Here is a 576,716-nt window from a genome sequence, read left to right on the forward strand (position 1 = left end):
CTATGAAATTTCACACACTTTGCACCATATGAAGCCCAATTGCTTGTAAGTCACTAAAAGGCACCTTCCCAACCAGTTATGATGGTAGGACACCAGGAAACAGAGACTCCACCTCTCCCTTGGGTAATTTCTTCCAGTGGCTAGTCTCCCTCACTGTCAGAAATGTGTGCCTACGTCTCATTTGAATTTCTCGGGCTTCAGCTGGCAGCTGTTGGTTCTTGTTGTGCCTTTTTTGGCTAGATCGAATTAGCCCTGCCCCGTAAAATCCGATCTCCCCATCCTGCTGGACCCCCCAGCCAGAAGAACCCAGTAGGGGCCTCCTAGCTGTTTCTCTGCCCGGCTGGGGACAGGACTTCCTCTCCGTGGGGATATCAGACACACCTGCAGAGGAAATGCAGAAGTGAGCGCGCTGCATCAGCCTGGCGTTGGGCTCAGGGCTTTGGCCTTGGCAGCTTCTGCTCCACTCACATCTCTGGGTGCCCTGACTCAGAGCTTCTGGCCCCCTGTGGCTGCAGCCAGTGCTGGGGCACCGGGCTCAGGACTTCCATGCCCCTCCCCACTCCTGCCGGCGCTCTGGGTGCCTGGGCTCGGAGCTTCTGCCCGGCATCTGCAGCGGCGGCTCAGGGCTTCCCTTGCAGGTCCTTCTGGGGCTCAGGGGTCCATTTCTCTGGATGCCCCGAAAATGGTAGGAGCCGAGGTGCTCCCAAGTAGTCGGTAGGAGCTGAGGTGCTCCCAACAGCAGGGACCCACCTGCACATCTGGGAACCTCCTCTAGCTTCAGAAAGGTTGCTGGCTGCTGCCCTTGGAGCCAGGTCTGAAGGCAGTACGGAAGTGAGGGTGGCAATGCTGTGACCCCCCCCCACAACAACCTCTGAACTCCCCCATTCTCCCAGGTTGGTGGGGACCCCCATGGTTACAATACCAGGAAATGTCAGGTGGAAACATCGAAATGGTGACGTTGGTCAATTTCAAGGCCAGAGGATTTGTAAACTAGTCAAAGTGAGCCCTGAATTTGGTAGGGACCTGGCTATTATGGAGGCCCGAGCAGGTTTGCACTCCCAATTCTACTGAAAGGCCGTGGAGAATTCCTGCTGCCTGAGAAACTTCCCAGAATAAGCTACCAGGACTGGGGGGAAACGAAGGAAACCAACCAAAGCCTGAGCTAGGATGGAGAGCATTGATCCAAGCCGTGTTTGAACCCCTCCACCCCCACCTGCCTGCCTGCGGTGAAACGGACAGAGGGGCACTGATTTCTAGTCGTGAACTTGCTACGGACCGTGGACTTCAGCACAAGCCGTACAGCCCATACTCTGAACTCTTGGATAAACAGCAAAGCTGGCTTTTCCGAAACCTTTCCCTCCAGTGCCCTGCATCCTCTTGGGATTGTGCCCAGCAGAGGCTGGTGGAGGGGAGGGGAAGAGAGAGGAGGCCATGCAAATGTTGTGGCATCTGCACCCCGCCCCAGACACACACTACAATGCAGGGCGTAATATCCAGGACAGTAAATTATTTGGCCATAACCTACCAAATCCTCAGTGTTGAAAGTCCAATTTCTCTAGAAAACAATGGGAGGGAGGGGTTAGAGAGCTGCAGTAACCACCTGGACTTCCAGTCTCTGGCCAGGCACAGCCCCCCTCTGCAGAGTTTTCACTGCTATCGTCTCCAAACTGGTCCTCCTGATCTAATGTGAGGTCACATCCTGGCCTTTAGGGACATTGGCAGGATCTTCCCTGTTCCCAGCTGCAGCATCACCCTCGTTATCCTGCCTGATAAGGATCCCGCCAGGGCTCAGCTAAATGGCATGTGGCATGACAGGCTCTTTGCTGAGGGCCCTTGACAACGCCCAATCAAGATCTGAATTGGATGGGTACGTGCAGGTCCTGACTTTTTACTGGATTCCTGGACCCTCTCATGCTGCTGCTGCAAATGTTCCTTCTCGCTCAGCGCTGAGCAGCAGAATGCTCATTGCCCTTTGGCTGAGCGACACACAGACCTCTAGTTTCTGCTGTTCTGAAAGAAACCGTGTTCACAGCTCTAATCCTGGAAGATATTGACTAAAATCTTCCCCTGCTCCTCTAAGTGTATTTGTGATTGGATGTGCTTTTTGCTAGGGGGGATTTTCAGACACATGAACTGCATGAAACAGAGGGAAAGACGAAGAGAAACATCAACATGTCTAAGAACTTGAACAATATTTGAAGACCATATATTGGTGTCTAACTACCTCCTGCTGCCAAGAAATGCAACTGGTATTTTAACGACACACTCACTCCGCTTGTGCCTGACCTGAGATTCAGAGCTCTGAGGAATTCTGTCCCCTGGTGTTGACAGAACAAATAAACCCCACCTCCCATTACACAATCCATTTGAGTTTAAGAGAGAGAGATCTCTATATTGCAACAAGTATTAACATTACGGGGCAAAGACTAAGATGAGTGGTCAATTTTTCTTGCAGTTCTAATACCCGAGGAAAACTCCGAAATCCATTCTGTCGACCAAGAGAAAAGATTGTTTTTCTGCACTCAAAGTGCTGATGTTTTTGACCCCAAAATATTGTCTTCATTTTCTCTCACAAAATAACTTGCAGTGAAATGGGACCAACTGCCTAAACTATCCTGAACGCTGCATGTCAGAGTTTGGGAATATCAGGACAGATCATCACCTGGCATCAGTTGTCATGGATCCATCAGCATCAGCAGAGCTATGGTGATTTATACCAACTGAGTGTCTGGTCCATTGTGCTGTAACGAGTTAAAAGATTTCATACGCTGTGCATATGAAGATGAAAATAGTCTGTTTAAAATTACCCCTTGGTTTCAAAGAATCTTGTTTAATGGAGGGTTTTTTATTTTTTTTTCCTCTAAAAATGTGCTTCATTTATTTGAATATCAAACATTTTCATTTAAAATTTCCCAGAGTCGGTTTTGTGCTGGTGAAATATTCCCAGTCAACAGCCCTGGAGAGAGAAGCTTGTGAAAAAAGACAGTACAGTATGGAATGGGCTTCCCCAGTGCACCATTCTCTGCTCCCATGGAAGGTCTCATGGGTTCGGGGTGGATACACACCGACAGTGGAATGAAATCTCTCTTGCATAGTTTGGTTTTCTTCTTAGTTTGAAGCAGGAGAAGGAACAGGAACATCTGGACCCACCTAGCTTCCAAGGGAACCATCTTTCTTGATGCTGTTTGACCTGCAATTCATTGTGGCCCATTAAGTGGAGATCAGTGGATTCTCTAGGAAGCTGCTTTATGACACTGCTAAAGTAATATCTTCTGAGAAGGACAGGCTGGTCCTCCCACTGCCTCCACTCACTCATGATAAATTATAGAGATTTGTAGCCGTAGGTTGTACAGGATGATAAGATACTGCATGTGAGCATGGGAGAGAGGGAGATGTTATACTTAGTATTCATTAGGGTCCTTTCCTTTGGAGGTGGAAGCTTTTCCAAAACTCACTTGCTGCCTCTGCTTCCCCACTGCAGAACTCCAGTTGTAGGCTGTGCAAGAAACCAGAGCAGGCATGAGGGTCTCACCCATAGTTTTAATTCAGCTCCTGCTGCTTAACTTTGCTCTTCATTCATATCTCCTCAGTTAATATACAGTGAACCAGTGTGAACGTAATCTTATTGATTTCAACAAGAATGCTGGTTATTGAACTTATCAGAGTTTATTCCTAGTTTGTGGTTTTAACTGACTTCTTATAAATAGCATAGCTCCTGGTTTAGTTATGGAAAGGTGCTAGAGTGCTTATATGAGGCTTAAATCTACCACTCCAAGCACCCCCCGCCATTGATCAGGTGGCTGTGGTGACACCTGGCCTTTTCGTTTCATAAGAAGAAAGTTATATTTGCAATTGCTGACTTTGCATTGTTTGTGGTTGGCATTTCTAAAATGCTGACTTGGAAAAAAAAACATGTGCAATTGTCAATTGCTTTGAAGCAAGCAGCCTTTGCAAAATTCCAAAATGCTCACCTCCTTCTTTTTAAAGTAATTCTTTTTCTCTGCCATTTTCTTTTAGTTCAGTTTCTCTAAATAGCTGCAGTATTAGTGTCATTCACTTAGAGATTAGATGTTTTCACTTTACTAGCAATTTTGGCTCTTTCTAACTGAAAATGATTCTTGAATTAATTTCTTTTCTATTCCACATTACATCACAATTAGGAGGGAACACGGCATTTGAAAGTGTTCTGGATATTGCTTTGTTACAACAAGGTAAGAGTTGATGATGTTTTAGGAGCAGTTCTGAAACCTGGAAATGATAACGGATATAATAATATATTAATATTCCATTTGGTGGAAAAAATCCTTTATTTTTCAATTGTCTGTTTAATATAATGTTTTTTTCTCTTGATGTTTTCTGATGGGTTCCTATTATGGTGAAACGTGATTAGTCCCAACAGGACAATTGAAACGTGTGTGCATGTGTATGTGCGTGCGCGCGCATGCGTTTTAATTTTTCACATTGATAAGGTAAAGAATTGTAGAAATCTAGCACCAAAATAGCCACCTGACTAGGAAATGGGGCTTCCAGATGAGTGTGACTTTATGCTTCCATTTCCATATGGAAATTTTGATTCCTATCTTTGGCGTTTCTTTGTCTCATGGAGAAATGCAAGAACTTTGTTACTGGTGACCTTGTTCATAACGACAGATGGGCAAATCTGAAAAAAAAACTAGGAGCTGTAATAAAAAGCGGCCAAAGAAGACCAGTTTGTTCAGAAGATGCATATCTCAGGGAAATGACTGAATATTCATGCAACTATATTGTTCACCATGTTTTTATTTTTTATTTGCAAGACTTCAACCCCAAATGATCTCAAAGTATTAAAGTGCTCGAATGAAAAGTCCCCCAGCTATTCCAGTTTATAGCAGCTCAGGATCGGGCTCCATAACTTTACCTTTAAAGAGATTTCAGGTAGGAGCCCACGTAGAGAGGTGGTTGGGTGGGCCTGGCTGTATTTTGCATTGGCTGAGTTGGCCAGTGGACTGGTCACGCCATTTTGTTATGGATGTTGTTTCATTAATGATCTGGAGGATGGCACGGACTGTACTCTCAGCAAGTTTGCAGATGACACTAAACTGGGAGGAGTGGTAGATATGCTGGAGGGGAGGGATAGGATACAGAGGGACCTAGTGAAATTAGAGGATTGGGCCAAAAGAAACCTGATGAGGTTCAACAAGGACTAGTGCAGAGTCCTGCACTTAGGACGGAAGAATCCCATACACTGTTACAGACTAGGGACCGAATGGCTAGGAAGCAGTTCTGCAGAAAAGGACCTAGGGGTTACAGTGGACGAGAAGCTGGATACGAGTCAGCAGTGTGCCCTTGTTGCCAAGAAGCCTAATGGCATTTTGGGCTGTATAAGTAGGGGCATTGCCAGCAGATGGAGGGATGTGATCATTCCCCTCTATTCGACATTGGTGAGGCCTCATCTGGAGAACTGTGTCCAATTTTGGGCCCCACACTACAAGCAGGATGTGGAAAAATTGGAAAGAGTCCAGTGGAGGGCAACAAAAATGATTAGGGGGCTGGAGCACATGACTTATGGGGAGAGGCTGAGGGAACTGGGATTGTTTAGTCTGCAGAACAGAAGAATATGGGAGGATTTGAAAGCTGCTTTCAACTACCTGAAGGGGGGTTCCAAAGAGGATGGAGCTAGGCCATTCTCAGTGGTAGCAGATGAGAGAACAAGGAGTAATGGTCGCAAGTTGCAGTGGGGGAGGTTTAGATTAGATATTAGGAAACACTATTTCACTAGGAGGGTGGTGAAGCACTGGACTGGGTTCCCTAGGGAGGTGGTGGAATCTCCCTCCTTAGAGGTTTTTAAGGTCAGGCTTGACAAAGCCCTGGCTGGGATGATTTAGTTGGGAATTGGCCCTGCTTTGAGCAGGGGGTTGGACTAGATACCTCCTGAGGTCCCTTCCAACCCTGATATTCTATGATTCTAGGATTCTACTAATCAATTAAAGGCAGGTAAAGCTGTCACAAACATCTTGGGAATTTAGACCCTGCTTTCAATTTCCTGATTTCAGGGCATTCAAAATCTCATACTGAATAGTTCAGTAAAAGAGGACGTGTTTTTTCCTCTCTTAGTTCATGTACATTTATAATTCGGTGTGAACTTTACTAATCTCTTTGCCTTGAAGATCTCCTGCTTTAGGGAGTGCAGAAGGTTCAAATACACTGAGTGTTACCTTGCCTTGCTACTCACTCTGCTAGCTGGAAAGATGATAAAAACTGATATTAACAAACAACCTGACCCAAACCACAGTGAAAGAAATGGAAAAACTCCCCTTGGCGTCAATCTGTTTTGGATCAGACCCTCCTACAGTGAGTGGGAACACTACATTCCTAGGAAATGGATGAAAATTGACCTCCTCGTACAAAAACAAACAAATCTCTTTTGCATTGAACTTTTCCATGGAAATGTCAGCATTTTTACAACAAATAAAATAAAATAAAATCACAATAATCAATACAAATATTGTTACTCGGGAGTTCTAGCACTGTAGGGTGGAAGGGACCTCATGGAGTTTAGTCAGGCTCCCCATGCTGGGGCAAGACCAAGTAACACCAAGTAAACATCCCGTGGCACAATTGAAAAGTTTACTCCTAAAAGGCAAACAATTTTAGAATACATACAAATAAATTTAGCTGCTCCGCATTCTTCTTAGTTTTATCTGCCATCTTACTCTCATGTACAAATTCCTAATAGCATGGTATTGTTAAGAAATAATATTGATACTGCCATAATGTAATGCTCCCTCCTGCAAACGCACAATGAGTTGAGCAACTGACCTTGTGAGAAACATCTATCTGTAGAATCTGAATAAGGGGAGATTCAACCTCAGCTCTGAGCTGGCTCAAATTTCACAACTAGGAAAATGCAAGATAAGGTTGCCTTATCATGATACTACCTTTGCTCTCTCCCTGAAGCATAAGGCATTCTCTGCTTCATGTAACTTCAGATCAGTTGACTTTGCTCCCAGGATTAAGGCAACTTTCATTCTAAAAGAAAATGCTCTTCAGTTTGAGGAACCTGCTCAATGCTGCAACTTTAAGAAAGAGCAGCAAGCAACTGGTGCGACATTTTCGGTAAGTGTATCATTTAGATTTGTCCTTCAGTTAGCAACATTGAATCATAAACCTGGAAACTAAAGTAATGAGTTCTGTAGAGAGATCAGTATCTCAGCTAAAGGCTTCCTTCAGTGTTCTTAGAGCTGTTTTGCCCTTTGTTTTCAGGCAGCAGACTGCAATTGCACATGAGACTGGAGGGTTTTTATCCTTTCACTTTTCAGTCCTTGTGGAATCACATTACATTCTTTGCAAATGGTTAGGAGCACACACTGAAATATTTGTTTTTTCTTAAATTCAATTAATCTCTGGAGGTACCATCATCACGTATCATAAACACCCAATCACATACGCACAGATCCTATTAAACCATAAAAGACATTTTCATTTGTCTTCTTTCTCCTTTGGACCAGCTTGAAAATATTTTCTGAGCTCTCTGATTTATTCATCCCCCCATATGAAGGATGCCCTGTAGTAGTCCAGCTTTGCGTATGCATTGCTGGTGACTAGCAAAATCTCGCTTTGGTTAGCAAACTTGATATGGAAGTCATTATGGGGAAATAACTACAGTGGCTCCCCTTTCTCAAATGTGGCCACCTAACTTAATTGGACTCTTTATGCTATTTTTAAAGACTCACTTTTTGAGCCATAACTACCCTCTAAATCAGATTATAAGGGAGACTATGTTAACACAACCATTACAAACGTAAGATATCACCATAAGCTCGGATCAATGCCAGCTAACCCAATGATGGTTTAGAGCTCAAGGAAGTCAACCAGTTATTATAATGATTGAAGGAAATTGCCATTCCCATTTGAAGAGAGAAAAACCATTTGGCTTATGATTTTTCACATTACACTTTAATTTTGCTTCCCTGTATACCAACTGCCACTAGTATTTATTTGGTCAGTAATGCCTCATTTGAAAAGACATTGGCAGCGCTGAAAGGAACACTACACATTGCTGAAGACCATAGCTAATAAATCTCGGAAAGCAGTATGGGTCATGCAGAATTTGAATGAAATTTAGTTAGGGCTGGAAACAATAAAACATTAGAGACAACTCAGTGAGGGAGAGTGGAGTGACTGAGCAGCAAGGGGTTGCAGAGCCATAGAAGTAGAACTAATGCATGGGCCCCAAAGTCTGGTGACATTTAACATTAGGCTTAAGATGATCTGCTAAAAACCTGGGAGTTAAATATTAGAATATTTCCATTTGCTCCCCAGAGCCATTTGGAAAAAAGCAAACAAACAAACAAAACCCATGCCATCTCTTTATGTTCCAGTCAGCTCAGTGACCTGCTCACCCTGCCCTAATCTAAAAAAGAGAAACAATTAAGAATCAAAGTTTCCTTACAGTATATATCCATAAAAGTTAAAAGCAGAATCACACTAAAGCTGTTATTTATCTGCCTTGCTATTTTATTTTTCATGAGATTGAGCCTTCATTGGATAGCTCTCACTAAGTCAAATCTGCTCTTCAGCATCCAGGTATATGTCAGTGTGTATCTTGTAAAATCAGCTAGAGCACTTGAACATACATGCAAGTCAAGGATTTTGCTGGTTATATCATAACCTGTATTGGTTGCAAAGATAGCACTGAGTGCTTTGTGTGAGTTTTAGTTGTTTTCTCAGTTGTTCAATTTGAAATTTTATTTTATTGCTTTATTGTTATAGTATTTTATTTTTAAGTTTTGCTAGACAAAGTTATAAATAGATCTTGTTAGCCCACAAAACCTATCCCTTCAGAAATATCTCACTAAGACCAACAGAACATATAGATTTAAAAATTAGGATCTACTAGTCTGTTGGTTTAACAAATACTGTGAACTTCAAAGAGCCAGATTTCCAAAGGGATTTAAGCATCTAGATATATGGCTAGGCATCTAGTGGGATTTACAAAATCTCCTAACCATGAGAGTTAGGTGCTTTTGTATATTGCACTAGATGACTAACTATTAGAGCTAGCAGGAAAATGGAATTTCTCTCCGAGTGGGAAATTTCCATGTTTTGGAGAGAAAAAAATTGTTCCAAGTCAGGGCAATGTCAAAAAAAATAAAAAATATTCTGGAGAGGAAAATTCTAAAAAATTCCTTTCTGGGAGAACCAGAAATGGGAGCTTTCAGCTTGTTCCTGGCTGCATGACTCCCAGGGCAGCTGCCTCTTTGTGTTGCCTGACTCCTCAGAGAGCTGTCTGCTTGCAGAGTTAGGATGCTCCAGGTGGCAGCTGCCCATCAGGCTGGGGAGCCTGGGCTAGCAGGAAACTAGGCAGGCTGGTTTCTATGGAAAGTTTCAATGGACTTAGTACCTTCCCGCAGAATGTTTCCACAAAGCAGCATTTTCTGGAGGAAAAGTTCTGTCAGAAAATTTTCAACCAGCTCTAGTACACATGTCTTTAGGAGCCTATCTTTGTAAACCTGGCTCAGAGCTACTAAAATACAACTAATAGATGTTTGTTACTAAGAAAATGTAAAATAATTATGGGTGAGGTTTCCAAAAGTGCTCCAGGTTGGCCTTTCTCTGCTTCCATGGAAGTCAGTTAGTGTTTTACCATTGACTTTGCACAGTTATACCAATGCTTGTGAAAATTCCATCCTATACAACCCATCAGTGTCAGATTTAAAAAATAATATGGGCTACTCTAGGGTGACCATACGTCCTGTTTAGGCTGGGACAGTTCCATTTTTAAGCCCTGTCAGTTGGCAAGAGCAAATGGGACAAATGCCCCCTTTTGCCAAAAAAGTGGGGTGCGACTGAACATGTGAGGGGACAAGCGGTGATGCCAGCCCTATATACGGGGGAGGCAGGGCTCAAGCTAGCAGCCACACCAGCCCCAGCCTTGCACAGCGGGGGCAGACAGGGCTCGCAAACAGAGATGCCAGCCTTGTGTGGGTATGGGTGCTCGGGCCAGCCCCGTGTGGAGGGAGTACGGGGACTTGGGCGAATGGCTCAGGACAGACCCATGGGGGTTGGAGGGCACTCAGGCTAGCCCCACATGGAGTCCCATTTTCTCTTTGGTAAATACTGTCATAAGGCTACTTGTGTGTTCCATGTCCTGCCTATGCCAGGGGGATTGTAGAAAAAGAGTCCCACTATTTTGACATGATGGTAAAGACAGCAGAAGCCACCACAGCTTCACTGGGCACTGGTGCTCCCATTCTAGTAGCTAGTAGCACTCCTGGGAATTTTTTTTCTGCAATTCCTGGCCTCAAAGACTTGTCAGCTGGAAGCAGTTGCAACTGAGCATTGGCTTGAAGCTGAACTCAGGAATGAACTGGAGTTGGAGGTATTTGCAAATAAAACCCCACCAACTCCATTCATTTATTACTTTATTCTTCTTGGTGTTTTGACTCTGATCTAATTAAAGTCACTGCAGTTAATGAGAAAGCCATACTTGGCTTAGGACCTTCTAAACTTTAGTACTAGTGAAGTGCAAGTTGTGTTACAATAAAGAGAGTTGCAGATATAATCAGTCTCTGTTTAGCAGAGAAAGGGTTAAATTACATATCAATCTCCATTATTCGGTTTAAGGTTAAAGGAATATTGGCTTTACTCGGCTATTTGATCAAGTCATGTGCCATTTAAGATAACATGAACTTTGCAGTGTCACTTCAGTGGGAGACTATAAACATTCCATTTCATCAATGAGCCCTCAATCCTACCCCCTCATCAAATATTGAGCAATGAGCTGCTGGATTCTCTTACTGGCAATATCAGTTTCTGGAAATGAATTTGAAAATGTGTGCATGTGGTTCACAAATCAAACATTATTTATATCCATAGGAGCAGTCCTGGGCCAGCACCCCAGAGTTGGGATTGGGAAAAAGAGCACAAGGAGCCATTTTGTCCCGACTCTTTGCACCCCTGTTCAAAACAAGCTACAATGCAGCCTTAAGTGTTTAACCAGACCCTGAGTGGTTTTCTACATTTGGGTTTATTTGATTATATAACCCAGATTCAAATATTAGAAGTTACAAGAAACAAAATCAGTTTCATGGATGATAATAAGAGAGATGGTTACAATGATGATTAATATAGCGAACAGTGCAGTGTTGTGGATGTGTGAGATAGGGTGACCAGATGTCATGATTTTATAGGGACAGTCCCAATTTTGGGGGCTTTTTCTTATATAGGCACCTATTACCCTCCACCCTCATCCCAATTTTTTATACTTGCTATCTGGTCACTCTAGTGTGAGTTGAAAAGTCACAAACTAATTATCACAGGCCATGAAGGTTATCTTGCTGCATCAAATGATGGTAGTGAAAGAAGGTTAGCTGGTTGTACATTAGCTTTAGCATGCGTAACAAATTAATACCCAATGACAAAGAGCCTGTTTTTGGTGTAGGTCTGGGCAACCAACGCAAACTAATGTTAATCTGAAAGGTCGTGACCTCCTAACTCTGCAAAATTACACAGCAGAAGAAATAAAGTATTTGCTATGGACAGCATCAGATTTGAAACAAAGAATAAAGGACAAGGGAGAGGTATGTAAAATTTCAATTAAAATCCACTTTGCTTGTTCAGTCACTCAGCTCACCAAATCAAGATTCTCATACAAGATAATGTGAATCAGCAACTAAACTGGCTTGTCCTAAACAACCACTTCAGCCCTTAATTAGTGTAAATTGTATATGTCAAATGAAGGGCCAGCCAGTAAAAGGCAAAATGTTGTTCTTTGGATGCAGTAGGGGATTTATGCTGTTCAGAAGTGTGTACCCCTTATCTAATTCCCAGTTATTGGATATTCCCAATGATTTCACTTGGGCTACATGCAGAAGTAAAGGTTTACAGGAATAGGAGCATTATTCTGTATGTAGTGCAGGAGCAAGATAAGAATCGGAGATCTCTTTCATTTGTTTAAAACAATAAAACAAAAACAAAAATGAAGATGCCTTTTGCCCCTAGAACTTTCTGTTTCTCTCAAACTCTTCCCAATGCTAGTGACGGCTTTGGAGGGGCAGGGGATTAGAAATGATACAGTGAGTGCTTTTATTATTAATTTCCTGTGGCCATTAAACTGTGAAGCAAATGTTAGATAATGGATAATGAGTGAACAATTTTCCAAATCCCTTTCCGTTCTTATTTTTCAGTATTTGCCTTTGTTGCAAGGAAAATCTTTAGCCATGATTTTTGAGAAAAGAAGTACCCGAACAAGATTATCCACAGAAACAGGTAAATCTAGACAAAACCATGTTATAATAAATATTTTCTCTGCAGAGTACATTTGTCCATATCATGAAACCATTACTTAATCATGTAGTTAGCAGTTTCTACTGCAGAGACATGGGAGGTTGGAGAGCAGCAAGGATGAAAGTCAAGTCTGAGGAGAATGGCAGTTTACTCCACAGTGTGAGCAGTGTCTTGTTCCGTTATGCCTCATTAATACTACAGGCACATCTCTTTGACCACTAAAATCCCCCAGGGTCAACTCTAAACAAGTTAGAACTGAAATAAAACAACATGAAAACCTTCTGCTTTCTGATGTGAGTTTCATGCCATATTAGCTGGCTGTACACTTTCCCTTCACTCATTTTAGCAAGTAACACCAATTGAATTCTGCACAGGCTGTCATAACTAACATCTTTCTAATTTATTATGCATGACTGTCGTCAATATCAAGGCTTGTCTACATGGAAACTTAGTGTGCGGTAAGCCAGGATGTGAACGCAAGCCTGCCATGTGTTAAGTCGCCATGTAGACCCTGCTTCTGTACCCTACAGGTTCTGTAGTGTGCTTTGACATACTGTTGTTTGACACAGCGGTATGCCAGAGCACAATATGGAATTTTTAGTGAGTGGCAGCAAGGTCCCTACAACTAGTTAGTGTGCAGAAAGCTAGTGCACTTTACATTCACACACTGGCTTGCTGCACACTCAGGATCCATTTAGACAAGCCCTCAGAGTATGTATTTAGACCGAGAATCATAACAACATCTTGATTTAAATTAGAGAACAAATTAAAAACCCATGACTACCTCTAGAGAAACAAGCTTGGGATGGGATGGAGAAATGGGGATATTGGCCTAATAATACCAGGCACAGTAGACGTGGATGCCAAAAGAATAAACATCTACATAATTCTATTCATATATGTAGAAGATGCTTACATGTTTGCAGGATTGGGACCATAATATTTTTGCACAGACCCAACCATTCTAACTTTGGATCCAAGAAATCATTTAGGATTGGTGTCCTCTTTATGAAAACATTTATACCCACCATGTGGGGAAATCTTTTCTCTTCCCACATTTACACTGAAGTAAACTGTGCTGGGCCCAACCTCCTTCAAGTAGAATTGTCCCGTGTAAGGGACAAGTAACTTTGTAAGGCCCCTCTCACTGAGTTTCATCCAGATTTCTCTGTAAGAAGCAAGGGAGAACACAGGAAGAAGGGGAGGGAGGAACAGACTGTTCTGCTCTCAAGTCTGAAGATTCCCCCAATATACATATGACTCTTAAGTAATTTGTGGTGCCACAGGTGTCCACATGGAGGTCCTGTGTCTTCCTGCTGGCTCCATGCCCCTCTCTACTCCTCCTTCCAGATCACAATCAGCATAGCTTCAGAGGGGTTTCAACCCCTGACCAATGTACCGACAACTCCCTTTAAGGTCAGCCATCCCCCTTATACATCAGACCTCCTAGAGCCACCTATTGTTGGTCTCCTGCACTCGTGCACCAGGTATATGTCATACTGTTCCCTGCACTCCCTCCTCCATCTAGCACAGATACAGGCATCGTGTTGTCCTTTGCTTCTAAGATCTGGCTTCTACAGCAGATTCAAGTATTCCCCCTCCCTCCACCTCCACAGTAATTCTGTACATCCCAGCTGCTATTTAAGGTGAAATGGTAGCTTCCTCTGAAATCATAACAAAATGCCTCACACTCCTGTGTTGTGAAATAAATTCACTTCCTAACAATTTTCTAAAGCGTAAGTGAGGCCTACAATGGTTATTTGCAAGACTTCAGAGGCACACATTATCTCTAATGGCATTTCTCAGGCACAAATCACCCTGAGGTCTTGAAAAAGGTCACGTGTGTCCCAAGGCTTTGATAATCTGTCCTCATGGATTTGCATAAGCAAACATTACAACACTCCATGAAGTTGGTAGACAATTGAGCTGGAAATGACTGTATTTCACTATTGCATAGTGCAATATCTAAGAGAAAACTGGTGTGTGTTAACATTGTGGAATTGTTAAAAAAATAAAATAAAATAAAAATTCTTCCATTCTCATATTTTTAAAGAACTTGATTCTTGAAAAATAAATACATGTTAATTTGCAGTGCTATATGAGAGCATATTTTACATTTGTAGTTCTTCCAACGTGTATTATTTTTAACTCAATATTCTGATAGGATTTGAAATGTAATGGAGAAATGGTGTTCTTTTGAACAAATACAATCTTGACGTTAATTTGATATGGAAGATTTCTAGTACATGTATTTTTTTAGCATGTTATTAAGATTAAAACTATTAGTGTAAGTTAAGAATAGTCAGTAACTTTCAGCCTTTGTAAAATAAACCTATTTTTTCAGAGCCTACCAAATGTATTACTATCACTTCCTATTACTGTGGGAAATGTCATCTGTTTGCCGTCACAGTCCCATGCTCATTCTATGTAAACATACACATCGTCCGTGTATGTTGAAAAAAGGGCATTCCACATGGTCATATATTGTCTGTAAAATAAAGTTTCCCCTCTGTCATGGTATAAAGGTGAATGCCATTCTATGTTTCCATTATATCTGGCATAAATCATGCCACCTCTCAATCATGCCTTGCCTCCCCAATTGTAACTGCACTTAAATATCAATGAGGTATTGATAGTAAATAAGGCCATTCTACAGACACTGAAATATGGACAATATGCTGCAAATTTGAAATAGGGGAGAGATACACAAATAATACTCAAAGTTGAGGGTAACTTCAGATATATTCTTTCATGTCATGAGACCCAGGGCCTGATTCCTCTATAGTGGAATTCCACTGTTGACTACAAAGGAGTTACTCCCAGTTCACACCACTGTGAAAGAAAAGTGAGGTCCATAATGGTATAAACACATACCATGTACATATATTTATACAAGTTACATCATTTTATATCATCCTAATGGCTGAGTGAAACATATCAGGGAATACATGACCTGGCATTTAGAGTGCCCAGTAGTGGATACTGTCTAAACTGGCTATACTACCAAGGTAGATTACTCTGGTACCTTATTATCCTCTTCCAAAGCTATCCTTAAAAAACGGTCATTAGGTTTCAGACTGCAGCCCTTAGGAATGTTCCCCTAATTGCTGTTAAGTAGAGCTTTTAATTTTAAATCTTTAAAATGCATTTTCTACACTACATGCCAAATTCTGTCAGGCAGTGGCAGCCAACTCACAGTCAGAAGTGGAAGAGCAAAGAGGAAATTGGTCACTCAGAGAGACTATTCCTCAGGCCCTCCATGAGAGGAGTAAGCTGTTGGGGTCTGTGGGTGAGGATCTCAGCCCATGACTCAACAATGATAGGCATGCACAACTCTTTGCACCAATTATTCATAATCTTAGTAGAAATGGATTGCATAGGTGGACTCTATATGAGGCAACAAAAACAATCACTGTTTTTGCAGTATATTTGCACCAGGCTGGGGAGTATTCATACCTCTTCCACCACATGTACTGGAATGTGGTCCATGGATGTCCAGCCTTGACTTCTCATTTTGTATCAAGCCCCCAGATAACTTCTTATAGGAGACTGTAACCAGGTGGTCATTTTACTGAGTGCCCCCTCATAGGTAGGGGTCACTTTGCAGGCACCTTACTCTGTAAGCCCCTTCTCACAGGCCCCTTAAGAACACCACATAATCTCTCTTTTGGTTAACAGCACCTCCCCACAGGGCTGGTTTAATAACAGAAATGGATCAAGCAGTCTTCAAAATCCCCCAGATAAAGTCCATAGCCATAACATAAAAGTCAATACAGTATTTATCCTTGTTCTTCTGCCACACACAGAACTCTTCCTCTGTCCCAGTCTACTCCACCCAAAGCTGCCAATCCCCATCTTCATTCTTCTGTCAGCACTAGCCTGTACTTTCCTACAAGCATCTTTCTTATTTCATGAACTTTCTCCCCTTCACACTATCCACCTGTTGTCCTTTATAGGAAACTACCTGATTCCACAAAGAGCTGCATCTTTAGTAATCAGGGTTGGGTAGCCCCAGGCCTTCCAGCCCTTAAAGGGGCAAACCACTATGCTAGATGTTGAGTGGTTTTAAGAAGAAGGATTTGTGGGACCTACAGGGACACATTCTGCTCTGACTTATGCTCCATGAAATCTCACCTAAGTGTATATTTTACAAAAGGCACACATGTTGCTCTATGGACATATGCTTTGCCTCCTACACACGTCTTTGCTTCCTTTTTAAAACTGGCCACAGTGAGAAGCATGTGCATGGCTTCATTACCTGTCTCTACTTTCCAGCATGAACTCGGAGCCTCATGATAGTTGTTTTGTTTCACCCCAAGATCAATCATTTGTAAAGAACAATAGTTGTTGTGTTATCCTTTTAATATTTAATATGCTTGCAAAAGCACATGCGAAAAGCTGTAGTAATGGCAATGCCTGCACTGCTATCTGCTGGTGAGAACAAAGCTGATCTACTTTAAACTTCCTTGAGGTTTAACAAAGCAACAGTTTCCCAGCACCTTTTGGATCACAGCTTCCGAGACAAGAGGGTTTAAACTCTTCTACACTTTATGTGGCCCTCTCTTCACCCCAAATGAAAAATAATGTCAGCTTACACTGCTCTACAGCCAAAATGCTTCTGAAATAAATGTAGTCAAACTTTACTAATTCTGGGTCACTGAGAACGAAAATGATGCTTAAAATTGTTGATTGGCTCTAGTTTTTCTGTTTAGCCAAAGTGAGCAGAGATGCCTCGTACTTGTGTGAACAGTGCAGATAACTTCTGCTATGTTTGTGGTGAAGTGACTTTTGCATCTCAAAAGCGCAGTATAACCACTATGGTTAAGAAAGCCTATCACCTTTATTTTGGCTGCAAAATTGGAGATCAGGACAAGAGGTGGGCCCCACACATATGCTGCAACACTTGTGCAAAAAATCTTCGTCAGTGGTTGAACAGGAAAAGGACATCTATGCCTTTTGCAGTGCCAATGATTTGGAGAGAGCCAACAGATCATACCAGCAATTGTTACTTCTGCATGGTGCCTCCAGTTGGGAAAGGTGTGTCAAAGAAGAAAAAGTGGACTGTGCATTATCCAAACATTCCATCAGCTATACGCCCAGTACCCCACGGAGAAGGACTGCCGGTTCCTGATGCACCAGAATCATTCTCACTTGAGTCAGACGAGGAAGAGGATTAAACTTCTGGTCCTGAACCATCAATGTCACAGTACCCACATTTTCTCTCATTCTCCTCCTCTGAACCACACCTCATAACACAAGGTGAACTGAATGACCTTGTCAGGGATTTGGAACTACCCAAGAGTAAGGCAGAGCTGTTGGGCTCCAGACTACAGCAGTGGACTCTCCTGGCAGGTGATGTTAGGGTTTCCATGTTCCGTGACCGTCAAAAGGATCTTGTCCTATTCTTCTTCATGGAAGGTGATCTTGTAGCCTGCAACAACATCGATGGTGTGATGGCAGCCCTCAACATCGTTCACGATCCAGATGAGTGGAGACTGTTCATTGATTCATCAAAGAGGAGTCTTAAAGCTGTTTTACTGCATAATGGCAATGTTTTGCCATCAATTCCAGTTGGTCATACAGTCCATATGAAGGAAATCTATGACAACATGAAACAACTTTAGAGGTGCATAAACTATGACCAACATCAGTGGCAGCTTTGTGGCGATTTGAAGGTTGTTGCTCTCTTGCTTGGTCTGCAGACTGGATACACAAAGTACTGCTGTTTTCTCTGCGAATGGGATAGTCGTGCAAGAGATTCCCACTACATCAAGAAAGATTGGCCACTCCGACAGTCATTGGAGCCTGGGAGGAAAAGTGTTCAGCATCCACCACTTGTTGAATCAAGGAAGATTTTGTTACCACCCTTACACATCAAGCTGGGTCTGATGAAGAACTTTGTCAAGGCCATTGACAAAACACAAGCAGCTTTCAAGTACCTCCGTGGAAAATTTCCAAGGTTAAGTGAAGCTAAGATAAAGGAAGGTGTCTTTGTTGGTCCTCAGATTCGTGAACTTCTTCGAGATGATGCATTTGACCATGCACTGTGTGGCAAGGAAAAGACGGCATGGAAAGCCTTCCAGTTAGTGGCAATAAATTTTCTCGGAAACAACAAGGCAGACAACTACAGGTTGTTGGTGGAAAACCTCCTCAAGGCATACAAAAGCCTTGGTTGCAACATGTCACTAAAGATAAATTTTTTGCACTCTCATCTAGATTTTTTTCCACCGAACTGCGGAGCAGTGAGCGACGAGCACGGCGAGCGATTTCACCAGGACATTGCAACAATGGAGAAACGCTATCAGGGCAAATGGAGCCCATCAATGCTTGCAGACTATTGCTGGACAGTGACAAGAGATGCTCCATTTAATGAATACAAGAGACAAGCCAAGAAGCGCCGAGTAGACACTGAATAGGACTAAACTATGTACATAATAGTTTTTTGCCTTTTGTTTCATATTAAATGTTAGTTATATAACCCTTTTGCTGATTTTTAAAGTGTTACATAAACAGGACAGGTGAACTATTATCATGTAAAGCAACCATAAACACATGAAAAGACCTAGGTTTACAATTTATGATTAAAACTCTACTATCTACACAATATACATAGACATAAACTGTAAAAACTTAAATAACTTAGAAACAGTAGCCAATCAGTTGTTTTAATTGTCATATTTGAATTCAGCACATCAAAATACATAATAAACATCACATTTGATCTCTGAAGCAGACGACTTCTCAAAAATTGTAGACCAGTGTTATTTCCAGAAAATGCAGCTTAAACTACTTCTTAGCATATGTGAAATGTGCCTCAAGTGGCATGTGACCAGAATTCATCACCAAATTTGGTCCACTGGTTGGATCCTTAGCTTCCTCTGCCCGGGCCAGGTACTGACCGGGATTGTGACATGAACGCTGATCCATGCTCCCCTCTAAACTACTGAAGAAGTGTTTTCCACTCCAGAGGATAGCAAATTACTGTGACAATGCTGATCTGCCTGTGGGATGCTATGATGATACTAGGGTTTGTTTGGTTACTTCCTATAATCAAAACGGGAGATGAGAAGACCTGCTAGATCACCCAGTCCATTCTCCTGCCAGGGAAGAACTGTTCTCTAGTGAATTAAATTTACCCCAGTGCAGCGGGAGCCTTACAGGGCCAGTTAAGCACAATTTAAACCCTTAGGCCCAGACCTTCAGCTGCACCAGAGCTAGAATCACTGCATCTGAGCAGTTGGGGCATAAATATGGCTTTAAACCAGCCTTGTGCTCCCTCAAGCATATCATTTAGAACATTGTCAGAGTGGTGCTAAATTATGCCCAGGGTGATGATTTTCCCTTACGTTGGGTTTGTGACATTGCACTCTATATGATTTTATGAAAATATGCTAACTTAACTGGAATATGCTTCATGCAAAAGGTCTCTTGTAAGGTATCATTACAAAGCTTGTAATCTACTGAGTGTGATCATCCTATTTGTATAAATGTACCACTCTTGTATCTGAAACTAGAAATATAAAATATAACTCCAAGGGACTATTGTAAATATGCAAAGTGTGGGCCATTAATGGTGGTTTGGAATCTTGATGACTCCCATTAACCAGGACAATTGACTGCAGATGGCTGTGTTTTACCTGTAAGTCTTCCTGTATATGTGTGTGTTGGCAAGTGGGTAATGAAGTTTTACAGTGACATGTGATCATGTCACCTGAACTGGAATCCATCTTTAAGCTGGTGTCTTTCCATTGAGAAGGACGGGTGGGAACCCAGAGAGGGACAAAGGATTCCCGCCTTATGCAAAAGGTATAAAAATTGGTGGAACAGCACAAAGAGAGGCAGCCATCATGAGGAATCCCCTAGCTACCACCTGAGCTGGAACAAGGGCTGTACCAGGGGAAAGGACTGTGCCCAGACTTGGAAGGCATCCAGTCTGTGAAAGAAACTTATTGAAACATCTCTCAGAGTGAGATTTTATCTGTGCTCAATTGTCTTACTGTATTAGGCTTAGATTTGCGTGTTTTATTTTATTTTGCTTGGTAATTCACTTTGTTCTGTCTGTTACTACTTGGAACCACTTAAATCCTACTTTCTGTATTTAATAAAATCACTTTTTACTTATTAATTAATCCAGAGTATGTAATAATACCTGGAAGGGGGTGGGGGCAAACAGCTGTGCATAACTCTCTATCAGTGTTATAGAGGGCGAACAATTTAGGAGTTTACCCTGTATAAGCTTTATACAGGGTAAAATGGATTTATTTGGGTTTAGACCCCACTGGGAGTTGGGCATCTGAGTTTTAAAGGCAAGAACACTTCTGTTAGCTGCTTTCAGTCAAGTCTGCAGCTTTGGGGCAAGTAATTCAGACCCTGGGTCTGTGTTGGAGCAGACAGGTATGTCTGGCTCAACAAGACAGGGTGCTGGGGTCGCGAGCGGGCAGAGAAAGCAGGGGCAGAAATAGTCTTGGCACATCAGTTGGCAGCTCCCAAGGGAGTTTCTGTGATCCAACCCGTCACAGGGATAATTCTCAACCAGTTCTTCAAGACAGCTGGAGCAGTAAAAACCAGGCAGAACAGAGGCCAGGATCTGGCCCATAAGGTAAAATTCACATCAGTGCAGAGACCTAGTACTTAAGTCCCACTTAAAATGGTGCATAGGTTTTATGCCTGCATAGGAGTGAACTTCATCCTAATCTCCCTTAAATTAGATTTATACAGATGTGTACCTTCACTAATATCAGTGGCTATAAACACTTCCTTAAACTAGATTTACACAGATGTGTACCTTCACTAAGATCAGTGGCTATAAACTAGTGTGAGAAAAGAATAACCCAGCCCTTAATGTGGGGATTCAGTGATGGTTATTACCATGCATGAATTTGCATGGATTTTGCCTTGAACATAGGTCTGAAGTGATGTCTAAAGGCCTTTAGGAGGGCTGTCTGTACTTGAATGGATTTCACCCTAGAGTGCATTTACCAGTGTTTTGTGAAGTCTGGCATTAAATGTCCCAAACAAGGGGGTGCCTCCCTTACTGCTGTTGCTGTTGCAAATACCTGTTCTCTGGGATTTATTTTTAAATCTCAAGTTGTAACCATTCAGATTGTGTTTTGTTTTTAATCTTTGCAGGGTTTGCTCTCCTTGGGGGACATCCTTGTTTCCTTACAACCCAGGATATACATTTGGGCGTTAACGAGAGTCTCACAGATACAGCACGGTTGGTAAAATATCATAGGATTGTTTTACATATGTGAAAGTGCTAGATCTGGCTGAAATTGGTGAGAAAATGTTGTGGAATAAACACACCAGGTTGGCGATAACTTTTTGCATGATTTTAGACTCCCCAAGTATTTATTTTCCATGAAATTTCAAAGGCACCCAAAATTCTCCACATTTTCGCAGTTTGCAAAATTCACTTGTCACCTTTTTGCATTTTTTCCATCCAGTGGAGGTGAATTGAGCCCTTGGATCTCCCCCCCCCCCACCCCAATTCTATAGGAAGTTGACCAGAGCTTTAAAACCCACAGAAGTGTGAGGCTATTTCTTGCAGATGCTGTCACTTTGCCTCACTCCCCATTAAGCCTTTATTAACGACTCATCCAATCTGGAGTCTTGTGCTGCTTTCTAAGCCCCTCTGTAGTTTAAGATTAATATGTCAGGGCTCAGATGCTCCAAGGTTAGTACCTTTCAAAAGGTCCTTTCTGCTCCGTCGAAAGACACAGAACCTCAGGCTTGTCAAGCTCAATTCAAGAAACACAACCAGCGAGCTGTGGTTTTTTCTCTCCTGCTGACTATGTTCTTTGTGGTCATTAGCTGGAGTGATGGTTTCTCAATACTGCATTGCTTTCCCCTCTGCAATGAAATCCAAGGAAAACATAAGAAAAAGACCAAACTTTTGGACATTTTAGAGTGTCCTTTTCCACCTTCATCTGTTGAAGGAGAGTGGATATGGGGCAGTGATGAAAGAAAGTCAGGCTTGCAGTCTCTTCAGGCTGGATACTTAGCTCACTCTCCTCCTATGTCCCACTAAACACACAATATTGAAGACACCAGAATATACATTAATTGTAATTAATGTTAACATGCTTTAGTTAAAGCACCACCCAATGGCTTGCTTTGAGAGCTATAGGTGTAGGTTTCTAACACCCATTGAATGATGGGAGCTGCAGAGAGAGGCAGCCTAAGCTGTCAGTGAGGCACAGTACAGTCTCAGGTTCCATCTCTGGGTTGTTCCTTTGTCCTACTTCATCTTCCTTCTATTTGAATTCCAATGCTACAATGGGATTCAACCTCATTCCCCCAAAGTGACTTTCTTTCTACACCTAAGAATGTTGCCTCAAATGAAGCTGCTAGAGCAGCTATTGTTATATGCAGGTAGGCCATTCAAACTCACCAGACCACATTCATCCCTACTGTAACTCCAGTGACATTAGGAACAGGGAAGTATTACAATAGAAGGGGGGACAGCTTCCCCTGCTCTATTAAAGGCAGATGAAGAGCTCCTCCCCCAGCTCAAGAGAGCACTGTTCTCCCAGCCCCTTCCTACCTGCTGTTTTCTCACTGTCTAGCAGTAAAGTGAGAAACACAGTTTAAGAGGGTTTGAAAAGCAAGGAGTAGGAGATAGTTGAGAGGCTTGGGAGAGGGAAAGGCGATCAGAGGGACACAAAAATTACAGTGGTAGCTGGGAGATATTTGCCAAAGCTCATAGGCGCCGACTTATATGGGGCTCTGGGGCTTTAGCCCCATGAATAAATCCCAAGCAGGGGCTCTGCCCCACCAATGTTTTTTCTCCCCTCCTTAGAGCGCCCCCCCGCCGCTGCCGCCGCCGCCGCCAGGGCTGCCCAGAGCCCTTTAAATCCCAGCCGCAGCCGGGAATCAGAGGGCCTGCTGCAGCGGGAAGCCCAGAGCCCGGCTGCGGCTGGGATTTAAAAGGCTCTGGGCTCCCCGCGTTTGCAGGCAGGCAGAGCCCTCGGAGCATACTGTCTCCAGGGCAAGAAGCTTACACCTTCCTGGGTCTGACCTCGGAGCCCTTCCACGTCATGCACTTTCCAAAGTGAGTCTGCCCAGGCTGGTCCTGGGGCAACCAGAGGTCGCTGCACCCCAACTCTGCAGTCAGATGTGACTCTCAGCCAGACAGTAAAACAGAAGGTTTATTAGATGACGGGAACACAGTTTAAACAGAGCTTGTTGGTACAGAAAACAGAACCCCTCTGTCAGGTCCATCTTGGGGGGTGGGGAGCCCAGAACCAAGTTCTGGGTCTCTCCCAATTTCCCCAGCCAGCTCCAAACTGACACTCCCTCCTCTGGCCTCTGTGTCTCTTCTGGACAAGGAGGCCACCTGATCTCTTTGTCCCCAACACCTTCAGTTGGCATCTTGCAGGGGAAACTGAGGCACCCACACAGTATTCAGAGAAAATATTAAGAACATTCCCACTTCATCACAACAGATGCAACAAAATATAATACTGTATATTGAAGTAGGCAAGTGCTGCTTCTGACTTTCCACTTTTAATTGACCCTTGTAATCTTGTGGCACTGACGCGTTGTAGCTTCATTTTATATCGGCTTACAGGGCGGGAGCGGGGGGGCACCACCATTTTGGGCCCCACCAAAAATTATACAAACCTGCCGCCTATGCCAAAGCTGGAACGTGAAGACCAATTTGATCGAGGCAAAGGTGAGGGGATTTAAAGAGGGACTGGATGTGGTCAGAGCAAAGGTATTTGCAGCTGCACTGCGGATGGAGTGAGGTGAGAGTCCATGATGGCAGAGAAGAAAGGTTGCAGTAATTCAAGTGAGAATTGTTTACAGTGGGGCTAAAGTTTTTTGCTCCAGGAATGGATGGATTTTGGAGAAGGGCAGGATGTGGTGGCAGCATGAAGGTAGGGGGTCAAAGGAAAGAGAGAAGTGGAAGATGGCCTCCAGCCTGCAAACCAAACTGACAGGGAGGGTAGGGAAGTTGGCAAAGGTGATAGAGAGAGGAAGAGAGGATGGTTTGGCAGGGAAGATGAGGAGTATAGACTTTGCTGTTAGCAACTGGTTCCAGGGATGGGGCGGGGGAAAGGGTGAGAGTACCCCCCACCACTTAAGAGAGCCATCCCCAGGCAATACCGCACCAGAAAAGCACAGACCCTGTATTTAATTTGGAGGCGGTTGGTCATTTACTGACCTCACAGGCAGGCTGCTCTACATTAGGGTGACCAGATGTCCCGATTTTATAGGGACAGTCCTGATTTTGGGGTCTTTTTCTTACATAGGGTCCTTTAACCCCCCCAGCCCCATCTCAATTTTTCACATTTGCTGTCTGGTCACCCTACTCTACATAACAAAGATGTTCTGATAGATACAGTGGGCCTGCTCCTGCTCTGAATGAAGTCAATAGCAAAATCCTTTTTGACTTCCCCAGGAGCAGGACTGAGCCATTCACACAAAGAACAAATGAAATATTGCGAGTCACCTCCCTAGTAATGCTTGTGCATGTTTTATTAGCATATAGGTATAGAAGCCTGGTTCAAGGAGCATGAAAATAAACAGACAATAAAAAACAAGGAATACTGGAGTTTTAACGAGTCTGGAGAGTATTTCAAATAATTACAGCTTCATACCTAGGGCTCCAAAGGCTTAGAAATAGTGGAGGCTGAGGCTTAATGTAAAGGGAGATAGAGGGCTATAAAAGGCCCACAGGTTTTATTATAGTTGAAATACAGCCCCGGTGCAGGTCAGTGTTTGTCAGTGTTTCCACTGAGAACACATTTTAGTGACTTGTAATTTGGCCATAACAAAGCTCCTCTGTGCTGTGTAATAGCTCTTAAAGACATATACTTACACAATAACAGAGTTCTAGCCTATGAAGGGTCTTTAACATTTTCACTGCTGCTTAGTGTGTCCGGTATATCAGGCAAACTGAAACACTGGCAGCATGTACCTGGTATGCCATATTCTTCTACTGGGACATCAGTGCATGCCAGCACACATCATGGCAGCACAGATGCTGAGCTGCGGCAGTGGCACTGAAGCAGTCAGTCGTTAAACTTGATAGTCCACAGAGATTATCAGGGGTCAATTCCTACATTTGTAAGGGATAGGCTTGCACCCTTGACCTACCCACCACTTATACAAGAACAAATATACCCCAAAGCCATATTAACAACCCCACTAGTGACTTGGTAGCATTGAATTAGAAGATTAAACCATTTATTCAATAAACATTTTAAAATAATAGGGATATACATTTTGGATAGAAACCCTTCCCTATCTCCTTGGTTCTTTGGGAGCTGTTACATGAGTCTAAACTATTGCCACACTCAGTGCAGATTAGCTTCAAAATCACAAGATTTTTAAAAAATAACCGTAGAGGTTTTTTTCTTTGCCTTTTGGTTTTTGACCCTTCAAGGTGCACTTGGGTCACATTTTCAAGCTTTCCTCCACACCTATCAGGGCTAGAAACTTGAAGTTTAAAATGAAAGTTGAGGTTCACACATAATCACGTATCTGGGGGCTTTAAGAAAAACACCAGACATCTCAAAACTCACAACAATCATAAGAGTTACATTGAGTTAGTATCAACATAGGAATCCTGGTAACTTCCCCAGATACAGGGTAACCACTGATAGTCAGCCCCAGAGTCACAGGCCTTGTCCTCCAATTGTCTTCAGAAACTCAGACACCCTAATTGGCCCCAGCTTCTCTCAAGATGATTCCGATTCAGTCCAAGTCTCTCTTTCTGGGCAAACCCAGCTGTCTGCTATTTCTTTCTTTCAAATTAGCTTCAGCCTGATTCAGCTATGGGTGACCCTGGTCTTCTCTCAGGCCGGCTCCAGCTTCCTGGTGACTTCACTCTGGTCTAGATTCTAACAGGACCTTCAGTTCTCAGTTGGGCTTTCTAGCAGCATAATAAAGGTGTGTTTGACACCATAATGTTGGTAAGAGACTGACCTTTATTTCCTGGCTCCAGTTCTGTGACATGAGTCAGGGTTACAAAAGGTGATACCTTAATCATAAGGCACATGGTCAGTATTCATTGATTCCAGTACTCACTGCAGTAGCTATCTTTTCAACAGGTTAGGCAAGAAATCTAGCATCAGGCCATGTTATGGCTGAGTTCCCTGTAGCTACCTTACATTGAAAGGGATCCATCTTCTTGAAGCTCTTTATCAGTCATATGATGATTAGTTTGGATAAAACCACATTTCCCCTAAACACACATCCAAGGTAGATTAAACAAAAGTAACGCCTTTATAACTTGTAGCTAGAAAAAAATAATGGCACAGACAGCAACCTTACAGATTATCCTGTTCAGTTCTTCCTCTTTACCTGTATAGGTGGCATCAATGATTTCCCTTAATGGGAATCTTATCTGAATAAGGAATGTTTGACTTCAGTTGGAACAACAATATAATTGACTTCAGTGAGAGACCAGCCGGTGTAAGGACTCTGACACTGGGACCTATCTTTCCAGAGGAGATGTAAGAATCCATCATGGCAAGTCAGCAATCCACCAATTGTAAGAGCATTCCTGTGACACTTTAGGGTTCACCCGAGGCCTGCCTTGCAACTGTGGGTACCTTACATGCTATGCTGCTGTGGTTCCCAGATCTGATGCCAACAGGTAACACCCTGGCTCCCACTGCTCAGTTACTTTTTGCGGAGTGACTCCAACACCCTCCCAGTCTTGAATTTCTCCGAAAACATCTGCCCTGCAGTGTCCAGCCCTCTCACTGAACCCTTACAGAAGTTGTTAAAGTTTGTTGCTCCTTTAAAGTGACAATACACTGTAGCCTCTTAATTTAACTTGGGTTAACACACCCTGCACTGAATTGGTTTATAGTAAAAGTAAAACAAGTTTATTTAAGAAAAGGACATAGGTTTAAGTGATACCAAGTATAAGGAATAAAGACAGGTTACATGCAAACAAAAATAAAAATATGCTTCTATGACTAAAACCTTATTTAACTAATTAGACTCTCTTGTTCAAAGAAGTGTTTCTCACTAAGTCTCTTTTCCAGCATAGCTGACCAGAACCCTTTACAGAGCTCAGTTCCTTTGTTTCTTCACGTGAACGATGCCAGAATGGCCTTTTCTCTCTCTTTATATCCTCCCAAAGTTCATTGGGGCTGCTTCAGGAGCCAGGGAGCTTTGTTGGGAGCTCAGCTTGCTGTGTCCACCAGGGAGCTGACACCATGTTCATTTTTGCAGTCTCCTGCCCCAGTTGTGATAGTTAAGAGGCTATCTCCCCAGCTCACTAGGTTGATGGCTTTGTTTCCCTCTTCTGTAAATGTAGCTTCATTGTCTCTGACAGACGACCAGGCCGGGCAGACAAGCAAATACACATTCCTTTTTTTAGGGCAGACTGGGCATATGCCCTGCTTGCCAAACACATTTTAAGAATCTAATTCTAGTGCATATTGATAACTGTTTGTACACATCCTGCACATACACCACACAATGATTTTCAGGACCAGTGTGAAACCAATTTGTGTATGATACCTTACATGACACTTTTTAGGTACAGATTATGACAACTATGGGAGATGCAGTGAGTATGCCAGGCCTGACAAGAGTTGCTGACAGAGTAATGAACCACCAGTGGCCTCTGTGTCACAGTTCCATACCCTTCTGTTCACAGTTTTGCCTATTTGGTTTTAAGATGCTACTAGAGAACATTAAAACATACAAAATAATTCAAAAGAATAATACTTGAGGCCTGATTACTTCCACAAAAGCACAGAATTGCAAAGCTAAGCCTCCAATTTCATGCTAGATTTGCCTAAAAATATCCATATAATATAGAAAATGCAGTGCTCTCATAGCAGACACATCCCTGAAACCCTACTTCCAAGGCACAAAACCATGAGCTATAGCTAGAGTGCCAGTAATGAATGCCAAATGTCTTTATCCTTGTCGTTTAATTTAGAACCTTGATGCCACTTTAATAGTGTTACTGTGTGTGTGTCACAAAATATAATTATTTATATATGTTACACATTAGGATGGTACTGTTGTTCTTTATACCTTTTGAGTTATCGAATCCCTATAATTTTATATTATCAAACAATCGCCTCTGTTACCTGCACATTTATTAATGTTGCATCATTAGTTCTGCTTTAGTGACAATCAAAAATGAAATAGAAAATCATTGAATGGGGTTGTGTGTGGAGCAAGAATTTCCTTTAATTTCTTACAGCTTGTTAAATGTCTGCATTTTAGTGGATTATGCAGACATCGTATATTATTCAGGCAACTGGAAAAAATTTATTCATTACCACCACTTATTAATATTTATACATTGCACATTGAAGAATAAAGCAGCAATATATTTATGATGTTTGACTTTGATATCTTTTGCTTTACCGTAGGGTGTTGTCTAGCTTGACAAATGCAGTCTTGGCCCGGGTTTATAAACAATCTGATCTGGACCTGTTGGCAAAAGAAGCCTCAATCCCAATAGTCAATGGATTGTCTGATTCATACCATCCTATCCAGATTTTAGCTGATTACCTTACACTCCAGGTAATAATACCCTTCTCTTTATAATAACACAGCTCTTAGAAAACTAATCAGTCTTGCTAAATATTGGGAAAATTCCTATTCCAAGCAGTTTATCCTTAGATATTTTGAGATGGAACTGATAAGTAATTTGGAATATGTGTTGATTATAGAGGCCTCCATCAGACAATACACTTTAAGCAGTTGAATAGTCCCATCAGTTTATGTAGGAATGAAGTTAAGATTATAATTAAATTACTTGCTGAATTGAGCCCATGGTGCAAAAAAAAATGTGCAGGGTGCTTTACAGATTAAGATAATAGTGAGGTCCTGTCTCCATTGAAGTCAATGAGAGATTTGCCATGGAGCCAGTGTTTCATTCTGAAGTCCTTGGCCTAACCTGTTTATAGTTGAAACTGAGACCTTGTCTATATTAGAAAGGTAAGTCCTTAATGAGGATATATTAAACCTTGCTTATATTGAGAAGGAATGAATTAGGATCATATTTTGTTGTTCTGATTTTAATATGGTATTTTATGTGATAACTAAATAACATTGTACACATACAGGGCCAGATCCTCAGCCGATTCAAATCAATGTAGTTTTACTGAAGTTAATAGAGCTATGCCAATTTACAACCAGGTAAAGAACTGGCTTATAAAATTCATTAGTACATTGTAGGGCTGGATGAAAATTTTTGGCAAATGCTTCCTTACTTTCTGAATTAATAGAAACTACTTTGTATGGATGTGATTGAGAGACAACTAAGGGGGGATATGATAGAAATCTATAAAATCATGACTGGTGTGGAGAAAGTAAATAAGGAAATGTTATTTACTCCTTCTCATAACACAAGAACTAGGGGTCACTAAATGAAATTAATAGGCAGCAAGTTTAAAACAAACAAAAGGAAGTATTTCTTCACACAATGCACAGTTCACCTGTGGAACACCTTGCCAAAGGATGTTGTGAATGCCAAGACTATAACAGGGTTCAAAAAAGAACTAGATAAGTTCATGGAGAATAGGCCCATCAGTGGTTTTAGCCAGGATGGGCACAGATGGTGTCCCTAACCTCTGTTTGCCAGAAGGGGGGAATGGGCGACGGGATGGATCACTTGATGCTTACCTGTTCTGTTCATTCCCTCTGGGGCACCTGGCATTAGCCACTGTCGGCAGACAAGATACTGGACTATATGGACCTTTGGTCTGACCCAGTATGGCCCTTCTTATGTTCTTATCCATTTCCTAGATCATTCAGTCATCTCTCAGTCTGTGAAGGCCTAAATGTAGGAGAGTATGTGGCAAATACCCAGAACGAGAGGGAGAGAAAATTATTCATGCAGGAAACTTTACATGCTGTCAGGCTCATTCCTTTAGTGCAGTGATACTCTGACCTCAGTAGTTCAGGAGCCAAATTAGCAATCAACATTACCCAAAAAAGCCCCAGTGGTGTGAATTCATTGTTTCATTTACTATGGTACTATGTATTCATATTTAAACAGTATGACAGAGGAAATATTTCATTTTTATATCGATATATATTATTCTCACAGCAAATAGACTGACCAAGTATTACTATTTTATCAACTACAATTGGTTAATAACATAGTAAAAGCATCCTGCCTGGTTAATAATTAAGTCACACTGTTTTAAAGAGCCGCAGGAGACACGTTATGTGCTGCTTACGACTCAGGAGCCTCAGTCTGAGTATCACTGCTTTAGCATAAATGATTCCTTCTACATTTGATGACCCTGTTTTTGTTAGAAGTAATCTTCAGCTATAAAAGTGAGGGGACACCAAGTCTTTATGGAACAGAGGTAACCTTGGGACTGAAATGAGTCATCCTCAGAATGAGGAACACTTCAGAGAGATGCATTCAGCCAGCCTTTGTGTGCAGCTTAATTTATGTAAGGCAGTGAGTCATAGCTAGAACTTTGGAAATGATAAAAAGTCATTTGTTTCATTTAAATGCTGAGTGTAATTGTAAAACAGTTTCATCTGGGCTCTTATTTTTTGTCTCATAAACACTCTACCTATTAGCACTTATTTTCCCACCAGAGATTAGCAAGTTTTCAATAGTCATATATGACTCATATGTTTTATATAACGGTATTAATATTCCCTACTTACCAGCTGCGCTGCCACTCACTACTGCACTGTCACCTGTAATCTGGGATGCCTTTCTGATGGAGCTTAGAAAGCACGCAGTATTAACTTCCATGTTTCTTTCTGACTTCACGTCTGTGGTTTGGAGAGAAAAACATGACACATAGGTAGCTGGTTCCTGACTCCCATCGCTCTGCACAGCCCTGCCCTGTGTTTTTCTGGCAGAGGTTAGAGCAGAGGTGGGAAAACTATGGCCCGTGGGCCACATCCTGCCTGTGGGACCGTCCTGTCCAGCCCTTGAGCTCCTGGCCCCTCCCCCACAGCTACGCTGCCATGTGGGCAGCGCTCTGGGCAGTGGGGCTGTGAGCTCCTGCCGAGCAGCACAGCAGCATGTCTAGCTCTGGCCTGGCAGCACGGCTGCCGGACATGCTGCTCTGAGCAGCATGGTAAGGTGGCTGGGGCTGGGGTGGGGGGTGGGGTTGGATAAGGGATGAGTCCCGGTGGGCCGTCAGGGAACAGGGAGCAGGGGGCGGTTGGATGGGGCAGAGGTTCTGCGGGGGGGAGGGGGAGGGCGGTCAGGGGATGGGGAATGGTGGTGGTTGGATAGGCGTGGGGTCCTGGAAGGCTGGGCGGGGTGTGTGGATAGGGGTCAGGTGACTGGGAGCAGAGGGGTTGGATAGGAGCTGGGGCCTCAGGGGGTGGTTAGGGGCAGGGGTCCCAGTAGGGGGCAGTTAAGGGACAAGGAGCAGGGGGAGTTGGATGGGTTGGAGGTTCTGAGGGGGGCAGTGAGGGGGTGGGAAGTGGGAGGCACAGCCTTCCCTACCTGGCCCTCCATACAGTTTTGCAACCCCAGTGTGGCCCTCGGGGCAAAAAGTTTGCCCACCCCTGGGTTAGAGGTAGATAGATGAGATGAGATTTTGTGTTTTGCCTCTAAGAGGTGTAGTACACAGTTTGCAGCCTAGGGGGAGTGTGAGCTAAGCCATTTTAGTACTCTCCTGATTCTGGACTGTTCTGCATCCATCCACATTATTTAGACAAGACTGGAGGCCTGTTTATGTTACTTCACCCTTACTGGGCTGCCCAAAATGTAGACCCACCTTGATACACCCCTGCCAACTCCCAACCTCTCCACCACTTCCTCCATGCTAAGGTTTGCAAGGGGTTCTTCAGAAGGCAGACTCACCACTGTCTCCCACACTACCTGTGACAGGTGAATCTTCCCCCAGCCAGACCGGGGACTTTTGGCCTCCTCCCCTCATATTGCTCTGGCCCTTTTACCCAGAGTAAAAGAGGTGGAGCATGTATAAAAATCTCACTCACAGACTATTGGTGGTGGCTACCCACATAGCCTCTTTTCCTCTCTGTCTGGCACTTCTGCTGTGGGATTTCCTTGGTTTTGTTCTCTCATGCACCAGACAGTAGCGGGGAACATATTGGCATATTGTGTACTGTGTTGTAGTTGCAAAAAACAGTATTTTAATAACTCCATGAATTTCACCAGTTCCAGGAATAGCAGTAGGATATCACACCTAGTATGCTCCTAGTTATTTTTAAAATCAGCTAAAATGGCATTTTTGTGATATCTGAATTGATAGGCTGCGTACATCTGAAATTTGTTGGACAGATGTACACGCAAAATGCAATAGCAACAGAGAAACATTAAAGTAAGTGTGTATCGAAACAAGTCTAACTTCAGGAAGGTTTTTTCTTTAATAATATCTATTACCTCAGCTTTATAAATATTTTTCTGCAATTTCTCCTTTGTCAGTATGCCATCAGAATTCCTCCAACAGAGGACTGACTTTTCTTTTTTCCGTGTGTGCCAGTGGATCTCCATTTTCCCCGAATCTCTGCATGCTTTAACATCATTTTACTCTTCTCTGTTATAATTCCAATTAATTTGTTCTTCTTTTTTACACTTTTGCTATATTCATTTACGCATGCATACTACAGAAAATGCTTCTTGTTTACTTTCAGAGCTTTCTCTATTCCTGTCCTGTGTACAGAGCACTGCATTTCTGACAGGCTGAGTTGTTCTCCAGTCACGAAGACTGTGTTCAGATGCCTCCGATTCAGTGTCTAACCTGGAGGTCTCACACATTGACTCCGTGAGACAGCTGCCCCTTTTCCAGTGCTCAGCTTTAACTCTGTCACCTAGAATAGGCATTGTGCAATGAAGTGTTTTTTTTCTTGCCACAACTATGACCTTCTTTTCCAACCAGTTGATGAGCTGAGTATCCTCCTAGGTATAGTTATGACCCACCAGATGTTCTGCAAGTGTTTTGAGACCCAGTTTTGGGTGTTCTTGAGACCTGGCCTTTTAGGACTATCGGCTTGTATGCCTTCAGTGTACACACAGGTTTTCCATTCTCTTTCATGCTTAAGGCCTATGATTGCCACTTCCATAGTTCAGCCAATGCTTAACACTCTTTTAAATATAAGCTCTGGTTTATTAAGGGGTGTTCTGTGAAGCTTGACCGATGAACAATTTTGCACAATTTAGATCTTGATCTCTCTGTCCATGTCAGCTGACATGTGTGTGGGTCAGTTTGTCAATGCCTCACTTGGTTCTTATCTCTCTTGTCTGAAGTCAAATGTTTCCTATACCTCAATCCTTTTTGGAGAGAGGTGGTCAGGCACAAAGCTCACTCTTTCCCAAGGCAATCCTCACCTTTGCTAGCTGGTTAGTTGACCAGATACATAAATGTCATTGACCTCTTTGTCCACAGAGTAGCAGAAGTGAAACTTGGAATTTCAATATCAAGTACAGCTGACAGATTTCGGAGTCTGCCTGTCTATTTCTGCCATTGCTGAGTGACTGCTCCATCCTCATAGATAGTGAATGCTGGGCACATCAGGAAATACAAATACCATGCTGCTTTTTAATTTTTGTTTGTTGCTCACTCTATTATCTTCCTAGTTTTGACTTTGTTTTCTTTCAGAACCTTACATAACATGGTCCTTCTCCCCCTTTAAGTTTTCCATACCTTTGTTGTTGTAGACTTTATGAGAAGCTCCTCTTTAAGTATTTTCAATAGCATGAGTTGTTGCATTGTAGCGCAAATCAAAGACAGCTGCCATATGGTCCCAGTTAGCTTCTTTTGCCATAAACTATGTGGCCCACAGAACCCAAACTAAGAGATTCTTGTCACTCACTTCATAAGAACATAAGAAGGGCCGTACTGGGTCAGACCAAAGGTCCATATATCCCAGTATCCTGTCTTCTGACAGTGGCCAGTGCCAGGTGCCCCAGAGGGCATGAACAAAACAGGTAATCATCAAGTGATCCACCCCCGTCTCCCATTCCCAGCTTCTGGCAAACAGAGGCTAGAGGGACACCATCCCTGACCATCCTGGCTAATTGCCACTGATGGATCTATCAAATGATGAGTGCTTATATTATGGTAGCACCTAGAGATCCCAACAAAACCAGGTCCCTATTGTTCTAGGTGTGGTACATACACATAGTAAAAGACAGTCCCTGCCCTGGAGACTTTACAATTTAAATAGACAAGATGGGAAACAGAGGTGAAGTGACTGGCCCAGGGTGTCACAGCAAGTCAGTGGCAGAGCCAGGAATAAAAGACAGGTCTCCTCACTCCCACTCTGAAGCACTATTCATCGAACCACGCTGCCTCCTGTGAAAATATGTTTTCTGGCTACCCCCCTGGATTTACTTTTTAAATTATGCCAAGATATTGACTCATTATTCAAATGCATGCTATAATTGAATCCTGTATGGTTAATATTGTCAATAATTTACAGTATCAACTCAAGCTGGTGTCACATTTTGTGGTTGGCTAGAAATAAGATCAGATGATGAGTTAGACCTGAAACTTCCTAATTAACTAAACTAGCCTCTTCCACTTTCAGATGGAGAGGCTTGCAGCCTGGCCTTCTTTAAAATAAGCAAGCTAACAAAATAACAAGTGATGTGTATTCAGTTTGCATTTTTTCTGAAATTTTCTGATAAACTGCAGCCCAGGGTAGGGACTGAATGAAACCTGGAAACTAAGTATCGACATGAAAAGAAATAGATTGCATGGGTAACTTTAATCATTTAGGTGGGTCTTTCAGTAAAGAGCAGAAGCCAAGTTTTGTTGCATTTCAGAGCACTCCCAGACTGCCAAAGGGAGGCAATCATGTGGGGGAAAAGGGCTCCAGACTTTAAGAACATTCAGTTTTTGTGGTTTTACTAAAAACCAAAATACTTGGTTGTCATGCCTAAAATGTAAAGAGAAACTGTAGCGCAATCTTAGCCAACTGGATAAAATACCTAAGGCAGCGTACTAGGGTTGGGGGCAGAATGACAGGAGAAAAGTCACCTGAGGTTCAGGTATGAACATGTCACTCTCTCTGGCTTCGCTGTCATGGTTCTGGTTTAACCTAGATTGTTACCATTACAGCAAAAGTCTCTGGCTGTATTCCTTCTGTGCAGTTTTACAAGCAAGCAGTGAACTCTAAAATAGAAAAAGGAGAAGTACAAACCATATAGGGTTTGCTTCCTAAGCTTCCTCAGAGCTCCTTTCCTCTGGGTTTGGGTCAGCACAACCCCCTTGTATCTCGCAACCATCTTTTAAGGCTGCATTTCTCAGTGTTTTAGCATGGGCCGCATTTTAATATAAAGATGGCTGTGTGGACCATCTCCGCTCCTATTTGCCATCCCATAGCATCTCTTTGGCAAACTGGCTACATGGGAACATCACATAGGAAAGTATTTAATATATGTTTGCTTCTTTGAATGCAGTTTAGCATCTGGAAATAACAAGTTGCTGGCACCATAGGAATGGCCAGCTTTCCATGGCCCACCATCAAGTGCCCCACACACTACAAATTGTAACTTCTGTTTTAAAGTAATGAGCCCAAACAGGCTCAGTTGCAACTAATTAGCTCCCAATTGGTACTTCCATCCTGCTGCTGCTGTACCCTAGATGAGAATTAACCCCTGAAATTACAGGCTTGGCATGGCCTCCTCCAAGGACCCCACTAGAATGGGATACAATGGGGCTTTTGGGGATGCTGGAAAATCTGTCCAGCTGTTACTCTCCAATACTCTGTATCCACCAAGTCCTATCCTGTTCTTTTGTAAACATCTAATAGTATGCCAGAAACATCCTTTCAGCCAGTGCTCTGCATAGGAGTTATTTGCATTATGATTCCAGCTGGTGAAATGGTTGTAGCTGTGCTGGGAGGAGATGCAATTGCCTGCCAGCTACAAGGACAAACAAAATTGACAATGCTGGGCTTACTACTGAGGATTTGTGAAGCCCCCCAAAGGACAATATGGGGCCAGGGGTGAAGTCAGGCACCTGAAATTGGCTCTCAGGTACTTTTCTATGAATTACATTAAATATCCCAAATGTTGCTATTTTTTGACCCAAAAAACTGTGGTCACTGGCAGAAATTATGATATTTTTGCCCTGGAACAAGTCCACAAAAATTTGCTTTGGAGAGAAAGGGGAGTTGCTTCCCTATTCTTGTTCAGGCCCCTGTGGTCTCTGCTGAGATTGTCCACATGGATGCTAATTAGCTCAATGGATGCTTATCCACTGTGCCAAGCCCCAAGTCTTTTAATGACTGAAACAATTGTTCAGTGGCAAGGGCTTTTGGCTGCTATAATACAACAGCAAGCTGGGCCTGAACTGGTGACCTAGGGATGAAGGGCTCTAGATCATGTTTCAAGTCCTCTCAGCTATACTGGGGGCCTAGGGAAAAGAGTGAACGTATTTGGTTTTATCTTTGTTTAAAAAGCACATTGCCCAGTAGTTACTATGGTACATCTAGATATGCTTATTTTAAACAAGCCCCTTTTTGAAAAGGACTTTCAATTGGTCTGATCAGCAGAGAAGTGGAGCTCATTTCCAATTGCTCCTTCTTGGGTCTTGCCTATACTGAGTAGTTGCCCCCATTTTCCGCCATTAATGGCCAGCTACTGGTATAGCTGCCCTGGTACAAACCCCAAGTGTAAACAGGCAAAGCCACTATTTGTACTGGTGTCAAGTATATGAGGGGTAGCCAAGTTAGTGTGTATCCATAAAAACAATGAGGAGTCCGATGCCACCTTAAAGACTAACAGATTTATTTGGGCATAAGCTTTTGTGGGTAAAAAACCCACTTCTTCAGATGCATGGAGTGAAAATTACATGCATCTGAAGAGGTGGGTTTTTTACCCACGAAAGCTTATGCTCAAATAAATCTGTTAGTCTTTAAGGTGCCACTAGACTCTGTATTTGTGGCATTTACCCCAGTTTGAAACCTTTACCACTGCTAAATGTGGCTTTCCTTAACTATACAAATGTTTACTGTTGCAGCTATGACCGTATGCAGTGACCGTAACTGGGGCAAATCCTCAGTGCAGACCAGGCCTAACAGTGAATGCCCATAGCTGGTTTTAAAATATTGATGTTTGCACGTGTATCAAAAGTTTTAGCAAAGCTAAAAATAGAAATAGGAATTTCACCCCACTTGAATCCCAATAGACTTGGAGTGGGATTTTCAAAGCATCTAAGTGTCATAGGAGCACAATTCTTCTTGGCTTTCAATACAACTTCTCTTTGTAAATCACCTAAGAGCTTTTGAAAATCCTGCCCTTTACCTTTTGATAGAGAGATATATTTCTGCTTGAAAATTCTACAATCAAAGTTTAAGTCAAGGTGAATCAATAACACTCTGCTATAGTGTAAGAAGGGGTTCTCAAACTTCACTGCACCGTGACCTGCTTCTGATTACAAAAATTACTACACAACCCGGGGGGCAAAGCCGAAGCCCATGGGCTTCAGCCCTGGGCGGGAGGCCTGTAGTCTGAGCCCCATTGCCTAGTGCTGAAGCCAAAGCCTGAGCCCCGCTGCTCAGGGCTGAAGCTCTTTGCTTTGGCCCCAGGCAGTGGGGCTCAGGCTTTGGCTTTGGGCTCCTGGGCCCCAGGAAGTCTAATGCCAGCCCCAGTGACCCCATTAAAATGGGGTCATGACCCACTTTGGGGGCCTAACCCAGAGTTTGAGAACTGCTGGTGTAAGACAAGAGGGGGAGGTACATTCATTCAGTTGTCTTTTCTTGGATTTTAGAAGAGCTGTAGGATGCTTTTTTTTCTGCTTAGCTTTGTAAAGTCTTATTGATTGTTTCTGTGACTGCTACAGGTTTGATCAAAGCAATGCTCCACACATGACAGCTACTCATAACTGACGGTGGCAAAGTTACACTGACTCAGCCTAGTGTTGTCACCACTCCTGGCACCTACTGCCACTTGTTTACCGAATCTCCAAAATCCTCACTGTGGTACTGTTATTTGCTTGTCAGGAACACTATGGCTATCTGAAGGGGCTCACCATAAGCTGGATTGGTGATGGAAACAATGTCCTGAATTCCATCCTGATGAGTGCTGCTAAATTTGGGATGCATCTGCGTGTTTCTACTCCAAAGGTAAGAGAGTCCTGCACTTGGAGGAAGGGAAGTAAAACTACCTAAGGCTCAAGTTCTATTCTCAGTCACTTGCATACCTCCCAGAAGCTGTGAATCTGGCTAGCCTGTACCCAGGCCACGCAAGTGTGAAGAGGTTCCTCCCCCCTCCTTGTGCCACCACAATGTAGCCCACAGTGAAAACATGATGAATTATTATTTATTTCTAGACGGGCTAAAGTGCAGTTTCATGCAAAGACAGAGATAAGCTCTCTACCCCATGTTGCTTACAGTCTAACAAAGAACCCCATTTATGTGCTTCACTATTGGGTCTCAGTATTTTGATTTAAGGAGATCCCCAGGAAGATGTTGTGTAACACCAATGGACCCCACTCATCGGTGGGGGGATTGAACCTGGGACTTCTGGAGCTTAGTGCATGAGCCTCTACAGCCAGGGCCGGCTTTAGGAAGTGTGGGGCCCCATTCGAACATTTTTGGCAGGGCCCCGGCAGGGATGACTGAAAAAAAAAAAACATGTAAAAAAAAGCCTTTCATTTCTTAGCAACTGGTTCCCTATAAAAAGTTCTGCCACAGTATGTATTTTTTGTACCAGTAGGGTTACCATACGTCCGTATTTTCCTCCCGGATGGCGATTTAAGAACCAAAAAGCCTGACATGTCCGGGAAAATACAGATGTATGTTAACCTTACCTAAAGTTCTTTTTTTAAAAGATGGGCCTGAACTAGAAATGAGCTCCGCCACTCCCTGAGGGTGTGCTACGGTGCACATGTGTGGGTCCCAGCTGCTCCCTGCCCACCTCATTGAAGCAGGTGCGCAGGGTTACTTCCCTGGGAACTGCAGGGCACCAGTGGACATGGGGCTGGCTGGAGGTGGGCGGGGGAAGGGGCTGGAGGTAGAGTCTGGCTGCAGACTGGGCAAGGGGTGTGGGGCAGGCTGGAGACAGAGGGTGTGGGTTGGGCTGGCTGGCTTCAGGCAGGGCCACAGGGTGGGTGCGGCATGGTTTGGCAGGGCTGGAGACAAAGGAGTGCGGGACTGGCTGGCTTCAGGCAGGGGGGTGCGGCAGGGGTTGGCTGCGGGCAGCTGGTGCAGGTACAGCCCATCCTGTATGGTGAGTGCCCCTTCTTCCTCCCTCCCCCACCAGGGTAGCAGCAGCAGCCCAGGGCTCAGGGGCTATTTAAAGGGCCCGGGGCTCCCCTGCTTCCACTGCCCCAGCCCTGTAAATAGCTGAGGGAGCCCTGGGGAAGCGGTGTGGCTTTGGTGGCTATTTAAAGGGCCGGGACGGTAGAAGCGACGGGAGCCCCGGACTTTTTAAATAGCCCCCAGAGCCCCACAGCCCCACTCCAGGGCTCCAGCAGTGGCTTTTGCCGGTACACCGTACTGGGGCTTGGGTGTGGGGCCCAATTCAGGGGAATTGGTTGAATTGGCCTAAAGTCGGCCCTAAGCGAAAAGCCAACTGGCTCTTAACTAAGGCTGTAGACCAGACTCATTTAATTCTCTCTAAGTGGTTTTGGTGCCAGTAGATGGGACAGAACACCACACCCAGAAAGTGTGTGGATTACAATAGCACATAGGCTAAACCAGTGTTTCACAACCTTTTCAAGTTGGCAACCACGTATTCAAAGTAAACAAACAAACACCAAACCACTTTATATTTACCATAAAGTATATCCATGAGAACAATGCTAAACCAATATAATTTATTTGTGTGTGTCCTGAAAGGCTGACAGAGAGTGCTTTCCTTGAAGGGTAAGGGTGTGTGGGGAGTGGAGGAGCGAGATTTTCTTTGCTTTAGATTATAATAAAATTTTCAACATCTTATGATGCCCCTGATTTCCTTTCTGATTAATCAGTTCAGAAACACTGGCTTAGGCACAGCAGATTCAGAGGAAGAGGGTGTCAAGCTGGAATATAAATCTCCTGAACCTTGCTATTTGGTATCATAGTTGCCTTAATCTCAATGGATATGCATGTTTTGTTTGATAGACTTTTTACATAGATTTGCTTTATAGATATAAATAATTAAAATGTAAAATGACTCACTGGGGCAGGGACTGCCCTTCTACAATGTGTTTGTGCAGCACTCTACTTAATAAGGTCCTGATCCTGACTGGGGCCTTTAAGCACCTACTTAAATATAAATAATAGAATTGTGCAGGGGATGGACATTGGGCTTCCCAAAAGAATTCAAAATTTCATTTTGTTCCAAATTGGAATGAAACTTGAAAGTTTCAAAATTCTCTGGAAAGGAAAATTACAAAGAACTCCTTACTTTGCATTGACTGAAATGTTTCATTTAGACAAAATTGTTCTGTTTTAATTTTGACTTAAAAAATCTGGTAACATATAGAATAATACAGAATAAAAAAATCAAGAAAAAGTTATTTCAAAATGAAAAATTGAAATAAATCTGTTTCAAAAGTGTCAGAATGGTATGTTTTAACATTGTTGGAACACCTTGTTAATGAGGCCTGGACTGGCATGAGTAACTAACTTCCTGGAGGGAGGCCTCAACTTTTCTTGGAGGATAGGATTAGGGAGCTAAAGAGATCATTAGGCTGAAAACAGAACATTTCTGCTAAATAAGATAAGTAAATAGGTCAGTAGACTAAAAAGACAGAATGTCTGAGCCAGCGAAGCAGGGAGTGCAGGGCTGGTGCGGGCGGGGAGGGAGAACCATTTACTAGGAACAAGAATAACAATATATGGACAGAATATGCAACGTGATCAAACCAATCCCAAAACGTGTAATGCAAGTAAATGCAATGTAACGTGTAACTGTATATAAAGGAAGTGGTTTGCTGGGTAATTTTGAGTGTGTGGTATGCTCTATGCACCCTCTGCATTTGAGTCTGAGCAGCTCAGCTTTGCATTGCTGTATGCCTGGTAAAAATATCTGAGTGACAAAGTCTGGAGTAGAACAGAGTTCTTGGGAGGCCAGGTGGAAAGAGTTCTCCAAGTGAATTTCAACACACCTTTCTCCAGTTTTTCTCCAAAATTAAATTTCAGTAAAAATCGACGCAGTTTTGTGGAGCATTTTGATTTTGACAGAATAGCATTCTCCCATAGGAAATGGTTCCATCAAAGTTTTTCCAACCAGCTCAATAAAATAATAATGTAAATGTGCATTGTAATGTTATCATCTTTTCGACAGGGCTTTGAACCGGACCCCAACATAGTTAAGGTAGCTGAAGAGTACTCCAAAGAGGTATGAGCCAATATGTTAAATATGGTTTACTTTATGTTTTGAATGAAGTTGTCTGACCTCCCTTGCCTTACTCACATTAGTATAGCACCAAATTGTTTTTCACGACTGATCCCTTGGAAGCTGCAAGTGGAGCCAATGTCCTAGTTACAGACACATGGATAAGCATGGGACAAGAAGAGGAGAAGGCAAAGCGAATGAAGGCTTTCCGAGGTTACCAGATCACAATGCAGGTAAAGGTCAATTTCCAGCTCTTGTGAGTGCTTTGTGAGTGATGGGGTTTCAGAGGGCTTTGGAGCTGGTCTTGCGATGATGCAAGAAGTTCCTCCCCCTTGTAAAGTTCAGCCCTGCCAGAAGCTGGCTGAGTCTCTCCCCTTCACTTGCTGTTCTCACGGGGGAGGGAAGGGAAGAGCAAAGTGCCCAGTAGCTCAGGGAAGCTCCGCTGCCTCCTCCCATAAGAAACAGACAGGATGTGCCTCTACTCCTCTCCCCTGCAATACCTGGCCTGGGAAGGGGCACCGGCGGTGGTGGGGGGGAAATGAAGTGCCCCAGGAGCTGCCCCCTCCTGCCTGGTAAGGGAAGAAGCCTCTTCCCCACCCCTACCCCCGCAGGTCTGTGAAAAAGGAATGAAGAACACCAGGAGAAGCAGAGCTGAGGCTGGGGGGTGGAGTGGACTGGACTGCGGGGGGTGGAGGCTGATGGGGTAGGGGCTGGGTGAGGGCAAAACTGAGGGGGGAAGGGGACAGGATTAATTGCTGGGTAGAGGGTGGGAAGATTAGGGGTGAGAGTTCCTGCACCAGAAGCCAGAATCACCTTACTCGATACATCTGGGAGAGTGGACAACACTAGCGGCCACACACAAACACACTGGGGATGGGCAGGGGGTTGTTCAAAAATCAAAAGAAAAGACCAAAAAACCACAATATAATATATTGTTAAAAAATATCTCCTGAGTTTTTGGGGGCAGCAGGAGAGGTGTCAGACTCATGATTTTTTATCTCCTGAGGTTGGCAGTACTGAGTTTATTTGTTCTGGTCCATTTCTGTAGATTCCATTTTTAAAGATCAACACCGTCAAAGCATTCATTTGATAGCTCTTATGAGGAAGGGTCACAGGTATTGGTGTACACTCCACACCAACACAAAGCCCCCTAACCAACACATTGCTGTCTGAGTTACCTGAGGCTTCCCCTGCCAAACTTTCTCCTTCTGTCTGGCCTTTCTGGATGGGCCCTTACTGGACACACAAATCTGGGGCACAGACAGAGGGAAGGTTTTGCTTTCTCCTTCTCGAGGACTCTGTATTTAACTTTTTGTTTCTCCCAGCCCAGCCCACCTTGTTATAGCCACTGCAAGAGAAGATCTTTTGAATGGTTCTCAGGCTAAATCACAATAATGCGCATATTGCCATTCACAGAGAGCATGGCCAGGGCACCATTTTGGGCAGATTTGCGTGTATCTGTAAATGGGCAAAGCTTTAAATAAATATCTTTAAAAACCCATTTAGCTGAAATATTTATCAGAGCAACAACTGCTAGAGAAAATGGAAACAAAATATTAATGATTGGAATATAAATAATGACATTTTAGTCTCTGTTAGCATCAGTGATCTCACTGACCATATTTTAACTCTAGGTCCCCAGAATGCTAGTAGAAGACATGGCTCAACTTGCTTAAAATGCTATAATCCAGGGGTAGGCAACCTATGGCACGGGTGCCAAAGGCGGCACGCAAGCTGATTTTCAGCGGCACTCACACTGCCCGGGTCCCGGCCACCGGTCTGGGGGCTCTGCATTTTAATTTAATTTTAAATGAAGCTTCTTAAACATTTTAAAAACTTTATTTACTTTACATACAACAATAGTTTAGTTATATATTATAGACTTATAGAAAGAGACCTAAAAATGTTAAAATGTATTAGTGGCACGCGAAACCTTAAATTAGGGTGAATAAATGAACACTCGGCACACCACTGCTGAAAGGTCGCCGACCCCTGTTATAATCCTTTGTTCATCTATTATGACGTATTATGAGTTACTCGTATTATGAGTTACGTATTATGAGTTACTCATATCAAAAGAATTGACCAAGGCCTTTTTATACATCTCTTAATATGCAGTTATTGCCATTGTCCATATATTTTGCTGGCATGTGGCGTTACTGTCCAGAGTGTACTTATTGATTGACCTGCTGCTTCACCACAATTCAGACTCTCCTTTCAGAGACAAAAGTCTAGGGGTGAAATCCTGGCCCCACTGAAATCAGTGGTAAAATTCCCATTGACTTGAATGGGCCCAGGATTTCACCCTGGATTCTTATTTCATTTGCACTGGTATCAATCTGGACTAACTCTGCTGATGTCAGTGGAATTACTTGGGGTTCACACCAAGTGTAAATGAGATCAGAATCTGGACCAAACCAGTTTCTCACCACTTAAAGATCTTGCTAATGTACCATCACATCACTCAACTTTTTCATGCTTTTTTATCTCTAGACTGGAAAACAAGCGGCCTCTGACTGGACCTTTTTACACTGTTTACCAAGAAAGCCAGAAGAAGTTGATGATGAAGTATTTTATTCTCCACGATCACTGGTTTTCCAGGAGGCTGAAAACAGAAAATGGACAATTATGGTATGAAAAGCAAATAAGAACAGTTTGGGCATGGGTGGCCGGTGACCCAGGTGTTGGGGGACGCTAGTCCCCAGCCCTTCCCCTTGTGCCCACGGCCCCACCTCTCCTCTCCCCTTCTGCCCTCCTCCCCTGCAGGAGCCCAGAGCACCCCCACCGTGGACCCCGGCCCCAACTCCCGGCAGTCAGGGGGCGAGGCCCCAACCCAGGTGCCTGGGGTGGCAGTGCCCCCAGCCCCAGTGTGCCGAGCAGAGCAGCCACAGCCACAGCCACTCTGAGTCCCTACAGGAGGCAACCCGGCCAGCCAGGGCGCTGGGAATCGCAGAGGAGGCCCGGCCTGGGGGTGGAGAGTGGGCGGGGCCATGCTAGGCTGTTTGGGGAGGCACAGCCTATCCCTGCCTACGCTACCTGCCGCCCATGAGTTTGGGGTTAGGCAGTACTTGACTATTGTTCTACCCTTCAATCCAGATTTGGATTTAGCACGACTCCCCAGTAAAGCACATGCCTTAGTATAAATGTTTCAAAACCTCACCCTTAAGTGCATCAAATGTCCACTCTTTCCTGTTTGTATCTTAATCTGCTCCTGCTTGACCCAGATTGTTTTAATCGAGTGAGATCTGCTCTTTTAACTGCAGTTTATTATATGGAAATCATCGAGTTACACTAGCAATTAGCTTGAGCCTTGTCTACGCGTAAAACTTAGGTTGACACACCTTTGGCACTCGGGTGTAAAAAATCCACACCCCTGAGTGCTGCAGCTACGCTGATCTAAACTCCCAGTGCAGATGCTGGTAGGTCAATGGAAGCATTCTTCCATTGACCTAGCTGCCATCGCTTGAGGAGGTGTAGTTACTACTGCAATGGAAGAACCTTTCTGTCACTGTAGTGTGTGCCTACACTGTAGGGTTATGGCACCGGCACCGTAGCTATGTTGCTATAACCTCAGTAGTGTTGACAATCCCTTAGATCAGCGGTAGGCAACCTATGGCACGGATGCCGAAGGCAGCACGCGAGCTGATTTTCAGTGGCACTCACACTGCCCGGGTCCTGGCCACCAGTCCGGGGGGCTCTGCATTTTAATTTAATTTTAAATGAAGCTTCTTAAACATTTTTAAAGCCTTATTTACTTTACATACAACAATAGTTTAGTTATATATTATAGACATAGAAAGAGACCTTCTAAAAATGTTAAAATGTATGACTGGCACGCGAAACCTTAAATTCGAGTGAATAAATTAAGACTCGGCACAGCACTTATGAAAGGCTGCCGACCCCTGCCTTAGATACACCTCTTTCAAACACTCCAAGTACCAATCCCAAGAATGGTGCTATAGAGGCTACAGTTTTTTAAAATGTTTAAAGTATGTGCTCTTTACTTACATATTGGGCTCTGGCCTGGATAACACTAAGTGTACCATGTGAGCTACAAGAATATATCCAGCATTAAACACAAATTGTAACTCCATATTCAATATTCCTACCAGTGTCATATTTTTCACAACTACTATTTACTGTAGGTTTTAGAACAGTCATGCTGACAAACATCGACCTCCCCGAAGTGAGAAAACAGAAATGGAGTCACCAGCACTCTCAGAGGAACTTGCATTTGTTCTAAGCACACCTTTCCAATCAAATATTACTGTAAAACTGGCAATATAAACTAGAGTAATACCTGGACACAAATAGATAAAGAACAGAAGTGCAGGGTCTGTGTATACAAACACGTAGAGAAAAACAAATCCAATTAGATACAATCTTACTTCTCTGATTGTCACTTTCCAATACTGTCATTCTACAGTTGATATACCTAAAAATTGTCAGAAAGAAAGTTGCATGACACACAATACAGCCAGGGTTTTCTATTTTATGGGGCAACAACTGCGGTTAAACTGGGTCAAATCTTGAGGTCCTTACTCAAGTAAAACTCCTATTGATGTCAATGGAAATTTTGTTCATGTCTTCATTGGGGGTCAAATTTTGCTCTCATATACACAAGTTTATATCAGGAGTAACTGCAGACAGAATTCAGTTTAAAAGAATTCAGGATTTGGTCCAGTATTGATATTGGTTCTAGCATTGTTTTTCTGAACTCCTCCACTACTGTGCATTCATGTATGCTGTGCACGGAGGAAACCTATTGAATACAAACAGAACACTCTAATTTTTAGACTCTTTGATGTTTCGCCATTGGAAATTCTAGAAAATAAATCTAAGCATACAGTTTCTGCTGGGAAAAATTGTTTTCAGCACAAAGCCTTGGAATTAAAAAATATTTTTCTGTTTATTTTGTTTGCAGTGTCTGTTTCCAATATGACTGTTTTTTTTTCCCTCCCCCTCTAGGCTGTCATGGTTTCCCTGCTGACAGATTACTCACCACAGCTGCAAAAACCTACATTTTGATGCTTGGGTTCCTGCCAAGAGAATATATTCCTCACCAGCAGAATATTCTGGTCTGCAAATATATAGCTGTCTTTCATACAGGATCAAAGCAATGAATGAATCCTTAATAAAACTGCATAGATTGGCTCCGCTGAACTGTATAATATTGCTTTGCACTCATGAAAACCTTGGAGACGATGTGAATTAAACAGCGCAGCATTGCAATAGTAGTGCTTTTCCTAGATGCTTTAAGTTCTGTAGCTTTTGTATCGATTCATGTCTCTTAAGTTTTCTAAAGCTGTAGTTTAGCGAATGGATCCAGCAGTGACATAAGCAGTGGTTTATGTATGTTGTGGTAGAACTAGTGTTGTAAACTTCCACATCTATTGTATAACCACTGTGCAGCTGCCCCTAAATCTACTGGATTTTCTTGCTGATCTCGGGGCACATGCACAGAGAACTAGCACCTTCCTACTGTATTCTGGGACCTCAACGTTCCCTTGTTAGTACAATTTCCCTAGCTGCACCCTGGCCACCTTGTAACCCGACCTCAATCTGGGTTTGAGACTGTAGAGGAAACAGGAAAATTCCTGAGGGCTAGCTGGAGAATAGTGATGTGGTTCACACAGAGGGATTGCCACAGGGTTGGGTATGGGAGAAGAAAGATGGCTAAGAAGTATTGGCTCACTATTCTTCCCCGCCCCGCTCCGTCGTCCACCTGGACAGAATTCTGGCCAATAAAGCAAGTCTTCCATTTTTTTCATACTCTCTGTGGCAAAAAGCAGAGGTGAGGGGATCCTAAGTGAATGTTGCTTTACGGTAGGAGTTTGCTAGGTTTCATCTAGCAGTGACGTGTGGCGTGCATACAGTTAATTCCTTTTGGTAGTAAACAGAAGTTTGTGACACCTGTAGGTTGGTTGTGAATTTTTGAAATGTCAATGAAAACTTTGCATAAAATGTTTTCAAACCTTTTCCCAAATTTCTCTCTCTCTTTTTTTTTTAAACCAGCTCCTAGACGAGTTGGAATTTTTCAAAAATGTGAAAGTCCCCAAACAGCCTAGTGTGGCCCTGCCCATGCTCCACCAGGCCCCCTCCTTCCTGCTGATACCTTCTGTGGCCGAGAGCCTGAGGCAGGAAGGCGGGGCACCATGGTGCTCAAGACCACACCATGCCGTGCCACCCATCCTCCCGGCGCTGGGACCACACTGGGGCTGGGGGGCTCCAGCAGCACCGCCCGCCTGCCCAGTGAGGGAAGTATCCTGTGACCTTGGATGTTGGTAACTCCCTCTTACTTCCTTTGGTTTGGCCTTCTCCACCAGGGGAAGGCTTTGGACTGAGCTGACCCTGGAGGAGAGGGAGGAGGACAGCCTCAAGCAGCCTTGGTTGCCAAACTACTGGTAGCCCAAAGGACCCTGGGTTGGAGCCTGGTGGAGTGGGAAGGCCTGGGCTCCCCTCCCCTCAACCCCCTTGGCAGTCAGGGGTTGTGGCAAAGACCACTAGGCCATGCTCCCCAACCAGATCCCAAGTGAGGACCATTACACCTGCGTTGTGCTGCCTTCACTGCTCTTGTTACTTGTGCTAGCTGGATTCAAGCTGATGCAGGTAGGCTAGGTGGCATATAGCTTTTTCTGTGTAGACATAGCCACAAAAAGACAGGCCTGTAGCCCCAGTTGCTGATGCTCTAGGGGTGAACACCCAACAAAGTGAGCATCACAAGGACATATAAGCCTCCCCTAGGCACATCAAACATCCACTGTGTGCGCTGGACTGGGGCTACATTGCTGGTCAAGTGGTGCATCTCTTAACCCCCATTTTGGGCTTGCAGCTTGAGGAGAGCTTTTTGGAAATGAATTTGGCTAAATTAAACTGAAGTAAAATAAAAGTAAATTGAGTAAAATGAAGAGGATTCAGCTGGCCTACTAAGCAAACCCACTGTGGCAGCATGTTCCTATGCTTTTCCTATGCTCCAGCTGTTATGGTTGTGAAGAAAACCTACAAGACATGACTGAAATGGAACTGATGCAGCAATATCATCCTGAATTTGCACAGAGACTGAACCAATAGCTCTGAAGCGTGAACCACCCCAATCATTTCAATAGGTGCTAACCCATATGCCAGCAATGATCCTTTAAATGTCAGTATGGTTAACTACAAACCTGAGAGAAAGTATCCTATTATGAAGAGCTACACAATGTGCTGTGAGTTGACTGCTCATGTTGGGTAGCTGGATGTGGGGAGATGGTGATTAGTTGCATTTTCCATAAGTAGGGTTCAGCTTTGAAAAATTTCAGGGAGATGCCTCAAAGTGCAAAAGGAAAGGCTTCTTCCTACTGCTCTTTCCCATCATTCAATTAATCAGAGGATTAATGTATTAAAATAAAACTTGTTTAATTATTTGGCCAGGGCTATTCAACCAGCTGCCTAATGTACACAGAACCCAGACTTTCTGGTTCTTGCCCAAAGTTACAGATAGACACTTCATGATCCACAGTAAGCATTTCATTCAGTAGACTGCTTGCTGCAGTGCCTAATGGCATGCAGGTATTTGCATGGCTGTTTGGTTCTCAGTGAATCTCACATTGCAAGGTTTATGTAAATGAATGTTTTTGCAGGCTCCTGTAAATACTTGTGATCTTTCATGTGTATGTGTGAGAAATATTTCCTCCAGGCCTTGGGAGAAAGAGACCTGAAGTGACTTCGTGCTGAACCCAGCTCCCTCCCATTAGCATTCAGACTGCTGCTTGGCTCTGCCAAACTGCTTGGCTAACTCATTGTGGTTTTTATTACTTTTTATGTATTAGCAGGCCATTCAAGTGTGGACTCTACAGCTGTGACAAAGCAGGCACTCACAACACAATAATCTAGATAGAGGTACAAAATGACCGCTCTATATCTGACCTCTCAGTCCTCATCCTCGAAGGAAACCTCCATGACACCTTCAAAAAACAAACCTATGAGCTTAAATTCATGATACTGCAAGACACTAAGGCTATGTCTACACTACAGCTTATGTTGGTATAACTTATGTTGCGACATGAGTTACACCGCCATAAGTGTGGCTGTGGACAGCCTTATGGCAGCAGGAGAGCTTCTCCCACTGACATAGCTTCTCTCGCTCACGGGGGCTGGAGTAGTTAAACCAATAGGAGAGCTCTCTCCCGTCAGCTTAGATTGGCTACATTAGAGCGCTTACAGTGGCTCACTGGTGCTGCTGTAAGCTCTCTAGTGTAGCTGTGCCTTAAAAGTCATGGATTTAATAAAGATACTGGTTTTATGGATCATTACAGCAATCTGTAACCCACTAAGCCTCTTCTGTCCTGCCACTGTAGAGATGTTAACTGCCCACTCTCTTGCAACATGTGTTAACTCCTTATCAGTCCCATCCTTCTATTTAGCTATCACACTTTCCCAGACCTGAAGAAGAGCTCTGTGGACGCTTGTCCCTCTCAGGATAAAGCATGTAACATAATGACTGGCGTAGACAAGGCAGATAGAGAACTTTATTCTCTCTATCTCATAACACAAGAACAAGGGATCATTCAATTAAATTAAAAGGTGTTGTCACAGGGGAGCTGGCCCTCTATAGGGGTTGGGGCTCAGTTTCACTTGTACCAGGCTTAGCCTTCCTCCTCAGGTAAAGGAAATGACAGCAGCAATCACAGGACGAGCCTGTGAGTAGAAAATAGGCTTTTGAGGGACTATAAAGACAGCCTGAGATGACCCAGGGTGAGTTTGGGAAGGGAGCTTACTAGGTAGAGGGAAGGTAACAATTGTCCAGAGCTCCTGGGCAGAAGGATCTGGTGGGGCAGGAACCTGTTGAGGGCTAAGTCTCAGCTGAGGGGCATGCAGGAACCAGGAGCCTACTGGGTTAGAAGGGAATCAGAAGGAAACTGCACAGCCAATCCCACTGCTGGCTGTATCCACTGCCTTGAAGGGTGGGAGAGACTATGTTGTGCCTTAAGAAGGTCTGTGCATGTATAACATTTTATCACCATTTACAAGTTACAGAAAGGAAGTACCACAAGATCAACCTGCCATTTTTATCAGTGATAACATAGCCCAGCGGCTGAAGCACCATGAATGAGTCTGCACTCACTTTCCAAAGAACACTATAGCCTCTCCTACACTTCTGGAAACTGGATATAGCCAGGAATGGCTTCAGCAGCAAAGTGCTTGCCTGCATTCTGCAAGCAGGTCTCTATCTACTGTGTTCCCTCTGCCTCTGGGTTCCCCTCTCCCAGCCAGCGTGCGGTGTATGGCTCAACCTTCAAACCTGCTGCTGTGGGACATGTGCAAGCAAAATGTGTGACATGTGTTGTATATGTATGTGTGGAGGCTGGTAGGGGCAGTGTGCTGGGAGAGAAGCTGAGCCCTGATTAGGGGGTGGGGCTTCTCTGACTAGGGGTCCTGTAAAGGTAGCCAGCCAGTCAGGCAGCAGCATAGACAGCTGCAGCGGCACAGGAGCCAGCAAATAGAGCTGTAAACAGGGGAGTTTGAGTGGGACTTTACAGGAGGAGTTTGGGGGAAGACTAAGAGAGGCAGGCAGAGGAACACACAGGCTACTGAAGGGAGTGTGCAGTGTTCTAGCAGTGTCTTGGTGCTTGTTGGGGGTTTGTTTTTCTGTGAGTGGTGGTGTTTTGGGTTGGTTTGTGTTTCCCAGATTTACGGGATTTGGGTGGGAAACCTATGACAGATACAGAGGCAGCAGTTGTAGTGACCCAAGCAGTGGAAGACACAATGAAGATGTCTGGATGTGGAAGCTGTGGCATGTGCATGATCCTGGGGGGTGTACCTAAATAGAGTTTTGTCTGCATGAAGTGCCGCCTGAATGAGCTGATGGAAGAAAAGATCTGAGGATTGGAGATGCAGGTGGAAACTCTGGTCAAGTTTAGAAGGGGTTCGAGCGGATGATGGAGCAAAGACCTTATGAGGCTGAAGGGAAAAGCTCAGACTTGCAGATAGAAGCAGGACCAAAGAACTCTGAGGGGAGACTGCTGGGTGAGGAAAGTGGAGGGTGGAAGCATGTCACTAAGGGAACCAGGCAGAGGAAAAGACAGGCTAGTGAAGGAGCAATAGAGCTCAGGAACAGGTTTGCGGAGTTGGAAAATGAAGGGGCACAGCAGGTGGTTGCTGAAGGTGAGAGGGCAAGGAAGAAGAGAAGAGCAGCTAGACCTATAAGGAGAGGGGATGAGTCAATGGAGATGATACCAAACATGAGCCCCAAGAGGATACGGGATGGGTTGCAGAGGATTGCAAGGGTGAATAGGAATTGAGAGGACTTGCAGCCAGAGGGAACAGGGGATAGACCAGAGTTTAGGATGGAGGCTGGCACAATTGATTAAGAGAGCTTTAAACTAGGAATTGGGGGGAGATGGTTGGGAGATGTCCAGGTAATCTCCACACCAGATTTTAACATTGAGAGGGAAGAAAACGAAGCAAGAAAGGATACTGTCGTGGGTAGGAGAAAGGACATATGGAGGAAGGGTACTGTAGATACAATTCTAATAGGTGATACTGGCAGTAGAATGTCTGGGCCTAATCGGGTAAAGAATGTGAGGGAAGCCAAACAGCAAGAATTAAGATGTTTGTACACCAATGTGAGGAGCCTAGGTAACAAAACGAAGGAACTAGAGGTACTGGTGCAGGAAGTGAAACCGGATATTATAGGGATAATAGAAACATTGTGGAATAGTAGTCATGACTGGAGTACAGGTATTGAAGGGTATGTGCTGTTTAGGAAGACAGAAATAAAGGCAAAGGTGGTGGAGTAGCATTGTATATCAATGATGAGGTAGACTGTAAAGAAATAAGAAGGGATGGAATGGATAAGACAGAGTCTGTCTGGGTAAAAATCACATTGGGGAAGAAAGCTACTAGAGCCTCCCCTGAGATAGTGCTTGGGGTGTGCTACAGACCGCCGGGATCTGATTTGGATATGGATAGAGACCTTTTAATGTTTTTAATGAAGTAAATACTAATGGGAATTGTGTGATCATGGGAGACTTTCACTTCCCAGATATAGACTGGAGGACAAGTGCTAGTAATAATAATAGGGCTCAGATTTTCCTAGATGCAATAGCTGAGGGATTCCTTCACCAAGTAGTTGCTGCACCAACAAGAGGGGATGCCATTTTAGATTTGGTTTTGGTGAGTAGTGATGACCTCATAGAAGAAATGGGTGTAGGGGACAACCTTGCTTTGAGCGATCATGAGCTAATTCAGTTTAAACTAAATGGAAGGATAAACAAAAATAGATCTGTGACTAGGGTTTTTTATTTCAAAAGGGCTAACTTTAAAGAATTAAGGAAATTAATTAGGGAAGTGGATTGGACTGAAGAACTTGGGGAACTAAAGGTGGAGGAAGCCTGGAATTACTTCAAGTCAAAGTTGCAGAAACTATCAGAAGCCTGCATCCCAAGAAAGGGGAAAAAAATCATAGGTAGGAGTTGTAGACCAAGCTGGATGAGCAAGCATCTCAGAGAGGTGATTTTAAAAAAAGCAGAAAACCTACAAGGAATGGAAGATGGGAGTGATCAGCAAGGAAAGCTACCTTATTGAGGTCAGAACATGCAGGGATAAAGTTAGAAAGGCCAAAAGCCATGTAGAGTTCCCTTGTAAAGGGAATTAAAACCAATAGTAAAAGGCTCTATAGCCATATAAATAAGAAGAAAACAAAGAAAGAAGAAGTGGGACTGCTAAACACTGAGGATGGAGTGGAGGTTAAGGATAATCTAGGCATGGCCCAATATCTAAACAAATACTTTGCCTCAGTCTTTAATGAGGAGCTTAGGGATAATGGTAGGATGACAAATAGGAATGAGGATATGGAGGTAGATATTACCACATCTGAAGTAGAAGCCAAACTCAAACAGCTTAATGGGACGAAATCAGGGGGCCCAGATAATCTTCATCCAAGAATATTAAAGGAACTGGCACATGAAATTGCAAGCCCATTAGCAAGAATTTTTAATGAATCTGTAAACTCGGGGACTGTACCGTATAACTGGAAAATTGCTAACATAGTTCCTATCTTTAAGAGAGGGAAAAAAAGTGATCCGGGCAACTACAGACCTGTCAGTTTGACATCTGTAGTATTTGAAGTCTTGGAAAAAATTTTGAAGGAGAAAGTAGTTAAGGACATTGAGGTCAATGGTAATTGGGACAAAATACAACATGGTTTTACAAAAGGTAGATCGTGCCAAACCAACCTGATCTCCTTCTTTGAGAAGGTAACAGATTTTTTTAGACAAAGGAAATGCAGTGGATCTAATTTACCTCGATTTCAGTAAGGCATTTGATACGGTTCCACATGGGGAATTATTAGCTAAATTGGAAAAGATGGGCATCAATATGAAAATTGAAAGGTGGACAAGGAACTGGTTAAAGGGAAGACTACAATGGGTTGTACTGAAAGGTGAATTGTCAGGCTGGAAGGAGGTTACTAGTGGAGTTCCTCAGGGAAACACGTGCCACCCTAACAGCACACGGACTGCCCCCGCAGTCCACAGTGGCAATTCGGCACGCTGCTTGGGGTGGCAAAAACAATAGAGCCAGCCCTGCTTCCAACTGATGCCTCCCCATCTTATAACAATAGTTCTTGTTATTAATCCCTAAATGCATGACCTTGTACTTTTCACTATTAAATTTCATCCTATTACTATTACTCCAGTTTACAAGGTCATCCTGTATGATATCCCGGTCCTTCTCTGTGTTAGCAATACCTCCCAGCTTTGTGTCATCCGCAAACTTTATTAGCGCATTCCCACTTTTTGTGCCACGGTCAGTAATAAAAAGATTAAATAAGATTGGTCCCAAAACCGACCCCTGAGGAACTCCACTAGTAATCTCCTTCCAGCCTGACAGTTCACCTTTCAGTGCGACCCATTGTAGTCTCCCCTTTAACCAGTTCCTTATCCACTTTTCAATTTTCATATTGATCCCCATCTTTTCCAATTTAACTAATAATTCCCCATGTGGAACCGTGTCAAACGCCTTACTGAAATCGAGGTAAATTAGATCCACTGCGTTTCCTCTGTCTAGAAAATCTGTTACCTTCTCAAAGAAGGAGCTCAGGTTGGTTTGGCACGATCTACCTTTTGTAAAACCATGTTGTATTTTGTCCCAATTTTTGACCTCAATGTCCTGAACTACTTTCTCCTTCAAAATTTTTTCCAAGACCTTACATACTACAGATGTCAAACTAACAGACCTATAATTACTCGGATCACTTTTTTTCCCTTTCTTAAAAATAGGAACTAGGTTAGCAATTCTCCAGTCGTACGGTACGACCCCTGAGTTTACTGATTCATTAAAAATTCTTGCTAATGGGCTTGCAATTTCATGTGCCAGTTCCTTTAATATTCTTGGATGAAGATTATCTGGGCCCTCCTATTTCGTCCCATTAAGCTGTTTGAGTTTGGCGTCTACCTCAGATGTGGTAATATCTACCTCCATAGCCTCATTCCCATTTGTCATCCTACCATTATCCCTAAGCTCCTCATTAGCCTCATTAAAGACTGAGGCAAAGTATTTGTTTAGATATTGGGCCATGCCTAGATTACCCTTAATCTCTATTCCATCCTCAGTGTTTAGCGGTCCCACTTCTTCTTTCTTTGTTTTCTTCTTATTTATATGTCTAAAGAACCTTTTACTATTGGTTTTAATTCCCTTTGCAAGGTCCAACTCTACATGGCTTTTGGCCTTTCTCACTTTATCCCTACATGTTCTGACCTCAATAAGGTAGCTTTCCTTGCTAATCCCTCCCATCCCATGCCTCCTTTGTCTTTTTACTAACTCAAACATAATATATCATATATATAATAATTTCACATGCATTTCATGGTGACATTAATTATGAGTGTGCTATTAGTTTTCAAAAGGTATATTACAAGATATCTTTTAAATAAATATGACAAGTAAGTACTGAGCTGGTCAGGCCAGCTGAGATTTACTGTTCCACGGCAGGGAGCCCACTGGCATCTAGAACAGGGGTGCCCTTAGAGTCACAAGGTGTTACAGAAGCATTTGGTCTTGAGGTCTGAGCTGAAGGAGGCAAGTGTAGCAGCATCATAATCTGCCTCCTACCAAGTTTACGAGGCCCTCACTTTCATGAACACTAAAAATTCACTCCAAAGATGATTCCACTAGACATGAAATATCACAGCTGTGTGTGTCATTCTGTGTGTTTCAGAGGCTCAGTGTGCTTCAGGAGAGCATCTGAACTCTGCTCCAGAGACAGCAGTTTAATTCTTACTGTAGCACCAGAGTGGAAAATGCAATTCACAATAGCTACAGGAAGTTGCAGTACAACAGGCTTGTCTATTTGATTAGTTGCCTCCAAGGGAAAAGAAAACCAGGGAGATTGTATTCATTCTTCCAGCACCACTGCTTATTTTGTCAGCACAATAAACTCCATTAACAGGACTGCAATCAAAGACTCAGCGAAAAGATTAAACAAACAATAGCAAATGAATGTAGTAGTGTGACTCTAGGCTTATTTGTTTTTAGTGTCAGTGTAATTGGACATTAAAGAGTGGGGTAATTTTTTGTTGTTGTTGTTGTTGCTAATTTAACAGTAGAGAGGTTGGTGGTATCTGCACTAAACTCAAAGCCCCAGCAAAGAGAAACTCTGGATTTGTTTATTTTTCAAAAGAGACAATTACAAGAGTCATTAACATAAAAAGTGACCACACACCCTCCCTCACCCACACAACTCCAGCTGCCTATCAGAGGCACAGAAAGGCAGAAAATGTTTTGCTCCCCAGACCGTTTAAGGTGCAGTTAGTTATTTCTTGTCTAGTTTGCAGTTTTTACTTCTAAATATATATAAAGTCACCTGTTTGTCAATCCCTTTCCCACAGCTCACACATATAACTCCCCACACATAACAGAACATAAGAACATCCATAGTTGGTCAGACCAATGGTCTATCTAGCTCAATAGCCGATCTTCCCACAGTGGTCGGTGCCAGGTACTTCAGAGGGAATGAACAGAACAGATAATCATCACGTAATCCTTCACCTGTAGTCCACTCCTAGCTTCTAGCAAACAAAGGCTACGGGCACTCAGACTATGGTATTGCATCCCTGCCCTTCCTGGAAAATAATCATTGATGGACCTATCCTCCAGGAAATTAACTAGTTCTTTTTAGAGCCCTGTTATACATTTGGCTTTCACAAAGTCCCCTGACAAAGAGTTCCACAGGTTGACTGTGTGTTTTGTGAAGAAATACTTCCTTTTGTTTGTTTTAAACCTGCTGCCTAGTAATATCATTGGGTGACCCCTAGTTTTTGTTTTATGTAAAGGAGTAAACATTTCCTTATTCATTTTCTTCACACCAATCAAGATTTTATAGGCCTCTATCATATCCTCCCTTAGTCGTCTCTTTTCCAAGCTGAAAAGTCTCTGTCTTTTTAATCTCTCCTCATACAGAAGCTGTTCCATACCCCTAATCATTTTTGTTTTCCTTCTCTGAACTTTTTCCAATTCCAATATATCCTTTGAGATGGGATGACCAGATCTGCATGCAGTATTCATGATGTGGGCATACCATGGATTTATATAGTGGCCTTATGATATTTTCTGTTTTACTATCTATCCATTTCCTAATGAGTTCTAACATTCTGTTAGCTTTTTTTAGTGTTGCTGCACATTGAGCAGATGTTTTCAGAGAACGATCCACAATGACTCCAAGATCCCTTCCTGCAGTGGTAACAGCTAATTTAGACCCCATCGTTTTGTATATATAGTTGGGATTATGTTTTCTAATATGCATTACTTTGCATTTATCAACATTGAATTTCATCTGCCATTTTATTGCTCAGTCACCCAGTTTAGTGATAGCCCTTTGTAACTCTTTGCTGTATGCTTTGGACTTAACTATCTTAAGTAATTTTGTATCATCTGTAAATTTTGCCACCTCACTGTTTACCCCTTTTTCTAGATCATTTATCAGTATGTCGAACAGTACTGGTCCCAGTACATACCGCTGGGGACGCCACTGTTTACCTCTCCCCTTTCTGAAAACTGACTATTGATTCTTACTCTTTGATTCCTATCTTTTAATCAGTTACTGATCTATGAGAAACCTTCACTCTTATCCCACAACACCTTACTTTGCTTAAGAACGTCTGGCGAGGGGCCTTGTCAAAGGCTTGTCCATATGCTTGTTGACCCCCTCAAAGAATTCTAGCAGATTGGTGAGACATGATTTCTCTTTACAAAAGCCATGTTGACTCTTCCCCAACAAATTGTGTTAATCTATGTATTTGATAATTCTGTTCTTTGCTATAGTTTCAACCAATTTGCCTTATACTGTAGTTAGGCTTACTGGCCTGTAATTGCTGGGATCACCTCTGGGGCCTCTTTAAAAAATTGGCATAACATTAGCTGTCCTCCAGTCATCTGGTACAGAAACTGATTTAAATGATAGGTACATCACATTTAGTATTTCTGCAATTTCATATTTGAGTTCCTTCAGGCGCTTAAGTGAATATCATCTGGTCCTGGTGACTTTTTACTGTTTAATTTATCAATTTGTTCCAAAACCTCCTCTAAAGATACCTCAATCTGGGACAGTTCCTCATATTTGTCACCTAAAAAGAATGGCTCAGGTGTGGGAATCTCCCTCACATCCTCTGCAGTGAAGACTGATGCAAAGAATTCACTTAGTTTCTCTGCAATGGCCTTATTGTCCTTGAATGCTCCTTTAGCACCTTGATCATCCAGTGGCCCCACTGGTTGCTTAGCAGGCTTCCTGCTTCTAACGTACTTAAAAAAAACTGTTGTTACTTTTTGAATCTTTGACTAGTTGCTCTTCAAATTCCTTTTTGGCCTACCTAATTATACTTTTATACTTGACTTGCCAGAGTTTATGTTCCTTTGGAAAGATACTAGTGCAGAAATTTCTGTAGTCAGGAGAGACCTTGTTCAGGAGGAAAACATACTGACAGGACAGATGGTAGAGCTTTTGTTAGTGGGGGGGGGAGTGGGTGTCACAAAATCCTTGTGCCTTTGGCTAAAGTGCATATGGAAACAGAATTTGCAAGCCAAATTAACAGTTGCTGCTGTTCCCCCTAACCCAACCCAAATATTAATGGGAAATGACTTTTTCAGTGTGGCTTAGACTATCCAGGGCTCTGTCAGCAACAAGAAGGAATCTTGTGCTAAAGCCCCAGAGGGAAAGACTGAAGTCACAGAAACTGCTGGGGAAATGGGAGAGTGTCTCTTTAATTCCTCTGCAGTAGTGGAAAATAGCCTGCTGCCAGGGATGGGTATGGTTGAGACCAGCTCTTACCTGGTGGCTACAGACAGGTTTTTCTCCAGGGGGAAGGGAAAGTTTTCCTACCTGTCCAGGTTGCAAATAAGAAAGGGACGGACCTCACTCTAGAATGCATAGGGAGATGTCTCCTAGAGGGAAGCCCAGAGGAGAGGGATGGAATCCTAGGGACTGCTGAAGTAGGTGAGGGTTCCATGGGCTCTGTAACTGGAAGTAAACCCAATTCAAAGTGGGAGGGCGGCGTAGTGCTTACTAGTAAAAGAACTGTTCTGGCTGTTAGCTGTGAGCCCACAGCTGAACAGGGGATAGATCCCACTCTAGAGAGCACAGAGGTGTGTGCCTTAGAAGGGGACCCAGAGAAGCAAGTTAGAAAGGGATGTGGAGGAGTGCGGGAATGTCTCCTCACTGATTACATGGGAGGGTTTACCAGTAGAAATTTGCTGGATTGGCATCTGGGTTCCCAGGCACCCTACCGGTGGCTCAGATTTTAAGAGGAACTGTGTAACTGGTGTCCCGGAGGGGAACAGTCATACAACAGACCTCTCAGGAACAGAAAGAGGGGAGACAGAGGGTACCCCAATCCAGTTCCCACTTTTACACAATGTTGTTCCTGATGTACTTGTGAAAAATAACTCTGTCTCTTTAAGGCAGAATGAGGATCTTTCTAATGACTTGTGTGTCAGTGAAAATGCTAATGACCCACCTGACAAAGGGGAGGAGGCAGCCATTTACCAGGTAGGTAAACTCCTCCCAACAGCTAAGCATGGGTAATGGGAGTGAGAAACACAAAAGAACCCGGGGGGGGGGGGGGGATTCTTCACATGGGCTTAGCCCTGAAGATGAAATGCAACTCCACGGGGGAGGGCTAGTAACATGCAAGGTCTACTTACACCCTTTCCTTTCCAGAACCCCAAAGACATACATGAATTAAGAACCTTTACTGAGGGGAATACTGAACAAAACACTAAAGAGGAAGGAAAACCTGTATCTGAACACATACCATGGTATGGGAAGGGGTTGAAAAATACAATAAATGCTGAACAAACAGGACTGTCTAAACAGAAGGCATGGTATGATAATCATACTTGGAAGCGCCTCCCTGTCATGAATTTACTGGTGCAGTTATGTCTCTTAATACACAGTCTATGGGCTGAGACAAAGAATTTGGTACTGATGGTAAATCCTTTAAAAATGTGTAACTTGCATGATTTTTGGAAGAAACTTTTGTACGTGCTAGGAGTGGTAACAAAGTCCTATAAGAATACTGCTTCTCACCTTGTGTTAGGACTACAGCAGGTTTTTTTTCTTTTCTCTCTCTCTTACTGCATTGTATAGAACTCCAAATTGTATGGCTACAGTTTGTATCAAAGGAATTAACACATTTGTTTCTGAAGGGGTATAACACATCATGATTTAAAACACCCTTTTCAAATTCCGGTTGGAGGAAATACAGTACTTCATTGTTAATGCATTCCGTTAAGATACAAGACAGAACACAGAGCTACCATGACCTCCTTGACCTCCCCCAGGGGAAAAAAACTACAACTGTAAGTAACTTTAAGATGAAAGGGATCCCTTGGGAGTAGCTGAACGAAGGAAATGGTATGTATGTGCTGCTCTTCTAATGGCGACATAGTGAAACCGTACTGTCTTCTACACATTCCTTTTATAATGGTGCTGACCTTGTAATTGAGAAAAATACAAACTAGACAGTAGATCACCAGGGGCTAAATTCAGCTCTGGTGTAAGAAGGTGTGACTCCACGGAATTCCAGTGACTTCATTGGGACTGTCTTCACTTAAATTAGAACTGAATTTTGCCCAGGATGTACCTTATTACAACAGGTCCAGATGGTAAAGTTACAAAGTTGCCATTTAGGGTTTTATTTTTTTACAATATTATTTCCCCTATAAGATGCTCTTCCATTGTATAAATCAGAGGAAAGATATATGCAGTGGATATTGCTCACAATCAGAGTCTGCATTCATTTCAACCTCCCATATATTTCAGTTGTCTTATTTGAGTTCTGTACTGATTTTTATTGCTGTGTACAAGTATTAAAGAGCACAAACATCTGAGGAGACTCTGAAACCGACAGGCTGTGAAAGCCTTAGTTAATAGTATGCACAAAACACTGATCTCGCCTGACACCCATGTTGTACAAAGACAAAAGCAATTTTGCTTGAAGCAATCATGTTCAGAAAGAAGCAGCACAATATTTTGGGGTCCTTACATTGACTCTGAGCATCTGGGATCATGAAGCAGGAGCAGTGTGATCCTGGTTGAATGCTTTCAATCAGCAGAAAACTATATGTACTTCAGATATAACATATTTTTAAAATATCCTAGAATCAGCCAAAAATTGCCATTATTTCTAAAATATCTTCCACTTTGATGTCATTTTAAGATAATGGAGGTTGTGAGTGCTCTGCTAGTATGAAAACCAGGCCCAAAGTCTCTCAGTTTCAGCTTTCAAAATCAATGGCCATTTTTGAAAACGTGTCTGGAAGTGATTTGCCCAAGGTCACAAAGGAAGTCAGTGGCAAAGGTTGGGGTAAAATTTAGGAATACCTAATTGACACACCGGGGTGTGGGTCATTAGTTCACACCTCTGATCATAAGATTATTACTTACACTTCTGATAAATGTGATAAATTAAGTTTTTCAGAGTGAACATTTGGAAAATTCACATAGATTCATAGATTCACAGACTTAAGGTCAGAAGGGACCATTATGGTCATCTAGTCTGACCTCCTGCACAATGCAGGCCACAGAATCTCACCCACCCACTCCTGTAACAAACCCCTAACCTATGTCTGAGTTACTGAAGTCCTCAAATTGTGGTTTAAAGACCTCAAGGTGCAGAGAATCCTCCAGCAAGTGACCCGTGCACCACGCTGCAGAGGAAGGTGAAAAACTCTCATTCATATCAGACAGTGTTTTAACCATCTAATAGTTCAACCTGTGCAATTTCTATCTCCAGACTTCTAAATATGCCTCCTCCAAGGAAGGCTCAGGGAGTTTATATATACAGTTGAGGGCAGAATCTCCAAGGCTGAATGACAGCTCTCCCTTGATACTGATCATTAGCAGAGAGCTTTCAACATATAGAAGCACTTAAGAGGTAGAAAAGAGAAAACAAGCTGAGACTCTGAGGTTTCTTCATCCAAAAGAAGGCAGGCAAGGGAAAAGATTATGCATTAAAAAAAAATAAAATTGCTTAAAGGAAACTGCTCCAATAACACCCAATGGACTAACTGGAGCTTTCATAGCCTTTTGTTGCTGTGATGTGATGTAAACATTTCAATAAGTGTTATGTGTACCACTCCTTCAGCCCCATCAGGTACCATCAAAGGTTGCAAGGTATGGATCATGGGTTTTATGGTATGGATCATAATTTTATACACTCTGAGATGGGAAGAGGTTGGTACCTCTGTAAAATAATGCCAACAGCTAGCAAGTGCCTCCATACACTCCACATTGTTCCACTGGGATTTGATGCTTTCCCTAAAACTAGTTCCAAGATTTCAAAAATTGTTTTTGTCCTGAATTGGGACAAAAAATCAAAATCTTGGAATTTTTAGAGGAAGGAAATATTCAAAAAATACTGCATTTCAATCTTATCAAAACCATAAGAATGAAATGTTTTGTCCAGGTTGAAACATTTTCTTTCAACTCTATCATCTCAACTTTTATATTATATTACATTTATAATGTAAAAAAGTTGTAATGATAACATCAACATTAAATATTTTGATAATTTTCTGTGAACATTTTGACATTCAATACATTTCTGTTACTGAATGCACCCCTGTATTCACACCCCATACATTATTGTAATAATCTTTGTACTAAATATGCCTTGTGAGGTATCATTTGAACAATAATAAATCACTAGTCAATATCTTGATCAAATGTGTGTAGCAACAGTATATGTAACGTTACGAATATAATCTGAAATCATGACTGAAGTGTGTTTACCAGACAAGTCTGGGGAGTGGGTAAAGCCATTTCTCAAAGACAAAGGATAAGCTGGTGTCTCCAGCCAGATGTCATGAAAGTTGATGGGCAATCACCTATCAAGTGGTCATTCTTTGACAAGGAAGATGGTCAGGAACAAACAGATCTGCATCTTAGCAAACAACAGTATGAAACCTCTTTCACCATGAGACTCCATCACTACAATCTCAAAATGGGAATGAACTTTATCTAGGGGTAACCCTCAGGAAAATATATTTCAAAGGACTATAACAGGAAGGGCAAAAACACTTCAAGGTATCTCTCTCTATCCATCTCTTGCACTTTCACCTAAGAAGACAAAAGAAACAGGCCCATTTGACTTTGGGAGAGATCCTGGCCTGAAAATTGGTCAGCTCTGTTGCTGGGAGCACGTGGTAGGAATTTTATCTTGAACCAAGTCTAGTTTGTTAAGCTAAATACTAAGAAGCATTTTATTTTTATTTCTCTTGTAACCATTTCTAACTTTAATGCCTTGTACTTGTACTCACTTAAAACCTATCTCTTTGTAGTTAAATAAACTTGTTTTATTTTTTAATCAAAACTAATCCAATATTGTGTTTAAACTGAATTTTGGGGGTAAGTCAATTTAAGGAAGCAAACTGTTGTATATTAATCCCTTTAAAAGGGCAATGGACTTAAAAATATCTGAACTGCCCAGGAGTGGGCTGGACAGTGCAGGACACACTTTTTAAAAAAAAATGTGGGACTAGGAATGTGTTGGGGGCACCCTGCAGGTAGTAACCAAGGCGGCTGGAAGCCAGAGTGTGGCTGGTGTGCTGCTGACAGGCTGCTGGGGTCAGAGTTACTGGACCAGAGCTGTAGCTATACACAGACTCTCAGGGTGTGACCTGCATGCTCTTTGCCTGTTTGTGAGAGACCCAAGTTGGAAGCTACAACAGAAACTCATTGTGAGGCACCCCAGGTTGCTGAGTAGGGGTGACACAGCCCCTCACTGGTCTGGATTGCACCCCAGAATGTCATAGTTCCCCAAACATTTCTGATTCATGGAATCAGCAAATTCCAATAGAAAACTATTCTGTTAGAAAACTATTGACCAGCTACAAAAGATGGACTTTGTCAGGTTTTCTGGTCCTCTTTTGAAGGTGAAAATTTCAACAGGCAGATTATGAAGGTCCGTGATGAACCAGTGGACTTTCCTTTAAGGGGAGTAGCCCGAAAGACCTCTCATCCTTTCCTGTTTCTGGGGCTTAGGCTTCAGCAATAAAGGGTAAAGCCAGTACAGGTGTGAGCACACAGGAAACATGGGAAGGGGGAGGCACACAAAATACAGTGAAGGTTGAGTGCTGTAATTTAAAACAAAACCAAACTGAATTTTACTTATCTGTATTATATGTAGGCTTGGAATAAATTATCAGTAAATGTTGCTCTCCCCATACTCTCATAACTGACGAAAAATATTTCTATTGATAGTAACTGAAATTTATAGATGGACAAAGGAAGAAAAATGCCACTTGAGAACTTCTTAGAGTCAAAATCCAGTGACTTAGACTTTTGTATTAGGCTTCTTACAAATGGACAAGCGAATGCAATTCTGGAACAGCCTACCGAGGGAAACAGTGGGGGCGAAGGACCTCCATGACTTTAAGATTAAGCTGGATAAGTTTATGGAGGGGATGGTATGATAGGATAATGGGTTTAGTCAATAGGTCAATAACATGCCTCACTGGTAATTAGTTCAAAGAGTCAATGTTGGGATATTGTTAGCCTTTTCCAGAGGGTCTGGCTGGAGAGTCTTGCCCGCATGCTCGGGGTTCAGCTGATCGCCATATTTGGGGTCGGGAAGGAATTTTCCTCCAGGGTAGACTGGCAGTGGCCCTGGAGGTTTTTCGCCTTCCTCCAAAGCATGGGGCAGGGGTCGCTTGCTGGTGGATTATCTGCTACTTGGAGTCTTTAAAGCACGATTTGGAGCATTCAACAGCAGAGCCAAGGGAGAGAACTAGTTCATGAGTGGGTGAATCGGCTTATGTGGCCTGCATCTTGCAGGAGGTCAGACTAGATGATCATAATGGTCCCTTCTGATCTTGAATTCTATGATTCTATGATTCCATGAATGAATAATTTAAAAAAGGTATTTGTTGATTTAAGGATATTTACTTTGTATATTTTGACATGTGATGTTGACAATTTGTGTGTTAATGGTTTATAAAGCTTTGACTTTTTGAATCTCAACCTCTTCTATCCTTAACTATCTGACCTTCCTCCCCCATAATTTCCTGCAACTATGAAAATTCAAATTGATAAAAATCTAAAAAAAAATGCTTAAAAATAAGCATTGATATCATCTGTCAAAAGTATAACAAAAACTGAATTCTGCTAAGCCTAATTATATGGCAATTTGTAACCACTCCCCTTTTAGGCACATTACTGTCCCTGCATTCTCAGCTAAGAGAAACAATAAAGATAAAAAAAGTGAAAAAGTAAGTTGAAATTCAGAGCACCCAGGAACATGTACATTCTGTTTTCCAGCTCTGCATTACCTCCCTCCCTCTGCCCCCTTGGTCTCTCTCAATATTTTAGTAAGGTAAAATAACATATTGGAGTGTTTTATGAAACTCTAATAACTTGTTTAGGCCTGAAAATGATCATGTCTAGTGCCTGCTAATCTAACAATTAATTATCATTATTTCAGCTGAGACTTCCCTTTCCTTTAGAAAGAAAAACCACACTACCTCTAATGCTTTCCAACAGTATCAAATGGCCTGTGAGATTTTCAGCAAGGATAGTTAGAAAATGATCTATTTATGCAGGGAACAAAGAGGAAAATAGAAAAGCCAGTCATTATGCACAGTGCATAAGCAAAGTATTCAAAACACTTTTACCAACTGCATATTTGTAAATATTCCCCTGGGCAAAAGGATTCAAATCCAGGCTTTCTTTAGGAACACCTCTTAGGATTTAAAAACAAAATCTTCACAGAACAGCTGGAGCCATTTGCTGTGACAAATCTGATGCTACTCTCCAAATTTTATGGGTAGCTAAAGCCATGCAATAGATGGCATATAATACACTTTTGTTGTCTATATTCTTGTGTTGTGAACACATATTGTAATTTGACAATGAGGAAGAAAAAAAAGATGGCTCCAGTTTGCAATGGCAAAACTATACATTCTCTCAGCACCTACTGTCATTATTGTTAGTGGAGTTTAGGAAAGCCTATTTGGTGAACATGCTTGAACTCTTTTGGTTTTTCCTGCATTAAGGTATTATTCTGGGCAGAAAACAGTCTGGCTCTTCTATTGCTTCTTGAACGCTTGCTTCCTGGACCTCATTCTCACACAGTTTCCCACAGTCTCTACACATTTATAGAGAGAACCTGATAAAAACAAATAAGAGGGGGGAAATAAGCTACTTGGGACAATAACTATGGAAATTCTGCAAAGCAAAATTGAGGTGAAATATCAGTGAGATTCTTAGGAAAGGGTGGAAGTTTCACTACTTGGGACAAAGCCCTAATGAGAATAATCTACTGAGGGGATATTATTGTGCTGTATTTAGCTGTATAATTATCTTGTTTTCTGTGTATTAAATTTCTTGGGGTCTGTTGTTGGCAGAGGTGGTTGCTGTATTTTGAAGGAGAGTGGATATAGCATTACAGTACTTTTTCAATTTGTCCTTTTTGTTGTTAGTATTCATGTTATAATAATATTTATGCTAATTTATAAAGTACTTTGAAATCCTCCCAGTTTACTGTTAGTCAAGATTCAAAAATTCATTTTTGTTGGCAGGGAAATCACATGCTAAAATTATAAGAAATAATTCTAGGTTTTTGGCTTTTTTTCATTTTTTATTTGGTCTGGAAATCCAATAATAATATCTCCCTTGTTGGCTGCAGGAGACTTTCTCTTCCAGCCTGTGATGGGGCATCTGTCCAACAAAGGAGTAAAAATGGTTAACCTCAACAGGCAGTAGTTGAGATGAGTCCTTTGAGTGGCCTAGAGAGGCTGCCTGGGGTGCAGCCAATAGGAGAGAGGCTGCAAGGAGCAGCCAGTCAAGGCCCAGCAGGCTTACATAAAAGGAGCTGTAGGTCAGAGTTGAGGTCAGTGGTTCCTGGGTGCTCAGGGAGTGGACACTGTGTTCCTGAGAGGCTGAGAGAATAGGAAGCACCTTGGACAGAGCAGTTGGTGGCAGGGACTCGGGGGAGCTCCTGGTGAGCTGCAGGGGTTGAGCAGCTGAGTGCCCTGAGGCAAGGGTGAAGAAGGTGCTGGGGCCATGGGGAAGTAGCCCAGGGGATCGTAGCAATGTTGAAAGGATCTAGAGGCTCAGCAGGAGGCTGCTATCCCACAGATTCCCTGGGCTGGAACCCGGAGTGGTGGGCAGGCCTGGGTCCCTGCCACTTGCAACAGGGAAGTGGCATTATTATTGGACTGTGACACTAATCCCTGGAAGGGGGAAATGCAGATGATGGCACAGCTGGAGAGCTGAGTCACGAAGAGGGCACTGCAGTTCCTGAAGCTGCGAGAGGGGCTTCAAGCAGATGCAGAGATGGAGGGATGGTGTGCAGACCATGGACGGGTGCATCGGCCTCGAGCTAATCCCCAGAGCTACCGCCAGTCTGGTGGTGAGTGGAAGGCATGCTTTGTTTTCATCAGATCAAACTGTTTTTATCTGTTTAAAGTATGTTTTTATGTTTAAATTGTCACCCACAATTCTAAGCATCAAACTAGTACTATTTTGAAAGCTATTTTTAAATACCAGAAACCAGTATAACATATGATAATGTTTAGACTAACAATACACAGTATCAATGAACAATTCTTTACAATTAGAGATAGTGTTTAAAAATGAGTAGAGTAACCCACAGGACACTGGCCAGTTCCTAACAGCCAGGCTCCGGCTGTTTGCAAGAGGTTTTGTGGCTCAGGTAGAGGGAACTAGCACAAGGGAAAGTTCCAGAAATTGTGAGAGGGAGCACTTGGCTAGAGCTAGTCATGACCTGCCTGTTCCTACGGCTGCTGGGAAAAAGCCAAAGATCCAGCCTGTGCTCTCCATATGATCCACCAGATACAGGAAATCGCTTAACATCCACTCCTACATAATCTCTTGTATTTGTCCTCACACCGTCTCTCTTTCTCTTTCTCACTCTCTCTCACACAATTCCTTAAATAAATATCACACATCTACTTGTTTTAAAAGCTAAAAAAATGCAAACAGTTCTAAATACCAGAGTAGCAGTATTTTTAAAACAACCACTGAAACAGGAGACCTTAGCAAGCAAAATGACAACGTGTAACTGTGCTCAGTAAAGAGCAGGGCGGGGGGTATTTTGGAGCATGTGTGGGAGGGAAGGAGAATAGTATTTTATAAGCCGGAACTTTTCTATGTTGCAATTATTGGGGAAAATATATTCTTTAAAACCCACAAGAAATCCAGGAGGGAAGGGTTCCTTCTTCTGGCCTGTGAATAAAACAGCATTTGAATGGCTTCTGGTGGTGGGCCCTGTGCAGGTGTTCTCATCTGAATGTAGCTAACACAGAAAGGGTATGTCTACACAGCAGTTGGGAGGTGTGATTCTCAGTGTGGGTAGACATACATGGGCTAGCTCTGCTTGAACTAGTGCCTAAAACTAACAGCGTGGCATGGTGACACAGGCAGCGGCTTGGGCTAGCTGTCCAAATACAATCCCATCCAACCTCCTGGGCATGTACTCGGGTGGCTAGGCCAAGCTGCCACCAGTGCCACGGCAACTACGCTGCTGTTTTTAGTGTGCTAGCTCATGTATCTATACGTGAGCTGGGAATTAAACTGTTATTTTAAACAGCTGTTGTGTAGACATACCCAAAGAGATACCAACAATGAAGAGGAAGTCAGGGTGGGAAGGGGTGGAGTAGACTGTCAGGTTTCTAAGAGGAACAAAGGGAGACTCTCTGATAATGTACATTGGAAAGGTCACATGCACCAGTAGCAAACCCTTGCTGCGTATGCCCCTGGGATGTTTTACTGAACATTTTAGAAGGAGTATGCTTTAATGGGAGGAGTGTGGAGGACACAAAACAGATCCCTACACCCCTCGGGTGGTTGTTCTGATCAGCAAAGCCACCATGAGGGTTGTTCTTTGTATCAAATGCTTTATGAATAGAACAGTATAAATAACTGATTTTTGATTCAGTGGCCAAACCAAAAAAATGCGGGGGCGGGAATTGCTTTGGGTCAACCTGAGACAAAATGTTTCTATGAACCAAACTGTCAATGTTTCATTTTGTTTTTGAGGGGTTTGAAGTGTTTTTAAATACCATTGAGGGAAAACCTGAAATGAAACATCTTTCCAAAAAAGAAAAGTTGAAATGTTTCATTCCAGAAATGAACTGTTCTGACGTTTTTGAATTTCTTTATTCGTGACTGAAACAATTCACTGAAACTGACCTGAATTTGCAAATTGGTTCAGTTGACCTGAATCTGCATTTTTCAGTGGAAAAAAAAGGTTGTGAACAAAATTTTTTGGCCAGCTCTAATTATGAACCATCTATTGCAACAGGGTCAGAAAACAGCTTGTAGCGGATCAGGAAATATGGGTAGGACTGGCTACTGTTAAAGATCACGTAGATACTGGAAGTGGAATCAACACATGAATCAAAGAGTGGGCCATTAGACCTTATTGTTGGGGGTTGACAGTAACTGGCATTCCCTACAGCAGACTTTCCCACCAGAACCTTTGCCAGAAACATATAGCGCAGCCCAGCCTTGCATGCTGTACAAAATCCATTTGAGTACTGGGCATTCTTGGCAAAATAGCTGCCTTTGCCAAAGGCAGCAAGATGCTGTCCTGAGAGACGAGGGTCAAAGCCCATCTGACAGATGGAGTTCTTGCTGTCTGCTGAGGTGCCATGGAAGAGATGCCGTTCTAGCTGTTTTTTCTCTTCTGTTGAGAGTCCTCGGGACATTATTTCCTTCTGACTGAGCAGAGAAAAGAACACAGAAACAGGGGAGTTAGGGTTACTGCTGTGAGGGAACATTTGCTAAGGGGCTGGGAGAGAATTGGAGACCTAGTCCTACTTTTGTGTTCTCATTCCTCCCTGCTTACTCAATATCTAAAATACTCAATCCTGAATTCGAAGCACCAAGGGTTCAGTTACCTATCATTTGAGAGAGTACAGGACTAATCACACTCACCCACATACCACACAACTAATCACACCCACACCTGTGTATGATCACTGTTGTGCACAAGTTCTACTCCACGCACGCTCAAAGATCACCCATCAAAAACCATGATGCACTCACCAGTGCATTAAGATTCACCCACTGACACACATGTTCACTCTAGTACAGTGGGATCTGCATTCAGTTCATTAGTGATAAGATCTATTGTTTGCCACCAAGCACAGCAGGATCTTCATTCTAGGGTACTAGCACATCTGAGATTCAGGTTCCAAGATTTTTGAGGACACCAGGATCTGCAATGCACTATTCCCAACCTAGATCCCATGGTACATTCTATAACTTCATGTGTTCCTCCAGTGCGGGGGTTAGGCCACTGGGGGCCCTAAGCAGGAATATCCCCCTCCCCCTCAACACATACTAATAATTAATGGGGGGGGGCTCCTTGAGCTTCTCAGAGCCCTAAGCAATTGCTTAGTCTACTTATGCCTAGCACCAGCTCTGTATTCCTCTTTATACCTGCTGTATTTTTGCCAAAGATACTCCTGCCTGATTCTGTAAATTCCTAATACCAGAAATGTATCCTCTGAGAGGGATTTGTGGAAGAGAGTATAAACTGTGCGGTACACTGCTTCTGATGGTGCTATTTCACATTGCACATAAATGGGTCCTTCTGGGGGGCATGAGATCCATGATGCAGGATATGGTCCAGAGTACCCATCAGTGGGATCCTCCCCAGGGATGTTGGCAGCATAAGGATTGAGATGTCCCTTACAACCATTTGGGAGTGTCCTAAGAAGAGAACAGAACAAATATTTGTGTGGTTTTAATGTGTTCTGGTTACCTTCATCTTCCCATCCTATACCCACACCTACATGTTCCACCTTGTTTTAATTTAGACTATAAGATCTTTGAGGCAGAGACAGTCTTACTGTGTTTGTAGAGTGCCTAGCACAGGGGCCCAAAACTTGATCTCGGCACTACTGTATTAATATGATAATTACTTACAAAAAAACTAATTCACAAAGTTAGTTAAGTTGCAAAATCAAGCACTTAAAAGTTAGGAAATATAGATTTACAGTTGCCATGCAAACCTAATTTTGTCTCTTGGTGCATTCAACCTGTGCACTGAGTGACACAGGTTCCTGTGGAAAAAATAGTATGTGATCATGTAAAAGCTGCCTTAATAAAAAGTTAAATAAAGAACCCGATCGTAATGCATATGTACAAAGAGGATGAATTAAGGTTGCACAGGCTTTCATAACTTTCAAATTCTTGACTTTGCAACTAGAGCTGGGCAAAAACTTGATTTTTTCAGTTTGCTGGCATTACCCTTCCACTCCCTCCCAAAAAAGTTGGTTTGGTTGAACCATATCTAAAAATTGTGAAAAATTTTGGTGAATCAAAAAGATGGTTTGGGTCAAATTAAACATCTTGTTTGGTCCAAAGTGTTTTGTTTCTGGGCATTTTTAAAGGGTGAGATTCAACACAACAATGCACTACAATACCTTATGACTTTTAGCCCAGATGTGGGAGACTGGGTTTGCCTGATGTGGGGAAGTGATTTGGAGCTGGGTCTTCCTCACTGAAGGTGAGCACCCTAATAAATGGGCTATAGATATTCCAGGATAGGTCTCTCTCAAGCTCTTCTGTTGAAGCTATTCCACTTTGTATAATTGATTAGTCATTGGAGCAGGGACTTTAACGTAAGCTTTCCATAGCCAAGGTGAGTGTCCTAGCCACTAGGAAAACCATTGTCACCCTTGTTCCTTCACACAGTGACCATTCATTGTCATGTACAGTCATTCACACTGAGTCCAGGGAGAGAGATGGCTGTGAGGGGAAGCCTAGCCTTGCCTTCTTCCCACCTCCTGCTACTCCAGTAGCTCCCAGAGGAGCTTGTGATGCTGCTGCTTTACCAGTGGCATGGGCCTGTCCTTAGAATATTTGTGGTGTTATCGTGGCATACTGCCAACATTTTCCTTAGGAAGGCAAGTGAGAGAAGGGAAATGGCAGACAGTCTGTAAATAAGCTAAACCTGAATAGAAATTTGAGGGAGAAAAGAAAGGAACTTCTATATCAAAGGCCTGCTGAAAACAATGGATATGTGAGAACTTCTCTCAAAACATCACAATAATCCTTTACAATAGAAAGTGTTAAGCCATTTAAATATATTGGTGCCCTCACCAGTTCCCTATATAATTATCTGAATGCCATTTACATTTTTTTTAGAGGGAGTATTGCAGGTGGAGTTGCTTACCGCAGATGTGGTACCATGTCGACAGGTGTGTGGTAGGCAGGACGGCGCTGAATGGATGACTTTTGTTCTGTTGTTGAGTTAGTTTGTATAAGGTTCTTCAAATCCAGAGAGTACTGTTGCCCTTCGTGACTGAAGTTGTAGCTCTGTAAGCCACTCTCAAAGGCATTAATGATTTCTTGGGAAATTGGCTATGCAGAGAGAGAAATTGGGGGTAAGAGGTGAAGAGATGGAATCAGAATACGATAAGGAAGGGACACTTGGCCTATAATAATCCAGTTCTACTCTCGTACACACTACTTCCCACATTGCAACTCCCAACTCTGCCCTGGAGGGCATCACCTTTGCCTCTTTCTCTCCTGACCTCCTCATATTCCTTCCAATTGGTTTCATCAAGCCAATACATGTGCCACTCTGTGTGGAGATGTGGGTTATGCTGTGGATCATGGGTGTTGGAGAGTCGCCGTATTTTGCCGTAAGGACCAAAGGAGTACAGTTCCATCGCATTTAAGTTGACTTTGCCTTTTGAACCATCCCTGTGGGAGAAACAGAACTTGCAAGAGATTTTCCTGCTGAAAGAAACTGGTGTTGAAGCATGAGCAAGCATCATTACTCTTGCACCATCCCCAACAGCACCTCCTGCTGAGAGATGCTGAGAACAGAGTAGCTTGGAGCTCCCCATTCAGCCAGTGCTCCTGCATTGCTTCCTACGGAAATCCAAAAAGAATATGCTCTTATAGGACTATGTACAACCAGTAAAAGATTTCAGGCTGGGGTAGTGGGACAAGCTGCTCTCACAAATCAATACAATCAGAATCTGCAGCATAGAAACTACTTCTTTTTTAATTTAAGTTTCTAGCTTTTTTGGTTGAATATTACCGAAGTTGGACTATCTGAAACCACATCCATACTAGGGTTGCCAACTCTCTAATCACACAAAACTGAACACCCTAGCCCCACCCCTTCCCCGAGGCCCCACCCCCACTCACTACATTCCCCCTCCCTTTGTGACTCACTGTTCCCCACCCTCACTCACTTTCACTGGGCTGGGTCTGGGGCAGGGCACTGGGGTATGGGAGGGTGAGGGCTCTAACTGAAGGTGCGGGCTCTGGGGTGGGGCCAGGGATGAGGGGTTTGGGGTGCAGGATGGGCCTTGGGGGTGGGGCCGAGGGACTCAGAGTGTGGGAGGGGGCTGCCGGTTGGGGCACGGGGTTGGGGTGCAGAAGGGGGTGAGGGCTCCTGCTGGGGGTGCGGGCTCTGGGGTGGGGCTGGTGATGAGAGGTTTGGGGCACAGGAGGGGGTTCCATGCTGGGGGTTGGGGCAGAGGGATTCAGAGTGCAGGAGGGAGCTGCGGGTTGAAGCAGGGGGTTGGGGTGCAGGAGGGGGTGGGGCCAGGGATGAGGGGTTTGGTGATGTGGGAGGGGTTTCCAGGTTTGGGGGGACTCAGGGCTGGGTCGGGGGTTGGGGCTTGGGCTTGAGGCACGGGCTTACTTCAAGTGGCTCCCGGTTGGCGGTAAAACGGGGTTAAGGCAGGCTCCCTGCCTGCCCATACCCTGTGCTGTGCCCTAGAAGCGGCCAACAGGTCCAGCTCCTAAGTGCGGGGGCCAGGAGGCTCAGTGCGCTGCTCTTGCCTGCAGACACCACCCTCACAGCTCCCATTGGCCGTGGTTCCTGGCCATTGGGAATGTGGAGACAGTGCTCAGGGCAGACCTGCTGGCCACTTCTGGGACACAGCGCAGGGCCTCGCTGCTTCTGGGGCACAGTGCGGAGACAGGATAGGTAGGGACTAGCCTGCCTTAGCCCCGCAGCACCATTGACTGGACTTTTAACGGCCCGGTCGGCAGTGCTGACCGGAGCCGCCAGGTTCCCTTTTCGACTGGGCGTTCCAGTCAAAAACCAGATACCTGGCAACCCTAATTCATACAAGAAATTTTACCCTTCTTTTAACCAGTTAGAGGGTGTAGTTGCCTAAAAACAGCACAAGGTTAATAATTAGTTAATAGTGTGTTAATTTGAACTGGGTACTATCCTTGCTAATTTCCTGGTCTGGCAGATGGATCTGTTCCTTCCTGTTACTAATTAGATTTATGTTAGTTTTGCTAGTTAGTTTGCTGTATGGTCCAAGTCACTGATTACCTCTTCCATGGCTATGTCAGCTGGAAACAGGCTGATTTAAAAAATGTTTGTAATTTGTTTTACTGGACATAGAATTCACACTATTCAGATTCATGAATTACAAAACTACTGCATCTATCTATATTAGGGTTGTTTGCTGCTTCCCATCACTTAATATCTAAGAGCATCTACTACTTCCCTATTGTGGAAAAGTTAAGACATAGGTCTTGATCCCTACTTTGGACCAAGGATATCTAGGTATTGGAAAGAGGAGGACATCTTGCCCATTCTGAATTTAGCAAAACTCAGTCAGAAGATATAACAGTAGATCTTTGATCATCTTGCAGAGAGTGGTAGATATCTGACAGACTGCCATGCACTGCTGGGAAAAAGTCTTTGAAGGCTCAATCCAGTTTCTGGCAACTATGTGTGAGTTACGGTGACCAGACAGCAAGTGTGAAAAATTGGGATGGGTCGGGGGTAATAGGAGCCTATATAAGAAAAAGACCCAAAAATTGGGACTGTCCCTATAAAATCGGGACATCTGGTCACCCTAGTGTGAGTGCTCCTAACCAGACTGACCACAGAATTAGTGAATCTTATGGACAGCCAGGAACCCAAAGCAGAGGAACTATTGGAGGATAGGGAACACGGAGTGAGGATGTGTATGATTCAGGTACTATTTTTACACCCTTACTATTGCATGTTTGTAAATGCAATTTGTGGTATGGATGCACTTGAGGTAGAGCAGTAACATATCGATGGCTCCTGGTGCATGCTCAGTGGTCTTGTTACTGTGCTGGCAGAACTGTCCTCATGTGAGCATGGAAACTCCACCCTCCCACCCCCAAGTGCCTAGCACAGAAAACACTTTTTCTCTCTCCATACCTGCAGTCTATATATACCCAAAGTACAAGTTAAGGATGGATGTGCCTTTTGATACTGCTGGCCCATTACTCCCATCTCTCCATAATACTGCAAACAAGTCACACTTAAAAATGTGATGTAGTTGATTGACGAGTTAGCTTACAGTTTATTTAGGTAATGGGGTCAGGGTGCCAACACTGGTGCTAACTGCTGCTGCTGCAGAGTCTGTTACTAGAGTCTCATGACTTGGCCAATATACAAATGATGTCCTGGTTTGTAACTTCTTTAAAATATTCGTCTGGGATCATGGAGAACTTTCCTGACATTCATTGTTCTTAGTCCTAAACCACAAGCAATGTATGTAATTCATTTAGCTCTGCCTCCTTTTCAGGAACCACCTCAGAGTGTTTTGTATTCTGTTATCATTGCTGCTTGACAGCCTGGAAGAATAAAAATCTCCAGAAGCTGGAAGATAGATCTCACTGAAATACCTGCTTGGTTTCCATGATGGAAAATGGACACTGCAACCTTTGAAGTAGGATTATGGGATTTGCATATGAAATCTGATAATCTTACTCAGAAAGTATGTGTGGGTTAAAAAATACCCACTGCCTTGGTGTTCCTATTGCATTTTGGGCACTGTGGTGTAGTTTCCTAGAATAGGCTCATAAAAACATAAAATCACAGTTGTGATGGCAGAAAATCAGTTGAATGGATACAACCCAAACTGTTTACATTGTAACAGATTAAATGGAGCATGCCTCTAACCCAGGGGTCGGCAACCTTTCAGAAGCAGTGTGCCAAGTCTTCATTTATTCACTCTAATTTAAGGTTTCGCGTGCCGGTAATACATTTTAACATTTTTATAAGGTCTCTTTCTATAAGTCTATATTATATAACTAAACTATTGTATGTAAAGTAAACAAGGTTTTCAAAATGTTTAAGAAGCGTCATTTAAAATTAAATTAAAATGCTTATCTTACGCTGCCAGCCTGCTCAGCTCGCTGCCAGCCTGGGGTTCTGTTCACCTAGGCCAGCAGCGGTCTGTGGCCGGGACTCCAGACCTCGATGGGGAGGTTTCAGGGGTCAGGGCAAAAGGCTGGGGTGGGGGGAGTTCAGGGATGAGGGCTGGGGTGTGTGGGGGGTGTAGGGCAAACGGCTGGGTGGGGGGGTCAAGGGTCAGGACAGAGGGCTGGGGTGGGGAGGTGATTGGCAGAAGGCTGAGTGTGTGGGGGGATCAGGGCAGAGGAATGGGGCTGTGGGGGTGCAGGGCAGAGGGCTGGGTATGTGGGGGGGGTTCAGGGCAGAGGGATGGGGCTGTGGCAATGCAGAGCAGAAGGCTGGGTGTGAGGGGGGGTTCAAGGGTCAGGGCAGAGGGCTGGGGGGTATGGGGGCTGCAGGGCAGAAAGCTGAGTGTGTGTTGGGGGGTCAGGGCAGAAGGCTGTGTGGGGGGGGTTCAAGGGTCAGGGCAGAGGGCTGGGGGATGTGGGGGGTGTAGGACAGAAGACAGTGGGAGGGGATCAGGGCAGAGGGCTGGGGTGCTCGGCCCATAGGGGTGCTCCCAGCCCCCTGCCCTGAGCCGCTCAGGGCAGGGGGGATATGCCCTGTTCCACCCCCTTCCCCAAGGCTCCGTCCCTACCTCTCTCTGTCTCCTCTACGAGCTGTGTACACGCTGCTGCTCCTCCCTCTCCCACTCGCTAGGGCCATCAGCTGATTGGCGCAGGGAAGGAGAGGGGGCGGGGGAGGAAAGCACCATGCTAGGGGAAGAAGCGGGGGAGGGGGAAGCTTGGCTGCCACAGAACCAAGCTTCTGCCTCCTGCCCCCGCAGGGGAGCGCAGTGAGCGCGGGGGCTGAGTTAGGCTGGGGGCCGGGACCGCGGCAGGCAGCTGCGTGGCGCTCAAAATCGGCTCGCGTGCCATGTTTGGCGCATGTGCCGCAGGTTGCCGACCCCTGCTCTAACCAGTAACAACATTGCAGTTGTAGCTGTTGTGTGGACATGGCCTGAGTCTACAGACAGTTGCCCTGTACCATATTGCATCTGTAGCTGCGAAAGGCTGAGATTGGAGTAGCAATGATCAATGTCATGTCATTTAGGTCATGGAGGTCACTGAAGTCACAAAATCTGTGACTTCCAGAAACCTTTGTGACATTTTCTGCCTCAGCCCCTGGGGCCATGGTGGGACTGAAGCTGGCAACCAGCAGGGCCTTGGCGGGGTTCCAGTGATAGGCGACAGCCTCCTCAGGGTCCCCCCACAGGGTTCCAGCCACAGGCGACAGCCTCCTCAGGGGACCCTCCTCAGGGTTCCAGTGACTGGCGACAGCCTCGTGTGGGGGGAGGGAGGAGGAACCCTGCAGCTCCCACCCACCACGGTGGTGGGGGAAACCGTGGAGCTGCAGCACCAAAAGTCACAGACAGGTCACAGTTTCCATGAATTTTTGTTTATTGCCCATGACCTGTCTGTGACTTTTACTAAAAATAACTATGACAAAATCTTAGCCTTAGCTATGATCTCCCTAGAATTAGTGCTCCTGCACTATTCCATAAGCACCCCCTGCTGGGATTGGGTATGACTGGAGTAGTTACAAACTTTCTACTTCTGAAGCACTACTATTCCAGTTGGGGGGCGGGGAGGGCATTCTCTAGGACAAGAGCAGCTGAGAGTTGCCTTCTGGGAGAAGTTGGGTCTGGAGGTTTTTCTGTCACTTACTTTTCCACCAGTGTAACTAGTGAGTCATTTACATTGCTGTAAAGTTTCTCCAGGTGCTGCTGAGCTGATTCAGTCACACTCTGCCACACTCCTTTCTTCTTCCGCATCACCTGCCAGTGGTAAGGGTAGCGTGTGTGGTGAAGCTGGCATCTCTCCCCTTCTTTGCAGAGGCCAAGCAGGAAGCAGTCACAGATCCTGATGCCATTTGCCTGGTGGATATGAAATTGGATCCCATTCTCATCCTCGAGCTGCTCTGGAGCTACCAAATGGCTTTTAGAATCATCTCCGTGCTGCATATTGTGGACATGGAGAGGAGTGAGTTCAGTGGAACTGGCTTCACATTGGCTGAAGTGGTAGGGGTCTAAGGGCAATTGGAGCAGAACCTTTCGGAAGAACAATTCCTGGGAGAAACAAAGGAAGAAAAGCTGAATAAGTGGCGAGCTGTTCTGCTGCAGTGTCCTGGGCTTCAAATTCCCCATCCTCTTCTTTCTCCCCCCCCCAATAACATACAAAATGCTTTCCCCTATAAAACCGCCTCTCCCAGACATCTCCTGGATTAACCACAGTTCACATCCAGCTATCTCCCAGCTGGACTTCATTCACATACCTGCACACAAACATACACTGCACAAGCCCAGTAAGACCTCACTTACCTGCTTTTCCCCTCAGCTTACACAGACTCTTCCCTAAGATAAATCATTATTTTCTGATCTTCAACCCCCAGCACTAGCATTTCTCTCCTCAAATTGATTTATTTTTATTTGTATTACCATAGCACCCAGGAGCCTAAACACGGACTAGGACTCCATTGTGTTAGGTGCTGCACAAACACAGAGCAAAAAACTTCTCTCCCAGTGGACACCCCTTTTCCTGGACTTTACCCTCATAGCACCCTCCTGGCTACTCCAAAATGATGCCCCCTCTCTGGCTTTCCCCTGATAGGACCTCCTCCCATTTCTGATTCATCCTTGCAGGCAGGCACATGCACTGCTTCCATCATTCTCCATGGGCTTCACACTAATCACCCAATAGGTTCCCATTTTACAGAGTTTCATCCTTCCAACATCCACCCTGCTCCCTCAACAGGACCTCACTCCTAGGATTCACTTCCAGGTCCATCTTGCTATTTCCATAGGATTCCTCCCTCTCCTCTGGGGATTCTTACATACACAGCACCCACAATGAATATCTACTTGATTTTATCTGACTACAATCTGTCCCTTTATATTATGTATGTAATGGGCACCCATCCCCATGATAGCTAGGGTCTTATTGAGTCAGGTTACAAGCCACCCTTTCAGACCCCTCCAAACTGCTTCTGCAATGGGACCCTTCGGGGCCGTACAGTGCAAACACAGGTCACTCACTGGGTCTCCAAACACACAGTGCTCTCTCAGGGTATGTCTACACTACAAGTGCTACAGCAACACAGCCATGGCACTGCAGCTATGCTGCCATAGCACAGTGGTGCAGACACTTGTTACAGCAATGGAAGGGATTTTTTCCATCATTGTGGTAAATCCACCCCCTCCAGAGGTGGTAGCTAGGTTGATGGAAGAATTCTTCCATCAGTCTAGCAGCCTCTACAGCAGGGCGAAGGTTGGTTTAATTATCTTTCTCAGGGTGTGGCTATTTCACACCCCTGAGCAGCAGAGCTAGGTCATCCTATGTTTTAAGAGTAGACTGGGCCTCAGTGGAAGCATCTCGCCTGAGCTTCATCCCACTTCCTCCTGGCCCTGCCCTGCAGGGATGAGACCCCTCTGCAATGGGAGCAAAAAGGGGAGTTAATCTCAGGGTAGCTCCGGTGGGCCAGTGAGTTTCACTGCTTTAGGCCAACAGAGGATGGGCCCCCCTGTAACATGTCAGGATGTTAATGCCGGGCTGTGCTGGGTGGGGGAGTGATGTGTGCATCAGCTCCGGCCATGCTCACCCCTCCTGCTTTCAGAAATATCCAGCAAGGTAGCACCCAGCCTGGCTCCTCCTTAGTCTTAGCTGCCCTAAAGGCTCTTCCCTCATTGCTGCTCAGCCCTGATCTTGTCTCCCCAGAGATCCACCCCCACCTCCCTCCCTTGTCAGTGGGCTGGGTAATGCAACCCCTGCCTCAGCAAATCACAAGAACCCACTAAGGCTCCACACCAGCTAATGGGTTATAGTCACCTCCGCTCCTAAGCTTGTGTGTTGGGGGTGGAAAGCGACACGTGAGTCAGCTCTGGCCACACTCAGTCCTCCTGCTCTCTGTGCATGGGGTGCACAAGGCAATTCTATCCATCAGTTAAACTGCCAAACATCCGTCAGTTAAACTGCCAGCCCCAGCATTCCAGGCTGCCCAGCAACACTCTGCGCCTCTCCCATCCGCTGCCCTGGAGGGGCGAGATACTGCATCCACCATGGAGGGCTGTAAGCTGTAAAGGCATGGAAGCTTCACCTTCCCCAGCACGCTCTGACACTGCCCCCATAATGGATCTTGAGCCTGCCCTGCAGGGACCCCCCCTTCTTGGGCTGAGAGGGGAAGCCAGTCTCAGTGTAGGTTGGTCTTATCTGGGGATTTTCAACCCCAATCATTTACTTTTGGGGCTAGCTGGCTTTGGGGGAGTCATGCATGGATCAGCACAGGATCATGGTCACACACACACACACACACACACACAGAGCAAGGCAAACTTCTGTGCTCCTCTCTCCCTCCCCATGCCCCACAGAAAGGGATGCTGCTGGAGCTCACAGGGACTTTATGGTGTCTTGTATCATCTCTCTGTTCCATTCTTTTATGTAGTGTGAATGTCAGTCTGTGAGAGTCTAGAAAGTTTGCAGTCCTGTCCCTACTCCACCGTAAACACACTGATCTGCAACAGGAGACTCCTCTTCCTAGGTTCACTCACAACCATTGCTCCAACAGCAATAATTAATAACGGACTCTCTTTGGGCGTAGGGATTGGCAGTGTATGTCTGCAGGGGAGCTGAGAAGTACATATAATGTCAACCACTTGTCCCCAAAGTCCTGAATCAGTGGACACTGCCCCCAAACAGTCAGATGGAAACCCATTTCTCCATAGCCTCTCCAAAATTGAGCCAATAAAAATGTCTCAAGAAAAAGGAATAGGCACCAAAGAAGTTTAATAAGTTCTTTATATTTAACCTTCAGAACATCTGATCAAAAAAACCTGGGAGCTTCTTCATTAGACACCTAACTATGGATTTAGAAGCTTAACATTAGGCACCCATCTTTTAAAATCTTGGCCAGAAGTTTTAAGGCTATATTGTGCCTTGCTCCTGTGCACATGGGAAGGAGGGTGATTGCAAGAAGCCTCCCCCTGCCTTTCACACTCTCCTCCTTATAGACAGTGAGGGAGCTCTTCAGAGCAGAGGCCATTCTTTCTGAGTGTTTGGAAAGCACCTTGCACATAGTGTGTTCTACCATACTTCTTGATCAGAATAACCCACTCGGTCACCAGGGACTGTTGAATTCTTTGTGCTTCCTGCAGTGTACAGGCTGCTTCCTCTTAGTGTTCTGATGGTGGTAGCCAGCACAAAAAAGGCAGGGAGAAAATAGGGACATGGCCCCATCACTCCTTGTCACCAGTCAGTACAGATAACTGGATAAACAGAGTAGGAGAGGTTCATCTTGTTAAGTCATGAGCATGGCCTCATTTTTCACTTGGAAGCAGGGTTCGATTTAGGGGCAGGCGACCCAGACAACCGCCTGGGATGCCAGGCTTGGAGTGCGCTGATCTCAGGGTGTTATTTTTGTTTGCGACAAAAGGGAAAATAGAATGTTTGAAGTAAAATGTTTTAGGTATTCCGTTGCGGATTCATTTTTCACTAACTTCCTAGAATGTTCTGGGCCTTTGTAGAATCTCATGGACCCTTCCAGACTTTTTGAGAACGACTTTTTCCTCAAATACTGCTGTATTCTGTGAATTACAAGAACTGGTTGTATTTTCTGTCTACACAAAAGAAAACTGAGAGCAGCCATCATGGTCTGCACAAACATAAAGGGATTCAAATACTTTGCATTTATACAGCACTTTACATTTTCCAAGCATTATGCAAACAGTAACGAATTAGTCCTCTAAACACTCCTGTGAAGTGTGTAACTAAGAATTATCCCCATTTTATAGATGAGGAAAATAAGGACACGAGAATAAGTGAAAAGATATTACCTCACCTACCCAGGGACAGCCCGTCCATATAGGTGAACTAGGTGGTTGCCTAGGGTGCCAAATTAAATGGGGTGCCAAATTTGAGTGGAAAAAAGTCAAATTTAAAAAAAGAAAAAGATGAAAAAATAGAAATAAAATAACAAAGATGTCCTTATTTCAATTCCTGTGCACATACAGAGTGAATATGAATTATAATTTCTCTACATTTCTGAGAATTTATTAATATGTCAAATCTTTTATTTACTGCAAAAATAATATTTTAGCTAAAAAAACGTTCAATTTGCAATGTAGGGTCAAGATGACCCACTCCGCAATTTTGATAAGTGTAACCTTTTCTGTTTACACAGAAAGAAAACTGAGAGCAGCCATCATGGTCTGCACAAACAGAAAGGGATTCAAATACTTGCATTTATACAGCCCTGTGCATTTTCCAAGCATTACAGGCAGGAGCTGACATTAGTCACGGCTGCCCAGACACTCCTGTGAAGTGTGTAACTAAGAATTATCCCCATTTTATAGATGAGGAAAATAAGGACACGAGCGGCAGAAGAGGGCACCGGAAGGGTGAGTCTTGGGTGCTCCTGGTCGTCTTTGGCGCCAGTGAACTCTCCCCAGCAAACCCCTCCGGTGCCCTCTTCTGCTGCTCTGTGCAAAGCCACACAGAGCGACCACATCCCCACTTAACTAGCTAGCAGCCTCCCTCCTTGTTCCCAATGCAGAGTCACAAGCCCCAGTACTCTCAGCCCCACGCAGCTCTGGGCAGCCGTGATACTGGATCCAGCTCCGGCCTGTCCTGCTCGGGCGATTCCCCCTGGCACAGGGCTGCTCCGGGCTCCTGTCCTGGGCTGTCCCCGATCGGCCTGTCCTCCTCAGGCCTCAGGCAGGTTCTCTCTGCTTCCTTCTCCAGGGCCAGCCGTGCTGCCTCTTCCTCTCTCCCTGGAGCTCCAGCGCTGCCCCCTGGAGTTTCCCTCCTTTTTCTTACTCTCCCCCTCCCCCCTGTAAAAAAGATTTAAAGGGGCCATACTCTCTAAACCCCAAAGGGATTACGTAAGCAATAACTCAGCCACAATGAAACACATCCGCCAGCGGCAAGAGCTGCAATGCTAGCGACACCTAACTCAAATATACATCAAGGTTGCATAGCCAGAAATTCATGTAGAGCGGAGATATTGCGAGTTGATACATGTCAAATGGTCATTTTAACACACGTTGCAGTAGATGGTTAACAATCGAACGAATACTGTGGAAAATTGTTTCTTGGTGCCAAAGAATAAAGAATAATGTCTTTCAGCATTATAAATCCAAAATGTGAGTATCTTTAAGTGTTATTAAACCTTAGTGTTATTATCAGGCTATATAATTATTAACTTCTCTTTGTTATAACTGGTTCACATGTAATAAATAAGGCCCATAAAAGAAAAGTAACAGTGTTAATGCTTAATAGACTACGAAAGTGAAGATGTCACACTCCAAGTGGGTAACCATGAGGAAGGGGATTACTTTCCAAACAATTGGTGTTGGATTATAATGTTGAAAAAGGTCATTTTGTTTCCGTGTTTCCAGATGAAGGAATTTTACTTGGGGAGGAGGTTAGCTCACATCTACATGGAAGCAGTTTGGAACATCAAGATGAAGGTATATTACTTTGAGATGAGGGTAGCTCACATCCACAAAAAAGGAGTTTGGAAACTCAAGATGATGGAAACTTACTTCTAGATGAAGGCCACTCACAGCATCAGACTGATAGGGAAGTGGAGAAAATTTATTATCTTCAGAGACACATGCAGAAATTGAAGTAAATGAAGTAGAAGGAAAAAGGATGAAGTTACAAACAAGTTACAGTATGGGGACCCAGCTTCATGGCCCAGATATGATGACCGTGTGTGGCAAATTCTTGTGAAACATGGACCCGAACAAGTTCATGAATTTTTCCCTTCCCTAAGGATGGAAATAAAAGAAAATTCTCTGCTCAGCATTACAAGAGGAAACTCATGGGGAGGAAATTCATCGAAACTGGTTACAATATTCAGTGCCAAAGGACTCTATGTTTTGCTTTTGCTGCAAGTGGTTTAGAAATCAAGCAATTGGTACATCACTTACTGAAAATAGTTTGAAGGACTGAAAAAAATATATCTTCAATTCTCTCTTCACTTGAAAGAAGTACAGAACATTTGGAATGTTTTCAAAATTGGAAAGAACTTGAATTACAATTGAAAAAAGGAAAAACTATTGATAAAGAAAATTTACATGTAATCAAGGAAAAAGAAGAATATTGGCAACAAATATTAAAGCATCTGATTGCTTTAGTGAAAGTTCTTAGTGGGCAGAATTTAGCATTCAGCGGCCATAGTAGAAATGAAAAATTATACACTCCAGGTAATGGAAACTTTTTAAAATTTGTTGAATACCTAGCTTTGTATAATCCAGTCGAAGGAGCATCTATGTAAAATAACTGATCATGAAACACAGGTTCATTACTTAGGAAAAAATATGCAAAATGAAGCCCTTCAAAGGGGGAAGGGATAGCTCAGTGGTTTGAGCATTAGCTTGCTAAACCCAGGGTTGTGAGTTCAATCCTTGAAGGGGCCATTTAGGGATCTGGAGCAAAAATCTGTCTGGGGATTGGTCCTGCTTTGAGCAGGGGGTTGGACTAGATGACCTCTTGAGGTTCCTTCCAACCCTGATATTCTATGAAATCCTAGCAAATGCCATTAAAAAGAAAATCATAGAAGCAGCCCCTTCCCCAAAATACTTTTTAATAATACTGGACTATACACCAGATGTGTCATGTTGAACAAATGACAATGATCATTCATTTTGTGGATATGGAAAAGTCTGCAGATGAAGATAATGTTGAAGTGCTCATAAAGGAACATTTTTGGGGGGTTTCAAACCACAGAAGGAGACAACTGGAGCATTTATGACTGAAACTATTCTACAAGAGCTTGAAACAACGTTATCTGTTGAAAACTTACGTGTCCAAGGCTATGATATAATGGGAGTAATATGAAGGGTAAAGACAATGGTGTGCAAAGGAGAATCATGGAAATCAATCCTAGGGCCTTTTTCATGCAGTTTGCATTCTCTGAATTTGTTTGTCAATGATGCTGCTAGATACTGTTTGGAGGCAAAGCAGTTTCTTTGACCTGGAGCAAGGTGTTTATGTGTTTTTTCTCAGGCTCAACATGCCGTTGAGAGATTCTGACTTGCCATGTGAATTCTCTAACTGTGAAACCACTTAGTCAGACAAGATGGGAGAGTCGCACTGATGCTTTGAAGCCTCTTTGCTATGAACTTGGAAACATTTATGATGCCCTAATTGAAATTTCTGATACTACCTTTACTGGATCATCTGGCAATACAGCACGTTAAGATGCAAAAGCTCTTGCAAATTACCTTTCCAAGTTCAAATTTGTGGCTTCACTCATTTGTGGTATAATATCCTTTTCAAGATTAACCTCACTAGTAAGCAACATCAGGAAAAAACTTGAACATACATTCTGCTATTCAAAAACTGCAGCAAACTAAAAATATTCTGGAGGAATTCAGAAGAGATGAAGGGTTCGAAAGAACACTAGTAGATTCTCTCGAGCTTGCTGAAGAAATAGACTTTCCAACAAAATTTGAACCAGAGCCAGTTCGCATTCGGCAAAAGAAACAGCAGTTTTCATATGAAGGACGAGACCCACCCATTCAGAACCCAAAACAAAGGTTCAAAGTGAATTTCTACTTCACAGTCCTTAATACTGCTATTCACACAGTTGACAAAAGATTTCAATAGATGCAGCAGCTAGAGTCAGTATTTGGCTTTCTATATGATATCCACAGCTTGCAAAAGTGAGCTTCAGGCTTGTAGTGAGCTTCAGGCTTTTTCAAAATGACTTAAGAAACATTCCACTCCTGAAGAAGTACTGAAGTTTGTTTGTGAAAATAAACTCATAGACAGTTTTCCAAACATTTTTATAGCTCTACGCATTCTTTTAACTTTGCTGTTTCCATAGCTAGTGAGGAACATAGCTTCTCAAAGTTAAAATTGATAAAAACATATCTGTGTTCAACCATGGTGCAAGAGAGACTTGTTGGACTTGCCACAATGTCAATAGAGCATGAAATAGCTGGAAAACTGGATCTAAAAGAACTAGTGACTGAATTTTCAAAACTTAAAGCAAGAAAAGTCATGTTTTAAGAGCACAGAGTGTTTTTTATTTGCAGTGTTTTGTAAATACAGGTTAAAGTTCATTGAAGAGTTTTCTTATTTCTTTCTATATTGGATGTGGTGGTAAAGGCAGTTAAAGCAGGGTAGCGCAATGGATGAGATTGGATTTGTAATAAAAATTATAATTAACATTTTTAATGCTTTTTTATTTGAAATCAGACTGAAATATCATCTAGCAGTTGTGTACAAATCTATTCTGAAAATTTCGTGTCTCTATTTTATCTGATCTCAGAAACATTGGTTGGATAGATGGACGGACGGACAAACCGAATAATTAAGCCTCTGTTTAAAAAACAAAACAAAACGCTTAAACATTAAAAGGAAAAAAGGGGCAAAATGTTTCCCAGTTTACCAAAAACCTCAGCCTAGATCTGCCCTTAGGGTTTGGGGGTAGCGGGAGCCGATTGCATGGTTCATCTAGGGTGCCAGTTGCTGGTAGCTAGTCTAGGGCTGTCCTGCACCTACCTTGTCACTCCAGTAGCATCCAGCAAGTTAATGACAGAACCAGATTAGAACATTATCCCTTGCCCAACACCAGTTATAGCTATTTACACCAGTATAAAATGCTACCAAGTCAGAATGGTAGAGCTTTATACCCAACTCACACTGATTTAAATAGCTGCATAAGGTGCAGGTCCATGGGAAATCGGGTCCCCTGTCTCCCAGTCCCAAGCTCAGTTTACTAGATCACAGCTGTCACGCTGTGAAAGGGACAGGGATCAGTTACTATCACCTGTTCTAGAGGACAGAACAAGAAGTACTTAGGTTTTCCCTGCTGCAGCTCAAATCTAAGTTAAATATTAAATATAATTTGGATATACTTTAACTACAAGAACTATTAGGCAATGATGGGACAAACTATGAAGGCCTAGAGCCCACAAATACTTATACACATGAGTAACTTTATGCATGAGGGGTAAAATTCTGGCCCCATTGAAGTCAGTGGCAAAACTTCCGTTGGTTTCAATAGGGCCAAGATAATGCCTCCAAAGTCTCACTGAGTTCAAAAGGAATGTTTACAAGAATAAGTGTTTGCTGGTCCGAGGCCCAAAGCTAGACTCCCATCTTCTAGAGATAGTTTAGATATAATAAAATGTATTCGTCACCCTACAAGATTATCTAGATGACTAGGGGTAGCTGCCAACCCAAATGCTTCTATTTCAGAACTCTTTTCATCATTATTGCTATGACAAAATTTACACTTTGTAAGAATCACTTTCTTAAAATTGAAAATGGTTTATACAGGTAGAGAGCCTGACATTAAGGTATAATTCTGAGCTCATTTCCTACAAGTGATACTGATATTTTGATTTCAGTGTTAAAAATCTGTATCATCTTTCCTGGCCAAATCCTGCTTTGACATGAACTTGCAGGAGGGTGGGGTTCAATTAATCTAGATGGGTGCTATGCATGCAAAGCAGAGGGCAGAATTGGGCTTCCTAATTTTATAGTGACATTAAATTACTACTAGCAGCATTCTGTAGGATGTTGGTGTTGATCTAAACAGTAAAACTGCATACATGGAGATTGTTTGTACGATCTAGTTCAAATCTGAACAGCTCAGACGAGATAATATATATATAGTGAATTCTTATATGAATTACTCCAGTTTGGCTAGGTAATGAAATAGCATAAACTGAAATGAGAAAAATGATACTTGATGATCCATACCTGTCACTAAAACTGTAAGAAATAGCCAATGGAGATATAATGCAAACTAATGTAGAGTGGTGTGTTTTTCTTTCTGGAGAATTTACCTTTGCTTTGTCAATTCTTTGTTAAGCTCCTTGCCAAAGCTAAGGGCTGGCTGCTCCTCTATCCCCTCTTCTGGTCTCTTCCGAGTATACGCCTCCAGGTCTTCAGTCTCTGGGGCAGAATGCTGGGATTTTCCCATTCTCAGACCAGACCCAGTAGTACACTACCTTGCATACTAACTGTGATTACTCAGCAGGTCCAACTGGACTCAGTACCTATCATTCTTCCCTGTGGGAGCTGTGAGAAATGGTAACCCCAAACAGCCTTCTTAAAACTAAGTATAGTTTAATCTTAACAGTAGGAACACAGCACAACAAGAGAAAGGGATTTTTAAAATCATGAAACAGTGTGTATGCCTCTCTGTCTTACTTAAAGGATTTAGGTAGGCATATCTAACTCCAGACCTCTTTCTCCCTGGAGTCTAGGGGTCAGACTATTTCCCAGCAGTCTCTGGCTTAGTCTCCTTTTTAACCATCTAACATCTTCAGGAGACTATCTAAGACTATGTCTAAACTTACAGCGCTACAAGGTCATAGTTGCAGCTACACTGCTATAGTGAGTGTCAACACCAAAGAACTACAGCAATGGAAGGCGTTCTCCCATTACTGTAGTTAATCCTCTTCCCCAGAAGGTGGTAGGTCAGCAGATGAATTCTTCCACCAACCCTGCTCTGTCTACAGCAGGGGTTAGATCAGCATAGTTACGTCTCTGAGGGGTATGGATTTAGCTATGCCAATGTCCATTTTCAGTGTAGATCAGCTCTCAGTCTTTAAACCCTTCTTATGCACTGATCTCTTCCCCCTCAACAGGGACTCAGACATTCCTGGAGAAACTTGTTTAGCAAGCCCAATCGGGGATCTAGCCAGTGCATCATGGCCAACGGCTCCCGTATTGTCCCTCAAGTGTTTGAAGAGTGGCATATCCGGATTTCCCTTCCCCCTCCTAGGCAACTTTTCCTGACAATGTTGCTAATGACTTAACACAATATGTGCATGAAGTGCAAAACACAATAGCCCAATCAAGATACAGTATTCATAAATTATTACATGCAGCTACAAAGCCATCACAATCCTTTTTACCAGTTATAGCCCTAGCTGCCTTTTTTGCAGTCACATCAACAGCTCGATAGCTGACTCTTATTTGTGTCTCTTTTTAGAAGTCCTGACTGCACCAGAATGCTCTAGACTTTTCCACGGGGAGCATTTTTTTTTCTTTCACTCTCAATCATTGTCTGCATATATAAATATTTGTTCACAGAAGTGCACACACACAGTCATATAAACAAAGGATCCATAAAAGCAGGCAAGCTGTTGAATTTTTTTGTCTGTTAGCATTGCTGCATAGTTGAATCAAAAGGAGATGGTGCAGACTTTCCATTTGACTTTCTGCTCCTTGAATGCTGAGCAGCTTTCAGCACTTCTGGGATGCTTATTTCCAATCTTGGACGCTGAAAGAATCAGACTCCAGTTCTAAGTTAAAGTCTCCTGGGATATTTGGCCAGAGGACAGTTTCAAAACAGGCTATGCTGTGTAAGATATTGTTTTTATTACCACTTGCTCAATTTAAATTGCTGTTTATTAATATTAAAATGTTAATACTTTTTGAACATTGGATCAGATTTTACTTATTTATTTGGAAATTAAACTTGAAATACATTTGGCAAACATTTACTAGTGTTACAGCTCTATTATCTAAGTGTGCTAGAAGCATATCCATCTCTCCTCTTCCTCATCCTGTTTTTAATGCCCACCCTCATGGCTCTGTATCTTTCCCACCACCCTGCTAGCCCAGCAGGACTAGACATGTTTCCCTTTGAAGTCTGTAAACATTCTTTGATCACCCAGACTGATAGGTAGCCAATTATGCATACATTTAAATATCTATCTGGAGTACAGCTGGGGAAATAGTGGGAAAATGTATTCACAAATATTTGTGCAAAATCTGACTGGTGATTCTGTTTGGCCAGGTTTGTATCCTTTTTTATTTGTTTTTCTGGCAAACATTGGGGTTACTACCATTTGTGCATAGAATTGCTGGGGGAGGGAAGCTTTTATTTATGAGGATACAAGTGTCAGTACCCAATGAAGCATATGCTGCAGGACTATAGGAATTAGTGCTAGAAGTGTTGGGATGCCCACCACTCTGTACACTGTGTGCTGGGGTGATCTGCCACCTTAAAGGTAGTGGTGCCTGGTGGGGCAGCCCACCCCATCATATACCATGGCCCTTTAAGATTTTGTCATGTCTTATATGCAAAGGCCAAGGATCTGTTGGAAGAGAGGAAATAGTCCAAAGAATAAGTAGTATGTGGGTGGAATCTCATTATTATCTCTTCAATCACCTGGACCAGGACCCTTGCAGAATTGGCAGTGCAAGGGTCCCCTCTCCTCCAGCCATTTGGGATGAGCTTTAGGAATGTGACCAGCATATATGCTGCCTCTCTCTCCTAGCAATAAAGGCATCAGCAGAAGAAGGCTAGACTGCTGAACCCTCAGGGCTTCGGAACTAATTGTGGAGGAAAGGCTCCGGCTGAAGGAGAAACAGACCAAGGTCCTACAGCTGGCCTAAGTGACTACTCCGGCTCCAAAAAAGAGAGCTGGGTGAGTCCTCCCTGAAGGAGGTAGACAGAAGGACTGTCTAACATACAACCCCAAGCCCTGGAAAGAGAGCTAGGGAAGACTCCTGCCTGAAGGAGGGAGATTCTGATGGTTTGAGCCACAGCCCTAGCTCCAGGAGGAGGGTTATGGGAACTTTGGCCTTAAGGAGGGAAACCATAAACGTGGTTTGAAATATGGCTTGGTAAGAGCTAGAGAGGCTCAGGAGCCACCAGGAGCAGGGGCTTTCAGCAACAGACTAGTGTGGTGAGAAACCACCTGGGAAACCAGACCCTATGCAGGAGAGGATCACAGGATGTGAACCTGAAAAATGGCCTAAAAGAGGAGCACAGTTTGAAGCAGGCCAAGGAAATAGTAAGGGGTTGGGAGAAATTGGGCCCAACAACCATATACGGGGTCTCTAACTTGAAACCAAGAGAGTGAGTGAGCATGGTTTCCCCTGCCAAACCCAACAAGAGGGTTTATTAAGGCCTTGAACAAGCAGGCCACAATCAAAGAGGCCAGGGACTATACACCTTCATGTAGTGTGACTGGCTTGCTGAGGTATTGAACTCTTTACAACCCCGAAAGGGGAAAGGACTACCAGGGGTGGCTCTAGACATTTCGCTGCCCCAAGCACGGCGGCATGCTGTGAGGGGCACTATGCCGGCTGCCAGGAGGGCGGCAGGCGGCTCCAGTGGACCTCCCGCAGGCGTGCCTGCGGCAGGTCCGCTAGTACCGCGGCTCTGGTGGACCTCCCACAGGCGTGCCTGCGGGAGATCCACCAAAGCCGCGGGACCAGCGGACCCTCTGCCGGCACGCCTGCGGGAGGTCCACCGGAGCCGCCTGCTGCCCTCCCTGCGGCCGGCATACTGCCCCCTGCGGCATGCTGCCCCAAGCACGCTCTTGGCGTGCTGGGGCCTGGAGCCACCCCTGAGGACTACCAACAACCCATTTGGAGGGCAGAGGTTGTGACAAAGGACCAACAGCAAGAGATCCGTCAGAGTAGGAAAACTGAAGCAGTCTTATTGTATCTCCAGGTTTTGCCACAAGGGGGCACACAAGACTGAAGGGAACCAGTAGCACACTGGCTTAGGGTGTTTGGTAGTGAAGGTGTTAGGAGGTAGGGGGAGACCAGGCAACTGAGACGGCCAACAATTTCAGCATAAATACAACTGACTTATCTGTGGTTATTGCAGCATGAGCAGCTGTGGGGAGGAGAAGGGACGTGTGAGCTGTGGAAAAGTCCCTTGCCTAGGAAAAAAAAAAGCACATCCAGTCCTAGAACATGGAAAAAGGCGTCCGTTCTTGGGCATAGAGTCCTCCAATTCCTGGCCCTCCTCAGTTTCTGATCAGACACCCTATGGAACCACCTCCATTCACAGCTGCATTCTATTGTAGAAGAACATTTGTTTGTTTTTGGGTGGAGAGAGAAATTGATAACTATTCAGTGTGCTGTCCAAAATCTGACAACGAAATGGGTAACTACTGACTGTATTGTGTAAAATCTATCCTCTCAAATGTAATAAGAGATCAATATCATACCAAGATCTCGGAATTAGTCCCAACTGAATTGCCCTAGTAGCATAATAATATATAATTGAAAAACTTTTAAATACCACTTTATAGCTCATTATCTGTGCCCAATTAAGTAACTGCTCCCCCCATTTCACTAATACTGTAACACTAATTTAGTGATCTAAGCAACTGGATGGAAACAATAATACTCCTTTTAGCCACTAGATTAAAATCCAACAGGTTTCATTATCTTAATACTATGGCAAGGGGTACTCTGCAAATGCTTTAAACAGATACCCTCAGCCCTACATCCTTCTAATTAATTTTACACCAGCAATTTTCTTATTGTGTTTGTTTTCAGCTGAGCCATGTGGATAATCAGTTCTTGCATGAGTTTCTGGATATGATCAATTATTTTCTGTTAAATATTATTTGTGGTTTTGTAGTGACTAGAGACAGAACCAATCAAGGATCGGTGCTCTATCATGCTGTCCGATGAATAATATCCATAGATCAGTCCTCACCTCAAGAGCTTACATTCTAAATCTAAGACAGGAGCCAACAGGAGGGATACAACAAACCAGGGTATTGGGGTGGGGAGCATGAGGTAACAGTGAGACAGTTATGATTAGTGTACATAAATATTTTTATTTCATGGTGTCTGATAATCTCAGCATGCCTGTGTCCCATGCAATACCTGGTGTATGCCCTAGGGGTGAATACTGCATTTCATATTTTAGATCACATCTTGAGTAAGAGACACATCATACACCTTTTTTCTGTCTCCCTTGAGAAGTCCTCGAGGCCATGCCTCTGCACTGAGGTAGGACCAACTAATCCTAGACCATCCCTGACAGATGTTTGTCCAGCCTGTTCTTAAAAACCTCCAATGACAGGTATTCTACAAACTCTCTGAAGAAGTGGGCTGTAGCCCATGAAAGCTTATGCTGAAATAAATTTGTTAGTCTCTAAGGTGCCACAAGTATTCCTGTTCTTTTTGCGGATACAGACTAACACGGCTGCTGCTCTGAAACCTCTCTCGGAAGCATATTCCAGAGCTTAACTATACTTATAGTTAGAAAGTTTTTTTCTAATATCTAACCTAAATCTCCCTTGCTGAAGATTAAGCCCATTACTTGTTTTCCTACCTTCAATGGACATGGAGCATAAGTCATCACTGTCCTCTTTATGGCAGCCCTTCTCAGTCATCTTTTCTCAAGACTTAACATGCCCAGTTTTTTTAACCTTTCCTCATAGGTTTTTTTAATCTTTTATCATTTTTTGTTGCTGTCCTTAAGACTCTCTCCAATTTGTCCTCATCTTTCCTGAAGTGTGGTACTCAGAATTGGACACAGTACTTCAGCTGAGGCCTCACCAATGACAAGTAGAGCAAGTCAATTACCTCCCATGTCTTTCTTACAACATTCCTGTTAATACACCCCAGAATATTAGCCTTTTTTTGCAGATGCATAACATTGTTGACTCATATTCAATTTGTGATTCACTATAACCCCCAGATCCTTCTCAGCAGTATTATCACCTAACTAGTTATTCCCTATTTTGTAGTTGTGCGTTTGATTATAATGTAGCATAAAATGTAACAAACTAACCTCTTCTTAGTAGGTGCTGACTACAATGTGACCTAGCACCCATCCTGCATTGATTTGTATGGACCATTCTGAACTTGATCCTCTAGAGGAGTCAATTTATATTCAAATTCAGTTACATGACTATTAATCAACTTGGTTCTGGCAATGATATAAGTGCCCTTTGATGCATTACTCTTGGCAGTCTCAAAATAAGAATGAGTTTTTGCATGCAAATCCCATTCACTTTCTAAATATTCTTCTCCGTAAAGAAGATCTTTGAGCAGCTTTAGACTCAGACCTAATTATGAACCCTAGAATGACTGGCAAATGAACAAAAATTGTGACCATGACACTGCTGAAATAAGCATAATAAAAACAATAATACAATCTCTTGAGACAATGAGATGATTATTTCTGTTCTGAACCGTCATGCAGTAGATCTAGATTTCATTCTTGTTGGATTGAAATCCATCACTCCGCAGATGGATCTAATAAATCTTTATTAAGGCAAAACACTCAGCAATAAGTGATGAGTTACTTACAAGTGGGAAGCACATCAGGACAACTCACCACAGTCCCCTTCAGCACTGGACAATTTGCAGCTTCCCTAATCTTTTGTTCAGTTGATTTATGTCTAACTTTTTGTTATTTTTTTATACATATGTATTAGTCTCTCATGTTCATATAAACTTTCCTCCCATGTCAGTATAGGTTTTATGTAGGTTCAAACCAATTTCTTCTAGCTTTGGGGTTATTATATCTTTGGTTTTCCTAACAAACATGATTTCGCTGCATCTTCTTGCACATGTGCGGCACTAAACATGTAAACACTACAATTTCTTACACATACACAACACTAATTATGCTGCGCTGTAAAACTGTTCAATCACAGCAGGCTTCTGTAAGGCCTAAATATGCCTTTGCTTCCAATAATTCTTGCCCCTGGTCTGTTGCTCCCTGTTTAAGCAGGGAGTGAGAGCGCTGTGGAGGCACTGCACTCAGCCGCTGAGGGAAGCAGGCATCTCATATTGCTCTGCAGTGACTCTCCTCCTAAGGGGAGCATAGGTACCGAGTTTTGTTTTTGCTGGTGGGTGCTTTTGTATAGGTGTGTGTGTTTGGGGGGTAGGGAGTGGCTAGAGGGGGCACTTAGCCAATTTTGGGGGGAGGCTATTTTCAGTATATTTATACACTTCTTTCATATTCAAGTTATTGAATGTCTATCATTGGTATCTTTACTATTTTAATAATGATTACATTATTATGAACTACATAATTACATTATCATGAATAACAGTATATTAAAATAATTGCAATCACCTACAAGCTGTCTTCACTACTGTCATAAAACATTACATGTTAAGCGTTGCCAAAGAAGTAACAGTATTTCTTTTATATTGTTTCATAAATAGGGGTTCAATAGATATCTCTGGCGTCTCATTAAATATGTCCTTTATTAGTTGCTACTTACATTCTTTAAGTCTTAAAACACAAGTACACTTTCAAAATTACACAATAAAACAAGGTTCACAATTTCACAGCTAGTCTGTCACTTCACTTCACTTTGTTCTTATATCTCACTGACTGACTGGTGATGTCCTGCCCTTGATATACCCACGAGGGCATGGCTGACAACATTCTAGAGGTTTGAGGAAAATGTAGTTCTCAGAAAGTCTGGAAGGTTCCACAAAATAACCTGCACATCCACCAATGTGTGATATATGCCATCATGTGTCAGCAATTCCCCTCTGCCATGTACATTGGCCAAATCTGACAGTCTCTCTGCAAAAGAATAAATGGACACAAATCCGACATCAGGAATCATAACATTCAAAAACCAGTAGGACAGTGTTTCTCAAACTGGGGTTGCCACTTGTGTAGAGAAAGTCCCTGGCAGGACGGGCCAGTTTGTTTACCTGCCCCATCCGCAGGTCCGGTCGATCACGGCTCCCACTGGCCATGGTTCGCCACTGCAGGCCAATGGGGGCTGCTGGAAGCGGCGGCCAGTAAGTCCCTCAGCCCGCGCTGCTTCCAGCAGCTCCCATTGGCCTGGAGCAGCGAACCGTGGCCAGTGGGAGCCGCGATCGACCGGACCTGTGGACGGGGCAGGTAAACAAACAGGCCTGGCCCGCCAGGGGCTTTCCCTACACAAGCAGTGACCCCAGTTTGAGAAACACTGCAGTAGGAGAACACTTCAATCTCTCTGGTCACTCAATAACAGACCTAAAACTGGCAATTCTTCAACAAAAAAACTTCAAAAACAGACTCCAACATGAAGCTACAGAACTGGAATTAATTTGCAAACTGGATACCATCAGATTAGGCCTGAATAAAGACTGGGAGTGGTTGGGTCATTACAAAACTTAAACTTAATATCCCCAATACTAATTTCTCCCTACTGTTACTCACACCGTCTTGTCAACTGTCTGTAATGGGTCACTCTCTTACCACTTCAAAAGTTATTTTTCCTCCCTTGATATCCTGCTGTTAATTGATTTATCTCGTTAGACTGACCTCACACTTGGTAAAGCAACTCCCATCCTTTCATGTATTTATACCTGCTACTGTATTTTTAACTTCATGCATCCGATGAAGTGGGTTCTAGCCCATGAAAGCTTATGCCCAAATAAATGTGTTAGTCTCTAAGGTGCCACAAGGACTCCTCATTGTTTTTGCTGATACAGACTCACACAGCTTCCACTCTGAAACCTGTCAACATTCTAAGAGGTTAGTGAAAACTGAATCCACATATAGAATACACCTCTACCCCGATAGAACGTGACTCAATATAACACGAATTCGGATATAACGCAGTGGGAAGCCCCGGGCCCTTTAAAGTGCCACCTGAGCCCCGCTGCTTTACCGCGTTATATCCGACTTTGCGTGGAGCCCCGGGCCCTTTAAATCGCTGCCCGAGCACAGCTGCTGAAGCCAGTTGGGCTCAGGCAGTGATTTAAAGGGCCAGAGGCTCTGGCCACTGCGAGCAGTCCCAGGCCCTTTAAATCCCCACCCGAGCCCTGCTGCCAGAGGTCCGGCGATGATTTAAAGGGACCAGGGCTCCTCACAGCGGCTGGAGCACTGGGCCCTTTAAATCCCCACAGGGACTCTGGCAGCCAGGCTCGGGTGGTGATTTAAAGGGCCAGAGACTCCAGCTGCTGCAGGGAGCCCCGGGCCCTTTCGATCACCGCCCGAGCCCCGCTGCCAGAGCTCCGGCAGTGATTTAAAGGGACCAGGGCTCCCCACAGCAGCTGGAGCACCGGGCCCTTTAAATCCCCGCTGGGACTCTGGCAGCCGGGCTTGGGTGGTGATTTAAAGGACCAGAGGTTCCCTACAGCAGCTGAAGCAGGGGCGGCTCTATGTATTTTGCCTCCCCAAGCACAGCAGTCAGGCGGCTTTTGGCAGCGTGCCTGCGGGAGGTCTGCAGGTAATGCAGATTCAGCGGCTTGCCTGCAGGAGGTCCGCCAGTCCCGCACCTTTGGCATACCCGCCGCCGAATTGCCGCCAAAACCGTGGGACCGGTGGCCCTCCCGTAGGCATGCCGCTGAAGGCAGTGAGTGGCAGGCCGCTCCCCTCGTGGCTTGCCACCCCAGGCACGCGCTCGGTGCACTGGTGCCTGGAGCCGCCCCTGGGCCTTTAAATCAGCGCCGGGGAAGCTGGTCCAGTCCGGCACAGTGTACCGGACCGAACCTGATATAATGCGGTCTCACCTGTAAGGCAGTGAGATTTTTTTGGCTCCTGAGGACCGCGTTATATCGGGGTAGAGGTATACTTGAAACATTTTACTTCAAACATTCTATTTTCCCTTTTGTCACAGCACCCCTAGCCCAGCGTCCCCCAAGCCCGGCTCCCCCAGGCACTTGCCTGGGTTGCCTGCCCCTAAATCTGACCTGGGTTACTGCTCTGTTCTACTTTCTGCATCATGCAATATCTGTTTATGATAGCTGGTGTTTATGGAATAAAATTGTTATCCCTGTCTCCATTTAGTGGAGAAAAAGGAGGCATAAATTGCCCACGCTAGCCTTCTTTCAAAGTAATGTACTAAATCTGCCAAAGGGGAGTCATCTTGCACAATAGCAACCTGTATCTCAATTCTGTCAGCTCCCATAGCATTTTAAATATTTAACCAGGGTCTTAATACCGCTCACATTCCAGGTGTTCAATCTAACATTCATTATAGCAGACTTTCAATACCTGTTGGAAAAGACTATATTAATTCAAACAAATTTGATTTTCCATTCAGTTACACTAATTATATACTGGTGTAACCACCTGGAAATCAATGTAGTTCCTGGGGTAAAGCTGGTTTGATAGAGTGGGGAATCAGACCCTGTGAACATAAGAACAGCCATACTGGGTCAGACCAAAGGTCCATGTAGCCCAGTATCCTGTCTTCCGACAGTGGCCAATGCCCCAGAGGGAATGAACAGAACCGACAATCATCAAGTGATCCATCCCCTGTTGCCCATTCCCCGCTTCTGGCAAAACAGTACCTGGAAACCAAATAAGTAAAATTGAAACAGAACAAAACAGTTCTGATGTATTAAGGTAATTTATATCCTGTTAGCCAGAGAAACAGGTGCAAGAGACAACTGGAAGAGAAAATTAATTAAAAATAGACATAAACAAACAAGAGCAGTTAAAGAAATACAGGGCCTCAGCCTATACAGGAGGGTCTAGTGGATGTCACACAAGCTAGATTACTAATCTTTTCAAAAAATATAACAAATCAGAAAGGAAATTCTCCATTTAAACCATAACCACAAAATTCAGAAATGTGGAGGGAGATGTTAAAGCACAGAGTAAAAAAAAATAAGCTGCCAACAGCGCTGTACAAGGCGTCTTTGATGTGTGCTATGTTCATAACTGACTGAATAAGGAAAACAATTATTTGTGAATAGTTAATTGATGCCAAAATTCACAACCAGTTTTATTCACAGGATATTGCTTGACCTAATTTCCCTCTAAACTGCGTGGCTGCGCAGCAGGCTATCAAGGGTCGCACAGGCAAGGGGAGATGCCTCTCCCCCAGCCCCATCCTTGGAGCTGCTGTGGATGGGGAGACACACCTCTCCCCCAGCCCCAGAGCTTCCCTGGCAGGAAGAGGTGCCTCTCCCCTCAGGGGCGGCTCTAGTAATCCGGCCACCCCAAGCAGGGCGGCATGCCGCAGGGGGCGCGCTGCCGGGCGCCGGTCCCGCAGCTCCGGGGGACGGTTTTGTTCAATATCTTCATTAACGATCTGGAGGATGGTGTGGACTGCACCCTTAGCAAGTTTGCAGATGACACTAAACTGGGAGGAGTGGCTGATACGCTGGAGGGTAGGGATAGGATACAGCGGGACCTAGACAAATTAGAGGAATGGGCCAAAAGAAATATGATGAGGTTCAACAAGGACAAGTGCAGAGTCCTGCACTTAGGATGGAAGAATCCCATGCACTGCTACAGACTAGGGACCGAATGGCTGGGCAGCAGTTCTGCAGAAAAGGACCTAGGGGTTACGGTGGACGAAAAGCTGAATATGAGTCAACAGTGTGCCCTTGTTGCCAGGAAGGCTAATGGCATTTTGGGTTATATAAGTAGGGACATTTCCAGCAGATCGAGGGACGTGCTCATTCCCCTCTATTCAGCACTGGTGAGGCCTCATTTGGAGTACTGTGTCCAGTTTTGGGCCCCACACTACAAGAAGGATGTGGATAAATTGGAGAGAGTCCAGCGGAGGGCAACAAAAATGATTAGGGGGCTGGAGCACATGACTTATGAGGAGAGGCTGAGGGAACTGAGATTGTTTAGCCTGCAGAAGAGAAGAATGAGGGGGGATTTGATAGCTGCTTTCAACTACCTGAAAGGGGGTTCCAAAGAGGATGGATCTAGACTGTTCTCAGTGGTACCTGATGACAGAACAAGAAGTAATGGTCTCAAGTTGCAGTGGGGGAGGTTTAGGTTGGATATTAGGAAAAACTTTCTCACTCAGAGAGCACTGGAATGGGTTACCTAGGGAGGTGGTGGAATCTCCTTCCTTAGAGGTTTTTAAGGTCAGGCTTGTCAAAGCCCTGGCTGGGATAATTTAGTTGGGTTTGGTCCTGCTTTGAGCAGGGGGTTGGACTAGATGACCTCCTGAGGGCCCTTCCAACCCTGAGATTCTATGATTCTATGATTCTAGTACAAAGTGCAAAGTCATGCACTTAGTGTCTAATAATCAGAATTTCTGCTACTAGCTGGGGGCTCATCAGTTGGAAGCAACAGAGGAGGAGAGAGACCTAGGTGTATTGGTTGACAGGATGACTACGAGCCACCAATATGATGCAGCTTTGAAAAAGGCAAATGAGAACCTAGGATGTGTTAGGTGAGATATTGCCAGCAGAGATTGAGAACTATCAATGTCATTTTACAAGGCACTGGTAAGAACTCATTTGGAATACTGTGTACGTTCCGGTCACCCATGTTCAAGAACGATTAATTTAAACTGGAACACTTGCAGAGAAGAGCTACTAGGATGATGGCAGGAACGAGGGCTTGTCTTGTGAGAGGAAAGTGTAAGAACGTGGCTTGTTTAATCTAGCAACAAGAAGGCTGAGAGGGGATATGATTGCTCTCTATTAATACATTCAGGGGCTAAACACCAGGGCGGGTGAAGAGCTATTTAAGCTAAAGGACAATGTCAGCACAAGAACAAATGGATATAAACAAAATCAGAATGGAAATTAGAAGACGGTTTCTAACCATCAGAGGGGTGAGGTTCTGGAACAGCCTCCCAATAGGAGTTGTGGGGCAAACAACTTAATTAGTTGTAAGAGAAAGCCGGACACATTTATGAGTGGAATTGTATGACACGGTTTCTTCTGATAGTAGGGGGCAGAGCTCAACAGTCTGGGGCTTACTTCCAGTTTATGTCTTATGATCTTATCATGCTTTGGGGTTTCAGCTGGATTCTGGCAGGGTTTAGAAAGAGATTCTCTCCCTCCACCCCCACTGTATTTTGGGAGGGTTTTTTATCTCCTTTGTCTGAAGCATCAGGGATGGCTATGGCTAAAGATATGACATTGGACAGAGAGAACCCAGGTTCTGAGGTGGCACCAAGCATTCTTTCTCTCAGGTGCTTAACTTGCTCACATGCTCAGCGTCTAACTGATCACCATATGTGGGGCTGGGAAGAAATTTTCCTCTATATCAGATTGGCAGTGACCTTGGGGTTTTTTGCCTTCCTCTGTAGTGTGTACATGTGGGTCTCTTGCCAGGATTATGTGGGTATATCACACATAATCATTTCCCAGCCATTGTGGGGGCCTCAAGCACTGGTGTGCCTCGGTCACGCCTGTGGCACACAATAGTTTAGTCTGCTGTGGGTTACACTACTTTGGTCTCATTTCAGTTGTTGGGTTTAGTGTGCAGACGTTGGGTGGTGTTGATGGACTGTGATATACAGGAGGTCAGACTAGATGATCTAGTGGTCCCTTCTGGCCTTAAACTCTATGACTCTATCATTCTATGACCCAATTTGATAGAAAAGCCAGTGAGAGGGAATAAATATAGAAACCTACAATTTCATTCTGTGTTACTTTTCTGACTACACCTATGCTCTAGCATGATTGTGTAAGGACTGAGAGCCAAACTCTGGCTTGGAAAATCTCCCAGAGGTCTCTGGCTGGTTCTCTCCTTTACTTCATGGAAGAGAGAAAGTATTGTGTCTGTGGCATCATCCCTTCCCTACCTGGCTTGTTGTGGATGCCCCTCCTGCAGTGTATAAGAATTGGGTAGTGTCTCTTTAAATAGTGACTCCTTTAGTCATGGCCCTCACTGTTTCTGAAGCACCTGAACTTTGCCAAAGCAACAGTAGATCTATGTAGCTAGACTTTGCATGTTCTGTAGGTGTAGTTAACATGATTATTTGGACTCCACTATGTCCAGGTTGTTCCTTCTACAGTATCATATATGTATAGAGCAAAAGCTAGGCTCTTTGTGATAAAGGGTTCAGCATATGTCTGAGGACTGGGATGAGGCCGGAGCTGGAACCAGAGAGTTTCTTGTGTAGAGAAAAACATATCACACTAACAACAACTAAAATAAGCAAATTATTCCTCTCAAAGAGAGGATGATGAAAGACAGAGAGATACCGTTATTTCATTTCCTAAGCTTTATACCAGTGATGAATGGGATATAAGAACCTAGATAAGGCCCCTCTGGAGCTGTAATAGAACTAGGAGCTGTTACCTCTTCCAGAGTTCTCTCCATGTTTGCTGCTGAGCAGCCACGGGCGAAACCTTCCCAAAATGGCCCCAGGCCCGTTCAGAAGCGAAAAATGGTGAGAAGTAAATGGTTGGTAGGATTATGATGCCCAGGCTTAGGAAGGGTGGAGTCTCCAAAATCCATGACCTGGGTAGCTTTCCCAGAAGAGATGGAAAGACAGTGCAAGGGGAGACGCACAAAGTTTTCTAGACCCTTTCCATAGATTTTCCTATAGGAGGAAGTGTTCCAATTCTTTGCCCTAAATAGGAACACACAATTCTTATTGACTTTATGAAATTTGTGCACAATTACATCAGGGTCAAACTTGACCCCAAGCGTTAAGTACCATAAAAAAGTGAAGAAACAAAATATATACTAGCAACATGATACACCAGTCTGAGTGAACTGGCAAATGCAGAGTGTTAATTATCTCGTTACTGATGAAGATGAAGATTATAAAATTGTATGGCCCTGTTGTCTTGACACGTATGATTAAAAGCTATACAATTTGTTGCACATAATTGTTGCTCCTAGAATAATATATATATCTTTTGCATTTCTTTCTGTGTTATTTCCTCCTGTGACAGATGACTTCTGAGCATCCAGTGTGACGTGTACTGTGTCTGGTGATTTTAATTCTTATCATTATGATAGTTATGCTTCATCACAGATGTATTTCTATTGGGCTACCTGCAAAGGGGATGCTTTCCATTAGCATGGTAATGAAACACTTTGTAAAAGTGTCACAGGCAATCAGAAAGGCTAATGAGACTTTATGCCAGTCTTTTAAGAAAACACTATGGACGTATCCCTTAAATCAAAGGAAATGGGGGGGGGAACATATTATTAAATGCACATAATTATCGATGTAACTGATAGGCTGAATGCTGTGTGGGTGCTTTGAAAGGAAATAATTCAAAGAGATCTTCTCACCCTTGTGCCTCCTGTGTAGCAGCTGGCTGCAGCTATGGCTGTTGTACTTACTTGAGCACAAAAGCTGCTTAGAGCTAGTGTCCATGAGGGCACTAAGATCTGCAAAAAAAGCAGAGAAGGCTGAGGAAAAGACAGGGCCCTGTCTCCAACTCTCTTCTGAACAGGAATGCAGTTGTGGGGAGGAGGGGGAGGAGCACGTACTCGACCGTCCTAAGGGATGGCATAGCAGTAGGCCAGGTGACCGTTTTTTGACCTGAACACCCAGTTGGAAAGGGACCCTGGCTGATCCGCTCCACACTGACTAGGCCGTTAAAAGTCTGGTTGGTGGCATAGGCAGGCTCCCTACCTGGCTTGCATGGCTCCAAGAAGCTGCCTCATGTCCGGTTCTGCAGCTCCCATTGGCCGGGAACTGCGGCCAATGGGAGCTGTGGGGGTAAGGCCTCCGGGGAGGGGCAGCACGCAGAGCCCCCTGGCCCCTCTGCTTAGGATCCGGACATCAGGCAGCTTCCTGCCACCTGAGGTCAGCACCACCTGGAGTCCACACCCCAAACCCCGTCCCGCACCCCAACCTCCTGTCCCAGCCCTGAGCCCCCTCCCACACCCAAACTCCCTCCTGGAGCCCACACCCCCTCCAGCACCCTAACCCCCTGTCACAGCCTGGAGCCCCTTTCCGCACCTTGAACCCCTCATTTCTGGCCCCACCCAGGAGCCTGCACCCCCAGCCAGAGCCCTCAGGCCATCCCGGACCACAATCCGCTGCCCCAGCCAAATGAAAATGGGTTAGTGAGTGATGGTGGGGGAGACTGAGCAAGGGGGGATGGAGTGAGCGGGAAGGAGCGGGGCTTGGGGAAGGAGCGGGGCAGGAGTGGGGCAAGGGTGTTTGTTTTTCTGCTCTTAGAAAGTTGGCAACCCTACATAGCGGCTATACTCACCAGGAGCTGTAGGAGGAATTGCAATGCGTTCCAGAGCCCTTCTCGGTGAGGCGTGCAGAGTTGCACCACCTCTTACTCAGATGCAATGTCGTGCTAACCAAGAAAAAGAAACAGAAATGCACTGCAACGGAGTTTAAGAAAGGAAAATGAATTGGAAGCTCTAGAAACAAAAGCTAACGTAACAGAAAGAAATGAACTGTGTCATAGTCTATTGATCCAAGAACAATGTCATCCCACAATAGTGCTGTGACCTGTGTAAATCTCACAGGCCAAAGGCAGTCCTAGTGTAACTTCACTGAAATCAACGAATTTGTACCAAGTCTAAATTTGCTTCCTCATCTCCATGCTACAGGACACAGGATAATGGGTCAAATTCAACCCTTGCTGTATATGGGTGCAACCCCTTTGATTTTGCTAGGGCTGTTTGGCTATTTTAAATAATTCTTTGAGATTTGCTGTGTAACCTTGGACTTCCTTAGGAACCTATGAAACCTGACACTTCCTTGTAACACAGACTTTGGGGTTTGGAGCTGAGAAAGTGATCTGCAACAAGGCAGCTGTGAGTCACATAAAGGACTGGCTGTTCTGCGAGGGCTCTTCTTTGATAAATAATAAATTACAGCTCACACGTGTGTGTGTTACTAAGATTTGGGGCTGGTTAGGCTTGTCCACGGACAAATTACTACAGCAAAACTGTTATCAACTTTTATTTCATGATTTGCTCTTTGTTTTCTGTGTCTTGCCAATAAAAATAACTTTTATTGGAGAGGCTGAAATAGGTCTTAGATACTGTTAGCTGGGGACAATCACTGGCAGGCAACATGGAGAGAAAGTGAACTCTGATCTCAGGGGAGACTGAGTCAGGAGTGGATTATAAACTTGAGTACCCTGTCAAGGACAATAGAGATTGCAATCTTTTACCATAAACAGTGCCACAGAGAAGCTGGAGAGGGCTAGCGTGGGCATGAGGAGAGGCAAGTGACCGGTAAGGTGCTAGGCTTTATTATGCCAGCTATAATTGGTGTTTACATCCACCCCTTTTGTCTAGCAAACTTTTATTTAATCCCACAAAAGATAGTGGTAGCCTCAAGCACAGAAGAAAGAGAAGGAATCATCCCTCCTTTAAACTACTCATCAGAGTTTTTAACTCGGGATGAAAGTTCCCTCTGGACTGAAACTAGTGATACAAAATCTTTTTTGTAAAAGTGACAGTTTTCTACACAATATGAAAAGTGAGCTCATGGGCATTGGAATTCTCAGCAGAACTCCCTGAAAATAGACATATTTTAAAGATGCACTTTTAAGATAATATAACTAAAAATGTATTCATTTTGTAAAAATGCTCTTTTAGTGACAATAGGTATATAAATAAGAGCAATTACTTTGCCTTACCCTGCCGGGGGGGGGGGGGGAGGAAGGGAGAATAGATTATAACATTCAAAATTTATTTTGCTTGAACAAAATGCCTACTGTGACTTCATTCAGCGAATGTTTTGCATTCCTAACCCTGCCAAAATAAGATCAAATAACTGCAGATATTTAGCATGAATCCTCAATGCATGCATGCCGTGGCTCCAGATTAGGACTCATACTCTTAGTTCTCTTTAAGCCTGAAAAGGTTTGCTGTATTGGCACACCTTCCATATTTTAATACATGAAATAGGCAGATTTATAGCTGCAGACTTTGTTACAGTTCCGGGGTTAACTGCTTCTCTGCCCCCTCTGTGATCTGCTCTTGGGCACCCTGTTAGGTGTCAGGCCTCCAGTCGTCACCTCTGTATGGGCAGGGATGTTCTCCCTCCAGACGGGGGACATAGGCTTGCTGTTTCCCTGAAAGTAACTGTGACTATGCCAGCAGGTCTGACCCAGCTTGCTGTTCTGTTTTCTCCCAGGGACTATGACAGTGACCAGCCAGCTTTCACAGAGCACGGTACATTTATTTTAGACAAAAGCATGACAGAGAAAACATATCATAAAACAACAAACAGTCTACATGCATGCCAAAGCTTACCAGGTGTTACCCATCCTCCACATGGAGGTTTTAAGTATCAGAGGGGTAGCCGTGTTAGTCTGGTTCTGTAGAAGCAGCAAAGAGTCCTGTGGCACCTTATAGACTAACAGACGTTTTGCAGCATGAGCTTTCGTGGGTGAATACCCACTTCTTCGGATGCAAGCAGTGGAAATTTCCAGGGGCAGGTGTGTATATATAAGCAAGCAAGAAGCAAGCTAGAGATAACGAGATTAGATCAATCAGGGAGGATGGGGCCCTGTTCCAGCAGCTGAGGTGTGAAAACCAAGGGAGGAGAAACTGGTTCTGTAATTGGCAAGCCATTCACAGTCTTTGTTTAGTCCTAAGGTGATGGTGTTAAATTTGCAGATGAACTGGAGCTCAGCAGTTTCTCTTTGGAGTCTGGTCCTAAAGTTTTTTAATACACTAAGAAACTGCACCATCTACTCAGGACACTCCCTACACTAACACCGGAACAAATCAACATACCCTTAGAACTCCGACCAGGGTTATTCTATCTACTACCCAAGATCCACAAACCCGGAAATCCTGGACGCCCCATCATCTCTGGCATTGGAACTCTCACTGAAGGACTGTCTGGATATGTGGACTCTTTACTCAGACCCTATGTTACCAGCACTCCCAGCTATCTCTGTGACACCACTGATTTCCTGAGGAAACTACAATGCATTGGTGACCTTCCAGAAAACACCATCCTAGCCACCATGGATGTAGAGGCTCTCTACACAAACATCCCACACACTGATGGAATACAAGCTGTCAGGAACAGTATCCCTGATGATGCCACAGCACAACTGGTTGCTGAGCTCTGTGCCTTTATCCTCACACACAACTATTTCAAATTTAATGACAATATATATCTCCAGATCAGTGGCACCGCTATGGGCACCCGCATGGCCCCACAATATGCCAATATTTTTATGGCCGACCTGGAACAATGCTTCCTCAGCTCCCGTCCACTCACGCCCCTTCTCTACCTACGCTACATTGATGACATCTTCATCATCTGGACCCATGGGAAGGAGACTCTGGAAAAATTCCACCATGATTTCAACAGCTTCCACCCCTCCATCAACCTCAGCCTGGACCTATCTACACGGGAGGTCCACTTCCTAGACACCACGGTGCAAATAAGTGGTGGTCACATTAACACCACCCTGTACCGAAAACCTACCGACCGCTATGCCTACCTTCATGCCTCCAGCTTCCATCCCGGGCACACCACAAGATCCATTGTCTACAGCCAAGCACTGAGGTACAACCGTATCTGCTCTAACCCCACAGACAGAGACCAACACCTAGAAAATCTCCACCAAGCATTCTCAAGACTACAGTACCCACACGAGGAAATAAGGAAACAGATCAACAGAGCCAGATGTGTACCCAGAAACCTCCTACTGCAAGACAAACCCAAGAAAGAAACCAACAGGACTCCACTGGCCATCACATACAGTCCCCAGCTCAAACCCCTCCAACGCATCATCAGGGATCTACAACCCATCTTGGACAATGATCCCACACTTTCACAGGCCTTGGGTGGCAGGCCAGTCCTCGCCCACAGACAACCTGCCAACCTGAAGCATATTCTCACCAACAACTGCACACCGCACCATAGTAACTCTAGCTCAGGAACCAACCCATGCAACAAACCTCGATGCCAACTCTGCCCACATATCTACACCAGCAACACCATCACAGGACCTAACCAGATCAGCCACACCATCACCGGTTCATTCACCTGCACGTCCACCAATGTAATATATGCCATCATATGCCAGCAATGCCCCTCTGCTATGTACATCGGCCAAACTGGACAGTCTCTAAGGAAAAGGATAAATGGACACAAATCAGACATTAGGAATGGCAATATACAAAAACCTGTAGGAGAACACTTCAACCTCCCTGGCCACACAATAGCAGATTTTAAGGTGGCCATCTTACAGCAAAAAAACTTTAGGACCAGACTCCAAAGAGAAACTGCTGAGCTCCAGTTCATCTGCAAATTTAACACCATCAGCTTAGGACTAAACAAAGACTGTGAATGGCTTGCCAATTACAGTACCAGTTTCTCCTCCCTTGGTTTTCACACCTCAGCTGCTGGAACAGGGCCCCATCCTCCCTGATTGATCTAACCTCGTTATCTCTAGCTTGCTTCTTGCTTGCTTATATATACACACCTGCCCCTGGAAATTTCCACTGCTTGCATCCGAAGAAGTGGGTATTCACCCATGAAAGCTCATGCTGCAAAACGTCTGTTAGTCTATAAGGTGCCACAGGACTCTTTGCTGCTTCTATGGAGGTTTTAGTAAGTCACAGCCTTCCAGCAGGGTTTCGCCCTCACGGTTACAATTTCATGTCAGTTTGAGGATCAAATGAGGGTCTCTCAGTTAGTTGAGGCTGACCCTTTGTACCACAAGCTCTTCCTTTGTCCACTGCGCCTCTTGAACCTGGTCTGAACCAATCTATGCAGTTCACCCCAGGGGTTGGTACTTCTCTGGATTTGTTTACTTGGCCCAGGGTCTGCAGTAATTACCATCCCCTCCCCCCACACACTAATTTTAGTTCCTGAAGGAAGCTCAGTAACTTTCCCTTTGGAGCCAGAATACAATGGCTAGCTCACAAAGATACATATAGCATTTATAGATCCCAGAGTCTATGGATATTGCATGTGTCCATAGCATCTGGCATATCTCAATATAATAATCTTTTGAAGTTTTCATGGTTCTAAGGTCTCACCTCTGTCACAGACTTCATTTTAATCCCGTGGATTATTTAAAAAACAAAATTTGAATTCGCACATGCAACCAACAAAATAAAAAAAATGCTTCAGTGTTATCCCTATGTCAGAAAGTAGCAAAAGCAAGTAGTCTAGTGTTCTTCAGAACATATTCTCAGCAGGGCTCTCCTAACTGTGGGCCAGATCGCCCACTTGCATGAAGAAACCCACAGGATGGGGATAAAATGTTATGTTTGCTTGCAGAATTTTCTGGACATCATCTCTGCTACTGAGTGGGAGGGAGCTGAGGTTTCCCATGCCTATGGATCCTGGGGACCCAAGGAAAGGCATGCTAGATCTGTGAAGGTAGGGGGCATGGATACCCTTCAGTGCAGCTTTGCTCTCCCTACTCCCTGCTGTAGTTGGATGAGTCCCCCTCTGACTGCTTAAGAACATTGAAGAAGAAGACTATGTAGGAGTTAATGACTCTTCCATCCCTCACAAATTTTTGTTTAGAAATTCAGGGGCTCATGTTTCTGTGAAGGGCAGCTGGAACCCTCAAAATTCTGCAATGGGAAATCCTATACGGAATCCCAGGGGGCAGGAGAAGGTGGCACTCTCTCTGTACCAGCAGCCACTTGACATAGTGTAGTTACTGAGCCCTGCCATGTGACTGGGGTTTGGGCCAAACTTTTCAAAAGTGGCCACTGAGTTGAGGTGTCTCAATTCTGGGTGCCTAGGTTGAGGCACTTAAAGAATCTCAAGTTGGGTCCCCCAAAACCGAGACACCACAAATCAATGGCTACTTTTTTAAATTTTGGCCATAACCTTTTGTATACCTGGCCACCACAGGAAACATCTCTATATGGGTTTTATTAACTGGCTGCCTTTTTTTTTCTAGCTTTGGTTGATATTATCTTTACTTTGCATTTGATTAGAAAAAAGAAGGTGTGTGTGTGTGGCTGTGTGTGTGTGTGAGAGAGAGATAATAATAGTCATTGGATTCAGGTAGGGTGACCAGACAGCAAGTGTGAAAAATTGGGACGGGGGTGAGGGGTAATAGGCACCTATGTAAGACAAAGCCCCAAATATCGGGACTGTCCCTATAAAATCGGGACATCTGGTCACCCTAGATTCAGTAGCTACTTACCCCTGCCATGTGACAGGAATATAAATCTTCTTCTTCGAGTGATTGCTCATATCCATTCCAGTTAGGTGTGTGCGCGCCGCGTGCACGTTCGTCAGAAGACTTTTACCATAGCAACCCCAGTGGATCGGCTGAGCGCCCCCTGGAGTGGCGCCATAATGGCACCGCATATATACCTCAGCCGACCCACCCGACCCTCAGTTCCTTCTTACCGCCCGTGTCGGTCATTGGAACAGTGGAGTGCAGCTTGTCTGACCTCCGCTTCCCTAGCTTCCTCATAGTTTTTCTCTGTACATAGTTAATATCTTAGCTTAGGTTTTCTTGTTTTTGATAGTTTAAATCAGTTTAGTGTTAGATAGTTAGCGGGTTCGGGGGTTAGCCCCACCCGCACCCGGGACCGGAGCGTATGCCCGGCTCCCCGGGTTTCAAGCCGTGCTCGGCCTGCCGCAGGCCTATGCCTACAGGAGATCCTCATAGCTCCTGTTTGAAGTGCTTAGGAGAGTCGCACTTATCTACTAAGTGCCCAATTTGCAAGGCTTTCAAGCCTCGCACAAAGAGGGAAAGAGACATTAGGCTTAAACAGCTCCTAATGGAGGCAGCCTTAACCCCTCCGGCCGCGGCACCGCCCGCTGTCCCTCTGGACTCTCGCAGCGCCGCCACGGCGCCGGGCCACTCTGCTGTGCCACCGAAAGCGCCATCGGCACCAAAACCGGCCCAAAGATGCTCTCTCTCGCCGAAGGCGAAGAAGGGAAAGGCTGCTGCCTCTACGGCACCGCCGGCTCCGAAGCACCAGAGTGCACCCCGTCCAGTCCGCCCGGCACCGAAACCTGCCACGGCACCGGTTGCTCCGCCGCAGACGCTTCTGCTGGCACCGGCGACTCTGGCCCCTCAAAGGCCGTCGAGCCCGGCAAACTGTGGCCTCCCCAGGTCCGGCCGCGGTAGAGATTCCACTGCCGTCAACTCCGGAGACCTTCGTGGCGGCACGGGACCTTATCGCCTTGACAGACCCAGCTGTACCACCGCCCCCGGCGCCGCCAGTGCGGGCGCCCCACTCTATGGGCAAGCCGTCAATGTTTAAGCCGCCTGCCGGCACCGACTCTGACTGGCACCGTTCCCGTTCCCGCCACCGCTCACGCTCTCGACGCCGATCTCAATCTGGGCGCCGATCGCAACGCCGATCGCAGTCCCGGCACCACTCCACTACGCGGCACCGGTCAGACTCGCGGCACCGGTCATTCTCCCGCTCTCCTACTCGTCATTCCCGGCACCGCTCAAGCTCTCGGTACCGATATGGCCGCCGCTACTCGCGGAGTCGCTCCCGGCACCGGTCATGGAGATCCCGGTCGACCTCCCGGCACCGTACCGGTCGCAGGTCCCATTCTCGCTCCTGCTCTCGATATCGGGATGCCTCCCAGCACCGGTCACCACAGAGGCGGGAAATGCGCTCCGTGGGCACTTCGGCGCAAGGGTTATCTGCTCCACCCTGGCCCTCTCGACACGCCTCGGCCTCTTCACACGCCGATAGCTACTACGTCGACGACCATGACCCTCAGGTCCCTTCGGGAGCTTTACATCACTCCCATTACGCGGACCAGGACCCTCATCGGTGGGGTTATTGGACCCCTTGGGCCTACCACCAAGACCAGGGTGCTCCTCTACCCACCACGCGTACCGTGCCACACGAGTCACGCATCCCGGAGGCTACTGTAAGCCGCCCCCCGGTTGACACTGAGACACCATTGGGCGCAGAGGAAGGTATTCAGCCTGTTCAGGAACCTCTGGAGCAGGAAGCATTGCAGGTTCCAGACACTGACCGGGACACCATCATGCTCGGAATTTCTTCTTCCTCCTCTTCCCCCGATGAGGCAGTGGCGGGGTCGTCATCGACAGGTCCCCCGCCAATTGACTTACGGGCGCACCAAGAGCTCCTTCGCAGGGTGGCACTGCGCATGGATCTCCAGGCTGAGGAGGTATCGGAAGTGAACGATCCGATAGTGACCATTTTGTCCACGGACGCTCCAACCCGCATAGCTCTCCCCTTCATAAAGACTATCCAGGCTAATGCTGATACCATATGGCAGACTCCGTCCTCTATTGCGCCCACAGCCCGAGGGGTGGAACGCAAGTACATGGTCCCTTCCAAGGGATATGAGCATTTGTATGTGCACCCTGTCCCCTCATCGTTGGTGGTGCAGTCTGTCAACGACAAAGAGCGACACGGCCAGCAAGGCCCGGCTCCTAAGTCGAAGGAAGCCAGGCGAATGGACTTGCTTGGTCGCAAGGTCTACTCTGCCAGTGCCCTGCAGATCCGAGTGGCTAACCAGCAGGCCTTGCTGAGCCGGTACGGGCATGACACTTGGGCTGAGGTAGAGAAATACAAAGAGCTCCTGCCTCAGGATTCCCGACAGGAGTTTGCAGCCTTCGTAGAGGAAGGTAAAAAGGTAGCACGCACCTCGTTACAGGCCTCCTTAGACACAGCTGACTCGGCGGCACATACTGTAGCCTTGGGCGTTACCATGCGCCGGATCTCTTGGCTCCAGAGTTCGACGCTCCCTCCTGAGGTTCAATATACCATTCAGGACCTTCCTTTTGATTCAAAGGCTCTCTTCTCGGAAAAGACGGACTCCAGACTTCAAAATCTAAAGGACAACAGGGTTATCATCTGTACTTTGGGGATGCATACCCCGGCTACCCAGAGGCGTCCGTTCCACCCCCAGTTTAACCGCCCTTACTATATGCCTCGCTACAGGCAGGACTCTGGTCGGCAACGGGGTCGCGGGGGACGTAGGAGACAGCCTGGCAACCAACCGTCCCAAGGGCGAACCCCCTCAAAACCACCGGGGCCTAAACCATCTTTTTGAAGATGCGCCAGGGGACGGCATACCAGCTCTTCCTTTTTCCAACCGCCTTTCCTATTTCCTCCCAGCGTGGGCCCGGCTGACCACCGATGCCTGGGTCCTACGCACTGTGGAACGTGGTTACCAACTCCAATTCGTTTCACCCCCACCTTCCCACCCTACTTCCCGGTCCCTCTTCAGGGACCCCTCTCACGAGCATCTCCTCTTACAAGAGGTGCACTCGCTCCTAGCCATCGGAGCAGTCGAGAAGGTTCCGGACGCGGAACGGGGCAAGGGGTTTTATTCCCGTTATTTTTTGATCTCCAAGTCCAAAGGAGGTCTTCGACCCATCCTCGACCTGCGAAACCTCAACGCATACATGCTGAAGGTGAAGTTCCACGTGGTATCCCTCGGGACCATTATCCCTTCTTTGGATCCGGGAGACTGGTATGCCGCCCTCGATACGAAGGACGCTTATTTTCATATCGCTATCTTCCCACCGCACAGACGCTTCCTCCGCTTCACAATCTCTCACCTACACTTCCAGTTTGCGGTACTCCCCTTCGGCCTCTCCACGGCCCCAAGGGTGTTCACGAAGTGCATGGCCGTTGTCGCCGCCCACCTCCGTCGGCACGGCATTTCCGTTTTTCCCTACCTGGACGACTGGCTCATCAGGGGGGACTCGCAGGCCACGGTCCAGCAACATGTTGCAGAGATCAAGGACTTATTCACGTGCCTAGGCCTAGTTCTCAATATAGAGAAGTCCACCTTAGTTCCAACTCAGAGGTTGGATTTTATTGGCGCGACCCTGGACTCATCCCTAGCCAGAGCCTACCTACCGCAGTTCCGGTTCCAGGCCCTTACGCAGCTAATCCGCGCCCTTCAGGCCTCTCGGATGTCCTCGGCCCGTGCTTGTCTCCGCCTCCTCGGTCATATGGCGGCTTGCATGCACGTCACTCCGTTTGCCAGGCTCCGCCTCTGCCCGCTTCAGCTGTGGCTCCACTCCAGATACCGCCCACACAGGGACCCTCTGGATACCCTACTCACCATTCCAGCGGGTGTCCTTCAATCCCTGGATTGGTGGCTGACCCCTTCCCACGTATGTGCGGGGGTCCCATTCCAGGCTCCTCATCCTACCCTGTCCCTGACAACGGACGCCTCGTCCCTTGGATGGGGAGCCCATCTCGGCGCTCTTCGTACTCAAGGCCTTTGGTCACTGCAGGAATTGAGCATGCACATCAACGTCAGGGAGCTCCGGGCAGTGCGCCTGGCATGCCAGGCATTCCAAACTCGCCTCCACGGCCATTGTGTCTCGGTCTTTACGGACAACACAACAGCAATGTACTATATCAACAAGCAAGGCGGGACCCGTTCTTCCCCCCTCTGCGACGAGGCGATGCTACTGTGGGAATTCTGCATAGCCCACTTGATACATCTAGTGGCGTCGTTCCTCCTCGGCGTCAAGAACACCATCGCCGATCGCCTGAGCAGGTCCTTTCTCTGCCACGAGTGGTCGTTGAGAGCAGACATTGCTCATGCTATTTTCCAACAGTGGGGATTTCCCCATGTAGACCTGTTTGCATCCCGATTGAACCGCAAATGCCAGGAGTTTTGCTCCTTTCAAGGCCTGGCACCGGGCTCTCTGTCGGACGCGTTTCTCCTTCCATGGACACGTCACCTGTTCTATGCCTTTCCTCCGTTTCCCCTCATACACAAGGTCCTGCTGAAGCTCCGACGGGACAAGGCACGTCTCATCTTAATTGCGCCAGCGTGGCCAAGGCAACACTGGTTCACCACGCTGCTCCGTCTGTCAGTAGCCAGCCCAATTCCTCTGCCACTTCACCCAGATCTTATAACACAAGATCACGGCACTCTCCGTCACCCAGACCTGCCGGCCCTCCACCTCACGGCGTGGCTCCTGAGTGGCTAGACCAGTCGGAATTGCGCTGCTCTGCTCCCGTGCAGCACGTTTTATTGAGCAGCAGAAAGCCTTCCACTCGCTCTACCTACGTGGCCAAGTGAAAGCGCTTCGCTTGCTGGGCTCAAGCGCACGACGCTATTCCTTCGGAGCTCCCGCTTCCAATGGTCCTTGACTATCTCTGGTCGCTGAAACAGCAAGGCCTTGCACTGTCCTCTATCAAGGTTCACTTAGCGGCTATCTCCACTTTCCACCCCAGTGAGGGAGGGTATACGCTGTTCTCTCACCCGCTGACTACTCGTTTCTGGAAGGGCCTTGATCATCTCTACCCCCAGGTGCGCCACCCGATTCCCACCTGGGACCTTAATCTCGTCCTCAGCAGGCTCATGTCCCCACCATTTGAGCCGCTGGCCACCTGCTCCTTGCTGTACCTGTCTTGGAAAACATTTTTTCTAGTGGCTATCACATCAGCCAGACGGGTCTCTGAGCTCAAGGCGCTCATGGTGGACCCATCGTACACCGTTTTTCATAAGCACAAGGTGCAGCTATGACCACATCCGGCATTTCTCCCGAAGGTAGCGTCCGCGTTCCTCAATAACCAGGACATCTTCCTTCCAGTTTTCTTTCCAAAGCCCCCCGAGAGCAACGACTTCATTCCCTCGATGTTCGCAGGGCGTTGGCTTTCTATGTGGATCGGACAAGACCGTTCCGCAAATCCCCGCAACTGTTTGTGGCGATTGCTGACCGGATGCGAGGTCTTCCTGTCTCGTCGCAGCGAATCTCCTCATGGCTCACAGAGTGCATACGCACCTGCTATAACTTGGCTAATGTCCCCTTGGGCCATCTCACCGCCCACTCTACCAGGGCCCAGGCGTCCTCCGCTGCCTTTCTGGCGCAAGTACCAATACAAGAGATATGCCGAGCGGTGACCTGGTCGTCCGTCCATACTTTTGCCTCGCACTACGCCCTGGTCCAACAGTCGAGAGATGACGCAGCCTTTGGCTCTGTGGTCCTGCATACCACCACATCTCACTCCGACCCCACCGCCTAGGTAAGGCTTGGGAATCACCTAACTGGAATGGATATGAGCAATCACTCGAAGAAGAAAAAACGGTTACTTACCTTTGTAACTGTTGTTCTTCGAGATGTGTTGCTCATATCCATTCCACACCCACCCTCCTTCCCCACTGTCGGAGTAGTCGGCAAGAAGGAACTGAGGGTCGGGTGGGTCGGCTGAGGTATATATGCGGTGCCGTTATGGCGCCACTCCAGGGGGCGCTCAGCCGACCCACTGGGGTTGCTAGGGTAAAAGTCTTCCGACGAACGTGCACGCGGCGCGCACACACCTAACTGGAATGGATATGAGCAACACATCTCGAAGAACAACAGTTACAAAGGTAAGTAACCGTTTTTTTTGTAGCCCTGACCCATGTCTGGGACCAGGAAATAAAGATAAGTCTTTCACTTCCTTGTTTCCCTATTTTCTGACAACTATCCTCTTTTTCTAATTTTTGTACAGTGAATACTTATAACAATTGTTAGCATCAGTATAATTTTTTATTTGCAGAAACTGCACTTATTTACGTTTTAATGGTCCAATTCAATAAAGATTTATGCACCTGTCATATCAGTTTGCCACAAAAGTGATAAAAACATCAAAAATCAGTAATTCATGCAGAACTCCCCCTCCAACCCTAGTTTAAATGCCTCCATTGTGTTCCGGGAGCAGTAGGCTATCCATTAAAATGAGCAGTTTCTAAAGTCATAAACTTAAACCCAGTAAAACTCTTGCTGCATCCTTCATTGCAAAATCTTTGTGTTTTACAAACATACACATATGGTGGCTGTTTTCTCTTTTTAACATTGTTCCCTGAACCAGGAAGTCTGAATTAACACCTTCCCATTGCATCTATTGCTGAACTACACCTGGAAGGTCTGGAAACAGGATGCTGCTTAAAAACCTGACTGTTTTATTTCTGTTTTAAGTTAGCCCATGGGTGGCAGGTATCAAAGGCTGGGAGAAGCTAAGCCTCCCCGAACAGTCTTGTGTGGCTCTGCCCACGCTCTGCCCCCAGCTCTCCCCCCCCCCGGGCACAGACTGCGTCTCTTCCCCCCGTGGCCGGGGCCCCAGGCTGGGGCTTGCCAGCCTGCGGCCAGGGACTCTGGGTGGCTGGAGTCGCTGGTTGCACTGCCCACTCGCCCAGCACTACAGGTTGCGGGCAGGACAGCTGAATCAGGGCAAAAGTTTGGGTTTGGATTCAACAACTCTCAGACTTCATGAGCTGCTTTTTAAAGATTTAATTCCAAAATGGGGAAAAACTTATTATATCAGCTGAACTGATAGATATCTGCCATCTTGAATTACAGAATCTTGTGAGATCATCTGTTTTTGCAAAATTTCTGCAATTTTAGGGCAAATTTGGGAGATTTTACCTGCATCCTCACCAGAACTGAAAAATAGGCCCCTTCTGGTTTTAGGGCCAAGTGGATAGAAAACACTAGGGACTAGGAATTTGAATAAATTTTCCTCCCCCACCCCCACATAGCTAAAGCAAAGAAGTTTAAATTTCAGGTTCTAGTTTTGGTCTATATCCACACAGGCCCATATGTTTGGGTGTTTGGTAGAAAGGAGGGATATTTTTGCTTATAGAATCAGTGACATTCAGGGCTGGAAGGGACCCCAAGAAGTTATCAAGTCCAGCCCTCTGGGCTGCGGCAGAACCAAGTAAACATAGACCGGGGGTCAGCAACCTTTCAGAAGTGGTGTGCTGAGTCTTCATTTATTCACTCTAATTTAAGGTTTTGTGTGCCAGTAATACATTTTAATGTTTTTAGAAGGTCTCTTTCTATAAGTCTATAATATAATTAAACTATTGTTGTATGTAAAGTAAATAAGGTTTTTAAAATGTTTAAGAAGCTTCATTTAAAATTAAATTAAAATGCAGAGACCTCCCAGACCGGTGGCCGGGAACCGGGCAGTGTGAGTGCCACTGAAAATCAGGTCATGTGCTGCCTTCGGCACGCATGCCATTGGTTGCCTACCCTTGACCTAGACCATCCCTGACAACTGTCCAACTGATTCAAAAAAACCTCCAGTGATGGGGATTCCATAACCTCCCTTGGAAGCCTATTCCAGAGTTTAACTGTCCTTATAGTTAGAAAGTTTTTCCTAATATCGAACCTAAATCTCCCTTGCTTCAGATTAAGCCAATAAATTCTTGTCCTACCTTCAGTAGACATGGAGAAAAATTGATCACAGTCCTTTTTATGACAGCCTTTCACACATTTGAAGACTGTGATAAGGTCCCCCCTCAGTCTTCTTTTCTCAAGACTAACAATGTCCAGTTTTTTTAGCCTTTACTCAAAGATCAGGTTTTCTAAATCTTTTATCATTTTTGTTGCTATCCTTGGGACTCTCTCCAATTTATCCTCATCTTTCCTATAGTGTGGTGCCCAAAATTGGACACAGTTTTCCTGCTGAGGCCTCACCAGTGCTGAGGAGACTGGGAAAAATATCTCCCTTGTCTTACATACAACAACTCATGTTAACACCCCCCAAAACATTAGCCTTTTGCAACTGCATCTCTTCATTGACTCATATTCAATTTGTGATCTACTAGAACTCCCAGATCCTTTTCAGCAGCACTACTGCCTCGCCAGTTATTCCCCATTTTGTAGTTGTGCATTTGATTTTTCCTGTCTAAGTGAAGTAGACTCACAGACTTTAAGGCCAGAATGGACCATTGTGATCATTTAGTCTGACCTTCTGAACATTGCAGGCCACAAGAACCACACACAGCCACTCCTGTAATAGGCCCATAATCTCTGGCTGAGTTACTGAAGTCCTTAAATCTTGATTTAAGGTAAGGCTGTCAAGTGATTAAAAAAATTAATTGTGATTAATCACACAATAAAAAAATTAATCACGATTAATCGTGTGATTAATTGCACTATTAAACAATAGTAGAATTCTATTAATATAAATATTTTGGATGTTTTCTACATTTTCAAATATATTGATTTTAATAACAATACAGAATACAAAATGTACAGTGCTCGTTATATTTATTTTTATTACAAATATTTTCACTGTAAAAATAAAATAAATAGTATTTTTCAATTCACTTAATACAAGTACTGTAGTGCAATCTCCTTATCATGAAAAAAGCGACAAAGAGTCCTGTGGCACCTTATAGACTAACAGAAATATTGGAGCATAAGCTTTCATGGGTGAATACCCACTTCTAGTTACAAAGAATCCATCATTTACTCTACTTCAAACCAGCAAGTGACCTATGCACCACACAGCAGCGGAAGGCAAAACCTCTCTCAGGGCCTGTGCCAATCTGACCTGGGGAAAGATTCCTTCTCAGATATGGTGATCAGTTAGACCCTGATCATGTGGCCAGACCCACTAGGCAGATACCTGGGAAAGAATTCTCTGTAGTAACTCAGAGCTGTCATAAATAAACAGATCAGGGTTAAGGTCTCTTTTCCCTGGAAAGGGTTAACAAGCTCAGTAACCTGAGAAACACCTGACCAGAGAACCAATCAAGGAACAGGATAATTTCAAATCTCTGTGGAGGGAAGCCTTTGTCTGTGTTCCTTATTTGCTCAGAGCTCTCTTTGGATCTAAGAGAGGTCAGTCATGTCTCCAAGTTCTCCTGGAGTAGTTTCTACTATTTAATAGTGAGTATTAATTAAAAAGGTGGATTAGTCTTTTGAGTTGCTTTCTATATTTGCAATTGTGTGTTTGCTAAAGGAAATTCTTTATTCCTGATTGCTGATATTGCTTTTACTGAGAAAGGGGGAGGGGGAATTCTCTCCAGAGATTAATAAGTTAGACCCTGTATTGTTCCATCTTGGTTACAGAGACAGTGACTTTTCTTTTTATTCTTTAATACATTCTTTTCTATTAAGGACTTGGTTGATCTTTCTTTGGGTGGATTCTCAGGGAAAGGGGAGGGGGAGGTATCCCTCTGTAGTTAAATCCCGGTGTCTCTCCTAGGAAAAGGGAGGGGGGAGGAAGCAGGGGGGAATGGTTTATTTCTCCTGGGTGTAAGAACTCCATGGATTTGGGGCTCTTGGAATCCCCTAGGATTTTGGGGAAGGACTGTGTCTCAATCCACGTACCTGATTGAGTGGTGGCAGCTTTTACTAGATCTAAACTAGGATTTTAGTTTAGAGGGAAACCAGTGCAGGTCCCCACATTGGAACCCAACAGCTCTAAGTGGGGGTGAGACCTATGACAAGAGCCCTCCCCATCTAGCATCCCATCTCCAGCCATTGGAGATATTTGTTAATCGTAGTCGTGTATGGGCCATATGCCATTGTATGGTCCCCTCCATAAATTTATCAAGTTCAGTCTTGAAGCCAGTTAGATTTTTAGCCCCTACTGCTCCCCTTGGAAGGCTGTTCCAGAGCTTCACTCCTCTGATGGTTAGAAACCTTCATCTAATTTCAAGCCTAAACTTGTTGATGGCCAGTTTATATCCATTTGTTTTTGGACCAACATTGACCCTTAGTTTAAATAACTCCTCTCTCTCCCAGGTGTTTAGCCCTCTGATGTATTTATAGAGAGCAAGCATATCTTCCCTCAGCCTTCATGTTGTTAGGTTAAACAAGCCAAGCTTCTTACATCTCCTCTTGTAAGGTAGGTTTTCCATTCCTCAGATCATCCTAGTAGCCCTTCTCTGCACCTGTTCCAGTTTGAATTAATCTTTCTTAAACATGGGAGACCAGAATTGCACACAGTATTCCAGATGGGTCTCACCAGTGCCTTGTATAATGGTGTGACAGGGCATGGCCCTCTGCTCCTGTCTTCCTGCAATAATGGCTCTGAGTGTCTGGTTTGTAGCCATTGGTGTGTGTGTACTTTATTTAAGTTATTTCAACCATCACCCTGCTGCACTCCCATGCAGCATTTCTATTTACAGTTTCATACAATCATCATCCTCTTTTGCTAGAGAGAAGAAAGGAAAGAGATCGCACCACATAGGGCTTGAACTTTCTCCCTTCTCTGCTCCCTTTCACTTCCTCCCTGTGCTCTTTTTCTACTCTTGCAGTTAATGGGCTAATTATCTCCTTAGCTTTCCCCAGCTCAGGCTGAGCTACTAATTAGCCACTCCTTCCCTCAATCAGACCTTCTTCAGCGGAACTAATTGGATTTATGGTGACCAGAATGCTTGTTCAGTTGCTGGTTCCCAGCAGTCTGTCACAAATGGTGCTAACACTTCCCTGTCTCCACTGAAAATACCTTGTCTGGTGCATCCTAGGACTGCATTAGTCTTTTTCACAGCTGCATCACATTGACAGCTCATAGTTCTCCTGTGATCAACCAATACACCCAAGTCTTTCTCCTCCTCTGTCACTTCCCACTGATACATCACCAACTCATAGCAAAAATTCTTGTTGTTAGTCCCTAAGTGCATGACTAATATTGTCCAAATATTCCTGTATCATATTCTGGTCCTCCTCCATATTGGCAATACCTCCCAACTTTGTGTCATCCACAAATTTTATTAGCACAGTCCCACCTTTGGTACCAATGTCATTAAGCAGGGGAGGGATAGCATTGGCCTGCTAAACCCAGGGTTGTGAGTTCAATCCTTGAGGGCCATTTAGGTATGTGGGGCAAAAATTGGTCCTGCTAGTGAAGGCAGGGGGCTGGACTCAATGACCTTTCAAGGTCCCTTCCAGTTCTAGGAGATTGGTATAACTCCAATTATTACTTTTTATTATTTAATGTTAAATAAGATTGGTTCCCAGAGTGATCCCCGAGGAACCCCACTAGTAACCACACTCCAGCCTGACGGTTCACCTTTCAGCATGACCTGTTGTAATCTCCTCTTTAACCAGTTCTTTATCCACCTTTCAATTCTCATATTAATCCCTATCGTCTCCAATTTAACTAATAATTTCCCACATGGAACTGTATCAAAAGATTTACTGAAATCCAGGTAGATTAGATCTACTGCATTACTTTTGTCTAGAAAATCAATCATCTTCTCAAAGAAAGAGTTCAGGTTGGTCTGGCATGATCTACATTAGTAAAACCATTTTGCATTTTATCCCAGTTACCGCTATGTCCTTAACTACTCTTTTTCAAAATTTGTTCTAAAACCTTGCATACAATTGAGGTTAACCTCATGGGGTTGTAGTTTCCTGCATAGGCACTGACTCAATGGGTGCGCTAGGGCTGGAGTACCCATGGAAAAAAGTTAGTGGGTGCTTAGCACCCCCTGGCAGCAAAGCTCTCACCTCCCTCCACTGCTCCTTCCCTTCCCCGCCCCAGCGCCTCCCACCGGTGGCCCCACTGGTCAACTCCCCCTCCCTCCCAGTGCCTCCCACCAGCCATGGATCAGTTGTTCCACGGCATGCAGGAGGCACTGGTAGAGAGGGGGAAGAATGGGGATGGAGCATGCTCGGGGCAGGGAGTGGAAGTCGGCAGGAAGAGGCGGGGCAGGGGTGGGGCTAGGGTTGCCAACTTTCTACTCACATAAAACCAAACACCCTTGCCCCGCCCCTCCTCCAAGACCCTGACCCTGCCCTGGCCCTTCTCTGAGGCCCCACTGCCACTCACTCATAGACTCATAGACTTTAAGGTCAGAAGGGACCATTATGATCATCTAGTCTGACCCTCCTGCACAATGCAGGCCACACAATCTCATCCATCCACTCCTGTAGCAAACCCAATCCATCCCTCCCGCTGCCGCTCATGCTTCCCACTCTCACTTGCTCATTTTCCCTGGGCTAGCTCAGGCAGTTGGGGTATGGGAGGCAGGGCCGGCTTTAGGGTGATTCCCATGATTCCCAGGAATTGGGCCCCGCACCCTCCGCTGAAGTGCCGCCGGAAACAGCGGCAACCGATTGAACTGCTGCCGAATTGCCACCGCTATCTTCGGCGGCAGCTCAATCACTGTTGCTGTCTTCGGTGGCATTTCAGCGGCAGCTCTTTAGAATCAGGCCCCGCATGTCCTAAAGCCCGCCCTGATGGGAAGGCTCCAGCTGTGGGTGCGGGGTTCAAGGTGGGGCCAGAAATGTGGAGTTCAGAGTGCGGGAGGGGGCTCTGAGCTGAGGCAGTGGGTTGGGAAACGGGACGGGGTGAGGGCTCCAGATGGGAAACCGGACACCCCGCAACCCTAGGTGGGGCCTTGGGGACGAAGCCTGGGATTGAGAACCCCCAGGGAAAGTTGGAAGCGGCACCTGTGGTTTCCTGAATCACGTTTTCCCCTTTCTTAAATACAGATGCTATATTTGCAATCCTGCAGTCAGAGGGCAGGAGCCCTGAGTATATGGATGCTGCCTTAGAAATCCTTGCTATTGGCCTTGCAATTTCATGCGCCAGTTCCTTTTAAAGGCTTGGCTGAGATTCCCCAGGTACTTGGCACTTGTCTGGGTGGAATTTCATCTTGCTGACTCCCGGGCCCCCGGCAGAGACACGGTCCCTTTCTCGGGGAGACCTGGCGCAGCGTTATCGTGCTGGGGCTGGAACCGCGGGGGAGCGGCGGGGGCCGGGCCCGGCAGCAGGGGGCGCGTGTGCGGCTCCCTGCTGGGCTGGGCCGGGCCGGGCAGGCAGCGCGCCGCGCTCCCGGGGCTGCTGTGACTCCACAATGCTGGGCTCGGGCAGGAGGCGGGGCGGGCGGCGGCGCCGCGAGTGAGCAGCGAGCGGGGCAGGCGGCGCGGATAAGCCGCAGGCTGGAGCGAGCCGAGCGCTGAGCCCCCCTCCCCTTCCCCAGCAGCCGGGCCCTCAGTAGTATGGCATCGAGGAGAATGGAGACCAAACCCGTGATAACGTGTCTGAAAACCCTGCTCATCATCTACTCCTTCGTCTTCTGGGTGAGTCAGGGCGGGCGGGAGCCCCCCGCGCCAGGGGCAGGGGGTTCTCTGGGCTGCGTTGCGCGGGGATCTGCAGCCGCAGCTGCCGCTCGGGTTTGCTGCGCAAACGCCCGGGTGCCTGCTGGGGGCTCTTCTCCTGCCAGGTGCCCGGCGCCTCCCTCGGCTCCCCGTCCTAGGGGGTCATTGATTTGCGTGTGGGGGGGCACATTCGGATTTGTCCCAGATTATTTATTTTTTTTGGTCTTAAAAAAAGCCCCCACCCACGGAAGCAAATGCAGCGAGCGAGCGAGTTACTGGGGCTGCTGCGTCTGCTTGTGTCTGTCTTTCTGTGGCTTGCTGGTTCCCTCTCTCGGTGTCCCTGTGTCTCAGGGCAGCAGGCTGCGCTGGTGGGGGAGCTGCATCTCTGATTTGAAGTTTGCTCCCACTGCCCTTAGAATTGTAGCCCTATGCCTTTCTGTAGCCTCTCCCAGGCTGCTGGCCACACGTTAATGACAGCCTCATCCCTCCCCCCCCCCCCGTTTGCCAAACATACACGGGGGGGGGGGACCCAGCTGCTGCCCTGATCAAAGGGAGCTGGGTATCCCTGCTTGTTACCAAAGGGGCTTCTGAATGGCAGCCTGGGGCCAAAAGCATGACATTGACTAGCAGGGCCCTTGTTGCCGACTAACCTGGTGTTTATACATGAGATGCTTGGTGTGTGATGCACCGGTACAGGGGGAATGGGATGCTTTAACCACAGCCCTGTTGGTTCTCCATCTCCCTTCTGAAGTATGCACAGCCCATTTGTGAAGGGGAAGGTAATATGAAATATCATGGGAAGGAGCACATAGGAATGCTATAAGGTTGGGTTTTGTTTGCTATTTTAAAGTCAGTAGCACGTTACGGGTTTCCGTGAAAAAGCTGTCAGCCCCTTTTTGGCTGCTCCTCAGTGTATTTTGGAGGCTGCTCACCGATCTTCCCTCTATTGCCCATCCCTCAAACCAGATTTTTGGTAAGTGCCGTGTGCATTTAGCATGATCAACTTTATTGCTGCACTCATTCACAGGAGTTGTTATCTCTGTGTTACAGAAAGCTTATGCCATGTAGAGAATAAATCATATTCGTACACTTGAGTTTTTTAGCAGTGCATGTCAGGTGAAGCTACTGCACTTCTCCATGGTTTGGCTTCAGATAAGGTACAATCTCCCTCTGTTGAAGCAGTGCAGCTAGGCACAGGGATAAGGCATTTCAACAACCATGTTTTCATTTTTATGACCATTGCGAATCTCTTGTGCTGATATTGCATAATTTGCAGTGCTGATATCGGTGGCAAGGAACTGCAAACCTGTTGGCTGTTGCTGGCCACCATGCCTCCATTGTGGAGTGTGTATAAAGTGGGGGAGAGAAAAGCATTTCTCTGTGATTTTACTCTGTGGGTTTTCTCTGATCCTTTTCCTTCAAGTCTGTGTTTCTGGCTTAGCTTGCAGCTACTCAGAAAAAACAGCATCTTGTGTGAAAATAAACTGGTAATTTAAAAATATTTGTTGAAATTAAAAACGCAGTGGATACTTGGTCGGGCTAGATTCCTAACAAAAGCCAGTGGCATATTTTCTGACTTTATCTGTGTCATGGTATCTGTCATGTGTTTATAACCAAATTCAGAATCTCGCAACTAATTCTTTGACCCAGATACATTAATGAGTTATAATGATTGAGTAATGGGGGCCCTGGATTTTCAAACATACTCAGGGGGTTGATATTTTCATGGCAACCTGATCTTTTACTCAGCAGATCGCTGACATGAGCAGCATATCCTGGCAATGATCTGCAGATTAAAGACTTTCTTTAATGGTACATGGTGATGATACAATATAATGGACCCACTGTGTACTATTAGAGATCTTAATCTGAGCTTCATTGACACAATACGCTGAAACAAGCTTGTCACTTCATACTAGTAAAAGCTTATTGTGTATTACCATTTTAATAACTGTAATATGCAATCTCTTTGACATACAGTAACTAGATGTTACATCATTCCACTTGCTATATTCTAAATAGAAATTGCCCTTTCAAAGTGCATGTCATTTTTCTTATATTAATTTATATGCTTCATTCAAAAGACCCCCCCACCCCCAAATTTAATCTGCTAACCCACTGTTATGGTAGTGTCCATGTTAAAAACCCACCACCTTTGTTAACATTGTTTGGCAATTTTGGTGTCACCCACAACCGAAGGGCCTGGTGATTTAAATAGGCAGTAAGACTGAATTATTCTCTCATGCCTACAAGTAGTTCCTCCTGCCCCAGGGCTCAGGCAAATAGATGAAGTTTGTTGTCACAAATGAAAAAGTTGTTCTTCCCAGCAATTATCACACAGTAGGATCTAAGAGAGTACCTTTCCCCCTATACAATTACTGAATAACTGCAAAAACCATGGTGAATACATCAAATGTTGCCTTTATAATGGTAACCACTGTGTCTCTGTTATCCATGTGCTCTGGATAAACAGAAGACTTAAATCTGCAGGCCTGTGGAGCCAGCACATTTCATGAGCACTAATCCCATTTAAAAAAATCTGCAAGCCTGTGATAGTGACCAGGCAACTGGGTTAGCTTGTAAAGAAAAACAGTGATCCAGGCAAGTCGGAGTTTAATAACAACAACAACAACAACAAACCAACATTAGTGCCCAAAATAAAAACAAACAAAACCAAACCCGGATATAACTACATTGGTGCAAACCTACAGAGTAGACTCATTGCAAGGGTGTTACAGCAGCCATGCAGCTACGTGAATTACCCCCAGTAAATATCTTTTTGGCACACGTCCTGCTGTTAAGCTCCATTTTGCACCATTACCGTGTGTCTACACTGGGGGAGGAGGGGAGGTTGTACCAAATTTCTCTCATCTAAACAAGTGCTTAGATTTCCGGTTGCTAACCAATAGCATCTCTGCCCCCAGCAGGGTTTGACTAATTTGGCTCTTCCCGGCATTAGAAACTGGACAGTCTCCAACATTTACACAAGAGTATGCATTTGCCTATTTTCCCTTCTTCCTTGTTTCTTGGGAAGGGTAGAAAGAATAAAGAAAGAGAGAATACTGCAACAATAAACCAAAATCTGCTACTCTTCCAGCTTACCTGGCATCACATTCACTTACACACACGCACAGCTCACACAAGACTAGAAAACTTGAGCTGGAGCAGAACTGAATCTCAAAGGGGAAAACAAACCCCAGACAGTCTATTAAAGAGACAGAGCACCCATCACAGAGCCTGATTCTTCATTGCTCTGCCCTTCACTTGGCCTAAGAACTAGGGGAGGTAAAAACTAAGCCATATCATCAGCATTGCTGGGGTTTGGTTTGGCTCCTGGTATAAATTAGAGCAGAGTTGGCCTATTGTCAAAATAGCAAGAAGATAGTGTGTTGTGGCCATATTCCCTTCTGCTCAACAGCATAGAGCAATATAGAGCCATTGGGACAACTTTGTGCATCCAGGGAACCATCTTATGTTGGAGTATTTCCTGGGGTACTATTTTCATCCCTTTATGCCAGTGGAGCAGCATAGAGGCCCATGTAGATTAGAGAACTGGCCCCTGTGTCAATCCACTGGTCTGAAAACATCAGAAATACGAAAAACAGCTACTTTTCCAAAGTGCATATCTGAGATTTTTATTTCACTGTCACAAGCAAATAGGCCAATGTTATGAATGAATGGTTTGCAAACTTTTATTTTAATAAAAGCCTCCTCCAGATGACTGGGAGGCAGGATGCTGCACTCATGAGGAGGAAAGTCCTGCATCACTCAACTGCAGTCAGTTCATCTAGCTTTTGAGGAGCTCTCTGGTCTATTGTAGCTATGAACATGGGGGTTGCAGTATAAACAGGGGCGGCTCTAGCCATTTCGCCGCCCCAAGCACGGCGGCACACCGCGGAGGCGCTCTGCCGGTCGCCGGTCCCGCTGCTCCGGTGGACCTCCCGCAGGCATGCCTGCGGAGGGTCCACCGGAGCCGCGGGAGCAGCGGACCCTCCGCAGGCACGCCTGTGGGAGGTCCACCGGAGCCGCCTGCCGCCCTCCCAGCAACCGTCAGAGCGCCCCCTGTTGCATGCCGCCCCAAGCACGCGCTTGGCGTGCTGGGGCCTGGAGCCGCCCCTGAGTGTGAACCTTGAAGAAGGGAGCAATGGAGAAAAGGGGAAATGGCTGAGGAACCCTTCAGATGACTGACAGGGATGTTACACATTGAGGGGCAAAGGGCAGAAGCCAATTGGCTAAAACCAATATGCTTTTTTTGATATTCGTATGAAGTACAACATTCAAAAAGTTCTCTTCATAGAATTTCCTTTTTTAAAGACATCAAATATCCAAAGTGTTCCCACTGTGAGTGATTTATTTTTCTAAATTTAATTCTAGAACAAGCTTTATTGATGGGATAGGTGCCTGAAAATCAGGGTTTCTAGGAGAAACACTGAGTGAGACTGCTATCTTAACAATAGCAGAGCTGCAGGGTGTTAATGAAGAGAGTTTCTTTACTCTGATTTCATACTGTATCTAGCCCACTCATTTCCAAATCGGTTTTATTTAATAACGTTGACTTTTTTGATAGCTTCCTCCCCCATCCCCTTTTTCTGTAAATATGTGCAAGAAAGCTTCCAAAGCAGAGATTAAAAAGCTTATGTATTCTTACTTATAGTACATTTTGAATGCCTAGGGTTACTGGTTTTAGTATGTAAGGGAAGTTGTAATAAAAATTCAGCAACCACATCTTTCCTAATCAGGATTCTACAGTGCAAGCACCAGTTTCAGAAAAAGCAGCAAAAAGCCATACTGTACTATTATCCACCTTTATTTTCCTCCTTTCATGTTTCTGTACAAATAGATTGCAAAGAAATTAGATATTTTCTGGTTTAAAAGGCTTTGGATTAGAATTCAAAATGGATTTTCTGTAGAGGAGAGAATTCTCTAGGTATCCATTTATTAACTTGTGTCTTAAATTATTGTATGTTTAAATATATGTTCCTAATATGATCGCATTCCAAAAGCTTTGCGGTGCATTTGGGCATCACCCAAATAAAACAATTACTGGTTTAGGTCTTTCTGTTGTCTTTGTCTTTTCGTAGGGAGTCTTAAGAAAATGGGCATTGGTTGTGTTCAGGTTACTTTGCTGTGAAAGAAAGGGGTTTGTCTTTTGCTCAAAGTTTATTACATTTTAAAGGTGCAAAATGAGTGACCCTTGAGTTAACACTTGAAACAAGCAAACTCATTTGATTCTGAAAAGAACACTACAGAAAAGTGGAAACTCTTGCATCTTGGATCCCGGGGGGCACCCCAAGCTTGAAGGCAAGCCCTGTTTTGGAAAAAAAAAATACAACAGGCAATAAATCCTTGCAGACCAGGTGCTCATAAAAGTATGTTTAAAATATGGACCATGGAATGGAAGAGCAGCAAACTTCAATGGATGAGATATTTCAAATAGATTAACATTTAGATTTACCATTCATAGAACTAAACCAGGTTTTATTACACTTTCAAAAATTGAGATGAAGAAACGGCACTTGCAGTGGTCCGATTTTTAAACTTTGGTTACTTGAAAAATCAACCTTCTCCCCACCCCAAGCATTAAGGGATCACAGTACAACAGTGTGTCTAAGGAATGATGATTGAGCAGATAGCTGCACTTGTGTTTAGGGCATAAGTCCTTAAACTGGTCACATGGTGCTGGCTGGCTTCTCCTTACTCCCAGTTGCTAAATTGCATTAAAAGACAGCTAAAAATACATTACTTTACTCATGTTAGTTTTCCATGTGGGCAAATGCTCTAGTTGCCACAGGAATGTTACATGATCTTGAATGGGAGGGGTAGGTGCTTACCAAGCAATCCTCTGTATTAAAATGTGGGCCATGCTATGAAAAGGTTTGAGCCTCTTTGGTGTAAGGGGAAGGAGGAGACAGGCTTCTATAAGATGAAGCAGGAGCGCATCCCCTAAGCTTCTTAGCAAATTAGGTCAGTGGATGGAGAAAGGGAGTGGTTTTGTAGCTTCATCTAGTATGGAAATTAGCAGAAGCAGTGAGCAGGGTTGGAGCCAAAGTCCCCTCCTTGTTCTGCCTTCAGAAAGGTGGCTAATGCAGCTAACACACAGCCACCATAAAGTACTAGAATCTTAATTATGTGAAAGCATTTTCTAAATTATTTTCTTTAAAACTACCTGAAGGATATTTTTAAAACTGCTGCATTAGCCACCTTTCTGGAAAGGAGTCATCAACTCACCCCGCTCCCTGTCCCCTGACTGCCCCGGCCCCATCCACCACCACCCTGACAGACCCCCAGAACTCCCATGCCTACCCAACCCCCCCGTCCCCTGACCACCCCCTCAGAACCTCTGCCCCCTCCAACCGCTCCCTGCCCCTTATCCAACCCTTCCTCCCAGCCCCGGCCTGGTCCCCTTACCACGCTGCTCAGGGCAGCGTGTAAGGATGCTGTGTGGCCCGCTGGCGCTTGCAGCCCCACCCCCTTATCATGCCGCTCAAAGAGGCAGGAGCTGCAGAGCTGCCCAGAGCGCTGGCGCCGGCGGCTCGGCACGCTGCAGCTCTGCGAGGGGGGAGAAGCGGGGGAGGGGCCGGGGGAGCCTCCCCAGCTGGGAGCTCAGGCGGGCTGGAGACAGGACGGTCCTTGCCGGAGTTGTTTGCCCGCCCGCCCCTTTAACAGCCGGTTCTTGTGAACCAGTGGAAACCGGCTCCAGCTCACCACTACCTCTGCTTCAGTCCACATTTGGCGCCATCTTTCAATGGTTTGTGTACTGCGCACTCTGCCTCTTCGGTCTGCAGGAATGGATCCCGCACTGTTGACCAATATGCTGCTCTCTCCCTCTAACACGTAGTGGAGTTATTCCTTAAATTCCAAAGGCAAGAGGAGTTCGACATTGATCTTGCCACGTGTAGTAGCTATGACATGAGATTGAATGTGGCATTCTCGAAGGTGCTGACCACAGTGGAATGGTGCTTTTGGGCTCGGGAAACAAGCATTGAGTGGTGGGATCACAGCATCATGCACGTCTGGGATGACAAGCAGTGGCTGCAGAGCTTTCGGATGAGGAAAGCCACATTCATGGGACTGTGATGAGCTTGCCCCAGCCCTGCGGCGCAAGGACACGAGAATGAGAACTGCCTTGTCACTAGAGAAGTGCAAGGCAATTGCACTGTGGAAGATGGCTACTCCAGATTGCTACCGATCAGTTGCTAACCAGTTCAGAGTAGGAAAGTCGACCGGTGGACTCATCTTGATGGAAGTGTGCAGGGCCGTTAATCGTATCCTGCTCCGAAAGACCGTGACTCTGAACAACGTGCGTGACATTGCGAATGGCTTTGCACAAATGGGCTTCCCTTACTACGGAGGGAAAGCAATAGATGGCATGCATATTCCAATTCTGGCACCAGACCACCTAGCCACCAAGTATGTTAATCGGAAGGGGTATTTCTCCATGGTTCTCCAGGCGCTTATGGATCACTGTGGGCGTTTCACAGACATTAACACAGGCTGCTCTGTAAAGGTGCATGATGCACGCATCTTTCAGAACACTGGCCTGTTCAGGAAGCTGCAAGCCAGGACTTTCTTCCTGGACCAGAAGATCACCGTAAGGGAAGTTGAAATGCCCATTGTGATCCGGGGGGGACCCTACCTACCCCTTAATGCTGTGGCTTATGAAGCCATACATGGGAAACCTTGATAGCAGCAAGGAGTGGTTCGACAACAGACTGAGCAAGTGTAAAATGACTGAGTGTGCTTTTGGCCATTTAAAGGCCCATTGGTGCTGCCTATATGGGAGTCTAGATCTGGCCGATGACATTATTCCTATGCTTATAGCTGTGTGCTGTACGCCCCATAATATTTGTGAAGGGTAGAGTGAAAGCTTCACTCAGAGTTGGACCAGCCTCCAGGCACTGAGCCTCGGTGAATATGAACAGCCAGAGACCTGAGCTATTAGAGGGGTGCAGTGCGGAACCATAAGGATCAGGGATGCCTTGAGGCAGCAATTTGAAGCTGCAATTTTGAAAGCTGCTAATATTTGTTGCTATGCTCGAGAATGCAGTGCTTGTAATGCTAGGAGGTGATTGTGATTGGTGCAGACGATGCACTATGAAGGTTTAAGAAAAGTTCCTTTTGCTCACAGGGCTCTGTTTGCTTTCAATTAATGGAATAAAGATTGTTTCAAACCAAAACAATTCTTTTATTAAAAAAACAACAACTGGAGGAGAGAGACGAACAAAAAAACACATAATCACTGAGGGGAATGGGGGAAGGGAGGGTCCTAGGAGGAGGTGGGGTCCCGGGACGGTTAAAGATTTGTATATGTCCAGGGATCATACCCAACCTTCTCCTTTGGAGTACAGTGCAGTGGGTACTGTACTTCAGCAGGGCTAAACTGCAGAGGTACGGGTGTTGAGTGTAGTGGGTACTGGGAGTCCGCAGAGCTGGCCTGTGGTGGGGGAGGAGTGGAATGCAGCAGGTACAGACTGGAGCCAGGATGTTGATAAGAGTGTGTTGGCGATGTCTGAGGGGCACATGGGAAAGAGTTTTGCGGCTGCAGGGGAGGACAGGTGCGGAGCTGCTTGGTTTTCAGTGCTAGTAGCGCCTGGAGCATGTCCACTTGGCGCTCCATAAACTTGGAGTCGCTTTGTTCTGGCGCGCTGCATTCTCCTTTTGGTCCCTCTTCTTGTTGTCCTGCCACTCCTTCAGTTCTTGTTTTTCAGCTGCAGAGTGCATCATGTCATCACACAGAAAGTCCTCTTTAGTTCTTCATGGCCGCTTTCTAATTCAGCACAGCCGTTCAGCCGGTGATAACAATGAGGGAGGCTGGGCTCCCAAGGTCATATTTGTGAAGCCAAAATGTAACATTTTACAGAAGCAGTATTGTTTGCAACACACAGACCACTGATTCGGTGATTTAAAACACAACCACTGTTCACATACCTGTCACTAACTGGCTGACCCCAGGCAAGCACACATGAGCCACAAGATCCCCAGAATGTTGAGTAGCCCCAGGGGCCGGGGAAATCAGTGTCCCAGGACCGTACTGTCCACTGGGCATGTGGCTCTTGGGGAGAGCCAGCACTGTGGGTGGGGGGGGGCTTATAATCATTGCTGACCCCACATTTTCCACAGGCTGTGTTCATTCTGGAAGGTATCTCGCTGCTGAGGGTGAGCAGGGAATAAAAGGAGGGTCTTGTCCAAGACTGTGGCTTCTGCCCTGGCTCTTATGCAGCTCGCCTGTGTGCAGCAATGCGCCCTCTCCCCCCTGCTTTCCCCCCCTCCAGTGACAGCAGACTGGCACAAGAAAGTTACCCTTAATGGGGCAAGAAACAAAGCAACTCTGCCAAAGAACCTGCGTCAGTGGATTGCTCAGTATCTCCATGAGAGTTTCATGGAGATCTCTGAGGCAGATTCCCGTGAAATGAGGGAGTCAATCAAAACCTTGTTCTGCTGCTCAGAGTAGACATGTGATGGTACGTGCATCATACAGACACAAGCCTGTTTTCTGCAACCCTCTTGCCCCCAACAACTTGCTTCAGCGATTCCCAAAATCAAAGCCACTTAACAGGGGCCTCCTCTCCTGTTTGCACGTCGCCAAGTTTCTACAGCTGTGGCTGGCTAGCCTCCTCCAGTGTAGAACATAAGAACGGCCGTACCGGGTCAGACCAAAGGTCCATCTAGCCCAGTATCTGTCTACCGACAGTGGCCAATGCCAGGTGCCCCAGAGGGAGTGAACCTAACAGGCAATGATCAAGGGATCACTCTCCTGCCATCCATCTCCATCCTCATACAAACAGAGGCTAGCAGCACCATTCCTTACCGATCCTGGCTAATAGCCATTTATGGACTTAACCACCATGAATTTATCCAGTTCACTTTTAAACGCTATTATAGTCCTAGCCTTCACAGCCTCCTCAGGAGAGGAGTTCCACAAGTTGTCTGTGCGCTGCGTGAAGAAGAACTTCCTTTTATTTGTTTTAAACTTGCTGCCTATTAATTTAATTTAATGACCCCTAGTTCTTGTATTATGGGAATAAGTAAATAATTTTTCCTTATCCGCTTTCTCCACATCACTCATGATTTTATATACCTCTATCATGTCCCCCCTTAGTCTCCTCTTTTCCAAGCTGAAGAGTCCTAGCCTCTTTAATCTCTCCTCATATGGGACCCTCTCCAAACCCCTAATCATTTTAGTTGCCCTTTTCTGAACCTTTTCTAGTTCCAGTAGAGAAGAGCTCTTGGCTGCATGCATCTCTGACCTCCGAGTCATCCTCTGCCTCTGGGTCCCCCTCCCTCGCCACATCCTCGTCCAAGATTTCCTCCTCCTGGCTCAGTTCACTCTCAACTGGCACGCGAGCCACCGAAGTATCTACAGTGGCCTTTGCAGTGGAGGTGGGGTCGCCACCGAGTATCGCGTCCAGCTCTTTGTAGAACTGGCAGGTCGTGGGCGCAGCACTGGAAAGGTGGTTTGCCTCCCGTGCCTTGTGGTAGGCGTTCCGCAGCTCCTTCACTTTGACCCTGCACTGCAGTGTGTCCCGGTCATGGTCCTTTTCTGTCATGCATCCTGAAATCTGTCCTTAGGTATCATAATTCCTACAGCTGGAGCACGGCTGGGATTGGACAGCCTCCTCTCTCCAAATGCTGATGAGGTCCAGCAGCTTGTCATTGTTCCAAGCGGGAGATCACCTGGTGCGTGGAGCAGGCGTGATCACCTGGAAAGATGCGCTGAGACCACTGCATGCGTTACCGGGCAAACAGGAAGGGGACTTTCAAAATTCCCTAGGAATTTAAGGAGTAAGGCTCACGATTTGGTCACCTGACGGCAGGGTAGTAGAGTTCAAACCGATGACCAGAGAGGCGAGAGCAAGCATTTTGGGACACCTCCCGGAGGCCAGTCGCAGTGCTGTAATCTACCAGGGTGTGTACACTGGCACCGCGGTGTTGTACCCCTGGTGCAGAAAGCTGTACGCCTCTTATTGGGGTGGGTTTTTTACAGCGCTGCAACTGTGCAGTTTCTGTGCACTAAGTGGTTTGGCAGCGTGTACACCTTGGGAGTTACACCGCAGAAAGTGGCTTTACTGCGCAGAAACTTGTCAGTGTAGACAAGGCCTCAGTTGGTTATTTGAATTCTGAAGAAATTACAGCTAAAAACAAAACAAAACCCAAACAAACATCCCCACCCCCGTCAAACTCAGTTTTTGTCTTTGAACACTTTCACGGCTGGTTTAAAGTGTCCATATAGTTGCTAACATATATGAAAGATTAAAGATAATGGTGTTTTCTTGTGAGTGCAGCCTAGGGGGAATTCTACTGATTAAATAAATATTTTTAAATGTTTAGTTGTTTAAAAACATAACCCCAGAGCTTGCTTTTTAAATTCATTACTATGTGGTATTCATTCAACTTTGCTTGATACTGCTGTTATTAAATGTATGGTCTCAAAATTTTAATTATAGTTCTAGCACAGGGGTCCCCAACACGGTGCCCTCGGGCGCCATGGCGCCTGCAGGGGCATCTGTGTGTGCCAACGTAGTGGCCGGCGGACAAGCATCCTCTGAAATGCCGCCGAAAAGCAGCGTCATCAAGAGGCGCTGCTGCCGAAATGCTGCCGAGAAGCGGCAACGTCAAGAGGCACCGCTGCTTCTCGGCGGCATTTCGGTGGATGCTTGTCCGCTGGCCACGGTCCTTGGTGGCTCGTTGTCTGGTGCCCGCCACCCGGAAAAGGTTGGGGACCACCGTTCTAGCAAAAGGGAAGTATCCCAGCGTAACATCTTTGATGGAATGTGTTAATAGAAAAGATGAAGGTGTTATTTAAGAGAGCTGTGTTGTTTAACAAATACTAACATTATTTCAAACAAATATATCCGTAGTTAATTACTAAAAAACTATTGAACTAAAACATGGAGACTGACTTAAACATAACGAAGATGTTACAGACATAAGCCAGGTGCTCACTTTCTTTCTACCCTGTTGTACCTTCTTACATGAGATCCTATGGTTCTCTTCCTTGGCAGGGAAGTGGTCTCAGAAGATCGATTAACTTGCCTAATATGGGGTAGATACAGATTTGCCTTTGAATAGCTTTCACACTAGTGACATCCATTCAAATTCTGAAAATGATGATATAAGCATGATAAAATATGAATATAATAACAGAAGTAAGTCTAATTTGAAATGTTCCAAGGTACTTATTGGCTGAGTTAATAGTCTAATACGTAGTCTCTATTTGTCATTTAACTATGGTTACTAATTGATTGGGTATTTACTGCACCTGTTGCCTCAGAGATGGAATGGAAACCCATCCACTTATCCCACTCCCCACTTATTTTTTAAATGACAAATTCCCCTCTTCCTGAAGTTGGACAATGCTACATGGACCTGTTTGACAGTGATGACTTTTCTTGAGTGACGCATGGATGTTAGATGGAGCAGAGGGGTGAATGAGTGACAGCTCAGGCCCATGCTTTTACAGGGTGTTAATTTGTATTTGGGAAGAGTTTGAGACCTTTGGTTGTACAGGAGTTGGGATAGATGAGAAAGAGACTGCTGGTTTGCTGAAGGATTGAACACAGCTGCTTTCTGGAGCACAGTTGTACATTTAGCTGGTGCTTTTACAGTTAAACATTAATTCCTGTCAAAGCAATAATGAGCTCTGTTTATACTGTAAATAATACAAAAAACAAGTCTAGGAAAGAAAAGTCTGTATCTACTTTGTTCTTTTCCAAGAAGGAAACAGTCCACTCCTTGAGTCCAGATTTTTCCTGACCACTTGGAAGCCATAGGCATTGTTTGGCAAGCAAATAGGAGGCAAAACAGGGTGAAATTAAAAACAGATTGTCAGACTTAATGCTGAGTATTCTTTTTTATGTAGGGCTTAAAGGTTATCAGTAAAACTTAAAGACAGACAAACATGAACAATTTTAGATGCTAACTCCTAGTCAACCCCCGTTCCCACTCTAAAGAGCCAATTTTTTTAAATCTCTTGTGGGGGGGAAATGGAATGTGGGTAAAACGGTTTTATTCATATCCTCATACTCCAAGGTCCAGAACCCTTCAGTGGTACAAGGAGAAGGTACTGGTAATTGCAAGAGTATAGCATTGCATTGACCTTCAGTAGCAGGGGATGGAGAGAGAAGTAGCTTTAAAATGATGCATGTGCTGAGGCCTTTATTTTGTGTATGTTATTCAGCACCTAAAACTGGAAACTGGTTTCCACTTTTTTAATAAATGAAAATTCACTGGTTGCCTATAAAGTGTTTCCCAATTGTCTAACTCCTTTAATTATTTGTCTTAAGACTAGTATATAAATCTGTTGAAAAGCTATGTATTTAAAAGCATTTTTCTGAGGAAGATAGTTGCATTTTGTGACTCTTCCCTTTATCCTGTGAAATGTTACAGTACTTCATGAATAAATAATATGGAGGGAAGGGTGAAAGAACCCATCAGCTTTTGATCCCCTAGGCTAACTTCAGAAGCTTATACAAATGTACTCATAAGATATAATTACATTTTAGATGCACAGAATTCTTGGTTTTATTCCATAGTCTCTTGTGTGAAACTATATTCAAAAACAACAACAACAAAACTTCAACAGTGTGTGCCAAGAAATCTTCTCTCTGGAGAATTATAAATTCTTGCAATGCCTCTGTGGCCCTAACCCTTCACTTATGCACATGAGTAGTCCTGTTGAACTCTGTGAGACTGCTTTCATCTAAATGTTTGCAGGATTGCAGGTCATGTGACTGGATTACCTAATGCTGTTAAGTCTTTTCTTCTGCTGTAGGTAAGGATGGATGTCTGTGTGCTGCCATCATGGGTTCTGTGTCTTTTTAACTTTGAAAAATGCCCATGACTTCTAGTGTCTGGATTTTTGCATTGAAATGAATGAGTAGTGAGTAAGTAGAAGGGTTGGTTAGGCAGGTACAGTTGTACAAACCATGCCCTCAATCATGCAGGGATGTTCTTTGTTAGCGTAGAGGTTTGTCCATGCAGAACTCGTTGAAGGCTTGGGGCCCAAGATCCCAGTTCTGCATCAATTGAAGTTAATGGCAAAACTCCCATTGACTTTAGTGGGTGGCAGGCCTGACTGCTGGAACCTTAAGAGAACACCCAACCTGTAGGACCACACAGGAGGCTACAAGTGGTCAGGGGTCAGTGACAACATTGCAGGAACATTTGTATTTAATTACAGGTGCTCATTACTACACTATGTGAGCACCTCACAAGATTAAAGAAATCTCCTATACATCCTTCTACAGAGTAGATCTTTCTTCCTTTTTAACCTTGCATTTTATGGTGATGAGTTGATGGCTGATTCTTGCACCAGTTAGTGGATGCTTTCATGAGAATTTTGGGGCTATGGGAAGAAAGCACTTACATTTATCTTATAGCAAATTCAGAGGCAAAGTAGGAAGCATAGCATATTCGTGATTTACCAGATTACAGTTATTTCATAGCGGAGCTATTTTTTGAGTTCTGGGAATAGAGTAGAAGGTTTATAGAAGCTACAATAAAAAAAAATACAGATGATGCTGTTAATGTGAATTTTGCTGTAATCTCCTTTTAGTGTTCTGCAAGAGGTTTTTTCAAATGCTCTGTCTTGTAGTTTTTTGGAACAAATTTTAAATCCTAAAACCCCCTGAAATTGCTGGACTGAATTGTAATAATTGAAGAAATAATTAATCCATCTGTTTTGGTTTGTATTGAGCAGGTATTGCTCATACAGGGAAAGGGCTAAAATGTGTTCTGCTGACCTGATGAGGCTGGTGGCTTGTTACTCCACAGAGATGTAAAGGAGGTGTGGGTGTCTCTCTCTAGAAAAGAGCATCTAAATTGTTGGTTGAGCAGTCTGGAGGGAAGATCCCTAGGAGAAGCCAAGCGTGGGTGTGAGTTGAACTTTGCTGCTGTTAGTAAAGCTAAACCCCAGGGAAGGGGTGATGAGTTTTGACTCTACACAGTGTATGCGTTTGGTTCTAGATTGGGTTGAAAAAGTCACTGGCTAACAAAAACGGGATTTTAAGCTTCTATAAATGAGAGAGTGGAACACACCCATTGCTGGAGAGCGAGCATCTGAATAGTGAGGTGATGGGCTTAATCAGCAAATGAATCTTGGGAAGCTGTCCAAAGAAGCCATGATGGAGCTAATGGAAAGGATGGGGTGGGGTGGGGGTGCATGTATGCATTTTTACTGGAGCTGAGGGAGAAAGAGAGAGAGGAATGCTGTCAATATAAAAAATAGGGAAACTACCTCTGCCTAAAGCTGGAAAGTGGTTGGTTCTGTGCTGACTTCACAGTCACACAGTTCTTAACCACTGCTGTGCATATAAAAGGGGGGCCTATGTACGCCCATGTCTTGGGACTGTGTGCAAAGGAAAGTTCAGGCACCTGTTCCCGACTGGGGCTTCTGGGCGCTACCACAGTACAAATAACAGTATGGGGGTAAAAAATTGTACGCAACTCCTCCAGGAGGGTATACATACAATTGCTCACCGAGAGAGATGGGCTAGAGTATCCCTTTAGCACACTAGATATCCTTCTTATAGCAAGTACCTGTCACTCACTAGAGTTAGAGTTTCAGAAGTTTCCATTTAATGCTTCAGTTTCATGCACTGATAGTTTTCAAGAATGTTAGGGTTGGGGCAGAGTTTTCCATACTTGATCTCTGCCTGAAATAAGGTGACCAGACAGCAAATTTGAAAAATCAGGACAGGGAGTGGGGAGTAATAGGAGCCTATATAAGGAGAAGACCCAAAAATCGGGACCGTCCTTATAAAATCGGGTCATCTGGTCACCCTAGCCTGAAAACAACCTTGAAGCTTAGAGAAGCCCTTTTTGGGCTACAGGAGAGTGAAAGAGTGCTCTTCCCTGTGTAGATACATAAATAGAGAGGGCAGGAGGGAATTTTAAACAAACTTGTGGATACAGGGCTACATCAAAAACTGAAGAAGTCAGAAACCTGGTATGGATGTAGTCCTCTTGGGGACTAGAACCTTTGCTGGGTTTGTTGGAATATAGTCAAAATGAAATTGATAAGCAATTGAAAATTTCTTGAGTAGATGGAGTGCTGTTTATGATAGTTTTTTAGCAATCCTTGCCCACTTTGTAATATCCCATTGCACATTCTCCCTGTTCTATATGACCTGTCCTATATGGCCCTGTCCCAGACCTTCTCTACACTAAGTTGCATGGATGGACAACGTGCATTAGCTAACACCTTCCAAATCTTAGTCTAGAAAAGGCCTTGGGGTTGCAGTGTCAGGAAGGGAGAGTTTATGTGAAGGACATTATAAATACGTTATTGAAACACACACAGCCCAGTCTGAAAAACTACTTTAACATCGAGGATAAAAATAAATTTCAGATGCAGAGAAAAAAATTCAGCTCTTGCAATTTCAGAGGGATATTCCACACTTTCTGCATTCCATAATATTCTGTCAAGTCTGAATATTTTCTAAACAGCAAAAATCAAACAAAGCCAAAATGTCAAATATTATCAGTGAAACAAGAAGATAAACAGTCATAATGAAAAAGAATAGAAAACTTTTTCTGTTATTGTTTGGCTGGAAACAACGTGGAACTTAACCTTCTTGTTTGCAATTCACTTTAGTGGCACCTAACGTTCAGCGCCTAATTAGGGCCATTTAGAAGCTAACGTTATTAAGTGCAAGTCACTTTTTTCTTCCTATAAAAGTAAATAAGGAATTTAAATGCCAATGAAGAACCCCCAAAATTATATATTGAATGTGACAAACAATCCTACATCCCTCGGAAGTTACTTAGCCAAGGAAGTGAAGCTTCAGTTAGAATCATCTTCGTTGTAGATTTAAAATAAAAATAAAATATGTCCAGCTTCTGTAAGTCAATAGGCGAGCTCAACAGACTTTATTTTGTGTGGTGAGAAGAAAGTGGAGCAAAGGGAAAAAATGGGTATTCTGTGGCATGCAGGACAAATGTACTCTTTGTTTAAATTAAATCTGAAGATTGCAAAAAACCAAACCCACATTATGATATTTGAATTCACAACGTGTGAGGAAAAGTATGAGGAAACTAGATTAGACTGTATTTTGGTATGTCTGCCTGACAGCCAACAGGAGCAGTACAGGAAGAACAGAATGAATGTTTTCAGGTATTCAGCAGTTTCAGATGGGGAAGGATTGGTCTACCCACATATCTTCATCATCAGTCTCAGATGGTTTATCCTTCTTAAGATGTAATTTCATATTATACCCATTTTGTTCACCAATATTTTATAGACACGTAATACGGAGCAAATGTGCTTTCAGAAAGTAAATTTTATTGCTGCAGAGGCTCAAGTTTGGGTGCACAACTGATCTCATGTTGAAACGGTGATACAACAGTGAGAAAAACGGGTCAACAATGCCTAATTTCCACTGTTGACATAGCCAGTATTTTAATATTGTTAATGGCTTGAAAGTGTGCAGAAGAGTAAAGATTTAATGCTGAATTTTAAAATTCTTCTCAATTATAGTGGTTCCTGGTAAATGCCCTTTAAATTTAGAGGTATTCCATTGTATAAGTTATACTCAGTAAAAAAAAGAAAAGAAAATCACAGTGGGCTGAAGCCCTGGCATGAAAGTTGTGAGGCCTTTTTTAAGTTAAATGACTAAATTAACTAAGTAACTGTGTTAGCTATATTTTTAGACATTTCTAGAATATATTATTCTAGGAAACAACTTTGATCTTTATTTCAAGATTTGGTAGTCTCCAAGGTATACGGATGTATGCCAGTGGTCTGAATGGACTTTCTCCTGACATCTGTTGGTGAATTGAAGGAAAAGACTTCATGAGCAGACCTTATTTGCATAGACACACCTACTTTGCCAAAAATGATCAATTTTGGCTTGTTTGGGTTAAAAATGCAGTTAAGTTTTGAGTGCAGGGGTAAAGAAATGTCATTATCTTTAGTGTATGACTAAAGGACAGCAGAGCTTTACTTAATATGCCCCAATTGTTGACCAATATTTTATAGACGACTAATAGGTTTAAGTTATGGTAACCATAACTTGCTATGTGGGGACAGTAGTAGCCAGGGTAGGGGAAACAGATGATGAGGACTCTGTTTAAGGATCTTAAATGCTATTTGACCCTCCCGCGCCAATGTTTAAAGATGCAACTAAATGGACTCAATTGAAATCCCTTGCTGCCACTTAGTGACCACTGCATCTGAAGTCATTGAAAAATGTTGCTAAAGGTGAGAGCTAGTCCCAGAAAATATGCAGGTGATCTCTCCAACAATCATTCGTTGTATATTCTACTTGTGTTACTGAGCCTATTAAAACAATATAAAAAGAAGCTATATTATATGTGAAAATTTTGTTAATGGCATGTAAAGGATGCAGAGAATAAGCCTTCCAAAGTTAGAAAATAACATATCTGTAGGAATTCTTGTAACCGAACCGCAATGCACAACATGCATGTTTTACAGTGTAGATTTCATAAAGTATATTAGACTACACATGTAATAAAAACAAAAAATACCATATCAGGTACAAAACAGGCTGACATTGCTGAAACTTTCACTTTTGCACTTCAGTACTTCTGATGACTTTTAGTATAAATAAATCTGTAATTATAAATAATTGTCTGGTAAGAATTAATTGTTCTCTATGTTCAGAAGTCTAAATCATACACTTAGTGGCAACAAATTGCATTTTCATTTAGTCATCTTAGGGAATGTTTGTAGAAAGTGTAGGGAGAAGAGGGCGATGCTCTTGAAATATGAGAAGGGTGGGTGTTTTGTTGCATTAGAAGAATTTAGTATTGGTTAAAGCAGTGACACTGAAGTGTAAGCTTCTTTTTATTTTTAACATTATTAGTATTTCTTAATTTACGGAGAGTTTGTCTATACTAGTGGTTTCCAAACTTGTTCCGCCGCTTGCGCAGGGAAAGCCCCTGGCGGGCCGGGCCGGTTTGTGTACCTGTCGCGTCCACAGGTTCGGCAGATCGTGGCTCCCAGTGGCCGCGGTTTGCTGCTCCAGGCCAATGGGAGCTGCTGGAAGTGGCATGGGCCGAGGGACATACTGGCTGCCACTTCCAGCAGCTCCCATTGGCCTGAAGCAGCGAACCGCGGCCACTGGGAGCCGCGATCTGCCGAACCTGCGGATGCGGCAGGTAAACAAACTGGCCTGGCCCACCAGGGGCTTTCCCTGAGCAAGCGGTGGAACAAGTTTGAGAACCACTGGTCTACACACTGGGCTACTGTGATGTATGTGGGAGTGATTTCTATAGTGCACTAAAGTCCTGCACATTAATTGGTCTGGTGACCCTGCAGGTTTGCACTAAAGATTCCCGAGTGTGCTTTAATGTAGTGCTCCTTCAGACAGCACTACATTAATGTGCACTAGGGAACCTTTAGTGCACAGCAGCAAGACATGGACCAATTAATCTGCAGTGTTTTAGTGAGTTTTAGAAATCATGCCCCTTAATGAACATTGCCCCACCATGTACTCTGAGTCTTGTTATATCAAGATTCTCTTTCACATGCCAAATGTTTAGTTACTCGTATGCTTAACTCATGGTAAATTGAATCAGGAAGGTTGTGACTTGCATATGGACTCACAATAGTTAGTGGCAGTTAAAAAGGGGATTGAGAGCCTTGATTCCCAGTTCCCTGCTCTAGTCATCAGGCTATACTACGTATGTTGAATGTTTCAGCATGGTTGAAATAGTTTATTCTTCCCCTATGGAGGCTGAGAAGAATATTAACTTCTGTCCCCTGCCTATATATTGTTTTTGGCTGCACCTAAGTCTCCTGATTCACAGCATGGTGTCGTTCTGCAAGAAGATGTGCAATTTTCTAGAGTGGCAGTTCCGCTTCAGCTTAAATAGACCCTGAAAAAAGTAAAATCACTTTTAAGATAATGTCACACTTTTAGAAAAATATCTGATTCAGACTAAATGAAACTTCAAATCAGAAACATCAGCGTGGAAATGCTTACAGTCTATAGCTCTCTGATGAGGCACTGTGATAGCACCTGTATGACTCAACAGGGGAGTGAATAAATGCTGAATATTATGATCAGCCAAGATTTTTAATGTGAGCACGTGGTGGAGTGAACATTCTGCGATTAACTCAGTTGGGGAGGCTGGAGGTAGGACGCTACTGTGTATGTGGGTGAAAGCTTTACCAAATGACATTGAGTATCAAACAGAACTCTTTTTCTGTTTAATCATTTTGTTCTTTAAGTAGCATTGTGTACTGAAGGAGCAAAGTACTTAATCTTCATACTACTCATCATCATCATCATGTTCCTATTATGCCTCTGGTGTTTAGGGCAGTGCTGGAGCTCCTCCACTCCTGTCTATTTCTGGCAAGTCTTTCAGTGGTTCCCCAGCGGTTTCCCAGGTTTTTCAGCTTGGTTTCCATAGCTCTTCACCATGTGGTTTTTGGGCAGCCTCGTTTACGCTTGCCTTCAGGTGTCCATCCTATTGCTACTCTGGAGATGGAATCAGTTTCCATCCAAAGCACATGACCGATCCATCTCCACCGCCTCTGGACAGTGATGGTGCTCAGATTCTCTTGGCTGCACTGTGTCAATAGAGCGTGATTTGAGAGATTGTTCTGGGCCAAAAGATACGGAGGATTTTTCTGAGGCAGGTTGTTTGGACGTGTCATACTTTCTCACTCCCCAGCATTCTGCACTATAAAGTAGTGTTGAATTCATACTACTCAGCCAACATTAATTCCCAAATCAGCCTGGTGAGATAATCAAATACTATCTTCGTTTTACAGCAGAGGAAAACACGGCAGAGGGGTTAAATAAGGTGCCCAATGCCACAGAACAAGTCAGTGGCAGAGCTTGGAACAGGAGTCAAATTTGTCTTTCAAGTCCCCTGCTTTAACCATTGTTAGCTATGCCATCTATCTTGATGGAGTTTGATGGGGATCTTATTTAACTTGCTGAACTAGTTGAAATAAAGTTTATATTTCAACTGTTGTATAATGTAATCCAAGCTTTGGAGGTGGGGTGGGGTGGGGCAAGTGGGAGGTGTAACAAATGCTGTGTCTGGAAGGAGGCTTCCAGGCACAGAGTTTGGTTGCATCTACTCTGTGAAAATTGGGGTCCGTAATTCCTCTTTGTACTGAGGTCCACAGATTTGCTACAATGGTTACGTCCGCCTGCTTGCAGCTTGGGGACAGACCCAGGCTTGTCAGTCACTGGGAGCAGGGAAATGCCTGCCTCTGGAAGTTCAGACAGTTGAGAGCGCTCCCATAGCCAAGAACATTCGATGATCTGTTTGTCTTTAGGAGGCCACATCCGTGGACCTTATTACTCAAAGTCAGGAAACTTTCAAATAAGCAATGGTAAACTTTCCTGTTCTTCGTCATGCTAAGGTCCAGAGATCCCTTACAAAAGGATTTTCATAGCAGTGTGCTTCTTGGGCAGGAAGCAAATCCTCTTTAAATATGGGCAACTAAAATGAGGTATGTTTAATGTATCCTCCGTTTTCCCCTGGGCATCAAGGCGTAGAGAAGGCTTCTGCCCCACTCCCCCCTCCAAAAAAAAAAAAAGAGAGAGAGAAAATGGCATTGGCTAAAGACTGGATGGCCAGTATATAGAATCTGGTGAATTTATATACTGATGGCCATGTGGCTGCCTAGTTGACCTCATTACAAAAGCTCTCCCCTGAGTCCATCAGTGCTCCTAAGGAATATACTCTCATGCTTGTCAGAAGGGAGAATATTTCTTGAATTTACTTGGGGAATGAGTACTCTGACTGTTGTGAAGACCATTTGTCTAAATTAAAAATACAATAGGGGGTCTCATCCAAGAAAGCTACCAGCCTCAGAAACTCTTCTGACTGGAGAGAGTTGCTTGCAGGAAGTCTACTCTAATGGATAGGAAGTATAATGACCCTGCCTGTAGGGGTTCAATCTGGGTAGTGCTGTAAGGAGCAGAACGAGATTCCATGGTTGTGTTCTGTGACCTTGTGGCATTAAAAATAAATGATTGGAATAAGAGTTTAGATTAAATTAAGTGATTTTCCAGAGGAAGGATTTCATGTTGAGATTTGTACAAAACTTTCTTTTAGTGTATATATGCTGAGAATGTTAGACTCCAGAGATTTGACCTTTTTGCTTGTACGATCTTATAGATTTGCAAGAGAGCAGAACTCAAGGCTATGGTTCGCTGATTTCACCTAGTAGTTAAGCTATGAAGTTTGCAGCAGCCAGCAGGGTATGTTCTACTTGTTGACTTCTTCCTAGGATCCATGATACCAATAATTGCTTCATCCAAGCATCTATTTTGGACCTGTCTGGTCGTGGATGGAAGATTCTTTTTTGTAATAGCAGGCCACATCTGTGAGGTAGAGATCTTAAAAGGTCCAGTGCTAAGTTAATCAGGTCTCCGAGCCATAGCTTTTTCATCTGCAAAGGCATAAACCTTTATTACTGGCATTCTCTTCTCCCTATCTTTGTTTGGTCCTGGGGAGCAATGGAAAAGGTGGGAAGGCAGAGATGTTGTCCAGTTTTGTGAGAGGTGGTTCCCCACTTCATGCTTGTGGACCGTATTACATGAAGAAAGAAAACTTTCAGGTAAGCACAGATAAATGTTCCTGCTGCCCATAGATGCAGCACAATGGTATTGGGTTGTAGTGTAGCCAATATAGGAATATTTTTACCACTGTGTCAAGCCCAGTTTAAATTGCAGCCTTCGCATTGCTATCGGGAGAACTCTGGGTCCTGGTTTTCCTAATGTAGATGAGACCTTTTAGTGCCTTTTGCCAGCAGTTTTCCTCCTCTTCCCAGAAGTGATATCAGCCTTGTATCAAGGAAGGGCTGCTTGCTAGTCTCAGCCATCTATTACTACTTAGCAAGGACAGTGAGGATCATGAAAGGAGGAACCAGTGTTATCTAGGAAGTGTTTGGAGTCTTAGTGTTATCAAGCAGAATATGGATGCATGTTTCACAGCAGGAAACCTGGCTGGCACCGAAGCCCTGGAACATTATTTAGAAATATGCTTTTTAGCATTCTGCATTCTGAGTCTCAGCGTAACCTTAAAAATAAAATTATGCTGGTTTTATATGTGGTTTATGCTCAGCTGTATCACTAGTATTAAAATTATACCCCTTCTTGTTCAAAACTGCTGTATTTGCTGTTTTCCCCCTCCTTGCTTTATCCTGTAATCAAAGTACTGCTTTGAGAAACTAACTATATAGAACATTCAGTTCCATTATGTAATCTTGCTTTCATTTATGCTACACCACACGATAACCTTAAAATATTACAGCTAATGCAAAGCTGAAGAAGGAAAAATAGAAGTATTAGTCACAGAAATTTTCTGATAATTTTTTTTCTCTCTACTAACCATGGGCATATACTAAGGTACTTTATGTGCTAGAGAAGGACACAAGCTAAACAGGGTTGCTGCATCAGGTAATTGATATTCTCTAGAAATCCAATCTGTGTGGGATTCTTATTCCTGGGCCTTGCCTCTTTTAACAGAAGGCAGACAAGACTCTCCAGTCCCTTAGGGTATGTCCACATTGCAATTAAAATACTGTGGCTGGCCTGGGTCAGCTGACTTGGGCTTATGGAACTCAGACTAAGAGACTGTTTAATTGCGGTGTAGACATTTGCGCTCGGGTTAGAGCCTGAGCTCTGGGCCCTTCCCCCCTCACAGGGTCCTAGAGCCTGGGCTCCAGCCTGAGCCCGGATGTCTACACTGCAATTAAACAACCGCTTGGTCTGAGCTCTGTGCAGGGCCGGCTCTGACTTTTTTGCTGCCCCAAGCAAGAAAAAACAAACAAACAAAAATAGGGTAGCCGTGCCACCCTCAGATTGGACGGAAGCCGCCCCGTAGAATCTCCTGCCCCAAGCACGAGCTTGCTCAGCTGGTGCCTGGAGCCGGCCCTGGCTCTGTGAGGACAAGTCAACTGGCAAGGGCCAGCCATGGGCTTTTAATTGCAGTGTAGCCGGACATACCCATAAGGTTTCATGTTCCTAACTGGCAGCATTAGGCCATGCCCACATTAGGGAAAATGAATCTTTAACACGTTAGCTAATAAGTGTTCATGTCTAGTGTAGAAGAGGCAAGTTGTAGTTTTAATTTGCTAGTTGGTTGAGGAAACGGTAGGTGGAGCCCAAGAAGTTATCTCAAGCAACTAAAATGTGTTGAAACTACAACTTGCTTTGTTCATGCTATGATATCACTTTTACAAATACAAGATGTATTTGTTTCATAGTGCAGATAAGGCGTTAATGGGCAGGTGCTGATAGACTTTGACAACTGATCTCTGATTTGGCTCTGATGGATCAGACCTCCTCCTGCTGAGGGCTCTGGAGATGGGTATCTTAGGTACCCATCTGAACAGCGAGCTACTGGCTGTCTGCTCATGACACCAAAAACTTACCATGTTGGTGCCATTTCCTTCCACTAGTGAATGGAGCTGGTCAAAATTTTTCAACCAAAATTTTTACTGACAAAAAATGGGAAAAATTTCCCACAAAACTTTTTTTTCTTTTGTCATTTAGAAATTTCCCATGCAAAATCAAATTTCAGAGTAAAAACTTGAAATGAAAATTTCTTGTACAAAATTATTTGTAGGGAGGAAACTTTTTGTTATTAACTGGCCCTACTAGTGAGGGGGACATGTGACTGGCCTTACTGGGTCAGACCAGTGGTCCATTTAGCCCAGTGTCCTGTCTTCTTTGCCAAATGCTTCAGAGGGAAGGAATGGAACCTGACAATTTAAAGACTGATCCATCTCTTGTGTTCCAGTCCCAGCTTCTGTCAGTCAGAGATTTAGAGACACCCAGAACATGGGGTTGTGTCCCTGACCATCTTGGATAATAGCCATTAATGGACATATCGTCCCTGAACTTATCTAATTCTTTTTTGAATCCAATTATACTTTTGGCCTTCACCGCATTCCCTGGCAATGTGTTCCACAGGCTGACTGTGTGTTGTGCGAAGAAGTACATCCTTATGTTTGTTTTAAACCTGTATGATCTTCTGTTTGTCTTTCGGTTCTCAGAAGTCTTGGCAAAGCTCAGGGGAGACAAGATTCATTGCTCCAAATGAGTCTGCAGAGGCCCAGAGAAGTACAATTCCTGGCTGTGTTTCAGAGGGCCAAAGCTGGTCCAATCCGGCTGAGAGCCTGGCCTTGGATAATCACTCAGAATAAAAGTCCCTTGCTCCATCCCAGTCCAGGAGCGCCTCTCCCTGGAAGCTTAGCTCCTGAGAGCATAGAGCAGCATAGTTATGGTGTTACCAAGCATGTGATTAATGCTGTTGTGGGCTCTTCAAAGACAGAGGGACTTACAACTGTAAGCAAAAAACGTTTGCAGTGTTATGTGAACCGGCCGATGTGGACTCTTTTACTTGCTTTAGGAGAGCTAAAGAAAAGTCACCCAAAAACTGCTTGGCTACTTTTTCTATGTGTTTGAGTCAAGTTTAAAGCTAAACTCCACGTTGGTTCACCTGGAAGCTATATTGGCCGATCAAAAGCTACACCTCTACCCAGTATAACGCAACCCAATATAACACGAATTTGGATATAACGCAGTAAAGCGGTGCACCGGGTGGGGGTGGAGGGGCTGCACACTCCGGCGGATCAAAGCAAGTTCAATATAATGAGGTTTCACCAATAACACGGTAAGATTTTTTGGCTCTTGAGGACAGCATTATATCAGGGTAGAGGTGTAGTTGAATGTAAATCACTGCTTCTACAACCTCTTATCAAATTAACTGGGACTAGATGCTCTTGAAACCACCCTATCTGCATTAAAAAAGAAACCCTGCATCATAGGATTAATGTTGTCCTAAAGCTGATGAAAGCTCTCTTTGAGCCATCTGTGAGCTCAGCTCTCTTACATGGAAGGTCATTTTCCTTGTGGCAATAACTTCAGCTTGTAGAATGAGTGACTTTCAGGCTCCATTGACCTTCTAAAAGGTTTTACAAGGACAAAGTAGAGCTGAGAATTCTCAGTATTTCCTTTCCAGGGTGATTTCAGAATTGCAGTATAACGAGCCTGTTGTTCTGCCAACATTCTTCCCATGTTCACCTGCCCACTCTGGTGAAGCTCTTTCCCACAGGTTTGACATTAGAAGGTCCTTGGGGTTCTCCTTGGAGCAGACTAAAGCCCTTGTTCATATGACACCAATTCCCTGGGCAATGCTGTCATTAAGAGGGCCAGGTCTAAATGGTTGGTTGCATCTCTTGCTGCTGTAACTCAATGGTTTTCAACCTTTTTTCATTTGCAGAGCCCTTTGGAAATCTTAGACATAGTCTGTGGCCCCTCGGGTTGAAGACCATTGCTCTAACCTAACTGGCCTGAAGCTTGAAGGCTACTTCAAGGCTCTTTTGATCTGAGGCACTGTGGCTTCTGCTGCTTGCCTCAGGGAGTTTTCCACTTCAGACATCTGCAAGGCAGTTCTATGGTTCTTGTTCCATATATTTGCAAAGCAGTATTGCTTGGACTCAGTCTCTAGGGAGGAATTCTACTTCAGTCTCTCAATTCTAAGAACACCATTTTTGAAACAGGGAAGTCCACATTTGGTATGTCCGTTTATTTAAGATGGGCAAATGTTTGAGCTGCTTGTTTTTGTGGCTGCGTCTTACAGACTATTGAAGTGTGTTGTACTGTACTGAAATATTTACATGTTGGAAGGTATCTTATTCATGTATTAATGTTGATTGTTTAGATTATTACACTTGCTCTCGCTGTGTATTGCATATGTGATTGTTGCACTGTTTCTTCTGTGACTGCTCTCAATCATAAAATAGAATATTATGGTTGGAAGGGACCTCAGGAGGTCATCTAGTCCAACCCCCTGCTCAAAGCAGGACCAATCCCCAGACAGATTTTACCCCTGTTCCCTAAATGGCCCCCTCAAGGACTGAACTCACAATCCTGGGTTTAGCAGGCCAATGCTCAACCCACTGAGCTATCCCTCCCAGTTAGCTTGCTCTGTCCTGCACTGAAGGTACCTTTAGAGAACGGAGCTGCTTATTTAACAATATCGTGTCACAGGATCTAACTAACCTCCTCTGTTTGGAGGGGAACTTTTTTGAGGTGGTGTCTAATTCACAGTTCAATGTTATTGTCACAGTCAGTTGCACCTGTACTCCCCAACTATGCTAGGCTTCAGGCTCTCCTGGCCATCCACTCTCTTAAACGGAGACACACGTCTGACTCCCTTCTGATCAAGGTTTCTAGGTTGCACAGTCCCCTGACTATATTTTGGTATCCCAGCAAGAGACTTTGCCTAAGCAGGCCAGCTTACTTCCTCTTCAGAGACCAATATAAGGTACCACAAAGCGCTTCCCAATCAAGCTTATTTTATTCTTAATGTAAAAGCACTACAGAGGAAGTGTTTAAAGCAATAAAAGAACCCTCATGCATGCTGCTAAGCTTTCCAGCGATCACCCCAGCCCTAATGTGGGCTCTGGCAGGAGCAGTCCTTCAAAACTCCACCCAAGGAGTTTCCTTGTGGTTTCATGTTCATCACAATTTCAGCTCATAGCTAGGACAGTCTTAGGGGGCCTCAGTAGGCCAAGTCCTTCCGACCCTTCCCTAAGACATGGGGCCATGGGTGAGCCAGGGGTCTTGCCTGTTTGCTGCATCAGGAAGAAGGCTCTGAGCCTGTTAAAAACCAGGCTGTTTATCCAAAAATCCTTTCTTTGTTTGTTGGTCCCTGGAGAATCCAGTTTGAACTAGACAGCCTCTCCGGGATTGCTTCAAAGAGCTGATAACCAGAGGAATTTCATTAGCATCCCTGAAGTTACATACAGTCTCACAAAAACACACAAACAATTGCAGGTTTAATACAATGGACCCCTAAGGCATTGAACGTAATTCAGTAATGCTTATCTTAATTCCATAAAGTTTGTCCAAGATATTGTTATATCTGTCACAGTTATTGCTCTGCCTTCTTGAGACATTAATTTTTTTCATTCATTTTGTGATTGGCTATCTTTTCTTTGGGGGCCTCTGGCTTCCTCCTCATCAGCGAATGAGAAGGCGGCTCTCAGGAGTGGCACATAGCCACAAATAGAGTAGGCTAGGGGTGGGGTAGCTTGCCTTCATCTGCTGCCCTTCTTGCCATAAGATGTTATTCAGAACAACTCATCAGGATTCAGAAATGAGTGGACATTTTATTTGGATAATAACATAGTTACAGAAATGAGAATTTAAAAATAAATTACAACAGCAGCAAGAATATGGTGTTGCATCCCTGCCCATCATGGCGAATAGCCATTGATGGATCTATCCTCCATAAAGTTACTTAATTTTTTTTAACCCAGTTATAGTTTTGGCCTTCACAAAATCCCCTGGCAATGAGTTCCACAGGTTGACTGTGCACTGTGTATAGAAGTGCTTCCTTTTGTTTATTTTAAGCCATCTGCCTATTAATATCATAGGGTGACCCCTGATTCTTGCGTTATGTGAAAGAGTGAGTAACATTTTCTTTTTCACTTTCTCCACACCAGTCAAAATTTTATAGACCTCTATCATATCCCCCCTTAGTTGTCTCTTTTCCAAGCTGAAAAACCCACACACAAGTTTGGAAGGGAGCGGTTCTCACCAAGGAGTAAGTGTACCCTTGGGAGTACACAGAGGTCTTCCGGGGGGTACATCAACTCATCTAGATATTTGCCCAGTTTTACAACAGGCTACATAAAAAGCACTGTGAAGTCAGTACAAACTAAAATTTCATACAGACAATGACTTGTTTATGCTGCTCTATATACCATAAACATACAATATTTTTATTCCAATCAATTTATTTTATGATTATATGGTAAAAATGAGAACATGAGCAATTTGTCAGTACTAGTGTGCTGTGACACTTCTTTGTGTTTTTTTAATTTCTGATTTTGTAAGCAAGTAGTTTTAAGTGAGGTGAAACTTGGGGGTATGCAAGACAGTGGACTTCTGAAAGGGGTATGGTAGTTTGGAAAGGTTGAGGATTACTTTCTAAACCAGGGGTGGGCAAACTATGGCCCGGGGGCCGCATCTGGCCATCCAGACATTTTAATCCAGCCCTCGACCTCCCGCTGGGGAGTGGGGTCTGTGGCTTGCCCTGCTCCGTTGCTCCAGCCGGGGAGTGGGGTCTGGGGCTTGCCTCGCTCTGCGAGGCTCTCAGAAGCAGTGGCACGTCCTCCCTCTGGCTCCTACGCATAGGGGCTGCCAAGGGGTTCCACATGCTGCCCCTGCCCCTGCAGCTTCCATTGACCAGGAACTGCAGCCAATGGGAGCTGCAGGGGTGGCGCCTGTGGACAAGGCAGTGTGCAGAGCTGCCTGGCTGAGCCTCCGCATAGGAGCTGGAGTGGGGACATGCCGCTGCTTCTGGGAGGTGCCACCCAGAGCCTGCACCCCTGACCCCCTCCTGCCCTCTGAACCCCTTGGTCCCAGCCTGGAGCACCCTCTTCATCCCCAGCCCCACCCCAGAGCCTGTACCCCTAGCTGTAGCTCTCACCCTGCCCTGCACTCCTGCCCCAGCCCGGAGCCCCCTCCCGCATCCTTAAAACCACATGTCTGGCCTCACCGCAGAGCCCACACCCCCCCAGCTGGAGTCCTCACCCCCTACTGCACCCCAACCCCCAATTTCGTGAGCATTCATGGCCCGCCATACAATTTTCAAACCCAGATAGATGAGCCACTGCTCTGCTTTGCTCTGGTATGGCAATTCCTGTGTTTTCTTAGGTACAACATCACTGTAATAGCTCCAGGGGATCTCTCTCTCTCTCTCTCACTCGGGAGCTGAGAACCAGGAATGAAATCCTTCAGGATGCTATTTTCAGATAAGTAATTGAATTACATTCAATTACTCTCTACCACCTTTTTCCCACTCTCTACCACCTCCTGGAATGGTGTAGCTCAGGGGTCAGCAACCTCTGGCACGCGGCTCGCCAGGGTAAGCACCCTGGTGGGCCAGGCCAGTTTGTTTATCTGCCGCGTCCACAGGTTCTGCCAATCGCGGCTCCCACTGGCCGTGGTTCGCTGTCCCAGGCCAATGGGGGCTGCAGGAAGCGGCGCGGGTGAGGGATGTGCTGTCCGTGGCTTTCTGCCGCCCCCATTGGCCTGGAGCAGTGAACCGCAGCCAGTGGGAGCCGCGATCGGCCGAACCTGCGGGCGCAGCAGATAAACAAACCGGCCCAGGCCGCCAGGGTGCTTACCCTGGCGAGCCGCGTGCCAGAGGTTGCCGACTCCTGGTCTAGGTTGTGAAGTTAGAGGTGAGACTAGAGTCATATAGTTGAGGTTTGAGTGGAAGAGTGAGGTAGGGATGTGTGTGTGTGTGCGGGGGTGATCCAAGTCACCCTTGAATGTATATGAAGTTATAAATTGTTTCTGTGCCAAGTGGCAAGAGCCTGCTCTCTGCTGGCTTTCTTACTCCTCTTGAGACACCTAAGGCCTGCTGGGCATGCTTCTGCCAGCTCCTCTGGGGAGGTAGGCAGAGGAAGGAGCCATCTCCTGCTGGTGTTCCAGGCCAGGCTGCTCATGGCATTGAAAGCTACTTCCTGTTTTTCGTTTTTTGTTTCTGCAGTCCTGTGTTCAGCCCTGTTCCTGAGAAGTAGCCACTTAAGTTGTTAGGGGCCTTCTGCTCCTCTCCTTCAACTTGAAACTTTCTCCCAGGAGCCAGTGTGTTGGGTCCTCGCTTTCTCACCGCATCCCCTCTCCAGTCAGCTGCAGGATTCTGGTCTCTTTCTCCTGTTACAAGATGGCTCTTCAGCATACAACAAGGTCTCCCACTCAAAGCAGTGTACTAGCTTGCACTCTTCTGAGACACTCTGTATGATGCCTATTCTGGATTACCTCACACATCAATCAAGATGTGGGGGGGAAAGGCTGTAAACCAAACGTAGCTTCCTAAAGCTAAAATTTTCTAGCTTTTCATTAAAACATATGATTAAAAATCCATTCTGAGTTTAATTTTTTTTAACATTCACTTTCAAAGATCTGCCTGTGTATCATATCTTAAAGTGTGGCTGGCGTTAGATCAAAAGGGAGTCTCTCTATGACAATTTTCAACCATTCATAGGCTAGCCTTCCAGGTACATAGAAATTAAAGAAGTGATTCCTCTTAGAGTCATACACTTTAAGCCCAGAAGGGACCATCCTGGGGGGGTCCCAGAAGGGACTAATCTAGTATGACCTCCTGCACATTGCAGGCCACAGAACCTCACCATCTCACTCCTACAGTAGGCTCCTTTGGCTGAGATACTGAAGTCCTCAAGTCTTGATTTAAAGACTTCAAGTTACAGAGAATCCACCATTTACTCTAATTCAAATCAGCAAGTGACTTATGCCCCATGCTGAAGAGGAAGGTGAAAACTCCCTCAGGGTCTGTGCCAATCTGACTTGGGGTAAAATTCCTTCCTGAATATGGTGACCAGTTAGACCCTGAGCATGTGAGCAAAACCCACCAGCCAGGCGTATGAGAGAGGTGGGATCTGAATACTGAATAGATGATGGGCCTGTCTACCAAGAAGAAAAGCATATTGGAGAGTTGTTGAGGAATTTCACTGCTGATGGAAGTAGGGCTTTACATTCCAGTTACTTCAACACCATAAGACTGATCTTTTTCTCTTGTCAGTGGCCAGGCTCATCACCACTGGTCCATGAATTTCTCCTCAGACACCTTCTCACTAATTTTGAAGCTGGCAACGGAATCATGGGATTATTCTAGGAGAACATTGTAAACATTTGGACTTTAAAATAGTTTTACATAGTGGATACTTACCCAACTTGTAACTTCAGATATGCAGTACGTACTTGGATTTCACTGGAACTGTTAATGGACAATGGGACTTGAACACACTCCATTAAATTCTTCAGAACAGCTAGAGATTTTAACATGAATTAACATTAATTTTTAATACAGTAGAACTTTGGAGGGAGAGAACAAAATAAAAACAGCAAAATCAACTAAGCGTTGCATTCCAGTAATCAAGGCATGAAAGATTATTGATCTAGAAAAATGGGAAGAATTCCCCCTCATGTAACTTTCTTTGCTGATGCAGTAAGTTTTTTTGATAGAGAAAACCTCCAGCATTGCATGCTTCAGATGCTGTTATTGAGACGCATTTAAACTATGAAATAGCATATTACCTGTGTCATAGACATCCTTGTATTCTAGTGGTAACTGGCAGTGCTTCTGTAGCAAAGCCTCTCTTCATTTCCACTGCAGAGCTGAGAGCAGCCAGGCAACACTCACAAGAGAAGAGGAGTTGATAAGTCACTGTCTCTCTTTTTGAGCACATTTTTGGATTGATTCTGGGGGAATCTGAAGTGCTTGTGAATTTGTGCGTGTCCTTGAACACAATCAACAAGCATTGGTTATCAGAATAAAGCGGCTGTGGCTCCTGGCTCAGCACTTTTGCTATTGCATTGAAAGGAGGCATGTTGGAGAAGAATGTGTTTACCCCAATGCTCAAAGTCTCCTCTCTTGAGTCAAATTAGTTAGCATGTGTAGAGAGTTGCCTACTGTTTCCTATTTCAGCCCTGCAGGAGAGAAGGAGCTACTATTTATATACCTGGCCACATCTTTGGATGGCCCTTATGACTCTGCTGGCTAATGAGGAGTCTCTTATGCATCCGAAGAAGTGAGCTGTAGCCCATGGAAGCTTATGCTGAAATAAATTTGTTAGTCTCTAAGGTGCCACAAGTACTCCTGTTCTTTTTGCGGATACAGACTAACACAGCTGCTACTCTGAATCCATTCATACTGTTAGTGATCTCCCGTATGAACCACAATGAGTGCAACTCGGCTATAGAAGGGGCATTAAGCATGAAGTCCTATCATTTGCTCTTCCGGGGCTATCTTATTCTGTCTCAGTGCTTTGGATGCAGATTCTCCCCATGATGTTACTCCTTTTAACATCTAAGGGGAGTCACTAGCACTTGTCTAGGGGAGAATCAGACTCCTGAAGTTACTGAAGCATTGTGTGTTTATATGTTGGATTTGTCTGTTTCAGCACTGACAAGAAGTGGGAAGCTCTATATGTTTGACAGAAGAGCAGTCTGCATCTATAGAAACCAGTGGGAATTGTGTTGAGGTCTGTGCTGTGGAGATTGATAAAAGTGCTGAATAAGGCAGCCATGCTAAATCCATTCTTTGCCAGCCATAGCGTGGCCTTATAGTGCGTTTATAATGAGGCCCTGGTTATTTACTTTGCCTTTTAAGTATGACAGACTATCCCTCCTACACACCTGTGATTGGATGGCAGCTGTGTGATGTACTCAGCATGCAGAGTCAGAAAGGCTCTGCAGTCCGGAAAGTCCTGCAGATCATTTTTTTGATCTAATCTGTTTTCCGTTGCCCTTGCAATGCATTTGTCCTAATTACATCCAGCAGTTATCTGGGAAAAGAATTACACAGCGTTAAAAAGAAAATTAAAGAGTGGAGGGGAAGTAGCCATTTCATAGAACTTGCTGCTGGAACTATGCAGGAATGTAAACGGTGGTGCAGTGGATGCAGATCAAATCAGTATGACATTGGGCAAACACAGGAATAGCTGTTAGAGTAGAAATTTGGCTGTAATCCAAAGCATAAAAAGCTCTTCTGCCCTTTGGTCATCAAATGACCTTCTGTAGAGAGTATTATCTCTTTCTGGGTAGATGAGCGGTCTCTTAACATGGGAATGTCCAGCAGTCTTGTATATACATTACATAGACATGGGTTGGTGAGTGAGAAATCTGCTTGTGGTAACACTGAATGAGTGGCTACTGCTATAACCAGCAAACCTAAATGCCATTTGAAAAACAAAACACCAAGCCACAGAGAGGTATTATGTCATGCTCATGCAATATTACCCATCAATCCCTTTGGGATCTGAATTTCCTGTTTTTGATTTCAAACCTTTAACATTCCTTTGTAGATTTTGTGTGTATTACCCATATTCGCACCATCTCTGTATACAGTAACTCCTCACTTAACGTTGTAGTTATGTTCCTGAAAAATGTGACTTTAAGTGAAATGATGTCAAGTGAATTCAGTTTCCCCATAAGAATGAATGTAAATGGGGGGCTTAGGTTCCAGGGAAATTGTTTTTTTCCAGACATTACAGTACAGTACTGTAGTTGGGAGGTGCCCCTGCCTTACCCCACACAGGCACAGCCCACTGGCACTGGAGACAAGGAGGCTGAAGGTGCTATAGGCTAGGCGAAGCACGTTGCGCAGAAGCAGCGGCAGCTTCCCCTACTCTGCAAGAATCAGGGATGGTTGGGGGGGGCTCAACCCTTGGCCTGCCCAAGCCACCCCTTCCCCCAAGCCCCTACCCTTAACCTGCCTCTTCTTCCCCCCGATCACCTTTACTCCGCATGCCACGTCCTCGCTCCTCCCTCCCCTGCCTCCTGCCTGTGGCAATCAGCTGGCTTGCAGCATTCAGGGAGCAGGAGGGAAGGAGGAGCGAGGACACGGAGCGCAGGCTTCCCCTCCCTCCCCTGCCTCCTGAACATCGCAAGCCAGCTGATTGCCGCGGGCAGGAGGTAGGGGAGGGAGGGAGGGGGGAGGTGTGCCGCATCCTCGCTCCTCTCCCCCTCCTGCCCGTGGCAATTAGCTGGCTTATGACGTTCAGGGGGCAGGAGGGAAGGGGCAAGGACTCGGCATGCAGGTTCCCCCCTCCCTCCCCTGCCTCCTGTCCATGGCAATCAGCTGGTTTGCGGCTTTTGGGAGGCAGGAGAGGGAGGGGGAGCCTGTACGCCGAGTCCGCGCTCTTCCCCCTCCCTCCTGAACGCTGCAAGCCAGCTGATTGCCGCGGGCAGGAGGTGGCGGGATGAGGGGGAAGGCGCTGATCCGTGGGGTCTGCTGGTGAGCGGGAGGTGCTGTGTGGGGGGGGGCATAAGGGAGCTGATAGAGGGGCTGCCAGCTGTGGACAAAGCAGGCAGCCAAAGGGTGTTATAGTGAAGCATTTCACAACTATAAATGGAGCGTGTTTTGTAATTGAGCAGGGATGTAAGAGTGAAACAACATTAAGCGAGAGGACATTAAGTGGGGAGTTACTGTATAACGTAATAGTATAGAAACTGTGCACAAATCAGCACCCTGCATTTCTGGAGGCAGAGAATGATGTGTTCTTACATTCTGTGTCCCCCAGGTTCTAGACAAGGGGCAACAACTCCTTTGGGGCCACAACAGCTGGGGGAAGCAGAGTAGGAGCACTTGTGATTGGGGAGAGGCCCCTCTGGGCCCCATGTCCCTCTTCCTTTCTTCCCCTCCCAGATGATCATCAGGGATGGAAACCCCTATCTGGAGGGCAAGGCAAACGGCCCAGTGATCCCACTTGTGTAGCCAGGTGGACTAAGGAAAGCAAAGGACCTCCCAGAGGTAGAGGATGCTGCTGGAAGCATCAGCCCCTGGTGGGTGCGAGACACCTTTGCAGCCCCAATGCCAGTGATGGCAGACTTTTACAGTTTGAAACCTCGATGTTATTTTATTGTTTCCTGACTGCTTGTTTCCCTCAGCGTAGTCCAACCCATCACATTCCTTCTGTCTCATCCTCTCTTCTGTCTCCTCCTCTCAATCATCCCTTTTCTCCTTCCTTCCTCCCCCTCTTCCTTGCTTTGATTTATTCATCCCTTCCTTCCATTACATCTTCCCTCATCCCTGTGCCAAAATAAAGGGGTAAATAAAAGAATTGGAAATAACTAGGGTCTTATCCCCCCAATCACTTGGCTTCTATGTTATATCACTTTTCTCCATCTTTTGTTGTTGTCTTTTGGATTGTAAGCTTTTCTAGACAGGGAGCAAACTTGTTCGTGTGAGACTGTGCCTGGCACAAAGGAGACCATGATTCTAATTAGGGCCTTTGGGCACTACAATAATATCATTCCAAATGTAAATAAATGATGATATTCTGACTGCATAGGAGAAAGAAGTGTGTCAGGGAGATACAGAAAACCTCTTGGATTGGAAGTACTTATGTCACCTTCTGGATGACTTGTTACAAAGCCAATTATAGAACATCTTTGGTTGTCAGTCACTGGGAAAGCAGGTCATGTTGCCGTTTATATAACCTCTTAAAACCAAAACACACCGAGCAGTTTACTAGCTGAACTGCAGGCTTCTGTTTAATATGCTGCTTCTAAACGTGTGCATGCTGAGGGGGTGGAGGGTTTATATAATCCTAAAGCTGAAGGACCCCAAATTTCCAATTAATGCTGTGGCTCACTAGGCTCCAGATGTTTTGGTTTTCACCTTGTTCCTGTTATCACCCCTTTCCTCCCATTGTTTCCCTTTGATTTGTAAGCCAAAGTCCACTCTAATGATATTAAGTACTAGTTTTCAGAATTTCATGAATTGCCAGCAGGGACATGGATCCTTTTTGTCCGCAGTAGTAAATAATTGGATCAGTGCCAGAGTGTGCTTGTTGCAGGGTGGCTTGAAGAGGCTTTTCTGGAAACTGAGAAAGGAAGAGTATTTTGAGGATGTCCCAGAATTGTGTGAAATGCTGCTGCTTTACATACGGATCATCTGGTCTGTGTCTGAGAAGCAGAATACTGTCTTTCAGAATTCAATGCTTTCTACTGATATACTTCCCTCTGTGTGCACTGTTTAGCACTGTACTATTGTTTATTAACTGCTTTGTCCCCCAGATGATGATGCATCTGTAGATAATTCCAACCCACCAGAAACCTCTCCCCTTTCCAGTATATAATTGTCAGTTTTTAAAATGCAAGCTATCATTAAAAAAAAAGCCACTGCTGAGGTACCATTGCTTGCAATGCATTATTCAAAGTCCTTTTTAGACTGTCACATAAAGAGCTTAATTAATATTTCATCAGTCACTGTGATTCTTACCAAAGGGAACTCCTTTCCTTTCATCACTTGACACCCCTATATTTCTGTATGTAGCAAAGATGCTTAGACTCTCATAGAACAAACTCATCACTTTCCAAATAAATTGATTCTTGAAAGAAGCCCTGACCTTGAGATTGGTTCCACGCAGATATCTGGTATCTTTGGGTTCTGACTGTACACTTTAAAAAGAAAGCCAAAAAAAAAAAATGGGAGAGAGGGTTGTTCGATTCTTGTGTATTGAACTCAAACGATTGACTGATGGTGTTCCAATACAAAAGTAAATCTTTCCAGTTGGTTTTGAATAGAGCCTCTGCTGGCTCATGGTGGGAGCTTGAAAAGGGGAATCAAAATAGGTTGTTTTTATTTACTTACTGTAAAAATTAGCTGTGTTTTCATTCTGGGTGCAATGTTGAAGGGTTCCATTCCTATATCAAAAGCAAGGCCTGTGGTAAGGCTGGGGTTTTTGAGAATTAACTAAGTGATTCTCCCCCTCCTTTTCTCCCCCGCCCCCCCAGTGAAATTTAAGTTGAAAATTAAATTCCAAGCAGGGCTGGCCACATCTGTTTTGGTTTTTAAAATGGGAGGTCAAGAGAGAGACACTACAATTATTTGATATGTACTATGTAACAAAGAGAAACTAGTTTTCTTAAACCACAGGGGCCCTATTTTTTCCCATCAGATGGTAAGATAAAAATCTCCATGACTAGATTGTGCATGACATGTTCTGGGGTTGGGAGATGAGTCCAATGATAGGGCTGTGTAATAATTTTAACATGTAATTTCTCAATACATCAGGTGGCTATAGCATTTTAAGGGTAGACTGGTGTTCAAAGCTGTTGCTTGCCAGTGAAATGAGAGAGAAGGTAGCAAAAAAAGCACAGTGTCCCAATCTCCTGGAGTCACTGAGAGCTATTGGCTAGATTCTGCTCCGCGAATGGAAGCAGTGATAAAATAGATGCTGAGGAGATGGATCTCAAAGGGTGGATGGAATAATACATCAGCTGAGGAATAACCAGAGCAAGTGTTCCAGGAGGGCATAACATGCAGATTTGCAGTGGTAATGTAGTGCAGTGTAGCACTATTCAGGTAGACTATCTGATTCTTGCAGTATGCTCAGTCCATATGATAGGCTTTTTTTCTTTTTCTTTTTTTTGCATTAGAAGGACAGCGCTTAATGCATGCAAATGAAGGTTTCACTCTTTATTCTAAAATAGTAAAAAAAATATGGTGGTGCATCGTAATGATTGGCGTTTCAAGAGAATAAATATATATTTCTGAGTCTTCACTGGAAGAATATTCTGGCCACATTTAGGTAATAGTTTGTGTCTTTTAGAGCAATCATGAGATGAAATTACAGACAAGTGGTTTTTTCCTTTCGATGCTGTTGTGCTTTAAAATATTCACATTTACTTTTCTCATTTGGTTTGAATATTACTTGGTGACATCTTTAGTTTCCCAGAGTTGATGGTTTTATTAAGTCTTGGTCCATCTAATCCTACCATCCCAAATGTATTGAGGGCTTTTTTTTTCCCCTAAGAGGGAAGTAACATAAGTTGCTGTCAAAAAATAGACATTTTTTCCACTTCTTTGATTTGTTGAATATTAAAGGAAAGCTTGGCTCACAAGCTTTTCAAAGGGGAGAGAAGACCATACTGGAGGGTGGTGTGAAAAAAGAGGGAGTGCTGAAATAATGCTAAAATGTCTTGATAGAAGTATTTTCTGTCTGTAATGTGGTCTGGTGAGAGGGGACCCAGGTGGCCAGTCGGGCCTGAAGTCCATTGATGGCACAATCATACTGCAATACTGTGTTGGCAGCGTTTAATGACGAGGATACTCTGCCAGGCAGAATTTTGCATTGTACTGCAAAACTCTCTAGGGCTTTGGTAACACAGCTTGACGTGAGTCTAGCAAGCCCCCTTGTCTCAGCGCTTCTTAATAGTGGTTGAAAAATGGTGAAGCACCCCTGTCTCTCAAACCAGCTTTTCAGTAAAGTCCATTTGGTATCTACAGTATCAATGTGTCACATGTTCCTTTGCTGATTCTTAATCTTTACAATGTACAATCGTTGCTAGTGAGAAGGACAATGATGTTAAGCTCCTTGGGGCAAAGACTGTCTTTTGGTTCTGTGTTTGTACATCACCTAGTACAAGAGAGATTTTGGTCCATGACTGGGACTCCTAGGTGCTACAGTAACACAAATAACACAGAGTTCTCAGAAATGTCCTTATGGTGATATTGCTTTAAGTAACCCGTGAAAGGGTGGTCGTTCCTTGGGATAAAATATCATTTTTCTTCTCCAAGCCTATGTGGTTCTGAGCATAGGAAGGATGCAGTAGGGTAAGATGTGGAGGTTCTTGTTTCTGTGTATCTTGAAGGACCTGTGGGAATGGAGTTCCTGAAGGAGGAGGATGGGAACTTCATTCTTTCTCCTCCTCTCTCGGTGGGTTCTTCTGCTCTGGGAATCTTTTCCAGTTATGACTGTGCATCGGAAGGTGATTGGGTGAACAGGACTTAGCTGTCCTTAGTCTTCTCTAAATCCCTGCAACATTCTACTGTCTGTCCCTTATCCCAGAGCAGAGTGGAAGCCATCCCTTTTTATGTTTTTGCTTTTACCCCTGGGGCAAAAGTGTTAGTGACACGCATATTATCAATTAATGATATAAGTACTCAGTATGAAATTCCCCATTGAAAGGGGTAAACAGAGGGCTCCTGGCCCAAGGGACCTCTGTGTGGACTTGATAGAGCACCTGCACCCAGCTGCTTGTGGAGTGGATTGTGTAGCTTACACACACACACTCGTCTGCATGGAGACTAGTAGAGAAGTTGGCTCTATTTGCTATAGCAGGGGTGGCCAACCAGAGCCTGAGAAGGAACCAGAATTTACCCAACATATATTGCCAAAGAGCCACAGTAAGACATCAGAAGCCCCCCATCAACTCTCTCCCCCAACTCCCAGTTCTGCTCACCCACCAGCAGCCCTGCCAATCAGTGCCTCTCCCTCCCTCCTGCACGTCTGGATCAGCTGTTTCCTGGCGTGCAGAAGGCTCGGGGGGAAGAGTGAGGGCACAGCAGGCTCAGGGAAGGGGGCAGGAAGGAATGGAGTGGGGGCAGGGCCTGTGGCAGAGCCAGGGGTTGAGCAGTGAGCACCCTCCGGCACATTGGAAAGTTGGTGCCTGTAGCTCCAGCCCCAGAGTTGGTGCCTCTACAAGGAGCCACATATTAACCCCTAAAGAGGTTGGCCACCCCTGGGCTATAGTATGTTTGAGGTTCCTATGTGCTGAAGAGCAGATGCACAAAGGAGGATGAATGCTCAAATGCACCTCATCTTGCCCATGCCTGGTTTGGGTAACAGGAGCTCCATATGGTCAGGCCTGCTGACAGAAATTCAGGCCCCAGGGCCAGGGCTATCTCTTCTGGGGGGGGCCCGAGGCGGAAGTGACGGCTGTTACCACCCGCGCTGGCCAATCGCACCGGCCTGTGGGACCCCCCAAAGCACAGGGCCTGGAGCACTCGCACAGGCCTAGGAGCCCTGAGGCCCGCTGTGACAGAGCGATTCTGGCGGGACCCAACTGAGAGTGCCAAATCAGGACCAATTGCTTAAACAGGGCAGTCACAGCCCTAGGCTGGGGTTTTTCCACCTCTAAGGCAAACCAAACCAGCCAGACAAAAAGGACTTTGGTCTCACCCCACTGGCTAACCACAAGTCACACAAGCAATTTCCTTAGACACTCCAGTCTCCCAGTATCACCACCAGTGCACTCGTCCTGGGGATAAATGGTTATGAAAACCAACACCCCAATAAAAGAAAAAGGTTCCCTCGATCCCAAAGGACCAAGCCCCAGACCCAGGTCAATATACACATCAGATCTTACCCACAAATCACGCTGTTGCCAATCCTTTAGAATCTAAAATCTAAAGGTTTATTTACAAAGGGAAAAAGGTAGAGAAGAGAGCTAGAATTGGTTAAATGGAATCAATTACATACAGTAATGGCAAAGTTCTTAGTTCAGGCTTGCAGCAGTGATGGAGTAAACTGCAGGTTTAGATTAAGTCTCTGGAACATCCCCCGCTGGGATGGGTCCTCAGTCCCTGGTGTAGAGCTTCAGTTTGTGGCAAAGTCCCTCCAGAGGTCAGAAGCAGGATTGAAGACAAGATGGAGATGAGGCATTAGCCTTATATAGGCTTTTCCAGGTGTAAGAATCCCTTTGTCTTCACTGTGGAAATTTACAGCAAAATGGAGCCTGGAGTCACATGGGCCAGTCCCTGCATACTTTGCTGAGTCACAAGGCGTGTCTGCCTTCTCTCCATGGGTCAATTGTGTAGCTGATGGCCCTTTAATGGGCCATCAAGCCAGCTAGGCAGGGCTGACATCAGCTTGTCTGGGACACTTCCCAGAGGCAGAGCATAATACAAAATTACAGACATTACAGAGCCAATACTTATAACTTCAACTACAAAATGATACACAGACATACAGACAGCATAATCATAACCAGCAACCCAGAACCTGGTCTTAGACACCTTATATGACCCCCTTTACTTAGGATTTGGTGCCACTACGGGACCTTGGTTGCAACCCATGTTCTATATGGTCCCCATTTATATCAATAACGTCACACCCGCCCAGGTGATTTAAAAGGGCCCTGGGTTCTCGGCCGCTGCTGCTACCGTGGCAAAGGCCAGGAGACCTGGGCCCTTTTAAATTGCTTGGGCCCCCCTTTCTCATCCCCCCCCTCCCCGTCGGTTGGCCTGCGTATAGCTAAGGGCTTCCGACTACTTGCTAAATGGTTTCCAAGGTAAAAAGTGGAGGGAGGAACAGAGGAGCTGAAAGCAGAGAGACAGAGATCAGGCATGAGAAAGAAGGGAATGTTTTATTGGTAATAGTGCTTAACTCCATGTTTTAGCTGAGGTTTTGGCAAATGGAGTTGGCTATGTGCAGCTGTTGCCACATCTGTGCAAGGTAAGTAGGGCCTTGAGACCAAGGGCCACTGATTTCTCTCCCAAGGGGAAACTGACTAATTGCAAACTCCCAAAATCTGTTACTAGATGCAATCAGAAGAATTTGTTCTGCTGCCTCTTTTGTAAATCACAGCTGCTGAATAGAGACAAGCACCCTTAGAAGTGACCGAAAGGGGAACAAACTCAGCAGCTACTGAGAAGTATGTCACAGGATCCAGCTGGTAAAAAAGACCTGAGCAGTGGAGTCAATAGAGCTCACTTCTGACGGAAACCTGGAGTAAGAGAGGAAAAAGCTCTAATGCTGTGACCTCAGATATTTGGGGAATTGTTAAGTCCACTTGAGAGATTGTAAAGTGTGGTTGTTAATTGTGACTGTCTGCTTGTTCTTCAGTGCCAGCTTGTCCAAGTCACCACTTATCTGTCGAGCATTGCCAATTGGTGAGGTATCACAGCCTTCATTTTTTTTAATTGTCTAAGTCCGTACACAACTGTGTATGTTAAAACTGAGTTTAAATGTAGTTGGTAGATGAATTTTGGCATGGTTTCCCTGACCAGTGTTGCGGAGGTTGTATTTGTGGGCAAGAGCCATGTTAGAACTGTATCAATTTCTCTTTCCCAGTCTTAGTTTATTGGCATGATCTCTTGGCTCACAGAGGGCATGTTTGCCCTGGAGAATTGAACTGTTGCTATTTGAACAAGTTGGATGGTGGTGTTATAATCACCAATAATGTAGGGTCTATACTGGACCTGAGGGTTTGGATTTTGCACTGTGTCCACACTAGAGTTGTTCTATGTGGTTCCAGTCTCGCAACTCTCTGAACACGTATCCTGCAGTTCTTGACACAAGTCCCAGCAGCAGTGAGTCCTGGGAGATTTCGAAAAACAGCCAGGAAGACCGGGTGAATTGTTGGAGAAATGCCAATAGCTACCTAGTAGACTTCCCTAATTCACTTGGAGAACTGCCTGCCCCTTAGTCAGTGATGAGCTGCCAAAATTTTAACAACCGGTTCCCTATAAAAAGTTCTGATTTAAGGGGGGGGAGCGGAAGAGGGGCCGGGGTAGGCGGAGACATACTTGTGGGGCCAGAGGTCCCTGCAGGGCCTGGGGCAAATTGCCCCACTTGCCCCCCCAGCAGCCCTAGAGCTTGCGGCACCCTCCCCCCTTACCTTGCTGGCAGCTCAAAGCAACTCCGGAGCTCAGCTGAGCTGCCCAGCTGATGCCGGTGGCTGGCCACGCTGCTGCTGGGGGGAAGCAGGGGAAGGGCTGGGGGAGCCTCAGCCTCCCCAGCTGGGAATCCTGGGAGCAACAGGATGGTCCGGCTCACGGACCGGAGTTCTTTGCCCACCCCCTGGCCCTTTAACAACCGGTTCTCCACGGAGGTCTAGTTTTAGCAACCGGTTCTTGGGAACCTGTGGGAACCTGCTCCAGCTCACCACTGCCCTTAGTGCTGGTGCCATTCCCAGTGTGTTCTCTCAAAATGGAGTCTAGCCAGGGTGGATTTGATTTAAAGGAAGACTCAATTTAATCATGGTTTTCTACATAAAAGTGCATTCTTGTTGGTTGTTATAACCTTAATAGATATTCTTCACAACTCTAAGATGGATCAGACCCAAACTGGGTCTCTTTTACAGCCTGCTGCCATTATAAGTCTTCTCTTCTAGTGAGAGAATGGTATGTAGATCTCAAATCAATGTAGGCTACACTCAGAAAGACCTCAAGACTTCTGGAATATGCTGCTCAAACAGTTTCACTTTTATTTCTACTGCCTGTCCCTCCCTTCTCACATTTATCTCCAGACTTCTTCTCCTTGTCCAGATCTATTCCACCCTCAACAATCTTCTATTAATTGAACTTTTTGAAACTTTGCACTTTTACAGGAAGGTAAGAGATTGTCTCTGTGTACACAAATATGCAGAGGGACAGTCGGGTTGATGTCTGTTATTTCTGCCTGTATATATTATTTATTTATTTTAAAACATTTTTGCTGTTAACAAGCATGTTATCTCTGGAGACAAATTAACAGTTTGAGAACTGCAAAACTAAGCATCTCTGAGGGTATCTTCTAGACTGAGCACTGAGTCCCATTAGGTATAGAAAGATTAACCTAAATAATCTATACAGTAGTCCCTGGAACCCCATAAAATTGGGTCTTTAATCCATGAACTATTGAAACTCATTCACAAAACTTTTCTTAAACATTACATGTCTCATACTATAGAATTAGAATTTATAATCCCTATTCCATGATGAGATATCTTTGAGCTATAATGTATCTTAATTTTAATTATCTTTAGATAAGCTATTTCCCTCAGAGAGCATTTTATCAAAAAAATAAGTTTTGGTTTTTTTTTTTAATCATTGATTTTTATCCACCCTGAGTCTAGCTTGAAGGCTCCACTTGGACTCCTTTCTCAGCAAGAAAGGCATCTGCTGGAGCTTTTCGTATGCCATTAGGAAGGTGATGCAGTAAGGTAATGGACTGTGTTCCAGACGTACCTGTGGCATCACTGGATAAACCCTAGTAGAACTATGGTAGGAACAACTGCATCTGAATAAAACTGTTTGTAGAAAGATGCTAATGGGTGAGTCTGTTCCTGCCAGTGATCTCTGTAGGGAAAGGGAGCACTCAGCATCCTGCAGGGTCTGGGCAGTGGTTTCAAAGGTCACTGTAGACAGGATCTTGCTCCACTGCCTGCCTCTGTGTGTGGCTTTCAGACTTTCCCAGACTCTCCAAAACTGAGCCCTGCAAAGTTGCCTTTCCAACATTGGGTGAGGTGTTTGACAAGTGTTTGCACACCCAACTCTTGCTCCCTATATGGTAGAATAAGCACAATATACTTGTGTAGAATTTTCTCTAACATCCAAGTAGCTCCCTCAATATGGCCATTAACTATTAAAGTTTTCTTTACTTTAAAAAAAATAAAAGTGGGTTTTTCTGCTAGAATTTTTCTAGCCTCTATGAAAGGAGGATCTCACCAGTTTAAAAGGAAATGATCCAATTTATTGAATGTACTGGCCGTATTCATAACAGTAATTTACAACTTGAGGCAGAAACTAAGCAAACTACTCGCGGATTGGAGCAGTGCTGTTAGGCCTCTTGCTCCTCTCCTACCATGTGCGCACACCTACCCACTTCCCTCCTCTTCCAGCTTTTAGGTATGAAGTGATTTTAAAAATTGCCGCAAATGAGTCTTTTGGGCAGACTTTCTGAATTATCCACCAATATCCTAGTCTGGACACCATGAAGGACATTTTCAAGGCGCTGCCTGTGGTGTCGCCTCACAACTTCCATTAGACTCTGTGGGAATTGTGGGATAAAACCATCAGCAGAACTTTGAAAACATAACCCCTGCATGTCTCTATGCAGCACACATTAGTGGCTTTACCTTTCGCGTGCACAGTTTGTCTGCCAAGAGGCAGCTCACTGATTCTGCTGCGCTGCATGCTACCATACTCGCAGTGCAGGAGGGACAACTAATTTGGCCAGCAGAGGCCCAGCACAAAATACTCCCCGACTTTGCTGTTGAAATGCAAAGCACTCCTGAATGAGCCATATTGTACCTTCTCTCAGTAATGTCTTTCAACCCAAGATATCCAGAGAATGGTGTAAACTGGGATGTTCTGGCTGGAAGACTGGTGTTTCATAGCGGAATGAGAGGCTGTTTTTTCCTCCCCTTCTCCCAATGGAGGAATGTTGCCAATTCTTAAATGAATGGAACGTCTTTCCCTCCACTCCAGCCTGAATACTGTTCTGTACAGTTTTTAAAAAGTACAATGTCAACCTCAGCGGGGCTGGGGAGAATTTCTGTCGCTTTATTCTGTTACTAATTGTTTTCCGTTCCAAAAGGGTGTATTGCTTCATAAATATTGTTGCTGACTTACAAGGTCTGAGATACTGATGATGTAGCTGTTAGAGTTGCACCATTTGAATGGTTCTCTGTTGAGCCAGTTATATTGTAGCTCCATGTTATAAACTGTTACAAGGCATTGGACTTCTGCTAGCCAGATGCTGCTGCAGAATCTGTTTGCTGATGGCATCCAATGTCACATGCTTTTTGGCATGTTTGATGCCCCGATTTAAAAAAGATATCAGCCTTGAAAACACACACATTTAGTTGGGGAACACAGGCTATCCTTAACGTAGTGCACTATGCTGCAAAGCCTTACTCGCTGAAGGAATCCTTCCTCGTGTGATTAGTCCCCTCGACTTTAATGATACTACTTTTAAGGTTTGCTTAATCTAGCTTTTATACCTTTCTGTGATGGAGGCACCCCCGTATTCACAGCCTACATACTACTGTAATCTTTGTACAAGGCATGCCTTGTTGAGGTATCATTTGAAAACTCATGACTTGCTGATCAGTAATATGGTAAAATGCATGTAGCAACATTATATGTAAAGTTATGAACGTAAGCTGAAATCATGACTGAAGTGTGCTTCCCAGATAAGTCTGAGTAGTGGCTAAACCAGTTTCTCAAACACAAAGCGCAAGCTGAGGCCCCAGCCAGGTGTCAGCAAAGCTGATGGGGCATCACCTATCCAGTAGCCATTTGTTGGCTAGAAGGGGGAGCTGGGACAAAGAGATCTGCATCTTAGCAAAGAAACGACGAGAAGTCTCCTTCCTCTACCAGACCCCGTGTCTCTTGGTTTTGAGCTAGAAATGCTTTTCCAAGAGGGATTGAAACTATAAAAAGGAGGGGCAAACACCCCGAGACACCCCTGCCTGCCGGGCCTCTCTCATTTCTCGGAACCTGAGAAGACAAAGGAAACAGCTGTTGGACTCTGGGGGAAGGGTCCTAATCTGAAAGTTCAGGCAGTAATTAGGGTTGCCAACTTTCTGATGGCAGAAAACTGAATGCCCCTGCCCCTCCCCTTCTCCAAGGCTCCACCCATCACTCCATCTCCCCTCCCTCCGTTACTTCCTCATTTTTACCAGACTGGGGAAGGTTGTTAGGGTGCAGGCTGAGGGGGGAATTTTCGGTGCAGGAGGGGGCTCAGGGCTGGGGCAGGGAGTTAGGATGTGGGAGGGGGTGCCGGGTGCAGGCTCCAGGAGGGAGTTTGGGTGCAGGAGGGGGCTCAGGGCTGAGGCAGAGGGTAGGAGTGTGGGAGAGGCTGCAGGGTGCGCACTCCAGGCAGTGCTGACATCAAGTGGCTCCTGAGAAGGGGCCAGCATGTCCCTCTGGCTCCTAGGTGCAGGGGTGGCCAGGGGGGCTCCATGGTATGCCCTTCCTGCAAGCACCAGCTCTGCAGCTCCCATTGGCCAGGAACCTGTCAGTGTCTGGTCAGATCTACTGACCGAACACCCAAAGTCCAGTTACTGTGGGCAGGGGAGGTGGGCAGGTGCTGGGTCATCACCTGTGTCAGCCCCTACTCAGCTGGGGCCGCCTCCTACCTGCATTGGGCGGCTGCAGTTCCCAACCCCAGTTCTGCAGGCGAGTCCCTCCCGACTTGGGCGGGGAGGTGGGAGAGGGAAAAGCAGCGAGCGACAGGGAGAGGGGGCAAGAGGGAGTGGATGGGGGGCCTTGGGGGAAGAGGCGGGGCAGAGGAGCTTCTGGCACTCCTGCTGGAGTGTCTGGTTTTTAAATATTACCAAGCTGACAACCCTACTTGTAACCATTTCTGATTTTTGTGTCTCACCTAAAATTTTGTGCTTGTACTCACCTAAAATTTATTTTTTTTGTAATTAATAAACTTGTTTTATTATTTTATCTAATCCAATGTGTTTAAATTAGTGTCTGGGTAACTCCATTTAAGGTGGTAAACTGGTGTATATTATTTCCTTAAAAGAATAATAGACTTAATATATTTGGACTGTCCAGGAGAGGGCTGGGCAGTACAAGACTTACATTTCTGGGTGGAAAAGTCTGGGTCTGGGACTGTATTGAGGTCACTGTTCAGTATAACCAAGGCAGTTGAGAGCCACGGTGTAATTCAAGTGTTGCTGGCACGCTGCAGTTACACACAGACACTCGGGATATGATTTGCATGCTGGAAGGTTGGTTGTGATTGGCCCAGGTGCAAGCTACTACCAGCAAGGTATTGCAAGACACCCAAGGTTGCAGGGCAGGGGTGACATAGCCTGTCACTGGTGTGGATTGCACCCCGGTATGTGTCACCTTCCTGCACTTTACTACTTTTCCCCTGCTTCCTGAACCTTCCAGGTAAAAATGTGTGTTGTTTTGGGTGTTGTTTTGGCTTGTCGATGCTAGAGAAGAGGCTCTCCTTCTCTGCTCCTTTCAGCCCTTCAAGGAACGAGGCCAGCACTGTTTCATTGTGTGCCCTAAGAAATCTCTTCAGACATATTTTATGCCAGATATTAAAAAATGTCACAGTTCATGTTTTAATTTTCAGGCACCACCACCATTCGTTAAAAAGAGAGGACTAAGACCAGTGAGAGGCTGGTACTATGCACATCCAGTATTGGCAAATAATGGGAATTCTGGCCTTGGTCCAGGAGAAATGTGACCCAGTAAACTCCAGTTACTCACTTTATTATGCAGGAGCCATGCACAGGATAAATAGTGTCTTCTTAACTAGTGCCAAAGGAAACATTTCATATGCTATATATAATCACTTTCTCTGTCTTGGCTTGCAGCAGGAAAGAACTGCCACCCAACTTTTCACAGAGATAATTTCTAATGTAAAATCTTGGACTAAGTTAAGGTACACAGTTGACCCTTTGTGTATGTTTTTGCCCTATGCGAGTCCAATAAAAACTGTTCAGGATATATTATTGTGCAATTGGACTCTCTTTTAGTAGCTGTGCAGCTCTGGAGCAAAATATTATTTGTAAAAACCTGTGTGTGTGTGTTGTGTGTGTATTTGCAAAGCAGTGTAGAGAACTATAGTTGGATAGGGAGAAGTGAGGGGAGAGAGAGAGAGAGAGAGAGAGAGAGAGGTAAGAATAATTCTTTTCTGCCTCCCTCCTCACAATCCAAATAGATGATTATTATTTAACCTTTTATATTGTGATAGTGCCAAGAAGCCTCAGTCAGGTTTGGGTCCCATTGTGCTAGGCACTGTGCGAATATATAGAAGATGACAGCCTCTGCCCCCAGTGAGTTCTCAGTCTCAGAGTCATGTGAATTGAAAGCTGACTGAAGGACGTAGGGCTCTGTGTTTGTTTTAATGTTGAAGCTGATTAGTGCTTCTCGTTCTAGGAATTATAATTAGGCACTTAAATACATATTTCAGTACCTAAATAGAATGGTGTATTCTCCTGCATCTCCAGTTGATTTCAGTGGAAGCTTGGTGCTACTGTAATCAGGCCTCCTAGGTAGATCCTTAAATAAGTATTTAGGGGGTAGATCCTCAACTGGTATAAATAGTCATTACTCTAACAAAGTCAACGGCCCAATGATAATTTACACAAGCTGAAGATATGCTCTGAGATGCCCGATTTTAGGCACTCAAAGGCACTTAACCATCTTTCCCCAACTGTTGTTAACAATGGTCTTAATATATTTGCCCTCGGGCCATCGGCTCCAATCATAAGCCTTTGTGTAATTGTCTAAGAACTGTCTGCATTTGACAAAAGCAATGGCAGCACAGCTAACCAAAAAGGTGCCTTTTTTCTGTTGACGTTTATGTATATATATTTATTGGTAAGTTTACAACTTTATTTCAGCAGCAGCTTTTACCAAAAAAAAATAGTGTTTTAAATGTAGAACAGGAAGCCACATTTTGATAGTGTCCAAAAATATTTTTCTAAGGTTTTTTCCAGTGGCGTTTAACTTTCTCAAAGTAACTGTCCTGGGAAGACTTGTTTCCAAGGATTGCTCTAAAGCCAGAGTTAGTGGTTATTTATTTTGCTTGGAAAGTCAAGTAAAACTGTTCAGCTTTTTACTTTTAAGTAATTTCAACCCAGAAAAAGCCCGCTTTTACCAGAGATTTTTTAATGCTCTATCATTTTTATTTAAATATCAAACTTACTCAGGAATACCTTCCTCAGTAAAGTCTATATAAATGCAGAGTCTGAAGAAAATTAGACTTAAGAAAAGTTTATTGTGCATGTGCAGCCTATTATTTTCTTCATAGAAAATAACTCCTGCACACAGTTTGGTTATCTGCATATGAATCTTCTGGATTCTCCTTGTATCCTGACAAGCCATTCTTCTCCTGTAGATACTCCACGGGCAGCTTTTTTATTTTCTGCTTCAGAAATGGTATCTCAAGGGTTTCTTCTCCGGTGCCTCCAGTCTCAGATTTGTCACGCTTCACAGGCAACAGTGCACTCTTGGGCACATAGTCCTACTGCATGCAAAACAAGAATCAAATATTCACCGTTCAAATAGATACTTTGTATGAGCTGAAATGCTTTATTACACTAAAAAGCAAAACTGGTAGATATTGTGCTCACAGAATGAGATAGGTTGGAATTAATTTTTACAAACAATCAAAAATTTAAAGTTCTTGTGTCAAGTCAGAGCCAGCTTCTATTGAAGTCTACGTACAAGGAATCAGAGCTATGGGATATGAGAACCATACCCTTTATATTTCTTAAGAAGTTCTGCTGGTCTTTTGCATTAACAGCTTTTGTGCTCATATGGTAGTTTTAGATCTGCCTATTTTTTTTTCAATTTATAACATGCGTTTAAAGAGAAATTACAAATGCAAACATTTTGCAAAAACAATTACATTTCCTCACCCCAGAACTGAAACAATAAACAACAAAATTCGTCCCCGCTTAACTCGATTTCTCCAAAATGTCCTGTGTTGTAAATAGTCAAATCAGGATAATTTCCTAGTAGCAGGCCTATTAAATCAGTACTTGCAATAGATTTTATTGTTTTTAAACAGGAAAAAATGAACTCTATTAGGGTCATTGCTTTTGTCAAACTACTGAATATTTTTGAACACCTCATGACTATGGATGACTCTCTTACAGTGCGGAAGTTGAAGAGAATGGAGGCAATCTCAGACAATTCTAGAATGACGTTATAGCTGAGAGTGGTGATTAGAGCATGAAGAAATGCTTTTTTGAGCAGGAAATCAGTGATACTCTATTTTATGCACATGTGTAATATCTATATCTACTGCTCTAGGCAAGAAACTGTCAGTCTCCAAGATCTGCTGTTTTTCTGTGGGCCTCCCTCTCATTGGGTTTGTGATCAGTGTGTTCTGATATCTACAACAATGAATGCACTGTCTCTATGCTGTGAACCGACTAGATGACTACAAAGGGGACTGACCAGAGTGAGACGTTGTGCTGGTTTGAGAATGATCATCTTCATTTGTATTCTGATCAGGTGGCTGAGTTACTGTGGAAAAGCTAGAGCCAGACTGCACTCCTTACAAGATCTTTTATCCCCTTTATCAGTACTGCGGCTGGTTTGCTGCAGTGAACTCCCAGGCCTGTCTGTTTGTAATACAGCTGTTGCTGTCGCATGTACGTTTGGGTGTGAACAACTGCAGATGTGATTTAAAAACTAACAACTGTATTGGATATGAAATACAATATTAGGAATGAGAAGTCTGCATATTAAAAATTGACAGGATCCGTACGATAATTCTTACTATTGTGATGGCTCTTACTGTGCAGGCACAGGGATCCTCCTAAGTGAAGTTTATTGTGGGGATATAGGGCCTAATGTAGTTACTTAAAATAAAGAAATAGCTGTTTCAGTTATTTTGGAAAATATGGTCCTTTTGGAAGTGTTGTTTCTAGATACTGTTGTACTAAGCTGAAAGAGCAGTTCCTAAGCCAGGATCTTATCTGGAAGACTCTACATTTGGGACTTGGTGTTGTTGGTCCTTTAATGTCTTCCTGTGATAGCTTTGTCCATATTAGACTTTTTCCCTTAGCATTACCTACCAGATTGTATCTTAATCATAGACTATCAGGGTTGGAAGGGACCTCAGGACGTCATCTAGTCCAACCCCCTGCTCAAAGCAGGACCAATCCCCAGACAGATTTTTGCCCCAGATCCTTAAGTGGACCCCTCAAGGATTGAACTCACAACCCTGGGTTTAGCAGGCTAATGCTCAAACTACTGAGCTATCCCTCCCCATGAGGGAGGTGGCAACAATGGGATCACTGGTGTAGATAATGCAAAGGCAGCCAACATCATTTATACCTTCATGACCTCACTTACCCTGCACTCAGAGGACAGTGGTGAACTTCAGAGAGGGAGAGAAATTTCCAGGATATTAAGTTTGCCTTCAAATTGTTCGACTCCTGCTTCTTTTGCATTTTGTATTGATAATCAAAGGGTGCTGAAATTGTAAAATGGTATTCCCTGCATTTGCTTTAAATGCAGCAGTCCCCCATGTGTATTTTGTGATGGTTGATAGTTCCACTTTCCTGAATGCTGACACGGCATTGCATGTGCTGGAACATCACTCCTGGAACATATGGCCTTTTGAAACTGATACAGAACATCCTGGAATGATACCCAAAAGCCCTGTGTATTGAGGCAGTACTGCAGGAAGCCCAGGCAATATCTTTTGAGCAAACTACAAAATACTTAGCAATTTGCTTGGAGGAGGGGAGAGCGGGGAGGGAAAGGAAAGAAAAGAATCCAGGCCTGATTCTGTTCCCCTCCACCTTATACAGTTACTTACATCAATGGAAAGCGGTTGTAAAGTGGTACCGATCTGATTTAGTAGCATCTTACCCTCACTTTGCATTGGTTTAATTGACTACATAAGGTGCTGTGCATGGAAAGTCAGGCGCATATTTTCTTTGAAGTATGAGAGGAAGGGGAAGATGTGCAAAGTTATTCTCTGTCAGAGAAATCTTGTGAAAATACCAGCCCACTGGCACATTCCAAAGGTGGAACAAGAAATCCTCTCTGAAGTATGTTTTGTGAGCTAAGAACAAAAATCATCACCTGCCTGGGGTAGCTTATAAATATCGATAGATGGGATTGAATTCCATCAGGGACAAGGTAATTCCACGTTCAATTCACAACAATAAATGTATTTTTGTGTACATCGGTATGTGTCTATAACACTTGCCCGTTGTCCCTCATTCCTCCAGCTGACAGGTCTCCTCTCCTGTGAAACTCCGAAGGCCCTCTGTAGTAGAGCTGTACAAATAACAGAATTTTTGGTTTGCTGGTAATTCCAAAAAATCGGGGGATGGGGGAGGGAGTTGTTTTGGCTTAAACCAAAAATGAATTTGATTGAAATGTTCAGCAACTTGAAATTGGAAAAAGAATTAATTTCAGGTCAAACTAAATGTTTCATTTAAGTTCTGACCATTTTAAAACGTTTTTGATTGTTTTTTTATAAAAAGTAATTTTGGACCAGAAATTTGAAATGTTTCATTTGGAAAATGTCTAAATGAAGCATTTTGATTTAAAAAAAAATTTTTTTTTGAGGGGGAGGGGGTCCTGGTCGGCACAATTTGGCGAAACTGACATGAATTTGTGAAATGTTATCAGTGTTGCCAAATCTGCATTTTTATTTTTTTTGCTGAAAAAAAGCTTCAGCTGAAAAACTTCCCCCAACTTTACTTAGCCTTGAAGCGGCTTAAATTGCTGCTCCCCTCCCATCACAACATTACTGGTAGTGAAACTTACCAGAACCAATTTCATTTCCCCAACACTCATACCCATGCACATGCCTGTACCTGAGAGAAAAGGAGTGAGTGTGCTGGTGATAGCTCTTTGTCTTTGCTGGTGTCCTTGACATTTCCTTCTGCTCTTCTTTCCCCTTCCCCTGGCTCTCCCCGCCATTTATGCAATTGTGTAAACCCATTTTACACTAAGCTTTATCTGAGATACATAATCGAATAGATGTGTACTTGCTGTGCACTAACTCTCTGTGTAGATAACCCTTTAGACCCCCGCCCAGGGCCGGTGCAAGGATTTTTCACGCTCTGGGCGAAACTTCCATTTTGCGCCTCCCCCTCCGCGCCCCCGCCCTGAGGCACCTCCTCTCGCCCCCGTGGCAGCTCCCCCACTCCGCTCTGAGGCGCCTCCTTGTGGCAGCTCCCCACACCCCCCACCCTCTGCCCTGAGGCACCCCTCCCACCCCACCTCACCCCTGCTCCGCGCACGAGCACCCCAAGCACACCATCGCTGCTTCACTTCTCCTGCCTCCCAGGCTTGCAGCGCCTAAGCTGATTGGCGCTGCAAGCCTGGGAGGCGGGAGAAGTGAAGCAGCCATGGCCTTCTCGGGGAGGAGGCGGGGCAGGGATGAGCTGGGGCAAGGAGTTCGCCTGCGTGCTCCCCCCTACTTGCTGCAGGCGGTCCTCCCTACGCTCCCCTTCCCCAGCTCCCTCTGCCTAAATGCCAGAGGTGACCGGGGCGGCTGAAGATCCAGCTGCCGCGGTCGCTGAAGAAAATGGCGCCCCCCCAAATCCCAATGCCCTAGGCGGCCGCCTAGGTCACCTAAATGGTTGCACCAGCCCTGCCCCCGCCCCCATTGCTGCTGTTTAAACTTTGCTTCCCTTCTTTCATTTCCCTCAACTCTTTCTATCTCGTTCTAACCCTTGCTGTAACTTTTCCTTTGGCTTTTTTTCCATGAAAACCAAGTAACTGCAATAATCTCATACAACCTCAGTCTTAGCAGGTACTCTGATACTGTTAGCCCAGCCTCCATATCCAAAGTGGGTGGCGAGAGACCATCAGAGAAATCAACTAAAATGCCTCACACAAATAAGAAAAGTCAAATTTCAGTGTGTACATTCACAAGAAATGTATTTTCTATAATATCACTTTGTCACAAGTTTTACCAGTTTCTGTTAAAAGTGAACTACAAAGTGAATGTGAAAATGGAGAAAAGCGTAGATTTCTGTGCTTAATGTCTCCCTGTCTGTCAGTTAACCCAGGTTTAAAGTTGTTAAACTGCATCTACACTAAGACCTAAGTGGTGATGGTTCAGATGGAGTTAGTTAACATGACTTATGAAAAACAGAACTGAACCAAAATAAATGCATTAGATGCAACTGCACATTGGAAATTCTGCAAAATCCGTTACTAAATGCATCCCTTTACCCCATGTGTGTATTGTGGCACCTTTGCAAATGTCCTATGATAACAGCAGAAAAATACTCCAGTGACGGAGTTGGTCAATGCTGTTTTCACTCCTTAGTGGAAAGAGCTACTTTAGACGTAGTCATGTTGCATTCACAACCCCTTGATAGTGACTGACTCACCTCCTAATTCTCTCATGTCTAAAGGTATACTGTATAATGTAGAAGTCAAGAAGCTAAGATATAAAATGAAACCGCCCTTGAAATGTAATAAAAATGCCATTGTACCTAGATGTGTGTGTGGGTCTTAAACACCAGATTTTTTTTAAACCATGACTCAACATATGTAGACTGATGCAGGACTGCTGAACTGCAGTGAGTATAGAAGGAGAATCCTAAACAACAGGATGGGATTAAGGGTACAGAGATGGAGCAAGTGGGGATAAGCTACTTATAAAATGGGTTTGAAAAATCCTGTTTTAATATATTTGAAGCTCTGTGATTGTTTGTTTCAAATAGTTGGTTTATGGATGCATGGTGTAGACAGTATTTGTGGTGATTTGGGGGAATCTGTCTATACAATTTATGAATTCTGTGTGAGATTATGAGCTGTGTTTGTTTCTTTACCAAGATGTAAACTTCGTTTTTAATATTGTCTTCTCCGTTGTGCTTTTATCTCCATGTTGGACTGAAATTCTAAGGAGGGCTGCTAATAGAGGGTTACTAGCTCAAGATGGTCCTCTTTTCTAATACAAACACTTTAGACACCCTTTGGGCTCCCACCCAGGAGAACTGGTTTGTCAGGGGAAGGGATCGCCTGGCAATGAAGTCACCTGATACAGGTCCCTGGAATCACAATGGGGAGGCGGATATAGAAGTCACCTGACAGGGGACTGGAAGGTTATAAAAGGGCAGGATCTGTTCTGTTCAGGGTCTTTAATCATTGTCACCATCTCAAGATGAGGGAAGCTGCTGCAGAAGCTTGGTGAGGCTGGGTTCCCCCTGACTACCTGCACTCAGACAGTCCCCCAAGGGAAGGGTGAGCTAGAGAGAGAGCCATTGCATTCGGGGTGCCTGTTTTCTATATGATCTGTACTCTGCATTTCTAGTGCTTAAGTGAAGTGCAATGTTGTGTTTAAAATTTTATGCAAAGTGTTGCTGCATTATATGCTGTACCTAACATGGCCCCTTTAAGAGGTAAAGCAGAAGGCTCACGGCTATGGGTAGAGTTCTGGGAGAGAGGGTATTTAAGCTACAGAGGGAGTCAAAGGAGTCAGAAGTGGCCCTGGGGACTGGGCAGAGGGACCATGTTGTCTAAGCTCTCAGGAAGGGGTGCTAGACAAAGAGTCTGTGTACTCTGAGAATGGGCCGAGGGGCCCCACCAGGGACAGTGCCAGGACTCCATGCAGAGTAGGAGGCTAAAAACACCTGCAAATCCAGAGCTGGGTCCCCTCAGAACAGTCAGGTGAGTGGCTAAGACCTAAACACTATCTAAACACTAGACCATGCTTGACTGGACCTGTGACAGCATGGTCTAGTGTTTAGATAACATGGGGGACAAAGTGATTGAGCCCTGTCTACAATAGATCTTCCACCAGTGGAGCTGCCCTAGTGGGTCCTGGCAGTGAATTATGGGTCCTGTTTTCTTGCCACTGTAGCTGCATCCTCTGTGCAGCGTTTCCTGTACTACTGACCCCTACTTGATTTGAGCTGCTTCATCTTCTGTAATTTTATGCACAGAGGTTATCTGCATGTAGTCTAAAGCCTTTTTCTGCAAAATAAAAGAATACTTTTTATGTGATAATACACCTCTACCTCGATATAATGCTGTTCTCTGGAGCCAAAAAATCTTACAGCATTACAGGTGAAAGCACGTTATATCAAACTTGCTTTGATCCACCGGAGTGCACAGCTCTGCCCTCCCTGGAGAGCTGCTTTACCATGTTATATCCAAATTCGTGTTATATCGGGTTACAAGTGTAGTACTATTTTAGTTTTACAAAACATGGGATTTTTATACATTAGAAAAATACTAATTCTTCATCATACCAAATCCATTATAATAGGTATTTCAGCCTGCTTGCAGCTTGGGGACAGAACCAGATCTGTCAGTCACTGGAAGCAGGGGAATGTCCTCTCCCCATGAAGTTCCCTCCAGTTTTTTATATGCCTCTACAGTGGCCGATGGCTCAGCCAGACCTGCCTGCTTGAAGAGCTTTTCTGGGGAAAGTTCCAAATTTTATTTCACGTGTTATCTATCAGTTTGGCTCAGAATGTGTCTGTCTAACTCCCTGCTGTGTCCCTAGGCTCCATTGCATTTTGGGGGAGTTTGTCCCCTGTGTTCCATGTCCCTTCTGAAGCATTTATAGCAGAGATGGGCAAACCACGGTCCACGGGCCACATCCAGCCCACAGGACCCTCCAGCCTAGCCCCTGAGCTCCTGCCCCGGGAGGCTGGCCCCCGGCCCCTCCCCTGCTGTTCCCCCTCCCCCGCAGCCTCAGCTTGCCCCACCATTGGTGCAGTGTTCTGGGCGGCTGGGCAGCGCAGCTGCAGAGCTACGGCCTGGCCCGGTGCTCTGTGCTGCATGGTGGGCTCCAGCTGGGTGGCGTGGCTGTAGCACTGCCAGCCACCAGTGTCCCAGGCAGCGTGGTAAGGGGGCAGGGAGCAGGTGGGGTTGGATAGAGGGCAGGGGAGTTTGGGGGGGTGCCAGGGGGTAGCGGTATGTATAGGAGTCGGGGCAGTCAGAGGACGGGGAATGGGGGGGTTGAATGGGTACAGGAGTCCCGAGGGGCAGTCAGAAAAGAGAGGGGGATTGGATGGGGCAGTGGGGGTCAGTCAGGGGCAGGGGTTCCATGGGCGGTCAGGGAGAAGTGGGTGGTTGGATGGGGCAGGGGTCTGGGGCGGAAGAGGGGGGAGACGGGGGGGGGCAGGCCATTCCTGGCAGGTTGGGGGGGGATGGGGAGGGGCGGGCCATGCCTGGCGGTTTGGGGAGGCACAGCCTCCCCTAACCGGTCCTCCATACAATTTCTGAAACCTGATGCGACCCTCAGGCCAAAAAGTTTGCCCACCCCTGATTTAGAGAGCTGGGCTAAGAAAAGACAGGGGCAAGCAATTTCCATACCCCAATCTCCGTAGGAGTCCTGCAGCTGCCCTAGTCAAGCTATGTAGCTGTACATCCCTGTGAAGATACAGTAGAAGGATGAGGATTTCTTGCCACACCTAAAGGTTTGAGAGAGTCTTGGGCTGTTGTTCCAGCTGCTGCTGTGGGTTGTCAGGCCCAAATGTAGAGGCTATTGTTCCCATTTTGTTGTAGGTTGCCATGGCTGGCCTCCAACATCACTTCCTTCATTCCCCCCACAGCTGTCCATGGAGCGATGAGAGGGGCAGCAGTTCTGATGTAAGAGGACAGTCAAACAGGTTGTGAGTTCAATCCTTCAGGGGGCCATTTAGGGATCTGGGGCAAAATCAGTATTTGGTCCTGCTAGTGAAGGCAGGGGGCTGGACTTGATGACCTTTCAAGGTCCCTTCCAGTTCTAGGAGATAGGATATCTTTATTTATTTATAATAAGGAGCCTCTGGGCCCACCACTTACTACTTTCTAGTTCCCCAGGCATCCATTTTGTAGGGCCAGAGGGTTCCTCAGTGTGCATCAGTCCAAATTCAAACTGGTATCGCTACCGACAGTCAGTGAGGTGTATCTTCCCTGATAGTAAAGAAGTCAATTCAAACAGTGTGGGAGGATGCGGGGGAGGAAGAAGGAAGAGGTTTTTACTCCTCCCCTTCATACCTAGCCCAGTCCAGGCAGACATCACCTTAGCTCTCCCTCTTTTAGGGAAAATGCGGGTGGCATCTGACCCACCAAAAATAAAATAAATACCTCCCCCATCATCTGACCCCCTAAGTGCTTCCGCACACTGTCGCAAGGAGTGCTAACATGGGTGGTCACTGCTGCAAGTGTGGTCCCTCTCAACCTAAAGTCCCATGGCCTAAGGGCTTCTCCCTACAAACAAACAAACAAAAAATAGAATAAGGTAGTGGGATACTAAGCTGGTTCATGCATTTATATAGGGCTTTGGTCCTTGACATCAGTCAGGCAGATCATTTCCCAACTATCTTAATGATTCAATGTGAAACTTTATGGAAAGCTGAGAGTCTTTGGTGTCATTGGGAAAGTGGGTTTACCATCCTGACTCTTGCCTGACATTATAGAAAGGAATACAGGTCATATGGCATGTTGGGATTGGCCCTGATGTACAGTAGGAGAAAATACAACTTTGCACATGGTAGGTAGAACAAGTGCATGGTGCTGAGGCATTAGGTCAGTAGCTGTTCTCTGTGGCCTCAGAGCTATATGCAAGACTCCCAAATAGCCCTGTCTGGAGTTAGATTGCTGGCTGGTTCTAGGTTCTTTCAGTTTGGGAACAAATAGCTACCTACAGCTTTGGTCAAGATGAGATTACTGGGCGTTGTCCAGGAGGAGTACCCTATGAACTGTGCAGGCATCATAGGATGGCCTTGTCCCAATCTCAAGCAACCCATGGAATGCCAGACAGGGCTGGTTTTAGGGCTGGGCAAGCCGGGTGGTTGCCCGTGGTTCCAACTTCCAGGGGACACCGTGGTGCTGTGGCACTTTTTATTTTTCTCTCCACGCTCTGATTGGCTGGCCCCTTTTTTAAAATTATTTATTTATTTATTGGTTGCTCAGCTGCATGGTGCTGGGGGTTGGGACACTGAAAACATTTTGCACCCTGGCTGGCAAAATTGCTAAGGCTGCTCCTGTTGATAGGACAGGAATGAAATTGTCCATCTTTTACTTCAGACTGGAGAAATACTACCTGCTCCCCGTCCTATTTCTAGCCTCAGAAAATAGCGAACAGAGTATGACTCCACTTGAAACATCTGAATAAATTCCTAAAGGAGGTATATCTTCTCTTTCCCATTTTACTGAATTACAGATGATAATTTGCCCATTATGCATATGAATGGCAACTTTATTTTTATTTTCATTTTTTGCATTTTCAGCCATCACCATTTGAAATGGCTAGGCCACCCAGGATCTCTTCCAGGGCCGTGGTAATATTAAATATTGATTTTTAGGGAAAAAGAAATTCACTTTTTCTCTCTTCCTGGACAGTTTTTCTGATCAAGGCTCTGTATGGAGAAAGTTGAAACAAGCACGCATAGTGATATGGTTGTGGAGTATGGTAGGTTCATGAGAAACACAGACACATGGTGTGAGGGAAATCCACCATAAATTTGACCTGAGGATGAATACTATCAGATACAAGGTCTCATCTCAGGAGAATGTTAACAGAAGATGAAGAAGCTATAAAAAAAATGATGTCAGAGAAATAAAAATCAGGTTCTTGCTGGAGCTTTTTTGGAAATGGTGATCTCATGTACAGATGTGTTTTGATGAATGAGTCCTATCCAGTAACTCCTGTAGTCCTCTCCATATCTCACTCTGTCACATCTGTTGGCAGAGGTCCAAAGTCCCATTGTCTATTCTTTGCCTCTTCAGTTGGTGAAGGCAGAGAATCAGATTTTTTCAAAGAGATCCACCCATTATTGGGCTAAGCAGAGTAGTCAGATGCCAGCTGGGGATAATAGAGATGGCTCACAGGGGTCCCAATTCAATCCAGGGAATAGGTACCAGAAGGAAAGAGATCACAGCATCCATTGGCTAGAACACAATTATTTTTTTTTGAAGTCTTGGAGCACTGCTCCTTCCAGGCTTGTATTAGTCATGATGGTCAATGTGTCTGATGGGATTTTCATAAATAAATTAGGAAAAACATGATCAGTCCTTCCTCAGAGAGACAATCAACAACTCCTGGCCTGGGCAGAGCAGAGTTTCCTATCTCTATATGCACTGCCCACCAAGGGGAAGATCAGTATCAAGGCTTACATGACAGAAGTTGGATTACACAGCATAGACCCTTAAATAGCCTCACTCATTGTAAGACAATTTGATAGCCTGGTGATTTGACCTCTTTGCACCTGGAAATAGCAATAAAGTCCCCGGTGACCCATCTGTATGTCAGGACCTGGAATGCAAATTGATGGAGGAGATCTCTCTCAAAGCTGGGCAATCTCTTTGTATGCCTTCCCACTGGTCCTCAGAATCATACAGATGATTTAAAGGATAGCATGGCAGTGATACTATTTATGCATTTCTGGCTGAAAAGATTAAGATTCTCAGGTCTGATTAATCTAGTGTCAGAGCTTCTGATGTCTCTCCTACAGATGAGGGGTCTGCTTTTGCAAAGCCATTTCTCCAGCCAGAATCAGATAGGTTCAAAATGGATACTTGCATGAAGTGATTATTGCTCTCATGGACCCTAGAAAGAAGTCAACAAATAGTACTTATTCTGCTAACTGGGGCAAAGTCCATAGCTTCACTATCATATTAAACAAGTGAAACATGGCTTGATAACATATGGAGATGTCCAAGCTAAAGGTCAAGTCTCTAATGTTCTCAGCATGTTCAAGGAAAGGAAGTTTTGTATAAAGCCCAACATTAAATACCTCCTTAGGGCAGCAGTCCTGATTTGAGCTCCACAAGGTCATAGACCACAGCCTTGGAACATCATTCTGGTCATTGCAACACTATCCAGATTGAACTTCTGTGGCGAGTGTTGTCATTCTTCTGATCTATTAAAGTAAACCTCACTATATCAGCCCATCAGATGACTATATGAATTTGGCAGCTTTCTCAGGTGATTTCTGGTATTTTACTTTTTAATTCAGACAAGTGGTCCTTGCCACTGTCATAGTTCTCATTCCCAAAGTAAATTGAAGAAATATCCTTTCTTCTGACTAGCATCAAAATCCAGTCCTTAGGAGCACTGACAGTCTCATGGCAGAGAAGTCTTGTCTCCTGCAATGAGATCTGCTGTGTAGCCACATGTCCATACATAAATTCAGTAAAGCAACACACAAATTCACCAAGTTTTATATATAGGACATCCGGGCTTTAGCTAGTGCCATATTTGGCAGAAGCTTTCTCCTTATCTCAGTGCCCAGGGGAAGATAGAGGATGTATAATTTAGCTAATTGTGTATGTCCATGTTGAAAGGATTGCCTGGAGTAGCACACTGCTCCGAGAATCCCATTTTATTGGCTCTGTGGACCTTAACTTAATAAGGAATAGGAAAATTCATCTGTGCTTACTTGAAAATTTTCTTTCTTTAAGTAATAAGGTCCACAGTCCGGCCTATCCTGGAAACAAGTGAATCATCCAGAATAGAGATGGAAATTGACGGAGAAATTATCCCCATGCCCTGTAGTAGGAGAAATTGTTGTGCCTTTTCTTCAAAGTATAGTTAATGCAATATGTCATTTAGGAAAGTACAGTGGAATTTTCCTGGCTATGGAAGCTGCATTAATTAGAGGAAACTTCAGGAGGCAGGGCATTCCCCTGCTACCAGTGGCTCTTGGGCCTGGTTCTGCCCCTAAGCTGATTGTAACAGATCTGTGGATGTTATTACTCACAGGAAAGTTTCAGGTAAGCACAGATAAATTTTTCCTATTATACAGTTCACATTTGAGACAGGTATTAGTACAGCATTGCTCTAGTTGTGGATTGCTTCTTCCACAAACACCTGCTTCCGTTATCTTTGCTGTCAATTATGATTCAGGCACCTATTTTTAAATTGGAGATAACACCACCATATTCACAAGGGCATTTCACTGGTAAATCAGTTCGTGTGATTCTTTGAACACAGCATATAAAGGATCCTGTAAATGCTAAGTAGAAGTACTATTTATGATTGTTTATGATTGTGAGGAAGTAACTGATAAAGTCTGAACTATGCAGAAAGCTAATTAACCATATTAATTAACCCAAACCACCAAGAAATCTTATCTACAGCCAGGTCCTCAGCACAGAATATGCTCTGAGGAGACAATTGGGGATACACACCTTAACACACTTAATACTGTCTTCATCAAACAAGGACAATCTACCAGAGAAGTAAATTGCCTCATGGAACAGGTCCAAATACCTTGAGAAAACCTGCTTCAACACAGGAAAAAACCTGCTCCGACCGCACACCCTTAGTTGTCACCCACCACCCCACACTGGAACCCAGATGGGGTATTGTTAAACAATTACATCTTATACTCAATGGGGACCACATTCTGAAAGAAATCTTTCCCAAACCCTGTCTTCTAGCTTTCAAGCACCACCCTCCCCACCCTCGCCAAGCTCATCATCAGAAGCTAACTTCCCACGGACCAGGGCCCATTTATTCAGTAGCACCAGATCCTGCCAGAACAACAGATGCAAAACCTGCAGACATATCGCCACTGCTGCAATGGTCAGTGCCCCTCCCTCCCACCCCCCAAAAAATCTTTCAGGATCCATGGGTTCTACACCTGTCAATCACAACATATGGTGGACCTCATCCAGTGCACTAGATGCCTCAATAACAACATTACGCTCTCAAATGAACTCACAGAAAGATGATAAAATATAAACACCACATCACCTGTGAGTGAACACTTCTTACAAAACGGTCATTCTATACCTGACCTATCAGTCCTCAGCCTCAAAGGAAACCTGCACAACTCCTTCAAAAGATGAGCCTGGGAGTTTAAATTCATAACTTTGCTAGACACTAAAAATGATGGTCTTCATAAAGATACTGGATTTAGGTCTTATTGCAACAATCTGTAAACAATTAACCTCCCCCCTCCTTTTTTTTTTTTTTTTTTTTTTGGTCCTATACCTGCTGGGTGTTAATGGGCCACTTAACTGCTTTTGCTAAATGATCTATTCCACCTTGTATTTAGCTGTGACACTCTGGGGATGTCTACATTGCAGTAAAATACCAGCAGCTGGCCCATGTCAGCTGACTTGAGCTTGTGGGGCTTGTGCTGCGTGGCAATAAAATTGCAATGTAGATGTTCAGATTTGAGCTGGAGCCTGGGCTCTGGGACCCTCCCCAATCTTGAGATCCCAGAGCCTGTGCTCCAGCCCAAGCCCAGACATCTGCATTGCAGTTTAATAGCCTGAGCCCCATGAGCCTGAGCATGGGTCATGGGTGTGTCATCGCAGCGTAGAGTTGGGAGTTTCAGCCTTAATTCTGAATTTTGAATCTATCTTTCTTTCACATTTTTTATATACAACCATTGTAGTGCATTCACATCGGTGAAGTGCTGAGCTAAAACTAAAATATATCCTGAAACATACACCACTCCTACTCATAATAAACTAGGCAGATTTAATGTTTCAGTAAGAACATAACATGCACTACTCCCCAGTGTCAGTGTCCTTAATTGTGTTAGGGAAACAGTTCCAGAGGTATGGGCTCTAGTTTGACTATTAAAAAATGTGCGGATATCCCTTTTGTGTAAACTCAGTAAGGACCCTGGAGCATGTTGGAAGGTTATGCCTCTAGTTAAGGTAGGGACACATCCACCACCTCATATATTAGGGGAATTTTTAAATTCAGCTGAAACCTCACGTGACTGATGTAAAGATTTCCCCTGGTGACCTGAACTATTGATCTGGAGTGAGTTAGTGCTGTAGCTGCCCATTTCTGGATGAGTTGTATTTTAAGCAATTAAATGTTCTAATAAATTGCACGAATCCTGCCAATATGTAACAAAGGCACAAATTAAGGACTGCATATTCTTACAACTGCCTTGGTTGCACCTCTGCTTCGTTCTGTGAGGGAGGTTTCTGTAAAGTAACAATCCAATTGAAAAGAGACTTAAGAATCAAAGTTTACCCCAAGGTTGTACATTTTAGTAGCTGACTATATAATATGCGCCTTCAAAATCTGTAAAGGATTCTGCACCTTTCAAAAAGCAGTGGGGTCTGACCAAAATTGTGTGTGGCTTCTCAGAATTTAACTCTACAGCTGTCCATAATGGAATTTGCTTCCCTGGGCTTAACTGAAACCGAAAATTAAACTGGTGCATTATTAGCATAGTAATGACAACTGAAATTTTGCCTAAAGAGCTGGTAGCCGCACTGCATACTTCCATCTCTTAGACTTACCAGAGTCCTAATAAAATGGTGCTTCCCACTCAGCACATTAACTGACCAAAAAGCTAAATGGCAACAGAATCTGTTGACTTAATTTACAGGCAAACAGTGGTTGGTGCTACAAAGGTATTAATTGTTGTATGCAATCTTATTGCCTAATGTTGAACCTATATCTTTAAAATTTAGTTTGCTATAGTTGAGTGCTCTCAAACTTAATGCATGCAACAGAACTATAAGATTAGTTAATCTTTTTAAGTGTTTACCTTTTGAGAGGCCTGTTTCCTCCAAACTGTCTAATCTAGTCCTACTCAGTGTCTACAGTCTTGTCTACACTAGTATTTTGCAGTAATTCTCCCATGGTTGCATTATCATCTGTGCAGCTGTACTAGTAGTAGCAGTGGTAGGAGCACTTTTGTACACAGGGTACAAGAGATTTATTTTTTTAACACTATGTCCTCTCACCCTGCTTGGATCTGATCTAGATGACACTGTGCCATGTTAATACTGGCACTTCTACTGTTATTACTAGGGTGGACATATAACAGTGAGAGATTTCCCACAGAGTGCTCATGTAGAGAGCCTTTGTGTCTGGAAATCTTACTTCCAGGCAACCCTCATCCAGAGAAGTAAGTCATTCATAAACCTAAAGATGCCAATAACTGATAGAAACTAAATCTGAATATGGCCCATTGTCTTGGTTTGAAATTTTAAGTAGTTTAGATACTGAGTGCCAGCTAACCCCCTCCCCTCCCCTCCAAACTCTAAAGGGTGAGACAATGGAATTTGGAAATCTCTGATATCCAAAGGCCCTGTTAGAAATGGACCTGTGTTAAGGGGGGCACGATCTACTTGAAAGCTAGACTTTTCCAAAGTGAGTTCACAGTAGTTTTGGGTGCTTCATCTGCCTCTGTCCTTTGCCAATGTTTGTGCTTTTTAGAATAGAACTTTCCCATTATTTTAAAATAAATCTTCCTTTGCTCTTTATGCTACGGGTCTTTGATGCGGCAGAAGGGGAAAGAGGGAACCTGAGTGTGTGCACGGTGCTGTCCAATGCACAAAGTAAAAATAATCCCTGAAAAATAGATTATCTAATCTTAGGTGTCACTTGTAACAGCAGTAGATGTCTGCAGTGATGCAACAGTTAGACCCCTGTGGTGAAGACTGTAATGAGGAGTGTGGCATATGGGATGGCTGTGTTTTTACTCTTAATGACCGTGATACTTACAGTACACAAGTAGTTACAGCGACTTTGATCACATTGGCTTTAGGTGCCATTGCCATCCCTAATGCTAGGTAGAGATGTGGCTTGCATTAAATGGGAAGTCGATTGGAAAGTAGCTAAGTCCATGATATGACTGGGTACTTTATACAGAGCTGTATTTTTTTCTCTTTTTTCCTCCCATTTCCCTCCCATATGGCCTTCTGAAATTGACTTAGCACTGCCTAGATTTGGTTTGAGTTTAGTCTCTACCTCCATCTAAGCTTTCTATCATCCTGACGTAGTATTGCTCACATAACCATTAGAAATATTGGTGGAGCAATCCTGCCCCAGTATTAGTTTTGTGATATGGTCCTGATATACTTGGATTGGAAGACTGCCCTCCCATTTCTACACACCCTGTATGCAGTGTCAAATAAGACTAAAACCTTGCTAAGACTGTACCTGGGAAACATAAGAAACTCTTAATGGATAGGAACTCACTAGCTACACACCACACTTTGTAGTAAATCATTTCATAGTTCAGGCTAGTGGGCTGGAATATTTCCAATAAAAAGTGAACCGTTATCAGAACATCTCCATAAATCACTGCTAATCATGAGAAGGAAAGTCTCTGGGAAGGATAAAATGCCAATAAACATATTTTAAGAGGTGAAAATTGGTATTATTGCTTCTTTCAATGATCTTGACTCACTGTAGACCAGTACTCTGTCTGCGGGAAGTCCTTACTTCCTTCAGATTAGAGATAACAGTTTGAGTAGGTAATAATTTCACTGTACTCTCTTATGATTGTAATCAATCCTGCATTTTGGTCGAATATCAGCAATGGCAAATAGAGAGGAGTAATATATTTATAACCTGCTTTCCCCTCACCCCCAAAATAACACATGTAAAGGGTTTAGGACCTTGAAATTCAACAACTAAACTAGGTGCCAGCTGTCTTATGTAAAATCATGTACAACTGCTGCCCTTTACAGCAAGGGCTTCACAGAAGTGCCCTGCCAACTTCAACAGCTGTGGACGTGCTTTCTCTGGCAAATGCACTTCAAACAGGTTCATTTCAAGGATAGACAAGTACTGTTACAGCAAGATGTACTAACTCGGTGCTTCATGGAAAACCTGCAGTCTTGTTTGTCAATATCCACTGACAGAGAAGTTCAATTACTAAGACCTGGGACTAGAAGAAGTAGAAATCGGCTGCTGTTTTTGGATATGTGTGACGTATACCTGGAGAGAGAGAGAGAGGTTGTCAGTCTGATTTATTTCCTGCACAGCCTTCAGTAATTAAGTAGTGATTATGAAATTTTAAGCAGATGAAAGCTTGTCATTTTTAGAATCCCATTGGTGAATTTGTGGTAGAACTGTCTCTCTTCACACAGGCCCTTCAGCAGGGTCATGATAATGAAACCAGTTCTATAATTAGCTGGGTGGCAGTGTATAACTCTTTACTTCTGTCTGGGAGATGGAATACTTAAAGTAGCCACATGCAAGTAGAGGTGAGGCGTGTGAGGGTTTTTTTTTTAAATTACTTCAATATTTTCATTGTGACAGATATTGCAATTGCATGTTGTGTCTCTGTGGGGAACATATTGTATTAAGTTTATGTGTAGGCTTGGCAGAATTTTATTTTGTCTTTTATAGTTTCATTGGTTGTATCTATTTATTTTTAAGAAACTTTTCCCCCCATTTTTTGTCCATTTAAAATTTTCCTGGTTGTGGGAAATTCTGCGGGGGGTCAGACAATTATTTAATAATAGTAGACATTGAGATTCAAAAAATTAAAGCTTTATCACTATTCTTCTTCTTTTACCATTTTCAGTCCTTGCTGAGCCACCTGACAGCAGCTTCATCAGCAGACTGAAGGGCCCCAAGGCCACCATGAAATCTAGTCAGTTTAATGATTTATAACCATTAAAACAGGAGCTGTCAACATCAGATGTCAAAATAAACAAAGCAAATATCTTTAAATCAAATTCTGTTAAGTTCTAGGGCAGCATTTTTCTTTCTTTTCCCATCTGTAAATTTAGATTATTATTAATGGGAATATTTTTTTCATTGGTTTCTGTGTATACTGAAATTAACATTTACTGATATTTACAAATAAAAATCAAATTCTTCCAAGACTATTTATGTATCACTGCGCGCCAGGGATGGGTGTGTGTGTGTGTGTGTGTGTGCGCGCGCCAGGGATGGGTGTGTGTGTGTGTGTGTGTGTGTGTTCTAGTCCATTGGGGGAGGGTTACCACAGCTCCTCCGGGAACTAAAACTAGTGGGAGGTTTGAAGGTGAATCACTCACCTTGTAAACACCTACAGAGAGGTTACATCCCTGGGGAGGTTTTCACATTCTGGTTCAAACTGGGTCTCCAAAGTCTAGGAAAACAAAGAAAGGGCTTTTGGTTTATAAAAGCTGTGTTTTTAAACTGACTCAGTGCCACCTTCCAATCCAGCAAACAGACAGGACCTTTTACCCAAAGGGGGGCCCCAATCCTTGTGGAAGGGTTGGAAGGTCAAGTCTTTGGCCTACCAAGGCCCAGTAAGATGGTGGATGACCTCTGGTAAGCTTTTAGCCTGTGTATAGGAACTTTTATTGTTTTTATGTTTATTCTGTAATGGTTTAACCTTAAGAATAAACTTGCTTGCTCAGAAGGAGCTGTGTCGTAACTTGTAACTACTGACAGCACACTGTTCATAGCTCTCCCAGAGAAAGCACAGTACAGGCGCTGGCCTCAAGGCAGAGTGGCTAGCTGGGCATATTCCAGCATAAAGCAGGGAGCTGTGCAGTCATAAAACTCTGGTCAGGAGGGAGAGAGATATGGGTCTCCAGTGTTCCACCCAAGAAGGTGACAGCTGGGAGCTGGAAACCTTATGTGGTTGCCCTCCTGGGACCACAGAGTGGGGACGTAGGTGCAGTCACCCTGAAACTGTGACGTTCCTGTTACTGTTTACAAAAGCATTTGGAAAAAATGATCCAATAGTCTTTTAATTCAGAGATCCTTTTTTAAATGGATTTAGGTTGATTTTGTATTTTTAATTTTGTAATCCTATAGTGAATTGATCTTATAGCTCCCTGGGTTCTGTAAGTGTGATTAAAACATTAAGCTGTCTTATTTTGTTGTTCATATGCACTCCCGCCCATTTTACAATAATTCATGTATTTAATAATAAAACTTAGACTGATACAAAATCCTTTGGAGACTCTAGCCATATACTATATCACTGTGTCCCTTTAACCACTTCTAGGGGATGCCAGAACTCAAAGGGCTAAAATGTTATCAAATAAACCTTAATTCTGAATGTTTCTAGGGGCCACTGTTGAGGCTGGAAGGTCCATAATGAAAATGATTTTGAGGACTCTCTGCGGTATGCGATTAGATTGTGGGCTGCTCCTAGGTACCCAAGTAACAGTTGTGGCCAAGAGCACTTCTCTTCCGCCCCTCCCCCCGCCCCAATCTGCCTGATTGGAAGAATGTGACCCTCTCTGTACAACATTGACCTTGACATGCTTATCTGTGCCTTCCACTTTAAAATTAAATGGCTATAACATACTCTGCTTAGAGCTACACCTGCAGAAACTGATGCTGATGCCATATATGGTGTCCTTTTTACTACGCCTCTTTTATAGACAGATGAATACCAACACTGAGAGTCAGTACCTAAATCAGATTACTGTGTTTAAGTACCTTGGGGGGCTGGTTAGCAGCAAATGGAGAAATCAACAGAGAACAACACACAAGGTTGCTGAGCATTGGAGAAGTCTGGAACAAGATGAGTGGAGGGATTTATGATAAAATGGATGTCTTGACTATTTAGGGATAACTATACAAAACTGTGGTAAGACTGTACAGATCAGAGACATGGGTCACCAAAAGGTGCACTTGAGAAGATTTGAAGCCATTGAAATTAGGTGTTTGAGGGAAGAGAGAGGGGAGACATTAATGGACCATATGTAGAATGATGTCATTGGAGTGAGATCAAGGTCCACAGTATCAGAAGCGGCAAGAGAGGAGACTGAGATGGTATGGGCAGGTATGAAGGATGGATGAAGGGAATCCTGTTAGGAAGGCATTTGAGACTGGAGTTCATAGGTGGAGAAAAAAAGAATGGCCAAGAAAATGGTGGATAGACTGTGTATGGGAGGATGGAATGGATATAGCAAGCCTGGAAAAGACTGATCCAGTGACCTGACTCCAGCAAGCCGGGAGAATTGATAGAAGAAGTTGTTTATTAAGCATGTTTTATGCCACTATGCCTGCGGTCCAGGTTCTACACTGGCTTCCAGTAGACTTCTGGGAAGAATACACAGGGTTGAAATTACTCTGTAAGGCACCTGGTTACCTGAGAGATTGCTCTCACCTCGTTCCATACTGCTGCAGTTGAGATCTGAGGAGATGCCCTCTTTAACAGGAGTGAGTTGCTGGCTCCGCTAAGGCTCCTTGACTTTGAAACTCTCTTTGTACTTGTTCTATTAGAGGCCAGATCTGTTAACTTTCCTGGAATGTTGCAAAGCCCGATCAGCTGCAGGTGGAGATTGGGTTTATTTTATCATCTTTGTTATGTGGGCTGGTGAATATTTATCTGTCAAGGTCAAGTGAGATGTCCTCCGTATTATGGTGGTGGTTTCTGTATTTTATGGTATGGGAGCCCAGAAGCATTTATATATCAAACAAAGATTCAGATGTTTGTAGTTTGCCTGTTTTAAAAATAGGTGACTAGCTTTTCTTTGGAACTAGGAGGCAAATGTTCCTATTTGGAGTGGTGAATTACAGGTCATCGGCCACTCCCTCTCATCTCATCTCCATGTCACTCTTCCCTCCTCCCTCATTAGATCTATCTCCTGTGTAAGTGCTCTGGGGCAGGGAATGTCTCTATTCTGTGTACAGTGCCTAGCACAACCGGGCTCTGGTCCGCAACTTGGCTTTCTACATGCTATGATAATACAGATAATAAATATGGAAAGTCAGTAACACACTGTTTCCAATTTATGGAATGGAGAGGCCAAGAGCTGGCTAAATCTTCCTGTCCCCCCCAATGTTTCTACACCTTGTACATCCTTCTTCTCTTTAAGTAAGGGTAAGGCCATTCATATGAAAAAGGGAATGATAAGCTCAACAGGTCTGTGACCCCAGTGGTTAGTGCTGTTGCTTCAAGATCTTAAACTCTTCCACAAAAAGCTGTTCATTGAAACCCTTTGGGAAGCATGCAATAACAAGATTAGGTTATAAAAACTACACAGTAAAATAACGTTGCTACAGTATCTCTGAAAGAAAAATGAGTTTTTGGAAAGTACATCTGTGTATTAATACTATGGGGTTTGTTTTTGTTTCTGTTGTACTGCCCTCCAGGCAGTCACTGTCTTGTACTCAAACAAGGAACCAGATAGAGTTCAGAGAGGATTTTGCAAATGTTATTCATAGAGGGGACAACATGACTGGCACAAGACAATGGCCGTAGGAAGAAATGGGCATCAAATAATGAAACCACAATACTAGCATCTGCTACATATCTGGAAGAGTATCACAGAAGGGCCAAAGGCTAACTATGAAATTTGAGCACAAATGTTGCTCAATATTGTACTGTAGTGAAAATATACCTGGCATATTATTGTACTACTCTACTGTAAATTCGTTGCAGTATTCATAACACGTAACGGTCAGGTACATCACTTCATGGAGAATTTCATTTTGCAGGAGTTACCTGTGGTTTTGGCTGTGGTTGTTTTATTTAGGGGAATATTAAAAAAGATGTGGCTGTCTCATTTATGGACGCCTTTGATTCTGAAGTCTTTCAATATACTTGACTGTACTGTGCTGTGTACTTTATGTAACGTTCCGTACATAGTGTCTTGCTCATCCAATAGTGCTTCTGAAGCATTGGTTACCACACAGAATCCCTGTTTTACTAACTAATTGGGGAGTGAGGAGTTGTTTAAAATAAAAAAAGTTCATAAAATTGAACATCTCATAATTGCAGCAGATACTTCAATTTATGCATTGTATGGAGCATGGCATGGCTTTCTTCTAGTCCTTCAAACCATTCAAAGCAATTTCCAATGCACTGAAGGCATCAGAATATGAAGGGATGTCAACTTGTTCTTCAGCATCACTTTCGTTGTATGGGTCCTCACTGGGGAAAAATGGCTTGACTAACTGGTCAGTAACAAGATTGCTATTCATAAAATCAAGGTTCTTCTGTAAATGCTTTTGTGGTCTGTACTGCAGGCAGCACCACGAAGCATCACATCTCCTGTCGTCATTGCCAGAGAGAGGGGTTAGGATGAAAACTGTAGCTCTACTTTAACTGTAGTTGGCACCCAGGTCTGTTACTCACGTAACTGCTGATCTCTTGTATTCAACACACGTGCTCGGGGTAGAAAAGTTTGTTCCGTTCAGTTGAATTACTGATATCCATTGTTCGAACTTCTGACTCACAATTGGGCTTTCCAGGACAACAGCTATATTTCCAACCCATATTTCTCTTCCATCAGATGCTGGTACAGTGGTATGAGGAATTTTGTACTGTCTGTGCTGAAGCGTGCATGCTGACAATTGATATTTCTAGTACAACTTGTAAATTCTAATAAACAATAAAAAGTGTGTGTGCGCATTTGTATATGCACATAAAATCGCACACCATGTGGAACTTATATTTGTGATAATTAGTCACACATCACTGACCACGTAACCTGCCCTTTGCCTGCTAATATACCTCTCCTGGGCTCATTTCAACACCCTGCAGAGCTTCAAACATCAGCCATTTTTTTGTATCAACCTCCCAGATAAATGTTTCTTCTCCTTGACTTCCAAATGCCAATACCCAAGGCCTATGATGGGCAAGATTCAGTCCTCAGCCTATGACAGGTTCTCTAGATACAGTTATGTAACAACTTAGAAGTATGTTATCAGGATGCTTCCTGTATGTTAGAAATGTACTAAATGACCGTTATACTGTTGGAAAAGGGAGATTCCGAGCTTCTCAATGTGACCTGATGCACTTACCTCTAACTTTTGTCAGAACCTGAAATATCTGACTTTAAGGTCATTACATTTTCATGTGAAGAAAAGCTATTTAGGTCATTCTGAGAGAGTTTTCTAGCATCCACTGCACTCTGTACAGTAGAAATCATGGGGAAGGATAAAAATTCCCAGTAATGCTTTTTTTTTTTTTAAGATCTCTAAAACATTCCTAAAATATTTGTTTTTCAATGTATGTGGCACACATAACACATGGTGGCATGTTGTTGCATAAAAAATGTATTGGCATTTGGCTGAGATTGACCTACATAATCCAATCGTGGCCTCGCCACTTGGGAGTAATGTTGCATTTCAAACTGTGAAGAAAATACTTTTAATAGGCAGCCAGTTTAAAGCAAACTAAGGAAGTACTTCACACAACACACAGTCAATTTGTGGAAGTTGTTGCCAGGGGATGTTGTAAAGGCCAAAAGTATAACTGGGTTCAAAAAAGAATTAGATAAATTGATGGAAGATAGGCCCATCAATGGCTTTAGCCAAGATTGTCAGGGACACAACCCCCATGCTTTGAGTGTCCCTAAACCTCTGACTGCCAGAAGCTGGGACTGTATGATGGGATGGATCACTTGATACTTGCCCTGATCTGTTCATTCCCTCTGAAGCATGTGGCACTGACCACTGTCAGAAAACAGGGTATGGGGCTAGATGGACCATTGGTCTGACCCAGTATGGCCAGTCTTATATTCTTCGCTGTCATGTATTTCCTGTCTATATAATATAATCACAAACCATTCTGTAGTTCTTTGTTATCTCTTAAACTGAACAGGAGAGAAATAGTTGGGTGGGTAAACAGTCATTTGTCCCATCACTTTGTCCATCATTAGCATGGGATTTGGAGAGAGAAAGATGTTGTGTTTGCTGTCAGCAAAAATTATAATTAAGGAGTATAAGTTAATGGCATATGTAGTGATAGTGATGGATCTGCACAAGGCAGGGTTGAACTTGGACATTTCTGAGCAGTTCCTTTTAAGATGTTGTATTAACATGGGATTTTTCTTCTAAATATCCAGCTTCAGAAAGACAGGGTGGGTGAGGTCATATCTTTTATTGGACCAACTTCTGTTGATGAGAGGGAGACAAGCTTTCAAGTCACACAGAGCTTGTCTTCACAGCTAAAGGCACGGTGGAACAGATTGTTTGGTTTGTAAGCATGTCTCTTTCACCAACAGAAGTTATCACCTCATCCACCTTGTCTTTCTAATATCCTGGGACTGGCACGCCTACAGTGACACTGCATACAGCTTCAGAAAAGCATGCTGGTTTTTTCTGCATATTTTCAAATATGAATTTTAATAAAATCTGTTGCTTCTTTGAGGGTGCATGTAACAGAGCATGTCAGCTATTTGTGCTGTGATAAGTTGTGCAATATGCAGCATATAGAGTTGGTAGTTCAGGCTTCGCCTCCATAGAGATGGCGTTCATTAATATTGATATGCTATCTACCCCTAGTAATAGCATCTTTTGAGTTAAGACAACTGCAACAAAATTTTCTCAATTGCCATCTGACATCTGCTGGCAGAACAGGGTAACATGTTGCCTGTGATTAAGGATCTTACCAAGGGAATTTACAGGCACCCAATTTTGAAGCTTGAGTGACTTAGGATCAAAACCAGCTTGGCTCATAGCACAATATCTTGGAATGGCCTTGCTCCTGAAACAAAGCCACTACCCCACAGAGAGAGGGTCTAAACAGGCCACAGCTCTCCTACCACCCTTTGTTCATGAATTTAACTCTAGGAATTAAATGTTTGGCTTGGATTACACAGCTTGTGTGCATCTCACATTGAACATGCTGTCAGTGAAATTTCATTAGGACTTTCTTGGCTTGTAGGAAAATCAGTCTGATGATATGTTTCAGAATGGGTGAGGGCAAGGTTGTTTTTCTTCAGAGATTTCCTACCCCCAACCAATTAAAGTCCCAGAGGTTTGCTAGTCAGTGCTGACAAAATGGCTGTTGCAGTAAGTCTGGAAACAAGATTACACGGTCACCGTTCTCTGTAAAAGGAATTATTTGCCTTTGCTATGAAGAGCTGACTCTTTTCCATTCCAGTCCTCTGCCCTGCTGGCTTGCCCTCGCTGAATAAAATCAGACTGGGAGCAATACATATAAAATAGATATTAAAGGCACCTGTTTGTGTCACAGCTGCAGCAGCACAAGAGCACATTGCAATTCTAGCTCAGAGGCTGGAGCGTTGTGTGGCTGCTGAACATGTAAACAAAGTCCCATTGATATTCAAGGCATCCTAGTGCAGGGTCTCTAACAAATGAGGCTGTTCTTCAGTGAAGAACAACTCTGCACTGCCTGTGTAATAACAAACATAGATAGCTTCTAGGCTGTTAACGGACATGCACATCAGAGGGGAGTTTGCCTCTAAATTATTTGTTTTCTATTGTCTGCTTCCCCCTGGAATTTACAATGAGAAGATATCAACTAATGAAAATAATGAGGCATCAGTGGGACTGTTAAAGTAGTGCTTATTTTGTGTGAATGTACATTCCTATTTCAGTTGGTTTCTTTAAGCAATGCACTTGAAACTAAAAACTTATCTTTCCAAAGCTAAAGATACTAACCCAACATCCCATCTGGTGAAAATGAAGTAACTAGACCCTCTCAGGTGGTTTGCTGTGGTCAAGGGTTAAAGTAACTGATTTTTTTTTTCAGGAATATTGGTAGATTACTTCAGTATTATTTCCCTCCCTAATCTCCAACAGTAGAATAAAGATCCTGCCATATGACATCTACAACTGTGATTTTGTAGCTTGTTAGTGGCATAGTTAAACTGACTGGGTTCAAGAAAGAGAGTTTGATTTGTGTCCTTGTGGGAGTATTTCTGCCATAGCAACTGTGTTCTTGCATCTGCATCTACCACACTGCCTAACCAGTTTTTATGAATGCGTTGTTGGATGTTCTCAGCAGCTGTATTCACCAAGCTCTATGGGTATCTTTATTTTATTTTTTTCTCAGATCCCATTCCCTTTCTGCCTAGGAGTGTAGGAGTTCTTACACAGATCCCATAGTTCTCAGACACAGTTGCCATTTATGTATCACAGTGACTTTCCAGGCACGGCAGATTGCTGCATCCTCCAGCTTATGAAGTTTGCAGCTTGACAGCCTGGAAGCAGGGCAGGGCAGAAATGGTAACAGTTCCCAGAGATCCTGAAAAAGAAGCAGAGGCAAATGCAAAGGTTTCTCTCCATCTGTACTGCAGAACTGAACTGCAAATAAAGCAGACTGTGGGCCCATGCCAGGCTCAGCTGGTGGAACAACATTGTGGCTATCGGGACTGGCAGGGTCTGGCTGAGACACTTACAGAGGCCTACGCCTACATTTTGTTTTTGGTGTGTGGAGCTGGCAGCTGGCTTGCAGCAGAAAACAAGCCCTTGGAGAGCTGCTGTCTCTGTGGATGAGAGCATTGCCATGGCGCTCTGGAAAGTGGCCATGAATACAGACTGCTCCTCCTGACAGCTTTCTTGTGTGGGGAAGATCATAGCAGGGGATGCTCAGCTTCACTGCTGTGCTCAGCTCCAGTGATTGCTGCTGACCCATGGGATCAAAGTTACCTGTGTCCCTGAAATAACGGAGAACTCTGCATTCTGCTGAGGTTCCTCAAGAGTGCTGGGGCTATTGCTAGGAGACATCTCAATTCTTTACTCCCTCTAAATAGGCCAGAAAGTACTGTCACCATAAGTAGGGCCCTACAACATTCACAGCCATGAAAAACATGTCACAGACCATGAAATCTGGTCTCCTGCTGTGAAATCTGGTCTTTTGTGTACTTTTACCCTCTACAATACAGATTTCACAGGAGAGATCAGCGTTTCTCAAGCTGGGGGTCCTGACCCAAAAGGGAGTTGCAAGGGGGGGCATCACAAGGTTATTTTAGGGAGGATCGTGGTATTGCTACCTTTACTTCTGCGCTGCCATCAGAGCTGGGTGGCCAGAGAGTGGCAGCTGTTGTCTGGGTGCCCAGCTCTGAAGGCAGCGCCACCACCAGCAGCAGCACAGAAGTAAGGGTAGCAGTGTGGCAACCCCCCCGCCAACAATAACCTTGTGACCACCCCACAATTCCTTTTTGGGTCAGGACCCCTACAATTACAACACCCTGACATTTCGGATTTAAATAGCTGAAATCATGAAATTTATGACTTTTAAAATCCTATGACTGTGAAATTATTCAAAATGGACTGTGAATTTTGGTAGGGCACTAAATAGATGTGAACATGGACTCGCACCTGGCAAGGTTCATGATGTCAACATACTTTTAAAAAAACTCCTGCTCGTGCAGGGACAGATGAGGATACAGTTCTCCAACACTGCAGGAATGGCAGTAGCGTTTCTGTGCCAGTTGTTTTATCTCAGAGAACAGCCCTTCCTCTTTTTGCTGCTCCGGCTGATGACGCCATGCCCTGACTATGCGGGCAAGACTCTTCCGGTGGAGCTGTTGGGGCAGGCAGAGAAAGAAGCAGCAAGGGAGCTTGAGCTCGTTAGAATGCCGTTTGCCTTGAAAGTGCTTTGGAAAGATATATAAAAGAAATCATTTGATGGAGATGTGCACAACCATCCCATGCCATAATCAGCCTGTCCTACCACTTCTGGCACCATCGAAGGAAAAATTATTTGAATCTAGATCTATTTAAAATTTCCTCTCAAATATATTATTTTATATCTTGAGCTTACCTAGGCTGTCACTCTCTGTGTATTTAACAAATAATACCCCCTCCCCTCTGGTGTTTGCTGCCCAAACACTCCAGCAAACAGCATGCACTTTAGTGTGCTTTCTTGCATACCTGAAAGGTGGTGCATGTGGATTGCCACCTAAGAAGCCTGACATACGTGGATCTACCAGCCATTCAGGACTGCCCATGCAAGGGAGCCCACTAGGTCTGAGGACATTGCAGCCTGAGGGAAAAGAGCCTTCCCTTCTCCTTGCCTCCCCCAACCTCTGCTTATCTCCCCTGATTAGCTGTGACAGATTTAGAAAGTTTAGGTTATGTGAATTTTTAGTCAGCAGGACCAAAACACCTGGGTCAGCCAGTTTGAAGTTAGCAGACTGGCAAAATGAATGGTTTCATTGTACCCACTAACATCCTCTATTACTGTCCCTTGTGAACATCTGTGCTGATGGTGCCACAACCTCCTCTCTTGGCAGTCTTTTCCAGTGCCCATTGGTTTTACTATTTGAAGACTATTTTCTAGATTTAAGCAAAACTTTACCTTGCTTTAGTTTGACTATCCCACCACATCCTATCGTATGACAAGACTGGGAAGTAATTCCCTTTCTTCTTATAATGTTATCTTGCAAATATTGGCAGACTCTGATTTCTGTCCTCCCCTGAGCCTACTCTTTTTAGACCACTGGCTTTCGATCTTTCCAGACTACTGTACCCCTTTCAGGAGTCTGATTTGTCTTGCATGCCCCCAGGTTACACCTCACTTAAAAACTACTTGCTTACACAACCAGACATAAAAGTACACAAGTGTCACAGCACACTATTGCTGAAAAATTGCTTGCTTTCTCATTTTTACCATATAATTATAAAATAAATCAATTGGAATATAAATATTGTACTTACATTTTAGGGTATGGTATATAGAGCAGGATAAACAAGTCATTGTATGAAAGTTTAGTTTGAACTGACTTCGCTAGTGCTTTTTATGTATCTTGTTGTAAAACTAGACAAATAGCTAGCTGAGTTGATGTACCCCTTGGAAGATCTCTGCATACCTCCCGGGGGCATGAATACCCCTGGTTGAGAACTACTGTTTTGGACTACTCTGTAGATGTTCCTGACTAATTCTCTCTCCTGTCTTATCCTCATCGTTTTCTTACTGTTCAATAGGTTGTCTGTTTTTTAAACCAAATTTGAAAGAATTTGGAGTCTGTCTGTGGTGTGGAGGCAGGCAGCCTGGATTCCACATGAGGAGTCCATTATAGCTTATTGTGTAAAGAAAGATTGCCTGAACTATACATTTTCATGCATGTTTTTTCCTTGTAAAAGGAAACTCAATCTGGTTTTTGTTGTTTTTTTTTTTTAACAAAAGCTTAGATTCCGAAGCACAAAATGGAGCTCTCCGAAGGCAGAGGCAGCGTATGAACTTGCTGAGCTGCCACTGCCCTCTTCCTTTCCTGGCCCTTATGTGAGATGTGACCTGCCCCATTTAATCTCAGTGGAGCATTAACTCGAAAGCCCAATCAGGATGACTTAATCTCAACACAGATGACTATAGTTTACTGCTCATCACGGCACAGGCAATCATATTATAAAGCTCTGCACAGCCTGTGATGAGGGGCATTGTCAGTGAGAGGAGTTTGGGTCATGGCCCGAGCTTGGGAAGAATCCCATCACTGATTTCTTCCCCCCCCCTTAATTTAGCCCCTGTCCAGGCTAATAATGTCTCTTTCCATTTAGAGACCAGTCAGCTCTCTGATAACCATCAGTGGTGCACAGAACATGATTTGAGACTCACTAACAGAGCAAAATTGCCCAAAGTGAGCCAGCATTGATTGCTTTTCGCGTAGCTCTGGGGAAGTGAGTTTGTTGACTGCTGCTGCAGAGCCAGGATGTGTTTTGTGGCTTATGCAAGCTGTGCTTTTTATTGTCTCTGTAAGGGAGAAGTAGGTTGTGTCTAAATCCTTCATTCAGGACCCAATTAAATTAGAATTGCTAAAGAAGGTCAAGTTTGGGATCTTGGTCTTCACCATCCTTTTGAAGGCAGACATTTCACTGAGCACATGCTAGGAAGGCCTGAATTCTAGTCTTAGCTTTGCTGTTGACTTGCAGTGTGAACTTCGTGTCTCTGTCAGTTTCCCCATCTGGAAAACGGGGCTAATAATACTTAGTTCACAAAGCAGTTGTGAGGATTAATCAATGTTGTACAGAGCTTTCAATATGTAAATACTGCACACTGTCACATACCTGACTTAGGCTTTTGTACTGCCTCCCCTAACCATAGTATCTGAGTGCCTTCTATGTAAAACAGGTTGGCATTGTGGCCTTCTGTGGACTCATGGAGTCTCTGGCTCTTCTCCCTTTTTGGTTTATAGAAATTCTGTTTGGTATAGGGATTGTTAGAGGTCCTTGCCCCACCGCTGGAACACCTGTGATATGCCCCGTCCAGTGGGTCTCCTTTTTCTGGGGAAAGGTGGGTGGTGCAGGGAGCTGGCTATGTTAGTATAGAGTTCCCCTGAAGAGAAGAAATTTGCTATTCACCATCTCTGGATAAATTCCTGGAGGTTAAGTCCATTAATGGCTATTAGCCAGGATGGGTAAGGAATGGTGTCCCTAGCCTCTGTTTGTCAGAGGATGGAGATGGATGGCAGGAGAGAGATCACTTGATCGTTACCTGTTAGGTTCACTCCCTCTGGGGCACCTGGCATTGGCCTCTGTCGGTAGACAGGATGCTGGGCTAGATAGACCTTTGGTCTGACCCAGTACAGCCATTCTTATGTTCTTATGTGCTGCTTTAAGGCTATTTTGTGCATTATAGCAGTCTGGAGAATCTAAACCTAAATGTAAGCGGTCTTATTATGTTAAGTCACTCTTTGTGCTTACACACCACAGCGGAGCTGGCTTTCAATCAGAGGATGTCAGACCAGTGGGTGGCTCATGTTCTGCAATACATACAGAGAGTTTAGAGGACAAAATGGTGACGTGGTTTAAAGGTGGATTACCAACTTTATCTCTAATCTGCCAGGCTTTCATGGCCTACAAACCAGACCCCAATCTTTATAGGCAGCAGGTTTTGTATGTATGAATACAGGTGGGGTTTGTTTTGTTTTGTTTTTTACAAAAGTCTGATTTTTATTTTATTGTTTGAAAGGGGAAGGTTACCTTATCCATTCATGCTCTCGCCACCTTGAATTTTGTATTGTCAAATAATTAAAAAGGCCATAAATGTCTCTTAGGCTTCAGTTTGTATTATGACAGTAGTAATTGAGGACTTAGGTACGTCAGTGTGTGTGTGTGTGTGTAGTGGGAGTGCAGATATGGTTGTAGTTCGGTGCCATAAAGTAAAGATTGTAACTGCAGAAGCAAATATAGGTCTTAACAGAAAAAATATTTAATACTATGTAACTCTGTAATACTTGATTGTATTTGTTATAAATTTGCAAGACCATTTCTCTCCACTTTGAGATTTTAAGGAAGGGTAGAGGTAAATATAATCTCTGTGCCAATAGAACTCTCTCTTTATTAAAAAAAATGCAGAATTAAATAACTAAATTTAGAGCTGTTGCGAAAGGCTATGAAAATTTGGCTAGAAAAATTGTAGGGTATTTTGTTAGGATTTTCAGCTGTTGTTTCCTATCCCTTCTGTTTTCCTATCTATCTTCCTTGCTTTATCACACTTCATTTTCTGTGTTCTTGTGCCTCTTTTCTCTCTCTGCCTTTTCCCCTTGCTAATGCAGAAGTTCTTTCCAAGTGGGACTGGCAGCAGACAGAATTGATGAGGATGGGGCAGTTGGACTCTTTCATTCTGTAGTTATTCTAACTTGTCTAGTTTTCTATGCTTCTTCCTCTTTGCTGCTGCCAACACTTCTTTTGGTTGGGTGGCAGTGGGGTAGCTGCAGGAGACTTGTCTGTCAGAGGCCTCTCTAGAGTATTTCTCCATGGCGGATGAGGATTGGAGAACAGGGTGACCAAATATAAGCCTTGTCTACATGGGGAGTATTCAGAAATCACTGTTCCTGATTAACTCCTGGTTTGGACACATAAGGCTTGTCTTCAATACTGGGGTAAGGCAACCTAAGTTATATTACTCCAGCTATGTGAATAATGTAACTGGAGCTGGTATAGATTAGGTCGACTTACCGCAGCGTCTTCACAGGTGTGGTCAAGGCAGTATAAGGTCTGGTCTACACTGGGGGTAGGGTGGGGGATCAGTCTAAGTTACACATCTTCAGCTATGTGAATAACGTAGCTGAAGTCGACATACACCTCTACCCCACTATAACGCGACCCAATATAACATGGGTTCACGTATAGCGCGGTAGCACCGGGGCTCGCCGGCAATTTAAAGGGTCTGGGGCTCCGGCTGCTCTGGGGAGCCTGGGGCCCTTTAAATCCTGCCGGAGTCCTGCTGCCCCCACCCTGGGGCTGTGGTAGTGGGGCTCGCCGACGATTTAAAGGGCCCGGGGCTCTGGCTGCTGCAGGGAGCGCAGGGCCCTTTAAATCCCGCTGGAGCCCTGACGCCGCTACCCCGGGGCTGTGGCAGCGGGCTCCACCGGCGATTTAAGGGTCCGGGGGCTCCCTACAGCGGCCGGAGCCTGGAGCTCTTTAAATCACCGCTGGAGCCCTGTCGCCCCTACCCTGCTATAATGGGGTTTCAGCTACAATGTGGTAGGGATTTTTGGCTCCCCATGACCACGTTATAGCGGAGTAGAGGTGTACTCAGATCTACTCACCGTGGTGTCTTCACTGCAGTGAGTCGACTGCTGACACTCCCCTGTCGACTCCGCCTGTGCCTCTTGCTCCGGTGGAGTACCAGAGTCTACGAGAGAGTGCTTGGCGGTCGATTTATCGCGTCTGGATCAATTGCTGCAGGTAATGTAGACAAGCCTTCAGAAACTACATAGAAGAAAGTTCTGCAGAAGTATTCAAGCTGTTGTTCTTGTGCCAAGGAACAAATGTAGGATCACAGCCTAGACCAGGGGTAGGCAACCTATGGCAGGCGTGCCAAAAAAAACCCTAAACAACAAAAAAAAACACATTTCTTTTTGTCATTGGTTGGACATTGTGTCCTGCTTGTACATGTTTCTGACATGAATCACACCCTGGCAGCTCATCATGCTACCCCAATAGCTCTTTTGCCTGCGAAGATACATTCTGACCTCAAAACCATTGCATTTCTGCATCAGGTTTTAGCTTGACAAGAGGTGTACTGCATTAAGCACGCTTGTTAAACTAAAGATTTGATTTAATTCAGGGCCTTAATACTGTGATCTTAGAACTGAACTTTTAGTGGAAAGGTACAATTGAGATCTGATGAAGTCAGACAGAACCTGTTGTTTGGCATAACAACATGATGTCCTATATGAATTGGTATATTGGTTTTCTCCAAACACTTTACCACAATGCAAAATGGCCCATAGACCATCCGATATAAAATGCCGGTTTTAAGAGGATCAAGGAGATTGATTGATTGGTGATGCAAATGATTGTATGGTGACATGTCATTTTAACATGCTCTGACCTGCTCTCTTACCTGTACAGCTAGAGAGGAAGCTTTCTTGCTCTACTCTGCCATCAGGTGCTGTTTCCCAGTAAGGCCTGCAGTCCTCGGTGGGGCAGGGCCTGAGTATTCTGGTTGCTTTCTGTCAGCCCAGAGCTATTTTATAACTGTTTGACTGTGCCCCCCAAGCTAGTGACTCTGATGCAGACTGCTCTTAAAAGATACAGTTGCCTTGGGTGATGTTCATTCGGCTAATGTGCTTTGCTGTGATAAGAGGAAAAACTGTCACTTAGGATGGCTGGAAAGGGAAATGAGGAATTTATTCAGTGGTATACAAATCATATTGCTCTCTTCTGTAAGGAGCCAGCAAGTCCCAGCAGCTTGAGTGAGGCAGGGGGGTGGAATGGTGCCTGAGAAAGGATCCTGTTCCAAAGCCACTGTTCTAGCATTCCCTGCTAACCATGGACACTTCCCCCTTAGTTACGTCTTTTTTTCCCCCCATCCTTCCCAGCTGGTGAGAGGGTTTTGTCTTTCCTTCTTCCTTTGATTGTTGGTAGAAGGAGGGAGCTTTTCCTTCGCACACTCTTGCCCCTTTCAACCTTGTGAATTGCATCACCACTGCTACGAGACTGTGCGTGTGTGTTGGGGTGGGAGGAGGTTGTTTCTTTTGTCCAGTTTTTCCACCCTTTCTGCTGACCTTCCCTGAGTTGGAGGAGAGAGAGGTTGGAATCTCTTTCCTGTTCTCAGGGAGGGAAGATTCTGTGTGTGGGCAGACTTTGAGACCCGATGGAAATGCAGATGATGCAGATTTACTCCCCATAATGTTCCAGTTTAGCTTGAGCAGAGGGGATGCATGGAGGGGAGGGAGAGGGCAGGGTTCTCCCCCAACCCCCCGATTTGCTGCTTGGCTTGTACTGAGCATGCTCACACAGACTGAGCATGCTCAGTAACACTGCTGAAGCCTGCTGTCCTCACTCCACCCCCGCACTATTGGCAGGCCTGGGTCGCCTCTGAACTTGAGTATCAGCAGGCCACCACCAAGTGCTCACCTAACTCACAGAACACTGCTACAGGACCTCACTCGGCAGCACCCTATTCAGTTTTTAAGAGACAAGGCCAAAACACTGACCTTTGTCAGTCCAGTAAGGATGAGTAGGGATAGTGCCATGTGCTTGAGGGGAAACCGATGGCATTTGATGGCTTACTGGTGTTCAGACTCCACTCATAAGGCCAGAACTTACTGCTATTGTGAAATACTTTTTCACCTTAATGATGGGGAAAGTTGGGGTTGAAGTGGGTTTTCCATTTTTTTTCTTCAGATTTTTGGGAGCCAGCATCCACAGCAAAAACACTGATGTCACTGACGTGGCACCTGCACTTTGGGTCTCTCTGCCATTCTCTTTGGTGATTGGAAACAGAGGTCAAGAGATCTGCTGGAGCTGTAGGCAGGCCCCTCTTCTTCAGCCATTGCTCTGTGTGGAACTGGCTCACGCCCCTCTCCTGCCACCCCATTCCTCCTCTGGCCCAGTTATCAAAGTGAGGAACTCCAAGAGGACTGGGAAGGGTGCTAGACTTAGATGTTCTAAAACTTGTTTGTTTGTTTTGTTTTTAGAATTGATGTGTTTCTAACAGGTGGGGGGAGAGAAGAAAGAGGAGGCAGAGAATGGAGAGAACAGACTCAATGGCTCCCAAATAATCTATTGTCAAAACTTGTAATTTGCTCTGCAAACCCCTTTGGCTGTTTCCTGTTACAGCCCTGAGGTGCTTAGAACAAAGCAATCTACTTGAAAGCTAAGGCAGGAGTGAAGGATGAAAATGTGCACATTTTCAAAACAGGAGGTAGAGACCAGGCAGGAAATTAAGACCTTTTAATATGTTAAGACCTAAACTTGATTATCATTCGGTAAAAACAACCGGACAAAACATTTAGATTTAGTGGGCTTTTTTTTTATTTTGGGTAAAACTGTTTCTCAGCTTTTAAATGGATTAGCTGGGATGTTGTACTTCTGAGTTTCTGTGGGGCTGCTATGGGTGTCAGATGCCAATAGAACTTTAGAAATGCTGTCTTTTACTTTTGCACTGAAGTAATGGAGGAAAATTCTGTCCAGACTACTTTTAATCAAGTATAAATTTTATTTGCTATAGTATGTATATTAAATAGTTAAACTTGGTTCAGACTTGCATGTAATAATTGCATTGTATTCAGTTCTTATTAAGAACATAAGAACATAAGAAAGGCCGTACCGGGTCAGACCAAAGGTCCATCTAGCCCAGTATCTGACTACCGACAGTGGCCAATGCCAGATGCCCCAGAGAGAGTGAACCTAACAGGCAATGATCAAGTGATCTCTCTCCTGCCATCCATCTCCATCCTCTGACGAACAGAGGCTAGGGACACCATTCTTACCCATCCTGGCTAATAGCCATTTATGGACTTAGCCACCATGAATTTATCCAGTCCCCTTTTAAACATTGTTATAGTCCTAGCCTTCACAATCTCCTCAGGTAAGGAGTTCCACAAGTTGACTGTGCGCTGCGTGAAGAACAACTTCCTTTTATTTGTTTTAAACCTGCTGCCTATTAATTTCATTTGGTGACCCCTAGTTCTTGTATTATGGGAATAAGTAAATAACTTTTCCTTATCCACTTTCTCAACATCACTCATGATTTTATATACCTCTATCATGTCCCCCCTTAGTCTTCTCTTTTCCAAGCTGAAGAGTCCTAGCCTCTTTAATCTTTCCTCGTATGGGACCCTCTCCAAACCCCATATCATTTTAGTTGCCCTTTTCTGAACCTTTTCTAGCGCTAGAATATCTTTTTTGAGGTGAGGAGACCACATCTGTACACAGTATTCGAGATGTGGGCGTACCATGGATTTATATAAGGGCAATAATATATTCTCAGTCCTATTCTCTATCCCCTTTTTAATGATTCCTAACATCCTGTTTGCTTTTTTGACCGCCTCTGCACACTGCGTGGACATCTTCAGAGAACTATCCACGATGACGCCAAGATCTTTTTCCTGACTCATTGTAGCTAAATTAGCCCCCTTCATGTTGTATGTATAGTTGGGGTTATTTTTTCCAATGTGCATTACTTTACATTTATCCACATTAAATTTCATTTGCCATTTTGTTGCCCAGTCACTTAGTTTTGTGAGATCTTTTTGAAGTTCTTCACAATCTGCTTTGGTCTTAACTATCTTGAGTAGTTTAGTGTCATCTGCAAACTTCGCCACCTCACTGTTTACCCCTTTCTCCAGATCATTTATGAATAAATTGAATAGGATTGGTCCGAGGACTGACCCTTGGGGAACACCACTAGTTACCCCTCTCCATTCTGAGAATTTACCATTAATTCCTACCCTTTGTTCCCTGTCCTTTAACCAGTTCTCAATCCATGAAAGGACCTTCCCTTTTATCCCATGACAGCTTAATTTACGTAAGAGCCTTTGGTGAGGGACCTTGTCAAAGGCTTTCTGGAAATCTAAGTACACTATGTCCACCGGATCCCCCTTGTCCACATGTTTGTTGACCCCTTCAAAGAACTCTAATAGATTAGTAAGACACGATTTCCCTTTACAGAAATCATGTTGACTATTGCTCATGAGTTTATGTTTTTCTATGTGTCTGACAATTTTATTCTTTACTATTGTTTCAACTAATTTGCCTGGTACCGACGTTAGACTTACCGGTCTGTAATTGCCGGGATCACCCCTAGAGCCCTTTTTAAATATTGGCGTCACATTAGCTAACTGCCAGTCATTGGGTACCGAAGCAGATTTAAAGGACAGGTTACAAACCTTAGTTAATAGTTCCGCAATTTCACATTTGAGTTCTTTCAGAACTCTTGGGTGAATGTCATCTGGTCCCGGTGACTTGTTAATGTTGAGTTTATCAATTAATTCCAAAACCTCCTCTAGTGACACTTCAATCTGTGACAGTTCCTCAGATTTGTCACCTACAAAAGCCAGCTAAGGTTTGGGAATCTTCCTAACATCCTCAGCCGTGAAGGCTGAAGCAAAGAATCCATTTAGTTTCTCCGCAATGACTTTATCGTCTTTAAGTGCTCCTTTTGTATTTTGATCATCAAGGGGCCCCACTGGTTATTTAGCAGGCTTCCTGCTTCTGATGTACCTAAAAAACATTTTGTTATTACCTTTGGAGTTTTTGGCTAGCCGTTCTTCAAACTCCTCTTTGGCTTTTCTTATTACACTCTTGCACTTAAGTTGGCAGTGTTTGTGCTCCTTTCTATTTGCCTCACTAGGATTTGACTTCCACTTTTTAAAGGAAGTCTTTTTATCTCTCACTGCTTCTTTTACATGGTTGTTAAGCCACGGTGGCTCTTTTTTAGTTCTTTTACTGTTTTTCTTAAATTGGGGTATACATTGAAGTTGGGCCTCTATTATGGTGTCTTTAAAAAGGGCCCATGCAACTTGCAGGGATTTCATTTTAGTCACTGTACCTTTTAACTTTTGTCTAACTAACCCCCTCATTTTTGTATAGTTCCCCCTTTTGAAATTAAATGCCACAGTGTTGGGCAGTTGAGGTGTTCTTCCCACCACAGGGATGTTGAATGCTATTGTATTATGGTCACTATTTCCAAGTGGTCCCGCTATAGTTACCTCTTGGACCAGCTCCTGCGCTCCACTCAGGATTAAATCTAGAGTTGCCTCTCCTCTTGTGGGTTCCCGTACCAGCTGCTCCATGAAGCAGTCATTTAAAGTATCGAGAAATTTTATCTCTGCATTTCGTCCTGAAGTGAAATGTTCCCAGTCAATATGGGGATAATTGAAATCCCCCGCTATTATTGTGTTCTGAATTTTGATAGCCTCTCTAATTTCCCTTAGCATTTCATCATCACTATTACTGTCCTGGTCAGGTGGTCGATAATAGATCCCTAATGTTATATTTTTACTAGAGCATGAAATTTCTATCCATAGAGACTCTATGAAACATGTGGATTCGCTTAAGATTTTTACTTCATTTGAATCTACACTTTCTTTCACATATAGTGCCACTCCTCCCCTGCACGACCTGTTCTGTCCTTCCGATATATTTTGTACCCCGGAATAATTGTGTCCCATTGATTGCTCTCGGTCCACCAGGTTTCTGTGATGCCTATTATATCAATATCCTCCTTTATCACAAGGCACTCTAGTTCACCCATCTTATTATTTAGACTTCTGGCATTTGTGTACAAGCACTTTAAAAACTTGTCCCTGTTTATTAGCCTGCCTTTTTCTGATGTGCCAGATTCTTTTTTATGTGACTGTTTATCATCTGATCCGGCCCTTACATTATCCTCTTCCGTCCTCTGCTCCTGACTATAACCTGGACATTCTCTATCATCAGACTCTCCCCTAAGAGAAGTCGGTGTCCGATCCACACGCTCCTCTGCAGCATTGAATTTAAGCCTAAAACCAACCAGGCAAAAGATATTTAATAATTGAGAAACTTAGAACAGTACACTGAGCCCAATGAAATAAGCATTCATCAGCAAAAGAGATTAAATGCTACTGCCATCAGTTAAGCTTTTGGGGGAAGGGAGATGTCTGATCCTGTTAATGCAAAGTATGAATTGATGTAGTTTTAATTTTCTTCCTATAAGGATTTACTGCTTTACATGTAAATACCAGCCAGTGATTTGGCTATGTTGGATTTTCCATTCTATGGAGAATGTGTTCATGTACTGGAACTTAACTGATCACACTGAGTTAAGGGGAGGATAATGAAAAGCTATGGAGTGAATAATAGAAGGCTTTAAAAATGAGGCAAGGGGACTAGATGATAGAATACTGTACAGTAGCAGTGGTTTAGCCAGATTTAGAGATTAAATGTACATTTCTGGACATCTGGCTGCTCTAATGTCTGTATAGACCTTATATATAGAATTAGATCTATTAAAATCTATGTGCTAACTTACAATAATCGACTCTCTTAGAGTATGCCTACACTGCAGCAAAACACCCGCCGCTGACTTCGGCTCACGGGCCTTGGGTTGCATGGCTATACAATTGCAGTGTAGACATTTCGGGTGAGGGCTGGAGCCTGAGCTCAGGAGCCCTCCCCTCTTGCAGAGTCCCAGAGCCCAGGCTCCAGCCTGATCCCAAACATCTACACCGCAATTTTATAGCCCCACAGCTAGAAAATACATGTTAATATTAGCTCTCATAGAAACACGCAACGTGTATTTTTTGGATATTACATCATAGAAAACCATATCTCAAGCCTCTTGTTAGCAGTAGTAATCTAGTGGGACAAAGGGGAATGTTTCATTGGCCCATGAGTGGTAAATGGAACACTGACAAGACAAAACGAAGTTAGCTGCTGTGATAAAGAATGACCTCTCATGACTGTAATGTCATTCTTATTTTTATTTATGTGTTTGAGTTTCCAGCAAGCACGGATTATAAGTCTCTAAGCACATGTAAAAAATTTAAAAACAACAGTTAGAAAACAATATGATGGCTCAGTGCCAAAAAGGATGCTCCCCAGCCATCTGGTCAAAATCTGCTCAACACCCACCCAGTGTTTTGTGAGCAGGAAGTACAGATTATTCCTGAAGGCCCGGTGGTCAAAATGTCACTGATTTTATGTTCTTTGCAGTGTATTTTTAATGGGTACATTTGGTCCAGTAAAAGTCCACTCTGGTGTTTCCCATAATACATCTGTACTAAAAATCCATCTTAAGTTAATTATCTATTTGTTGCAAGAATGGAGACTTGAAAGATTAAATACTTTGATATATTATCCTAAAATAATTAAATGAAATATGAAGACAGGCCGGTGGATGTGAGGAAAGGGATTGCTAGTATTTTCCAAAGGAAAAAAAACACATAAAAACTAATATAGGTTTGAGAATATTCAGATATGTGTAATGTTGATGTGGGACTAGATTTTTAAAGATATTTAGACACCTAGGTACTTTTGAAAATCCCCTTAGATATATAAACTCCTTTACATAACCACCATGGTAAGATTATTAAAGTGTCACCTGGTGGCTAGTATTTCGTAAATGCATATTTACAGTACGCATGGCATTCTGGGAGTTCTGAAGTAAGAAGCAGAAGTCTGGTTGAGGTAGGCCTGCTGAACTCAATAGGAGCTCAGGGGAGAATATGACCTTTATGCAGTAACTAAACATCTAGTTATTATTTGTTCAGTGCCTCAGTGTTGCATGGCCTACTCAAGGGAACTGGATTTTCCCGCTGAGGCCCACCACTATTTCTGCCCTTTGTTTCACTTCCTTCCCCATCCTCCTCCAGCGAGATTAATAGGGAACATAGGAATTCATATTTCTGAGTCGTCGTTTGTCTGTTTGTAAACTCAGAGAGACATCATAACATAGGTTTACACTGATTACATTTGGAAGATTATATCGGCAGCTAGTATATCGGCAGCTAGTAAGTTTCTATAGAAAAAATAAAAACTTAGATTCTGAAGAATCTGTTCATGTCATACACATTGGATTCAGCCCCTGGGCTTGTATGCTTTAGATCCCTGTGCCAGAAGTTGGAAATTTATCAGATATCTACGAGGTAGAGTACTAATTTATAAGCCAGAAGTAGACAGAAAAGAAGTGGAGAGGGGAGACAAGGCATTAGTTGAGGTCCAGTGCAATGTTGGAATAGAAAACCCTGCTTCCTATCATTCCCCAGGTGCTGAGCATGAAGGAGGGTGCGGGGATTTCTACCAAAGTGCTGTCTTCGAATCATGCTTGGGGGCTCCATCTTTCATATTTGATTATTGCTAATAAGTATATAATAAATAGGAAGTTGGTTTATATTTAATCCACATTTGGAGAGTTTTCTTTGCAGACAGAAGGGCTAGAAACTCAATTTTTTTTTAAAGTATAAAAGTTTAAGTTTGGCAGAAAATGATGTCTTTCCACAAAGTGCTTTCCACTCACCATGGTGGAAAATAACTTTTGCAGGTCAGTTTTTTCAACCTGTCTTCTGTGTACTGATCTAGCTACAGTTTATTAATATATACCTGAATGGTACCATAATATGAAAAGAAATTTGTTTGCTAAACTGTAGTGAAAAAAACCTATAAAGGAATACCTTGGTATTATCTTTTACCATCAAATAGTTGTTCTGTATTTTTTTAAAAGTATTCAACTTCACTTATTCTACAGATTTCTTATGCCAGGGGTTCTCAAACTGGGGGTCAGGACCCCTCAGGGGGTCGTGAGGTTACTATGTGGGGGGTCGCAAGTTGTCAGCTTCCACCCCAAACCCCGCTTTGCCTCCAGCATTTAGAATGGTGTTAAATATATTAAAAAGTGTTTTTAATTCATAAAGGGGGGGTCACACTCAGAGACTTGCTGTGTGAAAGGGTCACCAGTACAAAAGTTTGAGAATCACTGCCTTAAGCAAAGTAAGCATGCAACTTAGATACCAATGTAATAAGTTGCAACAATGTTTTGAGAGTATTGTTGCATGGTAGCATATGAGCCTGTTGAACTCTGCCAGTACAACTATAAATATATTTTAACTAGACCTGGGCAACATTTTTTGATAATAAAGGTATTTTTAGTTGAAAAATATAGTTGCATGAACAATGTTGTTTTTTTTTTGTTTTCAAAAATATTTCAAAACAATTCAGAGGAAAACTTCTGAGATATTTTTATATTTTCAAAAATGTTTAGTTTCAAATTTGTGGGAAAATGCCCTCCTTTTCTGACTTTAATTCTTTTCTCCAAAAGTGTGTGTCGGGAGAAAAAGGATGTAATACTTTCAGTTTTTAGCGCTCTCTCTGTTTAGGTGAGTAAAAGTAACACTTTGACTTTTTCTGATGGAAAACCCCACTTTATACACTTCCTTAATTTTTAACATTTTCTTATAGGAAAACAATTATTTCCTGGTGGCAAAATTTCATTTTCGTACTAGCTCTAATTTTCATCCTGGTTATTCCTCAGAGCCACATGAGGAATCAAGATTAGGAAAGAGGAGTTGGAGCAGGACTGGTAAATGACCTTTGACCTTCCTTGCTCCGGTGTGTGTATGAACCATTTTGAGGCTAAGGAAGGCCTAATGTAGGCTGCCATGACCCTAAACAGAAGAGGCTGTGATTCCAACTGAGGAGGTCCTTAGTTTAGTCTGAGCAGTATCATCTGGTGAGGGCCACAAGTCTATGGTTGCCAACTCTCTGATTGCAGAAAACCAAACACCCTAGCCCTGCTCCTTCCCTGAGCCCTGCCCTCCACTCACTCCACCCCCCCCAGTCACTTACTCTCCCCCACACTTGCTCACTCATTCATTTGGGGTGCAAGAGGAGGTGAAGGCTCAAGCTGGGTGTGTGAGCTCTGGGGTGGGGCCATGGATGAGGGGTTTGGGGTGTGGGCTGGGGCAGGGAATTGGGCTGCAGGGCAGGGATGAGGGCTCCAGCTGGAGGTGCGGGCTCTGAGGTGGGGCCAGAAATAAGGGGTTCAGGATGTGGGTGGGGGCTGGGGATGCGGGCCCTGAGGTGGGGCTGGGGATGAGAGGGTTGTGCAGGAGAGGGAACAGGGCTGGGGATGGGGTGTGGCAGGGGTTTGGGGTGCATGCCACAGGCAGTGCTTACCTCCGGCATCTCTCGGAAGCACCTGGCATGTCTCTGTGGCCCCTAGGTCGTGGGGGGGGAGGCTCCACACGCTGCCTCTGTCCGCAGGCACCACCCCTATCCACAGGCACCACCCCCACAGCTCCCATTGGCCAAGGTTCTTGGCTAATGGGAGCTGCGGTGCCAGCGCTTGGGGCCTGGGCAGCAGGTGAAGCCTCCCTGGCCCCTTCTCTGCCTAGGGGCCACAGGGACATACTGACTGCTTCTGGGAGCCATGTGGAGCCAGGGAGCCTGACTTAGCCCCACTACGCCGCCGGCCAGACTTTTAACAGCCCGGTCAGCAGTGCTGACCAGAGCTACCAGGGTCCTTTTTCGACTGGACGTTCCAGTCGAAAACCGGACACCTGGCAATCCTACACAGGTCCCCCAGGAACAAGACTGAAAAGTTTAGAGCTTGCTGTCTTAATGCATGTTCAATAGTATTGTTGACTGCAAGGATTCAGAGGACTAGAACTTGGGTTTGCGGGATCTAGGTGAATAATTTGTCCACACTGCGACCTGGCAGAGCTGTCATCAATGCAGTATGAACCATAGGGGGGACTAAGCAACACAGGAAGTGAAAACCTGATTGGCATCAACGCCTGTGGACCTCTGATTGGTGTAGGCATGCTATTTAAGCATGGAGGGAATTCCAGGAAGCTGGCAGAATTTGGCCTGGTGCTACAACAGATACTGCTCTTGTTCCCTGCTTCAGACTCCATTTCTGATTCCTGGCTTAACTCCTGATTCCTGACTCTAGTTCCAGTTTTAGGCCTAACTTCTGGTTTCTAGCTCTGACTCGGACTCCTGGCCTGACTCCCAACTCTGACTCCTCCTCCAACCATCAGGCCCTACTCCTGCTCCTACCAGTAGGCCTGACTCCTGATCCTACCTGCTAGGTCAACCTGCCCATGTCCGGGTTGTGACAGCTGACTCTAGCACCATACCATGGGAATCCTTCTTCTACAACTTTGATGTCTAAAAGTTGTTATAGATACTCAAAGCTGTGTAATCTGAGCACAATTTACAAGAGTACTAAACTTGGTGGCTAATAGTTAATAAAGCCTGAATCTGTGTGTATCAAATCCTTTGTTGAACTCACGTCTGGGAAGGCACAAGTATACAGGCAAGTCTCATCTTAGGTGGGGTTCCGTTCCGCGGTTAGCGCGTAAAGCGAAAACCGCGTAAAGTGAAACACTCATTTTGTTGAATGGGGGGCGGAATCGCCCACACTACAGATGCAGTTTTTATATTGTTTTTCTTTTTTCCCCCTGTTTTTGTCGACCGCGCAAAGCTGAATTCGCGCATGTTAAATTCGCCTAAGATGCGACTTGCCTGTATTGCACAGTTTACTGTAATTATTGTAAAAGTGCCCAGAGCTAGGGTAGCTGATTTAAAGAAGTCCGTATAGAAAAAGTGTTTTATCCTTATCTCTAACAATACTGAAAAGGATTAATATTGATTTTAAAGTATAAAAATTGATGGTAATTGAAGCTAAACTGAAAAATCGCTTCTATTTTTAAAAAAACCTACTTCTGTTTCAACTAATAAACACTTTTTTGTCACCACTGAAAGGTGATGTAGCTGCAGATGCACACAGTTGACCATTCCCTGAAAGTTAATGCTCATCATCTTGAGTATTTGTTTTAAAATATTTGGCTTGTAATTTTGATAGACAAATTTTTACTATTAATTTTTTTTTAATGGGACACCATTAGGTTAAAAATAACACATTATGGATAGATCCTTGCTAAGGGCCTGATTTTTGCCATTCATGTTCTAAAGCAACAGGCATTAGTGCATAGCTGGTGACACTCTAGATTGAGACTGAACCAATTTTAAGAATCTAATTCATTTTGTCTGCATTTTGTCAGCATGGACAGTGAAAATAGGCTCATCAGTTTCTAATCAGTTACACTTTCCGCTTTGTTCTGCTAATAATGCAAAAACTGTAATGTTTGAGTTGCTGACACTGCAGGGGAATGTGTTTTTAAATTTATTTGAATTAGAAAAAAATGATCTTGGCATCTGTCAGAATTTGTTTCTTAGTACCCGTAAAGACCTAAATTTGGGGGCAAAATTGACCAGGCCGTATTCTTTAAAACCATCAGCCACATTTTGTTCTGGCTTAACACACTTTATAGTTCCACTGACTGCAGTGGATTTTGCACAGGGCAGAATGTATCAGGGTATAATTTGGGTATAATTTGGCCCTTCATGTGCAGTCCCTACAGCATATGAGAAAGCATCTTAACACTATTCCTATGAGAGGGACAATATTTCAGTGGAGGGCTAAGATGGAACATGGCTTCAGACCATTTTAATACCTCTAAAGTGATGAGGGAAAAAAGTAGTAATGCACTGTGGCCAGGAGGTACAGTACCTGATCTTGGATATATATTATTCTTGGTTTTATAAGCATGTGCTGTGAAGTCTGTGTTTAAAGCCAGACAATGACATAAACAGGATTATAAAATTCATCCTGGCTAGTGCTTTTTGACCTAGTCCTTCAGTGTTTCACCTTACGTTAAACTTTTGTAGTGGAGTCGTATATCAAATGCTTTCATTCTTGCAAACAGCTATCTAAATATTTTTCTCAAAACATTTGTGCCCTTTTAACCAGGATCACCTAGATTTCTGAAACTGATGTGTTTTGAAGACTTATTTTCCCATTTAATAGCTGCAGTCTAATTTCATATGTACAGTATTTATTGCTAGAAGGTCAAACTTACCAAATACCTTAGAAGTAACTCCGAAAAAGGGGGTTGAGTTGCAGAGAACAGTTAGGATACAGCTTTGCAAGACAGCAGTTAGAACTAGAGCTGGTCAAAAAGAGGGAGATTTTTTGGTAAGGTTTTGTTATTGTTAAGAAAAAAATGTTTTTGTCAAAATTTGAAATTTTCGAAGCATTTAGAGCTGTGAATGTGTCATGAGTTAAATCCACTGGGCCAATTTCTTCTGGGTCACATCAGTGCACCCCCGTGAAATCAATAAGCTAAATACAGTGATTCTTCAATGAAGCACAATTTATACTCTTTTAGTTTAAAGAAAACTAAGTTGTCTCAATCAGTGTGTTTTAAATATAAACCCTTTTGGTGATGGTGAGGAGGACTGGAGGAAGGGCATGAAGTATATTTAGGAAAATATGTTTTAATAAGGAAAAATGTGAGCAATCTTTTTTATGAAATGAGGAAGTTATCCAAATCTCAGAAGCCCGAGGAAGCCATTATTTTGTAAGCAAATTCTAAAACAATGTAGTGCTGTGAGGTGGCTTTCCAAATGATGCCAGATCATTTTCCAGTAATCTAAACTGCTAATTGAATTGGCTTCCAGCTGTTGGAACACCTTCTCCCTATTTCACGGAGTAATAATAGGTAGTAGAAGAGTTTAACAGTATATAAAAGCCGAGCAGAGAACTCTGGCATTAATTTGTCAGGCAGAGTTGAACTGTGGGGGACTGTACTGGGACTCCAAATTCCTAGGAGCTTCTCAGTGGAAGTAGGGCTAACAGAGGGGGTAGTTTTCCTCCTTGGAAGGCATGAGGGCCTCTCCATCAATGTCCATAGAATGCCCCTGTGTTATGGGCCAGCATTAGAACTTTTAGCCAGAGGACCCAAATGTCCAGCAGACATGCCCTGAGAAGATTACTAACTACCTGCAAAGAAAAGAATATGGGGATGGAGAGGCGCAGCAGCCCAGCCCAGAGATGAGAGAGAGAAAGATGACAGGGATTGTCCAAAATGCTTCCCTTTGTCTCTCTGAGTGTTTAAAAAAAATCAAAAAGTTACTCCCATAAAATGATACATTTTAGTCATTGTTCTTCAGTAAAACATTTTTTCTGATATTTTCTTGCCCCTTCCCCCCCTTTTGTTGCTCATTTAAAATTGTTTTCCATGTCCCTCCTTCATTCAGCCTTTCTGTCCTTCACATTCCTATTCTTTCAGTATTTGCGTGTGCAAAAGCCCACGTCTCTGCAAAAGCCCATAGTGCACATTCAACTTTGATCTGCATTTACCTGTAGCTAATAACCCAATGTATTTGTACAATATTGACTATGAGAACTCTTAACTTTCTCATTTCCCAGTTTATGTGCATTTAAATTCTTAATGGGGCGTTACAATTAATGGATGGTATTTTTGGATCCCACTACCTATTATATGTGTTGAATAATATAAACACATAATGTTGCATAACCAAATAGGTCATTCAGCTTGGCCTTACTTAAGGCATACTGCTGGGTTTCTGCACTTGTCCCTTTTACAGAAAAGGAATGACTGCTCTAGCTAGGTTTAGTTCCCATTTTGTCATACAGGCTGTGTTAAAAGGTTTTACTGATGACTAATCATTTTGGTTTCCTGGACCTCTTTTGAGTTTTCAAAGCCGAACGTTTTTTGTGACCCTTATGATTGGGGCTCACTGAACCAGAGAAACTGTTCTGTGACAAAAGACAACGCATCTTCTGTGGGAGAAATTAACAAAACTGCTACATTAAACTCAACCTACTTTTTCTGGCCGCCTCAGAATTGATGCTTGTGCCTCCTCTGAGACAGTTTTGAGCCCAAGATTCCGAGTGTAGCAGTCCAAACTCTCAGTTAATGTGTCCATAGCATTTTACAGTGTTGATTTTTCTGTGTGTGTTTATGTTGCTTAGACGCCAGTTTTCACAGATGACATTTTTTTAATGGCCCCATCTGTCCAAAATGGTGGAGCTGTGGGACAAGTTTTCTTACCCTGGCATTTGGTTGTTCATCTGGATCTAGCTCCCATCCATAGTTTTTCTTTTTATTAGTGGGAAGAGATGGGCATCGAACAGTCTCTTTACTCTAGTTTAAATTTATCATGGGTGCAATGAGAAGAATTGAATGCAGAACTTTAGAAATAACGTGATTGAATAGGACATGCATGTGGGAGAGGAGGCGGGAAAATGTAGAGAGGGTGATATGGCTGAGAGTAGAAGAAAATCACACTTCCAAAAATTATAGTGAAATTAATCCTTGTGAAAGGTACTGGGCTGACAGCTGTGAAGACTAAAGTCTTCTCCTTTGGCACAGAACAGGTATAGCACAAGCATTAGCAATGTGAAAGTGTAGCCTAGAGGAATAAGCACTGAGCTGGGAATCAGGAGAGCCTGAGTTCTGATCTCACGTCTGTTGCTGGCTCACTCTGTGCCTCAGGTGAGTTGTTTCACCTTTCTGTATCAGTTTACCTGTTTATTAAATGGGGATACCTCCCAGAAGTGATGCGGTGATTAATTTGTTAATGTCTGTGGAATGCTGTAAACATGAAATGCTATAAAAATATAAAATCATTCCACTGCAATAAATGCCCCATCATTAAGGTTGTTTACAGAGTTCAGTTTTAGCAGGTGCTTTAAACCTTCATTTTGTAGTAATCTCATTGAAATGGAAAGAAACAAAATATATGAGATTCCAGGAATGTCACTCAGTGTGTCACTCTGAAGGGCTTAGAATATCTGAGTCAGAGTGAAGCGATGGAAACAACTACAAAAATGGTTGAGGTCTCTCTTTGTTCAGAATATCACCAGGTTCAGTCACCACTGGGATTCACAGTCTGTTACCGTCCAGTTTTTCAGTTCTCAGCCATTTTGATTTTACAGATTGCACCCGTGTGACACTAAGGCATGTATCTGTGCTACGCCAAGAGTCCTGGATCATTGGGCCAATCACAACTCTTACTCTGCAGCTAATTTGCATCCAACAATTTCATTGGTTGTATGAGGGAGCCTGCACAGATGGTGAATTATTTGGCCCAACTGCCACAGTTCTTCAGACCACCCATGTAACAACCCAACCAGCGCCCAAAGTAACCCCAAATACATCCAGCCCCTGACTGCAGCACACAACTCTCATCTGCCACATGGACAAATTGACAAAAATCTATCCGCACAACACACACGCTTGCCCACCCTCACTCAGACGTTGCATAAAATCATAAACTTGAGTGGCAAAGCTGCAGGTCATCACTACAGGAAAATCAATCCTGAGCACTATTTGAATTTTTATGGTGGTTTGATGAAAAATGGGTTGATACAGAGAGAGGAACAAGAGTTTAAAAATCACCCCTTTTGGTAGTTTTTCACTGGATTGTCTGACTCTTCTTTGTAACCCTTTTGCAAGAAATCAAATACATTCTGGGACCTGTTCTTTGGCCTCGTTATTGCTCCTGGTGTGCTGATTCCTAGCGTACCAATTATACACCAGGAGTGTTCATCCAGAAAGTGTTTTATAACTTTTCAGCCATAATGGTAAGTTTGTGTACCAAGATGAAGCCACTGAATTTTAAGTTGAGATTTGATGAGCTGTGGTGAGAATGTCTTCACCTACTCCTTAGGGGAAGAGGGCGAAGCATAGGTGCCAACTTCCTCTGTTCCCAGGGGGGTGCTCAACCTCCGCTCCACCCCAATTGTGTAATACAATCCCTCCTCCAGTGGCTGGTACAGCAGGGAGTTAGTAATTGTTCCCGTGGCTCCAATAGTAAAGACCGCAACTAGGAAGCTGGAGATCAAGGGGTTCTCAAACCCTGCTCCTGATGTGTGTGGGGAGTGGTGTGGTAACATGAAGTTCATAAATTAGAAATACTTCTTCAAACAGATTTTGTACTTTACTTTCAGTCATGTCACATTGTGCTTGTGTAACCCACTGACCAGTGAGTTATGCTTCCCCCTGTGTGCCTGATTCACAAAGGATCTGTCTGTGTGTTTGTGACAGCTGTAAGGTTGTGAGCCTGGCTCTTTAGCACAAGCTGTCAAAACTCATGCTCTTAGCTCATTAAGTCATCGGTTCAATCCCTGGTGTTGGCCAAGGTGATAGCAGTCATGCTAACAATGTGGCGTGTTTGTAGCTTGAGAGGTCTGCTTCATATTGGCAGTGAAGAGAGAGGGCAATAGGCACATCTGCTCGCTGTGACACCCTGTACCCCATGTTCACCACTTTTATATGGTTATGATATATTTCGTACAAAGTATGCCATGTTGAGATATCACTTGAAAACATATAATCTACTGAACCTCATTGCCGTGTTAAAATGTGTGTATCAATATTGTATGTGGAGCTATGAGATGTTACTTGTTACTGAGATGTACTGTAGTACTAGGTAACGCTCTCAGACCATTTTCTCAAAGATAGAGGAACACTGACATGCCCCCTAGGTGCTAAAAGGTTGTTTCCTGTTTAATTGGAGATTCACCAGCAGGGGAGCTGTAAACAAGAAATTTACAATTCACCTGAAGAACAGTTGGTAGCTCATGCACACCGTGGAACTGCCTGACCTCATGACTCAACAAGGACTTTTCCAGTGAAAAGGGTCAGGACAAAAGAAGGGAGGGAAAGGCCCCTGATCACCCTTTTCTCCCCCGTCTCAACTCACGGCAGCAAGATCACTTGAAACTGAAAAGGAAGCTTTTGGAACTGGGGGAAGTGGTCCTGGCCTGGAGGATTTTTGAGCCTGTACAGACTGTTGAAAGCTTTTGGTTGAGATAACCTGTTTTGCTTTTAGAACTATTAGCCTTGGAAATAGCTTGCGTGTTTATCTTTTATTTCTTTTGTGACCAATTCTGATTTTTATGACTTATCACTTATAATCACTTGAAAATCTATCTTTCTCTAATTAATACACTTGTTTTACTGTTTTGGGTTGAAGTGTTTGGAGACTCTCTACTCAGATTAATAAAGACTGGTGCATAATCATTTCCTTTGATGAAATGACAAACTATTAATGAGCTTGCATTGACAGTACAACACGCACATTTCTCAGGGCGCAAGGCTGGGGCTAAGAATTTACAGGTGTCATCCTATATGTAGTTCATAAGGGGCTGGGCGAGTATTCATTTAACTTTGCTTGGAAGGGACTTTGCGTACTAATGGCTGTGTGTGAGCAGAGGCTGGAGAGGCTGCTTGTCACTAGCAAAGCCGTGTACCAGGCACCCTGGGCTAGAGAGTTAAAGGGACACAGCGGTTCAACAGTCCGGATTATACCCCGTGGGATGTCACAGTGGTGTAGTGCAGGGGTTCTCAAACTGGGGGTTGGGACCCCTCAGGGGGTTGCGAAGTTATTACCTGGGGGGTTGCGAGCTGTCAGCCTCCACCCCAAACCCTGCTTTGCCTCCAGCATTTATAATGGTGTTAAATATATAAAAAGGTGTTTTTAATTTATTAGGGGGGTGTCGCACTCAGAGGCTTGGTATGTGAAAGGGGTCACCAGTACAAAAGTTTGAGAACCACTGGTAATGCGTTATGTGCACTCTCCTGCTGCAGCTTCTCCTGGTTGTATCCAGTATCTGGAAGTCTATGGGACTAAAGAGCAGTTTCAAGAAGGGAGTGATGACAGATTCCTTCACAGAAGCGCCCTCCAGTTGACAGGTTGTGTCATCTCTGCTACATGCAGAGGGTTGATCTCCTTCAGTAACTTTTAAATGGAGATAAAATGTTATTGGCCCAAGAATTTACTGAGGCATGCCAGGCCTCTCTTGCTCATTAGGAGCACCTTCAGCTATGCAGTTTCTCCCCTTAATCCCCAGAAAGGTGCATCTCCTCTTCTCCCTGACTGACCTTACCAGCGTTAACACAGAATAACGTCCCAAATACATGGAAAATGAGAGTCAGATTTGTGGATCTGTTGATATAGTTGATATAAAAGCATGAGGTCACTGTTGAGGTTTTGTATTAGCATTTGATGCATTGGGGTATGTATTACTTCTGAGTATCTACTAGAGATGGAAGTGAAAGTCTTACAGGGAATGGCACTGTGTTATTGACTGTGTTGGAGGCAGCATGAAGGTGGAAAGAAATTCACAAGGCTGTTTCCTTAATCCCCCCCACCCCCCAAGCCTAAAAGGTTTTAGGTGAATGGGATGTGTTGTGCTGCAGCTTTAACTGCTACTAAACATAGGTTTTGTTTGCAAATAATATTCTGTATAATCCCCAGGCTTCCATGCCGTTGTGCTGCAGTCTTGAATAGTTAATTCTCTGTGCCTGCCATTCAGTCTCTGGTGTGTCTTCCAAGACTAACAATGAGTATCAGCTAGTGCCAGCTGTGATGGCAGCTTTGGGAGCCAGGCATAAGTCCAACTTGAAACTAGACTTAGCGCTCTTGCTCTTTGTGCAACCCATCACTGGCATGTGATAAAAGCTGAAGAGGTAACATAGCACATTATTAGTGTGGTGTGAACGTGACAATCCCCAGGAATGAACGTTGCTGATGCGCAGCTTTTAATACATTCATTTGATACATTCATACATTTCCTTGCATTGACCAGGAAAGATTGTGCCCAAAATTAGCCTCTCTTAAGATCATAGATGCAGCTTTCAGCAAGAATAACAGGCAACAGTACTAGAAACTTGAATTTCACAATATATATCAAACTGAGTAAAACTTTATTTGTATAATGCTTCCATTATTACATTGCCTTAAAGTGAATGCGAAGGGTAGTAGGTAAATATTTGAATGCCCAGTAAATAGACTAATATTAGATTATCCACTGAGCAATCTCCCCTTCAAAATTGAATCTTGTTTTTTGAGGGAGAGAGGATTCTTTTCTCTAATCTTTAAACAGGAGACATGGTTTAAAACATTAGTATTCATTGCTGTTCTAAAATACATTCTATGTTTTTTTAATGCCTACTTTTTATACTTATCTTTTACTCCATTAATTGCAGCATTTCTGTGGAAGCTTGAAAACAAAATTGCTTCCTTGGCATATTTCTCTTCTGCTGTAGTGCAAATATGGGCTTTTTTATTATTCCTGTTTCCAGTGAAGCTGAAAGTACGGTAACATAGTGCTCAGTTTTCTTGCTTTGTGTACTAGCACTGGGTGCTGGGATTTTGCCTTAGTCATGTTAGTTACAGAGCTGCCATATAGGACATCCCTAATCGGATTTACCAAGCCTTGCAAGGTACAGCCTGTTCCCTGCTCTCCTTTTTTCTAGTTGAGGAGAGCTGCATCAGATATTTGGGCCTTGATCCTGCAAAGACTCCATGCATGTACAGTACTTATCTTTAAGCACATAGGTATTTCCCTTCAGTTGAGTGGCATCTACTCGGGTGTTTAACTTCAAGTGTGTATGTAAGTCTTTGCAGGATTGGGGCTTTGAATGCGTCAGCCTCAGACTGCTCTGTTTTTAGCAGATTTCACAGCTGCAGGATAAGGATGGTAAACGCAGCCAAGCACCAACATGGTGACTACCCAGTTGTGGATTTCCAGTTGCAAAAGAGCAGGGGGTTAGGTATGAAGTAGACCAGGATGGCCCTCTAGTACCTATTTGAAAAGTCATTTATTGTGTGACACACACACACACCAGGGCACTGTCATTTCTAATGATGATCTGGTAGAGGACTGTGAAAAATGTTTTAGATCCTATTGAGTTGACTACTACTGTGATTATACTTGTCTTCAATCTGGTTGTGTAGAATAGGTGTAAATGAAGGCTGAATTTGTCCCAGTGCATTTAGGTGGGTCCTGTGAAAGCTGTAGCTGATTTTTTGGGTGTATCTTTGTTTTTGTTTTTTTTAATTAATTTTAGCACTGTTGCTGCAAAAGTAAGGATACTCAGCATTGAGAGGGCATTCTCCAGCAGATGAATTCCAAAATATGTCCATCTTAATTGGTATAATCTGCATAACTTGACAGCTTGCTTTTAGCTGTGTTAATTCCCTTTGAGTTTCAGCAGTACATAGACTACATATTCTGCATACATTCTATCATACACATACACATGTGAGAACAATTACTAAAGTCTTCAGGTTATTTTGTAGGAGATGTGATATTATAAACATTTTCTTCCTTGTATGAACACAGGGCTTTTTTTCCTCCTGGTTCATCCTTTTAAAGTATTTTTTTTTTTACATGCAGCCCTGTGCTATATTTGCTAAAGAAGTGCAGACCTTTTGGGAAAACATGATCTATTTTAGAGATATGTTATATTGGTTTGTATTAAAGAATTGTAAGAAGAAAAAATATTAGCAAATTTAAACTTGAAGAAAAATCTAAATTGGAACAAGAAGTGAGGTATCCCCTAGCAGAACTATAGTTCATTCTTAGTTCTAGTTTAAAAAGAGAAGGAAATCCATTTGATGGTTTGTCTGCTTTTTTTCATAGAACCACAGGGTTAGAAGGGAGCGCAAGGATCATCTAGTCTAACCCCCTGCCAAGATGCAGGATTTGTTGTGCCTAAACCATCCAGGACCATGGGCGGTGGGTGAACCCCTGGTTTGGGGAGGCTAGCCCCTGAGCCCTGCCCCTTTCACCCAAGGCCCCGCCTCTTCCATGCCCACCGGAGCCCAGCCCCCACTGTGCCCGCTGGCCCCTGCCCAGCGCCCTCAGCCCCCCCCTCCACTATGGCCACTGGCCCAGGCTAGCACCCCCAGCCTCCTGGAGCGCCAGGGAGCCGGGCAGTGTAGCCCCAGCCTCCCCGGGCGGCGCTGGCTGGCATGCCTCAGCCTCCTCAGGCCGTGCCACTGGGCCCAACCCCAATGCTGGGCAGGCAGCGCGGCCGGAGCGGCCCCAGCACTGGGCAGGTGGCACAGCCCTGGCCTCAGTGCCAGGAGAAGGGGTGGCGTGGTGCGGCACGGCCCCAGGGATGCATTGTGGCCCCCAGCCTGCCTGCTCCAGGGAACAGCAAGCAGGATGGGGCCTGGGGATGGAGCATGGGCGGGGGGAGGGGCGTCAGGCTGTTCAGGAAGGCAACGTCTTTCCGTGCCTAGGATACCCGCCGCCCATGTCCAGGACAAATGGTGATCTAGCCTCCTCTTGAAAACCACCAGTGAAGGAGATTCCACAACCTTCCTAGGCAGTCTGTTCCGGTGTCCTACTGTTCTTACAGTTAGGAAGTTTTTCCTGTGATTCTGTCTAAATCTGCTATGTGTAGTTTGAACCCACTGCCTCTTGTCCTGCCCTCTGTGGCAAGAGAGAACAACTTTTCTCCATCTTTTTTATGGCAGCCTTTCAAGTATCTGAAGACCACTATCACGTCCCCCCCCTTAAATCTCCTCTTTTCCAAACTAAACATACCCTGTTCCTTCAGCCTTTGCTCATATGGCTTGTGTTCCATCCCTTTGATCATCTTTGTTGCTTGCCTATGGATCCTTTCCATGATCTCTACAGCCTTTCTATACATTGGTGACCAAAATTGGACACAGCTCTTCAGCTGAGGCCTAACCAGTGCTGAGTAGAGCTGTACAATCACCTCCCAGGACTTGCATGCTATGCCTCTGTTAATGCAACCCAAAATTGCATTTGCTTTTTTTGCAACAGCAAAATAAACAGCATTGTTTATATTGATTGAAAATGTATTTGGTTAACTAGTATGACAATTTTATTTTAAGAACCAGTTGATTCTAATAAGCTAATCAAAAAAAATTGAAATGAGTAATAGTCTAATATCATGACATGCCAGGCCTAGTACAAGTGCAATGATTCTCAAACCTTTAGTGCAAAGAGTGAATTACTCTTTTGGGTTGATAACTCTTTCTGAGTCATCCTTTTCAGTCCGACATCTTGCCTGCAGCAATTTACAGTGTTTGGTTCCATGGAAGAGGACAATACTAAGGAGGCAAAATGAAAATAAGTTTGGTAAGGTTGTTTGAAGATGATCCTCATACCCAAAATCCATTTTTAATATGTCTGCTGTTAAAGAACTTATAGCACATTTACCTTGAATGAAAGTAGGACAAGTCCACGAGGACTGCACACGGGAGTTTGTAGAGGGCAGATCCTGAACTGGGCTACAACTAGCAGGAAGTATTATTTCTTGAAAGATGATAAATCCTTCTGTGCTGTGACAGAAGCAGCTTCCTGGACCTCTTGATGGTTCTTCAGGGAATATTAGTGGTCTACAGGTGATAGTGAAACTGCTCCATCCATAGACTGGTGGAGTGCTTTGCAGGTGATTGAAAGCAGCTTGGTTGAGATTTTCAAAACTGACTAGGTGATTTAATTAATTTCAAGGGGAGCTGTGTGGCTAAATCCAGGAGCAGAATTGCAAAATCACAAATCTTGCTTTTTATTCTTATGCCTCACAACACACCCAAGTATGCATCAGCAGACTACTGATGCACACCCTATCTGAGATATTGCAGTATTCCCTTTGCTTAGAATAGGAAATACCTTGTGGAATATTGGAGACTATTAGGTGGCAAGTGTTTTGAAATGTAGACTTTTTAATGCAGCCATATTGTGTGTGTAAAGGGTGAAACTTTCAAAAGAACCAAGTGATTTGGGCATCTAAGTCCCATTAAAGGCAAATGGGGTTTAGGCACAAAAGTCGCTTGTGAACTTCAGAAATTTTTAGCCATAATTTGTACAGCCAAAAACAGTAGGCTGTGTAACAGTTAAAGCTGCTCAAGATAAGCAGCCAAGATCACAAACATAAAAATCCAGGAATTAACAGTTAAATCCTGTTGAATATACAACTGACAGCCAACAATAAATGGAATACACAATGTTTATTCAAACCTTTTAATAAGTGTCATGATCAGATAGAAATGCAACACACAAACAACCTTAACTTTGCCCTTGTAATGCATACCATGTTCCCTGTTTTGTCTTTCAATGCTTTGAGAATGATCCTTCCTACCTTTTTCCCAACACAATTAAGGGTTTCCATAATAATCCCCTTTACTTGGTAATGTAATGTTTTTATTCATGGACTTTTCCTAAGGGCTTTTCAAATGACTTAGAGTAATGGCTGTTGTCATAATTATTTCTGATAAATTAGTGTAATTTTACAGAGTCAGTATTACTTCTATCCCCCATCTTTCCTTTGTCCTAAGAAATTTCTATTCTATTAGAAAAATCTTTAAATACCGCGAAGACTATGTAGTTGGACAGCTTTTTCTACACCTGCACATATACTTACTTGATTGAACTATGTCTAAAATTAAAACAGAATATTTTGCATAGCTGTTAATTTGAAAGTGTGAGTTTTAGAGTTGGTGTGGATTCTTAGAGGTCTAACCTGGGAACTTGTGTAAGTAGCATCCCAGATGAATTTATGTTGTAATGAGCTACACAGGCACTGACTTTCATTTTTCTGGGTGGATGCTCTGCCCCTTCCCCCGAGGTCCCACCCTCGCTCCACCTCTTCCCATCCCTGCTCCACCCCTCCCCCAGCACCTGCCACCGAACAGCTGGTGGGTGCTGAGCACCCACTATTTTTTTTCAGGGGAGCTCCAGCCCTGGAGCACCCACGGAGTCAGCGCCTATGATGAGCCATAAGGTGTGAATTGGTCTCTTTGATAACACTCACCATTTGCTGATGGAGAATGTCAGATGTTGAGAGGGCTTGTCCTGTTGGAGAGGGTTTTTTAAATAAAATGGGATGCTATTGGGCCATTATCCCAGTAGCACTGCGATCCCATACCAAACTCTGCAGGGCTAGGATAATGTGATCCCTTGTCTGTACCTGCCCCGCCATTACCTACCCCTCTAACTTGGAGTCCAGCCACCTTTTCACCCTGAGAGTAACTGCCTGCTGATTGCTTCATATGCAAATACAGCTATTTGTTTGCCGATGCGGACAGTTGACAATGTTTTTCTCTTAGACTGGCAAGAAGAGGAAGGAGCGTTCTCAGGCAGACTGTCAGCCATTCTGTATAGAAGCACTGAAAGTGTGAAATACACAACCGTGTAGGGTCCATTCTCTCACTGACATGTTTGCAAATCCCATTAACATTTCTGGGACTTTAATACATAGATAGCAGTTCAGCTAAACTACTGAAACCGAACTTTCCTGCCTGCAGGTCCTCCTAGGCCCTGTCTACATTAGCACTTGTTGTGGTGTAATTTGTGTCACTCGGGGATATGAAAAAGCTGAATGACTTAAGTTACACCAACCTAAGCGCTGATGGAGAGCGTCTCCCGCCAACATAGCTACTGACGCTCGCAGGGGCTGGCGTAGTTAAGCCGACAGGAGAGCTGTCTCCCATTGGCTTGGAAGCGGCTACATCAGAGAGCTTATAGAGGCCCAGCTGCAGCTCTGCTGCTGTAAGCTTTCTAGTGTTGTCGTAGCCTTAGTCTCTCTGCTCTCCTCGCCTTTTCTCTAGTCCTAACCCTGCCTCTCCAGCACCAGTTCCTTATTTCTTTGAGTTAACCCCCAATTCCTACAGTACTTACTTTGTAGGTGTGTACGTCTGTTTGAGTTGTGTTTAGTTGCAGTTCTTAAAGAACAATTAAAAATAAATGTAAAATGTATACGTATAATAGGAGTAATCAAATTCTTAAAATGTTAAATAGATAAATGGCTACATACAGGGCATGCTCTGGCTCCTTCCTGGAGCAAACGGGTGGAAGAGGCCATAAAACCAGAGAATCTGAGTTTGAGCTGCTTTCTTCCCCCTCCCTTTAATTCCTGGAGGTGTCTGCCTTTCTGAGATTGTGGGCAGGTGTTAGCTCTGTCGGTCTACAAGTGCAATTGGGTATTAAAAAAAGCAGTGTCTGGCTGACCTCTGTAATCTCAAGGGCAGTAGGGATTGTCTGGGGAAAGAGCAACGTGACAGGCAGCTATTTCTGCAGAGCCACAGTGACAGAATCTTTGTGGGACAGAGATGGTTTCTTGTGAGGCGGGAACAAATAAATTAGTCAGTCCAAAGCGCCTCCTCAGCATTTGATTTGTGAATTCAGTGTTCTTCCTCAAACGCTTTGCTGCCAGTGTTTGGAAGCTGTAGTTGTGGAGGTGGTGTATGTGTTTGTGGGGGTGGGGAGCGCATTGTTCAACTGAAACGATTCATCAGAAGAAATCAAATGTGCTGGACTTAAAGTGTAGAGTCCAATCCATAATGCAAAGCGATGTAGCTCACTACAGCACGGTGTGCAAAATAAATGGGGAGGAAAAAAAGATCAGGAGTTTAGACAGGAAAGAAATGTGACCTTTCCAAAAGAAAAGCCCAGTATAATAGAACCTATTGTTCACAACCAAGCCTGAAGGGGGGACACAGGCATTTCAGATAAAATGGAGTTAATAAAATTGGGACTCAATTGTAATAAAATACATTTTTTAAATTAAGACGTTCTCAAATTAGCATGTGGTCTCACTCCATTTCCCAGTGGCTGCCCACTGCCATTGCACAGCTTTGTTGTCAATCTCAGCAGAAAAGGACAAATATGGAATGAATGGAGCCTCTGAACTATCTTTTCTTTCCTAAAGATGATTCCAACCAATCAGGATGGAGCTAGTTCCCAAGGCCTTAACTGCCTTGCACTACTGCTGCTGCCCAGGCGGCTGCATCTGTTCTGTGGATTAATGGAAGACTTCATAGTCTCCTGGGCTGGCGATCTGTCACCTTTCATGAGCCGTGAATTCACACACCAAAAATAAAACACCCCACTGCTGGACAGGAACTCATGGAATTGCATCCTCTTGGAAGGACCCTATCTGGGGTCCTGGTGTAAAGTGATAGATTGTATTGTAGAAATGCTGTGACTGTTTTATTAAAGTCATAAAACAGAACTACATTTTCATTTTATAGCACCTCTCTGATAATGGCCTTAGCCACCTCAACAAAACACCAACATCCACAAAGCAATAAAACACACGGATTAAAAGACTGAAAATTCTTAAAAGATTAAAACCTAAATTAAAATCTTTCCACTGGGGCTGATGGCTTTTTGCAATAAATGTGATATAAAAAGTGGTTCTTTCTGTGGTTGCTCTATGGCCAGACACCACCATAGGAAAATGAGGTTTGTTTAGCAAACGTGTTGGCTAATGTGCATACTAAGACATTTTAAAAACTCCTTTAGCGCCTAATGGAGACAAAACAGTGGCATTTAAAAATGTGTTACCGGGTCATTGTTAACCCTAGGTGAGACCATGCATTTTTAAACATCACTTTGTCTGCAGTAGATGCTAAGAGGTGTTTTAAAATGTGTTAAGGTGTTTTGAAAAACAACCTCTAGCCATGGGCATAATGGTGGAGAGAAGAATAAAAATCTGACAGGAAGAATAAAATGAAATCCTTAAGAGGAAAAGAGAAAACATATATGGGAATGCATCTGCTGTAACTATTTAGGAATTTAGATTGCACCCATCACCATGGAGTTTAAGTACCTTACAGAATTACATAAATTTCCTGGAGTAGTCAAGTACCTTTTCTGCCACACAAGGTTTGAGCTACTATTTGTACTCACTGTCGTTCCTTGATTTTGCTTTCTTAAAAGAGACGCACGTTGTGGGGGAGGGAGGCGAGTGTGAGGCTGCCATGTTGATACAAATTTTGAAGTGAAAAGGGTCCATGAAACTTCCCTAAAAAAATGATGAAGGATTGTTGAAATCTACATTTTTATTCTGTATTACTGTTAATAGCACACACAGTGCCATCATGCTGTAATTTGATTCTGGTGACACTTAAGTTGGAAGGCAATTTGGGTGAAAGTGAATATGAAATGATGGATTTCATGATTCTAAGGAAAGGAAGGCGTGAGCGCAGCAGAATAAGGACAATGGACTTCAAAAAAGCAGATTTTTAACAAACTCAGAAAACTGGTAGGTAAGGTCTCAGGGGAAGAAAATCTAAGGAACAAAGGAGTACAGGAGAGTTGGCAGTTTCTCAAGAAGACAGTATTAAACGCACAACTGCAACTGTTTTGATGTGAAAGAAAGATAGAAAGGATGTAGGGTTGCCAACATTGTATTTCAAAAATAAGGGACTGTTTTCTTAGCACTCCTTCCCACCCCTCCTCCTATTATGATCATTATTATTGTGACATGTTGCCCCCCTTTGAGATGCTGACCGATGTGCTGGGATACCACTGAGTCTGCCTGTTCTACCAGCCTGGGCACCCTTTTTACCTGTCTTCCTGAGCCAGGCTATCAAGCCTCCTCCAGCACACACACAGGCAGGGCCACACCCAACTGCAGAACCACACAGACACTGAGATCAGCTCTGGGAAGACTCCACTTAAGGGGCTTGTCCCAGCACTCGGGTGTCCACCTCACTTGGAGTGCAGATCAAAAGGTATATTATGAAATCAGCCTCCTCCCTCACTGTGGAGGAAGGTATGCACACCCTCTTATTCCCCCTCCCCCAATTATGAAATGTACGAACGGTGTTATGTTATAAACAAGAAATAAGTTTATTAACTACAAACGGTTAATTTTAAGTGGTTAAAGGGATAGCAAACAGAACAAAGCAGATTACTAAGCAAATAAAACAAAACACTCAAACTAAGCTTGATTCACTAAAGAAATTGGTTACAAAATGTAATTTCTCACCCTAAATACTGTTGCAGGCAGATTACAGAAAGTCCTGAAAGGCAGCTGCACTGATCTGCAGCTTGAGACCTCAGGTATTATTACTCACAAGCTAGATGCCCTTCCAGTTTGGGCTCAACCCATCTGCCCCCAGTTCAGTTCTTGCTTCCAGGTGTGTTTCAGTGTCTCTTTGGGTGGGGAGGCAGAGGAGAACCATGATGATGTCACTCCGCTGCCTTATATTGCTCTTGTGTATGGCCGGAACCCTTTGTCTTCTAGTGGAAAGCCACTGGCATTTCAAAAGGGGAGGAGGGGTATCCAGTACCAGGTTACTCAGAGCCATGTCTCTGCAGGGCTGTGGCAGCCATTACTTGTAGGCTGTCACCAGTGTCCACAGGAAGACTAAGCTCTTTTATAGTCCACTGTCCCTGCTAGTGGCCCATTAGCCCTGTCTGGCTTTTCCATTGTCGTACCTGAAGGGCTGGTTGGGGGTGACACCCAAAGTAACACAATTGAAATACAGATACATAGTCAATATTCCTAACTTCAGAAACAGACATGATACAGGCATATAAATTGGATAATCATGTCGAAGAAAAACTCAGTTCTCACTTTTTGTTTGGATGCAGCAAAATCAAATACTTTATTATTTCTCCAGTAATTACCATGGAGGGAGAGAGTGCCATAGGACACAGGGTCCTGGACAGGTCTCTCAAATGGTAAACAATCACAGCAAGCCTTTATACCTTTTACAGACAATTTCTAGCAATAATACACACAGTAAAAAGCAACAAATACATTTTGTTTATACATAAGCTTTTCTGCTATCTCACTAGAAAAACAAGACTGCAAGACTGCACATTGCAAGGTCGTAATAACTTTCACACAATTCACTCTGTCTTACATTATCTTGCTTCCTCACGTCACCAGGGTCACAGTTAACCTAACTCATGCTAACTAACATTCATTAAGATCTCTTCAAAACCTTGTTAATTATTTACTGGCTTCCACATCACATTCAGTAAATCATAATCTTTCTAATGATATTTTACCTGAGCCATCTTGTATAAAGTACATCTTACTTATCCTTATAATATGGATATGACATATTTCCATAAACATATGGAGTGTAACGTCACACCTCCCCTCTGAGATTGCTGCCAGAGGATAGTCAATGACCAATGTGGAGGCAGTATGCCCAATTTCCTCTTTTCTAGGTAGGGCATCTGCTTCCATTTTTTCCTTCCCTTTAGTGTGCACAAGCTCCAAGTATTATCAAGCACTCTAATGTCATCCATAGGTGCTTTTGCAAAGTTCTGGGTTTCTGTTCCCAGGTTGTCTGAAAACATTTTGGTATGTAGCAGTGTGAACACAATGCAGATATGAATATCTTTTAAAGTGTAAGTGTCTTGGCATTTAGCCACCAAAGCCATGAGGCAATGTGCCTCAGTTTCCCCTTCCACACATTAGTCTAGATTGATCATGCATTTTCCGCAGTGCCACGCTCTAAGCCTGTTTACAGGTACTAGCTGAGAAGCAGTATTCTTATAGGATTTTTTGTTACCACTTCTCATCTGTACCAAAGATTTTCCCCCAAATCATGCATGTTACATATTTTTAAAGTATATACCACCAGTATCAAATTCTTTGCTTTAACCCACAGAGAGTATAGTAAGAGACATAAAATTACCAGCAAATTCATGACAGAGGTGCTTCCAAGTATAATTATCATACCACGTCTTCTGTCTAAACAGATCTGTTTGTTCAGCATCTATTGTATTTCTTATCCCCTCAGTAAAGGTTCTTACTTCAGGTATGGCTTTGGGGTTCTAGCAAGGAAAGAGTATATGGGGGCCTTGTATGTCACTGTCCTACCCCCTGTGGATTTGCATTTTCTGTTCAGGAGTAATCCCAGGCGAAGAATCCCGTCCCCCCTACCCCCAGGATTCCTTTGAGATGCCCACCCCCATCACCCAGTGGTTGATGCTTAGCTGTTGGGAGGGGTTACCTGCCCGGGATGTGGTTGTTTCCGCCCTTTTGTCAGATGGTTCATTAGCATATTCACAGACACTGGAATGCTTGGAAGACACCCCCCATGCCGCCTTAAAGGAACAGAGTCAGTTTTCACAAGTACAACAGGAAAACCATTTTTGCAATAGTGGAACCTGGATTGGGGTACTCTGTCACCCCCTCTTAATTTCCCAGAGGTCAGCTGTATGGCTGCTCCCCTCTGGGAGGTCAGTTACCCCTCTTAAAACCTGAGCCACAGGTGAGGTGCCTGAGAGTGCAGATGCAAATTTCTCCTGGGCAAATGTAATAAGTGGGGAGACATGCCTGTACTCCCACACATTCCTTCTTAACTCCTTTCTCCTGGCCCCCCTCTAAAGCGCACACTCCTTTGTTCTTTAGAGCAGAATCTGCCCCCTGTTCAGCCATGGACTCACGGCTAATAGCCAGAACAGACCCTTAACTGGATGGGGGGAAGCAACCAATGAGAGAGTTTGCAGGGAGCAGCCAGTTAGGCTCCTTTAAAAGGAGCTGCAGAGCTAGAGACAATCAGTTGCCTGGAGCTGGAGAAGTGAGGACTGTGTTCCTGGCTGTCTGAAGGAGCAGCAGGATCATGGACAGATCAGTTGTTGGCTGGGACCAGGGGAGCAAGAGGGAGCTCCTGGCTGGCTGCTGGCACTGAAAAGAAAAGCTGAAGCCAGAAAGGGTGAAGAGTCTCCAGAGAGGAAGCCCTGGGGGCACAGCCCCATTCTAGGATTGAAGGACTATTTGAAGCCTAGCCCAAAAGGGGTTGTGGGACTGAATTAGGACTGAGCCCAAGGAGGGCTGCAGGAAGACAATATCTCCAGGGAGGAAGCCCTGGGAGTATGGCCCCATACCAGGGCCAGAGCTATTTAAAGACTGAGCCTGGGGTGGGCTACAGATATGCCAACAGAGGGGCACTGGAATAGGCCCATGGTGAACTGCATACCCCAGAAGGGGGATGTTTGTTTCACATACTGTCTGTGTGAGAGACTCGGCCGGAAGTCCTGCCTGAGAAACCACTGACAGGGTCACCACAAACTGAGAGAGTGCATATCCATATCATAAGCATATTTCCATAAACCTATGGAGTGTAATGTCACACCTCCCCTCTGAGATTGCTGCCAGAGGATGGTCACTGACCAGTGTGGAGGCAGTATGCCCAATTTCCTCTTTTCTAGATAGGGCATCTGCTTCCTATTATCCCCCACCCCCGTCCTGATTTTTCATACTTGCTGTCTGGTCACCCTATATTTTCCTCACCTTAAAGACCACAGGGGCCCCTGCCTCTGGTTATTCACTACCTATTTAAGGTTTCTACCACCTGTTATTGTGGGTGGCAGTTTGAGAAATGTGTACAGTTTTCTTGGGTGTAAGAAACTGTCTCCTACTGTTCAGTTGTTTGCTCTTCCATGATTGAAGGATCTTTGTGTTTGTGGAGCTTTTTAATTTCCAGGAGCTAGAATCCCATCAATATGATAGCTTTCCAGAAGGGATCATTGCTGGTGTATTGTTTTGCTTCTCTGTAGATATCATTTGATGGGGACCCCACTAATCCTCCTCTCAGCGTTGAAAGGTGTGCGAGGTGGGAGTTGAGGGAATCAACATTTTTAATGACTTTTTTCCTGATGGTCTTGTCCTATCATGTGAAGATTCTTTGGGCATCTGTTACACTTAGAATTTGGGGAGCCCTTTTCTCCCTGCTCATTAAAGAATTGAACTGGAATGAGGAGTTGGAAGGGACAGTACTGAGGTACAGGCCTATTGATCACCAAACAGACTTGCCTGCTTGTGCCTTTAAAGGGGCAATAATCTTTGAAAGCCAGGTGAGTTCTCACCTGTCTCATGCTGGAGAGCTGAGACCCCAGCATAGGAACTCTGGAAGCATGTTATCTTTAGAGAAACAGAATTACAGCTGAATAGTTACCCACCTTGTCACACACACCCCACTCCAGGCTCCCCAACACCCCCTCCCCAAATAATCTGTTGAATCTATCAAAAGCCTCAGCACTGGACTAGACTGTCTCTCCCCTCCCAGTTCAGCCCCAGTGTGAGTATAACACCACTACAGGCAGCGGCAGCTCCAGGCACCAGCACGCCAAGCGCATGCTTGGGGCGACAAGCCACGGGGGGGCGCTCTGCTGGTCGCTGCAAGGGCTGCAGGCAGGCTGCCTTTGGCAGCATGCCTGTGGAGGGTCCGCTGGTCCCGCAGCTTCAGCGGAGGTCCGCCGAAGCCGCGGGACCAGCAGAACCTCCGCAGGCAAGCTGCAGAAGACAGCCTGCCTGCCGTGCTTGGGGTGGCAAAATACCTAGAGCCGCCCCTGACTGCAGTCCCTAGAGTTGCATTTGTTGAGACAGAACTGAATCTAGCTTGTGATCCTGCTCAGATGCTGGATGGATTTATACTTTTTTTTCCCCCTTGGGTGTTTTCACTCCTTCCTCCACAAAGGAAGTACTAATGTTAATAACTTTTATTTAGGTTTTTGTGTGCAAGTATCAAGATGCTTTACCAAAGCAAATACTGAATCAGCAAAAATACTTAAAAAATATTTATATGGGTGGCACCCCTTTTTTCACATCATATTATCCTGATTGTCTTGCATTTTTTTTCTATTTGAATTCCCATGTGATTTTATAGTGGCTGATATCACAACAGAATTAGAAGCGTACATCTTTAAACTATTTGAAAGTTGGGATTCAAAGGTTACCTTATGGTATAAACCACGTGTGACAAAGTGGGGATATTTTGGAGGCCTGTTTGTGCCTCAGTTTCCCCTCGGTGCTGCATTATTACCCTGTAGGGGTGGAAAGGAACTGTCTGCTCACAGGGTAAGCTAAGAGACATGGGTGCAGGTGTCACTTTTCTGTCTGGGGCTTGGTCTCCATATCAATGGAGCATTTGAAAAGAGAGTAGCAAATCCAGTTGCCAGGACATTGCCACCTAGCCGCCAACAACCCAGAGGGATTTGGATTTCCCTACCTCTTAGCAGGGAGACTGAGCAGCATTCCCAAGTGGAGAAGAAAGGACTAGACAGTGTGAGGAAGGGGGATAAGAGATGGCTGCTGGAAGAAGTCAGGGCTCTCACCTGGAATCTGACAAAGAGGTCAGATGGAGAGACAGACAGAGCTTGAACCAAGGGGTTGACTACAGCGTGGCTGGTCTCTGAGCTAACCAGAATGAGACATGCTTTGTATGGTCCATTCTCTATACTACCCTAAGGACTTCCTATGCTGTGGTCCAGTGAACTAACAAACCAACTGTTCTGACAGTGCTGTGTGAGTGTCACTGCAAATGCTTGGTTGGTGCATTAATCCCTGAAGAGTGTATAATTCTCCATCAGGAATCTGTCTCAGCTGAATTCACTGGACAGAGCTCATGGTGTGAAGCAGGAGTGCTTGAAGGTCCAGAGGTCCAGTCTAGGGGTATGTCCAGACTACCCGCCGTATCGGGGGGTAGCGATCGATTTATTGGGGATCGATATATCCCATCGAGACGGGATATATCGATCCCCGAACGCACTCCCCGTCGACTCTGGAACTCCACCAGAGTGAGCAGTGGTAGCGGAGTCGACGGGGGAGCCGTGGCCGTTGATCCTGCGCCGTGAGGACGGGAGGTTTGTCGGAATAAGATACTTCGACTTCAGCTACGGTATTCCCATAGCTGAAGTTACGTATCTTACATCGACACCCCCCTGTAGTGTAGACCAGGCCTAAGGAGGTAGTGAAGCCCCAGGGCTTACCATGGAGGAAGAGTGAGATCTGCAGCGGGTCAGGGACACCAAAGGGTCTCTAGCACCGATCCTGTGGATCCATGACACCGTACTACTATAATCGTGGGAATTCAAAGGGTGTGTTTGAAGGAGGTGCAGCATGAGTGCAAGAATGTTAATTTAAGGCCCAATGACTTGTGACTTCCTAGGGTAAGTAGAGAAAAGCTTTTTATACCATGGGAATATCAGTTTACAAATGGTATGCAGAATTGGTTTGTATTCCTCTTGTTTCATGCGATACAGTATTACACCTTCAGAATGATCACTGCTCCTTTGGTCTAGCAGCACTGCTTCATACTGGTCTTGAACTGAATATACATATGTTGAAAGTTACACTGGTCTAAGGTCTAGTATAACTTTCAGTTCCTTATTAAGCAACTACAAATTCCATTTTTTAATTTTAAAAAAGCCCTAGGGAAGTTAGGAAGAGGAGGGAAGGATGAATCTAGGTGAGTTGGACAGCTGGAGATGGTATGTCTAGGCTCGCCTAAATATTTGGTTTAAAAAAAAACCCAAAATGTTAAATTAAATTTAATCTTCTCTAGGAAAGCCTTTGGTGTTTTGTAGTCAATAAATCCAGAGGTTAAACCTGTCCAAAAGACAGAGGTTTGTTTGTCTTTGAGTTGTGGCTGTCGCCAACTTGATAAGCTGCAGGTGTCCGTGACATTCTTGGAAAGTATGGACGAGGCAGTGTCATCCTTCCAGAGCCATCAGCTTCTAGGGTGGAATGAGTTACAAATACTGAATGTAGCATACAGTACAGCACACTGAGGAGCTGCAGATGCCACAGTATGTTCTTAAAACTCTGGTCGACAGCTATGTGCTATGGGAAAGACACACAGCTGTTGATGAACCAGATACAATCTATGGACATACGATTGACATACTAGCAAGCAAAGTTTATTCTCTGCCTGCTTTTTATTTAAGGAACAGTTTCTTATGGAGCTTCTTACTTGAGTATATGAAGATCAGTAACACGTGTAAACACTAAATCTAAACAAGGTATTAGGGCTCTGTGCTGCCCGCAAACATTCTGTGTCCTGCCACAAGTTAGGTATTGAGCCTGAGATAGGCATGGGTGAAATGGTGCTATCTCCTAACTGAAGCCCTGTGATAAGCAGCAGGAGGAAAGAGTCTGAGCAGAGCAATAGCTCTGTTTCTCTTTCTAGGAATGGCTTGCACAAAATGAAGCACTGAATTGTTTAAGATGGTAGTTCGTGTCTCGTCTATTTTCCTGCAAGCAGTTTGCAATCTTATCCTGTGAAACAGACCGTGAGGCTAACTCACAGTGGTGAACTACTGACTTAGATGCTCTTTTCTCTTTCTGTGCGTATATAACTTGCGTGTTTGTTCTATCTTTATCTAAAATATAGTAGCTGGAATCTTTGTAATGTTGTCCATACGTGCACATACACTGCACTTTGATTCATATCTCAAATTGTCTTTCAAACCTAAACAGGTGACTTCTGGCATTCCATGGTTAACTAGTCCCCCAGATGGCAGATGAACTATTAAGTCTGTTATAACTACATGTAGGCTAAGCACCAGAATTGTTAGGGGGTTTTTTCCCCTCCTTTTGTCGCTTATGGAAATTTTGTTTCTGCACTTCTCATGCTTACCAATCTATTGCTATGCTGAATGTGTGAGGCATAATATATTGTGCTGGATTTAATGAACATCCGCTGAATACTAATAGTGTAGATGCTGGTTATGGACAATAAGTCTATCCCATCTTTGATAGAAACATGAGCTCCTTTGCACAGTGTAGTGCAGAACTGGGGTTTCTTTCTGCTTTCTTTCAGTATTTGCAATTTAGGGTAGTGCGTGTAAAGTTTCATGGAGGTCTGAAGGTGAAACTAGAGGCTACTACTGGAGGAGATGTGGTGAAGAGGGAGAAAAATACTCAAGAGAGTAGTGGAGGAGAGGACAACTTTAACATATGTCAGGCAATGTACTCCCTAAGGTTTCAGTTGTACAGAACAGTACAGCTGGTATCATTCACAGATAGTATGATAGATCTGCTAAGCAGACTCTCATCAGTCCCCTCCCCCACTGGATATCCCTTTCCTCTTGGCCAGGAAAGAGGAAAGCTCCTGAACCTGGAAGTGACTGCCTACCAGGCTCTGTTGGGGAGCAGCAGTTGCATGGCTAGCCAGAAATTGCAGAGAAGCTGGATGCAGAGAGGAATCCCTGGGAACTGTACACCAAGCCGCCTGCGGAACAGGCCTCTGAGGGTGCTGGATTCTACAGCCTAGGTGTAGGTCTGCCTGGGACTTACCGGGGAGCAGAAATGACTGGTCAGGGAGCAGGTGCAGAGCAGCCCCCAGGAGAGAACCTAGCCTGACTTGGAACCCTGCAAGATCCTATGTGCAAGAATAGAGACTGGACTGGAGAGGTCATCCCAGGCACTTGGCCTGAAGAGCCCTGACTCTTGATTGGTCTGCTCCTGGGGCCCAATAAACGTTTGCCACTATTGCTCACTTTAAAATGTAACCATTTAAGGCTCTGTGCCTCTTGTATCTCCACCCTTTCCCTTTCCTGCCAACCCTAGTAAAATACCCTTTCCCCTAGGGAAAAAAGTAACTAGCAGGAAGATGATATTGAGGGCTGTGCGTAGTAAATGCTTAACAGCCTTAAAGACTTACACCTAACCCACATCTTTTACATTCTCTTCACTAATACTGTGCATTGATATATTTGGCTAAATTCAACTGCTTAATATCACCACCATTTTATAGCACATTTTCCTCACCAATTAATCTCTGAATCCAAGAGATTTAAAACGACAGGGCCTTCCCTATAAGTGACACTTAAAGGTATAATGTCAGATCAAATTTGACTCCATATTCAGATTTGGTAAAAATATTTTTTTACAAAAAACACAAGTTCATTTTCAAAAATTCCAGTGGACGCGTTTTGTTTCCCAACAAACATCTCCCTGAATGTCTGCAATCCAAAGATTGAAGGATTATGTTAGAGCAGGGATCGGAAACCTTTCAGAAGTGCTGTGCCGAGTCTTCATTTATTCACTCTAATTTAAGGTTTCATGTGCCAGTAATACATTTAAATGTTTTTAGAAGGTCTCTTTCTATATGTCTATAATATATAACTAAACTATTGTTGTATGTAAAGTAAATAAGGTTTTTTAAATGTTTTAGAAGATTAATTTAAAATTAAATTAAAATGCAGAGCCCCCCAGATCGGTGTCCAGGACCCAGGCAGTGTGAATGCCACTGAAAATCAGCTCGCATGCCGTCTTTGGCACGCGTGCTATAAGTTGCCTACCCCTGTGTTAGAGTGTGAGTTTGAAATTTGAAAACTGACTACAGAATTTGAAACTGACTACAGCAACTCCTCACTTAACCTTGTAGTTATGTTCCTGAAAAATGCAACTTTAAGTGAAACAATGTTAAATGAATCCAGTTTTCCCATAGGATTTAATGTAAATGTGGGGGGCTAGGTTCCAAGGAAATTTTTGGGGGGCAGACAAAAGGCATTATATACTGTACAGCACTGTAATGTACTGTGGTTGGGAAGTGCCCCAGCTTACCTCACACAGGCACAGCCCATGCAGGCAAAGACACTAGGAAGCACCTTCGCAGCAGCAGCTTCCCCAGAGAAGAACAGGTGCCGACTTTGCTGGGGGATGCTCCAGGCCCACCTCTTCCCATCCCTGCTCCACCTCCTCTCTGGAGCACACCACATCCCCACTCCTTCCCCCCTGCCCCAGAAAGTCCTATGTGCCAGTGGGGGAAGCGCTGGGAGGGATGGGGAGGAGGCGGAGAACAGGAACTTGTGCAATGCTTCCTTGTAAAGTCACTGTTCTTCCACAGAATCTTACAAGCAGTGGACAGAGCAGGCAGTCAAACGATGTTATAAGGGAGCATTGCACAACTTTAAATGAGCATGTTCCCTAATTGAGCAGGGTTGTAACTATGAAACAATGTTAAGCGGGAGGACGTTAAGTGAGGAGTTACTGTACATATAGACAATAAACAAAACTGAAAGTGACTTCTCTTTTCCTTGTCCCAGCTGAGAGAAAAGCAAAACATAAATGGTATGAGAGATTAAAAGTAAGCTAGACTGTTGCAATTATTTGTTTTAATAATCTAAAATGAAGTTTATAGCAAATGCAATTAAAGCTGTTTAAAATGTTTATTTTTAACCAGACTGCCTCTTTGAGAGTTTGAGGGCTTGGCTACAGAGGGGACGAAGAGGGTTCATGCTAACTTTTGGAGCGGGATTTGAATTAAAATACCCTGCGTCCACATGACAAAATTCTTACTCCAAATTAACTGGCCACTTCTTGCAAATTGGGTAACCCACTTTCAAAGTGGATTAAGTTCATTTCAGGATGAATCTGTATGGAAGAAAGTTTGTATGGATGGATGTATTTGTATTTCAGATTAACTTTGTTGCTGCTAGCAGTTCTTTTGCATTGCTTGACACCTGGATTGACCTGCCTGTTTACCTGTGCGCCCTCTACTGCTCTGGGGTCATGTTGATTGGATGTCATTTCCCCTATTTAAGTGATGGCACACAGCCAGGAGTACTCCATTTGTGTTGATACACTCCTAAAGTTGCATGCTCTTCTCAGCATTACAGCAGCCAAGGTTCGTACATCGATGTGGATCCATGCAGAATTTATGGATTTCCTTGAGATCTGGGGAGAGGAGTCGCTCCAGTCCTGCCTTAACAGCAGCCACAAGAGCCAAGATATATGAGTGTTATAGCTAAGCAACTTGATGGAGAGGACAAGTCTCAGTGCCACAACAAAGCAAAGATGCTTCAGCAGAGTTATCCAGTTTTTCCAGCTCCAGTGAACAAAGCTCTGGACAGCACCTGGACCTCTGGCAATGCTCCAAATATCCCTGTGTGACCAGGAGTTGGGCTGGATGCTTGCCAAGGAAGTCACTACTGAACTCCAGTTTGTTGTGGACTGTAATTCTCATGTGGGGTTCTGATAAGCTTATCAAAGCCCTTTGCCTTTGTTTTTATGGTTTGCTTCATCAGGACCCCATTAGCATTAATCTTGTACTGTGCTGTGTATGCATTCAGTCCGGTGCATCGTTTTTCCACAGAGGCTATATAAGTGTCTGTCTTGAAAGGGCTGAGTGAGGGGGAAGAGGTGTGCAGGACATGTTTCCTTCCTTTAGGCTCTCATTTGGCAGACCATCGCTATTCAACAAAGCATTAGGCATGTGCTTATGTCCTATTGAAGTCAATGGGACTTAATGTGCTTACCGTTAAGCATATGCTTAAGTGGTCTGCTATTTAAAGATGAATTTAAGCATGTGCTTAAATACTGTGCTGAATTAGTCTGTATAAAGATTTGCTTGGATTTGCATTTGATATGTTCAGAAACGTAATTATTTTCATTAATGTTTATATTTGTATGTGCCTTCCAATATCTAAAATGTTCATGTTGTAACATGAATGAAAATATCCAGCCTACACTTTAAAATAGTGGAGCAGGGCTGGAAACACCAGTGACAAGGACTGTGAAAAGAAAAAGGCAGCAGGTGTTTTCTGTCTTAGTCTTCCTTGAGGGGCCTTAGTGATGGCACTAGAAAGAGGCAGTTCCAAGCATCAGAAGATTACTCTCTGCCATCAGTGTACATCTGTTCCATGAGTTGTTTTATTATATTTCAAACAATGAAGAATATTGGATGAAGGCAGGAGAAAGATGAACTTTTTTTAAAATAGCTTGAAGTCTGAAAAATACATAAACAGCCTGTGATGGCAAAATTGTTTTTGTGCCATAAGCCATTCCACAAGCCATGTATTATTTGAATGCAGGAGTTACGTGAACATGATATCTGATTCCTACAAGGGAAGAATACAATCATGTGCTGCTTCGAACTATAGCTGGGCAAATGAGTTACGGGCAGGGGGAAGGTGGGGCCAGGTTCCATTTTTATTGTTGTTTAGACAAACAGGTGACATGTGGCTAACAGCTGGTTTGAAGTAGGTGTTCTTGGTTGTCATGGATTTAAGCATAGTAAGGACACTGTCTTCTGGCCAAATTTAATCATAAATGGCTTAATTGCCAGTTGGAAGCAAGCATCCATCCCCACAAACACAATCTGAGGGCTGGTCTACACTGCGGGAGGGGGTGGGGGGGGGTTGAACTAAGATACACAACTTCAGCTACGCTATTTGCATGACTGAAGTTGAAGTATATTAGTTCGACTTACCTGGCTGTTCTTACGGCGGCAAGTCAACTGCTGCGGCCCCCCCCGTCAACTGTGCTTGCTCCTCCTGCCAAGGTGGAGTACGGGCGTCGATTAGAGGATCGATTTATCACGTCCAGACGAGACACGATAAATCGATCCCCGATACATCGAACACTACCTGCCAATCCAGAGGGTAGTATAGATGTACCCTGAAACTGGCTGTTGACTGCTCTGGTTTTAATTCAGGTAGATGCAAACTACTGTACAACTTCTTCACAAATAGCTATTAGACTGTAATTTGCATGCACACTGGTGTTTTATGTGATGGATCAGTATTCAGAAAGCACTATTGACTTCAGGGTTCTACATTGTGCTTCACAAACTAATGATGCTAAAGGCACCTTATCTCTCTAATTACCCATTTTTGTTTACAGATCTGGAATATGCCCTTTGATATTTCCAAACTGAGAGTTCTTTTCCTTAGACATTTGTTTATACATATTAAAGCAAAAAAGTTTCATGAAATTAGTATGAAAATCCCCACAAGAAATATATTTTTGCATATCATTTGTGACTAAAATGCTCCTGTTTTTGTTTTCAGCTGGCTTAAAAAGTGGTGACTAGCACATACATCAGTACATTTTCTCAAATTTAATGGAATATTTTATGTGTAAACCTCAATATGAAGAACTTAATTTTAGCAAGATTTGCAGTGATTTATCTTCAGAATGCCAGTTGAAATAGCCTGAAACTGATTTTTGTCATAAGAAAATTACCATTTACTATTATGTTTTGTATTATGTTGGTGCCTAGAGGCCCAACTGAGATCAAAGTCTGAATCTCTCTTCTATATGAATCTTCCTTTAAGAGTAATGTATTTAATTAATGTATTGTGATTCTCTGTAGAAGAAGCTTATTTCACCAGGTCTACAATTACAGTATGTCTTCACTGCCTGGTTAACTTGGGTGATCAGCACCTGGGTTTGAGCACCCAGGTTAGCCTACCCCAGATGTGAGCAGCCACCCTGCCAAGTCCTGTTCAAGTTACTCTATTCTCACTGGTGCTGCACTCACCCTGAGTGCAAAGGTCAGACCTACAGTAGATATTGTGTAGTATAGCAGTTTGTTTTCTCAGTGGCAGTTTTTCTAATATTCATTCCCATCACGTGGCTGAAAGACTGTATTAGTTTTGTTTCCGTTTCATATTTTTAACCAGAACCATGTTTTAACCCCATAGAATATTAATATTCTTCTAAGTGACATATTACAGATCTTGTTAATTACTGAAAAGAATACCAGTAAGAAAGAATAGCATATTTCAAAACATAATGTTTAAAGAATTAGTGGAGAACTGGACGGCTAAGAGGAGCAGTAATGGAAGATGTTGTTTCCCCTCATCATCACTCTTTCTATTCCAGATTTGATCACTAGTGTCCAAGAGCCATCCTATTTGAGAGCTGTTTGCTGACATAGATAAAATGAATCGATGGTCTCAGCCTCTTTCCTTGTGGACATATGACCACATAACTAAAATCCCCATCACAGTTTGCACTAGTTGACATCCTTGTTGGCAGTTTCAACAGAGAGGCTGAAGTCCAAGGATAGAGATGCACAAACTGCCATATTGAATGAGACTAGTGGTCCATGCAGCTCAATGGGGCCACTACCAGATGAGGCTGAGGAATGTGCAAGATAAGCCAAATAGACTTCTTATTACAGTAGTGTCTAGGAACAAACCAAGAACTGGGCCCCATTGTGCTTAGCATTGTACAAACATCAAATAAGAGACAGTCCTTACCCCAAAGAGATCACAGTCTAAAAGACATGACAGATAAGTGTAGAGGAATAATATATAACATTCACGCAGAGAGAACGTGATGTCTTGCAAACATTGTGTTAGTGTCGCCAACTTGCTTTTGTTATTTCAGCCTTTTGGGTAGGGTTTATGTAGGAGGGGATTAGTTAGAAACACAAAGGAAGAGGGGCTATTGTAGGGCGGGGAGTAAGGGGAGCAGGGAGAAAAGGGAGGGAAGCAAGGAAGAGAGCATGTAGGGGAGGTGGAGTGAGGCTGAGGATAAGAGATCGTGCGGGTAGGAGTTGGAGGGGACTGGAGCAATTAGGTAATACTGTGCTTATGGAGGAGCTTTTCCTGACTCCTTGACTTCCATCTAGAAATGAATTGGGATGACACATTCTGCACTAGCTGACGTTTCCACGTGGTCCTCAGCTGTAGTCCCAAATAGAGTAATCTATCTGGATATGATAAAGGCATGGATAACTTTGATGAGATCTACAACTGAATGAAAGTTGACGTAATCTGTTGACAGCTAAAAGGTTGTCATCTGCACTCTATGTGCTGAACATATTATACTCAGTACATGTATTGCAATACATTCCCCAGATCTTTAGCCTTCTGTGACCAATTACAGCCATCTAGCTATACTAAGTGTTGTTCTGGTATTAAAAGTATAAGGGCCAGACAGGCCTGATATATTGACAGAATCCAGAAATGTGTAATAACTTACAAAGGTTAACTTTCAACTCCTGTCTTAGCATCTCAGTTAGGTACAGTATGATTACAGTGGGTGGGAAAAGGATGGGAAGGATATTTGCAAAAGCATTTGTTTGTTTTTCATTGTAGGTTTGCTTTTATCAAGAATTTCTGGCCAGTTTTTGGTATGATTATGGTGAGAAAAAAAGTGCTGGCTTATGTAAGGAAAACTTTACTTTCACTTCATATTAACATTGTTAACTCTTCCTTAAGGCAAAGACGGTTTTCTGCAATGTGCATTGTCTGTCTTTGGTTTATGCTCTGCAGTTATTTTCTTCAAAACCAACATTCTAAATAAAGTCTCTTCAAAAACAGAAGCATAATGGGCATTCTGACATGGAGCTGCAGCTATTGGCATGGCTGCATTCAGAATTCTACATAGTTACACTTCAGTTTAATTTTGTGCACTTCCATACTTACTGTAATAGTGACCTTACCACTTCTACATGGCAGAGGAGGGGAATGGTCTTCAGGTGAGGAATCTTTGTCATAAGAGGAAAGGCATGAAAATGGTGCCCTCTTCCACGTGAAGAAAGAATGCCATTTTTGTTTTCTCACTAGCCTGCTAATTAATTCCAGCAGCTGTTAATGCCTAAGGAAGGGTGACTGAGGTCATACTTTAAATCTAGGGAAGTCCACTAGACCTAATATTAGAACCAACAACTGTGTTTTGGTTTGCATGCATCTCCAGGTTGCAACATCCCTCTCCTACCCATCTGCTTTCCTTGCACATGCGAATAGGCCAGGGCACTGAAGTTCAGAGAAAGAGGATTGTTGTTAATTTCAGTACTTTGCTCACTCTCAGGAGTGGAGCAGACAGGCTAACAATAGAGTGTATAGAGCCAGCACCATCAGTTGTTTGGTAGATTGCACAGCAGAGACATTTGGAATTGGATCATTGTTATTTTGGGAGGAGGATAAACTTTTCAGGAGCAGGAGGACAGTTATTTTTAATTGTCTCTATATTTTTAAGATGGGTTACATTTGTGGGACTGTCATGCTTGACAATGATATTTTCAAATAAAGTTTCCCTCCTTTGAGAAATGACTAGTACATCTAATTATCTGGGTCGTCTTTTCTTCAGCTCCCCCTCCCCCCAGCTACTAAACCCATATGACGACATCACTAGACAGTTGAAATTGAGCAAAGATGGATGGCATTATTTCAAGTGCCATTTTCCTGATTTTCTGTGTTCTATTTGAGGAGGAAAAATTCAAGTGAACTGTGCTGTGACAGCAAACCTAAAAGCCTCCAAGACACCAGAATTGAGGAAAGGTCGTGCTCTGGAGAAGTGCAGCAAGCAGTGAGCTAAAGGGGCCAGAAACAGACACCTTTTTCTTGCTGTAGCCCTTATCTACAAATGCAGGTCTCTTGAAACTGATGGGTTTTGTGTCCGTTCCACAATGTAACAGAGGCACAATAAAGTTTGACGATATGAAATCAAGCAGAAACATTAATCGTAGAATGAGATTCTGATTGATGAATTTGACCTCTCTCACTCCTAAGTCCTGCAGATGAAGGGCCTGGTCCTGAGCGATGCTGAGCACTCGCAACTGCTGTTGAAGTCACGGTGTGTTGTATGCACTCAGCGCCTCTCAGGTAGAGGCTTTTTGCCAGGGCTTGGGGAGAACTGGAGCAGAATTAAGTCGTTCTCATCTGTAACAAACAAGAGGACATGAATTATGTAGGGAAATAAACTAGCAGTTACTGTTGTACTTCTGTCTTCGCCGTTGTAAATGATCAACTTTAAGTGTTCCATATGTAAGACATCCTATATCCATTAGTTTGCATTTGGCCCAAATTAAATCTCAGTGGATGTGAGATGCATCAAGCTTTTATTTCTCTTGACCAGTTTAAGGCAGTAATTCCTTTTCTCCTTAGCAACAAATGTTCTGCCCGTGACTTTTTTTAAATACAAAGAATAATCTCATTTAGAGCTGTATTTTATTTTTAAAGCAGTGTATAGTCTTTTGCTTTCCAATGATTGCACCAGTGAATCTTATAGCTAACAACCACACACACTTTCAAAATGTACCCCTTTCTTCTTCTTTTACATTTATTTTTACTAATGGACTTCCTCAGCCCAGAACTGAGGGATTCTGATCATTTAATAACTGGTGGTTTGTGGTGCTTTTAAAATAAATAGATATTGCTCAGGCATCTTTCTCTTCTCATCCATTTGGAAACTGAATATCTTGCATATTTCAGTGCATATTGGTTTCAGTTGATTAGAATTCAAAGCCTAGTTGAAAGTTTCTCCTTACTGGTGCTGGAATACAATTCTGTCTGGATCCTATAAAGCTAAAGCACAATGCCTTTTTGTTAGTTATTGCTATTCTTTGTGTGTGTCTTTAAAAAATCTAAATAGTTTTACTCAACACTCTCTGGCATTTCTGTTTGTCTGTCTGTAATGTGATAACTTTTGAAGACTGCATCTAATCAATTCAAAATTTCAGGTAATGTTCCAAGTATCAATGGGAAGAATTCTGTTGATTTTGATGCCAATCAGAAAGTTGGAAAAGCCTGATTTCCACTAAAATCAGGTATTTGGCTGATTTACCTCTTAGCTCACAATCACATTAGGGAAGTGGGGCAAGAGAAGTGGGGATGATCGGCTGATTTTCTACTGATGTCACAATCCCACTGAGGAGCTGCGGTGTGCTGAGGAGGGAGCAATGGGAGGCATGCGGAGCCCCTGGAGTGGTGAGGGGGACACAGTTCGAGGTAGAATGGCTGGAAATTTTCTGATGGAATATTTTCCATGGGACAGCGCTGATTGGTCAGAATCTCAATGTTCCACATGAGCGTGTCGTGAAGTGTTCCGCATGAACGTGTCAATTTAGACAAAATTTTTGTTGAAAGCCAGGCAGGTGGGCCAGCTGGCTAGCCTGCCTGCCTGACTTCCTGCCAGCCAGCCAACCAGGAGCCCCTGGTGTGCACAGTGAGCTCAGCAACAGGAGCAATGGAATTGTGACCCTGTAGTTATTAATAAATACCCATCCGTGTATATTGTTTTGAATTCTTGACGAACTTAGATTACTAATGTGTTTCCCCATGAAAAAGGCTACCTCAAAATGAGGGCCAAATCTAATATCTGGTTTCTGTGCTGAGGAAGTCTTGGGGTGTCCACAGATGTTAACAAACTTCTATGGTATGGAAAGGGGACACTAGTATTTACATAGAATATGGCTCTGAGACTTGTCAGATACTAGAAATCCAGAATAAAAATCCATTAATTATGATAATAAGCCCAGTGAAACAAGACCCAAGAAAACAATTTGCTAACGGAGTTCCTTAGGGATCCTGAAAGAGACTGTTCAGTGATTCCATGGTATTTTTAGATACTGGATTGTTTAAGAGGTAGAGACTTTCTATGCTATACTGCTGCAGAAACAAAGGTTTTTAATATTTGTGTGACTGTCTCTGTTCCATAGATCTCAATCTAGGGGTTGTGAAGAGGTGGCAGGGGATTGCAACTATCCTGCCCAGCTACATGGGAAGAGTCCTAGGGCTTGGCTACACTTACAAGTTGCAGCGCTGGTGGAGGCTTTCCAGCGCTGCAATTAACACCCCGTCCACACTTGCAGGGCACAACCAGCGCTGCAACTCCCTGGTTGCAGCGCTGGCTGAAAACCCATCCGGGTTGGGGTATAAGGAGTGCAGCGCTGGTGACACCAGCGCTGCTCAGCAGGTGTGGACACTCACCAGCGCTTTACCTGTCCTCCAGGGAATAAGGAGCTATCCCAGAATTCCTGTTCAGCCACTCTGCACATCAGTTTGCACTCTACTGCTCTTGCCTCAGGTGACCCGCCCTTTAAATGCCCCGGGAAATTTAAAAATCTCCTTCCTGTTTGCTGCAGCCAGGTGTGGAGTGCAATCAGTTAATCAGTTACAGGTTACAGGTAACCATGCCTCCACGCGGCAAACGAGCCCCAGCATGGAGCACAGGTGAATTGCAGGACCTCATCAGTGTTTGGGGTGAGGCGTCTGTTCAGGCACAGCTGCGCTCGGCCGTAGGAATTACGATATCTTTGAGCAGATAGCAAGGGACATGCTGGATAGGGGCCATCAACGGACGCACTACAATGCAGGGTGAAAGTTAAAGAGCTGGAGTGCCTATTACAAAGCCCGCGAGGGTAATCGCAGATCCGGATCCGCCCCCACGACCTGCCGTTTTTACTTGGAGATGGACAACATACTTGGGGGTGACCCCACTGCCAATCCCAGGGTAACGATGGACACTTCTGAGCAGGCTGGGGGACAGGAGGAGGAGGAGGCTGCGGGGGGGGGAGAGGAAACCGCGAGTGAAGCTCCTGGGATGGGGGAAGAAACCGCAGATTCCCTGGAGGCATGCAGCCAGGAGCTCTTCTCAAGCCAGGAGGAAAGTACCCAATCGCAGCAGCCAGCAGTTGCAGAAGGACAAGCAGAGGAGCGGGGTACCGGTAAGCGGCTTTTATTTTCTGGGTGGAAATGTTTCTGGAGAGGAAGGGGGGTTATGGATGCATGCATGGCAGCGTCTAGATGTGGAATAGCCCGTTGATGTGGTCTATCACGTCGCGTAATCTGCTTCAGTTATCTCAGCAAAGCTTCATCCAGAGCGTGGGCAATATGCCTGCGCAGGTTTATAGGCAGAGCCACTGTGTCCCTTGTCCCAGTGACGGTGACGCGTCCGCGCCACTCTTCGGCCGGGGACCATTTCTGAACACAGGCACGCCGCATAGGGTCCCGGCGGAATCCACATTGCTCTAAAAGAGCCCCCGCTGTTCCCTAGTGACTGCAGTAGGGAAACATCTTCCAGGATTAAGTCCTGTGAAAAATGTTGGGAGACTCTTTAGTGAAGAGATAGGAGATAAGATCACCCCTGCATCTGCATCTTCACTCAACCCCTCTAGCACTCCAGATTACCCGAAGCAACCAGCTCCTCTCACTCAAGCCCCTCTTCTCCTATATAAGTAAACACTCCTCACTCACCATTTCGTGGCTTCTGTTGTGTTTTCCTTTTGGGATAAAGAATGCAAGTGAGAACTTGCAAGTGAGAACTCCTCAGTGTAACAATTCATGTCTGGAGATAGTGGATACAATGCTGCCCGTGTTAAATGTTGTCATTTCTGTGTGTACAGTGACCTTGACTGGACTGCCCAGATGTTCAACATCACAGAGGCTTCAAAAGTTGAGAAAAATCCCGAAAGAGCAAAGAGGACATGCTGAAAACTGTTCTTCAGCACTCTGCTACAGAGAGAAAAGAATTGAAGGAGTGGCGAGAGAAAGAAAGCAGGACCCGCAAGAGAAATGCAGTGGCCAAGAGGAAAAGCACGGAGCGGCTGCTAAGCATCCTGGAGCGCCAAGCGGAGTCTATAGAGTCACTCGTTGCCATGCAAGCAGAGCACTACCGTGCTACTCCCCCACCCGCCCCGTCCTTTGTGCCTTGTGCCCCAATGTCAGCTCCAACCACCTTTCCCCAGCATCCAGGCTCTTACCACCACCAGCTGCCTCCAACACCTGTAATTCCCCAACCAGCCCTGATACCTACCACCACCCTTACCCTCTGCATTCAACCCCCATCACCATGCAGTATATGAACCCTGAAGTGCAGGATTCATTAAACAGCAATCCAGACATGGCATATGCAAACTTGTGACTGTACAGTTCACCAACCCACACCCTTGCCCTCTTGTGTTAATGAAATGTTGTGTGTCTGTCTGTCTGTCAAGGAAGTTTTTTTCTTTTCAATAAAACAATTCTTGGCTTTGAAAACAGTCTTTATTATAGCAGATAGTGAAAGATACCTTAGCCCAGTAAAGAAAGAGGCACTGCAAATGATATTATTATTATGGATAATAGAATAACAGTGTAAGCAGTGCAATTCACTCCCATGCAAGGCAGCAAACATTACTGTTGGCTTTCAGCCTCAAATTCTTCCCTCAAGGCATCCCTAATCCTTGAAGCCCTGTGCTGGGCCTCTCTATTAGCCCTGCTCTCTGGCTGTGCATATTCAGCCTCCAGGACTTGAACCTCGGTGGTCCATGCCTCACTGAATGTTTCACCCTTCCCTTCACAAATATTATGGAGGGTACAGCAAGCGCTTATAACCGCTGGGATGCTGCTTTCCCCCAAGTCTAGCTTCCCATACAAACATCTCCAGCGAGCCTTTAAACGCCCAAAAGCACACTCCACAGTCATTCTGCACCGGCTCAGCCTGTAGTTGAACCGGTCCTTGCTCCTGTCAAGCTTCCCTGTATAGGGTTTCATGAGCCAAGGCAGTAACGGGTATGCGGGGTCTCCAAGGATCACAGTGGGCATTTCGACATCCCCTACTGTGATCTTCCTGTCTGGGAAAAAAGTCCCTGCCTGCATCTTCCTGAACAGGCCACTGTTCCGAAAGATGCGTGCATCATGCACCTTTCCAGGCCAGCCTGTGTAAATGTCAATGAAACGCCCGCGGTGATCCACAAGCGCCTGGAGAACCATAGAGAAATACCCCTTACGATTAACGTACTCTGATGCCAGGTGGGGGGGGGCCAGAATAGGAATATGCGTCCCATCTATCGCCCCTCCACAGTTAGGGAAACCCATTTGTGCAAAGCCATCCACAATGTCCTACACGCTCCCCGGAGTCACGGTCTTTCTTAGCAGGATGCGATTAATTGCCTTGCAAACCTGCATCAAAACGATTCCCACGGTCGACTTTCCCACACCAAACTGGTTCCCGACCGACCGGTAGCTGTCTGGATTTGCCATCTTCCAGATTGCAATAGCCACCCGCTTTTCCACCGTCAGGGCAGCTCTCAATCTTGTGTCCTTGCGCTGCAGAGTGGGGGCGAGCTCAGCACACAGTCCCATGAAAGTGGCTTTTCTCATACGAAAGTTCTGCAGCCACTGCTCGTCATCCCAGACTTCCATGACGATGTGATCCCACCACTCAGTGCTTGTTTCCCGAGCCCAAAAGCGGCGTTCAACGGTGCTGAGCATTTCCGTGAATGCCGCAAGCACTGTAGTGTCACACGCGGCAGACAAATCCATATTGATATCATCGTCGGACTCCTCACTGTCACTTTGGAGCTGAAGGAATAGCTCGACTGCCAAACGTGTTGTGCTGGTGACACTCATCAGCAGAGTCCTCAGCAGATCGGGCTCCATTTGCCACAGAAATCGCGATTCACAGAGAGTAACAGAAAGACACTCACAATGGCGCCAAACGCTGCCGGAATGAATGCTGGGATGTGAAGCGATGCACCACGGGGCGCTGGCAAACAGGAAGCGGAATGACCCGCACACTTCCTTCCCCTTCCCACAATACTCAGCGCCAAAACGGCGCCAAAACGGGACGAGGTGTTCTGTGGGATAGCTGCCCACAATGCACCTCTCAATACAGCGCTGGAAAGTGCTGCAAGTGTGGCCACACTGCAGCGCTGGTAGCTGTCAGTGTGGCCACACTCCAGCGCTGGCCCTTACACAGCTGCATGAGCAGCGCTGTAACTCCCAGCGCTGCAACTTGTAAGTGTAGCCAAGCCCCTAGATAGGTCCCAGCTACATGGGAGGGGTGAGTCACAGGCTGGTTAAGCACAGTGATGCATTTTGGTTTCCTTTCTATGAAATAGTTTATTCAGGTGCTGTCTGTAACAGTGACTGCCACAGAACGTTGGACAAATCTCATCAGCTCTGTACTTTGTGATGCGTTGGGGGTGCGGGGGAGTTCTGGTGCGGAGCAGGTTAGAGAGGGAAGAAATTGCTTTTCAATTTAAAACCATCTAACCGATTCCTTCAAAAGGCATCAAGCTTATTTTATTTACGATGAAATTTTAGGTATGGAGAAACGTTCTCGCTTTAGATCGTTTTCATGCAGTTTATGTGCTTTAATGGACTGTTGGTGAAAGCGGTGCCAGTTTTGACAGATTGTTGATTAAGCAATTTAGGGGCCTCCCATGCTTTTAATGAAGCCTGGCACAGTCCTTGAAGTCTAAATTTTCACACATGCAGCTCTGGGCAAAAAAAGACAGGCCCAGGGCACATCAGGAATAATGGAGTGTATCAGCCCACAAAGGAGTGTGAGGTAAGAACTTCAATGAGCAGGCCAGCAAAGGGTCAGTGCCTGAAGCAACATGGTATGTTGACAGGCAAAAAGGAGCAGCCTTGGGGGAGCGATGGCTCAGGGTCTCAATCTGTAAGCACCGTGTGACCCACGTGTCCAAAAGGGTTTATGGCTGCCCTTGTGTTAAAGCAAGATTGAAAGAATGATTGTTGCTTGGCAGCTGCCAAAAGAAGTGTATAAAAACAAACAAAACTACCTTCTCTTGCTGCAGTGCTTTTTGTGGGAATTAGTGGTCTTTGCCCTTATTTTTAATAGATCTTTAACTCCTTTTCTTCTTTCTCCACTGTTAATTAGCATCAAGGGTTACCTTTTCTGAGGAGGAGGAAGTATTTGAGCCTCACAGTTGTTAGTGTGGAACACAGCATCACAGAGATGGCAACTCACAAGCTTGCCCTCTGTGTATATCTCAATGGGTTTGATATCTTCCCTATTGAGCAATTATTTAAAATAAACTGTTACAACTGCTTAGAAAAATCTTCACCTAGCATGAAGATGGAAAAATGCTTTTACAGTCCCAATGCTTCATTAGCTGCTGCTGTAGTTTGAGCTGCCACAGATTTCACGCCCAAGAGAAGATAGTGTAGGTGGCTTTAGGTAAGAGTGAAGCTTTATTTCTGGTTCTGTTCAGGCTCCTAACGCTTTACAAGCGTCTTGCACAGCAGCTACATATAAGGGCAGGGGGGTAAATAGAGTGTTGTACATTTAAGTGGCCAAATGAACTCCTCTTCCTGAAAATATATCCAGAAAGCCTATTCCTCAAAATAGATTACATGGAACTCTGTGGTGAAGGCAGGGCAATTTTCGAGCGTTGGAAAGAGCTGGAACAAACAAACAATTAGCACTAAAAAAACAAAACAAAAACCTATCGTTTCCGAAAGGTTGGCTGTATAAACTAGCCTCGCTCTGAACACAGATAAATCAGGCTTCCCCTGACACGTTGTGAAAGTTATACCAGTAATGACACATATTTTTCTCCTATGTATTGGGTATAAACATGGTTTCTGTCTAATTCTTATTCATCTATTTTAAATCCAGATAGGAGATTGTTGTGGCAGGTACAAATAGTTTTATTCTGTAACAATCACGGTGCTAATTCAGGACCATGTGGAATTTCAATATTTATCTTAGCCAAGCTTGCTGCTGCCAATGTATCAAATGCATAGCTGCCCAGGAACTCTGGTCATTTTTCAGGTCCACCGTCTTCTTAGGGGGAGAAGAGTTGTTCATCCCAGGGTAATTATTCACAGCAATCAACCTACAGGATGTGTGTGTATTCAACCTTCTGGTAAAATTAACATGCAATAAAGTTCTTTGCTTTGCAGTGACGTCTATTCTCTGCTAATATGTTGCACTCTCCTGTTGCCTAGCATCAGCCTCAGAGGCCTTTAGAAAGGTGTTGGTAATGTTAATGGCTCATATTTGTGAGCAGGAAGTAGGTTTATTCTACTGTTCACACAACAGATTTGTTAGGGTGGTGTGTGAGGAGATGGCAACAGAACTGGAAACTGATTGCGGTCTCAATAGAAGTATGTGGTACGGAGTGAACCAAAAAAAAAACCCCAAACCAAACTTCACTTGGGAGTGTGAACTTTGTAGCTCATGTCAGAGTACCCTGAAACAGAAGGCTTGAGTGACTGAGATTTGGCCAGGTTTTCCTAGCAGTCACATAAATGCCACCCATGAGGAGGGTGAGAATGGACTTCATTAGGCATTAGAAGTTATTGCATAGTAAGTGGATATGGTGCCTGGATCAATGTTACACATCCATATTTCAGAAAGTTGATGCTAGCTGCATGGAAGAAGGGTCAGTGGGGCTGGATTATGCTGGTCCTGATCTCTACAAAAGTCAAAGCATTATCCTCCTTTAAATCTCTCCTTAAAACCCTCCGCGGCCCTGAAGCCTACAAAAAACTTGACAGCAGTTAGACTGTTGGTGTGCTGAGACCAGCACGTTATTATGCTGCCCAGTATTGTCTCATTGTACTCCCCCATTGGTCGGTCTGTCTGCCCATCTGTTGTCTCTTGCCTAGAACGTAAGCTCTCTGGTGCAAGGACTGTCTTTTTGTTCTGAGTTTGTACAGCACCTAGCACAATAGGGCCATGACTAGGGCTCCTAGGCGCTATGATAATACAAATAGTAAATAATAATAGTATAGGAGTGCTGTGGTTCTCGCAACAGCAAATTATAGTTTACTCCTGGACTTAACAGGCTGATTGAACATCTGTATGAATGCCCAGGTGTCTTGTGAGGAATCACAGTACTAAAGGGAAAATGGTCTGCTTAAATGAAACTTGGCTATCAATCAATTTCTAGACACTGATGCGGTTTTCTTGGTACTGTGGAGCACACAAGATTCATTGAGAGAAAAAGAAGCTTTAATTCATTGTGATGTGTGAGCAGTGACCAATAGGAAGAACCAAAGAATCTCCTGAAGGAATTGTAACTTCCAATGTTCCAGGGCAGAATGGTCTTTCCAAACCATTTCTCTGGAGGGCGACCATAGACATGTGGAAGAGGATAGGTGAATACCCAGTTTGTTCTACTTAATGCAGTTAATAGTGTTTTGTATCTGCTAAACTAGCCCTTTCCTCTCATGTTAATTGACATTGTCTTTTCTCTTCGCTTTGATGAACTGCCATCTGAAAGGTGGTGCTTTCACTGGTCAACCAGAAATGTGTATTGACATTAGTAGCTGTTATTGATGCAATAAGGATTCTAGGTCATCGGCAGCGCTCTCATGAACAGACGTGATCCGTGGAGTGCCATAAATCCAAGCCATGTCTGCCATAAAAGATACGGGTTTCCACATTGCTTTAGGAATTGCTATATGTATGTGGCTGGCCTCGTAAAAGTTATCTGATGTGGTCAAAGGGGATTCTCCCTGTGTTCCTCTTGAAACCTTCCATTTGTGGTTTATAAGATCCAGCTAATCTCAGTACTTGGCTGAATATTTCTAAGTCTTAAAATTGCCCACTACAATATTTGAGTTTTGAATTTCTCAAGTGGTTCTTAACTCTGAAATCTCTAACTAGGAATACCTCTTTCCAGCTCTGAAATGTTTGAATTTTGCCAAAAAAAAGAAAGACAGTATAGTCATAAATATGAGCAAAATTTCCTTCAAGATCGACACTTATGTATACATCCTCCCCCACTCACCCTCATATATACAGTCTTTTAAAAATACACTTCTCATCTGAGTTACGACTTGGATAAGCTAAACCTGTATTTTCCATTGCTTTATAGTCTAAAGATTAATTATGCATTTTATCACTTGGTTCTTAGATCAAAAGGAATGAAACGCCAGACTCAGGGGTGATTTTTTTTCCCCATGTAGTTGCAGTGTTCCCAGAGCTCTAGTCATTTGCATAAGGAAATCCCTCGTCCTACTGGTCAAACAGTGATCGGAACTTCTTTCCAAAACTGAAGGCAACACTTTACGTATGTCAAGTTAGGGGTTCTCAGATTCTTTATTAATGTGGACTACATCTTAACAGAAAGATTGCCCTGGGGATTTTTCCTCTCCCATTCATGATCACATGAACTACCTCCTCTTCCTTTGACTGTATTATTTATTATTTGTACTACTGTAGCACTGACGAGTCCTAGTCATTGACCAAGACCCCGTTGTGCTAGGTGCTGTACAAACAGTGAACAAAAGACACTGCGTGCCCTAAAGAGCTTACAGTCTCTGGCAAGAACAGCAATTGCTTACATGGAAAAGTAATTTTAGGAAAATATTAAAATATACTTTTAACTTTTCACTGTGACTTAGCAACTGGAAACAAGGAGGAGGGTTAGTACCATTGGCCTAATCCAAAACTCAGTGAAGTCAGAGGGAATCTTTGCATTTACTTGAGTGGGCTGTTGATCAGGCCTATTGGACCAGCTAGCTCTCTGCAGATTACCAGCAAATGCTCCAGGGAGTACTTTCCCTGTTGTCTCTTTTTAAAAGGCAGTCTGAAGCAAACTCTTGTTTTCTGAATGATTTCAGGATCTCAGATAGAGGGCAATACAGGATCTTTCCTTTCCTGCTAGTTTCTTCTGCATCCATTCAAAATCATGGATTTGTTTGTGTTCTGAAGGCAGGGGTGATGGATGATACTTTATTTGTTTTAGCAAAGCTGCCACAGTAAATACAAATTGACAGAAGCTTTTTTTTGGTTCCGGACATCTGAGTTCTTTATTACATGGATGAAAGGCACAGACCTGGTTTTTATCACCCTACTGCTAATTATGTCACCTTATTAATACTGGGCTGTAGTCATCATGCTATCTCCAGAGCAAATCTTAAAACTCTTAGCAGGGCCGTGAGGAAACCAATTTATGCTTTTAGTAGTTAGCTGATAAAGTGAATGTAGCTTTGTTGCTCTGTGTATATAGACTTTTAAAAGATGTTTAAATATAACTATTCTGGGAAGCAGATCTTGGCTCAGCTTGAAAGTTGGTAGGAGGTGGATTCTAAAACCCGAAAGGTTAGTACTACTTGCCCTGTATCTGTCCTGACACATCAGTCCTACAACATTTGTCTCTGTGATGGGGGCACACCTACCCTTAGTGTGCCCCCTTGCATCAGCGCACAGTGTTACCATTATCCTCTGCTCCGGCGCCTCCTGCTGGCCATCTGCCTCTTGCTGGCTCTTCTGTGGCTCAGCCCTCTGGCTGTGTCACAAAGTCCAGACCCCTTCTGGGGTAATGAAGTGTCCAGCTGTAAGTCCAACCAAAAGAACTCCAAATAATAGCTGCTTCTGCCCCTCTGGGGACAAACTAATAGCTTCTCCCCAAGCAGCATTCTCCACACTGCCTCCCTTCACCCAGGATGCTAGCAGCTTACCTCTGGGGTCTCCCTACTCTCATTTGCAAGCCTTATCTCAATACCACCTCCCGCTGCTGGAGCCTAACCTGCTCCCTGTGCGTTTTCCCCAGTCTGCTGTAAGCTCTAGTTTACAACTCCCCCAGTTATCACTGTGCCCTAACTCAGGGCTTCCCCCATACAGGAGCCTGCACTGCTTCCCATGGGTTCCCCCAGCCTGTAGTCCCAGGGTGCCCCCGGTGAGAGAACTCTCCTCCTTCCTCTCATGTGGAATCTCTCCCTCAATGCTCTTCACCTTCCTGCTCACTTCTCAGGAGCCAGTTTCAAAACTGTAGGACTCTCTGGTCTGGAGGCCTCTGTCAGCTCTCTTCCCTGTGCCTAATCACAGGAGCTACCCATTGTCTCCCTTCCCCAAGGACCCTGCCAGCTCTTTTTGGGGCTCTTACTGCCAACTGCAAATACTGGTTCAGGGCTTGCCCCCACTGAGGCCTACTGTACATCTGGTGGGTTCCTCCCAGCCTGCAACAACTGCAGACCATCTCCAGAGAGCTTTCCCTTGCTCTTTCTTCCAGCTACCCAACTTCCTCCTTTGTACTGTTCTAGCAGCTGCTTTCTAGCTCAGCTGCTCCATTACTGTGAGCTAATGGGTGCCACCTGGAACACCTGATTTCTCTTAGGTGTAGCCCACAGGGTCATCACAGGGCCAGTTAGGCCTTGATCCTTCCTGAAAGGTCACTGGCCCCATGATAGCCTTGAATGGAAAACATATTGAACAGATCTGTACTTCTGCCACTGTTTATCATGATGATTGACTTGATCGTGACCTGAGCTACTCCAGGGAGAAGAATATTCAGAGGAAGGATGGGTGTCTCAAGTGACCAGATGTACTTGCTCCCCTCATGAACTATGTTTGTTTATTTTTAAATGTAAAGTATAGCTACTCATAGCCCCTTCTTTCGTAATGAGCAGAACCCTGCAAAGTTCGCAGATAGCTGTGAACACACTTCAACCCTTCAGCACATCAAGGAGTAAAGAGATGAAGAGTCAATAAGCATCTTGTGTTTATGATTGTCAGATAATTTTTAAATTATTTTACTGCACAAAATAGCAGAGGGGTTTGAAATCTAAAGAACGTTATGTCACAGTAAGAATTGCTTGCTTGTATTTGCTGAGGATACACAGAAGATCCTTAATGCAGTGGTAGCTTTTGAATGACAGGAGAGAAGAATTCTACTTGTACAGCACCTTTCAGCTGAGGATTTCAAAGCATTTACAAACATGTAAGCCACATGAAACCCCTGTTCAGTAGATGGTGTTATCCAGGTACAGGGAGGTTACCCAGTTTGCCCAAACGTAAGAGACAATATCTACAGGAACTCATTGCCCCCTAGGGCAGTTTTCTATCGCTGTACCATTCACAAGGCTAGCATTCACTTCCTTCTGTAAAGCCTGTCTGGTTGCATAGTCTGTCCTTCTCTCTCTGTTGATCTGCAAACCAGGGAGACCCAGGTTCCAGGGTAGGCTGTGGGCTACAGAGGAATGCACAGATCAATTTCAAACACATTTTCTAATCTGTGATTCATAGCCCCCCCAACAGTGATGGTTTGCTTGGAGCTCCCATAATATCACCTGGTGCCCAACAGAGAAAAGCAAGAAAGAGGGGACATGAATTTCACACTTTAAGGATATTAATAAAATAATTTCAACAATTTAGATTGTTTTGTAATATATATATTTGTGCTGTTTCCTCTCTGAGGTCACTTTTAAATGCCCTAATGTTTCTAAGGCGCTTGTATGCTATAAGTATAGTAGTAAAGAATGAGACCAGTGACATGTGTTGTGAAAGCTATATGTGCACCCTTGGTCTCAGAAAACATCCTGACTGTGCCTTTAAATTATTTATACAGTGCCATACGGTAGGTGTGCATGGCATTTTACAAATAGATGAAAAGACAGATCATTGCTTTAAGGAGCGGATTGCATAGTCTTTTGTATTATTTAATGTTTATGGCAACGCCCAGGGGCCGCATTCGGGCTCAAGTATCATTGTTGTACACCATTATAGACATGGCCCCTCCTCGAAGGAATGTATAGTCTAAGAAAGCCCTTAGTAATAAAAAAGGTAATTTCATCATAACGCTATCATGCTGGCAGAATGTGGCTGGCAAAGATGAGGTTTTCTCATGAAATAATGGAATTAACTGAACAAAGCAGACCACCTTAAACTGCACTGCTCTCCCTTTAAAATTGAAACACACAAAGGAGACATCTGTCCTTTAAAATTATTGCAAAGTGGTATTGCATTCAGATCAGCTAATCTCCTGTTAAGTAGCTTTGCTAACCTAGATTAATTCACTTACGTGGCAACTCTGCTTCTAAAACTAAAGCAACACAATCAGAGTTGTGAGCTATATTCTGCCAGACTTAGCATCCACCTACCTCACCCCCTGGAAAAGATTCAGGAAATTGGTAGGAGGCAAACTCACATGGTTCATATAAAATTACTTCATAGTACATCTTGATTAAGGTATATTTAGCCTCTGATGTTACCCTGAAGTTTTCTGAGAAGGGCTTGGATTAAGCAGAATGCCAATAGTAAGGCAGGGGTCACAGACCTGGGTAAAACCAAAGGACCAAACTAACACAACATATTTTTCAGCCTTTAGGGATGGACACACATCACCATGCTCTAGTCTACTGAGCCTGACACATAGGTCAACCTGGATATAGAATTAGGCTGACGTGGCGGTTTCAGATCAGACGAGGGAACTGCTTCATTAATCAGGTCGATGGCTGTGGTGCCGTGCCTCTTTCCGACCCGGTTGGGAGAAGGAAACATGGAGAGGAAGGCGTAGGACGATACACATCTGCCTGGCTAAGTACGGTGTGTAAACAGAATGAAGATTGGGAGTCCAGACACCCTGCATCCGCAATTACAATCAATAGCAAAGTCCATCAGCATTGTTGCATTTCAAGTCAGAAGCTCAGCAATGTCCTGATCCTCCTGCATCCCCCTTTCTCCCCCCCCCCCCCCCAAAAAGACATTTGGACCTAATTACAGGATGGAACGTTACAAGCTAGAACAGAGGGCTAGAAATAAGACTAAATCTTGAGATTGCTTGTGGGTAGAATTAGGAGTGGGTCAGACTTTCGCTCATGTTCAATTGAATACTGATCATTGAAGTATCTGCAGAGAGAGCTTCCTTCTTTTGCCCTTACTAGTTTCTAATTTGCTCCTAGAGATGAAACTCCTGGTATACAATGGGCAGGGCCCATTGGTGTGGAATGTCCTTCACTCTTTCCCTCTCTGTGTGAAAATGATAACGGTGGTTTCTAGGGATTCTCTGTCTCCCTTCCTGTTCTGGGGTGTGTTTTTGAAACCCATGTCAAGCAACGTTTTACTAATAAGTAATAAGCAGAACAAAGTATTAGGAGTCGTCATGGGTCTTTCGTTCCTAACTCTGAATAGACTGTAATGTAGTAAGGCTTAATGTAGCACACGTCCCTAAGGGATAGACAGACTAAGCTCTATAAACGAGCAGTACTAGAGGGCTGATAATTGTCTTCAAATAGCTGAATAGTTAAAACGTCTATGTATTATAAGTCTCGTGGTTTCTCTCAAACAGGAAGCATCCTTGGCAGGGAGGCCCAATCCTGCTCCTCTTAAGGACAATGGCAACACTCCCATTGACATCAGTGGGAGCAAGGGCAGTCCCATTGCCTAGCTGGATGGTAGAGATCATTCTTTCGGTTTCCATGCTCCCCAACCCTTCTCTGGCATTTAACTTCTTAATCTGAGCCGATTTGGGAAAAAAACCTGTGCTGGGGAGGACAAAAGTGGGGGGGAGAGATTTTTCCTTCCGTAGAAATGGGTGGAAAAATAGGTGAGGGAGGGGGAGAAACTTAAATTGATATTAGTCATCTGCAGTAATTTACACTGCCAGATGGTAACTGTTTGACGTTAAATTGTCGATTGATCTGGTACAAGATTATATAATCAATACTTTTTTAAAGAGCCATGTGAAAGATGAACAGAAATGTGCTTTTATTTTCAGAGTGGGCAGGAGAGGGTACATCTCTGCTGATATCTGTCTTTGAAAGGGATAAGAGACATTTCAAAATCCCTGGTGCAGCTCAGAAGAGAGATTGGGGGGGGGGGGGTCAAGAAAACCAGAGGAGATTGATGTGTCTCCTTGACACTGATGAGCTCCAGTGCAGAAGCAGATTGGAGGAGTTTCTATGAAGCAAATTTTGTAGCCCCAGCTAGGTAATAATGGCAAAGACCCATGTGTCCAAGGCAACCAGGGGCCATTATAGGCAAAAGGCAGCTACAGAGATACTTCTGAATGACTAATGCCTGTGGGTTTTTTTGCAGCAGAAGTTTGAAAGTCGTATAATTATTTCATATTTATATTATAGTAGCAACTAGAGGCCCCAGTCAGGAGCTGGGGTGCATTTGTGCTAGATGCTGTTCCAACACATACAAAAACAGGCTTTCCCCTCACAGTTTACAATCTTCCAGATGTTACATGCGTGTGATTTAGCCAGTCCCTGTTGTCCCTGTACTCTGTGCTTGCAGCAGTTGATTCTGCCAGGCCCAGCTTCCATCGAATGATTGAGTCAGGTTGGTGGCATGTAAAGGAGAGGGTTGGGTAATTTGGTGAGGTAGATTGAGGGGGAGCAAGGGCGGCTATAACAAAAGGTATCCTTATGCATAAAGGTACGCAGAGTGTGCTTAAACACCTAGTGGGAAGCAGCAGCAGAGACCAGATACAGGCACAAACACATGGAGTCTCTCTGGATAGGCAGATGGTGTTTCCAAACGTGTGAGGCATGGGTAGCAGGTGAAGCTTCCCCTGGTGGAGGCTAACTCCCTGTCCTGCCTCTTCTGCCTGTGGTCCTACCCACGCTCCACCATGCACTCCCCCGGTCAACCCCCTTCCCACTCGCCCCTCTCCCCCCGCACCTCCTTGAGGGAAGGGGATATGTAGAATTAACCAGGTGGGCATAGACAAGCCCCTCTTGTTCTTCAGAGTTTCAGCTTTCATTGGAAAAGGGAAAAAAGGAGGTCCCTCGCTGTTGTGCTCAGAAAGCAAACCCTCAAACCGCGAAGAACATGCAACAAATGCAAAGGCACCTGCCTGGGGTGACAGACAGCCTGAAACAAAAGCTGTGAGGCGTGAACTGCCCCAGTAATTTCAGTGGGTGCTGAGTTGGATGTCCATGAGGATACTTTCACTGTCAACATTGCTAACAATTGCCTTTCTCAGAATGTGTAAAACAGGAGAGGAAGTGTTTGTTTCCCAAAGTGTGGGGGGGTGCAAAGGCATAGCTGCTGGAGAGAGGAAGGGGCATAGGAGATGTTTACATTAAGATGAGTAGGTCTTTAATAGCATATGGCAAAGTGGAGGGTGGGGAAGCACCATTGTTTTCATTTTCCTGAAAGGGCTCGGTTGTCAAATGTTTGTGGAACACTGGGTAATGGGAAGGGAGTGGAAGGAGAGATGCTGAGAAGAGGGGGATTTGAATGGGATTGCTCTGACACACATACCAGAGGTGCCCAGATGCTTTGTGTTTGTTTGTTTATCTCTGCTGCCGCCTTTCCTCCCTCTTATTTTTGTTGTCTCCTGTGGTCTTTCCTCCTCCTCACCCTTTATTGTCTCTTCCCCACCTTCTATTCTTTTCCTTTCCATTTTCCCTCCACCCTTCCCGCTGATGTTCCCCAGATGTGTTCCTTATTACTGAACAGCTTCACCCGCATAGCTCCACCTCCAGGACAGGAAGTGCTGTATCTGGATTGCACATCTTTGCTTCCTCAGCTGCAGGTAGAACCAAAGAACCCTTCTTTGCCCTGCTGCTAACTGTAGTAGGACTAGCAAAACGACTGGGACAGGAAATGAGAATAATGTGCCCTAGGTGGTCTGCTTTGAATCAGCCTAAGTGACAATCAAGAAGCTACCTCCCTTTTCCCTTCAATATTGCCCCTGTCACGTGGTAGTGGGGAGGGATCTCTCTCAAAATGGCTGACTTAGTTTTTGGTGCAGCAAAAAAATGAATGGAGGTTTCTTTGGGGAAATACTGCATGACTCTGCTGGCCTAAAAACTTCTAAGCAAATGCCAGAGAAACCTAACAAATCTTCTGAGAGAGAGAACACTGAAGGGGAAGGGGGAGAACCTTATTCCAGAACCTTCTTAATATCTGCCCCAGGCTCTGTGCTAACTTTTCCAGTCCCTGTAGATGACGTCTAGAGTGGCGATAGCTGAAAGGGTTGGATCCTCACAGAGTGGTTTAGGGAATGGTAGGGTAACTCTGGTAGATCTAGAGAAAGGCTTTGCGGAGCTAAAGCCCACATGGCAGGTCCTCACAGTCTGCCTGTGGGCCACACAGTTAAGCTGATGACACGCATGCAGACTTCAAGCATTGTGATTTCAGTTCTGATTTACATTGTATGTTTGCGTTAAGCTTAATATTTGAGTGATTCGTGTAAAATGCAGATAATAGATGTGTCTGGTTTAATGCCTTTTTTCCTGGTGTTCTGAAAAAGTGCTGTTTGCCTTATTTATAAAACAAACTCATTGCCTTACATGTTTGAGATTCAGTTTAGTCCAGTGAGAAAGAAAAACTGTGTGATGTTGAGGGGGAAGGGGGTGGAAAGCCATTAATTTTCCTTACTGTCCACTAGATGTCAGCAGAGAACATGCAATATCTGCCTCCTGCTTCTAGCATCCATTTCAGTATTAGAAATATTATATAATGTTGTGATTCTGAAACTATATCAAGATCATGATGGGTGGGGGGGTTTCCAAATGCAGGTGGTGGGTGAAGAGTTGGGTGTCCGACTGCTGTCAATCTGTTTACTTCATCTATCATAGAGCACAGTGGCAAAGCTTCTTGAATAGGCGAGATTACCTGATTTTCTTCTCCCTAACCCCTCAACACTTCCTCTAAAGTGACATCATGTCTCTGAGGCTGGGGAAACTAATATCAAAAGGTGTATATCCACATAGTTAGGCGAAAAATAGCAGATCTCAGTTGTTCAAGGAACTTTGTACACAAAGCATATAGTACGTTCGGTAGAAATGGTTTTTGTTGATTTCTGGTGGCAGTGGTGTTTCACCTTCTCCTTCAGGCACGTTTTGGAATATATTGTAAATTTCAAATGACCGAGTTTTCGACCTAAGACCTTGTAGACGTGATGTATTCTTTGCTTATGACAATGGTCAGCATGATAATGCTTAGTCCTTTGACCTGCAATGGTGACTCAATGGAACGTGTCCAGATACTAAAAAATAATTGTCAGCGTTGGTCCCTGTGGAACCAGTAGAAGTCATTTGACTTGCCCAGCCATTCTGATCTGACAACAAGGAAAGTCAGCCAGTTCAAAATTGCCATGCACTGGTCCTGGGTGTTTTTTCTGATAGGCTCTGACTGTATTTCTCCTCTTGTTTTCCAGATCACAGGCGTTATTCTTCTTGCTGTTGGAGTCTGGGGGAAGCTCACTCTAGGCACATATATCTCTCTTATCGCCGAAAACTCTACGAATGCCCCCTATGTGCTTATTGGGACTGGTACCACAATTATTGTCTTTGGCCTGTTTGGCTGTTTTGCCACTTGTCGTGGCAGCCCATGGATGCTCAAACTGGTAAGTAAATCAAAAGAACTGTCATGTGGCGTATGTGAAAATTGCTTAATCAATGTACTTTTATTAAGCTTAAACAGATGTTAACTGTAACAGAGGCAAACAGAAAGGTTGTAATGACCTTAATGTTCACTAAGTGTCTCCCATGCTTAAAAAATTCCCTTCACTGAAACCAGTCAATGAATCACACTGACTGCTCTGCAGTGTACAGGACTCTGTGATGGCAATAGTGCTACCAGTGAACCAGATGTATCATTACAGACTTATTAACATCAAAAATGGCACAGCTCTGTAGCTAATTTGAAACAGATTTTTCCCGGGGTGCCTTTTAATAATACAACATGGAATGTAGGGAGTACCTTGATGGTAGCATTTAGTCTAATGCACACTAACTTTTCATTTCTGTCATCCTGTAGTCACCTCTATAAAAATAGGTAGACACCAGAAAACTCCCAGCAGTATGTCTGTCCACATTTCAAAAGCAGCACAGGGATTTCCTCACTCTGATAAGCTTTCCAATGCATCTCAAATTGTAAGGAAACTGTAGGTGGAGGGAAAAAATGCACAGGGGAGTTAAACATTAAGCTTATATAAGAGCGTTCAGGGACAAAATATGATATGTGGTAATTTGAGGGGGGAATAGCAATGGTCAGGTTAATATGTGGTGAAAATGAATTGGGGCAGGGGGAATAACAGGACGGTGTCTTCTACTACAGTATTTTTCCCTAAAGGTACGTCCTCTGACTGTCAGAGCTAACTGTGGCATTCGCCGTTCTGAACATGAAGCTTTATTTTGAACACCTGTATAAAAGTTTTTTTAAACCATCTTTCTCCCCTCAAAAGAAAACAGGCAAATATTTGAGTTCTGAATTATTTGTAGGACCTAGCAAAGTCCTCGCTGCTTTGCCCTCCATTAAAAATAGTTCTCCCTTCTTCCTCCTCCCACCCCAAGCATTGAACAACTTTTCAAATTTTTCTGCATGACAGTTGGGATGAGATTTTCAGAAGATTAAAATGCAATTTCCTGTTAGAACAGCCAGTTTAGCATTGCTTGTCTTCTCAGTTATTTATTCATGTGTAGAAAAAAATCAGACCTAAACTGAAACCTCTCTTCTGCTCCCTCACTTTGGTAAAGTTTGGTTCTAAATCCAGACTTCAGCCCTGATTCACTTTGTACATATGATTATTGCCAATGAAGTCAATGGGACTACTCATGCACTTATGTACCTTACTGAATCAGGCCATAGGCCCCAGTCCTGCAGTGAAATGTATGCAAGTGAACCCTGGTACCCTTGCAGAGTCCTGTTGACTTCACTGGCGTTCCACACAAATACAAAGAGTCTGCCTGCATTCATCTCATTGCAAGATCAGGGCCTTAACAACATGGGAACCACCTCACTGCAGTGTGAATGTATGTTTCAATACATATATGCGACTGTCAAGAAATGTCATTTTATGCACATCAAACAACCTAATAATGGGGAGAGTGTCCTGCAGTTATTAGTAGTTACACCACATGCCAGGTGTCCTATATTTCTCCCTCTAAATACATTCTTCTTTTCCTGTCTTTAGAGGAAATCTGGAGGCAGAAGCTTAAACTCGGAATTATTTGCATAAAGAACTAAAAGGTTCAGATACAACTCTGCCCCACACTCTGACTTGCATTTTGTCTTGTTTCTTTGCTTTCAGTATGCCATGTTCTTGTCCCTGGTGTTTCTGGCGGAGCTAGTGGCCGGCATTTCAGGATTTGTATTTCGCCATGAGGTGAGTGGAAATGAATTTAGGTTATAAATGGCAGTGTCTCCCTAAGCAGGATTTGCTGAAACCTCTCAGAACATGTACAATATATTGGTTGTTGACTTCAGCGATTCCATATGCATCATGAGTGATGTAGCTATTTTTCAGCAGTAATGCGTGCAGCCCTCTAAAAACTGATATGATTCCAAATGAAGGGATTTAGCCAAAGCTTTGAGTCTTAGCTGTCTGATATTTACTCTGGAGCTATCTTTCTTTATATGTCCATCATGTAAGATCTTCTTTACCCTGTTACATATGCTGAGGACTGCAAAATAGGTTAAATACTTTGCTTAGACACAGCTACTTTAGTCAGGGAGGCATTTGGTTGTGTAGTACAGAGAGGATTTCTGAGACCGCAAAGTCAAACCAAACTAGTTTCCTTGATGTTGTGTAAATCGTATTTTTTTTTCAGTGTGCCACTGTCCTGAGAATAGAGTGAGGTTAGAAATGGCTAGAGATAGGAAACTGGTTAGAAAGATGCCTTGTGAGAACAATACAGTCTGAATTTGTAGTAGCATTGTTACTTTGTCCATTTTACCTGGAATCCTTTGATTTAAGCCCAGGATTTTATGCGTCTTTTAAACTGAACCAAGACAATAACTTCGTAGTATCTCTTCCTCACCTCTTACTCCTAGGGGAATTCTGAGCCAAAAAAACTAAAAATTCTGCACCAAAAAAAAATAATATTCTGTGCACAATATTTTAAAATTCTGCATATTTTATTGTCAAAATAATACACTATAATCACATCGGTTTCATTAATTTGGTAATTTATTTCAAAATACCTGTCAGCAAGTATGTCCGTAACAATGCAGACAACAAAAAAGATCCAGGAAATTTTTTTTGACAAATAGATTCCTTACTAAGCATATTAATACAGAACTTTGAGTAATAGTTAATTTAAATTACAGTACACAAACATATTTCCCGCACCCCTCAGAAGCAGTGCAAAGGCTTGGGGGAGTCAGGGATAATGATGGAGCTGAGGGAGAGGGAAATAATTGCTGGGAAGGAGCCTGGGAGTGAACCTGGAGGGTTGTTGGGTCTGGCACCACCCCACCCTCTCCCCCCCACACTCCTGGGATCCTGGCTGCCAGCCCCACACCCTCAGGTCTGCGTGGGGTGGCAGCAGAACCCCAGGCATGGAACTGGCAGCAAGCAGAGTCCCTGGCATGGGGCCAGCAGCAGAGACCCAGGTGCGGGGCCAGCAGCCAGGATCCCGGGCGCACAGGGCAGCTGCGGAGCCTAATGTTTAAAAGTTTAATTGGTACAATTTTAATAGTTTAAACATTTACTTTTTTTAAACATTATTTGAATCCCTAGACTCAATGTTATCACCCCACTAGCTCCTGTGCCCTGGCACCAGCCTGTCCCCCGCCCCGCACTAGCCCTTCTGAACCCCAATATATGTGACCCTCCCCCCCTCCATATCCCGTGCCTCCTCACCTGGCCCCGTGGGCAGGGTGCTGTGAGGAAAGCAGCCTGTGTTCCCTTTCTGCTCCAGCCCATGAGCCAGCCCCCCCCCTCTCTTCTGGTGCCACATCAGCACCTGGTGGGTGAAAGGTATAATTACAAATTCCCTTCAACACCCTGTCAGAATCAGTTATTCTGTGTGAGGGGAAAATCTGTGGGGGACATAAATTCTGCACTCGCGCAGTGGCGCAGAATTCCCTCAGGAGTAACTTCTGTCCCTCTGTCTCTTTTCCCTTTGCCATATATAGTCCTCTAGTACCCTGTTCTGCTGAGAGTGTGTTCTTTTTGTCTGTGATATTTCCCTCTATATGTTTCTTGTGTCTACCTTCACCAGTTGTAGATGGTTCCCAATGTGATTTTGAAATACCTGTTCTTTTTTTGCTGGGAATTACCATTCTACCTGTGGATGGGCAATCTTTTGTCAAGATCACAATAATGCAACCTCCTTAATCTGCCACCAGGCTCTGCTTGCCTCCCAGTTCACGTGTCCTCTGTGACATTCCTGAGCTTCTCTAGCCTGGGGAGCAGTAGTTCCTTATCCAGAGGGCTCCAGTGTCGCAATGAATTAGTGCTGCTGCCTAGCAATGGGATTGGCATGGCCTTTTAATGCCCCTACTTCTGCACAAAGCTCACCTCCCTCATGTTGCAAGCGGCACACTAAAGGCAAATTGAAGGGGGAATTCTTCTTATCTCTAGCTATTTTTATCTAATAGAGAACTGGCAGGTTATACTCAGCGGTGAAAGTAACTTACAGGATTTACCGGTACTGCCGGAGTCGCGGGGGCGTGGCCTCATCCGGAAATGGCAGGGCCTCAACCGGAAGAGGCAGGGCTTCTCAAGATTTAAAGGCCCTGGGGCACCGGCTGTGGCTGGGAGCCCCAGGGCCTTTAAATCAATCCGGGGCTCCCAGCTGCAGAAATGGCTGGGAGCCCCCAGGGCTCACTGGCAAATTAAAGGGCCCGGGGCTATGGTCGCCACGGAGCTCCGGGCCCTTTAAATCCCCACTGCAGCTCCAGCTGGGATTTAAAGGGCTCAGGGCTCCTGCAGCTGCAGGGAGCTCCAAGCTCTTTAAATCCCAGCCCCAGCCTGGCCGCCAAAGTTGCAGGCGGGATTTAAAGGGCTCTGGGCTCTCCGCAGCAGCGGGGAGCTCCAAGCCCTTTAAATCCCGGCCCCAGCCCGGCCGCCAGAGCTGTGGGCGGGATTTAAAGGGCTCGGAGCTCCCCGCTGTGGAAGCCAGTGCGGTCCAGCATGGTGTACTGGCTCTTGCTGGTATGCCGTAACAGACTGTACCGGCTTGCTTTCACCTCTGGTTATACTTCACCTTCCCGCCTGTTCATTGGCACAAATCACTCCTTTAGGCTTTCATACCATGGGCCCTTACTCGTCAAAGTATCCCCTTGCAAACCTAAACATGTAATGAATTTGGGGAAATAAACCAGAAAATTGAAAGCTAGTTACTACCTTCCATTTTTGCTTTTGCTTTTCACATCACACTTCCAGCTGTTTGACACGTTCCTCTGTTTAGCAGATGAACTCATTTTCATAGTGTGATCTTGTCATGGCTGCATAGCTGGCTGCACCTCTGTCCTCTCACTGGGTCTATGAATGCATCCCTACAGGTGTCAGGCCCTGTGCCTTTACCTATCCCAGATGGAATTCTGCAATTCTCCCTCTCTTTGACCTCTCCCTGGGCTACAGTACCTCTGCATCAACCATGCTTACTAAGCAGATCCAACTATGTTCAACACCTGCAGTTCTTCCCTCTAGGGAGTTGGTGACCAGTGGTGTACAGTGATCAGATAGCCTTCTTAAAGCAAAGTATTACTTATTTTAGCAGCAGGAACAAGGCTTTTGGAGGAAAAGGGTTTTAAAATAACAAGGAGTACACACATATACATCTTACCTACAGTCTCCCCATCCTCTGATGATAACCTAAGTAAGCCTAGCTTCTCCCAGCAGCTCCCTGCATTTTCCTCTTCTTCCCTTTGAACAACTCTCCCCCCCCCCCCCCGCCCCCCGGCGCTGCTTAAAAGAGAATGTCCCTTTTAAAATCTGCTATAGTTCTTTTGTTCTTCTGTGTTCCAAGCTTTGATCCTTCCTGGTCTAACCCAGTTTTGCAGGCAGGGGCATCATTTCAGATTTTGGGGTGGGGGGATTTTAACCATGATTCTAGAGGCTACTTAGGCACCTGAAAACTCTAGGGTTTTTTGAAGACAGTAACTTAGAAATTAGCTGACAGGAGCACTAATTTCTATATAAAAAAGAAAATTAAATAAATATTAGACCCAATTAGCACTAATACTAACATGTTCTGACATCTTGTGTCAATTCCCTAAGGGACACTAGTTAAGTTTAAAATTTTAAAGTATATTCTTACTCTTGACTACAACAATGGAAACAATTGTAGAAAAATCTAGATTACTCAATATCGTTTAGGCTACTTATTTTTTGCTATTCACTGAGCTTGGAATAGATCATTTAACTTTTGGAAACATTCTACCAGGGCAAGTCCCATGAGTTTATACAACACCTACCTGGGGCTCTTAGGGTGTTACCATACTACAAATAATAAACTAAAAACTGACTTTAAACAGGAGTGAAACTGACACTTTTAAGTCACTTTCACGTTATTACTAACCCCATATGTTTAAATATCATGAGTCAGGCTCACCAAATGTCATGAGATTGGCAAAAAATCATGATAATCACGAGATTATGTAAAAATAATAGATTTGGTGTGGGTTTTTTTTTAATTTGCCTTCTGCTTTTTGAGCCTTTAGGGTGCACAGGGGTCACATTTTGAAGTTTTCTCCACAGCCATGAGGGCTAGAAACGTACTTTTTCTTTAAGAATGAGTGCTGAAATCATCACATCTCCACTTGACTCAAGGAGCTGGGGCTTTAAGGATAACAATAATTATCATGAGACTTATGACAAAATTATGAGTCGGCAACACTGCTCTCACTTCTGTTTAAAGACTAGTTACTTTCCAGAAGGCTCTTAAGACCAACACTACAGTGATTTGAGTTGCAGTTCTCACAGGAGAATGTTTAAAACCAAACACCAAGAAAATTTCACATTTTAAAGCTGAGAAAAAAATGGAGTCTTCTGAGTATATCAGGACACTGCAAGCAGGAAAGGAAAGTAAACAGGCACAGGAGCTCTGGGCAGCTCTTTCGCTTGAAAAAAAGTTGGAGGGTCAAATCTTCCAGTCCTTAATCAGGTAATGCTTCTATTGCCATCAGCGCCTTCACTCATATATAATAACATGTGGTCACTAATCATACACTTCATACATAAATATCTGAGCTATCTTATCCAGGGCTACACATTTTATATGCATTGGCTCAGGGACTATACTTTCTGGCATATTCTGAACAGTGCTGAGCACACAGATGGTGTCAGTGAATAAGAACATAAGAACGGCCATACTGGTCAGACCAACCGTCCATCTAGCCCAGTATTCTGTCTTCCAACAGTGGCCAATGTCAGGTGCCCCAGAGGGAATGAACAGAACAAGTAATAGAGTGACCCATCCCCTGTCACCCATTCCCAGCTTCTGTCAAACGGAGGCTAGAGATTCAATAATACAATATCATGGATAATACAAATCATGACAATAATCATCGAGTTTGACTTTATGGATGCAATTACTGTTCTTTGTTCTGGAATTGACCTGAATACAGCTGAAACCCTAAGAGTTTGATGTATAATCACATCTGATATTTATATGACACTTTCTCATTCCTTCCTTTTCTCGAACTCAGAACAAAAAATGACAAAACAAAATGGTTTTCAGTTAAAATATAACATTTCACAGCAGCCATTGCTCTACGGCCCAGCATGGGACAGAACCTGCCACTCCTTTGGGATTAAGTGATCGCTCATCTGACTCTCATTCTCTCTCTTCATCCTTCCTGATCTCTGTGGTGCTTTTCATGCTGTCAACTGTGACATCCTTCCCAATCACCTGGGATCATTTGCTGGAGTCTCAGAGAACTGGCCACCTTGGTTTTGCTCCCAGCTATCAGCATGCAGCAAAGAGAGCAGCTGGTCCAGTGAATAGGGTGTCAACTCTCAGAGACCTGGGTTCTACTCCTCCCATGGACTTCCTGTATGACTTCAGGCCCCTGCCGTAGGACAGGGTTTCAAAGGCTTTAGGCACCCAAAGATGCAGCAAGGCAGCTAGTGGGATTCACAAAGAACCTAAACTTCTGGGAGCTTTTGAAAATCCCACTAGGTGCCTAAATACCTTTAAAAATCTGGCCTTTAGTCTGTGTGTCCCTTGGTGCCCCATCTATACAATGGGGATAACAGCACTGCTCTACCTCACAGAGGGGTTGTGAGGAGAAATAGGTTAGACATTGTGAGGCACTCAGATACTACGGTGATGGGGCCACATAGGTACCACAGGTAGAGGAGGAACTTCTCTGTACCATTGCTATCCCTTCCCTTCTTTTCACTCCTCCCCCTCAGATCCTCCTTTTTTCTGATGTGACTTTGGCTTAGAGGGCTTGGCTGTATTTCTTCTGAGTCCCCTGTGTTCTCTCTTAAACACCCTCCTTCTCCCCCGCCCCTTTCCCCCAGAAGAATCCCTGTTTTACAGGCTCATCTAACATCTTCCAGATCCTTAATTTAATTACCGGCCCTTTCTTAACTTAAAATCATCCTGCCTCTGTTTGTAAACAAAATACTGACTCCCTGCCCCTGGGCATCAGCTGAGACCAGCACTTCTCCTCTGCCGAACTCACATTGCACACCCAGGCTGCAGGGCAGTTAACAGCTCTGCCTGGGGCTAGGACATGCACCCGGAGCAGAGCTGCTGTATGAAGCTCCCCTCTGCCCCTCCTAAATGATGCCCCTGTTTGCAAGTTGGCTCAAAACAGATGAAGCCATCCGAGCTAATAGTTTTGACATTGTCCCTTAACAATTCAAGTGTTTCATGAGAGGTGGCTGTCTTGAGCTGTGCTTTTCCTTCCTGCTTGTTTTTCAAGTCAGCCTTCTGACTGAGCTAATCTAATATATTCAAATAGTAAACACCCCAAAAACCAGACTAACATATAGTATTCATAAATTGTCACAGGGCAGTTCCCAATCCATCCCCGCTGTTTTCAAAAATATAGCAATTTGGTGATCTATTTAAAGAGTCTGTGGTTGCAAGTGGCAATCTTAAAATGCCATCAGAAGGACTTGTGAATGTTAAAGGAGAGCTTTTTAGACTCTGAATATACACTCCAGAAAGAGTGGCAAAAGGAACACATACTCGCTCTGATTTGGCTATCCTGCTAAAGCTGGAAATAGGTACATTTCTTGGAAAGACTCAGACTGAAAGCTTGTGCGTTAAAATGCCCATTCCAGATGCTAATCACTTATCAAATATCACATTCTCTGGCTTTTTCCTCTTAGATCAAGGACACTTTTCTTAGGACATACACTGAAGCTATCCAGAATTACAATGGCAATGATGAGCGAAGCCTCGCGGTGGATGACGTACAACAGAGTGTAAGTTTAAAATAGCTATTTGTAAAAAGATGTAAACAGAATCTATTCTTGTTTGATCACAAAACATGAATTGCCAATGGCTCAAACAGCTGTGTTAGTAAGTTATCTTTTAGGGGCTAAACTGATTAGATGGGGTTTCAGCCTGCATTCCTTCCACACCCACAGCTGCTACTGATTAGACCTTCAAGATGTTGGTTCCAGGATTCAATACCTAGAATGGAGAGACAGGATTCTGAATTCCTGGGGTGAAATGCTGGCTCCAAGCAGGTGGGAGTTTTGCCGGTGACCTCAATGGTGCCTGGATCACATCTTTGGTATTTATTAGCCACAGAATAGCCAGTCTATCCAAGGGTGCTCTGTGCTTGTTTGGGACACCGTACAGTCAATATCCTGGACAAAAGAACCACCACCAGAAGACAGTATTTCACACACTATATTGCCATGGCATCTAGCAGGCATCTCCTGACAACTGCTACTTTTTAAAACCAGTTCACCCCTAAGCTTGGGCTTGGTCAGTATTAGAAAACGTATAGGCTTGTGACATAGTCAATTTAAAATCAGTCTAGTTAGTCTAAATCGCACTTAAGATGATCTAGTTTAATGTGGAAACTTCATTTTACATTTATTTAGTTAAACCAATGCAAGTTTTATAATGCAGACAAGCCCTTGTGCTAGTCCAGGAGTAGGCAATCTATGGTATGTGTGCCAAAGGTGGCACATGAGCTAATTTTCAGTGGCACTCACACTGTCCAGGTCCTGGCCACCGGTCCGGGGGGCTCTGCATTTTAATTTAATTTTAAATGGAGCTTCTTAAACATTTTTAAAACCGTATTTACTTTACATACAACAATAGTTTACTTATATATTATAGACTTATAGAAAGAGACCTTCTAAAAACGTTAACATCTGTTACTGGCATGCGAAACCTTAAATTAGAGTGAATAAATGAAGACTTGGCACAGCACTTCTGAAAGGTTGCCGACCCCTGTGCTAGTCTTTAGTTGTTTGGTGTTTAGTTGGGATCACAGAGTGTGAGCAGTTCTTATTCTAAAGGGGCTCTGCCAGTAGCATTATAAAGCTTTACAAATTTGCACATGATTAGTCAGGATTTGGTAATCTAACATCCTGTTTAGTTGATAACCTATAGCAGTTCTCTTTGCAAAGACAATGAAAGGCCTGGAAGATGAAACCTATCAAGAAAGGTTAAGAGAACTGGGCATGTTCCACTGGGAGAAAAGATGGGTGAAGGACACACATGACTGCCTACAGTTGCTCCATGAGATGTTTTCAAACAGGTTATTGTCCTTCCGTAACAAAGACTGAATAAACAGTAGTGGAGGAAAGATGCAGCAGGTTTAAAAAATGGAAGTGGGGCTTTAATTACAGTAACTCCTCACTTAATGTTGTAGTTATGTTCCTGAAAAATGCGACTTTAAGTGAAACAATGTTAAGTGAATCCAATTTCCCCATAAGAATTAATGTAAATAGCGGGGGGTTAGGTTCCAGGGAATTTTTTTTTTTTGCCAGACAAAAGGCATTATATACATTTTAAACAAGCAATTTCATACTACGCTGGGGGGGAGTAGTGTGCACGTGCTGTGTGTTTACAAACATACTGTACATACAGTACAGTACTGTAGTTGGGAGGTGCCCCCGCTGTACCCCACACAGGCACAGCCCACTGGCACTGGAGACAATGAGGCAGGCAAGGAGACTGAAGGTGCAGTAGGCTAGGAGAAGCATGTTGTGCAGCAGCGGCAGCTTCCCCTACTCTGCAAGCACCAGGGGCGGGGGGAGGCTCAACCCTCAGCCCGCCCACTTCCCCCTTCCTCCAAGCCCCCATCCTTGACCTGCCTCTTCTCCCCCCCCCCTTTACTTCCCACACAGAGTCCTCGCTCCTCCCCCCTCCCTCCTGCCTGGGGCAATCAGCTGGCTTGCGGTGTTCAGGGGGCAGGAGGGAGGGGGGAGGAGCAAAGACTCGGCGTTCAGGCTCCCTCTCCCTCCCCCCCTGCCTCCTGCCCAGAGCAATCAGCTGGTTTGCAGTGTTGGGGAGGCAGGAGAGCGAGGGGGAGCCTGCGCACCGAGTCCTCGCTCCTTCCCCACTCCCTCCTGCCCCCAAAACACCGCAAGCCAGCTGATTGCCACGGGCAGGAAGCGGGGGAGGAGGAGGAAAGCGCTGATCTGTGGGGTCTACTGGCGGGTGGGAGGCACTGTGGGGAGGGAGGGGTATAAGGAGGCTGCCAGCTGTGGAGAAAGCAGGCAGCCAAACAACATAAGAGTGGAGCATTGCACAACTTTAAATGAACATGTTCCCTAATTGATCAGCAACGTAACAACGTTAACCAGGATGACTTAAAGTGAGGAAGTAGCGAAGAGTCCTGTGGCACCTTATAGACTAACAGACGTATTGGAGCATGAGCTTTCGTGGGTGAATACCCACTTCGTCGGATGCATGTGTCTGACGAAGTGGGTATTCACCCACGAAAGCTCATGCTCCAATACGTTTGTTAGTCTATAAGGTGCACAGGACTTTTTGCTGCTTTTACAGATCCAGACTAACACAGCTACCGCTCTGATACTTAAAGTATAAGAAGTATAAGAAGATACTTACTGTATAAGAAGAATTTGGCAGTGGAACAAGATTACCAAAAGGATGGTGCTTTTCCCCCTCACTTGAGATATTTGGGGCTAGACTAGACACCCAGGAATAATGAAATCCATTCTGTCACAATACAGGAGGATGTACTACATGGTCCACAAAAAGTTCTGTGGCAGTTAAGTGTGAGGCTGCCACAGCCTTCCAGCCCGAGTGCTCTGCATGAGGAAACATCAAACAGGGCGAGATAAATAATTGAAACCAATACTGGATACCACCCAAACGCAGCCATATCAAGTGACCAGAATGCAGAGTTATACTGTTTAAATGTTACTTCCAGTCCTACCTATTATTGACTAACCTAAATACTTTTGTGTCATCAGTCAGTTTTTCCATCATGGCAAAATGTTCATTCCATCGGTAGCACTGGTCCTAGCACTGATCCGCAGGGCACTCCACTTATAGTTTCTTGCCATGCTGAGAATTTGCCATTTACTCCCCGTCTTTGACAGGCTTTACCAGTTTTTAATCTAGAATAGGACACACCTCCCACCCTTCCAAAAGCATTTTGAAAGTCTAAACCCACCAGTTCTGCTTTTATTTGCTATTTTGTTAACTCTTTTAAAGAAGTCTTATGAGTTAGAGAGGCTTGATTCAGCCTCTTAAACCTGTACTGCTTTGTCTCTATTTGTGGTCCCCCTACATGTTTTATAACTCTCATTTTTCTCAGATGTTTTTCCTGTTACCAAGGGAAGGCTTTTCAATTTAGATTTCCCAGGATCATGCTTAGCACCTTTTTGAAAAGATAGGTACATCGTTGGCCTTCTTCCCATCCTCCAGTGTAGTAGTGTTGGCTGACGGTAACTTACCTATTTTTGGCGGTAGGTCAGCTACTCCATTCTTCAGTATAAGCAGAGAGCCCCATCCGGCTCCCACTGAAGCAAGTGGGAATTAAGCTACTGACTTCCGTGTGAGCAGTATCAGCCCCAGGCTTATTTGGAAAATAAGTCTCAGTGAGTAGCCTTGGTCTGACCTCACTCTGAAAGGTAAGATCTGAAACTATTCCTATGCTTCTTTTAACACTGGCTTCTTTTATTATCTACTCTTTCTTTGTAGCTGAGATGCTGTGGCATTCAGAACTACACCAACTGGAGCACTAGCCCTTACTTCTTTGAACACGGTATTCCCCCAAGCTGCTGCATGAACACCAGTGACTGCAATCCCCAGGATCTGCGCAATATGACTGTTGCTGCCACTAAAATAAACCAGAAGGTACAGGCCACTGTGTGCCAAAGGCAACTGAGATGCAATCATCTGATGAATTAGTTTGCACATTACTACATATGGTGTCACTGAAGTGCAGTTTCTGCCTAGCAATAGGAAAAGTGTGGAAACTGGGGATGGAGAAGTGGATAAGGTTGCCCACTGCTTGCCACCAAACACTTACATTGACATTTCTGAAATAAGCAGACACAGAAACCCGACCAGTGAGATGTGAACTCACTTCCCATTCCCATCACAATTGGTCAGGTACAGCATCTTGCACAGAGGCAAAGCTGGCAAGACTGTTTAAATACACAGAAGTGATGCAGCTGACCTCGATACTTATGTCGATCAGCAATTCTCATTCTCACTGACCCCCCCCTTCCCCAACTTGTCTTCTGTCAGGAATTTCAGGTGTTGGATGCTAACAGTTAGCCCAAACAGAGAAAATAGGAATGATTGACATGAAGCCTTGTGGGGTAGTGAGATATGTTTGCTGTGCCCCTTCTAATCTCATTGGATTCATAGTGCTGCAGGCAGAAAAGAGCTAACATTGACCCTCCTCCCCACCTTCAAAAAGACGATTGGGAAAGTAGTATCAAGAGAGACAGCAAAACAAATAAATTAATAATAGAATAAAAATGCAGAAAATGTGAAGAAAAGAGGGGAAAAGGGGAAACAATGCAACATATAGAAAATATACCCCTAATACTGTGTTGTGCAAGGAGACATTCATTGCTGGCACAGAACTTCTTTGCTGTTGACTTTTTGCATAAGATTTTCAAGAGAGGTAACAAATTGTTCATAAAGGGAATAATCCTGATGCCAAATTAAACCTTGATATAACACCATTGACTTCAGTGGTTACAGCAGAGATTAATTCGCCCCAGCGCATTTAGTGATTTATTTCTCTTGTCATTTCTCGTCTATTTCTAGTGTAACTGTTAACACAAGAAATTATTGGTATATAACTGAAAAATGCAGAAATGGTTGGTTGTGTTCTATTTTAATCCTTTTCAGCTGGTACTGTAACTCAGCTGCCTGTCCATCAGGGACTTGGAGATGGGGACTGAGGTCACATTTACAACTCTACCTTGTAAAGCAGTCAAATAGAGTGTTTTTCCAGTCCATACCAAGAAGATGATAATACTGGATTAGCTTCCACTAACCTATCCTTCAGTCACAGTAGCCTACTGTGAGCCAATCAGTGCTAATGGATTTGGAACAGGGATGATGTCAGTCTATTGTGAAACTTGAAATAATTGTCATCAATGTAATGTAGCTGTGTTGGGTGAGTTTGAAAGATTTGCAAAGACGTTAATTTACACTTGTTAATTAGTGCCAGATTCTACCTTTTGTAAGGAGGGAGGAGGGGAAGCTGCAGTGGGGCTGAGTTGCACCAGGAGGAATTCTGACTGAGGCCAGGTCTATAACTACACCTCTACCCCGATATAACGCTGGCCTCAGGAGCGAAAAAATCTTACTGCATTATAGGTGAAACCGCATTATATCGAACTTGCTTTGATCCGCTGGAGCATGCAGCCCCGCCCCCCCAGAGCGCTGCTTTACCGCATTATATCTGAATTCATGCTATATTGGGTTGCGTTATATTGGGGTAGAGGTGTACATCGCTCAGGGGTATGAAAACTCCACACCCCTGATTGATGTAGTTATACCAATCTAACCCGCCTCCCGCCCCCTGTGTAGACAGTGCTGTGTCAGTGGGAGAGCTTCTCCTGCCAACATAGCTACCGCCTCTTGCAGAGGTGGGGTAACTAAGCTGACTGGAGAGTGCTACTGTGCAGCATTCGTAGTGTAAACCTGTTCTGAGTTGGCCCAAATTCCTCCTGGGGAGCACACTTGGGAGCCAGGAGCTCTGCCACCCCCCACCTCTTCCTCCATTTCCCAGGCTTCAGAGTGCACTCTCCTTGTTGTGTGGTTACTAGAAAATGGACAAAACTGTGGCCTTGGCCTCACTGGTCCACTCACAGGTACCCATGGAGTTCTGATGAGGAGTAGACCTGATGCTTCTGAGCCATACTGTCGCTGTGGGAGAAGGTGCAGGAAAGGTTATAGCTTTTATACATATACGCCTACAAATACTTGGCTGGATGGATAGATAGAGGCTGTTGGCACCCTCCCCCTCATCACAATCTGACCTTGAGTTGATCTGCCTTTTTGCCGTGGACAAAACTGAAATATTATTTCAAATGATAACCGGAAGGGAAATGCACAGTAGTTTAAAATCAATGCCTTCCAGCTGATCCTTCCCATGTTTAAACTGGGGTGCAGTTATCTTGTTCTAATGTTCTGATTTGTACTGCAGACTGACCAGCATTCACTCTCACTTCACAGAGGGTCAATCTTTGTTTTATCTTTAATTTTATTATTTTCTACCAGCCGTTATCCATAGAGTCTCTGTTTCTGAAGTAGCTGATTTGATTATTTTGACAGAATTGTCCACGGATAGTTTGAAGGTCTTGCCCACATCTGAGAACTCTGTTTCAGTTGCCATTTAAATCAAAGTCTTAAAGGTCTCTGTGCTTGGGAGCTGTCCCAGATCTCTGAGTTGCTCAAAGAAACTTGAACAAGGCGGGCTATTTCTGAGAGGTGGTAGGGGAACAGGAACAAAAAGCAAAGCAAAAGGAGTTGTGACTGGTCTAGTACTGTAGCTTACAGGGAAGGAACAGCCTTGATGGTCTCTGAACAGACTCTCATCCTGTTCTCAGCCAAGAAGGGGGGTTGTGATTAAGGATAAGATTTTTGTCATCGAAGTCAGAAATCCTATGACTTCCAGAGACCTCTGTGACATTTTCCATTGCAGCTTCAGCCCTGGGGCTGTGGGGCTGGAGATGACAGCTGGTGGGGGGCCCGGAGCTCCAAGCCACAGTGGGGCTTGGATTCTCATCCCTCCTATCAGCCTCCTTCCCCCCCCCCCCCCATTATTTTTAGTAAAGTCACAGACAGGTCGCAGGTTTCCATGAATTTTTGGTTATTGCTCATGACCTGTCCATGACATTTACTAAAAATAACCGTGATAAAATCTTAACCTTATTTATGATACCTGCCTGTGTGTATTTTTTTTGCAGGATTGGGGACATACAGGTCCCTTTGTTGCAGAGGTCAGTCGGTCGGTCAGTCGGTCTGTCTGTCTGTCTCTCTCTCTCTCATTTATGGATTAAATACATTTGAAATGCTGTCTTTTCCCTAGTCTCCAAAAACCAGTAATAGGAACAGGCTTCAAAAAAAAATAAAGTAAAATAAGGTACTAAAAGTTCACAAAGAGTACTAATGAATTACCAATGGAGGCTTATTCTAGTGCCCTGATCACACGACTGGAAGTCAGAAACTCCTGGACTGTGTTTCCCAACTCTGCTACTGATTAGCTAAGTGACTTTGGGAAGTCGTTTAGGGCTAGAGTCACAAAAGGACCTAGGCATGTAACTGTCGCTTTAGGTCCCTAGATTCCAGAATCAGACTTGGCTGGAATTCACAAAGCCCCCCCCCCCATCCAGCTGTTTCAAAACTGTGTAGGTGCCTAAACTCTCTCAGTGCCTGAATTTTTCCAGGAAAAGGTCTTTAGACACCTATTTTACTCCATCCGAACACTTATTTTACTCCAACACTCCACATCTGGACACTTAAGTCACAGAGTGATTCATGAAAGGAAGATACGTCTTCCTCTGCCTAATTCACCTGTGGGGCCCGATCCCTTAAGTGTGCTCCAAGCTCACTTGCCGGATTGGGCCCTGTATGCTGACATGCACATAACAGCCAGGGGAAGGGAGAGGACAACCTCCCTCACAACAGTTAGCCCAGGAGTTGAGTATCTACCTGAGACAGGGGAGACCCCAGTTCAAGTGCTACCTCCACCTCAGAGGGGAAGATGGCATTTGAACAGGGATCTGCCATTTGTCAGGTGAGTGCCCTTGCCATTGGGATGTAGGCTCCCTAGATGTTGGTCTCCCTCAATCTCCACAGTCTTCTGTTCCATTATGAATAAATCATTAAAAAATTAATTGGAGCAGGGGGACAGGACCCTGGGTTTCCCACCTCCCAGGTGGGTGCTCTGTCAGGCTACAGAATCATTCTCATGCTTCTGCTTTCTTGTGCTCTCTCTCTCTCTCTGTGACCCAAGTGACTTCTTCATGATTTATTCACAGTGGAACAGCTGAGGGAGTCTCACTTCAGAATATTCTGTAGCCCAGTGGCCAGGACACTCACCTGAGAGGCGGCAGATCCCTGCTTCTCCTGAGGTGAAAGGGGGACTTGAACCAGGGGTCTCCCACATGTCAGGTGACTACCCTAACCACTGGGCTAAAAGTTATGAGGGAGGTCTCCACCCTCCCAGCTTCTTGTTTAAAAAAAAAAAAAAAAGCCATGAGCACCAGATGCCAAGAAAGGATTTCCAGCTGAGCATCCGAAACAGAGGGAGGCGCCTCCCTGCAGTCTGGATTTAAGCACTAAACTCCCTAAGAAGAGCGGGGTTTGGGACCCATCTCTCCCATTGGCTAATTTAGGCTGCTCCCCACCTAGCATGCTGGCTTTTGTGATACCCATTCTGAGGCACGTATCTCTCCCCATTCATTTTATAGGGAACCTGCATGCCTAACCCTGGCTTTGGAATCCCAGTGATTTTTTTCTAGGCACCTAAAAGTTAGGTGTGGTGATGCCGAGTGAATCTAGCCCTAAATCTCCCTGTGTCTGGTTCCTCATCTATTAAATGAGGTTAATATCTAACTCTGAGCTGTCATTAGGATTCACTAACCAAAGTGCATTACAAACAAATGCTAAGCATTATTTTTCTCTAAAATGTTGGTAAAGGAACAGAAATAGGGATACAAATGAAGTGATACAGTAGTTGCTAAATAGGGTTCCCCTGCCCCCTCTCCCAAAAGTAAAAAAATAGCTGCGTGGTTACAATATACAGAATTTTTCAGGTTTGTTTGATAATGTCTGCACCACTCTTGAGGGTGCACCAGTTCTGAGTGTGCACAACAAGGACTGAGCAGTTAAATCATAATCATACGATAAATTGCCAGAAACAGTAAATTATGGCGTCCTGGAAAAACATTTTACAAATGAGGTGAGTGAGTAAAGTTATCTTGCTAGCATGATCTTTTTAACAAGCAAGACTTTAAGTCTCTCTCAAATTACCATAACTGTTAGCTGTTGCATCTTGTGCAAGCGATTGAACAGAATAGATTTGAGAACCTTTGGGAAAGGCTGGAAAAATATGAAGGCACATTTGGCAGAATGAAAGAATTGGTTGAAATATCTAGCCTCATTTCATAATATGCAGGACATACAACCATAGTTGCTTGATAGGTTAAATGAGTAAGCTTGAAATAATGTATAATGTTGCAAGATGTAATTAGGGATTAATATGTATGTTGAAACATCTCATAACTGATTTATGGCTTCCCCGGACATGAGTTGCTCTTAACTTTATCTACCATTTCATTACTCTGAGGTTTAAAAAAATGTTTTTTATATTACAAAAGAGGTTAAAGAAATCATGTAATCTAGGTCATGAATGGCCTACATTTAACAAAGGGCATTTTCTTCTTCTGACCACTAGTGTGCAGTAGAAGGCCCTGATATCCTCTAAAAACATGCTTAAGAGTTTGCAGGATTGGAGCCTGTGTATGCACTTGCATCTGTATGCTGAATAGATTCATCATGCTGCACAGGTGCTGACTCCCCCCTCTCCCCCCCCCCGTGGGTGCTCTACCCCTGCTCTGCCCAGAACCCGGGCCTGCTCAGCCCCTTCCCCTGAGGCCCACCCACTCATTGCTCGCTCCTCTCCGCTGTCGAGGCCCCTCCCGAGCACCTCCCGCAGGCTGCTTGATCCTTGGCCAGCTCCAGGGGCCCACTGCCCAACAGCTGATCAGCAGCCAGACCCCAGGCCAGAGCCACTGTGGCCGGTGGGTGCTGAGCACTCCCTATTGTTTTTCCCATGGGTGCTTGAGCCACAGAGCACCCACAGAGTCAGTGCCTGTGTCACACTGGCAGTGCTGGAGTCAAGACTGAGAAAGGCGAGGCAAGTAAAATTCCACTCTTTTCTCAGCTTCCTATAGAACGGACACAGATATAACATCTACACTAAAATACACCTTCGATTGGCCTCAGTCTGAGAATAAGTTCTGGCTGCGTTTGGGAGAAAAGCTGGGTTGTTTTGTGTGTGGGGCTTCGTGGGGTTTGTATCCGGGGAAAAAAATCAGACTGTTTGTGCTTGTGGTTTTCAGTCAATGACTTAGATTCCTTTAAACACCTGAAATTGGAAACGCTAATTGCAAACACATTTTTGAAAAAATAATTTAAGAAAATATATGTATTGAGAGAGAGAGAGATCTCAAAAGCATGTCCAAGAACAGCCTATGCACACACATTCTCTGCCTCCTACCCCCAGTTCTAAGGGCTGTGTGTTAAGGTATGGGGAGAGTGGCTCTGATGGGATCGGGATCTCAACTGTAGTCCAGGAATGTGTATTTGAAAGTGGAGGGGGCTTGTTTGTTCTTTTCCACTCAAAAAAACCTCAAGGAAACAGTCAAACCCCCTCTGCCCCCCCAACCGCCCCCCCCCCTTCAGTACTGTCATATGTTAAAAGTAATAAACCATTCCAGACCATGCCTGGTGCCTTTAGAGGGACACTGTCAGGCAGGACACCTCCCTACACATCTGAGCCATGCTTATGTTAAACAGCAGCAGGTTCCTGAATAGGTTAGTGTTAGAGATGCCAGCGGGCACCCCTCCTGGCCAGGCACTAGAACTGCCATGAGCTGAATCAAGGGCTGGAGTCCAAATGTCTACACTGCCATTTTTAGCCCTGCAACCGAAGCCCTGTGAGTCCAAGTCAGCTGACACAGCCCAACTGTGGCCATGCCATGGGTCTTTTATTGCAACATAGATGTACCCATAAGGGTTCGTAATCTCTCACACAATTCATAAATTGTACAGACATATTCCCAAATTGTCACAGCTAGCATGATTCATTTTTACTGCCTGAATCTTGTCAGATTCTTCTTTGTTTTCAGATCGACTCTGTTGAGGCCTTACTTTTTTTTTAAATACCAAAAAGATTTTCCTTAATAATACAACAGTGTCTTATTTATTACAGCATCACATTAGGCTTCTTTCCCGTTCTAGCAAATTTGTTTCTAAAATGTACTGCTTCTGTCCTCACGATTATTGGGTACACTCACCTCTTAACAGGAATTGTTATTAAATAAAATAAGTTAAAATGTTGTTGAAAGTCATGATAAAAATACCCAATTTCTGACTGAAGCCAAATGAAATGGGGGAATGGGCACACACGCTCAAAGACTGATTATGTTTGTCTTTGTTTTACAGGGCTGTTATGATCTGGTGACCAGTTTTATGGAGACAAATATGGGAATCATAGCTGGAGTGGCTTTTGGAATTGCATTCTCACAGGTATACAATGTGAACTAGGTGGATTTTTTTTTCTCTTTTCCTCTTCCGCTGGCTTCAGGGAAGGATTATAATAAGGGACAGAGCTCAGAATGCTCATTAGTCCTTTGGTCATCTGTTCATTGATTTTCTTTTTTTAACTTAAATGCAGTTTCTCCTTGGGAATATGCAGTTATGATTCAACTAATGACTAGCTCAAGGAAAATCACTTGTCCCTCTGTTGGGTCAAACAGAGGTTAACCCAATAATGCATTGTTTTAAATGGAGCATAAACAACTCAAAAGCCAAATAGCTGATCCATATGTTGGATAGGCTTTTCACTCTTCAGGCTTTCCTTTTTAAAGATCTTGTTATAAAATTCAAAGATCTTTAAAATAAGAACATAAATTTAGCCTGGCTCATTCAAAAACTGTTTGGTTTGGTTTGGTTTTTATGCAGTGACCCGCACTATTTGCTTATTTCAGCTTCACTGTAAAAAGAAAAAAGTTCAGGGTGGGAGAAGACTAATTGTTAAAGCTCTGTTCATTCTGCTAACCTTTCTAAAAGAAAAACCCCTTTGGTTTTTGTGAGGAGAGGCCCCTTAAATCAACATAGCAGTTCAGTTTCCCTGGCTATAAGCAACAGCACCGCTGTAAGGAGAAAGATGCCAGAACCACAGTCTAAAAGCCACACTGTTTCACGATATGTTTTGGCATGTGGAGTGTTCAGGGAAGACTAGGAAGCTGGCTATGGCTCCCTGACTTTCAAACTGCCTTGGCCCTGACAGTTAAAGAAGCCTAACGACCGTTCTGACTTATCGTTGGGAGTTGGGTGAAACTCTGGGTTGAGTTAAAACCCCAGTGAGATTGATAGGTGGGAATTTACCCTTCAGTTAACATAACTTTAAGCATAAACTCCCACATAAAAGAAAAGGTACGTGTGAACCTGCCCGGGAGTTTTTTACTTAGTCAACTTCCCCTCTTTCCTGTGGGTGCTCAACCCCCCCCCCATCCCCACTCCACTCCTTCCATAAGGCCCTACCCCTACCCCGCCTCTTCCCACCCCTTCCCTGCCCCCATTCCAATCCCTTCCCCAAAGTCCCCACCCTGACTCCACCCCCTCCCTGCCAATATTCCAACTCCTTCCCCAAATCCCCGCCCCGCCCAGCCTCTTCCCCGCCTCCTCCCCTGAGCGCGCCACATTCCCACTCCTCCCCTCCCCTCCCCTCCCTCTGGAGTGTGCTAACACTGCCAAACAGCTGTTTGGCGGCGGCAGGATGGGAAACGCTGAGAGGTAAGCGGAGAAGCGGGGACGCAGCACGCTCGGGGGAGGGAGGAGGAAGTGGTGTGGGGGGATGAGGGGAGCTTGGCTGCTCCTGGTGGGTGCTCCAGCCCCGGAGCACCCACGGAGTCGGTGCCTATGGATGGAGTATTGTTTTGGGTCGGGTATTTGCATGTAGAGATCACACAGAAAGAGAGGACAAAAGAACAAAGAGGGAGAGAAAGGCAAGAAAGCCGAGCAATATCCTCTAAGTACAGTGTGATACTGGAAAAAGCTAGAGAGCTTTTGAGTCTTATGTTGACTAGAGGGTTGGGGGCTGTAAGCTAAGAAACTGCTCATTTTGTTCTCAGTTCCTTTTGCACTCAGAGAAGCAGGATTTTGTACATTCCTTGTAAATAAACAAGATTGCATCAAAGAAAATACCAGACTCCGTCAGTTTCTACTTTCAGCTGGAACCTCCCCAGAGCCTCAAACTCTGACTAGCTATTTGGGTCGAAAAGGAGCAAAGATTAGTTAAAAGAAGCCTAGGGACTATTCTAAATGATGAAAGCTGCTTATGGTCCTTACACATGTGAAAACTAGAAATACTACCTGCATCTTCCACAAAATCTTGACCCTTCTGTACTAGTCACTTGCCTTGGAATGGTGAGAATCCCTCAAAATGTGCAGAAATAGGAGAAAGAAAACCACATTTAGAAGCCCAATGCCAAACCATTTCCAACACAGGTCAATGAGGTGCATGCACATTCGTGGGATTAAACTACTACCATCTGAGCGAATATTTGCCTTCTCTCTTCTAGACCCAGAACAGGTTGACTGTAAACACTACACTTGAAAGTTGTCATTACAGCTGGCATTTGCTTTGGTCATTTAATGTTAAAAATCCAGCACCAGGCTTTTTAGAAGTGTAAACCTGATGGCACGAGGCACCATATTTGTGCAGTGCTTTGAAAATGGGAAGTGCCAGATGAGTTTATTCTGCTTCACCTTAAAACACATGAATTCAGTCAGTGTGATGCAGGTGAAGACAGTGCTCTGCTTTAGCAGTACATCTGCTAAAACAACCAAGAACACTCTCCTCTTTTTTACTGAAGTTTACTGCAGTACAGCTCCTTGCTCTTTTCTTGCTTGACTTGCACATCCTGTCATTCTGTGGCAAATTGTAACAGGGAGTATGAGTGTCCATTATAGAGGTTAAACAGTGTGAACAGCCTTTGTTAAAACGGGGGGAACGAAGTTAGGAGTGACTTATGCTTGGCTACACATTTTGGTTCAAGAAAAAGAATTCTCTCTACTGTGCGGTTGTAAGCTTCATTAGTTTTTAGCATTATTCTAGTTTAGAATATTGTCGTATGGGGCAATGTTTCTATGATTTTATTTTAGTCAAATCTCTATTAACAAGTTTCACTGCTTTGCTGATCCAAGCCTATCTCTAAATTCTTCAGTATAACTGCTTCCAAGTACTGAGGAAAGCTGTTAGCAGATCCATTATCCACAGAAACCCAGCCTCAGGTAGCCTGCACTCTGAGCTGATGGTCAGTTGTACCTGAACCATCTCAAAGCATTGACTCACCCTTCATACAGACACCCAGCAAAAGAACTTTGGTGGCCAGAAGCTGTGATAACACTAGCTTTTTACTACTGTATTCCACTTCTTGACAACCGGTAGTAGTCGACTTGTTCTTGTTCCTAACCTTGATGGCACCATTATAAAGTGCTCTCTGCACTCTTCTGAATCTGTTTTTAGGTAGTCAGAATTGTGTTCAATGCAGATATCTTTAAAAAATCCATCCAAAATTGTTTGAGGACTCGGGAGGTAACATGTTGGATTATTCAGCCTTACACAATGTATGTAAGGCTCTGGACCAAGTATAAATCACCAAATCTGCTTTAGCCTAGTCACATCTTTAATGAATCTGTAGTACGTGCTGTATTTTTACGTGTAGCATTTTAACTTGGCTAGACATTGTTTGCAGCTGGGAGGACAATATAGAAAGAAGCCAAACTAAGATTGTTTGTCAGAGTTTTGACCTGTCTGGATATTTATTATAGGCAATCCATAATTTATGGGCTAAATTCTGTCTTTGATGGAATTGGACGGTGCAGCAAAAAAGAACAGAGATGCAGACCAATGCATCCTCTGCAGCGAGAATCATGCTGGCACAGGCTGGATTTATCATGGCAGGCTGCAGGCAACACAATGTGAAATGCACTTTGCTGCTGCTCCGAGCAAGTGCAAAATGCACCCTGATGTGCTGCTGGCAAGTATTTGTTGCTGATGGCAGTGTACACTCCTGCCAACTGGGGGGCTAGACATTCTTCACTTCCAGCCCGCCCGTTGCCTCTACGCCATTATGGAGGTGGGGGCATGACACTCAGGCAGGCATACTTCCCAGCCCACACCTGTGCACTGTAGAAAGATTCTGCCTGGCCTGTTTGTGTGTGCAAAGTGACTCCTTACCTCGCTAGCCCCTACCCCTTGTGGAGCAGACAGTTGAATGTAGCCTAATATGTGAAGAATACAATAAAGTTGGTTACCATTTACTTATTAATCTGTCTTGCTTGATCCACATGAGAATGGAATCCTCTGACTGATTTCAGATTAAGCAGGGCTAATAGTAACGTAGCAGGCAGAGATGCAGCTTTAGGTGAGGTTTCACTGTTTCTGTTCAGACTAGTTTTAATCAAGTAAAAGGCAAGTTGCACTGTTTTGCTCTTCTGCAGTAGAGCATGTTGTGCTGGCCTTTCCCTTGCATAATTTGTTAGGTGTTCACCAGTACCAGTTCTCAGAAATGGAAAAAGTTGATGTAATGGCATGACGTGTCTTATTGCTCTGGCATGATTTCTCAACCACAATTAGTGTCTGAAAAGCTGCTTCGGGACCGATGACGTCTGCACAATTGGGAAGCACGGACTTTGCTTGTTGAGGTTGAAATCATACTTTTTAGAAAAGCAAATTGTTTTTGGAATCGAAGTCTGACATTGATTTTCAGCTGGAATAACTTGTGTTTAGCAGGTGCTCTTCATGAAAATGATCCCCATACACCAAACAACATAAAATAAAACTGTCCAAGTCGCCTTTAAGAGGAATGATTTTTGCCTGTGGAAAACTACAGTGCAGATGTTGGTTTAAAGGACATGGGATAGCCTTTTCAGGTTGGAATTACCATGGAGTTACTCATTAAGTAGGAGGGGATTGTAGTGCAGCTTTAGAGCCATATTGTTCCAGCTTTACTGCAGGATGCAGAGACAGCGTACAGTCCACGTACTGAAAACCAATCCTTCAGAGTGCACAATACCGATTCATTTCGGGGTCTGTGGTTGGATTCCCTCTAGTCCCATGCGGCATCCACTTTGGGCATATATTTTAGCACTTGCAATTTAATTTCTAGCATAAAGTTGAGTAGTTGCACCTGATTGGGGCCACAATTCAGGTGGAGGCATAACTCTTCAGATCTGTGCCCCTAGCTCATGTTTGGGACAGAAGTTGCACCCACAGACAAGAAGGCTGGGCCTCAGCTTGGCTGAAGATACTTTAAGGAGAATAAGAAATGTTTGAAATGTCAATTTGCCCAGTGCCAATGTGGCAGACTCAAAGCAGAGTTTCTGTTGGATTTGAAAATATTGAAAAAATATTCCTAAATGCTATAAGAAGTACATTCATAAAAATACCCCTTTTAAAGGGGCGATCTGTAAAAGCTATTACCTTGATTCTGATTTGAGTGTACAGCTTCCTCTGAGAAGAACAGAATGGCCGAGTAGAAACAGCTGTGATTGGACACTGGTCAGGAAGAGGAACAGCTTTTTTTGGCAGAAACACTCCAGGATATGAAAACTTCATAGACATTCTTAGATGAAGCCAGTGAAATCAAAAGAACTAATGCCACAATGATTGGTAAGCTCAGTCCTTTCCAGACGAGCATGGAGAGCTGTGTGCCCAGAACACTGAGGATTGAGAACACAGCGAGAGAAATCAAGGAGCTAAAAGGTGAAGTGTCATTCCACATGGAGAAAACTGGAGTATCAGCTCCAGCAGCTAGTCAAACACATGACTGAGTTTGTGCTTATCGCCTTAAATAGGGACACATTATGAGGATGAAACAGCACAAAGTACCTAGAGACCCAACCTGCAAGTTGAGGTGAAATCATTGTTCCATTTCTGTACTTTGTAATAACAGGAAACTCTTACAGGCTATAGCATTTTATATCTTCAAATCACTTTATGACCATTAATCCTTACAACACTCCTGTGAGCTAGTATGTAAGACAAGCAATCGTGTATTCCTTGTAAACAAGACTGTTAGGAAGTTGCTACACTTAGGCTCAGATTTTATATAGATTTGGACATGAGACTAGAAACCCCATGGCAGAGATGTGAACACACCACATGCTGAATTGCACATGTTCAGATGATTTTTGACCACCAGAATGAACATTCTTCATCATGAAGGATTTAGATTTTTCAGTGTTTCCCAACAATTTGGAAACTTTTTCAGATTATCCTTGGCCAGACCAGAAGTTTATCCCTGGCAAATGCTTGGCGCTGCCAGGAGAACATCTGGAGAAAAGGAGATAAAACAGGATAAAATTCAAATTCAGATGAGAGCCTGGGACTTACACTCGTATGTGTTGTTTGAATGTTCTTATTCAAAATGCTGAATACCATAGAACTGGGAGTATAAAAAGAAGTAATAAGTAAGTAAGTAAGAAGTAGATAAGAGCTACAACATATTACTTTGGAGAAGATGGGAAACAGTGGGAGCTAAGGCCTAGTCTACACTACAGCTGCCGGTCTATATAAGTGACGCAATTTGAGTTATGTTAGTAGCGTAACTCAAGTCGACGTAGCTTAGATCTACTTACTGTGGGGTCCATACTATGTTTTATCGATGAGAGACGCTCACGTGCCAACATTGCTTCCACCTCTTGTTGAGGTGGAGTACAGAAATCGACAGGAGAGCACTCTCCCATCGATTGAGCGTGTCTTCACTAGACCTGATAAATCGATGCCACTGCATCAATTGCAGCAGTGCAGATTTAGCTCAGTAGTGAAGACAAGCCCTAAGGTTGATAAATGCGACTGTTTCTTGTGGAGAAAGGGTTTGTGTGGCGATGAGAAGGGGGAAGGGGGTTTTGTGGTGGTTGTTGGGGTTTTATTATTTGCTGCTTGAGTTAGTTTATTATAGGAGTTCTCAAACTGGGGGGTCGGGACGCCTCAGGGGGTCGTGAGGTTATTACATGGGGAGGTCATGAGCTGTCAGCCTCCACCTCAAACCCCGCTTTGCCTCCAGCATTTAGAATGGTGTTAAATATATAAAAATGGTGTTAATTTATATGGGGGGATCACACTCGGAGGCTTGCTGTGTGAAAGGGGTCACCAGTACAAAAGTTCAAGAACCACTGGTTGTTTATTTGTTGTACTGTGGGTAAATAGGTGTAAGCAGACTGTAAAGATGTGGAGGTTTATAAAGATTTTTTGGCTAGCTGGTTTATGACAACCAAATTGCTCCCAAATGGCACAACCGTGCTTGACCAAGAAAATGACAATTAAATCTTTCTAGCATCCTATACCAGCACATATGTTGTTTATATTGTTTACTCAAAATCCTTAATTCTTTTTTCCTAGTCTCTCTCTGTTTTTTTCCTGCCCTCCCCTCATTAAGTGCATTTGTTATCAGTGGAGCCATTTGTATGGGCAAATCTTAGTATATCCAGAAATGCTGTACAAAGTCCATTTATATAATGGCTTGTCCCTTTTATGCCAGGCTCTGTGAAATACATGAGTTTATGGGATGGTAACATGACCCCTTAAAAATTTGAAACAGCATTTAGGCAGTGCCAAAGAGAAATAAATAGCCTGAAGGTCAGAAGGTGCACACACATGTAATCTGAATTTCAGTGGAAAGCCAACCTGTTGCTTTCTTCAGGCTGGATTTGAGTAAATTTGTCTCTTTAAATGTTCATCTCATGAAATAAACACGTTACCATATCCTGGGAAGTACTGTAAAGCTGAACATTGTCATTACTGGAAGTGCATACGGCATCTCTGAAACACAACAAACTTCATCGATGATTGGGAGTTGTCTACTACGTTTAATGGCACTTTATTTGTCAGAGTTCTGCTTTAAAATGACATCTCCTCCTCCTGCCCTTCCCTTCATCCCAGAAATCTAATGCAGGAAGAAGGTTGTGATGGGGGATGATTACAATAGTGATCTGTGGCCCAAATTTGGTATCAGACAGGTTTTTAAAGAGAGATTATATACTGCCTACTCTCCCCTTACAGCTAGAACTCTCATGATTATGGCATGGGGGTTCCTGGCCAATCAGCAGCATTCTGGAGCAGGTACCAATATACCACCATCACCTACAGGAAAAATGGTCAGTTGGTGACTTTGTGACATCTGCGTATTTCCACTGCCATTCAATAAAACAAAGAAGATCTGAAGAATAGCTCTGTGAAGCTCATAAGCTTGTCTTTTCCATCAACAGAAGTTGGTTCAATAAAAGATATTACACCTCACTAATCTTCCCTCATACAATAAAGGGGCTCTCCTGCTTTTGATGATATGCACAAGTCCGATATAAAATCTACTATTGTCAGCTCTTTGAGACAGAAACTGTCCACTACCCTGCGTGTACTGTACAGTGCCACACACAATGGAGGCCTGTTCTTCACTGATCCCGAGTCATACCACAATACATATAATAATAGCAAATATCAAACCTACTCAGCAGCTTGACATGGGGTTTGTGACGCTGGCAGACCAGGTGCCAGCACTCATGCCAAGGTCCCCATATCTCAGCTGAACACTGACAAATACATAGTTGCAATCAGTCTGGCTCACCTGAATGTTTAGTATTGTTAAAATAGGCATTAAGATTATATAAAAATGTGTTTAGTGTTTAGACTTTACTGAATGCTTGTGAGTTGCTGCATGCATTAAACTCACTTATAGCACCTGTATCCCATATTGTAAGGTAATATTTAAGCATTTGTATTGTACGCCTTTGTGACTGTGCACATCACCAGACAGCAGAGAGAGATTAATTAGTGTACAGTGTTGGTCTCCAACAGAATGTGTTACATCTTGGCCAACAAGGAAGGCCCATTGACACTAAGCAGACTATTGTGGAACATTAAAGAGAACAAAAGACTTTGTTGTTTTGCTCTTCCCCACCATGAAGGAGTCGTACAAGTGAATTCCTCCCATCAGTTAAGTTTGCAGGTCAGAGCACATGGCAGTGAAGGGGGGAAAAACCCTTACAAGAAGGAACTGTATCTCTACGCTGCTTGGACTCTGGGGGGCAAGGTTTTCTAAGCATAAGAAAGGGATTGCCAGCTGCTTTGCTTGGAGTATCCCTAAAGGACATATAGCGCTTGCTTATTATAGAAACTTCTATTACAGGGGTGGGCAAACTTTTTGGCTTGAGGGCCACACCGGGTTTCCAAAATTGTATGGAGGGCCGGTTGGGGAGGCTGTGCCTCCCCAAACAGCCAGGTGTGGCCCAGCCAACGCCCCCTATCCAACCTCCCCCCCTGCTTCTCGCCTCCTGATGGCCCCCTGGGACTCCTGTCTCATCCAACCCTTCCTCTCATTCCTGACTGCTCCATCCAACCACCCCTTCTCCCTGACTGCTTCCGGAACCCCTGCCCCTGACTGCCCCCTGCCACTCCATCCAACCCCCCCTTCCAGACTGCCTCCCCGGGATCCCTGCCCCCATGTTCCCCGCCCCGACCCCTATCCACACCCCAGCCTCCTGACCACCACCCTGAACTCCCCTGTCCTCTATCCAACTCCCCTTACCACGCTGCCTGGAGCGCTGGTGGAGCTACAGCCACACCACCCAGAACACCAGGACAGGCAGCCGCGTCACCACGCAGCTCAGAGCACCGGGTCAGGCAGCGGCTCTGCAGCTGCGATGCCTGGACGCCCAGAGCATTGCGCCGGCAGTGCAGTGAGCTGAGGCTGTCGGGGAGGGGGCACAGCAGGAGAGGGGCTAGGGGTTAGCCTCCTGGGCCAGGAGCTCAGGGGCTGGGCAGGAGGGTCCTGCAGGCTGGATGTAGTTTGCCCACCTCTGTTCTATTACCTTTTGAAACCTAAGATCGTAACTCATTTGTGTATGTATGTTTACCTGCTTTAACTTTGTAAATGTCTTGTTTCCTTTTTAATAAATCTGTATATAGTTTATTATAGGATTGGCTACAAGCATTGTGGTTTTTGTGAGATCAGAGGTGCAATTGACTTGTCCTTTGGGACTGGGAGTAACCTGAATATTTCTGTGATTCTTGGTCTAAAGGACCATCTATCTCAAAGGTAGGCTCACCTTGGTGGCGAGATAGATCAGCGTATCCAAGGGGACCGTCTGTGACTCCATGTTAAGGCTGTTCTGGTTCCTGAGGACTTTACACTTAATAATTAATTGGTGAAAACTAAGTATAGGACAATCCTGCTTCTTAACAGTCTGCCCTGAGGTTGATACTCACACTCTTGAGCCACTACAGGACAGCCTTTGTGATAGGTGATGCCTTACGCCAAGAATCACAGCAATATTCAGGTTACTCCCAATCCCAAAGGATCAGTCACTTTCCCCTAGATCAATTGCACCCTAGATCTCACATCAAAGACAATGCTTGTAGCCAATCCTATAACAAACTATCTAAAGATTTATTAACTAGGAAAAGGAAATAAGTTATTTACAAGGTTAAAGTAGGTAAACACACACACACACACACACACACATCAATGAGTTACTGTCTTAAATTTCAAAAGTAAGATAGGCTTCTATAATAAGCCGTCCCTTAGCGCTTCCCAAGCTAAACCCTAGTGATCTCCTGCTTATGCCTTGAAAACATTGCCCTTGAGTCCAAGCAGCATAGTGATGCAGTTTCTTCTTGTTAAGGGTTTTTATCTCATTCCAATTCTCTGACCTGCCAGTTCAGCTGACGGGAGGAACTCCTCTTTATTGGGGGGGCAGAGCAAACAACAAAGTCTTTTGTCTTCTGATGATCCACAGTAGTGCGTCTAGTGGTGATGGGCCTTATTTGTTGGGTAACACCTCCTGTTGGAGACTAGTATTTCACACTGGTTAATGCTTCTATCATCTGCATCATCTCACTGGTTAGTGTTCCTCCCCTGTCCGGTGATTTATAGTTATAGAGCGTACACATAAATATTACCTGATAACATGGGATGCAGATGATATAAGTGAGATTAATGCATCCAGCCCCTTACAAACATTTCATAAAGTCTAAACATATTCTTAGTATTGCTAAAATAGTTATTAGAATTATAACACACAGGTGAGGAAGGCTGATTCCAGCTATGCATTTGTCAGTGTTCGTTTGAGATGTAGGCCCCCTTGTCATAACCTGGCACCTGGTCTGCCAGTGTAACTCTGACAACTGCAGGATCTCACAGTGGTGGTCTAAGACCTTGTAAAAGCATTTGATGAATATGTGCAATTTAACGATTTCTCAAATAGCGACTCTTGCTTACTCTGGACACAGCTAACGTCCTGCTGAGGGGGAAAATAACATCCATCTCATAGTACCAAGAAAATACAGCAAAATTGGATGTGCACGCAAAATTAGCCATTAGACTATCCGTGAGGAGCTGATTAGGGTCTGGGGAGGAATTAGTTTAGTGAAAATAAATAGGTCCGAACACACGATCAGAGATACTTAGTGTTATTACAGTGAAAAAGATAACAAAGCACAGAAGAAACTAGTGTGTCAACTGAGGAAAAAGAAATAAACCCAGAAATACCACAGGCATTAAAAAGTAATGGGAGGGACAGCCACAACCCAGAGCCCACTGGGAACATTTTGTTCTGTTCTTTCTGTAACCCTGTGGGAAACACATGTACGACTCCCCAAAAGTGAGACTGAGTTAAAACAAAAATCACAGCAGGAAGTAGCAATGGCAGCCTCAGCAGCCCTTAGAGTGGTAAAGCTGCAGCACATGATGGGCTCCCAACAGGATTTTACAAACTGCCATGTTGATCATATCACCCCCACAGTGACTGGAGTATTGGGCTGCAATGCACAGCCAGATAACACCAACCTCGCTATTTGCCCGAAGGAAGGAGGGCTCCTGAGTGAGTGCTCGAGCTGCAGCCTAAACTCCCTCCTTTAACACGGACCTAAAAATATTTGTTAATAGTTACAGTGGCAGTAAGGTGAGTTGTTGATCTAGGGAGGGATTTCCAAAGCTGAGATGGGGATTTGGATGGCCAAATCCAATTAATTTCAAAATCCCACCTGAAAAGATCAAGTACTGGAGGTTGTATCAGGACCATGTTGGGTGTGTTATCCATGACCTGCACTCCGTCTCGTTTATACCTGAGCTAAGATTAATACTGTCACCTGATGCTAAAAATGCATTATACTAGTTGGAGTTCATGGGAGTTGAGGCCATTTTATAAAATGAATCCTGACAATGTGAGACACTCCTTGAGCAGCACTGCTGATTGCTGGATCTTGCCCAAACGTCTTTCTGCTTAATAAGAGGGCACGTTTGTGACACACCCTGTCCTAATCAGCATTTCCTTAGAGCCCGGATAGGATATGATTCAGACATCTCCAGCATTTAAATAGGAAAAGGTGGTGACGGTGGGAATCTCATCTAGCCATGTGCACACATTGATGTGCTTCTGTTTTTCCCCAACCCAAATGTGCTCATGCCAATAGTATGAAATGTTGTGGCAACTAGAACAGTGTGTTTGTAATTATTTGAAACAGTAAAATGGTTGATGTTTCGGCAGCGGTGTCTCTTCACCTCTGTAAGTGGTTATGAACTGTAACAATCTTTATATGCTCAGAGTTGATAGGCCACCACAGCTGTGAGAAGTGTGGTTATTAATGTGATTGGTATATGCAGGAAAATATTAATAAATTATGATGGTCAAATGAATAAATTACCAGGAGATTATAAAAACCCATCTCCTATTCCAGGGATCCATTTTCAATAATCTCCGACTACACCTCTACCTCGATATAACGCTGATCTCGGGAGCCAAAAAATCTTACTGTGTTATAGGTGAAACCGCGTTATATCGAACTTGCTTTGATCCACCATAGTGCGCAGCCCTGCCCCCCCCCCAGAGCACTGCTTTACCACATTATATCCGAATTCGTGTTATATCGGATTGCGTTATATTGATGTAGAAGTGTAATTTGTTGCTCTCACTGTTGCGCATACTGTGCAAATTTTAAAGAACAAGTAAAGGCTGTAAGTTGAGTGAAGTCTGAGGGGCTGAAGAACTACATGGCAGTGAGAGCCACCTAGATCTTCAGCTCTTCATTTCCAAATGTCTTAACTTTATTTTTGAAATTGTTTAACTTCTGTAAAGAAAGGGAAATGTTGGTTTGGGGCATTAGATGGACCACACTTCAACGCACATTTAACTCTGACTCTTATTTAATAAAGCTGCGTGTTTAAGAACGTATGTTTAATTAAAATGTCAGCTGTACGTACTCACTGTGGGATCTAGAAGTTAAGTTACTTGCTATCCCGGTTACTCAGAATCATCAGTAATAAAGATACTGCCGTCCAAATTCTGCCTTTCATTATCCCTATGCCAGTCCCCCATATCTTTCAGTGGTGTTGCTCATTAGTAGTAACAAGCCCAGGGATCTGTTCTAGGTCCGATGTTATTTAACATCTGGATTAATGGCCTGGATGTAGGTATAAGGCGCATACTGATCAAGTCCACAGATGACACAAAGCTGGGGGATTGCAAACACTTTAGGGGATAGACTTAAATTCAAAAGGATCTTAATAAATTGGAGAACTGGGCTATAAACAACAAAATGAAAAGCAACAAAGACAAATGTAAGGTGCTACGCCTAGGGAAGAAAAACCAAATGCACAAATACAGAATAGGGGATAACTGGCTTGTCAGCAGCACTGCTGAGAAGGATCTGGGAGTTGTGGTGGTTGACAACCTCGACATACGTCAGCAATGTGATGCTCTTGCAAAAAAACAAATGCAGTTTCAGGTTGCATTAACAGAGGCATAGCATACAAGTCACAGGAGGTGATAGTACTGCTCTACTTGGTGCTAGAAGGCCTTAGTTGGAGTGCTGTGTCCAGTACTCCAGTCACCAATGTATAGAAAGGATGTAGAGAAACTGGAAAGGATCCAGAGGCAAGCGACAAAGATGATCAAAGGGATGGAACACAAGCCATATGAGCAAAGGCTAAAGGAACTGGACATCTTTTCATTTCAAAAAGAGGAGATTAAGAGGAGGGGAACATGATAGCGGGCTTCAGATACTTGAAAGGCTGCCATAAAAAAGATGGAGAAAAGTTGTTCTGTCTTGCCACAGAGGGCAGGACAAGAAGCAATAGGTTCAAACTACAGCATAGCCGATTTAGATCAAATCTCAGGAATAGCTTCCTAACAGTAAGAACTGTAGGCCAATGGAACAGGCTGCTTCTGGAGCTTGTGGAATCTCCTTCGCTGGTGGTTTTCAAAAGGATCCTAATAGCCATCTGTCTTGGATAGTTTAGAGACAACAAATCCTGCATCTTGCCAGGAGGCTAGACAAGACCCTTGCAGTCCTTTCTAACCTATGGTTCTATGATTCTATAACCAAGTGAGATCCTGACATTAGAATTCAGTCAATAACTTGATACATGTGCCAGAATAGGATTCAGCTCACTCTCCCTGAGCTTTGCTGGCCAGGGAGTGCAAACAGGAGTAAAAAGTAGTGAAAACATACTTAGTTGCCAAAGTAAGCAGATGGGACTCTGATTACAAACAGGAGGAAGATCTGATGAAGATGGAGGTGCCATTTTTACACCACTTTTCAGATTAGAGCTGCACTTAAAATGTGGTAGTAATTCTGGGGGGTTCGTAATAGCTCAGGAATGTAAACATTTGCTTTCCTATAATGTAACAGCACATTTCAGTTTTCTAAAAAAGTTACCAAAGATTCCATTTGGCAAGGTCACTATGTCTCTAGGGTGACCAGACAGCAAGTGTGAAAAATCAGGATAGGGGTTTGGGGGGTAATAGGAGCCTATATAAGAAAAAGCCCCAAATATCGGGACTGTCCCTATAAAATTGGGACATCTGGTCACCCTATATGTATCACAATGACTCTTAACTCCTTGTCTGTTTTTTTTCCCCCTCAAATAGTTGATTGGAATGCTGCTGGCATGCTGTCTGTCCCGATTTATCACTGCCAATCAGTATGAGATGGTGTAACAAGGTGAGCCATTATCTCTTTGTATACAGTGTGCTGGCCACAAGGTACTGCCTCCCTCCACCCCAATATTTTGCCTGGTGGAAAGAAGGGAATTGCAGCATCGCTTGAACATATAATTTATGAATATTTTGTTACCTCTGAATATATATTTTTTTTAAAAAGAGAAAGTTCTGTTGTGAAGCTTGTTAGCAGCTAAAACAATTCATCTCTTTTTCTCTCTCCTTCCCTAGTCTTTCAGAGATGTGAAATACAGAGCCTGTCTCAAAATCGGGAACTGCAGCCATCTAGGAAGACTTTAAAGAATGTTAGAGCACACTCTCTCGCACACACACCCCATCTTCTAAACTCCGTACCATGTGTAGTGTACCATTCCGTGAAGTACTATTGCACCACCAAGAGTAGCTTGAACCATTCAACATCCAGTACTGTACACTCCATCTTAAAGGCTCTGCATATGATGGCACTATATGTATGTTCTTGGTCATACAGTAGTTGCGTTGTACGTGAACAATGGTAATCCATTAACAGCATTGATCAGGCTGTGCATGTAGTGACTGGAGGGCAAAATTAGCCTTTCACCATGGTTAATAAGTGTTGCACACGTTCATTTAAACCAGTATATGAAATATATATTCTTTTGCTTTACTAAATCTTAGTTTCTTGTTTTGTTTACTGCTTTACTAAGGTTTTCATCTTCTCACCACAAATGCCCCCTTCCCCCAAAACACAAGAAATCAGTAACATAACATAAAGATACTTGAAAAATAATGTTATAATGTTGTGCTTGAAGGGAACTGTTATTCCTGATGTTCTACTACATCTTTGATTCTTATTCAATGTTGTATGCCTAGTGCGTATGCCAGTAGACTTTGTCTAGTGCATTTTGCCTCTGAACCTGTGTAATACTGTTATTAAGCTGTGTTGTTGCTTACTGTGAAGGCAGTAATTTTGCTTCTTTTATTTTTTTATTAGATAACTCTGAACTAATCAAATTGTGCTGTAATGCGGCCTTCATCCTTTTTTTCTATTTTCTTTTTTTTCCCCATTGACGTTACAGCCACCAAATATATTGTCAAATCAATCAAAACAAAAACAAGCATACAGAATATTTGGGGGGGGGGAAGCAAAAGTTTAAAACCTTTTTAAAAAAATAGGAATTTTTTAATAATGCCTCTGTCTAGCATGCCAACAAGAATGCGTTGATATTGTATTTGTGAGATATGTATTAATAAATGGAACTATTACAGATTTCTATCTGCTTCACTTTTGTTCTTCAGTCCTAACACAACTCTCAGGGAGAAGTAAAACAGAGTGTGCATCATTATTTAGAATTATGTGTATTTTAAGTTGTGACTTGCTTATGAGGCAAAAATAATATTGCCTTGGAAGGAGGTAGTAGCTGGAATTGTTTCAAACTCTTGGCGAAACAAACTGTGGAATAAGTGGAAGGTTTTTCTTTGGGCTGAACACATACCCTCTGCTTCACAATTACTCCTTTTGTGGCCAGTAAGAAAATCTACAGTGTTCAATGATCCTGGTCCTTTGTGTTGCACACTATTATGGTGTTAGGAATTCCCTTAGGTTTGTTTTTGCATAGCACCGACTCTGCGACCTTTGTGGAAAGGTATGCCCTTGTCTCTCGGCCTTGGAAGGGTCTCTCTCCAGGTGAATATATGGAGAATTTAGGGCCTGACACAAAGCCCATAAAAGTCAGTGGTAATTTTCCATTGACTACGATGGGCTTTGGATTGGGCACTAAACCCCCTTATAACAATTGGAGATATACCAGTCTCCTAGAGCTGGAAGGGACCTAGAAAGGTCATCAAGTCCAGCCCACTGCCTTCACTAGCAGAACCAAGATCCCTAAGTGGCCCCCTCAAGGATTGAACTCACAACTGTGGGTTTAGCAGGCTAATGCTCAAACCACTGAGCTATCCCTTAATCTAAAACTCATTGAAATCAATAGGAAGACTCCCATTGACTTCGCTAGGCTTTTGTTCAGGCCTTAAATCAGTAATTTACCTGCAAGTTGAGAAGAGAATTTAGCCTCCTTTGTTACTTGGGCAAAAAAGAAAAATGAAGGAGGAAAGCTGTAGCATATGCGGACATAAACTTTCAAGCCTTTCTGAAAAGTACCATCAAATACATGAAGTAATTGTGCAGTGCCTCAGCCCTACATTGTAGACCCGGTGATGAACAGCAGTCTCTTTAAACTATAAAGGCATGTCTTTCTGTAAAGCTTAATAACTGCAGAGGCGTTCAGTATTGTGCATGCATACACAATCCCCATAATTACATGTGCCTTTGCTGTGTACACTTTGCATATGCACCCAGGGTATGGAAACTCTTTTGCTCTGACTAAATTCCAGGAAGATAAAACACCACTGAGTGACTAGCAGGTAGTGCAAAAATATAGCTGGTTATTGTCTCAGAGCTGCCATGCAGACCAGTTAAGGGCTGAGTTTGAACCTAGATAACACACATTAGGCTTTACTCAAACAAGTTGCAAAATGCCACAAACTGAAGTCCAAGTGCAGGGTATTATTTTTGGTTTCCGCATCCCCTCAGCTGAAAGAATAAGGGAACATCTGGACAGATCTTAGATTAAATAGACATATGTGTTAAACGTATGCTCTGGCTGCACTTTCACAAAAGCACTGGTACTGCTATAAACACAACCACCAGGGCTCCTTGGCAGAATACAGACCCTCCTTCTGCCTCTTGCTTGTGTTTTCTTTCCCCTTAGCAGCAGGGACACTAGACTCCCTAATTAGTATGGAATAAACCATTCGAAGCAGGTTTTAAGTGAGATCTCCAGGAGAATCCTGTAGACTGCAGCTCATTACACTGCCTACCCTGGTGCCTGCATTGGGGATCAGACTCTGATACCAGGTTCTAAGCAGGGCCGGTGCAACCATTTAGGCGACCTCGGCGCTAGGATTTGGGGGGCGGCATTTTCTTCGGCAGCGACCGCAGCGGCCGGATCTTCGGCCTCCCCAGTCACGGCTGGCATTTAGGCGAAGGGAATTGGGGCAGGGGAGCTCGGGGAGGGTCGCCTGCAGCAAGTAAGGGGGGGGTGGCACACGGGAACTCCCCACCCCAGCTCACCCCTGCCCCACCTCCTCCCCGAGCATGCCGTGGCTGCTTCACTTCTCCCGCCTCCCAGGCTTGCGGCACCAATCAGCTTAGGCACTGCAAGCCTGGGAGGCGGGAGAAGTGAAGCAGCAACGGCGTGCTCGGGGTGGAGGCGGAGCAGGGGTGAGCTGGGGCAGGGAGTGGGGAGCTGCCTCAGGGTGGAGGGGGGGAGCTGCTGCGGGGGGGCGCCTCAGGGCGGGGGCTCGGGGATGGGGGAGGGCACAAGGTGGAAGTTTCGCCTAGGGCGCAAAACATCCTTGCACCAGCCCTGGTTCTAAGCCAGTGGTGACAGGAACCCGAAGATGGCTCAGGTGTGTGCATGCATACATGGTCTCTAGCAGCATGCGCTGCTTTTCAGCATTCGCTGCCAATAAATCCATTGTGTGCTATTGATGTTGGCTGGAATGATCCCTGCTCTCTCATCCAAAATTAAAGGCAATCGTAGTAGGAGCAGTGCTGAGGAATGACCAGGCATGCAGGGATACATAAAGGAAACAAAACTTGAAAAGACCTTAAAAGCTCACTGGCACCTTCAGCTTTAGTGGGGTGGGAGCTTGCACTTTTGGGGGGGGGGGGACAGAACTTGGTGTCAGTCTCTAACTACAGATCATTATTTTTACTGATGTGATCCATTGCTGAGAATAAAGCTGATCTTCACTCTCTCCCTCTTGCTGTATTTGACTGGTGCTTGTAACTCCAATAGCTATGCCTTGGCCTTGAGTCTCAATCTGCGCTTTCCGGTGGCAGAGTCTGCTCTGCCTCAGCGCCAGCCTTGCTTTACTTGGCACCTATCACTAAACAATAGAATTTCTAAATTAAGATTTATTTGTCAGCAGCTGATCTTATGTGCCACTTTCCCTAGTAACAGCTGCTTTCCCTGCTACTGCTTGGTTCTGGTTTTTTTTTTAAGGGTAGGTAGAACTGTGTGTGTGTGTGTGTGTGTGTGTGTGTGTGTGTGTGTGTGTGTGTGTGTGTGTGTGTGTGTGTGTGTGTGTGTGTGTGTGTGTGTGTCAGAGAGATGGGGTAAGGTAGGTGGAACTGTGTGTGTGTGTGTCAGTTGAGATGTGGGTAGTGGTTATTACAAGGGTCCACCATATGCTCAGACCTTTCTGAGAAATTCCCCGGACCCTTCCTATGTGTAATCTCAGTCCAATGGCTGGTTGTGTTTGTTGTTTTGTTTTGTTTTTCTTTTTAATTCCGTCAGCCATTTTTAAGCTATGAAAGGGTGAAATCTCCACCCCCACCCCCTTCATTTTATGAAAATGTAAAGATGCTTTAGCTCACAAGTAGCTGAAATTCAGCATCTGACAATGTGAGATTGACTAGCTGTTTCTCAGAAGAGCTGGAAACTTGCCTTAATCGTGGGGGACAGAGCTACAAGAATGTTCACATTCATCAATGGGCACGGACATTAGTAACTTTGGCTAATGTTGGAAACTATAAAACGAAGTTCTACACTAAGGACTAAATCCTGCTTGGCTCATTCGCACAAGTAGTTCCCTTAATTTTCCTAGCTGGCAAATTACTGCACCTTTAGAGCCAGAAAAGAACTTACAAAACGGGGGGGTTCTGGCTTCCATCCCCCCCAACCCCAAAACCAGAAAATTAAATAAAAATCAAATGTATTCTTGATGTTCTGCACTGTGGTATTTAAATACATGTGTGTATATAATACTGAGAGAGGAGAAACCTGTATATTTAAACAGGATACTCATTAACATTTGTCCTGCAGTGAAGTTGCCTTCTGCTCAGTTTTGCTGGGTCTCTGTGGCCTGTGCTGGTTCAGGAGGAAGGACGATGCATTGTTCTCCTCAAGCACAGTCTGTGCATTGTGTGCTTTGCAGCTTCACAATCCATCAGGCAGGCCTGGCAGCAGCTGTAGAAAGTCAAACACTGGATATGACTGACTGTGCATTTGAGCAAATTGAGGGCAATCAATTAAAAGCTGGATTTTGCATAAAGACTGGCGCTGCAAGCAGACCAACTTTCCTTCGTTATTGATGTCTGCCTTTCCTTGTACTCGCCACAGCGCAGAGAAGAGGAATCGGTGTCCTAGCTTTTGTTTGGGCCCTGTCACTAGACTGCTGTGTATTTGCTGTCTCATTTGTTTCCCTGTATTGATTTTTCTATTATAAATTATATGTGCTCCACATTCAAACCTGGGAAAGTTCGGAGCAAGATCCAAACGTTGTAGCTTGGCCTCAACTCTGATTGGTATGTCTTTTTTTTTTAAACACCTTTTATTTATATTGCCAGTGCAGTTCTGTATTGCTGAACCTTCAGCTAAAAGGGCAGATGAACAGCTGCCTTCAGAGACCAGGTCATTCTTCAGCTCAGCCTGTGGGGAGCTGTCTCTCTCTGTCAGGAACAGTAGTTTCCTTGCTGGAGCATTCCCTTGGCTTTTGATAGCTCTGAGTTTGGCACGCTGAAGTCTGCTCCTTTTATGCCAACGCAGCCCACTGCTTCTCTGCTCTGCAGCAGAACAATGTTGGCGGTTTAATTAATGTGAAGAATGCCAATACAATTTCTGCATAAATGCTGGGCAGCTTTCATGTAACTCCTCTAGGGGGATTTGTTTTTCAGGCTATGGAAATGCTGTTTACAAGCACAGTTTCCTCATATTTCCCCCCACCCCCCTGCTTGCCCCAGTAGCGTGTGCTTGATTTGTTTCCAATCTGCAGTAAGCCTGGTGTTCTGTTAGTGGCTTTGCTTCGTGTATGTAGTAGAATGTGCACTTTCTACCTTGTCCATCAACCACATGATATACGGGGACAGCTCCTCCAGACCTCATATCTTAGAATTCAGTGGGACTTTTGATACACAGAGGATTAGAGAATCAGGCCAGACCCTGCAGTTTGTATTCTGGGAAAACACCCACAAAAGTAAGGACAGCAGCTGTAGAAAGGTAAGTACTACAAGCTCTTCTTCAGACAGCTCTAAAAATGCATCCTGTCTCTCTACAGCACCCCTCCCCCAATCACCTGAGTATTTTAATCAAGCAGGAGATTTGAACCAACAAAGAATCACATCAGGTGGCCTTTTAAGTTCATTTCAGTCCAAGTTGTATCTTGCTCTGATTGAAGAGTGATGCTGAATTAAGGGTCATCTCTGACAGGCACAGCAGCTTGCAGGGAAGGAATCCCAGAGGGGATGTGGCTCACCAGCAGTCCCGGTCTCTCCCACTGCAATAGGATTCATCTGCCCAAAGGAGAAGGGAGATTGGGCTGCGAACATCTTCCCTGTGATTCACCAGGTTAGGGGAGGAAGTGGGTCACACCAGCCTCCTCTCACATTTCCTACTGATCAAGGGCTGTTTGGGCCAAGATGCTGCTGCTGAGTGATGGGGTGCCAGGCCACTGAACTGGATTTGAATTCTGTTTCCATTTCAGTGATGCATGCGCTTAACTTTAACCATGTGCGTAATCCCATCCCTAGCCAACAGCGCACTTCAAATAGGTGCTTACGCGCTTTGCTAAGTCAGGGGGAGTTGCTGGGCTACCATCAGCCTCTCCAGAGATCCTGCTTGTCTGGGTGAGGGGGTGTCAAACTGGGCTGTCTATAGCCTCCTTGGAGGAACCTGTTACTGGCGGTGAGCAGAGTTCTTTCAGCACATATCTTCTATTTCCACAACCTGGTACTGGGCTTATTCTACACGCTACTCCAGTCTCTAACCATTCCACAGATGGGCAAAGTGCAGGAAACAGAGAAATAATCAATTTCTGATTAATATAAAAGTAAGACCAAATGATTTTGTAAATGCAGGTCCCTCCCAGGCTGCAAGAATCTTGCTGTAGGTTAACATGGCAGCAAGGTCTGCGGAAATGAAGGGGCCATTAATAATTTTGCAAGCGGAGCAACAGTGATAAAAATAGCTGTGCCGTTTTCCGATGGTCCAAGGAGATACTGAGAAGCTGTTCCTGCAAAATAACAGACTAAAACAAATCTAGTGTGACTCCAGGCAGGAATCAGTCGATCCTACATGCTGCTCGTTGGGTGTAAAGTGCACACCTATGCAAAGGCCCTATGCACCACTTGCACCTAACGTTGAGAGATCCCGTGGGACTTAAATAGTGCATGGACCTTGCTCTGGCCCTCTGCACAGGGGTGAATTTCACCTCAAGGGAAAGCCTTGGAGTATTTACAGAGGTTAATATTAGTGTGAACACTTTCAGCTACAGAAAAGCAGTTCATCTTAACGGTTATGTTCACTGTAGGCAGTGACATACTGTCTGGGAGCTGGGGTGAGTGCTGGATGATGCTGATGAACACAGCCTGTATGTATAAGTTTTGCCAGTGGCATTGCTTTACATTTGACCCAATCCTGCAGGCCTTATTCAGGCAAAGCTCCCATTATAATGAGTCCTGCCTGGCTCGGGAGTGCAGGATCAGGCCCACGATGTCTAGCCAGAAAGAATTGGTTCTCCGCACCGTTTAGCCCACTATTTCTTTACACCAGCATCAAAATGGAGCTCTATCATCAGGACAGGGAGGGAACCTGGATGGAACCCGTTTGCAGCCCATTAGTACTGTGGTTCTCAACCAGAGGTATGGGTACCCCTGGGGGTACACAGAGATCTTCCAAGGGGGTACATCAGCTCAGCTAGATATTTGCCTAGTTTTACACCAGGCTACATAAAAAGCACTAGCGAAGTCAGTGCAAACTAAAATTTCATACAGACAATGGCTTGTTTATGCTGCTCTATATACCATCCACTGACATGTAAGTACAATATTTATATTTCAATTGGTTTATTGTATAATTATATGGTAAAAATGAGAAAGGAAGCAATTTTGCAGTCATAGTGGGCTGTGACACTTCTGTATTTTTATGTCTGATTTTTGTAAGCAAGTCATTTTTCAGGTGAGGTGAAATTGAAACTGAAAGGAGTACAGTAGTCTGGACGGGTTGAGAGCCACTGCTCTAGGGAGTCAAGACATTGGACTGGGAACTAGCAACAGGGATTCTACTTCTGGCTTGGTCACTAACCAGCTGTGTGACCTTGGGCAAGTCACTTCACTTCTGTGTCTCTGTTTCCCCTCCGACCCAGTGTCTGTTTACACCGTAGCTTTTCAGGACCGACACGGCCACATTATGCATATGTCCCGTGCCTAGCACAATGGGGTGATACAACAGTACGCTAATGAGCTGTGCTCAGGCTTCCCAATCTCTATATCTAGTCCCTGCCAGCTGTGGGCAGGGGCGGCTCTAGACCCCAGCGCGCCAAGCAGGCGCTTGGGGCGGCCGTTTCCCGGGGGGGCGGCATTTGGCTCCGGTGTAGCTCCCGCCGGCATGCCTGCGGCAGGTCCACCGGAGCCCGGAACGAGCGGACCTGCCGCAGGCATGACTGCGGCGGGTCCCCTCTTCCCGCGGCTCCGGTTGAGCTCCCGCAGGCATGACTGCGGCAGGTCCGCTGGTCCCGGGCTCCGGTGGACCTGCCGCAGGCATGCCGGCAGGAGCTCAACCGGAGCCGCGGGAAGAGGGGACCCACCGCGGGACCGGGGAAGGGCGGCGCAGCGCTCCGCACTGCTTGGGGCAGCCTACTGTCTAGAGCCGCCCCTGGCTGCGGGGGAAGGATGGTGAGATCTGCCAGTGAGCCAAAGCCCACCTGCCTCTCTTCGGGGGTCAATGTCCCAAGATTTCTAAGCTGGAGAGTCAGTAATGTTTGAGTTATTGGCATTAACAATTCTCAGCAGCAGCAGTTGCCGCTTCTGAGTGTTTGTGTTCTGCAGCAAGGTGCATAATTTTCCCTATTTCAGCCACTTACTTCTAAAATGAGAGATCCATAATTATACCACGTGTGATTTTGTCACTGGTTGTGCTGGCTTATTACCCAGTTACAATAATTGAAAGACAGCAAATCACAGTGCCATGCACACAGAGTTGTATAATATGTAGTCATCACTGTGGTAAATAAATGGCATCACATTTGGAGTTCTGGATTGACCTGGACATTGTAATTATAGCATCACTGACTTAGAGTTATTGCAATATGGAAATATATCATAAATATTAGATCTTGATGCGTGGATGTATAGATTACAACACTGCCTTTTGCATCGAGAACGTGCTTCCTCCTACAGATGTGCAGTATCCAGTGAAATCTCTGCAGGCTCTTCCTACCAGCTTGGCTAAATTTGGAAGAAAAAAAAGTTGGCTCCTCCTTTGGCACATCACGTTGCACCAATTTTTGTCACAAACAGCCAATGCGTTATGGTGATTAGCTTTCATTGTCCTGTTGTAGTTTTAGATGTTTGGTTCCTGCAAACTGATTCAATACGTGCCTTGACAAGGTAGGGAACCGTGGAAAAGCTTTAAGCTTTGGGTTCTGCTCTGCATTAGCAGCAGTACAGCTGTTGTTCCTTTCTCAGCCACAGCTATTTATACGCCTAAATGACATTGAACACTCCTTGCTATTTTGGAGTTCTTGGGTGTGTATATGTTGACATATATGTTAAGAAGATAAGAACGGCCATAATGGGTCAAACCAAAGGTCCATCTATCATACTTTGTACAAAATGTATCATAATCCTGTAAAGGGATGAACATAAGGCTATAGGCTGTCACTGGCTGTCACAGTGAAAAGCTAATCCCGAAAACTACCCCAGCTCAGCTAGACTGAAAATCAGCATTGTGCGTGGGTCGGGATGCGGGGGCAGCACAAGACCTCTCCACACTTACGGTCACCTAACCCAGACATTCTTGCTCTGTTTTCCACTGTTCTAGGTTGAGGTCCTACCACAGATGTTCATAGTGCTTTGATTGGAATGGCCATTGTACACCATTATTCGTTTTGTAATCTAATTTGTAAATAAATCATCTGATCAGGAAAACTGACTCGTGCTTTCATTAATTAGTAGTATCTCTAGGCCCACAATTCTTTGTGAATTTTTTTTAATTGTAGCCAAACTTACTCTTTACATAGAATTCTCTGAGCTCCATAAGCATCTTATTCCAAACAGTCTATATTGAATCCACCTGTATGTCATCTCAGATATGAGTCCTGACTTCATCACATCCTTCTCAATTTACCTGGATACAACTTTCAGCACTGACAGGGCCAAACTCATTTGCCATCACTCACCTGGGGTCAAAGTCACCTCTGTGCAGGGAGTCAACGTAAACCCTATGTACCACTTATGTCCCAGTTGCATGGAGTTCCATTGAAGTCAATGAATAACTGGCATGAATAGAGAGAGCAGAATTTGGCCCATTTATATTTGAGGCAACTTGAAGGGATGTGACTTTGAAAGTCAAGTCAACCCTCTTTCCTGAGAAGATTAGTTTAGCCTCCTTGTCTTTGCCCCGGTTATGATTTGTTCCTGTTGCTAAACTGGATCAGTGTTTCCCAAACTTGGGATGCCGCTTGTTTAGGGAAAGCCCCTGGCAGGCCGGGCCGGTTTGTTTACCTGCCGCGTCTGCAGGTCCAGCCGATCATGGCTCCCACTGGCCGCGGATCGCTGCTCCAGGCCAATGGGAGCTGCTGGAAGCAGCGGCCAGTACGTCCCTCAGCCCGCGCCGCTTCCCACAGCTCCCATTGGACTGGAGTAGCAAACCATGGCCAGTGGTAGCTGCGATTGGCCGGACCTGCAGACGCGGCAGGTAAACAAACCGGCCTGGCCCACCAGGGGCTTTCCCTAAACAAGCAGCGTCCCAAGTTTGGGAAACACTGACCTAGATATTCCCTTTCTTGTTTTGACTAAGAATTATAGACGTTACAGCACAAAAAAGAAATAAAAAATAGCTTTATGGGACCAATTCAGTAAAAAAAAAAAAGTTATTGGCAATTAGCACAGATTTTTTTTAAAAAGTAATTAGCCCTCCTGCCCTGAGAATTAATGAATACTTTTCATTGCACCCTAAGGGATTGTCAACCCAATAATAATCCATTTGAGATTAATGTGATTCTAAAACTGCATTGTGAAAATGCAGGCTGCAAAATGATCACAAACAGGCAATCTTGCAGCAATGAACATGGACAGAAATTGCTTCCAGGATGAAATTTCAGATGGATTAAGTGTAATAAAAGGAACTGCTCATTCAGTAAGGGTGAATTCAAAAGTGGGTGGAGTAAAATGCACACAAAAAGTCATAAGGCCTAATTCATCCCTGATGGCAGTGGGTGTAATAGCCATGAAGTCAGTGCAGTTGCATATGGTCTCACCTGTGAAATGTGTCTGGTAAAACATGCCTGTGAGGTGACTAACTCCCAGGCATGTCCATGTCCCCTGGCTTGGCTGGGTGTGTTCAACTGCCATGTTGAAGGGGGTTCTATAGAAGACATGGGAATCCCTGAAAACCCTTCAGCGCACTCAGCTCATTTAAATGACAGGGAAGCTACAGGAGACAATGGGATTTCCCCCATCACATGGTGCTTCACATTTTTTATTATATGTATGTACATACAAAAATCACATCCTCTAATTTACAGCACAGTTCCTGTAAAGGTTTCTCTCCAGCAAAATTCTGTTTTCATGGGACTGAGAAGGGGGATGGGAAACAGCCTCAGGAAGATACTCCACACGTGTTGGGAGTCGTTCTGTACGGTGAACGTTCTGTATCCTCTGACAACCCATTCATGTTTATCGTGATTGTCGGCTTCCTCCCTGGCATTGTAAGATGAAGGATAAACAAATGTTCCTTGTCAGAGTAAAGCTCTAGAAGACAGAGAACAGATCAAAAGCATCCCTCCCCCCCTCCCCCCCACTCCCGGAGCGCATCCCCTCCCACTCAGTGACATTCAGTCAGCCTCTGAGACATACACACAGACCTGCTCCAGGAGTCGTGACTCAGCCAGAGCTCCAAGTCCTCTGAGTGGGGTGCTGAAGATTAAGTTAAACCCTTGCTGCTGTTGATGGCGGCTTGGTGTCATTTTTTTAAAATGTGTTGTGTTTTTCGTTAAGAATCAGTGAGCTAGACTAAAGCACCGAATATTCACTGCCACCACCTCCCAACGCGACATCCAGCAGAATAAATCAGCCAAATAAGTGATAAATATTACTTCACTTGGATTGCAATAGTGCCTAGAGGCGACGTACAGCTAGACCTCAGAGCATCATCATGGTAGGCGCTGTACACACATGTAATTAAAAGATGCTCTCTGCCCCAAAGACCTTGCAGTCTAAATATAAGATGTGGGCACAACAAAGAAAGGGGAAGAGTGCTAAGCAGTAGCTAAGATACCTCGAGGTGTGACACTGAGTGGATCAAGAGTGACTACAGGGCTCTGGGAGTACGGGTGAAGGAGTTTGGAGTGCAGGTGGTATTCTCTTTGATCCTTCCTGTCAAAGGTAGGAGCCCAGGCAGAGACAGGTGCATAGTGGAGGTGAATGCCTGGCTGCAAAGATGATGTCATCAGGAGGGCTTTGGCTTCCTCGACCACGGGATGCTATTCCAGGAAGGACTGCTAGGCAGAGATGGCATTCACCTTTCGAGGATGGGAAAGACCCTATTTGGACACAGACTGACTAACCTAGTGAAGAGGGCTTTAAACTAGGTTCGACGGGGACAGGTGAGCAAAGCCCACAGGTAAGTGAAGAACATGGAGACCTGGGAGATGGGCTGGAAATAGGAGGGAGCATGGGCTATAATGGCAGAGAGAAAGGAGGGTCAGGGCAAAACTGGGAGGCAAGATCAAATCAGTATCTTAGATGCCTATATACAAATGCGAGAAGTATGGGTAATAAGCAGGACAAACTGGAAGTGCTAATAAATAAATACAACTATGACATTGTTGGCATCACTGAAACTTGGTGGGATAATACACGATTGGAATGTTGGTATGGATGGGTACAGCTTGCTCAGGAAGGATAGACGGGGAAAAGGAAGGAGGTGTTGCTTTATATATTAATAATGTACATACTTGGACTGAGGTGGAGATGGACACAGGAAACGGAAGTGTTGAGATTCTCTGGGTTAGGCTAAAAGGGGTAAAAAACAAGGGTGATGTCATGCTAGGAGTCTACTACAGGCCACCTAACCAGGTGGAAGAGGTGGATGAGGCTTTTTTTAAACAACTAACAAAATCATCCAAAGCCCAAGATTTGGTGGTGATGGGGGACTTCAACTATCCAGATATATGTTGGGACAATAACATAGCGGGGCACAGACCATCCAATAAGTTCTTGGACTGCATTGCAGACAACTTTTTATTTCAGAAGATTTAAAAAGCTACTGGGGGAAGCTGTTCTAGATTTGATTTTAACAAATAGGGAGGGACTCATTGAGAATTTGAAAGTGGAAGGCAGCTTGGGTGAAAGTGATCATGAAATCATAGAGTTCACAATTCTAAGGAAGGGTAGAAGGGAGTACAGCAAAATAGAGACAATGGATTTCAGAAAGGCGGATTCTGGTAAGCTCAGGGAGCTGATAGGTAAGGTCCCATGGGAATCAAGACTGAGGGGAAAACAACTGAGGAGAGTGGGCAGTTTTTCAAAGGGACACTATTAAGGGCCCAAAAGCAAGCTATTCCGCTGGGTAGGAAAGAGAGAAAAAGTGGCAAAAGACCAGCTTGGCTTAACCATGAGATCTTGCATGACCTAAAAAATAAAAAGGAGTCATATAAAAAATGGAAACTAGGACAGATTACAAAGGATGAATATAGGCAAACAACACAGGAATGCAGGGGCAAGATTAGAAAGGCAAAGGCACAAAATGAGCTCAAATTAGCTACAGGAATAAAGGGAAACAAGAAGACTTTTTATCAATACATTAGAAGCAAGAGGAAGACCAAGGACAGGGTAGGCCCACTGCTCAGTGAGGAGGGAGAAACAGTAACAGGAAACTTGGAAATGGCAGAGATGCTTAATGACTTCTTTGTTTCGATCTTCACCGAGAAGTCTGAAGGAATGCCTAACATAGTGAATGCTAATGGGAAGGGGGTAGGTTTGGAAGATAAAATAAAAAAAAGAACGAGTTAAAAATCTCTTAGAAAAGTTAGATGCCTGCAAGTCACCAGGGCCTGATGAAATTCATCCTAGAATACTCAAGGAGGTATCTGAGCCTCTAGTTATTATCTTTGGAAAATCATGGGAGACAGCAGAGATTCCAGAAGACTGGAAAAGGGCAAATATAGTGCCCATCTATAAAAAGGGAAATAAAAACAACCCAGGAAACTACAGACCAGTTAGTTTAACTTCTGTGCCAGGGAAGATAATGGAGCAAGTAATTAAGGAAATCATCTGCAAACGCTTGGAAGGTGGTAAGGTGATAGGGAATAGCCAGCATGGATTTGTAAAGAACAAATCGTGCCAAACCAATCTGATAGCTTTCTTTGATAGGATAACGAGTCTTGTGGATAAGGGAGAAGTGGTGGATGTGGTATACCTAGACTTTAGTAAGGCATTTGATATGGTTTCGCATGATATTCTTATTAATAAACTAGGCAAATACAACTTAGATGGGGCTACTATAAGGTGGGTGCATAACTGGCTGGATAACCGTACTCAGAGAGTAGTTATTAATGGTTTCCAATCCTGCTGGAAAGGTATAACAAGTGGGGTTCTGCAGGGATCTGTTTTGGGACCGGCTCTGTTCAATATCTTAATTGACTTAGATATTGGCATAGAAAGTACGCTTATTAAGTTCGCAGATGATACCGAACTGAGAGGGATTGCAACTGCTTTGGAGGACAGGGTCATAATTCAAAATGATCTGGACAAATTGGAGAAATGGTCTGAGGTAAACAAGATGAAGTTTAATAAAGACAAATGCAAAGTGCTCCACTTAAGAAGGAACAATCAATTTCAGACATACAGAATGGGAAGAGACTGTCTAGGAAGGAGTACGGCAGAAAGGGATCTAGGGGTTATAGTGAACCACAAGCTAAATATGAGTCAACAGTGTGATGCTGTTGCAAAAAAAGCAAACGTGATTCTGGGATCCATTAACAGGTGTGCTGTGAACAAGACAAGAGAAGTCATTCTTCCGCTCTACTCTGTGCTGATTAGGCCTCAACTGGAATATTGTGTCCAGTTCTGGGCACCGCATTTCAAGAAAGATGTGGAGAAACTGAAGAGGGTCCAGAGAAGAGCAACAAGAATGATTAAAGGTCTTGAGAACATGACCTACGAAGGAAGGCTGAAAGAATTGGGTTTGTTTAGTTTGGAAAAGAGAAGACTGAGAGGGGACATGGTAGCAGTTTTCAGGTATCTAAAAGGGTGTCATAAGGAGGGAGAAAACTTGTTCATCTTAGCCTCTAAGGATAGAACAAGAAGCAATGGGCTTAAACTGCAGCAAGGGTGGTTTAGGTTGGACATTAGGAAAAAGTTCCTGTCAGGGTGGTTAAACACTGGAATAAATTGCCTAGGGAGGTTGTGGAATCTCCATCTCTGGAGATATTTAAGAGTAGGTTAGATAAATGTCTATCAGGGATGGTCTAGACAGTATTTGGTCCTGCCGTGAGGGCAGGGGACTGGACTCGATGACCTCTCGAGGTCCCTTCCAGCCCTACAATCTATGAAACTGTAATTCATGTAATAAACATCAATCATAACAATATAAAACATCTACAGCCCCCTGGAAAATGACATCCCTCAGACTGGAAATTAAAATACAGGACACAGTCATGAGTTCTTTCTCCAGTGCTTACTATGAAGTGCTCCACGCTATGGCAGAAACTGACACAGAGGAAGAGAGTGACAGACACAGTAGCAGTGCTCCCTATTTCGGAGACTGAGGAGAAGAATGTGCCAGCACACAGGGATGTGACCAGGAAGCATGAGCGTGGGGGAATGGTACTTTTACTATTCCTTTCAGAAAGTAATCCACTGTGCTGCAGAGCCTCAGTCATTATGAATGACAAGCATTTGAAGGTGTGGATATTTATAGTGAAGTCTCCACAACCTGCCTTCACTTTGCCCATCACCCACCTAACAGAGAGGGATACACTTATATCCTATTACAGTCAGAAAATTTTGAAATAAATGACAACAGCTGAACACACAATTTGTTCTACTGATGGTGTGACTGTTTCCTGGTGTGGGATATAGGCAAGCTGAGAATTCCAAATAGGACAGACTGTTTTAAACAGGGCAGACATCCCAAACTGGTGGTTATTCTATCATTAGAGTTTACCAAGCCAGTAACAAGAGTGAGCTTCTTTATCACCACACTGGTTAACAAGAAGTTAAAACCACAGTCTCCTTAGGCATTCCAGCCCTTGGCTCACCACTCAGACAACTGGACTTTATTATGAGAGATTACTGAAAACCAGATTAATCAGTTTATATTGGTCTTCCAATCCCAAGGGATCAGACATCTAACCAGGTCAATATATAAAACCTAGCTCTTGCCCCAAAATCATTCTGGTAGCCAACCCTTTAGTAACTAAAAGCTAAAGGTTTATTAATGTAAACAGGAAAGAAAAGACAACAGTTATCAAACAGTTAAAGAATCATATACATCACAATTGATTTTCAGAGATTGCAGGTCAGGCTCATAGCAGGGATGGTAAATCTGCTCGCTTGTAAAAAGTCTCTCTCTGGATCACCAAAACTGGTTGGGGGCCATTCAGTCCCTTTGTTCATAGCTTCCTTGTTAGAAATCCAGTCCAGCGATATGAAGCAGGAAATGAACCCAAAGAAATGATGTCACAGGCTCACATTTATACCTTCAACCCAGGCGCATGGAAAATTCCTGGCAAAGATGAAGCCTTGGGTCACATGTCATGATGAGTCACTGGGCGGCCATTTCCTCAGTGCTTTCTGAAATGTCTCCAGGAAAGGGTCATTGGGTATGTTTTAGTCTCTTCAATGGCCCATTGGTTGTCCTTAACAGGCCATCAACACATAGTTGGCCAGTCCGGATGTAAATCTATCTGCAGCGGTATCACCCAGGCATCACAACATGTTTGAGATACAAGTACATAGCCAATATCCATAACTTCAGATACAAAGAGGATTCATGCATATAAACAGGATGATCATACTTAGCAATCTATAACTTTTCCATTGATAACTTACATGACATACTTTGTAAAAGATTTATTGCAATTGTATAACAGTGGTAGAAACAATGATATAAATGGGCATCTTCCTTTTCATACAGCATCACAGGTGTGTAACTTGTTTTACAAGCATGGTGATGTGCTTTTTGCCTTTGGAATGAATAAGTAATGTCCTAGCCTGGTTTGGTAAATGGAATAATCCTAATGTCAGTGCCCTATACAAACATTACATATTATAGGTGGCTCAGATAGTACTGCCTATAGTTAAGGTTGCCTAACACTTTCCAGTATAAGATCCTGTTTTCAATTGCTTATAACTTTGTCAAATGTAAAGAGTTTGGGCTGAATTTTTCCCTGTCAGCTGTCTGCCTCAGACCGACTTTTTTGGGATGTTTCAGATAAAGCAGATTAGCTGTATCTGAAAATGAGTCTAGTGAAAAAATATAATTTTGCCTGTGTTAAAAAAAAATCCATCTGTTTCCCAGAAACTAGCACCCCTGTGCTTTCCAGGAGGGTGCTTGAAATTTGGCAGGGCAGCCCTCTCTTCTAAGGGGTGTGTCTTCTGCTGGCCCTGTGAAAATCTGCCTAAATTTGGTCAAATTATAAGCCTCTGGAAACTTTTCTTTTGCACATACTTGGTTGAGGCTTGTTAAGCGTTTGGCAGCTGAATTCTCCAAAGAGTCCATCTGTGCTGAGCACGCCCCAGCCCCTTGCAGTTCCTCTATGCCAGTCAGGCTGTGCATGTGCTATTCCCACAAAGCAACTGGGCATTCTCCACCCCACGGGTGCTGGGGCTGAGCAAGACTCTTTCTACAATTGTGCTTCCGGGCCCACTGTGGCACAGGAACCAGGATCCCCTGCTGGTACCAGACAATGTGGAGGAGAAGGGTGACTGACTTGAATGTAGAAGGGACAAGAGCTGGACCTGGTGTGGAGGGTGGAGCAGGTGTAGATTGGGACAAGGAGCGAGGACTGGGAACTGGTGTGGAGCTGGAAAGGGGAGACCATCTCATCTCTTCCTGCAATCAGGGCTGGCTCCAGACCCCAGCGCGCCAAGCGTGCGCTTGGGGCAGCGTCCCACGGGAGGGCGGCAGGCGGCTCCGGCGGACCTCCCGCAGGCGTGCCTGCGGAAGGTCCGCTGGTCCCGCGGCGCCGGTGGACTTCCCGCAGACATGCCTGCAGAGGGGCCACTGGTCCTGTGGCTCCGGTGGACCCTCCGCAGGCAAGTCTGCGAGAGGTCCACCGGCGCCGCGGGACCGGCGACCGGCAGAGCGCCCCCCGTGGCATGCCGCCCTGCTTGGGGCGGTGGACATCCTAGAGCCGCCCCTGCCTGCAATCCCTTGCCTCATTCACTACACACCTTCAAACTTCTGCAATAAATGAGGCAGGGGCCCTACAGACTTCAGTCTCATCCACTATGAATCTCTGTTTCATTCCCAGAACAGGTCCAGCCTGTGCACTGGATTGAGGCAAGGGTCCTGCAGAAAAAATTGTACATGATGTAGCCTGGAGTTAATCTAGTGTGGGAAGTGCACCAGTCACAGGTAACGGGTTCTTTACTCTTGTGGCTATGTAAGGTATGAATAATTATGAGATTGGTGAAACACACAAATAGAAATATGCAGACTTTATTTAAAAGCCCAGTAAATCCAAGCATAAGCATAATTACACAAAACCAGATACATATAACAGAACATCCCTTAGACAGCACACACTTACAGCCTTAGGCTGGTACACAAGAAAACCACCCTCAGTGTTGACACGCTTACAACCTTGTGAAGGCAGACAACAGCAAAGCTAGAAGGAAAGAAAAAGTATGTGGAGATCACCACAAGAGGGCTTGTTCGTACACAGGCTTCCACCATTTGGTCATCCCTCAAGTCCCAACTCCGGTTTATACCCTTGTTCCATACATCCCCCATACATGTTCAGGACCATACCTAAGTTTTCAGCGCCTGCCCATGTGTGATATTCCAGCGAACCACAGTTAAACTTCTGACAGTTAATACCTCACTTGCATCAATTAACGTCCCAATAGTTTTGATTTCATTTCAGTTTCTCCATGGTTACATATATCCAAAAATCCCCTAGAAATCTGTTGTGTTAAGCTTCTGTGGTGTAGTTGTTTATCACAAGCTACGCATTGCAAAACCTTCTGACCTCAGGTCAAGCACCTGTGCTAAGCGTTCTTCTACACGTGGCTTACTCCTCAGCCTGTTGCCAAGCCTAAATGCTCATTGTGTCTATCCTCCTGCTTGCATTTCAGCTAGCTTATATTACTAAAAGCAATTGTGCACATAAAATCTAACCTGAGCTAATCAGGTCATGGGTCACAGGGCAATAGTGATCAAGTAATTAAAGACTGTATCATAACACATTTTACTAAACTCAACAATGTAAGGAAACGAAAGATATACAGCATCAGAACAAAACTGAGAATTTTCAATTCAAACAATCTCAGTACTAACATATGGCTGTGAGAGCTGGAGACTACCAAAATGTTAGACAGAAAACTACACATGTTTGAAAATAAGTGCCTTAAAAAGATTCTGCGCATTGGATGGCAAGACTTCATCACCAACAAAGAGATCTGAGAAATCATCAACCAGCAGCTTGTGTCCACTAGAAGCGCTGGCCATATCGGCAAGAGGAGGTGTACTCTGGATGGCAACAAATGGACTCCCACATGAAAATGTCAAGTTGAAACCAACTGGTGTGAAGAAAAACCTTAAGGAGAATCCATAACAGAGTGGGCAGAATAGTTGATCTCCACACCATAGAGCAGGGGTTGGCAACCTTTCAGAAGTGGTGTGCCGAGTCTTCATTTAGTCACTCTAATTTAAGGTTTCGTGTGCTAGTAATACATTTTAACGTTTTTAGAAAGTCTCTTCCTATCAGTCTATAATATATAACTAAACTATTGTTGTATGTAAAGTAAATAAGGTTATTAAAATGTTTAAGAAGCTTCATTTACAATTAAATTAAAATGCAGAGCCCCCCGGACTGGTGTCCAGGACCCGGGCAGTGTGAGTGCCACTGAAAATCAGCTTGCGTGCCGCCTTTGGCACACATGCCATAGGTTGCCTGCCCCTGCCATAGAGCAAATGGAAGCAGCAGCAAATGACTAAGTGGAATGGAAGAGATTAATTTCCATCCGGTGTGCCAACATTGGCATTGGAAGGATGTAACCATAATGCACACACATAAGGGGCTGAATTGAGGTTGCACAGGCAACACTAATTCTGGTATTTCCTAACTTTTGAGAGCTTGACTTTGCAGCTTTAATAATGTTCCATTAGCATAGTTTTTTAAATGTAATTTCCTAATTTAAAAAAAAACTTAAAAATTGAAAAAAAACAAACCAAAGTTTCATCATGTAGCACCATATTGATACTCATGTGGGTCATCAGCCAGGTTGGGGGTCTTTAGATCTAGTGCACAGTCCCCTACCACTCACTATTACCTCTAACCCCCAGTGAAATGGTGAAGATGGACTCTGTGCTGGGGTTTTTAGTCATCTGTAGGGAGGGTGCATGGTGCTGATTGAACCTATAATTCTGCCCAGCTATTAGCCCAGAATTAAGCTTGTTGGTAGAAAAATGGAGGGAAACTTCACAGAAGAAAATATTTTTTCCACTCAAAAAACCTTCAGAATTCAGTTTTTTAAAAACCAGCTCTAGTTATTTGTGGAATTGTTATTAGAAATCACTTAATAATTTCATTTTCAAATATTTGTTTTTCCTAACTACTGGGTTCTAATAAAGTTGTTTTACACTAACAACCTTAACTCCAAATTCACATCTTTTTATTTTGGATCTTCACCTTTATTTTTTTAAACACAATGTGTGAAAACTTGGTGTGGATGAAATTGCTACAATACATTAGTTGGGATGGAGTTGGGGCTGGAGTCTTCTGTGGATATTTTGTATGACACTCGGACCTTTGTTTTTTTCCACAGCAATTAACTTCCAATTATCCACTAAAAATGTGTATTTGCATTCACGTATTGCATAAACAGCTGATTACCTCAAAATATACCCCCCATTCTGGGAATAACGGGAAAGCATCTTTTTGTAGAGATGAGTAGAGGTCAAAGCTGACCTTATAATGGAACGTATCCTACAACTTGAACTATGAATTTGCCCCATACCATAGAGGCAGGTAAAGCAAGCTAGAGCCGCCAGTAGCTGTAACTAGTACAGATCAGCAAGGCCCAGACAAAAAGACAGCAGCAAGCACAGAAGGGATCAATTGTGCCAGCAGCCATGCCATGGAGTTGTAGTTGAGCAGGTTTTAGTTTCATCCAAGCTGCGTACAGCCACTGTACAAGTGTATTTAATTGGGAGATACCCACAAAGCGTCTTTGTGGATTACCTCCATGACATAAACATCCTGTTTGGTGTAGTGCATAATGAACATGCCCCAGGGCAGAAAAACAAACACCTTGCACAGCTTCAGCTTAGTCCCACACCCAGCATAATTACAAGCTCTGAATCACCATCCTTGGTGAGGCAAGCAATGGTGGTGTTAAGCTACTTGAGGCTGTTTCTCCCTCCTCCATGTCAGCATTCTTGCCCCCTGCCTCCACTTGGTAGCACTGCTTTCGCCAGTCAGGCCATGGGCATGGTCAGAGAAAATGCTAAACCAACTGCAGCAACAGCACCGAGAGTACCTACTACTGGCCTTTCATATCCAGGCCCAGTGCAGTTCCTCGCACATCATTGCCCAGCTGGTCAGAAGGCTGACGGGAGAGATAATGGCAGTAGATTGTCATGTGTTTTCAATAGCAGAGGACACTGACTGACTTTAGGCAACGGATAAGCTGAGACTCCCCTGCTCCAGAACAGTGCTGCCTGGTGGATATTTATCAGCGCGCATCCAGCTTCTAAAGGGCCTTATGTACATCAGGAAATGGTACTGTGTTTAAACAGGGTTTTACCTTCGAGTCAACAAATGATGGTTAAACCCTACTGGGAGCAGGTTTTAACCATACCTATCTGACACCTCTGTTCTACGCTGACCACAGAGTTGTGGTCAGCACCATGGGAGCTAGCATGAGTATTGAAAATCATGCTTGAACACAAGCCCAGTGTAGACAAGGCCTGCCTGCTAGAAATGTATCCCCGGGGCAGGCGTGTCAGTCACTGCACGGCTGAGAGCTGCACTTGAACAACTTCTATGCACATGCCGGTGTTATGCCTAGCCGCTCCGACAGCCCACTGGAGCAGCTGTCTGCCTTCGCAGCGTGGGTGTGACTGCTGTTAAGCAATTCGCCTAATGCCTCCTCTGCTCCTCCTGGCTTAATTTGAATTGCTCCATCAGCATCTCTAAGGGAGGCCCTGTGCTGTGGTGCTTTGACAGCAAGGACCAGAGGCTCAGGGGGGGAGGCTGCCTTTGTTCCTTTTGCCTGACGCTGTTAATGGCTTCCAGCATATCTTTAGGCAAATCATGTAATCTCCATGTGCCTCAGTTTGCCCACCAGAAAAAGGCAAGGGGGAGGGACTGTAGCACAAGGCTGCATAAAAAGGCAGGCGCTGCTCTGAAATTCAAGCCCAGCTCCCAGCAGCAACAGGCGCCGCACTCTGCCTCTCAAAAGAAGCCAGAATAACTCCAGGATCCTGAGCTGTCGCTCGGATTTTATTTATTTACCGTGCTGGTCTTCTGGTGGGTTGGCTGAAGTTTGTTTAAATAATGGAACATGCAGCTCTCTCTGGAACAATGCCATGCTTAATAACAGCCCTTCTCTGGGCTAAACTGTGTTGCTATAAGTGTACTGCAACTTCAGCCCCAGCAAGCACCAGCCTCTTACAGCGGCAGCTGTAGCAGCAGTGCTGCCGACTTGGGCTTTGGGGCCCATCCCCAAAGCACATAGCTGCTGCTGTCACTGTGTGCAACCCGTTGTCGTGGTACTCCGAACGGTTAGTTTAAAATGCTGGCTGATGTGAACCACATTCATTCTTTCTTTCGGACTAAACCAAGGTAGCAGCATGGCCATTCCTCTGCAATAAACCCAAAACTAAGCTAATCCTGCTGGTAGCTGAACTTAGATTGTCGAAGTGCTTGGAAACACCGTAAGCTTGCATCATGCCATCTACACACAGCAACCATCCCAGGAGCCTTCCAAAGGTTGGGCATGATGGGTAGCTGCAATAGCTGCAAAAAAGTCTTTAGCTCAGATTCAGATGAAACTGTACATTTTGCACTGGCCTATCCCCAGTGTGGACAGGTGAAGACTGTAGCTGTCACTTTGTTTCCCCTGGCTCCATCTCCTAACGCAGTTCCTTCCTCTTTGGGAATAACCAGGAGCCCTTATCAGGGCCGCCCAGAGGGTGGGGGGGCAAGAGGGGCAATTTGCCCCAGGCCCCGAGCCCCACAGGGGCCCCCACCAGAGTTTTTCAGGGCCCCTGGAGCGGGGTCCTTCACTCGCTCCAGGGGGCCCAGAAAACTCTTGTGGGGCCGGGCGCAGGAGCTTCTTCTGCTCCCGGTCTTCGGAAGCAGGGGGTCCTTCCGCTCCCGGGCGGAAGGACCCCCCGCTGGCGAATTACCGCCGAAGATGGAGCGGGACCCGCCGCCGAAGTTCAGCTCGGTCTTCGGCGGTAATTCGGCGGCGGGGGGGGCCCTTCCGTTCTGGGACCCGCCGCCGAAGTGCCCCGCAGACCCGCGGCAGGGGCCCCCCCGCCGCAAAATTACCGCCGAAGACCGGGCTGCACTTCAGCGGCGGGTCCCGCTTCGGCGGTAATTCAGCGGCGAGGGGAGCCCTGCCGCGGGGTCTTCGGGGCACTTCAGCGGCGGGCTCCCCGCCACCGAAGACCCCGGGCCCCCGGAATCCTCTGGGCGGCCCTGGCCCTTATTTCTGAGATCATTGCTAGAGACAGGGATAAGTGCTTCAAGGGCCTGAACATCCTCTGACTAGGGGTGCAAGGCATGTTGTGCATGCACAGAAACTCTAATCTAACCCACTCTCAGGACATGTAATGCAACAAATCTAGATGGAGCTACTATAAGGTGGGTGCAGAGCTGGTTGGCAAACCGTTCCCAGAGAGTAGTTATCAGTGGTTCACAGTCATGCTGAAAGGGCATAACGAGTGGGGACCCACAAGGATCAGTTCTGGGTCCAGTTCTGTTCAATATCTGCATCAATGATTTAGATAATGGCACAGAGAGGACACTTATAAAGTTTGTGGATGACACCAAGCTGGGGGGATTGCAAGTGCTTTGGAGGACATGATTAAAATTCAAAATGATCTGGACAAACTGGAGAAATGGTCTGAAATAAATAGGATGAAATTCAATAAGGACAAATGCAAAGTACTCCACTTAGGAAGGAAAAATCAGTTGCACACATATAAAATGGGAAATGACTGGTTAGGAAGGAGTACTTTGAAAAAGAGGTCTGGGGGTCATAGTGGACCACAAGCTAAATATGAGTCAACAGTGTAACACTGTCGCAAAAAAAGCAAATATCATTCTGGGATGTATTAGCAGGAGTGTTGTTAATGAGGCACGAGAAGTAATTCTTTCGCTCTACTCTGCGCTGATTAGGCCTCAACTGGAGTGTTGTGTCCAGTTCTGGATGCCACATTTCAGGAAAGATGTGGACAAATTGGAGAAAGTCCAGAGAAGAGCAACAAAAATGATTAAAGGTCTAGAAAACATGTCCTATGAGGGAAGCGTGAAAAAATTGGGTTTGTTTAGTCTGGAGAAGAGAAGACTGAGAGGGGACATGATAACAGTTTTCAAGTACATCAAAGGTTGTTACAAGGAGGAGGGAGAAAAATTGTTCTTCTCAACCTCTGAGGATAGGAGAAGCAGCAATGGGCTTACATTGCAACAAGGGAAGTTTAGGTTGGACATTAAGAAAAACTTCCTAACTGTCAGAGTGGTTAAACACTGGAATAAATTGCTTAGGGAGGTTGTGGAATCTCCATCCTTGGAGATTTTTAAGAGCAGGTTAGACAAACACCTGTCAGGGATGGTCTAGATAATACTTAGTGCTGCCTTGAGTGCAGGGGACTGGACTAGATGACCTCTCGAGGTCCCTTCCAGTCCTAAGATTTCACACAACCCATATCCCTATTGCAGTTTTCTTGTGTAGTCTAGGCCAGCCCTGACTGTCTGAGTGTGCCAAAGCTATATTCCAAGGTTTGATATGAGTTCCAGCCTGAATCCGTCTGGTGTTACTCACCCCTGCACTGGTCCTGCAGCCAGCTATAGAGAAATTACTACAGTGCCCTCCCTCTCTTTCTAGCCATCATTCTCCACCTCTCCCCAAGTAAATAAGTAGGTTTCTGTACGTGGATTTTCAGGTTGTTACGTTGTTAATATAGTGGGTTTTGCTGTGTGATTGACAATGTGAAGCATGCACAACAATCATTAATTGAAGGCTTTCAATTTCAGCCCTTCCATAAGCAGGCCACAGAAGCTGTGCCTTCTTGTGCCATGGTGGAATCTGGCCTCGTGGGTGGTAGCAACTAATGCCAAGAACAGTGTAAGCTAGGAGCACTGATTCCAAAATGACTGACTCCTGTGGGCGCTGGTCAAATGACAGAGGGCCTTATTCTGTCCTGCTGGTTTTACACCTGTGTCATTCCATTGACTTAAATAGAATTTCTTTGATTTACATCAGTTAGAGGAGAATTGGGCCCTGAGAGCCTAAATGCAGCTACTGATTGACTAGATTGTTCTTCAGAGCCGTGACAAGACCCATTTAGCCCCATGTTCATATGCACAATGAAATTCCAAATGCTCAGGCCCCAATTTTTTTCTGATTAACATTGAAAACATTTTGATTCCTCCAAAAAGGCCAAACATTGGGCCACCTGGGAAGTGTATTATTTGGGTTACACATCTCTGCTTCTAATATACACTCTCCAGCCAGCACAACATCTTACAGGTGATTGATGAACCTGAGCGTATTAGTAGCAGCTTAATGAACTGGCCTGTAAAGCCTTTAAAGCAGGAGATGCATAAGACACAACAGCCCCTTATGTGGCTGCTATCTTTTCTCTTTTAAGTGGATTGGTGGAACTATCCTGATTTCCCAACAAGTCAATACTCTGTATATTATATTTTATTTTTACCACATGTACTTCAATAAGAGAAATAAAATGCTATGCTTTGATTAAACTATGATTATGGGACATTTTATATATTGGATGTTCTGTACTGCTAGGAAAAGTGTGTGTGTGTGTGCGTGGTAATGTACCCTGTGCCATCACAATACGTAGGTGCCAGCACACACACACCTTTACATTTTATGTTCTGCTGTTTGGTGAGGTTCAATTCATATTACTTCAATGCTTTGCTTTGTATGATGAATGTAGTCTAATCTTCAGAGTTTAAGGTTGAAACACTAGTTAAAGTGTTTCTGAGAGGCACTCACCCACAGAGACAGGCAGCAGAAGTAATAGGAGATATGTGTCAAGCATATTTTTTACTTGTATTGGGGTCCCACTCACATAGGGGACCCTGTGGTGGATCAGGGTCCCATTGTGCTAGGCACTCCCCAACATTCCCTGTCACAATGACCCTCTTCTTATCTTGCCAACTCCCTGCTTGTGAGCAAGTGGGCTAGTGAGCTATGTAAGAGTTCTGCACTCAAGAGCAGGGTGTCTGTCAGTTTCAATGACACTCTGGGACGAAGAATGGAGCCATCAGGCAGAGCTGAGGCACAACGTGGTGTTGCATTAGGTGCTCACCCACACACAAGACTGGTAGATCTAATTTCAGGTCTGTTAGCTTTGATAGTGTCCCTTTCAACACCATTATAATTACGCCTGTTAGACACCACCTCTTTATCCCACTTAATGTATCGTGGTTCGCACAATGGTGTTATGATGACAGCTGACAGATCCCCTGTCTTCACAGATATGTTTCTGTTTGTTGCAGGTGTTGCTAATCTGATAATGTTGTTGCCTTTGTTGCACACACTTTTGTCTCTGCTAAGTGACAAGCAGTGGCATGTACTCTGCTTTCTGGCACTTCCCTTTCAAGCTTGTTCTTGCAGTTTCACCTCCTGAGTTTATCAAAGTTGTTCTCGCTCCCTTGTGATGCAGTGGCAGTTCAATCACATGGAAGGATGTGCAGTGGCATTCAGGTGGTGATTGGCATCAGGCATACCTCATTATTCTGTCATGGAGTCAGCCCTGAAATCGATGAGAAACAAGTTCAATCACCTGAAATTGATCCCAGTTTGGTTCCTGTTGATTGGTTTGCCAAATCTGTGACAGAAAACAAGTTATACTAGACGCTAAACATTTGTGGGTGCACTCCTCTCATCTAAATGGCACCTGTAGAGCGTAAAGTCCATGGGGGGGAATAGAGCATTCCCTCTTGCTGTTACTGGCATCTGTATAAATCTTGTTCTGACTAATGAGCCTATGTGTAAATGAGTCATGGTCAAATGCACATGTAGATACTGTCATCATCAGTGACGATTCAACCCTGAGACTTCAGCATCAAATGCACAGGTTTCTACAGTTTGAGCTAAAAAAGAATTCTCAGTAGCTAGGAATGAGCACATACACTAGCCCAGTATATTGGATTTTCCTTCTGTTAGACAAGCACATCCCAAGTGTCTGAAGTCCACAGCAGCATAAGTCCCACCCAGTGACCATGCTGTCTGAAAGTGTATTGCAGCCCCAGTTCATTAAAAGGGCACTGCCTGTGAGACTTGAACTCCTGCGTGTGCACCTCAGATACCTGGGACGAAATTGTCTAACATGGAGAGCATGGAACTGGCTTAGTGTGTGATCTCAACCCCCCCTTGAATGGCTGGTCCTGACAATAATACAGTTTTCTACTTTGGCACCTTTGAAAAATGTCTCCTTTAGCTCAAGTTGTAGAAGCCTATATTTATAGTTCTCAAGATTGTGAGTTCAGTCCCTGCTGAGGATGATGGCTGGCTATAAAGGGTTAAAATTTAGCAGTATATTTAAAGTTGCCACATCCTCTGCAGGATATTACAGAGTGTCACACTTCCTGTCAACTCAGATCCTCTCACAGGCAAAGACAGAAAGTAATTGCAGAGAAGAGAGAATTAGCCAGGTTAGATTACAGCAGCAACAGTGCTCCATTTACATTAGATGTTATTTGTTGTTAGTTAAGTGAACAAATTATTCTAAAGCCTGTCTTCAGCATCATCGACATACAACTTGGTACCAGGAATGCAAGGCACAGATTGCTGGTGAGTCCGGGAAACGGGCAACCAGACTGCAACTGTCTGATGAAAGGGACACTGACCACAGCAAGGTGACAGGGTGAATGAAAAATGGCTGCCGCAGATAGGGTGACCAGACAGTAAGTGTGAAAAATCAGGAGGGGGGGGGGGGGTAATAGGAGCCTATATAAGAAAAAGACCCAAAAAACGGGACTGTCCCTATAAAATTGGGACATCTGGTCTCCCTAGCCACAGAACACCTGCAACCACAACACACAAATTCTCCATCTGCCTTAAAAAATCACAGGGAATGCTGAGACGACTGGGAAAAGACTCAGACAGCAATCTGAAATGTATAGGAGAGTTAGTAAGATAGAAAACAACAAAAGAAATGACATTTTTTTTACGGTGGCTGGGTGTTGAAGTGCTGCATTCCAGAGTGTGAGTGATGATGAGGAAGGGAAGAAAGCTTTAAAGAAGTCATGAGAAGGTCTGAGGATCAATGTGTCCCTAAAGAAATTATCTACGAAAGATCTATTTTCTGGATAAGGACCTGGGAAAAATGGAGAAATAACTGAGATTTTTTTATAGACTAAAAAGTCTTGTTAATTTGGAGTATTCAGGCTCCATCATTCAAAACTAAATAAGTTGGAGCGACAAAAATAAAGAGGTCTAGGAAAGCCTACTCAGGGACAAGGGCCTGAAAAAAAAGGTCTATACCTATGCCAAGAAACAGAACAGTCAGAAATTCAAATTAAGGCCCCAGTGAGATGCAGAGAGTACGTAACTTTAAACACCAGAGTTAAGCAAGTAAGGATAAAGCACACTGAAAATCAAAACAGAGCGGGAACAAGGAATAATGTCAGCAATCTGGCAGCTGGCATGCATATAGAAAATGTCCACCATTTAGGCATAGTAAGCACAGCTACTTTGCAAAAATGTACAAACATGTTGGAAAATGCAGACATTAAAGATAGAACATGAGGATTCCTCAAATGAAAGGGATGAACCAGTTATAAACACAAAGAAGAAAGAAGCTGCAAACTTTTCCAATATGGTTAATGAAGATATGCACAAATAGTCTTTGTGTGATGTATGATTATAGTGACACAGGAGCACAAGTGAATGCAATAGTGCAAAATGGAGGCAGTTTGGTTCAAAGTATAAAACTTGAAGAGTCAACAGTGAGGGACAATTCCACCCATGGCTAAGTCTGAACTGTCACTGAACTATAAAGACAAACCAGTACAAGAGGAGGAGTTGCGGTGCACACAGAAAAGCAACCAGTCTTGGGCTTACACATGATGATGAAATTCAGTAAGGACAAATGCAAAGTACTCCACTTAGGAAGGAACAATCAGTTGCACACGTACAAAATGGGAAATGACTGCCTAGGAAGGAGCACTGTGGAAAGGGATCTGGGGGTCATAGTGGACCACAAGCTAAATATGAGTCAACAGTGTAACGCTGTTGCAAAAAAAGCAAACATCATTCTGGGATGTATTAGCAGGAGTGTTGTTAACGAGGCACGAGAAGTAATTCTTCCACTCTACTCTGCGCTGATCAGGCCTCAACTGGAGTATTGTGTCCAGTGCTGGGCGCCACATTTCAGGAAAGATGTGGACAAATTGGAGAAAGTCCAGAGAAGAGCAACAAAAATGATTAAAGAAAACGTGATCTATTGGGAGTGGATCACATCCACTCTGACTGAATTGGCCTTCAACACTGGTTCTCCACTTGTAAGGTAACTTCCTTCTCTTCATGGGCCAATATATATTTATGCCTGTATCTGTAATTTTCAATCCATGCATCTGAAGAAGTGGGGTTTTTACTCACAAAAGCTTATGCCCAAATAAATCTGTTAGTCTTTAAGGTGCCACCGGACTCCTCGTTGTTTTTGTGGATACAAACTAACACAGCTACCCTTCTGATACTATGACCTATGAGGGAAGATTGAAAAGGGACCAATGTCCCTAAGAAGGGACATTGGTGGGGAGGGATAGCTCAGTGGTTTGAGCATTAGCCAGCTAAATTCCAGGGTTGTGAGCTCAATCCTTGAGGGGGCCGCTTAGGGATCTGGGGCAAAATCAGTACTTGGTCCTGCTAATGAAGGCAGGGGGCTGGACTCAATGACCCCTCAGGGTCCCTTCCAGCTCTATGAGATAAGTATACCTCCATATATTATAACAGTTTTCAAGTATATAAAAGATTGTTACAAGGAGGAGGGAGAAAAATGGTTCTTCTCAACCTCTGAGGACAGGGTAAGAAGCAATGGGCTTAAATTGCAGCAAGGGCAGTTTAGGTTGGACATTAGGAAAAACTCCTTAACTGTCAGGGTGGTTAAGCATTGGAATAAATTGCCTAGGGAGGTTGTGGAATCTCTATCACTGGAGATTTTTAAGAGCAGGTTAGACAAACACCTGTCAGGGATGGTCTAGATCAGGGGTCAGCAAACTTTTTGGCCTGAGGGCCACATTGGGGTGCAAAAGGGTATGGAGGGCCAGGTAGGGAAGGCTGTGCCCCCCAAACAGCCTGGTCCCTGCCTCCTATCTGCCCCCTCCAACTTCCCACCACCTGACTGCCCCCCTCAGAACCTCTGACCCATCCACTCCCCCCTGCTCCTTGTCCCCTGACCACCCCCTCCCAGGGCCCCCCTGGGATCCCACCCCCTATCCAACCTTTCCTTCTCCCTGTCCCCTGACTGACCCCCCCGCCCCTATCCACACCCCGCCCCCAATAGGCCACTCGGGACTCCCACGACCTATCCAATCCCCCTCCCATTCCCCAACCCCGGACCACCCCAGAACCTCCGCCCCATCCAACTACTTCCTGTCCCCGACTGCTCCCAGGGACCCCCTACCCAACCCTCCCCATTGCCCCGCGCACGCCACTGCCATCCCCTTATCATGCTGCTCAAAGCGGCAGGAGCTCGCAGCAGTGAGGCTGTGGGGGAGGGGCTGGGGCGAGCCTCCCCGGCCAGGAGCTCAGGGGCCAGGCAGGATGGTCTCGCGGGCCGTAGTTTGCCCACCTCTGGTCTAGATAATACTTAGTGCTGCCTTGAGTGCAGGGGATTGGACTAGATGACTCTTGAGGTCCCTTCCAGTTCTATGATTCTATGAGGGAATCAGAATAATAACTGGTGACAAGCCAGTACCAGACACAAGTGGACTAACTGTATCATTCTGAAGGCTTGTTTACAGGAAAGAGGTGGCCCCTAGTGAAATACATGATGACAAACTGGAAAAAGTCCAGAGAAGAGCAACAAAAATGATTAAAGAAAACGTGATCTGTTACAAGAGGACACAGCGCCTCTTCTGTGTGCCACCTGAACTGTTCCACAAGCCTTAAATAAATAGACCAAAGGAAGAGGTGCAAAACGTGAAAGCAGATAGCATTGTCCATGGACTTTAAAATCCAAGTGCTGGGTTCATGCCTTAGAACTGTAGGAGTAAAAAGGAATGGAATCAGATCTTACATTGAGCCCCAAGAGCGTCACAAAAACATTACAAGGGAACATTTCCACCTGGCTGTAAGTAATGAAATGTTTGCTAAAAAGGCAGAGGTCAAATTCTTCAGCAAATTAGATACATTGACAGACATTTGGCATGTTCCTTTGGTCAGAGAAAGCTCCCAGATGTGCACTTTCCATACACTGTGTGGCTCCTTAAGATTGCCTTTCAGAATACATTTTAGCCCTAAAAATATTTCATGGCACAATGTCCCAGGTGGAAGTAGGTCTCACAGGATGTGAAAGTACACACTGATGACATAATACACCGGAGCAGCACTGCTATTGAACATCACAAACTATGGAGAGCACTGACACACGCAAGAGGACGTAACCTTAAACCAAGCAATGCCAAATGTCAATTCCAAACAATTTAAATAGTCGTAGAGGAGATAAAGTGACCACAAAGGGAATAATGCCTGATGCGTCTAAGATTACAGCAATACTGAACATGCAGAGACCCAAAAAGGTAAACAAAGGAATCTAGAGATTGCAAGGCATGTTGAAATAGGTTAATAAGTTCACACCCAACTATGCAGCTCAAACAACTCACCTAAGAAAGTCCCTTGACACAGATGCGCAAGAAGCACGGAGGCCCGAGCATGAGAGCGCAAACAAGGATTTGAAGCATGTATTGACATCAGTGCCAGTGCAGCAATTCTTTAATGCATTAAAAGAGATCAAGTTTTCCACCAATGGAACAAAAGGAGGGTTGGGAACCATACTGCTACAAAGACAAGGATTGAATGGCTGCCTGTAATGTATGCTGTGAAAGTGATGACAATGATAGAGTATGTATTTTTGCTAATTGAGAAAGAGATGGTGGGCCATGCATGTGGCTGCAGAAAGTTTCTTGATTTTCTCTTATAGTCATAGCTACAAAGCTGAACCTGACCATAAATCACTGATTGCAATAAACAAGACAGGACACAGAGTAGCACCACCGGGGATACAGTGATTGCTTTCGAAAGTACAGTAGCATGAAATAACTCTGGAGTTCCAGCTAGGCTGTCACCCAGTAATTGCAGATGCCCTGTCAAAATTGTATGTTTGGCTTGATGAGAAACAATCAGATGATTTGGAACAAGCAGAAGAAGCACATGTGAACTTGATAAAGCATCATGTGCTTTAGCACCAACAATATGGGCTGAGCTGGGAAGAGAAACAGCCAAAGATGCCCCCCTCTCCCCCAGTGATGCTGGAACAATTTTTACTGTGGTGGTGCTGAATGCCAGTGGTCCTCACTCCAAACTTTTTACCTCATCCCCTCAACTCCTGTCTGTGCCCCCCCCATCCCCCAGATCTGGGGCCAAGAGCAGGACCGTGGCTCGGGGGGGACATGGGCAGGAGTAAGGGAGCCAAGGCTGGGCCCCCATGTGCGGGGCCAGGAGCAGAGCCCTGGACATGGGTCCAGCGGCAGCCAGGGCCCTGTGTGCGGCACTGGGAACAGAACCACATGTGTGGGTCCTGTAGCCAGGAGTCGGGACCCCAGGTGCAGGGCCAGGAGTGGAGTCCCGGGCAGACTCTGGGAGCGGGGTGGTGGGTGGGACCCCCCACAAAAACTGAGGGTGCTGCAGCACCCCTTGCAACCCTAGTTCCTACATTTACGCTCTCCCAGGGCTGGATTAACCTTTTGTGGGCACAGCGCCAAACATATTTGTGGGCCCCCATGGAGGCAATGGACCATGGCGCAGGGAGGACAATCCCCAGAGCGAGAGGCCAGCCAATTCACATGACAGGATCTATCTTTAAGGTCTTAACTACACTTGGAAGCAGAGACAACACGTGACTGTTGATAGTGAGGAGAAGGGGGCGCACAATTTAAAGATTCTGATGATATGCCGCGGGGTTCAGGGCAAAGCACATAAACCCTGGCAGAAATCTGGTGAGGCACGTGACACCACGTCACACACACACACACACACACACACACACACACACACCCCTCCCACCGCCATGCGTTGCCTCTGCTTGGAAGTAGTGCCATCTCAATGATCTGTCTGGCTGACCTGATGCTGACCCACACACTGGCCTTGTCTACAAGGCTGACACACCATGATTCTCAATCGATTACTGAACTGGTGCTGTTTCAGGTTAGACAAGGCCAAAACTGGAGTGTAGGAAATACATGGTTAATTGCCTGCAGCCCATCTCCTGCACAAGGTTATGCAAGAAAATTGTGGGTGGTTATTCCTGCAGTTAATCTCTGCCAAAAAAAAAAAAATCAAGGAGAATGAAATTTTTGGAAGCATTTTTTCTTTCCTAATCATGTTGCTCAAACTCAGCATAGTTAGTCATTCTCTGTACATACTCACTGTCAGAATAATAATAATAAAAAATCCTGATGAGATACTGTATAGGGAAACTAATTAGTAAGTGTTATGGTGCTCCTTATGCATGTTTACCACACTGCAGAGGGAATGCTCTGCTCTACATGCTGATGGCAGATGAGTAATGAATGGAGGCTCGACCTCCTTAAAACAGATAATGACCCAACAAATTTAGACTCTGTAATGATAGAACCGAGCCTTTTGCTTTATTTTTTTTCTCTCTCTCTCTCTCTCTGTAGGTGTGCTCTCACATGGACCCATACCTAAACACTTGTATAAACATACATTAAAAAAGGTAACTGATCCTGTCCTAAAAATCAGCAGAGCAGTAATTCCTTTAAAGCATTCTGAGAACAACTTTCTCTGCTTTTGAATGCCACGGTCAGGATTCAGTGGCAGATCAGAGTCTGGTTTTGATCGCAAGACTGTGTTTTGTGTGAGCTGCATCTTGTAGAATCAATGTGATTGCACTTCACTGCATAGCTGATCAAATCAACTGCTGCCTTTATGCACGTATAGCATAACTGTGATCCCGATTCAGCTCCCTGCATTGCTAAGATAGCCAATGACAAGAGACCAGGGTTGCGGTGCATTAGCCAACACAGTGTTTGTAGTTTTTCTAGTCTAACCAAATCCTATTGAATAAGACCTTTAAAAATGAAGTCCTTGCTTATCTGTGTGAATATTAAAGATACCATGGCATTTCCTGTAATACTAGGAGCTTACCTGAACAAGGACGTTCCGGGGATTACTATTCCCCATCCTCCACTGTTGTTTACCCACGCAGTTTTTGTTCTCCTGTCCTAGAGAGGACTGTGTTTCTGTAATGCTGCAGGGATATAGCTGGCAATGCACACTGAGATCCTTGGGTGAAAGATGTTCTAGGTGTGTAAAAACTACAGAGTGTGTATACTTTTAGTAAAGCACCTTGGGATCCTTTGAGATGAAAGCTGCTATGCAAATGTTAGCGTATTATTATCATTACTTTATTATTGGTTTTATCCCCATAGTCATGCAGGTGTCAAAATACACGGACAGCGTCACAAAGACATTACCCTTTCTGCAGCTGCATAATGGCGCTTAGAACTCAGCACTGCATTGTTCTAAACCTGATTCTTTTCCCACTCAGTCACAAAACCATTAAACCACTAAGTAAAGGTTATGATGCTGGATTGTAACTTAACCTGTGCTGTAATGTAAAGCTAACCCAGCCTACTGTTCATGGTATTTACTCCTCTAGCAATTATTGGGCTTCCCTACTGGGTGAGATTCGGTGGTGCAGCTGGTTTGAATACATTTCACAATTTTTTTTATCATCTTCTTAATTTTTCCTTGGCTATGCCTCAGTACATTATTCAAGCCATAAGCATTTTCTTTTTGCTTACTGTGCTGTATTTAAAACCGAGTTAAAATGGTAAGCAGTCACTATAAATTCCAGGAATTTTCCTGGCCCTGCTTGCAGGCTAGGGTGCTCTGTAGAGAAACATGCAATCTGAGTCTTTCAGTAGTCAGTCTGCAAAGAGCCAACCTAGAGTAAGGTGGGTTGAGTTGTACCTCTCTGCTCTAGGGAGCAGCCTGCTTTCTCTCCCTCTCTTTTCTGGTTCTTGTGTGTTATGGTTCTGGATTTTAAGAAATAAAGTAGTGTTACATTGCAGCCTTCCAGAAAGAGAATTTATATTTGTTAATTGAAATTCTCTCTTTGTATGCCATAAACATAACACTTGTCCAATTATCTTCTATCTTAAGCCTTCTCTGCGCTTGTCTTACTCTTCTGTATTTTATTCTGAATAACGACCCCAATAGTACAACTATACCCATGCAGGCAGATTCTTGTGCACTGCTCATGATGAACCCCAGTGACTTCAATAAGACTCTGCAGGGTGTGCTTGGATCTAACCGAAGAGTCAAGACCTGCATATGTAGCCAAAAATTACTTGCAAAGCTCATCTGACTGGATGCCAGGTCAGAGATTTCCACTAACCCAGTAAATGGGGTTCCAAATCCAAATCTGTCTCCTTTTTTTGTGTTAATTTCAGTTTGCATATCACAAGACTTCTTAATTCTGCAAACAGAGATTTCGGCATGGTGCAGTCAAATTCTTTTGTCTCCGCCCTCTCTGCTTCTGAGATTGGGTAAGTAGGCCAGGGTGAATTTAGAGAGGGGTGGGGGTAATCAAATATTCGTTCCTATTTTGTAACAAATTAGCTTTGGCTGTGCCCACACCCCTGGTTCCAAGGCATATTTGCTATCCAAATATATTCTAGCAAACAAATGTTATAGCCCAAATGGCTGTGGAAATGGCAAATTCGAGGTGAATACTGGAATTTGCTGGAAAGTGAATTGTGAATTCATAAACTTGATTGTTCACAAAGAGAAACTGACTACAGGGTTATACTCAGTCACTTGAAGAAGCAAATCGATGCCATGTGATCTATGCATTGAATCCAAACTAGCCAATCTACTTTGAATCTGGAATATCAGATACAATAAATAAATTGCTCATGCACAATCTAGAGACCAAGAGTGATTCAGTGACATTATTCAGTGAATAATTTAGAATAATGAATAAATATGAGAAAAGCATGATCTGCCCAGAGACAATTACCAAGGAGGAAAAAAAAGTCAAAACTGATCAAATATGTTACTCACTGTCACTGAAAATTATTCACCTAGCTTTACTCCCAAGACAATACTTAAATGATGTTGTCATTCACAAACAGGAGACTTATTTGCCAACCATGTTGAGTGGAAGCAGTGGTGCTGAGCTAATGGCTACTGCTCCATCACAATTTTAGCACTAAATCAGACCACCCTCTATTGCTGAGTGACACTAAATATCTACTTTTAGGAGATAGCTAATCAGCTAGAGAAAGGTTTTGAAATGAACTACAGATGGCTTGTGTCCACTGCTGATTTACTCCTTCCCCATCACTATTGACAAGTAGAAAATACAGCTCCTTTCCAGCCATTATGATACCAGGGACGCTGGAACAATTTGTATAGTGGGGGTGCTGAGAGCCATTGAACCAAACTGTAAAGCCTGTATATGATGGAAACCACTTCAAGCCAGGGGGTGCAGCAGCATCTCCAGCACCCCTAGTTCTAGCACCTATGTCTGATAATAAAATTTGAAGAAAATTAATGTAAAAAAGCTGAAGATCCTATAATCCTATCTATATTATAAAACTCCTTGATTTCTTTTAAACCTTAGTCATTAAAAATGAGTAGCAGGTAGTGGTCGGGAATTACTGGTCTTAGTTAACCAAGCTCATGCTGAAATAAATTTGTTAGTCTTTAAGGTGCCACTAGTACTCCTGTTCTTTTTATCAGGGCAATCTGTTCTAACTGTAATATGAGCCTACAACACTAGATGGCAAACTAGTGTTATTTTTAACATCTGTGTCTGAACTTGATCTATTTCAGGAGTCTAGTTTATACCCACTTTACAAATACATGGGGCCATAAAACACAGCTTTATGTATATAAAGTCTTAATTTTGCTAAAATGATCTTTTCCAGCTGTCTGTTTTCTCCAGGTACTGTAAAGCTCACCTCTTCACCTGCCATCTCTTTTACTTCCCATATATCAGATGGATTCTGCTGGACCAGTAACACCTAGGTATGTCGCTTCTTTCTAGTCATAGAGTTTAAGGCCAGAAGGGACCACCAGTTCATCTAGTCTGACCTCCTGTATATAACAGGGCACCAACACCACTCAGCACCACCAGCACGCTGGACCCAACAACCGAAATGAGACCAAGTAAAAGAGACCTACAGGAGACTAGACCATTAGGTGCCACAGGCAGAGAAGAGGAGGGACTGAGGTGCACCAGTGATGAATGCTGCTGTAATGGCAGAGAAATGATTACATGTGTTAATTTGAGATTGGTCCAAGATGCAGAGTTCAGATCCAAATCCAAAGTTCTCTTGTGATTACACAACTCAGATGAGAAAACAATGATGCTGAATGTGTAGGTATACATAGATAGTATCATTATGTATTTGTACTGTGGTAGCACCTACCAGCCGCAGTCATGGATCAGTGCCCCACGGTGCTAGAGTCTTGTACAAACATGGAACAAAAAGACAGTCCATGCCCTAAAGAGTTTACATCAATGCCTGTATATAAAGATTTGCCTTTTCTTCTTCCCTCACATAAAGAAGAGATTTTGGTTTGGGAGTTGTGAAATTCCTTCTTTTTTTCTTTTACATCTGTCTATGTGTTTGTTTGTTGTGTGAGAGAAGGGAGGGATAGCTCAGTGGTTTGAGCATTGGCCTACTAAACCCAGGGTTGTGAGTTCAATCCTTGAAGAAGCCACTTAGGGATCTGGGGCAAAAATTGGTCCTGCTAGTGAAGGCAGGGGGCTGGACTCAATGACCTTTCAAGGTCCCTTCCAGTTCTAGGAGATTGGTATATCTCCAATTATTACCTTTAAGATATCAGCTATGGAGCCAAGTAGTTAGGAATTTCTATTAGGAGCCTGTTCCCCTCTTTCCTATGTGCACAAAATGACCCTTTCCATTAATAGGAGTTACATGTGTAGAAAACAGACTCTTTGGGACCTGATCCTGAATATACTAGCCAAAGTCTAAATTAGGCCAAGTCTAACCAAGGAAAACACTGGCCTGTGAAGAGGCCAATACCTTACCCTATCCATTCCCCCTTAGAAGGGAGTTGGTGGGCTGTTTGGGTCACGGTGAGAAGAGTACATACCAATAAGCTTCTGCTCACTACTTGGCACTCCAGAATGCCCAGTTCTTGGGACAGTCTGTGTCCCTACTTCACCTGCAGTTGTGGTGCCTGAGAACATCCCCTGTGCCAGTTCAGATGGGGAGACAGAAAAATTCCAGTACAGTCTTTAAAATGACCTGTTCTTGGAAGGATAGCGTGATCATTTTTAAATAGTCTAGGCTCAGAGTCAGGATGGGGAGGGGAGCCTCCCTTTCCCACTTCTCCAATTACAAGAGCATTTTGGAGGGCTCTGGCCTCTAATGGCCATCAAGTTGCTTCCTTTGGTGACTAATAAGAAGTCTGCTTCTTTGGAAGCAGGTGAGCTTCTGGCCCCATCTGTACCTTCAAAACACAGATTTCAGCCAGGGAGATTCCCAATCTCACTTCAGACTGTGGCTCCTTTAATTTTTTTCCTAGTTATATACTAGTCAATCTTTTTCCTCCCCCCACTCTGCACCATGACATTGCTCAGCGTGTTCCCACGTGCCATTCCCAGAGCTCAGTGTGATGGTATGTATGATGATCAGGTTGGCAGAGTCATAAATCTTCCTCCTTGGGAATAGAGAGGCAGCAGAAAGCCTGACTGGGCAGTGCAAATTCACTAAAGAAGAGATACTTCCTCTTCAGAGCAAGGAGTAACCTTAGCAGATGCAAAGTCCAGAGCATTCAGATTGCTTTTGTGGGCCAGCAGGCCCACAGGTGCTGCTTTCAGCTGTTTTGGGGCCCTTTGTAAGTACAATATATTATGTATATACTCTGCTATTTAATAATACTATTTCCCTTTGTATAAAACCAACTTATAGCACCAATGAAAAAATAGCCATGGACCATGAAACGGGTGGGAATGGCTAATCAATTTTTATCACTAATATTGTGGGTAAGCCCAATAACTCTGTGTGAGTTATGAAAGGCTTCCTCTGCTCAAGGTATATGTGCCGATGTGTTTAATCTCCTTTCAGCTGTCACATTTTAGTTCATCTCATAATGGAAGGAGTGGCGAGCTAAATACTTTAACACAAAAAATCTTACATTGCACTTTTTTTTTTTTTAATTCAGGCATGTGACATGCAGAAAGGTGTGCTGGCTCTAGGAGGTGTGCTAATGATTAGTGCAGGAGCCTTTAAAAACCTGGGTTCAAATCAAGCTTAAATAAGCGACAAGCAAAATGGGGCTCTTGATTTCAATCAAGTCCCCATTTTGCTACATTAAAACTGCCACATAACAATGCTTTCACACTTACAGAGAGAGACCATCAACTAAAACGATAAGACATCTGTCAGAAAACGCTTTGTGTCATTTTTACCAATAACAACTACATTTACTAGAACTGAAAGACATTAGAAAGTACATTTACTTTCCCCTATTTTTTCAGTTAGTTTACTTTGTGTATTTGGTAGTGCTTTCTGCATGGTCAGTTTTGCTATTTCCCCCTTTCCATTCAGTTGCTGACGCACCAAACTTGCAGTTACAGACTTTTAATTTTAAGCACTTGCATAGGACTGGTTGGAAAAACTCAGACAAAAGAGTTTTTTTCATTGGAATTAGTGGATTTGTCAAAATCAAAAAGTTTTGTGGAGACAGTTTGATTTCAGAGAAGTTCCTCTGGAAGCCAAGCAGGTCCTGAGGGAAACTTGCTGGCTGGGCAGGCCTCAAAACCTGTCTGGTTTCCTGACAGCTTGCCTGTGCGGCTCCTCAGCAACATGCCTGGCAGTGTGTTGGAGAGCCAGAGCTTCTAACATCCACAGCTCTGGGGACTGCCGGCATGCAGATTGTTCCAGGGCTGGGGACCCCAGCACTTCCAGGGTCCATGGCTCTGAGACACCTCACCATGTGGACTACCTCAGGACCATGGCTTCATCCTCTTTCAGGGAGAATTTCAAAACACTTGGGGGTTCTTATTTGGAATGAAACCAAATTTTGAACTAGCAAAATCCTCTGTACAGTGGAATTACTCGTCTCTAGCCAGCACTCCACATGAGTAATCTTACTGATTTCCATCGGACTACTCACATACTTAAATAGGGTGACCACACGTTCCATTTTGGCCGGGACAGTCCCTTTTTTAAACCCTGTCCTGGCTGTTCTGACTTTTTTTTTGGCAAAAGTGGGCATTTGTCAAAAAAGTGGGATGCAGAGGAATGTGTGGGGGGAGGTGGAGGCGAGCAGCGATGCCATCCCCGTTCAGGGGGGCGAGAAGCAGGGGTCAGGCAGGGCTTGCTTGAGTGAGGAGTGATGCCTGTCCCTGCAAGGCCAGTCCTAGCCTTTGGGAGATACGGTCACCCTATGTAATACGAGCATCGTTGCACACCCAAGCTCTGCCTGCTCCCCGTGCAGGGACAGGGGTTCCAGCGAGCTGCTTGGGCCAGCCCTGTGTGAGAATGGGGCTCTGACGAGCGGCTCAGGCCAACCCCACAGTGCGGGGAGGGCTTGGGCCAGCCCCACATGGTGTCCCATTTTTCCTTTGGGAAATATGGTCACTCTGTGCTTAAAGTTAAGTGTACGTGTGGTTGCAGGAGATTGGAGCCTGAGTCATTTTCTCATTTTTGTATGGGGCTTTCACACAGCAGCAAGGAAGAGAGAAGTATTTCTTCAAACATGGAAAATTAGATTGTAAAACTGCAGTAATTCCCAGGAGGACTCAGGGCCAGGTGTAGTACCTGAAACTCCTCTGTAACTGTGTTTTGAACCATGACTAGACTTCACATTGACAGTATTGCTTTAACATTTTCAAAGCACTGTTCAAACCTAGGCCCTGCAAGAAGCTCCCTGTGGGCAACTGAAGCCAGTGGGGTTCTATATGAGAGCTACTTGCTTCCAGGATCAGGGTTTAACTAATCAAGCCTCACCCACACCCACAGTATTATTGTCTCCAGGGGTCTGATCCTGGGAGCACCCACAACTCCCCCTTGAAGCTGCAGCATCAGACCTTAAGGTACTTGTTTTCAAAAGAGCTCGGGGCATATTTTCACATGCTCGGCACCCACAATTGCAGCAGGATTTCTAAAAGAAGTCAGCTCCCTTTTAGCCACCTCAATGAGAGCCAGATTTCCAAAGCACTCAGCACCCAACAAGTGGAGCTCTTGAAAACCTAGCCCGCACTGGGGTTGCTGAACTCCTGAAAATCTGGTCCAAAGTGACTTGTACAAGGCCACAGTGGGAGTCGGTGGCAGAGCTGGGATTAGAATTCCTGCGTTCCAAACTCCCAGCCTTCTCTTGGAGCCTTTAGATGCACTCAGGCCTCTTGCTCACTTTCCATGTTGTGTATCTTGCTGTTTGTAGACACAAGAGGGGTAAGCGACAGGCTTCCTGGCTGCGAGTTTCCTTACACTGGTGGATTTATGTCAGACATTTCATGTTACTAAATGTCATTGTGAGTGATTTTATGGTTCTAGGTTAATAAGCTGTTCAGCGTCATGGAAGTACTGAACCGTGTGTTGCTCCAGTTGCTAGGGTGAGCACTCATTTTTTTTAATTTAAAACCGTACATGCAAAAAGCACAGTTCCCAGGCAGCTCTACCTTATGAATTCACCTTTTAATATTTTTTAAAAAAATTCTCTTTTTCTAAATAAATATGTGTCTCTTTCCAGCCAATGTGGTTTGATTCTTGCTAACCCCATTTTCTTCATGCCTTGTGTGTCTCAAGAGCCCATAACTATGAAGCTCCACCCATACATCAGGGAGGAAAGTATTAGACACTAGAAAAGGGGTATAATTTACATTGGACAAGTGCTCTGGGCAATTATTTTTATTAAATTACATGGGAAAATCTCATCAATTCAGTCTCTTTGCGATGACTCAGCCTCAAAGTTCTCCAACGACTATGACGTTCAACGCTAATTTATTATCTGTCAAGAAATAGCCTCAGAACTGAAGCTATTTCTGTCTTCAGCTTAGAAATGGGAATGGTCCAAAACCCCACTGAGCCTTGGGAGAATTTGGATCAGGACCAGAAATTCACATTTTGGATGGTCTCCAGTGGAATGTAAACAAGGATTTAAGAAGTGTAGATTTATAACATATAATCTGAAAATGATTTTAAAACTAAAAATGATTTTCCCCAATACTTTGAGAACTCAGATGTTTCTTGTTGGAAACATTCCTTCAGAAGCATTTACTTCAGTGCCAGGAATGGTCGTGGGGAACATAGTTTTAGATTTTCCCTGACTGTCCTGGCTTTGGAACAATAACTTACACACACACAAAGGATGTGGGGGGGAAAGAAGACCCTACTGAAGGACTCCCATGTAATCTGTCAACATTTTTCTATCTGCCCCACTTTTTACCAGTGGGCACCATGTTTTATCCCTCACTGGCTGTCAGGAATCAGGGCTTGCAGCAGATCTAGTCTCCAGACAGTCTCATCAGTACAGCTGGCCTGCAGCAGGCTGCCTGACTAGCCACGCAACCTGACTGGCTGGAGGGGTCAGGAGGCTAGCTCTCCTGCATTACCATGTTCCTGCTGCTCCTACCTTGCACCCAGCCTTGCCTCTGTCCTGCCCCTGCCTTGAACCCTTCATTGACAGCGACGCTGCTTGCTCCAGTTCCTGACCTCCGGCTTGGCCTGTGACTGATTCCTGACTCCAGCTTGTCCGTTGTCTCTGGTATCCTGTTCCTGCCCTCCATCTTGACCCTTGGCACCAGCTTTAACTACTGATTCTGGCTCTGACCCTAATCCTTGGTTCCGACGCTTGGTTCACTACACCTGCTCTGACCACTAGGCTAGACCATCCTTGTCCTCATCACCTGACACTAGCTTGTCCATAATTTCCAGAAATATTCAATACATCAACAGTTAAAAGGAAAGAGTAGATCTGGGTAGCAGGTGTTTATTATCTGCACGTCTCTAGAGAAGAATAACCCTCACTGTATTTCCATGCCTGCTTGAAATGGAGAATGGCCATGACCCTGCAAGTAGCTCTGTTTGAGTCACTCCCTACATCATATTTTATTCCTAATATTCTTATTGCTTGCCTACATCAGTTTCACCACATATGTAGATTTTTGTCATGCACGCAAATAAGGAGGCTAAGCTTTAAATAATATGGCATATGTTTTATATTTGCCACGTAGAATGTAGAGTTCGTCTTCTGATTTATGCCCCACCTGGACAAAATTATTTTTATTGTGGTTTATTTCATTTGCTCCAGCATCCCCAACTGAAAAAACACTTGTAAACCGCCAGTGATGACGTACAAAGAAATCAGCTTTGAAATACAAATTTACTGAAGATCCAGAGACTCTTCACACATGCAAATGAAAATGCTGTTGTAATAATTTTTAACTAGCAAATGCAAGGTAATCTTGGAGAGAGTAGTCTTCAATCTCTTGCATCATTCCCTTACAGAATGCTGGGACTATAGGATAAATTCACTAACAGCGATAAAACATTGCAGCAGAAAAATGCATACATTTGCCTGGAACGCATGCATAGTTTCGCTCTTTTTAGAACACCATCAAGAAACACTATCAAGTTAATAAGCTGCCTTTATGGCAGCCTCGCAAAATTGTCATGATATTTTACCAGCTGAATCACTAAATCTCCTCGATTTCTACCCTTTACAATTATCATAATCATAGAAAGCTAAATATTTTACTCACCACCAAAACAAATAATTTACCCTGGTGATTTGTGAATAGAGTTTCGTAAGGCATGTTTATGGTATTCACCATGAAAAGTGCACACACCAGGCATATATGATATATATTATGCTGTGGCTGTTATACAAGTCCCGCTAATCATGCAGGAGATCCCATATCTGGAATAGACTGAATGGTATTATGAGTTTAAATCTGCCATCCAAAGAAACGATGCTCTTTATCTAATCAGATTTTTAAAAAGAAAGCTGCATAACATACAGCTCCTAGTATGATGGGGCTTTTGGGTGCTACCATGATGCCACTAAAGAATAATAATACAAATCCATAAAAGTCATAGTAGCTAGGAGGTTTTGGTTCTGTTTCTACCTGTACTAGTCCTCCTTTGCCGTGCAAAATCCACCTACAAAAATACAATGTAATAAGAATATGTAAAGCTAAATCCTGTCCCCTTTGTCAATGCTGCATTGTAGGGCTGGGCACGAAGGAGGATTCTATGGGGAGTTCCTTCCTTTCCCACAGCCTACAGAACAGCACTGGACAGGATTCCTCCCACTTCCAGATCCATTCCACAGCTCCTTTTGCAGCTCCCAGATTGCATAAATGCCAGCTGATCTAGTGTCCCCAGTGTAGATGGCAGTGGCTAGAAGATCTGTTGTTATGTGGCGCTGGCTCAGGAGGGGGCCCTGCCTTGCCTGCCCTAGTCTCAAAGCTTATTGTGCAGTCTGGCTCAGTGGGCTTCAGTGAAGCTGGGCTGTGCAGTGCGCAAAGGGTGCTGATCTCTTGATTGGGATGCTGGCCGTCATCTTGTTCTACTGTCCTCTCTAACTGCTGAGGAGGGAGTAGAACTTGCCATTAGAAAACTGGCAGATCTAAGAAACTCTTCCCACCAAAACTGAGGTTAAAATTGACAAACACAGCTGACTCTATACACAGGATGGGTGCATGTTGCATTTGTTTCTCTATCATAACAGCATGTTGCCTTTGAAATGGATACAGACTTCATGATTTGGCGTGAACACCTTAGCCCCCGCGCAGACTCCTGAAGGAATCGTAAGAAAGGGTTAAGACAGTATAATAAAGTTACAGTAGATGGTGCTAGACAAGTACAAAAGAGACTAAGCCGTCATTTAAGGATACCTGCAAGATATAAGCTAAGCTGTTCAAAAAATGTGCAATTTAGATTTATCAGTTCAGGAGGGAGAGTTAGATGAAAACAGTTGAGCTGGGAAGATTATTAAATACAAAACCCTCTGTGTAGACAATGTTCAGGTTATTACACAAAGGGGAGGGGTCGAACGCTGGCCCTAGTTGCATCCACATAATGTCAATGAAATCAAATGAGTGGAAGAGAAGGGGGTAGGTGGGAGCAGGACTGAGGGCAGCATGTGGTTCAGGCACTTAAAAGCTGAGGCTGACATTCCATTCTTATCATGCTTCTAGACAGAGGGAGAGAAGATACAATGAATTATGAGTTAGCATCAGAGTGGGAGGCTCAGCTCTAAGTTCCGGATGTCTATGGGTTTGTATCAAACTGCTAATGATATATAAATGCAGAGGTTTGTATTTATTTGTATACGAAGGAAAAATTCTGTGGTTTAAATGTGTTTGGGTTACCATTTCAGTGTGGAGTTACACATTATTCTAGACTGCATGTTAGTGCCTCTCTTAGAGGCACAGTATTGCATTTGAATGTGTGAGAACTTGATAGATCTGCCCACTAAAAATCATCATCAGGGCATTAGTTTGTATATGTGCATATTAAATAGTGTTATGGAAATACACAGGTCTATTGAGGATGATTCTGTTATGCCAGTAACATTCCTTATCAAGTCAAATGTATAGCTTTTTTGTTCGAGCGTGTACATTGTTATAAATACAAGTCTGCATAGGTGGTAATACAGAGCTCTGCATGGCACTACCTATTTCATATGCTTGCATGAGTACAATATACAGTTCTGACTCAGATGTATGTTGTTATCTATACTGGAAATAATAAAGATATTAAAAGAATGTTGTGGAAAATGTTTCCAGAAAATGCATAATAGCCAATATTCAAATACAAATCACCGTCAAGCAGGCTGGCCTGCAGACTCAGCATTGCATTGCCGTGCAGCATCAGTGCACAGCCACGTAAGAAACACTGGTCTGAGGCTAAGTTTGGGCTCTCACTTACTGGCATCTGCCAGGCAGGGTAGGGATCACAGTGGAGGTGACACTCTGAGTCTCTAAAGGAGAAAATTGCATGATGTATCACCACTCATGAGCACCCGCTAGAGAGCTGTTTAGAGTGAGATTACAGTCTCAGTGGAGACTCTCATCCCTCTCGGTCATAGGGTTATTATGATGATGCCGTTGCAGCTTGCATGGAGGACAGTAGGAGGGGATTTAAATGATGGTCGGAAGGAAAGGCTGGATGAAATCTCCACAAACCCCATTCAGATTAACTCAGATTCCTGAATCCCTGCTTTGGGAGACTTGAAAACAGCCAAATTGATTTTTTTTTAATTCTTCAAAAAAAAAAATGCCTTAAACTTTGAGCTACGAGCTTGCAAGCCACATTTTGGTCCAGAGTGAAACAAATCCCTGCAAATAAGGGTTTTGCTCATTAAAAATGAAGGGCTTTGTTCTCCTCTCCCAGACACTAATTTTGTACTAGTGAAATAACACTGACGTGGATTTATTCCTGATTTACACTGGTGTAACTAAGAGTAGATCATGCTCAATACAGGGGTCTGTTCTTCCCAATGATAACCAAGGGATTTTTTTTGTTTGTAAACTCCTATTAGTATGAAGAGGAGAAAAATCTCTGGGCAATTGTGCACTCTCCAGCACAATCCATACTATTAATTATCATGCTTATGGCAATGCCTAAGGGGAAATCTGAGAACTAAGCCCCATGGTGCCAGGTACTGTACAAATATAGAATAAGACCCAATCCCTGCTTGTAGACGTGCTCTTCGTTGCTCTATGGCACAAATTTGCGGGAGACCACTCTTTCAAACACCAGGGCCCTTTTATTTCCTTGTATTTTCCCACCACCACGTATATACAGCTTTATACACTTTGCTATCAGGCAGGTAGCCCCTTGGGGAACAGCCTGCTCTTACACCTAGCTGGGAGCAACAGACCCTCACTCCGCACTTTCCTGTTCCTCCCCTCCTACTTCCTTCCTGCTAGCTTTATAGGCCTTCCCCCATCAAGCTCACAGGTGTCTCGCCTTTAGGGCTTTAATCAGCCACCGCCTGTCAGCTCCAATTGCTTCCCCTTACTGGGAGCTGAGCTAGCAGGCTCTGAGCTAACAGGGGCTGAGTCAGTGGCTTTTGGCCAGCACCCTGTTACACTGCCCCAAAGAGCTTCCAGTCTAAATAGACAAGACACAAAGTGGGGGAAGGGCTATACTATACAAACATTGAACAATATGACGGCAGCAAATGGTATGTTGATTCTGCAATATGTTTAGTATTTTTTTAATTTTTTTGTCCTAGTAATAGTGATTGAGCACCATTTAAGATTGATTCCAGTACCTGAAAATAAATGATGACTAACTAAAGGCTATTTGGGATAAAAACAGAAGGAGATTTTGCCTTTACCCTGCAAAGTTGGCTTCCTCTTTAGGAGGAGATGCTACAAAGATGTTCCCACTTGCTGATCGCACATCCAGAATTAAGATAATGACATGCTATCATCATGTTAAGGCACCCTTTCGAGATTTAATTTGAGAATTCCCCAAGGAATGCAAAAATCAAGTGACTCTCAGCCTATGCTTTACTAGACCGAAAGGGAATGCTCTTCATATAAACCTGTTGCAATTTAACTAAATATTTGTATTTTTATTGGTGCTCATTACAGTTGTATTCAGTGGAGAAGGGACATCATGGAGCTGATGTGAATTCTTCTCCTAGCAGCATGCATTCCTGTTGAGATTTGGAAGGAGGACATGCTACAAAGAATAGCTGTTCCCTATTCCCAATTCTCTTCTGAGCTACAGAGCCCCAACCTGCTCAGAGTCTTACACAGAGGTTTCCATCAGCTTGGGAGGATCATTCTTCAGAGTCACTTCTCCTCCTGCATCCACACTCTGAACTCTGTTACCTTTAGCTTCTGTTCCTCTCCACTAACACAAGTGAAATATTGCTCACTGACCCATAGTGTTGAGCCCCACCCTCACCCCCTTGGATTGTGTGCATACCTAATGCTGCTTCTAACTCCAATGACATTCTAGTACAGTGTGACTTTTTTATTATTTTTGCCTGAGGAAAACACTGTAGTATTGTTATTTAATTGTGCTTTGTTGCTAAATTATTGGTGTTTGTTTTTGTTGCTGCTATTTTATGTTACAGAGGCATTACCAATATTCTGACTTTTTATTTTGTCAAATTTGGGCATAATACTATAAGGCCTTGGCATACGGGCTAGTCCCCTTACAACGAGCTTGAATGATTAGGCATAAAAAACAGTTATGTGAAACCTAGAAGAAATGTAGGTAAATCTCTGTAGAACAGATACAAATTATCTCATGGATTTCAGCAGGACTCAGACAGATTGGTCCACAAATTTCTTTAACATTTTAAACAGATTTCTACTGACCATGGTCATTGTAGCCTAAAGTTACAGTATTGATGATCTGAAACTCGCCAAGAGACGTCATTTATAATGTTAAATTTCCTTAGGGTCATTTTGGATTTGAAGCAACAAACTTTCTTGGGTCCAAGTTTTAGTATACCTTGACAACAGGTTACAAAGAGACGGGATGAGATGACCATGTTAACTGTTTTGCATTACCACCCTAAGTGAAGTAATCATTCCACAACTTTACACAGAAAGCAAAAATATATATTAAATACGAACAGAATGACACTTAGTAGCCCCTCACCTGCACCAGTTGACTATACTCAGGGCCAGCCCTAGACCTAATGGCGCCCCAGGCGAGAAGTGTCTTTGGTGCGCCGCCCCACCCCCTCATTTGTTGAACTTTTGAAAACCTTATGTTTACTGCATTTGTAGCTCATTTCATGACTTTGATGCATGATTTGCATGCATGATTTATCACAAGGCATGAAGGAAGCTCTTGGATTCAGCACAAGGATCCTTACCTGGATGCCACTGTTTCTTCCCGCACTGTTGTTGTAGTCTTGGCCATGGCACTCCTGAACTTTATTTTATTCTCATTCAAAATGTTCATAAACAGTCCTGTTAGCTCTTTTCCAGTAGAATTGTCCACAGACCAGAAACAGATAAAATGTTCCTTTATTTGGATACAGCCATCCTAATAGTCAACAAATCTTACAGTAAATGATATCTTTTCACTGTGACTAATGTTGGGAGTGCAGTCCGTTATTATGGTGTAGTACTTCTCTTTGCCGAGTCACATTAACATCTTATCGAGTACCTTCCTTGCCATAAGGTCAATCAATTCGTTTTGAATTGTTTTGCTGCAGTAATGGTCCATAGCTTCTTTACAAATTACTTAACATAGAGAAGTTCTACCAAACCAAGGAAAGTATTGTTATGTTCAGTGAACAACTTATCCAATAAGCACCCGAAAGCCAAATTATTCTTTGCAAGGAAGAGGGTAGTTCAGATCAGACGCTCGAGCACATTCCTCCAGTGCTGGGTTTCTACATTAATAATGTGCTGGTTTTCTGCATCTAGGCATTTATTCAGCTTTTGCCTGGATTTGACCTCCATTCTTTTGGAGTAGGCCGTAAAATGGGTGACTTTTCACGTCACTTCAGAGCATCAGCTAAAGTATGCCAGTAATTGTACCCGAAAAGCGTAAGCAATGATTTGACATTCTTATAAAATATTTTTAAACAAAACCAGAACACTTTGTCAGTTGATTTTAAGTAAACTAGCCAATGCTGATTCAGTTTCTCACCATTCTCAAGCACTCTTTCACAGTGTGACTTTGAGAAGTGTCACTTCTGATCATTTACTGGAAATGTCATATCCTTGATTTTTCCCAGCCTGTTCAAAATTGTACAATGAATATCAGCAGAATTTAGGATTGCAGGCCATAAAGTGGGATCTGATGTATCGATTTGTGGTGTACAATTTTTCTCACTCCTGTTTCTGTCATCATGTGATGCTGATTCTTCTTTATTGCTTCTCTCCTTTTCATGTAAACCAGATTTTAATTTTTCATTACTCTCTAATGCTCCCTCACTCACCCTGGAGGAGAGAGGTCCCTGGAGGGCTGTGATAGCCTGTCTCCAGGCCTGTCTCTGTTTACCTGGGTACTGGGCTTGCAGGGCTCAGGCAGCCAGCAAACAAATAGTCTTACAGGTGAGCTGGGGCCACTCCTCTTCAGAGTGATAGCCCTTTGCAGAGGAACGAGGGACAGCCCCCCCCCGGGAGGGGGTAGGGGGACATGGACCCTCCCTACTCCACCGCATCCCAGCCCAGGCCCTGGCAGGGGCAGAGTCAGCTGCCCCGGAGTCAGCGGGGATCCAGCCGCAACACGCCGACGCTGGAGGGCTGGGCTTTGCAGCCAGCCCTACAGTAGCTGCCCCTGGGCCACTTCCTGCCTCCCCTGGGGTGGGTACCTCCTGCATCCAGGCGTTGTCCGGCTCCTCCGGGTAAACAGCGGCGGGCACTCCAGGCCAGTCGTTGTCTGCGTCTGGGGCATGGACCAGGCTGGGCTGGGGATCTGCCTCGAACTGCTCCAGAACCAACAGGACGTCCTTCCCCTCTGCAGGTTACCCCCTGAATGGGCTGCGGGTCTGGTCTTTTATGCTTCCGGCCCCACCCTTCTCCTTCCAGTGAGGGGTGTGGGGAGGCTTAGGCTCTGCCCTGCCAGGGGCATGTAACGCTCCCTCACTCACCCCGGAGGAGGGAGGCCCGTCCGCCTCACTGCACTTTCCTTTTCATGTGAGCCAGATTTTTCTTTATCATCACTCTCTTTTATGCCACCAGGAAAACTGGATGATTCTCCATCACTTTCCTTGCATTTCCATTCCTTATCTTTAGGTAAATCTGCTAATTCCTTAGTAATAGGACTTCCATCATTTATGCTTCACTCCTCGATTTCTTCTGCACTGGGACAATCGCTACTGCCTAAAGTCCAGTCTATGTTGTTCTGTTTCAGATATTTTCCCATCAAATTTGCCCCTTGCTAGATTGCAATTGAGCTTTTCACTTCCCATACTGAGCTCCTGAAGGCTTCTTCGGGGGCATCTTTTATTTTCTACAGGGGGGAAAACAGACAGGATAAGGGAGCGCAAAAGTCTATGTTCCGCAGTCTTAGAAAGTCATCAAACATTGCCATGTTACATGGCAAAAGAAGTAACAGTATTGCTTTTATATTGTTGCGTAGATATGGGTTCGATAGATATCTCTGGTGTCTCATGAAATGTGTCTTTTATTAGTCGCTACTTACACTCTTCAAGCCTTAAAACACAAGAACCCTTTTACAATTACACAATAAAACAAGGTTCACAGTATGGCAGCTGGGCTCTTACTTCGTTCTAATATCTCAAAAACTGACCAGCAATGCCCCACCCCTTATATACCCACGAGGGCATGGCTGACAACATTCTAGGAGGTTTGAGGAAAACATAGTTTTCAGAAAGTCTGGAAGGTTCCATGAGATTCTACAAAGGTCCAGAACATTCTAGGAAGCTAGTGAAAAATAAATTCCCATACAGAATACCAGAAACATTTTACTTCAAACATTCTATTTTCCCTTTTGTCGCTAACAATGAAAACAACACCCGAGCCTGGCACTCCCCAGTCCAGGCACCCAGGCAGTTGCCTGGGTCACCTGCCCCTAAATCTGGCCCTGGCTATACTGAACTATAATTGATAACATATACAACAGATTACAAGAAAAAGTCAATTGCCTAAGCCATATGAGATATTGCTATTGAAGGACCTACTCCCAGGGCTAAAAATATAACACTTAAATATATGCATATATTTAATCACTTTTCTCCCACAAAACCTCATGTTATTTTACAAACATTGTGCAGCAGAACTACTTCATGACTGATGAAGTGTAACCATTGATGGGTTGCAATGGGCCTATAACTGCTATTTTGTGCCAGCATGCATACAGCAAAACTGTTGATGTAGATTGTTTCTTTGATTACCATTGAAGAGGGAATTAAGACTGGCCTTAGTGTATGGTCTATACTGAAATTCAAGCAAGACACCAAGCTTATCAGCCTATTCTTGAAAAATGCTATGTAACTATTAATGTCACGAGAGCAGAGGACATCAGAAGCATGCCTCATATAGTTAACTTTAGCACTATGCATATCACCACCTCCTGTTTCTTAGAAGTCTCCCATGGAAGGCCTGATCCTGCAAAGTGCTGAGCACGCTCACCTCCCATTGACTTCAGTGGGAATTAAAAGACTTTCTTGGCACCTTACATGTGATGCTGTGCAACTTGTAGTACTAACAAACCGGACTAAGCTTAACTTCAGAATTTTTTTTAGCTCAGAGTACAAGGTGATATGACCAAGACATTGAATTTATTCTGTCTTCTGGCATCCTTTGCATCTTCATGGAGTCTTGAGATACCTTCATTTTAATCCCCCCCATTAAGACCTTGTATGACAGGAATTCTCCTTCTAGTTGGGGAGGTTTGGACAGGATTCCCTTTGCACCCGCCCTGTCAGTATGTTCCTTATCTATCCAAGAGTCTATGCTGTACAGCGATGTTAGGTACACCTGCACCACCAGATACTGAATGCATGAGCTTCCTCATTGCTCACAGCCCTTGCTGAACTGAGGAGTGAGATAAGGCCAGGAACAAGCTGGGTTTCCCCTATTTCAATGCAGTGCATAGCCATCACACTGGTCTCACCCTAAAGCCGGGGTTCTCAAACTGGGGGTCGGGACCCCTCAGGGAGTTGCGAGGTTATTACATGGGGGGTCATGAGCTCTCAGCCTCCACCCCAAACGCCGCTTTGCCTCCAGCATTTATATTGGTGAGAAATATATTTAAAATGTTCTTAATTTATAAAGGGGGGGTCTCACTCAGAAGCTTGCTATGTGAAAGGGGTAACCAGTACAAAAGTTTGAGAACCACTGCCCTAAAGAATAAATATTTTAAAAAATGGTACTGAGGATTAAACTTTGTGCCACAAATGCATGTGATCACCTTCTGCCAACAGCAGGAAAGAAAGAATTGCACACACATACAATATCTATACCTATAGCTACTTCATAATTGCATGTTATTAAAGTCATAAACATATGCTTCCTTATTTCATTCTGATGCAGGAGTGCTGCAATAATCAAATGTAGCAAGGCTCCTGTTAATGGTATACAGCATATCTGCAAGAGGCTGTTTATACTGTTTATTAAATTGATCAGAATATAAGGAAGTAATAAAAAATGAAGCAGTTTGTTTTACCCAGTGAAGTTTGGCCTCTATATAGATTTATTCCAAGTCAAGGGGTTGGACATATGCCTACACATTCTGAAGAAATATGAAATTAGCTAACCATATTTAAGTTTCAAGCAGACTACACAAGATATATATAAATGCATTATGTTGCAGTTCATCTTCCATTTTATTGCCCAGTCACCCAATTTTGTGAGATCCCTCGGTAACTCTTCACAGTCAGCTTTGGACTTAACTATCCTGATCTACAAACTTTGCCGCTTCACTGTTCACTCCATTTTCCAGATCATTAATGAATATATTGAACAGTAGTGTTTACCTCTTGATTGTGAAAACTGACCATTTATTTAAAAAAAACAAGAGGAAGTACTTTTTCACCCAGTGCACAATTAACCTCTGGAACTCATTGCCATGGGATGTTGTGATGTCCAAAAGTATAACTGGGTTAAAAAAAAACCTAGATAACTTCATGGAGGATAGGTCCATCAGTGGCTACTAGCCAGGATGGTCAAGGAGGCAAAACCATGCTTGGGGGGTGACCCTAAACCTCTGACTGCCAAAAGCTAGGATGGGGAGACAGAGATGGATCACTTCAAGACAGAAGACAGGATACTGGACTAGATGGACCATGGTCTGACTCAGTATGGATGTTCTGACGCAGGCAACCACCAGCAGCACAGAGAATAGCAGCAGTTTCAGCTGGAATGATGGGTGTGAGTGCTTTGCTGCTACTCATGTCGATTAGATATATTTCACTGTATTGTTGAAATCATGTTCTTTCTGACTGACTGTTTTTTCTGTGTCACCCATCATCTTCACTCCCAAATCCCAAACACACATGTAGATAGAATTTCAGTCTCTCTTCTGTCTCACAGTTTGCACAGTCATTCTCCCCTGAGTTTGCACTGTGCTTTATGTCTCTCGATTTTCACTACAGTCTATGGTCACTCATTCTGTTTGATAACTCTGCCTTTGCTTTGTGCATTTCACAGTGGCATAAGGTAATCTGCTAGTATGGTAGTATACTAGCTTGATGTTTTTCATCTGTTCTTCCCAGTAACTTGAATATGAATGTTACAAGGCATGGGCTCATGTCCAGAAAAAATGGTTTTTGACTTGCTAGTGCTTCCTTGCAGTGGACAGTCTGTTTTTTGCTGTGGTGGAGATGGCACCGGAAAGTTCATGGTGGCTTTTGTACGTAGGGTGACCAGACAGCAAATGTGAAAAATCGGGACAGGGTGGGGGGTAATAGGAGCCTATATAAGAAAAAGAGACCAAAATCGAGACTGTCCCTATAAAATCAGGACATCTGGTCACCCTATTTGTACGTTGGCTAGGAGTCGGAGAGGAAAATGTCTTAGTTTAATTTGGCAGCTGTTTTTCTGGGTGTGCATTCTCTGCAAGTGCTTTAGTTCGCTGTGCTTCTTTTCTGCCTGTGGCCAGGTGTGCAGGGGCAGCTCTAGCGATTTCGCCACCCCAAGCACGGTGGCACGCCACGGGGGGCGCTCTGCCGGTCCCGCGGCTCCGGTGGACCTCCCGCAGACATGCCTGCGGTTGCTCCACCGGAGCCGCGGGACCAGCAGACCCTCCGCAGGCATGCCTGTGGGAGGTCCACCAGAGCCGCCTGCCGCCCTCCTGGCGACCAGCAGCGCGCCCCCCGTGGCATGCGGCCCCAAGCATGCGCTTGGCGTGCTGGGGCCTGGAGCCGCCCCTGCAGGTGTGCATTAGCTGTGTGCGTGCCCGAGGAGTGATCCAGGGCGCCCTATCTGTGCGTGCACTAGGCGCGCTCCTGACTTTGCAGAAACACAGGGGGTGTTTGCAGTACAAGGGGTGGGAACTCTCCCATCAGGTGACACCGCGGCCGAGGCGTTACGCCGGGTCTGCGCGGGGCAGGAATCGATGCCCACGATTGGCCCCCGCCCCGTGTTGTGGTTGATCAGTTGTCAAGGCAACGCTCCACGGCAATCTCCCCTCTGTCCCACGTGTCCCTTCAGCGGCCGCCTCTGTTACCACGGTCGCCAGAGAGAGACAGGGAGCGGGGTGTTGTTTCTGATTGGCTACCGCCGAATCTTGCTCGTTAGCATAAGGCGGCGGAGCCTGGCTAGTGGAACGCGAGCCGATTGGCTGAGGCTGGAGGTGAGGCTGTGGGGTGATCCCGGGCCCGGCGCGGCGCGCTAACTCGCCGGACGCGGGCCCGGAGACAGACAGGGCGGGTCCGCGTGCGCGCCTGTTGCCCGGCCGCGCCTTTCGGCGGGGGGAGGGGGGATTGGGCTGCGTGTCGCGCGCCTGGCCCAAGATGCCCTTCCTCCCGCGGCGCCGGCTGCAGCCGGACTGGGGGCAGGGCAGTGCACGTGCTCGCGGTGTAGCTGCTCTGGTTGCAGCCGCGGCTGGGGCAGCGCAGCGGCGGGGGCTCCGGTGGGGCTGCCCATCTGGGAGAAGACAACGCAAAGGAAGCCGGGCTACTGCGGGACAGATTGGCTGCAGATGCGCAGCGCTGCTGCTACAGCAAGGGGCTTGATGGGGGAAGGGGCAACGTGCCGTACCAGGCAGGAGGGACGCGTTGTCTCGGTGTGCACAGCGGCGCTTTGTATTGCTCTGCCTTCGCTGCTGGGCAGAGCATGCCAATGTCAGCCAGCCCGCTCAGGGCACCGCTGGGCAGAGCGCCTCCCATCGCTTCTGTTGGGGGAAAGCCGACAGCAGGTCGAGTGAGACCGGTTTAACAAGGACTACATTCCTGCCCGGTATGAGAAAGCCGTGTCCTCCCCGGCTAATTACCCCCTCCGCATGCGTGGGGTCAGAGCGCCGGCTGCGCATCCGAACCGGAAAAGAGTTTGCGTGTGCACCCCGCAGGGCTGCTGATTCGCTCTCCCTTCCCTTCAGAGCGCAATATGAGGAATCGCATTCGCTGTAAAGTCCCTTCTAAGGCAGCAGCATGCGGAGTCGGCATGTCGCTTTGGGGCGTGCCTGGCTATGCAGCTAGGGCGGGCAAAACCATCTATTCGCTCTCTATGATATATGAGACCTACCCGTTGCGATCCCCTTCCCCCACAATGCAGCAGAGCCGAGCCACATCACCACCCGTGCCAAATACAGTCCCACCAGGCACGTTACAAACCTGCTGCTGCAGACACATACCGAGGTGCAAACATACATATTGGGCAGTGGGAAAGAGGTTTAAAACTGGGTGTAGTCCAGTCTCCCTGGTTTTGGATTACGCTCCGCGGAACGAAAGGCAGTTCAAAGTTGGGCGCTTTACATTCTCCCTTTCTCGGGGGTTTAAAGCTGGGTGTAACAGTCTGTCTCTCTGGGCACGGGGAGGATTTGCTGTATTACACAATTCAGTTATTTCTTGGACCAAGGTATACAAGTATCGCTAAAGCACAATATCACATATCTGTCTGAAGTCGATATTGTCCCTAGAGAGGGGCTCTCTATCCATCCACCCAGCATGTATAAAATGCTTATCTGCAGAGTAGCTAAATGGCGTACATAAAAAAAAAGGCTGGGTGTGTTAATCTCTGTCTGGAGTTGGGGGGCGGGAATTTGAAGATTGGGGTGGGTGGATTTTCCGCCTGGGGAGAAGTAAGATTGATTTGTGTTAGAGCAGGAGGATTAGGATGGTTTGGGGTATGCTGTGTTCCCACTGACTGGACGAGGAATTCCAGGCTGACTGTGTTAGGGGTTTTCCTCCTGTGGGTTGGTGGCAGCTGGCGTAAGGTATGTTACACTCTATCCCTGTGTGAGCATGGAGGAGGAGGATTGGGCTCTATTAAATTGGTTCCCTCTGGGAAGCAGAGGGAGTTTTCCTTTTCGAATGCCAGACCTCTCCTGCTGGGATGCTTGGTGTACTTGCTGGAACTACCTCTCTGACACTTGCCCGAGGTTTCTGCCTCCTGGTCTTACATTGCCACTGTTTGCACTGCTTATCCGGCCGATACGGAACTGATCCAGCGAGAGAGTCAACATTCCACTCCGCGCTGGGTCCTGCTCTCCACATTGACTCCTACGGGATTGAGTCAGGAGCGGCTGGTCCCTGTACACAGGCATGGAGAGATGTGGCTATAGATAGCAAGCCAATCCGATGAGCAGGAAACTGGACCAAGTTCGGCCCTGATGCAAACAGGTCCAGGGGGGTTGCGCACCTCCGTGTAGCTGCTGCTTTCCAGTCACCGGCCGGATATAGAGTGATGGGTGTGGTGCGCTGTAGCAGGAGCTGGTACCTCGCCCGCCCGGCTTCGCTCCCGCAGCCACTAGCTCTGGCAGGCTCTGCCTCCGGGTGCGCGCTGCGCCCTCCCCTTATGGGTGTCAGGCGAGAGGCGGAGCCGCCTTCCCGTCCCTTGTATCAGGAGCCGGTGTTACTCGCGGTCACTCAGAGCCGCCTTTATCTTGCTCCACTGCAAGGGGGTGGCACTTGGGAACACCTTATTTTACCATACACGCTATAAATACACCACCTGGAATGGGAGCGGGGCTACGGGCCGCAGCGGGACACTGTGACGCACGGACACCGGGACACCAGCAGCAGCCAGATCCAGAAAGCCGGCAGTGAGGCTCGACTCTACAGGACATTGGTGGGTGTGGGCTCCCTGCGGCGTCCCCCTGATCTGAGCGGGTGATGGGGGGAATGGCAGTGGGAGCCCCCAAGGCGGCTTGCATGGATCTGTGACCGTGTCACGCTCATAGGGGGCTCTTTTCATTTATTCACGCTGCAAGGAGTTGTGTTTCTGCCATCAGAGGCGCTCCCTTTGCCGTCCCCATCCCCCAGCCTCATGGGGTGTGGACTGGAAGAAGTTGCTTTTGCATCTTCCGAATGAGAAATCGAAAAGGAGCTCGGTTTCCTCCCTTAGCTGCTGGCTTTGGCGATGATGCGCTGGCAGAGGATGCCGCGAGATTTTGGGCTAGGGGCCACCAGGAGAGGTTGAGGTCAGAGATTTGCAGAGAGAGGTCGGGAGATGGGGGGGTGGAGGGAAATGGAGGGCTTGGCGTTGGAAGGTGCAGGGGTGCACGGAAAGAGGAGTTAGGAGGAAAGAGCGGAGGCAAAGCCCGGCGCGGGGTTGGGATTAAAATGGGGAGCTGAAGGGGACGGGGGTGAGGAAGGAGTTTGCTGAGGGCTGGGGGAGAAAAAGGTGAAGCTCTGGGAGAGGGTTATGGGTAGGAAGGGGAAGTACTGCATGGCGCAAAGTGCCCTCCATCTAAACACCATCTATCCTTCTCGATTCCAGCAAACCGCCCCTGAGCGTTGCAGCGAGCAAGCGTGGGGAAGGCTCTGGAGATACAAGGCCTGGCTCCTGGTGGCCCTTGCAAGGGGATTTGGTGGGGCAGAAGAAGGAACCGGCTGCTGTGTCCGTGCTCCCCAGGCACCCGGTGATCACTGGCATTGCACCCCACCCATCTGCCAACATGATGCAGATCTGCGACTCCTACAGCCAGAAACACTCCCTCTTTAACGCCATGAACCGCTTCATCGGGGCCGTCAACAACATGGACCAGACGGTGATGGTGCCCAGCCTGCTGCGGGACGTGCCGCTGCTGCTGGAGGAGCTGGACTCGGGGGGCGGCTGCGGGGAAGGGGATCCCCAGCTGTCGCCGGGGGACGCCGGCGCCTTCTTCTCCCGCAGGGACATGTACAGCCATTACCTGCTGCTCAAGTCCATCCGCAACGACATCGAGTGGGGGGTGCTGCAGCAGGGCGCCGAGGAGGCCAGCCGGAAGAAGGACAAGCTGAGCGGGGACATTAGCCGGGGCCTCCCGGAGGCCGCGGTGGAGGAGGAGGATCTGGAGAAGCAATTCCACTATCACCTGAGCGGACTCCACACGGTGCTCTCCAAACTCACCCGCAAGGCCAACGTGCTCACCAACAGATACAAGCAGGAGATCGGCTTCAGCAACTGGGGGCACTGAGCCAGGGCAGGGCTTGGCATGGGGGGTGCCGCCGAGCAAGGGATCCCTATCTGCCGGGGGGAGGGGCTCTGGGGAGCGCGCCCGAGGACGAGGAGCGCGCGCGTGTGTGTGTGTGTGTGCAAATGGAGGGGATGAGCATGGGATGGGCATGGAGGGGGAGCGAGTGTGTGACAATGGAAGCGGGTGGGGGCGTGTGCCAGAGGGGGAATGAATGAGTGCGACCGTGGAGGAGGGGTGCAGGGGGAGGGGCAGACATGTGTGTGTGTGTGTGTGTGTGTGTGTGTGGCGGGTGGACGTTCAAGCGGGAGGGGGACGGGACCGTGACGCATGGCGGGCACATCCTGCCCGGGTGTGCGAGCAGCTGTGAGCTGCACGGCGGCGGGGCTCTTTGCCTACGCAGCAGCAGCAGCAAAGCGGCGTGTGTGTATCAGGTTTCCTAGACTGGGAGCTTAGTATGAATGACGGAGGGTGGCCGAGGCCAGTTACTGAGAGCGTGTGGTAGCGGAGGCGGCCGCCCTCCTAGTGGAGACTGCATCACTTCTTTCTTTCCTGTTTTGCACTACTTTTATAACAATAAAAGACGTGTATATAATGTGTAAGATTTCTTTGCATGCTCTTAGAATTGCAGTCCTCTTATTTTTTACCAACGCACAAGCAGAGAAAGGTGTACATTAATCATTAGTAGTTTGATTTTATGTTCTGTCCAGGGTGAGCAGTTATTGTTCCCTTCTAAGTAAGGAGACTGATGACTTGTACATGTATGTGCTGGCTGTATAGCTGGCTGATATGAGGCTGAAAATAAGCCAATGAAAATAACAAAACTGTTGTAAAAATTACATTTGTTACCCAGGACGGAGCCAGTTTACTAAGCCACATCCCTGTATCGCTGGACGGATGAAGGGTACCATTACTGTACATGTACTGAAGCTTATTTAAAACTTTTTTTTATCCAGATGTAGAATATATTCTAAAATAAAGAAGCAAATGTATTGACTAAGATTGGCTTAACTTTTTTTGTTATAGTCCCTGTTCTCTATATGCATTAAATACTAATTATTCACATATACAACCTAAATATATTAATTGTCTCTACATTATTTTAAAACTGTATTTCTAGTGCTATGTTACAAGGCGCTGGATATAAAGGGGTCATTTGTTAGTGAGGACTAGCTAACATATGCAAAACTGATAAAAATGGGTCTAGTAAATATACCTTACACAATATGTTTTTAGTTACTTCAACTGTTAAACAGAGTAAGAATAGTCTGTCAAGATATATGTATACCAATATAAACGTCAATCCCTGTTTAAACTAAAGTATTTGAGAATATACATTAATGCTTACTAGCAACTGACTCTATGTTATCAGAATTGTATAGATTTTATTCTCTGTGCATTTTTTCCATTTGCTGAATAGGCCCTGTAATTAGTTCTCTCTCTCTCTCTCTACATATATATGCAGCATTAGGTGGTGTAGCACATAATACAGTATATTGTTTGGTAAAGGCTTGCCCTTGAATAAGTCCTAAGTAACATTACAGTATACTTATGATTACAATATATGTGTGCATATGACAAACAGATAGGGTTAACAGCTTTTCTTTTCACGTTATGAAATGCTTATGTTCAGTGATAATATACACTTAATCTTCAGGCACAATATCACTTTCAAGTTTTTCATGCTCAGAAAGGCTAATAGTTTGTATATATCTTAATGCACTTAAAAGGACACTGCTATGCAGCATGTACCCATACCCCATTAAAAAAAAACTTAATAGAATAGTGTTTTCATTAAAGTAAAAAAAAAGCACAAACAAAAACCACCTTTGTTTAGATTTAAAAATTCCCCAACACTCCTCAATGTTTCACGGTGACATTGTACTAGTGCATGAGAACCAGATACTGATACTAGTGGGTCAGTTTCATTGTCCAAGTTGAGTAAAGTGAAAAAAGTTAACAGTTTAAATGTTGAAATATATTTTAAAGTTCATTGGTGCTTCTAGTGCTAATTTAGACTGGAAATTAGAAAAAGGTTTCTATTCTAACCATCAGAGGAGTGAGATTCTGGAACAGCCTTCCAATAGGAGCAGTCGGGGTCCAGGGCAGACAAACCAATTCATTTGAAAGATGGAGTTTGATAAGTTTATGAACAAGATTATATGACTGGTATAGCAGGGGACTAGGAGGTCCCTTCCAGTCCTATGTTCCTAATAAATCAAAGTATTTATTAATTACATAACTGAGGAAACCTTGAAAAACATAACTGGCTTTTTAACCTAACAGTGTCTCATTAGTAACACTATCAGTCAGTCTGTTTTACTTCCCAGTAGGGTGGTGCATGGAAAAATATCAGGGGTAATGAGAAGTACTACAAAGGATTCCTAATTTCGCAGCTGGTAAGTCTATTAGTGAACAAAGCCCAATAAACATGAGGAAAAAGATGCCTTGCCTTGGGGTTGTTTTAAAGTTTTGTACTCCTGGAAGTTTTGGAGGAACAACTTGTTCTGCTTTATTATTTAGTTCTGCATCAGGGTCTTTCCAAATAAACCAGTTTAAGACTACAACACTACTGTTTAAAATTGCTTATTAAAAAGAGAGGCCCTGATATTATTTTAAGTCTGACTATCTAATTCTGAATTGTAATCTCTCCCTGTAAAGATTTAGTGTATACTCAATTTATAGTGCTGATCAAAACCGCAAATACGATAGTAGAAAATATCCATTAGTAAATTGATGGTATAGTCTCATCTTGAATATTACATTCAATTTTGGACACATCTAAAAAAATACAACAGAAATACAAAAGGTTCAGAGGAAGAATAATGAAAATTATTAGAGGTATTTGGGTGTGGAAACAGAGTTTCCATATGAGTAAATCTTAAAGCTTAAGGTGGTATAGGAGTATATAATACAAAGGACTGTAGAGAAGCCATTCAAGTTCTTCTGTATACTTATTTATTTGATTTAAGTAAAAGCACCTTTGATGAGATAAAAAGTCTTTGAATTTAAAAATAGATAAAAATGAATATTTTTTCAATGCAAAGTCCAAAGTATGGAATTTGTTGCTGTCATGTTATTGAAGAAAACAACTTAGTTTCAAAATATGTTTTAAAATGACATATAAATCATAGCATCTGATATTTCAGTAGCAAGGATACAATTACAAAGTCCACCACTTGTCAGTCTTCATGCCATAAACTGATTGGGAAGAAATCTCCCTTAATGGTACAGTGTTGCACAATTAGCTGTATTATTGGGTGTTGTATCATCCTTTGAAGCATTACGCATTTGTAAATGCTGGAGATTAGATACTGGACTAGATAAACCATCGGTTTGTGCCAATAAAGAAATTCTGGTTTCAGATTAAATGATGCTTACAGACAGGATCTGCCTTTAAGAAGTTTCTCCCTTAACGCTGCAGTCTAACAACGTAGTGAATGGACTGTTCTCCAAGGATATGTCTTCTAAGAAAAGGCAAGTTTAAAAAAAAACAACTACTGTAGTTTTATATAAATCAGAAGAGGTACAATTGTGAAGTACTGTAGTAGCATTTTTTAACTCACTTTTGATGATAAGAAAATAAACCAAGTAAACTGTATTTCAGATATTGGTAGAGTAATAATTAATCTCAAAGCCCTTTTCATACTTTACAAACTGGTTACAACTCTATATACATGCTGTCTACCAACTACTACAAGGCATTGTTCGTGGAATATGTCAGTTGTATGAGAGCACATACGATGATACACCACTGTGGTTTAGGTGCTAAATCATACCTTTCTGTATGTAAAGCCACAGAAGGGAAAAGTTAGGGGGGAAAGTCATGGCTTCATCTTAGCAGGGGGCTGGCTTAACTTCCTATGGTGGATACTGGGGATATGGCAACCAAAGGGCATTACGACCATGGCCTGCAGTCCTTGATGGATGAAATTTTGTGTTGGATTAAATGTACATTTCATAAAGCACATTGTACAGTTCTGTCAAGTGTGCACAATGAACCCCTGGCTGGTAACATGTTGGGGTGGCAAAAGTACATGCCAGTCCCACCATCTGCACACAGGAAAATAATTGGGAATGGAAGAGTGTAGGATCCATATAAGACTCTCATAAAATGCTGATTGCAAATACTTAGGTTAATACAATGTTAAGAGCAAAAATATGCCTCCTGTGAGGCAGTGGTACACTGGAGGAGGCAGCATACCACCCAGGTAGTGGTGGCTGGTGGCATTATATGCCTTCACCAGCAGTGGTGAGAACATTTTGAGAACTGCTTTTTCTGTGGCTTTGAAAAACTGCTCTGCTGTTATGTCCTGCCCCGTGCAGACGAATCCCTCTGTAAAGCCATTGGCTCTGCCTGCATTGCTAGCTGGTCCCCGCCTCTCATTTCCCTGCAGTTATATAATGGCTACCTTCTTTGCCGGGTGTGCATGAGGGAAAGGGCTTCTTGGGCCCATGCCCGCATCTGGTGCACCTGCACAACGTAGCCATAATTTGGGCCTAAGGTTCCAAATGCAACAACACAGAAGTCAAGAAGTAGCCCAGTTAAGGTTCTTACAGTATCACATACATATTACTTCTGATTATTACTTTGGCTGTCAGGTGTTTACCTTCCCATATAATATGTGTGATGCGAAAGAGTTGATGTTGTTATGGGAGATTTAACTTTTTATGTGTTTACATTTTCAGCATTCATTTTACATGAACATAGGTTTTTTTGTAGTTAATTTCCATCTGATTTTTCTCCATGCTTTTAAAGATACAAGCAAAATCTAAATAACACTTATGTTCATGATAGCTACGGGTCAATTGTATTTCTGTAACCAGTAAATTGTGTATTTATTTCACAGCTTTGATCTCTTTGCCGGGACTCTGCCCACCACTCCATTTTCACTGGACTACTTCTAATGTCCCCAACTCCAGAGAAGCCTTCAACAGCTGCCTGGCATAATAAGGTTTTCTCCTTCCCTCCCAAATACCAATCAAGGAAAGAAGGGCCTAAACATTATACTTTCTATGTCCAGTTCTGGCATAGAGACAGATTAATGATCTGAAACCAATATCTTGACACCAACCTTGACTAGAAACACTGAGGCATCCCACTAGAAAATTTGACATCCATTGGGCCAGATGTGGCTCTCCCCATTGCTGTGTCAAATTAAGGGTTCATTTCAATGGCACTCTCTCATTTCAATGATTTATATGGCTCCATGCTGTCCAGGGTCCATTCAGGGGCAAAAGATGGAGATTAGGTAGAGCTGGGCAGGACTATCACTGATTCATCTCCTTCCCAATAGACCTAGCTTGTGAAAGCAAATATAGCTCGAGGTGGTATTACCTTTTCTACATAGGCCCCACTCCTGGGACTGCTGCAGCCAGGGGAATCCCTGGTAGCTGGGCTTCAATGGAAGCTGGATCTCCACCGTGGGCCAGAGCCAGGGGCGGCTCTAGACCCCAGCGCGCCAAGCAGGCGCTTGGGGTGGCCGTTTCCCGGGGGGGCGGCATTTGGCTCCGGTGGAGCTCCCGCCGGCATGCCTGCGGCAGGTCCACCGGAGCCCGGAACGAGCGGACCTGCCGCAGGCATGACTGCGGCGGGTCCCGTCTTCCCGCGGCTCCGGTTGAGCTCCCGCAGGCATGACTGCGGCAGGTCCGCTAGTCCCGGGCTCCGGTGGACCTGCCGCAGGCATGCCGGCAGGAGCTCAACCGGAGCTGCGGGAAGAGGGGACCCGCCGCGGGACCGGGGAAGGGCGGCGCAGCGCTCCGCGCTGCTTGGGGCAGCGTCATTTCTAGAGCCGCCCCTGGCCAGAGCTGGTGCCAAGACACGAGGCCTCCATTGAAATGGGCCTGGCCACTCGAGTGGGGATCGGGTAGGTTTGAGGAAGGGCTCTGCACCCTGTTCCATAGGGAAAGAGGGACAGTAAAACCCTCCCCACTGATGAGATAATTGGGGCTAGTGGGGAATGATTCTCTGAGAAGATCCTTGCAGAGGTTTCCTCCCATAAAGCCCTTTCCTACAGATTTTAACATGTTATTACATCATTTATATCTGGCCAGTAGCATGGTTGGTGCTCTACAGCTTACCGGCTTAGCCAAAGCACACAGCCCATATCCCAAAGGGCTTATTCATCGAAGACAATAACATATAGACAAAAAATAGGAGGTGAGATATAACAGACCATAAATCTGGGCAGAGTGCAAGTAAAGAGGTCAATGCGGCAAAATTAACCTCAATTGGTCACATGGATTTTTGGGGTTTTTTGGTCATTTGTTTGTCACTTCTAAAAATTAGAAATGCCCAAACATACTAGTGTCAAATTTGTAAAGTAATTCATTTTCGGACTGAGGCCTGGCATGCCAAGTTTAGGTCCAAATTAATTGTATTAATCACGTTACAAACTCCTTTAGAAAAGGCATTAGCAAAAATGACTTTACTGCAAGTACTCAGCTTGTTGTTACTACCCGTCTGCAAGAATCAATGCTCTTTAAAAAGAAAGTCCCTCCTCACACAAGTTCATACTTGTCTGCCCAAGTGTAATGGAGTGAGAAAAACACCTTTTAGTTCTGGGCTTTTGTGTAGTGCTTGCTTACCACAGGAATAGACGGTATATTAAAACCTTAGAGAGATTAGAGAAAAAGCAGGTGGTGCCTCTGAATTAAATCACAAGCCATTAAATAAGCTTGTCTAGTGATGTCTGTAGGATCTGTCATAGTATTAATTAAACAGTGTTGGATCTTTTTATTAGGATTATCTACATACAAATAGTTCTAAAATAATTCTTCTTTTTTTCTTTTCGTAATTGCTCAGGGCTATTTTGCATTAGCATCTTCATGTTAAAAGCTGGGTATATTGAACATTGCTAATGCCCTATAGTCCTAGAACTGGTACCTATGACTGAGCAGACCAGCCTGTTTATTAAAAGTTTCCCCCTTGTAAACTGTAATTAGATTGAGAAAACAGGCAGTGTATCCAATGTAATAATTCACAGTAATCCACCGTTTTGCATGTCATCAGGTCCCCCTCTTGCTGACATACCGGCTGCTGCAGGGGAGGGTGTCTGTGAGGAGGAATGCTGTGTGAAGATTTCCTTCTTGCATTTCTTCCACATCATTCTGTGGGGGAAAGGGTGGATAGGGAGGAATTTAACCCTTCCCCCAACCTTTGCCCTGGAATGCTGAGTTCTGCCCCAGGATTCACAGGAGGCTGGGGCTGTCTGTGCAGAGGCCCTAACTCCTCCCCCAGCACTGCTGTTTAAGGATGCTTCTTAAAGCGGGAGTTCCCTTGGGTGGAGGGGTCCAGCAGAAAAGGTAATACAGGTTAAGGCCTGTCCCCACCCAGTCATAGACTGCCCATTGCTAGCCATGCCTGCCCAGTTCCTCCCACCCTAATCCCAGCCCTGCAAAGAATCTTAACTGGGGTTCAAGAAATGAAGAGAGAAGTTGATATGACAGTGCACGACCTCCTCCCCCTTTCGTCCCCCATGCAGGAGGGGTGACATTCACGCATGAAAGATCCCCACAATACTCAGATCCAGAAGAAACATTCTTGGCCTGAGTTGTGGGCATGCCTCTGATTGCTGTTTTAGCCAAGTGCCTGGAGAGTGATTAGACCTGCCAAATCTGCTGCTTTTCCTGGGCCTTCAGATTCTGCACTGATGGGGGCTGTGTGAAAACAAAGATTAGGTACCTTAGATAGAGTACTACCTGTCAGCCCTTCTTTCTGATCTAGGGGGAAACCTGACCAGTCTACTGCTTTTGTTGGTTCTTGGCTCAGTGTGGAAGAGAGGGAGTTATTATTTGAAAGCTGAGAGTGGTTTTTGCATGTGCAGAACCATAGCTCTGGCTCTAAAATATTTAAAAGTAATCTTCTGTTCCCCTTGCTTCTCTCATAATGTAGATTATCCAAATCCAGATTCCCCAGAGACTCTGACAAGACATTTACTCTAAGAAAACATTTTCCTCTTTCTATTTTTAATATCCATGATTGTCAGATTTCCCATTTCATCCTATTCAAGTTTGAAATTGTCCTCTTAAGATTTGTCATCATGAAAAGGGGACTAGAAATATTATTGGAAATGTATTTATTTCCTCAACTCACATGTATGGCACCTAGGATAAGCAATCTAGATACCCTCAAAATGCATGCAGTTATCTTCCCACACTGGCACCTTATTACAGTATAACTTTAAAATGGGAATGCACATTCTTATAATGGGTTCTGCCTGAATTTATGCAAATATATGAACAGTTAAGCAAATGCACAATTTACTGCTTTTTTGTTGGAGGATGTTGGCAGGTACAATATCATTCTGGGCTTTTCACATGTTAGTAACAAAAGTGGATATTTAGAATGCTCTAGCTAAAAAAGGCCAATGAAGTCACTTACACACCACCATGTCCTACAGCTATATACAATCTACACGCGGTGAAACTAATACCACTGTCTTGATTCAGATTAAACTTCAGTTGACTCCATTGAGAGTTTTACCTGAGTAATGATCACAGGATCACATACAAGGTGGCTTATACCCCTGCCTCAACGGCTGCCTTCCCACTTGCGCTGCCAAGATTTCCCTTAATGTTCTCCCTCTGCACCACCATGAGGCCATTTTCCCCATGGACTGTTTCCTTCCCAGTTCACTCCCGTTTCTCTTCAAACCCATTCACACCACCCCTCCTCCCCCAAAACTCCAGACCAGCTCTTGAACCTATTTCATCATCTGGGCATGTCTGAGTTTTGAATTGAACTGAAATGGATAATAATGTTATGTGATGTGATTCCATGGTGCTTCCTTGTTTGAATAACTACTACTTTTATTAACTTACTATTTTTATATGGATGGGCTGACTTTTAATTTAAAGATGACAGCTGATCACCAATCAATACTTTGAAAAAATGTCAGAGTGCATATTAGCACTGCTGAAAGCAGAGCCATCAATGCAGGAAACTAGTTTATGTTGCTAAGGTACATTATATTCTTCTTTTGATGTGCCATCATAATTGCCGTTAGCATTAAGGGGAGTGTCTCGCTCTCTCTCTCTCAAACATCCCCCCTCCCACACACATACACACTGAAAAGAAAATATACCCATAGTGAGCATATATAGGGAGGAGGAGGAACAAGGTGGTTGTTAGAATGCTCTGCATGAATTTACAAAAAGCTAGTAAATTGCATTTGAGTGCAGAATACTGAAAAAAATGTGAATTTGAAAACAGTAAGAAATCAGGTTTTAACAAGGAAGAATGTGTAGTCTTTTCAGCTTTCACTAGCATCATTCGTACAATATTTTAAAATGTATAAAAGGATCTCTCAAATGTTTCCATAATGTGGACCACATCTTAGTAGAGAGGATAAAAATTTCAGAAGTCCCTAAAAGCCGTAGGTTCCTAAGTCTCAGTTTCAAAACAGAGTTAGGAACCCAGAGATAAATTTTAAAAAATGCGTCAGTGACTTAAGAACCTAAGTCCCATTTTCAAAAGTGACCTGCTCTTAGGAGCACAAATCCAGTTGAAATCAATGGGAGTTAGGTGTCCAAATTCCCTTGAGTATCTGAGCCTAAGTAATTTTTGAAAATGGGACTTAGGCCCCTAAGTCACTTAGGTGCTTTTGAAAATTCTCCCTGGTGTCTTTTGGATACTCCCCTCTCCTTTGTATTCACATAACAATTGTTAATATACAAAAGTAATATTAAGGAATTCTTTATTTTCAGCTTCTTTTAATACAGTTTAGCAGCTGGAAACAAGAAAGAGAAACCAGCACCATATGACCAACCAGCTGTCCAGGGACTGCCAGCACCCTGTTCTGTAGGTAGACCACTTTGATTACCTTTGATGTTGGATAATTTAGTGCCTGTGTGTGAAATTCTGTGCTAACATATATCTTGTGCAATTCCTTTGGCTTCAGTGAGATTGAATGGGGTATACTGATCAGGGCAGAATTTGATGTAGCTGTGTTTAAAGAATAAGAATAAATGCAACCAGAGACCTATCCCAGCAATGCAATATGTCTTTTACTTTATATAGACATGATGGTGCGGTAATATCTTTTATTGGACCAGTTTCTGTTGATTAGAGAGACAAGCCTCTGAGCTTACACAGAGCTTTTCATTTTACTTCTATTTATGCAAATAAGGCCTTATCTCCACTTTCCTTTACAACCCTCTTTTTGGTGGTGTTATAAGCAGCAAGAGTGGACTGACTACCTTTGCCCAGGCCTCAAGGTAATAAAGATAGGTGGTCATGAGCAACAATGCCAAAGAAGGCAGAGCAAAGTTAATGCAGATGTAATACACTGAGAGGAGTGCCCCGACTCAGCATTTTTCATGACCTCAATCCACTTTTAGTTTTCCTTGCAGAAGAAATAAAAATGCACTTTTGAAGTCTTTCCCATTAGTTGTGAGTGATTAGGACACACATAAGTCTGTAAATACCCTTGTGTTTCCACTGACAGAATCTATATGTTCTTTTGGAAGGGAGGGGGTGTCTTCCAAGAATATGTGCAGGGCCTATCACTTATTTTGGGGTCCCTTCAGTTCACTGCACTATTAGCATACATCAGTGTACTGTCCTTCAGCACATGGGTGTGCCCTATTTTTTAGCTGCCCTCCTTGTCACTCAATGGATTATCAAATAGACAGTGTTCTTAGAGAAAGATGGCTCACATCCCTCATTAGACCAAGTTAATCATGTCTAGGATACAGCTGTTCTTCACTATGCTCTGAAGTGAGAGTCTTGAGGTTTCCTCAAACGTATATGACAGCATGGTACCTTGCCACCTCAACATCAGACATGCCCATCTTAGGTACTCTGAAGTACAGGCATTTTGCAAAAATGTTACATTTGATTTAATAAGTGGCAAAAAAAACTTGATCCACTTTGCTGCTTTGTAACCTTCTAGTTTGATAGGCTACTGATTCTGTTTCTGAGATGAGACTATCTGTTCACATATACAATGGAATTAAGTACTCATAAACTATAGTTCAATGCAGCATGATAATCTTTATTGTTTTATACCAATAACATGCTCATTTTGTGTGTCTGTTCTTCCTTCTCTCAGATGATGGTCTTTCTCCTCTTGCATCATTTACACTATAATCCTTTCTTTTCTTATGCATGTTAACATGATTAGCTTTCTATCCAACCTGTAAATCACTGCTTTTGAAGTCTGGCAATTTTTACACACGTTTCAAGCTATTATTATTGGGTTATATTTAATTTGAAAGGACACAGTATTATTGTATTTTCCTCCCTGCAGATGTTTCTTTAAAATTATAACATATTCAGTGCAAAACCCCACTATGTTAATATAATATTACAGGCTGACATTTTAATCACACACAAGTCAAAAAATTCAATGCTGTGGTTTCCACAGCAATCATAATTTGGCATCTATGCACATGTGTATTTTCTATCCTTGCAATGTTGTTACAAGGATTGATTTAAGGTCATATCCTAAGGCTCCCTTCTATGGGAATAAGGAGATAATATACCTATGAGGGTTTATACAAGTCTGACCAGTCCTGAGAGTGATTAGACCACTGGGGACCACACATAGTGCGTGTGAATGGTCAAATCATGGAGGGTGTTGCAGAGGGCTCTCTGCCTAGTCCTCCACCAAAATATTTAGTGGACCAAGGAGCTACCATAATACAATATAGCTCACCAGGCACACACCCCCACACACCCCCACACCAATTTGCTACTTGGCTTGGACTGAGCATGCTCAGTAACACTGCCGAAGCTGGCTGCCCTCACTCTGCTATTGGGAGGCACAGGTCTTCTCTGGCCCCTAAACAGGACAATTCCCCTGATATTGGTATTGTAAGGGTCTGAGACTAGGCCATGAAATTGCTGTCATGCTGTATGTGCTGCAAAGTCTTAACACCAAGGGAGAGTCACTAAATAGCCAAAGAGGGAGTTGAACGTTATAACTGTTCAGGAGAGGGGAAATGGTGGGTAGCATTAAAGTAGAGTTTTACCACTTATTTTTTCCATTTTTTTCCTAGCGGAGGGAAAGGAAGAGAAAATGAAACCTACAGGAACTCTAATTCTGATTACAGGAACATCATGGAAAGTACAGGTTGTAACTGATGATGTATTGAAAGAACTATGGTGACTAGATAAGACCAGATTAAGGGAATTTTAACTTACTACTCCATGTTATTTATTTAAAGGAGGCATTATTGATTTGAATGTTGGTGAAATGAAAAGATTGCAAATTAAATCTTTCAAAGTCTTGCTTGACCACAAGTGTTTTGTACATAGCCCCTGGTGGTGCAACAAGCACTCCTGAGCACTGTCCCCTCCCCAAAGGAAGTGAAGTGCCTCCTAACCTTGTGGAAAGCTCAGCTGACCCCTGACCCCGCCTTCCCCGAGGCCAGGTTCTTACTGCCTCCCCCACCCAGGCTCTCATCTCCCAGCCCTATGGAAAGGTTTGGAAGAGGCCCTCAACCCCAGGGACAAGACTGCTCCTCTCCTCATCTTCTAGCTCTGTGGAAGGGTTGGGAGAAGTCCATGGCTCTACACCAGCTGCTTTCACCTCACTGATTTCTATTGCTTCCTCCCTCTTAGTCCTGTGGAAAGATCAGGAGAGGCCCTCAGAATGTGTTCCTTCCTATCCCCTTCTCCTGTCTTTGTGGAAGATTTGGGGAGGATTCATCCACCAGGCCCCGCCCTGGACTAATGGCTCCTTTTGGGGCCTATGAATGGAGGCATCCTCCAGGATTTGAGCTAGATGAGGCAGAATCCTCAGGTTTGCATCTCCTGTTTTCCTGCCTAGTGCAGCTGTTTCAGAGAAGCAGCAGATGACAGCTGGGGGAGGAAGAAGATGAGACCACAAATGGTGAATCCTCCTTTTTCCTATTCCCTGGGTCAGTTTCTACCTTGTGGTAGCTGGTCCAGTATTCTGGAGAAATGTAGCTTTCATGGGAGAACATGATTGCAGAGAGAGAGGTGATCTCTCAGGGAGCATGGTCTTCTTTTAATATCTCCCTTTTCTCTGTATTCTCCTCATGCCCGCTTATGAACCTTTCCCCACATTCGTCTCTCTCTTCTTATGCCCTCTTTCAACTTCTCTGTCCTCCAAAGGGTCTGATCCAGCTCCCAATGAGATCAATTGTAATCTTCGCATTGACTTTAACACAGACAACTCATGTCCTCTCCCAACTGAGAAAGATTATGGGATTCACTCCTGCAAAAAAGAATGAGCAATGACCTCACTGCTTTTTGAAACTCGTTTTCTTAGCTTTTCATTCCTACAATAATTACTGGGGAAGGGAGGGGAAGGACGCTACACTCAAAACAAAACATATATTTCTAGGAGAGAGAGAGACACACACACACACTGATCTTTTGTTTCACTTAATAAGGTGCCAAGATACAACAGTGGTGGGTGTGGAATAAAAGCCTAGATTGCTAGCCAGCTAAAATATAGATGAGGCAGATTGTTTGGCTAGAGTAGAGGTAGATAAATGAAAAGGCTAGGGATGAGAGAGAAATGGGGGAGACTGAAATGGAGCAGTGGGAGGAGTGAGAAAGAAAGAGAAGTGAAAGCAGGACCTAGGGAGGAGAGAATTTGAAAGAGGATAGGAGTAGGAGAGAGAATCAGAGAAACTTAAATAGGAATTGGTGAGGCTATAGAGGGAAAGTGAGAGGGGTTGAAAGATAATATAGGGTAAAGTGGGTGGGAGATTGAAAGACATCCAACTTCCATGCAGGTCAATGGAAAGATTCTTGTTGACTTCACTGGAAATTGAGTCAGACCCATCGAGAGAAGAGAAGAGGGAGAAATAGGACATGGGGAGGAGAAAAGTGGGAGCAGTTGAACTGGAACCTGGGAAGGAAAGAGGGAGAAACTGAAAAAGGACATAGGGAAAAGAAAAAGAAAGGGGAGGAGGAATACATTGAAAGTGGACATGGAGACGAGAGAGAGAGAGAGAGAGAGAGAGAGAGAGAATAAAATTAACCTGAGGGAACAGGGAAGAAAGAGTCTAATAGAGCAGAGTCAGCTTTGAAAAAGGGAAGGGAGATTACAATCAGAGCAATGTAATATCCAACAGGAGAGAGAAAATGACAGAAAAAATAAAGAGCTAGATAGAGAGTGGGACTGAAAAAGAAAAAAAAAAACCTCCTGGAGGAAGGAGATGCATGGAGTATAGTCAGAGGGAAAGAGCACAATATTAAAAAAATCATTAAACACTGAAAAATTAGACTCAGGCAATGCCAACAATGACAAAGCCAGAGCACAAGGGGCACCAAAATATACAGAAGAAGGAGAGAAAAACTGGAGGGAAGGAAGGGAAAAGGAAAGGAGAAAGACTAAAACCGAGGGAGACAAAGTTTTTAAAAGTGTATTACTTTATGGGAAGGTTGAGGCCTTTATTATGCTGTAAAATACCACACATTTATGATTTCATCTCATCTGAGACATAAGGTGCCTGTCTGTGGAGAAGAGGTTTTGGAAAACCCAGTGGTGTATGGGAGAAGGCCACATAAGATTACTATTCTTACGTATGGGAGAAGAAAATAAGCTTCTTTTCCAAGGCACAGAATAAGATGTTTTTACATATGTTTCTCTTGTGGTGTTGCTGGAATTTTGCATGCTTTTCTATGAAATTTTGCAACATTAGTACTGGGGGATTTGATAGTTTTTAAATACTTTTTTCATGTTGTGACCAGCTTCAGTGGTAGCAGGGATGTTTTTTGTAGCTGTCCACTCCAAGATCTTTTTGTTCCACACAGAGTTTAAAGCATAAACAGAACACTAACATCCCCAACAGGGAAAAGGAGGATATCACAAAAGCACAATTCAAACCTTTAACAGGTTTAGTAAGTGTGTGACTAGATTTTGAAGAAAAAAATACAAGCACTCCTAAGAACATGGTATACTGCTGAAAGCACCTCTGAGCACACTCTGTAAATCCAGAACTTTTTGTAGCTGCATTTGCAAACTTCCTTCAGCAGAGCCCTAGGCCATTTTTTGTAATGGTCTCACCCCTATCAGAGCGGACACCTGGGCTTTCCAGGTGCATCCCATAAGAGGCAGCAAGTAGCCACTCTGGCTTTTAGAGACTCAATCCCAGTCATGTAAGGCAAATGCAACTTGAGGTAAGATTTTTTGGAAAAGTTCCTAAAATGTCTAAACTAGTGAATGTGTATCATGTAATTGTTTGCTAGGAAATGTGTGAGTATTTGATGTCTTGTGACTCTGGTGGACTAGTTGAATTCAGCCCCTGCCTTTGTTGTATGCACCACAAATTGTACTGGCTTTTTTCCCCTTCATATTGCATTGTAAACGCTTTTGGTTTGTTGTTCCTCAGTCTCCTTACTGATGTCATAGTTGGTCCATGACACTGAATGTCTCACATTTTGGACTATATCCTTGGTGCACTAGCTTGCATTTCCCCCTCATTTTATTCCCTGCCTATATTTCTAACTTCTAGGAACAACTGATTTAGTGGCTTGCATCCATTTCAGCATGAAGATAGTTTGTTCCAATCCCTAGCAAGGGATTTGCTCTCTCTTCTTGCTACATCTGGGCACATATGGTGGATTCCATGAAGCTATTTAAGGACCTAAATCTAGATTTAGGTGCCTAAATTCCCCACTTTGATCCATTGAACTCCTGCCAAACACTATAGGTGCCAGTCAGTCAGTGCCTATGTGTTTTTTTTTTTTCTTCTTCAAAGCAAAAGTTTCTCAGGAACCTAAGTTTTAGAACATATACTTTTTAGGTAGGGTGCCTGTCTCCTGCCTAAGCCCCAGGATGATATGTGAACCAGGGGAAGATGTGTGTGCTGCTGCCTAACTTGTTCAAGGGGGCCTGCTGAGAATGCCTACCAGGTTGGGCTCCTTTCAAATGCCAGCTGGTAGCAGTGGTGCCCACCTCTTAGCCCAGTGGTTAGAACACTTGCCCAGGATGTGGGAGACCTAGGTTCAAACCTTCCCAGCACAGGGGGAGAAAGGAGAGAATAGGGGGGCTCAGAGGCACTGAAGAATGTTGTGAATCACTAGCAGAGTAAAGGTCTTCCCTAACACCTGGCCTATCTCTGAGAAAGGGTAGAGTGGGATACTTAGCACATCAGCCTCTCCCCTGGGCTAGCCTAAGCAGCAGCTACCTGGCATGCTGGCTTTTGTGGATAGCGTTCTAAGGCACCTATCTCTTCACATTCATTGTACAGGGAGCCTTGGTTCCCAGTTTGCCTTGTGGTCATAGTGGTGTTCCTGGGATTTTCTAGGTGCCTAAAAGTTAGCCATTGTGTTGCTCAGCGCTGAAACCCCAAAGTCCCTTTGCAGATCCCACCCATAGTCTCTGAAAAGAGGGTGTTTCTTGGCCCAAGGAGGGTTTGTTTGCTTTTTTGCTTTAGTGCAGCCCTATTTCCAAGTCTCTGTCCCAGACCATACTGAAATGAATGAAGGTTACATCATGTAGAAAAGATTGGAGATAGGCTTTAATGTGAACACCCTTCAGTTTTGGGAAGGTTCTGATCCAGATTAGAAAGTCATCATTAGCTCCTGTCTCTATAATAGGCTAAGTGAAGCCCCCTAGCTGGATCTGAACGCCCTCTCCCACCCCTCCGTATTACTGTCCAGTTTCTGGGAGCAGTCAGATAGGGATCTAGGTGCAGTTCTGAACTTTGTGGTTGGTATCCCTTCCTTACAAAGGAGATCCCTGCTCTGCAGCTCCCCCAGAAGTGAAGTCATTGTGGGATGATCGAACATAGTCCAGTCTTCCAAATTGCTGTTAAAATATAGGTGACCAGGGCATAAGATCTACTTGCTTGTCCCTTACCTTGATATTTTATTTGTTCATCAAACAAAAAATACCCACGGCAAGTAGAATTTTGCAGGTCTGGTCTATTCACACACTTATGGTGTTGGAAAGGTTGAAAAACCAATAATATCTACTGGCATTGGACTTCCCTGGCAGACAGGTACCATGAATTCAATACATACTTATTTTCCTATTTCTAGACTCCTTTGCAAGTCTTATTGACATGCCATTATCCCTAAATGGCTAATGGGAATGTAACATGGCTTGTTCCAGCAGCAATCACTGTGGTCCCCCCCCCCCCCCTAAACAACTCAATGCCTTGGTGCTAATCATTAACTATTTATTTATGGTCCTTCAGATTAGCTGGGAGTTGAAAACTTCAGCCACTTTTAAATCCAGGTAGCAAGTACTATGGGCCAAATGCTGCTCCCACTGAAGTCAGGCCAAAACTTGCCATATGGGTTTTTCCTGTGGGAGAGCTCTAGTGGGAGGGGCCTTGTGTGTCCTCTCTCTCACTTGTGTGGTCCACCTATCATTTAGCCTAGCCCGTTTAATATTAAATGTAGTTAATATGTTTTACCAGTTCCTTGTCAGGCACTATTTCCTCCTCACTGCTATTCACTGTCTATGTATGTATGTAGGCATGTATGTATAAATAGAAGCAATTGGATGGGTGCCTCCTCCCTGAGGACATAATTCATTGCCAGAGATAACATAATTCACTGTTTGGGAAGTGATCACGCTGGATTAAGATGTCACTATATAAACAAAGCAGGAAGAATGAGATGGCTGTAAATGAAGCAGTTTCTATGCACCCAGCAGTATCTTGCAGTCAGCTGTGATGGAAAAGAAATACAGAAAAGTTTCATAAGAGTTAGGACAGGCTCATGGGCGGTGAGTGAAGCGTCCCCTGGGGGAGGCTAGCTCCCTATCCTGCTGCTTCTGCCTGTGGCCCTACCCACGCTCCACGCCATGTCCCTTCTCCGCCCCAGGCCCCACTCCCTCCCCCGCAACCTGCTCCACCCATCACATCCCTTCTTTCCTCCTCCCCCGTAAGGCTGCTCCCTGCTCACCGTGTCTCTCCTCTCCTCCACCCCACTCCCTGCGAGACACACCCCTTCTTCTGCTGCTCACTGTGTCCTGTCCGTGGGAATGGGGGGTGAGGAGGGACGTGGCGAGCAGCAGATGGGGGGGGGGGTCCTCACAGAGCGGGGGTGGAGGAGAGGATTGATGTGGCAAGTGGCAGGCAGTGGGGGGGGGGTCTCGTGGGGAGGGGGTGGGGGAGAGAAGGGACATGGCGAGCAACCTTGGGGTGGGAGGGTGGAGTGAGGAGAGAAGAGTAGGGACTCACTCGCCAGGCAGCAGTAGGCAGTGGGGTCCTCAGGGAAGGGGTAGAGCAGGGAGGGAAAGAAGCAGAGCACAGGCAGGGCCACCATGGCCCAGGTGTCCGGCAGCGGGTTGGCTGTGGGCAGCAGCGTGAGCGGAGACTTAGCCTCCCTTGGCCTCTTATACCCACGGAGAGGCTCAAGAAAAAATATACAGTATGTTTTAAAGTTTGCTTGAGTGTGATCAGTGGTCTCAAAACCACAAGCATATGCTGATTGACCTGCGGGTGCCCATATACCACCTACACAGATTACTCATGTGAGGAGCACCTGCAATCCCTGCAGGTGCAGCTGTACAGGGGCTTGGGTCCATGTGCTGACATGCGTGGCTCATACTATTCATTCCCAGACTCTGGCCTGGAATGAGCTGTTCACTGTTCATTCTGCAGGTGACCTGTGGAATATAAGGGTCAAGGGTACCAAAGTTACAACCTATTTGGTGCTCCCCTTTTTCAGCATATGTGTATACACAAGAGCAGGTTTACTGACCTTTAATGGAGTTTATTAAACAAAGTTAGCTGTTTGTTCCACAGCTAATCTAAAATAGTGAGATTTCTTAAAGGGTGTCTGGCACCCAAATTTAACTGCACCCAAATGGAATTTTTGAGTTTCCAAAATTTTAAAAATTGAATATAAAAACAGCTATGAAAAGTCACTGCTGGAGTAAGGTGTTGAGGTGGAGATGTTAACTGATTTAGACCAAGCCTTTGTGTTGCACATCAAGCAAGGTTATGAAATGCTTTTTTCATCTATTGACCTAAGGCTCAGTTTAGTCATGAAACAACATATAGGTGTGTCACAGCACTGCAATTCATTAACTCTTTATTTCAATCAATCTAAATTACTATGAGGTGATTCAGCTTCCCTTACACTAAGTTGCAATTTACTTCATGTGTAGTTCTTGAGAATTATTTGTAAAGAAAGTTATTATTCAATGAAAGAGCAATAGAATTGGTCCCTAGAGTATTTTTCTCAGACACCTGAGTCACTGTTTCTTTTCTGGCTTTCCCTGTTAAACTAGTGCAACTACTTCATTGAGAACAGCACTGCTAAAAGTGGATGTTCTGTCCAAAATCCATAGGCTGAGTGAGAAAACATTTACAAGCTAAAAGCTTTGGCAATGGTGCTGAAATTGCAACAGCTGAGTTTTCTTTAGCATGTGCATAAGCTCAAAATGAGAAACTTCTAAGAATACAGTTGGCCAACATACTTTTTCAGTAGGGAAGTTCCTGTTTGGTATTAGTCGTCTTTGTGATGTTTTTGGGAGGAATTTATAAAGAAAGGAGAACCTTTTGTACTGTAATCTGGATATGTGTGGACTAGAAAGGAAAATAGTTATATATTGCTTAGAGACAAGGTGGGTGAGGTAATATCTTTTATTGGTCCAACTTCTAAAATAAAAGATATTACTTCACCCACTTGGTCTCAGAATATGAGAGAGACGTACACGGATACAACATTGCAAACAAGTGTATTGTTTCCCAGTTTGAAAAGATATCCTTGTGAAAGGTCTGTATCAAATCGGCAAAATCTTTTGTTAACCTATCTGTCAAGGGTTGTTAGGGGAAAAAGGTGTGGAGCAGGAATTTGAATGGAATTTGATCCTTGCTGTGTTGCTGTCAACTTTTGCATGACATTAGAAGTAGTGGTGCCATGGATTTACAGGTTTTTCTGAGTAACCACAGAGTTCTTTTGTTACTACTGTACCACCTTGAGTAGCATAGCTACAAATGTTTTAGGTCTATACAAGAACGTGAAAAACATAACCCTCGTGTTCTTGGTGGAGATGGAGAGCAAAAAGTTTTGTATTAGGCAGGAAACAAAACAGGTAAACCTATGGGTCCAAATGCATGATGTAAACTGGTGCAACTCCATAACCAATGCAAGTTCACATACTTATACCAGTCTAAATTTTGTCCAAGGAAGTGAACCTTGAAAAACCATGAAACAATGGAAAACTTTGAGAGAGAAAAAAATCTATTTTGCAACAATTGAACTTATACAGCATGCTAGATATTTTCATATTATTCTCCACTTCTTAAGTATTATAAGGAACACTTGCAAAAAAAAACCAATCTCTGCTGCTTAATGTGAGGTTCTACTCTGAAAATGTCTATGTAATGATGGCACTTTTGTCCTCAATTGGTTGACTCCATGACTGTGTTCAGAGTCAGATCAGCTGGCTTTAGTGACATAAATAAGTTTTGGTTTTTTTGTTTGTTTTTGTTTTGTTACTTTTTCATTCTTTTACTAAACCAGAACCAACCCTGCTTTGTGATTATTGAACTGGATAGTTTTTTGGCTTTTGTATCATCATCAGAATTGTTAACTGAGTTCCCGCTGCAGAACCATGTTGTGGGGGAAGAGTGGGGTTTGCAAGTGCTTTGGAGAATAGGATTAAAATTCAAAATGATCTGGAGAAATGGTCCTAATTGAATTTCATCCTCTTTACTTCAGACAAGTGCAAAGTACTCCACTTAGGAAAGCCCAATCAATTGTGCACACACAAAATGGGAAATGACTGCCTAGGAAGGAGTATTTCGGAAAGGGATCTGGGGGTTATAGTGGGTCACAAGCTACATATGAGTCAACAGTGTAACACTGTTCCAAAAAAAGGAAACATCATTCTGGGATGTATTAGCAGGAGTGTTGTAAGCAAGATACAAGAAGTAATTCTTCCGTGCGACTCTGCACTGATTAGGCCTCAACTGGAGTATTGTGTCCAGTTCTGGGCACCACGTTTCAGGAAAGAGTCAAATTGGAGACAGTCCAGAGAACAGCAACAAAAATGTCTAGAAAAATGACCTATGAGGGAAGATTGAAAAAATTGGGTTTGTTTAGTCTGGCGAAGAGAAGACTGAGAGGGGACACGATAACAGTTTTCAAGTACATCAAAGGTTGTTACAAGGAGGAGGCAGAAAAATTGTTGCTCTTAACCTCTGAGGACAGGACAAGAAGCAATGGTCTTAAATTGCAGCAAGGGTAGTTTAGGTTGGACATTAGGGGAAAACTTCTTAACTGTCAGGATGATTAAGCCCTGGAATAAATTGCTTAGGGAAGTTGTGGAATCTCCATCATTGGAGATTTTTAAGAGCAGATTAGACAAACATCTGTCAGGGATGGTCTAGATCAGTGCGTCTCAAAGCCAGTTCACTGCTTGTTCAGGGAAAGCCCCTGGCGGTCTGGGCCAGTTTGTTTATCTGCCGCATCCGCAAGTTTGGCCGATCGTGGCTCCCAGTGGCTGCGGTTTGCTGCTCCAGGCCAATGGGGGCTGTGGGAAGGGTGGCCAGCACATCCCTTGGCCTGCGCCGCTTCCCGCCGCCCCCATTAGCCTGGAGTGGCGAACCATGGCCAGTGGGAGCCACGATCGGCTGAACCCGCAGAAGCGGCAGGTAAACAAACTGGCCCAGCCCACCAGGGGGCTTACCCTGAACAAGCCGCGGCCCGACTTTGAGAAGCACTGGCCTAGATAATGCTTAGTCCTGCCATGAGTGCAGGGGATTGGACTAGATGACCTCTCGAGGACCCTTCTAGTCCTATGATTCTATGAACCTTTATTACTGGATATATGTTAGCCAGAACTAACCCTGCTTGACCCTTAGAACCAATGATAAATTTGCAGGGCTGACAGATATGGGATGGGCAGGGGAAACCTTTTATTTTAAATTGAGCTAATCTGATCTTGAAATCATTGTTGGAGAATAAACACAGAGCCCCATTGTGTTACTTTCAAAATAAACATTCAGCTGCTCCTTCGGCCCACTCTCCACCTGAAGTTGTATTTCTCAATTTGTGTGTGTGGTATGATCTTTTTCAACAGCAAACAGTTGTACTGCCACAAGGGAAAGATGATGACTTCAAGGGGAGGCAGACCCATTGCAAAAGAGTGCTTTCATTCCTTCCAACATCTTCCAGTATATTGCACTGATTTCTATATATTCAGACACAAACTGCCAGAAACCTGTGCCTTCTCATAAGTTATACTGCAGCATAGTAGGTTGCGCTTATTTTCCTCTAGACTTGTTGAAAGGGCCAAAATATTATAGCTGAGAGGGAAAAACAGATAAGGTGGCAGGTCTCTGTTTCTGGGACTCTGTTCCCTTATTCTTATCCCAAGATGGGGAAGTTTCAGGTTTGTGCTGAATAGCAGAGGAAGTGAAGTGTGTTCCACAGCAGCGTTTTCCCCTGCACAAAACTTGTCAATTCTGTCTCTGTAGTAGGCTAAACCCAAACCCTAGATCTCTATAGCCCTGGCATTTGAGGATGTGAAATCTGGATCCAGACCCAAGCTTTGTTACTTGGCCTATCTCAGATAATCCACAAATAACTAACTAATTGAAATATAACACATCTATTGCCATAATAGCTAGACGTTGACTATACTGCAGTGAAACAGTGTATTTGATGAAGTAGTGCTTTAAAATAGTTTTCACGTGGGGGAGGGACTTTTAATCAGTATCAGAGAAAAATCCGTCCTGAATATTTTTGCTTGCGAACCAGTCTTCAGGATGTATAGCAATTTGTTTCTCATAGCATGTGTGGAAATGAAACACAATTAGCTTTTGTAACTTGTGAATCAAATCAGATTTTTTTTGTCTCTGGTCATGCTGCAGTTAAATCGTCTTGTGCGTTACTGTATGGCACAGCCCCCACAGGGCATCTTTTTTGAAAGGTCTGGTTCTGTTAACATAAGACTCCTTTTCTCAATGGGAATGTCAGAGTTATTCCCAGCACTGACATCATGGTCTTCTACATTCCCACACTCACAAGGACATTTATTGATGGGCATGACATTTTCCTTTCAATGGGCTTATTGTTTCCAGCACTTCATTTGCATCTTTGTTTGAACCCAAAAAATCCAAAACTAGATGCAAACTATATTATGAAAAAGCAAGAGAGAGAGAATGCAAACTATGTAGGAAGACCTTGGAGGAGTACTGAGCAGCAGGGGTGGGTGGGGAGAAGAGGGGGGGTTTGACGGCAATGGGGGTCTGGCTCCTAAATGAGCTGTACTGCTGTGAGGAGGGGAAGAAACAGCCAGCAGAGTAGTGGGAAGTGAGCAGAGGTTCTTCGTCCGGTTGAGTGGGAGTATCCTTGAAAAATAAGATCAGGGTTTGGGGGCTGTGCTCCCTCCGTGGTGGGATAAATCTTTCCCACACATGAGGAACACAGATCAGGAACTCTGCCGGTGAATGGTGTGGAGATTCGTGAATCCTCTATGCCCCTCCTATTGTTTTATTGCCCTATATATGGTATAGCCCTTCCTCTATAAGGGACAGAATTTTTCTGAGCAATACCTGTAACTCTGCCAGGGACATGATTTCCAGAAAGCGATGTGTTTTTTATTTAAAAAAATCTGTTTTTAATAACATGTGTAACAAACATGTTGCATTTAATGGGACTCTGCAGACATCTGTGTCCCTCTCATAAGACTTCATTTGGCTGGCAGTAGTGGTGGTTTAACACACACAGACCCATGAGGCTGGTCCCTGGCCAATCTGGGGGCCCTCAGCAGGAGAGCTGGAACCTGGGTAGAAGGGGAAGGTATGAGGCCCTGCCACTCTCACTGGCCTCGCCCCCGCTCCTCCTCTTTCCCTGAGGCCCTGCACCCTGGCAAGGTTGGAAGCTGGATGGGCCCCAAGCTATGTTGGCAAAAAATTTAAGTGCAGACCTGGCTTTACTCTGATGCACTTCCATTGACTTCAGTTGAGTTACTCCTGATTTGCACCTGGGTAAATGAGATCAGAACGAGGCCCATAACTTACAAATAATTTAAGGTGTTACAAAGTTTCTCTTTTAAATTTTCCAGGAGTTAAGATACTTAGGACCAAATGTTGTAAGATCCTGAGTGCTGCCTGTAAGGTGCAAAGCACCCCAACTCCCACTGATGTGAATGAAAAGAAAGGCAGGTGCTGAACATCTTTCAGGATTGGGCTCATAGTCCTCAAGAAAATTGTTGGAATGGGTCCAGAATTTAATCTAGCTAGGGAAAAAGGAATAAATACAAAATAAACATTGTCAAATACTTTCCTATCATTTTATTTACTTTAACGTCAATGGAAAGGATTTTCTTTTATGAGCCAGCTTTGCAGAAGTCTGCAATGATGGCCAGAATATTCCAACCTGGGTACCCAAAGGACATATTTGGGCACCTACATATAAGTGGTCTGATTATTATTTTTTAAGAGCTGCTGAGAATCCACATGTGAGAGCTCTAACTAGTATTTCTTTCCTAATCAGTGTTAACCACTTATGTTTGACCAACATCTTTTTCCCAGTAAAGAGCTGAAATATCAATGGGACTGAAATGAACATGGGTTTTTGTTGTTTTGCTTCTGTTTTGGATACTGCTTTGTATGTAGTTGGCATTGAGAATATCATCAAAAGGTCACCTCAGATCTGTAAATAAGGATTATTAATTAGCTTGTGCTTGCTTTGTGTGGTTGACAGGCTCTGAAGCAGCAGAGATCAAATCACTGTACACAATCCTACACTAACAGTGTGTATTTGTTAATTTTCATTTATTTCTTGGTGGTGAAATGGTAACACATTTAAAGGAGGGATTTGTAATGTGAAGGGCATTCCCCATCAGAGTATCAATTTTCAGGTAGGTCTGATTTTTGGGCCTACAGATAGTTATTGTACTGTACTTTCAATTGGCTATTTAATTGATGAGAACTATATCTTTTTTTCTATAAAGGGAATGAATAAAGTGCTTAATTTTACTTTGTCTCTAGTGAACATACATAATCCAGGTGAATGGTTTGGTATAGGTGTGTACATTACAGCAGACGGATAACAGGAATGCAACAAATCTGCTTGTTTTGGATTTGTCGGGTGGACGGATAATGTGGATCAAGATGCGTGGATACTGAGTACAAGAGCAGGCTGATGGGAGGAATGGTTGGGAAGAAGATCATTGGAGCACCATGCGGGGAGAAGGGATGATGGTAAGAGGAAAATGAGGGAGCAAGGCCCTACTTAAATGGCCTCTGTCATGTGACTTTAAATGTTAATTTTCCATACTTTTAAAAAAAGCTATTGAATTTGTAAAAATACGAATCCACTGAAGTGGCCAGATTCTATTACAAATGGATTCTGGTTCAGGGAATTATCACATCCCTAACAAACAATGAAGACAACAGGTGGTGTTAGACCACACTCCCCTTCTACAACTAGAGGAAGGAAAGAAAGCGTCCCCTCTTTCCAGAGCATATCCTCCATGGGCCAGTGTGAGTAAGCATTTGCTGGACTGAGCTCTTTTTATAAAGCCTTTAGCAGTAGGCTGGGCTTTTAATACTGAAGTTACAGGTGTGTTCTGTCTCTGCTCTGACTCATTCGCTCTGGCCTTGAGGAAGTCATTTTTTTAAATTAGCTGTCTGTACAATGCCATACACATGTAGGTGGCGCATGGTGTGGCATTTATAGACATATGCAGACACAGTTCTTTCTGGACAGGGAGACAGCATGACCTAATGGATAGAGCACTGGGATGGGACTCTGGTAGTCTAGGTTTTGTTCCCAGTTCTGCCATTGGATTGCGGGGTGACCTTGGGCAAGTCATGTCACTACTCTGTACCTCAGTTCCCCATCTTGGAATAATGCATAAAGCCCATTGAGATCTACTGATTAAAAGTGTTACTTAAGAGCTAAGTGGTATTATTTAGTAGACCAGGAATTTACAATCCAAAGTTACGTCTCTGCTTCTGTTTCCCTGAATGTAAAATGAGGCTTTTGGCAATTACCACCTTACAGAGGCTTTGTGAAAATTAGTAATTTTTCTGAAAAGCACTTTGGGAAAAGAGAAAAATAAAAGTGCTAAGTATTATTTATTAGTATTTCATGCGCAGAAAGCCAGGCTAGCTATTTATGCACGTTAGGAGAAAGCATATTTTACTTTATTTATTTGATCTTGACATCTCGGGCAGTATTTTAATTTATCTGTAAATTCAAGAAAAAGCTGTACAAAGTAATATACAGGGTCTGCTTAAGCATCATTTTTACTATGCATCTCCAGTCTCATTTCATGCTGAACTTGTCAAGACCAAACATCTGGCTTCTGCTTTGCCATGTGATGCCTATAGAATTGCCAACACACTACCCATAGAAATGCTTTCAAAGAAGTGAGTTGAGTGGAGGAAGAGAAAGGAAATCAAATCTGTTTCCTATCATTTCATTATCAGTAGCAAGAAGGACATAAGTTTTTCACATTAATAAGCCATTATTGTGTGGGGAATGTCCCCATGAAGCTTTCAGAATTAGAACATGAGTAGCCATGTTGTGTCAGACCATTCACCTATCTAGCCCACTATCCTGGTGCCAGATGCTTCAGAGGGAATGAACAGAACAAGGCAATTCTCCAGTGATCCATCCCTTGTTGTCCAATCCCAGGTTTTGGCAGTTGATTGTTTAGGGACGACTGGAGCAAGAGGATTGTATCCCTGACCATCTTGGTTAATAGCCAGCAATGGACCTATCCTCCAGTTATACCCAGAAATTGTCCTCCAGTTATACCTTTAGCCTTCCCAACATCCCCTAGCAGCAAGTTCCGCAGGTTGACTGTACATCGTGTGATGAGGTACTCCCTTAATACATGAGAGATCCCCAGATCATGGAAATGTAGGGCTGGAAGAGATCTCTAAGGGACCCATAGAAGTCACGTAGTCCATTTACTGGCATTGAGGCAGGACCAAGTACACCTAGATCATTCCTTACAGATGTTTGTCTAATCCATTCTTAAATATCGCCAATGACAGGGGTTCTCTGACCACCGTAGGTAACCTGTTCCAGTGCTTTACTATCACTATAGAGAATTTTTCATAATATCTAACCTAAATCTCCCTTGCTGCAAACTAAGCTGATTACTACTTGCCCTACCCTCAGTGGACACGGAGAAGAATTTGTCTCAGTTCTTTTTATAACTATCTTTTACATATCTGAAGACTTTTATTGTGCCTTCCCCTCCCTTTCCCCCTCCCCACCAGCCTTCTCTTCTCAAAACTAAGCATGCCCAAATCTCTCAACTTTTCCTCACAGGTTGTTTTCTGAACTTCTGATTTGTTTTTGTTCTCTGGACTCTCTCCAATTTGTTTCTTTCTCAGTGTGGTGCCCCAAACTGGACCCAGTACTCCAGCTGAGGCCTCACCAGTACCAAGTAGAATGGAACAACTATTTCCTGTGTCTAACATATGACACTCCTGTAAATTCATACTGTTGTTTCACCCCAGAATAATGCTTGCCTCTTTCACAACAGCATCACGCTGTTGGCTCATTCAGTTTGTGATCCACTATAACCAGGGGCGGCTCTACAAAGTAGGCTGCCCCAAGCAGCGCGGAGCGCTGCGCCGCCCTTCCCCAGTCCCGCGGCGGGTCCCCTCTTCCCGCGGCTCCGGCATCCTGGGGAGGGCGGCATTTGGCTCCGGTGGAGCTCCCGCCGGCATGCCTGCGGCAGGTCCACCGGAGCCCGGGACGAGCGGACCTGCCGCAGTCATGCCTGCGGGAGCTCAACCGGAGCCGCGGGAAGACGGGACCCGCCGCAGTCATGCCTGCGGCAGGTCCGCTCGTCCCGGGCTCCGGTGGACCTGCCGCAGGCATGCCGGCGGGAGCTCCACCGGATCCAAATGCCGCCCTCCCCAGGATGCCGCCCCAAGCGGGCGCTTGGCCCGCTGGTGCCTAGAGCCGCCCCTGACTATAACCCCTGGATCCTTTTCAGCAGTACTACTGCCTAGCCAGTTACTCCTCATTTTGTAGTTGTGCATTTGATTTTTCCCCCTTTCCTAAGTGTAGTACTTTGCAATTGTCTTTATTGAATTTTGTCTTATTGATCTCAGACCAATTCTCCAATTTATGTATATGGGGAACACACATAGGCTAGAGATTTCTGGGTAAATTAATTTGTACTGCATGGATTTTGCTGATGCTTTAATGGACCGTATGGCTGCTGTTCCTTAATCAGCTGAAATGGTGGGGAAAGGGTCTCTGTGACTTCAGTGACGCAAGGCACTTCATTCCTCTCCATCCTTGAGAGAACTGAACCTGGGCCTCCCACACAGGAATGAGGAGGATTACCTGTGAGATGGCCCTAGAAATAGCATTACATGGTTATTTTCACCCCAGAACAATATTGGGTGTATTTATATCTTGATTTACACTCATTATTAAAGCAAATTGCTGCATGCGGTTTCCAAAAAGTGCTTAGCATTTTTTTGTTATAGGTAGATTAAAACACACAATACAATTTTTTTTCCCACAGTTGGCAAGTTTAAAATAGTTTCCAAAATCTAACTGCCAACTTGGTGACGCCTTACATATTAGTGAGCCTTATGACATTGCTGTTTCTCTGGAACCACTGAAACCCTTGCAATTACCTGGAACTTTGAGCAGAAATAGTAGCTGTCACATGAGAGGCAACAAATCCCTGTTGTGTTACTATTGAACTTGGAACAGAGTAGCTGCATTTCTCTGCTAGCATTATAGAAACACTTTTATTATCAAATGTCTTCAGTAGATCCCAGCCCTGCCTGGCCTAGAGGGCTGCCAGCCGGTCTCTGGCTTTGGCCACGTCTGTAAATGTAGTTTTGTGTTACCAGGTCACAGTCTAAAATACAGTGCTCAGGCTCATGGAATTAAACTGCTGATCACACCTTTTTGAAGGCTGCTCAGTTCAATGCAGGAGCACTTCTAGTGCCTGTTGAGGGGGATGGAGCAGCACAAGCTACATCAAGCTCTATTTGTTTCTCCCTTTTGCTTCTTCTCTTTGGACTCTGATCAGACAGTTAAATGTTTCTTGCATTCTCATGGAATAGAATCCACTGAAGAGAAATACATTGCTGTGTTCTAGATCTAATTTCCAAGCATCATGGTTTCCCCTAGAGAAGAGACTGTACCAATCCCCCAGGCACATCTCTTTTCAAAAGTGTGGATCCAGATCTGGACTCTGTGTCCAGCACCTATTGCCAACACTGCACATAAACTCAAAGCCCAGCTGAGAAAAATCGGGTCTGGTTTTGTCTCAGATCCATCTCAAATTTCTCTTCAGCTTTTCACTTTATAGGATGTCCAGTTGTTTTGATAAAGGGGAAAATATTTAATTCATGGCCAAGTTAATGTTTTAACTTGTCAGTGTTGCTTAAGGAAAAACAAAATCCCATTTGTGCACACTTAAGTGATCTTATTCCCCTCGCCTTCTAATTTTTCAAACTAGGAACCTTTGAGTCTGCGCCCCCTCCCCCGCCCCCAACCTTTGGGAGCTTCTTCAGCAATAGACATGTATCAGAGGGGTAGCCGTGTTAGTCTGGATCTGTAAAAGCAGCAAAGAGTCCTGTGGCACCTTTATAGACTAACAGAAGTTTAGTCATGCATCCGACGAAGTGGGTATTCACCCACGAAAGCTCATGCTCCAAAACTTCTGTTAGTCTATAAGGTGCCACAGGACTCTTTGCTGCTTTAGCAATAGACATGTAGCTGTAGAAGGGTCCTCTCTCCTAACTGAAATGATAGGGAAAATGGGGCAAGAATTGATCTCTTGTACTTAATTTCTTAGAGTAAGTTCTTATGACACTAGTAGGAGTAAAATGAAGTGGAAGGGGCAATATCTGTTTTAGGAAGGCCAGAGGGGAGATGTCAAGGGTTAGGATGAGAGTTTTGGCAGCTGTGATGGAGGAGAAGAGTACAGATTTTAGAGAGATTGAGGTGGAAGATGTGGCAGGATATGGACATGACCCAAATGTGTGAGGTGAGGGGGGGAAAGAGGAGTTAAAAGTAACCCCAAAGTCAGATTTTACAAATGTCCAGGAAGCTTGGTGAGTTCTGCCCCATGGAAGTGCAGTAAAGGCCATCTTGGCCAATACACCAAAGATTGGATTGGGGATTTCCAGTGGTAGAAAGGAAATATGGGTCTCTGCAGTTTGAGCTAAAGAACCAGGCTTTGAAGGTAGTGGAAGTAACAGACTCATGTCCTACGTGAACTAGGCAAATAGGGCCCCACATAACACACACACACACATGACCAGTGGGTTATAGAAGCAGCTGGACCACGATCTGCACTTGTTCTCTGTATTTGTACCAGTAGCAGAGTTCTTAATATACAATCGCTTCATAGACTGTTGCTAACCTTGCATTTTGGGGAACTGTCTTTTTACAAAAAAAGAAGGTGGGTTTTTGGACATTGCACCCGATATGAAATTGTCCTACATGACCTCGACTGACTTGCCCTGTATGAGGCAATTTGTCCTAACTTATTTCTTTCAGAAAAGTGATTCAACAAATATAGGTGAAAGGTTGCTGCTTTGCATGAAGTCAATGAGTGCAGCTCAACACGTTTTCCCTTTTCCCCTAGTTTCTGTGCTTTTGCAAGTGTTGCATCATTCCTCAGCCAGTCCGTTAGACGAAGGTTTCTAACCATCAAAGGAGTGAAGTTCTGGAACAGCCTTCCAAGGGGAGTCGTTGAAGCCAGATATGTCTTTTGCCCCAAGACTAAGCTTGATAAGTTTATGGAGGGGATGGTATGATGAGAGAGCCTAATTTTGGCGATTAGTTGGTCTTTGACTATTAGTGGTAAATATGCCCAATGGGATGTTAGATGGGATGGGATATGAGTTATTACAGAGAATTCTTTCCTGGGTGTCTGGCTGGTGAGTCTTGCCCACATGCTCACGGTTTAACTAATTGCCATATTTGGGGTCGGGAAGGAATTTTTCTCTGGGGCAGATTGGCAGAGGTCCTGGGGGAGTTTCGCCTTTCTCTGCAGCCTGGGACATGGGTCATTTGCTGGAAGATTCTCTGCACCTTGAAGTCTTTAAACCATGACTTCAATGGCTCAGACACAGGTTTGATGCAGGAGTGGGTGGGTGAGATTCTGTGGCCTGCATTGTGCAGAACACCAGACTAGATGATCATAATGGTCCCTTCTGACCTTAAAGTCTATGATTCTATCAGTCTGCCTCTGAAGGGCTATTGGGAAAATTGTCCATTCCTGTCTACTGAGTAGCTTTCCCCCCAAAAAGCTTAAACATATGCTAATTAAGGAAAAATTCTAATGAAAAGTAAATCAATTTTACATCTAGAAGATCCCAGCTGTTTTAGCTTTGATATTACTAAGGAGATGAACATTTGGCCTGTTTTCTCCGACTCTCTCAACAAAATAATAACAAATGCACCTAGATTAAAATTTCCAAATTTGGATTGTTGACATTAACCCCCCATCTAGGTCACTAAATATGAATCATCTAATTTTCCAAGGTGCTGTGATGAGCACTTTCAGCTTCCAGTAACTTCAAAGGGATTTTTGGGTATATTGCACTTCTGAAATCAAATCAGGCCACTTAGGTCCTAAGTGCGGAGCTAACATAGAAGGTGTGACTCCTAGTACTTCTATCATAGCCATAACCCCCTCCATCACTTATGATTAAAAATAAGCTCCTCTTGATTAGGCTTCTTTTTCCTGCTTTCCTTTCTGAATTGGATAGATAATCTACTATCATCAGTTTTTTCAGAGGAAAGTCTACTCTGATTTGCACCCAGGGAATCCCAATGAATTTGTAAGCTGAACAGTTTTGGAGGAGTGGTTGTAATGAGTCCAACTCACATCTATGTCATAAGTGTCTGTCTATGGTCCTTCCTTTTTCTACATTAATTTATTTCATGACGTTCTCCCTGGGGCTCCTTGACCCCTTACTCATGACTCCTCATTAAAGTATGCAGAAAAAGAATTCCCAATGCAGCATTCCTAGTAGCTGCAGAAGGAACTGACTGCATCTGTTTTGCAGTAATATCTAATATTCTGCTATAGTTGGCTGTTAGTTAGACCCAAAGAAAAGATGATTTAGAGAGATTCTGTTACTGGGGTTGAGAGACTACAGAGAGGTGTCTTAACTTAGACAAGTTGCTTTTAGAGCTTGTCTACACTTGAAACACTGCAGCGCTTCAGCATAGCCACTTCATACGCCAACGGAAAGGCTTCTCCAGTCAGCATAGTTAATCAATAAGAATTATTCCATCAACCTAGCGTGGCCTACACCAGAGGTTAGATTGGCTTAACTACGTCACTGAAGGATGTGTATTTTTCACACCACTGAGCAACCCAACTCTTTTTAGTGTAGACTAGGCCTTGGTCTCTCTGTGCCTCAGTTCCCCATCTGTGAAATGGGGATAACAGCACTTCTCTACCTTCAGGAAAGTTAGAATAAATACATTCAAAATTGTGAGGTGCTCAGATACCACAGTAGTACGAGCCATATAAGTACCATAGATAGATAACAAAACATTTCTGAGTATGGGGGAGATCAAGGTGTGAAAAGGACCCCATGTTTCAGGTATTGGAAAAACCAGGTTTCTAAATCTTGGTGGTGTGTTGTTTTTTTTTTTCATATTGTGTATTTTGGTGTTTGAAATTTTTGCAAGCCCTTATTAGTTGGAGAGAAAATAAAATGAAAAATAATTCTACAATAGAAACAGTTATTTCAAGTATTTTCTGTAAACTTTGTTTATAGTTTGTTTAAATATGTGACTACACTGGATTAATACTGAAGAATGCTAGAAGTAAATGATTACAATTAGAAAATGAAATGTTTTTGCTTGTATTACAACTACAAATATGCATACAGCTCAGTTCCAGAACACAGAGTACTTGCATGATGTGGTGGTTAGCTTTTTATATAAGTAATTGTTCTTCTGTTGTCTTCTCTCACACCAAGGTATTTTGAAACTTGCATAGAATGAAAAGTTCTTTAGACTTCTAATAAATAGTATTACATTTTACTTATAAAATGAAGAATACAATAGACTTCTAAAATGAAGATCATTCAGATTATAGCTCTAACTTGGTTCAAATATGTAACTGTGTCTCTCTTGTTTTAGTTTTGTACAGAGCTGCCATTTCTCTTTGTCGGGGTCCTGGATAACTGATGCAAGGATGGAGTTGGATTGTTGCCTCACAAATGCGATGCTGTAAGTTTGAGCTGCTGCTCAGGACTATTGAAACTGACAAGGCAGACTGCTCTAAATTGCAAGAGATATCTGATTTAAGAACAAAGGAGAAAAGCAATTGCTCAGGCAAAGAATGAGAAGAAGAAGAAGAAGAAGAAAGCAATAGGGAAAAATATATAGAAAGCAGATTAAAAATGTATAAGAAAGTATAGGTTTAAACATGTAATCCAAAGAGAGAGTTCAAGAACACAAAAGTGAAGATGATGGGGGAAGCAAATATCTGATTGTTAGTAATGCAGCATTGCCAACCACAAACATTCAAAAATAATGAGTGAGGCCCCCAAATCATGAGATTTAAAAATAATTAGTTGGGGGTGGGGTTCTTTGCCTTCTTGTGTTGGAAACTTTACGGTGCATTTGGATTAAAAAAAAAATTCAAGCTTTTCTCTACCACTGAGGGCTAGAAACTTTTTTATGAAAGCTGAGCTGCCTCTTCAATCACGTCTCCAGGAGCTGGGGCTTTAAGTAAAACACCAAACGACAAAAGACTTGTGATTTTAAATCACCAGAGTTGACAATAGTGGTAGTAACAAATTGAAAAGTATATACATTAAGTCAAGGATTGACTTGAAGGTGAAATCAACAGATAAGAACCAAGACCAAAGATGAAAGTTGTGAGCTAGATTATGACATTGTGCTTCCACTGGGCAAATCCTAATCTTCCCACTGCTCCAGGGAGGGAATGATCTGTGACAGATCTGTATCCAGCACAGTGTATGTTCCCTGGCATATTGATGCAGCTATGCTGGCTGGGATGTTTGGGGGAGGGGTTGGAACTAAAGCTCCTCCCACTCCCTTCAGGCCCCTGCTGCTCAGCTGCACAAGGGAGTGATATAACTGCTCTGCAGTGTCCGCTTGCTCGCCGCCACTGCTGTCCAAGATTCAGGCGCTGCACTGACAGCCTTGGAGATAGATAGATATTCTTTTATGTAACCTCATATCTGGTAGATCCAAAGCAGCAAAACTTCCCCCACACTGCTCTGCCATTGTGCCTCAAACCTGCTCGGAAGGGACTACCTCTAGTGAATGGGAGTGGGAGTGTAGATTAGTCTCCATTCTCATTAAATCCTTGGCCTATTTATTGAGGCAGTTAGTATCAATTGGGATGGTGACTTCTGTGATGTGGATGCTTGTCCACAGCCAAATCCTCCCCCATAGATGAGTGAACAGATCTTTGATGGAATAGTCACATCATTGTACAGTCAGGATGCTGGCGCCACAGGTAAAGTTGCAAAAGATTTTGTTAAAAGCCTTCTTCAGTGGAGCAGGATCGGACCCTGAGGGGCTGTACTTCCTTTGAGAGGAAAACGACACATTTCGCTCAGCTGGGGAACTGACTCCAAGGGCAAGTGTTAAAATAAAATCTAGGCACTCCAGGAACTGTCATGCAGCCACTGAGAGCATGAACAGAGTCAGCGCTGCATTCCAGAGCTCAATTATTTATGATGTAGGCCTGTGAGAGTTTTCAGATCTTGGGCGGGGGGAGAGAATGGGAGGGTGAGTATCCTCCTTTGAAGATTTTTCTGCCTTTTCAGAGAGGGAGGATTATGCTTTTAAACAGTACCGTCTGGCTGGTGCTATGCTAGTTCCTCTTCCTTGTATGCCTAGGCATAGGAAAGGCCAGGCAGGCTCAGCAAACACAGGAGGCAAGGGAGCAGGAGTGTTTAAAACCAGACAGGTGAAGACCTTCCCAGAGGCCTCTGAGAATGAGACCGTGTAGTTCACCATGCGGAGCACTTTCAGTAATCTGTATATGGCTGTGTTTATTTTTTTAGAAGTGTGTGTGTGGGGGGGTAATTGTAATGCCCACAATGAACTCACCATTAGTTGGATTTATAAACTGTATGAATGAAGCACCAAACCAGCAGGTAAACTACTTCAGCTTGGGGATGAGTAACAGTGTGCATGCTGGATTTCCAGCATTCTGTATGGGATGGTGTGAATTGGGAGTCTTCCTCCTGAATTTGCTGAAAGGCATATTTGGACTGATGGAGGTTTCCTGGTTTTTATCAATTCCATTTTTAATTATTCTAGGCTTTACCAGATTAAATCCAGTGAGTACTGGCTGATTTAAAAAAAAAATCTTCCCTGCTGGTAAACAGAACACCAATTTTTGCATCTACAAGTTAAGCAAGTAGCTTTGTATCCATGATAGAGATGGTGAAACTGAAGTCCAGAAAGGTCTATTGGCTTGACCAAGGCCACTAAGAAAGTCAGTGGTAGACACGAGGATAGAACCCAGGAGCCCTAACTTCCTGTTGTATTTAACAACAGGGAGTGGAGCAGAGGGTGTCTAATGGTTAGAACTGAGGACAGTGAATCTGATCAAATGGGTTCTGTTCCCAGTTCTATTACTGACTTGCTGCATAGCTTTGGATTGTCAGCTAATTTTGATGCCTCACTTTTCCTGTCTTTCTATATAATACTACTTATTTAACTACCTCACAAGAGTGATGGGAGAAGTAATTAATGTTCCTAAAGTGGCTTGAGATCTTGGATGAAGAATGCTATAGAAGTGGAAAACATTTATTTTATTTGATTATATTAAGACAGGGAAAAATGGCTAGGAAAGCTGGCACACTTAAACGCTGAAAAAATCCAACAGAGTTAACAATCGACATGTTGAGAACCAAAATAAGGCAAAGCTATTCTTCTTCTTGGGAGAGCTGGATTTGAGTGTGGTGTGTTTTTGTTAGTTTGTGTGGGGTTTTTTTTATAATGCTTCCAGAGTTGTTAATATAAATGCATATTTAAAAAAAAAACAAACCAGAAAGAAACTCTCTCCCATTCATGCAGAAGGTGATTATAGGATTCTTGATCCTATAGGCTGACATGTACCCCTGAACAGAGGGCCACCACATAAATTCTATTTAAACCCACTGAAGTCAGAGGCTCTACAGTATTAAGGGTCCACGTACATAGATTCAATTACAGGATTGGGCCTTAGTTTTCACGCCATTCTCTCTCAAACTTTTTTGTTACTATTGACCATTTATTAACCCTTTTTGTATTTTCCTCGGAATGTAAAACTCAGGATAACTTGCATTAATTAAATGTTTATGCAACCCATTTTCATTGGACATTTAACCCATTACCTATATGGCTTAATGTGTAAACGCATGAAAGATTTAAACATACCTAGGAAGTTTGTGTCTAAGCGTTGTTTACTTCCCCTCCCCCTACTCCTTTTAAGGAAAGTTTCCCGAGGTGCAAGATTGTTGATTTCAGGGTTCTCTGCCAGCAGTCAGCAATCAAGTTTCAAACTCTTTTTCTAATATTGTCTTCAGAACAAAGAAGTGTATTGGACTAACAGAGTGCTGATCCCACATGTCAGACTAAGTCTTAAGCTTTGTCTACACTGGCAGTTGAACAACAAAACTTTTAACCCCCCCTATCTCCCCCCCCCCCCCCCGAAAGACACAATTTTTCCAATGACAAGCACCGGTGTGAATAGTGCTTTGTCGGCAGGACCCCACTCGTTGGGGGTGGAAGTCTTTTGTCGGCAGGAGAGCCGACAAACAGCGGCTACACTGCACAACTTTTGGTGGCACGGCTGTAGCGACCCAGCATGCAGTGAAGCCTATGTTTACTCTCAGTCTCTCCTGGCATTTCACATGTAGGTGGAACATGATGCAGAGGGGGAATGGAAGTGAGCCATGTGGGATCCCACAGGTGACACACATTGAGACAGAGATGCAGTTGCTCATCGCATCTTTCTGGGATCCAGCTGAGAGGCATGATGGAGCCAACTTAGTGCAGTTCCACCCACTCCTTCTAGGTCACTCGGACAAATCAGCAGCACCTCCTGATCTACAGTGACAAACCTACTATTGGGCTGTGTAGAGGAGATTGCCCAGTGGGGCGATTAGCAACATCTCTATGCTGCAACCAGGCCTGAAGCCAGAATGTGAGGAGCCCAGCATTACCTGCTGAGTTCCTTCAAGGTGGCCTGTAATAAAGTCAGTCTTTTTAAGGTCCAAACAGAAAAGAAAAATACCCATGGAACTTGGCTGAGGAATTGTTCAAGAAAGTGCATTGACCTATATTTTTGGTTTCTCACTCATTTCTCTCAAGACTTGATTATTTCATTTCAAAAGATTGGTGGTATTTAGAAAAATATACTTTGTATTTTAGTAATGATTTCTCAGGGACTTCACTCAACAATGGCCTTTCTGTGCACAAAACAGCTGCATTCCAAACTTGCAACACTAGTACAATACAAAGCCGATAATGTAATCTTAATATATATTTTCTTTTGCGTCTCCACTAGATCCTCCCCACATTGACCACTGACTATGTACTGAATGAGAAAAGTGTTTAATGGATCCCCTGAAATAGCTCATGGCTCCAGTGACATTTAGAGAGGCCAAAAGAGAACAAACACAAAACCTCTTAGCAAATTGAAGACAGTAATGTCAAGGGTTAAAATATTCCCACCAGGAGAGAAGGAGGGAGTCATAGTTGCTGCTGTCATGAGGAAGAGAGACACAAAAGAGGTGATGGGCAGTTCAAAGAGAGATTAGAGCTGGGGGGAGAAACTGAAGCTTCATATGCAGAAAGAAAACCAGAGACATGGCAGAAAGTATGAGACCTGCTTATGGTAGATAAACTAGGCCTGGCTGTCCATGTCCATCAGGCAGATCATGCATGGGATCTTTCATCCTGCCATTAAAAATGGATGCCAGGGACTTTGCCAAGAGCAGGGACTTAGCATTACCTTCCATCAGCAACAGACAAGCCCTTTCCAGTCTGACAACTAACTGATGCTTTTCATACCCTCCAGGCTGCCCTAATCTCAGCAACTGTTCCTTGTATCTTTTCCCCCTCTCCTCTTTCAAGCAACTATCATACTCTGACTGCTCACATCTGGCTGATTTTTTGGGGATATCAGAATATGGTAGAAATTTTTTTTTTCTCCCTGAGTCCCAGTTTGGGTTTTGCACAATTCTTTACTAAATTACTTGTTCTTAAATGTGAGCCAATTTATTGATCGATGCTCTAAAGGAAACTGCATCATGTTTTAAATGCATCCAACAGAAGTACAACCCAATAAATTATGATAATTGTAGTGTCATAAATGCATTCCCATGCCCACACCCCTTCCACACCTAACTATGGAGCAATGATCAAGCATAATCAGGAAACTGATGACTAAAATAAATTAATACACTTCATAACTGGCTGCCCACAGCAGCTGTTACTTACTGGCATCCCCTGTCTATATGTTCTGCCCTTTTGCTGGCTACATGCAGCATTCTTGGTGCTTCCAGCTGCATTGGACTCTTGGTTTCTAGCTGCTAAAACATAGTATTCTGTCTCCTCTGAGCAATCTCTCCTCCTTGGAGAGCAAGCACAACAACCAGTGGAGACACAGGTAATGCCATTATGATTGAGCTATCAGAGGGCTTCTCCACCTCACCTTTTACCTCTGACAGGTGTGATTCAGCCATCATTTGACCCTGGCTAAAACTGGAGCAGAAGCAATCCCTTACTCTATTAGTGTAATCTGGATTAGATTTCATTAGCCAATGGATCAAAGAATAGGCAAGATCCCCAACAATCGTCATAGCAACAGAGACAAGGGTATTATGATATATGTGGGGGAAGAGTGTCCTCACTTTACAGGTCAGAGTTCTGAAAAATCCTACACATCATGCTCTTAATGTGGCCACTTGATGTAAACAATCAGGAAATGGCCTCTGTGAAGTACCAGGTCTTGTATCACAATCGAGTAGTTGTCTGGTTGGCATTTGCTTGTGTCTCTTGTCACGGGCAAGGGTTTTTTCACTCCCATTTGCACTCACATTTTTCTGTTACTTAAGGGAGACTTTTCATAGAAATCACATGTGCTGACAGAGCTTTGTTTTTTATGTAAATTTCTCTAACACAGTGGCCCTGGCTGCAGACTTGCCTATCACAAAGGTGTGCCAGCAAATGGCTCTCTTTGCACCCAGCCTCCACAAAGTAATAGCAACTTTCAATAGCTATGGGCACTGAAGAGATCACCCTGTGACAGACTGGACCCTTGTATTCATCCCTTGCACACTATTGTAATAATAGTTGCATGAGTGTGTGCCTTGTGAGGTATCATTTGAAAATCCATAATTTGGTGGTCATTATTGTACTGGGAAATATGTGTATCAACATTGTATGTAAAGTTATAAGATTCCACTGAAGGGTGTTACTAAAACCTGTTCCATGTCTGGGGAGTGGCCAAACCAGTTCCTCAGAGATAAAAGGCAAGTGGATGCCTCAGTCAGTTGTAAACAAGGCCAATGGGCGATCACCTGCTAAATGGCCATTCTTTGGCAGGAAAGGGGGCCTGGGTGCAACATCTAGATTTTAGCAAAGAACCAGCATGGAGTTCCCATCCACGCAGACTTATTGTCTCCTGAATGTCAACTGGAAACGTTTTTTGTTTTTTTTTCCAAGGGAGGGTCTGACACTTTAAAAAGGGGGACAAACACCCCAAGGTACCTTACTCCACCTCCTCGATCACTCTAGTCGATTCACTGCACCAAAAGGAACAAAGGAAGCAGCCAGTGCATGGAAGAATGGTGCCTGGCCTAGAAACTTGGCCAGTAAGAATATTGAGTGTGTGTGTGGTGAGGAAAAGCTCTGCTTTGAATTTAGCATTATTTGTTAAATTAGGCGTCTTATCTTTATTTTGCTTGTAACCATTTCTGACTTTTATGCCTCCTTACTTGTATTCGGTTAAAATCCCTCTTTGTAGCTAATGAAGTTGTTTTATCTAAACCAGCGTGTTTGAATTGAAGTGTTTGGGCAACCCCGTTTGGGATAACAGGATTTGTTCCTATCATGTCTATTAATAAGATGATGGACTTTATATGGGTTTGTATTGTCCCCGAGTGGGCTGGGCAGTACAAAACCTACATTTCTGGCAAAAAATCTGGGATGCAGAGTGTGCTGGGGTCACCCTGCAGTACAATTCAGGCTGGTAAAAGCCTGGGTGAGACTGGCAGGACTGTGAGTGACTTACATGCTAGAGGCTGTTTGTGAGCAGTCCAGGAGTGGAGGCAAGACAGCAAAGCAATGTAAAGGGCACCCCAGGTTACAGGGCAAGGGTAACACAGCTACTCATGAGTCTAAATTCTACCCTAGGTATGTGTCACACCTGCTTCCTGATTAAGCTTGATTATTGCACCACACTTGGATGTGGGGGGCGGGAGGGGGTAGGGGCATCAGAATGCTTTTAAGACACTAGAAGTCTCATATACTGCAATGTTGGGGCCCACTTCCAGGCAGAGATAATAAAAGGTGTCCTATCCCATTGGGAATTCTTTAGTGGCTTACTGTCATGTCACCCAGCACTACAGCATCCTACCAGGACCAAGTCCACAACTGGCTTTCCACTTGGGCAAGGTTCACGGCCAGAAATCATTGAAGGTTGACATTAATGTCAAGCAACTTGGCCCACCGCATGTCCTGGGGGCAGTGGGTTGGGTAGCGTCCCATATGCAGGTGCATTCTCAAAGACTTTAGACTCCTAAATTTAACCTGTTGCTGTTTACAACCCACAATGGCCAGGTGAATTTCATATTACAGCTATTGAAAGATTGGCTGCTAGCATATAGAATTGGCGCTTCTCCTTCACACTGTAGTGCAGTGGTTCTCAACCAGGGGCATGCAGAGATCTTCTGGTACATCAACTCATCTAGATATTAGCCTGGTGTAAAACTAGGCAACATAAAAAGCACTAGTGAAGTCAGTACAAACTAAAATTTCATACAGAGAGTGACTTGTTTATACTGCTCTGTATACCCTACCCTGAAATGTCAGTACAATATTTATATCCCAATTGATTTATAACTGTGGTAAAAATGAGAAAGCAATTTGTCAGTAATAATGTGCTGTGATACTTTTGTATTTTTATGTCTGATTTTGTAAGCAAGTAGTTTAAAGTGAGGTGAAACTTGGGGGTACACAGGACAAATCAGACTTCTGAAAGGGGTACAGTAATCTGGAAAGGTTGAGAACCACTGCTGCAGTGCATGCTGGTGCTCATGTGATCAATGGCAGCAATACTACTGGGACCAGAGTAATTCAGAATGCTACATGAGGTGGGGTAGCCATTTTGTAAACTACCCTAAATCCCTTTTGCAGCAACGGTGCTGGGCTCTCTGGGATAGGTGCTTTGGGAATCCAAGAAGGCAATAAGTACTGTTACTGCCAAGAAAAATCTGAGGAGCCCTGAAGATGCTCTGAACTATTGCAAAGACAAGTGAGACAACAAAGGATTTCATGCAGTTGAAGTGTCAGGCCTGGTCTATGCTGGAGAGTTGGGCCAGTAGAACTATGTTGGTTAGGGGTGTGATTTTTTTTCTTCTTCTTAACCAATATAGTTGTACTAATACAAGCCCTAGTGTGGTGCCTTATACCAATATAATTATTTCCCCTCCCATCTGGGAATAGCTATATCTGTTTAAAGCACCTTTATACTAGCATAACTGCATCCACGCTAGATGGGTTGTACTGTTGTAACTATACTGGTACAGTTAAAGCAGTGCAACGTACTAGTTTTCTTGCATAGTGTACATGCACCCTCCTGGTCTGGGGTTTGCTGTATGGGTGGGGAGAGCAAGTCTGACCTGCAGTTTTCTGTGGTTCTGTCAAGCTGATGCATTTCCTGAGTACTGAATTCATTACTAAAGAATAAACAGGTGCAGTGAGGCAGCCCATACATAAGGAAAATTATCCATGGGAAATGAAAACACACAATCAAGAATCCTCACTTCAGAATCCTCTGTTCTGGTCTGGAGTAACCATGAAGCCTTCAGGCGCCATAATTCAGCTGGGTTGTAATGTGGTTAGATCAGGGCTCACGAGCACTGACAACAATAATTCAAAGGAACATACAAATTGTAACAGTTTGCTGCCTTCTGGAACGGGCTGCACGTTTCACAGAGACATTTGGGATATCAATTACATGACCTTCCTAATGCTACACATTGTGCAGTGAAATCCAAATGACTCAGTGCAGAGCCTTTGTAGCCCAGCTGAGAATGAAGGAAGAGAATTTGTCTGCTTCTTCACACTCCAAGAGATTCTTTTCCCATAGCGTCTGTTCTGGCAGTGTGCAGGGTCTGGGAGAAGTGACACAACGAGCTGGCAGAGAACGCCTCCTGTGCAGGCACAGTGGAGGGCTGTCACAATCAGACCTCTGCTGCTCCCTCACAATGGAGGGGGCAAGCCTGGAGCAGGACTGGCCTCTCTGTAGCAGTAGCTGCTATGGGGATTCTGGGCTAGGGAGCATCTGCAGGCGGGAAGTGCTTTTATGCCAGGGTTCACAATGGTCCATGCACAAAGTGGCTGAAAGCCCTCTTTAACGCCTGCCCCGTGAGCTGTGCCTCCATTGCTGTTCCTCCCAGAGGCAAAGCTCAAAAATCCATCCTGCTGCACTCTTAACCCTAGAGGCCAAAGGGACCACCACCAATCTAATTTACCTTAGTCTGATCTTTAACAGGTTGTCACTAATTGCTCAAATTGCCACAGATTGCTCAAAGCTCCGCTGTTCTGAGCAGTTTTGGTAGTCAGGACGTTGTCGATACATTCCTTCAATAAATCTTCGTCGTTCTTCTTTGCCTTTTGTACAACTTTCACTGAGAACCGAGCAGCTACTCATACGGCGAGAGGCCACTGTGGCCTGGTCCATCAAGCAATATATCAAAATCCTGCAGATTATTTTCAAGCAAATCTAACTCTCATTCTAGCCTGGTGTTGCTGATTACTTCTGCCATTTTATTGTAATGCTAATGGCTTACCTTCATCTAGCCATTGTGATGCTGTATTCCGCTGGAAAGAAAGGTTTGGTTTACTGGCTTATGTAGTGAAAACCTCTTCTTGATTTATGGCTGGTTTGCTGAATGTTTTTCATTGGTTGCATTGTCATCTGCCGATGAGCAGAATTGTTCCTCTAGGGATTCCTCTGTTACAGAATAAGGTGAAAAAACTGCTTGAAACTACATGAGGGGACCCTGTGCAAACAGGACTGCTATGATTGGTTGGGACCAAAACCTGTGTGTTTTTATTTATTTCTAGTGTGACCAAGCCCCAGAAATGCCACATGCTTTCCAAACAGAGGAAGATGGAGTCTAAGTTCTGCAGAGCTACTCTCCATTCTTTGGGCATCCAAACCCATCCCAATACACGTTTAGGATGCTTGAAGAATGAGATCCTAGGTGCTACTGCTGTCAATGGGAATTGCTAATGAGGAGTTAAACATGACATGGTGGATAATAGCAGATCACTAATTTCTTTTTCCCTACAGTGACTTTTTGCAATTAGAAATGGAAAAAGAAAATCATAATTAAACACCAGTGGCATAGCTTTTAACATACCTAGTTTGTTTATTTGGAATCCTCTCTTTTCCCAGCTAATCCCTTCCACAGTATATTGTTCTCTGGCTCTGCATGCGACTGTATTATATTTCTGATGCCCTGTCATACACATCATGTCTGCAAGTTGTCTTCTTCAGACATGAACCTATTTAGACAAGTTGTCAGGCTGAATGGGAAAAATCTTAAATAAATGTATTTCAGCATGCAATCAGATAGGCTAATTTATCCACTGCCCTCTTCAGACTGCCAGTTTAAAATGAGGCTCTTCAGGCATGGTGACAGAAAGTTGCCTGATTTAGCAGAGCAGTTTTTATTGGTAGGATGACATCACAATTGTTTTATGGCAATTGTTATTGTCTGGGCCTGTGTATACGCAAACTGGGAAGATTAAAGCAAAGGAAAGGTAAAGATGATGAATATGCTGTACACAATCAAGATGGCAGAATGATAGAAATGTTTAGGATATTAATGTTCTTGGCTGATGCTAAGGCCAGGAGGTGGTTGTGTAACTGTAAATCCTAGCTCCTCTTTTTACATGGCCTGGATTAAATGTCTATTAGCGAGGTAGTGGCTAAGGCCCGAGCATGGGATTCAATAGAGTTGGGTTCTAGTTCAAACACTGCCACTCGCTTGCTTTGTAACCCTGGGCAATTCTCCTAATTTCTGAGACTCATTTTCCCCACTTGTAAAATGGTGAAAATGATACTTATCTGCCTTTGTAAAGTGCTTTGTGATCTATGGATGAAGAGCACTATAAGCATTTGCCTTAATTATTTATCAGTTTATGACTTTTTAAGATGGGCACCTACTTGACAGTCATTGGGAGTTTGGCACTTAATCCATCTCACCTACCTTTGGTATGTGTGGGGTTTTTTTGGTTTTGTTTTTTTAATATCCCTCCAAAACTGTCAGGGGGCCCTGTATAAAATATAGAAAAACATTAAAATATTCACATCTTTGGCAAAAATGCCACTTTTTTTTCGGTTTGTTTCTCTGTCTTGTCTGGTGTCCTTGATTGGCACCTCTCTTTTCCCACTCCCTCCAAAGGTGCTGCTGTCAGAGTTAATGTCGGCTCTGGAAGAGAGGTTGAACAAGAGGGTGGATGTGGCACAACAAAAGAGCAGCCCCATTCGAGAGTGTCAGTACAAGTAAGGAAATCTGACATGTTGGGATTTCCAGCTGTTTCTAAAGGCACAGCGCCTTTTAAATATAGACACTGCTTTAAATGCAATTTTTTAAAAGTTAAAGAATAATTAAAATGCATTTCTTCTCTGCTGCCTGGCTCGTTGTGCTGCACAAGGCAGGGAGCAGTAAGAGGGGAGGAAGAGGAGGAAAAGTGGAATCTTTGATTCCTTGTTCACAACTTCAAATGCTGCCCCTAGTGACCAAGAGATGAAACTGCAGGGGAATAGCCAGTTTCCTTCCTGAAGCTCCACTAATGTGTGAACCATGGTCTGAAAATTGAAGGGAGAGTGTAAGGTCTGAATGAGTGCTGCTCACCTCTCCCTCCAAATCACTCATAAAGAAAAATTGGCAGCCTTTATGCTGAATGATGTTTACAGATCACGTCCCCAAGCACATGGGAAATGTGGCTTTGTAGTCACCATGTCTCTCGCTGGGAGTCCTGAATATGGAATTCTGCTTCTTATTCTGAATATGTGAGTCAGGACTGAAGAGTTTGCTCAGGTCTCCCTAGAGCTGTGCAAGGTCTCAGGGATAGAAAAAACTATCTTGGTGATCCACATAGCCAATAGGTAGGGGAGTGTGGGGAAAAGGGAGAGGATAAACCTTGTGGATGGGGGGAAGCAGTAGATGTCTTTACTAAGGCTTTTGATACTGTATCACATGGCCTTCTCATAAACAAACTAGGGAAATATAGCCTAGATGGAGCTACTATAAGGTTGGTGCATAACTGGTTGGAAAATCATTCCCAGAGAGTAGTTATCAGTGGCTGACAGTCATGCTGGAAGAGCATATCAAGTATGGTCCCATAGGGTCTGGTTCTGTTCAATATCTTAATCAATTATTTAGATAATGGCATACAGAGTACATTTACAAAGTTTGTGGATGATACTAAGCTGGTTGCAAGTGCTTTGGAGGATCGGATTAAAATTCAAGTGATCTGGACAAACTGGAGAAAGGGTCTGAAGTAGATAAAATGAAATTCAATAAGGATAAATGCAAAGTACTCCACTTAGAAAGAACAATCAGTTGCACACATACAAAATGGGAAATGACTGCCTAGGAAGGAGCACTGCAGAAAGGGATCTGGGGGTCAGAGTGGATCACAAGCTAAATATGAGTCAACAGTGTAACACTGTTGCAAAAAAAGAAACATCATTCTGTATGCATTAGCAGGAGTGTTGTAAGCAAGACACAAGAATACTCCGGTAGTTCTTCCACTCTACTCTGCACTGATTAGGCCTCAACTGGAATATTGTGTCCAGTTCTGGGCACCACATTTCGGGAAAAGTGTGGCCAGATTGGAGAAAGTCCAGAGAAGAGCAACAAAAATGATTAAAGGTCTAGAAAACATGACCTATGAGGGAAGATTTGAAAAAACGGGGTTTGTTTAGTCTGGAGAAGAGAAGACTGAGGGGAGACATAACAGTTTTCAAGTACATGAAAGGTTGTTACAAGGAAGAGGGTGAAAAATCGTTCTCTTTAAACTCTGAGGACAGGACAAGAAGCAATGTGTTTAAATTGCAGCAAGGACGGTTTAGGTTGGACATTAGGAAAAACTTCCTGTTCGGGTGGTTAAGCACTGGACTAAATTGCCTAGGAGTTTGTGGAATCTCTGTCATTGGAGGTTTTTAAGAACAGGTTAGACAGACACTTGTCAGGGATGGTCTACATCAGTGGTCTCGACCAGGGTTCCGGGGGCCCCTGGGGGGCTGTGAGCAGGTTTCAAGGGGTCCGCCAAGCAGGGCTGGCATTAGATTTGTTGGGGCCAAAGGCAGAAAGGGTGGGTGGGAGACTCAGAAAGAAAAAGGTTGAGAACCCCTGGTCTATATATTACTTAGTGCTGCTTTGAGTTCAGGGGACTGGACTAGATGACCTATTGAGCTCCCTTCCCATCCTACACTTCTATGATTCTATGATAAAGGGGATAAAAAGTGTGAAGGAGAGAGAGAACACATAGAAAGAATGTAAGAAAGAGCAAGGTCTTCCATTCCTACAGAAGGTGCTCTGTGCAAGGAAAAATATATTCATAGCATTTAAGTTCAGATGGCACCATTAGATCATCTAGTCCAGGGGTTCTCAAACTGGGGATTGAGAACCCCCAGAGGGTCGGGAGGTTATTACATGGGGGGGTCGGAAGCTGTCAGCCTCCACTCCAAACCCCGCTTTGCCTCCAACATTTATAATGGTGTTAAATGTATAAAAAAGTGTTTTTAATTTATAAGGGGGGGGGGGTCACACTCGGAGGCGTGCTATGTGAAAGGGGTCCCAGTACAAAAGTTTGAGAACCACTGATCTAGTCTGTCCTTCTGGATATCACAGGCCATTAAATTTCACCCAGACATCCCTGTATTGAGGACAATAATTTGTGTTTGGCTAAAGTATATCTTCCTGCATTGCTCTGAAGACCTCTGGAGATGAGAATCCACCACTTTCCTTGATAGATTGTTCCAATGGTTAATCACCCTTGCTGTTTTAAAAAAAAAAATGTGCACCTTCTTTCTAATCTGGATTTGTCTGGTTTCAGCTTCCAGACAGTGGTTTCTATTTATGCCTTTTTTTCTACTGGATTAAAGATCCCTTTAGTATTTGGTGGTTCCTTCCCACGATCGTACTCATACTCTGTAATCCAGTCACCTCTGTCTTTTTTATGATAAGCTAAACAAATTGAGTTTTTTTTAAGTCTCTCACTGTAAGGCATTTTCTTCAGCCCTCAAATAATTTTTGTGGCTCTTTTGTGCACTCTCTCCAATTTTTCAACATCCTTTTAAAAATGTGGACAGAAGAACTGTGTGCTGTATTCCAGTGTCGGTCAAACCAATGCCATATACAAAGGCAAAATTACCTCCTTATTTCTACTTACTACTCCCCTGTTTGTACATCCAAAAATTACATCACCTCATTTTGCCATAGCATTGCACTTGGAGCTTGTCATAAACATACAATTAAGGGTAGCATAAAATCCCTTCTTACCTGTAAAAGGTTAAGAAACTCAGATAACCTGGTTGGCACCTGACCAGAAGGACCAATGGGGAAAAAAAGATACTTTCAAATCGGGGGGATGGGGGGAAGGCTTTGCTTTTTGCTCTGTGGATGTTCTATTGGAAGACAAAGAGGGAGACCAAGCAAGTAATCCAGCTCCTACTGAAATGCTATATCTAATATTACAGAAATAGTAAGTAATAGCAAGGAAATGCATTAGAGTATCTTTTGTTTTACTTTGTGAATTTTCCCTGTGCTAAGAGGGAGGTTTATCCCTGTTTTTGTAACTTTAAAGTTTTGCCTAGAGGGGAAATCCTCTGTGTTTATGAATCTTTTTGTTACTCTGTAAAGTTATGGAATGTCAGGGTTGGAAGGGACCTCAGGAGGTTATCTAGTCTGCAAGAAACATTTCAGCCTATAAAACAGCTGCTGTATCCACAACAGCAGAACAAGCTGCCCCATGCCACGTATCAGCTGCAGGGATCACTGATAGCAGTCAGGTGGCAGTTCAGTTAATCTCCATTCAATCAGTGGTCTGTCAGATGAGTCTACAGACAAGATTAAAAAAATTACGACAAACTAGCAAAGACCAACATCACAACTGGAAAACCTGTTAGTTAGGAACTAGACTGAGAAAGAGAGATCACATCTGATTTTACATAAGAACTGCCATCAGATGGTAATGACTTTCCATGACTAATAATCTGGGTCATATTTGAATTGCTGGTCTAGAGATGAGAGGTTTCATATTCCATTTCCAAATCCCTGAGACATCCGGTCCCTAATAACTTCTTTCAGAACAAATAGAATGGAACTTTTGAATTGTGCAATACATTTTGAAATCCTCCCTTAGACGGAAAATGAATGTTGCTTCACATTCGTCAACGTGATCAATGCACATGCAAAGTATCCACATGCCCCTCGCAAATATTTCTCATTATGCACTGGGGAGAAAAAATGTCTCCATGTACACTCAAGTGTTGCCTCTTACAGGAGAATCGAGACACAAAAGTATAAAATAATGTCACTGTCAACTAATTATTAATTACTATTAGTAGTAGTAACAATATTGTGGTAGTGCTGTATATACTGTGCGAGGCACTGTCTGTATGCCCACAACAAACCCATGCCCTTGCTTCAAAGAGCTTACAATTTAGGAAAACTACGGTAATAACCAAACTTTATTTTAAAATGTGTTTTTTATTCAAAACCTTCTGCCTAGGCTTTTTTCCTCTCACATGTATTTCAGGTTGTCCTGACTCAGGTCTACAGTACTTTCCATCGATGTTTTAGGTGTCTTTGGTTTCTAAGTAGTTTTCTCCATAGACAGATAATTCTCTGCCGCAGCAAGAGGTAGCACAGATGCAAAAGAAGACGTATGTATTTATGCCATGTCCTTTTCAACTAGTTCTCACTGTCTCTGTAATATTAGAGGGGGAAAGAAACAAAGGAGAAAACAAAGAATAGGAATGTTTATTGTAATTGAATAGCTTATATGATACACCTGAATTAGTGTATCATAATATTCATTAATGAGACACTACCTGGAGTTGCGTATGCTTATTATAAGATGCAGTATTTATTGGCTAGTGTAGCATTCTCTAATGATGTTTACCTATGATTAAATACATAGCTATGTCCTTTACAATATGCTTTGTTTATACACCTTACTTCTGTTACATGTGTGATAGGTCTTTGCATTGCATACTGTATTATTCACTTATGATATGCCACTTGTAATTGTATGTGCTTATGGGATATGCCTTATTCATTGGATACTGCAATATTAACGGTACAACTATGAAGATGGATCCTGGTGTTACGCTTTCTCATTTTTACTTATTTAATTTCTTTTGATTATTTAACCATCCCTTTTATGCTTTGGGTGCTCTGCCACAAATTTCTACAACCACAGAAGCTTTATTACGCACCTGATTCATTCCATATGTAAAATTCTGGCCCCATTGAAGTCAACGGCAAAGCTCCCATTGACTTCAATGGACACAGGATTTTATCCAATGTGATTTGCATTATGTGATAGCTCATATTTATATGTGCTTATCTGACATTGCTTATTTACTAAGCATGAAATTCCTTATGTCCACATAGAGACCTATTATCTGGGGTCTGTGCAGTTGGGAGTGCAGGGCAGCTGAAGACATGAACACCACACCCAAATGCAGAGTAAGGGCAAGGGACTGCCATGAAACCCATGGACAGTAATAGCAGCCCTGGCCCCTCTGTGTCACTTGAACAGGGTATTGGGACTTGCGAATCTGCGAAAAACATGGATCTACCGCCCCTCCATTGGTCCATTCCCATATGTCTATTAAAATCTTAATCTCTTTGTAGTCTGTTACTTAGATCTGATCGAATGCAGGATTTATTCAATTTAAAAATACATCTGTAGATGCCCACCCAGTGCTCTGCTATCCTATAAATTAAAAAAAAACATAAATGTAGACAAAAGACTGCCCCTAAATACCTCCCCCTCCATTCACACCTCCTTCAACAGCCTAAACAAAGATGTGGTTTTGCAGTGTGCTCAGACACTTACTAAATCTGGGCTCTGGTGGACCAAGAAGGGAAGTGAGTTTCAAAATTGAGGTCTTCTCACAGAGACCACCTTGCTAGCAGTTCCCTCCTGTTAATACTGAGGGAGATCCAGCTCCAGCACCTCTACTGATATCACCTGCGACCTTATGTTATGGGGACTGAGATGATTCTCTCAGGTAACCAGGTCCCAAACCATGTAGGGCTTCCCAGGTTAAAGCCAAGATCTTGAATTCCACCTCAAAGCTTATTGGAGAAGTGTGCAGGTTCCAGAATACTGATCTAAAACACTCTTAATATGCAACTCTACCTGATAAGTGGGCTGCAGCATTCCACACTAGCTGCAGTTTTCAAACTCTTCCTAAGGTGTAGAGAGCATCACCAAAATCTAGGCATAGATCATTGTGCTAAGGTTTGCATGGGAGAGAAAAGCTTGCACTGGTCTTGTCACGCACAGATGGAAACAGTGCTTTTGGCAACAGCCCCCACCTGGGCGTGCAGGAGCAGCCCAGGATCTAACACCTGTGAAAAGCAGACCTGTTTGAGACAAGGCAGCCACCCTCTGTCAGAAGGACACTGATATGAGTTCCTCCAACTCTTCCAGCTCCTTCCCCCAGCCCACTAACATTATCTGTCTTGTCTGGATTGAGTCACTCACAGCTAGCTCTCATGAAAGACCCAGGTTAAGCTAGGGGTTGAGTAGTTTGCTCTGACTGGGCCAAATATGGAGACGATATGGAGCTGAGTGTCATCAGCATACTTGGTGCACTGCAGCCCACACTGCCTCACCAAACCCTTCTAGCTGCTTCAGACACACAGCAAACAAACAAGAAGCAACAGTATTGACCCCGGCAGCGCCCCACCAAAGAGAGTCATTGGGGCAGAGGGTATCAGAGGGGTAGCCGTGTTAGTCTGGATCTGTAAAAGCAACAAAGAATCCTGTGGCACCTTATAGACTAACAGACGTTCTGCAGCATGAGCTTTCGTGGGTGAATACCCACTTCTTCAGATGCTTCAGGGGCAGAGGAACAGTTTTTCGCAGCTATTCTTCAAGTTCTTTCAGAAAGATAAGAATGAAGCTAGACAAGAGCAGTTCCAGCCACCCCTGCTAGTGTCCTCAAGTGAACCAACAAAATCCTACAGCCAGCTGTATGGAAGACTGCTGGAAAAGCAGTGGGAACAAAGAACTATTGTTTCTAGCTTTTGCAAATGTTTCAGAGAATTTTAGATCTAGCTGAAAGGATGATGTCATTCCTGCTTCCAATTGGCTGGAGCATATGCAAGGTCCATCCTTTGCAATACACTTTCACTCTTGACCAATCACAGCTCATAGATCTCTCAGTGGAAGACTAGAACCTTCTAGCAATACTCCCTGTACAGTCCATAAGACTATAACCATCAGTTTGCAAGGATGTTTTGCACTCATATAAGGCAGAACACTTAATGACTGACTGACTGTTATATGCATTTCGTCACAGTGAGAGAATCTTACAAGGGGGAAAAAACATGCTTGAGAGTCTCTTAGCTGGTGGTAGAGATGGCAATAACTGTCCTTTCATCGAAAAGAGAAGAAGTTAGTTGAGGCAGGCTGGAGCTGTTAAAGTCTAATTCATCTCAGGTGGAGTATGGGATTCTGCTGGAGCTGGGAGGGGTGATGATGTCATCTGGATCCCTCTCTCTGGCCTGAGCTGGTCAGAACATCCCTCAGAATTAGGACAAGAAGGTCTGGGTCCCAGGAGATGGTGGGGTTGGCAGCCACGATGGTGAAGCTCGCTCCAGTAGCCTCCCTCTGTTCTATTTGTTCTTTCCTCTCCAAAGTCTCTTTGTTTAGGGACCCAAAAAGGGAGTGATGAGTGGAATTTCCCAGCCCTTCATTATTTGTTCACCAATTAGGTCTAATATCTGACTATGACCTACCAGGGCACAATCCAGACTAATGAGTAGCTGTGTCACCCTTGCCCTCTAGCCTGGGCTGCCCTTTACAATGCTTTGCTGCTGTAGCCTCCAGCCTGGACTGCTCACAAACAGCTGCCAGCACGTAAATTACTCCTAGCTATGTCTCTGTGTGTGTGCTGCCAGCCAGCCACACTTTGACTCTTACCAGCCTGGGTTATACTGCAGGGTGACCCCAGCACACTCCCAATCTTAGATTTCCCCCCAGAAATGTATGTAGTGTGCTGCCCAGCCCTCTCCTGGACAATACAAGTTTATACAAAGTCCATTATTGCTTTAATAGAAATAATATGCACATAATTTGCCACCCCAAATGGAGTCTCCTAGACACTTCACACTGGATTAGCTTAAACAAGGTTATTAACTATAAAGAGGGAGATTTTAAGTAAGTACAAGTAATGAGGCACAAAAGTCAGAAATGGTTACAGGAAAAAATAGATAAAACACAACTGGTGTCTAACTTAACAAACTATGTTAAATTCAAGCAAAGTTTTCTCACCACATGCTTTTTCAGCAGTCTTACTGACCAGACTTCTTTGGTCAGGACCCCTTCTCCAGTCCAACAAATACTTCTTTTGTTGCTTCTGGTGCCATGAATGCAATGGACAGGGAGAGAGATGAGGGGTGTCATGGGGTGTTTGTCCTTCCTTTTTAGTGTCAGTCTCCCTCTTGAAAAACATTTCCAGTTGTGAATGAGGGTACAAAGTGTCTCTTCAGAAGGCTGTTCCCTGCTGCTTTTTCCTCACCTGTTTGAGAACCCTTTGTTTCCCTTCCTGCTAGATGACTCTGTTTACTGCTTAAATGCAAATTAAGCAGATTACACATTCCTTCGTTTGAGACAACCTCAATTTGGAACATGTGTTAATAACACCATACAGTGAAATATTATAACTTCACATACAACGTCGCCACATGCATTTTATCAGGACAATACTGACCAGCAAATTATGAGTTTTTAAATGACACCTCACAAGGCATACTTTGTACAAAGATTATTACAACAGTCGTCATTACAATAGTGAACACAGGGGCACATATTGTCACACTCACAGACCAATTTTAGTTCATTAATTTCCCATTCCACATCTTCTGTTTTTACCAAGCATGATTTTAACAAATCATGCTTGGTAAAAACATTTTTGAATTATATCAGTGTAGCCAAGTATGTTTGGACTAATTTTGTCTCTCTGGCTGGTTCTTTTGCACCTGTTTATAACATTCTTTATTGAAAATAACTTGACCTACTTTCCATGCTAAATTTCTAAGCATACAAAAGTTACAGGCCCATTTTCACAACACCTCCCCATCCCCTTTCAGGTGATTTGTTCCCTGGGGGCGGGAGGGGGGGCATGGGAGTAGAAGGCAAGCAATTCTTGACCACAGGGTTTGCTGGTGTGCTCAGTGCTTGACCTCACAGGCATGGGTGGCAGGTTTGTAGAAATTTTGGTGGTGCCCAGAACCTGCCCCCACAACTCTGTCCCCCACCTGCCTAAGGCTGTGGGAGGGGGGTTGGGTGGGGGGAGGAGGTCTGGGGTGCAGGTCCTGGGCTGGGGATTAAGGTGCAGGAGGGGTGCAGGGTCTGGGATGGAGTTTGGGTGCTGGGTGCAGGCTCTGGGATGGAGTTTGGGGTTGGGAAGGGGTGTGTGAGAAGGGGGAGGAGGTGCATACTCTGGGAGGGAGTTTGGGGATAGGAGGGGGTACAGTGGTGAGGGGTTTGGGGTGTGGAAGGGGGATCAGGGCTGGGGCAGAGGATTAGGGTGTGGGAGGATGAGGGCTCTGGCTGGGGCTGAGGGGTTCATGATGCAGGGGGCTCAGAGCTGTGGCAGAAGAATAGGGTGCAGGGGGCTGAGGGTTGGGGCTGAGGATGAGGGGTTCATGATGCAGGAGGGGGCTCAGGGCTGGGGCAGAGGATCAGGGTGTGGGTGGATGAGGGCTGGGGATGAGGGGTTTGGGGTGTTGGAGAGGCTCAGGGCTAGGGTGGAAGGGCAGGGTAAAGGCAGCCTGCGTTCCCATTAATGGATGGGGGGCACTAGGACCCTGGGGCAGCAGACAGCAGTTGCTGCTGGGAGCAGGGCTCCTCGTAGGAATGTGCTACACGGGCAGCACAAGCAGGCACGGGAGAGGCATGCGCCGCTTTCTTCCAGGCAGGGACGTGGTGGGGCAGGGGGCAGGAGACCCGCGGGGGCCGGGGCCTGCTCCAGATAGGACCAGGGGAGAGACCCAGCTCCAAATATTGGTGGCGCAGAGCCCCCAGCCCTGAATATGGCTGGAACTTGGGCACCACAGAAGAATATAACCTGCCGCCTATGCTCACAGACAGGAATGCTCCTTGCATACTTCTCCCCTGTGCAAGAACACTTCACAATATAGCCAACACCATATAGGCTAGAACCCACAATGGCATTTAGGCTCCTAATTTCCACGGAAGTCAGTGGATGTTAGGAGCCTAAATACCTTTTGAGGATTTGGGCCTATTTAAGTCAATGAGAAAACTCTCTCTGATTTCACTGTACTTAGAATCCTATTCATAGTGCCTTTCAACGAAGGATCTCCAAGCTGTTTACATCATTGGGCCTATCACTTTAATGGGAGCTTTGCCCATGTACGGGCTGCAGGATGTGCCGATTTATTCATTAAGACTTACTACACCATTGTCAAACTCCCAATTTCAGGGAGTGCAGGCTTGGGCCCTAACAGAGATTCATTTAAACTCCATCAAACTGATTGGAGAATGCTGTTTTCTCTCGGTGTTAAGAATATTTTCAAACTGGTGGATGGGGAGCAATGTGTCATTGGCATTAATCTGAGTTTATGCATAGGGCCCAATCCAAACCCCACTGAAGTCAGAAGAAAGACTCCCACTGGCTTCAATGAGCATTCACTCTCACCTATAAATCCCTGAAAACGTTGCCTTGGAATTGTCAATAAATAAGACCAGATGCTGGAGGAGTTAGTCGGAAACTACAGTGGCAGGTGATTCTATAGATAGATAAATGCTATGATATATGCAGCGTCTCTGCGGCTAGGATGTCTTCAACACATTGTGGTATAGCCTTTCTCACTGCACATGCATAAATGTAAGTGAAAATTACACGTGTTCATCGGCAGAACAATAGGCCCCTTGGAATGAACAATTCATAATAAAAATGGTTCCTTTTAGAGTAGAAAGCGCTTTTTGTCTAGTTTTTAGAAGTACAGCAGGAAAACTCGATTTATTTATGCTTGCTTTCTTTTAACAATGGTCTCTTTGTTTCCCTCTTCCTTTGCCTTCTCTGTGCTAGTTAGCAGCAGTGTCTGATGATGGCAGGCTAGGGAGAAAAAGAAGAGACAGAATAATTGTCAGGAGGAAGAAGTAATTATGCACCCTTCAGAAAATATAATTCAAGCAACATTTTTAAAAAACAAGCCAAGGAAATGTGTTTCAACCAGACATTCAGGACTTTCCCTTAAATACATGTTTACATTCCCCAGTCATTCTGAGTTGCTGTTTCCCATTACTGTTCTCATTTCTCCCTCCCAGCAGTGCCCACAAAGCCAGGGGGATCACGAGTATGTTAACTCACCCAGGTCAGGCAAGGGCCTTCCAAAAGCATTATTATTGATGCTTTATAGATGTTCCATGGTAGGGGATGACCGGGATAGTCAAATAACTCATAACAATGCATTTAACTTTTATGTAAAACTGTGATGCTTTAGCGTTCAACCTAGACTAGTAAGGGGTTGTGTCACTATCTGCCCTGTAACCCCGGGCGCTCTGTGCTGTGCAGCCTTGGTTCAGAGCCTTGACAGCAGTAGTATCCTCAGACCACAACAACCTCCCACTGGCTTCCACCAGCCTTGGTTACTCCTTGCAGGGTGACCCCAACACCCTCCATGGCTGGAATTGCCACAAAACTGTCTGCGCTGTAGTATCCAGCCCCCTGGCTGAACTCTTGCAGATGTTAAATTTGCCGCTCCTTTAGCCCTGGTCTACGCTATGAGTTTAGGTCAAATTTAGCAGCGTTATATCAATTTAACCCCAACAAAGCCATTTTTGGTTCACCCATCCTTTTTGGGCATATGTATGCATTGCACATGTTCCATTTGTTTGTTCAATTGGTAAATTTCAGATTAATTTTTTATTCGTTTTCAACACATAGCATGTGTCCCTTTCTGTATGTGGTCCGTGAGGAAAATCTAATAATGTCAGAATCACTTGTAGTCAAAAATTATCTACCTTGCCTCCAGCAAGCTATTTATCCCAGGAGCTTTATTTATAAACATTCAAAGAGATAAGTTGCCTGTTTCTAAGCATTACTTTCAGACTTCAGATGCGTCTAGGATATTGGCGGAGCAAGAGCTGTGTGAGAGAGTTGAAGTGACTGGAGAGGCAGAATGGGGCAGGTAGTGTTTCTGTGTATTGAATGCTTTGTACAAGAAATCCACAGAAGGGCAGGGAGAATCATCGTAGGTAGATGGATGGGCTAGGATTAAGGCATCTGTAGTAATGGGATAAATAACAGGAGCCATCAGAGAAAAATGGACAAATGTTGACTTGTTTCAGTGAGGAAGTTTCTAAGGTAGCTTTATGCAAATAAAAAGAGCTTTGTATTGCAAAAAAAAGACAGGAAGAATGGAGGGAATCAGACATGCTACAGTTTTCAAATATGTGATTCATTGAGGATTCAAATGGACAATAGGCATAAATAAAGAATGATGGCGATGCACAAATCAATTTGGGTAAATATTGAAGGATAGAGACTGTTTAGAAGAGATCAGAGAGGAAAGGAGGTAATTGCCATTTTATACAGCAGGCAAAGGAACATTTACAGGTAATTGAGATATGAGACTTCAGAAGAATTGCAGGCGTTGTTGAATCCTGCTGCCTCAAACTAAAGGCAGATGCCTGCTCTCAGATCCTTGTGGCGGATCGCTCTTGCAAATTTTGAAACTGAACCCACTGTGGAGCTTCCTTTGACATCAGTCGGAGCTCTGTGCGGCAATTAGGCCTCTCTCTCATTTTCTGCTGCAAAACTCTGTTTTTATGTCTGTGTAATTCCACTAAAGTCAATGGAATTACACTGATGTAAAACTGAAGTAGTGCAGTGTTCAATCTAGGCTCTTAATAAGCCATAAAGCTCTATAGCCTCACTAAGGGCTTGCCTACACTCTCCCACCTTTTGGACTATGTGGGGGGTGAATAGCGGTACGCACAAAGTGCTGCACTGTAACTCCCCCGTGTGGATGCTGTGGGTGTGAACTGAAAGGTTCCTAGTGATTACTAATGTAGTCCTCTTCAAACAGGTTTACCTTAATGTGAACTAGGAACCTTTTAGTTCATGCCCGCAGGGTCCACCCGGGTGAGTTATAGCGTGGCACTTTGGTGCACACTGATATTCACATTCCTGTAGTCCAACAGGGCAGTGCAGACCCTAAGATCTGAAGCGTAGATCTAGGATTAGGATTTTGGCCCTAAATCAAGAAACTGATCTGAATAACTTCCACAAAATTGTTGTTCAGCTTATTTTATCTTTGTAACTCAAATGTCATTACTATGAATTGGTTCTTTTTAGCACACATTTTTATTTCAATTAACTTTCTGTGGTACTGATCTGACACCACATTATCTCATAATATCCCTGATGTGGCAGGGCAGTGTTATTATCTCCATTTTTCGGGTAAGGAACTGATGCACAGACTTGCCCAAGGTTATACAAAGGGTGCATGGTACAGGAGAGATTGGAACCCACATCTTTGAAGTCTCAGGCTAGCACAATAGCCACTGGACAATCCTTCCTCTCCTTTAACTCTGTTTCATTTTGTTCCTTCCCATCAGTTAACTTTCAGTTAATTTCTACTTTCACCTGACATCTCTAGGGAAGGACTTTACAATTCGTATTTGTGGAAGGAAAGAAGCTGCATGTTATTTTTGACTTCAGCGGGAGTTGACACAGGTTCAAACTGATGCCTGGAGGCGTTCTACATTTGGAGCAAGGGAACACTGTGGCTCATATCTGGAGACAGAGGTGAGTAATTACGGTTTTGCTAAGCCTTGAGTTAAGAGGAACACAATTCCCAAATGTTGAGAAATAAAGATGTTGAATTCGCAGTGCCAGTTTAGAAGAATGCAAGAAGTGTTGGGTGAATTTGAATGACATAAAGCAGGGGGAGAAAGGACATGAGGTGGGCTGGGAGGAGATGGAAAGTGTTGACAGATAAATCACTGTCTATCCAAGGGTTATATATGCCACCTAGCAATAAATGCCCTAAAGTAGGGCAATGTGTATGAGCATGGAAGAGCAGAAAGTAATCAAGGACAAGAAAGAGACATATGCAAGGTATAAAATGTCAGGCACTGAGAAGGGCTGGGTAAATTGCAGAATGGAGTTAAAGGAATGTTTTTAAAAAAAAAAGCAAGAGTAAAGAATGAAAGAAATATTGCGCAAGAGGTTAAGGTAAATAATAAGAAATTCTTCAGCTATGTAAGGGACAAGAGATCAGTGGAGGAGACAATAAGGGTTCTAAAGAGATGCAAGGATAATTTATTGAGAGAAGGGTTGGACATAGGTAAAAGAAAATGTAATTAATTATTTGCCTTAGTGCTCACAAAGAAGGATAACAGAAGAAAGGCTAGTAGACAGAAGACATAAATTTATGAAGAAAAATATCGAGGGAAACCAAGGGAAAGTGTGATCAGAATAGAGAACATTTAAAGAATGACAAAACTGCAAGGCCTCTGGAGGTCAGAGAGGAGAGCCCAGAATTCTGAGGAAAGTAACAAGAAAAGGAGAGAGGGAGGAATGGAAGGGGAGGGTGAGACAGAGTGACACTTTTAGCCCATCTATTAAAAACCTTCTTGGGCAATGGGAGAGGTACATGCCAGAAAGAAGCTCAACAGGGATCTGAGAAAGATTAAGGAAGTCACAGAATTGTACATAAACAAGACACTGTACTAGAAAACCAATGGGAAAAAATCTTAGAGAGTGTGAATACTTAGATAATTACAACTGATTAAAAATAGTTTAGATGGACCCACTTTTTTGTGAAGATAACCCATCAAATTTGGTATAACTTTGTAACTGGAGTTCAGGTGAGTTTTTGATTCAATACTACATACCAGGGTACAGTGTTATCTACACTAGTGAGGCCTGGTCATGATTAGGGAAAGTGATCATTCTTAGGGCTTGTCTACATTTACCGTGCAGGGTCGATCTAAGATACGCAACTTCAGATACGTTAATATCGTAGCTGAAGTCAATGTACTTAGTTCTACTTACCGCGGTGTCTTCACTGCAGTAAGTCGACAGCTGACGCTCTCCTATCAACTCCACTTGCACTCCTCGTTCTGGTGGATACCAGAGTCAACAGGAGAGTGCTCAGTGGTCTAGTATAGACGTGATAAATCGACCCCCACTGGATCGATCACTGTAAACAAGCCCTTAGTTAGCATGAACTAATAAACCCAATTTAAACTCAATCTTTTTCCCGAGTGCCAAAGCACCTTTAAGTTCCTGCTTAGACTATAACCTGACCAGCTGAAATGGAACTAAATGTGTTACTCTGCATCAACATTAGGGATTTGGTCAAGTTTAGTTTGGGTTTAATAGCATGAGCTAGCTAAATCTGAACTAAACTCAACTACTTCCACTAATCGAGACCTAGATGTGAATGAGACATTTGAGACCATATAGAATTGGCATAAAAATATAGGAAATCTAGTACATGAGTGAAAGGTGTTAGAGCATGAATACCTGGGCTCATTTACTCTTCATCTATTGCAGGAGGCAGCTGTATGTATGTATGTATGTATTTATTTATTTATTTTTCTTAAACTTTGTTTTCTCAAGGTGTATTTTAGTGGTTGTGAAAGGTATTGGACTGATAGTGAGGGAAATTGAAGCCATCTGCTTGGGCAAGGAATAGATGCAGCATTGCCACGGTAGTACAAGCTATCTCTCCTCCATTAACATTGTTCAGCCCTGTTCTGAAGGGACCACTTCTGGGGCTAGAAGGTATTTCAGTCTTTGGCTTCTTGACTGGGTGTGCCAATAAGGTACCAGCTGCTGAGGTGGGTTTTGTGATGCAAATGGAACTGAGCAATTTTTTTCAACTGAAACTTTTTTCCAGCAAAAAATGAAGAGTCAGGTCAACTGACACATTTCATAAATTCATGTTGATTTTGGCAAATTGTGTTTGGTCCAAAATAAAAATTCCAAAAAACATGAAACATTTTGTTCTGATATTTTCAAGATGAAATATTTTGACCTTTTGATTCAAAATGACTTTGTTTCAAAACTACCTTTAATTTTATTTTAATTTTTTTTAAAAGGAGGGGCGGAAGCTCAAAATGAATTTTTGTTTGACTTTTCACTTGGTCAAAAATTCAAAATAATTTTGGTTTTTGGTTGACCTTAGACTCTTTTTTTTCCCCTGAATTGCTAGAAAACTGAAAAATTCATTATACACACATCTGCAGATGCAAATAAGTCCTCACTAGGGTATGGATTGGGACCCACCTCATTTCACATAACACTGGACAGGATGGTCACAACTTTTGGTGACTGATATTCAGACCAGTGACTATCTACCTATCTTAGGAACTCATGTGGTCCTTGATACTATAGTATCTGAGCACCTCACAATCTTTAATGTATTTATCCACACAGCACCCCTGTGAGAAGGGAAGTACTATTATTGGGAACTGAGAAACAGAGAGACTAAGGGCCAGATTTTTTAAGGTATTTAGGCAATTAAGTGCTTTTGAAAATCCCACTAGGCATCTATCTGCATTTTTAGGTGCCTAAATACCTTTAAAAATCTGGCCCTAACTCACATGAGAGTCTGTAGCACAGCAGAGCACTGAACCCAAGTCTCCTAACTCTCAGGCTACTACCCCATCCACCAAACAACTCTTGACATGATCTGTGCAGCTTTTATTAATGACTTACTGGTTTTGGAGCACCTGGAGAGTTCCCTGTAAAATAGATTCTACCTTAAAACCACTGGTTAGTTTCAACAGGATTCCCTGGCTCAGCTGGCCTGTTGAGGATACCCCTGCACTGGCAATTCCTTAGGTGGCATAGACCAGTGGTTCTCAAAGCTGGTCCACCGCTTGTTCAGGGAAAGCCCCTGGAGGGCCGGGCTGGTTTGTTTACCTGCTACATCCGCAGGTTCAGCCGATTGCGGCTCCCACTGGCCGCGGTTCACCACTCCAGGCCAATGAGGGCTGCGGGAAGCGGTGTGGGCTGAGGGATGTGCTGGCCACCCTTCCCGCAGCTCCCATTGGCCTGGAACAGCGAACCACAGCCAGTGGGAGCTGCTATTGGCCGAACCTGTGGACTGGCTCTGAGAACCACTGGCATAGAGCATATGTAACAAATCCTACTTCTACATACAGCTGGTCCAAACTTGGTGGTTTTGACATTCCAAAACTTGTTGTGTTCTGAATTGGAACAAAACCAAAAAATTCCTACATTTCCCATGAACTGAAATTTTCAAAAAGATTTAATTTTGTGTCAATCACCATATTCCATTTTGATACAATCGAAACATTTCATTCCAATTTCAATTTTTTATTTTATTGACTGTTCTATTATGACTTATAATACAAAATAACATTTCTAAAGGAAAAACATTTTGAAATGAAAAATTGAATGTTGAGTTCTGATAAGGCTAAAATGCTTTATTTCAATATTTTTTTAAACAATATTGAATGGAAATATCATGTTCCCACAGAAAGATGGAACAGCATTTTCTGATGGAAAAATGTTCTGTTGGAAATTTTTCAGCTCTACTCCAACCTCTATAGGCTCCCTGGTATAGGGTATGGGACAAGGGGGCATAGCTGCTTCATCCCCGCACCCACTTGGTCCCCAGCTGCCTTAATGCCTCTTTAGGGCCATGATCAGCCAGCAGAAGTAAGGCGGCTTGAACTAGCACTAGCAAGAAAACCAGCACCAGGCTGGCCCCAGGACTGGGGGAAACATAAAAGTTGGCTGAAAACTCTCTTTGTTTACTCCCCAGTCTTGTACAAATGCAGCTCAGCCAGACTGGAGAAATGCAGGCAAGTGAGATTGTGCGCATGTGTACTTCTGTATGCATGTGCACGTGCCATTTATAAAGGCAGATAATCAGTAGCATTTCAGTTTGCCAACAAAAGGCTTCATGGAATCCCAGAACAGGAGATCTAGTCAGAGTGACAGGCATCGTGAGATTACTTAAGTAAATGGAGTCAAGCGGCCAATAGATGGATAGTTGAGACAAGTTTAGATAAATGAAAGTGTCCCATGTTTGGCTGATTTAGAATGACAATAACCACATTACATGCAGGCTTAAGAATTAATGGGATCCAATATATGTAGGCTTTGGGACTGATTTGATGAACCAGTTTGTCAGGTGTACTTAACCTTATGCTCAAATCAGTGCTATCAGCCTGTCAGCATTGGCATGCTTCTTCCCCTCCCGCTTTTTGCTTGTTTAAGCTCAAAAGGTTTTGTTGCCTCAGAAGAATTATACGCAGGAAATTGTTAAATATACAGGCTGTAAAAAGCAGACTCTGTCAGTTATGAGGAAGGGTTTGAATTTTCAACTGTATTTATGGCTTGATGCACGGAATGTTTACTTTTAAAAGAAAACATACATCACTAACACTCGTCACTGAATTATTACCTTGCCCAGGACTCCCAGACATAGACTATCATAGACCAGCAGTTCTCAAATTTTAACAACCTGAGGACCCCCATTTTGATTTAAAATTTTTCACGGATCCCCAAGCCTCCTGCTCAGGCCCAGGCCTTGTCCTCACTCCACCCCGCCCCACCTCTTCCCTCCCCCATTCCACCCTGCTCCTCCTCTTCCCCGTCTCTTTCTGCCCCCTCCCCTGAGTACACCCTGTCCCTGCTCCTTCGTCTCCCTCCTAGCATCTCCTGCACGCCACTGAACAGCTGTTCAGTGATGTGCAGGAGGCACTGGGAGGGAGGAGGAGGAGTTGATCAGCGGCGCTGGTGGCCCCAGACATGATTCCGCCCCCTCCCCTGAGTGCGCCCCATCCCTGCTCTTCCCCCTCCCTCCCAGCGCCTCCTGCATGCTGGGAAATAGCTGTTTCCTGGCACGCAGGAGGCACTGAGAAGGGTGGGGAGGAGTTGAGGGAGGAAGGGGGAGGAATTGATCAGTGGGACCCATGGACCCCCTGGAACCCCAGTTTGAGAAATGCTGTCATAGACTTTAAGGTCAAAAGAGACCATCATGATCATCTAGTCTGACCTCCTGCATGTTGCAGCCCACAGAACCTCGCCCACTCATTCCTGTAATAGACCCATCACCTCTGCCTGAATTAGTGAAGTCCTCAAATCATGGTTAAAAGACTTCAAGTTACAGAGAATCTGCCAATTACACTAGTTTAAACCTGCAAGTGACCCGTGCCCATGCTGCAGAGGAAGGTGAACTCCCCCCCGCCCCCCCCCCAAGTCTCTGCCCATCTGACCTGAGATAAAATTCCTTCCCAACCCCAAATATGGTGATCAGTTAGACCCTGAGCATGTGGACAAGACCCACCAGCCAGACACCTGGGAAAGAATTATCTGTAGCAACTCAGAGCCCTCCCCATCTAGTGTCCCATCTTCAGCCATTGGAGATATTTGCTGCTAGCAGTCGCAGATCGACCAAATGCCATTGTAGGCAATCTCGTCATACCATCCGCTCCATAAACTGATCAAGCTCAGTCTTGGACCCAGTTAGGTTTTTTGCTCCCAGAGCCAAGGGGGCCTGGTCAGGGGCACCACGTTCTGCCATGTTTCCCATGTCCTCTAGCACACATCAGCACAATACCACCATGGTATTGCACCCTCTCCAGCCTTGTAGAAGTGGAGCTTCAAAGCTCCCAATTGCCCTGTGGGCAGCGGCGACAGCAATGGTGTGGCAGCAGATGCCCTGTTGTTTGTTGGGGGTGGGGGGCCTCTTTCATCCCACCATGGGGGAAAGAAACATTTTTAAAATAAGAAATGTTTTTGTGAAATTACGCAGTCTGGAAGCGGGCCTCAGGGACAGGTGTGAGACACAGCGCTTCTTTAGCTCTTCACCTACCAGCCCACGCTGCAGAACCTCTCTCTTGTTAGCTGTTCTCACCTCCTGTATAACCTGCCCTGTGTTCATGAGTCTCCTGTCTCATCGTGAGTCAGCAGAACCCTTTCCTAGCAGTTCAGCACCTGCTCACGCAAGTTAGGCAAACACAGCCAGCCTCTTTCAGGACATTTCACTCACTGGTATAATTGAAAGGTAGCATGATGGAAAATTTCCTTTAGAAATAACTAGAGAATGGGAGCCTATCAGTTTATTTTTAGCCATCGGAACATAATAGAGAATTATATCCTTGCTATAGAATTCCATAGGATAGTTCAGAAATACTGTTGTTCTCTAGTAAATCCTATAGGGTCTCAGAAGTAATTTCTACAGAACCCTGTTAAATCTCTATAAAACCCTGTTAATTTCATTCCAGTTAAATTGAATTGAACTTTTCTATAAGAGTAATTCACTTTTTCCTTATGTATGAAATTATCAGTCTTAAATATGTAGGCTGGGATAGGGTAGGGTGTTTGTTTTTTTTTTCCTTTTTCCTCAGCTATGAATGAGGCTTCATGTTGCTGTGTGTCTTGTATAAACATACATTCTGGTGCACCTTTGTGTTGGAGGACAGGCCCAAGCTCTCTAGGCCAGTGGTTCTCAACCAGTGGATACGCAAAGGTCTTCCGGGGGTACAGCAACTCATCTACCTATTTGCTTAGTTTTACAACAGGCTACATAAAAAGCACTAGCAGAGCCAGAAACTAAAATTTCATACACACAGTGGCTTGTTTACTCTGTTCCACGTACTCTGCACTGACATGCAAGTACAATATTTATGTTCCAATTGACGTATTTTATAATTCTATGGTAAAAGTGAGAAAGGAAGCAATTTGCCAGTAACAGGGGGCTGTGACACTTGTATTTTTATGTCTGATTTTGTAAGCAAGTCATTTTTAAGTGAAGTGAAACTTGGGGGTACTCAAGACAAATCAGCCCCCTGAAAGGAGTATAGAAGTCTGGAAAGGTTGAGAGCCACAGCTCTCGGCCATAGACTGCCCTTCAACCACACACACCACTCCCAGCCCCTCCCTTTGTGCCAAAGGCCCCGCCTCTCCCCCTCTGACCTCCCTCCCCCGCAGAAGCCCAGAGCACCCCCAACATAGCCCCCAGCCTCAGTGCTCTGAGTGGCGCGGCCAGCCTGGTGCGCCGGGCAGCAGCACTCCCAGCTCCAGTGCTCGGGGTGGTGCAGCGCAGCGCCAGCCACGCTGACTCCCTGTGGGAGGCAGGGCAGCCAGCCTGGCCCAGCCAAGGTAGAGCGCTGAGAACTGCAGGAGGGGGCCTGGCTTGTGGGCAGGACCATGGTAGGCTGTTTGGGAAGGCACAGCCTACCCCGGCCTATGATAGCCGCCGCCCATGCCAGCGAACTCTTCGTGTTCACCTCTCTCATGGTACCAGCCTTCCCCTTTCAGGGTCTTAGAGGCCTTCAGGCTTTAGAAGACATAAAACAGGAAACTGCTATCAGTGAAAATGTGGTTAGGATCTCACAATCTGCAGACCATTCTGCATGACTATATGGTTAGAAGCATAAGAAACGCTAAGCTAGAAGAAAGTACTTAGAAGAAAGAATGGGACTTGATTTTTTTCCCCTGTATGAGGGTGGAAATATACGTGCTCTGAATAATATGCTTCCTCTAAATCAAAAGCAGGGTGACATGGAAGGAATCCAGTTCTGTTTTAGTGTCTTTATCTCAGAAGGATGCAGGGATGTAAGATTATTGTGCCACAGTGGTTTGCTGCTCAGAAAATGACATCAAGTACAAATACTAAAATTGGCTGAAAAGGGTCACTGAAGTAATAAAAGCAGGGATGACTTTCATGTCCCAGATGAAATTAGTGTAATTGTGTCAGTTCCGTCCCCTGAGGACTGAGTTGCCACTGGGAGGTCTGTTTTGTTTTTCTTAGACAGATGATGTGGTTTTGGAATAATTCTGCCAGTCCCAGTCATCATTTCCCCTTAATCATATCTTCATTTCTCAGGCAAAAGCAGCTGCAAACAACTGAATTATTGGCAGTCACTCGCATTCATGATCCCAGCAACCAATGAAACGGGAGTGTAATCACTGTTTTCTCACTGCACTGTTCTTTTCCTTTGCATTCATTTGTAATACTTGCATGATAGGATCTGCTCTAGACACAAGGGACTAAGGGGCAGGCTTTAGATATTAACCGCAATTGCAAAGGATGCACCATGCTATTCCACCCTCTCCAATGCTAAAATAGTTTTCAATGGTACAGCGATCAGCGCTGCACACAGAATTTCAGATGGCACCTTACAAGTGCCCTGTAAAGTACCAGTTCCCCTTTTTATTATCATTTGGCATCTCAGCCTTCCATTAATACAGTGCATTGCCCTGACTGCCTCAACAGCCACAGCTAATAATAGTCATTTAATTTCACAATCACTAAACAAGCACTGTAAATGTATAAACTTGGATGCCGTAGCCTGCAAAGCTATTAGCTATTTGCTTTTGTTGTGCGTTCTACTAGTTGAGAAGTGTCTTTAATTTTTGCTGTATTACTAAGTGAGAAATATTTAACGTTTATTTAATTAGTTTAGCTACAATGTAGACATTTAAATGAATATAAAGCAAAGTAAGTCAAAGACTAATGTGAATGGTTACTTTTCTGTACATTGAAAATTAAAAATGAGTTACACTGTGATTAAACTGACTCTGGATGGTTTCTTTTGAGTAATTCCATTCAAAAGCTATCAAATCTCACTGTATTGCTAGTATTTCAACTGCAGGTGCATAGACTGTATAAACCAAATGTCCTATGAAATAATGATTCTTTTGTAAGAATGAAATGTTGATTGTTTATTATCTGATTTTAATTTCTGGTAGTTAAGTCTGAGTGGTTTGATTTAGTGCTGCCTTTTGAATACATTTGACAAATATTTGAAGTTATAAATGTATGTAGTAATTAATGTGCAGAATAAATGTGGCCATATTCAGCTCTCTTAATCCATTTAAGTCATTGGGTTTAATTCACCCCTCCTGGTGAAATGCATCTCCCTGGTCTGCTGTGCACCATTTACCCAAGGGAAGGCCAGTGATGGTACTGCAGTCCATGAAATGTTGGTGGCTGAATTAATCTTTTCATAATAGCCCTGCCAATGTGGGCTGGATCAATGCACCCAAGCCCTCTCCCCTGTCAGTGCCACACACTTTTGGGCTTTGCTGTCTGGTTGTGCGGTGAATTCCTTGCTCCACCACAGCCCGCTAGCAGACTTTGCACTGTCTGGGACCCTCACCTAGAGGCTGAGCTGGCTAAAGCTGGCACAGACTGTGAGTGTATTTAGCCCACAATGGAACTACTCCAGATTCACGTTGGTGCAACTGAAAGGAGAATTATGCCCATCTGAGCGTGCTTAAAGTCTGAGGTCTTCTGTTCCATTTGATATGCTTTAGGCAGACACTATATTGTGCAAGCAACAAAGAATCCTGTGGCACCTTATAGACTAACAGACGTTCTGCAGCATGAGCTTTCGTGGGTGAATACCCACTTCTTCAGATGCAAGTGGTGGAAATTTCCAGGGGCAGGTTTATATATGCAAGCAAGAAGCAAGCTAGAGATAACGAGGTTAGTTCAATCAGGGAGGATGAGGCCCTGTTCTAGCAGTTGAGGTGTGAAAACCAAGGGAGGAGAAACTGGTTCTGTAATTGGCAAGCCATTCACAGTCTTTGTTTAATCCTGAGCTGATGGTGTCAAATTTGCAGATGAACTGGAGCTCAGCAGTTTCTCTTTGAAGTCTGGTCCTGAAGTTTTTTTGCTGCAGGATGGCCACCTTAAGATCTGCTATTGTGTGGCCAGGGAGGTTGAAGTGTTCTCCTACAGGTTTTTGTGTATTGTATAAACCTGTAGGAGAACACTTCAACCTCCCTGGCCACACAATAGCAGATCTTAAGGTGGCCATCCTGCAGCAAAAAAACTTCAGGACCAGACTTCAAAGAGAAACTGCTGAGCTCCAGTTCATCTGCAAATTTGACACCATCAGCTCAGGATTAAACAAAGACTGTGAATGGCTTGCCAATTACAGAACCAGTTTCTCCTCCCTTGGTTTTCACACCTCAACTGCTAGAACAGGGCCTCATCCTCCCTGATTGAACTAACCTCGTTATCTCTAGCTTGCTTCTTGCTTGCATATATAAACCTGCCCCTGGAAATTTCCACCACTTGCATCTGAAGAAGTGGGTATTCACCCACGAAAGCTCATGCTGCAGAACGTCTGTTAGTCTATAAGGTGCCACAGGATTCTTTGTTGCTTTTACAGATCCAGACTAACACGGCTACCCCTCTGATACTATATTGTGCTTGGCACAATAATTCTAATTTGAGGTTTATGAATGTTACTCCTTTCTGGGCCATGCTTGCATATGGAAATCAAGCAGAACTAACTAACTTTACACATGAAAACCTTTTGTGAAGACCCTATGTCTAAGAGCTGGTTGACATATCCCTGCAATTATAGTGTATTGAGGAACCAAGCGCTTGGGGGAAAAGCTGTTTGTAAAAGCAACTTTCAAACTGTTGGTTGAACCTGAAAAGTAAAAGCTGTAAGGATGAAATTATGGCCAACCCTATGCACAGGGAGACTCTTTGTGTAGGAGGCAGATGTCATGTGACCGGTGCTCCTTGAGTGCTGGGGTTGAGGAGTATGGAGGGTCACATTACTGCTGCTGACTGCTGAATGGTCCAGAGGGGAGTGGAGGGTGGGGGGGGGGCTCTCCTCTTGCATATAACACAATGCCCAGAGAGAGAAACGGGGAAGACTGCATGCCTGTTTTGAATATGCGCTCTCTTTCTCTGCAGCATCCCTAGAGAGATTGGTGACTTCCTGCAGTGAGGTCTTGTGAATAAGGTACTTGTCTTTGACTCAGAAGACCTAGGATCTTAGCTTTGCCAAAACAAAAAACCCTCCTCAAACACTTTCCTGAGCATGTCTCCCGCCCTGGGAGAGGGAAGAGGTGCGATATAATAACAAACCCGTGACAGATGTGAGCACACTGCTTTGTGGAGCGTGCTCAGATACTGTGGAGATGAACATAGGTGGCATAAGAACCTATATTGAACAGAATAGCAGGTTATTCTATGTCATCTTGTGCAAAGTCACTTCACCTTTCTGTCTCCCCTTCTAACCTTTTTCCGTCTTGCCTGTTTCGAGAGTAAGCCCTTCGGAGCACAGACTCACTCTCTATGTGTACAGCACCTAGTGCAATGGGTCCCCAATCTTGATTTAGGTGCAACTGTAATACAAATAATAATAATAATGCACAACCATTATATCATGAGTAGGGCCCTACCAATTTCATGGCCATGAAAAACATGTCACAGACCATGAAATAAACCCATCCCCGTGAAATCTGATCTCCCCCTTGCTGCGGGGAGTGCCCCAGCTGGGATGCTTCTAGCTGCAAGTCCCTGCTGGGCTGGGGAGGGACAGGATTTGTCTTTCCTATGCACAGCTACTGTCAGGGGTAGATGTCAGATCCACCTCCTGGTGCCTCCCCCTGCTGAAGGAAGCTCTGGAGCTTGGCATCAGCTCTGGAGGTTCCTGCAGCTAGAGGAAGCTTTCAGAGGTGGAGATGGGTCTGATCTCCCACTGCTGCTAGAAGCAGCCCACCCAGGGCTCCTAGCTGGGAGTCCAGCCACGCTGGGGAGGGATAGGACCTGTCCTTCTCCTGCACAGCCACTCGGGGGTGATCAGACTCATCTCCAAGTGCCTCCCCCTGCTGCAGGAAGCTCTGGGGCTGGGCAGCAGCCCTGGAGGTTGCTGCAGCTGGAGGAGGCTTGTGGAAGTGGGTCCGATCTCCCCTGTGCTGCTGGGAGCGCCCCAGCCCGGGGCTCCTAGCTGTGAGTCTGGCCGGGGTGGGGGAGGGATAGGACTTGTCCTTTTCCTGCATGGCTGCTCAGGTCGGGGGTAGATCAGACCCACCTCCAGGTACCTTTTGGGTTGGGACCCCCACGGTTACAACATCATGAAATTTCAGATGTAAACATCTGAAAATGTGAAATTGACCAATATAAAAACCCTCTTGCTGTGAAATTGATCAAAATGGACCGTGAACTTGGTAGGGCCCTATTCATGAGTTAGCACTGCTCAGGTGGTGAACCTCCTTCACACCACCATCTCTGCCTCTAGGAGTCTTAATTTGAGTCTTAGTTTTTAATTTGTGGCCACCTGCTTACTCTGTGTTTTCTCCAAGAATATGATCTGCTGCTTAAACATTCTTTGGGGGAATCAACTTGAAGGAAGAGCAGCTGTGTGTCTTTGGTATAGATTTTTAAGACTATTATAAGATCACTTCATTACAGATCATACAATTAAAGGGCCTTGTGTAGATTTTAAAGTAAAGACATTGGGTTACTGGTGTAAAATTTTGGAGTGAGCTTAGCTGAATATTATTTTATTATAGCACTCTAACAATAAAGGTGGTAACTGTATGCCCAAACTGTATTTATCAAGATATTGCTGGGTGTTCAAGGTTACAAAAGCATCTTTAAATCATCTGTCCTACTGTGATGCTCTGTACCTCGGGGGAGCACCCTACACCCTCATGTTCATCTTTGTAAAATGACTGTGTGATATCCAATGCAAAGTTTGTCAAGTTGGGTGTCTTCGGAAGGCTCCTAATGCACTGAGCATGGTTGTTACAGTGATATAATAAGGTTATAGGATGTAATTTCATGTATATAGTTATGAGGCTGGAAATGTATCCTCGTGGCTTAAAGCAAGCCCATGCAAAAACTCTCCAAGAACAGAGAGACAGTTCACACTTTGTCAGGGCATGGATGGGGCAAACCCAACCCAGCCTCAAAGGAACAATGGACACTAGCTGAGGCAGCAATGAAAGAATCTGTTAGACCCTCGAGGGAGTCACCCCCTTCCCTTGGACAGTTTGAGACTGCAATGAGGTAATGCTCACCTGACTCTGAAGGGGTGGGGGGAAAAGCCAGGAGGAAAGAAAGGCCATGATTAAAGGGAGAGGCAGTCTGCCATGCTCTCTCTCTTCCACTTACATCTACCGACACCATCACCACCAAGCGACTGAAATGCTGATCAAAGGGGAGAGCCTGACTGAAAATCCAGCCTGTGGTGAGAAGCATCTAAATTTTTAAGGACATTGAAAGTGTTAAGATCAGCTTAGAATGTGTTTTGCTTGTATTTCATTTGACTGAATCTGACCTGTTATGCTTTGACTTACAATCACTTAAAAACTATCTTCATAGTTAATAAATCTGTTTGTTTATTCTACCTGAAGCAGTGTGTTTGGTTTGAAATGTGTCAGAGACTCCCCTTGGGAGAACAAGCCTGGTACATATCAATTTCTTTGTTAAATTGATGAACTCATATAAGCTTGCAGGGTCCAGTGGGCATAACTGGACACTGCAAAACGGAGGTTGCCAGGTTTGTATCTGGGACCGGGTATATTGGCTAGTGTCATTCACTTGCAAGTAGCTGGGAGCAGTTTACATGCCAGAGGCTGTGCGTGAACAGCCCAGGAATGGGGGTTCTCACAGCAGAGCAGGGTAAGGCTGGCTTCCAGAGTCAAGGATTAGAGGGGCCTAGCAGATCACCGGTCCAGACAACACCAGAGCGGAACATCACATTTACCAAGATAGACAAACCCAATTCTGCTCTCTGATACATGGAGGCAATTCCCAATGGAGTCAATGAAAGCTGTGCTTATTGAGCTGAAGATAGAATTGGACCTGTCATTTGCATCGTTTCAAAGTTCTCCACTTTCGGTTGCAATTTATGGGCAGTCGTACGGGCCTTTTGTCTGTTGCAAAATGACCCCTTCACAGTGCTGTGGTGGCCATAAAGGGGGTGGACACAGCCCACAAGGAACACCCTCAATATTAAGGACATAACCTGGGTGGCCAAAAAGCTACCACAGTGGCCTGACAACTCCTCCCCACCGCAGTCCCTGTGCTGGAGTGGGCTGGAGTAGGAAGGTACTGTGGCCAGAGCGTGTTGCAGGGCAACAATTCGGGGCAGGAGGATGGCCTAGAGAGGGACATTGCAATCAGAGTATAAATTAGAGCAGCCCTAAGGCTGCTCTAAGATACACCAGGAACCAAGTAGGTGCCAAGACACTGCAAAGGTGCTTTAAGCCACCTTTGATTTCCCATCTCCTTCTCAGGAGAGAGTGACACAATGGAGAATTGGCCCTCTCTCTCCCAAGCATTGTTACAATAGCAGCTGTAACATTCAGGGGTCTATGGTCCATGCTGAAGAATATAGTCTAGTGTTCAATTCATATCATTATGGTTGTGTATGTAGAGCCAAATGGTTAGGAGTTAGGATCCAGAAAGAAAAGACCCAGAAAGTGGAAGAAAAGTCTCTTCAGGATTTCTTCATTGTATGTAGACTTGGGCAGCAGGTATCATAGGCCGAGGGAGGCTGTGCCTCTCCAAACAGGCAGGCGTGGCCCCGCCCACACTCCACCCCCAAACCCTCTCCTGCCAGTTCCTCTTTCCCTGTGCTGTGGCCCTAGCTTGGGCTGGGGCTAGGGCTGCACTGCCCACCTGGTGGCGACACTCCAAGGCTGGAGAGGCTGGGGCCATGCTGCCCATCCTCCCCGCACTCTGGGGCCAGGGGCGCTAGCACGGTGTGGGGGCTGGCTCTGGGCTCTGGCAGGGGTGGAGGGCGTGAAAGGGGCGGGGCCTCAGTCAGAAGAGGCAGGGCAGGGGCTAGTCTCCCCCAGCCAGCCGTTCACGCACCACCCATCAGAGGTGAGAGTAAGCCGGTACGCTCCGGTACACCCTTTAAATTGCTACCAGAGCCCCGCTGCCAGAGCCCTGGAGTAGCGGCGGGGCTCCGGGGGTTATTTAAAGGGCCAGGGCTCCCACTGCCTCTACTGCCCTGGGCCCTTTAAATAGCTGCCGGAGTCCTGTTGCTGCTACCCCAGGGCTCCGGGGGCTATTTAAAGGGCCGGGGTGGTAGAAGCAGGGGAGTCCTGGGCCCTTTAAATAGCCCCCAGAGCCCTGGAGTAGTGGCGGGGCTCCCGGGGCTATTTAAAGGGCCCGGGGTTCCCGCTGCCTCTACGGCCCCGGCCCTTTAAACCTCTGCTGGAGCCCCCAGCTGCCGCTGTTACCCTGGCGGGGGAGGGGAGGGCACTTACTGGTACAGGGTGGGCCGGTGCTGGCTCTGACCACCCCATCCCCGCCCCTTCTGCCCGAGGCCCCGCCCCTTCTGGGGGCCAGAGCCGGCCCCAACCCAGCCCCATACCAGTAAGTCCCTATTTCTACTTTCACCCCGGCCACCCATGTATGTAGACAGAGGGTTACTGTACTGTACTGTACTGCCAGGCTTCATAAATAACCTTGGTCTTCTCTGACCAGTTGACTACTCTGATATCATTTCATCTAAAAATAGTTCAGTCTCACATGCAGCTGCTAGCTCAGTCAGTGCTGACATGGCACATGCTTTGTAAGGGAAAAGAAATATGGTCTAGCGCTCTTCTATTGTGGTTATCCGTATTATTAAATGGTATGTGGTTAAAGCATACAACTGAGAGGAAGGTGATCTGGGTTGGGTTCTTGGCTCTTCCACAAGCTTGCTGTGTGACCTCTGGCCAGTTACTTAACGTCTTTGTGCCTCAGTGTACCCACTGGTAAAATGGGGACGTTGCTTACCTCACTAGAGGGTTGTGCAGCTCAAGTCATTAAAATTCTGGAAGGTGTAGTGCCTCCAGAATCCCACTCCAGAAATTCAGATATGATGGAGAGACTGGGACAGAGGAGGAATAAAGGGGACAGGGAAAGAAAAATACCGAAGGTCAAAGTCACTGGTTTGCTCTGGCTCCTTTGTGCTGCTCAAAGCATCCATACACTCCACTTAACACAGCTGGAGCTCCTTTATGCTCAGGGAACAGCTCCCTTGGGGCCCAATGGCAGCCAGTGTGAATTAGAACAACCTTGCAGCTATTCTAATATGTGCTGGGGAGCAGACTGGCACTTGGAACAGAGGAGCACAAAGGTAGCTTAAAGCCATCTATTCACCCTCCGTCCTTAGCTGCTCTGAGTACTTGTTGGCCACAAGCCCTGTCTATGCAGTGGACCCTGGCAGGCAGCTAGTGCTATTGAAAACCATGCCTAGAGGAATCTCTGTTGGGTAGAGAGTGCTCTTGAAGATCTTCCATGGAATGGTCTCTGCAAGCTGTCTATAGCCTCTGAAGATGATATGGAGAGAAATTTCTTGTAGAGGAGCCAGTATTGCTCTGTATCATTTACCGTGGGGCAAAACATGTCAGGCAACTAGCTAGTTCATCAATTAGTGTGACCAGCATCACAATTTTTGAGCTTTCCTCATGGCATTTATCATTCATTCTATGTTAAAGAGGATGCACAGGAATTATGACAGCTCTGTCAACATTCTTGTATTCTGTTAGCCTTTGGTACATTGGATGTTTTGCTCCTCTTGTGTATATCAGACTGTAGCTAGTATGATGTTTTTGACAAAGATCTGTCTCATTTCTATAGTAAAATCCTCTCACATTTCATATCCAGTTTCATTTCACTTCTATTCAGTTTGCTTAGTTCCACAGCATTGCTATTATAATCAGATCCTTTTATTTTATATGGACAGTACACAAATGGCCCTTTTATTTTATTTTAACCTTCTCCTATTGTTTATATTGTAAATCATACGGAAAATGACCTATAAGAACATTTTAAACATATGTGTAATTTGCAGATATAAGTGTAGTTTGTAAGGCCTTGTAGGCCCCAATCTTAAAGTCCTTACTCGGTTAAGTAAATGGCAGGTTTGCTTGAGTAATGACTGTTCAAAACTCGGTATTTCACGACCTGAGTAAGGACCCTTAATTCATAATAATAATAATAAATAATAATAATGTACACTTATAAGTCGGGCTGTCGATTAATCACAGTTAACTCATGCGATTAACTCAAAATATTAATCATGATTAAAAAATTAATTGTGATTAATCACAGTTTTAATTGCATTGTTAAACAATAGAAAACCAATTGAAATTTATAACTATTTTTGGATGTTTTTCTACATTTTAAAATATACTGACTTAAATTACAACACAGATATAAAGTGTACAGTGCTCACTTTATATTATTATTTTTCTTACAAATATTTGCACTGCAAAAATGATAAACAAATGAAATAATATTTTTCAGTTCACCTCATACAAGTACCATAATGCAATCTCTATTGTGAAAATGCAACTTACAAATGTAGATTTTTTTTTGTTACATAACTGCTCTCAAAAACAAAACAATATAAAACTTTAGAGTCTACACGTCCACTCAGTCCTACTTCTTGTTCAGCCAATCGCTAAGACAAACAAGTTTACAAGAGATAATGCTTCCCGGTTCTTATTTACAATGTCACCTGAAAGTGAGAACAGACATTCGCATGGCACTTTTATAGCCAGCATTGCAAGGTATTTATGTGCCAGATATGCTAAACATTCGTATGACCCTTCATACTTCAACCCCCATTCCAGAAGACATGCTTCCACGCTGATGATGCTCATTTAAAAAAAAAAGTGTTAATTAAATTTCAACTGAACTCCTTGGGGGGAATTGCATGTCTCCTGTTCTGTTTTATCCACATTCTGCCATATATTTCATGTTATAGCTGTCTTGGATGATGACCCAGCACATGTTGTTCATTTTAAGAACACTTCCACTGCAGATTTGACAAAACACAAAGAAGGTACCAATGTGAGATTTCTAAAGATAGCTACAGCACTCAACCCAAGGTTTAAGAATCTAAAGCGCCCTCCAAAATCTGATTGGGATGGTGTGTGGCGCATGCTTTCAGAAGTCTTAAAAGAGCAACACTCCAATGCAGAAATTACAGAATCTGAACCACCAAAAAAGAAAATCAACCTAAAGCGCTTTGAGATCTTCAGATGGAAGATGCTACAAAAGTGTGAAACTCCATTACATGGGTTGCTGCTTGGACATGGGACTGATGTATATAATGATAAAGAGGAAGAACAGCAGGCTTGGTTTAGAAGATAGTAGTAGTGCTGAGACCGTATTGCTAAGACTATAGAGCTGTTGCATGTTTCCTGGCTGTCAGTGCTCCACTGGAACCAAGCAATTCACATGATTTGGTGAAGCAGATGCTTTCCAGGTGCCTCCTTTTATCTTCCTTATCTTTGGGAGCTTCTATATTGTCTAAAGGTCCTGCTGAATTAGTACCTTTAAAACACACCCCTACGTTGCTTACTATAATTGAGAGGGGGGAGGAGGGAGATTGGAGGGAGAGGCATAGATTTTTGTTTGTAGATTTTTAATGTATCAGAGGCCTAATGGTAGATTGGTTAGGAAATTTCCTGCTCTTTCGACTACAGGCCTGCCACAGGCTGAACCCTGCTGCCTTCTGCCTCTGGGAGGTCATGCTTTCCGGAGTGGCATTTTAGTATTACAAGTAGCGACTGGACAAATGGCATTGAATTGTCCAAAGCACTTATAGTTTGGGCCTGTTGTTAAGTACTTACACTTGAAATTTCCATTTCAACTGTGGAATTAAATTTTGACCTGATCAGCACAATTGACTCAAGGAGCAAAAGACTGAAAAGTACGGCCAAGTTTACTGACTTTTTATTTAATGTACTGCTCTATAGTTTTGTTTCAAGTAATTTCATAAACCTTTTTCTTCAGTCAGTTCTAGGTGCCTGGTTAAACAAACTTCCTTTTAATTAAGCACACTTCTATCCAGTTTGAATGTGCTAAGCATGTTCAAAGGTTTTCCGCACCACTTGTGGCACCGGTATGTGCTGTGCTGATATCTCAGACCAAACACATCTTATTGACACTAATCCTAGGGTCCAACAGCACGAAGAGTTCCATTGTACCTAGCTGCAGAAGAAGTGTTTGACTTTCACATTTCTTTTTACACTCCTAGGTAAGAGCGCTAACTTATCAGCATAAGAAATCATCAATCCCAGCTTTTTTCTATTCCTCTCGCATTCTTTCATGCCTCCTTCTGGTTCTTTTTCTCATTGCCACTTCATCAAATATTTCTTGATAGGATTTACAAGTGTCATTGCCGGCCCTGCTGCTTTTCTTCTGAGTACCTCACATCCTGTAATAATTTTATCCTCACAACACTCCCGTGAGCAAGAAAATATTACTGCGAGGTAGGGAGGTGATAAATGGAGTGACTCAGGGTATGTCTACACTTCAAGCTAGGGGTGTGATTCGCAGCTTGAGGGCACCTACCCGCACTAGTTCTGATTGAGCTTGTGTGTTAAAAATAGAACATAGCTGCAGCAGCACGCGTGGCAGAAGGGGCCAGCTGCCCTGAGCCCTAACCACCCAAGCATCTACGTACATACTCAGGGTGGCCAGCCCTCCTGTTTTTAGCAAGCTAAGTCAATCAGCACTAGGGCAGGCATGTCTCCTTGAGTGGGAATCACACCCCCAGCTCCAAGTGTAGACAAACCCTAAATGACTTGATCGAGCTCACTCAGGAAGTCAGTAGCACAGCCAGGAGGATAGAGCCGAGATCGCTTGAGTTCCAGCCCAGTGCCTTAACTGCAAGGCCAGCCTTCTCTATAGCTTTCACCGCAGATCTGCCTCACTCTCTTTGGGCTTACGGCATACCGTGTGGGTAACAATATGTCACATTGCCTAGTGTTGCTGGGTTATGGAATGGAGGGTCAGATTGTGATGCATAAATGCCAAGATGCAGAGTTAAGATTACGCTGAGAACCATAGCTCAGAATCTATTGTTATTTTGTCCACACTTCAGAGGCTTGCAGTGGGATTCAGGGGAACACAAATATTTTTGAACTGGTAGAGACTGCTGCTAAGCAACAGTTTGACTTGACCAGTAATAATAGAGTAAGCTTTGGCTTGAGCGTGGCCCCGTGTTTACAAACCAGGAGTGGTTTGGCTTGAATTGGGTTTGTGTCTGCAAATTGTCCACAGAAGCTTTTTGCAAATGTTTTTGTGGATACCCACATATGTTTTCAGGCTACAGTTTGTGTGTATTTCAACTATGAACCTGATTCCTCAGGATATGTCCCATCAGGAAAATTGCATGGTATTTCTCCTACATTCCTGACTGGTTGAGCCTACCCCCATGTGAACAAGTGTGTCAGGTCAGCTCAGAAGAAGCCATCTTCAGCTGGTTTCTCAGGGCTGGTCCACACTAAGAAGCAGGGTCGAACTAGGGTACGCAAATTCAGCTACGTGAATAGCGTAGCTGAATTCGAAGTACCCTAGTTCAAACTACTCACCCGTCCAGACGCCGCGGAATTGAAGTCCGCGGCTCCAAGGTCGACTCTGCCACCGCCTTTTGCAGTGGTGGAGTACCGGAGTTCGAACTATCGCTTCTGGAGTTTGAACTATCGCGTCCAGATTAGACGCGATAGTTCGAACTCCGAGAAGTCGAACTCACCGCGTCGACCCGGCTCGTAAGTGTAGACTAGCCCTCAGAGACAACGGCTGCATTTCATCTCACCTCTCTGATCCACCTGGAAAGGTCAGGCAGAAAATGCCCCCTAGTCCTAGCTCCTGGGTCTATGACTTTGGCTAGCATTTATTACATTCTGTAATGTCTCTGGGAACTGTCTTCATTTTTATTTTATATTTGAATTGGCACAAGTATCTCCTAGTTTTGCACGAGGCAATGTATTAGCTTCATCATTCATATCCAAGTTCTTGTATGTCATCAGCCTGAGGCCTGCAGTGAATATAGGATTTTTGCAATGAGGATGGATAGGAGTGGTAAGCAAATAAGCAAACTATGCTCATGAGTGGCGTGCAAATTAGCTGATTCTTTATGAGCAGCAGTGAACAATATCTAATGGTTTACCCAAATTATAATCCTCCAGGATCTGGCTCTCACAAACGAATCACGTGTTTTGAATTTGTTGGTGTCTCGGTCCAATTCTCAATGAATAAACAGAAAAGTTAGTTTAGTGAGATGGTCCTCAAACATTGTAATGCACTGACAGTTTTTCAGGTGTGGCCTCTCCCCTGAGGTGTGGCCCAAGCCTCTTGCCTGGTGCTTGTTCCTTGGAGTGGCTTCTCCCCTCTCCTCGTATGGGTTGGATCCTGGGTTCTTTTTTGTGACACCTGGTGCCTCCAACTGAGGTGACTCCTCACTGTGCCCTGGGACACAGGGTGCTGTCCCTTGGGAACCTGAACAAGGCTACCACTGCTGGGAAGGAGCATAAAACCCAGTACCCAGGAAACAAAGTACAACAGCATGCATAAACCCCAGCAAAGAAATGACACACCTCAAAATACCAATATAGCAAAGGGAGGGCTTTCCTGGGAGCAGAAAAATAGGGTCTGGGTTAAATAACAAGTACTAAAACATCAATTCTCTACTTCCCAACACTCCTTACTTTTCCCAACCCAGAGCTCACTCCCTGGCACCTTCCCAGGTGAGTGATATGCTGAGGATGAGTCTGGAGATGAGGGCTGCAGCAGCACTGTGAATGTTGGCCGCCTTAAACAAACTAAAGGAAAGGGTTCCTCTTTCTGGGCATTTGTCCCATTTGCTCTTGCCAACTGATCACATGCTGGCAAGAGCAAATGTTACAAATGCCCAGTTTTGCTAAAAAGGAGCTTGGGGGTTGGCAGGGGGGAGCAGTGGGGCTCAGGCCAGCCCTGTATGTGGGCAGATGTGGGCTTCAGTGAGTGGCTCAGGCCAGGCCCGCACAGGGGAGGGGAGAGGGCCAGCTCTGCAAGGGGGGAGGGGACAAGGGTTGGGACCAGGTCCACACCGGCGAGGGGAGGGAGGGAGAGGAGCTTGTGAGAGAGCTCTGTGCTGTGCAGGGGTGAGTGGGGGGCTTAGTACAGCATGGGGGGGGGGCTTGGTCCAGCTCCACACTTCATGGGGTAGTGGGACCCCCTTGGTCGGCGAGGTGCAGGGCAGGTTCGGGCGAGCCGGCAGCTCAGCCAGCTCTGCTTGGGGGCGGGGGGAATATTGCTGCTTACCTGGTGCTTCCACCGGCTTCTGGCTGGGCTGGAGGCAGGGCCTCGGGGGAAGAGGAGGAGGGGGTGGGGGAGAGGAGGAGCAGGGTGACATGGCCAGAGTTCCAGCTGCTCCTGCACGGGCCCCCAAATTGGCCGGGATCCTTGGGCACAGCCCCCGTCAGCCTGTGCAGTAATCTGCCCCTGGTCTTGACTGCCTCTCAGTAGTTGGTGCCAGGTCAGATCTCCACTAGTTTCTACCAGATCTCTCCTCAGGGCTGGAACTGCCTGACCCATGTACTACATCCCACAGCAGTTCAAAGATGCCCTTTGTGGGGAGGGGAGTTAATCAGAGACTCCCTGAGCTGTTCTGCTTCCCCCTCAGCTACCAAACTCAATGCTCAAAACTGAAACTAACCCCAGTCTCCCTTTGGCTCTGACTCAGGCTGTCCCCGCCCACTGACAGGCTGAGCAGCACCGGCTTATCCTTGGCCCACCAAACTGCTTGTCTATATCACACCAAGCAGAAGCCACCCTATTGGCCTCAGCAGGGTTTTCTAATCCATTCTGTCTCCATCACTGACACCAAGCATGCTGGGAAATGGTGTTAGAAAGTTCTGGTAGCCTTTTTTATTGTAGTCCATAGGGAAGGGCCCTTAGAGGCTCGGTCCTGAGTTCCAGGAGTTGGCAAACTCCAAACAGGGGTGTACAAGTAACCAAGAGTGGAGAATTTCCCCTGTAGCCATAGTTACAGAGAAAAGAGCAAATAACTTTAGCAATGTGACATTGAGCATGAATTCAGTATAGTATTGGATACAGCCTCTTTTTCTCGTCAGTATCTCAACAGAGGTGGGTCTTAAGAGGGATCTGACAGAGCACTGAGGGTAGCCTCACAGATAGGCCTGGGGAAAGTATTCCTTCTGCGTTGCTTGCTTCAGTCACAGTAGCTTACTTTGGAACTTAGGTTCCACACGGTAGTAAAAAAATAGGAAGGACTAAGAAAAAATATGGGATTCACAGTTAATGTAGTCTCTGTCATCCAAACTGGAGTAACTCGCAGTGAAGGTGGCCACCAAGAGCGAAAAACCATAGGCCTCTGTTGGGATATCTTGTAGGGGAAAATACATATGCAGCCATGTAAATAGTAGTGTAACAGGGAGGCCTGGTGCTCATATCCATGGAGTGAGCTTTCCAGAGCTCTTTGAAGACTCAGCTGAAATCTACTCATGCAACCGCACCACCATTTGTACATGGCTTTCTGTAAATGTAGGCATTGACTGCAATGCTTACAGACTTCCACACTGCCAATAGTAAGCTATTGTTGCTTACAGCTATAGCATAGTATTTCTGGGCCAGATAGAGTGACCAGACAGCAAGTGTGAAAAATCGGGACGGGGTGGGGGGTAATAGGAACCTATGTAAGAAAAAGATCCCAAAATCGAGACTGTCCCTATAAAATCGGAACATTTGGTCACCCTAGGGCCAGATCCTCTGCTGGTTTAAATCAACGTACCTCTATCGAAGACAACACAAACACCTGGGAGTCCACTTGAAATCGATTGAGTTATGCTGATTTACATCAGCTGAGAATCTGGCCCAGTGTCTATACTGGAGTTGTTTTTCCAAGGCCTTATGCAATGTAATTTGACTGTTTCCTGATTCTTCCCACGTTATCAGTGGTCATCCCCCACATCCACACTTTGGATCAAATCACGCCTCGATATTTTAAACATCTCCCTATTAGCATTAATAAAGAATTCTGTTTAAAGATCAGTGGCATGATTGCGGATGAGAACCTTTTTGTATTACAAGCCTGAATGACATTAGATCTAGTCAGAGATTTTTTGGCTTGTACTCAGGATTGGAGGAAGTTTCAGCAGAATGTTGCTATGCTTGTCAGTGCATAAGCCCTGGGAATATATTGCACTTTGTTTCTTCTAATTTTCCTTCTGCATTTCAGTTCCACTGACCTGCTGCCAACTACTACTGTACTTCTGGTCTGCTGGTTGGAAAGGCCAGCAATAGATGCCTCCGGTTTTCCTTTCAGAGGCTGAGCTGCCCACTACCCCCCTGAGGTTCTGTGCTTCTTTTAGCTCCAGGCCTGGGAATCTGAGTCTGTTGCTAAAGTTGTGCTTTGATCCTAGAAGAGTAGGATCACGCCTGTGTAATCAAACAAGTGCAAAAACAGGAGCTAAGTAGAGATTAGAGATCAATAGTTTAGTCCACAGACATCTTAAAAACTTGACCTGAATGGCGAGGCTTAAAATAACCAACCAGCTTTGAACTGTGTTTTGTTTGTGACACACAAACCACCAGCAATAAGGGGGCTAGTTAGCAAATCTTTCACAAAGTCATGAATTGCAATGAAATTATACTGTGGTGCAGAAACTGCCATTTAAAATTCTTTCTGGTAACAAAGTAACCCTTTTTCATTTACATGGCACACAAGTAGCCAGTCCAGATGGCTATAAAACTGTTTCCACAAGAGGAGGAAAAACAGCCCAATTCAAGGCCCATTGAAATCACTGAAGTCTTTTCATTGACTTTAGTGGACTTTGGATCAGGCCAAAAACACAGCTGGTGATAAAATTGTCCATGGCCATTAATAATATGCTAAAAATCCCTTTGGACAAATGACATTAATTCCAATGTTGGAGTTGTGCCAGGCCATGATGACCCCTCCTGGCTAAGCCTCCGTAGTTCAAGAAGGCATCCTTGTAGATCTCCTATCGCAACAAAAGTGGGTCTCTTTTAATTTTAGCAACTAAATCTCAGCACTATTTAGTTCACAGCTAATACTCTGTTTTTTTTCTTCTGTGTGATCTTACATTCCACTGCTCTCTTACTCTCTGCAGAGTGTCTCTTTACTGTTCAGCTGTGATTTTTGTTGCTTACTCTTAAACCACACTAAAAACAACGAGGAGTCCTTGTGACACCTTAGAGACTAACAAATTTATTAGGGCATAAGCTTTTGTGGGCTAAAACCCACTTTATCAGATGCACGGAGTGAAAAAGATAGTAAGTAGTATATATATGCAGCATGTGCTTTGTGTATTTTTCACTCCGTGCATCTGATGAAGTGGGTTTTAGCCCACAAAAGCTTATGCCCAAATAAATTTGTTAGTCTCTAAGGTGCCACAAGGACTCCTCCTTGTTTCTGCTGATACAGACTAACACGGCTACCCCTCTGAAAGCTTAAACCACACTGATTCACAAGGTGCAGGATTTTAAAGCATTTGAGAACATCTTGATTGTCAACAGAAATCCGTTTGCAGTGTGATGAAGTCTTACTTATTATTGTGCATTATCACAATGCATGACAAATTCAGCCACATCTTTGGAGTTCTGAAAAGAGCACCCTGGGCTGAAAATCTTCCACATCAATGTTATTGAGGAAATTTCCAGAGGTGTTATGACTTGTTGGATCTCTTTTCAGATAAAGCTCACGCAATGAAGATGAGGGGGCACTCTATTTTTTGTTCATGTTATGTAGCGTCTGAGTTGGGGGAAAGTGCTTTCTGAAGGCTTTTTTATGTCTATGGTGGTTGCTGTAAATCTGAAAAAAACAAATTCTCTCAACTTCAGCCCTTATGTTGCGCCAACAGCTTTCTCTTTGTTCTATCAGTCTCATATTTTATGAGTCAGCGTTCCCGCCTTTCATGTGCTTTTTGATTTGTAGGTGAGAGCTCAGATAGCTTCTGTATATATTCAGTATGTGTGCCCAGACACCAATGGGTATTTTTTAAAAATGTAACTTGTGGATAAACCTCTTAAAAACCAAGTGAATCCACCCTGTTGTTGATTTCTATATGACCTTCGTTTTATGAAGGTAATGGAAAGCTTTGGCTGATCCTTGTCTAGGTATTTGTATAGCCTCCATCACTCTAGTGTCTGAGCACCTCACAAACATTGCTGTGTTTATCCTCACAACACCCCTGTGAGATAGTGGAAGTAGCATCATCCTGTATTTAACAATGCTTCTGCTCCTGATGTTTTCCGTTGACTTCAATGGGAACAGAATCAAACTCTAAGGCCTTATCTACGCTGGCAAGTTTCTGCGCAGTAACTCCTGAGGTGTACACGCTGCCAAGCCACTCCATGCGCAGAAATGGCGCCGTTGCAGCACTGTAAAAAAAAACACCCTGATGAGAGGTGTATGGCTTCCTGCGCCGGGGCACCCTGCAGACTCCCAGTACCCACTGCACTCAACACCTGTCCCTCTGCAGTTTAGCCCTGCTGAAGTACAGTACCCGCTGCACTGTACTCCAAAGGAGAAGGTTGGATATGACACCTGGAGATACACAAATCTTTAACCGTCCCGGGACCCCACCTCCTCCTAGGACCCTCCCTTCCTCCATCCCCCTCAGTGATGGTGTGTTTTTTTGTTCGTCTCTCCTCCAGTTGTTGTTTTTTAATAAAAGAATTGTGTTGGTTTGAAATCAATCTTTATTCTTTTAATTGAAAGCAAACAGAGCCCTGCAGAGCAACAGGCAATTTTCTTAAACCTTCATATTGCATCATCTACACCAATCACAATCACCTCCTAGCATTACAAACACTGCACTCCCGAGCATAGCAACAAATATTAGTGGCTTTCAGCTTCAAATTACTGCCTCAAGGCATCCTTGATCCTTATGGCCCTACTTTGCACCCCTCTAATAGCCCAGGTCTCTGGTTGTTCAAATTCAGCCTTCAGGCACTGAGCCTCAGTGGCCAGCCCTGAGTGAAGCTTTCACCCTTCCCTTCACAAATATTACGGGGTGTACAGCACGTGGCTATAAGCATAGGAACATTGTCATCAGCCATGTCCAGCCTCCCATTTAGGCAGTGCCAGTGGCCTTTAAATGGCTAAAAACACACTCAGAAGTCATTTTGCACTTGCTCAGCCTGTTGTTGAACTGCTCCTTGCTGTTGTCAAGGTGCTCCATGTATGGCTTCATAAGCCATGGCATAAAGGGGGTACGTAGGGTCCCCCAGGATCACAATGGGAATTTCTATTTCCTCTACGGTGATCTTCTGGTCTGGGAAGAAAGTCCCTGCTTGCAGCTTCCTGAACAGGCCAGTGTTCCGAAAGATGCGTGCATCATGCACCTTTTCAGACCAGCCCGCGTTAATGTCTGTGAAATGCCCAGAGTGATCCACAAGTTCCTGCAGAACCATAGAGAAATACCCCTTCCAATTAATGTACTCAGTGGCTAGGTGGTCGGGTGCCAGAATTGGAATATGTGTGCCATCTATTGCTCCTCTGCAGTTAGGGAAGCCCATTTGTGCAAAGCCATCCACAATGTCATGTACATTGCCCAGAGTCACAGTCTTTCAGAGCAGGATGCGATTAAGGGCCCTGCACACTTTCATCAACACAAGTCCACCAGTCGACTTTCCCACTCCGAACTGGCTAGCGACCGATCGGTAGCAGTCTGGAGTAGCCAGCTTCCACAGTGCAATCACCACATGCTTCTCCAGCAGCAGGACAGCTCTCATTCTCATGTCCTTGCGCTGCAGGGCTGAGGGCGAGCTCATCACACAGTCCTATGAATGTGGCTTTCCTTATCCAAAAGTTCTGCAGCCACTGCTCATCATCCCAGACATACATAATGATGTGATCCCACCACTCAGTGCTGATTTCCCGAGCCCAAAAGTGGCATTCCACTGTGGTGGTCATCTCCGTGAATGCCACAATCAATTTCATGTTGTAACGCCACTGCCATTCGTGACGTGTTGGTCAGAGCGAGCAGCATAGTGGTCAACAGTGCGGGATCCATTCCTGCAGACCAAAGAAGCAGAGCGCGCAGTACACAAACCATTGAAAGATGGCGCCAAATGTGGATGGAAGCAGAGGGATTGATGGGATGCGAAGCAATGCATCATGGGGCATTGGGACAGGACCCAGAATGCCCTGTGATCCCCTCCGCCTTCCCACAACTCTGAGCGGCAGAAGAGAAAGAGATGCTCTGTGGGGTAGCTGCCCAGAGTGCACCATTCCAAACACAGCTGCAAGTGCCGCAAGTGTGAACACGCTATTGCGAAGGCAGCTGACAGTATGAACACACAACAGCGGTTTCCCTTCTGAGATCTCTGAGTGGTGGGCTGTAGCCCACGAAAGCTTATGCTCAAATAAATGTGTTAGTCTCTAAGGTGCCACAAGTACTCCTGTTCTTTTTGAGTGGCAATGTAGCTGCCAGTGCTGTAACTCTGCCAGTGTAGACATACCCTAAGTGACATCACACAGGAAGCAAGAGCCACGAACTGAACCCAAGGTCTCCAATACACTAGTCCAGTGCCTTCCCGACAGGACAGACCTTTTACCTCCCAGTTTGTATCAAAACAAGAGAAGGTGCCTGTAAGCTGTTGTCTACATTTGAGAGGATTTCCTTCTTTCTTCATAGATTTCTTTAAAAGAGAAGGCACATCTGGGTTCTTTGGCTTATTAAATAAGGTATTTAAAACAAAATTCCCCTGATCTAGCAGTGTCCCCATGGCCAGTTAGTGCGCAGCAGGCTGGTCCACTCTAGATTCACACCCTGGCTTGCCGTACACTAACTTGCTGTGTAGACGAGCTCTAAGATCCAGTGGTATGCTTAGATACTGTAGCTGCCTAAGATCACCATGTGCGCTGATTTGAATGGGATAGACCCAGAATCTTGTTTCTTTTTATCTGGGCCTGAGCAAGGATTGCCCTTATTTGAAACTACTGCTGCTCTGATAAAGCCAGAATGCAGTATGTCTGTGACACTAAGCGCCCTGTATTCACAGCTGACACACTATTGTAATAATCTTTGTACAAAATATGCCTTGTGAAGTATCATTTGAAAACTAATAGCTCACTGATCATTAATATTCTAGCATGATGTATGCACAGGATGTGCCCAAACAGTTATGAATATGCTACAATTATAATTCTTAAAATGTGTTTGCAAGCCAAGCAGGATTTACCTCACCCTAGACAAAGGAATTTTGTTTCCCCCTCTGGGAGTTACTTCCTAAGTACTTTGAAAGACAATGAGAACGTATTTACATATTGCGGGTAAACAGACCCATCAAGCTAACAAGGGGTGGAAGCAAATCTCACACCGACAAGTGGGGGAGGAGACAGCCTGGCGTCTACACCGAGCAGGAAAGAGAAGCCTGGTCTGGGTTTTACTTTTCAAAGAATACATTGCAAAGGTTTGCTGGGCTATAAAGACAAGGGAGTCTAAACCTAGAATGATAAGCAATTGAATCAACTGATTGTATTACAAAAGTGTATAGAGTGAAGTCTGAAAGCCTATGACATACTGTTGATTTGTAACATTGTGAAATGTATGTATTGACACTATGTTAGGCATTATGGATGCTCATTGGTATTGGGCTGTACAGTCTGCCCAGACAGGAGGAGCTCTCACAGCCACCTATAGAGCCGTGTGCGGATACAAATTTATACCCACGGATGCGGATATCCACGGATATAAATCAGTATCCGTGGAACTGCTGGGCTCTCCTGGGAACTGTAGCTCCTAGGACCCAGTGCCCTGCACCGGCAGCTCCTCTGGCTCAGCTGTACTGCCCACTGATAGGAGACGCAGAGAGCTGTGTGGAAGGGATGGGGGCCGGACTGAGGCAGAGCTGGGGCGGGCTGGGGGCGGTACAGCCACGTTGGAGGAGCTGCCAGCGTGGGGCACAGGCTCCTGGGAGCGACGACCCCATGTTCTGCTTCTTTTGCTGCTGCGGTTCCTGGAAAAGCCCTGCAGTTCCATGGATACCAATTTATATCTGCAGATATCTGCATCCACAGGTGTATATTTGTATCCACTCAGGGCTCTAGCCACTACCTGTCTCCTATGCAAATTAAGCATGGTGGAATCAGAAACAATGGAAGCCCCGTTTACAGAGAAATCATACAGGAGGGTGGGAAGCCCACAGGATTAGTTTTCACTAATTCTTCCAGGGAAAGATGGCAGTTGGCTGCTGAGCCAGCTCCTTTAAGAGAATGTATTTGGTGGAGCCATTCTTCATTTTACAAAGATGAACAAGACAGCACAGCATGTAGTCTAGTAGGTAGTGCACTGCAGTGAGATGCAGGATACCTCAATTCTATTCCTGAGTCTGTGACTGGTTTTCTGGGAAAATCACTTTACCCTCCTGCTGCCTCAATTTCCCCACATATAAAATGAGGTTAATGATAGTGACCCCCATTGTAAAGCCCTTTGAGCTCTACAGATGAGAAGTGCTGTATAAGAGCTAGGTATTATTGTTATTATTAGAAATGTTACTTCAGATTCAAATCCATGATAGTTTTGAGCTTATGTCTGAGATAACGTGTGTCAAGCCACATACAGACAAAAGGGCAGATCTCCACTCTTTAGTAAATGTAGATGCGGCAGGAGAAAAATAAATGATTTCAGCACAACTAATTCAGTGAAAAGCTCAGACTCTTTATTCCCTCAGAGGATTCTTGACTAGGAAAGTCCATTTTTAAGCACAGCTTGACATATTGTGGTGAATCATGTTAAGCATCAAACTGGCTTATAAATTTCAAGGCAAAACTTCTCCCTTTCTTTTTTTTCCCACAGCTCATTGTAGCCAAGGAATGGCAGCCTTATGGGCAGAGGGAGGAAAAGAGCTCCTTTAGGTAGAACTGGGATGGGAACTGGATTTTCCATTTAATGGGGAATTCCACTATTCCAAAACGTCTTCCTTTCTGAAATGGAAGGAAAAACAAAATAAATCAATAGTGCCCACAAAACAAAACCCCTTCCTTCCCAAATTTGTTTCAGTGAATTGAATTTAGATAAAATCAAAACATTTCGTTCCAATTTTGACCTTTTCTAACTTTTTAAAGTGTTTTTAATATTTTTTAAAAAGTGTTTTGTTTGAAAGGTCATTTGAAAACAAAAAATCAAAATGTTCCTGTCCAAAAATGTCAAAACAGGATGCTTCCATGTTAAAATGCTTCATTTCATTTTTTCCAAAAGAAAATTTCACTGAAATCAAGACATTTCAATTTTGATCAAAATGGCATTTTTTCATCACAATTTGTTTTGATAAAACATTTCCAATCAGCTCTCCTTCAGGTCATTTATAATCCTGCATTTGGGAATTGCTATAGCACCGTGAGGGTTGTCTACATGGGAAGATTAATTCAAATTAACTAAAAGTGTGAATTTGAAATGGGTTAGTTAAACTGTAACAAAACCTTGAGCCTCCTCATTCTGAATTAAAGAGGCCTTAATTTGATTTAGTTTAATTCACTTCCAAAGTGACACCTGTGCAAACTGAGTGTAAAACACTAATCACCTGATATGCACTCCTTTTGCACAGATGACAATGGCTGGGCACCTAGGATGGAATCCTGGCTCCATTTTATACCATAACATAGCTAAAGTGCAACAGTGGTCATAATTGTTGGCTCATATTAAAAAAACTTTTAATAAGTTAGACAAGTTTCCCTATTTTATTCAAAGATGCAAGGCCATGAAGAATCAAGCCCCACTTATTTTAAAGGAAAATTAAAATTTCTTGCTGAGGCCTTGATTCAATATACCTGTTCAGGATTCAAGTCTATGGGACTTAAACATATGCTTAAAATTAAACATGTATTTAAGTACTTTGCTGAATTGGAGCCTTATGTTAAAAATAACACCTTAGCTAATTTAACAGAATTTTAAACAACTCATTTCCTTTTCAGTGTATTAATTCTGCTCCCCTCTCTTAGTCTGGATAAGGAAAGAAGACTAATCAGTTTCACTTTTGTAGTCTGGAATCTTGTCAAGTTCACCTTAAAGTCCTGATGTATTGGGACGAGGCCATGTGTAGCAGGGGGAATAGTCATTTGTTAATATATTTTTTTAACACTATTTTGACTGGATGTTTAAAAAAGCAAAATGCTTTTCTTGGAAAAATGTCTTGTTGTTTTAGATTCTGTAAAATCTTATTTTTACACAAACTGAATGTGGTAAGAAATTTGATAAGAATTAGGAATAGTCATCTGTCCAAAGCTGTGGAAGAGAGTTCCCATTCAGAGTGGCCATCGCTGATCTAGTCCATCTCCTTCTCCCTGCGTGGAGAGTGCAGCATTTCCTTTAAAAAATCACTCTCCAAAGAACCAAGGGATGAGAGGATGTGTGGTTGAGGTGGGGGCAAAGTTGTCAAGGGAGAGTGCATAAGTTTGGATAGCATGTAAGGATCCAGACACTTGTCAATACAATGTTCCTCTTCCTGTTTGCTTCTCTGGGAGAGCTACAAGACACTTTCTTTGCCAACCAAAGAGTGGGAAAGAGTATCTCTCGTCTCACTCTTTCCCCTGAAGGGGGAGTTTCCAATAGCTCTCTATTAAGGAGAGGGCAAATGAACCACTCCCAAGGAAGCAAGTATCCCTTCCTGCACTGCTAGGCCCTTTTTTCAGCATTCCATGCTCCCCTTCATCAAGTGGAGAGTGCTGCTGTGATTTCTGCTTTGCAGAGCAGGGAGGGGAATGAAGTACAGTATAAACATTTGACAGTTTTAGGGCTGCTGATTTCCATGGGCACTTGGGCAGCAAATGGAATTTTTGCAGTGAAATGTCAGGAGCCACATGCAATGTGTACATCATGCTACCTTTAGAGCAGGGGTCGCCATGGCTCCCGCAGGGGCATCTAAATGCGCCCGCGTCTTGGCCAGCGATGGAGCATCCACTGAAATGCGGCCGAATTTCTGTGGTGTTTCGACGGCAACGCCTCTCAATGACGTCACTTGCCGCCGACAAGTGATGTCATCGAGAGGCGTCGCTGCCGAAATGCTGCAGAAATTCAGCGGCATTTCGGCGGATGCTCCACCGCCGCCACGGTCCTTCGTCTGGCGTCCGCCAGACTAAAAGATTGGGGACCACTGCTTTAGAGTGTGTATGGCAAGAGTACATACACTTGGGTCTACCATAATTAGGGTCAGAGATAGAGAGGCTACTGATTTTTCTCCAGTAATTAAGAAATACCACTCGCATTGTGCTGAAGGGAGAAAAAAATATGCCTTCTCTGTGGTAAGGAACTTGACCATTTCAGGCAGCATAAATTGAACAACCTGCACTGGCAGGGAGGGCGTCTGAACGACCAAATGGTTCATTTCCATATCTTCTCTGATTCAGTGATAGTATTGAGCATTCTTAGGTGTTGTTACCAGGCTTCATTCATCCCTCCAAGCAGTGCATTATTCATTGTTATAGAAAACAAAACCTGCCATGCTGCTGTTTGCTGGCTCCCTGACTCCTGATCACCGTCTCTGCCTGAATGCTGCATTTCTTCTCTTTTACCAAGGAGCCTGAATGGTTGTGTGTTTGGCATTTTAGACTGTAAGCTCCTCAGGGCGGGGACATTATCTGTTCTGTGTTCTGTATAGCAGTGGTTCTGAAAGCCGATCTGCCGCTTGTTCAGGGAAAGTCCTTGGCGGGCCAGGCCAGTTTGTTTACCTGCTGCGTCCATAGGTTCGGCTGATCGTGGCTCCCACTGGCTGCGGTTTGCCGCTCCAGGCCAATGGGGGCTGTGGGAAGGGCAGCCAGCACATCTCTCGGCCCGCACCACTTCCCGCAGCCCCATTGGTCGGCTGAACCTGCGGACGTGGCAGGTAAACAAACCAGCCCGGCCCTCCAGGGGCTTTCCTTGAACAAGCGGCGGACCAGCTTTGAGAACCACTGCTGTATAGCACCAAGCACATTATCCATGCTCATAAATTGTCATCGTAATCGCTAGCAATTAATAATTTAATGGAGAGTCTCTGGGGACTAAAAACCATCAAGGAAATTCCAGCAGCACCTATGATCTGTTGTTTCTGAACTCTTTTCATGTGTCTGTTATTTGTGTTCCTCTCCCTGGCTCCTCACCACTGATGTCAGAGTGCCACTGCTCCAGTGAGAGCTATGAAAGGAGTGACTTTCCTCTGAGTCTATGGTTACACTACAGTTTAAGTCAACATATGTTATGTCGCTCGGCGTGTGTGAATTAGCCACCCCCGAGCGACATAACGTATACCCATTTAATTGCTGGTGTGGACAGCACCATGTTGGCGGGAGAGCTTCTCCCACCGACATAGCTACTGTTGCTCACAGGGGCTAGAGTCGTTAAGCCGATGGGAGAGCTCGCTCCCATTGGCTTAGAGCACCTCCACTAGAGAGCTTACAGTGCAAGGCTGCATCATAATCCCACCATTCAGTAGGTAGAGAGAGAAGGAAGGGAAGGAAACCAGAGAAGAGGAAGCAAAGGGGTGGATAGAGGAGAAATGAAGAGAGGAATTTGGGAGAGGAGAGTCACATGGGGAGTGTTAGTACATTTTGTAATAGCCGAAGTAGAACTCCATCGTGCCATCCCTATTGCCACTACTTTAGCCTGCAGACTCACGGCTTTATCCTCCGCAGTGTAGAGGCTCAGTGCATAAGGCAAAAAGTAATGAGCAGGGCAGGGATCACCGGAATTCAGTTCTGCATTACTGAGCACTCTCTTGTATAGCTACCTAGTTACTTCCGCTTTGAAGATGGAGGAAGGTCTAAGAGGAACATGTAGCTAAGTGTCGCATTTACATGCTGAGGATCTCCTCAGACATACCCCTTCTCCATCCATGCTTACCAGTAAGCACATAATTTTAAGCATGTGCTTAAGTGCTTTGCTGGGTCAGGGCAGTAGTGCTTATGTCTATGGGAAGCCTCTGCTCATACTTGCATGGGAACCCAATAGCCTTGCTTTCCTCTGCACTGCATGAGGACTTGCAAGATCAAGGCCTCAGTAGGCAAAGACCTCTTCCAAAGGAGGTGCCTTATTTAATGTTTCATCCTGGAGACCAGAAAGAATTCATAGAGAGACTCATGACTCTTCGTGGATGTCACAGTGGGGCACTGGATGAAATATTTTTGCAATTCTGTTAGGCCTGGGTCTATAAGGGGACTTAGGCACCTTGAAAATCACTGGAATCCACAAAGCCTGGATTAGACACCTACGCTCCCTGTACAAAGCATGGGGGGAGAGAGGCACCAAAGAATGGGCAGCTGCCTAAGCCAGCCAGTGGGAAATGCTGAGGAGAGGGGTTTGTGTCCTCACATGGACTTAGGCATGTATTTCTACTAGCGATCCACGGCTAGGAACCCTTTCCTGAAGGCAGGGGGTTTAGGGGCCTATTTTTGCAAGAAACACCAGAAGAGGAGGTGGTGGGTGGCATTGTTCCAGTGTGAATCAATAAAAGCTATTTCTACACTGTGAGCTCAGGGGGTGATTCCCCTGCCCGCGCTATCGCTCACTGACCTAGAGTGAGTTTAAGTAGCAGAGTAGTCACAGTAGCAGCAGTGCAGGCACAGCAGGCACTATGCCGAGCACTGATTTGCCAGAAACCAGCGGGTACTGTTGCTGTAACAAGCAGCCTCATAACATGTTGGCTGCAATTTAAAATCCACAAACTGATCAAAGCACCCTTAAGATCTGTTACTGAGAGAGAAAAGAGCTCTTTCGCTTTCTTGGTTCATTTTCTGTGGGTTCCCTGTAGTTGTATTGACCTGTGGGTTGACTGTACCGTCTTTAGTCGATAGTCCAGATCACTATATGATGGGGATAACTTGCATCAGGGCAGCCAGAAAGTGAAACCTTCCTCCATGAATGATAATAATGCCTCGTTCTTGTAAACCAGTGGCAGAGGCAGGAATAGAATCCAAGTCTCGTGAGACCCAGGCCTGTGCTCTGTCCAGTGGGCATCACTACCTCTCTCATGAACAGTCTAAGCCAGGTCAGCAACCTTTCAGAAGCGCTGTGCCAAGTCTTCATTTATTCACTCTAATTTAAGGTTTCGTGTGACATTTTAACGTTTTTAGAAGGTCTCTTTCTATAAGTCTATAATACATAACTAAACTATTGTTGTATGTAAAGTAAATAAGGTTTTTAAAATGTTTAAGAGGCTTCATTTAAAATTAAATTAAAATGCAGAGCCCCTGAACCAGTGGCCAGGACCCGGGCAGTGTGAGTGCCACTGAAAATCAGCTCATGTGCCGCTTTTGGCACGTGTGCCATACGTTGCCTACCCCTGGTGTAAGTTATTAGGTTGTCAGAAAATAGGAAGCTATTTTACCTGCAGAGTAAGATAAGACTTGAAGAGGAAAAATAAAAATGACAGTTTATGTATTTAGGATTTTTCGATCAAGGCAACAGCATTTGACTAAGTACTAGATTTGCAGTGGTCACATGTCCCTTAAGATGAACTTGAGGCAGAATAGACAAAAAAGTTTTGACCTTTTCCTTAAAATTATTTTGGGGCTTTTGATTGGCCTTCAGCTAACACAAGCACAACCTGATTGCGAAACCCAGCATTTTTGTTTGAGGCAACATTAACATGCTTTTCTGCTAGTTGTCGACAGGTATGTGTAGTGAGTCACCCCAGTACTGTCTCATGTACAGATTCAGTTTGTCACCTCCACAATGTATGAAGTTGTCATTAGAGTAGGGTCACACTAAGGATCTGAGTTCAGAATCTGGCCCTAGTCTTCAATCTTTACCACAATACCGTAAGTGTTATCAGATCCCTCCTTCCCTTTGCACTCCACCCACCCACCCGCTCGGGATGTGTCCATTTTACAGCTCTTCAAAGGGAGGCATATTGGGTACAGTGATCTACAATTCTGGATTCTGTGGATTAGTTTTCAAAATGTAATCACCCCTCTGGTGATTTAAAGTACTGAGCACACTGCCGCCCCCTGGGATCAGCCACATTTTAACTAGGCAACAGTACCGGTAATTGTAGCCGACCATTCATGAGCACAGTTTTGAAGAGGAAAACCAACGAAAACCAACTGTTAACAATATTATATTGTATGATAACGAAGAGGAACGGTTTCAGTTGCTCGCAATGTAGGACTGCTGTATGGCTAGAAATGCATCATTTGTACATTTCCCCCTATTTATTCCCTGAATGCTGATTGCTTGTGGCTGTCCCATTCGCATGAGCACTATGAGTCTGATTCGCATCTACTCTAAGGTCTGTTTACACCACTCCGGCAGTACAAAGGCACCTTAGGGTGTGTGCATGGGCTAGCCTATCCAAACCAGCTTGAATCCAGCTAGCACAGTGAAGCAGTGAAGAGAGTGTAACACAGCACAGGCTACAGAATGGCCTAACAAGCCAAGTGTATACCCAGGCCCATGCTGGGCTTGTCTTCGCTGCTATTGCTACCCATGCTAACTGGACTCAAGCTAGCTTAAGTAGGCTAGCTCCAGCATAGCTTTTGCTCTGTAGACATACCCTAGTGGATGGCTTTAGAACCCCTTAGAGTTCCAGAGAGGTGCAAAGGAGTCTTTGAGTTAACGAGTTTCAGGCTCTGTATGGCTGTTTTCCAGTAATTATAAATTAGGGACTTGGCAGGCCCCTCTGCATCACTTACTTCCTACTTAGACACTATAGGGAATGTGGGGAGAGGCAGATGATCAGGAATTACAAATGATGGCTACTCAAAGCAATAATCACAGTGAATAGTGTGCAAGGAATACATGTGTTCAGATGAACAATTCAAAACAACCAAATAAATGAAAATCAGACTGTTTGAGGATAATCCAGGAACAGAAAACGGGCTGAATTTGACAGATAAATTGTTTGCTGTGAATATTTTGCTCATCCCTTGTCAGGATTTTGACCTTGCAGAGACTTGAAGGACATCTTTTTGAAAGCTAGCACCTCCAGGAGCACAGGGCCTCTTGGCCCCAGACAGGGACATTGCCTGAGTTCTGACGCAGAGAGAAGAGTGCTATCTGCTGAATCATAAGCACCGCTTCCTGCTGTAGCTAGATGTTTCTTGGAGGTATCCCATCCAAGTATTAATGAGGCCTGATCCTTCTTAACTTCACCCGATCACAGTCTGAAGCTGTGTGGCTGGAGGTGCCAATTTCAGAAAATTTAGTCCATAAAATGTAAGAGATACAAGATGGGTGAGGTAATACCTTTTCCTGGACGAGGTTCTGTTGCATGTGAGAGACAAGCTTTCCAGCATACATGAAATTTATATACTGTAATTCTAGCGCAGATAGTAGATAGTATTCTTGCCTATGAAGGAATGACTTGATAAGTCATTGCTAATACCTGCATCTTTTCACCACCTCTGTTTGTCTGCATAGTACATATTTTGCTTATAGAATATAAAACAGGGTGGGAATAGAGATGTCATCAAGCTGCATTTACTTGATTTTTTTTTTTTTTGCAACATCGTTATGCTACTAGTGATCTGGCTGTTTGGGAATCAAAATGCTATAGTTGAGGTTTGAATAATATTTTTGATTTCCCTCCTCCAATCATTTAAAATACAGAAATCAGATCAGTATTGTTAGTGTTGGGAAGGGGAATGAAGTGTACTATGTAAACTATACTACTCTAAACTAGTAATTTAACACCCATTACTACATAGAAAATTGCATATTTTTGTCCTAATTCTGTGTGTGACTTAGCACTGTACCATGTGTTGTAACATTATATAATATCTCTCAGGTAGCCACAGAGGCAAATAAGTTGCAATAAGTATAATTAGTAAGTTACATAGTCAAGAAAGTAGTGAGCATTCAAATGTTACCAGATATTATAGTATATACTATCAATGAAACCTTTTTTCTGCTTGTTACCTTTTGGCACATATGATTTACCATTCCAGATAAGACAGCTGGTTCATTCATTCTGGTGTTCCCACCTGGCACTGGAAAATACATGATGCTTTAGAGCAGGGGTAGGCAATCTATGGCACGGGTGCCGAAGGCGGCACGTGAGCTGATTTGCAGTGGCACTCACACTGCCCGGGTCCTGGCCACTGGTCCGGGGGGCTCTGCATTTTAATTTAGTTTTAAATGAAGCCTCTTAAACATTTTCAAAACCTTATTTACTTTACATTCAACAATAGTTTAGTTATATATTATAGACTTATAGAAAGAGACCTTCTAAAAATCTTAAAATGTATTACTGGCACGCAAAACCTTAAATCAGAGTGAATAAATGAAGACTCGGCACACCACTTCTGAAAGGTTGCCAACCCCTGCTTTAGAGGAAGGCAATCAATGTTACCTATAATTGATTATGGGATTCTGTGCACATAGATGGGGATGGGATCAGATGAAGGCAATCCAGGGTCCTAGGCACACCCTGCTATGGAGGCCTCCATGTTGTGACCCTCCCCCCGCACACTTGCTGTGGCAGTGGTAGGGGAGTCCCTCTTCCCCCTCAGATGAAGGCGCAGTGATATGGGGTGCCCTTCTTCTCCACAAGAGCGGTAGTAGCCCCTCCCCCCCAGTACCTATGCTAGCAGCTGGGGTATATTTACTTGAATGGCTGTGCTGGATTCACTACATTCTTCTGTTCCTGCCACTGCCCTCTGCTGTAATGGTGTGGGTGAGGACTCTCCAGAGCAATGGGTCTTTGAGTTAGCACCCCATTGAGATGAATAGGGAAATTCCCCCTGTCAGAGATATTGCTTCAGACTGTTCACACACTCAGGCTTTGTCCACACATGAACTTGCACTGGTTTAGTTAAACCAGTCCACACACCTATGTGGACACTTAGGATATGTCCACACTACCTGCCGGATCAGCGGGTAGCGATCGACCTATCGGGGATCGATTTATTGTGTCTCGTCTAGATGCGATAAATTGATCCTAAATACACTCCCCGTCGACTCCAGAACTCCACCAGGGCGAGAGGCAGAAATGGAGTCGATGGGGGTGCCATGGCTGTTGATCCTGCACTGTGAGGATGGGAGGTAAGTCGATCTAAGATACGCTGACTTCTCATAGCTGAAGATATTTCTAAAAGGTCAAAACAAAATGCTGGCATTCCTGTTCTGCAGGAAATTTCAAAATTCCATTCTTCATTTTGTTTTGGAACTAACTTTTTTTTTTGGAAAATTTGCAAAATTCCACCAAACAAGAATTCCATTTCCAGCCAGCTCTGTCGAAATCCTTCCCCCGCAAGGGAGTTTGATGGCAACTTTGTAGGTGTATACTAAGTTGGTGCCAGTGGGAAATGACTCCTTTGGGGATACCAGATGGGCGGGCAGGGGGCGCACAGTAGGTAGGTAGATATTTTGATTCTGACACCTCCCTAATTACAAGGACCCATATTTATGCCAAGAGAAGCTAAAAAAAGAAATGCTGCAGTATCAGCCATGGTGCTAAATATAACCACTTAATTGGTTCCATAGCTTTTTTAAAAAGTGACTTGCAACACTTGCAAAAGTGAGGTCACAACCAGTAGCGTAGCTAGGGAGGAATGGGGCAGCGGCCACTCTCCCGCCGAGCACAAGCTGTGCCTTTTCAATTTCTTGGCACCTTTTTAATTTTTACTCACCCAGCGGCGCTTTTACTGACGGGGCAGCGCTCTTGGTCTTCGGCGGCAGTTTGGCGGCAAGTCCGTCACTCGCTCTGGGTGTGTTCAGTGGCACCAAAGGACCCGCCACCGAAATGCCACCAAAGACTCGCAGAGCAAGTGAAGGACCTGCTGCCGAACTGCCACCGAAGACCCGGAGCTTCGCCCCGTCAGTAAATCACCACCGGGTGAGTAAAAGTGCCGCAGCGGGTGACGCCTTTTTTTGTGATCGCTCCCCCTGTTCGTTACACCTGGCTACGCCACTGGTCACAACTTCGTTTTGATGAGGTCACCAGGGCAGAAAGCTGCAGGTGGGAGCTCCAGAGGCAGCAAGGGGCTGAAGCCTGTTAGGAGGCCCATGGAGAGCAGGAGCTGAAGCCTGGAGCCCCGAGTGATGCTGGAGCTCAGTGCCCAGCGAGGCTGAAGGTAGGGTTTGCAATTTTTTCTAGTGGGGGGGTCATGATTTTTTTTTAAAGTCCAAATGGAGTCACCACCACAAAGAGTTTGAGAAACACTGGAATAGAGAATAACTTGCAACTAGGCCAGAGGGGGAGAGCCCTCAGTCAGGGCCGGTTCCAGCTTTTTTGCCGCCTCAAGTAGAGAGGAAAAAAAAAAAAAGGCCATGATCGGCGGCTGCTCTACCGCTCTGCTTTATTCTTTGGCGGATCCTTCCCTTTGACAGGGACTGAGAGACCCGCCGCCAAATTGCCGCTGAAGACCCGGACGTGCCGCCCCCTTGCATGGGCCGCCCCAAGCACCAGCTTGCTGCGCTGGTGCCTGGAGCTGGCCCTGCCCTCAGTAATTCCATGGATAATAAACCACTGACTGATTTAGTCCTGAAGGACCATTGACTTTCTTCTGTCTCCTTATGACATAATAAACGTATTACATTTTCTCCTCTACAAAAGCCACCTTTAAAGTAATAATGATTGATATCATCTGTAGGAGAGACAGCGACTGTGCTACGGTTGTTGGGTGAAAGAGATTTTGGTCCTCATAGGGTTAAGACCACCAGCTGGCAGTATCAGCAATATCAGTCACTAATAGTAACCTTGTGTAGCAGCATGCCTTAAGGTGGTACTGGATGATAAGGCTGGAGAGCAAAGCAATCTATTAGTCAGGCTGCAGCAGAAAATAGTGTGTCAGTGCTACACACTATTTGCTTTGAAAATGGAAATGGGGGGAAGGGAGGTGAAATCTGATTTCCTGCTGCTGGGCGAATGGGTGCCACTTGTGATTGGGCTGGAGGTGGGGAGAGAGGGAGGAGAATTTCAAGGTCATAGTGGTGATGGTGATGGAAAGATGAATAGACAGCAGGTGAATGCATTATTTAGTCGGCTACCGATTGCGGAGCAAGGGATTGTTCTCATATCCGACAGGCTGTCTCCTAGGAGGACACCCCCAGTTCTTGTTTCCCACAAGTGTACATAGAAACCTGGTTGTCTAGGTGACAACTGGGAAGAGGTTGCAGGCTAAGGAATAGAATAGCCTTGGCTAATATGCTATTATGTAACTAGAGGGTTCATGGCTATATTACTCTTAAGGACACATCCATTCAATTTTTAGGTCCTTCTCCTTTTGCTCCTGAATGTATCTGATATTTGAGATACAATATAATTCTAGGAAATATTTTGAATTACTTTCTTTAATTGCCCTGCAATACACATTACATTCAAGATAATAAAAAAAACTGGGACTCTGGTAGCCTTGATAAAACTCTTATGACAGTAGCTGGTGTCCAAAGGCAATGTAGGCTTCTGGTTAGGTTCTCTCAGGCAAAGCCATGAATCAAAAGTCCAGGCTTTGCGTGGTATTTCCACTTTTCCCAGTGACTCACCTTGGGCAAGCCACTGAACTCCTGTGTGCCTCAGTTCGCTCATCTGTAAAATGGACATAATAATACCCATCCCAGCTCAGATGAGTGTTTAAAGTTGTTAATCAATCAGTATTTGTAGTGGTCTTTAAGATTAAGGGGTGGAAGGTACTACAAAAAGGACATTATTAAGGGGCAAAGACACAGGGAGTTAATTCATGGGTAGCAGTAATCGCTCTTGTAAAGGGGACTGCTTGAATGAGTGACTGCTTACCAAGGTGAGCAAGGACTGCACAACCCAGCCCATAATGAATACTCAGGTGTTTACTCAGACCTTATGCCGGTGAAGCTCCCATTGTTGCCTATTGTTTTTTGCCAGGCAAAATTTCCCTTAATCCTCAGGATTTGGTGAGACAAAGCCAGAAACATGTATCCTAACACTTCCAAACAACAGGGGGTTGGAAATATTGGGACTTGGATCTAATCTATTGCTTATTTTCCCAACATCTCCTCCTCCTTGGGCAGATTCCCTCTTGCTCTTCAGATGCTTGATTATGCCAACACCCAGTTATTCAAAGTTCCCCCCAATACCTTCAGCTAATCAAGGATCTTTGTAGTTAGGGCAGGAAGGAGGTGGGTAAAGCCTGAGGCTGGGATGCAGGAGATCTGGGTTTAATTTCTGGCTCTCACACAGATTTCTTGCATGAAGAAACTGCAAATCGTTTCATCTCTCTGAGCTTCCGTTCCCCATCTCTGTTAAAGGGAATAATGACACTGCTCTTCTTCTGCCCTTTGCCTTTTTCCTCTAAATCAGTGTTTCTCAAACAGGGGTTGCCACTTGTGTAGGGAAAGCCCCTGGTGGGCCGGGCCAGTTTGTTTACTTGCTCCGTCCGCAGGTCCTGCCGATTGCGGCTCCCACAGGCCATGGTTCGCTGCTGCAGGCCAATGGGAGCTGCTAGAAGCGGCACAGGCCGAGGGACTTACTGGCCGCCACTTCCAGCAGCTCCCAGTGGCCTGCAGCAGCGAACCGCGGCCAGTGGGAGTTGTGATTGGCCAAACCTGTGGACGGGGCAGGTAAACAAACCGTCCCGGCCCGCCAGGGGCTTTCCCTACACAAGCGGCGACCCCTGTTTGAGAAACACTGCTCTAAATTCTTTTTGATTGTCCCATCTTTGGAGTAGGGCTTGTCTCACAGGGTACGTCCACGCTGGAACTGGAAGTGTAATTGCCAGCTCAGGTTGACACTCCCACGCTAGCGTGGTCAAAATAGAAGTGTAGCTGTGGTGCCACAAGCCACAGGAGGGGCTAGTTACAGGGTTGCCATGATTTTGTCATGAGTCTCATGATAATTCTTATTTTCCTTAAAGTCCTGGAGTCAAGTGGAGATGTGATGAATTCAGCCTTCATTCTTAAAGAAAAAGTACGTTTCTAGCCCTCATGGCTGTGGAGAAAGCTTCAAAATGTGACCCCAGTCCACCCTAAAGGCTCCAAAAGCAGAATGCAAATCAAAAGAACACCACATCTATTTTTTATCTCCTGAGTTTAAAGCCAATCTAATGATTTTTGGTGAGCCTGACTCATGGTTTTTGAACATTTTGGGCTGGCAGTACTGTAGTTAGCTCCTAGGCAGCTAGTCCATCCTGCACCTTGTGCAGCTGTGGTTACGCTGCTTTTTTTAGCCCCCAGCTTGCGTATGTAGACTCAAGCTGGAAATTACACTTTCCAGCTCCAGTGTAGACATACCCTTACTCTGTGTGTGTACAGCTCCTGGCACAATGGAGCCCTAGTCTTTGACTGGGGCTTCTACACCCTACAGTAGATATAAATATACACCTCTACCTCGATATAACGCTGTCCTCGGGAGCCAAAAAATCTTACCGTGTTATAGGTGAAACCGCGTTTTATCGAACTTGATTTGATCTGCCGGAGTGCACAGCCCTGCCCCCCCAGAGCGCTGCTTTACCATGTTATATCCGAATTCATGTCATAACAGGTGGCGGTATAAAGGGGTAGAGGTATATGTCCATAGTGATAAGTCTACTAAATGTTTCAAAAGCCCCGTAATGCATGAGTCTCTTTGGGGGGAGTGGGGGTGTCTACTGTGTCTCTGTCCTCAGTTTTGTATTGCCCCTTGCTGTGAAATTGACAAGGAATCCTGAGGACTGCCAAAGCCAGACCTCAAGAGGTTGGGTCATCTGTTAATCTGAGCGTTAAAGAAAAGGGAAAGAAAAGCGTGCTTTGGAGGTCAGCTAATCCCTGGCTATTTTTCAGCAGACGGTGGATTGAATATGAAAGTAAATTGTTTATTCTTCATCAGTAATGTGTGGTGCAGGGTGTTTTAAGAACTGTGGTGGTGACTGTGTCTCATTACTGCACCTCAAAGGCCCAGGACATTTTCTGTGGTAGGTTTGTCTGGAAGCAGCTGTAGCTGGAGTTGGAAGGAAACTGAACATGAGAATGAAGCAAGGCTGGATGCGGCTGTAAGCAAAGACCCCTCTCACTGCGGGTGTGTCTACACAGCAGCTGGGAGCTGTGATTGCCAGTTCATGTAGATATATATGCACTAGCTTTGCTCAAGCTACTACACTAAAAATAGTAGTGTGGCCATGGCAGCATGGACAGCTCAGGCCAGCCACCCAAGTACAAATCCCACCTGACCTCCTGGCTCTGGACTTTATAAACAAACACAGCAGTGTTTACATCTATATCACTCGCACTAGACACTACCTCAAGGATCCAGCGTGCAAACCACGTTCTTTGTGTAGTTGGTGGATTGGAGCAAATTTTTTACAACTATTTTGAACACCCCTTCCTCCACTTCAGGTAAAATCTTTGCTGGAGCACAGGCCAAAGTTTTGTCTTTTCAGGACTTTTCAGGCAGCATTATACAGAGTTAAACCCAGGCCATCACACATAAACCCTAAAATTTGGACTTAATAGCTGCCAGACACAGCTAAAGAGAAAGAAATACCACACGATTACTTTCAGTGCAAACAATGCATTTTAAATAGATCATGTAATATTAAAAAAACCCAAACTTTTTAATGAAAGCTATCAGAACCCTTCCTGTGCAGAGTTCACCCTCTTTCTGCTCATCAACTGCTAACACCCTCTTGTCTAGATCAGTGGTTCTCAATCAGGGATCCAGGGCCTCTTGGGGGGCCGTGAACAAGTCTCAGGGGGTCTGCCAAGCATGGCCAGCATTAGACTTGCTGGGGCCCAGCGCAAAAAGCCAAAGTCCCATTGCACAGGGCTGCAGCCTGGGGCCCCATCGCCCATGGCTGAAGCTGAAGCCTGAGCAACTCAGGGTATGTCTACACTGGCAGAGTTACAGCGCTGGCAGTTACAGAGAGCGCTGAAGGGAAACTGCTCTTGTGTGTTCATGCTGTCAGCTGCCTGCGCAATAGTGTGTTCACACTTGTGGCACTTGCGGCGCTATTCAGAGCAGTGCACTCTGGGCAATTTTCCCACAGAGTATTTCTTCCTCTTCTGCTGCTAAGAGTTGTGGGAAGTCAGAGGGGGGTCTCAGGGTATCCTGGGACATGTCCCAATGCACCATGATGCATTGCTTCGCATCCCAGCAAGCCCTGTGCTTCCGTCTGCATTTGGTGCCATCTTTCAACAATTTGGGTACTGTGCACTCTGCTCTGCCTCTTCGGTCTGCAGGAATGGATCCTGCACTGTTGACCAGTATGCTGCCTGCTCTGACTAACATGTCACAAGTGGCAGTGGAGTTATTCCTTAAACTACAGAGGCAAGAGGATTTTGACATTGATCTCGCCACGCGTACTAGCTAGGACACGAGATTGCTTGTGGCATTCACAGAGATGCTGACCACAACCGAACGCCGCTTTTGGGCTCGGGAAACAAGCACTGAGTGGTGGGATCACATCGTGATGCACGTCTGTGATGACAAGCAGTGGCTACAGAACTTTTGGATGAGAAAAGCCACATTTATGGGACTGTGTGATGAGCTCATCCCAGCCCTGCAGCGCAAGGACATGAGAATAAGAGCTGCCATTGGAGAAGTGCATGGCGATTGCACTGTGGAAGCTGGCTACTCCATACTGCTACCAATCGGTCGCTAACCAGTTCACAGTGGGAAAGTCGACCGGTGGACTCGTGTTGATGGAAGTGTGCAGGGCCGTTAACTGCATCCTGCTCCGAAAGACTGTGACTCTAGGCAATGTGCATGACATTGCAAATGGCTTTGCACAAATGGGCTTCCCTAACCTCAGAGGTGCGATAGCTGGCACGCATATTCCAATTCTTGCACCAGACCACCTAGCCACCAAATACGTTAATCAGAAGGGGTATTTCTCTATGGTTATCCAGGCACTTATGGATCACCGTGGGCGTTTCATGGACATTTGCTCAGGGTGGTCCAGAAAGGTGCATGATGCTGCAAGCGGGTACTTTCTTCCCAGACCAGAAGATCACCGTAGGGGAAATAGAAATGACTGTTGTGATCCGGGAGGACCCTACCTACCCCTTAATGCCATGGCATATGAAGCCATACATGGGAAACCTTGACAACAGCAAGGAGTGGTTCAACAACAGGCTGAGCACGTGCAGAATGGCTGTTGACTGTGCTTTTGGCTGTTTAGAGGCCTGCTGGCGCTGCCTATATGGGAGGCTGGACCTGGCCAATGACAATATTCCTATGCTTATAGCCATGTGCTGTTCACTCCATAATATTTGTGAAGGGAAGGGTGAAAGCTTCACTCAGGGCTGGACCGCTGAGGCTCAGTGCCTGAAGGCTGAATTTGAACAGCCAGAGACCAGGGCTATTAGAGGGGTGCAACGTGGGGCCATAAAGATCAGGGATGCTTTGAGGCAGCAATTTGAAGCTGAAAGCCACTAATATTTGTTGCTATGCTCGAGAGTGTAGTGCTTGTAATGCTGAGAGGTGATTGTGATTGGTACAGACGATGCACTATGAACGTTTAAGAAAACTGCCTGTTGCTTTGCAGGGCTCTGTTTGCTTTCAATTAATGGAATAAAGATTGTTTCAAACCAAAACAATTCTTTTATTAAAAAACAACAACTGGAGGAGAGAGGCAAACAAACAAACAAACAAAAAACATCAGCACTGAGGGGGACGGGAGAAGGGACGGTCTCAGGAGGAAGTGGGATCCCAGAACGATTAAAGATTTGTGTATATCCAGGTATCATATGCAACCTTCTCCTTTGGAGTACAGTGCAGCGGGTACTGTACTTCAGCAGGGCTAAACTGCAGACGGACGGGTGTTGAGTGCAGTGGGTACTGGGAGTCCGCAGGGCTGGCCTGTGATGGGGCAGGAGTGGAATGCAGCAGGTACAGACTGAAGCCAGGAGGTTGATAAGTGTGTGTTGGTGGTGTCTGGGGGATGCACGGGAAAGAGTTGTGTGACAGCAGCTGCAGGGGAGGGTGGCCGTGGAGGTGCTTGGTTTGCAGTGCTAGTAGCGCCTGGAGCGTGTCATCTTGGTGCTCCATAAACTTTAAGAGCCGCTCCGTGGTTTCGTTCTAGCGCGCCGCGTTCTTCTTTCTGTCCCTCTTCTCGCTGTCCTGCCACTCCTTCAATTCTTGGTTTTTGGCCGCGGAGTGCATCATGTCATCACACAGAAAGTCCTCTTTAGTTCTTCATGGCCGCTTTCTAATTCAGCGCAGCCATTCAGCCGGCAATAACAATGAGGGAGGCTGGGCTCCCAAGGTCATATCTGTGAAGCCAAAATGCAACATTTTACAGAAGCAGTATTGTTTGCAACACACAGACCACTGATTCAGTGATTTAAAACACAGCCACTATTCACATACCTGTCACTAACTGGCTGACCCCAGGCAAGCACACATGAGCCACAAGATCCCCAGAATGTTGAGTAGCCCCAGGGGCCGGGGAAATCAGTGTCCCAGGACCGTACTGTCCACTGGGCATGTGGCTCTTGGGGAGAGCCAGCACTGTGCGGGTGGTGGTGGGGGCTTATAATCATTGCTGACCCCACATTTTCCACAGGCTGTGTTCATTCTGGAAGGTATCTCGCTGCTGAGGGTGAGCAGGGAATCAAAGGAGGGTCTTCTCCAAGACTGTGGCTTCTGCCCTGGCTCTTATGCAGCTCGCCTGTGTGCAGCAATGCGCCCTCTCCCCCCTGCTTTCCCCCCCTCCAGTGACAGCAGACTGGCACAAGAAAGTTACCCTTAATGGGGCAAGAAACAAAGCAGCTCTGCCAAAGAACCTGCGGCAGCGGGTTGCCCAGTATCTCCATGAGAGTTTCATGGAGATCTCTGAGGCAGATTCACATGAAGTGAGGGAGTCAATCAACACCCTGTTCCACGACTCGGACTAGGCATGTGATGGTACGCGCATCATACAAACACAAGCCTGCGTTCTGCAACCCTCCTGCCCCCAACAACTCGCTTCAGCGATTCCCAAAATCAAAGCCACTTACCAGGGGCCTCCTCTCCTGTCTGTGCGTCGCCAAGATCTGACATTGTGACCGGCTATCCTCCTCTGGTGTAGAGAAGGGCTCCTGGCTGCATGTATGTCTGGCCTCTGAGTCATCCTCTGCCTCTGGGTCTCTCTCCCCTTCCACATCCTCATCCAAGATTTCCTCCTCCTGGCTTGGTCCACTCTCGAATGGCACATGAGCCACCGAAGTATCCACAGTGGCCTTCGCAGTGGAGGTGGGGTCGCCACCACGGATCTCATCCAGCTCTTTGTAGAACTGGCAGTTCATGGGCGCAGCACTGGAAAGGTGGTTTGCCTCCCATGCCTTGTGGTAGGCGTTCTGCAGCTCCTTCACTTTGACCCTGCACTGCAGTGTGTCCCGCTCATGGCCCCTTTCTCTCGTGCATCATGAAATCTCTCTGTAGGTATCATAATTCCTATGGCTGGAGTGCACCTGGGACTGGACAGCCTCCTCTTCCCAAATGCTAATGAGGTCCAGCAGCTTGGCTTTGCTCCAAGTGGGGGATTGCCTGGTGCATGGAGCAGGCGTGGTCACCTGGAAAGATGCGCTGAGACTTTCAAAATTCCCAAGGAATTTAAGGGGTGGGGCTCGTGGTTGGTCACCTGAGGGCAGGGCAGTAGAGTTCAAACTGATGACCAGAGAGGCAAGAACAGGCATTGTGGGACACCTCCCGGAGGCCAATTGCAGCACTATAATCGACCAGGGTGTCTACACTGGCACCGCAGTGCTGTAGCCCCAGCTCAGGAAGCTGTATGCCTCTCGTCGGGGTGTTTTTTTTACAGCGCTGCAACTGCAGAGTTTCTGCGCATGGAGTGGCTTGGCAGCGTGTACACCTCGGGAGTTACAGCGCAGAAAGCGGCTTTACTGCACAGAAACTTGCCAGTGAAGACAAGGCCTTAGCTTTGCAGTGACCCTGTGGTGTGTGGCCCGGGGCAATTGCCATGCTTGCTACCCTTTAATGCCAGCCCTGGCTTTTATATGCAGAAAAACAGCTGTTGTTGCACAGGTGGGCCGTGGAGTTTTTATAGCATGTTGCAAGAGCCTCAGAAAGAAAAAGGTTGAGAACCCTTGGTCTAGATTGTTTTAAAACACTGGGCACTTGTAACCATTCCCTGCTCTGTTCTCAGCCACATGCAGAAATAACATAAGAAAGATAACAGCTAGGGTACTGAACTAGCACTCAGGAGACCTTGGTTTACTTCCTGGCTCAGCCATAAACTTCCTGTGGACCGTAGGCAATTCACCTAATCTATCTAGAGCTGTAATTATTAATTATAATAATGAATTAATTACTGTAATTCTTCCCTACCTTACAGGGGCATTGTGAGGATAAAACCCATTAATGACTGAGACACACAAAGGTGATGACGGCTGTACAAGTACCTAGACAGAAAAATGGATGATTCAAACAGCATGTCCTATTCTAAGAATGCAGGATCCCACGTTTGTCCCAAATATCTGTAGGCCGTACAGGATGGTTCCAACCACTTAGCTACCTGCCTGCATCCTCTTTGGGGTCACCTCTTCTGACATGGCTCCAGCCAGTATTGCTTTTGCCATTTCTTTTACTGCTGCCACTGGTCTCCACCTGCTGCTGCTGCTGCTGCCGCCAGATGTTTCCCTGGAGCTGGGTTGCCTCATCAGCTCTTTGACTGCCCCAAGCAGGGGCGGCTCTAGGCACCAGCAAAACAAGCTGGTGCCTAGGGCGGCAAAATCTAGGGGGCGGCAAAAGGCTGGGGCCCCAGCTCATCCTGCGGCCGGGGGGGGGGCGGCAGGCTGGGGCCGGCGGACCTGCCGCAGTCATGCCTGCGGGAGGTCCACTGGAGCCCCGGGATGACTGGACCTGCCGCAGGCATGAGTGCGGAGGGGGCGCTCGTCCCGCGGCTCGGCTGGACCTCCCGCAGGCATGACTGCGGCAGCTCAAGCGGAGCCGCCGGACCCGCGAACCGTCCGCAGCCGCGGGAGGTCCAGCCGAGCCACGCGGGACCAGCGGTCCCTCTACAGTCATGCCCACGGGAGTTCCGCTGCTCCCGCGGCTCCGGGGCGCCTCCCGCGCATGACTGCTTGGGGCGGCCAAAAAGGTAGAGCCGCCCCTGGCCCCAAGTGTGAGAACAGCAGCTGACACACTCAGGGATAGCTCGAGTTCTTGATCCCTGACACAAGGCGTTGGGTAAGAGGCAAAGATGTAGAAATGGCTCTTGGAATAAAGCTTCTAAGGGTCTGTCTACACTGCAGCTGGCAGGGTGCTTCCCAGTGTGGGTGGACAGAAAAACACTAGCTCTGCTCAAGCTAGCATGCTAAAAATAGCCATGTGGACACAGTGGCACAGGCGGCACTATGGACTAGCCCCCTAGTACAGACCAGGGTTGTGGGGAGGCTTGCACGTGGGTGACTAACCTGTGCCACCAGCTGTGCTGCAGCATCCACACAAAGCTGGTGCGTGTCTGTCTACCTGGACTGGCTGTGTGTGTGTGTGTCAGTCTCAGCTGCAGTGTGGACAGACCCTAACAGTCCCAGCTGCTGACAACTGGGAATGTGAAAGAGGCAGGCTGGAAGAGGAAGATGAATCCCCAATCAGCACCAGATTTGGACTCATCCTATTTCAATTTACACGGTGTTATGTCTCCCAAAATCCAATTGGAAAATTGCACCTTTTAATTTAACTACAATTGGACAGGGGGAAGGGAGGGAAAATGCTGTGAGCAGCCCAGTGTTTACCACTGGATCTGTTAAAGCCCAGAAGGAAAGGAGCCAGGGAAGGGGAAGTGGGAGGAGAAGTGAGGTTCCAGGAATTGTTAGCTGCATTTACAGGAAAAATATAATGACCCTCCGTTTCTGGAACAGAGTGACAGGCAGTGTTACAGTAATGGAGCTGTTTGGCTGTAAAACCTGTGCACATCTCTTCCTCCTGCACCTCTGCTAGTACACCTCACTGTGCAGACGTTACTCCTGTATCTCTGGCAAAGGCAGAGGGGCAAGTCTCTGCATTCTGGAACATCTACCATGCAGCAAAGTAGTAGCCGTGGTGCAAATAATTTAAAGAAACACGACAAAATCCAAACCTTTGTAGAGTCCTGGAGTCTTAGCTGGTTCCAAGTTCTTTAGGAGGGATAGAGAGCGTAAAGAATCCTAGCTCCGATTTAGCAAGTATACTGCAAAGATGAGAGATGATTCAGTTTCACTGGGATACAGCTCATAAATATGGAAAGCTTTTGTGGTGTACTTCCTTTTAAATGTCCAAAAGGAGCAGTTCCTGAGAGACAGGAAAGTGAAGACCTTGGAATAACTGTAGGAGTGAGAAGGCTGTTTTTTATGTTTCAATAATAGGATTTTCTAGGTCGGGAATTAAGAGCAGCGGGATTCATTCTTCCCAGGTCATCTTGTCGTGTCCTCCTACTGCGTCCTGCCACATCTGTGCACGTGCTATTACACCTCGCTGTGCACACGACCACTGCACTCTGCCAGGTCACTGGAGGAGCATTCACACTCAAGCAGCCAGCGTTGCAGGGAGATGCTGCATATTTTGAGGCTGTCTGCTGCAGCCACAGGTATTGGGGCCAATGACGTAGCCCCACCAGATCATCGCATCTCTAGACTGACCAGCTCCAGTGCAGGGTTGATTAAGGCAACGCTACGTAGTCCGGGGCTCATCAGCAATGGGTGGCTGGTGCTTGACTGGTAGGAGCTGGAGCTACTCTTCTTTGCCATAATGGAACCCTTGTCTTTCAGATTAGATGTGCCCAGAATCTAAATGAACTAACATTGGTTCTTTGGATCCTTAGTTAACAAACTGATTGTAACCTTCCCCATTGCAGTCCTAGTCCTCCTTTATTTATAGCTGTAATATCTCTGCAATTTGTGGTCTAAGTTTGCCCAGTTTCAAACTGAAAAGGAAAATGACAATGAGTGTCTAATCTTGCAACCTTCATGAGGAAGCCATAGGACCATACTTCTCAACTTGTCATCAGTCTTCATCTTCCTTTCTCTAGAATCACTGGAAAGATCTAAAAATGCATCCTACTTATCACACACCCTGTTAGTTATCATGGAGCAAATTCAGCCCAGGTGTAATTGAGTGTAACTCGACTTGCTGACGTTGCACCCACCTATATTAGGTCTGAATTTGGCCCTATTTGCTAAATAAAGGAAAACTGGATTTGTACTGATCTCTCTTTCCTGTGAGATATGGACGACACGGTGTTCATGTTTTTTAGTGCATATGCAAGAGACCTCTAAGAAACTCAGCAGTTTTGTTTTGTTTTGGGGTTCATAGATCTGACTCAAAGCCCACTGAAATCTATGGGAAGATTCCCTTGGCTTCAAAGCAGGGCCGGCTCTAGGCACCAGCAAAACAAGCAGGTACTTGGGGTGGCTCATTTCCAGGGGGCAGCATTCTGGCCATCCTTTTTTTTTTTTTTTAACTCACTTCCTCTCCTCTCACAACTCTGCAGAAGTGGAGCCACGGAGCAGCTGGGGATCCAGCATGGGAGCTGAGAACCCACAGGACCCTGGGAGCTGTAGTTTCTTGCCTAGCTCCCTGCCTATAGAGCCAGCCCTGGAGCAGGGAAAGAACTACATTTCCCAGCAATCCCTTGGCAGCTATCAACAGGAAAGGGAGGGGTAGGGAGTGAGGTAGCTGAGCCATGCTGTGAGTCGAAAGGGGTGGCACTGTGAATGGGGAACAAGTGTGCCCAAGGAGTAGAAGGCTTTGCCCCGGATGTCCCTGTCAGAAGACTTCCCCAGACTGCATTAGGGATACTGGTGTGACCTCACCTCGCAGCCCACAAAGAAGGAATTGGGTGGACTAAATGGACAGTACATCTCTCTATCTGAAGCCTAGCAAGAGAGGTACGTGGATCCCACTAGAATTTAAAATGAAAAGTAAGGGAGGGGAGGCTCCGCTAGGGGACTTCAGCAGCTTTAGATACAGTACCAGGCATGTAGGAGGATTTCCACTTCTGAACCATGGAAGCAGAAATTGACTTTTCCTTTCTAGATTTAGCTAATATTCAGAAAGGGAATCTAGCACCTGCCTTCCAAATTTGAACACCCTCAAAATTCAGGAGTGCTCAAGCTCAATTTGGGCAGCTGTTACTTCATTTCTCCCAAATCAAATATACTGATCCACTGTAACTTGCTGTAGAAAAAGTAGGATAAGAAATGAAGAAGCAAGAAATGCTTCCCAGTGGTTTTTAGGACTGGAATTGCTATTTTCAACAGCTATTGCCCTTTTTTAAAAAAAAAGTTTTATTTGTTTAAAAGGAAGACCGTGATATTGCATTGGCAAATTCCCCAAAGAAACAAAGAGTGGAATAAAAGGATAATGAAGGCATCTCAACTTTTCCTCATTTATGTAGGACAGTCTTATAATATGCATCCAGATATCCTCCAATCACACAAGCTGAAAATTGTTCCACTTTACTGCAGTTCTGTAACCATATGGGAACCAATCCTGTCTGTGTTCTGTGCACATCCAAAATTCCTGCTGAATGACCCGCACTGGGAGTGAGTTACCAGTGACCCAGGGCTGGGGCGGAAGGAGGGTGCAGGTTGTGGGGAGAGCCCGGGGCTGGGGCGGCAGGGGAGTGTGGGTGGGGGGTGGGGAGAGGGCACTGGTGGGAGGGAAAGGAGGGAGCCCAGGGCTGGGGCAGCTGGGCAGTGCGGGGGGGAGGGGAGCCCAGGGCTGGGGTGGGGGACAGCCAACAAAATTTTTGCATGGGGCAGCAAAAAACCTAGAGCCAGCCCTGCTTCAAAGACATTTAGATCAGGAGCCACATGAACATTTTCTTTGGTTACAGTCTTCATCTGTCCACCTCCCATGAGTTTTCGGTCTGAACAAAGCCAAGTTCTCCAAGTGAAACTCCATTTCATGTGGCTGAAATGTCAAAAGCCACAACCACAAATGCAGTATAATAACAATATAGTAACCCTGGACCATGGAGACCTGAGAGCAAGTCCCTGCTCTGCCATAGACTCCCTGTGTGACTTGGGCTAATCACTTAGGTCCAGCTCTTGAAAGATATTTAGGTGCCTAATTCCCATTGATTTCAGCGGAAGTTTGGAGTCTAAATACCTTTGAGGATCTGGGCTTCAGCCTCTCTGTGCCTCAATTCCCACTCTGTAAAAGGGGGTTAATAGCTTTTCCTTACCACACAGGGGTGGTGTGCGGATAAACATCAAACATTATGAGAGGCTCAGATATAATGGTGATGGGGTTATATAAGTACCTTAAATAGCTAGTGAGATGCATAGATTTCATTGAGAAACCATCAATCTGATTGTGATGCAGAGTCAAAAATTGACCCAGGATCTCTCAACACTGGGATCAGGATTTCTTTTACATCTGTGAACGATAGCAAACCTTATGATGAATGTGCTTTGAGATTCAAGTTTGAGATTAAACCTGAACAGGTGAGCATGGGATGATTTTGGAACTCAGTGTGAACAGTTAGCAAAGCTCTAGTATTTCATTTTTCTTTGTCTCTTGATGAGATCCTCCACTGCAAGATCTGAAAGCTTCAGAGCATGTAAACAGCTCGGCTGCACTGCATGCTATTGTGATCCTTTGATCATTTTAATTGCCATGTTTAACAGAGCTTGAGCTATTTAAAAAAAAATTCATGTTCTTTAAGATAAGAGAATTATTAGAGTGATATCTGCTCTGTTAAAACAATACAATATTTCATTTGCTTCATCATATGTTTTATGATTGTGAGATGCTGCCTAGTATGGAAAATGCGTGATAAAGACAACTTTTGGGAAGCTGATTAAGCTGTTTACTTAAACATGAGCTTAGCTTTGTCTTTTGTATAACACAGAGTAGTAAGATTTGGCTTTCTCCTGCACTGACGGGGCAAGCTGCCTGTGTAGACAATGGTAGTTCATCCACTTATCTGTCTGCCTCCTGCACAGGTTGGCTGACTGCTCACTTCCCATTTGGCTGGGGATTATGACACTGTCTTTAAACTAGGGTCTCTTGCTTAGCAGCAAAAATGTGCAGCCTTTGCACCTCTAGAACATTTTACATAGTAGGCTTTCCTACCTTTCCTTCCTAATCTTATCAGAGTAATTTGAATACAAAACAAGGCCGCAGGTTTCTAAGTATTATCTAATCACTAATCTCTCTTTATGTGTGTGTGCCTGGGTGTTTTGGGGAAAGATCAGAATTGCCTATTGATAGGATAATGCTCTCCTCTACTGAAGAGGGCTTGCCAGCTGTGCAGCTTTGACAATATTACATTGGGTATTATAAAATGTCACTCATCCAGTGTCTTCTTCCAGTAAATGTGACCGTTGTTTAGATAAATAGGGTTTGCTCTTTATCTAAGCTCTGCTGTACAGTAATGAGGAAGAACAAGTGATAAGCAAAACCTCAGGTGCCTATGGTTGTACAAAACAGTCAAATTTATCTGAACCTGTGGGCTAACTCTCTCCTGCCAAAACAGGCCCAACTTCTTGCTGCTTTGGGTGGATTTTGCTTGAGGTGTGGCATGAGGTCCACTGGCTTGCTAAGCCCTACAGTCTCCACTTTCTTTGTCATGCGGCCGGTGATGTCTCACTCCCCAGCTGAGGGACATGGTTCTCTTGGGCTTGGCCAGGCAGTTTCTTTCCCCTGCAGTCCAATCAGTTTCCTCTAAGGGGGATGACTGAATGGCTTGCACTGATGCTTCAGCACCCCTGGTTGCTCTTGTTGATCTGACACTTTTGAATGTAAAAGGCTCAATGCAGCAAGGGGAAAATCTCAAGCGCGTGATATCCCTCTCTCTCAGTTTCCCTCCTACCCTGATTTAAAACCCAACAGCCTTCTACTCAGTAGTTACCCCACACACTGTAGTGGCACTGTTGCCAGGTACTGGTGGAGGAATAGTGTGGCACTTTTGCATAATGATAGCTAAATCGTTCTAACCATCCTGGTGGGAGGGATTTGAATGCATCTCCCAGAAGTTAATTCTGAAAGTGAGTGAAGGGAACTGGCCATTCAGTCATACTCTGAGGATAAACTGAAGACGGGGTGGTATGGTCGTCCCCTAGACCTACCCCTTCCCCTTTTCCCCCAAGAAGATTTGCCTCTGCAGGTAAGAAGCAGAGCAAAGATATGGTTGGAGGATGTAGGTCCATCTTGAGACCTCTTTGGATGGGGTGACCTTAGCCAAACTTTCCTGAAGGTCCAAATATTGTTTTTGTGTTGAAGGCTGGATAAACGTCCCTATGTGTGTGGGTTCTGTAGTGTCCCTTGCAATAGATGAGAGAAAGGACTCAGATGTGGTACCCACAGAAGGGATTCTCCACTCGGGACATTAGAGGCATGGAAGTTATTATTAATTATTTCTATTACAGTAGAACCTAGAGGCCCCAGGCAGAATCCGGACCCTGCTGGGTGTTGTACCAACATAAAATGATAGTCAGTCCTTACCCCAAAGAACATGTGCAGTCTAAGGCTCTGATCCTATGAACTACCCAGGGAGGGATGGGCTGCCTTCACAGGGGCTCTGTGCTGGCTCAGGGAACAACAGAAGAATGGCCATACTGGGTCAGACCAATGATCTGTTTAGCCCAGTACCCTGTCTTCCGACAGTGGCTGAGGCCAGATGGCTCAGAGGGAATGAACACAATAGGACAAATTATTGAGTGTTCCACCCCCCTGTCATCCAGTCTCAATGTCTGGCAATCAGAGGCTTAAGGACACCCAGAGCATGGGGGTTGCATCCCTGACCATCCTGGCTAATAGCCATTGATAGACCTATCCTCCAAGAACGTAGCTAGTTCTTTTCTGAACCCAGTTATACTTTTGGCCATCACCGCATCTCTTGGTATCCATCAGCATGAAGCAGCTAGCAAGATCAGGGTCTAAGCTCCCCGGCTCTCAAGCTTGCGGACTAAGAAAAAAGCTTGGGTTTCACATTGTCACTACCCAGGATCTACCTAAGGGTATGTCTACACTGCAGTCAGGAGTGGAGCTGCCATGCTAAAAAGAGCAGTGTAGCGTGGTGGCCTGAACTACCCCTTCAAGTACATACCCGGGGCGGGATCGTACTTAGGCAGCTAGCCTGTGCCACTGTGGCTACACTGCTATTTTTAACGAGCTAGCTAGATCCAAGCTTGTTGGGTGTGCCTACCTGTGCAGCAATCATGCCTCCTGATTGCAGGGTAGGCGGTGTACCTGAAGGCATAGCCTGCATCGAGCAGTCATGGCACAGATTGCCGACTATATTGTGGCTTTTTGGTGTATTTTTTTGAACCCAGTTATGAACCTTGGTGTGATTTGTCCATGTCAGAAGAGTTTTCCGCATTGTGACTTGCCTCAGGTTTTTTCACCAATGCTGATTGGGGCAGCAAAAACCCTGGAGCCGGCCCTGTTTAGCAGCAGGCATAAGTCAACGGTCTTCAAAGTTCCTATGCCATTTGGCACCAGCGGCTGTCTGGCTCTGTATATTTATTGATAGTAACTGCATGATGTTTTTTCCCCTCAGCAGCTGCATGCAGTATCACCGGCATGGAACTGTACAGGACACACACACTTTCTCATAGCGAGTAATTTTGACTTCTAGTTGCATGCCAGCCCCCCAGCCCCATAGATTCACTGTTAGCCTTGTCTGTATGTTGCATTATGATTGATTTTATTACTTTTGTGGCTTTTGCTGAAAATTTGAAATCTTATTTCTGATGCTTAAGCAAACTAGAAAATGGCAACCATTTCTCCACCTCCAAGATGTAAACACAGAAGAACCCTGATGTTCACACACAGACATGCCCTTTTAAGATATAGGGCTGGGAATCATCTATCATTGTCTGTTTATTCTCTATAGTTCTTTATGTTCATATACCACCCCATCCCCATGGCAGCTATGCGTCTGTGAAGATGCTATATTGACAGCCCTGGAAACTGAAATACTCTCAAATATATCGAAAGAGCAGCTTTGCAAGCTTGTCAGGTTATGTGTCTCAAACTTGACCTCTAGGGATTACCTCTAGTGGTGAGAAGGTAGTTCATTCTCTATGCTGATTTTAATTCTTGTCCTTTCTGATCAGATTCTCAATCAGTGCCAGCTGGGCTGTGGAAACCTGTCCGCTAGGAACTAGATTGACACCACAAGATTATTTCAGATATAGTAGGTCACCAGACAGCTGTCTCCTACTATGAATCTGGGCTGGATTTGAACTGGTGCCCCAAAGGCAGAAGCCTCTTCATCCCCTAACATTCCCTCAAGCCATCCGGTCTCCAAAAGGAGCTCTTCAAACCTCGAAATAACGTCATGTTACAGAGACTGCTAAAGACGTTAGATTACATCTGGAAATCGCACAGGGGTGAAACACTTCCCTTGCTTTTAACACTAAATTGCTTCATTATAATTTCCAGCAAGAGAGCGTGTGATTCGTCATGTGCATTGTTGTCTTTCTCAATTAATGCTTTCCACAGGAGTTCAGGTTTAAGCATCTCCCTTTCTCTTCCCAGGCTCTCCACATTTCCCAGACTGTTTTCCAGAGCTAGAGATCATTCCATTTCCGAGATGCTGCATTTCTCACCTGCTGATTGCAATTAGCAACTGCCAGCTGGGACCTGGTGTGCTGCTGAAGAGCTAACAAGAAGTGGAGAGCAGCATGAGGCCTAGACAGTGCGTATGCTTTGAATATATAAAAATGCTGCTTTGTGTTTATGAGAACACACCACTGCAAACAGATTTCCATGCTCCTACATGAATGTAGCTTACTTTCCTTGGTGCCATAGTTTACGTATTACTTTTTTACACAATACAATCATGGGTTTACTAGTAAGGAAACGGGGGAGCGGGGGCGCGGAAATAAAGAATAGCATAGGTAAAAGCGAAGCCAACAGCGACCTTGTTAAGCAAACCTTTCACATAGTACTATCCTCAGGCACTGTCAGTCATGATGGGGCCAAGTTACCTCTGTTTGCATCAAAAGAAGCTCATTAGACTGACAGCTAAAACTCCAGAGGCTGAGAGGATCTGCCCATAGGCTTAGCTGAAATTACAGTGCTGTAGCATTCAGGAGAACTGAGCTTGTGGGTATCTCTGGGATTCATGCTCTCTGGGGTCAGACTGTACCTGCCAACTGCCAGAGGGAAAAGAGCACAAGGAATCTCCCTGCTTCGTGCCACACAGGAGCTGACCATGATTAAAATCCTTGCCCTTATCTGAAAGCAAGCTCCCTGCTAGTGCTTCCATGGGTGCTAGCCTCTCCAAAAGGATGGAGGGGCCCTTTAAGGGGCAGAGCAATAGCCATGTGGTGAACTCTGGAAGGTGTTGGGCTTCCCTGAGGGTATGTCTACACTACGGGATTATTCCGATTTTACATAAACCGGTTTTGTAAAACAGATTGTATAAAGTCGAGTGCACGCGGCCACACTAAGCACATTAATTCGGCGGTGTGCATCCATGTACTGAGGCTAGCGTCGATTTCCGGAGCGTTGCACTGTGGGTAATTATCCTGTAGCTATCCCATAGTTCCCACAGTCTCCCCTGCCCATTGGAATTCTGGGTTGAGATCCCAATGGAAAAACAGTGTCATGGGTGATTCTGGGTAAATGTCGTCACTCAATCCTTCCTCCGTGAAAGCAACGGCAGACAATCATTTCGCGCCCTTTTTCCCTGGATTGCCCTGGCAGACGCCATAGCATGGCAATCATGGAGCCCGTTTTGCCTTTTGTCACTGTCACCATATGTGTACTGGATGCTGCTGACAGACGCGGTACTGCACTGCTACACAGCAGCATTCATTTGCCTTTGCAAGGTAGCAGAGACAGTTACCAGTCATATTGCACCGTCTGCCATGCCATTGTAAATTGGCGATGAGATGACGGTTATCAGTTGTTCTGTACCGTCTGCTGCTATCATGGGTGCTCCTGGCTGGCCTCGCTGAGGTCGGCCGGGAGCGCATAGGCAAAAATGGGAATGACTCCCTGGGTCATTCCCTTCCTATGTTTTGTCTAAAAATAGAGTCAGTCCTGCCTAGAATATGGGGCAAGTGTACTAGAGAACCAGAGAGCACAACCGCTCCATGTCAGAGCCCCAGAGATCCCGCAGAAATGATGAGCTGCATGCCATTCTAGGGGGTGCCCCTGCAACAACCCCACCTGTTGCTTCCCTCCTCCCCCAACCATCCTGGGCAACCGTAGCAGTGTCCCCCCATTTGTGTGATGAAGTAATAAAGAATGCAGGAATAAGAAACACTGAGTTTTTAGTGAGATAAAATGAGGGGGGAGGAAGCCTCCAGTTGCTATGATAGTCCAGGCAGTACAGAATCTTTTCTTTAGACATGAAAGGGGGGGGGCTGATGGAGCTCAGCCCCCAGTTGCTATGATGAGGACGGTTACCAGCTGTTCTGTACCATCTGCTGGGAATGACCAGGAGTCATTCCTATTTTTACCCAGACGCCCCCGGCAGACCTCACTGAGGCCAGCCAGGAGCACTCACAGGATGATGACGAGGATGGCTATCAGTCCTTCTGTACTGTACCGTCTGCCACCGGGGAGGGGAGGGGAGAGGATGTTGCGGTTTAGCGCTGCAGCACCCCGTCTACCAGCAGCATGCAGCACCCTATGTCTAGGGTGACATTGAAAAAAGGTGAGAAACAATTTTTTCCCTTTTCCTTCAGCGGGGGGAAGGGTGTAAATTGATGACAGACACCCTGAAACACCGGGGAAAATGTTTTTGACCCTTCAGGCATTTGGAGCCCAGCCAAGAATGCAAATGCTTTCTGGAGACTGCGGAGACTGTGGGATAGCTGGAGTCCTCAGTCCCCCCTCCCTCCCTCCATGAGCGTCCATTTGATTCTTTGGCTTTCCGTTACGCTTCTCACGCAGCACTGTGCTGAGTCCCTGCTGTGGCCTCTGTTTATCATATATTGGAGATTTTTTCAAATGCTTTGTCATTTCGTCTTCTGTAATGGAGCTCTGATAGAACAGATTTGTCTCCCCATACAGCGATCAGATCCAATATCTCCATGCTGGAGCTCTTTTTGGATTTGGGACTGCATCGCCACCCGTGCTGATCAGAGCTCCACGCTGGGCAAACAGGAAATGAAATTCAAAACTTCGCAGGGCTTTTCCTGTCTACCTGGCCAGTGCATCCGAGTTCAGATCACTTTCCAGAGCGGTCACAGTGGTGCACTGTGGGATACCGCCTGGAGGCCAATACCGTCGATTTGCAGCCACACTAACCCTAATCCGACATGGCAATACCGATTTCAGCGCTACTCCTCTCGTCGGGGAGGAGTACAGAGATCAGTTTAAAGAGCCCTTTATTTCGATATAAAAGGTCTCATTGTGTGGACGGGTGCAGGGTTAAATCGGTTTAACGCTGCTAAATTCGGTTTAAACGCGTAGTGTAGACCAGGCATGAGGCACAATGTCTGCTGGTCCTCCCAATGGGGCAGAGAGGTCTCTCAGCACTGCCAATGCTAGGAGGTGCTTATTAGGCACAATGAAGGCCCAAGGTGGCACATTCTGGAAGCATGCTCAGTACCTAGTGGGGGAGGGTGGGTAACCTTTCACAAATTTCCCCAGCAAGGCGACTGTGCTCATCTGAAATGCTAAACTGAGATGTGCCAGGTGACATGCACAGACAGGCAGAGTGGGGGAATATAAAAATATAATCTCCTTTTGCTCCAGCCACATGTGGCATGCACAGGCCTAGTCAGTCTTTGAGTGGGTGAGGCAGCTGGTGCTTTGCAGCTGCTGTCTGTGTTATCAATACTCTGCTTTCTTTGATCCAGTATAGCCCTAAAGCATTGCAATGCCCGTGTCACTCATTTTTAGCACTTCATCCTCTCCCTGTGTGTGGTCGTGGTGTGTATGGTATTCTGCATGTACTGTAATGCAGCAAACCCAGGACTTTGCAGGACGTAGGCCCTGTTGGTCTGAACACTCAGCTCAAGCTCTGCAGGGGGCTCAGTATTGTAACTGCCACTTGGTCGTATGGCCAGCGTATCATGAGTTCAAAGGCAAGAGCTGTAGATGAACTAAAGGCTATGTCTTGTGGGCTCTCTAGCACCTATTTCCCAGTAACTTTCCCTACGTTCTCCTGCTGCTTGTCAAGACGTTTGGATTAAGGCTGACGGAAAGGGTAAATATGCTTAGCGTAGTTCAGAAGTCCCAAAGGACAGTTCTGTAGGAGGATACAAAGATAATTCTGCCCTTTGGCCACCTCATCAAGGGAGCCCCTTCCAGTTTGCCTCTTGCTTTGTGGGTGATAGTCTTTGCTACTTAGATCTTGCAAGTCTGGCTTGACTCTGCTTCCTGGTCTTATTTAATATTCTCGTTGGCCCACCGACTCCTCTACAGTTAGTCTTGTTGATGATCCCATTGTGACGGGTTCCCCCCGGGGTGCCACTTATAACTGGGATATCACTGAGCTCGCCTGTCCACTAGCCTGGGTTCCCCTTACTCTGTGCTGCTGTGATAGGCTCTCAAGCTCCCTTCGAGCACACACACAAGCAGAGACACACCCAGCTGCAGCTTTATTCACACAGTTGCTGAGATCAGCTCTGCATGGGAGATCTCAGCTAAGGAATTGCCCAGCATGCAAGTGCACTCCCCCTCTGGAGTGTAAACCCAAAATTGTGTCGTCTTGCGCTGCACAGAGAACGATACAGTGTAAGCTCATAAAATTCACCCTCTCCCTCAGTGTGGAGAGAGAGATGCAACAGCTTTCTGCCCCAAGTCTGAGTTCCACACTGGTTTTAGAGAAAAAACAAAACAAATGTATTAACTACGAAAGAGAGATTTTTAAGTGATTATAAGGAATAGCAAAGAGATCAAAGCAGATTGCCTCAGTAAATAAACAAAAACCCCAAACTGAGCTTAACATACTAGATAGGTAGAATATAAATTAGCAAATTCTCACCCTGAGTGATAAACAGGCTGGTAGATTCTTAAGGCCTTAAGTTGCCTTGGCTTTCTTAGGTTTTCATACACAGGCTAAAACTCCTTCTAGCCTGGGACCTTGACTTCCCACTTCCCACAGTTCAGTCTTTGTTCCTCAGGTGTGTTGTTGTAGGGAAAGTGAAGTGCCCCCATGATATCATTTTTCCCTTTTATATCTTCTCCCTACTTGCTGGAAAGTTCTTTTGCTGTGACCTAGGTCAAACAGTTCCCATTGCATGGTGCTGTCTCTGAGCGGTTTCTCTTGTACACAGTTCCTGGAGTAATCCTTGTGCTTGTGTGTATTTCCCCATTAACATGGTTTGGTCTTTTTACTATCGTATCCTGAAAGGCTGCTTGTGGGTGTTTCCAACCTCAGGACATGTTTCAGCAACACATAAATAGCCAAACTTCATATACAATGACAGCACATACAATCCAATGAGATATTACTGTCTAGCAGATCAAGACTTTTAGAATGACACCTCACAAGGCATACTTTGTATAAGTCATAACCTAATTACATGACAGTGGTAAATATTGGGGTGGCAGGGTGTCAGAGCCATCTCTTCTTTATGGCCTCTACCTGTAGGTGACAGACCACAAGCCCTGAAGTAGTTACTGGAAAGCACATTCCATGACCAAATTTCCTGTGTGTAGCTCATTCCTGCTTCATGTCCAGTCACCCAATTCACTAACACTCGTTTACTCTCTGCTGTGCTTGGTACTGCTTCCCGAGTGAGTCAGGACCCCTTTGAAATAGGGCTAACTCTTTAAGGACTTGAACAAGTTTTGGGACTGCAGCACCCTTGAATAGTGGCTAAGGCATCTCCCCTTTAGAGCCTACCACATAGTGTAATCATGCTAACCCTTCCCCAGGTTATTACCTCTCTAAGCATGATACAGCCATTCAGGTACTATCCTTTCAAGTCTGCCCTGGCAGATTATTCCTCCTTAGGTTTCAAAGGCTCTCTGTCTGCAGATGTTTGGCTGAATGTTCAGCTGCTCTCCTCTGGATTTCCCATTCAGCCAGGAAGAAGGAGGCTGAGGTATTCTGGGCACAATGGCATTTTCTACTCCAAGAATGAATCTTCTCCAGGTCCCAGGACAGATCTACCTGCACATTATTTCTCCATGGTAGAAACTCTCTGCTGGTTCTTTTCTTTTCCATGGGACTCTCTGAGCTGCATTTAAGCTGAGAAACGTAAGGAATTCTCTGCTGGTTTAATACCATTCTAGATCCACTAGTCCTAACAACAGTGAGAGCAGCAGTGTAAGCCAATAGGTATTATTACCACCATATGAGCCTCCAGTTCTTTCATAGTGACCTGCATCGTTTTGGGGAAATGATTCTAAAAACCAATCTGGGGCAGTGACTGTCTCTTTATGCTTGTTTCTGCAGAGCACTGCACAATGGGGCCCTGATCCTTGATTCCCTAAGCACCTACTGTGTTACTACTATCAATAATAATGTCATTAGAGAAGCTGATCAAGAAGGAAGCAGGCAGAGGCACGGTTTCATCAGACATCTTCAGCAAGTAAACCCTGGGGATCCACTCTGTGGCCATGAGAGTGGTCAGCAGGGCTACCCATTGCTCCTGAAGATTTTTTTTAAAGGGGTGTTGATAGAAGGGAACTGTCTGACAAAGAGGAATGGAGAATAGCAGTGGAAGAGAGGGTAAGCAATGGGGAATTTTAGGGTGAGAATGGAAGAAAGGAGAAATGTAGAACTGGAGGAGAAATGAAAAGGTGGAAAGTCTTGGAAGGCATGGTGTATTGATAGCTGTTTTGGATTTGCACATTATTATTTTGAGTGCTGGGGTTTCCTGATCCTGCTTGCAGGCCAGGGGGCTCTGTAGCAAAGCATGCAATCAGAGTCAGTCTTGGAAAAATCAGCTTAAAGCAACATGGGCTTCAGTGGTGCCTCCCTGTCTTCAGGAGCAGCCTGTTTTCTCTCTCTGTGTATTTGAGTTCTTGTGTGCTATTGTTTTGTATTCTAAGAAATAAAGTAATGCTATGTTACAACCTTCCAGCAAGAGTATGTATGTTTTTATCTACTTTCTGTGTGTATGCTGTGAACATAACAAAAGAAGGAACAGACAAAGAAGGGGGAGACACAGAAATAGCTAAACCAGTGAAGGAGGAAGGATAGCTCAGTGGATTGAGCATTGGCCTGCTAAACTCAGGGTTGTGAGGTCAATCCTTGAGGGGGGCCACTTAGGGATTTGGGGCAAAATCAGTACTTGGTCCTGCTAGTAAAGGCAGGGGGCTGGACTCAATGATCTTTCAGGGTCCCTTCCAGTTCTATAAGATAGGTATATCTCCATGTATTATTTTATTATTTAACACAGTAGAATGAAAAGAATATGCTAAAAGGAGTGCATGAAAATAGGAAATCAAAGGGAAAATGAAACAGAGGGATGGAATAAGGGAAAGAAAGAGCAAAAAGAAAGGAACACTTTCCATTTGGATTGAATAACAATTGTATTCGTGAAGCCATACACTCCTCCTACATGTCTACTAAGATTTCCAAATCCATAGCAGATTCCTATCCATCTGAGATAAGCATTGTAATTCATTACTCACTCAGCTTCATATTTCCACATTTCAGTCAGGTGGTGCCTGCCCCTATGCAAGAATCCTTTTCCCTCCTGCCCCCTTAGGTACATAAGAACATAAAAATGGCTATACTGGGTCCGACCAAAGATCCATCAAGTCCAGTATCCTGTCCTCTGACAGTGGCCTTTGGCAGGTGCCCAGAGGGAATGAACAGACAGGTTATCAAGTGATCCATGCCCTGTCACTCAATCCCAGCTTCTGGCAAACAGAGGCTAGGGACACCATTCCTGCCCATCCTGGCTAATAACCATTGATGGACCTATCTTCCATGAATCTATCTAGCTCCCTTTTGAACCCCGTTATAGTATTCGCCTTCACAACACCCTCTGGCAAGGAGTTCCAGTGTCCAGTTGACAGTGTGTTGCATGAAAAAATACTTTCTTGTGTTTGTTTTAAACCTGCTGCCTATTAATTTCATTTGGTGGCCCCGAGTTCTTGTGTTATGAGAAGGAGTAAATAACACTTCCTTATTTACGTTCTCCACACCACTCAGGATTTTATAGACCTCTATCATTTCCCCCCTTAGTCATCTCTTTTGCAAGCTATAAAGTCCTAGTCTTATTAATCTCTCCTCATACGGAAGCCGTTCTATACCCCTAATCATTTTTGTTGTCCTTTTCTGAACCTTTTCCAATTCAAATATATCATTTTTGAGATGGGGTGACCACATCTGCACACAGTATTCAAGATGTGGGTGTACCATGGATTTATATAGAGGCAACATGATATTTTCTGTCTTATCATCTATCCCTTTCTTGATGATTCCAAACATTCTGTTCGCTTTTTTGGCTGCCGCTGCACTTTCAGTGGATGATTTCAGAGAACTATCCACAATGACTCCAAGATCTCTTTCTTGAGTGGTAACAGCTAATTTAGACTCCATCACTGTATATGTATAGTTAGGATTATGTTTTCCAATGTGTATTACGGTACAGTCCCAGTACTTGCTCTCTCTGAATACAAGGACATTGCAATCTGTGGGCGGCCCTAGATTCTCTTAAATGGGCAGGGAGTGGTGGGGCCTTGATCCACCCCCATGCACTAATTAGCAGAGCAGGTCCTGCAAGGTGAGAACACAGGCAGCACACTCCCCCTCCATGACAAGAGGCAATACATCTGCCTCAGGCTCAATGCCTCTAGAGCTCCCACTGTTGCCAAAGAATTGTGGGGTTTATGATGAAAGCATGAAATCTGCCAGAGATTTAGGGAATGGCCTAATAAAGATCTTCAGATCTGGGGCTATTGCCAATCCATGCCAAGTTGGCTGTGGCAGCTGTTTTAAATTCTGTATGCATTTTTTCTGCTGCTTATCATCTTAGACCATCCCAGTGCGTTTTTATTTTTATACATTAGTATTCCTATTGTCTTGGCTTGAGATTATACAAAAATATTAAGAATTAACATGCTCTGCAGTGTATCACCAGAGAGTGTTTACTAAAATATTAATTATATAGAAAAACACCACAATACGTTTGCAAGGTTCTGTTCTGTTCATGACCAGAAAGCTACATTTCTCTTCGCTAATAATGATATTTCAGATTGATCTATGCGTACCATGCTATTGCCGTGTCTCAGAAAGATTGAAAGGGCAGCTTGCAGAAACATGCAGCCTACAAATGAATTAAGAAACAAAGTCTTTCAGAGTCTTCAGAATTTTGAAACGTCGCATTCCCCACAATTTTGGAAGGAGGAAAGCTGCAACTTGGTCTTGGAGATCTCCTTCGCTTGATAGGCTCTGTTAATGGCTTGGTTTTATCTTACAAAATCTTGTTTAGGTTATGCTTTAAGACTGTGGCATGTGTCATGCTTTTATCATATTTTTGCACAAATCTGATCAGCTAGTAGGTGACACACCTGCACATCATCCCCAGGGCAACTTTTACCTTTCCAGCCACATTTGGCTCCTTATTGTTTTCCCCTGGCAGAAAAAATTGGATCCGAAAAGAGAATTTTGTTTCCGGTTACTGAAAAGCCATTGTCTGTTTATGACACACCCAGCACCTATTACAATCCTCCTTCAAACCCTGGAAGCACCTATCAGAGCCAATTGGTGTGGCCCTTCAAGGGGCCCCAGCTTCTCCTGGCCCGCCTTAACTTGTCTTCAATTTGGTCAATACATGAGCCTAATTAAGGCTAGCAATCCCTTAATTTTAGGGCTTGCTGTCTCCTTCACTCTCCGGTTGCTGTCTCCCCTTTGCTGTCCTAAGCCTTTTTGCCTCCCTTTCCTTCTCTGTACTCTCCCCTTTATAGAAGGCCTTGTTTCCTCTATTGGCTGCAGCTCTGAGTGCCTGCCTCCATGTTTGGCAGCTCTGGCAGCTGCATGAGGGTGTGGTCGAGCTGCTTGCTTGTAAAGAGGGAAGACTCTCCTCCCTCCTCTCTCTAAGCTCAGAATGGGGTTTGTTGGCCCCATTACAGCACCTGCTGGTAGCAGAAGCAGCAGCAGAGTCTTTCAGAAGCCCCTACATTGAAACCACACACCATCCCCTCCCCATTCTCTGGGATGAGTCTCATCCTTATTTTTTTTTTAGTAGTAAATATTTATACTCTGGGAACACCCATATGACCCAATCAAGATTGCAGCCCCATTATGCTCTGGGGTGTGCAAACAGTCTTTCCTCCTTGGCTTCTTTTTGCTTCTCTTAGTAATCTGGAGAAAAGACAAGAAAGGGAAGCCCATCTTCTCACTCAGAAAGTGACACATTTTCTTCCCCCAAATCATTTCTGAAAGAATCAGCAGATCTTTTGAAAATGTTCATGGTCCCTGTCAGAGCCTAGAGAACACAATCACGGCTGGACATGATCATCAGAGGCACTGCAAAGGGGACTACTGGGCATCTGGGCAGAATCGAGCTGTAAGTTCTTGTGGCACAATAAAAGGATTTTTCAAGCTTGTTAAGGCCAAAGGAATTCCCTGAAGGATCAAGCTAAGCTATTGTCCACTAAAGGGTGGATAGGTGAAGGTCAGATGGTTTCATAATACTCCTGCAGTCTCTTCTTGTGGGTATATGCAGAATGGGTTCACATGTTTTCATTCTTAGGCCTGTTTCTTTTAGCCATTTGGTGTGATCCAGGAGGCCGCCACACATGTCTTCACTTTTGTGGTTACAGACTATGTAATCTAGGAAAATGTAGCAATTTACACAGCTATTTAAGGTCTTTACTAATTTCCCATTTTCAGGCCTGGCTCCCAGGAGAGTCACAAATGGGTTTGGATTTGTAGCCGTTTCAAACGCCGATGAAATAAAGGGAGAAAGAACCCTCTCTCCAAACCATTGAAGCAGCCTCCAGCCCCACAGAAAGTACTGTCGTATTGTTTGCCCTCAGAAACACTACGCTGCTAGCATCGATCTGCCTGGTTCCTTGTTGAATAGCCTTTGCTCCTGAGGAGCGCATTACCAAAGGGGAGTGTAGCGGAGTGGTTAGCCGCCCCTGCCCTGAGGGGTTTAAAAAGCCGCCTGGGAGGGCTTGAAAGCTGCAACTCTAAAAGCTGGGCTGATTGGGGAAGCGGCTGCAGCTGGGCCACACCCTAATCAGGCCACAGCTGGCCTGTATAAAAAGGCCAGGGATGCCAGGAGCAAACAGTCTTCCTCTGCCCGTAGAGGTAGAAGGGCCTGGCTGCAGGGAGCTAGACACAGGGTACCTGAGTGGAGCAGGGCTGGGGAAAGGCAGAGGCGCTGGGGAGCTCCTGCCTGGAAAGCCCCAGGCTGTGGCCTAGCACAAGGCCAAGAGGTACTGGGGGTTGCAGGGGGTAGCCCAAGGGGTAGGCAAAGGCAGCAGGTCCAAACCCGTTTGCCTATGATGAGTGGCTGATACTGCAGTCTGCCCCAGTGAATGGGGGCTAGATGGAGACTGGGTGCGACGATGCGGTTCTGGCGGGACCCAACTGAGAGTGCCAATTCAGGACCAATTGCTTAAACAGGGCACTTACAGCCCAAGGCTGGGGTTTTTCCACCTCTAAGGCAAACCAAACCAGACAGACAAAGAGGACTTCGGTTTCACCCCAATGGCTAACCACAAGAGTCACAAGCAATTTCCTTAGACACTCCAGTTTCCCGGTATCACCAATGCCACTCGTCCTGGGGATGAATGGTTATGAAAACCAACACCCCAATAAAAGAAAACTGTTCTCTCGATCCCAAAGGACCAAGCCCCAGACCCAGGTCAATATACACATCAGATCTTACCCATAAATCACGCTGTTGCCAGTCCTCTAGAATCTAAAAATCTAAAGGTTTATTCATAAAGGGAAAAAGGTAGAGATGAGAGCTAGAATTGCTTAAATGGAATCAATTACATACAGTAATGGCAAAGTTCTTAGTTCAGGCTTGTAGCAGTGATGGAGTAAACTGCAGGTTTAAATCAAGTCTCTGGAGAACATCCCCTGCTGGGATGGGTCATCAGTCCTTTGTGCAGAGCTTCAGTTTGTAGCAAAGTCCCTCCAGAGGTAAGAAGCAGGATTGAAGACCGGATGGAGATGAGGCATTAGCCTTATATAGGCTCTTCCAGGTGTAAGAACACTTCTTTGTTCTTACTTTGGAAAATTACAGCAAAATGGAGTCTGCAGTCACATGGGCAAGTTCCTGCACACCCTGCTGAGTTACAAGGCGTATCTGCCTCCTCTCAATGGGTCAAGTGTGTAGCTGATGGTCCTTAATGGGCCATCAAGCAGGCTAGGCAGAGCTAACACCAGCTTGTCTGGGATGTTTCCCAGAAACACAGCACAAATTTGAAATACAGACAGTATACAGCCAATACTCATAACTTCAACTACAAAATGATACATACATATAGACAGCATAATCATAACCAGCAACCCATAACCTGGTCTTAGACACCTTATATGACCCCCTTTATATAAGATTTGGTGCCACTACAGGACCTTGGTTGCAAACCATGTTCTATATGGTCCCAGTTTATATCAATAACGTCACACTGGGTAGTAGCCAAAACTGAGGCAAAGTGGGATAGTGGGTTGGGGGTTCCCCAGGGAGGGGAGACCCAGATCAGAGGGGCACTGCCAGGGGGCAGCACCCCAGTTAAAAGGGCACCAGGGTCCAGGGATGGACACGGGGGCCAAGAGGACAGGCAGATCACTGGCCTGCAAAAGGTGCTCCTGGCTGGAAAAAGAGCTAATTTCCGGTGACAACCAGCAGGAGGTGCCGCAGGGGTGAGTCCATATGCCTACAGGGAGTAATAAAGAAATGTCTTAATTTTAAACTTGTTTTGAATGGTAATTGTATTTGTAAGATGATATTTCTCCTCCCAGGGATTCACTCTGATTTCCAAATCTAGAGGAGGTTCCTATTTGTCTGAGTTAAGAACTATAAGGCATTAGTTGATTCTAACACCCATTGCTTCTTGAAAGTGAAATTACAATGAAAAGTATGAATCTACTCCATATGTTTTTAATTGTAGATTGTATTCTAAAAGAACAATGTAATGGTATTACAATTAGAAGGATGGATGGAACAATCCATTATAACTATTGTATTATTTATTATCTGCAGTGAGGTAACACCTAAAGGGCCCCATTCAAGCTGGGATCCACCTTGTTCTAGGTTCTGTACTAACTTATAAAATATGGATCCTGCCCCCAAAGGATTTACAATGTTTAAAATAGCCCAAGACATCCCAAAGGAAGGGGAAAGAGCTACAAGGGCTAATTGTTGCGGCCAAGTGGTAATAGGCATACGTCTTCTTGGTTCCACAGTGATACAAACACTCTTCCGCTATACTTGGCTAGTCTCCTTGTAAGACTAGAAAAACATAGTAATCTCCATTCCCTTTTCCCAACTAGTGACTGTCCCCTAGGGTGCCCTAAATGAGACTTTCTTCTACCTCCAGGTCCCTCTTGCCCATTCCTCTCTGTGACCAGCCAGCTCTGAGAATCACTCAGCCAACCACAAAAGTTCAGCAGAAAAACACTCAGTGGAGAATTCTAAAGTCCTGAAGAGAGTCTATGGGGTCCCAGTTGGGTGAGGGCAGGAGCCTTCGTGTCCATCCTATCTGGCTCCAGTATCCCAGGCAGCCTGCTGCCACCATGTTCTACTGCTAGGTCCTAATGGGGTTCATTGACACATGTCAAGAGTGAGGGGATCACTCCTTGGCACGGCCTTGTGGAGAAGGGGCAGAAACCTTCATGGCCCTCCTAGACACAGCCTCTCTCGGGGATGCCAGGTGGCAGGATGTTTGCTATTTAACCTGAATTTTATGTGCTGTACAGGCACTCTGTTGACATTTTGGTAAGGTAAATTTTTTTTAAAAATGCATAATAATGAATACATTGCTTTTTTTTTGTCTGTAGAGCCTGGTGTTTGATGAAGGCTGGTATGGTGCATTATCCCTCTATATAGGTGGGAGATACATGAAGCACAGAGACTTGCCAACAGTCACTAATAATTTAGGTCTCTTGCTTGCTAGCCCCATGCTCACCCCACTAGAAAACAGAGCTATCCCTAAACCAAATGGTCAATACAATCATATAAAACTCACTGAGCAGTAGTGAAAGCAGCTAGACTGGAGAGCCTGAAATTCAGAAGTTGTTCCATAAGGGAACCACTAGGGACTATTCTCACTGACTTTTTCAATTATCGTCTTGTCTCCGTGTCTGTCCTTGTTTTTTACCATGTATATTAAGCAGGAGAGCGGTATACAACCCAAATCTTGCTAAGTTTGAAAAGCAGAAAACATGGATACAAATTACTTTTGGGAATTATCATCATGTTGGAATTATTTCACTGTCTCAAAAATAATCCTGGCTGGCAGTCTCGGAGCCCTTAATAGTCTTTAAAATTCATTTTTTAAAAAATTGAATGAATGCTCAAAATAAAAGAAAATAAGGAAGAATATTCACTCACACCAAGGTGGACCAATCTGTTCCTAGCACAGTAGTCCAGTGTCTCCCAGTAGCATAGTCTGGGTAGGCTACACTTACACTCATATTCAGGAGGAAAGGTTTAACCCCCGCATTTGCATTTGGCAGTGCTCTTTTAAGTGTTGGGGTGTTTTGAATGGTACAGATGGCTGGGGATATCAGAGGCGTTTGGTAGTTCCCTACTATCTGTGACATTACGGAGATTAGAACTCCATAGGGCAGATTCTTTGCTCGAACGGAGCGTTACCTGGAGAGGGACACAATGTGGGATGTGAAAGATGGCTATAACCATATGTGTTCTCTCCTATTCTGGGCTCAGCTGAAGGCCAGCCAGACTCCTCACATAAGAGCAGCCCCATGGCTACTCTACCTTATGCTTGGCTGCCTATGGCCCCAAGGGGCTTTTCTGACTGCTGAGACTAGCTCTTTGTCCATGTCTCCTACGTGCCTTTATTGCAGAGGCCTGTAGTTCCCAGTGACCAGATTCACTGGGTTTGCAGCCCCTTCACTGCAGCAGAGCAGCAAAAGGGGCCATAACATAATGCAGAATCCAGCCTCTCCCCGTTCTTCTCAGATAAACTGATTTTCTTGAAGAATGCTGATTCACCCAGCTGCTTTCTACAGCAGGAAACACTCCAGGCTTTTGAACCTGTGAGTGATCTAGTCATCATATATCTTGGACTAACCCAGATTTTTAGATTTGTCCCAGTTTGTTCCCCCTCCTTGCTTATACTCATCATGCCAATCAAGAATTCCAGCCTTTTCATTCTTTTTTTGCAAAATCAGCAGCAACTCAGGTTACTGGGTTCAGTATATTTAAACCAAGCATACCCAGATGGCTAATTTGACCAGCCAGCCATGTTTCTAGAAAAGGTAAGGGTTTTCTTTCCTACGTTTGTTCTGTAGTCCCATCACACTGTCTGGAGTAGCTCATGACCTACCTCAGGGCAGGCTGTCAAAAACCGTGTAGATATCTCAAACTGGTGGGGTGTTCTATAATTAGATTTCACCAAGCCAGGAACAAATGTGAACTGCTGGATCACTGTACCAGTCTTAGCATGGAGCCACAGACAGTTCCTTTGGACTCTCTAGTCTATTTTACCACCCAGACAAATTGGACTTAATGATAAATGGTTGCGTACCACCAAAAACATCACAACATATTCAGGTTGCTTCCCATGCCAAGAGACCAGTCACTTACTCCAGATCAATTGATACGCTAGATCTTACACCAAAGCCTGTAGCCAATCCTGTAATAAACTATCTAAAGGTCTATTAATTAGGAAAAAGGCATAAGAGTTATTTACAGATTAAAGCAAGCAAACATATGCACAAATGAGTTACCATCCAAATCCATAGAGTGACAGTGATCTGTCAATTCAAAGTCTCTTTCAGGGCAGACCCAGGGGTAATCCCTGGCGATCGCTGCCTCAGTTTAGAGTCTCTGGCCCTGTCAGAGCTCAAACAGTATAGAGAGAACAACAATTTTCCTAAGACTTTGCTTTATTTCCTCCATTCAGCTTCCCAGTCCACAGGACGAGTCCACAGCTTCCTTGCATGTAGCATTTCCAAGGTGAGATAGGGCCATTAACCCAGTTTGTTGTATTGTGATGGTTCTTTATGGCCCATCTGATTTTAATAGTCCATCTGGATGAGAGGAGGGGATGTTTTCCATGCTTGGGTTCACAAATACAAAGCAAACATTTTCAAAGTTATAAAGCAAAACTTATATACGGTATTTTCTTATAGCGTGGAATTCAGACATTACAAGTGAAATTACTGCAAGCAGCAACTTACAAGCATTTCAGAGAATCCAAACACTAAATACATTCTTATTCTATTCTGCGCAAAGCTAACATACAGGTGGACTGGTCTGGTCTCCAGCTATGAGTTTGTTAGTTCTTAGCTAATGCCTGCAGCCTGGGCAAGAGCTGGCACCTGGTTTGCCAGCATCACAGCCCCCCCCAGCCCCAAACTGAAGTGAATTTCCACTTCTCCCTCACCAAGTACTTCTGTAATTGTTGGCCACATAGAATGGGACTTCCCCATTTTTAACTGCATGTCCTCAGGGTAAAGTGAGCTTAGTAAGGGATATGTAGAGCTTTATCCTACAGATGGCTGAACATCCCCTGCAAGAGCATTCTCATCTCTCACCCATCTCAGTGGACTTGGAGGGCATTCTGTAGGGTTGGACCTATTGTTGGGACATAGTTAATTATTATTTCTTGCATTTCGGATGGGAGTTATGCCACTAGCATTACAGTGAATGACCAGTGGCCTGAGAACTCAATTGGGAGCCAAGAACTGGTGGGTTTTTCTCTCTCTGTGGCCTTAGGCATTAAACTTAATCACCCTGCCTCAGTTTCCCCATATGTAAAACAGTGATGATAAAACTTCACAGAGGAATTGCAAATAGAACTGAAGCCAAACCAGGAAGTTTAAATCCATATCCAAAGCAAAACTTCCCCAAACCTCAAGAGGGGCTTGAATCCAATGTTCTGGTTTGACTCCACCTTACAGAAAATAGCCAGAATTACAAAGTTTGGGTCTCAATTTTCTTAAGGTTTGAAGGGGTCTGAGTTCAGTGTTCTGGCTCAGGCTCCCCATGCTAGTTGTGATGATTCATTGGTTAGTGTTTGTGAAGCTCTTCAGATGGAAAGTGGTACACAAGTGCCAACTGTCATTATTGGGAATAAAAAAGAGACAGTCCTGTTCTATGCTGCTATTGGAAGGGTGAGTAAATGTGATTAGTGAAGAAAGTTCTTATCCCTCAGAATAGTAATACAGAATTTTAACATCATTCACAATTTCCCCCCAAACGACTTAAACACACTCCATCCTGTAAAAAGCCTCTTTTTTTTTTGTATTAAGGGGCATTGCTTCCCTTCCTGGGCACTGAGGGTATCTCTACATTATGAAATTAGGTCAATTTAATAGAAGTCGATTTTTTTAGAAATCGATTGGATACAGTCGATAGTGTGTGTTTCCCTACTAAGTGCAGTAAGTTGGCGGTGTGTGTCCACAGTACTGAGGCTAGTGTTGACTTTTGGAGCGTTGTACTGTGGTAGCTATCCCACAGTTCCCACAGTCTCTGCTGCCCATTGGAATTCTGGGTTGAGCTCCCAATGCCTGATGGGGCAAAAACATTGTCGTGGGCGGGTCTGGGTACATGTCATCAGGTCCCCCCCTCCCTCCGTGAAAGCAACGGCAAAAAATCGTTTCTCGCCTTTTTTCCTGGGTTACCCGTGCAGATGACATACCATGGAAAGCATGGAGCCTGCTCAGCTCACCGTCACCCTACATCTCCTGGGTGCTGCTGGCAGACGCGGTACTGCAGTGCTACACAACAGCATCCCCTTGCCTTGCCTTGCGGACGGCAGACGGTGCAATACGACTGCTAACTGTCGTAGTCGTCCCGTGGGTGCTCCTGGCTGACCTCGGTTAGGTTGGTTGGGGGCGCCTGGGCAGACATGGGTGCTCCTGGCTGGCCTCGGTGAGGTCGGTGGGGGGCGCCTGGACAAAAATGGGAATGACTCCAGGTCATTCTCTTCTTTAAGTTTCGTCTAATGGAGATTCAGTCCTGCCTGGAATATCACACCAGCTGGAGGCTTCTGCCTCAGGCTGCTCTTCCAGTTGGCAGCACCACACGGTCGCACCTACTCCAGCCTACCCCTTGCTCCCGTGGCTCATGAAGCCTGAACAGTAGTAAGGAGCTGTCCAACTATAAGCTGAGCAAATGCATAATGGTGGTAGAATGTGCCTTTGGATGTTTAAAAGCTCGCTGGCGCTGTTTACTGTCTCGGTTAGACCTCAGCAAAACCAATATTCCCATCGTTATTACTGCTTGCTGTGTGCTCCACAATATCTGAGAGTAAGGGGGAGATGTTTAAGGCGGGGTGGGAGGTTGAGGCAAATTGCCTGGCCGCTGATTACATGCAGCCAGACACCAGGGCAGTTAGAAGAGCACAGCAGGGCGCACTGTGCATCAGAGAAGCTTTGAAAACCAGTTTCATGACTGGCCAGGCTACGGTGTGAAAGTTCTGTTTGTTTCTCCTTGATGAAAACCCGCCCCCTTGGTTCACTTTACTTCCCTGTAAGCCAACCGCCCTCCCCTCCCACCTTCGATCACCGCTTGCAGAGTCAATAAAGTCATTGTTTCAAATTCATGCATTCTTTATTAATTCATCAGACAAATGGGGGGATAACTGCCAAGGTAGCCCGGGAGGGGTGGGGGAGGAGGGAAGCACAGCGGTGGGGTAGTTGTAGGGGCACCCCCTAGAATGGCAGGCAGCTCATCATAGAAGCAGCATGTCTGGGGCTCTGACCCGGAGTGGCCGTTTGCCTCTCTGGTTCTTCGGTAGGCTTGCCTGACCTCCTTAAATTTCACGCAGCACTGCTGCGGGTCCCTGTTATAGCCTCTGTCCTTCATGCCCTTGGAGATTTTTTTCAAATGTTTTGGCATTTTGTCTTTTGGAATGGAGTTCAGATAGCACTGATTCCTCTTCCCATAAAGTGATCAGATCCCGTACCTCCCGTTCGGTCCATGCTGGAGCTCTTTTGTGATTCTGGGACTCCATGGTCACCTGTGCTGAGATCTGCACGGTCACCTCTGAGCTCTCGACGCTGGCCAAACAGAAAATTAAATTCAAAAGTTCATGGGACTTTTCCTGTCTACCTGGCCAGTGCATCTGAGCTGAGAGTGCTGTCCAGAGCGATCACAATGGAGCACTTTGGAATAGCTCCTGGAGGCCAATACCGTCGAATTGCATCCAGACTACCCCAAATTCGACCCAGCAAGGTTGATTTCAGCACTAAGCCCCTCGTCGGGGAGGAGTACAGAAATCGATTTTAAGAGCCATTTAAGTTGACAAAAATGGCTTCGTGTGGACAGGTGCAGGGTTAAATTGATCTAACACTGCTAAATTTGACCTAAACTCATAGTGCAGACCAAGGCTCAGATACTCTGGTAAGGAGAGTGGTATAAGAACCGGAATAGAGTCTTACATCAATCAGTCACATTCATCCCTTATAAATAGATCATTCTTGATAATTCTGGTTTTATCAGTTTGGGAAGAAATACAGAACCGTAATCTTATTCGAGAAAGAGATCCTCCTCCGAGGTCTTCTCATAGCTAGAATTGTTGTCAGATGCCAGCTCACTCCTCTGAATGTAAGCAGTAAGGAAAAGTACCCTACGATACATTTGCTTTCCTTTTGATAGTCAGGTGAAGCCATGCAACGTAAGGGGAATGAAGACCAAGCAGATTCACAGTTAGATTGTACATACAGACTGTACGCTGAACAAACACCAGTGAAAGTTCAGGGAGCATTCTGAATTATTTACCTGTGACGGCCTCTGTAACAAGATGCTGGAGGAGATTCCAAGCTGGTGTCTTCTGAATGCCAGTGTGGCACAACAGAGTAAAGCAATACGAGGTGTAAGTCACTGTCATGGGGAAGCTGGTCTCTGTGGATAGACTGAGCCCAGCTCCCCTAGACAGCAAATGAGCCCAATCCAGATAATTCAAGAGGGCTGGGCTACAGCTAGGCCTATAAAGGGCTGCCAGCAGGCAGGCTGAGCCTTTGGGAGGGAAAGCCGTCGTGATGCAGTGTGAGTGCCTGTGGTGGATCCCTGAAACAAGGGGCTAGAGGCTCAGGAAAGCAGTTATGTGGCTAGTTCCCCAGGAAGGGAGCAGAGCTGGCTGAGGCTAGGAGGCTGCTAGGAGCTGGAATGCCAGAAATTCCCCGGAGGGATGGCCCTGAAGCCTGGGGTCCAGATTGAGTTGACTGTTCTGTTTGTTAATATCCATTATGAAAACAAACCTCCTTGACTGAGACTGGGCATGGCAGGGTGAGCTGGGGAGAAGTGATGCCTGTGGACCATCACAACTGGTGGTTTGTTGCAACTATTGGCAAAATGACTAACTGCGGGGAATAGCAAAAGTGTTGATAGCCAGCTGTGAGATGTCACAAAAGGAAAAACAACTGGTCACTCAGCACATTGAATAGAACAGCAGTTCTTATTTTTACTGGGACTATTAATTTCACTTTCCCCACCTATACCTTTATAGATAGGAGTATGCAGTGAGGCTGACGGGAGGTGGCTTTGTGTTTGTCCTAGAGGAGTGGTGCCAAATAATTGGTGGCTGGCGGACATGCACAAAGGAACTACTGTAAGTGATCATATAGGTAGGCTGAAGGTGTTCCGGGGATGAGGAGCAGTCAAAAAACTTGGGAAACTTTTTTGTGTTTTACAAGATTGTAAAGCTCTGTTGAGCATTCTCATTGGCCTAAATAGTTCCATGCCTCCTATTATGTACGGAACTCAGCCTCTCTTTCCCCCTTGAGAAGGCTAAAATACCTAACACAATAAAGGAGAATGATTCAGTGAGAAAACTGAAACCAGCTAGGAAATGAGTCAAAAGAGCTCTCAGTTTCATTGGTAAAACTGAGAGCTGCAAAGTACAGCATTGTTCAGAAGATCACAGCTTTGAGACTATGGTTTTAAAGGCAACACTATTCCCAGCATCCCGCACCAGGTAAATCCGTGCAAGAGACAAAATCCATTGATCTGACAGTCAGTGCTATGCAAACACACCTTGGAGTGAGAGCAAGAATGGGAGGAAAGGTCTGCAGACTTGGCTGCTGGAGAGAGGAGTTAAGGCAGGTGTGTTGTGTTTGGGAAAGGCGATTGCTCTGTGATACTAATCTGTGTTCCCTGCTGGCTGCCGGAGTGTGCTTTTTGCCCCACGTTTGTTCTGCTGCAAAATCAGCTGAAATCACTCTTCCCTGATCTCTGCAGCCCTTTAGTGGGGACATCTGGATTTATTGATTTTTTTTTTATTATTTTATTTTTTTTAGAACTGGTTGAAATTTTCCAAATTTTGATTTTTTTAAAAAAATTTTTCACCTAAATGTTGATTTTCCCCCCCTTTCACCCCCAAAAAATCAGATATGTTTGCAATGACCCCTCTGCTGGGTTTCCAATCAGCTAGAGAGATGATTGGATTGTTTTGATTCTGAAAATGTCAACAAAATCTTAGAAGTTTGAAAAAATGGTAAAAAGAAATATGATTTTTTAAACTAACATTTTCCGCAGTTTTCCCAAACATCTCTAGCTCTTTCAGAACAGTATTTAGTGACAGTCGCTTCTACTTGGGATAATGTAGCTGACACCTCTTATGATGATTTCATATATTTTTCATTGATGTACTGCCCAGTGTTTTAACAAAGCGCTCCAACTAGAATGTCCCCAACAGCCTTTAATAAACCCCATTAACGTGGGATATGTGTGCTGTGCAGAAGACCAGCAGTGAGCAAATAATTTATTCATTTCTTTATTCTTTTAAACGAAGGGGGAAAAAGCTTTCTGCCAATCATACCCAAGGAGGGAAATGACACCACTAAGGCAAACACACTGATATTAAATGTTCTTGAAAACTATACTGAGTACATTGATAGTAGAACACGGTGTCCGCCTTGTGTAATTTGAATGGAATTGGTGACCTTGTAGGGCCGCCCTCTGAAAAATTACTGACACCTGTGAGAGAGAGGAAATGTTATTACCCTTAGCCCATTTTACAGATGGGGAACTGAAGTACAGAGAAACTAAGTGACCCCTCTAAGGCGGGGCCGCCCAGAGGAGGGGGCAAGTGGGGCAATTTGCCCCAGGCCCTGGGCCCTGCAAGGGCCCCCAGAGAATATAGTATTCTATAGTATTGCAACTTTTTTTTTATGGAAGGGGCCCCCGAAATTGCTTTGCCCCAGGTCCCCTGAATCCTCTGGGCAGCCGTGCTCTAAGATAATAAAGGAAACCTATGCAGAGCTAGGAACTGAACCTCCTGAGTTCTAGTTCTGTGTTTTAACCATAAAACCAGTCTTCCTCTTGCCTATCTTGTTGTAAACAAGCATTTTTAAAGGCCTTTTAAAGCTATTTTGTGCAAGAGGGTTTGCTATTTATGCTCACTATACATTGTTCTGTTTGAAAAGGTAGTCATTGAATTGCAGAGCAGAAGCAATGCCTGGATTTAAGGAACCACCCCTGTGCCACAGAAAATGAATACTGAAAAAGTGTAGTTGTAGCCGTGCTGATCCCAGGATATTTGAGATAAGGTGGGTGAAGTAATATCCTTTAATTTCAGTTGGTCCAATAAAAGTATCCCTGAGAGAGAATCCTTGCTGACCACCACTGTATTCTTTTCTGGTGAGTCATTAACTGGTCTGCAGTTATGGTACAACATCATGACATTGTGTTGCAAATATCACATCATGATCTCATTGTCCTGCTGGATAAACTTTGAAAAGTAGCAACTCTTCAAGCAGCTCAGCTTTTTGGAAAGCCAGAACAGGACAAACTGTGTTGCCGCTTGCTGTGCTATTGAAACCAGATGAGATGCGGATGAAAATCTGACCTTTGCTTTAGAGTGACTTCTGATTTATCACTGAGATGAATAGTTGTCAATCTACCCTGCACTGTCTAAAGAGCACTCTTTTTTGCTCAGATCTGATTCTGTTTGCATAGCTGCTGACTGCACCAACAGGAGAACCTCTTCTAAACTATTTGCATTGGGTGACTAGTGCTCATAATCCCAGATTTAATGTCAAATATTTTCTGCAAGGGGAATAAAAATGTCAATAGGAAGTGAAATGTGGTCTGATTAACAGTTAGACCTCTGACTCTGCCTCTGCTTCATTTTTGACTGATGTGGTGTTTTACAAGAATAATACAGCTGATTCCTCTTTATGGATGGGCTCTGATGGAAATATAAATTAAGCAATTATTACGATTCTCTGAAGCTCATAAAAATAAACTGTGCTGAGAGATAGTCATATTTATTTTTGAATTGCTTTAAAAACAAGAAGTATACACAGCAGTACCACTTTTTTTTTTGAAGGAACGTCAAGATAAATATGACTTCTTTAACATCCAGAATAAAACAAAAGTCTGTGTGTGGTGGGCAGTTCATGATTGCTGAGGCTGCATTTTGGCTTGGGAGTTCTGGAGTCCCTGATTTTCATGTGTTTTGTTAAAAATGAAACAAAACAAAAAAATACGGTCTATAACCTTTATAGTAGCACCGAGCGGTCTCACTCCATGGCAAGGGGCCCTTTGGGATACCCAAGCACTGCACAAACACATGTGGAAGCACAGTCCTTGTCATGAATTGTTCACAATCAGACTCTTAATGTGTATAAAGTTTTTTTCCTGTGTGTGGGTGACTGCAATAGCGACACTGGCTCAGGGTTTACTAAGGACCTTGCGACCTTCTAGCTTGAAACCTGGGCTGCATGGGAGGGCCAGCAGGAACTCTCATGATTAGTAGCACCTGTTGAGTGCCATGCAACAGTATTTGCAAACATTTCTTCTAAGCCGGAGCTGCAGTTTTGGATCCCTTGATGTTTGGATGAACGGATTTTCTGCTCATGCAAATGTTTGGAGAATGTCCAGTACTGCCAAGCCCAAGGGTTCCAAAGTCATGAGTCAAACCCTAAAAAATAATAATTTTTCAGTGTTTTTTATTCACCTTCTTGTTTTTAACCCTTAAGATTTTACATTTACAAGGTTTCCTCTGCAGCCATGAAGGCTAGAAACTTACTTTTTTATTTATTTATTTAATGAAAGCGGAGGTTCTCATGTCACAACACATCCCCAGGAGCTGGGGCTTTAAGAAAAACACCAAATATCACAATGCTCACAATGAAAGTCTGAGAGTTGGCACTGCTGAGTTTGTTCTTCATAGAAATACACATACTCATGTGCAAAGAAACAAAGCTATTTTGTGCAAGAGGGTTGGCTATTTATGCTCACTATCCATTGTTCTGTTTAAAAAGTTAGTCATTGAATTGGAGAGCAGAAGTAATGCCTTGACTTAAGGCACCGCTCACGTGCCACAGAAGATGAATACTGAATAAGCATGGTTGTAGCCATGTTGGTCCCAGGATATTTGAGAGACTAGGTGGGTGAGGTAATACTTTTTAACTTCTGTTGGTCCAATAAAAGAAATTACCTCACCCACCTTGTCTCAGATACTGAATAATGCAAGTTTGTAGTTCATGAAGAACCTCTAGTTTGAGATTTGTTCCCCAAAACTATTCTCTGAATAATTCTACATAGGGAATAGGCCCATGTAAATCTAAGTCTCTTTGTGAATGATTCGCAAGCAGAAAAAAGGCTTTAAAATATTTGTAACAAATGTTCACATCTGATTAATTAATCATTAATGAAGGAAGCATGGCCTAGTGGATAGGACATTATATTAGGACTCAAGAGTCCTGGATTCAATACCTGACTTTGCCTCAAAATTCTTGTGTGACCTGGGCAAGTCACAAAATCTACCTTGTACAGTGGTTTCCCTTCTTTGCAAGGGGTGTTGTGTGGCTAAAATCCATTCATGATTGTGAGGTGCTCTGATCAGGGGCGGCTCTAGCCATTTCGCTGCCCCAAGCACGGCAGCTCGCCACGGGGATGCTCTGCCGGTCGCCGGTCCCGCGGCTCCGGTGGACCTCCCGCAGGCGTGCCTGTGAATGCTCCACGGGACCAGCGGACCCTCTGCAGACACGCCTCTGGGAGGTTCACTGGAGCCGCCTGCCGCCCTCCCAGTGACCGGCACAGCGCCCCCTGCAGCATGCCCCCCCAAGCACGCGCTTGGCGTGCTGGAGCCTGGAGCCGCCCCTGGCTCTGATACTCTGGTGATGAGGGCTATATGTGTACCTAGACAAACAGAATTGAGCAAGCTCTGTTGTCAAGGTTAGTTTGTCGTGGGGGTTGGAGATATGGTTTCATGGATTCTCTGGCTTCCGGGAAAAGTCCTGGAGCTTATATAGCTGATTTGAGGCTTCTGCACAGTGCTGCTGCTAAGATCTTTGCAGAAGCTGAGTCAGGAAAGCAGCTCTGAGGAAGTGGTAACAGTATCTTTCTCGCCATCCTGCACCGTTGCTGCTATGGGGCTGAGCTGGACCTGGGATAGGAGTTTAAATAGCTTTCAGTCATTATTAAAATATTTTAAATACGTTGCTGAAAATACAGGCTCTTCTGATTAATTAATGTAACTTGTGACTTCTGGCATATTTGTACTTTAAATTATGACTTTTTTTCCTTTCTCTTTTTTATGACCGGGTCATGATGATTTGCATACGATAATTCATGTGACTACTCTCAGTAATAGCAACCCCCAGTTAATACTTACTAACTACTGTAACTAGTCTTGCAAACAACAGTGGAAATGTCTGCCAAACAGAGTAGGCGTTCATGGAGTCCATGTTTTTAGGTGTTGAAACGCACTGCTCTGCATCTGTTTCCTGGCAGTTGCCCCAGTTAAGTGGGTATGATGTTGATCTGAGTGCAGATGAAGTGGATTCTACCATTCTGAGGTTTCAGACACTGTGGGAGTGGGAAGAAATACTATGTTAGCAAAAATTACAGTCATAGCGGGAGTCAGTTGATCTGGGTTCTGTCCCTTGATTTGCCACAGGCTTTCTGGATGACATTAATTCAGCTGCATTGTGCATATGCATTATGACATAGTATCTAATTACACGATCACATACTATTTATTCCACAGGACATGTGCTTCATTCAGTCCACAGAATGGACAGTGCTCACTTAACAAGCAATTTTACCGTTTTCTTATCCTCATTGTTCAATGGGTGGCCACAAACCCTATTTATTGACTCTATTCAACTCCTGCTGTGAAGACAGAATTATTAACTTTCTCCTGGGCCTTTCTGTGGTTCTCGTCACTATAGTATCTGAGCACTTCACAAACAGTAATGAATTTAACTTCACAACACCCCGGTCAGGTGATGGGGTCCGAGTCTCCTCTCGAGCTCCTCCATGGCTCCCTGTCCCAGTGTTTCTGCTCAGCCAGTCCCAGCTCTTTCCTTGTATCCCAGCAGAACCTTGTAAGATCTGTCACCCCAGTCCGCTACCCCTTTTCCCTCCACTGGTTCCTCATCCCAGTCTGTTGTCCAGCCAGTCCCAGTCTTCCACCCTCCTCCAGCTCCTCATTCAATCCAGTTTCTCTCACTGGCTCCCAGTCCCAGCCTCTCTGTCCAATCAGCCCCAGCCTCCCCTTGTCCTGTCCAGTCCTAGTTTCTGACCCCACTTTCCAGTCTCCTCACACCAGACTCCTTGCCCCAGTCTACTCCTTTCCCTCCCACTGGTCTGGATTTTGTCCCCTCTGCATTCAGATCAGGTGGTTTCCTCCTCCACTGCCTGTGTGAGAGCGGGGGTGTGTGTGTGTGTCAATGGGTATGTTTACACTGTAAAGATGCACCTGGGCTGGCCTAAGCCGCTGACTCGGGCTCCTGGGGGTCAGTCTAAGGGGCTGGTTAATTGCAGTGTAGGCATTTAGACTCCCGCTGCAGCCCAAACTGTGAGACCTACCAACCTCGCAGGGTCCTAGAGCTCAGGCACCACCTAAGCCCAAATATCAACACCGCAATTTAACAGCCTCGTAGCTTGAGCCCCACAAGCCCAAGTTGGGTGGCACAGGCCAGCCAGAGCTTTTAATTGAAGTGTAGATGTAACCAATGAGAGTACAGGAGAGACAGGCTCCCTGCTCTCAGTCCCAATGCCTGGTCCCACTTGAGCTGGGATCAGTTGGGAGTGGCCATTGCAGGGAACTCTTGCTTCACCCCTGTAGCTCTGGGCTGGAATAGGCTCAATCACTCTGTGGTGATGTTGGTCTGCACTAGGAGCTGTCAGAGGCTCGAGTGTACTCAGCCAGGAGGGAATCTTGGGAGATTTTAGCTACTAAAATCAAGGTCCCTGCTGAACTATGTGCAAATTGTGACTTTTCAAAAGCTTATAACTTGGACAGATTTAAACAGGGACAGAAAAAGGCACATCCCTGATATAAAAGCGACGCACCTGCCAAATTGCAACTTGCTGCTCCAAAACATGAGAGCGGTAGAGCTGTTCAAAGAAAAGGTTGCCAGAATTTTTAACGTGGGTGAAACAACGTATTTTCCCCCTGTCCTTGGTCTCAGAAACAGCTGACCTATTTTGACTGAAATTTTTAAAAAAAATCAGCCTGAGACAGACTTGTGGAAAACTTCAATGCAAATGGATTCAGTCTGGCAAAGTTAGAAACAATCAGCACCACGGTCGTATAATGGGAAGTGTCTTGCAATTTTAAACACAGGCAATGCTAGCAGCCCTGGCTATCATATGAGTTCTGGCTGAGTACACACATCATCCTCTGGGGATCTGGCAGGGTCTAGCTTACACCTCAGACAGGTAGGAAAAGGGATTGATTTTTGGAAGTTCATGGAGTTCTGAGAGAGTGACCTTTCACACACATTCTTTCTCTGTGGAAATATTTCCCCATCACATTTGACTGTGAAACAACAAACATTCCAAAGTCCACAGGTTAATTTTAGCCCCTAGTGTGTCCAAAGACATAGGACAGCCCTGTTTCCAGGCTCAGTAGAAAGACACAGGACTAACTGGACATGGCAAGGCTACCTTCTCAGCTCTCCTTCCACGTCACGGCTGAAGCACATTGGCAGCACTCACCTGCCTCAGCCGCGGTTGCACACAGGGCGGCAGTTGCCAGTGCTCTCAGTCTGGCCCAGTCAGCAGCACATCCAGTCACTTTAAAATGTGGGGAGAGCATCAAAATAGTTTTTTGTGTCCACATGAGGCAAGGAAGTTCAGGGCATGATTACTGGTCGTCATGATCTGCACAGCAAAAAGACTTGGGGGAAGGAAGTGGTTTGGTAGCTTTCTTCTCTGGCTGCTTGCTGGCTCTGTAATGGGGACGGGGGGGGGGGGTTGTTAAATGATTCTGCACAGCCCTGCCAGTCTTTTTCACCCGGATTAAATAGAAATTTTTACACAGTCCAATGAAGTGTTCTGGAGTCTCATTGGGGAAATGGATTGGACAGCGGCAGTGACCCAGGGATCATTAGGCATCACAGGCTGGTACTGCTGTTTCATATGTTGTCTGTTGGATTTCTAATGCTGCTGCACTCCAGCACCATTCCTCCTCTTAAATGGCCTGTCGCAGCAGCATTTCACAGAGAGAAGCTCGTCTCTTCTGCTGGGCATACTTGCCTCATGGTTTTTAAATGTTTGTTTCTAAACAATTCTGAAAACTGAGGTGAGAAGTGCAGCGCTCCAAGCTATGTCTATGTCTCCACTGCTCACCTTGCAGCGGCACAAAGCTCTCTGTCCAACAAAATAAAACCACCCCCAATGAGTGGCAGTAGCTTTGTCAGTGGGAGAGCATCTCCTGCCAGCATAGCACTGTCCGCACCCGCACTTTTTGTCGGTAAAACTTTTGTGGGTCAAGAGGGTGGTTTTTTTCACTTCCCTGACTGACAAAAGTGTTACCGACAAAAGTGCCGGGTAGACATAGAGTAAGTTATGACTCACAGAGAATTGCAACCATCCTCCCTTTTTTGGGTTAGAGGGGAGGGGAGATGCCTTGAAATTCTTCTTTTGTGTTGTAATGAGGGGTCAAAGAATAGAAGAAGCTGAGAACCACGGTCCCAGCCAGATGCTGGGTGATTACCAGCTGATAGCTGGAGCCATAGCATTGCAAACTCTCTGAGGTCACCATTGTACCAGTGAGGTGCTCAAAGGAGGGCTGGGGTAACCTCCTTGCCACTGGTTGAATTCAGAACCTCTCTGGCTGCTGCTAAATAATCCCTGTCACAGCTGATTCCCAGGGACAATTAAACATGCTTCCAAATAGGAATGTAAAAGATTAACCGGTTAATCGTTAAGCAATAGTTAACCACATTAATCATTAACCTTGGGCTGGCCAGCCCACCGACCCCTGCAGCCCCGGGCCAGCTGGAGCAGCACCGCACAGCCAGAGTGACCCCAGCCGGAGCAGCCCCGGCCCTGGCCACACTTGTGGATTGGCCCCAGTCCCAGCAGTGCTGACCAGTGGGATCGGCCCCAGCCGCTTAATTGGTTAACTGTTTAAACAACATATTTTTAATCATTTAAACAGTTAAGTTTTTAAATGGTATTACATCCCTACTTCCAAAGAGCACATTGCTCGCTTTAGAGAATGTAAGATTGCACCAAACAGCAGACGTTTAACAAAACAAAGAAATCCCAGGATAGGATATACCCAGGGCTGGTGCAACCTATTAGGCGACTAGGGCGCTAGGCTTTGGGGGGCTGCATTTTCTTCAGTGGCGACCGCAGCGGCCGGATTTTCATTGTGTACACACAGTTTGTCACATGGGTACAGGGCAAAATCTTTCAGGATCCCCTTGTTTAAAATCGTGGCAGAATTTTGCTCCGATGTGTTGTGCTTGCTGTGTGAAGAGAGGTTGAACGTGTTTGCTCTCCAGCATGGAGTGATTTCTATTTTTCTGTGAAATGAACATTTATTCCCACACTCTTCAGCGACTAGCCCTTTTGTAGAGATATTGCTTGTCTTTCCTAGCTGCACAGCACTGACCTGAGAGCATTGCTCCTCTTGAAAATATTTGCATTTGATGAATGGTGATTTCTTTCCCTCCTGGGTAGGGGTAAAGCAACTGGAAAATCATCTACAGAAATGCCTGTGATAGGGTTTCAAATGCTGAACACGGGAAGTCTAATGACAGTCTCTTGAGAACAGAAAACGTATGTAACATACTGCACCTTTATGGGTTAACCCAGACAACATGCAGTTTGTCTCGCCTGAGCTGGAAATGGCAGGATCCCAATGGGATTTACGGCTCCTCCTTAATGATAACTCATTATAGCGGCAGCCACCAGTACTGCTGGAATTCAGACTCTGTCCAGGTTTCTGCGGTGGAGCAGAGTGCTTGTTTCTGGCACCGGTGATGATGTCGCCGGGACGCTCCAGCCATCTCTGATATTTGGCCAAGCTGCTCAATCAGGCTAGGGAGGGTAGGGGTTGTACATTTGTTTTTTGTTTTTTCCAGTCAGCTGAGAATAAATTTTGGAGGGATTTTTGTATTAAATGCCAGAGTTGAAAAATAAAAAAATGAATTGAATTTAACTGGCTTATACTGCTTATTTGCTCTTCTGTTGCCATGGAATTCCACTGAGAGCCTGGAACTAGCCAATCGGAGGTTAGGGAAGGAGATCTTTTTTGGGGGGTGATAATTAATTATATGGCATCCATTTTCCAAAAGATTGTCTGTTTGTATATCTCACAGGGTCTAAAACAATCAACTTTAAAATCCCTCATGATATGAGCTGCCAGCTACCTCACCTCCCGCCGTTCCCCATCAGGCTCCTGTGTGAGTGCTGTGGATAGGCTGTGTGGTGAGATGTGCATTGCTGAATGCATCGACTTCTTACCAGAACTGTAAAATTGGAGAAGTCCCACAGGAAAGCAATTAGCATTGAAGCATCGTACATTCAAAACCAATGCTGCCAAAAATACCCTCCAGGAGGCTGAGTGATGTTAACCAAGAACATGGCAAAAAATGTACCTCTTGGGTGAAACTAACCCCAAAGCAGTGACCCACCCGAATGCTCAAATTAAGCCCAGAATCAAAGGGCAAATCTATGCCCCTGTTCCACACCATAGGGATCCCCGTGGCAGGGGAACCAGTGTGGCTGTATTGCACAAGGGGGTGAGGTATGAGTGGGCTGCATTGGGGAAGCTGTACAAGCAGTGCACACCCCTTAGATGCCCCTTGCCTGAAAACCATTATGTTCTGTCTACACTAGCAGAGACAGCGCAGTTGTGGGATTGGGAGATAAGAAGAGGGTCCTTTGGTTCCACAGCAGGGTTGCACTGGAGCAACAGAGAGCTACCTGAGCCATCACCCTGAAGTACCCTGTCTGGCATAGGCACCGACTCCGGAGATACTCTGGAGCACCCATGGGGGAAAAAATGGTGGGTGCTCAGCAGATCCCCTCCTGCCCTGTAGTATTTGCTGCCCGCTGGCAGACCCTGCTGATCAGCACCTCCCCGTCCCTCCCTGCACCTCCTGCCCACCGTGATCAGCTGTTTCACGGCATGCAGGAGGCTTTGGGAGGGAGGGGGAGGAGAGAGGATGCGGTGCACTGCAGGGAGAGGGTGGGAAGAGGTGGGGCGGTATGGCGTGGGGGCAGGAAGAGGCGAGATGGGGCCTTGAAGGAAGGGGTGCATGGTGCTTGGTTCCTTATTCATGTGATTTTTGTCTGTTATTTATACTGTGTGGCCCCAAGCAATATCAGGCCCCATCGTTCTATGCACTGTACAGTCATATTGTAAAAGATAGTCCTTGCCCCACGCTTACAACCTAAAGTTTGGAACCTGTGTCAGGATCTACTAGCACTGACCCCTGCACCTGTGTAAAGTCCCACTAGCTTCAGAGGAATCCCTCACAGGTGCAGGGGATCATGTTAGAAGATCCTCAAGCAGAAGTAAGGTCTGAATCTGGATTTGGCCTTAAGGACACAGGCTATGTGGACAGCCTGGTGCAGGTGTTCTGCGCAGGGGTGGACCTACACCTCGTGAGTACAGAAAGAAACAGAAGGGGAAATGGATTCAGGAAGATATTGAGAGACTAGTTATGGAGGTAAGATTTTGTGACCTGGGGCTTGGATCAGAGCCAAGCAAGACTGAACCACTATGGGACCATGCCTAGGGCCCTAGATCCTGGGGTTAAGTGATTACATGAGAATTGCAGCTTACTTTCTTTTTAATGGACAATTCTAGCTCAGATGGCTGCAAAGAAAAGCTTGAAAACATGAACTTGAGTACAACTGATGCAATGACACCTGCTTGAGTCTGCTGGTGGCCTGAAACAATAGATCGGAGACAGGGAACGGCCCCATACATTAGAATGGGGTGGTAAGGTCAAGACCGACTGCTCTGGAGGGGCTTCTCCAACATCACCCCCGCAGTGAACTCTGTGTGGATGGGAAGGGAGAGTGCCATGGGCCCAGCACACCCTCCCAACCAGATATACCCAGCTGCTGGGCTAAGCATTGAGGTCTCTTTGCTACCACCCTGCCTGTTCAGGATGGGAGATGCTGGCTGCCACCCCTGCTGCTCCCAAGTGAAGGGAGGACACTGCTGTGGCTCCTGGAGTCTCCTACCACCACTGGATGGGGATGAGACCATAGCATGAGAGATGAAGCACAACTGCGGTGCATGTGTCGGGGGGAGGGCAGGCAGGCTGTGGTGTGTCTAGGGCCCCAAATTGTCTTCATCTGAGCATGGACCCAAGGTCCTGAGGAAGTGGGCTGCACCAAGCAGAAACCATTTTGGATCCCAGCTCTTCTTGTCTGTGTCATCCTTTGGAAAACCCCAAATGCCTCACCTGTTCCTGGATGGGAAAGCAGATGCTCCTTCACTCTGCCAGCCAAGCCCAGCCGCCTTCTCTGCCCTCTTGAATTCCAGTGATGTGCTGTCGGTGAATCTTCCACTAGAGTTTACCACAGAAGAACTGAGGAAGAAGAGAGTTTTTCTTAATGTACTTTCGATGTCAAAAGCTTGCTGGATTCAGAAGACATTTTGCAGCACAAAAATAAAGCTCAGTTGGTAACAGCTGAGTACCTACCTTCATGGCTCAAGGTTTCCACGGTTGCCTAAAAGTCAGAAGATTTGACTTCATAAACTGTATACCCACCGCCTGGTGATTATATTAAAGAAAAAAAAAAAGGCTGTGTAGGTCTGATAAGGCAGATGTACACACCAGCCTAGGCCTCTGGAGGAAAGAAAAATTGAGTCAGAATGGAAAAGAAAAGATTAAAAAGGAGAGTGAAAGAAAGATTTGGGGTGGGGAGAAGTCACCACATTTCGTGCATGGTGTTAAGTCTGTGGAGTCTGTTTTGGAATGATTAATATAACGAACAAGGGGCTCACAAAAAGGCTGCTAATGCTCACGGATCAGAAGTAGAACGACGGGTGAGCTGCAGCTGTTTCAGCGGCTTTCTGAACAGCAGGCTCTTGTTGAATGAGCCCCATGATTATTTATCTCCATCGTGGTTCTTTATTTCAGGGTACTTGTTGTCTTTCCTACATTTTGACCGTCTGTCTTTATGCATAGAAATATCTGATGATGGATTTTTTTTTTGAGTAGCCTCCTTTCCCTTCTGCTTCTACATCACAATAGAGCCCAAATCACTGCAATATGCAACTGCAAGGGGCTGCCAAAATTTTAACAAGTGGGCTCCCCCCCCCATTTTCCCCCTATAGCTGCATAAACACAGAGTCCCAGCATGTGCTGCAGAGAGAAGGGCTGGGGGACTATCTATTTTCCCCACTGATACAGAAATGCTTTTTCATACTGATAATCAAGGAGAGAGGCAAACATATTAAACTGTGTCCTATGGACAATATACTGAGTATATCGATAGTACTGCACAGCATTCAAATTGTGTAATTTGAAATACGTGTGTACGTGAAGGCCTTGTAGGGATGCTGAGTTTAGCCTTCCTTGGTGTTTTGGGTTTGTTTTTTTAATATCTTGTGTTTGGGCCAATCTGGCCTATTTCCAAGGCAAAACATTTGTTCTTGCTACTCTCTTTTGGGAGGCAATAAGGGCTGGAAGAACATACAAGGGGTGGGGAATGAGACAGGCCTGAGTTCTAGTTTTGCCTGTGCCAATGACTCATTGTGTGACTCCACGCAAATTGCAGTTTCCCCAGTTGTGAGATCGAGACAGTACGACTTGTCTCTCAGGGCTGTTGCATTGGTTAGTTAGGCCACGTCTACGCTAGCAATCGTACAGAGGCACAGCTGTACTACTGATGCAGCTGCGCCGCTGTCAGATCGCCCGTGTAGCCGCTCTATGCTGACGGGAGGAGCTCGCCTGTCGACAGCGCTGTGCACTTTACCACTTATGTTGGCAAAACTTACGTCACTCAGGGGTCTGAAAAAAACACCCCCCTGACCAACATAAGTTTTGCCGACGTAAGTGGCACTGCAGACATGGCCTTAGTTAATCCATTCACAATGCTTCAAACATGGAAAGTGCTGTATAAATTCTAGGCAGTATTTTTTTCTCATGAGTCCCAGCTGCCCAGTCTGGTGGCAGGATTTTGACAAGGGACCCCTGACCACATGCCCACTTGAGCGCTGCTTCAGGTCATTGCTGTTCTGAAACCAGCACAGCTTGTTCAACGGGCTCAAGAATGTTATGCATGGAAATTCATCAGCTCAGATTGACATGCAGTCAAAGGGCCTGATCCTCCGCTGGTATAAATTGGCATAGTTCCATTGACTTCAGTTGAGTGAAGCTGATTTATGCCAGCTAAGGATCTGGCTCCAAATGTCCATGTTTGTTAATATTTTAATATAACAGGACACTTTTTATATAGTTTTAATTTGTTTTAGGTATTTTTTTTTAAAATGACACCCTGAGAAGCCTAATCATAACATTCCTCATTCCACCAACACCGATTTTTTTTTCTATTTGAATGGTCATTTAGAACACTTCTTTGGTTGTCATTTTTATGCAGGGCTAAGATAAAAAGTGTGCATGATATTTCTCATAGGCCCTACAAGAAATGTTATTTTAAATTTTAAAATGGTTGCTGGAAATGTAAAGCTAAGAAATGAAAGGGCAAGATATCGGAAGCACTGAATGCTTTCTTTGTATCCAGAGCTCAGCATTTAACTGTACAGGTTATGTCCTACTACTCATCCACCTACCCACTCACTCAGGATTTATAATCACAAAGAATCTGTAAAGAGGGCACAAACCTATGTACTCTGCATTGCATAACTCACTTGGCACCTCTAAAAATGGGGGGTGAGTAGGCAGGAATATAAGCCCCTGTGCAAATGGCAGTCTTCAAAGGAGAATCTGTATGGGCAAATGCCATTTGAGTCGGGCAATGACTGATGACTGAAACCACTCCCTGATGCCCTCTGTCAAAATAACACAAGGAGGCGAACAAAATAATCACAACTCTTTGTGACTCTGGAAGTGTGGCCGCTGGGCAATGTCCCTTCCAGTGCTGATAGGGATATGGAGCATCTGTGGGAGGGTCAGAGCCCCATTGTGCTAGGCACTGTATATATGAGTAATAAAGTCAGTCCCTGACCCAGAGAGCGCTCAGGCTAGAACCATGACAAGAAGCAACAGTTGAATGAAGTAGACAAACAGGGGGAGCTGGGGTAACAGGATGAGGTAGCAGTAAAATGGGTATGTGGGTGCCCAGCAAGTTGTAGTCTTGGCTCTAGAGCTGCATATCTGCTGTCAGCTGGGAGTACTCTGGTGGCACCAAGAAAGGACTTGAATGAGGATTTTATAGATTTCAGTGGGGAGTTTTCTCCACACTCTTGGGGCAGCCTAGGAGAAAGTGTGACAGTGCTTGTGGGAGAAATGGACTCATAGATGATAAAGATGGTGTGGCAAACCCAGGACAAATGGCTACAAAGGGTGTGTGTGGGGGGGGGTAGTAATTAGTCCCAGGGGGTTAAAAGGCTTTTCCCAATGCACTAAGGAAAGATAGCCAGGGGGAAATAAGGTTCAGCTGGAAAAGGAGTTACCAGGGAACTAATTAGGTTCAGCTGGTTCTAACTGCTTGAGACCTTTTTAAATCCACCTGGGTGTGGGGATGGGGTTGGAGAGTGAGAGTAGCAGGGAAGCTGCTAGCAAGTTAGGTGCAGCAAGGCTCTGAACCCTTCCAGCAAGGAAGGCTGCACTCTGTCCCCAGAAGGGGAGAAAACCAGCACAAGAGACTGACTGAGGGAGGGATCAGCTATCTAGAAGGATTTGCTTTGCCCAAGCCTGTGTCTCCAAGGCTAAAAAGGACTGAGCCTGCTGAGGAGAAGAAGGTACTTTACCACAATGGGCATTGCTGACAGAGTGAAGGCAAGGGTCAAAGCACAAGATGACTTAGATTTAATATGTGGGGTGGGGAGGGGTTAAATCATGAAAGGCCTTAAAGGTGAAGAGAAGAAACATGTGTGCAATGGGGAGCCCAAGAAGGGGGTGATGTGATCAGAACAAGAGTTCAGGAAGATCCATCTCATTCTGATTTCATCTGAGTCATTCAGTTAAATTTATTAATGAGTGTACAGCTCTCTGGGTGCTATATACATTGGGCCATGTTCAGCCCCAGTATAAGCGGTTCAACTCACACCAGGCTAGATTCCTGTTTACCCAACTGTTAATCCAGAGTAACCTCCTGAAAGTTATTCTGGGTCTACTCCAATGTAAGGGCCTAATCTTACTAAATGATGAGTTGAAGGTGCCCAGCACCCTGCAGGCAGGGCCAGCTCCAGCTTTTTTTGCCACCTCAAGCGGCGAAGGGAAAAAAAAAATAAAGCCGCGATCGGCGGCAGCTCTACTGTGCTGCTTCATTCTTCAGCGGCAATTCGGCGGCTGGCTTTTCCTCTGAGAGGGACTGAAGGACCCGCTGCTGAATTGCTGCCAAAGACCCGGTCGTGCCCCCCTTTTCCATAGGCCCTCCCAAGCACTTGCTTCTTGCCCTGGTGCCTGGAGCTGGCCCTGCCTGCAGGATCAAGTGTAAATGATCCCAGAACCCAGCTCAATGTGAGTTATGCCAGGGCTGAATTTGCATCTGTAAGTGCTAAATATTATTACTATTTTATCTATTATTGTTTTATGTTGGAGATTTTAGTTGCATGCATTTGCATACATCTGTAGTCATTATAATTGACCAAATTACTCGCCCATAGCCTTTTTGAACATGCAGCCTTTAAAACCCAGAAGGCATTTTTAGACCAGATTGTAACAATTTTAAACATTATAAATATTTTGTCTCAGAACAACTGACAGAGTCTCTGCTCTGGATGATCAAAGGCCTGGTTTACATGGCAGTGTTTTTTATATTCTAAAAGAAACCAGCTTCTTTGAGCATTCAAATCAGTGCAGCATCTTTGCTCTCTGCAGTTCTGGTGAGACAGTACCGAATTTTGTTTTTCTTTGCTACTGTGCTGAAAGGGTGTCTGTGCTTGCAAGACTTGTGTGCAGTGATGGATAAAAAACCATCTGCCACCAGTGACTTCCGAGACATGGTATATTTACAAACCTTGTTAGTTGCCATGAATGTGTCATGCCTGGTTGAGGCCCTTACGGACAAAGTAGGACTTTAGGAAGAGTATTCGCCTTTCCTTTCCCCTAAGAAGAAGAGGCCTCATTTTCAAAAGGTAGCACATACATGTGAGAGTCCCAGGGGGTAGGAAGGAGCATCCGGTAATTCCCCAAAAAGTCAGTCTTAAAAGTGGTAATTATGGCCAGCATGCTATAAAGTCCTTCCCTATAGTCCAGCAACAGGCTGGAACTTGACAGACACATCAGTTCTGCTTTTTGTTTTTATATAGTGTCTCTTCCTACTCATAACAGATAATGCTGGGGAGCGTTGTTATGTAATTCCTGCACTACTCCAGTGCATCATTAATTCATCACCATATACTTGCGGGAAATAATTATTTATTTTCCCAGAAGACAATACAATGCACAAAACCTTGATTGTTAGATAGAGCCCAATTGTTCCAGAGCTCTGTCACTTGAAAAGGATCTGAGGGGTGATTCTGTGGCATTGCTAATCACAAGGTGTCTGCTAATGACATGAAAAAGTTGCATGGTAGTTTGCAAAGGTGCTTTTATTACTTCTGAAAAGGTGGGTTATTCTTAAATGCCTTTCTTTTAGACTCAATGCAATATTTATAAAGGGATCATATTTCTTTTGTGGTGGTTGGAACAATTTTCTTAATTTTTTTGGGCTAACAAAATCAGCTGCTAATGCTCCAAAATTTCCAGCCAAATTTATAGTCTGTGTTTTTACATTATGGTCTAGCCCTGTTCCTCCATTGTTACTCAGTCCTGAGGGCATCACAGAGAAGTAGGTAAGCCTCAGGATCTCTTTATGTGGTGGTTATTTTGGAATGAGTCTGTAGATTATCATTAAAGGTCCATGTAGGCAGTAGCTAAACCTTATGTAATACCTCTTACTCAATCTAAGTTGAACACTGGCTGTAAACATGATAAACATGTATATGTCAGTCATCAGAAGGCTTGAATCCCTATTCCATGCCAGTGCCTATTTCTGTAACAAGGGCTTTTACTAATCCTAATTCAATTACCTCAGTGATTGACTGAAGAACTAGATGTACTCACAACAAATTGATTTTTTTAAATATAATTTGCTCAAGTTTGGGCCAGTGACATTACAGATGAATTTTTTGAAGTGTAGGCATAGGTGCTAGAACTGGGGGTGACTTGAAGTGGTTTCCATTATATATGAGGTTTACAGTTTGGTTCAATGACTCTCAGCACCCCCACTATACAAATTGTTCCAGCATCCCTAAGTGTAAGATTCTCCAAAGAATATTATAGTGTGTGTGTGTTGAGCTTCTACATTGAAAACAGGCCATGTCCTCTGGTTGTTTATGGCATATTTGTTTCTTTAACATCTTTTCCATAAACAGTGCCCTCCCCTATTAAGAAAACATACACTGTTGCCGTATTGTGTAATGTATATAGGATATACTATACACAACACTATAGTGTACTGCTAATAGAGTGTATAAAGCCATCGGTGTGGAATTCTGCTGTATTTTTATATGGGTTCCAAAAGTGCTACAGCAACTTCTTCTCCCACAGTGAACTTTTAGTGTAAATGGCTCAAGCCATCAGCTAGTGGCCCCAGGTCTCCTGTGGGAGCACTATAGTGATAACTGGCTCATATTCTTTTCCTTGAATCATGGAGCTGCTCTCTGCCGGCTCTCTTGACATGTAAGTTCCTCTTGTTTGGCACCCCCAGTGAATGCCAAGGGATGCAACTGAACCACTTTACCATTTACAGCATTTCTTTGACACCTCTACACATGATATGTAACTTCTATGCCCATTTATGTTGCCACCAAATTTGGCCCTTGCTTGCTTTAGTTTCTCATCTTACGCTGGAATGCTTGGGTTTGTAAACACTTCCCTGTGCCAGGTGGGAAGCACGATGCCAGACTCTGCTGTGTCATCACGCTAGCTCCATGCGTGACAGAATATGGCACTGTACAACACGTGCAATATGCCAAACTGACTCCTATGCCCTTTGCATTCTAAAGGTGTGGTAGGTCCCCTATAGTATGCCCCTTCTCCCCCTCCCCTCCCCTGGCACCAAAAAAAAGTAAACCCAGAATGATAGTGTATTACAGGCCTGTTCCCATGAGGCACCAAGCACGCTCAATTTTCATTGGCTCCCAGGGACCTCTGAGTACCCCACACCACTGGGCCTTAGAATCGAAATGCTTCACCCAAGAAGTTGTTTTTTAGAGTGTTAGTGAAGTAGACAAAGGAAGGGGCTTAGCATACATTCAAGTGCAAACTGTTGCCGGTATATGGAATGGCCAGCATGAAGGCATGGACCCTAGAATGGGCAAAGGAGACAAGGGTGTGGTCCAAGCGTTACCATCAGCAGGTGAAAGGCAGAGACATAAGTAGGGATAGAGTTATGGAATGGAACCTTGGCCTTTAGTGCAGTCAAAGAATGGAAGCCAATATACTGACTGAAATAATGGAGAAGCACTTGGAAGCTGCATAAACCAATCCGTAATGTGGCTGATGCAGTCATGCAGCACTCTTTCATAGATACGTTTAGGAAGCAACAGCATTAAATATATGTAAACAAGCTGTCTCAGCACTAAAATTTTGTTACAAACTAATTAAATTCTGTTATCAACTTTAACTGGCAGCTGTGGCTCACAGCCCTTCCATTCCTATTGTTTCATGAGGATAAAAACATGCCTCATACGATTTCCTTCTGAAGATTGATGGAAATCTCTTCCCTATTCCTCTCACCCTCTAATGGGGACGAAAGACACCTTCGATCTCCTAGATAACAGGGAGGCCAGTCACATTTACATTCATCAATCCTGAGAGTTTCGGATTGCTGAAAGCTTGTTCATTTGCTTTGTGGGCCAAAGAGCAAGAGGGAGCCCCATTAAAAACGTTTGATCTAAATGGATCAGGACGTGTATCGATGTCCAAGGTTGGTGTTACCCCTTAGGGGTCAGGGATCACTCCACTCCTCCTGGGGAGCAAGAGGGAATATTTCCTTAGCAAGCTGTTTGGTCTTCTGTGCATACCTACTTTTACTAGGGTTGGGTAGACAGCCTATAGAGCAGATGTCTGTACCTGCGCTGACGCAGCCTTCATTTGAGTCATTCTGTCTTCTGTGAATATACTCCTACTCAGAATTACTGCTTTGACCCATCAAATTATAGACTGATCTTGTCCATTTGGTTTTCCTTACCTTTTATTTCTGTAATGGACAACATCCGTCTACAACATCTCTACTTTTTGGTGTGATCTGTGCTGTCATTTGTATAACTTTTTTATTTTAAGTCACTGTTCTTTCACAGAAATGTTGCTTTCATCTGAACACTCATTGATTTGTAGTGCAGTGTTCGCTTTCTAGATGATGGATTTTCATTACCAGTCATTCTCAATTGTCTACATGTCATGGCCACCAACCTGGCTGACACTATGGGGACTGAACCAAAGATCTCCAGAGCGAAAAGCACAAGCTGCTGCGGTGTGAACTAACGCTCCAAGCTGTCTAGCTGGGTTTAGTAACAACGCCTATCCTCTGCAGATCAGAGTGGTAACACATTCACCGCTGGGTTACCCAATGATAACTGGTCATGTGATGGGATTGTAGCAAAAAAAGCTCATCACCAGGAGTGCAGAAACAAAATGCAGCATCTAAAGCAAATATTCTTGACAAATACAATAGGCCAAGGTTTCTTTTACACCAGTGTAAATCTGGGGTGACTGTTGACTGAAGCCAGAATAAATGAGATTGGAATTTGTGCTGCTGCTCTTCAGATCACCTGCTGCGTCCAAATAAACACTGAGTTTAAAATCTAGTCCTGGCTGGTGTTAGACCATAAGAGAGTGTCTCTCTCCTGAGTAATAGGTGTATGAATTAAAAAACAAACCTCACAGGAGCATGTCTGGGTGATTAGGAGGCATTGAATGGGGGGAAAGGGATAGCTCAGTGGTTTGAGCATTGGCCTACTAAACCCAAGGCTGTGAGCTCAATCCTTGAGGGGGCCATTTAGGGAACTGGGATAAAGATCTGTCTGGGGATTGGTCCTGCTTCAAGCAGGAGGTTGGACTAGATGACCTCCTGAGGTCCCTTCCAACCCTGATATTCTAATGCTTGGATCAAGCAGGTCCTGCCTTTGACATATTATTTACTGTACATCAGGAAAATAAAATTATGTGCAGTTTTTAAAGCTCCCATTTGCTCCAGCAGAGATGAGAAGGCTCCAGCTCATTATCAGTCGAATGACTACTGCTCCGTGGATAGCTCTTAACTGGCTCCATTCCCCTTTGCAGACTGCTCAAACCCAGCCATTTGTTAGCCATTGTGGGAGCGTACCTCCGATGGCCTACGCTTCCACAGCTATTATATTCCCTTTCTGCTGGAGATTTGCTTATGTAGGGCTCAGATGCAATGACATTAAATGTCCCTGCATTGATGAGTGACTGGATTGTTGTTGTTTTTGTGGAATAAACATGTGTGGGAGTAGTGTGCATTAAACATGGCTGAGAGGGTTACTTTCTCTGGGGAGGATGCTGGCCAATAATTCCAAAGAATTCCACTCTCCCTCCCCCTTTGCCTTCTCCGCAAAAACAAAAGCAAGGGAGGGGGGGAATAAAAACACAGGGGTGCTTAAATTCCCAGCTAACTGTTATGCTCACTGTGCTGATTCAGACACTGAGCTTCCTCATGCGGCGGGAAGCAGCATGAAGCCAGGTTGTGAAGCCACGCTTTTAATCTTCCTTTCTTCTGCTTCCAGTGCCTGCTGTGCTGGGAGCAGAAAAAGCTGCAATAGAAAATGCTAATCAGCCTAGCGGCACTGAGCTCCAGTCTGCTCTCAGCCCCTCCCCTTCCCTCCCTCCTCCTCCTCCTCCTCCCCCCCGCCGCCCTACACAGCTTTCCCTTCCCCTGCCTCAGACACAGAGCTGTGCTAAGCCAGCCTTTCTGTAGGCTGTCCCTGGCTCTGTATGCACCCACGTGAGCTTCTTTGGCTGCTCTGTAGCTTTGTTTACTCTCAAATTCCCACTGGTGTTGCTACAAGTCCTGCTGAACCAGTGATAGCACCAGTAGGAGCCCTAGGCTAATGGAGAGCAGGTTTAATTAACACTGTGGTAAAAACACCAGAAGCCAACATAACCTTGTCTACACACCCAGCTCCCACCGGTGCTAAGACCAAGAATTGCACCAGTGGGAGTATTTTGTAAAACGCCATACTGCCGACATGGAGTAACAGTTTCAAAAGTACCCAAATGAACGAGGAGCCTAAGTGTCACTGAAAGTCAAGAGGAGTTTGGCTCTGAAATGCCTAAGTTTCTTTTGAATAATGGGGCTTGGGCTCCTCAGTCACACTTGAAAAATTACCCCGCGGCCTACATTGGTGCACATGTCTGGCTGTGAGATGGCCGCAGTCTTAGCCGACACCAGGAATTGAATGGGGGACTTCTATAGCTGAAAGCCCAGCTTGAGCTAAAGAGGCAGCTTTGCAACTGGGCCTGTGACAGACACATCCTGTGTGGATCAGGCACAGAAAAGGACATGGAAAGCACAGCTACCCCAGGGTTATATGTGCCTAGACTTTCAGCCTCTGGGAAGCCTGCCAACGTAAAGCAGTGGCAGCCCAGAATTTGTCTCCTTTCAATTAGTGTATGAATGGAAGAGGGTTACCCCAGTGGCCAGATATCAAAAGGAAATAAATGGTGGGAGGAGGAGAAATCTATCACTTTGTTTCCACAATGTAAACATATTGGGCCAGATTCTCAGCAGGTGTAAATGGTTATTGGTCAGGCAAAGTCAACATGGCCCTTGCTTTCCATTATGTGTGGTCCACTCGTCTTCCTTCCCCAACAGCCCATACCATTTTGAGTGATCTTGGGCACAGCAGCGCCTTAGTTTTTGTGACTGAACTGAAGGACTTAGGGGTATTTTATTGGCTCTGCCAATGTCACAGCACTAAGCTGGGCTACCTACAACAGATCTGAAACAGGTAATTATATTTATAGGTGTGATGGGTTGGGTCACAGAGACTCCCTTGGGATTGTCACCTGACATGCTGAGTTACCTCTGAACCCATTTTTCCTGCCAGCTTGGGACTCCAGAACCCTGCCTTGTTGAGCCAGACATGCTTGCCTGCTGCAACAAAGACCCAGATCTGGTCCACACCCCTAAAGCTGCAGACTTTAACCAAAAACTTCTCAGGAGGTCACCTATCCCCAGCATCCAGACATCCAATTCCCAATGGGATCCAAACCCCAAATAAATCTGTTTTACTCTGTATAAATCTTTTACAGGGTAAACTCATAAATTGTCCACTCTCTATAACCCTGATAGAGAGATATGCACAGCCGTTTGCTCCCCCAGGTATTAATCACTTACTCTGGGTTAATTAATAAACAAAAGTGATTTTATTAAGTATGAAAAGTAGGATTTAAGTGGTTTCAAGTAATAACAGACAGAACAAAGTAAGTTACCAAGCAAAATAAAGCAAAGCCACACAAATCTAAGCCTAATACATTAAGAAACTGTTTACAGGTAAAATCTCACCCTCAGAGATGTTCCAATAAGCGTCTTTCACAGACTAGACTCCTTCCTAGTCTGGGCCCAATCCTTTCCCCTGGTACAGTCCTTGATAGTTTCAGCAGGCGTCTTAGGTGTAAAGCAGGAGTATTCTTATGACTGGGACCCCTTTGTCCAGCTCCACCCCCTTTTATAGCTTTGGCACAAGGCAGGAATCATTTGTCTCTCTGGGTCCCCACCCCTCCTTCTAAATGGAAAAGCACCAGGCTTAAGATGGATTCCAGTATCATGTGACATGGTCACATGTCACTGTAAGACCTCATTCTTCATTACCCACTTCACTTACGCAGGAAGGCTTGCAGGTAAATAAATCCATTCACAACCAATTGTCCTAGTCAATGGGAGCCATCAAGATTCTAAGCCACCATTAATGACCCAGACTTTGCCTAATTACAATAAGACCTCAGAGTTATGCTTCATATTCCTAGTTTCAGATACAAGAATGATACATTCATACAAATAGGATGATCACATTCAGTAGATTATAAGCTTTGTAATGATACCTTTTGAATAAAGCCTATTCCAGTTACTTTATATTCACACCCATAAGCATATTTCCATAAAACATCATGGAGTGCAAGGTCACAATAGGCACTTACAGTGTGTTCTAAACTCAATTCTATTTGATTTGTCTATGTCTGTCTGCTCTACAGAACTGTGATAGAGACTCAGACTAGAGCTCAGTTCAGAGCCATGTTTGAGGTGGATAAGCAAGGTGAAAGGGAATAGGAAAGACAAGTGAGTCACGGTATCCCTGGGTGGGGCAGAAAAGACAGCTGCTGTCCCCTGAGGAGGACCTGACAAGGAGACTCTTTCCTATGAGAGTAGGCAGGGCCGTTAGACATGATAAAAAAAGATCAGTTAGCTATCAAATTCAATTTCTTTATGGCATATCTCTGATCTTACCCTGGTTTTACACTAGTGAAACTCCACTGACTTCATTGTTGTTACTCTCGATTTACACTGGTGCAAGTGAGCGTGATCAGCACAAAGGGCCACTTGATTTAGGCCCTGGAAATATGTCATAAGTGGTTTATTGGTCTTGTGCTGGCTCTCAGCACAGGGCTGAATTTCACTCTTAGTGTTTTAACTCTGTCTGTATCTGTTGGGCCTTTCTTAGAGCTCTGACGGTTGTATGTTAGCATTATAAATGGCATTATACCAGTTGGTGAAAAAGGAATCAGGCCAAATATGTCCCTTCTGTTTTCCTGGCTGTTTGATACAACAGGCGGCTACAGCCGAGTTGCTTTCTGCTGTTGTTTTCCTCCTTCCCAAAGCTAGACAGAGTTTCTCTCCCTCTTGTTATAGTGAGAACAGTGGTAGTTAGATCTCTCAGGTGGCTACTGCCTGCAACTCTGTCTGTACATGGATTGTTCTTGCACACTTCCCCAGAAATGAATCCATTCTGGCCATCCATCATCACCACAGGCAATCTAATTACAGCCCTGTCTGAAAAGGAGAGGCTCATTTATAATAAAGACTGCATTATGGAAGTGTAATACCTTGAACTACATTTTACTTTTTTTTTTTAAAAAAAGGAAATTAATTAATTGTCTTGTGCATAGAAAAAACTCCTGAGGTTGCCACAGCTGCACCTCTCAATGCATTCCCTCCCCCCGGAGTGCCTGCTGTGCGAGAGTGAAATGCTAAAATTATTACGGCATGGAAACAGTCTCAAAGGCTGTTGTTTGTTTTCAACAACAGAGGAATAGCTCAGAATGCAGCTTGCCCCTCTGCCCTGTGGGACTGTTCCTAATTGCATACAGCGTGCTGTAAAAAAGCATTCAGAATGCACTGGCCGGCAAGTGGAATTAAACATGAGGACAAGAACGCATGTACAGCACACCCCCAGCTTTAAGGGAGCCAACCTGTCGTAAGAATGCACCTCTCTGGGAGCACGAAAGTTTATACTGGAGTAATAGGGCAAATCTCTTCAGAACGGCCATACTGGGTCAGACCAAAGATCCATCTAGCCCAGTATCCTGTTCTGACAGTGGCCGATGCCATGTGCCCCAGAGGGAATGAACAGAACAGATAATCATCAAGTGATTCATCCCCTGTTGCCCATTCCCAGCTTCTGGCAAACAGAGGCTAGGGACACCATCTCTGCCCACCCTGGCTAATAGCCATTGAGGGACCTATCCTCCATGAGTTTATCTAATTCATTTTTGAACTCTGTTATAGTCTTGGCCTTCACAACATCCTCTGGCAAGGAGTTCCACAGGTTGATGCTTATTGGCATATGCCCAACAAAATGACAAGGGATTGGGGCCAGATCCTTGGCTGATGGAAACTGACAAAGCTCCACTGAAATCAGCTGATTTTCACCAGCTGAAAAACTGCCCGATTGTATCCAGCCTGATTCTTCCACAGTTCCTCATACTGATGCCCGCTGACTTGAGCGAGCAGGCCTGTTAATGGGGCTATTCAGATATGAATAAGAGTTGCCCAACTGGAGGTGTTATCGCTATTCAAAATGAATCAACACTAGAACCGTTTATCCAAGTTGAACCAACAGCTACAGAGAGGTGGTCTTAACACATGACTCTGTTGATGTGTTCAGGGGGGTGCTGGGTAGTCATTTATCTCCCTTTTGTCATCCTCTTTGGTACAGGGAGGTCAGGCAATTGAAAGGGACTAAGGCCCCAGTCTTCCAACGAGGCCTGCATGGGTGGATCTTTGCACCCATAGAGAGTCCAACTGAAGTGCAGATGGATCCCTTTGTAGGACTGGGGCCTAAATTTGGATGTGACAAAAATGGGAGTAATAAACAACTGAAAGACTGGGAATGGGAGAGTAGAAGGATCGTAGCAATAAGATCACATGCCAGCTAATGCATGTATATGCCTCAATACCACTATTTTTGTTTGACTTCTTAATGGCACTTACTGCATATGACTCTTATTACAGGCTCTTGAGTGTAACTTTGCAATGTTCACCATGGCGTTTTGCATGTTTTTACGCACATTTTTGCAACTGGTGCTGGGTTTTGTGAATGGTCCTATATGTATTCTTGCAATATTGATGCTGGTTTACTGTGTAGCTCTTGTATGAATTTTGCAATGTTAATACTGAGATTTGCATGTTTGTTTCTATGTGTTTTGATTCCCTTGGTAGTCTTTAATGCAGGGCAAGATTCATTTAAAAGGGAAAAGGAAATTATTATTTCAATAAGAGAGTCCCGCATGAGCAGAAGAAATTGGAAAATGTAAATTTGGAAAATGTAAATCACTCCAATTTGGGAACAGATCCTCTGCTGGTATAAACTCATGCATGGAGCTGATTTACACCAGCTCTGGCCCCTTATTCCTGTTGGTCACAATTTCAAAGCCGACATTAGAATAACTCCTGGTTTTGTGTTTTACAAAAGTAAAAGCTGACAGTGAGGTTTTGCAAATTCAAATGCCCTTTTGATTTATAATTCACAACCCTGTCAGTCAGGATACATCAGTACTTTAAAGGTTGCACCCTTTTGGCTTCATTCTGATCTCCTGTATTCTGGTGTGAATCTAGAGTAACTCCAGTTAAATCAAGATAGTTGGACTGGTATAAAAATCGGTCTAAGCAAGTGGAGAATTAGGGCTTGTGGACATGGCGAGTCAGTGCACAGCAAGCCAGAGTGTGAATCCACAGTGCACTAGCGTGCTGCATACCGTGTGGGGCCTACTACTGTGCACGAAAGTTCTGCAGTGTGCTGTGACTGACTCCCGTTTCAAACAGCAGTAGATCAAAGCACATCAAGGAACTTTTAATGTGCTGCAGTAGGCTCAAAACAACCAGTTAGCGTGCAGCAAGCTAGCGTGCTGTAAAGTCCCACCATGGCTTGCTGTGCACTACGACCCCTCAGGCCATTTGTTTCTTAGGATAAGAAAATTATCCTTGACAGAACTTGACTCCCCTTGCTTCTTCCCCTAAAATTAAATCTGAGAGTTTTGACAGTTTGACCGTTTTTATTTGATTGATTTGGTATTTTTGAGTGAAAACATGCAACCAAACAAAAATAACTGTTTTGTTCATGCTCATATAATAGAAAATGGAATAATTTAAAACGATGAAATGCTGCTGTAAAGGGTAATACAGCCCATAGCTGTTTGCCATGCAAAATGAATGAGCACACCAGCAAAAAGAAAAGTGCTATGCAAAAAATGTACAAACCTGAGTTGACATTTATATACATCAAATGGCTCCAAAAGTGCTTCTGATTTACAAAGTAGACTGATCAAATGCTGCACTAGTTTACTCCCTATGTGTAATTTTGTGGGATGTACATTAGTGTAGAATTTGGCACTGTGTATGTGTGCGTGTGTGTGTGTGTAGACATAGAGAGAGCTGACTTTGTCAACTTAGATTTAAGGTTATGCAAATACATTTCCTACCAACAAAATCATGGCACATCAGGGAAACTTCCAGTTAAAGCAACACTGACATTCAGGCTTTTCTTGGTTCACAAGCCTTCTCAGCCTAATAGGTCCTCATCTTGTCACATACCAACCAACCCAAGAATCAGCCCACCACATGGGGCCTGCCAGTATCACCAGCCCTTGCGATTTCATCACAAGGCTCACGGTACTGGTTATTTTTCTTAAAGCCCAGCTCCTGGATTCATGGGATTACGTGCTAGTCTCAACGTTAATTAAAAATGGTTGCTGGAAAAAAGCTTGAAAACGTGTCCTGAGTGCACCCTGAAGGCTCAAAAACCAGAAGATAAAGTCCCCCAAATATATTAGTTTTTACAAAATCTCAGGATTTTTAAGTGAATTCCATTATTTTGGCAGCTCTGGCTCATGATTTTTGATAACAGGGGACTAGCAATACTGGGCTGCAGCCTGGGACATTGGCCTGGTGTCTGGTGCACCAAGTGCCAGGATCTGCTAGGCGCTGCAGGAGTGCCTGCTGCAGGGCAGCCCCTTTGTTTCACAGCGCAGGCTCTGGGCTTGTGAGCCATAGTAGGACGGTTGGGGATGGAGAAGGCAGGGAAGTGCTGAGCTGCTCCTGAGCCTTCTCACCTGAGCCACCTGCAGCCTCCCCTTTCTGGGCTTCACCCCTCACCAGCTCCAGCACTTTTCTTCTCTGCTGGGAAGCTCCTAGTGGAGACACATTCTCTGTTGGCTTCCCTGGCAAAGCTCAAACCAGTCATGGTGAATTACCACCTTTAGGGGGATTTTTGTTTCAGACCCTGTAAAAACAACCCCTGTGTTGACATTGTTCTGAAGATCGACAAAGGTGTTACGTGTAGGAACCTTCCCACTTCCAGGGCTGCCAGGAAGCATGAGCCTGATCATTGCAACTCAGAGGGATTTTCAATTGTTTGAAAAACAAAAACAGTTGAGGAATTTGGTGAAAGGTTTTGGAATAGTTCAGCTTTGGCAGGCCCTCATTTGCATATATGAATTTCCAGGAAATTAAACCCTGCTTTAAAAATTGAGAGCCAAGGCAACCTTAACTATGGAGTCCTGAGTGCACCTGCATAATGTATATGAATCATTTAGTCCATCACTGGGCTGACATGCGCCAAATGTTTAAAAGCACACAGCAATGCTACACGTTTTTGGACAGGAAGTGAAAGAATACCATGTTCCACGGCTAGGAAGGATCTAGGAAAACCGAATGCATTTACTTAAAATGGAATTTGGCTGGGGCACCCCAGAGCCTTATGAAAACTGCCAGGAGTCTTCAATCACCAGAAATAGCCAGAACCCTGCTAATCCATCTATCCATCTTATCTTCTTTCTTCTGTGAAGCACCTATGCATATTTTGGATAATTTTTAAACAGTATTAGTAATAACAATAACACCAATGAAAAATCTAAAAGGGATCAGGAATTGACCACTTTTAGGAAATCTGTTATGAATAATGTTAGGCTCCTGCTTCTAATGCACCACATCCTTGGACTTGGAGCTACAATTAGAGAAAGAACAAAAGAAATGCCAGCAATTAAGATATTTCTTACAAATGATTTTTGGCCTCTGATCCCTGTGTCCAAGCCAACCCAGCAAAGAAATGGAGTGGGATTTACTGCAGATGTAAAACTGAGAGGCACAGATGAGCAGCAGATGAGGGGGATTCTTTGCTACCAGAATCCCCCTCAAGTTTCTTTCTCCTCTCATCCCCATCCCAACCACCCTTTTGGATGGGGCTGCTGCCTGGCTGGAAGAGAACCAAAATATTCGTTCAGAGCAGCAAAAGTCAGTTAAAAAAAATTCCCCAGTGAGCGTCACACTGTTGTTAATCAGACTGAGAGCTGATTAGCAAAATAAAAAAAATTGAGATAAATGCTTTGCATAATTTGGCAGAATGCTCTGTGTGTGTGTGTGTGCATGCGTGTGCCCCTGGGCTCTTTCATCAGCCTAGTGAATTTAATCCATCACAGCTAGAGAAGCACTTTTGCATTCCTGTTATTGATGCAGGTCGGCAGTTGTCTTGCACGGGACTGACAGAATGGAGGGGGGGGGGGGGGAATGGGAGGAAGAATCCTGCCCCCAGAGTGTAGCATTTGGAGCAAGACTTGGAGGCAGGCTTGTTGAAACCCAGGGCACTGTATTTTGCCTCGCTGCCTGACTTGGAAATTGCAATAGCATTGCATTTTTACAGCAGGAGAGAGGGGAAAGGGTGGGGGGAGCTGTGGCACCTCAGAGCCTGGGAACGGCTTACTGTTAGACGTGCCAGATTTTTGGATAGCCAGGGCTATTAAAAAATAAGCCCAGCCCCCCCAATATTGTCTGCTCCATTCATTGAATCTAAAAGACAAAACTGTGACATTTCTGCAGGGCAAACAGGCTGCCAGTTCCTCCGGTGGTGTAAATCATAGTTGATGGAGTCACACTGATTTACACCTGGCTTCTTCTCAGTGGAGGAAATCCCTGCTGCTTTTCAGATTTCCCACATGTACCTATGCACTGCCTAAGGCCACCTCTGCTTTCATTTACTCTTGCTGCGTCATCCTGAGTTTGATGTACTAAGACTAGGCAGGGGAAGGATCAGCCAGAGAAGTGGCGCACCAACCCTTGCGTGTCTTTCTCCAGGTAACAGGGGGAGTTATTTTCTTTCTTCACTGCACCCCCCATGCACTGTCCTCCCGCTGCCGCCTCCTCTCCTCACTGTTTCCAGTGTGAATGGTTTGTTGGGAGCATGAAGTCCAGGTTGGCTGCTCCATTCAAATCCAGACTCATTTCGCTGCTGCCTCTGCCGGACACAGAAAAGGCTATCGCCCCGCTTTGGCTGGCTCCAAATTAACTTGTTGCATTCCCAACAAATGCAGAAGGTCAGATTCAGCCTCTGGGTAAGTGGGTGCTTCTCCACTGACTTCAGCAGAGTTGGATGCATCGTGAGAGTTGAATTTTACTCATATCTTCGATTCTTTATTTTCTTCAGGAAGGGGAGGGCCTTTGAAACTCCAATAATGTCCTTACGAGTAGGTCTGTCTGGAGAACGGAATATTCAGTTTGGCTGCAGGTCTGGGAGGAAAAAAACCAGCCAGTCCAAGGAGCAAGAGATTGGAAAGCATGGTCATATGAGAGGAAGCTTGATCTAGATCTTAAAGCAGGGGAAGTCTGATTGCCTTGTAAGGCTCTGCCACTGATTCTGCCATTGAGCGTGGGCAAGTCATTTAACTTCCATTTTGCCTCTCTTTTCTTATTGGTAAAACGGGGTTGATAATATGCACAAGGCTGGATTAAAGAATTTTGGGGCCCTGTGCACTATGATAATTGAGGGCCCTCCACTATCCCTGGCCCTAGGAGGGCAGGTTCTGCCCCCAGAGTGGGAGGCTGTTGGAAAGTGAGCCTGCCTGCAGTGCTTGGCTTGTCTCACAAGGCTGGCCCGGTTCCCAGCTTCAGCCTGTTGGCTCTTGTCACATCATTCAGGTGACCCCTCACCCTGCCTCCTTCTTGGTCCTGGGTGGGTTGGTTGGTTGTGTTTGTGTGTTTGGTGTTTCCCACAGTGGTCAGGGCCCCCCCTGACATCAGGGTCCTGTTCAACTGCACTGAGTGCACAGTGGTTACTCCTGGCCTGAATATGCACCTGTCCCACAAGGGTATTGGGAGGCCTCATTAATTAATGTCTGTAAAATATCTGGAGATCACTGCAAACCCTGGCATAACTCCTGCCTTCGCAGCATGTGCCAGGCTGGAGGGGCCCACGAGTTCATGGGCCAGGACTCAGGAGAAGGTCCAGGAACAGCCCCTCCTCTGCACTGACTGGGAGTTTCCACAGCTGGACTGATGCCACAGATGCAGCAAAGCACAGGAAGGTGCCTTCAAAAATTGCCAGCTCATTGCCTGTGCCTGTCCCTTCCCTCAGCTCTCATGGTGACCCCGGGACCAGCACATCTACCCAGAACAGCAGCAGAGAGTGGTGACTTCTTTCCAAGGTCTCTGCCAAACACAGAACCACCAATGAATGTAGGACAGGGACTGGGGTAGGGAGAGGCAGGGAGACACAAGGGTAAGGAAGAAAGAGGGAGCATAGTTTGGGTGGCTGAGGGAAAGGGGAATATTTCAAAGCTGTCTGTGTGTGTGTTGATGAGCTCACTTTGATTGGCGTTTAAGGTTCCATCCAAATCTTGTCACACCCCAAACCTGATGTCGTTATATGGGGGATAAAGATTTTTATGCCCAGTGCAAAGTAACACCTTGATAGAAATGATAAAAGTAAAATATTAGGTGCCCTAAAATGTACTGAAGGACCGGGTCCTCAGTTGGTGTAAGTCATCGTTTACAATGTAAATCATAATGGTCCCTTCTGACTTTAATATCTATTAAAATTGGCATAACTGCACTGAGTTCAGGGGGGCTGCTGCAATTTATGCCAGCTTGGGATTTGGACCGATGTAGGCACATTCTGTTACACACAAATTAGAATTCTCTCTGGCACAGCGACTCAGCATCCAGACGGGCTCCGCTGGTAGAAATGTTCTGAGCCTGCACTGGCCTGGGTTCTTCTAATTCTCACGAAGCCCAGAGAACAACAGGGCCTTTTGTTTTAGCTGTTCTCTTAGTTTTCCTCAGATGCAAGGGCGGCTCTAGCCATTTCGCCGCCCCAAGCATGGCAGCACGCTGCGGGGGACGCTCTGCCGGTCGCCTGTCCCGCGGCTCCCGTGGATCTCCCGCAGACGTGCCTGCAGATGCTCCACCGGAGCCGCGGGACCAGCGGACCCTCTGCAGGCACCCCTGTGGGAGGTCCACCGGAGCCACCTGCCGCCCTCCTGGCGACCGGCAGAGCGCCCCCCGCGGCATGCAGCCCCAAGCACGCGCTTGGCGTGCTGTGGCCTGGAGCCGCCCCTGCTCAGATGTTACATCTTTGCATTTGCTTTGCTTCTATGCTGTGTTTATGGCACCACTATTGCACAACATGTTGCCACATGGCATGAAACTGGGGGAGTGGCTGTGCTTTAGCCAAGAAAAGCCTTTGGTGGGCTTGGATAAGGTAACTTGTCCTGTCAGATGTGGTTTAAAAAATGCTATCGGAAAATGCCTCTGTGCACCTTGCGTTTTTGTGCACAGCACGCTCTGAGGCTGTTAAAGTCTGGATCCTAGGCACAGCAAGAATGCACAGCAAGCCTGGAATCAGCCGATTAACAGAAACGGAGTCTTACTGCGTGAGATGAAGGGATCTTTCTTTCTGGCTGGGGTGCTAGTAGCTGCTGCTGAGAAATTAGAAGCAGGGTGAACAAATCAGTTTCATAGTATAGGAAAAAGTTGGAAGAGGTATCCCAGAACAAGGACTTTTGTAGCCCATAAAGAGATTCAAGGTTGCTCAGATTTCTTTTCAGGTAGAACAGCAAATCACCATAAAATCTCCAGAGTTTGATTCAAAGTCATTGGTTTCACACAGCTTTTACTGAGGCCTTTGCTGATAAGCAGAAGCTGTGGAGGCTACATTGACTCTTGTCTTATGTCCTGTTTTCTGATGCTTGGAGCTTTCTGAAAAATTACAGTATTATTCTTTCATGTTTGGCCTCAGCTCAAAAGTAAAATGTGATTTTTTTTGAGCAAAACTCATTCATCCTATATTTTTGAGTTGCAGCATGGGAGAGAGGGAAAAACAAACATTTTCTGCTGTAAAAAGGTGTTTAGATTCTCATGCAAACAATTCAAAATTGTCTGAACTTTCCATGTCAGGAATTATCAATGGTCTTGTTCGCACCACGTACCATAAGAAATATATAAATAATCAAGTAATATAAAATTAGAAGGCACTGAGCAATTGATTTTTGCACAAGCTCAGTACAAAATTTCCACTAAGTTTAGAGTTAGGATGGTATAACTCACAATAAATAAATATATATATGAGACTATGAAATAACATACATATATAGGGACAAATTCTGCTCTTGATTAAAACAACTAACTCCACACTGAAAAGTGGGGAAGTTAGGGTTATTGTCCACGTGCTTTTACAACTTCAAAATTTCATGAAACACAAACTTTGGAGGATTCAGGATGTCAAAGTTAGACTCGGGACTCACAGTTTGTCAGACCACTCTGTTTTATTAGCACAGCGTTCTGCTAATAACACCCAGGTAATGTGAGCACCATGCAAGACGCAAACTACACTTACAAGTTGCAGCGCTGGGAGTTACAGCGCTGCTCATGCAGCTGTGTAAGGGCCAGCGCTGGAGTGTGGCCACACTGACAGCTACCCGCGCTGCAGTGTGGCCACACCAGCGCTGTATTGAGAGGTGCATTGTGGGCAGCTATCCCACAGAACACCTGGAAGGAAGTGTGCGGGTCATTCCGCTTCCTGTTTGCCAGCGCCCCGTGGTGCATCGCTTCACATCCCAGCATTCATTCCGGCAGCGTTTGGCGCCATTGTGAGTGTCTTTCTGTTACTCTCTGTGAATCGCGATTTCTGTGGCAAATGGAGCCCGATCTGCTGAGGACTCTGCTGATGAGTGTCACCAGCACAACACGTTTGGCAGTCGAGCTATTCCTTCAGCTCCAAAGTGACAGTGAGGAGTCCGACGATGATATCAATATGGATTTGTCTGCCGCGTGTGACACTAGAGTGCTTGCGGCATTCACGGAAATGCTCAGCACCGTTGAACGCCGCTTTTGGGCTCGGGAAACAAGCACTGAGTGGTGGGATCACATCGTCATGGAAGTCTGGGATGACGAGCAGTGGCTGCAGAACTTTCGTATGAGAAAAGCCACTTTCATGGGACTGTGTGCTGAGCTCGCCCCACTCTGCGGCGCAAGGACACAAGATTGAGAGCTGCCCTGACGGTGGAAAAGCGGGTGGCTATTGCAATCTGGAAGATGGCAAATCCAGACAGCTACCGGTCGGTCGGGAACCAGTTTGGTGTGGGAAAGTCGACCGTGGGAATCGTTTTGATGCAAGTTTGCAAGGCAATTAATCGCATCCTGCTAAGAAAGACCGTGACTCTGGGAGCGTGCAGGACATTGTGGATGGCTTTGCACAAATGGGTTTCCCTAACTGTGGAGGCGATAGATGGGACGCATATTCCTATTCTGGCCCCACCTGGCATCAGAGTACGTTAATCGTAAGGTATTTCTCTATGGTTCTCCAGGCGCTTGTGGATCATCATTGACATTTACACAGGCTGGCCTGGAAAGGTGCATGATGCGCATCTTCGGAACAGTGGCCTGTTCAGGAAGATGCAGGCAGGACTTTTTCCCAGACAGGAAGATCACAGTAGGGGATGTCGAATGCCCACTGTGATCCTTATACCCGTTACTGCCTTGGCTCATGAAACCCTATACAGGAAGCTTGACAGGAGCAAGGACCGGTTCAACTACAGGCTGAGCCGGTGCAGAATGACTGTGGAGTGTGCTTTTGGGCGTTTAAAGGCTCGCTGGAGATGTTTGTATGGGAAGCTAGACTTGGGAAAGCAGCATCCCGCGGTTATAAGCGCTTGCTGTACCCTCCATAATATTTGTGAAGGGAAGGGTGAAACATTCAGTGAGGCATGGACCACCGAGGTTCAAGTCCTGGAGGCTGAATATGCACAGCCAGAGAGCAGGGCTAATAGAGAGGCCCAGCACAGGGCTTCAAGGATTAGGGATGCCTTGAGGGAAGAATTTGAGGCTGAAAGCCAACAGTAATGTTTGCTGCCTTGCATGGGAGTGAATTGCACTGCTTACACTGTTATTCTATTATCCATAATAATAATATGATTTGCAGTGCCTCTTTCTTTACTGGGCTAAGGTGTCTTTCACTATCTGCTATAATAAAGACTGTTTTCAAAGCCAAGAATTGTTTTATTGAAAAGAAAAAAACTTCCTTGACAGACAGACAGACACACAACATTTCATTAACACAAGAGGGCAAGGGTGTGGGTTGGTGAACTGTACAGTCACAAGTTTGCATATGCCATGTCTGGATTGCTGTTTAATGAATCCTGCACTTCAGGGTGCATATACTGCATGGTGATGGGGTTGAATGCAGAGGGTAAGGGTGGTGGTAGGTATCAGGGCTGGTTGGGCAGGTGTTGGAGGCAGCTGGTGGTGTTAAGAGCCTGGTTGCTGGGGAAAGGTGGTTGGAGCTGACATTGGGGCACAAGGCACAAAGGGCGGGCGGGTGGGGAGTAGCACGGTAGTGCTCTGCTTGCATGAGTGACTCTATAGACTCGCTCCAGGATGCTTAGCAGCCGCTCCGTGCTTTCCTCTTGGCCACTGCATTTCTCTTGGTCCTGCTTTCTTTCTCTCGCCCTCCTTCAATTCTTTTCTCTCTGTAGCAGAGTGCTGAAGAACAGTTTTCAGCATGTCCTCTTTGCTCTTTCGGGATTTTCTCAAATTTTGAAGCCTCTGTGATGTTGAACATCTGGGCAGTCCAGTCAAGGTCACTGTACACACAGAAATGACAACATTTAACACGGGCAGCATTGTATCCACTATCTCCAGACATGAATTGTTACACTGAGGGAGTTCTCACTTGCAAGTTCTCACTTGCATTCTTTATCCCAAAAGGAAAACACAACAGAAGCCACGAAATGGTGAGTGAGGAGTGGGGCTTGAGTGAGAGGAGCTGGTTGCTTGGGTAATCTGGAGTGCTAGAGGTTGAGTGAAGATGCAGATGCAGGGGTGATCTTATCTCCTATCTCTTCACTAAAGAGTCTCCCAACATTTTTCACAGGACTTAATCCTGGAAGATGTTTGTCACTAGGGAACAGCGGGGGGCTCTTTTAGAGCAATGTGGATTCCGCCCGGGACCCTATGCGGCGTGCCTGTGTTCAGAAATGGTCCCCCCCCCCCTGGCCGAAGAGTGGCGCGGACGCGTCACCGTCACTGGGACAAGGGACACAGTGGCTCTGCCTATAAACCTGCGCAGGCATATTGCCCACGCTCTGGATGAAGCTTTTGCTGAGATAACTGAAGCAGATTAGATAGACCACATCAACGGGCTATTCCACATCTAGACGCTGCCATGCATGCATCCATAACCCCCTTCCTCTCCAGAAACATTTCCACCCAGAAAATAAAGCCGCTCCTCTGCCTGTCCTTCTGCAACTGCTGGCTGCTGCTGCGTTGGGTACTTTCCTCCTGGCTTGAGAAGAGCTCCTGGCTGCATGCCTCCAGGAATCTGCGGTTTCTTCCCCATCCCAGGAGCTTCACTCGCGGTTTCCTCTCCCCCCCCTGCAGCCTCCTCCTCCTCCTGTCCCCCAGCCTGCTCAGAAGTGTCCATCGTTATCCTGGGATTGGCAGTGGGGTCACCCCAAGTATGTTGTCCATCTCCACGTGGGCGGATCCGGATCTGCGATTCCCCTCTCGGGCTTTGTAATAGGCACTCCGCAGCTCTTTAACTTTCACCCTGCATTGTAGTGCGTCCGTTGATGGCCCCTATCCAGCATGTCCCTTGATATCTGCTCAAAGATAGAACAGACGCCTCACCCCAAACACTGATGAGGTCCTGCAATTCACCTGTGCTCCATGCTGGGGCTCGTTTGCGAGGCATGGTTACCTGTAACCTGTAACTGATTAACTGATTGCACTCCACACCTGGCTGCAGCAAACAGGAAGGAGATTTTTAAATTTCCCGGGGCATTTAAAGGGCGGGTCACCTGAGGCAAGAGCAGTAGAGTGCAAACTGATGTGCAGAGTGGCTGAACAGGAATTCTGGGATAGCTCCTTATTCCCTGGAGGACAGGTAAAGCGCTGGTGAGTGTCCACACCTGCTGAGCAGCGCTGGTGTCACCAGCGCTGCACTCTTATACCCCAACCCGGATGGGTTTTCAGCCAGCGCTGCAACCAGGGAGTTGCAGCGCTGGTTGTGCCCTGCAAGTGTGGACGGGGTGTTAATTGCAGCGCTGGAAAGCCTCCACCAGCGCTGCAACTTGTAAGTGTAGCCAAGCCCCAAGTTATACAGATAAAAGGGCGGGAACTTAACAAGATAACAAAGGAAGCAGAATCTGACAAGTTTACCTGGGCTAGACATGCATAGTTAATTTCCTTACTAACTTCTCCCAATCTCTGGTTAATGTTTCACCATTAGCTTAAGTGAGCTCATTGTTAATGCCTTAATGTTCCTTTTCCTGACACCTGTATTTCAACATTTATTTCTGCTTAAAGGTACATACAACATTTCTTTAATCCATTCTTATTTTTACAATATAATTCATTCTACGTTCACAAGGATTTTGGAGGGTTGTTTTTTGAGGGGTTCTTGGGGGGGGGGAATTGTTTTGCTTGCTTGCGCATCAACTGGTAAAATTCACTTCCAATATGAAATGTTGTGTCCTGAGATATTTTTGTGGATGGGCCTTGGCAGCCACCTTTAGCAATTTTGACTTGTGGGTATGGGAAGGTCTACACTGCAGCCAGGAGTGGGATTTGCAGCTTGTGAAGACATACCAGTGCTAGCTGTACTCTAACCAGCTTGCTAAGACTGGAAGTGAGGATTTGGTGGTGTGGGCTTCAGTACTCGCTGCACAAGTGAGTACGTAACCAGCAGGGTATGTACAGTCTGTGCTGAAGACCACACCACGGCATCCTCATCTCTATTTTTAGCAAGCTAGCTGGAGTACAGCTAGCCTGGGTATATCTACACAAGCTGCCATTCCCACTTCCAGCTCTGATAGATGTGCCTCTAAAAGAGCAGAGTGCTCAGTGCAAAAATATGCAGCTTCCTCCCCTACCTTTCCCTATGCGCTGCTCCTTTTAGTAAGCAGTAAAAAACCTTTTACTCCTTTTAGTAGAGCAGTACATAGACCCCGCCCCTGAGCTGCTCTGTCCTGTACCAGCATGGTAGCTCAGGGACCCTGTGCTGGTTTGCACCACGACTCTTTCCCCACATAACAAAGGACACATTTTTGCCCTAAAGTTTCATATACAAATAAGTCTGCTGGTGTGCTTTATACGGGATCATCTTGAGAGGAAAGCCAGTCCGTTTAGTTTTAGAATGAGCTGTCTTTCACTGATTGCAGCTTCTACTGCAGCCACCCAGGCTGGCTAAATGTCAAGTTTCTGTGAGCTAGGAGTGGTTCCCAAAGGTCTTCGTCCCACTCACTTCTGACCTGTGCTGGCTTGCTGCTGCGGGAGCAAAGCTCCAGTTGTGGTTCACAAGCCTTTTATGGGAAGCATTTCCGCTGTAGCTGTTTACAGTGGGGTGGCCTGTGTCTCACTTGCTCCTCCTCCTTTGATGCCGTCCATACTAGAGCTGGTTGAAAAATCTCCAGTAGAATCATTTTCCATCAGAAAATGCTGATTCGATGGATTCAAAACACTCAGCGGGAACATGGCCTTTGCATCTGTAAGTGCGGGAATGGTCTCGCTATTGTGGGGAACTTTCCTGGCTTCTGCACTACCCTGGTGAAATGGGCTAGCGAAAAGATCTGAGTCCTCACTCCCACTTCCTTTACCCAGAGGCCTCCCTGCCCTCGAGGACTCCCCTTCCTTGTAACCCCAACAAGGCTGGGCACAGGATTCCTGGGGGACTCGACCCCAACCTTGCTGTGGTCACTTAAGGCAGGGTCTAGGTGTCCCTACTCTAGGGTGCTCTCTCTGCACTGGATGCTTTCCTGACCCACTGATCATTACATACAGTTCAAAGCAAATACAATTTATTAAACAGCAATCAATTAAAAAAATAAGGAAAAAATGGGAAAGGCTAAAGGAAAACACATAACCGCGCTCCGTGGCACAGGGACATCACAACCAGCGTCTCTGCAATGTAAGGGCAGTTCACAGTCTGTTCATCACACATTCCAGGCCTCCTGCCCTGGCCCTGGCTGTGCTGCAGAGATGTTGCGGATTGGACACTTGCTCTGGTGGTGGCCACATGCTCAATCCACCCCCACCCCGCTGAGTCCTTACTCCCTCATTAGCCTGCCCGCCCTGTCAATCAGGCTGACCTAGAGCATTGGCCTTTCCCCATTGTTCCTTTGGACTGTCAGTCTCGGGGCCCTGATTTCCCATCGACCCTTCCCATTCCTCTTGGTACTGGGAGCTAGCCAACCAAAAAAACCCCACTGAGTTTTAATAAGGGGCCAACAGTCTCCTTACACATCCACTCTTTTGACAGAAACCAGGCAGGCAGGTTTTGCAGCTGGTTTGCCAGCTGACTGGATCCCCAACTCCCCAGCTGCTCACTGGGTGGATGGGCTGGCTGCCTGGCTGCTTATCTCCCCAGGCACAGCATACCAGCTCCCCTGCTGCCTGACTGGTGCGCAGGCTGATCATCTCCCCAGCTGCCCATCTCCCCAGCTGCCTGGCTGGCAGATGCCAAGACAGGAAATTGTGGAATGTTAATGTCTCGTTCGGCACTGGAACAAAATGAAACATTGTGAGCCCGAAACGTCCCATGAAATGAAAATTCTCTGTTCCATCCAGTTCTATTCAATACTTTGCCTCATACAGGGGCTGATATGGGCCTGTGTTTCAGGCTAAAATCTACTTTTACTAATTCCTTACTCATCCTTCAAAAATTCCTCATTCTGCTGTAACGTTTGTCATAAAGAGGCTGGTCCTGCAAGATGCCGATGCCCTAACTCAGAAAAGCTATAAGCACTTACTTCTATTGCTAACTAGGAATGGATTACTGAATCAGGTGCTGAGAGCATCTACCTAGGTGCTGTGTGTCTCCCATAGGGACGGGGGTAGGGCATCCTCAGTCCCTAGTCCTTGTATCCCCCCATCTGTTGTCTCTTGTCTTATACTTAGATTGTAAACTCTCTGGGGCAGGGACTGTCTTTTGTTTTGTTTGTACCGTGCCCAGCACAGTGGGGTTTTGTTCCCTGACTGGGACTCCTAGGTGCTAGAGTAACACAAATAATATTAATAATAATATTGACTTCAATGGGAGTTGAGGGTACCCAGCTCTATCCAGTCAGTGCTCCGCATCTCACAGGATCAGGCCCACTGCGAAGGTAGGCAGGTGCTATTCGGTATCGTTACAGACGCTGGCATAAAGGAGTTTTAAACAGGAAGCCAATCTGAATTTGTTTAGTCCGTGTGACATTTTACTTCTCCTTGTAATAAGCCACTTCTGCTTTTAACAAGTAGACCCTAGTGAAACCTCCCCCCTGCAAACTTCCGTGTCTTCTTTTTCAGTCAGACAGCTGTGCTACTGCCCCACGTGCGGGGCACATATTCTGAGGTTAGTGTTTAAACATGGATGTCCCAGCCCCACATTAGGATATTCAGATCAGCACGGAGGCACCTGGATCAGGCATTTTACAGGCCTCCGTGCTGATTGGAGCATCCAGATGTGGGGCTTAGATGTTCTCTTTAGACACAACTTTTAAAAGCTGGGTCCTGTGGCTCCACACTTTTCCCTCTGGAAGAGGAGTGAGTATGGGGATTTGTAAGCCGGTGGGCAGATTCACCGGGGGAGGGGGGGCAGTCCAAACAAAGCCCAAATGCTCATGTTCACACACCCCAGGGGCCCTTTCCCAGCTACTGGAGAGAGACCCACACTAGTTGTGCTTCCCCATGCCTGGTTTTCTCCTTTCTGCTGCCCCTGCCTATGAGGCAGGAATCCTTATATCTGGCTTCTTGTAGGTTGCATGTTTGCTCCTAGTCAGGAGCCCTGCGAGTACAGCTCCCTGGTTTAAGGATCCCAAGGGCTGTAGCAGGTGCATGCACCCCAAGACGCTGTGTTTGCTGACAGGATTCAAACTCCAGTGTTCAGGGGCTTCATAATAGAAGAACTTTTGACACTAGATTATGGTTCAAATCCAGCCCTGGTAGGTCGTGACCAAATGGATTACCCACTGCCCCCAGTGTTATGGCCTATATTACAAGGAGAAAAGGAAATGGCAGGAAATGTTGGCTAAATCTGTGCAATGTTTGCAGTGGAGTAGGGTTAATATTATTTTCTAGTCTGTTTGGTATTTCACAGAATTGCCATAGGCATAGGGAGTTTTTTAAAGAAGCCGTTTCCTTTGTGAGACCGTAGTACACCATACAGCAGATGAATGTTTTGTGTCTGCAGCAGAGAAAGAGAAGTGGAATGAAACCCTGGCTTCCTACTGCCTCATCTGAGCTACTGAGACTTTATAAAGAGTGCAAGATTCTCTTTCAGGTTGGTTGTGCTGTGGAGGTGTCCCTTACTCATCCCCTAGGCAGAGGAAGTGTCCAGCTGCTTGTGTTGCAAGCTCCAGTCTAGCAATGACCAGTCCAAACAGTGGCTTCCAAGTCTGCAGCTGCATAAGGCCCTGCAGGACATGGGCTTCCAACACACCACAGAGCAGTTGCAATTCTAGTATGTTTCCTACTCATGCTCCAGTTCTTCAGAGTGTGGGGTAGCAGCAGCTTCATGCTCACAGAAGGATCTGTGGAAGGATCTTCCACACACACCCCTATTCCCTCCACTCATGACAATCATGGGATTGCACCCACCACTCATGACAATCATTCATGCACACAATGAGGGGGAGGTGATGGGGAGAAAGCCACACACTGAACCTGAGACCTCATAGCTCTATTGAATGGCTTCCAGAGAGCCCTGTGTGATGGGCAGGGATGTAGGTACGTCAGGGGCTCGTGGACAGTTGCAGAGTCTGTGGTTTTTTCAGAGCTTTTCCTCAGCCTTGTAACTCCTTGTAACAGTGCTGCCCACTGACGGGAGAGATGTCACCTTGCACCGCTGCATGCAGGGTGGAGAGAGCTCCTGCTGCTGTCTGTCCCCCACCACCTTGCACAGAGGTGATGATTCCACCACTTGGCGAGAAACTCAGCAGCATCCACTCCAGGCTGCCTCTGAGGGTGCCCCCATGCCACAAAGCTGATTCCAGGAGAAAGAAGAGCCCCAGTGTTTTAAACTCAGAGGTATGAGGCAGAGAAGATCTTCATCCTCTCTTCAGCCACACCACTGGCCCTTGTCTCCCTCCTCAGTATTTAGGAGTGCCTCCTCCCTCCCCCTGGGAGACATCACCCCTCACTCAGCTTAAATCTGCCTCTGGACACTGGTTTGTAAAACATGCTACATTTTCAGTGCCCTGTAACTCCTCTCCCCATCTCCGCATTGTGCTGAGGCCATGGCACAATTCCCTCCAGTGTGAGCATTATGTTTCTCAGTTTTATGGTTAATATTGAATCTGTAAATTGGATTCCTTGCTGTCTCCTCTCCTCCTGCAATAACCTAGAACATTAGGTTTACATTCCTCTGGCCAACAAGTGCAGAACTGATTACTGTGCAAAACCTTGAGAAAGCAGAGCAGGATGGGATCCTTCAAGCAGAAAAGTGTGTTATAATATGAAGCTATTATTACACAATCTGGGTTTTAATTAACTACTTTCCTGTTTTGCTTACTACTTGCTGACTTAGCACCTATTTTGTTTTTAGATGAATGTGATAAGAGCAGATAATATTATTTATCACGATAAATTTAGCATGTTATAAAAGCGTGAGTGCTATTTTCTTTATTGATTACAGGCTAAGGCTTCCTAGCAGTGCTGAACAAAAGCTGATTCTATATTCCAGATAAATGCTGAGTTAAAACTTTTGCTCACATTGAGAATGTTGGACAAATCAGAAATGGCTACAATGTAATACACCAGTTTGGCTAGTTGTGATTGTTAACCATTTTACATGAAATATGCCCCACTGTGTAATACAAAACCTTCAGGTTTTCATTTTTCCCCTTGATAGTGTGTGGATTGTTTTAGTTACGTAGGATAAATACTTATTGCAAACCCATGTATATAGAAAATTCAGATAATGGGTCAGATCCTCAGCTGGTATAAATTGGCATAGTTCCATTGACTTCAGTGGAACTACTTCTATGCATAGAAATCATTTTGTCCATTCCTGCAATCTCCTAGCTCTCAATCAAAGTTGTCATTCTTTTTACATGGAAAAAAAAATCAATCCCCATGATTCTGGCATAAAAGACTACACAGGTACAAATTTTCATAAGTAAGAAAGACTAGAATCACTGAGCCTGATTCTCCACTGCCTTGCTCTTTGTATGCTAATTTATACCTTTACCTCATTGATTGTAAGACGCTATCCAGTCAAAATGGTTGCAATTTAAACTCACATGGTATAGGTGTGACTGACTGCAAGATGGTAAAGAATCAGATCCAGTGCCTAGGAATGTTATCAAAACCCACCTGGATGCCAAATTTAATTTTTACTTTGTTTGATCGTTACAGGTTACTGGGGAAAATACAAATTCTGCTGTCAATTATGCTGATGTAAATTTGGAATAAGGGCCAAATTCTGATTTCACTCACACCAGTGTAAATGGAGATCAGCTGAAATCAGTTGTTACTTTGGATTTAAACTACTGAAATTCATAGCAGAATTCTATCTTTTACAGCAGATGTACAGAAGCACCTGCAAATAAAAATGTGATTCCTGCTTTAGCTTATCTCTTATTGTGCTGTTTATTGCCGCACACTTATCATGCAGTACATTGCTGATGACTAGACCTTGGACTGGCTTGCTATATGGGGAGGGCTGCATTCTTTCTTTGGAGCCTGGTTTCACTAAGTGAACCTAAGGAATGAAAGCGCATTGCATGTGCAGGAACCGCTGAGTCAGCCTTGAGAGTTACAAGAAGATGCAAAAAATATAATTGCTCCAGTGGTACCTTAGGCAAAGGTGTGGTGCAGCTAACAAGTACCCAACATTTATACAGAAAACAAGACTTCAGCCTTAGCTATGTTGGAAAACAGACTTTACATGCTCTATAATCTTTCTCTGCACTTTCCCTGCTGTGGGACACTCCCCAAATTTCTCCTGGGAATATTGTGGGCTGGTGGGATGCTGCACCTTCTGATCAATTTATTTTCAGCTTGGGTGCCAAAACCCAGTGCAGATGCCAAAGCACAATGCAGCTAGAATTAGAACATTACAGACTGATGGGACGGAAAAAGTACAAAACAGATGTTCAGCTGCCTTTGCACCCACTCGGTTCAGCCAGAGGTGAGGATCGAGTATCTAGGCCTGTAGCAGGGTGGGCTCCATTCCTGCCTCTTTGCACCACAGGCACTATCTCAGACTCCACTGGCAGTGTATCCAATGGGCCATTTATTTGAGTTCCCACCACGAACACCCTCGCAGGCCCACGCAACTGTACCGTTTACACAATATTCCTTATGGCTTAGGCTGTCTCCTCAGGACCTGAGAGGGGCCAAGGTCTCTTTTGCCTGAGATCTCTATGAGATTGGGCTCAGCTAGCCCTGTTGCCCTCCCCCTAGCACATCCTTCCTGTTCCTCTTTATCAGTAGGGACCTACCAAATCCACTGTCCATTTTGGTCAATTTCATGGTCATAGGATTTAAAAAATCATAAATTTCATGATTTCAACTATTTAATCTGAAATTTCACAGTGTTGTAATTGTAGGGGTCCTGACCCAAAAAGGAGTTGGGGGGGGGTCACAAGGTTATTGCAGGGGGAGTTGCCGTACTGCTGCTGGTGGCGGCGCTGCCTTCAGAGGAGTGGCTAGAGAGCGGTGACTGCTGGCCAGGAGCTCAGCTCTGAAGGCAGAGCCACTGCCAGCAGCAGCGCAGAAGTGAGGATGGCCTGGTATAGTACCGCCAGCCTCACTTCTGCACTGCTGCCAGCAGAGCTGAGTCCTCTCCAGCCCAGCAGCTGCCATCCTCTGGCCACCCATCTCTGAAGGTAGAAGCACAGAAGTAAGGGTGGCATGGGATGGTATTGCTGCTGCCGGCAGGGCGCTGCCTTTAAAGCCAGGCACACAGCCAGCAGCCGCCGCTCTCCGGCCACCGGCCGCCACTCTCTGGCCACCCAGCTCTGAAGGCAGTGCAGAAGTAAAGATGGCAATACCATGACCCCCCTACAATAACCTTGTGTCCCCCCCATGATCTCCTTTTGGGTTGGGACCCCCAGTTTGAGGAACATTGATGAAATCTGCATAATATAGGGTAAAAGTACAAAAAAGACCAGATTTCACAGTCCGTGATGCATTTTTCACGGCTGTGAATTTGGTAGGGCCCTACTTATCTGACTTAAACTGATGGGCTGACTGACTCATTAGGTCACTTCGTCCACAAGCCAGATTAGCTAATTGACTTTAATTATTCCTATCAGTTTTCTGTGGGAGCAGGGGGAAGGAACTAATATGTATCAGAATGATCAGAGTGCAGGCTGACCTGTTAATTCCCTACACAGTGGGAACCCTGCCCCGTTAGCCTCCTCTGCATACTCTGAGCCGGCTGCGTGACCTGCAGCTGGTTTACTTCTGAACTGCACCGAAGGAACTGTACATGCTCGTGCTCCACACATTCCATTTCCTCACCCTCATGTCCCGCCCTGACACGAAGCAGTGGGACCTCCTACCACCTGTGGAGGGGGAGGAGCTCCGGTGGGCCAACCTGTATTCTACAGTGGTTCCATGGTCCACTGGGGATATTAACTGGTGGCTCCTTCATGGAGCCATGAGCATGGGTGTGTACTGGGCACAGCTGACACTTGTCCCTGACACCTGCCCCTTCTGAAGCATCAGGGAGACCCTGGTGCGTATCTGTCTTGAGTGCACAAAGTTTCAGCCTCTTTTACAGCTCCTTCAGAACCTTCTCCTTGGGGGAGTAGGAGAACAGGCATTCTAGACTTGATTCTAATGGGGAGAAATAGGTTGTGAATCTGAAGGTGGAAGGCAGTTTGAGTGAAAATGACCATGACATGATAGATTCCCTGATTCTAAGGAAAGAAAGGAGCGAGAGCAGCAAAATAAGGACGAAAGACTTCAAAAAAACCAGACTTTGATAAATTCAGAGAACTGGTAGGTAGGGTGCCATGAGAGGAACATCTAAGGAAAAAAGGAGTTTGAGAGCTAGCAGTTTCTCAAAGAGACAAAATGGAAGTCTCAACAGCAAACTCTCCCAATATGGCTCCAGCAGGAGCTCTTTAGTGACCTGAAAATCAAAAAGGAATCCTTAAAAAAGTTGAAATATAGCCAAATTGCTAACAATGAGTTAAAAAGAACAACACAAGCATGTAGGGACAAAAATCAGACAACTCAGGCACAAAATGAGTTACACCTAGCAAGGGTCATAAAAGGCAATAAGAAGAGGTTACATAAACACATTAAGAGGAAGATGAAGGAAAATGTAGGTCCACTACTTAGCAGGGAAGAAGAGCTAAGCATGGATGAGATTAAGAAGGCTGAGGTGTTCAATGCCTAGTTTGCCTCAGTCTTCACTAAAAAGGCTTATCACTTAGCACAATTAACTACTTAACACAATTAACACAAGTAATTGTGTTTCTTACCACAATTAGTATTAACAACAAGGGGAAAGGAACACAAGCCAAAATAGGGAAAGAACCATTTAAGTAATATTTAGATAAGTTAGATGTATTTGGGTTGGCAGGACCTGATGAAATTCATTCGAGGGTACCTTAAAGAACTAGCTGAAGCAATCTCAGAACTGTTAGCAATGACTGTTGAGAACTCATGCAGGATGGGTGAGGTCCCAGAGAACCAGAGAAGGGCAAACATAGTACCTGTCTTTGAAGAGGGTAACAGAGAGAACCTGAGGAATTATAGACTGTCAGCCTAAATTTAATACCCAGAAATATACTGGGACAAATTATGAAACAATCAATTTGTAAGCATGTAGCAGGGTGGTCACCCACTCCTGCCCTGGGACAGGGCTGAGCCTGTGTGAGGACTGCGGCTAGGAAGAGCTGCAAGCCTCGGCTGATTGGGGAACCAGCCACAGATGTGACCAGGCCCCAGCTGGCCCTTATAAGAGGGCAGTGGGCCAGGAGCAAAGGGTCAGTTTCTCTATAGATGTGGAGAGAGATGGGCCTGGCTGCTAGGTGCTAAGTAGGCTACAGAGACTGAAGCAGGGCTGGGGGAAGGCTAGAGGAACTGGGGAGCTCAGGCCTGGAAACCCTGCAGGCCTTGGTAAAGGCCAAGGAAAGGATACTGGGGTTGAAGAGGGGCAACCCAAGGGTAGGCAGAGGCAGCAGATCCAAAAACCCCTTGCCAGTGATGAGTGGCATTTACACTGCAGTCAGCCCCCATTCACTACAGCAAAGTTGAGACTGGCAGTAGCCATAGTCTGAGGGGAGGTGGGGATAGAGGGTGGGGGTTCCCCAGGGAGGGGAGACCCAGATTTGTGGGGGTACTACTAGGATGCAACACTGCAGCCTGAAAGGGGCACAGGGGTCCAGGAGGGACTCTTGCCCAGCGGCAAGCGGGACATCGACCTGCAGAGGGCGCTCTGGAGCTGGAAACACTAGTTCCCTGGATGACCAGCAGAAGGTGCTGCACCAGTGAGTCCCTCATCCTTACAAAGCACCTACAGGATAAGAAGATAAGCATCTAACTTATCTAAAGAATAGCCAACATGTATTTGCCAAGAACAAATCATGCCAAACAACCTACTGGTAATTTCCTCCTTGCTAGGATAACTGGCTTAGTAGGTGGGCAAAAGCTGTAGATGTGATATATCTTGATTTTCAGGAAGGCTTTTGATGCTGTCCCATATGACATTGTCATAGACAAACTAAGGAAATGTGGTCTAGATGAAATTACTATAAGGTGGGGTGGAAGACTGTACTCAAGAAGTAGTTATCAATGGTTCACTGTGAAATGGGAGGATGTATCGACTGGGGTCCCACAGGGGTCTGTCCTGGGTCCAGTACTAGTCAATATTTTCATTAATGACTTGGATCATGGAGTGGAGAGTGCTTATAAACTTGGCAGATTTCACCAAGCTGGGAAGGGTTGCTGGCACTTCAGAGGACAGGATTAGAATGCAAAATCTTGACAAATTCTCCAATTTGTCTGAAATCAAGAAGATGAAATCCAATAAATACCAGTGCAAAGGTCTACACGTAGGAAGGACAAATCAGACACAGGCAGAGTAGGCAATAAAGCTGCTGAAAAGCATGTGGGGGTTATAGTGGAACTCAATCTGAATATGACCCCCAATGTGATACTGTTGTGAAAAAGGCGTATGTAATTCTGGGGTGTATTAAGAGGATCATCTTGGCACTGGTGAGGCCTCAAGAGAGTACTGTGTCTAGTTCTGGGTGCCAAACGTTAAGAAATATGTGGACCAATTGGAGTGACTCCAAAGGACAGCAACAAAGATGATAAAAGGTTTAGAAAACCTTCCTCTGAATAAAGGACCAAAAAACTGGGCATGATTAGTCTTGAAAAAAGAAGATTGAGGGAGGACCTGATGATAAACTTCAAATACATTAAGGGCTGTTATAAAGAGGATCATGATCAGTTGTTCTCCATGTCCACTGAAGGACAAGACATAATTGGCTTAATCTGCAGCAAGGGAAATTTAGGTTAGATATTAGGCAAAAGCTTTCAAACGTTGTGGGTATTTAAGCACTGGAACAGACTTCCAAGGGAGGTTGTGGAATCCCCATCACTGAAGGTTTTTGAGAAAAGATTGGACAGACACCAGTCAGGGGTGATCTAGGTCAGGGATGGACAACTTTAAAGTAGCAGATTGGCCCACCAAAGGGTTTTAGTGGATTTTGTGACAAACATTTTTTAGAGGCTACTTCCCATCCTTGGGGCAACAACAAGCTGCAAGGACTGTCAAAACAGGCAGCAGCAATAGCCTGATCAGGCTTTGCTTCCACTACTGGAGCCACAGAGTGCTCTCAGCAACACCAGCACCAGCAGCATGTCTGCTATGGCCAGCAGCAGGTCATAAGCACCACATGGAGAATGCAGGAGCAACAGCGTGAGATTGGGAAAAGTGGTGGTGGGGGGAATCCCCTTCCCCATACAGTACATGGGTTAATGGGGTGGTGGGTCAAATGACATGATCAGGTGGGCCAGATATGGTCCTCAGGCCATCAGTTGCCCATCCCCAGGTTAGGTGTACTTGGTCCTGCCTGGGACCTCTCAAGCACCCTTGCAGCCTGACAGCTCTGTGATTCTATGATTATATAATGATGTATTGCAAAAAGCTGATGCAAATTTGTAATCCACATGTATGAGGTTAGACCTGTGTGCTATAGTTTAGATACCTTGAATAAAGTTGTAACATCCCTCTCTGTCGGTGCATCTCTTGTTTCTAGAATTTGTCAGTTCATTTTCCTTCGTGTTTCTTTTTTTTTCTTTCTTTAGGGCTCAGCGCTGTGAGGTGCTGAGCCTTCTCAGATCCTCTGACGTCAGTCGGTTCAGCATACAGCAGGATCTTGCCTTAATCTTGCACCACTGTTTTGCTGTGCACGCCAATGGGAGAAGGATCAAGCCCCAAGAGTTTCAAGTGCTCCCCCCAGCCTGGATCCCCACAGCATTTATTGATCAGTTTTCCATTTTCCCCCTAATTTTTTCCACTCTGAAGTATTTCTGTAGCCCTCATATAAACAGCATCTGAGCATTTCACATTCTTTACTGTCTTCATCCTCACACCACTCTGTGAGGTAGGGCAGTGCAGTTATCCCCATTGTACAGCTATAGGGAACTGAGGCACAGAGAGACCTGCCCAAAGTCACACAGGACATATGGGGCAGAGCAAGTCCCAGACTAGTCCCCTAACACTAGATTTCCTTCCTCCCCTTAATTTAGATTTACATTTAGGGAAAAATAAGCAGCTTGTAGACCCAAAACTGTTTCACTGTGGACCAGATTCTCAGCTGGTGTAAATCACAGCCATGCCATTGATTTAACTGGTGCTTCCGTTTATACTAGCTGAGTATGTGGCCCCACCGTTTTTAAATTAAAATAATAATCAAAAGCAGCGTTAGACAATAAATGTTCTCTGTTTAAATGGAATACATGCTGTTGGCAGCGGTGTTAATCTTAATATTATTTATTTGTTAATTGCATAGTGCTCCCAATGTGCTCGGTGCTGTACAACAAAACTAAAATCAGTCCCTGCCCTGAGGAATTCACAGACATATAGAAGATTGGCTCCAATGGGAAATGCAGGGCTGAGCCAGACTTAGTGTTTGTTAGTTTCACTTACAATGAAAGATGGGATAGATTTGTGATGAGTAGGTCAGTAATGAAATATCCCCTTTCCTCTTCACTCATGAAAAAAATTCCATCAGATCAGGCACTGAAGATTTGAATGAAGAGGTAGGAAGCGAACCATGAGGATGAAGTTTCAAAAGCTAATGGAGGACAAGATATCCAGGAGATAATAATCTCTCCACAGGAGGAGGTTACCAAGAAAATCCTCACTTGAATATTCTTTGCCATCCAAAATAACCCCATTTGACTCACGACTGCTGTTAAGACCAGGTGCCCTAGACACTTTATTCCAAAAATTCACCCAGTAAAACCGTGTCTAATTTAATCAACCTATTGCAAAATGGTCATGGAGTAGCTAAACTACATTTCCCAAAAGGCTACAGGACACAGGCCCATGGTCAAAGTTCATACTGCCCTCCTAGGTATTTGATGCCCCAGCTTCCAGCAATACCTCCATTATAAAGAGCTGAAGGCTGCAAGGAGGACAGCCAGGGTAAGAAGCAATTTCCCTTCTCATTGCCGGTGTGGCTGCAAAAGTATGCATAAACAAGGTATCTGGAACAGTACATAATAATACACCCATACACTAAACCTCTCTGAGTTACATGATATAACTGTACTGTTATAATTAGCCACACTGTTATTTCTGGGGAAGAGTAAATATCTAACTATCTCCTAAAATTCAAATTCCTCTTAAAGGTACAGATCCTTAGAGTGATGGGTAGAATTTTGCAAGGTTGTGTACAACTGTGTAAGTGTTCAGTATAATAATAATTGATGTCTGCTGCCTGCACAATGAACAAGCAAAAGTCATTTACATACCCTTTCATTTCACACTGGCAGTGATCTACATCATCTATTACATGCATTTTCACCCACTTATCTGGGCCGTTATCTGACACAATATTTACAGCGAGCATTAAGACCACAAACAAATTATATTTGCTTAGCTGATCGAAGACCCTCATGCCTCCCCTAGCCATGATTAAACGTACATGGTATATTGAGAAAAAAAATTACACAGGTAACTGTATGTTAAAAGGCTATATAAGCCCACAAAGGTGTTGGAATGATGACATGATTGCCAGGAGGGTGAAGCTTGAATGGCTTGGTATTGCCTCAGAGCCCCTGAGGTGTTTGTAGTTATACCACAGCAGTATCCTAAAGGTGCTTGCGATTTAAAAAATGAAAGCATGAAATATGTTATATGACCTAGGTGAAATCCTCATACACCACAGTGCCAGTCTCATGTTCCTTGTGTCATAGTTTTGGGGTAACTGTACTTATATCCCTCTCCCCCAGTGGGTGACTCCAGACACGCCCAGTCAAGTGTCAGATGTTCAGCTGCCACCTGTCTCTGGACAGGGACCCTTGTCCCACTCCCTTCTGACCAGGGGTTTTAAGGCTGCACAGCTTCTGCTCTACACAGTGATATCTCCAGCAAGCCAGTCTGCCTAACAGCCAGCACCTGTGCTTTGCTTTCTCTCTGTGAGCTACAAACTAGGGATTGCCAGCTGTTACAGGTTACCACACAGCTCCTTCTAAGCAAGCATGTTTATTCGTAATGATGAAGGATTATAAAGAAAACATTAAAAAAACCAAACAATAGATTTAAACACACACTAACCAAGCCAGGAATAAGGCTTAAGGCATCCCTTGGACAGAAGGGTGTATCCATTTTCTGGAGCAGAATGACAGCTCCATGCCAATTCAAACCCCAGAGCCTTTGGTTCTGGAAAACCCAGTTTGGTTCAGTGTATGCAAACCTCCTAGAGGGTGGTACCTCTCTGGACCTGTTTACCTTAATCACCTCCCCTCTCCCCCCCTCCCAGCCCTCTCCTCCCAACATATACACACACACTGTTTTGGGTTCCTGGAGGAACAGTGGTATCCCCCTGGATTTGCACACAATCCCTGGGCCACAGTGCTTAAACATTAAACTTAATGCCATATGGTCTGCAAAGATATTTCATTTGATTGCAATATCGGTTACACCGTGTGCACCTAAAAATGACACTGACATTAGTGAGCATTTAACATGCTCATTGAATGCAGGAGTGGGCTGTATGGTAGGAAATCAAGGCACAAGTCTACCCAATTTAGGCTGAAATAATTTTTACCTTTATTTTATACATTTTCAAACAGAATTTTTATTACTATAATTACTATATTTTATTACTACAATAATAAACAGGTAAGATGGAACGGGTAGGGGCCCAAGTTACTGAGATCCAGGGTGCCGGGAAGCTTTCCTGTACTTCATGATGATTGTCTCCATCTCTGGTTCAGTATTCTCTGTCTCTGATCAGGTATTCTCCAGTTCCACCTCTCCATTCATTAGCTTTTTTCCAATCAATGTGAAGCATTGCGTCTTGCATAACCCATACAATATACCTGTGTAATCTTCAATTTAAATAACTTTTATGAGCTACGGTATTTTCATGTCACCATGTTTTCATGTCACCTTGCTCCTTTTTTCCCAATACAGGGACTTTTTAGCATTACGTTTATATATTTAATATATTGATAACTTCCTCTCTCTGCTTTCTGACACAATACATTCTAAATAAAACCTCCTGTCAGCTGTAAATAGCATCATTTAAGCAAGCCTACATAATAGAAAGATTGGCAAGACAATGCTCATGTCAAGCAAAGACTAGGCCAAAACCTTGGCATAAGTATAACCCTGACCCAGCCAGACTCAATCACGGTACGTAATCAAAAACTATTAACATTACGCTAACAAAATGTAACTTATTTTTTCCAGTCAGCAATTTTTCATCTTTGGCTATCATAGTTCAATACATACATATCATCCTAAATTATTCATTACCATAACCTTTATTTTTTGTATTTGACTAGGAAAGGTATGGGGGAAAATATGACCTTAATGTCAGCATATTCTTATCTTTTCCAAACATGGGTTTCCAGCAGAATTTTTTGCTCAAAGTCTAGCACCGCGCTTGTAAATCATTAAAATCCTTGTCAGTAATTTTGTCTGTTACATTTTGAGGTGCTTTATTCAAATTAGGGCCCAGGTATTTAATTGTTCCCCTCAGGCCCTCCTGGGTGTTTCTATTCTGTAAGATTGTTGGTGAAACGCAAGAATGAGCAGACACAATATTTGTCAATATACAGTTTGATCTCCAGTTACGTATTGTTTGTTGCTAGGTAGTAGAATTATGAAGTCGGAGATAGCACCACTAATGAGCACAGCATTCATGGTGGCTTATTTGAATGCTGCTGTCCTGTTAGTTGGATGATGTAAAAGTTGTTCATTTTATAAATGATCTTAGGACAGAGACTGTGGGCGGAGGAACATTTGGGTGGGGGAGGGGTACAGTGGGACAGCGTCCCCAGGGGCAGGAAGGGATCACCACCCACTCCTGCTCCGCCCCTTGACCAGCTCAGATCCCAGCCAAAGCTCCAATCTATTCCCTTCTTTGTCTCCCAGTCCAGCTCCAACCCCAGCCGCAGCTCCACTCCGCTTCCAGCCCAGCTCTGCCCTCATTCCCTCTCCACCCCCAGGCCAGCTCCACCTCTAGCTCCAGCTCCTCCCTCATCCCCAGTTCTGCCCCCAGCTCCACCTTCAGTGCAAGGTCTTCCGCTGAGCCAACTGTGCAGTAATGGAGGGGGGTGCAGACAGAGGCCATTACTGATAAGAGGGACGCAACGGGGAAAATTTGAGCACTGCTGTCTTAGGGTCAAACTTTGCCCTCAGTTACAGACACTGAGCTCCTAGGAGTTGCTCACATGCCCATGTCCCAGAGAAGAATTTAGTCCTTGTATTTCAATATAGGTCATGTTTATAAGCAGGCCCAGCCCTAGATGTTGCACGGCTCTGTGCAAAATAACCCATCAAGCTTCCTTCATATAACTGTGACCATTCCCACTCTATGTTCTCACGATGACTCTGGCTGCCGCCCATGTGCCTGTGAACATATTGCAGTGAGATTTTGCAGATACAGGTGACTTCCCCCTGCCCCTCAAACACTCTGAGGCCAGGGGGGAGCAGGAGATGACGATGTAGCACAGCTAAAGTAGGGAGCCCTAAGGAGAGCAGTTAGGGAACGAGTCACAGCCATGATCAGCTGACACTGAAGTCTGATCGGATGGCGGATGGTACTTTGGCTGACAACCAGGAGGAGATCATGACTGCTGTTGAGCTTCATAAATTATCAATAATCCCTATGTAACCATGGGTTACATAGGCCTAAATCTGCCAATGCTTGTATGCCTCTGGCATCCTGACTAAGAATTACAGCCCTTTGGCTACATCCTAGCTGTGCGTAATGGGAACATTGTTTTACTAGCTGGCAATGAGATTTTGGCCATGTGAGAGGCACATGCACAAGCATGTGCTTGTTTGTTAGAATTATACCAGGGCTGGGCCCTAGTAGATTGTGAAGAAGCCACCAGTGTCTTTGGCTGGGTATGGTCATGGTGAGGGACTTGATTTGGTCAAGGTCATAGTCTTAACAAGGGCGCCTGCAGTGGTTTTTAATCTAGCTTCTGTTCTTTTGGCAGTCTGATGCATCCTGAGATGAATGTAATGCGATCTAAATGGTCCACTAATCCATAGTCCCCCGGACAGCCTCCCTGGGAGCATCCAAAAGGGCAAGAGTTTCTGGTTTCTACTTCCCCTACCCCAGAAACCTCTCTTCAGAGCTATCAACCTTCAGGTGGAGAAGGGACTAAAAATGCCTTCCAGTCTAAAGTCCTTGCTGCTCCAGAGCTGGGGCTGGGGCTAGGTTAGTGTTATGCAGTAGTAAGTATTCCACATCCATGCCCCCATTTCCCTCCCTTAGGCACTTCCAGGCTCTGCTGTCTATATGGGATGCTGTAGCACAGTAACAGATCTGCTGTCGTCGGATAATTTAAGGATGAACTGAGTTTCAAAATAAAGCCAAAAATAAATAAGGCCTGGTACCATCTGCATTAATGGCATTCTGAATAATATGTGTGTTGTGTCCTGAATGTTTTCCCCTTCCCTTCTGCAAATTTTTGCTTTTTTTTGCTTTTTTTTTCTTTTTGAAATGGAGTAGCTAATACAGAGGGTGGTGTTCATTCATTGCCTCATGGTTTCAGAAAAGGTGCCAGACCTCTGCAATAAATTATTTCCCTGAGACATTAAGTATCCGGACAACTGCCTGTCAAGGACTCTCCCTGCACAGATGGAAGCAGCAAAGCAGTAGATCTGTGGGGTCTGAATCTCATGCCACACAAAAGGAGCACTTTCCTGTTACAGGAAACCGCTGCGCAGGGTCTGAAATTAATTCCTTTGGATCAGGGGGAATCAGTTTTGGTCAAATTACCTTCAGTCAAATGACTAACGGTTTTGTAAAAAAAAATCTCATTGTCAGTCTTTAGGAGAGATGTTGATCTGGATAAGCTGCCCTGAGCTTCCACTCCCTCCCTTGCCACTCATGGCTTGAGAAAGCTCTTCAGAAAATATCCCATGCAGCGTATTATAATGTTATCATGTGCTTGCACATCTCATTCACAGACCTAGCCAATTTGATTGTAAATTGTGCATAAATCTCCAATTAAATGTAATCTGGGCTTCCTTTTATTTTATGGTTTTCTTCCTCTGTACCTGTTCAGACAGTCAAACCCATATTTAACTTCCTAAATCATGGATTTTCATCATGGTAAGGGTTATATATTGGATGTGAGGTGGGCAAAACTACAATGTTTTCTCTCTTATGAAATTGGGGGGTGGGGGGAGGGTGTCTTGCTTGTTTGTTTTTGTTTTTTCCTTGCAAATCCCAAATCTGAGCTGGTTCCAATCTGCATCCCTTTATTGGGATCCTCAAAATCTGATGGGAATGGGGTGGGTTTAGATAAAATGTTTCCATTTTGGACTGTTGTATTCTGGATAAAAAATTATTTGATTTCCCTTAGGTTGTGGTGAATGTTATTTGCTCTTTGTGTGCAGGTGTTCTATTAGATCCAGAGGAATTCACTTTGGATAATGGGGAGGGGAATATATGAGAGCTCAGTTGATTATTCAGTAATTCCCCAGAAAAAATTCTGAAGCGTATTCAGGTGATAAACACCATCTGTGTAGGGGAGAAAAATCTGTGGCTGTTTTTTGGTTAATATGTCTTGTGTGGTATGCATGTGCATGTGCTATTTGCACCTCCTTCTTCCAGGTAGAGTGACTCTGCTCCGTAGTCTGAATTCAAAGTCTTTGTGTCCAAAATCAAGAGATTTTATGAATTTACAGATGGCTGAAGTGTCCAGTGCTTTATTCTGAGATCTTTCCATGGGTCAGCAGAGAATGGCTATTTGCTAGCTGTGCCTGACTGCTGTTGTTTCTGCTTGTGAACTGCCTTTTTTTGTTGAGTAAAATGTTTCACTTTAAAACTTTCTGCACCATGTGTTGCTTTGGCTCATTGTAAGGATTTGCACGATCCTGTCAATAGTTTTACACATCGATACTGATTTCACAATTGTTAAGAGTCTTTTACAGGACATCTTTATATTGCCTCCTCTGTCTGCCTCTTGACTTTTCCCTAATATACATTTTCTTTAGTAACTTGGTGTCTTCCAGACAGGACATGTCTGGTCCTGCAAGCTGTGTTTAATATGCATTGCCTCAGTGGTAGTTGTGCAATCTCTTTGCCAAGCATAATTATTTGAGATTTCATCTGATATGCATAACAAACTGAAGGTGCCATGGATGAAATTTTCCAGTGTCTTGATGTGCCAATGGCAACTTGTGTGTGTCACTGCCAGATAGTAAGGTGAAAATTTGGAGCCCGATTCTTCATTGTTTTGCGCCTTGTGTAGTAATCTACACCTGTGCAAAGATGGTGTATAAAATGAATGTCCTGGACTAGGTAGTAGCATTTGCACAGCTGCAAATGACTATAGAAGAAGCAAATCAATGGAGAACCAGGTCCTTGATCTTTTGTGTGATGTGATATATGGATTCCAGTTGCAATCAACATTCTGTAGAGCATGTTACATGTCTTTATAACTCAAGAAATGATTTCTTTGTTGTTAAGGACAGTTTCTTACAAGGTAACATTACTATGGACTGCTACAGATTATTTGTGTGCATATGTTTGTGTGATTTTCCAAATGTTAGGGAAACCACTCCAATTTTCCCTTGAAAAGTTTGATTGTCTTCACTGACTTGAGTGATGTTCATAGTTTTAGATGATGTCTCCATGGTGCTGTTTAGGAAATTGCTCCCTTCGTTAATAAGGGGAAGGTGGATTCTGCAAACTGAAATGCCACATTATTTTTTTGCCTGTGTGGGTAAACTCTCTTTGAACTGATATATAGGGTTTACCTTATCAAATATGTGTCACTTCAGATGGAAGAGACTGCAAGCTCTTCCTTCTCCTCTGTGTTGATTTTAGATGTGAATGTTGTGGGGTGTGAAATAATGAGCTTCATTATACTTAGCTGCATTTTGTTCTTTTAAAATGTAGTGCAGGTAATAATAAGGAACGAGTAGTTGCATTATCTTGGAGCTGTGCACATTTCCTCCACCAAGGGTTGCCAGTCCTCCAGGATTGCTCTGGAGTTTCCAGGAATTAAAGATTAATCTTTAATTAAAGATTATGTCATGTGATGAAATCTCCAGGAATACATCCAACCAAAATTGGCAGTCCTACCTCCAGCATACCTCTGCTTTGGTTTGCACCTGCCGCTGTTCCAGTTCTAGGCCTGTCCCTGAGATAGATTGCCAGTCATGACAGATTGTACCGTGGTTCTAGGATGTAGATAAATGTCAGCTGGGGACTAGGTCAAATGCAGCAAACTCGCAATTAAAATGGTTTAATGTAAGTAAAGAGCACTGGCACAGCGTCATGGGTGAGTGCTGTTCAAAAGTGCAGCCAGCAGGCATTTTCAGTACATGAGCAGGGGGAGGGTACAGGGATAGACCAAGATGAGACTGGGAGGGTTACTGAAGGATGCAGTCTGTACATATATGAAGAGGTCAGAGTGTGTGTGCTGTGGGGGGAAGAAGGGGATCTTCATATACATGCTATGTACATGCAAAATATTATTAAACCTTGGGAAACTGTCAGCCGCCGAACTCTCTGTGATTACTGAGGCAATTGGAACCGCTGGCTGCCTGCCTCGCCCTATCTCCAACAATGGTCACTAACAAACTGGGCTTGTGGAATTTACCAGAAATCTACTAGTGGAGGCCTAAAACTGGGGTTCTAGTTGGAAGTAGATTCAAAAGAAAATAGTTGGGGCTGGGAGCTCATTAGTGATACCTGGGAGCAATCCCCCAGCAAGAAGCCTTAGACCTTCTGCCACCCTAGCCTGTGAGAAGGGGTGTTCTACCAGCATGCTGTCCCTAGACCCACCTTAGGGGTGTCCAGCCCTGGTACCCGCTTCTAGTCTGCAGGTGTATTGTAAATCTGAACCTCTCCCCCCCCCCCCACATACCGAGTAACCAAAGGGAAGAAGGAGCGACAAGGTAGGCAGTGGGCGAGGCAATATCTTTTACTGGACCAACTTCTGTTGGTGAGAGAGACAAGCTTTCGAGCTGACACAGAGCTCTTCCTCAGGTCAAGATGAAGGAGGCTTCATTCTGGCCACAGGTAGGGAGGAATCTAGTGAAGGCCCACTAGGACCCTCACAAAATGTTCAGGTTGGCTAGCTGTCTCTGGACAGAAGGCTGTTCAACCTGATGACAATACTTGACATTTGTAAAGGGCTTTCCATCCATGCCTTTTGCAGCACTTTGCAAAGGCCAGTAAGTATCATTATCCCCATTTTGTGGAGCAGGAAAACTGAAGCTGGGCAACGTGACTCGCTTGCGGACACGGAGAGTCAGAGGCAGAGCTAGGAAATAGAGCTCTGGGCTGCTCTCTCTAGCTGGTGTGTCCTAACCCCTGGGGCATTCTGACACAGATAGAGAAGGGGGTGGGGGAGTAGAGCGGTTGAGGGGAGAGCAAGTTGGAGGGAAACTGGTGCTGACAGTAGGCAGGTAACTTTGGGGTTGTGAAAGAGGCCCAGAAGAACTAGAGGGAAAAGATCAACACTGAATGCACAGCCCCACTCCCTCATGCATTGTATCAAAAGGCAGATGCTGGCTTGTGCAAGGCTTTTAGGCTACTTGCAAACAACCTTTAAAATCCTGATTGCACTACTGTAACCAGGTCACTTCCTCCAGCGGTAACGGTAGTGTAGATGGACCCTTACCCTCAGCATGGTCAGAGCTATCTGTGTCGCGGAGTTTAGCCTAGATTGTTTACACAGCGCTCTGACATTTGCTGCTAAAGGTGTTTTGCAGTTTGCGTGTGTTCCTCTGCAGCTGCTTTGGTGAAGAGAGAGCTCCTCAGATGAAGCAAAATTATCTAAATACTAATAAAATCTAGTGACGGATAGAGGGACTAGAAATGGGAAAAGCCCACAATCCAGGTAATTAAGCTGTAAGGCCCTCCGGGGATGGGCTGTCATCAAGTCATCTGATGTGTGATGAAGACCAAAGCAGAGCCAGATGCTTTGTCTCTCAATCCCCTCCTCCACTCCCCAGAATGTTCTTATTCTCCTAGAAAGTCTGTATATGGAAGGTGGGGGGGGAAGGATGATAAAAATAAAATCCTAAAGGATAAATCTTGTAATGCAGAGCACTGAACAGCTGGTAGTTTAAGGCACTGAACAGCAGTTTAGTGATTAACTTACCTCTTTAAAATGCTGAACGATGCAATACAATAAAATATGACTTGTATGGTGTATGGTCTCTTTCACACCTCCAGTCGCACAGTGCTCTCTAGGGTTAAAAAAGGCGACAGAGTTAAATAATAAGTAATAACAGAAGGAGTGAGGAATTGAGAGATGGGCAAGGGACCAAATATCAGCTGCTTAGGAGCTCTGCCGCAATCCATTTAACTTTATTGAAAGGAAATAGCCTTCGTATTTTCCCTGATTTGTACGTAGTGATGTCTTTTGCCTTGTGTGCCCTTTCCCTCTCCTTCCATTCGACACAAGCATCTGTCTTCGGCTGCTGTCAGTGACACTCCCTGTTGGCATCAATGTGCTGCTGATACTGCTACAGGCTATTTTACCCTGAGTGGCTGCCAGTTCCCTCCCTCTCTCTCTCTCTCTCTCTCTCATAATTATATGTTACCTCAGGTGCATGGTTGGCATCACCAAAGGGTACGCTGCTGCCCCTATGTCCTATTGCTTGATACAGCAAAGTCCAGCAACCTACTGTATTTGCACTGGTAATCTGTGACCACTCTGGAGATGCTGAGAAATGGAGCTCAGGCCTACTTCATCTATAGCTGTGACTGATGTCTTCAGAAAAGCATGTGTATGTGTGGGGAAGGGAGAGAAGGAGAGGAAATCAGGCAGATAATGATATTGGTGGGGGGGAATTGCTATAGTGTCAGGCATATGTGGTCAGATTCATCCCTGGTGTAATACCTTTTAAATCAACAGAAGTTTTAGAGCATGAGCTTTCGTGGGTGAATACCCACTTTGTCAGATGCATGTTTCTGACGAAGTGGGTATTCACCCACGAAAGCTCATGCTCCAATACTTCTGTTAGTATATAAGGTGCCACGGGACTCTTTGCTGCTTTTACAGATCCAGACTAACACGGCTACACCTCTGATACTTGACACCTTTTAAATCGATGACATTGCATCAGGGTTTAATCTGGCCTAGGAAAATGAGGAGCCACGTAGCTGTTCCCAGTTTAGTTGTCAAATTCATGACAAAGCAACTACTTGGGGAGCACATTTTGGGGGTGTTTTGACTGTTTCTTGAAAACTTCAAATCTGTGGCATTGAGAGCTCCTGATATCCTGTCTCTGCCTGCCTGCTTTTCATGGGGTAATACTAAGGTAGTTAGTTAGCAAACAGATGCTAAAGCCACTTACTCCATTTAGCATTTCAGAATTGCAAATGCCTGTTTCAAGGGCTGCTTCTTTTTTCACACAATGACATAGTTCATTTTCCGAAGTCCTTTGACTGTGGAATTCTCTCTTGCAAAGAGTAAAATGTGGCAATTAGCTGCGGGAGAGAGGCGGGGAAATGCCATTTTTAGGCCTTGTCTACATTACAAAACCATGAATGTGTACACACTGCAATGTGAGTTTTGGCAGGAAAAATGCCCTATTTTGGCGATAAAATAAAACCACCCTGAGGAGAGGAGCGACATAAGGCTTTTTGTCGACAAAGTGCCGGTGTAGATACCATGCTTGATTTTATCACTTCAATTGGCCTCCAGGAGGTGTCCCAGAATGCCCATCCTGACCGCTCTTGTCCGCAGTTTAAACTCCACTGCCTGCAGCCAGATAAAAAACCATTCACCCCCTCCCTCTTAGAAGCCCCAGGCATTTTTAAAATTCCATTCCCCATTGGCTCAGCATGGAGAGGTCTCATTGCATCTTCCCAGGTGACCACTGCAGAGCTACTGGAGCTGCTCAGTATATAGGGAGAGGAGGCTGTGCAGTCCCAACTGCAATTGAGCTGTAGGAATTTTGATACCTATGGGCAGATTTCTCAAGGTTTGTGCAAAAAACGCTAAGATTGGGACATGCTGCAGTGCAGAGCAAAGATCAAGGAGCTGAGGCAGGCGTACCATAAGGGGAGGGAGGCAAATTGTTGCTCCAGTGCTTCACCTAAGACCTGCCGGTTCTATAAGGAGCTGGACTGTATTCTTGGTGGTGACCCCACCTCCACCACCAAGAGCCCCGTGGATACTTCGGCGGGCCTGGAGGCAGCGGAAAGAGGACCTACCCCGGAGGACGAAGTCATTGATGAAGAGGTGGAGTTAGACAACGATGTGGAGCTCCCGGCGGGGTCGCCCAATGAGGAACTGTTCGCCACTCCAGATATTTAGCTAGTCTCAGCAGTTGCTCTCCAGTAAGCAAGAAGCAGGAGAAGAGATGTCTGGTAAGTGGCTGTGGTTTGTGTAGTGTGGAGGTGGGTTCAGGATATAGAAATGTGGAAGGCTGGCTGTGTTTCTGTGAGCTGCACATTTCCCTGTGCAGCTAATGGGCACGGCGGAACAGGGTGTTGATGCATGCTGAGATCTCGCGGGAATCCTCCAGAGAGATCTCCAGGACATCCCCAAGCAATGCATCATGGGACATTGATGCAGTCCCAAGATGCACCATGATCCGCTCCGCTTTCCCACAAGACCTAGCAACAGAAAGTGTTGAGCTGGACTGTGGTATAGGTAACCACAGTGCATTGCTCACACTGTCGATGACAGTGCCCCAACTGAGGACACACTCTGCCGACAGAAGGAGCGAATGTGAACATGCAATACCGATTTTTGAATGTTGACATAACTTTTGTCGACAAAACTCTATAGCGTAGTGTGGAAGTAGAGCAAGAACTGACAGGGATTTGAAGGGGATTTCAATGTAAACAGTCCCCTCTGTGAGCAAGAATCAAGCTAGCTGTTACCCTAGGAGACTTGTAGAAGTGAGGATTGTGTGAGGCGAGTGGGAAAGAACTCTGTGAGATATTGTTGCGACCTTGTGTTAGATATGGAATGTAGACTATGGTCTAAATGGAAGTGAGAAAAATAAGATATCAAGATGACCTATGTATAAACAAAATGCAGCTATTGCTTATTATTGTATATAACAAAAGGTATAAATGCTTGCTGTAATTGTTTACCTGGGAGAGACCTGTTTAGCTCTCTCCCTCCATGCAGCTGGTAGAGATAATAAAGTATCTGACTTGCTGCACCCAAAAAGAGACTGAGAACTCTGTTTTTCTCCGACAGTAGACAAGGGCTTAAAGTAATCCAAGAAAAGTCCTGATATTTCTCATAGGAAGGAAGATGTCCTGATAAACAGAGTGCTCTGAACACCCATTGAGTTGTATGGTGGTCACAGCATTAAAAGGTGTAAATCTCAAGTCCCACTGATTTCAGTGGAGTTACTCAGTTCCCTACCTGTAAAATGGGGATTTACACCCTCATGAGATCAGAATCTGGCCCTGAGACTTATTTGCAGATATTTATTATGTAACATCACAATGTGGAATTTCCCTGAACTCTATGTGTTCAGCCTAAAAATCTTGGCCAGTCTCACCCTGCCCAGAGTAAAGTATCTGATACTACAGCTAACATTTGAAAAGGCACCTTGTGCTTTTCAAAACCGATTGGTGGCTGCATTTTTCCCCCTAACCAATCTTTAATATGGATCTAATTCTGACTACATTGCAGTGCAGTGAAATCACATTAGGTAATTTAAGAAGACTGGCAACCCCTTCAAGCATGATAAACCTTTGATTGCTTCCCCTAAAGCTCTAATGAATCTGCGTAGACTGAGAGTAACGAAGAATTGTTATATCTGGAGTGGTTCTGAGCTTAGGTACACAGTTTGCCATCCTGACCAGGTGTTAGCTGGGGAATGACATGGTTAAGTCTCAGTCTGATGAAGCAGGTGCCGTTTTGCCCTCTAGGTAGAGGAAAGACAGTGGGTGGAATGAGAGGGGAAGGAGGAGGAAAAGATAAAAGGCTGCAATTTCTTCAGGATTCTTTTACCCATATTAAAAAACACCCTAGTGTATTCAACAGAAATAATCCAAACCATGGCTATAACATTACAGTGAGCTGTATTGTTTTGGACCACTACTCGCAGCATACCTCAGCAATTGTACAAGGACAAACAGATTAGATGTATTCATGTTTTGTTTTTCAGTTACAGACACTGTTTCATAAGCTCTGTTAACTGAGAGAATCTCAAGCAGCAAAATTCAGATCCAGATCTTGACAATCCCCAAAGACCAGGAGTATTTGGCTTCCCTCTCTGTCTATTAACAGAAAAGGAAAGAATTTCACCTCCTCAGGAAGACTCCTGAATCCTGAAAACTTAAATAAATTCTTTATCGTGTGCATATGTGTGGCAGATTGAGAGGTTGCCGCAAAGGTGGGGCATTTTAATGATTGAGGTTGGCACAAAACAGTGCTTATCTTTTTAAGAAATGGAAATGAAGTCTAATTAGCATATACTAGTAGCAATTAGCATATAAGTCCCATTCTGGGACTTGGAGGAAGGGAAAGGACCAAGCAGCAACTTACCAGGATTTTATTAGACAAAATTAGCTACCATAGAACAGTCATACAAATATCTAAATTATTAGTAGCTTTGACTCTTAGTGTTAATACTGCATGAACACACTAATATCTAGTATACCCACTCACTAATAAAACAAGCCATGGTACAAATGTAATCTATCTGATTTGTATTGTTATGCTACTGAGAGCAAATTTTGGCAGGTTTTATGTAAATATTAATTTAAAAGGTGAACATTCTTAAACTGACTTTGGAGAATGATTTTTGCTAATAGTAGATGAGTTACCAAAATGGACCAGATTTGAGTAAAAACAGCCATGCTTTCATTTAAAAAAAAGTCATTTATGGGGGCATTTCTTGAACTTTGCACTCTTTGTTAATTCAGTATGAAATAGGAAAACCTAGAGTTCAGTATTGCCAGCCACAAACATTCAAAATCAATGAATCTCAGGCCCCTCAATGGCTTAAAAAAATTGTGCTTTTTGTTATTTGAGGGATTTTTTGCCTTCTGGTTCTTGAGCCTTTAGGGGTCACATTTGCAAGCTTTTCTTCACAACCACAAGGGTTAGAAACTTACTAAAAAAAAAGGTGATATTATTATATGCTAAAATGATTCCAAGAGCTAGGGCTTTAAGAAAAACACCAAATATCACTAGATTTGCAATAAAATCATAAGTGTTGGCAACACTGAAACTACCACTTCTTAAAAAACTTAGCTTTGAATTTTTTGCGCACCTCTAATGTTTACCTCAAAAAAACTTGGTTCTATTACTATTCTGTCTCAAAAATATATTCCCTCCAAATGTGGTTAAGTGGAATCAACTTAATATTTCTGCAGAGCACGCCGGGGGCCCAACTCTCCCTTCTGCATTTATATGGAGTCAGATCAGTCAGGTCTGGGGTTGAGTGGTATGGAAGTGGGATTGCAAGGCTGTGTACTGTTTCTTTAAATCAGTAGCAGGAAATCTGGCAGGATAGACCAGGGGTAGTTTATAGCAGAAAGTCTGCAATGATTAGTGAACACTAGAAAAGGAGAGATGGGGGAGAGAGAAGCTCTAGGTATGATACTATTTTCCTTATTCTAATAAAGTTCCTTGTTCTGTGTTGGAAGAAAGAAACTGTTTCTGTGATTCTTTGTGATTGTCACAGTCCATTCCCTTCATCCTGCAGACATCCCTCCACAGGTAACCTAGTAGGAGGTCACACACTTTATTGTTCCTGTAGCCTGTAGGCTGAGCACAATGCAAACAAGCAGGGTGTCCTTGCATCCTTCCATTCTCCCCATAGTCTCCCTGTGCTACCTTTCCATCTCACTCTATTTCAAGGACTCCCTGCAACTTTCCCAATCTCCCTCTTGCCAGGGGTTCTGTGTGCCCCCCATAATCCACTTCTTCCATACCACTGCCTCTGTATGCACCCCCATCTCCTTCTTCCCCACATGCCAGGGGCTGTGTTCTCCTCATTTGCCTATCCTCCCATACCAGGTCCCGCCATTTTTCTTCCACACCAGCAGCTCTGTGTGCCCCACTATTCCTTCTCTCCATTCCAACATTTCTGTGTGCCCCCACGACACGTCCACAATATTAGGTTCCCCCAACCCTCCCACACACACACTAAGGGTTCTATGTACCCCACCATTCTCCCTCCTCCTTTCTTCCAGGACCGCCATTTTCACTCCTGTGACTGGGGCTCTGTGTGAGCTCCACTCCCTTCTTTTCCTCCCACAGCCCCCACTCCCTACATGCCTGAGTCTCTCAATCTCCCTCCTTGCCAGGGGTTCTGAGCGCCTCATTTCCTCTTCCCCATTTCCTCCATACCAGGGGCTCCCATTCCACCCTCCTCCCCAAGGCAGGGACTCTGTGTGTGCCCATATTTCCCCTCCCCCCATTTTCCCCTCCTCCCACATCAGGGTCCCCAATCTCCACACACATACCCCGACATTCTGTGTTCTCTGCATTCCTCCACCCACACCAGGGTCCCACATTCTACCCCAATGCCCAGGGAGCACAGTCCCATTTCGTTCCCCCATTCTCCTTCACCCACCATTCTTCTTCTTTCTTCCTGGGAGATAAGTTATTCAGGATGCCAATGTGTTAAACTTTATAGGGAGGATGAACAGCAATGAGATATGAGTATTGTCATGCTGGCAAGTGTTAGTGGCGTCATCAGTCAGTTGTTTGGTTGATAGTTGCACAGATGCTTGTGACTGTGCTAAAGAGCGGGCAGGGGCATCATCTGTTCCCCATTTTTTCCCTTTTCAGTTTCCAATTTCCCCCCAAATCAATAGAGTTCTGCCCATTCACACCTAGAATGTTCCCTGAAATTTTGGAATTGATCAGACGTGACATTCAAAAATTATTGTGTTACAGACAGGCACACAGAGGAATGCCGTTGGTGGTTGAACTTGTGCTGAACTCAAGGGGTTGACTCTGTGGGGTTGGGCGATGGCTAATGTCCCTGCCTACTGCCCGCCTCATCCCTAGGCAAAATAAGCAGGGTGAAGCAATTGTGAAATGATCGGTCCTATGCTGGTGGTGCCTCTGAGGGTCTCGGTTTGAGGCAGGAGTGCCAGAAGCTCCCCAGAAGTGGGGGGGCCACCAGTGCTCTAATTGTGGCCCCGCTCCCACTTCCCCCCTCTCCCGAGGCCCCACCCTCACGCTGCCTCTTCCCCTGAGGCCCCGCCCCCTCTTGTTCTTCTCTGCTCCCTGCCACCTCTCTGATCCACCCCCGTCGCTCACCCTTAAGTCAGGTAAAAAGTGGGAGGCCTAAACGTTGTGTTTATTATATTACATACCGAGGTACCTTTAAACAAGTGAAGAGATGTGGCTCCAGGTGGTGGAATAATAGTGGGTATTGACTTGACACTAGCAAATAAGCTAAAAAAAAAAAGATTAAAAACTCATTTAAAGTTGCTGGGGTAGACCGTCAACCCTCCCATTTTGGAGTAGGATTTGGAACAACTTCTATATTTTATCTGTTTTATATGTTCAGGGCATGGTGAGTGTCTCTGAGATGTTGACTGTGCTGCCTAATGAGGAGCCCAATTTACATATTCTCAATTTAATCTAAAGTAGGTGCTAATTGATTACTGCTGAATGTCAGCACGCTCTGATTATCTGTTCAAGATGCTCTGGAAAAAAAACCCTGAGCTGCATGTGAGAAAGGGATTTTGCATTCTGCACGCTGAGAACAGAATATTTACTGTCCCCCCACCCCACTCCCCGCCTGATATTATATAAAGGTTTTAATTAGCTAGGCCTGAGGTTCTTGGGTGAGTGCTGCTTCCTTGTGTCCTTCCAAGGCAACTGAGCCTGGCTGGATTGTCTTAGCTGTCTGTCCCAAGTGTCCATCTCATTTGGCCTTTCTCAGTTTAGAGATCACGGGACAAATTCTTCTCTGATATAACTGATGTGGTGTTGCATCAGGGATGTGTTTGCCTCCCCCATCCCCTTCATACGTTGACCCTGAAAATTTCCTCAGCAGTCCCTATGTTGACTTTCAAGGCTTGGTGCAGGACCAGGGAGGAAGGAGAGTCTTGTGTTCAAGACACTAACCTGGGACACAGGAGTTCTGGGTTTAATTCCCCACAGATTTGGGATGCTGTGTGGTCTAGTGAAGGGAGCACTGGAGTGAGAGTAGGGACACTTGGGTTTCAGTCCTAGCTTTGCCAATGACCAGCTGTGTATCCATGAGCAAGTCACTTCACCTCTCTGTTTCCCTTCCCAACCTTTATCTGTCTCTTCGAGTTTGATTATAACTCTTCGGTGCAGGGACAGGGATATAGTCTCTTACTATATGTTTGTACGGCGTTTCTTGCAATGTGGCCCTGATTTCAGTTGGGCTAGTGTAATATGAATAAGCAAACCTTTCTATTCAGGTCATAACAAGTTTGACCATTTTGGGGCCCCTCAATCCCCATCCCAGGCACTGTACAGATGGTATGGACTATTTTCTTTTGTTTGGGTTTTCTTTATTAGCTGGTTTCTCTGGGCAGTGAGCCACGCTTTAACTCATTTACGATTGTTACAGCATGCCAGTTACTGTACCTGGAGCTGAGCACTCTAGAAATTATGTAAATAAGTATTTAAGCCCTATATGATGACTAAATCACCACCACCACTATTAAAAATAAACAAAGCTAAGCCAGATATAGCATGGAAGTGCTCTCTCATTATTCTTTCTTGTGGCTGGCTACTGTTAAGCAAAACATTTCTGCTTCTTTGGGTTATGGTAGGATTAATTAGCCACACTGTGGTGAGGCCATTTTTTTTCTGGGTCTCGCTTGGCATGCAGAGCTATTTCCCTGTAGAAGCAGATTTCGATTGAAGTGCCATCATGCAAAAGGCTTTTTGTAATGTTTGCTCTCCCAGTATGCTCCACCATAATAGGTCCTAACCACATCAGCCATGCCATCAGGGGCTCATTCACCTGCACATCTACCAATGTGATATATGCCATCATGTGCCAGCAATGCCCCTCTGCCATGTACATTGGCCAAACTGGACAGTCTCTGTGCAAAAGAATAAATGGGATGCAAATCAGATGTCAAGAATTATAACATTCAAACACCACTAGGAGAACACTTCAACCTCTCTGGCCGTTCAGTAACAGATTTAAAGGCGGCAATTTTGCAACAGAAAGCTTCAAAAACAGACTCCAACGAGAAACTGCTGAACTTGAATTAATATGCAAACTAGATACAATCAATTTAGGCTTAAATAGAGACTGGGAATGGCTGAGCCATTACACACATTGAATCTATTTCCCCATGTTAAGTATCCTCACACCTTCTTGTCAAACTATCTTAAATGGGTCATCTTGAGTATCACTACAAAAGTTTTTTTTCTCCTGCTGAGACTAGCTCCTCTTAATTAATTAGCCTCTTAGAGTTGGTTGGGCAACTCCCACCTTTTCATGTTCTCTGTATGTGTATAGATAGATAGATAGATAGATCCTCACTATATGTTCCATTCTATGCATCCGATTAAGCCATTTATTAACATTGAATTTCATCTGCCATTTTGTTGCCCAGTCACCCAGTTTTGTGAGATCCCTTTGTAACTCTTCACAGTCTGCCTGGGACTTAACTATCTTGAATAGTTTTGTATCATCTGCAAATTTTGTCACCTCACTGTTTACCCATTTTTCCAGATAATTTATAAGTATGTTGAACAGTAATGGTCCCAGTACCGACCCCGCGGGGATACCACTATTTATCTCTCTCCATTCTGAAAACTGATCATTTATTCCTACCCTTTGTTTCCTATATTTTAACCAGTTACTGATCCATGAGAGGACTTCCCTCTTATCCCATGATGGCTTTTCAAAAGTCAATTTAAATTAAATACATTAATATATATATATATATATATATATATATATATATATATATATATATATATATATATATATATATATATATATATATATAAAAATCTAGACCTGTTATGTGTAACTTGCATTATCCTTACAAAACATTTACTTTATTCACATCTCTTTTATATATCTCATTGGCCCTGACACCCCCCTGTAAATTCGAATACCCCCCCTAATTTCAATTCCTGGGGAAACTACTGCTTTGCACCAACATCCTGCCCTCCAGCGTTTCCAATTTAGCACTCCCTGCATGCTCTGTATAGATTTGGGAGGCGGCAGCAGGGACAGTGGGGCGGATGTGGCAAGCCCAGCTCAACTAGTGCTGCGCAGAAACAGTTGATTTTTCTTTTGGGCAGTTAATACGTGTAGCTCCCCACTAAATTTTCCAGCTCCTGTTTTATGTCTCTGATACATAGAAAGCATTTGGTGGTTGGGTCCAGGAATTAGATACTGTAGGGTGGAAATTATTAAAGAGATCCATCTTATGACAAAATGCCAGCTTCCAAGAAATCCCCTGACCTGCTTACTTAATGCTCCAGTAAAGGAGCTACATTTTAAACAGGACGTCAATTTAATTTCTTTTTTATTGTTAGCAGCTACACGTTGCCTTGCCCATTATTGGAAATATGTGACCCCTCCTCCTGTGGACTTGTGGTCTAGTAAAATATGGACTGTTCTTGTAAAGGAAAAGCTTTCACACAGGCACACGCACAAAAGAAGCACCAAAAAGTGGACAGATATTTAGAAATTTTGTCATCCTTTGCCGCGTACTCAGAGGAGGCGGCTTCCCAGCCAGCGAGCCAGAATCTTTAGCCAGGTTCTTTCAATATTAACCTGATCCTGGAAAAGGAATGTACCAAATACAATGTTACCATTTTATTGTGACTTTGCCTTAAAAAAAAGTTTTTAAAAAGAAAGAAAAAAGAAAGTTTCCCTTTGGTTAGTGCTGTTGCTTTTAAGATCTGAACATTGCCTAGTCTCACAGAGAGTCTGTGGAGAAAGCTATTGTGTTGTACCGGGACAGAGCCAGCCTTACTGCCTCCAAAATTCATCTGTACAAGATAGTCAAGGGAGCTTCTATAACTGAATGAAAACTTTAAGAAAATGACTAATAATCAGGGCCACATTGTGGCTGGCCATGTGTGGTTATGCAGTAGGTAGGGGAGGGGCAGTGAGGCTGCAAAGAATAACCATCTCTCTACTTGTGTCCCTGCTCCAGAGGCAGACGCCTTCTATGTTCTTGGGCTCAGAAAGCACAATGATTATTCTAGGTTAAGTCCAACAGTGGCCTCCCCATATGAGGCAAGGAGGAGTTGGCAGCAGTGAGACCATGTGTACACCATCCTGTCCATACTGGCTAGCAGAGTGGCTTCTTCCAGTGGAGGAGCACATGCAGCACCCTGTAAAACAGTGGAGCAGTCACTGTGCCTGCAAGTTTGTGCCTGTCTTGGGAGAGATGCCACAGAGAGCAGCTGCTGGGATGGCTGACCTCCCCCGCACCTCCTTCCATGTGTTAATAACCTACTTAGCAGTGCAATAGAATAGCATACACATCATGAGAGTTAAAGATGTTTTAAGCCCCCTTCTGATTCTTTTTCACCTTGCCCCCCTATATTTCTTTCTTTTTCTTCTCACAGTCTCCAGCCCCAGCACATCCTTCCTGTCTGCCACACTACATTCCCTGCACCATCAGTCAGTCTCCTTCCTGCCCCCTGCAGCCACTCCAATGCCTCAGTTTCCCATCCTGTATTGTAATGCCTCATTCCGAGCACCTCCCATGTCTGGCCCTCTTATGAGTAAGAGGCCACCATTTCCCCTGACAACAGCCTGGCTTCAGCCTCTCTAGAAGTAGTGGGAGATGGTGGCCATCAGGCTGAGGGCAGCCTGCCTGTGGCTTCAGTCCCCTTTATGGTAAAGAGAGATGGTGGCCATTCTGGGATAAGGGCAAAATTTCATGACTATCACAATAATTAGTATGAAATGTTTTGCTTCTACTGTTTTTCTGAATATTTGATTTCTTCTGCCTTTGCAATGTGGTTGTCTGGTAATGGAAATTAGTTGCTTTGCACAGGTAGTTAACCAATTACAGAATCATAGAGTGTTAGAAATGTAGGGCTGGAAGGGACCTAAAGTCCAGCCCCTTGTGCTGAAGCAGGACCAAGTAATCCTAGATGATCCCTGACAGGTGGTTGTCCAATCTGGCCTTTAAAACTTCCAATGGCGGGGATTCACCACCTCCCTTGGAAGCCTATTCCAGAGCTTTACTACCCTTACAGCTGAAAAGATTTTCCTAATTCCTAATTTACATCTCCTTTGCTGCAGATTGAGCCCAATATTTCTTCATTGGCCTTCACTGGATGTAGAGAACAATTGACCATGGTCCTCTTTGTAACAGCCCTTAACATATTTGAAGATTATCCGATCCCCCCCTCAATTTTCTTTTCTCAAGACTAAACATGCCCAGATTTTTTAACCTTTTCTTAGAGGTCAAGTTTTCCAAATCTTTTAATTTTTGTTGCTCTTCTCTAGACTCTCTCCAATTTCTCCACATCTTTCCTAAAGTGTGGCACCCAGAACTGGACACAGTACTCCAGCTGAGGCCTCACCAGCTCTATCTAGAGGGGGACAGTTACTTCCTGTGTCTGACATACGACACTCCTGTTAATACAACCGAGAATAATATTCGCCTTTTTCGCAACTGCATTCGAGAGAGAAGCTGAGCCTGCGAGCTGGGGAAAAGGTAAAGGAAGGAGTCAAAGAAATGAAAGCATTTCATGCAATAACTAAAATACGAATCCATGGGGACTTAAAGATATTGCATGAACATCGATTTTGCACGCCTATTGTCTGAATGAAATTAGCATGTGTGGGACGTCCCTCCTCAACTACTCCAGCAAGAAGAGGAAACGGCATAACTGAATCAACCCCATCACTTGACTGGTTAAAAACTAGACTGGGTGAGGCCCTTGAACATATACATAGTAGAATCGTGCTTCCCTCGCTCACACAAGTAACCCTATTGAAGACAGTGGGGCTACTTGTGTGTGTAAAGGGAGTAAGATTTGACCCACAGGAGAGAACAATCCAGCATCGGACTAGATGTTGTGTCTTTTCCATCTCAGACTTCATTGACAGGACACTGTACAAGGCAGCCTGCTAGAAAATTATTGAAAAAAATGAAGAGAAATAGACGTGTTTAAAAAATGTAAAGTGTTTGTCAGAGAGAGTTTATTTTCTCCTTTTAGGAATAAAACAAAATGCCCAGCCGGTCAGAGCTTTACGTTTTCAGGGGAAGATATCGCATGGCTCACAATTTGCCGCAGCTGGTTGGAAAGGCACTGTTTCCATACCCACTCACACCCCACCTTCCCTTCACCCCTATATAAAAGTTGACAATTAGCTTTTAGTGCACATACATGAAGGGAGATACATGCTTTGGCCTCTGTATGAGAGCAATAATTCTCTTAAATTGATGTGTCAGCAAACTAAAACTCAATATTTTTTTCACACAGTATATTTTACAGTCAGAGGACCTTCACTAATCGGAATAAAGCAATTTGGCTCCCTGTCATTGCTCACGGAAAACATATGAGCTGGTTGGCATGTATGGCCTCCTAGATTTATCAGTGTCTCCCATCCAGTGCACGGGAGGTTCAGGGCTGCAGCTCTGAGAGGAGTGAATTTTTATGAATGCTTTGTCCTAAGAATCCCCATAGCTAGATTTATTCCTTATTTTCAGAAACATTTTATTTATTGTCCATAGCCCATACCCTCTTTAGGTCCACTGGAAGTCATATTTTACATGTTTGATTTGTATTATTAGGTCTTTATTGTTTCATGTTTTTAAAAAGTCTGGCAGATGCCACCATTCCCAAAGCTGTCCGTCCATTGTGTGTATTTTTCCAAAGGTGCCAGACATCAGTGATGGGCATACTTGTAACTTTCCTCTCAAACAGGGAACCCTATTAAACACATCTTGCATCAATATCTTGGGCATTGTAACTGGCTTCAGTACTGTTCATTAGCTATATCACCTTAGGGTGACCAGATGTCCCATTTTTAAAGGGACAGTCCCGTTTTTGGGGACTTTTTCTTATATAGGCACCTATTATCCCCTCACCCTATCCCGTTTTTTCACAGTTGCTATCTGGTAACCCTATATCACCCCTAAAGACGTTTTTAGGCCCCCCTCCAGCTGCCCCAGTGCAGTCTACATCAGTGCTATGTCAAGCTGGATAGGACAGCTACATAACTGCAGTCCTCCTTGTTTGACTGCACAGTGCTGTGCCCCGCCTTTCAGTGACCGTTATACACTCCCTGCCCTGATATCCCAAGGTGGCAATTCTACATGCAATCTCTAGCCGTGCTTTTGCTCTCCCCCTTTGCCATAATGTGTCTCTATGTTACAACATTGTTTTGGGACACAAGCACATATCTCGTCATAAAGAAAGGGACCTGCTGGACCAATTAAAGATGCCAGGCTGAGAACTCATGGCCTAGAGTACATGGGTTCTGAAAGACAGATGATGCCCAGGTTCGCACTGTGAAGGGAATCAAAGAGAGAGTTTACTCGTGGATGAGCTCTGGAAGCTCCTCTAGGGTCTGTTGTCACCGCAGAGTTAGCCTGGACTCTTACCAGTTTTTTTGTCTTGACAGCCCTCCCATACACTCAGCCAAGTTTGAGGGCTCTTTCAGTCTGGGCTTATAGGCACCAACTCTGTGGGTGCTCCGGGGCTGGCACACCCACGGGGAAAAAAATGGTGGGTGATGAGCTCCCCCCCGGCAGTCCCCCATCCGCTCCCCCCAGCACCTCCCCCTCCCCACCCTCTCTGCACCTCCCGCCCACTCCAATCAGCTGTTTCACTGCTTTTAAAAAGTGAAAGTACTGCCCAGGCTACAACTTTTAAAAGCATTTCCTTGGTACTTGATCCACATTGATAATATGTTATAATAAAATAGCTAGATGGGGCACATCAACAGTGTCTCAGCTGAGCTGTTTTAATAAAAAGAGAACGTTCAAAGAGCTTGGCCAAGCAGGCAGTTTGGATATTTGTGGTGTGGGGGCATCAGGTATCCATCTCCACCTCTAAGTGAAAGGTCCATATTGTTCAGCGTTCAGTCTTGTGCCTCCATAATATATTGCATGGGAGGCATGTTAAGAACCCAGGAGACTCCTGTGTTGTGTTGTGTTGTGTTGCTACTTCATACAGCAGAGGTATGTACACAGACAATCTGATCTGCGCTAGTGGGCAAGTGGATGAGTCAGTGCTTGAACTTTGCAATTCTGCCAGTCCAACAGGGGGCTACAGCCCCATCACATGAATTCCATTGAGTCACACCGAGCTGCTGTAAAAAGCACACTTCCTTTCTGCAGATCAGGTATTACAGGAATTACAGGAATAACACTAGCGACAGAAAGACGACTTGTTTCATACCTGACGTCCTTCCCCACACAAATCTCCCATTGCAGTTTCAGTGGGAATTAGGAGTGTGGGAAAACAGCAACTTTGGTCTTTCATTGCATTGCTGGCTTGGCAGCACTCTCTCTGAATTGGAACCTCTTGAGAAAGAATAGTGTCCAGTTTCTTACGGGGTCCCTAGTTATCCAGGTCTGTGTTTCTCAACATGTGGGGCATGACCCACAGGTGGGTCTTAAATGGTGCCTCTTGGAGGGTCAGCACAGACTGAAAAACAAAAAGGCAGCTACACCAGCTGTGGGTTCTTGTTATAGCCCCAATCCCATAAGTCTTTACAACAAGACACGAGAGGTGGATTGTGGGTTCTGGGAGAAAATAGGAGGTGAACCACTGGTCTAGGTATCTTGCCACTTGTAGGTCATTCTTTGTTGTTGTGTGTTTATTTTGGAAGTTTTAAAACATAATACTAAACAGCTTTCAAATGACTTTCAATTCCAAAATATGAGCGGCTGCAAATGAGTGTATAGAGCAGGATCCTTCTTGTCCTTTGAGAAACGTGA

General features: G+C 44.5%; 4 protein-coding genes and 2 long non-coding RNA genes across 13 annotated transcripts; 5 read left to right on the top strand and 1 right to left on the bottom strand.

Annotated features, from left to right (window-relative positions):
• Positions 1 to 6,925: 6,925 nt before the first annotated feature.
• On the top strand, positions 6,926 to 47,455 carry OTC (ornithine transcarbamylase). Its single transcript, XM_039520896.1, has 10 exons — positions 6,926 to 7,095; positions 11,423 to 11,561; positions 12,168 to 12,249; positions 21,397 to 21,484; positions 28,623 to 28,776; positions 38,155 to 38,277; positions 41,426 to 41,479; positions 41,560 to 41,709; positions 43,970 to 44,107; positions 46,445 to 47,455. The coding sequence occupies exons 1-10, from the start codon at positions 7,019 to 7,021 to the stop codon at positions 46,502 to 46,504; spliced, it is 1,065 nt and encodes a 354-aa protein (XP_039376830.1). The 5' UTR covers positions 6,926 to 7,018; the 3' UTR covers positions 46,505 to 47,455.
• A 19,206-nt stretch (positions 47,456 to 66,661) lies between these two features.
• On the bottom strand, positions 66,662 to 122,963 carry LOC120388685 (protein mono-ADP-ribosyltransferase TIPARP-like). 5 transcript variants are annotated; one of them, XM_039510695.1, is made up of 7 exons: positions 122,607 to 122,963; positions 103,755 to 103,847; positions 77,844 to 78,244; positions 72,518 to 72,689; positions 72,157 to 72,344; positions 70,416 to 70,688; positions 66,662 to 69,692 (listed from the first exon to the last, which is right to left on the bottom strand). In XM_039510695.1, the coding sequence occupies exons 3-7, from the start codon at positions 78,137 to 78,139 to the stop codon at positions 69,251 to 69,253; spliced, it is 1,371 nt and encodes a 456-aa protein (XP_039366629.1). In that variant the 5' UTR covers positions 78,140 to 78,244; positions 103,755 to 103,847; positions 122,607 to 122,963; the 3' UTR covers positions 66,662 to 69,250. The 5 variants fall into 5 exon arrangements, with proteins under 5 accessions (XP_039366629.1, XP_039366624.1, XP_039366638.1 ...); XM_039510690.1 differs by lacking the exons at positions 103,755 to 103,847; positions 122,607 to 122,963 and adding an exon at positions 80,001 to 80,165; XM_039510704.1 differs by lacking the exons at positions 103,755 to 103,847; positions 122,607 to 122,963 and adding an exon at positions 78,497 to 78,994.
• TSPAN7 (tetraspanin 7) lies at positions 122,961 to 304,968 on the top strand. 3 transcript variants are annotated; one of them, XM_039510729.1, is made up of 9 exons: positions 122,961 to 123,239; positions 185,245 to 185,405; positions 268,987 to 269,175; positions 270,862 to 270,936; positions 277,849 to 277,944; positions 281,657 to 281,812; positions 289,157 to 289,240; positions 303,647 to 303,719; positions 303,947 to 304,968. In XM_039510729.1, the coding sequence occupies exons 2-8, from the start codon at positions 185,271 to 185,273 to the stop codon at positions 303,713 to 303,715; spliced, it is 804 nt and encodes a 267-aa protein (XP_039366663.1). In that variant the 5' UTR covers positions 122,961 to 123,239; positions 185,245 to 185,270; the 3' UTR covers positions 303,716 to 303,719; positions 303,947 to 304,968. The 3 variants fall into 3 exon arrangements, with proteins under 3 accessions (XP_039366663.1, XP_039366671.1, XP_039366677.1); XM_039510737.1 differs by lacking the exon at positions 185,245 to 185,405 and having other exon boundaries at positions 122,967 to 123,239; XM_039510743.1 differs by lacking the exons at positions 122,961 to 123,239; positions 185,245 to 185,405 and adding an exon at positions 249,064 to 249,105.
• Positions 304,969 to 361,742: 56,774 nt separating this feature from the next.
• On the top strand, positions 361,743 to 364,373 carry MID1IP1 (MID1 interacting protein 1). Its single transcript, XM_039521019.1, has 2 exons — positions 361,743 to 362,046; positions 362,698 to 364,373. The coding sequence occupies exon 2, from the start codon at positions 362,876 to 362,878 to the stop codon at positions 363,374 to 363,376; it is 501 nt and encodes a 166-aa protein (XP_039376953.1). The 5' UTR covers positions 361,743 to 362,046; positions 362,698 to 362,875; the 3' UTR covers positions 363,377 to 364,373.
• Positions 364,374 to 368,221: 3,848 nt separating this feature from the next.
• On the top strand, positions 368,222 to 375,490 carry LOC120396099. Its single transcript, XR_005592981.1, has 3 exons — positions 368,222 to 368,328; positions 373,082 to 373,175; positions 375,377 to 375,490. It is a non-coding gene; the product is annotated as an uncharacterized LOC120396099 (long non-coding RNA).
• A 2,927-nt stretch (positions 375,491 to 378,417) lies between these two features.
• On the top strand, positions 378,418 to 400,557 carry LOC120395482. Of its 2 annotated transcripts, XR_005592684.1 has the most exons (4): positions 378,445 to 378,476; positions 388,265 to 388,477; positions 396,384 to 396,473; positions 400,133 to 400,557. It is a non-coding gene; the product is annotated as an uncharacterized LOC120395482 (long non-coding RNA). The 2 variants fall into 2 exon arrangements; XR_005592673.1 differs by lacking the exon at positions 388,265 to 388,477 and having other exon boundaries at positions 378,418 to 378,476.
• The last annotated feature ends 176,159 nt before the right edge of the window (positions 400,558 to 576,716 follow it).

Source organism: Mauremys reevesii, linkage group 1, assembly GCF_016161935.1.
Source record: "Mauremys reevesii isolate NIE-2019 linkage group 1, ASM1616193v1, whole genome shotgun sequence".
NCBI classification, from domain to species: domain Eukaryota; kingdom Metazoa; phylum Chordata; order Testudines; family Geoemydidae; genus Mauremys; species Mauremys reevesii.

Coding starts and splice junctions, on each gene's coding strand:
- TSPAN7 (XM_039510729.1), top strand. CDS start 185,271: ATGGAAGCTGCATTAATTAGAGGAAACTTCAGGAGGCAGGGCATTCCC. Junction 185,406..268,986: donor TACTCACAGGAAAGTTTCAG/GTAAGCACAGAT, acceptor CTTGTTTTCCAG/ATCACAGGCGTTATTCTTCT. Junction 277,945..281,656: donor TGGATGACGTACAACAGAGT/GTAAGTTTAAAA, acceptor CTTTCTTTGTAG/CTGAGATGCTGTGGCATTCA.
- OTC (XM_039520896.1), top strand. CDS start 7,019: ATGCTCTTCAGTTTGAGGAACCTGCTCAATGCTGCAACTTTAAGAAAG. Junction 11,562..12,167: donor GAATAAAGGACAAGGGAGAG/GTATGTAAAATT, acceptor CTTATTTTTCAG/TATTTGCCTTTGTTGCAAGG. Junction 44,108..46,444: donor ACAGAAAATGGACAATTATG/GTATGAAAAGCA, acceptor CTCCCCCTCTAG/GCTGTCATGGTTTCCCTGCT.
- LOC120388685 (XM_039510695.1), bottom strand. CDS start 78,139: ATGCAGCACGGAGATGATTCTAAAAGCCATTTGGTAGCTCCAGAGCAG. Junction 72,690..77,843: donor CTAGTTACACTGGTGGAAAA/GTAAGTGACAGA, acceptor TTTCTCCCACAG/GGATGGTTCAAAAGGCAAAG. Junction 69,693..70,415: donor CTTTGGCAAAAATACAGCAG/GTATAAAGAGGA, acceptor TTCTCTGCTCAG/TCAGAAGGAAATAATGTCCC.
- MID1IP1 (XM_039521019.1), top strand. CDS start 362,876: ATGATGCAGATCTGCGACTCCTACAGCCAGAAACACTCCCTCTTTAAC.